The sequence below is a fragment of the Castor canadensis genome, chromosome 1, assembly GCF_047511655.1.
Source record: "Castor canadensis chromosome 1, mCasCan1.hap1v2, whole genome shotgun sequence".
Taxonomy (NCBI): Eukaryota; Metazoa; Chordata; class Mammalia; order Rodentia; family Castoridae; genus Castor; species Castor canadensis.
In genome coordinates, this window is record NC_133386.1 from 43,328,202 (window position 1) to 43,904,917 (window position 576,716).

At 35.7% G+C, this 576,716-nt stretch overlaps 1 protein-coding gene, 1 long non-coding RNA gene and 1 other non-coding gene across 6 annotated transcripts; 1 reads left to right on the forward strand and 2 right to left on the reverse strand.

Moving 5' to 3' along the window:
- Positions 1-106,472: 106,472 nt before the first annotated feature.
- LOC109679858 (membrane cofactor protein-like) lies at positions 106,473-107,516 on the forward strand. Its single transcript, XM_020154930.1, has one exon. The coding sequence runs from the start codon at positions 106,473-106,475 to the stop codon at positions 107,514-107,516; it is 1,044 nt and encodes a 347-aa protein (XP_020010519.1).
- A 60,008-nt stretch (positions 107,517-167,524) lies between these two features.
- On the reverse strand, positions 167,525-481,141 carry LOC141423981 (uncharacterized). Of its 4 annotated transcripts, none has more exons than XR_012448756.1 (11): positions 480,530-481,141; positions 477,454-477,521; positions 448,363-448,446; positions 410,592-410,645; positions 389,696-389,773; positions 323,174-323,259; positions 321,507-321,568; positions 215,622-215,765; positions 213,637-213,748; positions 170,662-170,754; positions 167,525-167,887 (listed from the first exon to the last, which is right to left on the reverse strand). It is a non-coding gene; the product is annotated as an uncharacterized lncRNA (long non-coding RNA). The 4 variants fall into 4 exon arrangements; XR_012448757.1 differs by lacking the exons at positions 167,525-167,887; positions 170,662-170,754 and adding an exon at positions 207,836-208,158 and having other exon boundaries at positions 480,530-480,798; positions 480,925-481,139; XR_012448755.1 differs by lacking the exons at positions 167,525-167,887; positions 170,662-170,754 and adding an exon at positions 207,836-208,158 and having other exon boundaries at positions 480,530-481,140.
- Positions 234,493-234,597, reverse strand: LOC141416047 (U6 spliceosomal RNA). Its single transcript, XR_012440978.1, has one exon. It is a non-coding gene; the product is annotated as a U6 spliceosomal RNA (small nuclear RNA).
- Positions 481,142-576,716: the final 95,575 nt, after the last annotated feature.

Here is a 576,716-nt window from a genome sequence, read left to right on the forward strand (position 1 = left end):
AATTTTCTAAATTCTGGGGATTAAAACAAAACAAAGCAAATAAAAACAAAATACAAATGCAAACTCAGAGTTTAATTTCTAAACAGATATGGGGTTTTGAGTATGTTGGGAGTGAGGGAGGAGAAGGAAGTGAAGTAGACAGCTATAGAGAAAAAGAAATCAGGAAAGCAGTATCAGGTGTATTGTAAAGGGGTGGCAAGAAGTAGAGGGTCCTGTTTTAAATATACCAACCAGGGCACACACCACTTGTGAAGAAAACACTAGGAAATATCTAAATGGGGTTAAGGAACCAGATCTGCAGCTATGTGTGGGAAAATCTTGCAGAGGTAAGAGCAGGTGCAAATCTGAGGCAGAGGTACATGTGGCTCCTAAAGTGTCCAAAGTGAATTAAGGTAAAAGGAGAATATTAGCAGATGAGATCAAAGTTCTCAGCTTCTGATGAGCCGCATGAACTGTGAAGTGTGTAAGCCAGGGAGAAGACTTAGCATTGACCCCAGACTTTCTCTCTCTCTCTCTCTCTCTCTTTATATATATATATATAATGGAATATAAAAACATACATTTGATGTTTCTGGAAAATGTTATCACATTGAATTCAGGTTTATTAAAGTCTAACAGTGACTGTTACTTAAGCACCAACTCTAAACACACCTACTAATTTTGACCAATTTATATTATACTTTCTTAATCACCAAAAATAATTAATTTTGTAACATAAAACCTTTTACTGGTGCTATGGCTATAGCTCAATGGGAGAGCCCTCTTATCTAGCATGTGTGAGATCCTGGTTCAATCTCCACAGCCCCTAATTTTTTTTTACTGATGATAAATTACATCTAAATAGCAGACATTGCTTATCATAGCTGTGTTATCATCAACTAAGACAATGTCACAAATGATTCTAAGCCATATCTCCAATATGACTTTTATTTCGAATAATTCAATATTTTTATTTGAACATATAATTTCATTTGATGCTATTATAATACTAATATCTGTAATGAAAAATGCCATCTGAGCAATTTTTAAACTAATTCATAGTAACAATATCATTTACCATGAGTACAAAAATTATGCTTGTGGAAATTTTCTTTCATATTTCACTTTATTAAAAATTTCACTGTGAATATTTCCATACTTATGTGATAATCTTTAGTTTACATAGATATGTGATCATCTTTGAGATTATATATAATAATCTTCATTATATTGGCTCTTTATTTTGTCTGTTCAACATACTGTGAACTCTGGAAGTGAAAGAAAATTATTTACTTCCACTAATATATGTTATTTCTTTTTTATGTTTTTTTTTTTTTAAGCTTGAACTCAGGGCCTTGCACTCACTGGGCTGGTGCTCTACCAACTAAGTCATTCAGCCAACCCAAGTATTTCCTTGTTTAAAACAACTTGTACTTTTCCTCTTTCTTCTGACCACTTTGAAAGATACACAGTCAGAAAATATCTCTCTGTAGTTAAAAACAGTAGTTCTAGTATGATGTATCACAAATTACACTGGCGTTAGAGTCAGAAAGTCAAAGGGACACAGAAATGACAGTGGTGGTGTGGAATGTGCACATCCACTCTAAGAGTGAAGGGTAATACTTCTTGACAATATCTTTCATTCAGAAATGCAAGTTCACTTTGCCAGATACTTCTATTTGCCAAAAATGCCAAAAATCTGCACTGTCAGGTGAAAACCACCAATTTTAAAATGGCTGAATCAATTATTTTCAAAATACTAAACAGGATAGACAAATTATGTCTGCTAGTGATGCTTTCTGCCTGTGAAGTTCACACTAAAATAAAAGTTCCCATATTCATCTGATGAGATCTGTAGGAGAGTATAGGAAGGAGGTGGAAGCAGCAATATTCAGAAACATAATAGAGGAATATTCCCCAAAAGTGAAGGTAGTTGCAATTCATAACTAATAGAACCTACATGTCAGAAAAATACCAAAAACAAAATCAAACATAAAAACGGGGAATTAAATATTTCATGCAAAAATTTGTAATCAGATAAACCACAAAACTGCCATTGACAATAATGGAAATGGACATGAAAGAAATAAACATCAAAATTCTAAGAGGAAACAGATTTCAATCCCCAGGAAGCACATTCTTTTTACACAGGGAGACTCAGAAATGGTGGTTAATTCTGAAAGCAAAGCTAGTGGATATTTTCTAACAAGAAATAAATTGAATTATATAAGGGTGGTACAAGAATTAGGTATACTATACCAGTTATTTGGTGCATAAGAATTAAATATAAAAGGAAAATTATTTTAATCACACTTTGGTACTTAAATTACAATCTGAGATTGACAGAAATTAAGACAGCGTGAAGTTTGGAGAAAAATATGGCCTAATTTTACAGAATATTATAACAAAAATTAAGTTTAGCATGTATGTTAAATATTTACAGTTATACAATTAGGTGAAAACAACTAGAATAATAGTTTTGAATATGAAGAGGAAAAAAATGATAGAGCAGACTAGAACTGTAAATTCAGAATAAAAAAGGAAAATAAAGCAAATTGCATATTGCTGGAAAAGCATTCAATATCATGGTTAAGACAACAGATTATCAATTTCTTTAACAACAAAATTTAATCCCTATAATATCACACAGAAAAAATGAATTTCAGGTGAATTACAGGCTGATATATGACAAAATCTTTTTTTTAATTATTATTATGCATTTATTCACATGTGGATACATTGGCTCATTTCTCTTCCCTGCCCCCCTGCCCCATCCTCTCCCCTTCTCTCCCCCTTGCTTCCAGGCAGAACCTGTTGTGCCCTTATCTCTAATATTGTTGAAGAGAAGACATAAGCATAATAAGGAAGACAAAGCGTTTTTGCTAGTTGAGTTAAGGATAGCTATACGGAAATATTCCTAGCATTGCTTTCATTTAAAAATGTGTTACAACCAAAGTTGATTCATCTCTGGTTCCTGATCCCCTTCTCATGTTGGCCTCTGTCACTTTAAGGTTTCTGTATTAGTTCCTCTGGAGTGGGGACATCAAACGCTTTCATGTTTTGGGTATTCTACCTATTCCCATATCTACCTTATGTGCTCTCCCCTTGTCATGTGATCCAAGTCCAACCACATTGCTGTATATGCCCTAGATCTAAAATCTGCATATGAGGGAGAACATACAATTTTTTGGTCTTCTGAGCCTGGCTAACCTCGCTCAGAATGATGTTCTCCAGTTCCTTCCATTTACCTGCAAATGATAAGATTTCATTCTTCTTCATGGCTGAGTAAAATTCCATTGTGTACAAGTACCACATTTTCTTGATCCATTCATCAGTAGTGGGGCATCTTGGTTGTTTCTATAACTTGGCTATTGTGAATAGCACTGCAACAAACATGGGTGTGAGGTGACTCTGGAGTAACCTGTGTTGCATTCCTTTGCGTATATCCCTAGGAGTGGGATTACTGGATCATATGGCAGATCTATGTTTAGATTTTTAAGAAACCTCCAAATTTTTTTCCAGAGTGGTTGACCAGCTTGCATTCCCACCAGCAGTGTACAAGTGTTCCTTTTTCCCCACATCCTTGCTAACACATGTTGTTGGTGGTGTTTTTATAATGGCTATTCTAACAGGGGTGAGGTAGAATTTTAGTGTGGTTTTGATTTGCATTTCCTTATTGGCTAGAGATGGTGAGCATTTTTTCATGTGCTTTTTGGCCATTTGTATTTCTTCTTTTGAGAAAGTTCTGGTTAGTTCAGTTGCCCATTTCTTAATTGGTTCATTGATTTTAGGAGAGTTTAGTTTCTTAAGTTCCCTATATATTCTGATCATCAGTCCTTTTTCTGATGTATGGCTAGCAAATATTTTCTCCCACTCTGTGCATGGTCTCTTCAGTTTAGAGATCATTTCTTTTGTTGTGCAGAAGCTTTTTAATTTTATGAAGTCCCATTTGTCCATCCTTTCTCTTAATTGCTGAGCTGCTGGGGTTCTGTTGAGGAAGTCCCTGCCTATACCTATTACTTCCAGAGTGTTTCCTGCTCCTTCCTGTACTAATTTCAGAGTTTCAGGTCTGATATTAGGGTCCTTGATCCACTTTGAGTTGATACTGCTACAGGGAGATAGACATGGATGTAGTTTCAGTTTCTTGCAGACTAATAATGACTTTTCCCAGCAACATTTGTTGAAGAGGATGTCTTTTCTCCATCATATAGTTTTGGCATCTTTGTCAAAAATGAGGTGGGTAGAGTTGTGTAGATTCATATTTGGGTGCTCTATTCTGTTCCACTAGTCTTCATGTCTGTTTTTGTGCCAGTACCATGCTGTTTTTACTGCTATTGCTTTGTAATATAGTTTGAAGTCGGGTTTTGTGATACCTCCAGCATTGCTCTTTTTGCTGAGTATTGACTTGGCTATTCGTGGCCTCTTGTGTTTCCAAATGAACTTTAGAGTAGATATTTTCAATCTCTGTGATGAAAGTTATAGGGATTTTCATGGGAATTGCATTAAACATGCAGATTGCTTTTGGTAGTATAGCCATTTTTACTATGTTGATTCTACCAATTCATGAGCACAGGAGCTATTTCCATCTTCTGTAGTCTTCCTCAATCTCTTTCTTCAGGGGTTTGCAATTCTCCTTGTAGAGGTCATTCACATCCTTTTTTAAGTTTACTCCTAGGTATTTACTTGTTTTTTTTTTTCCCTGAGGTTATTGTGAATGGAATTGTTTCTATTTATTCCTTCTCAGTTTTTTCATTGTTGATGTATAGAAAAGCTAATGATTTTTGTAAGCTGATTTTGTATCCTGCCAGCTTGCATAGCTGTTTATGGTGTCTAAGAGTTTTTGGGTAATTAAGATATAGGATCTTATTGTCTGCAAATAAGGATATTTTGACAGTTTCTTTACCTATTTGTATTCCTTTTATTTCCTCTTCTTGCCTAATTGCTCTGGCTAGAAATTACAGTATTACATTGAATAAGAGTGGGGATAGTGGGCACCCTTGTCTCATTCCTGATTTTAGGGGAAATGGTCTCAGTTTTTCACCATTAAGCATGATGGTGGCTGCAGGTTTGTCATATGTAGGCTTTACAATGTTGAGGTACATTCCTTCTATTCCTAGTTTTCCTAGAGTTTTTATCATGAAGTGGTATTGGATCTTATCAAAGGCTTTTTCTGCATCTATTGAGATGATTAGGTGTTTTTTGTCTTTCTTCTATGAATGTGCTGTATTACATTTATAGATTTTCGTATGTTGAACCACCCCTGCATCCCTGGGATTAATCTGATTTGATCATAGTGGATGATCTTTCTAATTTGTTGTTGGATTCAGCTTGCCATTATTTTATTGAGGATTTTTGCACCAATGTTCATTAAGGAGATTGGCCTATAGTTCTCCTTTTTGGAGGTGTCTTTTTCTGGTTTTGGGATGAGAATAATATAGGTTTCATAAAATGAGTTAGGCAGTATTCTCTTTCTATTTTGTAGAACAGTTTAAGGAGGGTTGGTATTAGTTCTTCTTTAAATGTCTGATAGAATTCAGCTGTGAATCCATCAAGTCCTGGACTTTTCTTTTTGAGAAACTTAATTGCTGCTTCAATTTTGTTTTGTGTTATAAATCTATTCAGGTGATTAATATCTTCATGGTTCAGATTTGGATGGTCATAAGTATCTAGAAATCTGTCCATTTCTTCAAAATTTTCAAATTTATTAGAGTGTAGATTCTTCAAGTAGTCTCTGATGATTTCCTGGATTTCTGTGGTGTTTGTATTTCTGATTTTTCTGATTTGGGCTTTTTCTCTCCTCATTTTAGACAGGTTTGCCAAGGGTCTGTCAATCTTATTTATTTTTTCAAAGAACAAGCTTTTTGTTTCATTGATTCTTTGTATGGCTTTTTTTGTTTCTATTTCATTGATTTCAGCCCTTATTTTAATTATTTTTCTCCTTCTGCTTTTTTGGGATTTGCTTGTTCTTGTTTTTTTTAGGAGTTTGAGCTATAATATTAGATCATTAATTTGAGATCTTTCTGACCTTTTCATATAGGCAGTCATGGCTATAAACTTTCCTCTTAGGACAGCCTTTGCTGTGTCCCATAGGTTCTGGTAGGCCATGTTTCATTTCCATTAACTTCCAGGAAACTTTTAATTTCCTCTTTTATTTAATCAAAGACCCATTGATCATTGAGCAATGTGTTGTTCAGCTTCCAATTGTTTGTGTGTTTTTTACTGCTTTTTCTGTTGTTGATTTCTAGTTTTAATGCATTGTGGTCAGACAGAATGCATGAGATTATTTCTATTTTCTTATATTTGCTGAGGCTTGCTTTGTGCCCTAAGATATAATCAATTTTGGAGAAGGTTCCATGAGCTGCTGAGCTGTTATATTCTGTAACATCAGCTAGGTTCGTTTGATCTATGGTCTGGTTTAGTTCTAGGATTTCTTTATTGATTTTTTTGTTTAGGTGACCTATCTATTGGTGATGGGAAGTATTAAGGTCTCCCACTACCACTGTGTTGGGGTTTATATATGTTTTCATGTCCTTCAGAGTATGTTTGATGGATTGGCATTGGGTGCATATAGGTTGATAATTGCTATTTCCTTTTGGTGTATTTCCCCTTTTATTAGTATGGAATGTCCTTTATCTCATTTGATCAATGTTAGTTTGAAGTTTCCTTTGTCCAAGATAAGTATTGTTATCTGTACCTATTTTGGGGGGCCATTGCCTTGGTAAATCTTCCAGCCTTTCACTCTCAGTCAATGCTTATTTCTGTCGATGAGGTGAGTTTCCTGTAGGCAGCAGATTATTGGATCTTCCTTTTTAATCCAGTTTGCCTATCAGTGTCTTTTGATGGAGAATTAAGTCCGTTAACATTCAGTGTTAGTATCGACAGGTATGTGGTGATCACTATAATTTAGTTGTCTTTGTTGTTTAAGGGTTTGATTGTGTGCAGCTGAATCAATGTTACTCTCTACTTTCTTGCCTTTTCTTCTCCTATGGTTTGGTATTGCCTGCCCTTTCATGGTTTTGTTTGCTTTCACTTTCTGTGTGCAGAAGTCCTTGAAGAATCTTTTGTAGTGGTGGCTTGGTGATCATATATTGTTTTAGTTTCTGCTTATCATGGAAGACTTTTATTGCTCCATCTATTTTGAATGGTAGTTTTGCTGGGGAGAGTATCCTAGGATGCAGTTATTTTCATTCAGTGCCTAGTAGACCTCATGCCATGCTCTTCTTGCTTTTAAGGTTTCCGTTGAGAAATCTGCTGGGATTTTGATGGGTTTACCTTTTTATATATTTTTTTTTTCTCTCTTACAGCCTTCAATATTCTTTCTCTAGTTTCTATGCTTGTTGTTTTAATGGTAATATGTCGTGATGTAGTTCTATTTTAGGCAAGTCTGTTTGGTGTTCTGGAGACTTCCTGTACCTGAATGGGCATAGTTTTCTCTAGATTTGGGAAATTTTCTGTTATTGTTTTGTTGAAGATCTTACTAATTCCTTTTGCTTGCACCTCTTCTTCTTGGGCCCGAGAAGCAGGGAGCTCAGTGGAACAGAGATCTGGTGGGCCTACACGGAGCTGGGGCCAGGTGGGCCCAAGGGGCAGAGGGTTCAGCAGAGTGGAGTGATGGCTTCACGGGCCTATGGAGCGAGGACTTGGTGGGCTGGCTGTTCTTTTAGTAAATCATGGCATGTGGAACCTTTCCATGAGCTAGTGGTTCAGAGTGCTGAAGTATAGGCTTTCCCTATTGCTTTATTTCAGCCAAGCATGTCACCAGCATCTTAGCAAGGTCCCTGATTCATGGAGCTCACGTAGTCTGTGGCTGTGTCCTGGTTGCCATGTTGGATCTCTGACAAAATCTTAATACATTGTAAATATACTAGACCCTTTTCAGACTCTATCTTTGGGAATCTGGAATAAGAAAGAAATCAAAATACAAGAAGTAGAAAATAAGTATCTGTACATAAATATTCATAGCACTAATACTCAAAATAGCCAAAATGTGGAAATAATCCAAATGTCTATGGATTTATGGATAAACAAAATATGTTATATACATGCAATAAAATATTTATTTAGACATGAAAAGTTACGAACTGCTGATACATGTTACTTTGTAGATAAAATTTAAAAGGTTTTAGTAAGTGAAAGCGTCAGACTCAAAAGGCAAGTACTGTATGATTATATTCATACCTAAAAAGATAAATACATAGAGCCAGAAAATAAATCCATCATTCCAAATACTCAAGGAAGGGTGGGGAAGAAAAGCATACCTACTGTGTAATGTGCATGCATTTTCTTTTAGAGTAATGAAAATGTTTTGTAATTAGACAGAGGTGTTGGTTGCACAATATTATGAATATATAAAATACAATGAATTGTACACTGTAAAACAATTTATGACATATGAATTTCACATTGGTAAAAATAAAAAACACAAGTATAAATAATAGGAATTAATTGATTTGAAAAAAATCAAAGAGAGTTAACACAATGCTGAAAAAAATCAAAACCTTAAAGGTACCCTAATGAGAAATATATACTAGTTATGTGAAGAAAACTAAAATTTTATTGAATTATATGAAGGAAGGAAGTCATACATAATTGAAGACTTGGAATAATTGTAGTGCTACAACTAAACATTCAAACATTTCCTTCCCCTTAATTTGTATATCATACAATTCAAATGAAAATTACAATATAATGACATGATTATATCTTCACATAGAAAAAAGTATGTGGCAATTCAAACAAGAAAATGCCTTTTTCAGGAAAGTAATGTAATGGTAGGAAGAAGTGACCCTTAATCAACGTTGTGGTAATCATAAATAAATTTATATAGACAATTATCAATGATCAAGAACAGTCACTGAAAACATTTGAAAAATGACCAATGTGGTGTTCAAAATCGTTGAGGATTGAGTAATACAAACAAAATAGTTAAAGTAGAAAAATTAATGTTTATGAAGGTAAAAATGGGTCAAATCTTTAACATTTTTCTCTCCTAAGGGTTTTCTAGTTACTTTAAGAGTTAAAAAAGTTACACTTGATGAGTATAACTTATACTTCTAAGAGAAGCAATAACTATTTTAGAAAAACACATTGCTGTATCTAAAAGAGAAAATTGCTAAGTTTGACACCAAAAGCAAGAATAATAAAGAAACAGAAAAATAAGATTAAGATAGTGTGTTAGAACTTTATTTGTTGTTTTTTGGCAGTACTGTGGTTTGAACACAGGAGCTCACACTTGCTAGGCAAATGTCAGTCAGTCTTGTTTTTGTGTTGGATTTTTTTGAGATAGGGTCTCCAAACTATTTGCCCAGGCTGAGTTTGAACTGCAATTCTCCTGATCTCTGCCTCCTAAATAGTGAGGGTTACAGGGGTGAGCCATGGCTGTGTTAGAATATTTTACTATAATATATCTAGAATTGAAATATTTCTAAAGAACTGTTAGATTGTGTTTAGAATCCTTCCAAATACAAAAGGAAAAACACCAATACAAAGATATGATCTGACATTTATAGAGGAAATGCAAATGGCCAATTAACTGGTAAAATATTCAACTTTATCTCTAACCAAAAGAAAAAAAAAGTCAAAATTAGTGCATGATGTTATTAAATTGGAAGTGTATCTCCTGTTGATATCAGAAAGTTTGACATTCTCAAAATGTTTTATACTGTTACACTTTCATAATATAGAAAAAATTTGGTGGTTCACATAAGAAACAATTGGGTTCTAAATATCACCTGAGGTATGTCTTTTAATAAAATAATACATATGATTAACTATACATTATATATGAGTGTGTATGTGCAAAGATTTGACTGCAACTGCACTTATCACATCATATCGATATTAGCAAAACCTTGGAAACCAACTTACTGCCTAGCACTGGGGAATTATTAAAGTATACTGTAGAACAGACATATTGCAATATGAAGCAATCATAAAAGGAATAGTATTGAATAATTCCTTAAATTAGAAAGTGTTTATAATATCTTTGAAAGTAAGGTACTTAGAGGTGGCATATGTGCAACATAATCTGTATAGAAGAAAACATCTAACTGCCCTTCCAGACTATTTTTCAGGGTAGACTGAATTGACATGTCTCCCTTTTAGTCTGTAGTTTTATTCCACCATAAATCCAGATAGGTCTATAACCATACGTCTCAGTAATAAACCTGATAACTTTTATCTTTTAAATTTGTGAATTATTCCATAATTGCTTCTAAAGCCACAGGGAGACAGAAATAAGTCATAAATGCTGACAATATTAAGAGTACATATATCTTTTTAAATCTATAAATATTAATAGCTCCAGAGTGAGATTATGGGTAACTGTATTACTTTATGCATTCCATACATTTTCTAATTTTTAGGTATTATGTATATTAATTTATAAGCAATTATTTTAAAAGTAGACTATAGAAGCAAATATTTATTAAATTACTAAATGGAAGACATTCTGACTTTAAAACAAACTAAAAACTCTGAAAAATTATATTCTGTTTAATTTTATCTATCCTTAAATTTTATGCATGACAAAATGTAATAATTAAAAGCCAATAATGAATTTCTTGCTGGAACCTATGCCAGTTATGAGGAGGACCTACATTCTTAGGTTCTTGTATTGGACAAAGAAAGAATTTACAGGTTGGCCCAAAACAGGTCAGAGAGGCAGAAATTTAATTAGCAAAGCAGGTAAAGAGGCAAGATATGCTCTAGAGACAGTGTGGATGTCTCATGAGAAAGAACACAACACAAGACTTATCTATCAGGAATATTTATACTGAGCTGAGGAGGGCAGGAGAATTTTCTCAGATATTTTCTTTAGGTAAGTATTTTCTCTAAGATTTGCTTGCTTGGTCTCCATGGCATATTAGTCATCTGGGGTAAATTTAAGGAAGGAGGTTGTTTTCTATGTTAGGTTTCAGTTCAGTGAAGCTAAAAGAAAAGAATAATGTTTTGTGTGCTCACAATCTAATTATACATTGATATTTGCCACAAGGATAAAGCAAAATAAAAAAATATATAGTGAATGTGTTCTGCTCTTAAGATTAAGCATTAGCAAATGTTCTGCTCTTAGTAGTAAATGGGTTTACTCCTCCATTCCTAGCAGAGGCATTCCTTATCATCTTACTTTATGCTAACCTGCCTCAAATTGCAAAACAATGTTGTAATGCTTGTCAGGTTAGAGATTACCACATTTATTATACATGAAAATCTACTAAAACTGCCAAGAAAAGATTCAGTCATACTTCAGAAACTATGCAACAGTGAAGACTACATCTGAGAGAAATATACTGAATCAGTGAAATTTAAGTATCTCAGAATCACTATCAGCCTGGGGTCTATCAGGACATATTCTTTCCCATGCAGGTACAAATTCGTCACAGTTGTTCATAATAATGCCATTTTGTTAGTTCATGGGCTGCATTTAAATATTGTCATTTAGGCTGGTGGAGTGGCTCAAGAGCGCCTGTCTAGCAATCATGAGGCCCTGAGTTCAAATCCCAGTATCAAAAAAAAATTCACTCCTAAAAACTGCCATCTAATACACTTTAAAAAGGATTACCCTCAGATTCTGATGCTATCAGAAATGCTAGAAACAAAATAACCAGGGTACAAACTGGAATGTCACTCATGTCTGTCATTTAGTCATCAAACATTGATTTGTAAGACATTTCTACCTGAACTGAAGCTGCTTAATTTCCAATGGCATGTAATTCAACTGATGTAGATATGAGACTGGATTTTCTCATAGGAAATTCACCAAAAATTTGTATCAATGAAAAACACAGCTTTTTCTCCAAAGAGAATAAAAGATATTTTATTCTGAGTCAAATATGAGTGACCAGGACTGGGGAACATGGATTCATTCAGGTTGTACTGATGACATGTTCCACTTTAGAAGAGTTTATATGAACTTTTATAGTCATAGAACAAAAGAAAGTCATAAATAAATATATTTACTAAATTCAATTTGGGGATATTAGGTAATAAGAATATAATAGAGCAGAGAAATCTCTTCTGTAGATTTTAGACTATATCACATGGTTAACTTTCAAGTAGGTAAAAGCTAGTGGTCTGCTAAGTTTAACAATACATTTAAAATTTTTTACCTGATAGTCATGAAGATGTTAGGTCAGATCCACAGGTAGGTAGCAAATAGTCATTAAGGAGTCTAAAGGCAGCCCAAGATAATTTTGGCTTTTCATCTTCACCATCCCATCCCATCTCTGCACAATCAGTCTGCAGAAATTTCAACACATGTGTCTTTTTCAGAGGACTTCACTTCACACTTTGACACGCCTTAAAATTATGGTATCAATTGTAAAGTTGCTAAAGGGTTTAGCTCATGAGAACAGCTTATAAGATGAGAAGTCTATAAGAGCTATTTCAATAAAGATAAAATTTTATAAAATGTAAATTTTATATAATGTAAAATTATATAAAATGTACATTATCATGAGATACTAAACTTCAGTGAGTATGAGAATCACCAGCAGAGTTTCTCTGGCTGGTGATTAGTCCAAGGGGTATGAAAGTGTAGAGTGGAATCTCAGAATCTATATTTGAAACTATTTACCCAAATCCTGCTTGTGTACTGGGAACCAAGTTAGAGAGAATTTGTCCTAGGCATTTCCTCTTAAATTAATTAATTCCTTAAGTTACTCTTAAAGCAGGAGAAATATAATGGTTTAATTATAATCACTATAATCACTATAAAAGATACAAACACTATTGATAAGGCGATATCTGTCCCTTTAGTCATTCGTTTTTTTAAAAACAATATTTAAAGTTGTAAAGTGTTGACATGAAAAGACTTGTTTTCTATTTTGGGTAGAATGAGATTAAGAAAGGGTTAAAAAAGTTAAGGCACTTCAAGTGTACGTTTTATTTTTAAAAGTTATTTGTAGCAATGACTGCAAAGTGTGAGTCAGCCTGGTGGTATACCAGGGTGGGGGGCACTTCATGGTCATCTATAAAAACAGTATATTCCATTGTCTGTATCCCTCATGGTCTGTACAGACATGTGCAGAAATCTGAGCAAAAAAATGGTCTCTTTTCTGAAGGTGCTGATGGTGAATACAGTGGTGTCATGTTATTCTATAGCGTTTTGAAATCTTACAAAGTTTTAAAATTGGTTGTATCTAAAGAGTGAATCTTAAGAGCTGTCATCATAGACACACAAAAAAGGTAACTGTGAGGTAATAATAGGCTAATTAGCATGATTATGGCAACCATTCCACAATGTATACATATCTAAAATCATCACATTAAATATATGTAATTTTTATGTGTCAATCATCCCTTGACAGAACTGCAAAAATTAGTAGTTACTAAAACCTCAAATTTATTAAAACTATATGAAATTGCCAAGAATTAATAATTTTCAGCATATAGCAACAGCAATTTCATATGATTTGATCCAATCTAAAATGAGGGAAAATTAATCTTAGCCAGTCAAGTATATTAAGAATCCATATAATCATTTATTTCCCTCTGAAGCTTGAAATAAAACAAAAAGGATTTACTCAAGAATTACTCATAGCTGGAAATGGTAGCTTACCCCATACATCCCAGCTATGACTCAGGAGATGGAGATCAGGAGGATTGTAGTTTGAGGCCAACTTGAACAAAAAGTTAGTGAGGACCCATCTCAACACACAAGTGTGTGATGTTACACACTTTTAATCCTAGCTATGTGAGAGGAATAAATAGGAGGTCCAGGTCTGAGGCTGGGCCAAGGAAAAAAATTAGACTCTGTATGAAAAAATAACCTAAAACAAAAGAGCTGGAGTTCTGGTTCAAGTGATAGAACACCTTCCTAGCAAGTGCAAGGCCCTGGATTTGAGCCCCAATACCTCCAAAAGAATCTCTTAGTCATATGTTATCTCCAAACTTGCACAGACCTCCTTCACTATCTAAGCAAGCATTGCAATCTAATATACATACAGTGGACAATTTTATTCAACATGGAAGACAAATTTTTCCTTATACAGAGAACTGCTGAACATTGTCTGGCCAGGGCCAGTGTCCTCTCATTCTTGATTGGTATTTAATTTCTTGTATATGTGTTATAGAGAACAGACATTCAGCATTTCTTAATATCTGCATATTGTGTCACTAATGCTAGTGAGTTCTGATTACTTGCACACTGCACAAATCTGTTTTTTGTACCTTCCTTCAATGTATGTCCTCTTCCTTTCTTCTGCGTTTTTCTCTGGTTATTCTTTTGAGTTCACAACTATTTATCCAACTTCCTTTATACTTGGCATTGTGCTAGACTCTAGACTACATTGAGCAAGTTAGATATTCCAGCTTTCATGCATCTGACATGATGATTACCTGAGCTGCTGGTACTTTCAGCTGCTGGTTTGGGCAGAAGTAATAATTTGTATTTCTGCTTGTTCTTATGCAGGAATGTCACTTTCGGAACACTTGCCGCAGATCCTCCTCAAACTACAGAGGAAAGAAAAGAAATGGCCTAAGTGCCCACTCAAAGTGTAGAGATCATTGCTTTTAACTTTCATTTCCATTGTAAGTGGTTTTTCCACATTGTTTTCTTGAAATTATTTTCTCTAAGTACATAAACAACTGAGTAAGCCACTCAGCATGATGAAGGAAAATCAGCAGAGTTCAGTGTTGTGTCAATAAAACAATATCTGAATTTGGTTTTTGTCATATATGTGCTATGAACTTTTCCAAATACTGTGTGTTTTCTTGTAATTCTAATTTAAAATTTTTGTATCCTAAAAAAATTAGAAGTTGGGTGCAGTGACCCGTGCCTGCCTTCCCAGCTATTTAGGAGGTGGAAATTGGAAAGATGAAGTTTGAAGCCAGACAGGGCAAAATGTTAACAAGACCCCATCTCAACCAATAAACTGGGTACACTGATGCATGTTCATCATTTGAGCTATGTGGGAGGTGTGAGTAAAAGGATCTGTCTGGGCAAAATGCAAGACCCTATCTAAAAATAACGAAAGTGAAAAGAACTGGAAGTGTGACTCACATGAGAAAGCACCTGCCTAGCAAGTAAGAGGCCCTGAGTACCATCAAAATAAATAAATAAGAAAAATATGTGATACAGGGTAACTGCTAAACAACTGAATTTTACTGTCTTATTTCTATCTCAGGTATATAGCTTTCTATGATTCTTTCAGACTTGGTAGAGGTAAGAGAATTATATCATCTATCATCTTTAGAATAAGGCTAAAACTCTCTAAAATGAATAAATGAATGATGTATTTTTTACATTAGATACACATTGTTGTTCTATGGGCTGATATTCTTATTTTTATCGTAGAAATTTTTTTTAGATTGGGGACAAGTAAGTATCTTTGAAGCTTTACCATTCGTAAGCATTTTTGAATGCTCTAATTCGGGTGAGTAAAATGCTTAATGTATGATCTAAGATTTTAAATAATTTTTAGGAATCATACTTCATTTTTCAAAATAGATTACATTTTTTTAAATTTTAGTATATGTTGCAAACTTAAAAGTTCATTTCCAATGTGGAGTCTAACACTGAGCACAGCAACGATAATGCTAGCACAATGGGGCTGTGTCAAGGATGAGGGCGAGGCAATTTGTTCTGCTCTTACTATTCAATGGGGGATGAAGAATCTTTTATTTCTAAGTGGATATGGGAACACCCATTCCAACATACAAAATGGCAGCTGTGCCACTATCATTTTCTAGAGGTAAAATTTACCAATAAAATTTAGAAATGATGGATCTAACTCCCAGGGAATTGGGTCACTAGATGTATAAGATAAATGCAATGTGACCAAAAAATAAATAAAGTAATAAAATAAAATGAAAAGCTATTATAGTAGTCAAAGCTGAAATGAGCCTAGGTCTGATCAGTCTGCACTACAGTCTCTAGCGTCATGGCACCTACTATAGGAATGCATAAATCAAGTTTAGATTCTGGCTGGCCTGTGGCATAACTCCTAGTCTCAGAGTCATTTTCATAGGGAAAAGTTGTGCTGAAACATCCATTAGTGAATAAGGCCACCCAGATGGAGTCCCAAGACAATAGGGAAAAGCAAAAGAAAGAGTCAAGAGACACATCTCAGTAAAACTGAAATCTTTAAAAAGTTATTAAGACAGGAAGTTATTAAATTAAACACTGATGGAAGCAAAATACAGAGGAGAGAGAAAGTGACAAGGGATTCATCCCTGAAGGATGGAAATATTCAATGGTTATTTTTGAGTGGGAAGAATAAAGCAAACATTGGTGAAGCCAAAACAAATATCTTAGCACAACACTCTCAGAGGTTGGGCAATCTAGCAGCAGTTCCTGGTGGTCTCCCATCACTGGAAGGTTCTAAAAAAAAAAAAACTTTAGTCATCCTAGTTTAGAAGAATTCAAGAAACTAGGACTTGGAATCATCTGGGTAATGATACCAAAACCAATATACTCCCTCAGAAGACTGACCATGTAATGAGGACCCACAGTTTTTTGCACAGGAGTAGTTAAAATGCTCAGGGGTGGAAAAGAGATGCTGCTGGGTTTCTTTAACATGGGAGCCCCAAACACAGTAATAATGCATTGATGAAGCCAAAACAGGAACTACTATTAAATTGAGATGGAACAGAAGTGTGAGGGTTAAGATAGAAAAGTGAAAATTGGAAGAATAATAGAATATTTGAACAGACTTTATTTAAAGAGGTAACATTTCTTTTTCCTGAATGTATTTTGGTGCTGAGGATGAACATAGGGATGAATATATTATGTTGTGTCTGACAAGGCAATGTTTCCTGTACCTAATATTATAAAACAAAAGGCATGCAAATCTACCCCCAAGGTCATATCAATTCACATACTAATTGAGATCAATCAGAAGTAATTAATCCCAAACAGCATAGAAGAGAAGCTGGAGTGCTGGTATGGACAAATTATCTGTTCAATTGTCTATGGAGAGCACAGATGGAGATTATTGTAAAATCCTATAAGTACCATCCAATCGCAACAACTGAGATTTCAGCACAAAAGGAATGTTCATTTTAGAAATAACCAGTGAATATTGGCCAATCTTCAAGAATTTCCATTATTTCCACTCCAAATAACTAAGGGTCTTTTCCCCAAAGTTTGCTTAGAGATTTCACAGAATCAAAACTTCTTGTATTAATACCATCACAGACCTGGACAAACAAGGATAGTTGACTCTTCAGTCCACAATTTTGCTTGTTTTGAGTGTCTTTCCGACCTGATCATATAATAGTCAAGAGCACAAATGTACATTCAGAAGCCCTGGGTTCAAATACTGGCTTCATCCTATGCTTTGTTAAGTAACCTAGGAAAACCGTTTGACTCATAGGATTAAACGCTAGGCATAGGCAATTTATAGGTGTTCAGAAAGGAGTTGTACTTACAAACCTCCTTTTTCATAAAGAAGTTAGAGCTATTTCCATTCATACTCTGAAAATAAGTAACAGTTACCATCCATTGTTAAAATAATTCATGACACTATGGAATTTCAACTAGGTATGTGAAAGATACCCTTACAGCAAAACCCAAACACATTAGTAACAAAAATTTTAAACACTATATAGAAGTGTAGGGGCTGAGAGTAAAAGGATATTCTGGGAATGCAAGTTCACTTAAAAACAAAAGATCATTAACACATTAATTATACAAATTAGTGGGTTTCACTGAGACATTTACATGCATACATATATCATACATTGATCATGTCCACCTTGCCCTGTCCCCCACTCAGGCTCCCTTTGCTACCCCTTCCTCCTGTACCCTTCTTTTTTTCCTGAAAGTTCCTCTTCTACTTTCAGGTCTTATTTGCATTTTCTTAACTTCTACATTTGAAGGGAAACATGTGATACTTATCTTTCTCTGTCTGGCTTATTTTTCTTTACATGTCCTTCAGTTTCATCCACTTTTTTGCTAATAGCATGATTTCATTATTCTTTATCAGTACATAATATTCCATTGTTTATATCATATTTTCTTCATTTGTTGATAGGCACGTAGGCTGAATGCATATCTTAGTTATTGTGAATGGTGCCACAATTAACATGGGTGTGCAGATATATCTTTTGTATGCTGATTTTATTTCCTTCAGATACATACCAAGGAGTAAGATGGTTAGATTTTAGTTTTTATTTTTAGCTTTTTGAGGAAACTCCATATAGTTTCCAGAGTGGCTGTACTAATTTACATTCTCATCAACAGTACATAAGACTTAGTTTTTCTCTACATCCTTGCCAGCATTTGTTACGAATATCAAATTTTGGATCTGAGATCCATACCAGGATGTTATATCTAATCAAGATCCAAGGTCATAAACCAAGTCATTTAATACACTTCATCTTATATGAAGAAACTGAAGTCCAGGGAAACTGATTTTTCCAAAGACATCCAACCAGCTAGCAACCAAATCAAATGTCACACTTTTCAGGGGCAGGAGTCAGTCATATTTTCTTTATCTCCACATCCTTAGTGCCTTGAAGAGTTCCTGATACATAAAAGTTATCAAATAAATGCATATTCAAAATGAATAGATTGACTGCATGAATGAACGATAGAAACTTGAGAAAAAACACATAAGATTCTTGATTCTTATTCTATGCTCAACATTGATGCGGAGACAGTGTTAATATGCCTCTTCCTTCTCTCCAACCTTCTCTTGAGTCACTTTACAGAACACAAAGAACATAGTGAAAATAAACACATTTAGCAGTAGATAGGCTTCCTACCAAAAACAGGGAACAATAATAAAAGTAAATGTATTGATAAAATGTTGATGGATGAAAGAAAAAATATTTCAAAGAAGTCTGGAATCCATTGAGGAGAGAAAACTACTCCCACTGTGTTGATGTACTTTAGCAAACCTCTTGGGTAGCTACTGGATTCAATCTATTTAACTAGTCTGTTATAGCTGTCCTTGACTTAGACTCCTTTTGCAAGAAAAAAAGGATTTCTTTACAAACCCCTGTGTGGTGTTCACAGTATTCAAGGACTTATTAATGGAAAAGAAAATTCTAAAAGCAGTTCTGGGCCCTGGATGGAATCCTAGACTGCAAGCCAAAGGCAGCTTTATTCCTCAGCATGCCTAAATATACCTGTGTGGATTTAAAAGTTGTCATTGAATTACTGCTCATGCAGAAGAGAGAAAATTAAATGGTAGGCTATTTAAAGAAAATTACAACTAATAGAAACATCAGATTTACAAAGTCGCTGTTCTGCTTCAGAAATCCTTTAGTGTCTCTTAAGTCTTAAAGCACAGACCCCTAATGGATTGGATATATTTCAATTTCAGTTTCCGCATACTTGCTACTTTATTGGAGGGATATAGGAATGATTACCTATAAGAGTTGCTGTTGTCTTCTCCCTATATATCTTGACCCTAATATCCAGTTATAGGGTAAAAAAAGCTATGTTATAGAAAGTACTACACACATGGTTCTTGTCCATTGTCAGAAAAAGGAAGAAAATCCTTATATTCAAACTTGTTATTATAAAGTAAGAAAATCAGCAAGGGCTCTCTTTTTTTTTTTTTTCATTCTCATGAAGCATCCTGGTACTCAACAGTTCTCTCTGCCATAACTAGCATTTTGCCTATGTAGCACTTGCTTAATCTTTTCTCATGCTGAATCATTGCCAAGATGAATGCAACCTAATTTTCTCTGTCTCTCATTTTAGTACCAAGCTTTTTCCATAAAGAAATAGTATTCTACCAAATTGCATGCAAATGGCTATGCTTGAAATTTCTCAAGAACTGTTTGAATTATCTCAGTAATATGTATATTTCCACTAAAGTACTGCTGAAGGTTGAGAATCAAGCAAGTCATCTGAAAAAACCTGATTTGTTTCCAAGGTATCATGAATTGAGGAGCTCATTACCACATTAGAGTCAGAGGAGCAGACAAGGTAGGTTAGTGGGAACTAGAGACATAACACAGTAATGGAACATAAAACCTTTAGTCAGGTGACAAATATTCTAATTCTACCTCTCACACTTTCTGGTTGTGTTACCTTGGACATGTGCCATAATCTCTCTGAGATTTCCTAACTGATAGGATTATTTAACTTTCCTAACATATAGGATTATTGTGAAGTATAACCAAGATAATGAATGGAAAGTACTTAATGTAGTGCTATCATATATTAATTTAATGTTAGGTAATCAGATTAATGTTAATGCAACTACTGCTGTTACTATCTTTTATAGACTAAATGTGTAAAATATATCCTGGATTAGTCCTGAAAAATATACTGTCTGTAGATCTCAAATTAGTGGGTTAATTGCTAATGTTTATTATGAAAACATAAGTCTTAGCCAAAATATTTCTAAAGGTTCCTGATTGAAGGATTCAGGTAGACTAAACCTGAGAAGTTGTATAGGACAAAAATGCAGGCCAAAGAGCAGAAGATGGAAGACTTCATATGACTGGAGTCTATATTGTGCTATTGCAGGTTACATGAGGAGCGAGAGTATACAATGACAGAAAGTAAAACACAGGAGTCAAACAAATATTGACATGCCAAGAGTTTAGGCTGGAGGCTTCTCTGAATAAAACTGTTCATTGCTAATACTATCAAGATCCAGTGATTCAATAAGTAAACTTCGACTGGGATCTTACTCTATGCCAGGCATAACACTAGGTCATGATAAAAAGGCATGTCCCTGTTCCCCAAGAACTCACCAGATCTCAATATGATTCTCCTTAGCTTCCATAAACTTTTGGAGGGTGAGTATGAATAAGACAATAAGTAAAAGGAAATGAGTTGTCCTGAAAATGAGGCCTACCAGTGGGTGATGATGAGTCTCAGCATGTGTGAAATTATGAGGAGAAAGAGGCCTGCCCAAGCCTTTCTCACAGCACCGGCACTCACTTTAATTGCCAACTTACTTGTCCATCTACTTCATGGGATTCTGAGCCCCTGGAAGGCCCAGTCTGTGCTTGTTCAGCATGGCTTACCAACCTAGAATAGCATGGGGCTGTACCAAAATGTCTGTGTAGCTGAATCACTGGTAGTTTTCTTGGATTTGTTTCAATATGATTAAGCAAGGTTAATTTTCTTAATTAGGATTGGAAAGGTCACAGGCTTTAAAATGACATTGGCTAGTAGTAGATTGTAAAGAATGATATCAATAAGGAGGTGAGAATTAATAAATTTGTCAACATAAACTTGAAGAAATCTATAGGTGAAAAAGGAATCCAGAAACCCATCAAATGTGAAAACAAAACATTATCACCTTGTAATTGAAATATGAGTGTGTCCGTATAGGATGTGTATGCTTTTTTATAATATGAAGCAATATATAAAGAACATGTTATAACTTCTTTCTCATTGGTTGTGTAATTAAAACAGATGACTTTCCATTCACACTAATCCTACCCGTTATTTCAGAGGGTTCTATTTGGAAGAGAAGTAGCTGTGTTAATGTCTTTCAGGCACTGAAAGATATGAAAGCAGCATGCATTGTTTACCCAGTGATGACTGTTTTCTTAATAAAGGACCAAGGTTAAACTAAACAAAAGAAAAAATGAGACAGAGAAAAGACAAAGAATTCAACAAGTAGAAATTCTAATTTTAAAAACCTTTTGGCAAGTATCCTATTTTTTCCACACTACCTTGTGTGCATGGTTAGTTATTGACTAATACAAAGAAAATTAAAAAATTCTTCCACTCTCATATATTATGACAATGGTGAGGGTGCTCTCTTATATCAGTTGTCTCTCTACTGCCAATCATATCTCTAGGAACTTCCATCTCTGCAAAGATCTTTAAATTGTGAAAGAAAAGGGGTCCCAAAAGAATCTGAGACTTCTCAAGAAATGATAACAAAAAAAATATGCCAAAAGAAATAAAAGTATGGGCCATAAATTCCAAAAGCACCAACTAATCGCTAAGGAATCAAAAGACATGTGAGATTTATTAAGAGGATGAGTCAAACTGAAAGCCAGGTGTGTGGCTCATCGTGCTTGTCTTTAAGTCATCCAACAAACCATAAGAAAAATTTAACACTATAGCAAGCAATTATAAGTCTCAATAATATAACACCCAAGCATAAAGGGATTTTAGAGATACCAAAAATCGTAAAATATGAACTTTACCATTTCACAAGAAATTTTACAGTATAGAAGGCAAGTTGCTAGAGGAAACTTAGATTGAGGCCTTGACCTGATCCATCATGGGAGTTTACATTATTTCTCACTCAGTTCGCTCCAGAGGCAGAGACTATATTTATCTATAATGGAATGCTAACTAATGCAAATGTTGCAAGACCATAAAATAATGCTTTGCTCAGGTATCACAAGATAAATCCTGAAGGAGAAAGCAAATACAGAGGATAAATTAATTCTACTTCAGGGAAACCTGAACTTTAGCACTTGTTTCATTCTTAAGAAATATGAAGCAAAAGGAAAAGTGTTGATAATGAAACATAAAGTATTTAGGCTGGACAGCAGGACAAATTCTCAAATAATAAGCCATTTAAATAGAAAATCTGTTACCAAGAAGTCTGAACTTGAAACTGTTCTCCCAAGCATGGATACTGTTTTTTTATATATAAAACAATCATATTTCAACACAAGGCTGACAAGATGCAATCTGTTCCATACAAAACTTACATTTAAAAAATCTGTGTATATGGGTGGATGCACACTTGTAATACCAGCTACTACAAAGGCTTGGGTAGGAGGATCAAACTCTAAGGCTCACCCTGGGCAAATAGCATAAGACATTATCCAAAAAATAATTAAAGAGGGCTGAGGGCATGGCTTAAGTAGCACAGTACTTGCTTAGCAAGTGCAAGGCTCTGAGCTCAAACCACAGCACTACCAAAAAATAATCTGTACATACATTTGAATTGCTTGCTTGCTTCCAATTAAGGTATACACATTTCTTGACATATGTTCAGAAAATAAAAAGGGAGTGGGATTCTTTTTTTTTCAAAATGGTGAACTTACCTTTTCCTATTGGATGTCTTATCTATGTCATTTGTTTAAATGACAGGACCATACACTGAAGATTATTGCACTACTTATAGATTTTATTATATATATCTTAAAGACAAGAAAACTGAGACTAACAAAATTTAAGGTATTAGCTTCACACAATTAGGAAGAAGCAAAGAAGGAAGATGAATCTGGTCTGTGTGTGTCTCAAATGTATGTACCTACTCCTTTGTATTTTGCTGATTGTTTCTACACACACGCACAAACACATATGTACACACACACACACACGTGATTCTCAAAGCTATTTCAAGTTCTACTATTATGAGTCACTTATTCTAATTGGGAACATTTGTTTCTTTATTCCTGTAAATCTCATTATTTCTACTCTATCCCTCTACTGTGAAAGGAAAGAGAAGCACTCACTTGACTGTGTACTAAGTGAGGAAGGGCTCAGTCCTGAACTAAGAAAGTAGGATATAAAGGAAGAGAATGGACAACATTTAATAACAAACTGTAATGTGTGGGTCAGGAGGTGGGAATAATTGATAAAAAGAACAAATAAAGAAGGAGTAGATTCAAGGCAAAGGTAATATTTTCAGAGCTGGACATGCATGTTGATAACAGTTTGCTAATCAATAACAATTCTACCTGGGTGGGGTCCAAAACAACCTTTCTTTCAATTGTCCTTTTTAAAAAATTTGTTGTTCTGGGTGAGGGTACATTGTGGCATTTACAAAGGTTCTTACACTATTTCAAATATGTCATAATTGAATTTACCCCCTCCACCATTCTTCTTCTCCACCTTACTCTCACTCGAGAAATAGTTTCAACAGGTATTTTTTTTCTGTTTTTGCACCATTTTCACCTCTACACACTTTCCCCACCTTCTACCTCCTCCCACTGGTATTAATTCCCCCAGACAAGGCCTGTTCTGCTCTCCTGTTCTCTGATTTTGCAAAAGAAAGAAAAAATAAATGACATTTTGTTTAAGATAGCTACACAGGGAATTTCCTTGTGGCATTTCCATATATGTATTATAGTTTGATTTGGTTAATTTCCTTTACTTTTCATCTTTCTACTTTAGTGCCTTTTTGTGGTTGTTTCAATCAGTTTAAAAATTCTATACCCATTCTTGTATAGAGAGTACATCACCTTAATTTCCTTCTTTTACCCTCCCCCTCTCCTGTATGACATCCCCTTGGTGTGTCCTGTTTTTCAAAAAATTGCTACATTTGTAATTAGGTCTATATTTCACATATGAGCAAAAGCGTGTGGCTTTTGGCCTTCTGACTCTGGCTAACTTCAAAATTGTTCTTTATGAGGTACCAGTGAATTAGTCTCATGGACCCATTAGAGGTCCAGGCCAGGGAAAAATACCAACGTTAAACATGTGTTCTCAGAAAACAGTTATACATATCGTACTCATGATTACATCCATTAAACATTTTAAAAGATTCCATATAAGAGTCTAAACTATAAACTCACCATGGCACTAAATATGTGTGTTCTACTTCCAGAAACATTTTAAAATAGGTAAGGAATTCTCCTTCTAAGAGGGATGGGGACAATTTGTAATCAAAACAGAGAGGAACTACCTCTAGTTCTACTACAAGAGTTTGGGTAGCAACAGACTGAGGAGACTTCCAGCAACACCTTATCTAAAAATGTAGTACACACAATGACTCCCCTGTGATGTTTGTAAAAATTCAAAGTCCAATATCTAGCCAAGAATGTGATACTTTATCCTTATATATAAAATTCTATGCAATATGTATGCAGCACTATTATATAATGAAAAGCAATTTTAGGAAAATTTAAGGTAGTCCATTGGTTTTAAAATTCACCACGATCTGGCTGCCACTCATTGGGAATATCATTGATATTATAAACTTTACTCCATAACCTTGAAAGTATAATCCCCTCAGTGCTTCTGATATCTCAGCCCTTTCACTATAGCAGGCCATTAAAGGGCCGAGTGTCTGGCTCCGTCTTTCCACAGTCTTTTCTCTCAAGTAAATGGTGTGAAACCCCTTCATGAAGTGCTGCTATTTTAATTGTGCCTGCCAGTGGAATGATTTTCATTTTAAGTGATTCAGGTAATGATTTCATATTTAGCATGCAAAGAGGAGATAAGCCTCTTTTTGACTTACATCCCTCACTTCAATGAAGTGTCATGTAGAACTTAAGTTTGACTAAAAATATGTGCAATGGCATTTAAAAATTGACATGCAATTTCCTCTACAGTGGAAAGGAAAATATTTCTAGAAATGGAATGGTAATGGCACTTTCTAAATTGGAAAAGGCAGAAGAGACTAGTTTTACTTTCAAATGATGAGAGTTGTCATAAGAATTTATTTCATGGATACGAATTAATAGATTTAATCAGGCAATGAAAGAAGATATTTTATTCTTCTCCAACTTCTCTTTCTGAAAGAGGGGTGAGCTCAAACAACTTTGATGCTCACTTTCTAACACATTTAGTTGTATGGTGTAAATGGAGGAAGAATTCATAAACATTGTATTCAACTCTTGGTTTCTAAGACAGGTGCTTTATACATGCACCAATAAGATATTTTGAGGAGTTTATGAGCTGGAAATGTGGCTCAAGTGCTAGAGCACCTGCCTAGCAAATGTAAGGCCCTGAGTTCAAACTCTGATAGTGTAAAAAATGATACAATATATTAGAGGAATTTTACTTTCCAATAGATTGGTTCTAGTACCCCCTAAAGAATGCCAATCTTTAGATTACTTAAAATACATAAAACAATGGAAATGCTCTGGAAATAGTTGTTATTCTATACTGTTTAGGGAATAGTGACAAGAATAAAAGGTCTGGATATGTTCAATACAGACACATTTTTTCCCAAATAATTTCAATCTGCATTTGATTTAGTCTTTGGCTGAGGAAGCTGTGTATACAGAGGGCAGACTTTGTGACTTTTTTCTAGAAGCACAAATTATGTAATGAATGAATTGTTTAAACAGACTAGAAAGAATGCTAACTTTTTAATAGGGATAAGATTCTTGAATGCTATTGGATTAACTTGAACTGAGTTAACGTGTTATTAAATCAGAGTGGATTTTTAATGGAAAAATAGGATAAGAGGATAGGATGTTATCTAATAGTAAAGTTGTGAAAGCTTTCTAAAATTTCAAGTAGAAATAAGAAAAGCACCATTCAGGAGAGTAAGCTGGAAGGAACGGTGGACAAAAGGATAAATACATCTTTCATGTCTACCTTGCCTATCTCAATATTGTCAATGGAACCAGTTTCACATATGACATTACACTGAGAGTATTTGGGCCCACACGTGCTTCTCTCTCACATGATGGACTCATTCAGATTTTTATTTTATCTTCATGGATTGAAAAATAAGTTCAACATTGGATACATAGTGATTATGAAATATATTTTTAATAAATGAACAATTGCCTCTCTCAAAAAAGAAATTCAATATTTACTGGGCACCAGTGTTTCATGCTTGTAATCCTAACTACTTGCAAGGCTGAGATCAGGTGGATCAAGGTTCAAGGCCCAGGCAAATGTCCCATCACCAAAGTAACCAGAGCAAAATGCACCTCAGGTGTGGCTCAAGTGGTAGAGCACCTGCTTTGCAAGTGCAAAATCCTGAGTTCAAACCCCAGTCCCACCCCCCTAAAAAATAGAAATTTCGACTTAGGAATTTATCTGACTGCAAGTTTCAGTATTCAGGCAAATTTCTGTGTACATTCTGACCCTCCATAAGGACTGAGTAAATCATTTGACATAGTTTTATTACTTTATCCTTTAATACACAATGTAAACTATATCAACATACAACATATCTTGAACAAGTCCTTTTTTCTTCCTTTTAGTAAAGGTCCTACAAAGTCCTACAGAGTTCAGGCAGAAAAGTGGAATGAAAAATATTGTGGCTGGTTGTGATTTTTTTTTTTTTAAACAGACACCTCCGCATGTTAAATCCATAGGGGTAACATTTATTTCCACAAATAATATATTTTCCTATGTCCCCCCCAATAAACTACCCCTCCTCCCTCTTACAGAGTACATGAAAAGAGTAGTGATATATGTGCTGTGGTGAAAAGGCTACTGGACTTGGCCTGAGTTTGAAAAGAAGCTGGGGTGAGAAGAAGGGATGATGCTGAACCCGATACGTCACTGCGTAAAAGGAGCTGCCAGGACTTGCCCCTCAGAGTTGCAGCCTAGCAGGAATGTCTGCTTCTAGATGTCTGACTTTTCAACAGTACAAAAACTGGATCTTTCTAGTATAATTTTTACCAGATTTAAAAGTTTCATGACCTTCATTCTAAACTAATCAAAATCTAGGGTAACAGAGAATACTGATTTTTCAAATTCTGTTCACATGTGTTCTCTTTAAAATGTTTCCCTTTGTTATAGAATTTATGTATTTTATACTCTTTAACTGAGTTATTCTGATTTTTATTTCACATTTTCTCCCTCCCTTCCACAGAAACACAAATTGTATTATGAGCATTGCATGTATATTTCACCAAATATATTAGACAAGTTGATGTACACGTGTATTAACATACATATACTCATGCTTGATATACTTTTATATTTATAAATTTTCATATATTCATAAAAATTGACATAATAACACTATGAACACTATGCAGCCTTCTTAGACACTCATGATCCTCAGAGCTAACTACAATGGTACCAGATGATTGTGATCAAGGAGGAAAAATTCTGTCACCTAGTGATGCTGTGGCTCCACCCATTCACATGTTTGTTGTGCCACTGGTGTAAACAAATCTAGGTGTGTGTGTGTGTGTGTGTGTGTGTGTGTGTGTGTGTGTGTGTGTGTGTCTTGGCAGTACTAGGGTTCTGAACCCAGGCACTTATACTTGCTATGCAGGTGCTTTACCACTCAAGCCATGTCCCTAGCCCGTTTTTGCATTAGTTATTGTTTGGACAGGTTCTTGTAATTTTGCATGGGACTGACCATGGATCTTGATCTTTCTACCTAGGCCTCCAGTGTAGCTGAGACCACAGGTGTATGCTACCATACCCGAATTGTTTACTAAATTGGGATCTCTCTAACTTGTTGCCTAGTCTAGCCTCAAACCACACTCCTCCCTATCTCTACCTTCTGAGTAGCTGGGACTACAGACATGAGCCACCATACCTGACCTATGTATATGTTTTTTACAAAAAAATTAAGAAACAGAAACAATTACAAACTAAATGCATATAGAATAAGCTAGAAAATAGATTTGTACACCTGTATAATGTAGTTGTTCTTAAGCTAAGTGTTACTAGAAGAGTCAAAAGTTTAAAAATTGAAAACTTACAAAGTAAAAATCATAAGGGAAGCTAAGGTTAATCAATTATTAAATAGAATAATTTTTATTAATTTAATATAGCATGAGTATAAAATATTTATAACATCTATAATAGTGTACAGTAATGTCTTGGACACTCACTACTCATTCACCAACTTTTCCTGAGCACTTCTAGTCATTCAAGCTCCATTCATGGTATGTGCCATGTATAGGTATATCATTTTTATCTTTTATACCACATTTTTACTGTACATTTTTTCTATGTTGTAGATACATGAATATTTAATATTGTGTTACAATTGCTTGCAGTTCACTAGAGTAGCATATTGTTTTGCTTGTAGCCTAGGAGCAATAGTCTAAACCATACAGCCCAGGTAAGTAGTAAGCTATAACACCTAGTTTTCTGTAAGAACACGCCATGCTGCTTGCACACAAAATCCCCCAATTACACATTTTTCAGAACATATCCTCTCTTTTAAGTGACACATTATCATATAACAGCTGTTATTTTACCATATTTGCTATGTTTTTTAATTCTTTGAAAGGAGTTGTAACTCTTCATTCAATATTTCAACATGGATTTCCTCAAGATTTTTTAAAAACTCAGCATCAATTGGACAGAGGAGAGCCTCATTTGCAAAATCATAAGCATTGTGTCTTTTTTGTGTTCCACTCAGTTGTGCATTAATCATACACTGATGTATATAATAAACATTATCATGTGCTTTGAATTTGATGCTGTACTGTGCTTACAGATAAAAGAACTGCTACAGACATCCATAAACTCTCAGTATAATTACAAAAATAGGCTGTTGTGTTATAAGACATCAGTGCTATGATAAAAGCAAGAAGAGGCCAGTATGGAATTCTAGGAGATCCTGAAAATTAGTCATAAAGGGTAGCAGACAGAGTCAAAGCTGAGTCTGTGTTAAAGAATAATTTTAGAAGTCATAGATGACTAGAACTTAAGCAGGTGAAGAATTCAGGATAGCATATTCTAGAAGGCCTAAGAGCAACATGTCCCAAGCTATTGAACTAAAGATGATGTAGAATGATGTAGTCAGTCTCTAGTTGTGGTATCTTAGTACAGCTGAAGCACTTCTTTTGAGCCAGGAATCAGCCCAAGTATTGGCTGCTCATTTTTAACTTGCCCCTATTAAGTTATGAAAAGCCACTCTGGTCTAATGCAGAAAGAATTCCAGGTATCTTCAGCAGTAAGGGGTTATAAAAAATTTAAGAGGTGAAGCAGCAGAGCAAAGCCTGAACCTCCAGGAGTAACACACACTATTATACAGAGTCTCTCCTCCCTGAGGATGATTCTGGAGTCATGCTGAATCAGCAGCTGTATCTGGATTCCACAATACCATGTCTTCCATACCTGACAGTGACAACAGCTAAGTTCAGATCAAAATATGACCTTAGCCTCATTTCCATTTTTTAATATGCACACAAATGAATCTAATTGGTGAAAAGTGTTTTGCCTCCATAATCCCAGACACAATGAATATGAGAAATGCTGCCTTTGGCTTTTTAAATTTTCCCACCAGAATGAGTATGGAAATAATTTAAAGAATCAATCAAAGATACCCACTGCTCCCCTTTTCTGTTTTGTTCTTAACTGAATTCACTGTCTAGACCATCGATTGAATATTCAAAGGCACAAACTGCTGCCAGAAATATTTCCATTTGCTTTTTGATTTTGTACAAAACTGCATTAAGTTCATATATAAGGATAAAGCTGTGATTGTGACCTTCAAGGCATAATCATGAAACAAACGGAGTTCAACAGCCTAGATAATTAACTATATCCTTAAATATATAACATTTCATTTTGAAAGATGTGAAAGCATAAAAACTGAAAGAAAATCTTCATGTCCTGGTGAATTTTAAGCTGAAGTAAGTATATATCCACTGAAGTAGAATTATTGATTGACAGAAGTGTTACCACCTCTACAAACATAATTAACTTTAAATATATACATGACCAAACATTACTTTCAGAGATATAGAGATGAATGTCATAAAAGTATCAATGTACATAAAAATAATTAATAAGGACCTTAGAAATTATGCTTCCAATCCTATCAGATGCAGTGCTTTCTTACATCTATTTCAAGTGATCATTTAACATCTATTTGTATATTTTAAATCAGAAACTATGTGTCTAGCTAGCTAGCCTATTCCATTTTATTAAACTGTATTAATCTCCTAAATTCTAGCCTCCCATCCTAGTTGTGTACTGGAGCCACTAAAATGAAGTCTTCTTTCACTTCTAATTAAAGCTTTATAATATTTAAAGTGTGCAAACATTATCTCCTTATATCTCCCCTCTGCAAGCTAAATAACCAATTATCTACATCATGACATTTTCACTGCCTTTTAACTAGATCAAAAAATAGATAATTTTAGAATATAACTCAATTACATTTAGTGTAGATAAAGCATGGAATACAATTTAAAAGTGACATCATGCAATGTATTGCTTTCAATTGAGCTTGATACCAAGTAACTAAAATTTAGTACTTGATACCAAGTACTAAAATTAACCCATATCTATCCATATTATACATACCAGCTGTAGCATCTAAAATTGCATCCCAGAATTTTATTACTGTCAATATGATCTTATTATATGCATCCTTACTGTGCTGATTTATAATCTCCTCACCAAAGATAACTGTTATCCTTCAAACATTACATCTTACTATCAGTGAGATAGGAAATATGAATGGCAATATTGACATGAAATTTTACCCTTATCTCACTGATCAGAAATGTGTCCACTATCCACTCCAAATATCAGAAGAAGCTAAAAGTCAAGTATTTTGCTTCTAAGCTCTCATAGTATAGCACAAGATGAAATAAGATGGTAACAAAGGTTTAACATAAGCCAACCTATGATGTATGCAATAATATGCGACATATGAACTCATGCTAGGCTCCACTGGTCACAGTTACTTGCACTAAGTATTCACAACACATCCTTTTAATTATTTATTCTGGAAAGTATCCTATGAGTATTGTCATTTCTACTAATTGACATAGTTTTTAAATGTAATTTTCTTACTTTTAAAATAAAGTTTACAGTTTCTGATATCTAGTCTTTCATAATTTACACCTTGATCTATGATTTTTTTCTAATACTTCAGGACTATTCAGTTATTTTCATCTACAAGTTCTTTCAGGAAATTAGGATGCAATTAATCTAGTCCATGGGGTAGAACTCACATAGAACACTTCATGTGCACAGTTGCTTTCTCCTTATTAACTTTGTTTCATTACTTTTAAGTGTGAGGTTTTCTTTCCAATAGTTAAAAGATACAAGCAAGCAAACATTACTTACTGTATTTCAGTTTTCTTATATTTTGCACATCTAACCCCAAACACCACACCTGTCCCTGCCTTTCTCTTCTTCTAAATTCAAATATAGGAAAATCCCTATTGAAGTTTCTCTCTTTTTGAAGTCTAAATCAATTTGTTCTTTTCTCCAAACTTGTAGAGAAGTCTGTTAAAGTCTGAAATCAAGTCAAGCTCACATTTCCTCAGAGCTCCACAACTAGCCAAACTCCAATAGTCTTAACTTATTTCTCCACTTTCACAACTTGTACACAAAATTAAATCCAAAGGAGTAGAGCCTACATCAATTCCCACACTCCCAAAGTAACAAATCACGAACACTGAAAGTCATTATAGTACAGAAGGAGTACAGGAGTACAAAAGGAGTGCAGTACAGGATACTGTATTTTTGTCATGTTAACTTCCTGCAAAAAGGTCAGTACAGTGCACAGAAGTAAAGAGATAACAAAATTATCATAAGCCCTACTGTGTTCACATCAGGTTGAAGGCAGTAGGACACTTTAAGTATCATAACTTGAAACTGTGTGGAGTTTGAGAAGTTAACAAGGTATCATGAATAGTATCAAGGTGAACAAATTTCCTTTGTTCTCTCATGGTCTAGAGAACTGTCTGAATATGACCAAAATGACTACCCTCCTTCTAGTGGTTAAAAATCTCTGCTAAGTACCATAATAACCATATCATAAATAAATAAAAACCCTACATGATGAAGGGTGTTTATAATAATAAGCCTATTTAATGCTGTTCACCTTGAAAAAACACAAAACACCACCACGTGATTAATGAGACTGAAAGTTTTAGCTTCATGAAAATAAGTCTGCTAATCCAATTTTTTGACTCAGTCCCGAAATTGAAATATGAAAGGAATCTAAAATGTGATATTCTGGAAAAACACAATTCTATAATTATGTAAACATTTTTAAAATGTGGAAGTATAAGTTTGCAGTCTATTATATAAGTTATATGAAATTATTCATGCTAACACAAAGGATAATGTGCACAATTTCATCTGAGGTCAGTATCTCTGCATATATTTAGGGAGAGGTGACGTTTAACACTTTTCTATTTAGTTAACTTGAGAAATGGATTAAACCTTGATGACATAAGTACACACTGATACCAATTAAGATGAGGTGATTTGTTTTTAGGTAGCACACTTCAGAATATTATTATAAATTTTATTTATAGTCATAAGATAGTATAGAAATTGTTTTTGCAAAAAATAAACCTTGGCTCTTATTCTTATATGATCACCTTGAGAAATGCCCAAATTACAGCAGCATGTGACTTGTGATCACTAAACACAAAATCATTTTTAATGCACAGAGTATTTTTTTAATATTTTCAAGGCTACTGTGCACACATAAGCTTGAGGAAAATTGAATGACTTCAACATTACTGAATGGCAATTTGGTACTTTCTTAGAAGCCTGATTTGTTTCAAACTCTGGTCAAAAATAATTATGAGGACTGGGCTCAGTGTCTCATTCCTGTAGTGTCAGCTACTGGAGAGGCAGAAATCAGGAGGATTGTGGTTCAAGGCCATCCCAGACAAAAAGTTAGCAAGACCGCATCTCAACCAACAAGCCAGCTATGGTGGTTCACACCTGTGATCCCAGCTATGCGGGAGACTGTAGGTAGGAGGATTTCAGTCCAGGCCTACCCAGTCAAAGACATAAGACCATATCTGAAAAAAACTCAAACAAAAAAGGCTGGAGTGTGGCTCAAGTGATAGAGTGCCTGCCTAGCAAAGGTGAGGCTTGGAGTTGAAGCCTCAGTATAGCCAAAAATAAATGATAATAATAATAATAGTAGAAATAATTGTAACTGACCCAATTTATTAGGATCCTACACTTTTGAAGTAGTGTCTCAAATTGTCACAAGTCTATTAGAATGTTTTTTGTAGCCCCTTTAATGACAAAAAGCCCTGAGAATTAAAAAATATAAGGTCCATGCCTGAGGTAAAAGTGATTGAAATCCTGAATCAGGCTTCCTTTAGCCTAGTTCTTTAGCTGAAATACCATATCTCATTGACTTTGATTACACCACCAGTGTAGTTGCCTTGTTATTTATTTATTTTTGTATGGATCCATATTGCCCACCAAGAAGTAAACTCTTTAAGGTTACAGAGTATCATATAACTCTTTTTTCTCCTCTTTACCAAGAAAAGAGCTGAATGACCACTGGACACCTGATTAATGACTGTATTTAGGAAAATAATTCTTTCAAGAAAATAGAGTGTATTATGAAAACTCTTTTGCTATTTTCAATTTACTCTCAAGACTCTTGGTAAAAATATAGAATAAGCCTATCGCTACTGATATCAAGCGTGAAAAAAATTAAGGTCAGCAAATACTCTCACATTCCAAAGGCAGTCACAGAAGTAAAAGGGATGGATTAATATCACTCTATGACCTTGGAAAAGTACACACTTTATCTCAGACCTATGAACCCCTGGTCGCCCACAATCCTCTTACATGGGGACTGATAGGAGATTCTCCCCATTCTGCTCAAGGTGAGAACCAAGATGGCTTTGTTAAGACCACTGAGAAAGAATGATACATGACCCAGGAATCCAAAGGGCAGATTTACATCAGAACAATTCTGAATATTCTAAGACCGTTTGAAGCATTGTGTGCGCTCAGTGTAGAGCGATGTGAAGGGTATGTAAATGCAGCCCCACAGACTAAAGCAAAGAAATATGTTTCCTATAGACCAGTTTTGGGTTACACGGATTGGCCTGGATTCTATTGAATCTTGCCATTATTAAACATCAATGGCTGTGTAACAAGCAATCAAAATCAAGAACATATAAAATAAGCATAAGCATGCATTCTCACAAATCTGCAAGCAGGCTATAGATCATCTTGGGGTTAGCTGGACAGTTCTGCTTTAGGCAGTGGGCCATGTACACCAGGTCAGTTTTGTTTCACATATTTTCACTTTGAGGCTCAGACTGAAGAGGCGTGAGTACCCAGTATTGAAAGATAGAATTACCATCCAGAAATATTTACTCTTTGCCACTCACTGCCATGGCAAGATCTTCCGCTTCAGTGGCATTGGGTTAGTCCATGTGACTTCCTTTAGCCAAGGGGACATTAACAGGTGTAAGCAGCAGAGATTGAAAAATATTTCTTTGTGATTGCATCACCTTCTGTGACAGACCTAAGAAGAGTATCATGTAGCTAACTTCTAACCCCAGAAGAGGATGAGAGAACTGAAGGGCAAGATGAATTTTAAAAGGAAGCACAAGCTTGTCTTTTCTACTTTTCCTTCTGAAAGCTCCTTATGTGGCACAATTATGAATCAGGAAAGGGAAGACGCTACAGTCTAAAAAATTTATTTTTTAAAGACATGCTATTTTAATTATGGAAATAATTACCTGAAATGAATTATCTTGTGAATACTTCTTATTATCTAAGAATTAGCAGAAAACCAGCTAAAGATTTTAGTTAGCTCCACAGGGGATCTTGAATAAACTGGGAAGGGAGGGAAAGTTGGAAGGTAAAGAATAGTTGTCTGTTTTTACCCCATGAGTCCTGTTTATGAACTGGTTTTTGTGTGTCCATAGATATATGCTGTGTGGGGGGAGATGTCAGAACGGATAGGAAAACTTTAACAGCAAAATTTAATATTTTCATCATATTCTTTTTATAAACTAAACCATTATTATCTTATTAATATAGAAACATGATTTCAAATGTTGCAATTTAATAAAATCCCACACAAATCATTTTACCCTCTCCTAGAAATAATAAAATGTATGTTCTAAGCCATTTTTATATATTTTTAAATATATAGAAGTTTTGCAAAGAGAAAATAGTGTATAACATTGGTAATCAGTCTTGTCTGCTGCTCATCCAGCAGCAGAAAACCTCTTGGTCCTCATCATGGGGGTTGGCTTGCATCCTTCTGATCTCTCTCTATTGAGTAGTATCTGCAGAAACTAATTAGGCCTACAGGATAGAAAAGTACCTTTTCTACCAGCACTAATTTCTCAGGCTGCATACATCCCACAGAGGCCTTCTGAGACACGTGCTTTTTACTGAATCAAGGCATTAAATGTACCAGATCATCTGGGAGAGGAGAAAAATCAGTTTGGTTCTATAATAGCTGAGGTTGCTCTCCCTGATTAAACCTACTGCTGCTGTGCAGCAGTGGACAAGGCCCAGAAAGGCATAGGGCCATTTTCTGTAGGGAGGAAAATAATCCAGACAATCTAGGGACAGACTCTCCCTGAAAAACCAGCCTGTTGCCAGGAGACACTCAGGTGGCAGAGGTGAGGGTACAATGGAATGAATATTGACAAGAAGAGTAAGCATAAGATTAATATGCCTTACTCAACAATTTTTCTCAAATTGCCCTGCCAAAGAAGCCAAAATGAGGTACATTGAAGTAGAGTATGTATCAGATTGTTACTTGCAGGATTATGAGTAGAGAACCTGAACTATGAAGATTCCTCTGTGGTTAATTGTCAGGAAAAAGGATTCCACAAATAACAAAATATGAAATTTTCAATGTTACCACCTCTCTCTCTCTCTCTCTCTCTCTCTCTCTCTCTCTCTTCCTTCCCATGCTTTCAGTAGCTGTGCCCACTTGAGACAAAAGCTACTGAGACTCTAGCTGAAGAGAAGCTATCAAATCTCAACCCAACACAATTCAATTTTACAGCCAACTTTCTCTCCAACTTGACTGTCCTGTCCATGAGTGAATGAGAATTTCTCAAGTCAAACCTATCCACAGTCCATTACATACTGCATTAACTTTTTCCAGGCTATTAAAATAAATGCCTCATATCAGTACCATGTTCTCACTGAAGCAATGTGGGCAGAAGAAATGAAAAGTTCTGATACTTTAACAAGAAGCACATTCAAGTGAAGAACAGAATCTGGACAGGATTTCTTTCCTTAATGTGAGAAGATTTATATGAAAAAGTAGATAGTCAGTTTTTAAATTTTATAATCATTAGTTCAGTTCTGAAGTAAGTCATAAATATTTTTTCCTTGCTTCAGACTGACTCCCATCTATCTCATGCCCTTTCTCACAAAGGGAAAAAATTTTTAATCACATTTACATTAAGAGAGAAAGATCATACTTTGAACTCCCATCATGTAGATATTAATATCTTTGAATGAAAACCATATTGCACACTTTACATGCTTGACAAACACTAAAAAGTCAAAATATACTAATGGTTTTATTGATTTCTTAAGTGCTTTCATATCTTCACTTTCTGGACAGGTGTAAGAAACCTTTGCAAAGATGATACATAAAGAATAACCAAGTGCTGTGCATTTCTTCATGGGTTCTTGTATGAGAAGAGTAAGGCTTGTTAGTTGTCATCCTCACATAACAAACGGAAAGGCTTCTGGAATTCAAGTTATTAAGGAACAATTTCCATATATCATCACTAGGTTTAAAGGAATTAGAGCACGTTGGTCAAGGCTGCAAAGCACCCATGTGGGTCCTTATGAGACTGAGTATATCCATGACATAGTCCTCTAGTCAAACCCCTGCATCTCCTTCGTGGGGTACAAGGAACCACAAGTATATACCCAGGTTCCTCTAGCAAAAGCTTTCAGCATAGCTAAGTCTAAAGGCTACAAATACAACAAAATAGTGTCTTCACCACAATGCCTGTTGGTATCTTTGGCATTAATAAGATCCTTATACTAAAACCCAGAGGACATCTAAACAGTACATAATGGCAACCCAGGAGATCTGCTGGCTAGGAGAGTTTTGGAGATACAGACACACATACAATTATACAAGCACACATGCTCATCAATACTGTGTGGTTACTTCTGGAAGACAATGTAAGAAACTATTTTGCCACTTAAGGAATTCAAACATTATATAACAAGTTAGAAAACTGTGGTGACTATTTATGAAAAAGTTAGTACCTAGGCTTCAGCATGGTCAAATAATACATAGTGTTATCAAAATATGGAAGAATATATTCAGAAGGATATATGGTCTCAGACAGTCTTCTGAGATGGGGGTCTTACTATATAGCCCAAGCTACCTTTGAACTTCAGATCCTCCTGCCAACAGCCTCCCTCCCCAGTGTTGGGATAGAAGTATATGCCACCATGCCTGGCATAGCAATCATTTAAAACAATTATCCATTCCAAAAGTTAGTAAGTAGCCTTTAAAAGTAGATAAGAGCCTACCTACATCTAGAAAATAGTGGGCCAAGAGCACAGATGGGACACTACACAGAAAGCAGAACACATGGAAAATCTAAATATTTTGTGAAAGAAAGAGCAGAGGCCAGGTAAACAATGAACATAAATATAGAAGTGGATTTCTTGATGTAGTGTGCAACACTCAAATGCATATTCACTCACAAGTTACCTATTGAAGTGAGGGAGAATAACTGACCATCATCCCAAGTGGCTCCAAAATGAGAAGATCTAGAATATCAGCTACAAATGCAGGCAGTTTTACTTGACAGTTTAAGATATTTTCATATAAATCTCTATACCTTTGAATACATGTGTGAAGGGTGTATCTTAGTTGAAGTTTTAGGGACTGTTATGGCTGAAATATTGCTTGTCTCCAGAAAACAAAGTATTGCTTGTCACATACACACATACACAAAAAATAAATTACAAAAAAGACCTGTTTCCTAAGTAAGCAGTGTTGAGAGGTGGGACCTAGTGGGAGGTAGTTGAGTCAGGAGGACAAAGTTCTCATGAATGAATTGACGCCTTTCTAACATGAGTGAGTTCTCACTCTCCAGGGCATGGATTAGTTACCATGAGAACAGGATGTTCTGACATGAGTTCAGCTTCCTTAGCATTCTCTTGTTCCTCTTCCCCACATGCCTATTTGCCCTTCTGCTTTTCTGCATGATTTGAAGCAGCACTCGCCTTCACCAGATGCAGCCACCCAGTTTTGAACTTCCCAGTTTCCAGGACTATGAGTCAAAATAAACTTATTTCCTTTATATTGTAATAAGTCTTACGTATTCTAACAACAGAAAACAAACTTAGAAAATTGATACTAATTTGTTGATGTTGCAATCACAACACCTGCAAATGGGGAAGCAGTTTTGGAGCTAGGTAATGGGTAAAGTTTTGTAAAGAATACTCAAAAACAACCTTAGGATGCTGTAACAGTATTGTGAATGATTCTGGTGAAGGCTCAGAAAACAATAGGACTAGGGAAACTCTGGAACTTCATACAAATTACTTAAGCATTCGTGATCAGAATGCTGATGGAAAAAAGAACAGTAAAGACCATTCTGATAAAGTGTCAGGTATAAAGAGGCATGTTTCATTGGGAAGTAGAGTTAAAAGCCCTCTTTATTAAAAAGTTGCAAAGACCTGGTTGAATTGCATCCATGCCCTGGAGCTTTGTGGAAGAACTTAGGAGTGATAAACCAGCATTCTTACTGGTAGAAATTTCTAAGCAAAATACAGAAGAAGTGGCTACTTTTAACAACTTATGCTTACATTAGGGAGCAAAGGGATGGCCTAAAGGCAGAATTTATAATTAAAAAGGGAAGCAAAGTATAAATAATTGGAAAATTCACGGCCTGGCCATGTAAAGAATAAAATAGCATGTTCAGCAGAGAATACTAAGTGTAGTCAACTTTTTTTGTTAAATCAGTATGAATGTAAGAGAACCAGTAGCTCTTCATTAGGACAATAGGAAAAAGGCCCCAAATGCATTTCAGAAATTTTGGAAGTTACTCCTCCTATCATAAGACCCAAACTCTGAAAGGGAAGAATGGCTTGGGAGTCTGACCCAGGGCACACACCATGGGTTTACTGCTGAAAGCCGCCTTAGCTTCTGCATTCTGTCCCTGGTTCAAGAGGATCCAGGTATTGCTCAGCCTAAGCCTTGGCATCCATGTCCATGAGATGCTAGGTCTACAGGTATGAAAAATGCAGTAACTGTGGAGGCATGGTTGTTTCCACTTAGATTTCAAAGGATGTGTCAAACTGCCTGGGAGCCTAAGCAATAATCTGCCACAGAGGCAGAGCCATCACAAATATTCCCTTCCAGGGCAATATACGGTAGAACTATGGGAGTAGAACCCCTGCAGGGAACCCTTAATGGTAATAGCTATTGTCAGTGTGCCACACTCCCCTGGACTGCTGCAGGTAGCAGTATGCAACTCCAGTACAAGAGAACAGATGGGGATGAGCCCAGCAAAGCCATGCCAGAAGATTAGGAGTCCATTCTCCACCCCAGTGTGTCCAGCAAGTAAAATAAGAAATGAAAACTTATCCTCCAACTTTAATACATAACATCTGTCATGGTGGGTTGCAGACTTTCTCAGAGCCAGTGACTCCTTTCTTTAGGTATATTTCTCTTTGAAATGGGAATATCTACCCTATGCCTGTCCTACCAGTGTACATTAGAAGTAGGTAACTTGTTTTGATTTTACAAATTAAAATAGAGCTAGAAGGATTGTTCCTTGAGTCTCAGAACAGACTTGGGATTTTGTTGAGTGGTATGGAACAAGTCGAGACTTTTGAGTCTACTGGGATGGAATGACTGCAATTTGCATTGTGATAAGGACATTTAGGGGCCAAGAACAGACAGTGCTATCACTTGAGTTCAGTTTGTCCCCACCAAAACTCATGCTCCTGATGCTGCACTGTTGGGAATTAGGACCCAGTGGGAAGTGTTTGGGTCATGAAAGCAGTGCATCATGAATGAATTACTTTCTCACATAAAACTTCTCATTTTCATGGTACTGGCTTAGTTAGCACAAGAGCAAGTTGTTATAAAACAACTTAGCTTCCTCAGCTGCTTTTTCTGGCTTTTCCTACACACACACACACACACACACACACACACACACACACACACACACATACACACTACCTTCCTGCACTTCCACTTTGCATGAATTGAAATAGCTCAAGGCTTTCCCCAGATACCACGTAATCTTGGACTCCATAACTAAACTCCAAAATAAACCTCTCTTCTCTATAAATTACCCTCTCTTATGTATTTTGTTATAGCAACAGAAAATGTGCTAAGATAGGAACCCACATGATAAACAATTAAACATATCATAGGAAATGGAATAGTAAAAAGATAATATTTTTCTGACCTATTTCTATGATGATGCAGTGAGAATCTCTCACTGTTCATGTCAACATAGAAAGAGGCCTTATTGTGCACTGTATTATGCATCCTGTAACCAAATTCATATGTATAATGAAGATTTGCTCCTTAATGATATGACTGTATTTGGAGTTAGAATCTTTAAGAAGCATTAAGGTTAAATAAGGTTGTAAGTATAGGGTCCTGATCTGATAGAACTGGTGGCTTATAAGAAGAGAAAGAGAGGTAAGATCTCTCTCTCCCTCTCTGTATGTCTGTCTCTCTGTCTCTGTCTCTCTCTCTCTCTCTCTCTCTCTCTCTCTCTTTCCCTGCTCAGAGAATAAAGGACAAAAAAAGCAGCTATCTTCAAATTGAGAGGGAAGCCTTCACCAGTAACCCAATCAGCTGGCACCTTGATCTGAGACATCTAAACTCTAAAACTATGAAAAAATAAATTTCTGTTGATTAAATCATCTAATGTGCAGTATTTTGTTATGGAAGTCTCAGAAAACTACTACAGGCTTATTTACCAGTAGTCAGGCTGACAGAAAGTGAAAACAAGGCAGAGGAATTCCTAAGTCACAATGAAATGAAGGAGAAGTGAATAAAACTATGACTCAGAGGTAGAACTCTGATACCAAAGGATTGATAGTAAAAGGGAATGCCATTAGCTGGAAACATTTAGGCTTCTTCCTCCTCTCCATCTCTCATGTCTTTAATTACATTTTTCTGCTAAACTTCTTCTTAGTCTCTCTATTCTCCTTCAAGGTTATTTTTGTTTCTTCCTTTTTTCTTTCTTTTCACCTATTTACATTGTCCTTTTAATACTTCCTTCAATCTTTTCATATATGCCCAAATAAAGTAGATGTTTTTTATATTGTTTAGAACAATCATGTACTTCACTGTTAAGGTTTTATTTTGCCTACCAAACACAATGTCATTTCTTTGACTCTTAGACTTGTCCTGGAAATGGCCTCTAAAGACCACTGCAACCTTTATATTCTGCTTAAAGGCCAAAATTGTAAACTAAGTTTACATAAGAGTTTTTGGAAGAAATACTACATCAAAAAGGTATCAGAAATATCAGTGTATCTTGAATTGAAGCAACAGGTTATCTTCCACGTGGGTTCATAGGTGTAGCTCTGCGTAATAGTTACTGTAGTCATTTCTTTGATATTATTAGAAAGATATGCTCATAGTCTTTCAAGCAAATACTGCAAGGGATCAAAGACACATCATACCTAACTGCTAAATATGTGTCAGGACGCAAAACATACGAATGTCAATGAAACCACGCTTTATCATTGACAAAATGCTTTCAGGCACATATTCTCTCAATAATTTCTCACTACACAGCATTGGTGTTACCCACTCTCATTTGAAAGATTAGAAATGTAAACTCAGGAGCATTTATCCAGCAAGCGCCAGAGGAGAGTACAGAGCTCTTGTCTTGGATTAGCATCTTCCCATCCTCTACAAACTTTGATCTACACATGAAAAAAATTATGTTAGGATATGCTATGTCATACTACTATCATCTGTGTATTGATCATCTTAGATGCTCCATGATAAACAAGAAGCAGGAGTTTCTTATCCAATGACCTGAATTGGATGAGCCTCAGACTCTGGACTAGTTCATTTGCCATGTTGAGGACAAGTTGACAGTAATGGTTATGGTTGAGGGTTTTATATATAGCTTCAATGTTTTGCTTAATGGTAGGTACAATTTATGAATGTCAATATTCACATCAGTTCAATTAGGACTTGTTTTTTTCAGAGAGTAAGCCAATTTTCTGGAAAAGCCAGATTCATCAATAAACCTCCACTTTTCCCTATTTAGGAAGAACCAGAGTATCTTCTTGTTATAACAGTAATAGGAAAATCATTAATTATAGTAAGAACTTTTAATAATTTGAGTAAAGTTAATAATGTGCAAGATAAAAAGCTGACATTTCACAAACATTACATTTAGTATACATTTCTATAGGCCTGAAGTTTGGTCACATGTTGAAATATAGTTCATAGTTTCTGTGCTAACTAAGCTGTAGATGCAAACACATGCTGACCAACTTGATGATGTCCTAATGAAACGTTTGTCAGCAATTTTCTTCAATATTTCCCACTGAGATTGAATCACCATTGGATGTTTTTTCTATGCTTCTTCTAATTCATCCCTTAATGTTCAACTGTGCTTTTCATTTTATTTAATTAGCCCTGGGGATGACTTATTTACTTCTGCCACCTGAGAAATAAGGTATGACAAGACAGGCATTTGCAGTCATTCTTGGCAGAGAATCCTTTCAACATTAGGAACATATGTGGACTGTTGGCTGCTTAAGATCACACCCATCTGCTCAGATTATGAGAAATCTACATGAAGTTGGTTCCTTCCTTGCCTTAGGTCTAAGTGTCATAAAAATAGGTATATATAAACAAGTTGCAAGATTTTCGACAATGCCCTCTTCCTCTGGTCCAAAACAGGGTCCAAATTCCTTCTTTATGTGCTGCTGTTCAACACTGCCAAAATATACTGGGAAAATGAACAAAACTCTAAGTGTTTTAGCTACTGGAAACAATGCTACAAGTGTCTTCGAAATTATTTTTTGTTTTTTTCTTTTTTTGTGGGACTGGAGTTTGAATTGAGGTCTTAGCACTTGCAAAGCAGGCACTATACTGCTTGAGCCACACCTCTACTCCATTTGGCTCTGGTTATTTTAAAATAGGGCCTCAGGAAATATTTGCCCAGGCTTGCCTGAAACAACAATCCTCTCTATCTCAGCTGCTTAAGTAGCTAGGATTACAGGCTTGAGCCACCATTGCCCAGCTGAAATTTAGTTAATCCTGAAGCTGACTTCAGGAGAAAATAAATGTCTGATGTGCAAAAGATAAATCCAAGCCAAAGATCCACTATGAACATTGTCATACTAAAAGGGAACCTCTCATTTGGGAATAAAGCATCATGGCCCCTAGTTCTCTGTAAGTAACAGGAAATTGCAATAAGAAATAGGTAGCAAAGAGATAAATGATCCATTGACTTCCCCCAAAATAATTGAAAAGCATACCCAGGCTCCAATCAGTAGGATAATAATGACCAAAAAATTCTGCGTTTCAACAAAAAACTTAAATATGTAAAAACACATTCCACTAAACTATAATATGAATTAGACACTGTACCTCAAAACAAAGGGTGGGTAACTATGCAATGATGGTACTTTAAGCCAGCCCACCTAAAAAGCATATTCTGCTAACCCTGACAACCTCACATACCACTCAACACTCAAGGCAAAGATCCATCCCCTCAATACTTCTAAATATCTACTAACCATTTCTCTCAAAACTGACTTTCTACTATGTTTCAAGTAGTGAACAGGACCTTTCTCCATTATTTGTTATTTCATGTAATTTTTATGGGATTACTTTTCCTCAACCATCTTTTTTCTCAGAATTCATGACCAAACATTTGTACCTATCTCATTTGCCTCCCATATCTCAGCTCCACATATGTACAGCTGTTACTTCTGCAGAACAGCAGACCTAAACACAGAAGTGTCTGACCAAGATATAGAAGCTCATAGATCCAATGCCAGAAGGCACCAAAATTCAGAAGATCCCTATCCATCAAAATCTCTTGAGAGTCTGTGCAATTATTCCATAAGGTCTATATGGGAATTTAGGTGTACACCATGGTGTTGGGATGTAGGGAATAGAGTCTGAATGGTGTGGGGGAAACAAATACTTCAGGTCTGTAGTAGTAGGACTGTCCACAGTATATGTTTAAATACTTAGATAATATTATGAGGGAAAAAAAGTCCTTATATGTCACAGGCCAAATAAAACAACAATTCAAATAACTAAATTCATGTATACATATAGTTCTACCACATTTCCTACATTATTTTCTATTCTGATGGATCTTAGTGTTTTATTATGATGTTAATGGAGATGGTGAGATTTTTTTTTTTTGGATGCAGGAATTAACAAGTATGTTCTCACACCTCCAATAATATACATATATGCAGCCAATCAAATATCCTAATAATAATTCTTTCCATCTAGGCCATGGGCTCATGGGAGAGGGAAGATAGCTAGTAAGGCATTTTGGTAATCCAACTAGAAAAGGGGGAGGTCTGAACAAAAGCTACAAGCAGTGGGAGCAGAAAATTTTGAGTGATAGGAAATGCTTTATGAAGATAATGTTAATAAAACATAGTTACTGACTCAGTGATTAAGAAAGAGAAGAAGGGAATCCTAGATGTGGGTAACTGAACTGAATAAATGTTGGTAACATTAACTGAGCTACAAATTTCAAGAGAGGAAGCAGGTATAAGGAAAAACAAGGTACTATGAAATATTCTGACAGGGCTAGTGAGCTGAGTTAGGCTGATGCTCTTTGAGATACTGTTTTGTTCTGAAGGGAATAAAACGACCCTCCCTGCTAGGCACTGTGCAAGTTTCATGTGTCATTAAAATGCAGCTTAGCATAGTGTTGGAGCCTCCTAATTTGCCAGCAGACTAGTACTTATAACTAGGCAGTTTTAAAGAGAGATCCTGTGCAGTCTTGCTTATTTTAAGTTCCTTAGTAATTAAGAACTTATTTCTGTTTGCAACTGTAATATCTTGGTTTCTCTACCAAAGAGAAGAACCACAGATAGGGAGAGCCATGGTGGTAGATAGGATAGGGAATTAGAATTCCTGAGCTCTGTGATTTCAGAAATTACTTCAAGATGTGGGAGCTACACTTGGGTAGTCCTGATTCTTTCTAGCCAACTTAATAACAGCCAACACATAGGGTGCTCATAAAATTCAAGTACTGATCCTTAAAACCACTTTTAATTGTACCCAACAGCCAGAGATATCTCAGCATGGAACAGCCAATAGGATGTGTCTGCCTTGGGAAAAAGCCTCTGGCTATTTCTCCCTTTCCTTTCTTTTTTTTCTCCCTCCCTTCTTTTTTTTTCCAAAAAATAGAAGACAGAGCATCAAACAGAACTGAACCCTGCAACATACTGGATAGACCACTAACCTGTGGAAAGTAAGCACACCTGACTGAATCCAGTCCCAGTAAGCACACCTCCCTTGAGAAAAGCATCCCCACCATTTCCCCCTGCTGGATCATTTCAAAAATGCCTGCATAAATCTGCAGACCCAAAGGTGAGTGCCTCACAACATATGAGACCCCAGAAACATAATCCAGCACAATCATGGGCAAATTGAACCCCACTGAACAAAACTGAAAAACATAGGCAGTGAATTGTGATCTACCACTGACAGTGAGAGTGGGGTGAAAAACTGAAACAACCTCCAAGAACAAGGATGAGACAAGGCACCAAACTCACAGGAAGCATAGGAGGGGTGAAGGATAAAGGTTGAGAGCAGACTGACCAGCCAGAGTTGTAGCTGTAGGGCAATGCAGCTGCCACCTGGCAGAAACAAAACAGATCGGACCACCTTGCACAAACTGGTAGTGGGCTACCACAGGTCCAACTGCAACCTGCTCAGTGCCCAGAAGGAACCAAATATTGCTCTCAAGCCAGCCAAATGGTGAGACCACTTCAGAGCTCCTGCTTGTAACAGCAGCCCATAAGACCAAGGAAAGCAGAGGAAAAAAAAACCCTCCAACAAACTCTCCCCAAAGCTTCCAACAAGAGGGACAGCTCCCTTCCCCACATAGCCCAGAATATGAAGCCTGATATCAGGATTGGACACCAAAGTTCTAAGTCCAGGACTTTACCAAATTGAATGTACTTTTTGTTATGATTGTTGTAGTTGGGTTTTTTCTTTTTCTTTCTTTTTTCTTACTTTTTCCCCTTTTTTATTTAGTATATTAATTTTACTGTTAATATTTTCTTGTCTCTATTCCTCACCCTTCATTTTCTCTCCTTTTCTTGCCCTACAATCCATGCTCTCCCCCCCCCCCCAATATTCTGACTTCCCCTTTTTATCCGGTCTCTCCCCCCAACTTTATTTCCCCCTTTTCATCTTCTCCTGCCTGTCATCACATTATCTCTCCTTCCTCCACATTTACCACCTGCTGATGAGCTTACTGTACCAACTGTACACACCCCCAGCCCTCTACAATCCCTTACACAAGCACCTTCTGCTACAACAGTGGAATTACACCCAAACACAAACAAGGGCACCAAAACCCTGCAGCCCCCATACCACTTCCCCTACTCATCCCATCCCCTCTTTCCATCCCAACCTTTTAGGAACACCTTTTCAAATTATCCAAGTTTCTATCTCTATCCAAACAACCATTACCCAGCAACTCCAACTCAATATGGATATTATTACCAAGGAATTCTCTATATAATATGAAACAACTGGTCTGGCATTGAACCTGTGAATTTGTTATTGCTAATTTACAATTCCAGGCCAGGGACAGAAATTGCACATCAACCTAGCTAACAACTAAGCCAGTCACAATAATTAAATCAAGGGAAAGAAAACAGGTGATTAAAACCACCAACTAGCCAATCAAGAACATATAAGCACAGCACCAGTGAGAAGCATGGGAGAGAAGAAGGAGGCAAGGACTCCACTCTCCAAAAGAACAATTCAATAGAGGATTGAGTGAGAAATTAAGAACATGAATACCTAATTCCTGATCCAAACAGAACAATTATAAGTATCACCAAAGAGCTCAGTGATATCCACAAAAAACAAATCTCCCAAAGAGGAAATCATGGATGAGATCATTGAGAAATTCAGGGAGAAGCTGTAAGATATGGTTAAACAGAAGGTACAGGATGAACTCAAGAAATATCAGGACACCACAAATGAAAACCTTGAAAAGACACAGAAACAACTAAATAAACTCAGAATGGACTTCAACAAACACAAAAGTGAAACAAAGCACACTATAAAAAAAAGAAATATATGAAATAAAGAAGACAACACAAGATATTAAAGAGTATTTGAACAAAGATATGGAAAACTTCAGAAAAAAGAATCAAACAGAAATTATGGGAGAAAAAAAGTCCCTTTAAGCAAATAAAAAATGCAGTGGAAGGCCACACTTACAGACTAGAACAAGTAGAAGGAAGAATTTCAGGGTTCAAAGATAAAATCGATATTAAAGAAAAGAATGGAAGAACTCTTAGTCAAAAAACCCAAGAGTTATGAAAGAAGCAAACAATAATTCAGCAATACCATCAAAAGGCCAAACCTGAGAATCATTGGCATCAAAGAAGGAGAAAGGAACAAACCAAAGGGATATGTAATATATTAAAAAACAATAATAATAGCAGAAAATTTCCCAAATCTCAAGAAAGGTTGCCATTCAGGTACAAGAAGCCTCCAAGACACCAAACAGACTTCGACAAAATAGAACTTCCCTACAGCACATTATTATTAAAACAACTAGCACAGAAACAGAAAAAGAATATCAAAGGAAAAAACAAAAACACATAAAGGTAAACCAATAAAAAAAATAGCAAATTTCTCAACAGAAACCTTAAAAGCAAGAAGGGCATGGAGGGAGGTATTTTGTGTACTGAAAGAAAACAACTTCAGCCCTAGGACACTCTACCCAGCAAAACTATCACTGAAAATTGATAGAGGAATAAAGTCTTCCACAACAAACAGAAACTAAAACAACATATGACCAACAAGCCACCAATACAGAAGATTCTGCAAGGAATTCACACGGGAGATGAAAGTGCACAAATCCATGAAAGAATGGGAAGTATCAAATAACAGGAGAGGAACAAACAAGTAATCAGAGAGTAGCATTGATTTGGCTGCACACACTCAAATCCTTAAACAGCAAAAACTACTAATGGCAGGAGTCACCACATACCTATCACTGAATGTCAGTGGACTCAACTACCCCATCAGACAACACCATTTGGCAAACTGGATTAAAAAGGAAGACCTGACAATTTGTTGTTAACAAGAAACTACTTTATTGACAGAAATAAATATTGACTTAAGGTGAAAGGCTGAAAGAATTACCAAGCTAACCCCTACTCCCAAACAGGCAGGTGTAGCAATATTTATATCAGGCAATGTAAACTTCAAACTTGCATCAGTCAAAACAAACAAAGAAGGTCACATCATACTAATAAAAGGAGCAACACATCAAGAGGAAATAACAACTACCAACTCATATGCACCCAATGTTAGTGCAAGCAACTACATTAAACATACACCAAAGGACTGAAAACCACATATAGACCCCCAACACAATGGTAGCGGGAGACTTTACCACCCCTCTATCACAAATAAAAAGGTCATCCAGACAAAAAAATCAATAAGAAAATCCTAGAACTAAATGAAACTATAGATCAAATGGACCTGACAGATATCTACAGAATATTTGATTTTATAACAGCACAATATACATTCTTCTCAGCAGCCCATGGAAATTTCTCCAAAATAGACCATATCTGAGGGCACAAAGCAAGTCTCAACAAATGTAAAGAAAATTGAAATGATCCCCAACATACAATCTGATCACAATGCAATTAGACAAGAACTCAACAACAAAAGCAGCAGCAGAAAATACTCAAATAATTGGAGATTGAACAAAACATTGCTCAACAATCAGTGGGATATAGAAGAAATAAGGGAGGAAATCAAAAACTTCCTGGAATTTAATGAAAATGAAAACACAACCTATCAGACCCTATGGGACACAGCAAAGGCAGTACTGAGAAGAAAGTTAATAACCATGATAGCATAGATTGGAAGCACAGAAAGATCTCAAATAAATGACTTAATGTTACATCTCAAACCCCTGGAAAAAACAAGAACAAGCTCTTGGCAAATCTGACTAAAATGAGGAAGGAAAAGACCCAAATTAGTAAAATCAGAAACAAAAAGGAATCCAAGGAATCATCAGGGACTACTTTGAGAACCTACATTCAAATAAATTTGAAAATCTATACTACAGAGCCATACTAATAAAAACAGCATAATACTGACACAAAAACAGAAATGAAGATCAATGGAACAAAACAGAGGATCCAGATATGAATCCATGGAGCTATGCCCACCTAAATATTGACAAAGTTGCCAAAAACACACAATGGAGAAAACACAGCCTCTTCAACAAATGTTCCAGAGAAAATTGGTCATCTGCCTGCAGAAAACTGAATCTAGATCTATACCTATCACCTTGTACACGTATCAATTCAAAGTGGATTCAGGACCTTAATATCAGTCCTGAAACCTTGAAGCTAAGCCAGGACTATCTAAGCAGAACTCAAGTAGCTCAGCAACTAAGAGAAAGGATTGACAAATGGGACTACATAAAATTAAAAAGCTTCTGCACAAAAAACAAAATGTTCTTTAAATTTAAGACACCACCTACAGAATGGGAGAAAATCTTTGCTACCTATGCATCAGACAAGGGAGAGATAACCAGAATATACCCAGATCTCAAAAAACTAAACTTCCCAAAAATCAATGACCCAATAAAGAAATGGACAACTGAACTCAACAGCACTTTTTCAAAGGAAGAAGTCCAAATAGGTTAAAAAAAAAAACACATGAAAAAATGCTCACCATCCCTAGCAATTAAAGGAAATCCAAATCAAAACCACACTAAGATTCGACCTCATTTCTGTTAAAATAGGTGCCATCAAAACACCAACAACAACAAATGTTGGTGAGGATGCAGGGAATAAGAAACCCTCATACACTGCTGGAGAGAATGTAAGCTAGTACAATCACTGTGGAAAACAATATGTAAGTTCCTTAAAAAAGTAAAACTAGATCTGCTGTACAATCCAGCAATAGCACTCCTAGGGATATACCTGCAGGAATGACTCAGGTTATTACAAATGTTCCTACATACCTATGTTCATTGCAGCACTATTCACAATAGTTAAAGTATGAAAACAGCCAAGATGCTCCACTACCAATGAATGGGTTAAAAAATGTGGTATTTATACACAGTGGGATCTTATTCAGCCACAAAGAGTAAAATTTTGTCACTCACAGGTAAGTGAAGTTGATCAGGCTCAGAAGGCCAAAAATAACATGTTCTCCCTCATATGTGGATTATAGACCTAAGACAGATGCAGAAATATTATTGGGCATGGGAGGGACAAGGCAAGGCAAGGGAACCAAAACTTGAAAATGGTTGATGTGCTCACTGTATGGGAAAGAATATAGCAATCTTAAACTGGCCAAGGCCACTAATGAGAAGGGGAGTAGAGAGTAATGAAGAGACTGATAGAGCTGAACCAATTTCGATTGTGATACATATATGTATGGAAACAACACAAAGAATCTCGCCATATAGCTATCTTTATCTGAAACTAGCAAAATGCCATGCTTTTCTTATTTTTGTTTTTTGTATTTTCTTCTACAAAATAGGGAGGCTGGAACTGGTTCAGTCAGGTGGCTGGGTGAGTGTTAGCCACCCCCCCATAGGGGAAGGGGCAGGTGGTGGGGAAAGGAGTAGGAGGATGAATATGGTGCAAATAATGTATACATATGTATGTAAATGCAAAAATGATACCTGTTGAAACTGTTTCAGGAACCAGGAAAGTGGGGGTGATATCAGTGGAGGCATTTGATACATTGTAAGAATCCTTGTAAATAGTGCAATGTGCCCCCATCCAGCACAATAATAAAACACACACACAAAAAGCACAGATAAAATCTTCCTATTGTTTACACAGACAAAATAGACATTGTCAAAGACAAAATAGACATTGTCAAAGACAATGGAGAATAATTTGGGGAGCAAAAAATATGCTTTTATTGATGAAAAAAATGCCTCACATGCAAAAACTATTCTGTGAACTTGTGAGGATCAATTACAGTGCAAGACAAAAATAAGTGAAATGAACCATAAATCTCTCTATGGAATCCAGGATATCTTCTTTTTTATGAATTTCTTTTTCATACTTAGTGACAAAAACTGATTTAATCAGTTAAAAATAATCTTCTACTATACAAAGCTAAAAGGGCAAGTGTTGGTCTTATATGAGACAGAAGTGGTAAGGAGAGCATGTGCTCCTTGAAGTACTAAAATATTTGATGCCAAAATGGTAAGCTGCATTGGATCAATACAATCACGGGTCTCAGAAAGATGGAGGACCTAACAGCATTAACTTCTTTAGTTATTTCCATTAAAATTTTTCACTTAAATTTGAAAACTCTCCATGATCTTAATAAAAGCAGATTCATACATTATGAGGATTGAAGCAGCTTATATCATAAAATCAGAGGTCACTCTTCCTTTTCCCTTCTTACATACATCTGCTGGGGCTGCAATAACAAAGTACCACAGATGGATAATTCATTCATTCTTCCTCAGTTCTTGAGACTGAAAGATGCCTTGGCTCTCAGATGGCCACTCTCTCATCATACTTTCACATGGCATTTTATCTCTCAGCTTACTTCCCTGGTGTGTCTTCATCTTATAAGAACATTAGTCTTATTGGCTTAGGACCACACTCTTATTACCACATCTAGCCTTAGTTATCTCCTTAAAGTTTTTATCTCAAAATATAGTCACATTTGTGGTTAGGGTTTCAGCATATGAATTGGAGGCCTGGGGTCTAGGAATTCAGTCTATAAACTTCCCTTTTGTTCCCTTCGCTTCCTGAACAATTCAATCCGAAAATGGGATAAAGTGAGATGGGTGAGTATAGATTGCAGTGGCCTTGTCCTGTATGCTATAACCTATCTGAGGAGAGTAGAGTGACGAAAAAGTCAGCCAGAGCATACTGAGCGTGTGTGGAGAGAAGTGCAGAGTGTCAAGGTACAAGAAGGGTACCCTCTTGGTGAGGTTGAGGGAAGATGATCCCTCATGAGTTTAGGGGTTACAGGTAGAGGAGGGATGCTCTGCACAGCTGAGAGGCCCTTCATGGGTTGTCATAGTGCAGGAAGAGAAAGGACAGCATTCATACAGAAGAGGTGGCCATTAAAAGCACAGTATTTTGGTAGTTACATGGATCAGATGGTGACTATGTGGGTGAAGGAGTAAAGACATCAGAACCCTCCTGGGGTGAGGACAGCATGGCAGGGGCAGTGTGGCTATGTTATAAGATTGTGGGCGGCATCAAGAAGAATAGCCATGTGGGGAAGGGGTGGTGGCAGAAATGAGATTGATTATAGGAAAATTTGTCAAATAAGTAAAAATGTTAAGAATAATGGGAGCCTATTTTTCACTGTCAGAAAAAAAGAGTTACAAATATGAGAAAGAAGAAAACTAGAGTGATTTATATGATATTTGATAAAAATTGGAAGTTTTGGTGTGAATTCATGGTATGCAACATATAAATATATATAAATATAAATGTGTGCATAAATTTATAAACTTGCACACATACCCGGTCTGCTGAGAAGGCCTGAAAGTTGTGTTACACTAACAGTCAAGAGCACAACTAAATAAATACTGCTCGTTAAATAACATTCCCCTCTAAAAGGAACTAAAGCTCCTTCAAGAGATGTTTGATTCCAGTTCATGGGGCAGGAAAGTAAGAGGTGAGTCTGAATCTTTTGTTATGAAAGAGTATTAAAGAATGATATGCCTAAAGGACAAGGAAGACAACTTGAATGAGCTCTCACTGGTCAAATCTTTGCCCATTTGAGCATGGAATAAATAGTAAAGGATTTTAATCCACCAAATAGGGTAAAAAAAGCAGAGTTAATGAAGATAGAAATAAAGAAATATTTCAATACACAATTTGAAAGTTTGATGAGGAATGCGATATTTACATAGACTCAAATTACTTCCCCATGAAATATTCATTAATTTCAAAAGGACAAAAGTAATTTACAGTGGAAAGTAGTACCTTAATCAAGTGATCAATGTGAACATCATCAATATTGGGAGAAATTATTACCATGAGTCAACTGATGGGATGCAATGAGAAGACCACAGTATCACTCCTGTGATTGCCTTGCTTAAGATGTGTAACTACAATCTAATCATGAGCACATGCCAGTCAAAGCAAATTGAGAGATGTTTTATAAAGACAATCTACCTGTGCTTTACAAAAGTGCCAATACAAAGAAATTCAAGCAAAGACTGAGGAACTGTTTCAGACTAAAGACACTCATAACAAATGCAGTGTATGATTCTGAACTGGGTCTTGGGAACTAAGGTTAGTGATGCTTCAATACTAATTTTCTGAATCTAGTGGTTTCATTGTGGTCCTAAACTAGTATGTTTTTGCTGGAGGAAAACTACATTAAAATATTCAGGCATAATGGAGCACAGGTTGGTAATTTAAAGTGTTCAGGAAATAATTTATAGTACTTACAGAAGATTTTTAGGTGGTCCTAAAATTTGGAGGAAAATGTATAATCTACAGTTATAGAAATCTGATGAGTGAAGATCCAAGATGGTAGACAGGATAGGAAATCATAATTCCTGAGCTCCATGATTTCAGAAACCACTTCAAAATGTGGAAGCTACACTTGGGTAGTTCTGATTGTTTTGAACCAAAATAATAGCCACCAACATATTAGGTACACATAAAATTCAAGGACTGACCCTTACAACAGGTTTTAATAGCACCTAGCAGCCAGGAAAATCCTGGCATGACACAGCTAATAGGGTGTATCTGCCCTGGAAAAAGTCCCTGGCCATTTCTCCCTTCTCTTTCTTCTTCTTCTTCTTTTTTTTTTTTTTTTTGTTTGTTTGTTTCCAAAAAGCAGAAGATAACAGAATCAAATAGAACCAAATCTTCCAACACACTGGACCTCTAACCCGTGAACAGACTACCTATGCCCCGCTGGGCTGAACCCAGTCCCAGTAAGTGTCTGCCTTGAAAAAAGCAGCACACCATTTCTCCCTGCTGGTGTTTTCAAAGCTGCCTGCATAAATCCGCAGACCCAAAAAGTGAGCAATATGCACCAAACATGACTCCCCCCACTCCATAGAAACATAATCCAGCACAGCCCCTGGGCAGATTGAACCCCCCCAAAACAAAACTGAGAAGCATAAACAGTGAATTTTAATCTACCACTGACACAGTGGGGGTGGGGTGGAGCACTGAACCAACCTCAGAGAACTGGTAGGGCAAGGAACCAACCCACAGAGAGGAAAGGCAGGATGAGGAACAAAAGCTGAGAGCAGAAATGGGGCAACAAGCCAATCTTCCAAAGTGGAGGCAAGGCAGATCACCGATCTAGTCTTGTGGGACTGTGGGTGATACTCAGAACGGAATTGCCTCACTTTGCTGGAGGAGGAGCTGACCAGACAGAGTTGCAGCTGTAGGGCAATGCAGCTGCTGATGGTGAAAACAACAAAAGATCAGACCAGCTTGCACAAAGTGGTAGTGAGCTACCACAGGTCCCAAGTGCAACCCACCTTGTGGACAGAAGGAACCAAATACTGCTTACAAATCAGCTATCTGGTGAGACAATTTCAGAGCTTCTGCATGTAAAGGATAGCCCATAAGACCAAGGAAAATGGAAAAAAATAAAAAACCTTCCAACCATCTCCCCGCAAGCTGTCCTACAAAAAGGAAGCACCCTTCCCAACAAAGACCAGAATACCAAATGCCAATATTAGGAATGGACACCAAAGGGATAAGTCCAGAACTTTTGCCAAGCAGACTGAACTTTTTGTTGTTGTTGTACCTGGTTTTATTTTTTTAAATTATTAACCTTACCATTATTATTCTTACCCCCTTCACTTTCTCTCCTTTTCTTGTAATACATACAAACCATTGTTCTCTACCCCCAACTATTCTTTCTGCCCCTTCTCATCTACTCTCGCCCTCTGTCTTCATTTTCTCCTGCTTGCTTCCCCAACCTATAACTAAATTATCCCTCCTTCCTATACATTCACCACCTGCTGACTGCACTAACCACACACACACCCAGCCCTCTGGAATCCCTGACACAAGCACCCTCCACTACAGCAGTGGAATTATACCACAATACACACAAGGACCCCAAAACACAGCATCCCTTTTTCTCTTCCAACCCCCTTCCACACCCCATTTTCTATCTCTAGCCAAATATTTATTACCACTCCTCAACTCCCACTGTTTTCCATGTAATTTGTAAACTACTGATCTGGCACTGAACCTGTAAATTTGTTACTGCTAATTTACAATAACAGGTCAGGAATAGAAATAGCACATCAACCTAGCTAACAACTGAGCTAGTCATAACACAAAAATTAAATTAAGGGAAAGAAAACAAGTAATTAAAACCACCAATTAGCCAATTAAGTACATAGTTGTATAGCATCAATCAGAATGATGGGGAGAAGAAGGAGGCAAGGAAACTGCACTCCTCAAAACAACAATTCAATGGAGGATTTAGTGGTAAATGAAGAAAATGAATACTTGGTTCAAGACCTAAACAATACAAAGATAAGTGTCATTAATGAGCTCAGTGACACCAACAAAAAAATCTCTCAAAGAGGAAAACATGGATGTGATTACTGAGAAACTCAAGGAGAAGCTCTAAGACACAGTTAACCAGAAGGTACAAGAAATATCAAGACACCACAAATAAAGCATGAGAAGACACAGAAACAACTAAATGAACTCAGAAAGGACTTTAACATCACCAAAGTGAAGCAAGAAAACAATAAAAAGAGAGAGATGAAATGAATAAGATATGCAAGAATAGTTGAACAAAGAAAAGACAAGGAAAACCTCACAAAAAATCAAACAGAAATTCTGGGGGAAAAAAAATCCCTTTAGTTAAATAAAAAAGATACAGTGGAAGGCCATTCCAGCATACTAGAACAAGTGGAAGACAGGATCTCAGAGCTTAAAGATAAGGTATTAAAGAAAAAACAGAAGAATGTTTAGTCAAACAACTCAAGAACTGTGCAAAAATATGCAAGAATTCAGCAACTCCATCAAAAAAACCAAGCCAAAGGGACACATAATATATGCAACAAAATAATAACAGAAGATTTCCCAAATATTCTGTTGCCCATTCAGGTACAGGAAGCCTCCAGGACACCAAACAGTCTTGACCAAAATAGAACCTCTCCACAGCATATTATCATTAAAACAACTAGCACAGAGAACAGAGAAAGAATATTGAAGGTGGTAAGAGAAAAAAGACAAAAAACACATAAAGGTAAACCCATCAAAAAAACCAGCAGATTTCTCAACAAAAATGTTAAAAGCAAAGAAGGGCACAGAATAAGGTATTTTGAGCACTGAAAGAAAGTAATTCAGCAAGGATACTCTACCCAGCAAAACTATAATTCAAAATAGACAGGGGAATAATAATCTTCCATGATAAGCAGAAACTAAAACAATATATGACCACTAAGCCACCACTACAGAAGACTCTACAAGGAATTCTACACACATAAGATGAAAACAAACAAATCCATGACATGACAGAAAGTATTAAACTATAGGAGAAAAGACAAGTAATCAGAGCGTAACATTGGTTTGACTGTACACACTCAATCCTTAAACAACAAAAACAACTACATGGCAGGAATCACCCCATACCTATCAATATTAACACTGAATGTCAATGGACTCAAATGCCCCTTGAAAAGACTGGATTAAAAAGGAAGACCAGACAATCTGTTGTTTATAAGAGACCCACCTTATTGACAGAAATAAATACTAGCTTGGGGTGAAAGGCCGGAAAAAGATTTACCAAGCTAATGGAACCAAAAACAGTCAGGAGTAGAAATACTTATATCAGACAAAGTAGACTTCAAACTTACATTAGACAAACAAGACAAAGAAAGTCACTTTATACTAATAAAAGGGGCAATACATCAAAAGGAAATAACAATTATAAACCTATATGCATCCAGTAGCAGTGCATCCAACTTCATCTAACATACACTAAAGGACATAAAACCACATATAGAATCCAACACAGTGGTAGTGAGAGAGTTTAATACCCTTCTATCACCAATAGAAAGGTCATCCAGACAAAAAAATCAACAAAGAAGTCTTCAAACTAAATGACACCATAATCAAAAGGACCTAACTGATATCTACAGAATCTTTTGCCCAGCAAGAGCACAATATACATTCTTCTCAGCAGCCCAAGGAACTTCCTCCAAAATAGACCATATCTTAGGGTACAAAGCAAGCCTCAACAAATATAAGAAAATAGAAATAATCCCTTGCATAAAATCTGATCACAATGTAATAAAACAAGAACTCAACAAAAAAAAAGCAGCAGCAGAAAATATGAAAACAATGGGAGGCTCAACAACATATTGCTCAATGATCAGTGGATCATAGAAGAAATAAGTGAGGAAATCAAAAACATACTGGAATTTAATGAAAATAAAAACACAACCTATCAGACCCTATGGGACACAGTAAAGGCAGTTCTGAGAGGAAAGTTTATAGCCATGAGTGCATGTATTGAAAATACAGAAAGATCTCAAGTAAATGACCTAATGCTACATCTCAAACTCCTAGATAAACAAGAACAAGCAAAACCCAAAATAAGCAGAAAGAGAGGAATAATAAGAATAAGGGCCAAAGTCAATGAAATAAAGACCAAAAAAACCATACAATCAATGAAACAAAAAGCTGATTCTTTGTAAAAATAAGCAAGATTGACAAACCCCTGGCAAATCTGACTAAAATGGAGAGGGAAAAGACCAAAATTAGTAAAATCAGAAACAAAAAAGGGACAATAACTGCAAACACCAAGGAAATTCAGAAAATCATCAGGGGCTACTATGAGAACCTATATTCAAATAAAGTGGAAAATCTGTAAGAAATGGACAAATTTCTAGATACATATGACCATCTGAAGCTGAACCAAGAGGATATTAATCACCTAAATAGGTCTACAACACATAATGAAATGGAAGCAGAAATAGTCTCCCAAAAAAGAAAAGTCCAAGACCTGACAGATTCTCTTCTGAATTCTACCAGACCTTTAAAGAAAAACTTACACCAAAACTTGTTAAACTTTTCCATGAAGTAGAAAGGGAAGGAATACTGCCTAATTCATTTTATGAAGCCAGTATTACACTCATCCCCAAACTGGACAAGTACACATCTAAAAGAGAATTACAGGCCAATCTCCTTAATGAACGTTGATGCAAAAGTCTTCAATAAAATAATGGCAAACTGAATCCAACAACATATCAGAAAGATCGTTCAATATAACCAAGTAAGCTTCATCCCAGGCATGCAGGGATGATTCAACATACGCAAATCATTAAATGTAATACAGCACATTAATAGAAGCAAAGACAAAATTCACTTGATCTCAGTAGATGCAGAAAAAGCCTAAAATAAGATTCAACACAATTTCATGATAAAAGCTCTGAGGAAACTAGGAATAGAAAGAATGTACCTCAACATTATAAAGGCTATATAACAAATTTATAGCCAACATCATACTTAATGGGAATAAAACTGAAACCATTTCTCCCTAAAGTCAGGAAAGAGACAAGGGTGCCCACTCTCCCCACTCCTATTCAACATAGTCTTGGAATTCCTAGTCAGGGTAATAAGGCAAGAAAAAAGAAATAAAAGGAATACAAATAGATAAAGTTGTCACACTATCCCTATTTGCAGATGATATGAGTTTATACCTGGAAGACATGAAAAATTCCACCCAAGAACTCCTAGATACCATAAAGAACTTCAGCAAAATAGCAAGATACAAAATCAACTTACAAAAATCAGTAGGCTTTCTATATACTAATAATGAATTGATTGAGAAAGAATATTGGAAAACAATTCCATTCACAATAGCCTACAAAAAAATCAAATACCTAGGAATAAACTTAACAAAAGATGTGAATGACTTTTACAAGGAGATTTCAAGCCATTGAAGAAAGAGATCAAAGAAGACTACAGAAGGTAGAAAGATCTCCCATGATCATGGATTGGCAAAATCAACATAGTAAAAATAGCTATACTACCAAAAGCAATCTACATATTTAACACAATTCCCATCAAAATCTCATTGCAATCATCGCAGAGATTAGAAGAGCAACCCCAAAGTTCATTTGGAAAAATAAAAGACCATAAATAGCCAAGGCAATACTAAGCAAAAAGAGCAATGCTGGAGGCATCACAATACCCTACTTCAAACTATACTACAGAGCCATAAGAATAAAAATAGCATGGTGCTGGCACAAAAACAGACATGAACACCAGTGGAACAGAACAGAGAACCAGGATATGAATCCACACAGCCATGCTCACCTAATCATCAACAAAGTTGCCAAAAACATACAGTGGAGAAAAGACAGCCTCTTCAACAAATGTTGCTAGGAAATATGGTTATCTGCCTACAGAAAACTGAAATTAGATCCATGCCTGTCACCCTGTACTAGTATCAACACAGTATGGTAAAGTTTCAGACCTGAAATCTTGAAACTAGTACAGGAAAGAGCAGGGAACAAAGGAATCAGTATGTACAGGCAAGAACTTCTTCATTAGAACTCAAATGGCTCAACAACGAGAGAGAGAAAGGATTGACAAGTGGTACTACATAAAATTTAAAAGCTTCTGCATACCAAAAGAAATGGTCTCTAAATTGAAGAGGCCACCCACAGAATGGTAGAAAATCTTTGTTAGCTAAACATCAGACAAAGGACTGGTAACCAGAATATACAGGGAGCTGAAAAAACTAAACTCCCCAAAAAATCAGTGAACCAATAAAGAAATGGACAAGTGAATTAAACAGAACTTTTTCAAAGGAAGAAGTCTAAATGAGTTAAAAAAAAAACATGAAAAGTTGCTCACCATCCCTGGTCATAAAGGAACTGCAAATAAAAACCTCACTAGACTTTCACCTCACTCCTACTAGAACAGCTATCATCAAGAACACCAAAAGCAAATGTTGGCGAGGATGCAGGGAAAAAGGAACCCTCATATACTGCTGGTGAGAATGTAAGCTAGTACAATCACTATGGAAAACAATATGTAGGCTTCTTAAAAAAGTAAAAATAGATCTGCCGTACAATCAGCAATAGCACTCCTAGGGATATATGTGCAGGAATGTGACTGAGGTTACTACAAATGTTCCTGCACACCCATGTTCATTGCAGCACTATTCACAATAGCCAGGGTATGAAAACAGTCCAGATACCCCACTACCAATGAATGGGTTGAGAAAATGTACATTTATACACAGTTGGATTTTATTCAGTCACAAAGAGGAGTGAAATTTTGTCATTTGCAGGTAAATGGATGGAACTGGAGAACATCTTAAGTGAAGTTAGTCAGCCTCAGAAGGCCAAAACTTGCATGTTCTCCTCATATGTGGATTATAGACTTAAAACAAATGCAGTAAGATTATTGGACACGTGTCACACACTAAGGGGAGACTGCACACAAGAAGGATAGGGCAAGGGAAGGGAACCTAAAACTTGAATGTGGTTGATGTGCTCACTGTATAGGAATGAATATAGTAATTTTAAACTGGCAGAGGCCACTATGGGAAGGGGACTGGGAAGTAGTGAAGAGGTGTGGTAGAGATGAACTAATTTGGATTGCAATACACATATGCATGGAAACATCATAAAGAATCTCCCTATATAGCTATTTTTATCACAAACAAGCAAAAAACACCATGTTTTTCTTATTATCTTTTATGTTTTCTGTTTTACAATATTAGAGAAACACAAAGGCAAAATAAGTTCTGCCCTGAGGCAGGGTGGGGGGAGGCTTGGCAGGGGAGGTGGGTCACATATTGTATACACACGGAAGTAAATGCAAAAATGATAAAATTTTTTAAAAATGTAAGCCATAGATTCATATTTCTGAAATCTTTAATACTGTTTTCTGTGAAACTAGGAATATTTATTTAATTAGGTTGTTATTCTCAGAGAAATCAACCCCATAATCTTTGAAGGGACAGTTTGTTCTACTCAGAAGTAGGGATTATTGGTATCAGGTGTATTTTGAAGGTTGTTTTATTTTTTGCTGTACTGGGACTTGAACTCAGGGCCTCAGAGTTGCTAGGCAGGTGCTCTGACACCTGAGCCACTCCACCAGCCCAGTTTTGAGGATTTGGTTATAGAGTTTTTAAGCTTTCCTACTTCTACATGGATGCAGTATGTCCTGACCTCCCTTGACCGCATTTGTCTAAATAAAACCTTGTGGGGAAGGGGGATAGAGGAGAATGTGGAGGAAGTGAATTTAAAATATATTGTAAACAATTTTGTAAATGTCACAATGTACCCCTGGTGCAATAATATGATAATAAAACATTAAATGAAAAGAAATCTGATGAGTGTAGAAAAAAGAAGGGCACAGATTTACTGAGAAAGGGCATGAGGAAATATTCAGGATTGACAGAAATATTTATATCATGGTTACTTGGGTGTGTATATTAGTCAAAACCCACCAAACTATGCTTCAGATGTGTGCACCTTGCTGCATTATACTTTAATGAAGGGATAAACATATAAAAATGGGGGCCATGAGTTCAGGCAATTCATTCAAACTACTTAGTGTGGAAATAAAGAAGAGAAATGAGGCTTAACTAGAGCAAGCTCCCAAGTCAAAGAAGAGAGCCTTTGTTTATTTGTTTTGTGGGTTTTGTTGTTTATTTGTTTTACTTTTGTCTTCAGATGTGGCTTTGGATATGTGACCGTAGCATATGAATTATCTGAGTGTGCTGAAGAAAACACAGTACAGAAAGAGAGGCTGGAACTAGAAAGAAAAGATCAGAGACACAAAGAGGGCAAATGCCAGAGCAGAGTCCTGGAGGACAGGAGAGCAGAGGAGCTGGTCAGGGGTCCCCCTCACTCCCTGGACTACATCAGTGACTTTAGAATAGAGAGGATACAGAGAACTGAGGGTCCTCTCACCAGAGAGTGCTAGTATTCTTTTGAAATAAAATTTGGAGCCAGTTTTGAACACTCAGGGCTTAAAATGGCTAGGGGGGTGCAAGCCTGAAATTAAAATACAGCCAACAAGATAAAAATCTGATTAGGATTCTAATTATGTAATGGGAACATCATGGCTTTGCTCACTAATCCAGATTTCAACTAGAAAAAAAAGATAATTTCCTTAAATCTGTCCTCAGTCTGATTATGCAGCTTCAATCATTTTAATTCCTTAAATCTACCTTACAGTAGAGCAATTTCTCAAAAGTATCAAAGAATATAAGGCAATAGTTCTAAAAGAAATGCTTTGTGTCTGAACCCCCTTGCAACGGCTCAATGTCATGTAATTCTTCCCTAAGTGAACCTGATGAGAACATGCACTGTCTGTTCCTAACCAGCAACCTGAGGAAGGTGGATAAATTGTTTCTGAAAGGACTAAAGGTGATAACTTGTAATTATTTGTAGGCTGCTTGCATGTTTTACCAGCTGGTGACAAGTTTTGTTTTGCAAGCATTTTTTTTTTTTGGTAACAAATTTACCAAAATGTTATTATTAACCATTTTACTAGTTTAATTAGGATTCAAAGTTCAGAACTAGTTCTTAAATAACAAGTCAGAATGTCAATTAAAAATGGAATTTTTTTTCTCCACAGCTGTATGAAAACTGTGCCTGGGCAATGATGCTGTCATTGCTAAATGGGAACTCTGCTTGAATCCATGAGGCCCTCCACCCAAGTAGTTCCCATCCTATAAAAGCCTGTACTATCAAATGGGCTTGGTATTCCACTTTAACCAAAATTTATGTTTTCCTATGCAACTCTCATAGATTCAATCTAATTCTAAACAAAGTGATCACTTCTTTTCTAAAATTAACTGCAGGAGTGTTCTTCTAATTTAGGCTATATGTTTTCCCAATAGAAAACAAACAAACCCAGTATACTTAATTTATTATTGTTATGGAGGGAATTATAAAAGAAAGGTGCTTTGTTTCTGGTATGTATTCAAGCAGACTACTCAATCCCTTAAAAAGATGTGTATTAAAGTACATTAAGAACTAATTTAAGTAATGAGAATTGAGTCCTTTCCTTTCGGTACAAACTTCCCCATAGGTGCAATTTATGAAAGTGTTTTATTTGTGGACTTTTTCATTTTTGTTGCATGATTTGATTGAGTTACAGGACATAAGGTAATCACTTTTTTATGGCCAGCTCAGAAACCAATCTTTGAAAATACAATAAATTGAGAAAAAATTTTATCAATATCAGTGGATCCTGAGTCTCATAGGGATATTCATCCTACAAACCTCAAGTCACATGTGGCTCACAGAATAGTTCATGCTGCTTTCTGCTAAGTCACATTATGGAGTTAGAAAACTTCCATTGGATTATGATATAACAGTTGACCTTGAAAATGGTAGATTTAAAACAGTCATCTCAATAGACACAGATGGACTCACACCAAGGCAAGTAGGAGGAATTCATGAAGCCAGCTGTCTGGAAATGAATGGCAGATTCTCCTTGACTGATCTGTCCTTCATCCTAAAATAATACTCCTCAGAGCATAAATTTTACTTAGATGTTTTGATGAATTCACTTTTAAATTTTACCATGAAAATAATATTTTGTAAGAACTTTTATAAATGTCACAATGTACCCCCAGTACAATAATATGATAATTGCATAAAATTTCCATACAATTTTTTTCTTGTTAAGGAAAAACTTTTGGAAATGGAATTGTTGAATAAGAGGATTATATTTCCCCAAGGGAGGGGGAACTGCCAGAGACAATGTAGGTATCTTACAATAGACACTTATTTCTCCTGGTTCCAGAAGCTGTGAAATCCAAGATCAAGGCACAGTTGGACATGGTGTCTGGTTCGTGGATGGCTGTCTTTTCTCTATGTCCTCACATAGCAGAAGGGGTAGAAGTCTCTCAGGCCTCTTTTACGATGGCACACCTCCCACTTCTGCCTCATGACCTCTATACCTTCCTCAAGGTCCCCCTCCTCACATCATTGCCTTGGTGGTGAATTTGGAAGAGACAAATATTCTGTCCTCACAAAAGAGTAAACAGAAAGCTGAACATTGACATTGGAGGGACACTTGCCTTGTTTAAATGATGAATTTTGTTCATCATTTAGCACATGAAATATGTTACTTATTTTTTTGGTGGTACTGAGGTTTAATTATATTACTTATTTAGAAAGGAAATACAATAAACACTTCACTGGGTGCTGATGCTCATACCTGTAATCCTAACTACTTGGAAGGATTGAGGTTTGAGGCCAGCCAGGGCAAATAGTAGGAGAGACCCCCATCTCCAAAATAGGCAGAGCCAAATGGACTGAAGGTGCAGTTCAAGCAGTATAGAGCCTGTTTGCAAGTGCAAAGCCCTGAGTTCAAATCCCAGTGCCATCAATAATAAATGAATAAAAATAAACAGCACATTGTCTGGCTTGGACTGTTCTCAATAAATTCCACTTCCCTTCACTCCTCAATAAAAAATAAATTTACCATGAAATACTGCAATTAAAATTATAGTAGTGAGGCTGAATTTATCAGTGACTTCTGAGGAAACTTTATGGTAAAAGGGGAAAGGATCTTCAGATATTTAAGAGACACAACTTGTTATGATGAGAGAACACAAGATTTAGAACCAGCCATGTGTTCCATTCTCAACTTTGCCACTTACAAATTCTATAATCTTATGTTACTTATCTGTTCTACCAAGGTAATATGAACCCTACCCAGGTGCTAGTAAGAATCAGTGATTTGGTGCATGCAAAATAACTAGCATATTGGTGGTACCCAAAACCACCAACTATAATTCAATTCGATTTGCTATTACTTAGCACCTACTGTTGTGCCTTAGATACATAATAAATGAAATATGAAACCAGTGGTTTTTAGTGACTTTCTGTTAATGGACTAAAATAACTGTTTTCATATCAAAAGCATTTAACAGATAAATCCATATGTGGAAAATAAATTGCTTGACCAGGTTCATACATACACATACAAATAATAACAATCTTGACTGAACGAAACCTTCCAAATAAAAGGCTGCCAGTTATTCTGGTACACTGAACACAATTTCAATTAGAAATTATAAAAGATATTCCTTTTTTTATTTTTTGTTGGCTACTATTTTATTTAAAAAGAGGAAGCCTGGAGTCATGATCTAGTGTTTAGTGCTGAAGATAGTCCTTAGAGGTCTCTAGTCAAACTTTTTATTTTATAGAAGCCCTGGGAAGAGAAAATGATTTGCACATGATCACAATAGCAAAACAAAGATTAAAAATGAGGCCAGAGAAATCTTAATTCAATTTTCTTTATTCTACATCATTCTTCATAAATCAAAGTTAAGGTATAGTGCCATGCCTCACTGTAGTAAGTTTTTATGGAACAATAGATATCATTGATCAATGAAATTCAAGTTCATAAAAACTCATACTTCCTTTAGTCAAACTTTTAAAAGAATTAGTACAATTGAACATTGTCATTCTTCAGCCCCTTGACATAGAATCCATGAAGTATTCTAAGATAAATATTCAAGTCTTATCAAATCATTGTTAATAAAAGCATGTTGTTATTTCAAGGTAATGGTAAATGATTCTCTTGAAAGAAATAAAAAATAATATTCTTCAAAGTGAGTTTTGTTCCTTGAGGTTGTATGGAAACATCCAAATGCATTGTTCTCCTTCAAAGGCAGAGTGGTTTGACCTCAGAACACATTTACTGGGTCATCTTTGGAAGACATTTAATTGACTCTGTTCTCATTACAATACTGATAGTAATTATATTATTATAGGAATTATTGAGGTAGTATAAAACACTTAAGAAGGTAGCATTAAAATAAGAACAAATACTGCTACTATTGTTGCAATCATAATCATCATCATTATTACACATTGTCAAAAACAAATAATATTCACATATAGAAATACTTGAGTCTATCCTTTTTGTTCCCTACACTTCTTGAGTATGTCTCTCCCAACTCAAGTCCCTCTGTCATCTAATTAAATGATGGCATGCAATATTTTTTATCTTAGTTAACTTCTATGTTTTTTACTACTGGACTTGCTACTCATATTAATGCTTTAAAGAAGGTTACAGTTAATAAATATTCACATTTGTTTCAATAGAATCTTAATGCTGTTTGAAAGACTGCCTACTCTTCTCTTTGTAACTTTCCAAATCTACTAAACTCTCCCTTCATTTGGAAATCAAGGTGAACTTATAAAAGAACTTATTAGAAAACTAAGCAAAATAGACATAAACTTAATATAGAATATTCCTAAGTGTATGTAAGAATATCATTTTCATTTCATTTCTTTTATTACATGTAACTTCTTGATTTGTTTTAAAAAATAATAGAAGGAATCAGGGAAATCTCTTTTGCATTCTTCATCACCTTTAAGCAGGGTCCTGTATAAAGAGATCTCCAGTAACATTGTTGAATTAGTGGATAAAGAAAAATAAAGCAACATGACAATTTTAAGTTGCTACTCAAATATTTGCAACTGTAGCATTTCTTCAGAACAGGTTGTGGCTTTTTTTTTCATTACACATCCTCATTACAAAAATCCAAATGGATAAGACTTGTTTCCTTGCCAAGACTTACAATGTGTATACAACTCTTTGTCACCTTTAAGTGGACACAATTATTGGCTATTCATCATCCACATGCTTGAAGTTGATTACTTTGAAGCCTGTACTAAAGAAAGTTTCTTTACAATGCATGAACAATAAATTCAGAATAGTGAACAAATAATTCATTTCTCAAGCATAATACTTGCTTTCTCTTGATAAAGTACATTGTCAAAAATTAAATCTTTCTACAAAAAGATGTAATTGACCACAATTACATCAGGAAATATGTGGTCACCAAATGCACATCATAGACCATTTTTTAACTTTCTTGACTAATTTCATTCTCAACTTTGCACTTCTAGACTAAAAACTGAAGTTAGAATTGGTATTTACTAACAGCATGGCCTAAATTCAGTTGCTAGAAATTTTCTAAGAAAGAAAAGACAAATGAAAACTGGAAAATTTCAATGTTAATACTATTAATCTGAATATTAATAAGATTTGATTTAGGATATATTTAAATTAGGTTTGATTCCATAAACAACTAAAAATCCTGTTATTTAGTTTTAAAAATTAGACCTATGAAGTAGGTTTTAAAATTTTGAAAAGTAACATAGAAAGTAATGATGAGTTCTTTAGATTTATAAAGGTAATAGATTTTTTCTGAATGAAAGTTATAGAATTTTCACTAAATCAAACAAAAAATAAGTCTTTTAAATCTTCATTAAAAATTCTTAAAATCCATTGCCAAGAAAATGTTTCCTCTGATAAACTTAGATCAATGTCTTCACTTTTCGTTTACTTTAAGACATTAGTGTTAACACAATCTCTTAATATAAATACATTGCAAAGACTTAGAATCCAAAAGTCCTAGAACTAGGAGCTCTGATGTCTAAGGGCAGAAAATGGGTTTCTAGGCTTAAGAAGAGCAAGAGTGAGGTAGCCTTTCCTCTGTCTTTCTTTTCTAATAGATGCCCAAATAGATTTGGTAATGCCCACCCATGTTAATGAATGCAAATCTTTATTCAATCTATTGACCCAAGTGCTAATTTCTTCTCTGACTACCTTCACAGATGTATCCAGAAATAACGTTTTACCAGTTAAATGGGTAGCTCTAGGCCAGTCAAGATGGCATATAAAATTAAGCATTATACCTCCCAAGGAAAGGTCAAATGCTAAGTTGAAGCCACAAACAACCAAATGAGGAAGGTACTAGCTGTGATACATTGTTCATCTCTAAATAGCAATCTCTCCAACATCTTCATGGCCTCCTTGATCAATCAATCAGATCAATGATTGATTTATCAACATAAAAACTTTTGTCATTTTTTAGTGATTATGTCACTATAATTCCATTGGAGTAACATGTCAAATAAAGAGAACCAATAAGTTATTAACATAGTAGTGTCAAGGCCAAATGTTGTTTGCCAATTAAATAATGGAAGTGATTACCTTACTGTTCCTACAGTGAAACATTTCTCACAGAGGAAAAAAGTATGAAAAAGGAAATCAAAAACAAATGTAAACATAGAGTTGAATATGACACATAAATTAAACTGATCTTTGAACCCATAACTGAGTCTTGATTCTCAAAATAGCAGCATGCTTACTATTTATTATAGAGTAGAGAGAGACAAATTTAGTCTAAGAGAGAGAAAAATCCATAGTTCTCTTTCAAAGATGTTAACAGTAAGCATAGATGAAGTAATCACACCAAAACTCTCCACAATTAATTATAAAAATGTGCATTTCAAGGTCTTTAGTAATTAAGATGGAAATTTATTGATAAAATATAACAAAGGGAGACATAGGACTCTTTTGATAGTAATAGGGTGATACACAAGCCTCTATACTAACTAAGGGTACTGCTGTCCCTTCCCAAACTCTCAGCCCTTAAAAACTGCTAGCTAATGTGCACCTGTGAAAGTGAGTGTGTGCCCAGTTCATCCTTGCTGGCCAGAATGAAACATGAAGAATGATAAGAAAGTTATGTGAATTTGTAAGAGATACACGTATGCTGTTGAAGTCTAATAGAAATATTTTAACCACTGGGCTGAATCCAATCTGCACAGTAATTTAATAGACTATCAACCACAAATGCAATCCATAAGGCAAGTAATGGGTACCAAAAGCAATAGGTAATTTTATTGGAATGGGATTGGTAGAATCAAACTAATCTATGTGGAAAAAGGAAGCTGGCTAGCAATATTATAGAGCCAAAATCTTCAATAAGAATGTATAACCAATAATATCCTTATAATATATTGCATTGGAAAAACCTTGTTCAATACCAAAAAATTGGGAAGTTTTTGGGTTTTTTTTTTTTAGTCACCAAGAATTTCTTTTTATCCTAGAATATTTATTTTATTGAATGTACAGCAATTCCATAGGAACAGGACTTGAAGCCAGTGTTTTTTAAGAATCATATATGTATAAATGTTTAAATGATTTTTTCTTCACACCAACATCATTTAGACACTATTCTACCATATTATTAAAACTTATATAACATTTAGACACTATTGTAGAATTCCATTTTTAGCAGTTATTTTTGAAGTAACGAGTCATGAAAAGAAATTAATTAAATGCAAGGAGCACAAAGAAATTAATCTCATGACTATATCGTCATAGTTCAAACAACATGAATTCAGAGGGTTGTGATTAGCCCCATAGTGACTCTAGTAAATAGAAATATTTATGTATAAGAATATTTTATAAGAGAAAAATATAGAAAAAATTCTTTTGTGGAAGGAAATCTTGGAGATCACAATAAACTTACTTATTAACATGGTCTAGAATTTTCTAAAGAGGTAGAAGTAAACCAGATAGTCTGAAGGTCCTTTTTAGCTGAGAATCAGATTCTTTTTCATCACATATATATGACAAAAAACATTGCTCACCAGCTTCACTGGTTAAATGTGTTATTTTCTGTCAACCATATGACATGCCTGTAAATCCGCTCGGATGCTCTTCCTCACATGGCTTTTCAGGCTTTTAAAAAGTGTAGAATGGAATGACCAAGAACTCATCATTAAACAAAAGTTAACCTGCTCATTAAAGACACTAGATTGCTAACAGGACCAAATAATGGGACGACAACTCCAAAAATTCGAAACCATATGTTGTTCACGTAGTCAAGCACCAAATGTGTATTGACAACTTTTGTGACAGTGTGTTCTAAGTATTGTCATGAAAAAGTTACCAAAGTGATAAGGGTCTATGCCATTATAGAATTCCCAGTCTTGTGAGAAACAAACTTTAAGTTTTGCAAATAAATGTACAATTAAATATTCTGATAAAGCCTATGATGAAAGATTTCTGTACTTTGATACAGAAAAAGGGGAGCTCAACTTTAGATTGAAAAAGGAAATATTTAATCTGAGTTCTGAAGAATGATTACAACTTTCTAGGTGAATGATCACTTTAGTAGAGAAAGCAATGTACAGAAAGGTCAGTAATGTGGGAAAGATCATTGCATTTTCAAGGAGTTGACAGGTAGGCATCAGTCAGGTCAATGTCTTCACTAATGATGGAAAATGAAGACAAGCCTGGAGAAAAGTGTGAAGGCTCACGCCATGCAGAATTTGATAGGACATTGTTAAAAGAAAAACTTCAGAATGATTAAATTTAGGAGAGTTTATCTGAGCCAAGAACAATGCATGAATTGGACAGCACTCAAAGGCAGAGGAGGTTCAGAGAGCTCTGGCCAGCAGTACATGCAGTGAGCTTTTATAAGCCAGACACAGACACAAAGCAGAGAAATCATCTGCTTGGCTAAAATAGGCATCTTCTTTATTTGGGGTGATGGTGTGATCAGACATTTGCCTTACTTAGGCATGGTCTGAGCAGTTGGCTCCCTGTGATTGGTCTGCTTGTGTGATTTGTGATACTCCTAAATTAAGGTTTTGGTTTATTAATATACTAAATTAGGCTGCCGTTTGATAATAGGGAATAAATTTATTAGGCAGCCTCAGGTCAGAATGAAAGTTGATTTAACAATATGTTAGTGATTTTAGCGCCTTCTTACTAAATACAATGGGAAAACATAAAGGGCTTTAAGAAAAGGGAGTGATCTGGGTGTGGTGGTACACACTTGTAATCCTAACTGTTTAGGATGCTGAGGTTGGAGGATGGAGAGTTCAAGGCCAGTCTCAGCTACATAGCAAAACTCTGCCTAAAAAAAACAACAAAAAAAGAAATGGCCAAACTTAGTCAATAAAATGCTCATGTTTTGTCTAAGAGTGGAGGGAAAGGATGTAGAACATTGGGATTAATGACAGGGAACCACCAAGAATGGACATGACACAATCACACCTCGCCTTGTGACAGAAGTTTCAGTCAGACTCAGGTGGTGACACTGGAGAGGGATAGGAGCAGACAGCTCAGAAATACATCTTGTGTGGTATTCCAGAGTCAATTCAATGTCCGCAAATACAAGTCAGTAGTTTCTTCTTGACTAGAGGTAAAACTGGGAATAAATTTATAAAAATAATTTAAGTGAAACACTTTACAGTAATAGTTCACAGAAAATAGACTAGAGCATCTGAGTTTATAACATTAATTACATATTTACCTACCATGGGATCTCACTAACCCCTAGACTATCATCTGATGAATAGAAGATCATGTCAGAGGTTTCTATTGTGATTAGTGTTCAATAGGCAAAATTAAATTCAGAATTTACCAATTCACAATGAATTTACTTTTATGTGGTTATTGTAATCTGAAGGCTTTGGGGGAGTCAAAGCAAAAAGCAATATACTTTAGTTGGATAAAAGGTAAAACAAATTATTTACTCACAAGAAAATATGAATAAATAGGACAAAGGAAATCACTAAACAGGATTTCTAATGTGTTCTAAAGTACTTGTCCCTGAATGTGACAAGGGATTTTGACATATTAAGCTGAACCCAGTTATATGCAAATGCCCATATCAATAAAAGTTAAAAAGGTTTGAGTGATGTTAAACATGGTCCTTAGGGGTAAGCTAATTAGTAAACCGGAGAGTCTTAAAACTCTCAAGTGCTATCTTTGAACTGAAGAAGACATCTACTAATGAAGCCCCAGTGGGCTAAAGGATAGGTCTGGCAGAATGTGTATTTCTGTATCTGAATTTCAACAATGTTAATACATTAAAAGCAATATGCAGTTTGAAAGAGTAGAATGGAAATGTTCATAGCTCCATGAGCTGAAAGTATTTCATTTTTAATTTCTTGGTTATATTTAATTCATATAAAATCAGATGCAACTAAAGTAGCTGATAAACAGAAGGGAAAAATGCAAAATTTTGGTATATTAATATATTTGGTTGAGAGTAGATATTTGAGGGGAAACATGATAACTTAACTCTAAGCCACTGATTCATTTACATATTACAAAAATAAAAGAAAAAAACTTTACCCTTTTAAGAAGCTTTATATACTAAAAGTAGTCTTTATGACTAACCATTCTATTACTCTAAATAAAATGTTTTAAAACTGCATAATCAGAGCAGATATTTTATTTGGAAATCTGTATAGATCACCTAATCATCTTTTAAAAATTTTTAATTTTAGTTTAATGTAAGATCAATGTACACTGTAATCAAAGTTCAGCACATATATTCAGTGTACATAATCAAAAAGACCAAGACCAAAACCCAGAGGACCTGAATTCAAGTGTCAGCTCTGTCACTAGCTAGCTGTGGATCTGAGTCATCTTTCCACAAAATGAAGAGGTCGGAGGATATGTGTTCCCCTTTTTCAGATATTTCAATCTTGTTCAGTGTCATGATGACATGATTTTAGCTTAGATCTGTTTGACACACAAGACCTTTGTGCTATACTTTGTGAACTGGATAGACCCCTAATTTTCTTGATTTCTACAATAGGAAAAATGTTGTTCTGTCAGCTGGGTAGTACTTAACTGCTTTAAGGAAACTGATTTATTATGCTTCATAAAAATGTCACTTGTGATGAGTTTGGGGTTTTCTGATAAGCATTCCTTTCCCTCTCTTTTAGATGGAGACTCCAGAGACATTGAGTAGATTTCAGGGACTAGAAAACTGCAAAGCTGGAAGAAGCTAGAGCAAACACAATGCCCCCCTTCCTTAACAAACAAAAAAGGGAGGAATGTTGACAATAATGGTGCTGATAGGTTTCAGTTCTTACTGCACCCTTAAGCTTCTGTTTTCCAGGGTCACGGTCCTGCCTCCCAGGGTTACAGTCCAGCCTCCAGTCTAGCTTGAATCCTCCTTCTGCCCCAACCTCCAGTCAGCATGAACCATAAGATCCTAACTAATCAGATCATGCTAGTCCCACTGAGGGATATTTAAGCCCCTGCCCCCTCTCTCTTGCTCTCTTGGCTCTCTGCTCTCTCCCTCTCCCACCCGGCAATAAAGAATCTCTTGGTCAGTAAAAAAAAAGAAAACTGCAAACAACATTAGCCTGGTCTGACTTTTCTAAAAGGTCATGAAAGGACATGCAAGAGCACATGCAGGAGAGAAAGTCCAACATGCAGCTAACATGACTTCTTCCTTCCCTGAGGGTACAAGGAAGATTCTACTCCTACAGTTTGAAAAACTAGAAATAGATTAATGAGACAGAGGCACAATTTTAAAATTAACAAGTTTTCACCAATCCTGAACTAGTTCAAGTAAACCAGCACAGTGCATGCAGCATCATGCCCATATCTCTTGTGGTCTGGAGGATTTCAATGACTCGCTTTTAAACTAATTCAGAATATGTAATCAAAACCTGGTGTCTACTCCTCCTCTTTCATTTTCTTTTTCTTTGTAAAGGAAAGAAGAAAAAAAAAAGGAAGAAAGTAGAGGGAGCCAATTATGCTGGTATATATCTGTAATTCCAGGAAGATCAAGAGTTCAAGACCAACTTGGGTAGAGTTATCAAGACTCTGTCTCAAAAACAAAACAAAACAAAAGGGTTGGGGGGCATGGCCCAAGTAGTAGAGTACTTTCCTACCATACACAAGGCCCTGGGTTATTACCCAGCACCCCACATCCAAAAAGCAAAGCAGAGAGGAAGGGAAAAAAAAAACCACAAAACCTACTTAACTTGCTGGAAACCATCTTGTCACTTTGGTAGAGAGCTCACAAGAGAAATAGTGTAAAGCTGATGAAAGATAAAGTTTAAGAAGAGCGATAAGTGATCACTATTTGCTGAGAATAGGAGAACAGCAGTCATTAGACAGTGCGTCCTATACTTGCCATACCTGTGTGTCTCGCATATTCATCTTGCCTTTATTTTAACCTCCTTCTTTATCCAGTAATGGAAGTATCTTTATAGATCTGTTTCTGCATCAAACCAAGAAACTTCCTGTAGCACTGTATTAGCCATTGGCATTCCATGTTTTGTGTTACTGATGTTTGAGACTTTAATATCTGTGGTTGTGTTTATATACCAACAGTAGTATGACTCAGGAACAACAGAAAGTTCTTTCTAGCTCCTGCTAACTAAAATTTTCCTGGGTTGTTAACACTTAAGCCTATTATTCTATCTGAAAATCAGCCAGTTAGAGAGTGATCTAGGTTTTGATGTCTCCAGCTTTTAAAATGAAAATGTCCCTAGGACCTTAGGCTGTGCTATCCATCAGTAAGGTAAAGGTAAAGTTGTTAAATTGGATTGTTACCTTCTAACACTGCCTATTCTGTTTATACTGAAGGAAATACTATTTCATGCAGGGAGCTGGGACATAAGCAAGAAGCACAGACAAGAAGTGCTAGCATATATGCTGACTTCAGAAAATGAGAACACATGGGAACACATACTCTAGGGGCAGCAAATGGTGGAAACTGAGAAGAAGGGCAAATTTCATATGCTTTGCAATTTTGCCTCCAACTGGCTGTGGGTTCTACTGTATTTATTATTAAAACCTTCCTTGAACTTGCTGTTCCTTTCCATTATGACAGGCATTTCTTAAGGTCATAAGTTGATTCTAACTGCAGATCTCTGATATTTTATCAGTTCTTAGAGAGTTGTTTAATCTTGGGATGAAGTGCAAACACTGGTAAAAGTAGAATCATCAGGGAGAAAGAAGATTTTAAATAACACTATTTTTCAGAATTCATAGAATTCTGAATTCTTCTTTCAAACACTGAAGGAAGAAGCATACATGAAATGAAAATAAATGGGAGACAAGGAAAATAGTTGGGATTATATTAGCCAACAAGTATAATAGTAAGAATAGTGCTGGTATGTTCTCGGAGGAGAAATTATCCCTACTATAGCAAGAGTGTATTTTAATGCAGTAGGGAGATACTAATACAGAATCAGGGAGCAGAAAAATGTAGAAACCAAAGGAGCAAAGATAATGGATCTGAGGCAGAAGGGAAATTCCCTGTGTCTATTTTCTTCAGGATGTTATTAAGGAAAATGAGGGGTAGAAAAAGATATGATATGAATAGAATAACCATTGAACAGCCTTAAGATGTGCCTTTAGTCCTTTCCCCTCAAGAAAAAATTTAAAATTTCAATTTGCTTTGTTCTTCACAATTACAGGTGTTATGCTTGTTTGTTTACCGGTATGTGGTATTCACATTGCTCTGGTCACTTACAATAATTAGTTCCAGACGAAGGTGAGACTGCTTTAATCTTAAAGGGAACCTTTATCTCATTTTGAGGAAATGTTAAAAAATTCATCTTGTTTTAGACAAGGTTGATTCTGATGGGAAAAGAAAAATGCAGTTGAAATATATTTTTGTAAATAATACTTTATTGCAGCAGACAAATAAAATAAGAAAAACTTGTTTCTTCAAAATGCATAAGGTAAACAGTCAGCAACTGTCAGGGCACATATGAGAAAATCCTTACCACACAAATGTCACACATTCTCAGTGGAACATTTTACAATTTGCTTATGACTTTTTTAAAAAATTAAATAATATCCTTCTAAATGTATCCTTGCTTTCACTCATTATTTCTGTAACCCAAACTTCTTATACATTTTTTCTTAAGAATTCATTTTCTTTAAAATGTAGACTGATTATGTATTTCTCCCTCCTGTTTTATCACTTATTTACCTCTTTCTCCCATATTCTCTTGACTACCAGAGAAGAAAGAGGCACTAGCATATTTTTTCCTTAGTATTCTTTAGACTTAAACACATTTCAGCCTCAGAAAAACAACTCTCCTCAAAATCCACCACTCACTCTTTCCATCAGTAAATAGTTCCAGGTCACTGGTGAATGAAAAGCTGATTAATCTTTTCCCCACTCCAGGGCCTCCACCAAGATGCAGTGTTTTACCAGTGTATCCTACTTTTCATTCTCCTCCCTTCCGTCCTTGCCTGAGATGCCATTTTGAACAAGTTTCTTATTTTAGGCTCCTTCTTGTTTTGAACTCTTTCTTGTTTCCTTAAAATATTTTCTCTCAAAGGTTATTCAATTTTCTTTTATTTGTTTTTTTTCCCAAGACCACCAAACACCATTGGATTCTTTCTAAGCCACCTTTCTTAGAAGAATGTTTCAATTTCTGGCCCCTGAAAGTCCTTATTCCTAGGCCTTCCAATATTAATGTAGATGCTACCTTTCAGTTCACCTAAAGTAAAATTACCTTGACCTCTGGATTGCAGTGGAAAGTGTATGAGAAGCTGGGATTGTCACAAGTTAAACACTACTTTAAGACAACTCAGAAAGAATAAAAGATGTTGCAAGGAAAGGAAAATACAAAAGAATACAAAGAATAAAAGGTATTCAAACACTCAGACTAGTAAAGAGGTAAGATAGTTGGCAAAGAGAAGGTAACTGACATAGAGAGGATTACATGCCAGCCAGAAACAGAAAAGATGAAAAAGAAAAAGGGTGGGAAAGAAAAGCATAAATGCAAATCAAATGTACAATTTTAGTAAGACATTATATTAAAAAAGATGTAGGGGCTATATTTTTTGAGAACCCTTAATAAAAGAATTCAAGTAATCCAAATTTATTCTTCTATTGTCAGCCAGCATTTTGCCTGGAATATTCTGCTACAAAAATAATAAAATATGTCATGTTTATTACGTGTCAACTCCACATTAGACACCACATTAGGCAATTTATGTACATTATATTCTTCTCCTCCTAACATCCCAAGGAAATAGATAATAAAATTCAATTATTCAATAAATGAGTCAGTCAAGCTTGCAGAGTTGAGTAACTTATCCAAAGTTGTTAAGCAACACCACAGAACTGGCATTCAAACCTAAGTGTACCTGGCACCAACGTCCATCTTTCTCACTATGCTACTAAAAGCTGTAGAGTATGTTTTATAATCTAGCATTAACCTAATAATTTTATGAATCAAAACATTACGCTCAAGTTTAAATGGATATTACGAGATAAATATCCCAAAATGTATTACTTCATGAAAAACTGGCTGCAAGTTTAATATTTGTATTGAAGAAATCATGGGAACTAAAATTTACTAGAATATTTTATCTAAATAATTGAATATCTATAATGACCTAGTAAGTCCCTTGATGATGTAGATCCTATATTTTGTATAATTTTTTATAAAATAAAGATCACAATTTTAAGTTTCTAATTTAATGACTTTTGACAAATATAATTATCATCATATTCAAATTTTTATCACCAGAAGTTCTTTCCAATGTCTTTACCATCAATTTTTACCTCACCCTGACACATGCTTTCAACCAAAAAGGTTTTTGTCTTTGATCTGACTCGGTACCTACTCTCACAAGCTATTTAGCTAAGTTTAATTAGCTAAATTTTATGCTATGGCTTTGCATTTATGAATCATATATTTGTGATTCACACTATAAATATGTCATCCTTATAGATCTACATTGCCATCCAGTATTATTGCCCTTCAAATCTGGAGAAGTTTCTTTAGAAGTTATTCTGTTATTTTTGTTTATTCTTTAATTACTTGTTGGTAATAGAGATATTTTTACATTAAAGTGTCTAAGGTTTTTTAATCTGAAAAAATTAATCTTCATTTTGAAGGATAGCTTCACTGAATAAAGCATTTGAATTTATTTTGCTTTTACTCAGCATTTAAAAATACTATTCTAATGACTTTAGACCTTGGTAATCTAAAGAAGTGTTAGGCATTAATCTTATCATGGTTTTATTGTTTCTCTCTGGTTGTTTTCAAGGTTTTCTCCTTATCTTTGCTTTCAGCTACCTGATCGTGATGTGGTTTTGTTTCATTTACTTCAAATTTCAGATGTCTTACACCTTATTCCTTCAAATATGTTTTTCTCTTTTTGAGATTTCAATTACACATATGTTGGAACACCTTATATTTTCTTACAGGTCTTTGAGGTTCTTTTTTATTTTTCTTTGTTTTCTTTTCTAAGTCTTCAAATTGCATAGATCCTGTAATCTACCTTTGAGATCATTAGTTATTTCTTCTGTCATCTATAATCTACTATTGAGCTAGAGAAGTTATTTTTATCCCATTAATTCTACTTTTTTTAGAATATAAATTCTAAAATTGTATTGATTTCTTACTTCTTTTGTGGTATCCTATCTGTTTATTCATAAATGTTATATTTTTATTTAATACTTTGTAGACATATTCTTTGAACTCTTAAAAAATTTATTTACACGCTTTGAAGTCCAAATCTCCTAAACTAAACATCTGGGTTCCTTTGGGGTCAGTTTACCTTGACTGCTTTTATTTTCCTGGTTGTCTTTCACATTTAGCTTTTCTCTGGATACCCAATTTTAAGCTGAAGATCCAGACTTTACAGATAATGTAAAATACTGACTCATAATTCTTTCCTGCTTTTCAAGGGTTATTTTGGTTTTATTTTAGTAGGCAGTTTGTTTCCTGGAATCAGATTTTAAAGTGTGTTCCTGTCCTCCTGTCTTGCACTCCACCCACCATGCTGCAGGCCCAGAAGTCTGCAGCTCTTACTGCTTCCCACTGATGCATTTTAACCTAGTATCTATGATTTATCTGATGCCTATCAAATTAGTCTTTTAGTTGAAGGTTTGTTTTCTGTTGTCCCCTTGCCTCCAGGAAATCTCCTAATTTCCAGTTGTTCAACTGCTTGCAAGTCTTCTATTTTGACATTTCAACCTTTCTGCTGACTGAACTGAGCATGGCTGAAGAATGTAGTTAAAAACATTGTAACTCTAAGAGATCTTATTCTGAGACACCTTATGTTTCCAGAATGAAATTTAGTCAGTGATGGACTATATATATGAATGTTGGACCATGTATGTAAGATTATATTAGTTTTAAAAACTCGTATCATAACATCATAGTACAGCACCTTATTCCTATGTCTGTGGTGATGCTGGTATGAAAACAAATCTACTGTGCTGCCAGTAATAAAAAAATACAGTGAGCATAATTATATATGGCACACAATGATAATAAACGGCTCCATTACCAGTGTGCAAACGTTTTTGCTATTTTTATCATTTTAGAGTATGTTCTTCTAACTATAAAAAAAGTTTACTGAAAAATAATACACCATGTCATGCCAGCAGCAGCTTGTGCGTTTCATGCTTATATATCCTTAATTGCATCATTTTCTCTTGTACTTGACTTAATCTCATGTTATTTTATTCACAGTGTCCCCTAAGTGTACAGAATCCACTATTGATGTTGCCAGTAAGAGGACATTTAGCCTTGGCGTGTGGTGTATAGTAGATTCTGTTATCTAGGTTTGTGTAAATACACTGTATGATGTTTACACAATGAAAAAAATTACCTAAGGACTCATCTCTCAAATGTATCCTCATCATTAAGCAACGTATGACTGTACTTGTCTTTGGCCTCTGGCTTCTTTTCAATCATACCTCCTGAGATTTCCCCTATACATGGGTTATTTAGCTATCAGCCAGTTATTTGGACACTTTATGCTTAGTATCTGGGTCTCCCTATTTCTCATACTACTCAGAAATTCCTCTTCAAGTTTCAGGCTGCTTTTCTAGTCTTGAACTTTATCTCTGACACATGCAGCCAGCTGCCTTGGAGATCTTCCTGATTTCAGATCAGGAAAACAAACTCAACATTTTTAGCCATTACAAATTATAGTTTTAGTTTAATTTCCTTCTGGCCCTTCTGGTTTCTAGCATTGTTTTTCTTATGCTTTCCTTTGTCTTTATATAATTATTTGTTTCTTTTAAATGAGAGTCAATGTTTTGTTTACATAATCATCTCATTCCCTTCCTTTCAGAGATTCTATGATTTTGCCTGCAAATAACAAATCTGTCAAGTCTTTCAAAATATTATGATTATCAATGGTATACCTCAGTTTAGGTCACTATATTTTATCATAGTAAATTATAATTACTATATTCACTTTCCCATATATGACTGCTTTATTATATGTCTTTGGTATGCTATCTTTTTTTATAAACCACAATTATTAAGATACTTTCCCATAAATGTAGTATCATAAAAAATGAAGCTATCAAACACTGAAACCTACAAGTTGTATTATTTTGTTTCAATATGCAGTCAATGGTCTTTGTTAAGAAGACACAATGAGAAGGGAAGTAAGTTGCCTATATCAGATGTAATTGGAAGATTAATGAAACAATCTACACTGGAAAAACATTTTCAAAGTAGAAGGTCGGAGTATTTACATATGGGCTGATACAAGAGTCTTTTCTAATCTCTGACATCATGAAGGTGACCATAAGATGTAAAACCTAAGTGCTCTGTGAGGCCTGAGGGGTTGGTACCAGGCGGGGAAAGAGCAAGGGAAGGTGAATATAGTGCTAGTACTGTGTATACATAATGTAAGTAGGAAAATGAGACCTGATGAAACTATTACAGGAACATGGGGAAAGGCAAATAAAAGAGAGTGGTGTGTGTGGGGTAGGGTAAATTCAACTATGGTATATTTGATATACTATAAGAACTTTTGGAAATGCCACAATGTACCACCACCCAGCACAACAATAAATAAATAATAGTACAGAAGGAATTTTGTTGGAGACTTTTGCTGAGATTTGACTTTGCTCTTCCATGGGAATAATTACCCATAAGTCCCTGATCCAAACTAAAGTCTGGTATTTAAGACCAGGATGTGACAATCTCAAAATCTGACATATGCCATAGCTGTGATCCAGTGATTCCACCAGCCTGATCATTTCTGGCGAAATATTCCATCCTTATGAATTTACTGTAGTGAGGAGAGGGGAGACAGGCTACATTGTTTTTTCTTTCTTTCCTTAAATCTAGATTAGCTTGTTGTTTTAAGAGTTTAAATTTCAAGAGTTTAATTCCATGTGCTTTACATATGTTTAGTAGGAAATTAGAAACTCTATTGAGGACTGAGTGCCAAGAGTTTTCATTAATGACTTGAGTCTGTCTTGGTACCATTAAAAATATGTTTATGTTATTTTGGAGTTAATGAAATTTGTATTTAATAAAGTAAAAAATAATCAAATAATAAGGATACATAGGAATGAGGTCATCCTGAGAGCAACATTGTGCTAAGTGAAGAACAGTAGGCCTGAAAAGGAGAAAAGGAGAATCAGAAAGTAGTTAAATTATTGGAGTAAGAAAGTGCTTGGAGTTTTGGAAAACAGATCCCCAGTAGTATCCAAACAAGGTAGTCAGTATTGGTAGATCTGAATTTTAATAAGGAAAGGTTGTAAGGGAAAGAACTGGCTAGTTTAGGACTTTGGGAAGGAAAATCAGCAAAGAAGAAAGTTGAAATTCGGGCAATTTCAATTGGAAATGCGATCTTGAAGAAGTATTTAGTTCTACTACATAAAGTACAATGTAGCAGCCTACCACCAAAACCTCTGATTCCTTCCCCCTAAAATGTAGCATTTCTCTTCAGTGATTTTTAGCATTGACATCTTTGTGTACTACTGTAACATGCCCTGATTGCTCTTAAGGGGAAAAACAAGATTTAATATTAAGACAAAAACAAGATTTAATTGTATTAGAGTAACATTCCCAAGATTCATAGAATTCTGTGCAAAGGTAATACACCAGCTATGCTGCTGGTAATCCCTCTGCCCCTTGCAGCCAGGTAGTTGAGCTTAGAAGACAAGCCATGATTGGATTATCCTTATAACACCACATAAAGGCAAGGGGCAAATTGTAAGAATCATTCAGAGACTGAAAGAACATCTAGTTTATAACTGGATATATCAAATAAAATAGAAAGTCTTAGAATTATGAGAATGCCAGACGGTAAAAAATCTAGGAAATTCCCTCATGAGATTACAGGATGGAATTTAGTATTTAAGCTATATCTGCAGACACATAATTTATTGAAAAATCTCAGTCTTAGAAGAGAAGAGTTCTGTGGTGGGCACAATTGGATAGTTTTAGGGTCCTTTTCTGGAATTGAAGGCTACAATCTGATTCACTGGTGCTTGGAGACCTCGGAAGGCTGGAAAAAATCCTTCCTCTATGTAACCTGAGAAATTTTCCAAAATTAAATTCCATACCAGGACAAAAGAATATACTACTGAAATACCACCAAAGTGGAAGTTCTCAGACACTAAGCATTAATAGAGATTAAGAGGAGTACTGTAGGTTTTACATTAAGACTAATATGAAGACCTGAAGCTGTAAGACTTCCATTTCCATGATTAAATATTGGCAGCCCTAAAAAGACTGCAGAGGAATATAGGGAGTACATGGTGCCAAAATGGGAGAAATTCTCTGCATAGTGTAGAGATTTACAGATCTTTGATTGTAGACCACAAAGTTGTGCTAGAGCAAAGTTTGAATAGACAAAATGGCAGGGTAAATTCAGTGCAAGAAAAATTTGAAAGCAAAACTTGTTGAGCAAAATTAGATTTGTTTTCTAGAATCCAAGAGACCTGCATGCTCAATTTACTTTGGTTAGTAAATCTAATTAAAAATGTGGAAAAGTATAGACTCTTATAAGTATAGATAGAAACATTTTTCCACTTTCTAGCAAATGATTTTTGAACCAGCCTGGTGACAATTTATGAATTATATCTCCTAATTTTTTTTATTCATAAGAGTTTATGTAGCAGGTACAAATATATGATAGGTTCGTGATTGGGGGGACATTTTTTATTTTAGTTTTATTTTTGCTCAGAAGTCAACTCATGATAAGAATTTTTTTTCAGTTTCTGTAAAGACTAGAAATTTTGGGGAGAGTGCTCTGACTCTAACTCATCTTTCAAGTAGCAAATGTCATCTACCATCAGGGTCTTCCCTGCCCATTTTATGTAACATAGCCACCTACACTCAATCATATCAATTGCTTATCACCTTCAAAGCATTTGTTAGCATAATCTGTAATTAATCTTATTTACATTCTTCCTTGTGGTCTCTCAATAAAGGATTTAAATTCAATAAAGTCAAAATTCTTTTCTGCCTTGTTCACATTATACATAGCCCTACCACAATTCATGGCCACAGTGGGTGATTCAATAAATAATTCATGTATGACCAACTGATTGAAAAATTAACTGAATAAATAATTTGATGAGGTTGAAATTTTCCAGAAAATGTTACTCTTTGATGTACAATGCTACCACAGAAACCTTGTTTTTCTTTGATTGCACTGCTATAAATAAGTAAATAAACAAAACAAATAAATAGAATCATGACTTAAAATTTCTCATGTTATCTCCATTTTGGGGGAGGAGGGCAGTACCTGGTTGAACTTGGGGTTTCTTTGCTTAGAGGCAGGCAGTCTACCTCTTGAATCATACCTTCAGCTGTCCCTCCATTTCTAAGAGGAAATAACTCTCCATTTTTGACAGAGGAATCTGACAAATTAAAGAGGAATATCTCTAATCTGACAAGTATCTCTCACTGTTATTTTATGAAATAAACAAATATGTACCCTTGTATTTTATATTTTTATGAAAAAATTTTTATTTCCTTGCTCAACTTAGCAGTTTGTGAATCAGCAAACTTTCTTCCATTCAGGTCCAGTATAGATGAACAATCCCCCCAAATGAACCTCAGCCTATTGACTCTGTGTCAATAAAACATATAATCTTGTTTTCCCAATAGTCATTTAATCATTTCAATTCAGTTCTCAAGACTCCATTCATGTACTGAAATAGAGAAATTTACTCTAATCAACTCTTCTTCATAGAACCACGTCTAGATGGAAAACTGAATACACATTATTGTTCTTTAACTTCTTATTTGTCAACTAAGTTCCATAATACAATTAGGCAATCATGCATCAAAGAACTTAAGTTTGTCATTAAAATAAACCCCAATTTTCTTGTATTGCCCACAATAGTTGTAGGGTATGTTATCATCCATCTCTCACCTGATATCTGACTATTCTCCTTCAAGTCTTTGACAAAGAAAGATATGCACAATGATATTATGGCTGGTGAACTTTTGATTATGAGTTCATTGAGTAGTCATTTGAATCTAAATGTTGTCTCTATTTCAGTGGGTCTTTTAATGAGGTCAAATCCTCATTAAATTCATTAGAACCACTGAAAAACTTTGGTAACTGGCTTTCTTACTTCTAGGTAGGAAGGGCTCAGACTATTTCTCAAACCCCTCAAGCGTGAAAGCCTCAAAAACTTTTGGATTTGCTAGTGAAGTCTTGTAAGACTTCACTACAAGTCTTAGTGAAGTCTTGTAGTAACTTCACTACAAGTGAGTTATTGATTCTTTCATAAATGATGTGTCTGCTTCATTTTACAACTGTCATAATGGATAATGCATAGCATACAGCTTTAAATGGATAAAAATAAATAAAAGGTCTAATATTTTCTTCCTGAAGCCCAATGAATCAGGCATTTCTTCCATAGGATGGTGATTTGATGACTCAAAAGTCTATAAAGTCCTATGTTTTATATGTGGACATGTAGCATTCAATCTACTTACTGCCTCTTACTTCAAGATCTAGTGAATACATCACATTGCTCCAGGATGATGTCACTAAAACATAGATTTTTTATCATGATACTCCTTCTTTCCAAAAATCTGCAACAGTTTAACAAATTACATCTTCTCTGTTTTGGTTAGAGAAAGTAATTCTACAAAATCTCAGGCAAAGTTTTGCAAGATTAATCTCCTGACAAGCTTACTAACCAAATGGAAATCATCCTTGCTTTTGCCACACTGTACATGCCACACTTTTGTGCTGTTTTGTGTTTTACTCCCTGTAAAAGAACTACCACTACCACTCACATTTAAGAAGTAATGCTAGTGAGAGTGACAATTTAGTAAACACTTACTTTGTGTTACACATATTTACCAGTGTATTCAATCCTGGCACTATTACAGTATAGGAAATTTTTATTCCCAATTTACAATGGAGTAAAATGTGGGTCAAAAAGTGACTGCATGTTACCAAATATCACACAGTTGAATTCAAGCCCAAGCCTGAGCTTGGCATGTTGCCACTGAACTGAACATTTCCATACCTAAAGTGCCACCCCAAATGTAAAGCTTGTTCTGGTGCGCCCAGCCCCCTCTCCCATCACCACCCAGTATGAGAAGTTATCTGCACTGTGCTTTTAAATATGTCTATAGATTGAAAATTGAATGTAATCATCAGCCCATGTGATTATAAAGCTCAGTCACCAGAGTGGTACTATTAAGAAGTAGAATTATTAAGAGGTGAGATGTCTTTGTGTCATAGAAGGAGCACCCCTAAAGGGGATTAGAGGACCTTAGTCCTCTTCTCCCTGCCTGTTTTGTATTCCTGCCCTTGAGGTAAGAGATTTTTGCTGTACCACATGTTCCCACCATGGTGTGCTGCTTCACCACAAGCATGAGAATATAGGTCCATCTGATCATGGATTTGAACCTCCAAAAGTGTGAGCCCAAACATTCCCCCACCTAATACCACTATAAATTAATCAATTAATTAATTAACTAAAATTTTCATTGAGTAAATTGGTAAATTGATCACTTCAGGTTTGGTTATAACAGCAGAAAGCTGATAAGCATAAGTACTTTACTCACATATCTAATCAATTATAATTGCATGTGACCCACAATTACTTGATGTGGGTCTATCTTTTCTCCCACCTATTATGTGCTTGTATGTCTAGTATTTAATAAACATTTATAGATACTCTTTAGTGATATAATAAATTACTATTTGTGAGTTGATTCACATTTTTATTTTTTAAGAAGAATGGACAATGTCCTGATTTTCATAGTTTTGTATCTAAGTTCTTGGGATGAGGGGAATCAGATGTTTTTAATACTTGGAGCCATCTCTCATCCAAAAGTAGCATTAGAGAGTGAAATAAATATTTTAGGAATTAATTTAAAATCTGGAGAAATCTTCAAATTTAATAGCAAAAATAGAAGGTGAAATGTCACAAATCCTCCTATTTTGGTAACTTGAAATTCTTTAGGAAGACTATAGAAATTGCATTTCATAGATCATAGCAGAGGTCATGTTACCTTCTTAAATTTTAAAAGTAAATACAGAAGCAATCAGACAGATACAAATTGAGATACATTCTACAGAACAAATACACTGAACACATTTAAAGTGTGAGTGCCATGAAAGACACAAAAGGCTATTGCACTATTCTAGATTCAAGGGGACTAAAGAGACATTTACAAATGTAATATAGTAGAAAAGTGTATTATATTAATGGAATAGTTAAGAAAAACCTTTAAGTTTCCTTTGGGTGACAATTGAACTGGCTATTCGCTAATCTGCTCTTATGTGAAACACATGTTGAAGTATGCTAGTTAATGGGTTTGCTGACGTCAACTTCTGAAACTAATTTTCAAATAGTTTTAAAAGCAAGATAATAGGAAAAGATGAAAATAATCAGGGAGATATAAAGGAAGGTAGGGGGCTGGAAATGAAGCTTAGTGGTAAAAGAACTTGCCTAGCATGAGCAGACCACTGGGCTCAATCCTAAACACTGTAAAAAAACAAAAAAGAAAGAAAATAAAGAAAAAAATAGAGAGGGACAGAGGAAGGAAAGAAGGGAGAAAGGAAGTAAGGCAAGCAGAGGGAGAAATAAAGGGAAAAAATTAATTCTCAGAGAGAGACATACAACTGGTGAATTGGTGTAAAGCATATACAAATTGTTATTATACTATTATTATATCTTTTAAGTACATTTTAAGTGAAATGTATAAAGTTGTAATGTAGATAAATGCTAAAGGTTTTTCAAAGTAAAATCCTAAGGATCAAAAGAGAAGATGTTACCAGTCATCTCTATCAATCATAGGAGCAAGCATACTATTATATGTGTTTAGTAATAGGTTTTAAACAACCTGCCCCTCCAGTGGTCTTTCCATGGTGACTTAGCTACAAAATGCACAGGATACTAAAGAAATTCTTCTAATGTACAGGGTTATATCATATTTCAGATTCAAATCTTGAAAAAGTGTGTCAAAACCAAACTCCAGACTTGGCATCATTAATATTGGACTCAACTTTCCAATGTTAGGTAATTATGATACTTTTTCACCTATTTCTGGTGTCCAATAAAAAAAATAACATCATCAGATCATCATCCCATTGTTATGGAAAAAGAACATGATCCAACTTCTTAAAAGTGTCAATAATTATGTTAATCATGTTAAATAAACTGAAAATGGAACAATGCAATATTCTATAAAATTGGAATCATCATTACATATTTAAAAATTTTTACTTTTAAGGTCTGCAAAATACTAAACTATGCTTAAATCTCATAGATTGATGCATCCTTGTTTTTTTTACCATAGATTTGACAGCTGGTAGCATTTCTATGACCTTTTCAGAGTTCTAGGACTTCCACTAAGTGAATTATGGTAGAGTGTATGATTTATATGACATTGAAAGAAAACTAACAAAATTAACCTTAATACAGGTTGGATTACACCTGGAATCTAAACTAGTGACATGGTTGAGTGAATGGAGTGGCTAGAACAGAGATAATACTATTTAACATTAGTGTATAGTATCTGGGGCACATAATGTAGGTGTAGTATTTGGTTGCTATCCCTTTGAGAGTTAATTGACTGATACATCATGAAGAACAGCTTGCTTATAGAGTTAGAAATCTCTTTATTCTATCTCAGATTCTTAAAATTTTGATTCAGTAAAAACAGACTCCTAACAGCTATACCAGTGAAAAGAAAATAGAAAAGTAATATCTTTCAACATAATCTAAATTGTGCATTCCAATAAGAAAAGCTGTGCTAACAGGTAAGTTTATCCAATAAGGCTGCCACTACAGCTTGAAGCAAAATTAAAATTCAGGATAAACTTGTCCCTCGGGTTGTTAGTTAACATTAAGTGCACTTATGATAAATTTAGCTGCATGTTTTCTTCTATGATGCTGGAAGTTATTTCCATAGAAATATTCCAAAAGAAGTCTGTTTTCTGATGATTTTCTAAAGATAAAATATTAGCAGAACATTGCAAGCTGTATTAGTTTAAACTCCTTTTAAGTAAATGATATATGCATGAGATGTTGAAGACTAGAGAATTAAAGAACTACATTTTGATTAAAGAATTACATTTTGGCAGAATAAGTACAAAGGTTAAATCCAGCTTGACCTTATAAAGTATCTGAATCATGAGCATCATAAATATTATTTTGATGTATATATCTTATTATTGTGAGATCATTCGTCTAAGATTACCAGTTAAATCACTGTTTTTATTTCTAACAAAATTACTTGTATTGCTGCCAGGAGAAAAAAAGATCTTAAACTTGGAAGCAATAGGAGTAAGGAAATTCATTTTTGTAAAATTTATTCAGACATAAACACTCACCTAAAAGAATAACCTAGAAATGTGTTTTTTCTTTATTTCTGTGCCTGTCTGCAATAATTCAGGAGGAAAATTTTTATTTTAAAAAATACCTTTACACAGGTTATTTCAACAGCCCACATGACAGGAAAATGCAAAAGTATTTATTTACCTTTCAGAATTTTGGGAAATTTCCCATCTTACAAAAGATTATATATTTACCCTGAGAACAGGCTAGATAATTAATTTCAATAAGAAAATAGCAATAAAATGTAATAAAATGAACCTAATTTTGATCTCTATAGCTTAAAGGCCATACACTTAGAGCCCAGATCCAATTGGGTCAAAATCATGCTCCTTCTCTGATTAGCTCTGCAGCTGCTAGTGTTCCTCCCCTCCTGCTTGAGCATCCAGAGTTCTCTTTCTTGGAGCTAGGAGTGATGGACAAGCTATCACCACAGCTTCCTGCCAGTGTAGGGGAGGATTGCTGAACTGTACTGCATCTCTCATAAAAAAACAGAAAAAAATATGGTGTGATCTCAAACTCAGAGTTTGAAACACAATTTTGCTAAAATGATTTGGTTTGATTATGTTCATACCAGGGTAGGAAAGTTGCCTGTTACTTTTTAGGTATACAAATAACATTTTTCAGGAATATAAAACAATAAAAGAAGTTTTATTCACACTGTTTCATAAGGAATCAGAGGAGTTTTCCATTTCTCCTTCATTTTTAAATAAGCATGTGCAAGAATGACTTCTCCATAATGAGATTAGTTTGGAAAATTGTTAAATGTTCTCATTTCCTTGCCAAAGAGCCCTCAGAAATTCACAGCTCATTAGAACCTTCAGAGTAGTTAATAAACAAAGCTTGATATTATTACCTAATTAAAATATATCTCATTTCAACATTTTATTACCCACCATTAAGATTCTTCTGCTACAGAGGTTACATAAAAATTATTATTCTGCTTTCTTTTAATTGCAAGTTTCATGGGGTAATTCTTTCATATCAAAACACATAGAAATTGCAGATGGAAAGTAATGTCACTGAATCTATGTTCATTTAAATGAGCTCTAAAACAATATTCAGTTGCAAGATAATCTACTTTAACAGTCACTTCTATCATATTTTATTGAGGCACAAACATAAATAAGGATTTTTTAAAATCCACCTATGAGGGCATTTATGTTAACACATCTTGGCACAGTGGTATCCAGAAGCTAGTCTTGGCTCTGTCACCTTTTTCTATATTAAGGAAAGCTACTTACTCTCTTTGTGCCCCATTTTCCTTCCTTTAAAATGTGGTTAAAATACATGCCCTGCACACTCACATACTTAAAAGGATAAAATATTTATTAAAATCCTAAAAACTTTTAATAAAAATCTTTTATTTTACAGATAATTCCTCTATGGCTACAAAGTGGCATGATAGGCTCTACCTCAATAAAAATCAGTCGCTACATTGCTGCCCCTTGGATGAAGCCAAGGAGAGAGGCCATTTCACCCAGTGTTCATTATTCCTACTCAAAATGCACATGAACTGTTTCTTACAGTCACTATTTCTTCTGCTACAACCCAGTCATTGGTTAGGGTACATAGTTTAAGTATGTTAAATAAATAAACACTGAAAAGTATTCATTGGATGAGGCAAAACTTGGCCCTTATAAAAGTTCAAGGGCATGAATTAAGGTAGAGACTATGAGCTGGATGCCCACATTCACCAAGTGGCCATGACAAACAAGCTAAGGTATAGGATGGATGCTCTGATAGCATGAATGTCAAAGAAGAAACATTTACATCGTAATGAGAAGGGGCAACGCATTGGGAAGCTAAGAAGGCACTATTCTTACCGCTAAGGTCCAGGCCATGAGTTCAAGGAGGCCATGTGAGCTGCTCCAGTTGGGATTGCTATGGGGAATGAGTTACTAGATTCCACTTAAGAAAAAAAAGAAGGATTCTATCAGCAGTCAGAGAATAGTGTTGAGACTGTTGCTAATAAAATAAAGGAATGAATAGGTAAATGACCTGCAGCAAAAGAAATAGTGACTGTGAGAAATAGCTCATGTGCATTTTGAGTAGGAATAATGAACACTGGGTGAAATGGATACGATAGCTTTGAAGCTGTGACCATCTGAACCTCAGGCACTTTCAGAGGCTTATATCAATGAGAAGCTAAGAGCGATGAATGGGAAGTACTTCTGGCCCACACTGAGGCTAAAGACACCTGTACTTCTGAGGCAAGGTAATATTTGTATGTAGACAGAGTAAACTCAGAGTTTTAAATGTTATTCAGAAGTTATAAAGACCTCTGAGAAACACAATCCAAAAAGCTAGAAATGTAGGATCAGTGTTACCAAGTCCCTATCAGTGGTAGAAGTTGCAGAAATACCTCATAGTTACAAACTCTGGCCTCTCAGTGGACTAGTTGTGAGCTAGAATATGGAAATTTCTCTTTAGCAGAGTGTAAGAACCTGAGAAAAGGATAGGTGATTTATTTTTAAATATTGACATTTAATGTGTATTTAGAGAGTTTCTAACTTTACAACTATAATAGTATTGCCCATAAGTAGATCAAAATGACAAAAGAAAAAAATCTGACTATAAAAATGCAAACTTCCTGGACTAATCATACTCTTTTCATGATCTGAAACTTATTTTCAGCCAATGTTTTATGTTTTTTTTCCAAGTCCATAATAATATGTATTTGCATAGAGCAATGTTCTCAATTCTGGGCTGAGAGTTCATGTCAGAATTGACTAGGGAACTTTTTAAATTACACCTTTCTTCTCCACCCAAAGGTATATGAAAACTGTATGTGTCTAGTGGTGAGTGGGGGGAAGGTATTGCTGATAGAGAGCCTAGATTAAGCAAGCCATTGAGATTAATATTAACGAAATTCTCTGGATGACTCTTGTCACCCCCATCTCTACCTTCCCTTGCATCCTTACCCTTAAAAACAGCTAGCCTATATGCCACAGTCAAAGTTGCAAACATCAACCTCTAGAAAGGTATTCTACCACTTGAACAATGTCCCCAGCCTATAAATCTTAATTTTAGCCAATAGCCCTAATCTATTCTGTTCAAGACATACTGCTTGAGCTACTGAAAAGTAGAAGACTTAACTAGTCCTTGTTTTCCCCTGTTCAAAATACTAAGAAGATATGAGGCAAGATACCTGTAGGAAGGAGAACAAAGACAAGGAGTCAGGTTCCACACAACATGAGGTTGGCTATTACACTTCTGACTTCACATTATGCTAAGAACCCTACCCGTGTAACTCTTGTCATTCATTTCAGCCCTTTCTACATAATATCTCATTGTGTGCCTTAAATATCTGTTTTCAAAGTTGAAATTTATTGGTCATGTAGTGTCAGAAGTGTTTTCATTTGAATAAGCTTTTTAAAAAATTTATGATTACTCTGAAATCCAGAAACTACCACATTTGGTCTCTTTTAATAGGGAGAGAAATTATAAACACCACCTCTGGTGCACTACTTCAGTGTATCACCACATAATTATAAACTGTAGATTCACAGTCCTTCAAAATATCTTGAAAACAACTGTAATGTTTTCTGGCAATTAAAAGGAAAAGTAAAATATAAATTTGGCAATAGATTAAAGCTTTATTTTTTATTGTGCTGGATGGGGGTACATTGTAGCATTTACAAAAGTTCTTACAATATATCAAATAAATCATACTTGAATTGACCCCTTCTATCATTCTCCTTTATCCCCTTCTACCCCCATCCCTGGAATAGTTTCAACAGATCTCATTTTTCCTATTATATACATGTATACACAGTATTTGCACTATATTCACCCTTCCATGCCCTTTCAAAAAATTTTAATACTTTTAAAAGGATTAGGTACTCTCATTAAAATATGTATATTTGTATGCTACATTGCTATTTTTAAAGATGATTAAGAAGAACAAATTTGGATATATATTGTGACCTGATGTTCTCTAAAGAGGCTGCAGCTGTATTAAAGATCTTACAGACTGTTTGAACTTGGCTGACTAACACATCATGATTGTGAAGAGATGCAGTGTTCTAAATCCATAGTCAAAACTGTCCTGGGCTAGTTTAGTCCCTTTAATAGCCACCTACTTTCAACTTCTGTATCATTCACAGAATCATTATGAGTATTAGATAAAACTCTTGGAATGTATTGCTATGCTTTATAAACTTCTAGTCTCTACAAACTCTAAAACAAAGAATGCTGTATAATCACAATATAACACCTGTAGTAAAGATTTCTCTGTATAGCTGTAGCCCAGCTGCCTCATGCCTCCTTCAGTGTACTTATCAAATGTATTGACTTAAGACTTTTTCTGTAGTATAAAAGTTCCTGTAACCCTGTCAATGCCACTCTTTCAGAGTAACTTGAATCTATGTTTCTGGGCTTAGCCACTCATATTTGGCTCAGAATAAACTATCTTTTTATTTATCTTAAATCATAGAAATTATTTTACATGAACTATATATGTGCATACTATATTAATGCATGTATGCATAGACATATATATTCCTTTGTAAAAGAAAAAATTATTTATGCCATGTTCTGCAAGATTGAAGCTCCTAGGGGAGATTCCTTCATCTTAGGAGGATCAGAGCAACAACCCTATAGTCAAATACTTGAAGGAAGACATTTTCAGAGATATTTGTTCCATGCAGTTGAAAAGTAAATTAAGACCAATGTGTTACACCTATAGGGAAATAAATTTCAGTCCCCAAAATGATTTTTTAATGCCAAAAGTCAGAGATGATCAGACATGAAAAAATGAAATATAGTTGATTGCAAATTGTTTTCATTTATCTCTACTTCCTAAAAATATTCACATCTGTATTAATTTTATAATTAACAAAAAATAAATTTTAAATAAATGAAATGATAGAATAGACTGTTATGAGAAATAGTATTTCCTATCATTAGGACTTTACAATAGGCTAGATGAAGAATAGGCAGAAATGCTATAAAAAATGAGCCTTATTTATCAATATGGTGACTAACCAACCTGGTTTGTCTGTCACTGTTATGATTTTAGCTCTAAAAGTTCTACATGCCTAGAATCCCTCTATTCTGGGAAAATTGGAGTTTTTGCTCATCCTGCTTAATCATGTGGTTAAACTAGAATGCTGGACGTCTTTGGTCTCAAAGAAAATGAAGACAGCCATGGCTGGCAGCTATTTAAAAGCCTTCAACCAATGTACTTGTTAGGTGTCACCAATGCCAGAAATTGCTGTTGTGTAGCATTCCTGAGGGATTGAAGGAATCAATGAACATGCATCCCCTACACTCTGGTCACAACTACCTTTAGACTCCACTGTTGCTTTCATCCTGACAAGTCAATACAGCATTTATTGGCATCAGTTATGAATTCAATCAGGACACTCCCCTGCTAAATCCTTTCAGTTACTTTCCATCACCCTTCATATATACAATCCAGGATCATTAGTAGAGCATTTCAACACCTGTACCATGTTCCCCTTGATTCCCTTTCCAGTTGTTACTTGTCTGTAACCCAGTAACCTTGGCCAAATCTCTTATTCTGCTCAAATACCAAACCTTCTACTTCAGGGTCTTCTGTGGTGTAGTCTCCCTGTCTCCCATCTGTTGGTATAGATAACTCCTATTCTTCCTGTTGTTTCTACTTATTCATGGATATCACTTTTCTGTCTAAATTATAACAATATTAAGTTCTTCCTTATCTGCTTGTCTAGTATCCTGTCCTTTCTCTTTGTAAATACTTGTTTTAATGGTAAAAAATTCGTATCATATGTTAATTATGTGCCCCTTTCATTATACAGAAAGTTCTATGGGGTCAGGGATAATGTCTTTCTTGTTCTTGGTTGTACTCTGAGCACTGTGCTAGGACATTGAGCAAGCATGATCACTACCTTATTATGAATTTCACAGTATAGAGTGATCACCCCTCAATATTACACTATCAGAACCAACTCAAAAAATTAAAATTGTATGGTCACAATAGCTAGAAAAGGGAATTGGTAATTGTCATTCCCACTGCAACAAAACAAGAAATTCCAACCAAAAAGCCTGATGCACATTCCCGGTGAAATGGTGAAATATTTATTGCTCTATTTCCCTTGGATGTGGTAGTTTCCATTGCTGGACTGGGAATCCAACCAGCACTTTAAGTATTGCATTCCCAAAATCTCATTCAATAAACTTTAGCAACTTTAGAAGCATAATGAACTAATCTATAAATCGGAAATTATCTGTATATTACCTTCGGAATTTATCATGCTTCATTTTCAATTTAATGTGATAATAACATAAATTACTCCAATTTAAAGTAGATGCAATTTCAAATATTTCTTTTTTATGATTACAGATAGCATTGCATGCCCTTATTCTAAAAACAAGTGTAAGAAGCCAAATTGACTTCCTGTAAAGCCCTATTTACAAGCTTTGAATGTTTACAGTTTAATGGTTTCAAATGTTTATGGTGTTCTTTCACGGGTTTTTTTTTTTTTTTTTTTTTTGCCTTAAACCATTTTTCCCTTTACTGATGATGTGCTTTTTATTAAAAATTCAATAATTGAATTTTAGCAGCAGAGGTTGTAAAACACTATACTACATTTATGAATTAGTATAAAGTTGTTTATATCCTTTTGGATAATATTACCATGTAAAACTATTTTTTATGATTGGAGAATTTTTAAGTTTTTTTAGTAATGTGACTGTTAGATCAAATATGACCATGGGAAATCCTGCTTCTAATAAAGGCTTTAAAACCACATTTACTTAATAGAGATAAAGACTTTTACCAACTGAATGATATAGTCTATAGCACTAGTTTGCATTTTTACTAATAAACTATGTGCTATGAGAAAATTATGTTGGAAGAAAAACAATATTGGATTTTCTAAATAACCTTGAGACAAATGGAATTTAGTCTATTTTCATACAAATTCAGTTCAATTTTTTCTTTACTACTTCTATGTCATGCAATATTTCATAAAGAAAATGTTATTAGGCAATCAGCCACTAATGGGAAATAATTGGTGACCCTAAGAAAACATAAAATGAAACAAAATTATTAAGGCATCAACATATTAGATATTTGGCATTGTTCTAAGAAGTTTCCTGAGAATAAATAAGTAACCTAGTAGTTTTTCACAATCTAAGGGAGGGGCAACTATAGACCACTAAATAGTTTTCACCACTCTAACTAAATACAAATTCATCTCAGCAATGCCTGAGAATTCCAAACTTGTCTCATCATATACTTCCTGTGATCTCAGAAAAACCCTGACAGCTACAAGATGCACCTCACTCTCCTCAAAATGAAAAGTGGAGTACAAGTGAGGGGGAGAAAATTTTTTCACTTCCTTTGCATGATTTTATGCCTCTCCACCTATTTACACCTTGCTTGTTCATTTCATCTATCAGGCACTTATTCAAAATACATTACCTACATGCTATTTCCAAGACAGCATATGAACACTGAAAATACATGATAACATGCATTTTCCTCCTAAGGCCTTCAATTTAAAAGAGTCTAAAAAAAAAAAAGAAAAAGAGAGAAAAAGATAATAACAAAACCACGTGACAACAGTTAGGAGGGACTTGTTTAAAAGGGAAGAGCAAGGTAGAAAATTGGGTCCTCTCAATCATATCAAACCTGGAGAACTGTCAAACCTCTTGTAGGCTATGATACTTCTACTGAGTTTTGAAGAATGATTAGAAACTAAACAGAGGACAAAGTTGCTCTGTGAATAGGAATTAATTGTTGTATCATATCATAGAGAATTAAATGTTGTATCATATCATAGAGAAGTAAAAGGACAAGATACTTTTGGAGAACTTTAAGTATTTTTTTTCTAAGAGCAATTAAAGTTTGGAAAAGACAGGTGGGGATCACGTCTGGCCATGACACCTTAGGAGATGGCAAAACGATGATCAGTGCCAGTTCTGGACAGCTATGTCCAAGATAAAGTGATATATTTGGGGGCTCTGCACAAGTACTAAGTCTAACATTCTGTAGAATGAATCCACCAAGATAACTACTAGGGACTGCAATCTCATACCACATGGTAAGTATGCAGGTGAAGAGAAGAGTTTGATAATTTAGGCCTTTGAAAACAACATGTCTGATCCCTCAGAAAACTCTAGCATTTATGGTAGAGAATTGGAAAAGAATGATTGACACACTAGCCTGATCTACTAAATCATCTCATAGGCATAAGATGAAAGACATGTAAAGTATCTTTTACACATGTTGCAACTCCAAGTAGGATCCCAAAAGACTCTGACCTCCAGAAATAATCAGTCATTGGCTATTGTGAGAGGCGTTTAAGACAATAGCAGGGAGTGATTTTCTTCTTTGGCCCTGGTATATCACAAGAAAGGTTCACATCTACAACCTGCCTTCATATCTGTACGTTTACCACAGAAGAGTTGCATTGGCCCAAGTAAAGAACTTTCCATAACTCTATCATTCCACACTGGAATTACCATTTACATCACTTTTAAAAATCCCAAATATTTACAGGAAAAAGAATGTAGCAGAAGTCCAACATTAAGCTGCAGATCTGCCTGAGGATTTAGCTGCATCTGGGCTTGTTTGAAAAATAGGTTATCATAAGTCTGCAAGGGTCTGATTAAACAAATAAGTAGTCATGGAAAAGCTTGAAGGGGAATAATAACTTGAGATACTTTGCTTATAAAACACCAGATATGCAATCAAAGTAATGGGCAGCAGCAGCAAACAGTGACAATAGTAGAACCAGCACCTATGACATCTCCAGAGTCCTGGAAAACAGACATCATCTTTTGTGGTATATTTCATTTTGAATCTCCATTGTTTTAATTGCAAATATGTGAATGCAAGTAACAGCTCTTTTTTTTTTTTTTTTTTTTTTTTTTTTTTTTTTTTTTTTTAGTGATACTGGTGTTTTAACTCAGGGCCTCATGCTTGCTAAGCAGGTGCTCTACAGCATAGAGCACTATTCACTAGCCTTGTTTGCTCTGGTTAATTTGGAGACAGGATATCATCTTGGCCCAGTCCAGCCTGTACCAAAATCTTTCTATTTTATGCTTCCCACCATTGCTGGAATGGCAAGCACACACTAACATGCCAAACTTTTTTCATTCAGATGGTGTCTCACAAACTTTTTTTGCCCAGGCTGGCATAGAATTGCAATCTTCCCTATCTCAGCCACTCATGTAGTTTGGGATGACAGGCACAGCCCACCACACCTAGCTATTGATTGAGACAGGGTCTCATGAAGTTTTATCCTGGGCTAGCCTTGAACTGCAATCCTCCTGATCTCATCTTCACAAGTAGCTAGGATTATAGCCGTGAGCCACTGGTGCCTGGCTCTAACCACATTTTCATAAGGCAGTATCAGTAACTTTGAGAGACTCCTATAATAAGATACTGTTGGTATAATTACTGACCATGTCAGAAGCAATTAAAAATAAAAGAAAAAGAGGCTAGTAACTGAAGATAGAAGAATAAGGTTGCTCTGGTTTGAATATTTTCCCCTCCCAAACTCATGTTTAAATTTAATTGACATTGTAATAGAATTAAGAAGTGGGACCTTTAAGAGGTGGTGAGGCCCTGAGTGCTCTGCTGTGGTGAACAGATTAATGCCATTATTGCAAGAATGGGTTCATTATCCCAGCAGTGTGTTCTTTACAAAAGTATTCAGCACTTTTTGTCTCTCTCACCCTCTCTTTCCCCTTCTACCCTGGGATGCCTTCTACCATGTTATAATGCAGGAGTCCCTCCCCAGGTGTCAGGAATTTCATAGTGGATTTCCCAGTTTACAGAACTGGGAGCCTATAAATTTCTGTTTAGTATCAATTACTTAATGTGGTATTGTATTCAGCAGCACAAGATGGATTAAGACCCTAGTGGAACAGAAGTTTCCAGCTCTCATCCTCTTGCAGAAACAGCAATTTGAATGATTATCCACTTAGGAATATACCATCACCAGAGCTAAGGAACCAGAAGAAAGATTACAACCTTTTGAGCACAAAAATAAAAAGCACTGAACAGGGTAGGAAGAACAATTTGGTATTAGGTATAACACATCTCCCCTGAGCCTGGGCAACTCAGAGCAGAGAGATGCAGCTTCTCTATAAGGAAAGGAGAGTGAAGTGAGCACTAAACTTTGCTTTGGACCCTGGCACCAGACATACTCCAGTGGATCCTGGTGCAAGGGCAGCCCCTGTGGCCTTGGCTGCAGGCTGACCTCTGTAGGCATAGGCTTCAGACCCACCCAGTATCAGGCTGGCCCTGTGGACACAGGCTCCAGGCTAGTCACTGCAAATACAGTCCTGCCTCAATATCAGGCCAAATGAAATGCTGAGGGTGTTCATCTCTACTAGACCTGCCCTAGAAAAAATAGTAAAAGGATTTCTTCGATTTGAAATAAAATGACACTAACTAGGCCAGAGGCGTGGCTGAAGTGGTAGAGTGGTTGCCTACCAAGTGCAAACCCCTGACTTCAAACCCTAGTGCCACTGAAAAAAAAAGAAATTACATTAACTAACAACTTCAACTTGAACACATATTAAAGTACTAAATTCAGAATATTCTAAAACTATAACAATAACAAAAAATAACTTGTAACTTTGGCATAAAAGTTGAAATAAATGTAGTTAAACAAAGATTTCGACAATAATTTGATAATGAACACACAATATAAAAGGATGTAAATTGTAACATCTATACAAAAAAGAAGTGGGAAGAAAGCTACAGTGTAGAAAAAGAGAGAATTCAAATAAAATTAGAAATGGAAAAAATATTATTACTGATATTCAGAAATACGAAGGATCGTAAGAGGCTATTATGAGTGACAAGAATTAAATAACCTAGAAGAAATGTATATACTCCTCAACACCTGCAACCTTACAAGATTGAATTCTAAAGAAATAGAAAGTTGAATATGTAAATAACATGTAGGGAGATTGAATGGTATGAAAAAGTCTGTCATCAAAGAAAAGCCCAAGAAATAATGACTTCATTGCCAAATTCTACTATGTATATATATATTCTTTTAATTTTTTTTTTACTGGATACATGAAAGGGACCATGTTCCCATCACCCCCTGCCCCATAGCCTTGGTAATTATAACTTTACTATTTCCATGAGATCAACTATTTCAGGTTGTATATATGAGTGAGGTTGTATATATGTCTTCTTGTTTCTACATTCTTTTCTCTCTTTCTTTCCTCTCCTCTCCTCTCCCCTCCCCTCCCCTCCCCTCCCCTCTTCTCTCTCTCTCTCTCTCTCTCTCTCTCTCTCTCTCTCTCTCTCTCTCTTCTCTGTCTCCTGCTGGGGATTGGAGATTGAACCCAGAGCCTTATGCATACAAGGCAGGCACTCTACACTGAACTACATTCCCAGTCCCTACCTTATTTTACTTAGCATAATGATTTCCAGTTCCATCCATGTTGTCACAAATGACAGCATTTCATTAATTTAATGGCTAAATAGCATTCCAGGGCATATGTGCACTACATTTTCTTTATGCATCATTAATCAGTTGTTGTTTCCATTTCCTGACTATTCTCAGTAGTACTGAAATGAACATGGGTATTCAGAGGTCTCTTTGATTTACCAACTTCATTATCTTTGACTATATACACACTAGTAGGATTACTGGATCATATGGCAGTTCTATTTTCTAAAATTTTTTTGAAGAACCTTCTTATTGTTTTCCGTAATAACTATACTAGCTTACATTCCCACCAAGAACATATAAGTCTCACTTTTCCCTACAGCCTAACTGTCACTTGTTATTTTGACTTTTTTTGAGGATAGTAATTTTAGTTGGGTGAGTTAATATTCTTTGTTATTTTGACTTGTATTTTGTGATGAGCATTTTTGAATGTACATATATCTGTTTGCCATTTTCCTTTAAAAAATGTCTACTTAGCTCTATTGCCCATTTTTTAACTGGGGTATTTTCTCTTCTTTTTCTTTCTTGTTTTTTTTTTTTTTTTTGCTACTGATTTTTTGGAGTTCCTTATATATTTGAATATCAATCCCTTGTCAAATGTATTGTTTGCAAATTTTTTTCTCTCTCTTTTTATATTTTCTCTGTATTCTTTGATTTCTCTGGTTTCTGTGCAGGAGCTTTTTAGTTTCATGTGATCTTATTTATCTATATTTCTTTTTGTCATTGGATCTTGTCCAAAAAATCCTTTCTGATTCCAATGTCCTAAAGCATTTTAGGAAAACAAGAAAAAATCTAACCCCAAATTAGTTGATGGAAAGAAGTAATAGAAATCAGAGCAGAAATAAATGAAATGGAGAGTAAGAAAACAATACAAAAGATCAATGAAGCAAAGAGTTGGTGTTTTAAAAAGATAAAATAAGCCAATCCTTAGCTAGAAGGAGAAGAGTTAAATAAGATGTGAAAAGACAGATTTTACAACTGACATGACAGAAATTTAAGATTATTAGAGATTGTTACAAACAACTATATGACAACAAATTTGATAACCTAGAGAAAATAGACAAATTCCTAGACACGTACATTTACAAAGACTGAATCATAAAGGAATAGAGAACCTGAACAGACCAATAATGAGAAACCAGATTGAATCAGTAATGCAATGCCTCCATGAGAGAAAAGTCAAGGACCAGATAGCTTCACTTCTGAGTTATGTCAAATAGTTAAAAAGAAATAATACCAGTTCTCCATAAATTACTCTAAGAAATAGAAGATGAAGGAATTTTTCCAACACATTATAGGAGGCCAGCATTATCCTCACACCAAAACCAGATGCAAGAAAACCCTGCAGACCAATATCCTTGAACATAGATGCATAAATCATCAACAAAATGCTAGCAAACCAAATCCAACAGCACATTAAAAAGATTATTACCATCTGGCATAATATCCAGGTGGCATACACTTGTAGTCCTAGCTACTCAGGTGGCAGAGATCAGAAGGATTGTGATTCAAGGTTAGCCCAGGTTAACTATTAGTGAGATCTCATTTCAACCAACAAGCGAGGCATGGTGTTGCACCATTTAATTTCAGCTTCGTGAGAAGATCACCACAATCTAAGGCTAACTCTGAGCAAAAAGAAAAGAATTAAAAAGCAAAACCCCTATGTAAAAGCAGCTAAAGCAATAAAGGGAGTGGCCCGAGTGGTAGAGCACCTGCTTAGCAAGTGTGAGGCCCTGAGTTTAATCCCCAGTACCACAAAAATAAAATATACCTCAATGATCCAGTAGGATTCATCTCATGTTTGCAAAAATGGTTCAGTATATGCAACTCAATAAATTTGATGCACCAAAATAACTGAATGAAGGACAAAACATGATTGTCTCAATAGGTAGAGAAAAGGCATATATTAAAAATCAACATTTCTTCATGATAAAAATGCTGAACAAATTAAGTATAGAAGGAGCATAGCTCAGCATAATAAAGGATGTTTATAATAAGCCAATAGCTAACACTATATTGAATGGCAAGGATATCCACTTTCATCACTTATTCCACCTAGTTCTAGAAGTTCTAGCCAGAGCAATAATTAAGAAATATAAATAAAGGGCATCCAATTAGAAAAGAAAAGATCAAAATGTCACTCTTTGTAAATGATATGGTCTTATATATAGAAAATCCCCAAAAGTCCAGCAAAAAAAAAAAAAAAAACCTGTGGGAACAAACAAATGAATTCAGCACATTTATAGGTTTCAAAATCAAACTACAAAAATCAGTAGAATTGCTATTTGTCAATAAAAAATTATCTGAAGAGATAATAATCCCATATGCAATAGCTACAAAATATCTACAAAGATGTTAAAGATCTCTACAGGATAAATTATAAAACACTGACGAAGAAAATTAAAGAGGACACAAAAAAGTCAAAAGTCATCCTTTTTTCAGGGACTCATAGAATCAATATTGTTCATTTGATCATATTACTCAAGGAAATTTATAGATTCAATGCAATTTCCATCAAAATACCAATAACATTCTTCACAGAACTAGAAAAAACAGTTCTAAAATTGATATGGAACCACAAAAACCCAGATAACCAAAATGTCTTAAGCAAAAACAACAAATCAGGAGACATTACACTGCCTGACTCCAAAGTCTACCCCAAAGCTGCAGTAATAAAAACAGCCTGGTATTGTAGATAAAAACCAACACATGGAGAACCTAGAAGAAAACCCACACATCTATATCTAATTGATTTTTTACATAGAACTAAGAACTACTGGGAAAAGGACAGCATTTTCAATAAATATGGTGGGAAAATTGGAAATCTATCTATACGCAGAATAAAGAAACTAGACCTCCTATCTCATATAGAAAAATCAACTCAACGTAGGTTAAGATTTAAATGTAAGGTCTGTATCAATGAAGTTACTTGAGGAAAACATAGAGAAGTTAATTTCAATAAATATTTAAGGACTAATATCACTCTTTCTCACAGTATTACAAAAAATTAAAGAGGAGGAAATATTTTCATACACCTTTTATGAATCTAGCATATCCCTGGGACTAAAAGTAGACAAACAAATTACAAGAAAAAAATGTAGGCCAATATGCCCTGATTAATATAGATGCAAAAATTCTCAAAAGAATACAAGTAAGCCATATTTGACCACACATTGAAAGGAACATACACTATGATCACGTGGGATTTATTACTGGAATGTAAGAATGGCTCAACAGGCACACTTAATGTGACATACAACTTTAAAAGAATGAACTATTTCTACATGCCAAAATTAAACTACCTGACAAAACATTTAAGAGAACATATCCTATTTAACAATGGTATAAAACATAGAAGCACAAATTTTACAAAGGAGGTGAAGCACACAGACATAAATTGTATAAATTGTTAATTAAAGAAATTGAAGTAGGCAAGAGGATGTACGGATTAGAAAATGATATTGTTTAAATGTCCTTGTTATTTAAAACAATTTATAGATTTAATAAAAATTGATTTTTGCCTATAATCCCAAAAACATGAACAAGAAAAACAAAAATAGATAAAGAGGATTACATTAAACTAAAAAATATTCTGAATATGTAAGAAAGCAATAAACATAGTAAAGAGACAATTATGGGAGAATAGAAATTAGAGAATCTAAAAACCATACATCTTTAAAAAAGGATTAATATTCAAAATATATAAGGAACTTAAACAACTAAATAACAAAAGAAGAAATAACCTGATCAGAAAATGAGCAAAAGAACTGAATAAACATTTCTCAAAAGAAGACATATAAGTAAATTGACCAAGAAGTATGTAAAAAATTCTGCACATCCTTATCATGAGAGAAATGGAAATCAAAACCACATTGAGATATCACCTCACACTTGTCAGAACAGCTACTATCAAATGGTGAAAGATAACAAGGAAGGAAATATAGCAAAGGAAACTTTTATACTCTGTTATTGGGAAGGTAAGTTGACATACCATGATGGAAAACAGTATGGAGGGTTTTCAAATATTAAAAAAAGACCAAAATACATTGAAGAATTATTCATGGCACTGAATAGGTATGTAATAAACCTAAGTACCCACTGATATATGAATGGATAAAGAAAATATTATATATATATGCATATGTATATATGTGTGTGTTTCCACTTTAATCAAGGTTGAAATGTAGTCAACCTTAAAGACAATTATAAAAGAAATTCATTAGTGACAATGGTAAGTGAAACAAGTCAGACACAGAAAGACAAACACTGCATGATGTTGTATGTGGCATCTGAAAAGTCAAACTCATAGAACAGAGAGTAAAACGGTGGCCATGAAGCCTGGGAGGGAAGGTACTGAGGAGATGTTAGTTAAATGGTGCTACAAGTTTCAGTTACACAGGATGAATAAGTCCTGGAGAACTATTGTAGAACATGGTGACTGTACTTAACCATCCTACAAATTTGGTGAAAGTAAATAAAAAATGGTCTCACCACAAAACAAAAAATAGTAAATGTATAAGGTGAAAAACGACATGATTGTACCAATCATTTCACAATATATATCAAAACACAATGTACACTGTAACTATATATAATTTTTATTTATAAATTATACCTCAGTAAAGCTGGAGATGGGCAAAAGTAGCTAATAATAAATCTCAGAGTACTGACGAATTCTTGAAATAGACTGATTCAATATAGAAAATAAGGGATAGAGAATTGACTGAAATGACTGCAATGTCTTTGCCTAGGCACTAGCTAGACAGTGATGTGACTCAACCAGAAAATAGGAGCAAAGTTGTGCACCATAAGAGGATATGGCTGGCTTGGGAGAGGACAACCTCCATTTTTAACTTAAGCTCTGTAATTGTACTAGGAGAGGTGTTCATTGTGTAGCATACAATAGTCTTGATCTCTGGACAGCTATTAGTAGACTCAAATAGAATAAAAACAAAAAGTGCTGATTAAATTTGGTAATGTGTATGTGATGAATATGAGAACATTCTTGGTGAAGTGATAAGAGGTAGAAGCCAGAATTTTGGTTTGTTTGGTTTCTGTTTTTGAGATAAGATCTCACTACGCAACTTAAGCTAGTTTTGAACTTGCTTTGTAGCCCAGGCTGGCCTCAAACTCATGATCCTACTGCTTCAGTCTCCTGAGTGTTAGGATTACAGGTGTACACCACTACACCCTGCTGTGTGTTTGTGTGCGTATGTGCGCACTTAACTACTTTGAGAAGAAGTATAAACTACTTTCTCTTTTCTTTCTTTTTTTAAAAATTCTTAGCTAAGAAGAAATAAAGATAGGGCACAGGAAAGGTCAAAAATGTTTGTAGGCTGATTTATTACCAGTAGGATGAGGAAGAACTCTAAAATGAAAGAAATGCTATATAAAGAAATTAGTACTGACATCAGACAACTTCAATTTGGGGTGGAAAAAAAAAGGAATTTTTAAAGCTATGAGCCAAAACACTAAGTCAATTAGGTCACCCTCAGAGTGAGTCTGCTATGGTAACACATTTTTCTTCCACATTTCAAGTTTGTTTCTGCTTCATTATTTTTTTCTTACCAAGGAAAAATAAACATTCCATCTGACCTTCAAGGTAGAATGTCCCCATGCTTTGGTTGCTTAAGAAATCTATAACACAGAGATTGGAAAAAGCTTTAAAGGAGTAATTTATCTCTAATACCTATATACCTCCTAGATGGAAGGGAGCACGGAACCTTAAGAACCATATACTGAAATAGAGACATGGTAAACCAGTGGGGTAGATGCTGCTGATGCTTTGGTAGGGGAAACATATCATTTTCAGCCACTGCCAACTTTGCACCCACAGGGTCCCATCTTACCATCATGATCAAAGACAAGGATGCATTTTCGGGAGGCACAAGGGAGTTAATCAACCTGGACCTGTGCTCAAAGAAAGCAGATCCTAATAAATACATCAGCACCTGGGGTTACTACCCTCTGCAGGCTGACCCCGAGTGCATTTTTCGTGGTTTCTTAAAGAATCCACACTGGGTCTCAGCCCCTGCTGTTCATGAGAATAACCCCCATATTAAAGCATATTTTATTGGCTTTTCTTCCTGCTCTATCTCATTTTCTAATTCCTCACTTGACCATTTTGGGATCTTCTCAACAAACTCCTTGCACACAACTATTTGTCTGAGGGTTTGTTTTAAGACAAATCCGCGTGAAAAGCCTGGTAACTCCTCATCCAGGACTCTAAGAAAACAGTAGGAAATCCTGGGCAGTAAGACAGGATTCTTGTGAACAGGATTCAGTAGGGTGGTTTTAGTCAAGTGACCCGAATATGAATCTCCCAAAATCTACCTGGGTGCGGCCAGGCTACGCCTACCTGTCTCAAGGCCTTTGACACAGGATGAGTTTGGGGATTATTGCGTGTGATAACCAACTCCGTAGGACTGCCCTTCCCTGCTAGTTCTCAGTTTTCCTGTTCATCTAAGGGGGTAAAATGACATCTTCTCCGCTGCACACGGCGCCTCTCCAACACCACCAGAGTCTCTTTCCTGCCCAGTGCTACCTTGGGATCCTTCTGGTGGCCCTGCTGTCTACAATCTGTGATGCCTGCAGTGAGCCACCAAGACATGAAACTATGGATCTCGTTGGCAGTCCTAGACCCCATTACAATGTTGGGGAACGAGTACTCTATGTGTGTAAACCAGGATACCAGCAACGGGCTTCTTCAACCATCATTACCACATGTGCTGCAAATGGCGTATGGACACCTCTTTCAAAGGATTCTTGCACAACACTATTCAAGTACAAAAGTCGAAAGCCATGTCCAACACAAAGTGACCCTGTAAATGGCCAAGTAAAACTCCTAAATGGAAGCTTTGAGGTTGGTTCGCAAATTCAATTTGTTTGTAATGAGGGTTTTTATTTAATTGGTAGAAGCATTCTAAAATGTCTGCGCAGTGGATCAAATGTATATTGGAGCTCTGATCCCCCGCTATGTGAAAAGATTTTGTGTGAACCACCTCCAAAAATAAAAAATGGAACATATTCCTCAAGTGACAAGGAGGTATTTGAATATCATGAAATAGTAACTTACAGTTGTGATCAAACATCTGGACCAGATCAATTTTCTCTTGTTGGAGAGAAACAAATTTATTGCTCTGGCAATAGAGCATGGAGCAGTGAGCCTCCTCAGTGTAAAGTGGTCAAATGTCCATTTCCAGTCGTTGAAAATGGACAACAAACTTCAGGATTTCAAAAGAAATATGCCTACAAAGCAAAGGTCATGTTTAAATGCAACCAGGGCTTTGTCCTTCACGGAAACGACATGATTGTCTGTGATGCTGATAATACATGGAAACCTCCAGTTCCAAAATGCCTTAAAGAGCCACCTTGTCCACCAACTTCAAGTACTAAGCCTCCAAATTCTTCCAAGCCTACAACTTCTGGTGTCTCAGGAGCACTTGACTTTCAGGATTTGAATGGATGGATCTTTGCTCTGACTGTTGGAGTTTTTTGTAACTTGTTGGAGTTACAGTAGTTTACATCTGCCTATACACCCGTCTTCAAAGCAGGAAGAAAGGGAGAAAACAAAGGGTTAATCTGAGTGTACCACTTCCCAGAAAATGCAATCAATGAAAGCAGAGAAAACTGCATGATTTTCACAAACTGGCTTGTCAGTTTAGTTTTTGAATCCTATTAAAATCTTCACACCCATAAGAGCTATTATATAGTTTTGCTCTCATGAATGCAACTGTTAAGTCATAATGATAACATTTTAATGTGGCCTGAGTAATTATCAGTCTTTGATGCTTTGAAAAGTATCTTTTGGGGTATGAACATATTACCTCTTTTCTCATAAATAACAGTATAGGGAAAGTCAACATAGTATCCTTGGTAGTACTAAGGTATAGAGGTTATTTTATAAAATCTGAAAACTTAAAGAAATTCAGCTCAAAATAAAATTATATTTCACTGATAAAGAAATTATTTTAGAACCTTTTTTATGCCAACTCATAAATTGAATGAATGCCAAGATTCATTCAATATATTTTATAAGTTGTTCATTGTAAAAAAGTCTTTGCAAATAAATTTACTACTTCAGTTCTTATCTATTAAAATGCAAACTATGAAAATTGGGTATATGGCCAATATTATTAGGAATTACTCTAAAAGTTGATAGAATAATTTTTGTAATGCCTTTGGTGATTTAAAGTTTATTTATGACACTGTTTTCCCCTCTTTAAACATCAACAAACCAGCCTAAGAAATCAGTAATAGTTCAGAATCATTTGCATACTTCTAAAATAAGAAGACTCTGAATCCATTGACAAGAATGTTGGTTCATGGCACAAACTGAATACTGAGGCCTTGTGTTTTCCCTAATGAGAATTCCATAAGTTAAGTAACCCACTTCAAATTCTGACTACAAGTGGCATTCTTTCCCTACTTAAACTGAGGTCTTAATTTAATTGTGCCATCTAAATGTAGGTAGTTTTTTGGAAATAAATTTTTCAGATAAACTCAAGTTGTGTCAAAATCTATTTGTCTTGTTCTTGCCAGAAGCCTTTTAGATTTGTGTATATCTTGTCTCATCTACTAAAAGGCAGAGTCAAAATTAAGCCATGTGTTTCAAAAAAGGAAACTCTACTTCTACTGTTTGCTCTTGGTCATGCTAAAAAATGAAAAAAGTAAGCACAGCTCAAGTAGTGTGTTACACACAGATGGAATAGATTCCCACACCACCCCCTACATGGGCAAGTATGCAAAGAGAAGGGACCGCCACTCTATTCAAATTGCATTTATATAAGTTGTGCTTTAAATTTTTAGATTTAGTAGCACAGTTGGGCTAGAGAAATGTTTACTTCATAGGGATATAATTGGGGAATCAAGAGTGAGTTGGGATAAATATTGGTTTACTGTATAAAGACATGGATATTGTATACTTGAAGTGTTACTTCTCTTTGAAATCTGGAGATACATTCTTCAGTAAGCTCAGAATTAAAGCTTAACATACCCATTTTTACATACTTCATAAGAAAGTAGCAATTTCTCAGAAGGCAGGAATAGCTATGCTCTAGTTTTGTTTAAAAAAACTAATTTAAGGATTATCAACCAAGAATTGTATGCTTAAAATAAATTTATGCTTATAGCGAATTTAAGTTTTTCATCCTGGGGATGTAGCCCAGTGGTAGAGTAGAGGGATTGCCTGGCATGCACAGGCCCTGGGTTCTATCCCCAGCGTTGCAAACAAATAAATAAAAAGTCAAATTTATTATTAGTAATTGAGATTTGTGTATGTGTAAATATATATTTTGTTTGTCAAATCATTTTTCAACTACTGAACTTTATGAACAAAATAGTTTTCTGTAAATATTTGTTTAGATGACAAGAAATGAAGCATATTTGAATTTAAAAAATTTAAACTGCAAAAATATATTTTCAGTAAAAATGAAAAATACCATAGATAGAAGCCTTAATTGGTCATTTTTTGAAAACTGTGTCTTCAAATCAGGTAAAAATAAAATTGTATATTTAGGGAAGTTTCAAAAATAAAATATTTTTTGCAAGTCCACGTTAGTGCTGTACAAATCTGATTCAAGGTGTTCGCTCAGAGGGATTTGTTTCCATCATGGTTTTACTCCCCTACATTAAGGTTCCTCAATTTCCAGAATTAATGGATTTCAGTATTTCCCTCAAACAAGGTTGTCAACCAGCTTAAAACTTCAGCAATAACTTAAAGTTTTGGGACAGAGACCCTATTAAAACTAAAAGAAAAAGGAATGAGGGAGAAGAAAAGAAAACATGGAGGGAGAAAGGAAAACATTTAAATGAAAGAGAGCTTGGAAAGAAACCAAAGGTATCAAATAAAAAAAAAATTGTCAATCACACTATGGACTTATATACTTTGTGAATTCCAAAAATATATGTAAAGTGATTTACATAAAGAGATATTTATTTGTTTTGTTGTTGTTGTTTTAAGACAGGGTGTCCCTATTTACCTAGATTAGCCTTGAACTTACAATCATCCTGCCTCAGTCTCCTGAGTTCTGAGATTACAGGCATGTGTCATCACTTATGGCTTTATAAAGTGTTCACAAATACACATAAAATGCTCATTATCACTTTATATCAAAGAAATAAACAAGATATAATATATAGGATAATCATAATTACATTAAATAAAAACATGGAAAAAAAACAGAAAGATATTAATAGTACTTTTCCAATCATTTCTGGGTTATCAAAGTATTATTCATTTTTCTAATTTTCTGATTTTTGTCAATTTTTAAAATGATCTATACATTATGCACACATATAATGCAAAAACTACGTGTGTGCACCTTTGCGTGTGTGTGTGTGTGTGTGTGTGTGTGTGTGTGTGTGTGGTAAGTAAATGTATTAGTTAAACTTGGTTTTACAAATGATGAAAGTGGAGTTGACACTCTTTGGCATCTAAGCTCCAGGTCAGGGTCTTAATACAGTTCACTCTTGGGCACTATGGCTCATTTCCTTTTCTGTTGCTGCCATTTGCAGATTTGGGCCTCCATTGCACTTTAGAGATTCCGTAAGGAAGATATGCAATTGTGGTATGCTTGTGATATAAATGACTCCCTTTCAATTCCTAACCTTTTCCTCCTTCTTCACAGCCCTTGTAAAGAAATACTGGTAGGTCAGGAAGTATATTTCTAGGCTTAAAATGTGTTTCTCCTGTTTCCAAACTAAACATGAAAAGTCAGGATTGAACAACTCCCAGTGATAGCCTCTCTTACCAAGTAATACTGAGCTTGGTATATGTGTAACGTACTCATTTCTTTTGAAAGGGACTGAATCCAAAATTAAGAAGTACAGGTTAAAGGCTTTTTTTCTCTAAAATCAGGAAGACTTGGTTGTCTAAAATCAGAAGTAATAATTTCTGGGTGTTATCCTACATCCAGGCTCTAGAAGACTTTAACATACACAGTAAGTAATCTCTTTTAATAATATATATAACACACAAGGCCTAAAGCCCAGTGGGACTTACCACCAGCAGCAAGGGGAAGCTCTGAGTATCTATGTGAACATCAGCCCTCTGTTTCTACTGCAGAAGCAGCTCAGATGCCATGCATGTGTCAGGCATATCACCTGAACAAAAAAAGAACATTCCCACCTTTTTTTAAAATTACCCATGTAGGTTATAACATTTTGATTATTGAAGACAACATAGTATCTGACATATACTCATATTAAGGGAATGCTAAAAGCAAGAAGACAAAGGGAAAGAGAAGGTATGAAGAAAGGAGGAAAGAGAAAGAAACTTACTAGAGGCAAAATTAATATTTTTCCAAAGCATCCATGCAATTGAAATACATCACTCTGTTTGTAGTTGTGGGATGAATTCTCCCACATCACCCTTCAAACATTCTGGAAATGGCATCAGATTTTGTAAAGAACATGGTGCATTTTAATTCTTGATTAAGAGAACATTGCTCCTATGGGGAAAAGAGATAATCACAGGCATTAATGAAGGTATCTGGGCCCTCCTTGAGTACTAACGTCTAGATTGCTCACATTTTTATCTGCTTTTGAAAACTATTTCTCTACAACTGGGGACCACAGCATTTGTTTGTTTTTCCAAACTATATCTCCATTTTTACTTCTTACTGTTACTACTTTATAAAGCCTAAATGATAGAACTTTATAGAAATGACGTCACTTTAAAAGGCAGCTGTCCCACAATAAAAGAATATTGTTTCCAATTAACATTTCTGTGTGGCTCTTTATACATTTTGCTACTTTTACTGTACATTTAACTCAAAGCCACCTACGTTTAAAGTTCATATTAATACAAATTTGTCTGCCAAGAAAATTTAATTGAAAACAATATTATGATAGAACACTTTAAGACTGTATATAGCCTTGCCTTTTGGATGCCTTTTATCAGAACATTGAGAAATTCTGGGAACAGAAATGTATTATATAGCATCTGAAAATATGATATCCCCATGGATTAAAGGAAGGTAAATTTGTGTAGAAAAGGTTGCTTTCAGTGCTTGCAAAATGATTGCTAGCTCAAGGCTGAAACATAAATTTTAAAAGCTAGTGTATTTAAGTGGGAAGCAATCCACATATGATCCATAAAAAATATTAACACAAAGGAACACAGAACGTATGGTTCAAATGACAGGGATAAAAACTATAAGGAAGAAAGGGAATATAGGGAAATAACACAAGAGACTCTTAAAAATGTTCAGAATCATGAGAGACAAAATCACAAACTATAAACTTAGGTTATGCACCTTAGCACAGTCTTCAGTCAGCATTTGAATGGGTCTGATAACTAATGCTTCAATTCTCCTTTTCCTAATCTTACTAAATTGCTTCTAATTATAGCCCTCATTACCATGCTAAATGATTGACATGTCTCCCTTGTTTAGGTAGTGTGAACAATCTCCATGTGATTGTACAGACTCATCCTTAGTTGTCCCTGCTTGACTTTTTTTTTTTAGTTATCTCTTTTAGAATAGTCCAGGCAGTTCCTGACCACTATTATTGCTCTTCTTTATGCTTCTTCCATTTTGACTATAATTTCCTGATAATAAGATCCCCCGACAGAAGTATTACTTATTATTCCAATTGCAGCTGTTTCTCTACCCTATAAAGAGCCAGCGAACCCTCTGTTAATGGGATATTTCCACAAATGGTTCAAAAGTCATGATGGTATTCCTATGTAATATCATATTTCAGCCTCATTTCTAATTTTTTTCTCTATTATCATATGTCTTTTTAGCAATACTATTTCCAAGTTATTCATTCTTTGAACATCTTGTTTTTATTTACTTTTTTCTCAGACATAGGAACCTCCTCTTATTCTTGCTATTTGTCCATATTCCTTCTATTATGACAATACCATGTTCAGATTTTTTAACATTGTACTCATCAATCTATTGCTTTCACTTACAGAAGTATTTGTAAAAACTCTAATTTTTAATTTCCATATCTCATCATATAATTAAAACAAACAGCAATCTTGGAGGCTATATCTGATTAATTAGCACTATTTTGCCATATCTGTTCTCCACAGAACATAACTACAAAGGCTTACTCTAGAATCTCTTGCTATGGTGTGGATATGGCTCAATATGGCTCCCAGAGACTGATGTGCTGGAAGCTTGGTCCACCGTGGTGTTGTGGAATCATCAAGCAGTGAGGCCTAGGGCAAGGTGATCAGGTCATGGGTTTGCACCATGGGAAGAATTTAATGCTTGTGTCAGAGTGAGATATTTCTCTCAAGAGTGAGTTGTTATTTTAAAAAAACAAGCAACAACAACAACAAAAAAGCAAGCTTGGTCTCTGAGTCAGTCTGGCTTCCTGTCTCTGCTTGTGATCTCTGCCACATGTGCCCCACCATTGTGATGTCAGCCCAGCCCTCATAGACCAACAAATGGGCTACAAGCTAAATAATTAAGCCTCTTTTCCTTAAAAATTTCCCAATATCAGGTGTTTTGTTATAGCAAAAGAAAGCAGAATATGCCCTCTTTAATTTCCATTTGGGGCTCCCTCCTTAACTAGAAAGACTGCTCAGCTGAACACAGTTCATCAGTTAATTAAGATGTTACAAAATACAGGGCTCAAGAATTAGCATTTATGCTTCATATCTGGATGGTAAGAATTAGTTCTTTGTTAATGCAAACAGTCTTTTATCTAACTTTCATTCAGTAAAAAGTTTCACAAAGAACTTGGAACTATAAAAAGTCTGAAATAAACAAGATGTGTTTACATGACATTGAATACTATCTTTAAAATAATCACAAAGTAGTATAGAGGAAAGCTATTGTTTCTCTAAAGTCTTGGTGAGAAGTAAAGCAACATTCAAGGTGCACAGACCCAAGCTGTACTCTTAATGCTACAGGTAATTGGCTGTGACTCTTTGATGAGTGACCCTCTAAATCTAAGTTCCTTCACAGATAAAATGATACAATGTGCTTATTGCACAAGTACAGCAAATAGCATAGAGAATGTAATTTATAGGGTGCCTGATATGTTATACAGTGCCTAGCTTATATTAGAAATTATTTAAATAACACAAAAACAATACGCATTGTGTATGACACCTCTATCACAATGACCTCTGAAATGAGTCCCAGATAATTACTTCTTCATTTTACCCATTACTTTGTTTTCCAAAGCTTATCGAATTTTAGCAGCTCCAATTTTCAGAACTAAAACTTTGTGCAACAGGCTTTTAGTTATGCCTGTAGTCTCTAATATATATATCATACCAGCATAAATCATATCTAATTGTATATCACATAATGTTATTTTTATATATATTTTTACCATCAAATTCCTTGTTGAAGGTCATGTGATGTTTACAACACGTTATGTAATTCTCATTCCAAGAGACTTGGATGTTAATACATATCTCACAGTAAACATTTTTAATTGCATATACTGTTTTATAACTCAGACCTATAATTCAGCCAATCTTAATTATAATATTACTTAGTACAACCTATTCTTATTCTATTTACAAGAGCATAGCACAAAAACACTAATTTGGACTTTAAAATTAGCTGAATAGAATCCTTTCCTAGTCTATTTTTAGTCAGAGTATCTTGGATAAATTTCTTCAGAATATGTGTGTGTGTGTGTGTGTGTGTGTGTGTGTGTGTGTGTGTGTGTGTATTCAGTAACTATAGACTCAATACATATATATATTTATTTATATATTTCATTTAGAAAATAAATGTTCATTAGATAGTACCTACATTGAATTTTACCATCTAGGTCACATATGTCTTAAAAATAAAGCATTATTTCTGATGATATTTTTATCCTTCACACTGTCTCTCACATCTACATATTCATTTTGATTACCACTGTCATCCTTCATCTGGACCCTCATCCCCAAATGTCTAAGTGCTGATATCAACAGCCTCCCATCTGTTCTCTGGGCCTCCAGCTTTTTTCTCATCAAATCATATTCCTGCCAAAATAACCTTTATAAAGCATTTCAGTACATGTTACCCTCCCCTTAAAACATTCACTGGCTTCCCTTTGCCCAGAGCAAAATTGCCAAAATACATTCTGCAGAACACTGGTCCTACAAGATTCTCCTTAGAAACAAGTTTCTGAGAACATACTGGAAAACACAGAACATTTTATCCTTTATTTGAGAATTCTCAATGAATATTAATATTTCAAAGGCTTAAAAACTATTAACTTCTTATAATCACAAACTTTTGACCTCAGAATCTCCAAATTGCATATTTAATTTGGATTTATGATAGACTTACTAAGATTAATTTGTCAAAAAATACTCTTGATTACCCTACATTCCTTAAAACCTGCTTCTATTCTTATGCCCCATTCACTCAGCTGCTCACTTTTAAAATTTTTTAAATTTAGAGATCATTCTTGATTTTTGTCTTGATTCCTCTTCTGTTTCCCTCAACCACATCAAAGTTCTCAACAAACTGTCATTCCATTTCATGAGTACATCAAAAGACATGTCCATGATGAATTGAGTGGGTCGCACTAAACTCCTCAGAATAAACAGACCTAAAACTATTCCACAAAGGTGAAACAACCATTTTTAGATAATAGATATTTTCTATATATTCATGAAATACATTATTTAGAATTGTTAAGAAAATAAAACCTCTTTAGAAGACAAAATCCAGTAATTAGAAATGAAAAAAGTTACAAACTAAAGCATCAAGTAAAATCATGAGCTATTTTAAAAGCAGGAAAATGAGATCCATAGTTTCAAGTCCATAGAATCAGATATAGAAATTCAAATGATGATGAAATGAGATGATGGACTTTGAAAGAAGAATCAGAAAAAAGAGTGAAATGAAATATCTAAAAACAATTTCTTATAGTAAAACATGTCAGTGACGAATTTTCTTAGCCTTTGTTTGTCTGAGATGTTTTAGAATTTTCAATTTTTATTTCTAAAGGACATTGTCACAAGGTATGGAATTCTAGGTTCTTTAAGTCCTTTGAAGGTTTCATACTTAAATTTTCTCTGTGTAAAAAACTGAAAATTTTGTTGAATGGGAGGGATAGCTAATTAAACATTCCAGAAGCAAATTTCAGTGAACATGAACAGCTAGTAAAGAAAATTGCTAGAGACAAATCATGGCTAATAAATACAAATATAAGTATAGAATATCCGTGACCTATGGGAAAAATTATCAATTAATTTTGAAGTCACAGAAAAAGATATGTGAATGTGCCAGAAAAAAAATATATTTGAAGAAATGATGGCAAAATGTGTTCCAAATATCATGAACACAATTCAGATTTAGGAAACATACATACCCAAAACATGATTAACCAAAAGAAAACCACACCTAACATATCATATTCACATTGTTGAGGACCAGTGACAAAGAGCAGCTCTTAAAGCATCTAGAGGAAGAAGACACATTAAGCAAGAGAAACAGGAAAGAATGATTACAAATCTCCCACAGAAAAGAAAAAGATGAAGACAAGAAGAAAATGGAATGACATCTTAAAAAGACTCAAAGAAATATGTCAAGCTATAATTCCATTCTCATGAAAAGTCCCTTTAAACATAAAATTTAAAAATTCTTTAAAAGTTTCAGATAAATAAAAGCTAAGAAATTCATTACTTGTTGTTTTTTAGTATAAGAAATGATGAAATAAGCTCTTTGAGCAGAGAAAAATGATATCAAATAAAAATTATATCTACACAAAGGAATAAAAGGCATCAGAATGAGCAAATATGGGGCCTAATATGACAATCTGTCTTGTTCTGAATTTTTTAAACTTGTAGGATTCTGATAATATTTACAGTTCAGTTCATAGTATCATTCAAACATTAAGTTCCTGGTTTTGAAAACTTTGCTATGTTATGTCAGATATTGACTTTAAGGGAAGCTGAGAGAGGTATGTGTAAGAAATCTTTGTACTGCTTTTGCAATATTTCTGTAAGCCCCAAATTAGTTCAAAACAAAAATATAATTAAAACATAAATTCCTCTTTAAATAAAAAAAGAATGCTTTGTAGGATTTATAGGAAATGTAGAATTAAATTATTTGACAATGATAACATAAAGAACAGGAGCAGGAAATGATCTGTGCTATTTGAAAATTACTGCATTATATGTAAGTAGTATATATTATTTGATATTAGACTAACAAGTTAAAACTGTATATTATAAATCTTAAAGCAATTCTTTAAAAGTATAAATAAAAATACAATTAAAATTAATAGTGGCAATAAAATAGTAAAAATAAGGTGAGATACTAAAAATATATTCAATAACCCAAAAGAGAGTTCAAGAAAAGATAAAAAGAAGAGAAAGAGCAACTAACAAGATGTTTGATTTAAATTCAAACAATTACACTAAATAGAAAAGGTTTAGATATTCAAAACAATTGAATAAATAGGCATAGAACATTAACATTTTTAGAGTGGTAGATTTCATACAACTAGACCTAAATAAAAGTATATTCATACACCTATGATATATTTATATGTGTAGCAGAGTTATAAAATCCATTGCCCATTCTAACCATAAAGACAGGTTGAAAGTTAAAGGATGAAAAATATGTATACCATGCCTAAGCTAATTGAAAAACAACTGGAATCACTATGCTACTACCAGACAAAATGGACTTCAGATGAAGAAATGTTACTAATAATAAAGCTCTCTTTATTATTTAGAAATAATGTGTCAATTTCTCTAGAAGATATACAATCCTAACTATATAACTAAAACAGCTTCAAATTATATCAGCAAATTCTTCTAGAACTGAAAGAAGAAATAGATAAGTGTACAAATACATCTGAAGATTTCAACCCTCTTTTCTCTGTGATTGATAGAATTAGTAGACAGAAAATGAGAAGGATATAGAAAACAAACAGTATGGTTCAACTTGACCTACATAATGTAATCTGTCCAGCAACAGAAAACATACTCTTTTTAAGTGACTATGCAACATTACCAACATACACCATATTCTTGGTCATAAAACAAGTACAAAAAGACTGAAACCATACAGAGTATGTTTTATGATCCAGATGTAATTAAATTAGAAACCATTAACAGAAACTTCTTCCTTGACTTTTTACAAAGGGGTATTGTGATTTATCATTGGCTTTCTTTGATGGTTAAAATATCTAAAGCTAACTTTCTCTCTTGAACCACATACAGAAGTTCACTTGCTCAAATGTGCACCAACCATCTTTTTGAGTGCCTTTATATTGATCAGGCTAGAACCGTAATAGGTGTATCACCATTAATTTGAAGCTAGAATGCTATACCTGCCCTGAAACTCTGTGCCAGCCCAAAGAAGTGAGAACAATAGGGAACAGCAAACATGAGTGAGAAGATGGGTTTGTCTTCCAAGCAGAAAACTTTGGTTCTTCAAGATAGCACTGGCAGAAATTCTAGCATTTAGTCTGACATTATAAATTTTAGTATGTGTGAGGTGGCACCAGAAGTAGTTTTTCTGAGACAAAATCCAGTTCTGTGATGAGGTTGGGAATTTCTCCTGACTGCCGATTCCAAGTTTTATATTTTCCAAAACAAGTTTCCTAGAGCTGTGTTCTGCAAGCTATGTCATAAATCCATTGTCCATTTAACCTTACAATGAAGAATCCTGACCAATGCATAGAGCTCTGGCATTTTTTTTTTTTGAGACCTCTCTATTATCATTGGGAATTTCACACATGTATCTCTGTTTATAAGGTGATACATCTCCTCAGAATGGCTTCTTTAGCTTTCCTCTGGATCCTGGGAATTTTTCAGTGCATCTTCTACCTTTTTCTACTTAAGCCTCCTCCCCTACCCTCATGAATAAGCTGTAAGAGAATGCTAATGTAGAAATCTTTCATCAAGCCCATTTTTGGTCCTTAGTAAACATATGCATGAACTGATTGCATTGAGGAAGTACAAGTTAAACAAATGTAGCCAGCAACATTTTTTCTACAGTCAGAGAAAGGAACTCAGCCTTAGCCTGTCATTATATTGCTCAAATGTGTTTGTAGCACCTGTGCTCTCTCCAAACAGCTTACAGTCTCTGGCAGAGACAGAAAATCATGTCTGAATGAGCCGTAGTTTGAATGGTGTAGGCACGGCCATATCCATCTTCATATTGCACTCTCTGATTGACCCCATCTTTGTCTTGGTTAGGCATTAAAGGATAACCTATCTGGTGGTGAGTTTCTAGTATGTCATTTCATATTCCAGTACCTAGCACCAAAGAAGGACTTAGCGGCAAAAATAAGAATATTTCCTTGACTAGATTCAATTATCACTGAAAGATTTTACCAATAAGAACTTACTTAAATTTGGGGCTTGCTATGTACACTTTTATGTTCTACTCATCACTAGCCCTAAAAGAGTTTATTTGTAGTATGAAAGGAGTGGATGATATTTTGTTCAAGCTGTACTGTTCATGATTCCATGAAAAATATCCCCCAAATGAGCCAAACTGAAAACTTAAAATTCCAAAGACAATTGAATTGAGCTTGCATTCAGTTATTCTGAATGATAAGATTTCTTTTATAAACACATGGGAAGAATCACTTAATTTATTCATTCATTCAAAGAACACTTATTGAATGCCTACTGAGTAGACTGCTGGTGTTAGTGCTTTGTGGTAGCAAAAATTATGAACTAAAATCCACTAAAATTGACTTTTTAAAACTAGTTGAAGAAATATGCTGGACTTATGACAGCTATATTAACATCTCCTTCAAATCCTGCTGATGCTATCATTGTTTATCTGTACTTTGAATTCACTGCCTTGTTTCCCCTCTCCTCTCTCCTATCCCCTTCTTTCCTCTGGTTTCTCTCTCTCTCCTCTCTCTCTCTCTCTCTCTCTCATTCTCTCTCTCTCTCTCTCTCTCTCTCTCTCTCTCTCTCTCTCTCTCTCTCTCTCTCTCTCTCTCTCTCTCTCCCTCTCATATTTCTATTTGCTTACCCTTCTGTTCTTGGTCACCAAACTTCCTGCAGCTTCTTAAGATCCAGATTAACAACTGATGAGTAATCCAGGCATTAGTTTTATGATATCAGAGAAAAGAGAGAGGTGTCTGAAAGGTTAGAGAAGGTAGGGTGGGGGCAGTTAAAGAGAAGTTTACAACAATAGAGAAGGTACAGGCAGTGAGTATATGTGGGTGAAGTGTTTTAAAAGGTTCAATTAAAAGCTAAGGATACCTCAGACATGCAAGAGTTCATGAGCTAAGGCAGATGCTCTGATCAGTGATATAAATTAAAGGACTGAAGAGACTAATCTGCTGAAGGAATATGAGTATTTAAAGAGATAAGCAGTAAAGGGCTAAAACAGCTCACTCCTAATCTAATTAACATAGCCAAAGGTGGGCATGTAATGACAGGACAGCAAAATAGTCTTCAAATCCTTCCCTTTTAACATAGCCTCTCTTCAGACAGTAAAAATAATGATGGTCTATTGACTATTCTACTTAGTCCTTTGCAGACCCAGAGAAGTAACAGGAAAGCAGAAAAAGCAGCTTTAGGGAAAAATGGTCCACAAAATAACTTTATAAATAAATCTGAGTAGGACTCACTTCTCTGCTCACAGGGCTTATTCAAACTATTTTCTTCTTTTGCTGGTTCTAAATGCCACTTGGTTGTTTAGTATGTGTTTTTGGCACAAACTGCCATACTTTTTTCCTTTTATTCTCTCCCACACAGACAACACCTATTAATTTTGACATTCTTTATTAGAATCATCCCACTACATTTAAATTATGTACAATGTATTCAATTATGTTTCAATTAAAGCACAATGTATCTCTCCACTACTTTCCCTTGCTTATGTTCCTAACAGTTTTTACTAATATACAATGTTCAAACCAGATCATTTTCTTACATTAACCCATTACTTAAAATTTAAGATCAAAATCATCATTACTATTGGTAAATGCAGATTATAAATAAATTATATGTATATGGATGCTACATATATGGGGCAATACACATGTACAATCTACTTAGAAATTGTTATGTATTACATAGTGTTATGTATCTTAACTTAATGCTGTAACTTAAGGCTGCCTTAAATTTCCTTTTATTATTTAAAAGTCACTTAAAATAAACTCTTTGACTTTTATAATATTAAAACTAGTGGCAAATATATGTTTGAACTAATAAGTAGTTTTTCCAGGTTGGAGAAATAAAGTGTCTTTGTGCCTTTGAAAAATCATCAGTTTACATGGCTCTTAAATCAGACTATTTGTTATGTAGGAAGCCTGCTGAAACACTAATGATATCCTGAGTTCCTACTGAAACTACTGAGGAACCACAGGCCAATGAATCTTACTTTCATTCTAGGAAAGCTGATTGGATTCATAACAAATGTAAAAAAGAGGCATAATCTTGAAAAAAAAGTGACATGGCAAAAAATCAGGAATGACTACTTTGCCCAGAAAGTAAGCACTTTGAAAACAAGTACATGTGATTTATTCACTTCCAAAAATCATTTAAAACTATGCTTTAATCTAGTTGCAAGTTCCTGTTTATCTTTGTATCCTCAAAGGTTAACTGGGTAATTAACATTTTTTGGGTGCTCAAAAGGTTGTTGTAAAAATTGAACAGACCACACCCCAAAAATTGTAATTTTAACACACCTAAGATTTAGAGACATGGTTGTTTTTGTCATAGACAGAACTGATTTTTAAAGAGATAGAAAATAATGTAAGAAAATGGTGGCTCCTCCTGAGAGCAAAATTCAAGCCATTAGGTCCATGAAGGATCAGAATTTCTTAAATATAGTATAGTATAGTATAGTAAATTTCTTAAGTATACAGAAAATGTGTTTTTTCAGATAGTAAAATGCCACCCCACTGGAGAAAATCCTCCAAAATATCTTGTTTTATATGTGTGAAAAATAAAGTACAATTGTAGTGAGTTTTAATATGAGCAAAAAATCATGTAAACCACATACAGTGACATTGTGTGCTATCCATTATGACCAAGTGTCCATTATGTGTGTGATTTGCTGCATTATCCCTGTATCTGGACCACTGTAGAGATTTGTTATTCCTTAAAATATTTCAACATGAACCATAAATAGATAAATGCAAACTCTTGAGCACATCTGATACAATGTTATCAGTTATAAATCCAGAAAGTTATGAAAAGTTTACATGCTTCCCTGAAAAGGATGTTCTATTGTAGTGTTACCATCAGTGTATTAAAAAATGTGAGCTATCTGCAATAAAGTTATTAAAAACCAACAAAAAACATTTATACTTATAAAAAAAATCTGTGATGCATCCACATCTGAAGCAAAGTCCAAGCAAACAAAGGGGCCTGGGAAGATCCAAACAGGGTATATAGATATCCTGATTATATATTATAAACCTTGATAAGATATACACAAAAATAGAAAAAATACCTATTGACATCTGTATGTGTATATATGTCACATATATACATATAGAAAGAGAGAGAAAACAAGGTTTTCAAAAACTGTGTTATTTTAGGTAAAGAGAAGCCAAGTAAGGACTGTGCAAGGCAGGGACCCAGGATAGAAATATAGGCAGAATTTCTATACTCCAGTTTGGAAGAGAAATTCTCTTTTCCAAGAAAGCTCAGTGTTTGTTCTTTTGACCTTCAACTTATTGTGTGTGACCCATGTATATTGTAAGGGGTAATCTCTTTTATTTCTCTTTTATTAAATCTAGGTCATTATAAATATTAATCATTTCTGCAAGATACCTTAACAACATCATCTAGATTAGATGTTAACTAAACAACTGGGAACCATAGCCTATCCAAATTGACATATAAAATTAACCATCAGACAGAAAAAAATAGTCACGGGTCTACTTTATGAGGATTAACGGGGCTGCTTCACAAAGACAAAATGATACAATCTATGGTTCTGTCCAGTTTTTGTATTATTATAGAGAACTTTGTACCTATTGTTTTGAATAATTACTATGAGACAAGTCTATTGTATAGTAAAGATATCCAAAAATACACATGATAAGACTGGGATCAATTACTCCCACTCACTTTTTTACTTTTCTACACAAAAGCAATCACTAACAACAACAACAAAAACAATGAATAAGAAACAATAGGAAAAATGCTTTACATATAGCATTCATTTAAAGTGGACTTGAGCATATTGATATTTCTATGACCACTATGCTATTTCCTCCTAATAGCTGTGACTATAAGGACTTTTGTGTTGCTGTTATAATCTATCTGGATCTCTTAACATCTGAGGCTCTAACCACCTCCTGAGGCAAATCAGAGTTCTCAAAAATAGGCAAAATCCTTTTGCCAAAGAATTCATGGTCTCAGTTATATTTTCCATCAGTAATTGTATTCATTTAACTTACACCTTCTCAATTGTTATTTGAAATTATTTGGTTCATGTAAATTTGTAAATCAAGTATCAGTGCTACCAGGAAGTCCTTTTTCAAGTACTTCAAGGAAATTTTGATTCCAAACTCTAATTTACTATGGGATTTATACATTTCTAGATTGTGCCTGCTTATAACAACTAATTTTCTCTCTTGAGTAGCTGCTGTGTCTTCTTAAGTGTTCTTGACTCCTGGTCCTGACTCCCAAATGACATTTCCTTTTCTACTTCTAGCCACACAAGTTCATGGCATAGCCAGTTGTCAGTTACTTTATGCAGTTGTCTGGCTACTCCCAAAAGTTTCATTGGTTGTTTCCTATAGAACTTGCCACAGCTAAAAGATACTCTGCCTAAAAGAAGCCAGCTGCTCTGTCAGTTCCCTTCACTATCTTTTACACCTCATCAAAAGCAGGTATTATGTTTTTCAAGATACTAAGTGTCCAAAGAAACATTTTCTCATATTTGCTGTAGTCGTTTTCCTACAAAACATAATGGGATGGTCATAAAATTTCTTAACATGATTTCCATTAACTCTTCTCAAAATTGCATCATCAAATATGGCCAGTAGAAATAGAAATAGCCCCTGACTCACTGCAATCTGTGTCAGTAATGGTCCAATAATATATTGTTGGGCAAATGACCAAACTTTAGTTAGTCTAAGTTTTAAAGTAAAACTGATAGTATTTCAGTGGTGACCTTACAGCATTATTTATTCACAGAGTTTATATATGATTCAGTAAATATTTTGTGAGCATCTATCTTAGACAATAAAGTTGTAGTTAAATAGAGAAAATGAACAAGATAATGCACCTATCATTTTGGATCTTAAACAATGACAGAAAGTAGACAAGTAAACAAACAAAAATTCCATGCTGTTTACATTAACAAAAAAACTGTGATGAATGCAGTGAAAGGCACAGTTACTTTTCTGAGTGAGATAAGTCTTTGGGGAGGAGAAGGTACTATCTGAGATTGATTAGGCAGGAGCTGCCTCTCAGAAGAAGTGATTTGTGAGCTGACACCAAAGGTTGAAAAGCTAGGGAAAGAACGTTTAAGAAAGATGTCAAGTGGAAAGTGTGAAGCAACGTGAAAGAGATCAACAAGGAACAGTGATCAAGATGTGGTGTGATAAGTAGAAAGGAACCAGATCCACATGGAGTTTATAAGGAGTTTCAAAATCAATTAAGACATTTAACCCAGCAACAACGTGATGGAATTTTTATTTTTAAAAGATAATGCTGACAAATGCATACAAAGTGAAATGAAGAAAAGCATAGCAAGACCAACTGGGAAGCTACAGACAGCAGAGGTCTCAGTGAAAAAACATGATGGCAGTAAAAGTACTTGAGAAATCAGCTTTGGGGTACATTTTAGTGAGTATAATGAGGATCATCCAGCAACACTATGCACAGGAATGCCTCATCTAACAAGACATAAAAATGCTATGTTTCCATCAAGAATTGTTGATAGATTAGAAGAAAAGGACACCTAATCAAGTATTAGGTGAAAGGTATTTTGAATTATAATGGGAAAAGTCTAGAGAAAGAGTTTGGGGCCAGGAGAGATTTGAAATAATACTTTGAGTAAATTGGCTTAGGATGCCTATTAGACATGCAAGGAAGAATGTCAAGGAGATAGTTAAATATCTGAGTCTGCAGATCAGAACAGAGTTAAGGATTTAAGAAACAAAAGTGAGAATAATCAGATTTCATTTCAAACTGTGAAACTGGCTTAGGTTGGTTAATGAGATTACTGTAAGAAGGACAGTCTATGGAAACCCTGGAGTCACCAAACATTTAGAGGGGAAAGAAGTAGAGAACACAGGGACTAAAAATAAAAATGGCCAGTCAGATGCAAAGAGTGTAAAAAGCAGTTTCAGCAGAGAGTATTTCATGGAAGACTCAAAAGGAAAGTTTTTCCAAAACAAGAACAGCACAGGCTGAGTTGAGTGTCTCTAAATACCAAGTGCGATGAAGATGAAGAACTGCTTTCAAAATAAGGCGATGGATGATTGTCAGTTGAGCAGTATAGAAAGAAGGCAAATTGGCATGAGTTGAAGAGCAAATAGGAGGAAGACTGGAGCATAGCGTTTTGCATTAAAAAAGAGCAGAGGAATAGAATGATACTGAAGCCAAGGTTGTGAGATCAAAGAAGGGGTTTTAAAATTGAAATGAAGGGGTGGAGGTGTGGTTCAAGTCAGATTGAGTATCTAGCCAGCACAGATGAAGTACCATCCTTAATACTGCTAGGGCAAGATCAATCCATGGCATTCCATGTACCAGGAGATAGAGCATAAAAGCACAATGGAGGAATTGAAACTTGAGAGGAGTAAAGGCATCTCTTCGATTACAAAAGGGGAGAAGAGACAGAATGGATAAAGAGGCAGATAAGGTTGTTCACTTAGTGATAGAAGAATGAAGAATTTGCCATCTGCTTTATTTGATTAATGAGATATGAGAAAGGCTATCAACTTAGAATATGAGAGAGACATAAGGTGTGTGAGAAACTTAAGAGGAAAGGAAATATTTCTAAATAATTTTTTCAAAGAATAGCAAAGCAGATTTATCAGGGTAACCTGAATGTATTACCGGGTATTATTAAATATTATTCAATCTATAGTAATAAAAACAACTCCAGTTATTTCAAGTTGGTGATTTTCCTTCAGGAAAACTCAGTTGTTCTGTTGTGAGCATGGAAAAGATAGTAGGAAAGAAGTTAGAGCTTTTACAAGAGTATGACAGGGGGGAGAGAAGGGGGAAATTATTGAAAGTATCCATAAGGAGACAATTCTAAAAATGGACTAAGACAGCTAAATTGGTTATGAAAGAAAAGGAGCAGGAGGGAGGAGGTGGCTCTCTGTAAGTAAAATTTGCATGAGGCATTGTTCCAAGAGATGATATTTTAGAATGGAATAGAAATACATACTAATTGGAGTCCAAACAGTAAAAGAAAATAATAAAAGGGAAGAGAAACAAAATCTGAAAATGCAAAGTAGAAACTCTTATCCCTAAGTAGACAGCAATACACAGAGTAGGACTACTACCCAGGACCATAGAGAAGGGGGCAGAACCTGCTGTGACAGAAGAGAGAAGTTTGGTGGCACTGAGGGCCAGATCAGGTCAGAAGTCATCAATGTAAGGTATCACAAAATATTCAAAAATATTATTTTTCCTCAGGAAATGTTCAATGTCAAGATGCTGGAATAAATAGGTCAATACGACCTATTTGGGGTAGTTGTAATGGAAGAGCAAGTACTAAGTAAATAAAAATGATTAGCGTTATTCTTGTTCTTGTTTCTTGGGATTATCTTGATAAAATACAGGAAGGAGTCTTGCTATGTATTGTGTCCTATTTATGCTACTACTTCTCCCTTTGATTCCACTTCTCTCCAGCATTGAGTTCAGTGAATGTATTTCCTAGTTGAACCAGCTCCTCTTCTTCCATAGCTATCAACCTAATTTGCTTTTGGTTTGCAAAACTGAATGTTTTCTAGCTGAAAATAAAAATGTTTAAGTAGCCATTCCTTTTTGCCAGCAATTTAAATATAGACCTAAATGCAATATAATAATATTTTTGAAGTTATATGGCAGTTTCCTCCCAGGTTCAGAATCTAAAAAGTCATGTTCATGCACTATAATCTTGTTCACCAAACTCTGTAACAGCAGAGCTAAAGGACACCCCAGGCAGCCTAAAATCTATAGTTACAAAACAACAGAAATAAAGTTATAATTTACACAGTGGGCAGTAAACTCATGAAACTTATTCCCCCAACTGGTGGAACAAGACAAAAATATAGCTTTCTACAAATTTTCGGATGATAAATTTATAAAAGGTTATTAAGGAAACTAGGATGTTTTGTGTATAATCCTGACTTTTGTAAAGTTGAAATTAGAAAGAACAAAATCAATTTCTACCCCCACAAAAGTTCTTACACTTATCAGAGGATAAAGGTTCTGAACTAAATAAACCATGGGCCTAAAGAATTGGTTCAATTCCTTCTCTTCTGATACTTTACATTACAAATGCACGCAAAGAAAAATACACAACAAAATATTAGTTATATCGTAGATCTATTTGGGTTTGAACTCAGGGCCTTCACCTTGAGCCACTCCACTGGCCCTATTTTTCTGTTGGGTTTTTTTGAGATAGGGTTTCGTGAGCAATTTTTTCCAGGCTGTCTTTGAATCACAATTCTCCTGATCTCTGCCTCCTCAGTAGCTAGGATTACAGGTGTGAGGTACCGGCACCAGGCATATTCAGGTTAATTTTTAACTAGCTTAAATTATATCTACAGCAATCCCATGAAGAAAAAAATTAAACTCTCTAATTTTAGTTAAATAATACAGATGCCATAGATAAGGAACAATAAATTATAACCTTAAAAGAATTTTTAAGTTTCTGCAAGTCATTTTATATAAACTTTAAAAGAAAGAAAGAGAAGCAGGAATAGCATTTGTTGAATATATTATAGCAGAACACTGCAGGCAATGAAGCAGATTTGAATGGATGCAAATCCATATCCTCCTTCAAATAAAAGAAATGCTGAATTCCATACAGCAAAGTAACGTTAGTGCATAACCAAGACAAAATGAAATAAAGGATGACACGAAAGTGCAATGAATTAAAAGGGATCTCAATTCTACACAGCCCTAACAGTATGACTGGGCCTCACAACTGTCTGTTGGCTTCCTGGAATCCTATACATGCAGGGTTACAGATCGTTCTAATACCCATGAAGATGCTGAATATAACACTGTTCTCTGAAAGCAAAACATCACTGCAAAGTAAATTAATGAATGAATAAATAAGCATGTTTTAAATTATAAAATCAAAACTGTATCAAAGCTATTTCCTTAGCATCATCTTAACACTCAGATAAATACATAAAATGGTCAGTATTGCTTCAAAAACATTAATAATTCAATATATAGCACTTTGACCCAAACAGTTGCAAAATATACATTCTTTACAACAGCATGTAAAATATTTATATTTACATTTTCCATAGACATATATCAACTCACAGAAAACTTAATTTGTACATAAAAAGATAGCATTTTGTTGTATAAAAATTCAAAATCTAAATAAAATAACAGTATATATGTTCAATGATTAGATAGCTGAATATCATAAACATGCTGTCTCTCCAAATACATTTAACACAAAATTCCAATCAAAATACCAAGCAATATTAAAGGACACTACAGGTTGATTCTAAAATGCATATAGAAATGCAAAGGACAAAAAAATAGCCAATATAATCTTAAGAGGAACAAACTTAGAGAATGTACCCTACAGGTTATTAAGGTAGTTTAAAGCTTCAGCAATTCAGAACGTTAGTACTAGAAGAACGATAAATAGACCAGTGAAACAGAACAGAAAGTTCCCCATCCAGGGAGTCTCCAGTGTCAATGTGAATCCTTCCCTTAGAGCAATGTCAGCTCCCTAGTGCAGTGTGTAAGGTTCATCCTTTAATAATTGGTGTTGGATTGCTGGACTTACACATCAAAAAGAAACTTAACTCTTCTTTACACCTTTCACAAAAATTAGTTTTGAGTGGGTTTTAGACGTAAATGTGACAAGTAATGTAGTGATGCTTTTTCTTTTTTTTTTTTTTTTGTGGTGGTACTGGAGTTTGAACTCAGGATTTCATGCTTGCTAGGCATGCGTTCTGTCACTTGACCCATGTCCCCAGTCTCTAGTGACATTTCTCAATGATAAAGTTGGAGGATATCTTTATAACTTGGCAATAAATTGGTGTTTTTTAAGCAAGACACAAAAACACTAGTTATAAAGGAAAAGATCAATATATTGGTCTAAATTAAAATTGAAATTAAGAGTTCCTATTCATCAAATAATAACACTAAGAGAGTTCAAAAGCAAGTATCAGTGAAAGACAAGATATTTTCAACATACACAGTCCTTAAAGACTTGATATCTACAACACTATAAAGAACTTTGGACAAACTAATAAGCAAAACTACAGATAATACAAATTTTAAAAGTGGGCAGACCAGGTGCCAGTGGCTCATGCCTGTAATCCTAGCTACTCAGTAGGTAGAGATCAGGAGGATCTGGGTTTGAAGCCAGTCTGGGCAAATAGTTCCATGAGACCCTATCTCAAAAAACCTTTCATAAAAATAGGGCTGGTGGAGTGGCTCAAGGTGAAGGCCCTGAGTTCAAGCCCCAGTACCTCAAAAAGAAAAAAAAAGCAGGCAAGATATTTAGTTGAGCACATCATGAAAAGAACATCAACGTGTGAACAAATAAACTGGGAGATGATTTAATTCAAGTGGTCAGGGAGATGCAAATTAAAACCACAATCAGGTAACACTACAACATGCCAAACTAGCCAAAACTGACCATCAAAACTCAATATTGTTAATAACTTGAAATGATGGGAATACCAATCACTGATAATAAAGTTTAAATTAATAAAAACACCTTGAAAACCACTTAGCTATATATATAGGAATTTTTAGAGAGCTTTTAGTTTTACAGAAAAATTGATCAGAAAATACAGCAAGGTAATTGAGTGAACTTTTTAATTTATTTGGTTATCTTATACTATTTGCTAAGCCCAATGTATACTAAGTAGTAGTTTTGATTATTGGTATCTTTGTTCTGTTCTTGATTTTAATGGAAGTATTTCTACTCTTTCACCATTATATTTTTTCTGTTGTGTGCGACAGCTATATTTTATCTTAAAGCTATCCCTTATCAGACAAAGATATGTCCATCCAGTCCTAGTTTGCTAGAAATTCACATTAAGTATATTTTATCTTCTTTCCTATTTTGTCTAAAGTAATCATATACTTCTTGTATTAATAAAATTTAATACAGCAAATTGTGTTAAAATATTTCCTAAATCAAATAATTTTGTATTGAGAAGATGTATATAAATCATGGATATATTTTAGTCATAATATTCTTCCACTTTATTATAGGATTCTATCTGCTAGTATTTTTAAGTATTATGTTTACTAGAATTTTTTCATATGTCTTTTAATAGAATTAGCCTTTTTCATATTAAGAAATCTTCATAGAAACTAATGTTATTTTGCAGAAACCTGTTTTCCCTGTCTAAATCTCTTTGGGTTTTATTTTTATCCTTAACATTTGACATTTCACCACATTTTGTTAGACTCTGTTTTCTTTCATCCATGTTATTACATACTCAGCAAGTCTTTTTACCAAACACGTGCATCTTTTCTCAATCCTTGGAAGTGATCCCTCATTATTCCCTTGGCTATTTCTTCTTTTATCTTTGTTCTCTGTACCTTACTTAGTAGATGTTTGAACATCTTACTTTTTGTCTCAGTTCTACTCTGTTTTTAAATCTTTTCTCCTTTTGCTTTGTATTGTCTAAAATATTTTTGTTGTCCTTTGGTCCATCTCTAGTCTCATTCATTCCATCTTTTAAGTTTTTAAATTCAGTTATAATTTTTAAATTCTAAGAACTTTATGGATACAAAGTCTTCCCAAATTTATCTGAAATTATTCTGTACACTTTATGTAAGAGACTGTCTTGGCTACACTAACTCTATTTCACATTCTTCATTTATTGATTTTGACACCAAAATTTCATGCTGTCGTTATCAATCAATGTGGCTATTGAGTTTCTACTTATCCTTGAATTTAAGATATTCCATAGGACTTATGTACATATGTTTCTGTTTAAAATAGGCTGTCTATGGTGATTTTGGGAAAACAGCATGATCTGCTGCACTAAAGTAATTAGTGTTTATTCTTCCATCTGGGGAAAGGAAGTTGTGTGAGTCAATAGCTGTGTGTTGCTTCTGTGGGTCTAGTATAGATATTCATTGATTTAGTCACAGCGCAAATACCCTTTGAAGAACCAAGACACTTAATTGCTTCAAATGCAACTCCAGTTATTCATCATTAGGATTCTTCTAGCAACCTCTTCTGTACCATGTATCCCTTCTGAGAAGGCCATTCCCCTAAAACTAATTCTTCCTTTGGAGCAGTGGCCTTCCAAGGGACCTTTAGTGATTTTGTTCTCCTTTGCCTTGTTTCAGGCTAAATTCTGCTTTCAAGACTTCCTTAGAATATCTTTTATAATTATAAAATCCATTTTTATTTATTACTATGTTGAAGAATTAGCACTCAACTACAGAATATTCTTTTCAGCTCAAGGAATTTAAGCAGAAGTAGAGGTAGATAACTATAGTCAATATATAACCTATTCAAGAATGTCTAAAATGTGGATATTACCTTAGTATGGAGCATTTTTTTTCATTTCTCAGTGACACCAAGAAGTAGCCACATCATCTGCTTATGCCAACTAATCCATTTATTACTTGGTCTCATGTTTATCATTTAACCACTATGAATTAAAAATATTTTAATAATCCTATAAAGTTTATCAGTAGCAGATTCTTTTGAAATCTTAATAAAACTAAAATTGAAAAAAATACCATTGTGATTTTTATTGTTACAGTCATGAAGACTCTCTGTGGAGAATGACAACAAATTTTTAAATTAAAAATCAAGAAAAAACAGAAAAACATTCTCTAGGCAAGCCCTGACTAGCTAAAGTCAAGTAACACACAGTGAGGAGATGAAACTAAAAATGTATGAAACAAGAAATTTTGGCTTACAGATCTCAAAGAGGTTAGTGTTACCAACAAGAGACCTATGGGAGATATCAGTGACTAGAAACTCAACCAGTGGGTGGGAAGCAAGAGAGAGGATCTGTGGGCCTATGCACTTATTAATCTGGGCATTATCCCTAAGGCTTTCCCACGGGGCTGTGCATTGATTAAAGGAAACATACATGGGGGGGGGGGTGTACATTTAAATCACTGTCATGTTACTCATTATGTTTTATCATGGTCAGCAGCTGTGACTGGTTGGGTTTTAGGACAGTGGAAGGAGAAACAAGCAGGCTATTTGGCAAACAATCACAAAGAGAGAGGAAGTTTTAACTCAGCCTAAGGTGACAGGGTATGATAGGATTTCAAACAACTAATGTCAACCTAAAAATTGGATACCATAGCAGCAAGTATATTAAGCAAATTTATGACAGTAACTTTCAAATCATTGAAGGAAATAAAATATAAAATGCTTAACTTTAATCAACATAAAAAATGGCCCTTCTTTCAAAGAAGATTGCTTTAGCACAGCTACATAGTAGCCTTCAGATAAGTCTCAGAATATTCCTCCTGGAATCTTGAGTATCTGGAAATTCTCAAATATGCATCTTTGTACAGAGTTTATGTGCATGGTATGCAACCATGCAGAATATGTATTTCTCAGCATGTTTGAGGAAAAGACCTATTTCTCCATTTCAAATATAACTTTAATAAGGAAGTTAGATCTCCAGAAAATCTACATTTTGTTGAAATGCTACACCACATATTAAACCTCCTACATTCACTTTTTTTATCTCTGAAGATTAACACCTTGCTCAATTATGTAAGAATGTGCCACTATTCCAAAAGTCCAAGTTGAGCTTCTAGCTCTCTATTAGATTAAGAATATTTTTCTCTGTTAAGTATAATGCTGGCTGTAGGTTTGTCATATATAGCTTTTATAATGTTGAGGTACTTTCCTTCTATTCCTAGTTTTCATAGAGCTTTTATCATGAAATGATGTTGGATCTTATCAAAGGCTTTTTCTGCATCTATTGAGATGATCAAGTGGTTTTTGTCTTTGCTTCTGTTAATGTGGTTTATTACATTTATTGATTTTCGTATGTTGAACCACCCCTGTATCCAATAGTTTGTGTTGGGTATTGAGTGGGTGGGGGGAGAGGGAGGGGGCCTAGTGGGTGGTAAGGGAGGGGGTGGGGGCAGGGGGGAGAAATGACCCAAGCCTTATATGCACATATGAATAATAAAAGAAAAAAAAGAATATTGAGTAATGTGTAAAAAATTTATAAAACATCTCATTATAAATTAGCAATATTTTCCTAAAGCAACAGATTTTTATTTATATGTAGTGTTTAAATCAAGGCTCTATCTTACAGGTATCAAGCAGTTTATAACATAAAATTGTGCACGTAGCTCAGATAATAGTGAATATTCTTAGATTAAAAATTATTTCAAAGTTAAAAGTGGAGATAATTTGGCAGTGCTAAACCAAAAAGATTTTAAATGTGGATTACATTCCAAAAAATGAGAGATTTCCTTCTCATTTGCAAAACTGAACATAACGTTAAGTACTGGTTCTCTAGTTTTTGTACCTAACTCACAGTTCTACTTAGTAGCTGCATAACTTCATGAATATTACTTATCTTAAATAGCGTATGCTTCATATGTCATTTCATGGAATTAAATCAAATAAAACATGTTGGTACTCAATAAGTGTTAGTTCTGCTTATTTTCATTTATTGCTATTATTATATACCATTATTTATCAAAAAAATCCCAGCTTATAGAATATCCGTTAATTTTGAGATAGACTTTAAACTGAGAGTCATTTTTTTCAACAAGTTTTAAATAATAAAAGCGTTTAGTATTATTGGCCCTGAAACACATAAACAGTATTGACTCTTTGGTTGCCAACTCATGAGTTGTGCTAAAGTAATTTGCAAGACTTAGTTCCCTTTTATATCTTTAGAATAAAGGTACCTCCTCAGTCAGAAGCATAGTATCAAATTCTACTAGCACCAACTAGTCACATGACATTAAACTGGAGCCAGTAGGAGATCAGAAAATGAGAACAAGAGAAAGTTAGAAGCACAAATGCATAATTCAGACCAAGGACAAGCCACAGGAGACACTGGGGTTATAGGACTGGGGAAGGAAGGGAAGGAGATGAATTAATAGAAATGCTGAATGTCCAAGATTATTAAAACAAAATAAAGTTTATAGATAACCCTAACTGGTAAGAGAAGGCACATCACACTCTCAGATTCACATAAAGACTTAAAAAAGGGATCCGTACATGTGTACCACTTGCACAGAGATTATGGTACCTCTCTATGTATACACTGTGATGTTATTTAAAATTAAAACGTAATAATGGTAGCAAAAACAAGAAGGTAGGTAGTCTGAGTATCTATGTCAATGTATTCTTCTAATGAAAAAACATTTTTAAAGGAGAAAAGGGAGCTTCAGTGTCTGCAACAGGTTTAAACCAGTAGGTACTCAGATCAATAAAATGACCAAAATGACAAATGATGAAAATGCTATAACCATTTCATATGGATATGCTATATTACCACTGTACTCTTAAGCATTCTACCACCTAAACTACAAATGCCAAATTTCATTGTTATAAAGCCCAGTGCTATTTGATATATTTATCTTCAACTTGGAATTTAAGCTGTCACCATTGTGGTTCTATTTGGATATACCATGCTTGACTGTTGACTCAATGGCATCTACAACATTTTCAAACTGCCTTTTCAATGCCTTTCTTCAAGCATTTTCAGCTATTCATCCTGCAGGCTCAGGGCTACTTTAACACTATTGCTGTATTTCTGAGGTACTTGCTGTCTACTATTTCTTACGCTCTGTTTGTTTGTACAGCTTATTCCAAGTGTTTGTCTTCCTCCACTCATGATGGTCTTGCTTTGTTATCGGTCAACATCTGTTTCCTGGGACTTAGTTCAGACACTGATAACCCCAATTCTCCAGCTGACTAAGGATGTTTTCTGCATGTTCTTTTAAAGCCGCCCAGACGTGATTCCTGTCCAGGATTCTTTTCTCAAAATTGTGTGGGCTGAGGCCCAGATTCGTCTTGTCTTATTCTTTGCTTTATCTTTCAACCAACTGTAAATTTGTCATAGATTTTTGAAAGGCTCAAAAGAATCCCCTGTCTTCATAGAGCATAATGACATCTAACCTCCTACCAACTCTAAAATTTCAACTTCGTGATTCAACTGGACCAAAAACATACAATGCATATTTCCTTGTGTCTTAAAAAAAATACTAACATTCACTTTATAGCTTGCCCACCTATAGCCACGTAATTCTAGGAAATCTAGAACAAGATGATTAGATTGTGTGTGTGTGTGCGCATGTGTGTGTGTGTGCATGTGTGTGTGTGCATGTTTGTGTGTGTGCATGTGTGTGCGTGTGTGTGTGTGCATGTGTGTGCATGTTTGTGTGAGTGTGTGCATGTGTGTGCGTGTGTGCATGTGTGTGTGTGTGTATTAAGGCCCTCATTGTTAGAACCTTAGCTTTTCATCACATATGAAAAGCATACCTGAGACATTTTCCCTAGTTTATACTAATGGTCTTTCATATTGACTCTACTTTAGAACTACTCAAGAAGCTTTTAAGAGATTATTAACACCCAGGCCACATTCCAGACCTATTATATCAGAATTTGGGGTCCCAGCCTAAGCACTTTTTAAAAGGATCGGAGGTACTGCAATATACAACCAGGATGAAGAACCACTGCTTTGGACTTCCTTTTCTGGCTTCTCTTACTTGTTTTGTTCCCCACACGCTGTCCCCAAAAGCTGCCTTGTTCTATCTTCATGCTGCTTGACTTACCAGTCAGCTTGAGCATATCTGACATTCACTGCATTGGGCAAAGGCAACTTCTGCTAGCACCCCAAAAAGCAAGACTAACTTTCTACACTCTGATTTTCCCAAACTGCAAAGAACATCAGAGAAAATAAAAACTAAGTCCATGTGAGGATGAATTGGAAATCACAACCTACCTTACTACATGACTCTCTGTACCTATGTTACCTGCTATTTCCCATATATTCCTCATTTTCTACCCAAACACCTGAATATACACTACATATATTTGACATCTAAAATTGATTTACTCTCTGTTTTGAACAATGAATTATTTTTGTATTTACTTCAGCCATGAAAAGATTTCATTGTTGCTTTTATTAAAACATCATCAGAAAGGGAATTTCAATAGAATAAAGACAACATATTAAAAAATAAAAATATTAAAACACAAAAGCTTAAGTAGAGATTGGGTTACAAGGATAAGCTAGAATATACTGACTCAAATTTCTTTACCTGAGCTACAGCATGCATTATAACCACCACTTAGTAAACATCTCCTGTGTACCTGGCATCCAATTAGCAGCACTAGTTTTTGTGATATTACTACAATGTAGTTATCACCCCGTGTGACAGCTGAGGAAACACAGATCAAGTAACTGCGAAGGGACTAAGTCACAAAACAAACTCACTCGTGTCTCTAATGCCAAAGCACATTTCCACTCTACCACTCATGATAGGAGGAGCAGACTGGAGTTGAGGGCAAAATGTAGCTGGTTGAGACCAATCTCCAAAATTATGAAAGCTAAACAAGATATACTTGCTAATCTTTTCTTGGAGAGCTTCCACCTTCACTCCATATTCTACATCTCTACCTTTATCTCTTGGGTACTAAATTGGCTGTGTCCCTGTGGCCAGTCCTAGTCTCAAGCTGCTTCAACTCTGAACTTATCTCCTTTTCTCCTCCCATGTCATTTGGAATTTATAATCATTATATTTTCAGAAAATCAAAATTTCAAAACTGTAATCTCATTCACGACATAATTGTAAGGGCAGAGCTAATCTTACGCAGTGCATTTGTGCATGTGAGCTCCCTCCTGTATCATGTCATGATTCTTTTAAAATTGTCCTATTGGAATTATTATTAGTTTTTTTAAATACTTGTATTTATTCACTCAACTATTTCATAAGATCCTGCTTAGACAATAATTTGGGTCATATGCTTCAGTTCTTAAATGCTAGATGTATATAATTAGAGACACAATAAAATGTATTTTGTGGACTAAATCACATGTCAGTAAAATGTCAGTTTCCGCAGTGTGACAGCAAAGGGTAACCTAGCTCACAATAAATGGACCTGAAATCATTTACATAAGCATAGTTTTTCATTTCTCCTGCTGAAGACAAAACTAGATAGCTTCTGGATACTATGCAATTAGAAAACTCATCTGCCATTCAGAACTCAGTTCCAAGTATAGCACAGTGATAATGGATACTGTGACCACTCTCAAGAGAGAATAAAGGGAAATAAGTATAAGGCTACCTTCTCATTATAAGGTTGAGAATTCAATCTCAGAAATAAAACAAAGTTTAACAAAAGAAGACAGAGCAGAAAAAAAGCTGGCACAGACAAGTGAAGAAGACATAGAGGAAAAATCCATCACATTTCTTAATGTGGCACAGACACAAGGTATGGGTGCTTTGAACAGGAAATTTAGAAGAATGTGATTCAAAACACTGTATTACTTGAATTCATTGTTTTATTTTCAAAGACAATGCCAGATCTAAAAAAAAAAAAAAAAAAAAAAAAACCTTAACTATAGTAATGGAAATTCAAGGAAGCCTTTCTTATTCCCTTGCTTATTGACAGCCAATCAAAAAGACTAAAGAGAGACTAAGAAATGTGGAGTTTGGCAGTGTAATGTAGAGTGATACATAGTGATGACAAGGAAATTATGCATCTAGATGCCCAGGGAATGTATGCCTTATATGTCCCAGCTCCTGTTCCCATTTGGGGCTTTCAGTTACTGTAGAGTGAAAGGCAGGGCACTACCTCATCATTTTCTCCAGGAACTCTTATAAAAGTCAAGCAGATAGAATGCACAACAGCTGGAGCGCTCAGAGACTCTGCTTTAATTATAAGGCCTTAAATCCAACTTGAACTTCCCAGTGACTCATGAAAGAACTATAAGCACAGGATCTCTTGACAAACTCTTTGTAGAAATGCAGACATACAGGAATACAAACATGCCCAAATGTGCATGTGCACACACACACACACACACACACAGAGTGGCTGCCTGATATAGTTCAAGCACCACTTTGTAGAAACACAAGAGGAAGTCATAAATGAAATCATGGCAAATACAGAAGAAAAAGTTGGGAGGGTGACAAAGACTATGGTAAAAGATTACAACTGACCACTAAGCAACACAGGGTTCAGGGTGGTGCTGACCATGCCCGCTCCCCCAGTTGAAAACATGAACATAACTTTTTTATTAACGGGTGTTTAGTTTGTTGACTTTTCTTAAACCAAGTTGTAAACTTTTATTTCAAATTAAAAATGAGGGTCTTAAAATTTTTAACTTTACCAGATATGAAACAATTTTAAAACTTTTAAAGAAATCTTGAAGAAAAACTAGGCTTTACCTCCTACCCCATTCATCATTACCAAGAAAAGACATCCTTTAGAGATAATGGTAATGGTTTATAATCTGGTCAACAGGCAAAAAGCAAGAATTTAAAGACTTCAGTTCCAAAATTTAACTCATTTCTTATTGCTTATATTCATTTCTTCTTATTGGATGGCTGAGCATGGTAGAGATGGTAGGATGATATTCATTTAGCCCTACCCACCCAGGAGCAGACATCCTCTCAGATGGTAGGCTCATTGCTTTTCTTGGCATCTGCTTCAGTAATTTGACGTTGCAGTGGTATTGACATTGTGGTGGCTGCTTACTTTGGTTCTCCTTTCCTCGATTTTTCTCATGCTCTTCATTACTATCCTTTCTTGGATATCATTGGGAGGAGGGTCCTTGGGCAACTGTGGTTTATAGCTTGATACATATTCTGTGTCACTGGTTTACTTTGTTCTCCCACATCTTGTTATCAGCATCTTCCATCACTTCTCTTGGGTTGGAATACCGAGATCATTTCTCAAATCATCTCCATATGTAATGGGGACCTTCACCTGTGGTAGGGCCAGTGCTGCTCAGCCTGGCCTTCAGGAACATTCTCAACTCCCTTGTGCTCCTCGTCATTTTCATGACTCTGGCAATTCTTCTGGTAACTGTCCAGAGGATCCCGAAGACCTGGATAGCATCTGCAATGGCTGCCATCTGCTTCTTGTTTACTTCCTTGAACTGAAACTCCACCAGGACCTGCAGCATTTGCTGCCTCAGCCCACTTTTCTCCTGTAATAACAGACATCAGACTCCACAGTCTTGCCATTTCCTACACTGTGAAAGTGTCTCCTGGAGTTATTCTTCTTGGTGGAAGTCTGGTGACAAACACATCTTTCTTAATATCATTTCTAATGATAAAACTATATTATTTCTTATAGTAAACCATTTTACTGCTCCCCAAACCTCTCTGTGCTGACCTTTTTAGTTCCTGCCAGCCACCCCTCCCTATGCCACTATCCATGGTTCTGGGGACCGAAGGTCAGAGCACAGGGCAGCACCACCTATTCTTGGATGTGGTGATAGAGACTGGGGTCTGCGGCTCCTCCAGGGATATGATGGTCACTGGGGCAGCAGCAAAAGTGGAGCTGTTCCGGATCTCTGGGAGCTCTGCTTTCTGCTCCTGCTACCAATCCTCCAAGATGTCACTGATATCTTGATGCTAATCAGTAGCCTTACTGATAACATAAACAACCAATTAACACATATTTTGTGCCTCATATGTATATATATTTTCTATGGTAAAAAATACTCAAGAACATGAGAGATCAGTTTTTACTGCACTATGTAATTTACTGAGGAAATGAACTCCTCACACAGAGGTGATGACCTACACACAGCATTTCAAGTGGGTGCTCTCAGCACTGAGCTCACTGCAATAGCAACAGGGGGTGGTTTTGAAATTACTGAAGTAGTACAGTATGAGCCACAGTTAATTTTATGCAGTTATGCATAACAGTGCATCTGATGTTCATTTAAATTTCTGTCAACTGCAAATGGTACCATACAGTCTGTTTGTATGAGCTTTAATAAACTTTAAATTTCTATAAAAGATTTTTCATAGTAAAAGACAATGGACTACTATCTACATATAATTTATGCACTGAAGACATACCTAACTTTTAAAATTTCTCAATATTTCTAGGGTATCATCTGCCAGATTTTTCAAATTGTCACAAATCTTTTTTTTTTCTTTTATTATTCATATGTGCATACAAGGCTTGGTTCATTTCTCCCCCCTGCCCCCACCCCCTCCCTTACCACCCACTCCACCCCCTCCCGCTCCCCCCCCTCAATACCCAGCAGAAACTATTTTGCCCTTATCTCTAATTTTGTTGTAGAGAGAGTATAAGCAATAATAGGAAGGAACAAGGGGTTTTGCTGGTTGAGATAAGGATAGCTATACAGGGCATTGACTCACATTGATTTCCTGTGCGTGTGTGTTAAAAAAATCTACTTAAACATAGACCCATGTAGTTCAAAGCTACATTGTTCAAGAGTCAAATTTACATCTCATATTCATCCTAATTTTTCTGTTTGCTTGTTTTTTTGGTGCTGGGGATTGAAACAAGGACTCTACCACTGAACTATAACATTAGCCCTAGATGTTCAATTCTAAATTTGTAAGGTTACTAGAGATATCTCCCCCAGAGGATCTGAGATCATGTAACTGCAAGAACAATATGTGCTTGTTTGGTGGTAGTTGTTTCCTGTTAGTTATGAAAATATCTCAATATAGTATGATGTGTGTGTGTGCACATGCCTAAGTGAGTTAATGTCCATAGGATTCACATAAATAAATCATGGGTGAATTAAAGTATTTGTTCAGTCTGTCATTTAAATGTAAGGCTAGTGATTTAGAGATTAGAGCTGTTTTATTCATTACTACATGCTTTGGGTTTAGGGTTTTATTTTTTGATAAAGAATAGAAAAATGCACCAAGAATGAATCTTTTCTGCCAGTTTTTAGGACAAGCTATTTTGAAAAAAAAATGGATCATCCACATGTTTTTAAACATCTGTCTAAAAATGGGACTGATATGTCCAATCAAAGTTAGCAAAATTGTAAAAGAAAGCAATGAGCTCAACTAATAGTCATGACAATATTGGCATACAGAAGCATCAGATACTAAGCTCACCCCGAAACTGATGATTGGAATCAAATTCTGTCATTGGGTGAAGTCCTTCAGGTTCTATTTTCATTTACAAATTTCTCTTTCATATCATTCACTGTCATTTCACCTTTAAAATTTGCCAGATGGCCATGAAAATTTCTCTGTGATTTCTCCTTTCTTCCAATGTCCCACATTCCTCAGACCTTCACTCTTTGTTCAACTCCATCAGTGTCTTCTTCCTTATTCACCAAAAATATAATCTCTAATAAAACATTTGAGTGGACATGGTGTCTCCTCAAGTAGACATTCAACAGAAAACAAAACTGAAGATGACAGAAGTAAGATATAATAAGGAAAAATGTCCCCTAAAATGTTCAGCTTCACTTAACCAGCAACCAGCACAGACCAAAGACCCATGTTCCTACTCAGCTATGAACCCTAGTAACCATAGGCTAGTTATTTAACCTTTATGTCAGTGGGTGAAAAATTGGAAATTGGACAATTTTTAAGTTCCAAAAGCCAAATCAGTCAGATCTATTGTTTCTAAAGTCCTAAGTAAAAGGGATCAATTAATGAGGTATACAATGATTTTATTGTGACTTTTTTTCTTTTTATGAACTTCATGGTGCCTTTACTGATATTAAATTTTTGATTTGTAAAACACCTGGGCAGGGTAAGAAATTAAAGTCATAAAAGAAAGTCTCCTTCACAGACCACAGAACCAGTTCTCTTCTACAAACAGGTTTCATGTGTTCTTCCATACACTTCTAATGCCTACGTTTTTAAAAACTGGAAAATATATATACAGTATTCTGAATTTATTTTTTTCACTTACCAGTCTGCAGTAGCCACTTTTCCATATTAGTACACAAAAATTTAACTCATCCTATGTTTCTTTTACATAGTAACTTGGTTTTGTTCAGCTATAACAAAGCTTGAGTATTATCCCATTGTATTAATGATATATCCCATTGATTGGAAGATTTATTTTTATCTTCATCAAAAATCAGGAAAAATTCACCAAACTTTCACAGTAAAGTACATAATAACATAAAAGCAGCAATCAATAACTAATGGTATTGAATAATATTTGTCCAATACTTTATGCATAAAACTTACCTGAAATCTTTTACATTATCCCTTTATCAATGCAGATTATAACAACTCCATATTTATGTTAGGCCTCAAAAGAGGAAAAGCACTTCAGTAATTTGGAAAAAAGAATTAAAAGTTTGCCAAACGATAACGAATCTAATAATTTACTATGGAAAAATATTCTCAAGGATCATAGGCATGCTTAAAAGAAAAATAATATTACTAAAAGTTCACTAAATAATATTCAAGAATGGAAATGGAGATTATCATATTAAATGAAAAAGTCAGAAACAAAAAACAGGTACCAATGATTGCACATATGTGGAATCTAAAAAAGTTGAATCTCATGTGAATTGAAAGTAGAATGGTGGTCACCAGAGGCCGAGAGAGTAGGGGGGAGGGAGAAATGTGGAGAGATTCATCCATGGGTACTAAGTTACAGTTAGATAGAAGCAAGAAATTATCTTGAGCTACTACACAGTAGGATAACTGTAGATAACAATAATGCACTTTACACATCAAAACTAAAAGGAAGGATTTTGAATGTTTCACAGTAAAGAAATGATAAATATTTGAGAAAGCAGTTAGATTTAACCTGACCTAAGCATCACACAATGTGCACATGCATCACAACATCATATTTTACCCCAATAAGTATAATTTATCTTTATGCATTTTATAAAAATAAATTTAATTTTAAAAAACAACAGAAAGTTAAAGAAATAAATTGAAATGCTTAAAGGAGTGTGTTTATTATTTCTTAAAATTTTGCTTATATATTGATAAAAGGTGAACATTTAACATTGGTCTTGATATGGAACAGGCTCAAAGATACATGCAGCAATGAGTCATTGCAATGGATTAAAACCTACAGATAACTTGCATCTCAAGAAACATGCACATATATAATTATCATGTGTGTCTAAAAAATTAAAACATAAGGCAAGAATTTGCTTAAATTTGAAATGGTTTTGAGTAAAATTCCTATTATGACAAATTAAAATATACTCATAAAGTAATGTGAAAATGATCAGACATTTACGGTGCCCCTGTGCTATGCACTGTCATACATCTCATATAATCTAATTATATCAGAAGAATAAAAGATATTTTTATTGTTATTAATATTTTGTTAAATCATTATTATTATTGCAAATATTGTATTATTATTCAATGATTGTAATAATGCCTGGTTCCTAGAAAGCACTGTAAATATTTATAAAAATATGAATGCATGCACATATCTTAATTTTATAAGTGAAGAAACAGGTTAGAAGTGATTAAGCTGAGGAAAATTTGAGCAATTATATGCTAATGAAATAGGATATTATCTCCTCTTTAAATAAGTCTCAGAAAATACAATATTATCCAGCACACTTTTAGAGCAAAATTCACACTTATTTCAGGTGCTTTTGATATAGTCAATGGTCTCAAAAACAATCCATAAACACACTAAGTCAGCCAAAATTTCAAGAATTCAAGCCCAGTATTTGCCAAAGACTTAAAAAGATGGCACTGCAGCTAGCTAAGGTTGGTGAAATTCCATAAATAAACATGAAAAAGCTAGAATGCAGTTTAAAATTTTTTTCAAGAATTTAGTAACTTGATGAGCAAGTATAAAAACAATGAAAGCAAAGTTGTGGAAGGTGTTCCAGTTACCATAAAAGTTCAGAACACAATAGAGTCAAGACATAAGTAGGCTCACTAATACAATTTTGTTCTCTCACTCACTATGTATGTATGTATGTATGTATGAAAATATATGTATATGCATATAAATTATAGGCCTAGATTCCACACACATATAAGAGAAAGCATGTGACCTTTGACTTTTTTGAACCTGGCTTACTTTGCTTAACATGAAGTTCTCCAGTTCCTTCCACTTACCTGCAAACAACATAATTTTGTTCTTCTTTATGAATGAATAAAACCCCATGTGTATATATACCACATTCTCTTAATCCATTAATCAGTGTGGGGTATCTTAGCTGCTTCCAAAGCTTGGCTATTATAAATAGTGCTGCAATAAACATGGGTGCAAGCAACAATATCATATCTTGGAGCACATTCCTTCAAATATATGCCAAGGAGTGGGATCACTGACTTGTATGGTAGCTTTATTTTTAGTTTTTAAAGCACCATATTGCTTTCTGTAGTGGTTGCACTAATCTACATTCCCACCAAAAGTATAGACATGTTCCACATTTTCACCAGCATTTGTTTTTGTTTGTATTATTAATGACAGCCATTTTGACTGAGATGAGGTGGAATCTCAATGTGGTTTTGATTTGCATTTCCTTTATAGCCAAGGACGTTGAGCCTTTCTTCATCTGTTTTTTGGCCATTTTTACTTCTTTTGAGAATTGTCTGTTTAGTCATTTGCTCATGTACTCAGTGGGTTGTTGATTCTTTGAGAAGTTAGTTTTTTGAGCTCCCTATATATTCTGGTTATTAATTCCTTGTCAAATATATAGCAGTCAAAGATTTTCTCCCGTTCTGTAGGCCATCTGTTCAGTCTGGAGTCTGTCTGCGGGGACTACAGGAGGTAGGAGAGGTAAAGAAAATGTTAAAGAATGAAAAATATTGAAACATCCTATCTATATATGAATATAATTTTACTGTAAATTGTTGAAGATTAGGGGTGCATGGTGATAGAGAAAGTGTAAGTAACAAGGGGTTAATTTAATTAAAGCATGATATTGAAGTACCAAGCCAAAACCCCCTTGGACTGTCAATATACACTTAAAGAAATAAAGGGCAGGAGGGAAAAATAGGTCTTTTCCAGAGGTGGATACCAGTGGGAGGTGGGTGGGCACAAGGAAAGGAGGAATGGGGTTGAATATGGTGAATGTGTTTTGAATCCATTTATGAAAATAAAAGAATGAAATCTGTTGAAATTGTTGTAAAAAGGAAGGGAGAGAAGGAGAATATTGAAGGGAGTAAATCTAAGATATATTTCAAGCACACATTTAAATATCACAATGTATCACCCTGTACAATTATTGTATGCTAATAAAATAATTTTTAAAGACATAAATAGGAAATTAGGAATGTTATTTTAATAATTATATCTTTGTCTGCAATATAAGCAATGTCAATTAGACTTATTAACCAAGGGAAGAAAAATAAATGGATGGAATAATCAAGAAAAATAAAGGTTTACCAAAATGAAAGTATTACAGAATTCTAAGCTAAATCTTGGAGATAAATTTGATTTTGTTTTTAAAGATGGTCATCAGTGTTAGTCATTGTGCAATATAAAGGTAGCATGGCAAAATAATATCCAAAAAAGAAAGATTTATTTAATGTATAGTTCAGAGTAAGGCACATTATTTTGATTGCTCACACAACACAGCATTGAACGTATTGTTATTCCCAGATCACAAATGCAGAAACCAAGTTGAGCTATAATCATGAAAGTGTGATTCTAGTGTGAGCCTATCTAGTTATAAGCTCTGTGGCTCTGGGGAAATCACAACCTCTCTGAGCTTCAGTAACTTCACTTAAATTATAGAGCTAATATTTGCCCTGCTGATCTTTCACAGTTGTTTTGGGATAGCAATTAGATAACATATAAAGTCTTCACGAACTGGAAATTGACTCACAAATAAAGGTGCTTTTATTACAGTTTTGGAAGTCATGTTGATAGAATCAACAGGAGCAGCAGCAAAGTGGTTCAGAGCTCAGGCCTTGGTGCCGCACTAAAGTGTGCAACTTGGCGGTATCATTTTCTACCTGTGCAACCTGAGGAAAGCTGCTTGGTATCTTTACAGCTCAGTTTCCATTTTTGGTAAGATAAGGATAATGATAATGTCTATCTCATAAAATCACTGTGATTATTAAATGAGGCAACATATAAATGGTTCTTCACATGCTGGTCATATTACTGTCCTCTCTAAAAAGAACCAGATTCTGGGCATCATTGACAAGATTCACAGATGACTAAATAATCTGTGTACTTAATTATGTTCATATCAACAAACATTTATTGAAAATCAGCACTTTGTAAAACACTCTGCTAGACATTTCAGGAGATACAATGATGAATAAGATGGAATCTTTGCACTTTGAGGATTCAGCCTGCTGAGAGAAATAAGCACATAACTCATCATAACAAAAGACAGGATGTGATACATGGAAGTCTCATTGAGAAATTTCCACTGTATTTCAGATGTGAAACCAGTATTTTCTTGCCTTCATTTATTCAAGTCTACCCAGCTCTTTAGTCTATGGTAACTAAAGGACAATGTATAAGGAAGAGTCTTTATAATTGATGAGCACAACAAAAATTCATACTCATCTTCTGGGTCTTGTTTCAATATGGAATTAAGATGTAGATTTGCTACTGGGGGTTCTAGACATTGAGCTACAATAAGCATAACTAGTTCATGGACTTGTGGTGATTTTCCCCAGAGTACAGATTATATATACGGGCTGGCCTTTTCAGCTCTCTTATTACTATTTGCTGTCCACATTAAAGACAGATGCCTACACTAGGGAATCAGTCTTTAAGCATGGAACCAATCAAAGATAAAAGACATGTAAAGAAATTGAACTTGAAACGTCATTTCTCTAGGTTACTACTATGTAATCAATCTGTTGAATTCAGATGCCCAAACACCACATTGAGAAGGTTGCTCTCTATGCAAGGTCAACAAGTATTTACTCTAAATCCATGAAGAACAGCTCTTCATCAAAATTTCAATTAAGTCATCAATAATGCCACTTCAATGCCATCTCACTTATACTACAAAAATAACCTTTTCTTGTATCTTTGTTGGAATATTTCATAAATAGCTATTACTTCAAATAAAATTTAAGCATCTCCCCTAAACTTTTGCAATAACCTCTTAATTGATCTTGTCCTATAATTTCTCTTAGTTTCAAATCTATTCTGGAAATTTTCTTTTAGTGCTGATAGTTGTCAAAGTTCTTCTATTATGCTATCATTGAGTTGCTAGGGGATATGCAGGCTCAAATAAATGAAGGCAAAAAATATTTATTCATACCTGAAATACAGTAGAAATTTCTCTTCTAATCCTCCCATACATTACATTTTGTCTTTATCATTATTTATGTGTTATATCCCTCCAGAGGCTGTGAGTCTTTGAAGTGCAGAGATTCTATCCTATTCATCTTTGCACCTCCTAATGTGCAAGTGTAGTACAAGGTGCAAGTATGTTACATTCTAGATCAGCAACTTTCAGTGGTTTCTTATCACTAGTTTATTGAAAAACTCAAACTCCTTAGTCTCCCACCTATTTAAATTCCAACCTTATCTTCTAATAGTCCCCCATCTGTAGCCTATGCTCAAGTGGATTCCAAACCTGAGAGAAAGAGAGAGAGACAGACGGACAGAGAGAGACTAGTTTTATGTCTATTCTACATAGCTAAGTAGTAGGTAGAATTCAGAGCGTTTATTTTTACATATATATGATTGTATATAATATAAAAGCATAATGTATAACATAACTGACGCATAGATTTAGAATTAATTTTTTCTAGAAAGCAAGTGGGTACGTACTGATCTTTTCATGCTCTCCTCTTACTATTTCTGCCCACATTCACCACAAGCATCTAGGCGTTGGAGTCAGACTTCAAGTATGGAACCAAATACAAAAGATATACAAAGATATGGAACCTAAAGCCTTACACACACACACACACACACACACACACACACATACGCTCTCTCTCTCTTGCTCTCTCTCTCTCTCTCTCTCTCTCTCTCTCTCTCTCTCTATATATATATATATATATATATATATATATATATATACACACACACACACACCCATACATAGAAAGTTCATAGTCCCAAACCTACAAATAAGCTATTTCTTTTTTTCCATGACCATTTTGCAATATTCTACACTCAGGATGTTTAACTTTTATCAACCTAGAATTATAAGTTCCTTGTCAGATCACTGCTTCTCAGGGCTTATCTTAAATAATATCTCCTGAATGAACATGAAGCTTTTCCTATTAATTGTTTTTCTAACAGCTTCCATGACATTTTACTATATCTCTCTTTCTATACTTACTAGTGTGCCTTATAATAAAGGCATCTGTATATCTGCTATCCCCATTAACAAATAGCAGTCTGTTTAGAAGAAATGTCTTAACTTTTTAAATAAACTGCCTAATACACTGCTTTACAGAGAGACAGGTAGCTCATTAAAAAGAAAAATAGGTATTATACTCTCCTGTACTGTTTACTTCCAAGAGTTGTTTCTATAATTCCCAGGTTGTATTAGTCATAAAGTGCCTTAATACAGTTAACACACCATGTAAGATTCTTACCTGTCAAAAGATATAGGCTAGCACACAAACTCCCCTTAAATGTGCCTAGCATCTAAGGTAAATATATTAATACCACTGAATGCCAGCAAGCCTACTTGGTTCCACTGGGCCATATAAAGTCAGAAGTTTCTTATTGTGTATGGTAGCCTTTACATAGTAATTTCGTTTATGTAGCATCATTGTCATGAAGAAGTTAATGGGAGTAGGGAGGGTGAACTGAAATTTGCCAATGTGATAAAAAGTGATACTTTGAGGCATTTCCATTTCTTGAGAAGAACAGTACTCATGGTCCCATGCACAAGACCTAGAAACACAGTTTCTGGGTCACCCCATCATTAATGCTTTAAGGCCTGAAAAAAAGGGTAGCTTGCTTAATCAAGGTTGATTATGATACCCTTTCCTCATTCAATGCAAAAGGAAGATGGTCCCTGGGACTTGATGGTGGTTGTTCACGAACCAGTACTCTAGCCTCAAATGTTAAGAATCAATCTCCCTGATGTCCCAAATTCCTTATCATGATAGCTTAATTCTTTCTCTTTATAACACTTTGGTCCCTTATACCATTCTCCTTTTGCACAACTTCTAAAATGCGAAACATTTATTCCTTATTCTTAATCCCCTTTCTCTTCACCTTCCCAAATGTCCATTTTATGTAGCACAACTTTTGAACAACAAATAAGACCTCTGGGTAGCCCCAATTTATACGCTATCTGGAAATATCACTGATACTTTGAGATATTCTGGTATCATGAAAGTATGGAATAACATTTTCAAAACCTAGTTCAAAGGAATATGTTTTTCAAAGGTTGATAAAAATATTTCCTCAACCTGCCCCTTAAAAAACAAAACAAAACTCTATTTTATTGTAACAATTTTACAAATTATTCACCTTCTTCTTCTTTATGGAAGATCTCATAAGTCAAGACTGAGGATTTGATTTAGGATTTAGATGATTTAATGAAAAACATGACCACTTCTTCCACATCAGTCTGTGCCATTAAATGCAAACTAGGTCAAATCATTAAATTTAATATTTAGGTCTAATTCTATAAAATGGAGATTATAAGAATTGCTACACAGATTATAATCAGAAATATATCAGTAAAATAAAAAAATAGATTGTGGGTCTTAAGGATAGAGCCCTCCCTCCACCTTGGAGCCCCATGCGCATCATTCTTCTTCGACTTTATGTTTCAGCTAGAAAATAACTGCAATCGGAAAAGGGACTGATTTCTCCTATTTTTGTTCCTGAAGGCACTTGTGGGTGCTTCATTTCTGAAAAAACATGTTTAAAATGAGTGGCAAATAAATATTGCTCTCTCTTCTCTGTAATTTTGTTTGCCTTAAGCATTTATTTCATATCCTGAGCTGTAAAATAATTTTGATTTGGACAAAAATTTGTACAATGAAACCCATATAATGCCACTCCTCCCTAACTCCAACATGTAGTTCACATGAGTCTCATGAGTATTTTTCTTTTCTGAACTCCACACACCACACATAACTAATCCCAGCAAGTCTTGGAAGAAGTAACAGAATCAGATTTCACAACACCTGCATAACTACCTGGAGTTATTAGATAAGTTTAAAACACTATATTCACTCAAAACCAAGTTGAATTCCTGAGCCCTCTATTTATTAATTTATGTGAACTTGAGCAGAATAGCTACCTCTCAAATTTTGTTTTTCTAGTTTGAGGAATAGGGAAAATAATATCTTTTCCCATATAATCACAGTGTTATAGGAGAGTATTTGTGAAAGTACTATAAAGCAGTCTAGAAAGAGAAAATATTATTGCTACGATAATAACAATAATTACTGATATTACTTATCAAAGATACAACATCTTATGAACACTGTACTTCTATGTCTCTGGATTCTTAGTCTATGTGTATGCCTGGATTCTTAGTGCTGTCCTGGGTTCCCCATTAGGTAGATACTAGAACCAATACCTTGAACTCAGGCTGAAGTCACAGGCTGAGGAGCTATTACCAGAATCAGTATCAGGCAAATAGTCTAAATTTAGTGGGTCAGATCCAAATAGGATAAAATCAGGAAGGTAGAACCAAGATTCAAAATCACTTTAGAAACTAAAGAAGAAGAGATTTTATTGAAGGTGATGGCAATTCAAGTGAACAGAAAGAAATAAAGGTGGAGGAATTTCTTAAACTAGAATTCCTGGAGCTTATGACTGCTATTCATGAGGTTCTTCTACAGGAATATTACGCAAAGCAAGGCACATTAGAAATGTCAGACCACAGAATAAAAGATGGTTCAAGTTACTGATCCAGCACGATGTGAGTTATACAAACTAATAGAAATTATCCAGTAATTATTTCTGAATAGAAATGCAGAAATGACTGCTGTGGAAATCATTTGCTGCTGAATTATTTTAAATTGGAATTAGAAATATTTAAATTGAAATTATCCTGAAATAAGATGAAAGTGGATTTAGGGTTTAGGTGATACTGTGATAGCATTTACTTGAACAGTTTGTTTTTAGATAGTACATTAGTACGATAGATAGTAGTAGAGTCTAGTTCTCCTTTCTTATAATCTCTCCAAATTATCCTTAAATACAGTAAGTTTCCAAAGTGCCAATAAAAATCAGCAGAATTGTCACCATTTATAAGAAGAAAATTTTTGGTGTCTATTTTTCTATAGCTTGAATCACATTAAATAAAACCCTGAACAAAATTCCTATAACTGCACCTCCAATCTTACTACCAGAATATTTAATTACTTTATTATCAAGATTACTCTTATTGGACTGGAAGCATAACTCAATGGGAGAGCTCTTGCCTAACATGCGTGAGGCCCTGTGTTCAATCCTAAGCACCACAAAAGAACCAAAAATGTATAACATTCCTACTAAGAACTATTAAGGTATAATTATTAAGGGGGTTATTAAGAATCAACATAGCCAACCTCTACTTAATAAACATATGTATGTGTCTGCTTTTTTGCTCTACTACCTGAGCCTTACCTCTAGTTGTTTTGGCTTTCAGTTTGTTTTTCAGATGGAGTCTCTGTTAACTTTGCCCAAGTTGGCCTGTAATCACAATCCTCCTGTCTTTGTCTCTGAGAAGCTAGGATTACAGGTACATACCACCATACTGCGTGTGTATGCTTTTTTAATGTGGATGTTACAAATACAATTTGAATTGTTTCTATATGATAAATGGTTTCTTATGAAATTTCTATTATTTCTACTCAAAAATTTTGAAACTTCTGCAGTCTTGATTCCAACAGATGTTTTAAAATGTAAAACAGTAGACAAGAAAGTAAGATAGTTATGAATATTACATTTTTTACTCTATAAACATAACTATAAAAATTGGCAATAGACTTTTTTGGTGTTTTCTTTTTTTCAGTAATGAGGATTGAACCCAGGTTCTCATGCATTTAAGGCCAGAACTCTACCACCCGAGCCATACCCTTGGTCCTTTTATTTGCATCTTGTTTTTCAGATAGTCTCCCTAACTTTGCCCAGGCTAGCCTCAAATTTGTGATCTTCCTGCCTCCGCCTCCTAAACTGCTGGGATTACAGGAATTAATTGCCATGCCCAGCTTAATAACAGACATTTTTATTAATTTTTAAAGACCTATTGTGCTCTACAATATTTTCATTTATTCTTGTCTTACTCTATTTGGTCTGCTATAACAAAAGTTTCATAAACTTGGTGCTTAAACAACAAACCTTAATTTCTCACAGTTTTGAAGACTGGAAAGTCCAAGATCAAGGAATTGGCAAATTGGGTATATAGGGAAGGACTGTTCCTGGTTCTCAGGCAGCACTTTTTTTAGGCTGTGTCTTCAAATAGTGGAAGGGCCATTAATCTCACTCATGAAGACTCTAGTCTTTTAGCCCAGTCACATCCCAAAGGCCCCACTTCACCTGGGGGTTATGATTTCAACATACAAATTTGGAAAATGACACAAATATTCAGTACATAATAACTAAATTATTAGCCTTTTATAATGGTGTGAAAGAATCACAGAAAATGGAGGCAGACCCTTTATCAAGTCATGTCTGTAAGTCATGCTATCTATTGCTGGGCTGTTCATCTTTAAGTCAATCTGAGATAGCTCTTTTTTTTAAATATATCTAAGCAACCTAATAGAGAGAAAAACTCAAGAAAGTCCCAAGCCCATGAAAACTTCATTGATATCCCCAATGCTTTCTCTCTAAATTCCCATAGACCTCTTATGGAACAATTTAAACCTTAAAATATAGTCAATCACATAATTTTTGTTTCCAGTAAAAGATTGTAAGTTCCTTGAACAGGTGTTCTATACTTACTCTTCTCTTATCTTTCATTAGAACTTAATCTGGGGTATATTGTGCTCAAAAAATGCTTCACAAATTTTTTTTTTTAGGCAGTATGTAGCCCAAGCTGTCTTTGAACTTGTGATCCTCCTACCTTAGCCTCCCTGGTGCTGGGATTACTGGTGTACCACTATATCCAGCCAATTACTAATAAATACATTCACATAATTGGCTAAGAGTTACTTATCTTCTGCTTATTTTTGTCCTTGATACACTAAACCTCCTTTAATGATTCATGTTAGTCAACTAACTTAACAACATAGAAACAGGGCATCCAGAAAATGTGACAACATCTAGGCAGCCCAGCCAGAAATCCCTGACAGGTGCTGCCCTGCTCCACACTGCCTGAAACCCTAAAAGGAAACAAAGACATCAAATACATGTAATGTCAAGGAAGCTCCAGGGTGCCAGGACAGAACCTGCAAGAGCCACACTGGCCACATCTGACTAACACTGATGGAACAGCAGAAGTCAGGGGTCAGTAAACCTCAACTTCAAACATCAGAAAAGAGACAGCAGAAAAACTTTTATTAAGAGAAGAGAGGTAAAAGATAGTCAAATTCAATGAAATAAAATTAACTCTCAAGTAGTACTCTGATTTTTTTAAAAACTCATCTACATTTTTTTAAAACACAGTCAGTAGGCTTGGGGTTTGTTGTTGTTGTTTTGTTTTGTTTTGCTTTCTTCATCCTTGCCTCATGTACCACTAAGAGACAAAGAAACAAAATGTTTGTGCTTTATCAGTGAGGGGACACAGGAAAGGCACAGAAGGAAACCATACATAGTCCTGGTGTGCTTGCTCACCCACAAAGAGCTATTTGTTTTGGTGGTTGCTTTTTCCTTTTTTGCTGTCAAAAAAGATTTAAGTGTCTAAAGAGCACATCATAAACATTTTTTTCTTTTTATATGCCTGAATTTTTAAAGTATAAACAAAATATATCATCTATCTTTCCCTGCTCTGTGGGAGGCAAGAAATATCCTTGAGTAAGTTGTTAGCCTGACAAATTTATAATAAATATAATGGGGAAAAAAATACTGAATGCCTACTGTGTGTCCCCCTTCCCCCCCACACAGTCATTTTCAAAACACTTTCCTTATTTTCAGAAATTTCACTTTACCTGGAATGTTTCTCCTTGGAATAAGGGGACTCACAGTTTGCTAACTTTCATTCCCAAACACACACAACACACTTTAAATCACAAATTAAAACAAAACAATAATTTTTACTATATTTATAATGGGTCTGTCTTTAATGTAGCATTCTCCCTTTCTTTGCAGGCTGGAAAAGAAGAAGCCATCAGAATTGTCTCTTTTTGCATTTGTGTGTCAAGTAACATCCTTCTAGTATCACTAAGGGAGATCTTAATTAATAGACATATAAACTGTATTAAATGGAATTGATGTCAATGGAAGATCTGGTCAGAGTTTGCAAAAGAAAAACTTTAGAAACATTTCTACATAAATAAATGAGCAAAGTCCAGTGTAATCTTTAGAAATGACAGTTACTACCTTCTATTAGAACAGTTTGAAGCACATTGGGTAAGGTCTAAACTGCAGGCAAATATGCCAATGTTCTTCTAGGTAGCATGGAAGAAAACTGACCACCCATCCCAATTGTCCAGATTGCTTTACAGCCTAACAGATCAAATGCTAGTCATGCAATTTACCCTTACAAATCCTCAGCAGACATAAGCAGCTCAACTTGTAAACAAACAACTGCATAAGACACCACAGATACAAGAGACAAACATTTTAATTCAGGAGGACAAAAGAGTTTGAGTTTGTTGTTGTCGTTACTGTTGTTGGACTAGTACAGATATTAACAAAAAGTCACTACCGTAAGAAAACAAAGTCAAATTGGAGAGATTAAAGAAAAGAGAGAGGAATAATTTATGAAGGATTCAATAATTAAAGATATTCTCTAAAATTTGATGCTGTATTTAATCAAATCCAATATTCAGGAATTCCATCTGATAATGGAACTGAAAAAAATAGATAAAGGAGAACAGAAACAAAATATCCAATTTCTTCCCCAATATTTCAGGTAATTAATGAAACATATTTAAAATAATTAATTACTAATATTTCATGAATTAATAATCATGTTTTCCTTTTTGGGGGAAAGGGTGTAAATTTTGAGTATCTAAGTCATACTTCTTTTTCTTTCCTGTTAAAACTTGTGAAGGTTTATAGCATTCTCTCTTGAAAAATTACAACCTTTCTAACTGCTGGTAAGAAAATTTTTCTCCAAAATAAATACAAACACAAAAACAATAAAAGAAAAGCTAAAGAGAAAAGCAAATTCTCTTCAGGCATTACAAAACTGTGCTTACAAGAATCAATTCTAATCAAAAAGTCTTACAACTTGAACTTTAAAAACCTTTGCTATGTTTTATGAAAATAACTCTTGATTTTTGGGAAATCTGGAATTCTGATGAACTCTGTCACAGAGGAACAATGGTAATTAATTCTCCTTTCACATGAAGAAGATAAAGTGAAATGACTGAAAAAATTCCCATTTGAACATCAGATGTGAGGGCTTGGCTCCACTGAAGAACTGGACTTCCAAGGACAGCATTAGATGAAGCTGCTGCCCCTGCTGCATCACTTTTCAAAAACAGATACACTGTTTCTTAAAAAGCACATTCTAAAAAAAAAGGAAGAAATCATATCCTTCTAGACATTGTAGAGCTGATGAAGCAAAAAGGATTGATATGCAAAAATTTCAGACAGAAAACCATTCATCTGCCATTTTTTTCCCTGAAGGTATTTGCCAAGATTAACATAAAGTAAAAACTTAGGCCTTAGATAGACAGACAAAATCTTATGAGGGAAAAAGAAATCAGCTAAGCTTTGGAGGATATTATGTTTACAACTTTATTTTGGCTAAATTGCTGAAATGATCAAAGCTATGCAAAACAGAAATAGAGAATCTGAGTGCCATAAACAACTAAAATCCAATTCAGCACAGGAAGTTTCACTGGTAAATTCTACCATAAGGAAAAATAGTAATAGGAAGAAATTTATACAAACTCTTTCACAAAATGAAAAGAACATTTTCTAATGTTTTATGAGGCCAGCATAACTCTAATACGGAAACTTGAGAAGGACATTACAAGAAAGAAAAATTATAGGCTACCATCTGGCCCTTAACGGTGATGCAAAATCCTTCAACAAAATGTTAACAAATAGAATCCAGTAACTATTTTATATATATATATATATATATATGTATATAAAATGTAATGAGCTCAGAGTTTTTTCTAGGACTGTAATGAGTATAACAGTCAAAAATGTGCTGGGCAAGCACTCTGGAATCAGAATTTGGGAGGAATGAGGTTTGAGGCCATATTGGGAAAACAGTTAGCTAAATCCTATCTCAATAAACAAGTCAAGTTTGGAAGTTCATGCCTGGAATCCCGCTACTCTGGAGGCATAGGTAGTAGGATGAGTCCCAGGCCAGTCTGGGCAAAACTCAAGCCCTATCTGAAAAATAACCTGAAGCACAAAGGGCTGGAGGTATGGCTCAAGTGTCTGCCTAGCAATAGCAAGTGCAAGGCCTGAGTTTAAATCCCAGTACCACAGGAAAAAATAAACATCTGTCAATACAGTTTACTACATTAATAGAATGAATGAAAAATTCATATGATCTTTTAAGTAAATACAAAAAGGTTTTATAAAAATTCAAGAGCTATTAATAACAAAAAAATCTTAGCAAACTAAGCACAAGAATTGTTATTTGACAGAATATTTACAAAAAATATAAGCTAAAAGAATATTTAATGGTGATATATCCTGTACCCTGTCCCCTGCATTCAGGAATAAGAAAAAACTGCCATTAACTCCATTCAGTGATGTACTAGAAGTACTAGTGCAATAAGAAGAAAAAATAAATAAGTCAGAAAATTAAAAGAAAACTATCTTCATTCCCAAGTGGCATGATTGTACATAAAAAATCCAAAGGAAATAACAAAAATGAGAATATTGTGTTCTCCAGAGAAACAAGATCAGTAGAATATATGTAATTATAGAAGGGGTACATTGTCTTGGCTTATACAATCAGAGGCTGAATTGTGCCACAATTGCTTGGCCGTCTGCAGACTGGAGGGTCAGAAAAAGAAGTAGCTCCTCTGTCTAAGAAGCCAGAAGACTCAGAACAAGAAAGACCAATGATGCACCCTCAGCCAGAAGCTGAAGGCCTTGATGCCCCCTGGTGAGATACTGGTATAAATCCATATTCAGAAACTGAAGAATCTAGAGTCTGAGGTCCACAGAATACAGCAGCACCATCAAGAACAATGAAGCATGCACACACAAGCCTCCCACTTCCACTTCTTCCTAGGCCCTGCCTACTACATGGCACCACCAATGTTCAAGGCAGGTCTTCCCTACCTTGTTCACTGATCCCCAAGCCAATCTCCTCGGGAAACTTCCTCCAAAAGTGTATTGTACTCATTTTCTAGATAACCCTCTGTCTAGCAAGATGACAACCAAAATTAACTATCACACTTCTGTTTACAAATCAATATACAAAAAGTACTTATTATTTCTATATAGTGTCAAGAAATTATTAGAAATTAAAACTTTATAATTATATTATTTATAATTGCATTAAAGTATTTAATACAAATAAGTAAATCTAGGAGAGATGTACAAAAACTTATGGTGGCTCACATGTGAAATCCTAGCTACTCAGGAAGCAGAGATCAGGAGGATCATGGTTCAATCAGCCCTAGGTAAATAGTTCATGAGACCCTATCTCAAAAACCTCATCACAAAAAGGCCTGGCTGAGTGTCTCAAGCTATGAATGCCTGCCTAGCAAGTGTGAGGCTGAGTTCAAACCCAGTCCTGAGAGAAATTCTTAAAAGCTAAGTAAATAAAGAGATAAGTCATATTGAGGGGAAGGAAAACTAAATACATCAGCTTTCCCCAAAATTGAGCTATAGGTTTAGTATCATCCTAAACTAAATCAAAATTCTGGCAGGGCTTTTTTTTCCTCACCAATAAGGGAATTGAGTTGACTTTTAAATTATATGAAAACATGTTTTTATTGTTATTTATTAGCATATAATAGTTGCATAGGGGATACATTGTGACATTTACATATGTGCTTACAATCTATCTTAAGATTCACCCCCTGCATCGTTCTCCCTCATCCCCTCTACCTCCATTTTTAGAAAAATTTCAACAGATTTTTTTTGTTCTGTTTTCACATAGAAATACAAGATATATGAGGAATACAAAATATATTCACCCTCCTTCACCCTCTCTGTTTACCCTCCCCCTACTCACTAATATCCAGCACAGACAAGACCTATTTTACCTTCCTGTCCTTCATTTTTTTAAGTGTACATTGATAGTTCAAGAGGCAGGGGTTCGCCTTGGTATGTCACACATGTATATATCATACTCTATTGTTTTTCTCTATCACCTTTCTCCCCTATTATTCAACAGTTTGCAGTGTATTATGTTATACTGTTTCCATACACAGAGGTATTGTATTTCTATATTATTCATTCTTTATCACTCTCTTTTCCTCTTCTGCTTCCCCATAGGCCCCTCAGAACAGACCCACTAATACAACCATATACTCTCTCTCTCTCTCTCTCCCCCTCACCTCGTGTGTGTGTGTGTGTGTGTGTGTGTGTATGAAAGTAGAACAATGAAACCTGTTGAAATTGTTCTAAGAAGAGGCAAGGGGGCATGAGGGAAAACAATGGAGGGGATGAATCTAAAAGCAAGAGCACACAAGGGAGGGGTGAGGATAGGTAAGACACCTAAAAAACTAGCTAGCATTTGTTGCCCTCAACGCAGAGAAACTAAAGCAGATACCTTAAAGCAACTGAGGCCAATAGGAAAAGGGGAACAGGTACTAGAGAAAAGGTTAGATCAAAAAGAATTAACCTAGAAGGTAACACCCACGCACAGGAAATCAATGTGAGTCAATGCCCTGTATAGCTATCCTTATCTCAACCAGCAAAAACCCTTGTTCCTTCCTATTATTGCTTATACTCTCTCTACAACAAAATTAGAAATAAGGGCAAAATAGTTTCTGCTGGGTATTGGGGGGGGAGAGGGAGGGGGCGGAGTGGGTGGTAAGGGAGGGGGTGGGGGCAGGGGGGAGAAATGAACCAAGCCTTGTATGCACATATGAATAATAAAAAAATAAATAAAAAAATAAAAAAAAAAAAGAAAGCCAGTAAGAGAACAAACTTCCCATTAAAAAAAAAAAAGATACATTATAAGCACATGTCTAACTATCACAATGAAAGTCTCGTATACAATTAATATATACAAATAATATTTTTAAAAAGTGAATAAAGAAAAAGTTAATACATAAAGAGAGTCCATTCAAAATAAGACCCTCTGTTTATCAAAAGTCACCAATTTAGAGAGCAAAAAGAGGGTCAGGCCTGGTGGTGCACACTTGTAATCCCACCTACAGGGAGGCATAGGTAGGAGGAGTGCAATTCAAGACTGGCCCCTGAACAAAACTGTGAGACCATATTCAAAAATTAACTAAAGCAAAAGAGGGCTGGAGGCACAGTTCAAATGGTAGAGAGTCTGCCTAGCAAGCACCAAGGCCAAGATTAAACCCCAGTAATGCCAGAAAATTTTTAAAAAAGAGGGCAAAAAGACAAGCAATAACATTGGAGGAGATAAGCATAATGACATAGCATATATGTGACAAATGGTTTATAAATGGAATATAGATTTTTATAAATCAAAGTCCTCAACAAGTACTTATAAATAAGGAAATCCAAATAATAAATGAGAATATTAAAAGGTGTGCAGTATCATTATTCATCAGTAAAATTAAAATTAAATTTAAAAAAAGAGAAAACATACACACAGTAGAAAAGCTACATTTTAAAATTTGTCAATACTAAGCTTTGACCCACAATCTTCACAAACTGCCAATAATTGTGTGAATTGGTACGATTGGTGTATACATACTTTAGAAAAGTTTTGGCTATACTTACTAAACTCAATCACATGTTTAATCCATGACCAGCCCACTTTTATGCATATATATTTTTATTGAGTATATAAAAATAAATGCATGCATACATTTTCATACATATGTATTTTTAATTGAGTATGTATATACATTTTCATACATATGTATTTTTAATTGAGTATGTATATACTCAATTAAAAATAAATGCATGCATACACAAAGAGATGTACACAAAAAGTACACTGTAACACCACTCATTAGAGCCAAAACTAAAAATAACCCAAATGCCCATCAACCAAAGAATGAACAAACAAATATTCCCATATAATGGAAAACTACACAGCAATAAAAATAATAAACTATTGATAGACTTCAACATGAGGAATAGAAGCAATATCCAAAGCATACATACTATTCTGAGGTGAATTGATTAAAAAGATGCAAAATAAAACCTTCCTTAGTGCTGAAAATATTTTATATCTTTACCTCAGAGAGGAACACAAATATAAACAAATGTGTATATAGATATGTAGAGATGCATGCATAAATTCAAAGAGGAGTATATTTTAAATTAGGGTTTTTGTTGCAGTTTTTTACATTTCCATTTTTTTAAATAATGAAATTTATAGCAGCAATACACATGATAGATTAATTACAAAGCTATGATTGTGAAGCAAAAATTAATCCAAAACTATTTCTTAGGTTCTACTTTGAAAAACTATGATTCTTCTTCCCCGGTTTTTCTTCCATTACCTAGTTCTATCTCATCACTATTTGCAGCCATTATGCTAAATCTTCAGTTTTCTTGGATGCAGCCTTTGTTCTGCTTCCCTAAAACACGCCATTAAAACAACATAGAGGCAGCTGAGCAGCAGAACACCAGGCAATGTGAAGGTCAATTTCATCCATCTCTCATCTTAAAGAAGCATTAATGCCTATTTTGTCCATAGCTCTTCCATACAAACTACCAAAGGACCCACTCTCATTTGATTCAACTTTTGATTTTCTCCAATCCTGCTCACTCCGCAATCTTCTCTATGTCAGTAAGTGGTAACTCCCTCTTTATGATGTGATCAGACAAAAATGAAGTCAACCCTACTCTTCTTTTTTTCTTTATACTCTGAATCTAATGAATAATCAAATCCTGCCAACTGAGAATAATGAGATGTGCTCCCTTCATATGATATCCACCTCTGCCACATGATCTAAGCTTGTATGCGCTTTCACCCAGATTATTGCACTCACTGCCTAACTAGTAGACTCTAACTGGTTTCACTGCTGTCCTCTCTGACATTTTTTAACACAAAATCCTGAGTGACCTTTGTAAAATACGAGTCAAACCGTGGCTTCCTTACGCCCATAAGCATCCAAGTACTTTCCATCTTTCTTTTTTTCCACTGAAAGGAGGTTCCTTGGCAGCATAGATTTTGACAATTTTGTTTACTGAAATATCCAATTGGCATATTATGCTCAATACATATATTTGTTCACCAAATCAATTAAATGAATGAACAGAAAAGTCCTTTAAAGAACCTCTCCAACATACATATACAAGGTTTTTTTTTCTCCCTAAGAGAAACTCTAGAATAAATTGGTTCAAACTGTAGTACATTATAGTGAGTGAAAGTGTGGTTCCTATAGGCATATTGGCTAACTCAGTGTTGGAAACTATATAACCTTACAAAGTTACTATACCCACCTGAGCCTCCTATTACTCTGCCACAAAATAAGATCAATATTTTTGTTTATTTGTTTGTTTTTGTTTTTGTTTTATTATTCATATATGCATACAGTTCTTGGGTCATTTCTCCCCCCTGCCCCCACCCCCTCCCTTACCACCCACCCTGCCTCCTCCCTTCCCCTGCCCCTCAATACTGGGCAGAAACTATTTTGCCCTTATCTCTAATTTTGTTGAAGAGAGAGTATAAGCAATAACAGGAAGGAACAAGGGTATAGCATGCTTTTAAATGATCCATGTAACAGGCTTTACATGGTGCTCTGCATACGATAAATGTACTTTATTAATATCTTAAGTAACACTAGTTATATGTGACTATGCAAAATGGTATTCGATGCAAATCTTGAAATAGAGATAAGTTTTGTGCCAACAATGTGATAAGTAAGCACTGTAGAGGATGTAGAAGGTTAAGATTTGAATTCCACCAAGATGCGTAACGTTGGACTGGGTGTGTAGCTCAGGAATGGAATGCCTGTTTTCATGTGCCAGTCCTTAGGTTTGAACCCTGGCACCACACACACACACACACACACACATACATGAAAGACGTTTGAAATTAAGTTTTATGTGTAAAATTTAAAATGTGAAAGAAGAATAAGAGAACAGAATGAAGGGAAAAAAACCTTATTTTGTTCTTTTTATTTGCCTCTCATTTACCCCAAGTGTCAGAAATACCTATTTGAATCAGTCATGCTAAAACTGAAATGTACTAATTGGAACAAGAAATTTTAAAAGATTAATTTTTTGTTTTAAACTTTTGTGTAAAGGCTAGATGTATATATGCATTTGGTAGCATATTCTCTATAAATGTTTCCATTAAATGAGTTAATGTATTTGAAATTTCACTAAACTTTTAGTTTTGTCAGTCCTGAATACTCTGATTCCCAATAATATTGAAATGAAATGATCTTTAGGCCATTCCATGATCCTTAACAGGCTTATGTGGATCCAGCACTTAATTAAGAAGAAGCTGACCTCCAAGCAAAGCCATCGCTACTGAAGAAATTCACTGAATACTCTGGGGAGACTGGCAGTATGGCTGGAGCCCCTTAATGACTATTGAATACTGGGGAAAGAGGAATATTTTTTTATTTATCTCCTCGATTGCCTAAAAAGTTTGCCTTGAACCATCATTTCAGACCTAAGGAAAGGAGGCTGCTATCCTACATCAGTCACCAACTTGCCATTAATAGAATTTGATTAAGATTAAGGGAAAAGTTTATCTAAAATGGGTCATCAAACTGGTCTTGATGAAATCAATGTGGCACTTGATCTTGAATGAAAACCTAGGATTTCTGTATACAGTGTTGACAATGGCCTTAAATTCATACATGCAGGAGGAGAAGGCCCTGAATGGAAAGGAAGAAAGACCACTAGCTGAAAGTTTATTGCTGCTGAGGCTAAAGTGTCCTTTCCTCTGCTCTTAGAGAGATCAACGATTCCTCAGCAAAATGACACTAAAATGTATCCAACTAAATCAAAATCTTAATTTTAAAATGAAGAGCATTTTTAGTTTCATTTTACTATTTCATGGCTTCTGATAATATTGAAATGAAATGGTACATGTTTATAGGGTACATTGTGCAGTTTTCATACATATTAACACGGTATAATAATCAAATATTTCAAAGCATGTTTAGTCAAAAAGTTGGTTGACTTATTTGAAAATAAGTTAAAGACAGGATTCAGGATTTTTTTTATTAGATATGTATAGAAATAAATGATAAGTGAGAAACATCAAAATTCTCAAATCAAAGTATGTATGCAAAGATTTTGTTTCTGTTGCTATTAGTTGTTAAACAAGAACAAAATTACCCCCCACTGCAATATTTATATAAATAAAAGTGAGTAAACAGAACACTAAAGAGAAATGAGATACTTTTAAAAACTCACTTTTCCCCCATTCAATCCCTGTTTGATATTGATCAAAACATGCCATTGGCCATTGTGGGGAGCTGAGAATGAGAACCTATGAGAACTTGACATAAGCACAGATATGCCCAATAATCTGCAGGCTGAATTGGCACAGCCCCAGACACAGAAGGGGACAAGGGAAAAATGCAGCACAGCTGGTTTTCCTAAGATGTTTATGTTCAGAGAGCAGCAATCACAGGTTCTTCCTGTTCCTGAAAACTAAAATGTCACACAAACACACCCCCCAGAACCATTGCTCCACCTCCTTGTTTGCCACTGTATGTAATAAATTCACTGGAGGTGGATGAAACTATGGTGTGTCTCCATCAGAGCACCCAGCCCACCTGATCCCAGCTTTCTGCATGTTTGTCTTCTGCCTTTTGTCCTTTCTTAATCTCTGTCACTCCCAGTTAGGTTTCTAGGATGAGCTTGAGCAAGCTGTGAGAGGCCATTAGTTCCCTCAAATGCAATATGCCCAGACTCATTCACCAGCTCTCTTATATACAAAAGGGGGGCTAAGATTAAAAAAAAAATAACAGAGAAAATATAATTCTATGGCCTTGGCACATAGGAACCAAAACATGGAAGTGTATTTTTGTCTGTGGATGTGTGTTTCTGAAATAAAGTATCAGGTTCTCTTTTCAGTAGATGACTCCTGTCTGCTGCTAAAGTACATGAATTGACTCATCTTTCTCTATTTCCAACTGTGCAGATGTTACACAGTAATACTGATTGCCTTCCCATCAAATTGGAATCTTATCTGCTTCATTGGCAAAGCCTGTCATTCACAAGTCTTCGTGTATGTGGATGCTGCCTAACTTTAAATTTCACTACAGAACCATGTTGCCCTGCCACCTTCTAATTCATAGGATCATTAGTCTCAACATTGACTCCTTCCCTGGATTCTCCCAGGTTGATTCTTCGTAGTGGAACTTCCAGGTATTCACTAAGGAACACTAAGAAGCATGAAAATGGATGAAAGCGACAGCCAAGGTAGAGGAAGAGAGGATAATTTTCTCTCTCATTCCACATACCCTGATTAGCATTCTAAGTAACTGGCACACAAGCCCCTAACCCACTAACCGTTTTGAAAGTTCTGTTATGGCTGCAGAATCAGTACTTGTTCATCCAGTGGAAAGAGTATGCATTGGCTTATGAATCCAACATTTTCAACTTCAAGCTCTGTGACCTTGGAAAAGTTGTATAATCTCCCTACAGCTCAATTTCAGTTCCCATAAAATAGTGATAAATATTTATCTTACAGTATTATAGGAAGAATTGGAAATACATGTGGTAATAGGGAATAAATAGGTAAATGAACCTGTCCTATTATCTATTTCAGCATAACAAACTCCAAACTTCAAAACTTAGTGGCTTAAAGCAACAGTATCACTTATAATTTCTCATGAGTTTTGTGGGGCAGAAATTTGGAAATGGCACTGGTTAGTGATTCTGGCTCAAATTGCTCATGAGGTTTGGATCTAACAACAACTAAGATTAGTCCAAAGTTTTCTTCATTCACATGGCTAAAGCTCAGGGTATGAAGATTTGAACAGCTAGAATTTGTGGTGTGGCCATGAAAGTGTATCCTCAGATCATTTGCAAGAGAAAATGCTGTAGCTGATTCCTAGACATCACTCCACTGGATCCACTCTCTTCAAAAGTCCCACTGCCCCAAGCTGCTTCCCATTGATGGCTAGGCACAGCGAGGTTATTAACGTCAGCTCATTCCCCCCGATGCAAACTTTATTCAACAAGGACACATTTCTTAAGGCTTCCCCTTAAGATCATTTCAAACTTTCTCAGTCTCTCCTCTCTTTTCTCAAGTGACAGATCATTATCATGGTCCAAAGTCTCTTTCCACCTGTTCTTGCTGAACCCCCTCCTTCTGTCTCTAACTTCACAAGTATTTCCCCTAATAAATATATTACACATCTAATCCCATCTTGACCTTGGCTTCGCTGAGGATCCAACTAGCACAGCCACTTCTAGAGAAAATTGCAGTATTAGAGTTTGGGGATAGATTCAATCACTGACCATTTGTCCAAGGTAACCCACCCTAAACTAGTAGGCATGACACAAGGCTACTATTTAATTGCTCTATAGCTCACCAAGGGTGACCTGGGAAAACATTCAGGTGGAAAAGGATACCCTTACCAATGTGATGATTGAGGTTTTAGAAAGATATAGGGCAAGAAACGCTTACAAGAACATTGAAATGGTTTGTTTGTGGCTAATTTGTGTTACTTTGCAGAGAGAGAAGGAGAATCCTAGAGTCTTTAGTTAAAGGCTAAATATGAAGATCTGAGGGCTTCTTTCAGAAAATATGGGGTGAAAAGTTACAGATGAATGACTGAGAAATGTCAACATTTCATTGCCAAAACAGCATGGATAATTTGATATATTGGTGTAGTCATCTTCAGAAATTACAATCTGCCACTGTCCCCACACTGACCACGACTCTCATCCCTTCCACATGCATAAGTCTCCCAAGTCGCAAGTTTCTATTCATTATGGAAATATAAAAAAATCCTGGGGTCTTATGATCTAACTCCAGTCTGGTGTGGATGAAGCTTCCTAGGTATAGTTCTTTAGGTAAAACACTTACAGTATTGTCTGTCTCAATATGGACCCTCAAGAACTAATTGGAAAAGTTGTCTAAAAATACAACCATAGTAGAAACTCCTGTTCACAAAGGGGAATACTAAAGTTGAACAGCATTTACTGATTGTTGAGTCTAGAATTTGATTTTATCTTATTTATTGTTAACTTGTTACTGTTTCACAGATGCTCCTAGGGAAGAAACAAAATAATCCATTGCTCACGGCACAGAAGCAACATAAGTATCATTATATTTGTGTCAGTTCTTCTTGTCTCCAAGTACCATGGGCTTATGAAACACAACATGAATGGATGCTACCCACAGTGGGTTTGCATTGCAGCTGAGAAACTCTGAGCTGAGGGAATCTATCACCAATATAGAAAGTAAACAAACCTATTTTTTATCCAATAGAGAAATATTAGCTCATTCTTTAAAACTGCTCACTGCAAAAACAACTCTGAGTAATGGCCCAAACAAACAATAGCCGTAATCTTTATTCTTGCCATATTCACCAAGATGTGTAGGAGCACAAGAAGCCCAAGGAGAATGGATCTCAGAACACTGGTCCTTAAAACATTCTGAAATCTAGCAGGGCTCATGTTACCAGTTCCATGATGATGCTTGATCCTACTCTACTGTTCTCTGTGCTTCTGGGCTCTAACCTATAAGCTCATGTCTCTACCTTCCTATGTCATCCTTTGCTTAGTCATAAAGAAACCATGTTTGTAACTGTTCGGAACTCTCAGCCTGCTTTCTGCATGAAAAAATTTGGGGAAGTAATCCAAAGGCTATTTTCATTTTGTGTTTTCCCTATCATTTTTTGTACAAATTAAAGGTCTTTATATCAGCAGATTTTACAAACTATAGATTTCCTATAAATCCTAAAATTAAAAGTTTTGTGGGTTTTCTATAAATCTCACTAAAGTTTATTTCTTTAGACAAGATACTCAGACATAAATCTCAAGAAAATCCCTTCTATAATTTGGAATCCCTGTAACTTTGGGACAACACCTTTAATAGTCTTTGAGGCCCTATTGTTCAATTAAAAGGATCAGCAACACTTAACCTTAGGATAGTAGGAGGACATTTTCTCTGTCTGAAAGTTTCTGATGCTATTCTATCTTAAGTCTTTCTAATCTTAACAAAGATTGCTATTACTTCACCCTGGATTTGATCTTTGTATTAAGGTCCTTTGTAACTTTTCTAGGCTGCAAAGTTTTTTTGATCCTTTGTATTTCTTCTAAATTCCATTTTTAAATGGAGTAATTTGTGCTTTACTACATGTCTTTCCACTCTCATTGTATTGAGTGGTACTGTCAGAACTATGGCTGGAAATATTCTTAGTTATATCAAAAAGTTTGTTATATTTTCTTTTTTCCATGCTTGAGCAGGCAGTGGTTTTGTTAAACTTCTTACTAAATAACTAGGGTCTTCTTTTCTCCAGTATTCAATAACATCTTCCTCAGTCCTTTTAGCTTTCTCTTACAATCTCCTTGAGGCTCTTTGACTTCCATTAAAACTCTTCAAAGACCTTTAGACTTTCTCTAAAAGTGTTGTCAAGACTCTTCCAGTATCTACTAGCAATTGTCTCAATTATATTTTTGCAAGTTTTAGTTTTATGCTTCAGCAGATCCCCACTTCCAAGTACTAAATTCTGTCCCCAGTTAGTATTGCAATATTAAAAAATGACTCAAAGTTTTTCAGCCAAAAAATTATTTTATTATCTGGTATGATTTCTGTGAGCCAGAAATTCAGAACAGGCTCAGTTGGAGATTTCTGACTTGGGTTCTCAGACATAGTTGTAGTCAGAACTTCTAGAGCTGGAAACTGGAAGCTGGAGCAGCTGAGAACAGGTGTGTTATCTGGAGTGCTCTGGAGAAACAGAGCAAATAGCATATTGATGTAAATATAGCTATATATCTACATCTCTCTATATAAATATCATATACAAACACTCCTTGACTTAGGACAAGGTTACATCCTTAAAAAAAAAACTATCATAATTTTAAAATATTGTATGTCAAAAATTTAATACACATACTGAAAGTCATAGCTTAGCCTAGCCTATCTTAAATATACTCAGAGCATTCACATTAGTCTATTGTTGGGAAAAATCCTCTAACACAAAGCCCATTTTATAATACTATTGGTAATCTCATGTAATATATTGAATACCTCGATTCAAAAAGATGCTGACACCACAGTACCTTCTAGAGTATTAGATTTTTTACTCTCATGAGCCTGTGAATGATGGGAGCTGTGGCTCACTACCACTTCTAAGCATCTTGAAAGAATGTTCTACTGTGTATTGCTAGCCTGGAAAAAAACAAAATTCAAAACGCCAAGTCTGATTTCTATGGAATGTACATGGCTTTAGCACCATCATAATATCAAAAAATCCTAAGTCAAATCATAGTAAGTCAGGAAGGATCTATTTATAAAAGGAAATTAATTATGAGAATTGACTTGCACAATCATAGAGGAGAGAATCCCAACAATGTGCTCTCTGCAATTTGGAGACCCAGAAAAGCTAGTGATGTGTTTCAGTCCAAGTCCAAGGGCCAGAGAACCAAAGGAGCTGATGGTGTAAGCCCCAGAATCCAAAGGTCCAAACACCAGGAGCTCTGATTGCCAAGAGCAAAGGAATATGAGTGTCTCTCAGCTGCGGAAGACTTAATTCACCATTCCTTTACCATTTTGTTCTATCCTGACCCTCAACAAATTGGACAATGCCAGCATACATTAGTCAAGGTAGAGCTTGGCTCAGTCTGTTGATTTAAATGCTAACCTCTTCTGAAACATCTTCACAAATATACTCAGAAATAATGTCTTACAAACTATTTGGTCATCCCTTAGCTTTCTCAAGTTGACAGATAAAATTAACTATCACACTAGAAATCTCTCTTCTACTGCCACCTTTATCTCTGCTTATGAAATGGTTTGGGTTTCCTCACAGTATGCAACTCAAGACAGTCATGACTCTATACAATGACTTGGAGCTCCAGAACTAATATTTCAGTGAACAGTGTGAAAGTTGTGTGGTCTTTTTTAAATGTAACCTCAGAGGTCATGTAATGTCATTGCTTCTGCATTTCTTTGTTTACAAGAAGATCATAAATTTACTTAGACTCTAGAAGAAGAGAATTAGACTCTAGTTCTAGTGGAAAGGTTCTTGAAAACCGTATGGATAAGATACAATCTTGCAATCATCTTTACAAAATAAAATCTGGCATAACATCTAACTTTGTAGGGCACCAGATGCCAGGCCAATGAGTTCAACAATTTTAAAATAGAGTCTAGCTCTAAACTACTTGAGAGGTGTATTACATGTAATTTATTCAAATAATGGTTGAAACTATCAAACTGATAACAGTTGTCTAAATATAAAATAGAACTCATATAAAGTTATTTCTGTTCTAATATGACATTTGTTCACGTGCATATTTAGAGGAAAAGTGTGGAATAACAGCAGTTAATAAACAATTTTATATGTTATAGAGCTAGTTTTATTTTCAACAGAGCCTACAGGGTTATATTTAGGATATGAATATTGCACTTCATAGACTTTAAGCTGGGAACATATTAAAAACTGTTGTAACCCAGGAGGAATGATTAAAATCTTGAATGTCAACACTAATGCCCATTTTTCATCTATAGCCATGACTTCATTGAAGCTCAAGGAGACTTTTAGCCATCTTTTTGCTATCTTTGTTACCATTTCTCTTACCAAGAGAGACTATTTCCAGCCTTTTCCTCAACCCCTTAGTTCACCTTATCCACGTTAGTTTTTCAACAGTTTCAATTCATCTTTTCTCTACCAGTTAGCAGTCAGTATCACTACTAACCAGTTCCCAGGCCAGACGCGTCAGTTTCCCTCAACTTCTCCAATTCCTTATCCCCTAACAATCTGTCCTCAGACCCTGTGCTTTCTGTGTCTAAGGTGTCTTTTCTGTCCATATGCCCCTCATTTAGTCCTTCAATATATTTTCCTTGACATCTACCTTGTCCTCTTGCCTCTAGTCTCTGCTCTTTAACCCTCTATCTTGCTTCCTTGAATTTTTTCTCATCATGGAGTACATAAAGAGCTCCCTTTACATGAAACTAACACAATTGAAAAGTCTTTTACTTTATCTCAGGCTTATTAATCTGTGAAATTCATCAGTCTGATTGCAAGCACAAATGATCTTCAGCACCTGAATCTACTATAAGGATGAAAAACTGTTTGTTGTGGGTGAGGATGACAGGGTTTGAAATGATCATGCTACAGCTACTATATGTATTTTTTAATATTCACCTAAATTACAGCAGAAAGCACAGAGAAACTATAATAGGATCTGTAAGGCCAAACTCCATGTTGGTGATATGTCTAAAATTTCCCCCACTATCAGTTACCTCTACCCAGTTTTTTATAAGCTCTCTCAACAATTTCAATTAGTTTCTTTGTTCTGTTTTCATACAAGTATATAAAGTACATAACCATTTTTTAAAGGAATTTTCTGACCATTTTGGTTTTAACCCCAACCTTGATCCTTCAAAACAGTCCTTTCACAGTTTGCAACTTCCAGGCTAATTTCTTTCTCTTTTCCTCTTCACAAAAATAATTTTGTGCTCTGATCACAAATGTTTTTCCATTTTCCCAAACATACCATAATTTTTTCATCTCTCTGGATTTTCTTAAACAGTAGTTTCCCCTTAATCTGAACTTTCATTTTCCATGGTTGCAGTTACTTGTGATTGGTCTGAAAATATTAAGCAGAAAATTCCTGAAATAAACTATAAGTACACCCCATTCTGAGTAGTGTGATCTCATACTGACCCACTCTGTCCCTTCCAAGACATGAATCATCCTATCCACACTACATGTGCTACCCACCCATTAGTCACTTAGTAGCCACCTCCATTTTCAGATTGACCGTCACAGGATCCCAGTGCATATATTTAAGTCCTGGTACTATCTATCTGCAATTTCAGGCATTCACTGAATGCTTCCCCCATGAATGAGTGGGAATACTGTAGTATTCTTTCTTCTTAGAATCTATTTAGTTTACCACAGCTGTGATCAACATAATCCTACTTACCTTTTAGAGCATATTACAATAGGAAGCCTTTGCTAAAGAGCTAGACATGCTGCTTAATTTTATCTTTTTAGGGGTACTAGGATGTTTTAGTTATCAACCAGCATGACAGACCTAGATCAAAGAGAATACTAAACATAATTCCTTAAGACTGTCCTGAAATACTTTAAACCTAAAGTGAAAAGCCTTTTACATCTAGTGAATTTACTAGTGCTGGGAATTAGTACAAACTGCAATCCATGCTTTCTAGGACTAACCTAAATCAGGGACAGCAACTATTCAAACAAGAGACTGCTGTGGTGATTTCCCCATGCTTTGACAGCAAAAAAGAGGGATTTCTGAGACTAAGAAAGACAGAGGTATGAACACATTGATTCTTCGTCTAGAATCAACTCTGAAATGAAATTATAATGAATTTTCATACACATAACATAATATGTAATGTGCGAAATGTAATATCTAATTAAAATTATATTTACATTTAATTTATATAACCAGATAATAAATAATACAACTTATCATACAAAATATATGAAAAAAAATTATTCTCAAGATTATTGTCTTAGTAAACTTCATTTTAATCATTGCAGTCACTGAAAATCAGAGAGAATCAGTCACACATTCAACATCAAATGTCTAATAATCGGTAGAACCAGAACTGAATTCAGATCTTCTGACAAAAAAAATTTAATGTTTTTTTATCACACTACATTGTTGTCAATGTACAGTATATCCCATGAATTGGCAATAAAACTGGACAGATATGGATATATTTTTGAAAGTAGTCAAAGTATGACAGATAGTTGGGGCAATTCAACACAGAGCAAGAAACAGCTTGAGTATTACATGACACCATGATTAAAGCACATGACTGATTCTTGACTGTAGAAATGTGCAAGACTACAATAATTAGTTTTCCCAGCTCTTCATCCAAAACCAAGTAACATTTACCAGTGGGCACCAGGTGGTAAAGAGATAGATGCTTTGCAGAAGAAAAAGCAGTCACTGAAGTAAATAGCTTGTCCTGCATGGAGGTTACCTCTCTTATATAGAACACTGGAGTTTTAAAGTAAATAAAATGATTTAGCTTGACAACGCTGCTGCAAACTTGATCAAAACAGGGGCTTGGAAGGCAACTACTGTCAGAGAGAAGATATGTGTTTCTTCTCTTTTTACAGAAAACATCAGATATTAATGTAGCATAAAATATAGTAAATAAAATTTAAAACAGTACAGAAGCTGAAATTGATCTGCAGAACATAGTTGGTTTTAGTCCCATTCTAGTTAGAATCGTTTTGCATCCATGCCCAATTTGAGGAGACAAGATAACAGGAAGCTCAGAGTGATGAAATAAAGAAGAATGAAAAAAATATTCCGATCCTTTGGGTTGAACCCAACCTTGAAGTCACGATAATCATAATTACACTGTCACCATATATATACAACTAACTTGTGAACTACAGTAATCAAAGTAAGAGAGTAAAGGTAAGAAGACAGCACACTAACAATTTAGCATTTATGGTACAGAGGTAAAAATAGCAAAATATGGAAATTGAGTAAAAAAGAATATTAATCTTGATGAATGTCAAATTTACTAGAGTATCCCTAGCCTGTGGAAACAGAAATGTCATATAAGTTTGGGGATATTAATTGAAGTCTTCTAAAATAAAGAGCCAGATCCCTACTTAATGATGGCTAGAAGCAAACTAAAAGCAAAAAATCCTAATAGTTATTCTCCAAAATTTTTCTATGAGGAAGATGTCATTATTTATCAATTTGCATAGAAGCTCTAACAAGAAATAATTTCAACTTATAAGAAATAACCTAAGGTATACACCTCCATATATATACCTTCAAAAAGTCATGTAACACCTCTACATGAAAGAGAGAACAAAATAACAGGGAAGTTATACCTATGGAGAATCTATTCCCTGCTCCAGTCAGACAGCAGGGCATGCTTCCACAGCATCTTGAAATGAGCCCATGATAAATCATAGCCCTAGAATAATTTTTCTGCTCCCTGATAGGCTGCTAGGAACTACTCACATTCAGTTTCATGAAGAAGAGCCTGCAAAAACTGTGAAAGAGGATGAATCTGAGCATATAGATTTTGAGTCATCCCTCAGTACCTGCTGGGGATTGGTTCCAGAATTCTCCCAGATATGCATGGATGCTCCAATTTCTTATATAAATAAAATGGCATATTATTGATGTATGTTATATGAATATCACGTAATATTCTTTAAATCATTCTGCCTTGCTTATGGTACCTATTACAATGCAGATGTGATGCAAATAATAGTCAATCTATACTATTTAGGGAATAATGACAAGAAAACTCTGCAAATGTTGAGAACAGAAGAATTTTTTAATAAATATTTTTGATCTGTGGCTGGTTGAACTTGTGGACAGAGGGCATTTCATATATCACTTAGGATATGGCTACATGACACAATCTGTTCTCTCACACCATTTGTCACTTCTCAGTATTCTCCATTATTTTTGTGGTCAGAAAATGGCACTTGACAATGGCATAAAGCATGCAAGCAGACAGAAACTTTCTTATTTTTAGATGTGTTGTTAAGGCACACTACTAGCTCCATAAGCAGACACAATTTTCAGTCACTTACATGGTAGATAGAATTAAACACAATACTGAGATCCAAGAAGAAGTGGACTAGTTAGATGATATCACTGTAACAAACCATCTTCTATAAAACCAATTCATTCTGTTGTGATAGCAAATAATTTCAAAACTGTGTAATTTCTCTGAGAATTTTTTCTTAAAGCTATTGCCTCTGATATTTATGATGGCAACTTTGGGGAATCACCTGGCAAGGCAGAAGGGTATAGTAAGGTTCAAGCATTTCACTTTCTAACTGCACTATTAACCCCATACTTTTAAATCTCAGTTTCTTCTTTTATTCATTTTATTTTGTTTTAATCTCAAGAAGGAAAACTATATCTGTCATTTAGGGTTTGTCTAATGATGAATTTTTAAAAATATATGTGGCATGCTTAGCATCTTGCCTAAAGTAAGTGCTCAGTAAACTTTCATTTGTATTGATCCTGTTCACAAAATGACTCAAGTGCTCAAAATATATTTGTCTTAAAATCCATTTTCAACACCAAATACTAACTGAATGTCTATTGTATGATAAGTACTCTATCAAGCTCAGGACCTTTTCAGGCACTTCTGCATAAAACAAAAATCTGCATGTAGAGGTTTTTAGATTTGGGTAAGCTATTTGTCCACTGTCTACCTAGTGTTTGTCTTTAAGAACAAAGAAAAACAAAACCAAAACAATATTTAAGAAGTATCAACTGACTTGTCACTGTGCATAAAAATAAACATACCTTTACCTGGTTAAAGACATATTTGTGTTTAGAGTAAGACAGCAAACATCTCATAAGTCTTTTTCTCTTCTTGCTGATTTTTCCATGACTGACAACTCTGATAGAATGCACACAAACCCTCCTCCCAGGATGTAAGATGTGATCTAACCCATAAGACTTCATGTTTGCTGCTTTTCCTGAGTTTATATTTGAGCTGCCTGTTTGAAGAAATAACTTAAAGGTGTTTAATATTTAACATGTTCTTGACAGGTCTCCCAGTCTAAGGATTTCATGGGTTACTAGGCTACAAGTTTTTCTTCATTGCCTTTTTCCTTTTACCGTATATATCCAGTGTATGTCAACACTTGACATTAAAAATTATTATTACTGATCAGCCACTTGACACAATGTGCTTCCAACCATAGTATATCTCACCATCCAATTTCATTTTTGTGGAAATAGCTTGGAACAATCTGGTCTCTCTCTGTCCATTACTTTATTTTCCAAGTGAATACATTTATTTCTCTGACTAAAAAGAAATAGATTCAGCCATTCAACCCCCATAGTCATCACTTAGTTTTTAGTGTCTGGTAATTATGTGGAGAAAGAACACACATATACAAGAAAGAACATTAAGATGAACAGAAATATAATTAAAATTCAAAATGAAAGGCAATAAATCCTATAAAAATTTCAAGGATGGCAAGATTTTAAGTAATGTCTGAAAGGTAAAATATCTTATGTCAAGAGGTGTTACACAACCTGTTCCTAGCTAGTTTGGTCATCAAGTTTATCAAGAATCATAGACACTCTGTGTTAGTGTGATTCAAAAAAAACCCACAGAAATGTTTTCTGGCATTTAAAACCCTAACAGATGGCACACCTATATATATATGCACATTAGTGTGAGTTCATATATGCTGTGGGAAATCAATGTTATAAAGTGGTGTACGCATAGGAGACCTTCCAATATCGCAATGCTCACTTAGATTCATTTCTTTTATTAAAAAAATGGTTTTCTGTATTTTTATAAGCATAAATATCTTTTCCTTTAAAGTAATCACCTAACAAGTTTTCACTTAAAAATATGCAGATTAAGTGTAAATACAACAGAATTACAATGATGATGGAGATGATGTCTAAAGTTGTACAAAGGTCCTCATCAGCAATAGTGTATCTTGAATATTTATTTTCCTGCTCAATTATTTCCTTGAGTCTAGATCTACATTCTTTCATTCTTCCTCTGATCATCCACAAAAGGAAAATTTCCTTTCCTAAAAAGCAGTTTGACATATGTTAATATCTTTTCATCTCCCTTAAGGACCAGATCACAAGCATCCTGTTTAAGGAGCATTCTGATGTGATGTGGAAGAAGTTAAGAATGAATGAAATTGATCTGATTTTATTTGGTGCAACATAAGCCAAGTGGTTTAGTATAGACAAATTCCCTCAACTGCAAGTTGTCGCCCAGTAAAGGAAGTTTCATATAAATGATTACACGAATGGGGAGATATAAAAATCTGGCAGACCCAGTCACCCCAGTATTAATTTTCTAAAAACAGCACTTCATATCTCTCTAACCAGGTGTCTCCAGAATACATTCAAGTATATATAAAATTGCCCTATATCTAAGTGATAAAGTTAACTATCCACACCTAGAGATTTGATAAGAAGTCATACTTTTAAAATATCAACCATAGGAACATATTAATCTTTAATCCTCTACTCCACATACCAAAATCTTTTTTCTATCACAAATAATTATCCATAATGTCCAAAATGTATCAGTTAAATTATACAAGAGATGAGAAAACTAAAGATGGTATAGCCAATGACATGTCTTCTCTAGTTCTCACCTGACTAAACTTGGACTAGAGAACCATCTTGAATTCTTCGCAAGGCATGTGTATGCATTTACTTAATTCAATAGCAAATTGTGAGAACATGAACAGCAGGAGACCTGAGTGAGTGAGAGAAACTCCATACATAGAGCTACACTAAAGCTACTTGAAGTAGGAGCTGTGGACAATGTCATCTAGGAGATGTAAATTTAGAACAAGAGCAAGCTCAATATGGAGAGTGTTTGCAGCAACTTGTTATGGTTGGAATATTTTTACTGGGTTTTACAAAGCTCTCCATCCTCAAAAGTCTATAACTATAAAGTAGTAATGATAGAGATGATGGCAACAATAATTCAAAATTGTGCCAAGGTCCTCACCAGTCAAATTATTTTATGATGTGAAATAGTAACATTGGTAAAGTGCATTGCTATTTATTTAATATTAGATGCTTTTATTATTTCCATTTTATGGATGAGGAAACTAATTCTTCAATAAGATTGTTGCCTTGCTCAGATACTTAGGAATGTAGGAATAGAGTACAGGTTCAAATCCTATTAAATTTCTATTCTCTACTATTTATGTACAATTAGAGTACAGATTAAAATCCAGATTTCTTATACAAAATAAGCATAGTTCAGAAACTAGTCTATATGCAGTTAAGCCTATCATCCCCACAGAAGCATTATCTTCTAATATGGTCTGGCTTTTCAAGTTACAAATAATACAATTAAACCTATTGTTGCAATAAGTCCACTTAGCATTGTTTGCAGCCTTGCTTCTGAAAACGTGGACCACAGAGCACCAATATGAATAATTCCTGAGAATTTGTTAGAATCTTGGGCCTCACCCCAGGCCTCCTGAGTCAGAATCTGTATTTCAACATGATCTCCAGCGAATTCAGATAAATATCACATCTTCAGAAGCACTGGCCTACAGCCCTGATAGCACCTCATTTTTGGTCTTTCTCTGATTCCCAAGCATCAGCTTACCAGTTTTTTAGAGACTTGAAGTTAGATTTAGACAGGCCTGAGCTGCATGTGAACTTGTACAAGGAGACTCAGTTTGCTCATGTGTAATCAAGGATAATACTTATTCTTTCAAGGGTTTTTGTGAGAATTAAAAGAAGTTGTATATACATTTGTTAATAGAATAAGTACCCAAGAAATATTTAGTATCTTATTTCTCTTCAGTCTTACATCATCATTAATCTCCATCCTCACTTGCTCCCATTTAACTTAGCTCCGTCCTCATTTCCATCTTTTCTTAGCCCTGATTCCAGTTCTCACCTGCTGATACTTCCTCCTTCCTTCAAATGGCATTCTCTGTATGACTTAGACTACCATTCCTACCCTTCTTTAGAATCCTAGAGTCAGAAGGATGCCAGATGCAGAAATGTTGCATGTCGGTTGCCTAGAGAAGCTCTTCTTTATTTGAATACATCTGAATTCATTTACATGCCTTCCGGCAGAGCAGCTATTCTTAAATTGGTCACATCATCTTTTGTCATACACTGGACACATTCAAAGATGTGTATAATATTTCTCCTTACTCCCTAACAGCATTTGATTTGTGAGTTTTTCAACTTCAACTCCCTTAGCTTGTATTCTTATTTACTCTTGAGTAATAAAAAGGCAAATAGTTTAATTTCATGGCTAATGACACACAGAGGTCTCTGCTTAGACAAGCATTTGCCCCTGCAGATGACTATCTTGTTATCTAGTCCTCTGCTGCCCCCTAAGGGCCTTTGCTCATCTTGCCCACTGACCTTGATCCATGGCTATCCAAAGCCATTAAGAATGTGTGTTCTCATATGAGTGAGGGAGTGTAAAAGAAGGTGAATAAGGTTGATGTACTTCCTATACAAGAATAAATACAGAATTTTTAAACCTGTTGAAATCACCATAAGAAAGGGACTAAGGTAGAAAGAAGAAAAATAGAGGAGGCGAACTAATTATATATGTATAATACATACATATATATGTATGTATCATAATCTATATTACATATTATACATAATATATATCATGTATATGGATTATAATATATATGGAAATGTTACAAGGAAATGAATGTATAGCTATCTTAAACCAAAAAAATGTCATTTTTTGCAAAAACTGAGGACAAGAGGACAGGACAGGTCCTGTCTGAGGACTTGGTACCAATAGGAGGGGAAAGATGTGGGGTAAAATGTGTAGGAAAGTGAATATGGTACAAATATTATGTACACATTTATGTAAAGGGAAAAATGAGACCTGTTGAAACTATTCCAGGAATGAAGGAGAATGGGGATAAAGGAGAATAACAGAGGAGGTGAATTCAACTATGATATATTATAAGAACTTTTGTAAATGTTACAGTGAACCCCAGCACAACAACAATAAAAGAAGAAAATAAATAAGGATGAGTGAGGTTAAAAAAGTAATACTTTTCCCAATTTTTTTAAAAAAGAATGTATGTTCTTACTTCATAATGTAGTGTATGGAGTATATCCAGGTCTAATTGTAAATTTTCACATTATAAAGGATGTCTTTGAACCATAAAATATACTTCCCTCCTAAAAGTATTCCTCTCAGGAGGTCCTTTTCATAGCACTAATTTTATTTTCTTGAAAATACATCATTTGCCAGTCCATTTAGTGTTCCACTAAACAGCACTGTCAGAGCCACAAAACTACCTGGGGCATCAGGAAAAACCTCTCATAAGAAGGGATTCCTTACCTATCCTCACCCCTCCCTTGTGTGCTCTCGCTTTTATCATGTGCTCATAGTCCAATCCCCTTGTTGTGTTTGCCCTTGATCTAATGACACCTAAAAAACTAGCTAGCATTTGTTGCCCTTAATGCAGAGAAACTAAAGCAGATACCTTAAAGCAACTGAGGCCAATAGGAAAAGGGGACCAGGAACTAGAGAAAAGGTTAGATCAAAAAGAATTAACCTAGAAGGTAACACCCACGCACAGGAAATCAATGTGAGTCAATGCCCTGTATAGCTATCCTTATCTCAACCAGCAAAACCCCTTGTTCCTTCCTATTATTGCTTATACTCTCTCTACAACAAAATTAGAGATGAGGGCAAAATAGTTTCTGCGGGGTATTGAGGGGGGGAGCGGGAGGGGGTGGAGTGGGTGGTAAGGGAGGGGGTGGGGGCAGGGGGGAGAAATGAACCAAGCCTTGTATGCACATATGAATAATAAAAGAAAAATGAAAAAAAAAAAAGAAGGGATTCCTCATTAGACTAATTAAAAACTGAGTAGGCAATAGCTTGAGAATTCTCAGCTAAAAATATAACTTGAGTTTTGGAGAAAATGTGAAAGTTCAACATGGCTAAAGATTAGAAGATTACAAGGTAGGGGTGTGTAGAGGTAGAATGTGGGAAAAGAGAATAATGACAGTGTAAATTAGGTCAGAATCATTAGAAATCATATTTAAAAGTTTGTACTTTATCTTAAGAAAACTGAGTTTCTACATCTGGGTTTTACACAGAAAGTCTGTGGTCAGATTGGCATTTTTGAAAGATCACCCAAGAACATTATTGCAACAAACAGGCAAGTGAGAATGATTGTCCAGAGCAGGTGAATGTAAGTGAGGATGGAGAGAAATGGTGGAGTCTGGAAAATTCAGGAGGTAAAATCAGGAGACTAAAGAAAGAGATGAGTCAAGAAAGACCAAGTTTCTATGTTGGATTACTGGGCACACATGACAATATTATCAGCTAAGGCCCGTGCCTCAGCACATAAAAAGAAACCACAAAAGAAAAAGAATCAAACTTTGTCAAAATTTGTGATTTCAGCTCTTTGAAAAACACTGTTAAGAAAATGAAAAGGCAAGCTACAGACTGATGGGAAATACTCTCAATACATACATTGTAAATCCAACTCATTTCCAAGATCTGTAAAGAAATTTTAAAATTCAATGAGACCAACAAACCAATAAGAAAATAGATGAAGAGTTAAATGACACTTCACCATAAAAGGCTACATATTTACACATATACATGTATAACGACACATGAAAATATGTTTAAGATCTTTAGTCATCAGAGTGATGCAAATTTAAACCATAAGATAGTGTTATACAGCAATTACAATGACAAGTTAAAAAATAACATGGTAATACTGTCTTTGCAAGAGCATAGAACAACTGAGAGGGAATATAAAATGCTTCAGCCTTCTTAGAAAGCAGTTTGTAGTTTCTTATAAATTAAAATATACCCAACAACCTCTTCTACATATTTACTCAAAAGAAATGAAAACATATGCCCACACAAAGATCTACAAACATTCAAAATAGCTTTACTCAAAATGCCAAACAGGGGATTGGACTTTGAGCACATGATAAAAGTAAGAGCACACAAGGGAGGGGTGAGGATAGGTAAGACACCTAAAAAATTAGCTAGCATTTGTTGCCCTTAACACAGAGAAACTAAAGCAGATACCTTAAAAGCAACTGTGGCCAATAGGAGAAGGGGACCAGGAACTACAGAAAAGGTTAGATCAAAAAGAATTAACATAGCAGGTAACACACACTCACAGGAAATTAATGTGAGTCAACTCCCTGTTTGGCTATCCTTATCTCAACCAGCAAAAACCCTTGTTCCTTCCTATTATTGCTTTTATTCTCTCTTCAACAAAATTAGAGATAAGGTCAAAATAGTTTCTGCAGGGTATTGAGGGGGTGGGGGGGAGAGGGAGGGGGTAGAGTGGGTGGTAAGGGAGGGGGTGGAGGCAAGGGGGAGAAATGATCCAAGCCTTGTATGTATATGAATAATAAAAAATAAATAAAAAAAATTTTAAAATGCCAAACAACCCAATGTGCTAAAGTAAGAGAATTATGGCATATTTATGCAATGAAATACTATTTGCCAATGAAAAAGAATGAACATGTAAACAACTAAGTGTATCTAAAAGGATCTTAGCTAAATAAAAGCAGATACAAAGTGTGTATACTGTATGATTTTGATTACTATGGAACTCTAAAAATAACAAAACAAATACATAATTTACAGGAAACAAATCAGTGGTTCTTGGGAGCCCTGGCAGAACTGACTAAATGAGAGGGACATACAGGATCTCTTTAAGGTAATGGAAATGTTTATCTTGATTATGATGATGTTTACCCACTGATTTAAATTTTATTTAAAAACATGCATATGCTATTAAAATGCATTTAAATAAACAGATACTTTGCAATTTGGAAAGATGATAATTAACAATTTATGAATTTTACATGATAAAGTCCTTTGGTTACTAGCTTGACTGGAGCCCCTTAAAATCAAATTGTGATAGCAACAATGGCATTTCTCAATAGGATCATGAAGGACAACAAAAATCAATTCTTAAAAGTTTTTGTTTAAATTAATGTGTGATACAGAACATCGGTATTCCTCTATTTATTTATTTATTTATTTATTTATTTATTTATTTTGGTGGTACTGGGGTTTGAGCTCAGGACCTCAGATTGCAAGGCAGGCCCTCTACCACTTAAGCCACTCTATCAGCCCAGTGATCCTCTATCTAAAACAGTATTGACTAATTAGTTCAGTATAATTGTTTTGGAATATTTTCACTCAGTAGAGCTTCATACACATTTCATCCTTTATAATAAAGAATATAGTTGGATCATCACAAAAAGTGAATACAAAAACTAATTAATTTAGCAAAATGAAATAGAGGCTGTAGTAATGATCAGTGTCAACACAAACACTAAACAGCTGCTCAATGCTTTCCAGACTCGGCCTTACACTTGGCTACATCTTCTTGAGCCTTTCTCTTCTGGCTTTGGACCATCTGTCATTTGGCAGTTTCACCATATTCTGAAACATCTCTATTGAACTGCCACTTCTCCATCCCTGTGAGCATGAACTAATTCTGGGCATGCCCCTGGTGGTCTATTTTAACATTCCGTTTTCTTTTGTTTCATGTAAAATCCCATCACACAAGGGAAACATTTAGAAAATTCCAGTGGCAAAATGCAGCATAATTGTCTCCGGGAAGGTTTCCTTACCTTCTGCAAGCTTTTAGTAGCAATTCAATAAATTTTCAAGCCTTGCAAAGAAGGAGAATACCATATAATTTCCTCTAGTTGAAAACGAAGATTTGCTGGGGATTCAGCTAATTCAAAAGCCTTACAGATTTTGAGCATCTGTAGGATTTTTCTCCTCAGCTACATTTCAATCTCAGTCCTGAATACAATATTTTAATTACTTATGCCCATATTCAGATATCTTTCTCCTGCTTTCCAATTTTTTATGTATCACTTATGAGAAATGGAAACAAAATTCTCTTTCTTGGTCTTTGAAAAAGCTGAGAGTACCCAGCTAATTTTCAAATCTATTTTCTCCTTGAGTAGGGGAAGCAAACGAAATGGAACCAGCTTGCTGAGCTAAATAGAAAAAGTTCAGAACTGAGATGAAGAACTAAATTATCATCACCAATACATCACATCAACCAGTTCCCAGACAGCCTAGGAAATTCTACATTTTAAACCTTCCTATTGAACTCCCACTGAATATAACATTCAAGGTGAAGTGAGAAGCACAGAGGCAGTGCTGGCTTCATGTATGACTTTCCTATGAGTCTGTTTTGTTTAAACCAAATATATCAGGTTATTACTCTCTTGACAAACTATCCAGTTTACACTTAGAGCAGTCAAAATACTTGATCTAAAAAATAAAATGAAAAAAGCTCTTGCATGTGATGAAAGCAACTCAATTTTAATTCACAAATAAAAAATAGACCACAGTACAATCCACTGTTTACACTTCTCCTTGACTATGTTTTTACATTCCAAGATAGAATGCCCACTTTACTCTCTGCACTAAATGCTGACATTTGCAACAACCACAGGGCAGAAGACAGGAGGTTCTCAAAACACGAAAATTACTGTTTTTCGTCAACTGCTTTCATCCTTTCCCTTTCAATTTAGAGCATCAACTGTTAACTTGTCCTTGTGCCTAAGAATTAGTGGATATAGCTGTCTTCAGGAATAAAGAGTTCTGCTATAAAAATGATCACATAATAGACAGAGTGCTGGTGTTCACATCACTGGAAACCAGCTCCTGGCACACTAACCATGTACACAGCTAGTAAACAGAACAGCTAGCCAAAGATCAGGACAGTTCATATGTTAAAATGTTTTGATTACTAAGAAAGCATGTACTGTATTTCACAACACCTTTAAACTAAAAGCAAACACTGTGAGACTCGTGGCAATGCAGATTTTAAATGTATTTCCTCTGCAGATAAGCACTATTTCCACTAAACATCCAAATAGATTCATATTACTGCCAGACCCTTGGCAAAGCTGCAGTGGTGGGTGCTGATGTGCCCACCTCCACTAGAAAAATAAAAAACTACAAGGGCCCAACCCTGTCACCTCCTGCTACTCATTCTTTTACTCCTTCCTCTCCTACAGACCAAATGGTTCTGTGAATATTCATTTTATACGACCACCACCACCAAATGTGTATTTTAATACTGTTATTAAATAAAGCAAGCCTTCATTGAATTTTTAACACTACCACAATTAAACATACAGAGATAGAGAGAGAGAGAGAGAGAGAGAGAGAGAGAGAGAGATACATGTACCTAAACTGTACACACAGTTATCAAGGGACCTCAGAAATCCACAGCACACATTCAATTCAGTTCAAATCCAGGCACATGTATGTGGCTTGTCAAGCTGTGTTGGCTTTTGAAAACAGGTATGAGCCCCATAGTTATATTTACCTTTGAGCTTTTGATTCTGCCCCATCATAAACTAGTAACACATGAGACATGGAGGACCATCGCCTTTCTTACTGCCTACAATAAATAACCAAGTATTTACAATGAAGTTGGAGAATACCTATCTGCAAGGTTAGCAAGCAAACAAAACAATTAGGACCAAAAAAGGAACAAAAACCAAACACCTTGACTAACTCGAGTTCTACAATGCAGAGTTGGCATCTGGTGCCATTTTCAATACATGGGGCCAATGCCGGCATTCCACACTAGTAAAGTGAGTACAATTCCTTCTCTTTCCTGTGACAGTGAGTGTTACAGAGAACAATTTGATAAACAGCACAAAATTAGCCAGAATCAAAAAATAAGTTTGAGTGATGAAACTACAGGGTCTTTTTTTCTGTAAGAGTGTGTGTGTGTGTGTGTGTGTGTGTGTACAGTTTTGAATCTTTTTTTCTAACTAATGACTAAAAGAATAGTAGCTAAATAAACTTCTCAGAGAATAATTACAACTGATAATATGCTTCCCTTCATTGAGTAGAGAGGACAAAACTCCAAAGTCATCGATGATCCTACAATTATTGGATCTTGCCTTTTGCTTAAGATATTCATTATTGTATAATGCCACTAAGCATAAAAGAAAAGGATTAAGAAGTGAGAGAAGATGAACATCTTACCCCAGGACATTTTAAAAAAATATGTTTTAGTGAAGAACAGCCATAATACTCTCCTAATGGTCTACTGCCAAACATAGCTCCTTCCCCACCTCCCGTCCCTGCTCTCACCTTGCACATAGAACCTCCATTGGAGTCCCTGTCCCACCATTTTCATTTTATTCCCTAATAGAACACTGTACAATGTAAAGTGACTTCTTCCATTCTGTCTATTCTAAACCTGCAAAGCTTTTCCAACTATTCGAAGCTTTTAATCCACAATTGGAGAGAAGCAGCCTCTGCTTCTTTTGGTCCTTGTGCAGTCAACAGCTTGTGTGGTGACACGTTTATGTGCTTAGCTGCACCTGAACTGACACAAACCCAAAAGTACCCTGACAGTGACATTTGTCACAGGCAGGACAATTACACATTGATTCTCAGGCATACAGAAGAGGGGAGACCGCCCGCCTGAAACCAGTGCCACCACCTAGCTCTCCCTCTGGTTCGTGTCAGCCCCCAGACAGCTGTGACCCTACTTAGAGAGAGAGCACAGCTGTCTCAGTTTGATTCACACCTACACGACTTGACTTTTCATTTCCACTCTCATTTCCATGAGCCCCAACTGCTCACATCTCTCCTTCCCTTTTATCTTGCATTAGAAGTAGAAGGCAGTGAGCAGAGTCCCTTTGTCTTCCTGATTAGATCAAACATGTAAATAAACACATCTGTTTGGCTTAGGCAGAAGCAAAACCTTAAATATAGCATTGCCTAAAAGCCACCACTAAGATCTGCTAAAGAATTATTACAATTAAGACCTCACACGACAAGGCAGCTTTCATACAACTAATCAAACGCAAACCACACATGGAACAAGACATCATTTCACAAAGCCACTTGCTTCCTTTTGCACATACGAAAAATGCTGTTTCTTCCACAGCCACAGAAAGCAAGCAATTGCATACAGCAGTCAAGTAAACTCATGTTCTCAAAACAGGAGCACCATGGAGAAAATCACAGTCCTTTGAAATAACAACTCTCTCTAAAGCAGATAAATATCTGTTTTTTAAAAGTCAGCCATAGAGAATTCAAGGTATTGTTATGAATCTCTCTCCTCCCAATTTTCTCTGTGTTTGTTCATAAAACTGGATGTCAACAATAGATATATATTTTATTTGTGAAAAAATAACTCTAAAGATTGTCTAGTTTATCATTCCAGAAAAGATTACCTATCTTCATAATCATATTTCTTAAAGAGAAAGTAATGCCTCTGCTTATTTTTGATGCTTTAAAAAGAACAACTTAATCTATACTTACATAACACTAATATAATCTACATTTATAAAACACAATTTGTTCATTTCCCGAACATTTAAAAAACCTTTTAGCCTGCTTCTCTGTTTTCATGTCCAGGGCCAAAGGCACTGTCACCTAGAACATAAAGCCCGAATCTCTGTTCTATAGCTGTGTTCAGTCATCATGGCATCCAGGAAAAGGTGAATGGCTGGTCTGCACATTGCACATGCATTCCAAAAGCTAGCTGTAGGCAGCACTTGGGACACAGCATCATGCAAAATACTGCCCTGCACTCTTCCTTTCTAAATGTCACAGTCTTTGCATGAAGATAAAAAAGCAAGATTCCCCTAGCCAGGCTCCCTATACTCGTTCACACCACCAGTCCACTTTGTGCGAGGCTGAGTCATGTCACTTGTTTACTTTCTCTACAGTGTTACAACCTTCAGATGGTGCACATGCTGTTCCCTCTGACTGCTAAGTCCTACCCCCTTATCCATCTGGCAAATCCACGCTCATGAGGACCAGGCATCTTTCCTGGGGAAGGCTCAGCTGATGCCAAACGGCAATGTTTATCTTTTGCTTTTCAGTGCAACTAGCAGATCCTGGACTCACTTTCTCACTTCTATTGAAGCCCTGATTGCACTGAACTATGGTGATTTGTTTGCATGTCCATCCTTCTCCCCTGCCTTCACTTTTGCTCACAGATTTATTGTTGAGGTTTAAGTTCAATGTTACAGGAAGGCAGAACTTCTCTGCACAGAATTCTTCTGTTATATGTTCCCATTGTACTCTCTTTTACCTTCATATATAATCAATCACATTTGTTGGCCTTTGCACCATTTCTTTTTCTAAGAACTTTAATGATTTGAACCATAGGAACCAGGATAGCCTTGTTCACAATCACACTCTTAATGCCTGAGACAGTGTCTGGAATCTGTTCATTCTCAACTGTTATAAAGTATTAAAGGAATAAATAAATGCATGATAAGCTTCTTGAGAGTTAAAACTATATCTTTTTTAAGTTTGTATCCCTAGCCAACCCAAATCAGTGAGCAAGAATTTTTTGAATCAATGACCAACACAGCAAATTGTGTGTTCTTCTTTAATACTTTAAGAATATTGTCACTTTATAACACACTTGATTCTCAAGGAAAATATACAACCTACTTTCTTAAAATGTACAAGGACATGGAAGAATAAAGCATTGGAAATGGAAAATTTTAATAAAATTTATTTTTTACCTAGAATTATCTCAAAAATATCATACCATGTCAAATAATTACTCAGATGAATGTCCAGCAGCTAAATAAAAGCCAATACATGGTCATCCTTGTTTGTTATCAAGCATGGAAAAACTTAAATCAGAGATAATTCAAGGAAATTCTACCCTTCACTTTTGTTTTGCTTTCAGTATTATTTTCTACTTATACTTGCAATCAACTAGTTATAGTCAACATTTATGTGCAGAGACCATATTAGGCAGTAGGAGAAATGCAAAAGAAACAGGAGGGAAGCAGATGGCCTCCTGTAATATACATAATAAAATATCCTGCGTTGCTCTGCCTCACTTGGATATTATGCATTCAATCTAGAATGTTTTGTATTCTTTTGCATAGGTGTGGGTTTTATTTTTCCCTCTGATTAGACTTGAAGTTCCTTGACAACAGATAACTTGAGTTTTAGTGAACTCTTTTTTTAGTCACCATTTGTCCTTTCTTATTGTAATTCATTGATCAAATGTTTATTGAGTATCTCCTCTTCTAGGTATTATATCCTCTGCTAGACCCAGAGTATAGAGTAGACAACAAAAATAAAATCTTACAGATGTGGACAAGTACATTAGAAATGGAAATTTTGAAATAAAAAAATCTAACTAGAAGTACCTCAAAAATATTGCACCATGTCAAAAAATTACTGTATTTCTACATTGAATGTGTAGGTAGAGGGTGGAGATGGAACAAAGATTAAGCAAGTAAACAAACAAATACAGCAATGTTAGCTGGTGAAAGTGTTATAAAAATATATGTAGTAAGTTAGAGAGTAATGAGGGTGAGGCTTGTGGCTATTTAAGATAAAATAATTAAGAACATTTAAGCAAAAACCTGAATATATTAAGGAAAGTGTTTACAGATCTAGGTGGAAGAATGTTTGAGCCAGAGAAAATTTAAAAATGCAAACAAGGTAATGATCTCTGTGAATTCCAAGAACATCAAAAGGGTGGTATAGTTGTAGAGTGAATGAGGGATGGATGGTATAAGACAGGTTTAGAAAGAACCAGATTTGCAGGCTATGGTAAGCACTGCTGAGGTATGGATCTGGAATATTTCCCTGAGGCCCATGTGGTAAAGGCTTATTCTCCAACATGGCACTATTAGGAGGTGGAGGAAACTTTGAGAGGTGGTGCCTAGAAGAAGGATTTGTGGTCCGTGGGGGTGTGACCTCAAAAAAGGAGAGTCATACCAGCTTTCACATTTCAGCAATGAGGTGAATCATTTTGCCAAGTTCTGCTGCCATGATGTTCTGCCTCTCCACAGGGCCAAAAGAACAGGGTCAGTTAACTATGGACTGAACTGTGAGCACAAATAAACCTTTTCTCTTCATCATTTGATTATTTCAGGTATTTTTCCAATAATGGGAATGTGACTAATGCAGAAATTTTAATTTTATACTCATAGAATGGGAAAGTTATGGAGTTTGATCAAGGGAATATTATAATCTGATTTACATTTTAAGAATATTACTGTTATATTTCTCTGTGACAAATAAGATAGAGTGTCGCAAAAATGGAAACTGAGAAACTATTTGGGAGGTAATGTAATAGACCAGGCAGAAGGTGATGGCACTTAGATTAGGGTAGTAACTGTGCAGGTGGTGAACGGTTGTCAGAGTTTGATTATAACTTGAAAGTAGAGCCAGAAGCTAGAACTTGCTAGTAGATTCCATGTGACTCATGAGGAAATAAGAATCAAGAGTGACTTCTAAGTTATTGCTTTGAAAAGGGGTGAATAGTAATGCAGTTGTAAGATGTGAGTAACTATAGGAAAAAGCTGAGAATATGGCTTTCCAGAGCAGATGCTCTATAAATGCTAATTTGGTAATTGAAAACCTGAAGCAAGTACAAATTAATACATTGCAAGCTGTTTATGTAAGTGGTAACAAGTACATAGCATCAAATTCTAAATTTGTAACAATTTGGAAAGTAGCAATAATAATAAGAGCAATAATTAGAAGTAAACAGCATTCCTAGGTGTATCATCTTTAGAAAGTACAATTGAAAATTGCTTAAGACAATAGTCAGACTTTAGCTTCAAATTTTGCAAATTCTAAGAGCTCCTAGATTAATTAAAATTTAAGTTATGGTAATGTTTTTATAGGTGATGGGAGGAATTGAGACTGTTTCACTAAGTTACCCCAGCTGGCCTCAAAGTTGTGATTCTCTTGCCCCAATCTCCTTGTTAGCCAGGATTATAGGTATATACCACAGTATCTGGATAACAATGGTTTTAATCATTTTATCTCTCTTTTATTTAGCAGAGGACATTACTGTTTAACTTTAGAAAGAAACTCCTACATCTTACATACTCACGATTTCAGTGAAGGTAGAACTGACAAGCTGAACCATTTTTATTAACTGTCATGATATTAATCAGCTGAGAACTTCAACTTGACCTCTATGTAACACTCAGAAAAGATAAGGATTAGTTGTTATGACATCTTAATAATGTAAATATTCAGTCATCAAGTCATGCTTTTGAAATTCATCTCATGGTTTAATAGTGAAGTACCAGCCCCTTAATTGGTAAGCTTTGATTAATAAGTCCTTTCTTTCATCAACATGGTCCATTTGTAGTAGGTTAAATTTGTTTCAATTTTCAAATTCCAACAGCTTGAGGATTTCTGCTTCTCTTTCATCTTTTCTTCTTCATCTGAACATAAAGTATTGCACCTTCAAAATGTACATTAATCTATCTTTGGTAATATCCTAGCACATAAATTCAAGACTTTAGACATTTAATAAAGCATTTTTCTTGGTGGTTTTATAACAATTCAAAGATTAGACCCTGGGACATGAAACATCATTTTATTTGTATAGAATTATTGAGGATGGAAAATGCGAGTTTCCTTTCTCCATTAATCAACTAAGATTTGGGACTTTCATCATTACACTGTCAATAAACCCTAAGAATAGCTTCTTGTTGGTAAAAGGTACAATAACCTTGTGAAGATTTACTGCTGAGTTTCATGTTATCACAAATGAAGGAATTTTAACTCACCAATCCAAATACCAAATACATTTATGCATCTAGGACAATTATAAATCATGCACTCACCTAAAATCTAGAAAGTCATTATTTCCTGAAACAAAAACCCCTGTTAGTGGCTAATTCAAGAAAATAACTCTATGGGAAGAGAGTGGGGATCTTGTGAAATGGGCAGAGGCATACTCACTTCTAGGACATTTAACAAGATTTACCGATTCTGCGCCACATCTGTTCACACAAGTCTCCTGCTCCAAGCCGTGCCATGTGCTGGCTTTCATTTATTTCATGTGGACAGCTTGTTTCCTTTGCATATTACTGGCTGCCCATTTCATATATAACCGGCATAGTTATCTCTGTAGACTATGGGAAATTTCTTGTATGTTATGATTGCTCTAATTTCTCTTCATTCTTTCCTTACCAAATCAGCATTTTGTTCTGCTGGGATCATATCACCCTCTGTAGCCCCATTTAATGGGGTCTTTCAAAAATGCCTCTGACTCAGCTCTTTACTGAAGTGTCTTCTTCACCTTGATAAAAACTTATTGAGTTTGCCTAAAGCTGCCATGAAATATTATGCATGGTGAAAAGGCATTATTCTTTTTTTTTCAATTTTTATTTTATTTATTATTATTTTTTATTGTTGTGCTGGGTGTGGGTACATTGTAGCATTTACAAAGGTTCTTACACTGTATTAAATATATCTTACTTGAATCTTCCTAACACCAAACTATGCACTCTGGAATGGAGCTGGGTATACCTGAAGGAGAAGATTTTGGTTTTTTTTTAATTTACTGCTAATAGAACTAGCAGTAGCTGTGGTTTTGCCCAACACAACTGTAGAAGACAGACTTTCCATTCACTCTGCTGTCGCAGGCAATTCCACACAGCCACTTGTGTAGACTTTTCTAAGTTAAAATCTGAGACCTGTGTCTGAGCCTCCTAAAACTCCAGGGACATGGGTCAAGTTGTGCCAATCTGTTCCTTACTGTTTTTAATTTTGATACCACAGAAGAGCTAGGCTTGTGCATTTTTCGGATGCCTAAGTGTGGGGTGAAGGATACTCACAACCAGAAATAACCAAATCTTGTTCTATTACATGAACAGCAAATCTTTCCCACCCAAATGAATCCTCTATCTTCAAACTAGAAGTAATAGACTGAAGAGGTCAGGATCTCAACATTGATTTCATTGTTTCATCATAAGTGCTAAAACTGTCTTAGGTTCACAGTTCAATTCCATGATAGTTGGTCTTAATTTTATCAACAGTTTTTATACTTATTTCTTATTTTGCATTATTGATCTATAGATCATAGAGTGGTTGCTTTTATTTTCTCCAATGGAAACTATACATTCCATCTAATTAGTTTATGTTATATATCTAAGTCTAAGAATGGTTCGATATATTTTACACTTGATCTTAACCAAAAGGCCAAGAAGCAATTTATTCAATATATTTTAAATCCTGTTCACACGATTGGAACTCTAAGAGTGTCTCAGTATTATTTAAACTTCACCTGTATAAAATGATAATTACTTCAGGACAAGAAAGTTGCCTTTTTTATCTTGACCTAGCGTGTGCTTAGCTTCTGCCTGACATATTTTATGATCTGAAGAAAATAGTGTTGGAATGATGTAATGACAACTGGTTACATTTCTTCCAATTTCACTCCCTGCTCTTCTTAGAATACTAAATTTGGGTTTAGACCAATTTATCTCACTCTTTGTTTTAATTTTCTATTTCATGTAAGAATAATTTTGGTATTCTCTCTGGCTATACAATTATGGCTATACAATTAATTTTATAGCAATTTTTGAAGACACTTTTATTAAAATATGATAGTTGTACAGGAGGTTTCATTGTGACATTTCATATGTACATATATTGTACTTAGTTCATTCCTTCCATTATTCTCCCTCTTCTCCTACCTGCTTCCTTTCTTGAAATGACTTCAACAGATTTCAGTGTTCCATATGCATATCAGTATAGAAAGTACCTCAGCCATATCCACTTTCCTTTACCCTCTTCATTTACCCTCTTCTTACTACCATTGTCCTACCCTTAATATGACCCATTTTACATTCCTGTCCTTCATTGTTTAGTGTGGTTTTGCCTTGGCATTTTACCTGTGACTATATTGCTCTTTAATCAAACCCCCTGTATTACTCTTCCTTATCCTTTCCCCCTCCTACCTGTATTATTCAACAGTTTTTAGTGTGTTTCACTGTGCTGGTCCCACTTTTGGAAACATGTTCTGCTTGTATTTGTATTTAGTTCTCTCTTCTACATATGAGAGAAAACATGTGACCCTTGTTTGTTTTTTGAACCTGGCTTACTTCAGTTAACATGAAAATTTCATTCTTCTTTGTGGCTGAATAATATTCCAACATATGCATTTATCAGTTAATACATTCATCAGTTGTAGAGCATCTAAGTTTTTTCCATAGCATAGCTATTGTGAATAATGCTGAAATAAGCAGGGTGTACAAGTATCTTTGTTATATCTTGACTTATATTCCTTCAGATATTCTATTTTTAGTTTTTTGAGGACGCTCCATACTGATTTCTATAGTGTTTGTACTAATTTACATTCTGCCCAACAGTAGATGAGAGTTCCTTTTCCCTACAGCCTCACCAACATTTGTTGTTGTATATGTTCTTGATGACAGCCATTCTAACAAGAGTGAGGTGGAGTCTTAATGTGGTTTTTAATTCACGTTTCCTTTATGGCCAGGAATGGTGAGCATTTCTTCATGTGCTTTTTGACTATTTGGACTTCTTCCTTTGAAAAATCTCTCCTCAGTTCATTTGCCCATTTGTTCATTGGGTCGTTGATTTTGGGGGGAGTTTAGGTTTTTGAGCCCCCTGTAAATTCTGGTTATTAATCCCTTCTTAGATGTATAGCTGGAAAAGGTTATTTCTGTTCTTTGGACTGCCTCCTCAGTCTGGTGACCATTTCCTCTGCTGTTGCAGAAGCTTTTTAGTTTCATGCAATATCATTTGCCTATCCTTTCTCTTAATCGTTAAGCTATTCTATTTAGAAAGTTATTGCCTATGCCTATGTGTTCCAGTGTATTCCTTACTCTTTCTTGCAGCAGTTTCAAAATTCCTGGCTTTGCATTAAATTCTTTGATTCATTTTGAATTGGTATTTGCACAAGGTTAAAGATATGGATCTAGTTTAAGCAACTCTATGTTGACCTTTTTTCAAACTGTAGCATCATTTTTTACATTGAGTTTCTCCATTGAAATTTTAATTTGAATTATCTCTTTGCTGGGTGGAGTATATGTTCCTCACTAAATATTTAAGTTTTATATGTGAATACCACATTTTCTGTCACAGTAAATATCTGAAAATATTTATTATTATATTCAGAAATTAAATATTTAGGTGAGAATAAAATTTATAGATGTATAATATGACTAACATATGCTTGTTGGTAATACATATATTTAAAGGATAGAATAGCTTTATTAAGTTATTTAATAGATATGTCTTTCATTGAATCAGAAATGCTATTGATTATTAAATGTACCTTACTTTATGTTCTACTAAAAAAGGTAACATGCTGTCAATTAAATTGTCATTTGTAAGGTAAATCCTAGTTTAAGAGATTAAAATATAAAAATGTGTCTTGGAATTAAAATATGGTATATATGCCCATATGTATGTATCAACATATAAATTCTCTATAGAGAGCAAAGTGTATACTCTATATTCTCTCTCAGGATATAAGAAATTTATTTATAAGGAAGAGGCAATTATTATAATAAATTGTTAAGGAAAGAAAAACTAATCAATGAATAACAGAATAAATTGATGGAATTAACATTAAATATAGAAAAATGCTACTTTGTAAAGATCTGTAAAATAAGCAAAACTGGTATAACTAGGCCAAAAAGAGAAAACCTGAGAATGCAATATCATACATGAGAAAGAATATAAGGAAAATAATTTTAAAATATCAGATATTCTTTACAAATTTTAATTGGAATGAATACATCTTAAAAATTTTAATTCAAACATGAATAGACTCAAAGACATGAAGTAAAGTAAGAAAATTTTCAAAGAAATATCCTTTTTATATCACTTTCCAAACCCAGAGGTTCTAAATTTTTGAAAGCATTTTTTCCAAATGTTCTACATAGAAATTAGCATTTAAATTCAATGGAATTCTTACCGTAAAGACAAATGTAAATTAAAAACCAGCATCCTCTCTGCAATGGGGAGCACTTCTTCCAGTGTACTAGATATAATTAAACACAGTGAGTTGGTCTCAGAATGACCAATAAAAATCTGTCTTCAATAGCCAAGCTATGGAAACAGCCAAGATGCCCCACTACTGACAAATGGATTAAGGAAATGTGGTATTTATACACAATGGAATTTTATTCAGCCACAAAGAAAAATGAAATTTTGTCATTCACAAGTAAATGGATGGAACTGGAGAACATCATCTTAAACAAAGTTAGTCAGGCTCAGAAGGCCAAAAATCACATGTTCTCCCTCATATGCAGGTTATAGACCTAATCTGCATATTACTAAATGCAGTAATATAATTGAACATGGGCCATACACTAAGAGGAGAACATGCATGGGAGGAATAAGGAAAGGGAAGGAAACCTAAAACTAGAATGTGGTTGATGTGCTCACTGTGGAGGAGCAAATATAGTAATCTTAAACTGTCAGAGGCCACTACGTGAAGGAGACTAGGAAGTAGTGAAGAGGTCTGGTAGAGATGAACCAGTGTGTGTTACAAGTGTATGGAAGCAACACTAAGAATCTCTGTACAGCTATCTTTACCTCAAACTAGCAAAAACACTGTCTTTCTTATTATCTCTTGTGTTTTCTCTTCAACAAAATCAGAGAACAAGAGGGCAGAACAGGTTCTGCCCTGAAGAGGGGTTAGGGGGCGGGGATGTGGTCCAAACAATGTATACACATTTAAGTAAATGTAAAAATGATAAAATAAAAGAAAGAAAGTAAAAAAAAAAATCTGTCTTCAAGCCAGGTACTGGTAGATCATGCCTGCATTCCTAGGTATTCAGGAGGCAGAGTTCGGGAGGATCATGGTTCAAAACCAACCCTGGGCAAATAGTTTGTGAGGCTCTAGCTTGAGAATACCCAACAGAAAAAAAAGCCTAGCAAGCATGAGGCCCTGAGTTCAAACCCCAGAACCATCAAAAAAAAAATACATATATATATATATATATATATATATATATATATATATATGTCTTCACATTGCTGAAGAATTACAAAAGTTTTTTTCTAATAAAGAAAAGAGACTAAAGAGCTGATACTGGCCATGTTTTTAAGTAGGATATGTCTAGAAATTAAGACATTATAGGTGTGTATATGCTCGTATCTATCTTAACATGAGTATCGACTACAATGAATCAAAATTTGAAATAAAATATCAAATCCAGCTATATATTATAAAATTAATATCCTGCTTACCTATTCCAGGAATGTATAAGCTGTATATGGGAAGTTATGAATCAAATTAGTATTACAAATAGGTCAAATAAGAAACTCAAATAAGAAAGAACAATGGAGGAGGTGACTATAATTAAAGTACATTATATACAGGTATGGAAGTGTTGAAATGAATCATCTTTGTACAATAAATAAATGCTAATTAAAAATAAATAAATAGTAAAACAGACATTATTAGGTCAAAATAAGTGAACCAATTAAGAATCCATTAGAGTTAAAGTGAATTTATTACATTGAACAATTAAGCCAAAAACTAATATAGCTCCAAAATTAAAAACTTTAAAGCAAAAATATTTCACTTATCACATGAATAAGAAATGTAAAAGAAATATAGGAGGATTAACTTTCCAACAAATTAGAACACTTTACTATCTGAGAAAATTGTGACATTTTACTTAGAAGAATGGGAGAAACTTATATAGAAAGCATACAAATTGTGGAGGAGAAAGTCACATCTTTATAAAGATAAATTCTCCTCTAATTTAAACTGTAGCTTTATTTCAATTTGAGTCATAATACCAATAGTTTTTCAGTGAATTGATACCAATTATCTAAATTTCTTTGAGTGTCCAGGAAAAGTATGAAAAAGGAGAATAATAAGGGAGAACTGATACTTCCAGATTCAAAGAGGCATCAAAATTTATCACAATTAAAAAGTATGATACCTTCAAAATAGAGAATAACACAAATATGGTAAACACTGGCCCAAGACAAAGATGGCTTTCCAAGTTGACATAGGAAAGATAAATAATTTAATTAGGGAAGTTGAGAAAACTAGTGAACAATATAGAAAAAAAAATGAAATAGGTTTCTGCTTCATCCATACACTAAAATAAATCCAATATTAAATTTAAAAGTACAACCAAATGTTATATGCATAGAGATGAGTATGTATATAATCAGTATACATAGTACATAATTTTATATGTTATAAAATATATTACAAATGCAAATTTATAAATATGATATAAAAAGCTACAATCCCAAAGGAAAACTTTTACCTTACTTGTATTAGATATCTATTAATAATGGTAATACAAATGCAAGCAAAGATTATGTACCTCAGTAGCACAATCTCATTTTGAAACCATCAATAAATATGTTTGAATAACATGACTATTTTTACAATTATAAAAACAAGTGAGTGAGTTTTCTTTATTCATTTATTCATGTGTGCACACATTGTTTGGGTCATTTCTCCTCCCTGCCCCCTGCCCCCACCCTCTCCTCCCCTCCTTCCTCGCTTCCAGGCATAAACTATTCTGCCTTTATCTCTAATTTTGTTGAAGAGAAGACATAAGCATAATAAGAAAGAAAAGCATTTTTGCTAGTTGAGTTAAGGGTAGCTACACAGAGAGATTCCTAGCATTGCTTCCGTGTACAAATGTGTTACAACACAAGTTGATTCAGCTCTAACTGATCTTTACACTCGTTCCTGATCTCCTTCTCATGTTGACCTTTGTTGCTTTAAGGTTTCTGTATTAGTTCCTCTACAGTGGGGACATGAAATGTTTTTTGGACTTCTGAGCCTGGCTAACCTCATTCAGAGTGATGTTCTCCAGTTCCATCCATTTACTTGCAAATTATAAGATTTCAGTCTTCTTCATGGCTGAGTAAAATTCCATTGTGTACAAGTACCACATTTTCTTGATCCATTTGTCAGTAGTGGGGCATCTTGGTTGTTTCCATAACTTGGCTATTGTGAATAGTGCTGCAATAAACATGGGTGTGCAGGTGCCTCTGGAGTAACCTATGTTGCATTCTTTGGGTATATATATCTCCAGAAGTGGGATTGCTGGATCATATGGCAGATCTATGTTTAGATTTTTAAGAAGCCTCCAAATTTTTTTCCAGAGTGGTCGCACCAGCTTGCATTCCCACCAGCAATGTACAAGGGTTCCTTTTTCTCCACATGCTCACCATCACCTGTTGTTGGTGGTATTTTTGATGATGGCTATTCTAACAGGGGTGAGGTGGAATCTTAGTGTGGTTTTGATTTGCATTTCTTTTATTGCTAGAGATGGTGAGCATTTTTGCATGTTTTTTGGCCATTTGAATTTCTTCTCTTGAGAAAGTTCTCTTTAGTTCAGTTGCCCATTTCTTTATTGGTTCATTGATTTTGGGAGAGTTTAGTTTCTTAAGTTCCCTGTATATTCTGGTTATCAGTCATTTTTCTGATGTAAAACTGGCAAATTTTTTTCCCACTCTGTGGGTGGTCTCTTCAGTTTAGAGACCATTTCTTTTGTTGTGCGGAAGCTTTTTAATTTTATGAAGTCCCATTTGTCCATCCTCTTAGTTGTTGAGCTGCTGGGGTTCTATTGAGGAAGTGCTTGCCTATACCTATTAGTTCCAGAGTGTTTTCTGCTCTTTCCTGTACTATCTTCAGAGTTTCGGGTCTGATATTTAGGTCCTTGATCCATTTTGAGTTCACACTAGTACAGGGTGATAAACATGGATCTAGTTTCAGTTTCTTGCAGATGAATAATCACTTTTCTCTTTGTTGAAGAGGCTGTCTTTTCTCCATCATATATTTTTGGCACCTTTGTCAAAAATAAGGTGAGTATAGTTGTGTGGCTTCATATCTGGGTCCTCTATTCTGTTCCACTGGTCTTCATGTCTGTTTTTGTGCCAGTACCATGCTGTTTTTATTGCTATTGCTTTGTAATATAGTTTGAAGTCAGGTATGGTGATACCTCCAGCATTGCTCTTTTTGCTGAGTATTGCCTTGGCTGTTTGAGGCCTCTTGTGTTTCCAAATGAACTCTGTGATGAAAGTCATTGGGATTTTGATGGGAATTACATTAAATATGTAGATTGCTTTTGATAGTATAACCATTTCTACTATGTTGATTCTACCAATCCATGAGCATGGGAGATCTTTCCATCTTCTGTAGTCTTCCTCTACCTCTTTCTTCAGGGGTTTGTAGTTCTCCTTGTAGAGGTCATTCACATCCTTTGTTTACTCCTAGGTATTTTTTTTGAGGCTATTGTGAATGGAATTGTTTCCATATATTCCTTCTCAATTTGTTCGTTGTTGGTGTATAGAAAAGCTAATGATTTTTCTGAGTTGATTTTGTATCCTGCCACCTTGCTATAGCTGTTTATGGTATCTAGGAGTTTTTGGGTAGAGTTGAAAACAAGTGTTTTAAAAGAAAATTGTTCTCTAATTTTGGCCAACTTTATGTCAAGCCATTTAATTTAGCTCTTGCATATGATTCTGCTGCATACAATGAGTTAACCATCATTAGTTGTATAATTCAGGGTTGGTTTGATTTAATGGGGTATCCTAGACATTCTTCTCACTCATCTTCTGGACCTGTTTTCAAGACCATCCAGTGATTTTCTTCTGCTGTTAGCAGCTGGCCTGTACTGGGGAGACTGTGAAAAGGACCCCCAATCTGCTGCTGATGTCCTGATAGGACCACCTCTCAGTCAATGTCAGGAGGGGTTTTGGTAGGAGCACATTCAGCTACAGGCAGCATCCTGGGAGAACAATATTGCAGAGATACAGAGCTCAGCTTTTCTTTTCTTTCTTGCTCTGCCAGCAGATAAATGAGCCACCTGGTCCCAGTCAGTCATAAAATCCATGATGAGCCCATGGATAGGAGAAAGTCTCCAACATGTCACTCTTGGACCAGGTGCTACCTTAAGGCTGGATATTATTGAAGGGCTCCTTCTAGTTAAATGAACAACGTTGGCATCTCTCTTGCTTTACTCGTGCATGATGGTGATGCAGCCAGAAGACAGCACATCCAACTCCCTTATTCAGGTATCTGCAGACTCCCTGGGACTTCTTATACTTCTTTTCTCGTTTCCCCTTTGGTACTCTCACAAGGGATCTGGTGAACAAAACAATGCTGTGCTGCTTTTCCTTCTCTCTTTTTCATCAAAAATTCAATTTCTCTCTCTCTCTCTCTCTCTCTCTCTCTCTCTCTCTCTCTCTCTCTCTCTCTCAATGCTCAGCATGGTTCATAGCACTTTATGTTTGAGAACAGCAGTGGCCCAGGGGCATCAGCTCTTTACCACAGCAGATGTGCTTGGCCCAAGGAACCCCTTCCTTCTTCCTGAGAACCTAGGGCATGCCATCTAAATTGATGATGGTCATGAGGAACAGAAAATGAAAGTAAATGTTGTTGAGTATCACAAGTTATATTGTAATGGATGCATCATTATTATTTCACATTTCATCTTTCTACTTTTTATATTTGTATGCATGTACATATGCACAGATTCATAAATATTGTTGATAAAGACATAAATGTAGATGTAGATATAAATACAAACGTAAATTTATATGTATATACATGCATATATATATTGGTAAAAACTAGCTTGGCAATGATACACATCTCAGTATTAATAAAGGTTAAATGTTTCACACTTGCCCAACATTTATGACAACCATAGTAACCACTAAAAACACTTTTTAATGTTTTCTAAATTCACATCTGTCTAGGCAATTTAATTCACCTGGGTAACAATCTATGTTTCAAAGTTATTGAAAAGACCTTTCATCATGTAGTTTACTTCATTCATAAGTATGACTTAAGCCTGGATTTAGAAAACTCTTTCTAGGGGGGAGAAACAGACTCCATCAGAATTTGTAGAATTATGTGCTTCATTTAGCAAAATAGAAAGAATCTAAAGACTAAAATCCCACTGTAGTCCCAAATACTAAAGTTCCTGGGCAGCTAAGCAGGGTAACCAGATCTTTCTGTTTCTTACCCTGTGCTACACTCAAAACCTCTTTATATACAGTAGCACAAAATATGCATATGTTATGCAATATAAAACTAACATTTGTATTTTGGTAAATGCTTATTAGTTCAGAATAGTACTAGGAACACCTTTCCTTTAAAATTGATTTATGTCTCAGAGATAAGGGCAAAATAGTTTCTGCCTGGTAGTGAGGAGAGTAGGGGGGAGAGGGAAGGGGAGGGGGGAAGGAAGGGAGTGGGGGGGAGGGGGGGAGAAATGACCTAAACATTGTATACACATATGAATAAAAGAAAAAAATAAATAAAAATCTCAAGAAAAAAAATTGATTTGTGCCTGATCAGAGCAGTCCACTGATTATAAATCTTATTTTTCCCAGTGATAAGGAAAAATTATGATTGACTAACCATACCAACCACAAATTCAAAGCCACAAATATTATAGGCAGCTACATTAGATGAGATGTAGTAGTAAGATAAGTTGATCATAACTCAGAAATCTTGAGACTCCAGAATGCTGATTTAGCATGTAAAACTTTCCTGTTGTGTTTCAAGAATCATCATATTTTCTAACTGAATAATTTGGTTTCCTGCAGGAAATATACCAGGATTGCATCTCAGAATAACCAATGATGTTAAGAATTGACTGAATATCCTTTACAATTTCAAACCTTTAACCTTAAGTTTCCCAAGGGATATTGCTTATAAGAAAAAAAGAAAGAAAGAAATAACCCAGTATTCTGACTATCAGAGACTTTGAATTCACAAGTGCTGCAGAAAATTCTACTGTAAGCAGCTGGTGTCAGGAGTACAGAAGCCAGGAAATCACACAGAACCAGGTGCTCCTACACAGCCAGTCCTCTAGTTATTTAAGAAGTGTAAGACCACCCTCCTGTACCAACTCTGCCTCAACTCTGTTTCTAGCATGTAAGCACAAAACTTAATGTAATTTGGCTACAAGATCATTCTTTTCCTCTTTGATCTAATTCCTTAATCCTTAGGGGATTAGAGTATGCTTCAGATAAATTCCACTAGTCAAGTAACATGCAAATTCTTATGTTAGTCATAATAATTCCTATATTTCATAGAGCATTTTAATAAACCATCTTAAAATATATGGTTAATTCCATATCATCCAGAAAAGACTTAAGGTCAAGTATAAATGAATAGAAATACTAGATGTTTTAGTTGGAAGGAGCTGGTTCTAGGCTGGACATGACAGACCAGCCCCAAACCTTGAACAACTGAACCACCAGGAGATTTGCTGATTCTAAGCAACTGGAAGGTAATGTGCAAGAGGTCACAACCAGAACTATTAAGTCAACAATATTCTGCTGTACCTGTGACCTTGGAAATGAGAAAGTTGCTGCTGCTGTTGCCACCTTAGCTACTAGCATGAGCTAGAGACAAGAAGGCTGCTGGACAAAAACCCAGTTCTTTGCAACCTATATTTTTGTAACAACAAGACCAAAACTGTGGAAACATTGCTTCCATATTCGTCCCCTCTTCTTACTGTTAAGTAAATCCTCATAAATGTTAGTAATCTAATTTGCTTCCAAACCTTAGTTTGGAAATATGAATTTTTAGATTTTCAAGCACTGCAAGACAAGAAAACTAAGCAAAAGGAAATAAAAAGGGATGCCAAGGACAGAAAAATCAACCATATCCATCATAGGTGGGAGTTGCTATTACCATTGTATAGATAAAGACACTGAGATTCAGAAAATCTAAGTGACTTGTACAAGACACAATGTTAAACAAATTGAATTACCAAGAATAGAACCTAGACGTTTTAATGTAAATCCGGGGCAATTCCCAATTTGTCATTCTGTACTAAATGAATATAAGGGATTACAGAACTAGAAAAAGAAACAACTGATGACACCCTCTAAGGGAACTAACACTTCCTAACATTCATTTGCTCATTCATCAGGCTATTATTGTTTCTAAGAGAAGATCAATTCAGGAAGATTCTCTGTATATAGATCAATCCTTCTCAATGGATGTTAAGCAGTTGATAGAATTTAAGGAAAAATGAAGCAAGCTTGAAAACTATAAAATTTAGTCTTCCTTAAACTTCTGGAAAGCACTCAAGAGCCTCCAGACAGAAAGAGGCAACTGAAAAGGCAAAATTTATGCCCTTCATCTTTATCTCCCAATTATCAGCTTTCTAATATATCTCCTTCTAGTAATTGGTTCTCCTTATTTAACAAATGAATTGTTTCCATATTTTCTCATGTGAATTTTCATTTAGTCAAACACAATCCTTTAGATTAATTTTGAACTTATTCAAACTCATCCAAAACTTACTAATAGACATGCACAGACTAGTTTTGCTATCACTTCTCAAATCCCCAAAGCAGTGCTCAGTGCTAATTTTTGTGGCTACCTCTTTAAGGGGAAGGATTTTGGAAGAAGTCTCCTGAGAACATTTATAATAAATCTTTCCTGACTTTCTTTTAAGCAAGAATGAAAAATCCATTTAAGACAATAGTTTAAGGCAAAATGTTACCCAACTTCAGATTCAAACTTTTCATTTATCAGGGAGAAGTTGATTTCCAGGAGGTAGTGAATCAAGTCTACTCTGAGAAGTAGAAAAGAAGAAGCCACTTTAAATAAATGCTGACAAACTCTGGCTGCAGAGAAAACTCTGCCCTGCTAACATTCCCTCTCTTGGACACCCAACCACTCTACCTTATAGAGAAGGTATCTTGACCCTTAGTTGAGACATAATAAGGCAGTGAATAAGAATAGCAAGAGCTTCTACTTATTGAATCCCATATATACCAGCAGGATCAGATGCTTCACATATAGCATTTTACTTAATCTTTAAAATATTACTCTAAGTATTCAAAATCCCATATTATGGAGAAGAAAACCAAGGCTAATAGGAGCTAAAAGTATGCCCAGTGTCATACACTTAGTAAGCAGAGAAGGCAAAATTTAATCCTTGATTAACTAGCCTCAAAGTTTGCATGGCCATCTCTCTCCTCCCCCCACCCCCCCACAGCATAGCAATAGAAGTTCAATGACTCCAGTAAAAGCCATTTTCTATTTAAAGGAGCTATACAAATAGAGATAGATAGTCTCAGGCAAGCAATGCAGATTGACACAATGACCAAAAACCTACACTGTGTAAAATTGCAACATCACATAGAAAGCTTTGCAATGTTACCTGAATGTCTATAGTAATCAATGTAAAGGTTATCCAAGTGCAGCAAACTTGCCTCTAGCAAAGTACAGCTAAATTTGTTCTATTTATGGGAAATGGAAAAGAGAGTAAAGATTCCTGTTTCCTAATTCTACCACCTGTTTGAATTTTCACCTTCACCGAATGAAGGGATGGATCATAAAAAGAAATACGTAACTAGTATTAAATAAATTATACTTGAAATGACAATCAGTACTCCCCCCACACTTCTGTATATGACTGAGGTTTTTCTCTACAGAGATAGTGCCCTTTAGCTCATACATTCCAACACCCCCAGTGGATGCTTGAAATCTCACACTGTACCAAACTCTATATATGCTGTTTTTTCCTATACACATACCTATAATCAAATTTTAATTAATAAATTGGGCACAATATGAGATTAATAATAACAACTAGTAAAAATAGAATAATTAATAGTAATATACCATAATAAAAGTTATGTGAATATAGTCTCTCAGAATCTCTTACTGTACTATACACACTCTTCTTATGCTGATGTGATAATATAGTGCCTAGGTGATGAGTTGAGATCAATGGACTATACACTGAGACTTAGTATTAGGTTATTGGTGATGTGACTGAATGTTAGAAGGAAGGTCATTGAGCCATGATGATATCAGTTGACTGTGAGTATCACAGATAAAAGTAGACTGCTATATTACCAATGTTGATATATTATGGAAAAATTATATTTCTGATATTCAAATGATCATGTTTCTCATACAGAAGCTATGTTCCCCTATAATTTCTGTTGTATCATATAATCTATGTCTTAAACACATTATACTTTTATGATTCTTCAGGTAGAAAGTCACTTTCTACCTGTAGACTCAAGCCAATTTACCTATTTCACTTTTCTTTTAAATTTGAGAGGGGTACTTTTGACTAGGAAGGCTTTTAGCTTTTATTTAGTTGTATATTTCCTTTCTATCATTCTACCAAATGTCTGACACTTATTTTAACTCAGACATTCAAAATCAGATGTGATGTCTAAAGCATTGTAATTCAATTGTGTGGGAAGAAATACTTGAGGTTGTGATTATTCTTCCTCTACGTCTTCAAAAACATTCAGCTTTTCTCCTGCCACATTGCATTATGAATTAATTTTGCTTCCAAGTAACGCTCACCTTAATTTTCTTTTACTTCACTACTCTAACAGGTTATCTTGGCTCAGCTCAAATGCACTAGCAACAATCTCTCAGGAGGCTTTCACATGCTACAACCATATACAATCACCTTCACTGTCAGAATTCTTAAGGGCACATAAACAGTTTCTAGCTGTATCTAGTAGTGATTTGCCTGGGGACTTTGAGGCCCACAGAAGAGAATTTCTGTCATACTAAAGTGGGATGTATGTGAGAAGGGATTATTTCAGTGATATAATAACCTGGAAAAAAAAAGTACATTCTCTATCAGGAGCAATACTAAGAGGGAATTGTGTTTCTGAGTATAGTAAGGCACTCTTTGAAGTTATTGTTACTGAATAGACAGCACCTACCACTGCCATAACACTAATTACTCTCCATTTTGGTCTTCATTCTCCCTTGACAGGGATTCATTCTCTGTTGTGTTTTGTATATGCTGGAGAGGCATATACATGGACCCACCCCACCCCAACAGGCTACATCCCCTCCCTGAGCTAATGGGAAGCCCAGAAGAAAATCATAGAGAGGCCTATTATTTTCTTGTTCAGCTGTCTTTGATGCTATAGTTGTGAAAATGGATGTGCCCCTCTCTGACTTCAGCTCTTGCCAGGTTTCTCCACCAAGGGTTTGGCTCAATTAGGACTTAAGTGAACTGTTCCTTCATTTCAGGTTCAAGTCTGATAGCACCCTTCCCAGTTGTTGATGCCTCATTTTGGTTTGTTTGTTATCCAACCCCACATATCCTAATGAGAATTTTTATTAAATTCTCCTCAGAATTCCATCAATGTGCCCTCTGTCTCTTGCTGGATTCCTTGTTAATGCAGAGATTTGTATAAGGGGTACCCTCAACAAACAGTTCCTCAAGTTGTATTTATTTGGACATATTTTCTTATAAATTACACATGACTTCCTTACCTGGTGTTGAAGGGGAGAGCAAATAACCAGTGAAGATCAAGGCTTTGGGAGATTATATGTGTTTGTCATGTGATCATTAAAGTAATAAAGATTATAGGTTGCTCTTCACTGTTTTGAAGAAATTACAAAAATTAAAATATAAACTTAGTGGGCTGAAATGATGGCTCAAGCAGTAAGAACACCTGCCTAGCAAGCATGAGGCTCTGAATTCAAACCCCAGTGCCACAAAAAATGTGTGTGTGTGTGTGTGTGTGTGTGTGTGTAAGTATGAATATGTATGTGTGTGTGTGTATATATATAAGCTTAGGGCCTTTAACTTCAATCAGGGCATGAGATAGAATTATTCAGCTTCAAATTCCTCTCTTGTCTTGTATATCTGCAACACAAACATAGTTGATGAGCAGGACCAAAGTCTGCTGGTATGGACAGAGTTACAATGTTGACAAACACATAAATATAATGGGTACTAGGCCTTGATTGAGAAAGTTAAAATTAAAGTTAGTAGCCCATCTCAAGTCTCAGTGCCCTTCTCAATTATAGCCAAAATTCAATTGGTTATAAAAGAATGATTTGCTATTATAGAGCACTATGGAGTTAGAAAAAGTAGATCTATGAAAGTTGAGATAAGGTTCTTAACTTGAACTCATAAAAAAAAAACCCTGTATCCTCATTGGTAACTGAAGTAATCATTGCAGCCTGTCAGAAAAAACTACTTTCAATGACTTCATGAACATTACTTGCCTTCAAGGAGATTCCCATTCACACCAAGGTAACCCCAACCAACATTCATGTGTTCACACTCAGAAGGAGAATTGCAAGGTGTCTTCATGTACCAGATAGGTCCTACACCAAAGAACTGTCAGGATCTTGACAATTTTTATCATCAGGAAGTGGGGGGTAGGGAGAGCATGTTTAGAAATGGATTATTTTAAGATATAAAAAACATGAGGTAAGTTCAAGAAGAATTTATCAATATGGCAAAGCTCACTTGAGATTCTAGATATGTGTTAGCTGAACCACCTGCAATAGGGTCTAACAATTTGCTGAAACTTGAACTCAGTGGTGACCTGGAGTAACAAAGTTGAGATGTCAGTACAGAGAGGGGAAGCAAAGGTATAGGGATGTGGGGACATTAATCTATTACTTGTATCCTAGCTGGCTACACTGTTATGACACCAACAGGAATGATTAAAGACCACTTCCTTCTCCAAAGCAGTAAGAACACTTGGTAGTAAGCACTAATATCCCTCAAAAATTCTGTTGAGTCTATTGTCTATCAGCTAAATATGCTACTGAAGATTTGAACCCTAATTTCAATAAAAATGATGGGCATCTTGGAGTGACAGAGACCAGGTGGCAGTGCTTACTTTCAGGGATGAGGTTAGTACAATTACCGCAATAACCCAAAACGACAGAATGACAATGCATGGGTTTTGACCCATGTGAATTTATGTTTATGGCTAATGTTTTTGTGAGCACTTTAGGAATGAAATAGACTTTCAGCATTCCAAAATATTATTTCATCTATATTATCAGACTAATCATTTTTCCAATAGGCAATAACACAAATCAGAGTGTTCATGGAACCTCTGGGCCTATAACCCAATTCACAACCCAAGAGCCTTTTGAGATGGAAGCTAGCATTTTTTTCTTTTTGTTTTTTTTTTTTTAAGGAATCACCCTGAACATGGACAAAAGTATACACTATAAAGTTTCCTCCAAGTCTTCCACCAGAGATTCCAGTGCCATTTGTCAGGGTGATGATGTACTGGGGAAGAACAATAAACATATTGCCTCTGAGCTATTGGTTATTGGTCCCAATTTAGCACTAAATCAGCATGGATACAAAGTCAGATAAATGGAGAGTGTTCTTAGAGTGGTGTGGGCTATATCCCTCTGTGTTGTTTACTTCTCATCTTCTTGATCGCATTCCTGAGATAATCACACCTAATAACTCTTCACATTGGTTTCCTGACCCATAAAGTAATTGCAGTTGAGAGAGCCAAGCATACCCCTGATATGTTATCTGTCAAAGTGAAGAGTAAATAATACCATATTCTTAGGGAAAATGCAACAATTACTGCATTGGGATTCCTGTCCCTTCTTCATTTAACTCTTTAGTTAAGCTGGTACAAAAGACAAATGAACGCTCTAGAATCATGCTAAAGTATTGGTATCACTAACTACTGCTGGGGATCCAGGTGATCCTTGTAGCAAACAACGCAGCTGCTGGCTCCTGGAGTGAAGTTATTGACTTAGGCAGTAGCTTCATTTTGTTTTGTTTTGTTTCTGAATTAGGACAGACAAATCAGAACCAATTTATCTTTATCTAAATAGCAAGGACAAAGAGAATACCTTAAGTATCTTACTTCAAGACCATGTCAACATTCCCAATCTCTGTAATAATATAGTCCAGAATAATCTTGACAATGTTGAAATCCAGAAAATCATCATTCTGACCCATAGGAAAACTTGTGTTCTAGAGAGTAGGAGATAAAATCCACAAAGTTTTATTATCATGCCAAATTGAAAATATTCTAGGAATTCTTTGGTCTAGAACATGTGTAGGCATACCCTATAAAGTGAGCAATAATTAATTGTACCTTTAACATTCTACCATGAAAAAGGAGGCATCACATTTGCAGTGTCTTAGATTTTGGAGGAAGCATGTACTATAGTTTGTAACACTGCTTTTATGCATTTCTTGTGTAATCCACAAAGATACCAGCTTTTAGTGTTGCCTAGACCACAGAAGGGTTACAGGAGGTCTAGTTGAGATACAAGTTGCCCCATCACTTAAATTTCATAAACTAACAAATCAAAAAGGTGGTTTAACTCTCCATTACAAAGAGAGGTACCCTTCAAAGTCTCCAATACCCCTCTCTAAAAGAAACAGTATAGACCCTAATATTTACAGCAAATCCAAGCACTCTTCTGCAAGCAACTACTTTCCATCTGCAATGTTGTTTCTGGTTTGCTTCTGGTGCAAATAAATAATACCTGAGTATGACAAGTAGGGGCCTATTTGAAACATTTTTAGTTGGTTTTTTTTTGTACAGGTTGAGAGACGAAGGCAAGTTTCAGTGTTTTGTATGTGGATACCAAGATTTTCCAGCACAGTTTATTCAAGAAGCTGTTCTTCTCCAATGTATATTTTTGATGCCTTTATTGAGACTCCATTGGCTTTATGCATGTGGGTTTATCTCCTGTTCCACTGGTTTCTCTGTCTGTCTTTATACCAATACCACACTGTTGGGTTATTATGGCTCTGCAGCATGTCATGAAATCAGGTATTGTGACGCCTCCAACTTTGTCCTTTTGTTCAAGTTTGTTTTGGCTATTCAGGGTTTCTACGCTTCCATATGAATATTAAGATTCCTTTTTCTAGTTCTGTGAAGAATTTCATCATTATTATGAATGGCATAGAATTTGTCAATTATTTTTGATACTATGACCATTTTAGTAATATTAATTCTTCCAACCCAAGAACATAGGAAGTCTTTCCATTTTGGGAGTGTGTGTGCATCTTCTTCAATTTCTTACATCAGTGTTCTATAAATTCTGACACAAGACTGCAGCATCCCTCCTGTGAGTTTCCAGCCTGCAGGCCTACCACACAGATGTCAGACTTGCTAGTGCACAATCACATAACCAATTTATTGAAATATACATACATACATACATTGATATCCTACTGGTGGCTCCTGTGTCATGATTTTCTGGAGAGGTCATTGTGATGTAAGACAAACTATTAAGGTGAATTAATAAAGGACCCACTTCCTGAAACATTTAATTCAGAGATAAGGGATATTTTCTCCAGATGTTAAGATATATTTTAAGTTAATATGACCCAAACAATCTATGCACATGTGAATAAATGAATAATAAAAAAATTAAAACTAAAAAAAAAGAGAAGGATTTAAGGGTAAAATACTATCTCTGTTTCTAAATTCTATATTATGACTTAGCATTTTACTTATGCTACTTGTATCAGTTTTAAGTTCAATGATGTGCTGAACTACACATACAAAAATGATGCTTTTGGTCTAATTCCATGAGTTGTTTTACCTGTAGCTGAGATTGTTTCTTTGCACCTGGTATTCTATGAACCCTTTTGCAACATTTCTAGACAACTGGTCAGCTATGGCCCACAGTGAGAAACCACAAATAGAAATTACTTAGTTTTCTATCTTCACACAAGCTTGGCCTCACTGATAAAATGTTCAAACCAGAATTGACCAACTACTTCCTGATTTTCAAAGAAAAAACTGGAGTCTACTGAAAAATAGTGCAGGGACAAGCAGCAAATGACACAGAAAGAGAGAGAAAAATTCCTCCTTAAGAGTTCAAAACAAAATTTATCTAAATTTATTTAGCCCTTAAGAAAGCTTATCACAGAATATGTAAACATTAAGCACAGCAGGTAAATTTGAGAGTGTAACACTCTCAAAGTAAAGAAAGACAAGTTTTCATTTAGAATAACACCACAGTACTTAATTCAATGTTTCTTAAATTTGGATAGTATTGGAACTTGTTAGAATGATAAACACTATATAACACAATGTCACTTAAATTATTTTCCTAATGTTACCTATATGCACTGACATTAGAATTGGTTATAAAGTCCTTATGGGTATACATCTTACATAGCAAAAATACCTAAATAATTTTATAAACTAAATGATAGCAAAATTATAAAATTAATGGAACTATCATTTAAAATATTTAGCATAAAATATAAGTAATCAGTTATTTGTTTATTTAGATTTAAGCCAAATAACTAAGAATAGTTTCCTGAAAAAATACATATTTTATAAAGGTGCTTTAGAATATGATATTCCACTATTTGATCTTTGTGATTGTCAATCATTCTTACTATTAGACAATTATTTTATTTTGATTGACAAACAAATTTAGTAAGACATTACAAATTATAAAAATTGATGGCAATCTTTTGATATCATTCAGTAAAAAAAAAAACTTCATTATTGATTGAGCATGACAATGACTGTTAATGAACTTTGGCAGCTTTTTAAATACAAAGCCAGAATCCATGAAACCTAAATTTATAGCAAGAACATGGAACATGTATGATGCAAGTTATTTTGAGTTAAACATGCATAGTCTACAGGTAGGCTCTCTCTAAGACATAGAACAAGATGAGGAAGTTCACTTTAACCACTTCCATTCAAACATTACTTGAAGTTCTAGGTGCCAGGAGATGAACTGTTCTATCCCACCATGATGAACTTTAATCTCTAAAACCATGAGCCTAAATAAGTCTTTCTTCCCTTAAATTGTCCTCTCAGGTATTTTGATCACAGCAATGAAAAAGCTAACTAATATAATGGACAATAGACCTAACTACACATTTCTGAAAAGAAGAGATACAAATGTTCATCAGGTACATGAAAAAAAATGTTCAGCATCACTAGTAATCAGGGAATTGTAAATCACAACCACAACGAGATATTGTATTGGCCCAGTAATGACTACCATCAAAATCACAGAAGAAAGGTGCTAATAAGGACATGAAGAAAAGGCAACCTTTGCACACTGTTGGTCAGAATGTAAATTAGTGCAGCCATTATGGAAAACAGCATAGAGGTTCCTCAAATAATTGAAAGTAGAACTACCATGTGATCCAGAAATGCCACTATGGAGTATATATCTAAAATAAATGAAATCAGTAGATCAGAGGCATATGTACACACACACTCATTTCAGTATTAGTCACAAAGCCAAGAAATGGAAACAACTGTGTCTATCAACTGATGAGTAAATGAAGAAAATGTAGTACACAAATACAATGGAATACTATTCAACCATAAAAAGAAAGTTCTGTCATTTTTTACCTCATGGATGAAATCAGAAGTCATTATGTTAAGTGAAATAAGCCAGGTACAGAAAGACAAGTATCACAGAATCTCATTCATATGTGGAATCTAAAAAGTTGATCTCATAGAAGTTGAAAGCAGAATGGAGGTTACCAGAGGATAGGGAGAGTATGGGGGTGGACGGAAGAATGAAGAAAGGTTGATCTATGGGCACTAAGCTATAGTTAAGACAAGAATAAGAAATTCAGGTAAGCTATTGTACCATAAGGTAAATGTAGAGAGCAGTAATGTACTACACATTTCAGAAAGCCGTAAGAAAGGATTAGGAAAGGATTTACTATAAAGAAAGATAAATGGTTGAGGAGAAAGTTATTTTTAATCTGACAAACATTATACAATGCACACATGTATCAAAACATCACACAGTACCTTCTAAGTGTATACAGTCTTGTGTTTTTATGTATCAGTTAAAAAATTGTAAATGAGATTAAAATAGATAGAAACAGCAAAAGATAAGGCTAGCTTAAACATGGATACTGAAAACTGGAGGATAATGACTCAGACTATACAAATTAGTCAATCCTGGAAAGCAGTACTAAGTCTCTCCAAAAATTAGGACACTTCTGAATAAGTATATGTCAAAAGTGTGAGCAAAAAAAACCCAAAAATTGTTGGAGTGAGATTAGGGCTTGCATCTGGTGTTGAACAAGGTGCTTGAAGATCCAGGTTTGCAGTAACTCAAAGTTACTTCAACTAACTCAATTTCCTGAAGATATTTTGAGAGAGGGTACATTGTGGGTAAAGCAGAAAATGTGACAAATTAGTTTGACAAAAAAAAAATACCACATGAAGGGAACAGTGGAGTGGACAGGAATTATAAATTTCCCTTTTTAGAATCAGCATAGGGTTTATCAGCAATAAAACATGACTAATTAACCCAGAGCCTACAAATCTGCAAGTGTCTATTCCTTCAGTTCATACACTGTCACCTTAAAAACCAGAGCAGGCATCACACATCATCCTTGCCTCTACAATCAAAATTCAGCTCCCCTGGACACTGACCAATTCTGGCCACAAGACAGATCTCACTGTACCTCCTGGCCCCTGTCCTAAAGAAAACACTTCTCTGCTGCCAACACCAAATAAATCTAAAAGACTGTCAATTGTGCACAAGGATAAAAGTGTCAAAGTGGCTCCTTGAGGGAGAGGAAAGCTGAGGGGACAGAAAGGAAACAATAATGAAGGAGGACCTATTAGATACTGCAAAGAGCAGACAATGAAGAACAGCCCTTAAAGATGATGTGGGGAGGAAATGAGAATCATGGTAACAAAAAAGCAATAGGGAAAAGGACATATCTGGAACATTTCAGAAAATAAAAAGAAAGAACTGAGGGGTCAGGGGAGAACAAAAATGCATCGAAAGAAAAGGAGATATAAGCAAGGCAATAAAAAAGCAAAACAAGTAAACTAAGAGAAAGAACAAGAAGAGCTTGTGGGATGGGGGTGAAGTTCAATGGTAGAGCATTTGGTTAACATGGAAAAGGCTTTGGGTTTGATACCCAGCACCTGGGGGAAGAAGAGGGAGATAGGACAGACGTGTGTGTGTTTGGTGGTCTCTGACCAGAGTTACTGTGAAAATCTGCATATTATCTTGCCTGTTGGCAAAGCATAAGTAAAAAATAAAAGTAATTAAGAAGAATAGAAGCCAAAAACAAGGTATTGACTAATGCTTAATTTGTAATTTCTTTTTGCTAGTCAATAAACAGGCTACCTAAGTTCTAAAATGCAAGGCTTTAAGTCAATTAACAATCTGTCCTTCCACATAGGACAAATAATTAGTAAACTAGCCCTAAAGCTTCATACTAGTATGATATAAATGACTCATTAATTTCCCAAGTGAAAAAAAGTCACAGGGGTAGAAACCCAAGAGTCTTCAGGTACCTTCTTATCATTAAATACAAACGAAGTGACTGACTGCACAATGTTCCATAGAAGCTTTACAAAAACAATTTTTAGCCTGTGATCTTGCTCTCTCTGACAAAAGAAAGTCTGAGTAAAGGAGAATGAGAAAATTTTCTCAAGATCCATGTGCATTACAGATTGTGTCATTTCTTTCTTACCTAAAGTGAAGTGCTGTCTCCGGTGGATTATATTCTTTGCTTATGCTCTCAACATTGTGAGCATCTCATGGATGATATTTGATGAGTCCTTCTTGTACCTTTCAAGATTTATCTGTAAAAGATGGTATGCTGAGAACATTTTATATCCCTGTTATGTCACTGATACTACCACACTGATACTGAATAATCGTTAAAAGCTTACAGCCAAATTTCCTGAGAAAACTCAAATAAAAGGCTCTGTCTACAAAATTGTTTACAGTTTCACAAGATCCTTTCTTTGTCTCCTTTTTATCATACTCATTTTGTGCAGCTATCTAATATAGGGCTTGAAAATCTCTAGAAGAGTCTGGTAGAGGTGTGAGATTAATAGGTTTCAGATTTTTCATGTGTATGCTCTCATCTTTGAGAAAATCCATCCAGGTAGAACTTGATTGATTGGAGGCATCAGTCTATGATCTCATCAAAGACTGTGACACTCAGAGAGGCTAAAGAGTTTGGAGAGCCAGAAAGGAATCCAACCTGCCCAAAGACACACACTTCTGCTCCTGAGTGACTTTCATGTGATAGCTCACATTTGTTCTGCTCGATTATCTTGCTCAAAAATATCAGAGTGGAGATTTTATTTTATTATTTATTATGTTAGAATTCCTAGTATAGAAAATTAGGATAAGTGAAAATAAGGAGAAGTAAATACAGTAAAATTAAAGCTAAACCTAGATTTAACAACTAGGCAAGATCAACACTAAGTTTTAGTCTTTTTTTTGCCCTAGCATTCATATTCTTAAACAAATATGATGGTATATTATTTGAAACCCTGCTTTTTCACTAAGTAATTTATCACAAACACATCCTCTTAAATAGTATAATCCCTATCCTTTAATTAGTAATAGTTATATATGCAATATCTTGTATAACTGATGTAAATTTATATAAACAATCAGACATTAAGTTGTTTTGCAGCATAATTTTCTCAGAAAGGAGCAGAAGCACTAGTAACCTAGTAACTTCAGGGAATGAGTTACTCCAAATAAATTACTAGTCAACTAAATTGGAAATTTTATTAGGCAGAATTTTATAGAGATCTTAGTATGAAAAAGAATTGAGAAAAGCAGTTTACTTAGCTCACAGTTTTGGAGTTCAAGGACATGGTGCTTGCATCAGCTCCAATTTAGTGAGCGTCCTCTCAACAGCCTCACACTGTGGTGCATGGCACATATGACAGGAGCATGTGTCGGGGTAAGGGATCATGTCTCAAACAGGAAGTCAAGGAGGAAGACTGTGGAGTCAAACTCAGACTCTTATAACAACCCACCCTCTCAAAGACTCACTTGGAGGCTGGTATTCACTTTGGAGGACACGACATTCAGTGACCTAAAAGAGGTCATTGAATTTCATGAGGCCCTTTCTTTTAACAGTAATATTTCTCATCATAGCTACACTGAAGACCAAGCTCCTAACACATGGACCTTGAAGGACAAACCACATCAAAACATAGTGAAGATCCCAATAAAAAAATGACATTTGTGGGTTTTCCCTAAAATATTAGGAAATATTCTTCATTTAAATGTAAGAGTCACATCTTCATTTAACCATTTCTATCAACTACTATGCCATGTATCAGTGAAGTCACACTATTCTCTAAATTATTATTATTTTTGTATCACTTCTCCTGTTGTAACTGTTTGATAACTGCCTGATAGCTTTCTAGATTTTCTTTTTCTAGTTCTAATTTATTATAGGCTGAGAAACTGGATACTAAGCTCCTTAATTCTGTATATTAAATAAAGACAATAAATCTATGAGGGAAGTATTTGAATCAATAAATATCATTCATTGGTTTTATGTATTATTTTCATCTACATGACATACATTATATTTATAAAAACTGCAGATGAGTATTAGGTACTATTATATTACAGAAAAAGAAATCAAGACTTGGAGAAATGAAGTAATTACTGAAGCAAGTAAGAAATTAACTAACTTACTCACTGCTGCCTTGATATAAAGTTGCAGGGCCAGAGCTCAAACCCAATCCTTTTCTTTCCAAAATCACTCTAAGGACTTTGTTGAAAGCAATTTCAGGCTTTTGTCTTTCTTCTAGCTGAAGAATTATCATCCAGAAAAGTTTCCTAAAACAAGTTTCATCAAACACAATCTATATAAGGTATTATGCAACAAAAAAGTAAAACACTGGATCAAACAAACACTTTGCAGGACTCCTCAGAAATTGTAATATGTTAAATTTATTCATAAATCTTCCCAATCAGTATTTCCATAACTAATTGGATCTCCAAGGTGACTCAGTGTCATAGGAAACCTCTTCAGACTTCTAAGATCATGCTACAGAACACACTGTATTGGGATACAAGTAGAACTCACTAGATGAGGTAAGTGAGGTTTGATAACCCTAGTCGTTTCAGTCTCTTCTCATTAAAATTTTTTAATAAAATGGAGATTAAAATATAAATTCTCAATAACATAAATTCTCAATAATGTTCATATAAACTATTATCTTTTGATAACATATGAAATTACTTCTATTAAAAAGTATAGGTAACTCAGGAGTGGCTACACAATACACCTGCAAACTATTGTTAACATTTAATCAGATGAAAAAAACACAGAAGACATTTATGCAAGATGTGAGATGGAAATTCTTCAAGTGGATTTGAAATAAAATCATACACTATGACAGACTATAGAACTGTTGTACTAGAAGCTTCCACTGAGATATGGTGCCCTGTTCTGAGAGTATAATGATACCTTGTAACACAAAATTTCCATTTCATATTCTATTGATGACAAAGATCAAATAACTCTCAGTATAACCCAATAATTTCCATTTTCACAAATATAACAAAATAAAAATACTTAAGAAGCCCTTGAAGACTCAACAATTTCAACATAGCTCAATCAGTTTTCAGTTTGTTAAAAATATTTTAATAAAATAACATAATTTTAGAAAGGTAACAGAGAATACCATTATGTAGCTCATGAATTAAAAAATTCTCCAAAGGGAATGGTTCCCCATCTTACCTTCTCAATATGCTGCACCATAGAAATGCTGTACTTTGCACCATGTTGCCACTAAGGTCTGTGAGTGCAAATTTTGCTAAGCATTTTATGTGTATTATCTTACTTATTACTTAAAATAGTATGACAGAGTGGTGAGTACATTATAATTATCTATGACTTTATAGATAATAAAATTGAGGTTAAGAGAGATGACTTGTTTCCTGACTACATAGTACAAGAGTAGAAACCAGGTTGCTCAACTACAAAGCCACTTTACTAAGGCTGTCTTTCTCTGTGATATTCATATTTAATTGCTTAGTTCACATATTAAATATTATAACATCCTGATGTGATGTTCCTATTAAAAACAATATCACATCCTTGGAAGATTTAAAAGGAAGAATGTTTTATCAGTAAGATTCTTCAATTGACCTTCGCAAATTTCTTAGGACTACAAAATATCCCTTCCTTCATTTGACTGTTAACTGACCTCTACTCTTCAACTGAAATCAAAAGACCATGGCATCTCATGATTTCTTGTTCTCTTTTGACATTTCTGCTGTCTCATGAAGGCCTTTACAAATAGATTAACTGTAGTGCAAGTAAAAATAAACCCAAATAAAGATCAGTGGGGCATATATAAATGGCAAACTAAGCCAGCTCTAAAACTCAAAATATCTTACCATACACTGGTAGATAACCAATATGCACTTTTGGATTTGGGATAAATTGATTTTCAGTCAGAAGTTAAATTATGTGACTAATCTGGCCTTCAAATACAGGAAACATTGGAAGGGGTGTGACTAAAGGAGTCTAGAAAGGAAGCCTATCAAAAAGCCAAAAAATTATTTATTGAATATTTACCATCACTACCATTATGCCACCATAGTTTGAGTCTCAACCCTTGTATTATCAGTTGGTGTTAAAGCATGGTCAGGGAAGGAATATGTATCAATGTGAGTATATATTACCTGAAAAGATAATGGCATTAACTTTTTGTGACCATTACTCAGTAGCATAATTTAATATAGAACACAGGGGAATAGAATAAAACACAGGCAAATTATGACTGGTTCTGGAAAGGTAAAATCAGTAGTGTGAAACCTGAAATGCACCAGAGCAGTGTGTTTTAGTTCCACAAGGTAGTATCATTGTGCTAGATACTAGGTACCAAGAATGTGAAACAGATGATAGCACTAAGATAGAATATTGGGGCCAAGTCTGCAAGCTAACTTACAACTAATGAGAGTTCTTTTTATCTTCTATTTGTATAGGTAAATTGGTGAGTTTTTCTTACAATGTGGAATACTTTCTAGCATTTGGTGCTGAAGCTCCATGGCAGAGAAGTTCTCTCCCCAGTAGAAAAAAGTCACTCAGGGATATTACATAAAACTAGTATTATTATGTACACTCAGAACTCCTAATCAAAGAGAATTACATAGGGACATATGTGGGGTTTCTGCTGCTCTTTCCTCTACAAGAGTGCTCATCTTCCAATAAAGCATGCCATCTACTCTGTAGAGTAGCATCTGGTACATGTGGCTCATGCCTGTAATTCTAACTACTCAGGAGGCAGAGATCAGGAAGATCTCATTTAGAAGCCAGCCCAGGCAAATACTTTGTGAGACCTTATCTCAAAAAAACCTACCACAAGAAAAGGGCTGGTGGAGTGGTTCAAGATGAAATTTGCAATAAAGATCACTGTAAATTACGATGATCAATTACTTCAGTGTGACTTTCTGTCTCTTATAGCATCCACTATCAAGTGTGTTTTATTCTACATCCAAATTTAATGCCACAAAATTAGACTGTGTATAGAAGCTCAATTACCATACAATTCAAAAAAGAAGTTGCTCATGTCACTGACAAATGCATGTAGTTCTGCTATGTTTTTTGATATTTTATTTTACATTATAGAGTGAAACAAAAGAAAAATAACAAAGACTTATATGTCATACTTTAGATAATTTTCAATGACATGAGCAACTTCTTTGCTCAATGATAACTTCCAAATACTGAAACTGTATTTTGTTAATTTGATGTGATATTTACAATGTAATAACTAAAGATAATATAATTTTAAACTTAATTAGCACTATTAATACTTTATCCATTTTTTTCTAAGCCTAGGCCATGAATAAAAAATTAACTTGTAATATTTGTGACTTTCATCGTGTAAATATTTTCATTATGGTCAATTTCAAACTACATACATGGGTAGCAGACCATTGTATAGCATTTTTACCACACAGAAGCAATAAATATAAATAGCACTATTAGCACAGATAATAGGAAGATGTAATAAAATAATTAGGAAGAGACATCTTGAGTATTTGAGTGTTTATTGCCTTGGTTCTTAACATAATGATCAATTAAAAGTTTATGCAATTTATTTTTTAAAAAAACAGCTATTTAACAGCAAAAGTGTAATAAATTTAACAATCAATTCATGATCTGGTATGAGTTGGCTCCAGCATGTAACTTCTTTTATCTCTCTTTACTGTCTTGCTCCCTTCTTGTTGGTCTTTCTAGAAATGTTTCCTCAATTGCACCTTTAGTTTGGAAATTCCCTACTGCAAATTCTTCAACTTTTAAAATTCCCATTAATATTTCTGAGCTGGAATAAAATTTGAGAAATAACCAATTGGAGGTAGAGGGAGGTAGGGCAATTGACCATTTGAGAGTAAATTATGATGCAGTGAAAAGAGCATAAGATGTAAAATCAGAAGACCTGATCCTAATACCTAACTCTATGATTTTAAACATATCTGAAATTTTGAGCTTCTGGAAACTTATCTGTAAGATAGAGTCAATAACAAATACTTCACAAGCTTTTTGTAAAGACACATAAGGAAATATCTATGAAAGTGTTTTATGTTTTAAATTATGATACAGTGTAAATTATCTTATAATAAGTTAGTCTCTTGCTTGAGTTTATCTTTCAGAACTTCTTCATTGATAGAGCAAAGTGGTCATATTTTGATTTTGTTCCCTACTTTGTTACAACTGACAATTTATGATTAAAGGTATTTATGGTTTGGAAAAAATTTCCTAAGTAGTGAAAAAAAGGTAGATTTGGTTATGAACAGTTACATTCTTGAGATACAAACTCATTCAAGCCCAGGATTAACATTCAAGAGATCAGGATTTTACATTTAGCTCATGCAACAAAACTTATGCCACAGGTTTCCTTTTCTCTTAGCCACATTTTGTTTATCTTTGAACTACAATCACTAAGCAAAATAATCTCATTGTCTTTCTAAGACTACATTTGACAATTATTTCTTTACAACATTTCCAAAGTGGTTATTTATGAAGCTTCCATTTCTACTTTTAGATTTCTAAACTCATAGTTAACCCTTACTGGTGTCTTATTCTCTTTGGGCTACTGTAACAAAATATCATAAACCAAGAAGTTTAGAAGAAACAGAAATTAATTTCTCATATTTCTAGAGTCTGAGAAGCCAATGATGAAGGTGCTGACAGATTCTTTGTATAATGAGAGCCCCTTTCAGGTTCATACTTGGCACTTTTTAGCTATGATCTCATATGCTAGAAGGGGCAAAGGGTCTCTCTTGGGCCTCTTTTACAAGGGCACTTATAATGCCCACTTGTAGTCCCACTCATGAGAGATCTCTCCCCATGACCTAGTCACCTCTCAAAGATAACATCCCAGTATCATTATCTTGAGGATTAGGATTTCAACATACGAGTTTGGGGGGAACACAAACATTCAGCCCACAGTACAGAGGAACACACTTTGAAATGAGTCATTTCTTTATAATGTAATGGCCTAAAATCCCTTTGTGGTTATAGCTACACAGTTTCTATTCTGCTTCTTATTCATGGGTATATATAGAGAGGAGACATAAAAGTAGAAACAAAAATTTTAAACCAAAGCATGAGAATACACTTTCCCAGACAAAAGAAGAATGCACCATTTCAGAAGGTGTAGGCAAATGAAATACAAACTATGATGTTGTGATTCCTTAGTGTTTCATCGTTAGGGAGATATTAATTCTAAAATTCTAAGAAAGACTGTAGAATGTGTGGAAATATTTCCTTCTCTTTTTTGTTTTCTTTCTCCCTCCCCCCTTCTTTTAATATCTACCTCCAAGTTATCCTATTTTTAAGTTCTGATTCCTCACCCATACTGGTCCTCAGACTTGCAGCTTCCTCCTTAAAAACCTGTCCCTAGCCACAGAGCTCCCACACCTCAACTTCCTGGTCAGTATCAGAACATATGCTTCCAATCCAAGCAATAAAAAAACTAAAACAAAGACAAAAACATAAAGTAAAACTTTCAATACAAGTAGTAATAATTGTGCATGCAAGTGAATGGGATAACTTACCTGACTTACACGAGCTTAGGTGCAAAAGTAAAAGAGCCCTTTAGGTAATTCTTCAGATGATATGAATCCTTTCTGCAATTTATTTATTATGCAGTAAAGAAGAGTAGGATATTCTTTCTGATATATTTTTCTCATGAACTTAAAATGTAAGCCTCCACCACTGACAAGGTGGCATTTTTAGATTAAGCCATGGGAAATCTAGCATGATTTACAAAAACAGCAGTCTAAGAATAACAGCCTTCCTACCATCTGTGATTGGCACCATTATTATAGACTCTATTATAATCTTATCTCACTGTCCAACACAGCTATTCATTCAGCCACTAAGCTCAAGTCAAAGACAAAGCGAGTTTACTTATTTGCAGGAAAACGCTTTTGAAAAAACAGAGTTTGATTGCTCAGACAGAACCAATAGTGTACATGACATGGTGCAAGGTGCTTATGATATCAGGTAGCAGGAAAAGAAGTCGAAAAAGAAATGCCAACTGAGAAGGTGTTTAATCTTCAAGGTGTGAGGCATTACATTCTATCACTCTCCCTGACTGATCTCAGACATGAAGGGGAAAACTATCTGAAACATATGGGGAAAAGTATACTTAGTTCCCTTTGATGTCTGTGTTGGCAAAGCACTTCAGCTTTCACATCTAGTCTTTAATACAACGGCTGAAGTTCTGGGTTTGGAAATACAGGAAGCTAAGAGATTGCTAAGTAGGATCTGTAGCACACATAAAAAGGCAGCTTCACTTCAATATGTACCTGAAAGCACTCATCTCAGCACACACGTACACACATACATACACATACACCTTAGTGGTATCATGTAAGATACTCTATCCTTGCTTCTACCAAGGCCTATATGCTATAATTTTCAAATATTTTTTATTATGGAAAACTAATTAATTCCTACAAATCTTTAATGCTTCATATTTTTAGCCATGAGAGAGAAAAAGACAATGAAACAGAATGGCCATAAATTCAAAATATTGAGGAAAATTGGGTAGTCCATCTTTTTCCCATAAGACAGAAAAATCACTAACTATATATCACATATGTATGTATATATATGTATGTACATATGTGATATATATATATAGTGAGAGACAGAATGAAATTGTATTAGTGAGGCCATATACACATTGCTGATAAAGCCAATATAGGTCTCACTGCAGAAGGAGTATTTAGTAAAACACACACTGACTTTTCAGCAGAATTAGGGGACAGGCATGGTAGGATCAAGTGAAAGAAGAGATTTTGTCAATGATTCAGGACCTCCCCAAACTGTCATGAGTTTCTGAGTCCATAGAGCAGCAAGGACTTGGCAAAGACCAAATGTGCACCAAGCAAAAATATCCATACCAGAGTATCCAGACCCTTGCCACATTGACCTTCCAGATCAATCCTGGTGAGGATTTCATGGCCCAGGGTAGCATACAGAGAAAAACCTCTCCGACCCTCACCAGTGACTGCCACCATCTGCTTCCACACTCTGCTGGACCTACCATCTCCTGCCATCTCAAGAGCTACTGTGCTAATGAGTGAAGCCTACAAACCATTCACAGAAATGTGTTTTGTTTTTTTTTTAAATCAGGTCTGTTATATTCACCCAAGGCAGAGAATTCCTAGGACCAAAAATTGGAACAGAAATTTGAGATCACCTCATCCCCACCCCACCCAATGAGAGATTTGCTTTCAAGTCTCTTAGGCAGAGGGGGTAATGCCTTGCTTTGGCCTCAGCCCAATGCATACATTGAGAAAATGCAGTTACAGTGATGATTCAAGTTTGGGCAGCTGTAAGTTTAAAAAACATTCATCTTACCAGGAGCTCAGATCTGGTCCCTTTGGTTTATCCCCAGGGATTCTGGCTGATTTTTCTAAGAAATCATTGCTGAAACATTTATTATAGTTTTGACATTAAGGATATCAACACTTGATGTTTAGAAACTACTGATATATAATTTTTAGAAAATTATCAGTCTCTTACTGTAGTACCTCCCAGTTAATCATGATGTCTTAAATATTACTGATGACTGTGTTTGTAAATCCTTTTAGTAAATGCCAGGATAATTTAATTGAATTGAAAATGATTTTATGTAAAAAGATTAGTGCCTTTTATTGATTCCTCATAAGGTTTAGGCTTTTATTCTACTTTTCTACCTGGAAAACTAATTATCTATAGTATGGAAGAAAAATAATTGGTTAGAGATCTATCTGTCATCCCAGGTAATACAGCACATAGTAAAATAGTGGGCTTACACTTCCTTGTCCATCATTCTCCTTCATCTTCTATGGCAACCTTTTGCACCATACTCTGCCTTTTGACTCTCCCTGACCTCTCTGTCATTTAACATGCATGTGATAACGCCATCTTCATTTCAACTTTTGAGTCCTTTAAAACCTGAATTCATCACATGATTTTCTGTAACATCTCAGAGGATTCTTTGTTTCCTTCCTCTTTAATTTTTACTTAACAATAATGGGTGATTTTACTGTCAGAATTTTTACATAGACCTAATCTCCCTTTAGGAGTATCTGATTTATTTCAAATGTCACATGTTTTCTCTCATGTGTGGAAACTAGACTTATAAGTTAAATGTATAGATAGAAATATATATGATCATATACACACATATGTATACATGTGTATATAGTGAGAGAGAGAATGAAATTGTATTAGTGAGTCCATCTGAGGGGGCTACAGGAGGTGAGAAAGATAAAGAAAATGTTAGAAATTGAAAAAACTCATTTAAATACAAATACAATTTAATGTACTGCACAGTAAGCTGTCGAATATTAGGGAAGCATGACGATACTAAATGAGAAAGTAATGGGAGAAAGGGGGTTAGTTTGACTAAAGCATGCTAGATATGGACCAAAAGTACCAAGGCAAAACCCCCTCAGACTATTAAAATACACTCAATCCAAAAAAATGAAGGGCAGGTGGGAAAAATAAATCTTTTCTGGGGATGGGTACCAGTGGGAGAGAGAGGGCACAAGGAAAGGTGGAATGAGGGTGCATATGGTGGATATGCTTTGTGTCCACATATGAAAATAGAAGAATGAAACCTGTTGAAATTGTTCTAAGAAGGAGAGGAAGGGAGAACGATGGAGGGGATAAATCCAAGATATATTTTAAATGCATATGTAAATACCACAATGTATCCTCCTGTACTATTATATTTCAACAAAATCATAAAAAAAGAAAAATTTTTTGATATGTCTAGCCCTATTTCCCCAATTTTTTGAAGCCCAGTTCCTATAAAATCTAGAGGTTTATTTGACTAGAATTAATATATCTTTGCTTCGGTTTTATGCATCCTAAGACATTTTCATCAAAATGTACTATTATTTATGTTATGACTGTCTTAGAATTCAAACTCAGACGTGAGAGGATTTCATGAAGCCACATATTAACACTTATATTGGAATTAAGAAATGAAGTCAGAGTTTTCCTGATAGATAGTAAATGTGATTGGATGAATTAATTTGATATGATGACAATCTTTATTAAACAGGTAAATAATGAATATTTTCCATAAATTATGTAGTTCTGGGATTTTAACAACAATGCATTTAAAGTGCATATTTAATCAAAGCTACTGCATTTATTAATAAGTGTCCATTAAAAGTGATAAAACTTATTAAGTCTTAGCAAAGACTTTTTGGTATATTTCTCAAAAACGGAGAAAGAAAATAACTAACACCTGTACGCCAATGCTCACTCACCGCAGCACTATTCACAAGAGCTGAGCTCAGGAAATATCCCAGATGCCCTACTGATGAATGGATCATGAAATTATGGTATATATGCGCAATGGAGTGCTACTCAGCCATAAAGAATAATGATGTGGGGTTGAAGGTAAATGGATGCAATTGGAGGACATCATGCTGAGTGAAGTTAGCCAGGATCAGAAATACAAAAGACGCATGTTTTCTCTCATTTGTGGAAGATATGTTTAAAAACATAGACGCTTTTAAAAACAAGCATGATAATATACAAACTCAGTTTTAGAACATGTTTATAACAGTGGAACTACTCTATGAAATTCCCGGAAAGAGAAAGGAAAAGGGTATGGTAGAGCAACAGTAATATCGCATACCACAAGATGTGAAGGTAGAGGATATAAGAATGTTTGTTGAAAGATGTTGAAAAATGGGGGGGTGGGAGGTAAAGGGGTAAGGGAGAGTATTCTAAGGCATTGAAAAGACCAAAGTAAAGCACACAACAGAGGGCATAGATTGAGACACCCCGTTGAAAGTCAATTGAAATATTAATTGTGAAAAACAAGACTACAAAATAGGTACAGTATGTGTGGTTGGGGTGTGGGGGGTGGTACTAGTGAGAGGAAGGAGGGTGAACTAAGGAGATTAAGGTGATGGTATATGGCAGATGGACTTCATATATCTATATGAAACAGAACTAGAAAACATCTTACAATTGCTGTAAGTGGGGTGGGGGGCCTGAGGGGGAGAGACGGTGGGGGCAATGTAATCAATGCACAATGTCTAATCAGAATTGTCACTATGAAACTCCCCTGCATCACAAATACATCCTAATAAAATTTTATTAAAAAAAAGAAAATAACTCTAATGATAGGGTGACAAATTCTTTTGCAAGTCAGGATCAAGACTGAAGGGAATTTAATTGAATTGTTAGCTGATAGTATATTTAAAATATTTTAATGATAAATCACTATAAGACTTTTTGACATGTAACTTGAAAAGAGTTCAAAGAATTGAGAGCCATTGCTATACTAAAACTTTCCCATTTATATCCACTTATTTATGATAGTTTTCTCAGTGCTTCATATCTGAATATAATTGAGGCTGAATCTCGCCTTAATTCAATGATAATTAATATTCAGCCAAGAATAAATAGGCTATTCTTTTCAATAAGAGATTCATTTTTAATAAATTTTACTTTTTACCTTCAATAAATATACAATCAAATTTTATACTATGTTGCTTTGATCAATTAGAGATTAAAAATTACTTTCATCGAACACAAAAAAAGAAAATTTTAACATTCATAACCTTGTAGTCAAAAATAAAAATAATTATTTTGTTGCAGAGCAATATGATAGGCAATTAATGAAAGACTTTCAGAAATTAAAAAAGTATTTTGTATTAGGGCAAAAGTTCATGGGAGAAATACAAATATGAGTTCAAAGAAGCAAACAAAATATATAAATTTTCTGTTAAATAATTAGTTTGTTTATATATTTTAAATAAATGTTGGTGTAGGTGAATTTAATTGAATCACACAAAAATGGAGGGGAAAATAAAGCTTAAGTATTAACTGTTCCTCACACTCATTTGCCTATGTTACCCCAAATGATTCTGAATAATATTGTATTTTTGTTTCATCTAAATGGTTACCAAAGGAATAATTTCTGGCACAGTATTAAAACTGGCATTTAAATGTTTAAATATAGCCACTGGGTATATGTCATGCCAATAAGAGACCGCCATCCTCCAGATCCTTCATCTTTTCAGTGTGCTTCTATAGCATCACTTTTTTCTCTCCTATTATCCTCTTCTGAATGCTTCCTCCTCAGCTTCTCCTTCCAAAGAATTTCACAAAGTTAACACTTTTCCTAATTTTTTAAAAAGTTCTTTTTATTTTAATCCATGAACTCCTTGCATAAACCATAAAATGCTTGCTAGTCATCATCTTCATCCTTTCAAAGACTAATGATGACTAGAAGACTGCACTTACTCTGCTCATACATATTATCTACTTACAACATAGTAGATGCTCAATAAATGTTAGGTTCCTATTGTTATAATATTGTCTTCTTAGATAAATATGTCAAATACTGTGGACCTCCTTTGTTCACAGGAAATACGTTCCTAAATGCCCAATAGAAACCTAATGCCATAGACAGTACCAAACCCTGTTTATACTATGTTTTTCTAATACATACATACACACGATAAAGTTCAATTAATAAATTAGACAGAATAAAAGATTAACAATAACATAATAAAATAGACCAAGAAAAATAATTTTTAAATGTTATGTAAATGTAGTCTTTTGTAGGATCTAATGTAGGATCTAAGCATTTGTAAATGGTCTTTCTGCTCCTGGGAATGTATAATCAAGTCAAACATTAAGCCCATAGGAATAATTTATAATGTATATAACATATTCTTGTACACATTTATTAAATACATGCTCTGTATTCAGTGCTAACACCAATTTACCTTCGGCACAGAATATTGTAATTGTTCTCCACATATAGGTTGTTTTGTAATGAAACTGAATTTTCTTGGTAACAGACACTAAGGAGTGCCTTCCCTATACTTCTGCATCTCATGATACAAGAAAAAAGCTTATTTTGTTTCATTTTATATTTTTGGTGGTGGTCCTGGAGTTTTAAGTCAGCACTTTGCACTCATTAGGTAGGTATTTCGTTGCTTGAACCATGTATCCAGCCCTCCATATAAAGTTTTTATCCCACAGAACCAAATTGATGAGTATTTTACCACATAGAACTCATGAATACTTAAATTACAGCTATGTGGTATATTTAACTAACCACATGAAAGTAAAAAAGATTATTTTCAGCTATAACACCTATTTTCATGTCCATTTTTACTTTTTTCTTCCCACATAAATTTTCCATCATTCCAGCTTAGCAAATTTAACTTAAACATCATAACTGTTAAACCATTGTTATGCTCTCAGAGATTTCTGCTACCATTCATAGATGGCTACCATCTAACAATATTTTCACCTATGTCATCTTAGGGCTATCACTTTTCTTTTCATAAAATTGCAGTGCCTTTTGTATTCTTACTAATCAAGAAAAGAGATTTAATTTTTTAACTGGCAGGTATGTGTGTTACATACAAAAATGAAAGAATTTTACCCTTCCTCCACTTCTCACACACAATCTGATTTTATGCCCTATGAATAACAAAGAGTATTGAATATACATTTGTTGGTGATTTAAAAACAGCACTTTATAATAACGTATGGTTTGAAAAACTTTTGAAAATGCATCTCTTAACTTGAGTCTTTGAGTTAGCCTGGGATATAACATGGCAAATGTAATCACTTCACAGATAGAAAAGGTGAGGCAAGTAGGTACAGAAAGATGAGCTGCAGTATATCATAGAATGCCAGATACCAATCCTATTAATTTTGCTACATCTTCCTGCTACTAAATATCGCATTGTATTTTTCATCTTTTTTCTAATGCCATCTTGTCTTCAATACCTATTCCCTATAAATCTTTTTAGTACAGACTTTTTTCCTATTCTGTGCTAGATACTAGGGCTATAATAGTATTCAAAACCAGACACAATCTCTGCTCTTAAAGAGTTTGGATCAGAAGAGAAAAGACATTAGTCAAATAATTCCCAAAAAAGAAACCAAGCAGATATTATGACTCTGGCAATACCACAGATCAGAAGCACCCACAGCCACTAGACTCTATCCATGGAAGATGGGACCTAGGCAGAGTGGTTGAAAAAAACTTATCTTCAAAAGTGACAATTGAGATATTGTTAAACAATAAGGCAGAATTTACTAAAAGAGGAGAGAAAAAAAAACAACAGATGCAAAGACATTTAGTAGAAGGAAGCCTGGCAAGTGGGGAAAAATCAGTAGTGTAAATGCAATCAAGAGAGGAAAGAACACAATCTGAGATGAGAATGGGAAGAACCAGGGGCCAGGCTCTGCAGGGATTTAGAGCCAAAATTGAAGAGTATTGTCTTTACCCACAAGCAATGGGGTTGTAAAATTTCATTTATTAGAAATGTACAGACTAGACAAATCCATAGAGACAGAAAGTAGATTAGTAGTTGATGGAGCAGGGAGGAGGAGGATGGAAAGTGAGTTCTAACTGGAATAGGCTTCTTTGTTAGCGTATACTACTTGTACAGGGGGGATACATTGTGACATTTGCATATGTGCTTATAATGTATCTTAATTAGATTACCTCTTCCATCATCTCCCTCACCCTTCTTAGAACAATTTCAACGGGTTTCATTGTTCTATTTTCATACACGTATACAAAATACATTCACCATATTCACCTTGCTTCATCTTCTCCATTGGTATTCATCACCAGACAGAACTTATTTTACCTTCCTGTCCATGTTTTTAAAATTGCATATTGATTTTTCAAGGGGGTTTTTGCATTGGATTACACACATGTATCTATCATACTTTAATTAGATTGACCACTTCTATTACTTACCCTTTTCCTATTTCCCTGCTCTATTTCCCTATTCAACAGCTTACAGTACATTATGTTATACTATCTTCATACACAGATGCATTGTTTCAACATTCTATCACTATCATTATCTTTTCCTCTCCCTGAAGTCTCCTCAGATAGTCATATGTGGAAGCTAAATCTATAAGACAAATGTATACATAAATATACATCTGTATTTATGTATATGTAATCTTATACACATAAGCATATCTACCTATCTCTCTCTCTCTCTCTCTCTCTCTCTCTCTATATATATATATATATATATATATATATATATATGTGTGTGTGTGTGTGTAGGTAGATAAATGGATAGATAGATAATATGATTGCATTCATGATTATTAGTGGAACAGGCTTCTTTTGAGGTTAATGAAAATATTCTAAAATTAGATAATGGTGATGTTTCTACAACCCTGTTTATTTAGTAAAAACACTGAATTGTATTCCTTAAAAGTGTGAATTTTATATTTTTCAAATTATATTCTAATAGACTTGTAATTACAATTAATAATAGGAAGTAGAGGAGATTTTAAGAAGAGAGTTCTCTTGATCAAATTAATATTTAAAGAATCACTTCTGGCTTCAGTGGGGAAAATAAATTTGGAGGTAGGGAAAGAGAATTATTTTAACAATCCAAGTGAGAGAAATTTAGAAAGAAAAATTAATAACATACTGAGTAATGAAGCTAAATCAAAGAGATGTCAAATGTTGACCCCTGGTTTTCAGAATTGACTAAGGGAGTATGTATACTGACCATTGATATTATGGAATTAGAGGGTGATCAGATGTTGAGGCAGGGGGAATATTGACTTTAGTCTTTTTTATGATGAATTTGTGATTCCCTGGAGAAATGTCAAATGAAAATTGGATATATGAATCTTGAACTTAGAGTAGTGTTCTTAGCAAGGAGAAAATATAACCAGTCTTTTATATATAAGCTTAAATTAGTTATACAAATACATGAGAAAACCTAGGTAGAGAATATATAATGGGAAGATGTCTTTGTCCATTTGAGTTAATATAACAAATTATTATAGACTGAGAACTGTATAAATAACAAATTTATTGCTCAGAGTTTGGGAGTCTAGGAAGTCCAAGATTAAGGAACCAGCAATGCCTATGGATGGTACCTTCTTACTGTGTCTTCACATGGAAGAAAGCAGGAAAGACTTCTCTTAGGCCTATTTTATTAGGCCACCATCAAAATAGTGCTCACATGAGCTAATCACCTCCTGAAAGGTCCCACCTCCAAATACTACTACCTTGAGGATTAGGATTTCAACATATTAATTTTGGGGAACATAAACATTCAGACCACAGCATAAGAAAAATGGGCTAGGATCAGTATATGAGGAACTCCAAACATAGCTGGCCAAATATAGAGTACAAGTCTACACTGGAAAAATAAACAGATGCCAGAGAGCTGGGGGAAAGCATGGGTATCATGTGAAAAAGGCCAAAACAATGGATTTATCAGGAAGATAGAATGGTTCTAAGAAGTCAACTAAGAATCAAAAAATATTTATTGTATCAAATTAATGACATTATAAAAAGCTATTTAATTTTTGGACTGATCCAGCCAGATCTAGGTAAGTGTGGGTTGACCAGTGGATAGACAAAAGAGAAGCAAGGGTGAATCACTATTTTTTAAAGTTTTCTCTTTTTTTTGTACTTTTCTTTTTTTAAATTTGTTTTACTATTATTATTCATTTATTCACATGTGCATACATTGTTTGAGTCATTTCTCCCTCCTTCCCCCGCCCACACCCTCTCCCCTTCTCCCCCCTCTTCCAGGCAGAACCTGTTCTGTGCTTTTCTCCAGTTCCGTTAAAGAGTAGAAATAAGCAATAATAAGAAAAACATAGCGTTTTTGCTAGTTGAGATAAGGACAGCTATACAGAGAGATTCATAGCATTGCTTTCATGTACAAATATGTTACAATCCAAGTTGATTCATCTCTAACTGATCTTTACACTGGTTCCTGATCCCCTTCTCATGTTGACCTCTGTCACCTTAAGGTTTCTGTATCAATTCCTCTGGAGTGGAGACATCAAATGCTTTCATGTTTTGTACCTCCCATATGTGTTCTCCCCTTCTCATGTAACCCAATTCCTACAACATTGCTGTATTTGCCCTAGATCTAAAGACTGCATATGAGGGAGAACATATGATTTTTGGTCTTCTGAGTCTGGCTAACCTCGCTCAGGATGATGTTCTTCAGTTCTATCCATTTACTTGCAAATGATAAGATTTCATTTTTTTCATGGCTGAGTAAAATTCCATTGTGTATAAATACCACATTTTCTTGATCCATTCGTCAGTAGTGGGGCATCTTGGTTGTTTCCATAACTTGGCTATTGTGAATAGTGCTGCAATAAACACGGGTATACAGGTGCCTTTAGAGTAACCTGTGTAGCATTCCTTTGGTATATCTCAAGGAGTGGGGTTGCTGTATCATATGGTAGGGTAGATTTTTTAATCTCTATGATGAAAGTCTTTGGGATTTTGATGGGAATTACACTAAACATGTAGATTGCTTTTGGCAATATAGCCATTTTTACTATGCTGATTCTTCCAAAACATGAGCATGGGAGATCTTTCCATCTTCTGTAGTCTTCCTTGATCTCTTTCTTCAGGTATTTGTAATTTTCCTTGTAGAGGTCATTCACATCTTTTGTTAACTTTACTCCTAGGTGTTTGATTTTTTTGAGGCTACTGCAAATGGAATTGTTTCCATGTATTCCTTCTCAGTTTGTTCATTGTTGGTGTATAGAAAAGCTAATGATTTTTGTATATTGATTTTGTATCCTGCCACCTTGCTATACCTGTTTATGGTGTCCAAGAGTTTTTGGGTAGAGTTTTTTGGGTCTTTAAGTTATAGGATCATATCATCTGCAAATAGGGATATTTAGACAGTTTCTTTACCTATTTGTATTCCTTTTATTTCTTCTTCTTGCCTAATTGCTCTGGCTAGAAATTCCAGTACTATGTTGAAAAGGAGTTGGGATAGTGGGCACCCTTATCTGATTCCTGATTTTAGGGGAAATGGTTTCAGTTTTTTACCATTAATTATGTTGTTGTCTGTAGGTCTGTCGCAGATAGCCTTTACAATGTTAAGGTACATTCCTTCTATTCCTAGTTTTCTTAGAGCTTTTATCATGAAGTGGTGTTGGATCTTGTCAAAGGCTTTTTCTGCATCTATTGAGATGATCAAGTGGTTTTTGTCTTTGTTTCTATTAATGTGCTGTATTACATTTATAGATTTGTATATGTTGAACCACCCTTGCATCCCTGGGATGAAGCTGACTTGGTTGTGGTATATGATCTTTCTGATGTGTTGTTGGATTCAGTTTGCCATTATTTTATTGAGGATTTTTGCATCGATATTCATTAAGGAAATTGGCCTATAGTTCTCCTTTTCGGAGGTGTCTTGGTCTGGTTTTGGGATGAGAGTAACGTTGGCTTCATAAAATGAGTTAGGCAGTGTTCCTTCCCTTTCTATTTCATGGGACAGTTTAAGGAGGGTTGGCATTAGTTCTTCTTTAAATGTCTGATAGAAATCAGCAGTGAATTCATCAGGTCCTGGACTTTTCCTTTTTGGGAGACTCTTAATTGCTGCTTCAATTTTGTTTTGTGTTATAGATATATTCAGGTGATTAATGTCTTCTTGGTTCAGTTTTGGATGGTCATAAATTTCTATAAATCTGTCTATTTCTTCAAAATTTTCAAATTTATTAGAGTATAGGCTCTCAAAGTAGTTTCTGATGATTTCCTGGATTTCCATGGTGTTTGTTGTTATCTTCCCTTTTGCATTTCTGCTTTTACTAATTTGAGCTTTTTCTTTCCTTATTTTAGTCAGGTTTGGCAGGGGTTTGTCAATCTTACTTATTCAAAGAGCCAGCTTTTTGTTTCATTGATTCTTTGTATGGATTTTTTTGTTTGTTTGTTTCTATTTCATTGATTTCAGCCCCTATTTTAATTATTTCTCTCCTTCTGCTTGTTTTTGGGTTTGTTTGTTCTTGTTTTTCTAGGAGTTTGAGCTGTAGTATTAGATCATTGATTTGAGATCTTTCTAACCTTTTAATATATGCACTCATGGCTATAAACTTTCCTCTTAGGACAGCCTTTGCTGTGTCCCATAGGTTCCGGTAGGTCATGTTTTCATTTTCATTAACTTCCAGGAAATTTTTAATTTCCTCTTATATCAGCAATTTGTTGTTCAGCTTCCAATTGTTTGCATGTTTTTTACTGCTGTTTTTGTGGTTGGTTTCTAGTTTTAATGCATTGTGGTCAGACAGAATGCATAGGATTATTTCTATTTTCTTATATTTGTTGCTTAGGCTTGCTTTGTGTCCTAAGATGTGATCAATTTTGGAGAAGGTTCCAAGAGCTGCTGAGAAGAATGTATATTGTGCAACAGTTGGGTGAAATATTCTGTAGACTTCAGCTAGGTCCATTTGGTCTATGGTGTGATTTGGTTCTAGAATTTCTTTATTGATTTTTTTTGTTTGGATGACCTATCTATTGGTGATAGGGGGGTATTAAGGTCTCCCACTACCACTGTGCTGGAGTTTATATGTGTTTTTAGGTCCTTCAGGGTGCATCAAAGCTGGGTGCAAATAGGTTGATAATTGTTATTTACTTTTGGTCTATTTCCCCTTTTAATAGTATAGAGTGTCCTTCTTTATCTCATTTGACCAATGTAAGTTTGAAGTCTACTTTATCAGAGATAAGTATTGCTACCCCTGCCTGTTTACCAGGGCCATTGGCTTGGTAAATCTTCTTCCAGCCTTTCATCCTAAGTCTATGCTTATTTCTGTCAGTGAGATGGGTCTCCTGTGAGCAACAGATTGTTGGATCTTCCTTTTTAATCCAGTCTGCCAAATGGTGTCTTTTGTTGGGGGAATTAAGTCTTTTAACATTCAGTGTTAATATTGATAGGTATGTGGAGATTCTTGTCATTTAGTTCTTGCATATTCCTTTCACAGGTCTTGAGTTGTTTGACTAGTAGTTCTTCAGTTTTTCCTTTAATTACCATTTCATCTTCAAGTTCTGAGATTCTGTCTTCTGTTTGTTCTTTTCTGCTGGAATGGTCTTCCATTGTGTTTTGCATTTGTGTTTCATTCTTTCTTCTGAGGTTTTCCATGTTGTGGGTCACTTCCCCTTAATGTTGTTAATTTTCATCCTTAATTCATTTATCTCTCTATTTATGGTATTTTCTGTTCCATTTTGGTTTTTATCTAGGGCTCCTATGATTTAAAAATGTGGAACACTTCACAAATTTGCATGTCATCCTTGCACAGGAGCCATGCTAATCTTCTCTGTATCATTCCAATTTTAGTATATGTGCTGCCAAAGTGAGCTTAAAAAGTTTTCTGCTGTTGTTTTTTTTAAAGTTTATAAAGAACAGGAAGGAGATAAATAGTTATATGTGAAGAGAGTAACAATTGTTACTTACATTTTTATTGGTGTATTATTCAGTATATTATAAGACAATAGGACATGTTCATTCAAGTGACAGAGGTTAAAACTAGTCAAAATAAAAGAATAACCCATGACCCAAGTTTCCTGGAAATGATAGAGTTCAAAGCTCAGGTGCATGGGTTAAATAGATCCTCTAAAGGAAGGAAGCCAGGAGCTAGAAGTGCAGACACAAGATGGCTCAGATGTGTGGTGTTTGATATGAGGATGGTCCCATCTGATCACTCAGTTTTGTCTCTAAAGTAGACATGAGGTAACCAGCATAGGATGAGGGAGGTTGAAGAGCAGTAAAGAAAAAGCTGTTGAAGAGACAGAAATAACAGAAAGTAAATTTTATGTGGGGAGTGAGAGAATGACATAATGAGAGAACACAGGATTTCTAAGCACTGATGAAGACCTCTTCCTCTACACACTACAACACTGCTGGGCTGCTCTACTGCAGGCCTGATGTAGAGAATATCAGCTGCTATAGCTAAATTTCCTGTAGCTAAGGTTTAAGTTATTTATTCAAGGTCAAGTGTTTGAAAAATGGTACCTTCAAACTTGAACTGTAAATATGCATCAAGCTATTTGTGATCCCCAAATATTGTCTTGCTGTTTTGTAGTTTTCATTTTACTCTCCCTTTCAATTGATTTGTTAAATGTACTTTAGTAAGATTGTTAATAAGTAGAAAATCTTTGCCAGCTAAAACATTACCTTTATGATTCTGGGTTTGATTTTTTACCAAAGAAAATCCTACTATTTTGTGGAGGCTTGTTATCTTTAAACTTTAATCTTTTGAAGTTGACTTATTACAAGGGAAAAACTTGGACAATATAGTAAAAAGACTGCTCTCAGGAAAGCTGAAGTCTAAATTCAACCTTTCTAACAATTTATAGCTTTAAGACTCACCTAAAACATCATCATTATAAAGCCTTCCCTGTATTAGTTAGCTTTCTCATCACTGTGACCAAATACCTGGGAGAACAACTTAATGGAGGAAAGATTTATTTTGCTCTGGGTTGTGGAGGGTTCAGTAGATGCATGAGTTTGGCCCCAGTCACTTGGATAGAAAGAAAATCATGAGTTTGTGGTGGAGGGAGTTCTTCAGCTCATGGTGGACAGGATGCAGAGAGAGAGCAAAGGCATGGGGAACCAGGTATAACCTTCAAAGGCACACCCCCAGTGACCCACTTCCTCTGGCTCCACCCTACTTCCCAAAGTTTCCACCACCTTCCAAAATAGCACCACCAGTTGGCAACATGAACCTGTGGGGGCTCCTTCACTAGATTGAGTATTTATAGCATGGGCACATTTTCTTCTTGTATTTAACTCAGTAATTGATCAATATAAGCAGCCAATTAATATGTATGGTTCAAGTTTGTTGTTTGGGAAAAATTGTTACATTAGTGACTGTCTTAAACTATTTTGTGTTGCTATAACAAAATACCTGAGACTGGATCACTTATAAAGAAAGGAGGTTTATTGATTCTGGTGTCTAGAAGGTCCAAACAGCATGATGCTGGTATTTTGTCACGAGCCCCTTGACTTCACCTCAACATGATGAAGCTGTAGAAACAGAAACAGTCATATACAGAGGAGACCAAGCTTGCCGGGTACCCTCAATTTATAACAACCCACTTTCACAGGATCTAACAAAATACTGAAAGAACTACATTAATCCCTTCTAAGAGTGGTATCCTACAAACCTTATAACTTTCCACTAGGCCCTACATCTTAATAATCCACCTCTTGATACCATTACAGTGGGGACCAACCTTCTAGCACATGAAACTTTGGGGCACATATACCAATTTAATTGGTAATCCAATTAAAGAATGCACTAGTACCAAAACTAGCACATAATTTTATGCGTGATAAACCTTAATGCAAGAGATAAAAGAATAGATTGTCATTTTTTGTGACTGAGCTGAGTGGTGTCTTTACTGGCACAGTATAATGCAAGGGTATGGATAAACAGAGCTAAATGCAAAGGACTAGCAATGGCAGTGCTTGTACAATGGGAAGGTTATGGAGGAAGCAAATGTGATCAAAATACATATATGCATGCATGGAAACAGAAAAATGAAACCATTAAACATTGTAAAACAAAAGTGGAAGAAGAGGAAAATGAACAAAGTATATTATATGCATTTATGAAAATAGCACAATAACACTTTGTTCAAATGATACATGTTGATCAAAATGTCAATAATAATAATATTAATAAATGCAATGTGAAAAACATTAAAGTTTAAAATGAAGAAGGATTCTGAGGGGCCACAAAGCCAAGATATTTTCAGAGCTAAATCTTTTAGAGACATAGACAACCAAGCCAGAAACACAAGAGAATCAAGAGGAAATGTTCTGGGAACCGTAGTACCACCATTTGGCTCCTACCCCAACAGATTCAGAAAGATGTGACAAATCCTAAGTGGACAGGACTGTTAATGAACAAGCTTACCCATGTACACATATTTAAAATTAGTTATGTTTCTAATTTAAACATACGTGCACATCCAAGATTAAATACCTACTTACTTTATAAGCTATTTATATTTTTTTAATTTGATTACTTTTGCTTCCTAAGTTTCAGAGTCTTGTGCAAAACTTATTGACCATAAATTTGATATCAACCAGGGGCTTCCTTAGAGTGGATGCATTCAACTCTAGAACTTTCACAGCTAGTTGCCACAAGGAACTTCGGGTATGGCAGAGGGACTGAGTTTTATCCAGTCTCAGCTATTGTTGCTTTGGGATCTGCTGAGTGTTGAGGAACATAAGGGGACAATGAGGCAGTGCTCACTGCTGCACATTTGCGTAGCACAAAGAATATTTTATCTTGATAGATACTGCCTCACAAAGTGGGCATAGACTTGTGCTTCTACTGATATACATGAAAGTGTTTGAAATCTATTTATAACTGGGCTGAAAATTTCACCATAACCAGACTTGCTTGCTGCCCTTGTTAGTTAAGACTTTGCAAATTTAAAAAAATTATAATCTGCCATTTAGAACATCTATCATGTCCTTTCCCTTATGTTAACGTTGTCTCAAAAGTTTCACAAATCACACATCACAATGCAGAGTTTGAAATCTCCTCTAAATCTAATCTTATCTCCTTTCACTCTCTTATCATTTCATGTATTTCTTTGACTATCTTTTTTGTCCTAGAGGCCTGCAACATATGCATACCCCTAATAGCTTTATTTTTAAACCTTTCAGAAAAGCATTAACTTATTCTCTTATTCATCGTATTTGAAAATTAGTCAATAATATTATAATATTCTCATTTATACTCCTTCATGTCCCTTTCCATTTGCAAACACATCAAAAAACAATATGCTCCAGAGTTTTCTGCTTTTCTATAGCAGCAGTTTTATGTTTAAAAACATAAAATCTTTGCATTTCATCATTTTCTTGTCACCTGTGCTGTGGATGTTTTGGTTTTAATACTACTAACGGATAGGCACAGGCACTTGACAATTTTTATTTCCTTCTCTTGCCTGACTTTGTTCACATTTATTTGTAATATCATTTCTACTCCTACTTTTTCCCAATGCACAAAATATAAAAGTAAAACCACCATCCTTCAGTTAATTTTCCACTTACATGGAAAGTCCAGAAGACTAAACCCACTAAGTAAGCATTCAAGTTTTAGTTCAAACAAATTCTCTTGGCTATCAGGACCCTTGCTGTAATGTGAAAATTAGTTTTGTGGAGGCAGAGCTGATCAGTCTTCATTGGCTTTCCAGAGACACAAGTCTAGTGGACACTGGAATCGTTGTTCTAAGCTACTATGGGTCAGACAAAGCAGCTGTCAGATGGCTCCCCTTCACTTCCTCCAGTAAAAGAGTGTTATTAGCTAAGTTTTCATTATTATGATCAACTGCCAGAGACAGGCTACTTTATAAAGAAAAGAGGTTTATTTGGCTCACAATTTTGGAGGCTAAAGTCCAAGTAGCATTGTGTGGTTTCTGACAAGGGTCCTCCTAGGTTTCATCACATTAAGGTGAGACTAAGTATATATCTCTGCTGGGTCTCTCCTCCTTATAATGACACCAGGATTTAATCATGGGGGCTCCACTTACTCTAATATAACCACATGACTTATTCTAATATAACCACATCACAAATTTTCTACCTCCAGATACCATAACTGGATTGTTTCCACACTCTTAGACTGTAGATGTAATACAGGGCTAGAGAACCTGCTTAACATACACAAATCCCTGGGTTCAATCCCCAGAAACACATGCACAGACTCACACACACACACACACATAGAGTTCCTGCCCTCTTAAAACCATTAACATATGACATATGACTTTGGGGATTAAATCTCCCCATGAGTTTGAGGGTACAAATTGTACTCAAACCATAGAAAAGCTAGAAGTCACCAGGAAGTGGCTACAAATCACTGCTTCCATAGCATGCTCAATAAAACCAGGTCCATGTACAAGTAGTTTGGGAAAATTCTGAATATTTACTCCATAGACATCCAAATAGGTAAATCTAAGACTTTGAGAAATACTGAAATAAAGAACAACATTCCATTTAGTTTAACCTTGAATTTCCTGCTCTTCTTATTTTGAGAGCATTTTTGCAATCTGACATGTATAAAAACTATTAGCACATGTGTAAAACTATTAGTGAATCAACCTTTAAGAAGCATTTCTCTGGAATCCTTTGTATGAAGAACCAGGGCTGAGTGTTATGAATATGAGGTTAATACCCTTTAGATTTGCAGACAAATCTTCCTAGAACAGATTTTTCTCATGTGGCTAGCTTTTCTCTTCAGATTTCTATTAAAAAAATTAGTTATTACATACATCTACATTTTTCAAGGTGCTCCCTTTATAAAACGCCTTCATCTTATCCAAAATTTCAGATTCTAAACTCAGCAGATCAATATTCAAATCTCAACTCTGTTTTGTTTCTGTCCACTGGGCAATTAGCTTACTACCTTTACCTCAATTTACTCATCTATAAAACTGAGGTCATTTCTCCCCTAATATTAGAACAGCCTAGAGCAAGAATAAAACCGAAGTTTGATATTCCGTATGTCTAAATACCTGATATCAAATAAGCTACACTCCCTACCTGGCCTATTTCCTATTTGTCCTTCCCTTTCCCCATACTTCAACCCTATTCCTCTGCCTGATGCTCACTACCCAGAAGCCAAAGACTTACCTAGTTCTCCCTTGGCTTGCCTTTCTGTCCACTGCAAGCCTGCAGGGAGCTCAGACCTGCTGAGGACCAAAAGAACAGAAACTTCCAAGGCTCCCTAAATGGTAAATTGTATTTGGAGAACCAGACAGTTATCCTTCTGCTTCAGGATTTCCAGGTAACTAACACCTACCAAGTCTAAACTGTCCAAGCAGAGGGGATACTGTAGAGGGGAAGAGAATGCAGTTATTTGAGAATATTACTCTGACTACATAACCACTTTCGTGATTTAGGAAAACCAGATGTAAGCCAGACATAAGTAAAAGCAATGATTGTCCTATTTCCACACACTCAGAGAAGCATCTTCTTTCTTAGGACAGCCATTTTAGTTACTGCATTTCTTTCCCATAATTCCTCTATGGTTAAATGAATTATAAACAAGAAAGCAAGAGAAAAAGAAGAAATCTTAGCTTAAAAAAGAAAAAATGTTTCTTTGTACTTTAGTATTTATATTTTGCTCTTATCTCAACAGGAGTAAGTCATCTGTCATCAGGGGCTAAGATTCTGTGGGGGAGGCGGAAACGGTGATAGGCAAGGTAGTTATATTTTTAGAACAGGAACAAATCTGGGAACCATTCAAAGTGTTCAATCATTTCAACACATTCAGACACAGCATTGTTTTGGACTCTGTGCTTAACAGATTTTCTCATATACACAAGCATAATTGAATACCCAACATTTAAAGGGAAGACACAGAAAGTTCTGCTTTAGTGGAGTTGGAGAAGACAGACTCCACATTTCTTCTCTTAGTGAGAACTGGCAGAGATGGCATCCAGTCAAACTTGATTATGTCATACAGCATGTGTTTAAAGGGCCGGCCACTCCCTGATTTTTCATAGCCATATATGAATTAAACCTCTTTCTTTTCCTTTTTTTTCTTTTTGGTGATACTAATGTTTGAACACAGGACCTCATGCTTGATAGGCAAGCACTCTACTACATGAACCACTCTCCCAGCCCTTGTTATGTTGCTTCAGGTTTTTTTCCAGATGGGATCTCATGCTTTCTGGACTGCTTTGGATCATGATCCTCCTTTGAGGTTCTTATAAGCCTCCCATGTAGCTGGAATTTTATATGAATGCCACCTCACCTGACTTGTTTGTTGGCATGAGGTCTTGATAACTTCTTTTGAGTGGGCTGGTCTCCAACCACAATCCTTCCTTCCTCTGCTTCCCAAGTAACCATAAGCCACCATGCCCAACCTGCAGTAAAACTGTTTTCTGACTTACTTTTTGGATAAAGAGTTTGCATGAAATCTTATAAGTATCATATGTTCCATTCATAATAATATTTCAAAAAACAAACATACAGATCTTGGTGGAACTAACTTTATATGCAATTTGCTAATCTCATATAAGAAAAGAACTAAACTTACCCTCCCTCTTGCTAGACAAAGACTCTACCATGTGAGCTATACCCCAGTCCTTTTACTTTTAGTTTTTTAGATGGGATCTCACACTTTTGCACAGGTGAGCCTCAGACCTCAATCCTTCTATTTCTACCTCCTGAAAAGCTGTATCTTGAGTGCTGCTAGACCTCAGTCCTTTGAAAAGGAATATCTTGAGAAAGTAGATATCTTATATTATATACATAGCATGTGTATGTTATACAAATTATCTATCTATGTTGCTATTTAACTGACATATTAGTATTCTCACACATAGTCTTTAAGCAGGGGAATCTGTCTGCTGACTGCACCATGTTGACTGTAGTCACTCCACTCTTTACACTCTTGTTCATGCTTGGTGACATCCTTCTATCCAAACATCCTTCATGGAGACTATCCTGACACTTTCCTCCACACTACTATCTGTATCACTTCTTCGATCCCTAATTTTGTAATGTCACATGTGCATATTTCACCTTGTTATTGAGATTATAAACTACTTCAGGGTAGAGAATAGAAATAAGATGGCATTGTATTCCCCTAGCATGCCCAGTGCATTGCTAAAGGCTTCACTCAAACATAAATACATGGTGGACTTCAAAGGCAAACACCCAATCTAATTCTCATTTTAATTACTCAGGTAAAGTTAGACAATCTAACAGGCTCTTTGGCACTGCTTTGTCCAACATGCTGTCAAACACCCTCTAAATACAGAGATATGAACTAGATAATAAGAGCCCTCAACTAATTAAGGGGTGTAGTGTGTGTATGTTGCCATAATTAATAATTAACTGAAGCCATTTAAGAGACTCACCCTTGCTAATGTGGTAGGAGCTGAGACTAAATTTGATTTCCCTTCTGTGTTTCCTTTGAAAGCATTCGGAGATCAGCCACCATCCTTTATACTATGCTTATAGGTATGTCATATCTGGAGCCTCTGAAGTGGAAATTATGATAGTTGTTTTAGAAGCAGTGATAGAAAGATAATTAAAAAATAATTAACAAGAATAATTAGCATAGGGCCAAGGGAAGATGGTTTTTTTTTCCATCCACTAGTTTGATGTGATTAAATGTATAGAGAAACAGCTAGAAAAATCCCTTGATATGGCAACAGAGAAGAAACTACCACGATTTTTCATTTTTATTTTTCTTCTTTTCCTTTTTACTGACAGTAAGCAAGAAGTGGTTGCTGTAATCCTTACTTCCTTTTGAAAAATGCCATCCAGTGTCTCTCTCAGCATATCTCCATTTGACTGAAGATGCAACTGCACAACTCAAATAAAAACAGAGAAGTGGAACATCAGGCTCTGTCAGCCTCATGATCCTGGGAGCTGTGTGTTAGGTGATTACCTTGGCACCAGCTAAAGAGAAAAGAAAGAAAAAGGCAAAGACAGTAAACGGCAGTAGGATTTTTACTTGCTGTTCCTTATCTTGCTTTACTTGCCCAGGAGCAAGATGAAAGGATGCTCGTAAAAGAATCCAGGCACTAACACCCACTTTTAGTCTGTAAGGTGTTCCCAGTACTGATTGTCTTATAATTGGACAAGACAGGATACAATTTTATCTGGTAATTTCCCTGTTACCAGGAAGCTGTACACACTCAAGAATGGTCCCCTGTTGAGAGAAAAGCACTCATTTAAACAAGTCAGTCAGCCAGGCAAGGAGCATAAGCTTTGCAGTCAGGCGGTCCCAAGCTGAAATATTCACATCTGTCACATACTAGTACTAGTTGGGAGGACTTCAAAATACTTTCTCTCTCTGAGATGAAACTTGTTCATCTGCAAAATGGGAACAATACCTACGTTGACTTAAATTTTCATTATCATTTACTTGAATGTTACTTCCTATAATAGTAATCATCATTGTTATTTTCAAATTACTTTATTCTCTGAACCTGTTCCCTTACCTGCAAAATTCAGGTGAAACTGATCTCCTAGGTTTATAATAAAAATTAAATGAAGGCCTCAAGAAAAGAGATCCATTTATTCATACCCAATGAGTGAAAATTCTTGGAAAGTTAGAGGGTAAATAAATTCTTGACATATTTATTGAGATTTAAAACTACAATTCTAAAGGTACAATATGCTAGAGATAGAGGCATCAAAGAGAGAGGCTTTATGCAGTTCAAGGATATGCATAAAGTATGGTTACTTTTATTTGTTTACTTGCTATTTGTTTTGTTTGTTTGCATATTTTTAACATACACTGAAAAAACCTGTTTCCTAGACCCCGGACATTTGTTAAGGCCTAAAAATATAACACATCAAGTTCTGCTTCTCACAGAACTTGATAATTCTGTGGAGAAAAAGTAAAAGAAAAAATGGATGAAGTCTTTTGCAGTACTTGTAATGGTTGGCAAGGTATGCTTTGTGCCAGTTTAGATTCTTTAGATGAGTTTTTCAGATGCAATTCTCCTAGAGGACATTTAGATGGAAAGAATAGAAGGCAGCAGACAATCACATGAGAGCATATGAAAAAGGCCAACCTGCCTGAAGTTATCATCACACAAGAAAAGTTTATGGAAATGACTCGTATCAGTACTTCTTTCCCCAGTAGCCATGGTGTCCCTGAGGTCATCGGATTATAATGTGACCCAGTCTTGCCTTGCAGAAATATCACTAGACTCATGATATCTGTTAGCATGATTCATCCATTCATTTAACAGATATGTTTGAGCATATATCCTGTGTCATTACTTGCCCCCTTAGACTTGTGGTCTGGGTGGAAGAGGAAGGAGTGGCTGTCTGGAGTTAAACCCAAATAAATAAACAGTAAGAAAGTTTTATGCAGAATAAAACTCCAATTACCATAGCCACCAATATCCCATAATAAGCACTTCAGATATTACCAGAGATTGAATGTACAAAGGAGTCTTTTCTCTCTAAGTAGGAGAGCTTGCTCTTGGTAACTTCATGGGGCTATCTTACTCTTTCTGTGAGCCTTTGGCACCTTCTTATACAGCGCAACCTACCAGCTATTAAAAATGCCTAAATACATATGTTTGCACTCTATGTGTTAAAACCAAGAATAATTCTCAAAATCTACTCTGTCTCCAAAACACAAAAACTAAACATCCCAGCTCAGATGGTGTCATAAAACCTTATTTACAGTGCCTGAAATATGCACAAGTATTTACTGATTGACTAAATGAACAAGATGCTCCAAACAGAAGAGAATGAAGACTGAGGATGATAAAATAAGTTTAGAGGAATACAGAGCTAGGCAGTTTGGCTCCTTCCATAAGCAGTATATTTTTCATAGTTCATTCCGATTCTCCCTGAGATTCCCCCTTTCAAAACACCCACAACTGTTGGACAAAAGAGAGCTAACAGTTGGAGGATATTAAAGCTGATTACCAAAGATTGCATTAACATGCAAAGCAATTAGGAACCACTGAAGAGTATTAGCATGATAGGCTGGTGCTTTGAGTACCAGTCATGATTCCGAATCCATGAAAGTTAATTTCATATGCAGCCAGCCTTAGCCGCTATGATGCAGATCTCTGTTAAGACCTATTACCTATTGCCTCTTCATGTGAAAAAACTACAGGCCTGTGCCTATCTCTCCAAACAGCTGTCATCCACTTTCCGAGTCTATGATGACTGCCCAATTGCTATAGTACAATAGTTTTTTTAATTGAAGTCATTATAAATTGATGACTTTGACCCCCTATAATCTTTAATAATACTTCTGCCCATCTACTTTTACTTCTAGCTCACATTTTACTCAACTGTTTGTCCAAAATCTCACTTATGCTCTATCTTCCAGTACTTCCTTCATCAATGATAGATGATCACATGGCTTCCTAGCTCACAAGTTAAAAATTTCTGTTTCATTTACCCATCCTGATATTACAGATATTCCCAGTATTTTCTCCTTTCCTTCTCCCTTACAGTTTAGATTCTTCTTGTTCTGTCCATGTTAATCCTTCAATTAGTTCCCCACCCCCTGGTAAAACACTCTGCAAATTATCTCCTCTGTATTAGTCAGCTTTCCATCACTATAACTGAATACCTCAGATAATCAACTTCTTAAGAGAAAAGATTTATTTAACTCATACTTTCAGTCTATGAGTGATTGGCCCCATGGCTCTGGTCTACAGTGAGGCAGAACATCATGATGGAATCGTGGGAAGCAAAACTACTCACGTTAAGGCTGGGGAGTAAAAGAGAGAAATCAGGAGAAACAAAGGTACCACAATTCCCTTCAGGGGTACACCCCTAGTGACCTAAGGCTCTCCCACCAGTTCCCACAATCCAAGGATACCAATACCTGCCCATAGTGCTACCCTGGGAAGCACTTCGGGAGACATTTAACATCCAAACTATAGCACCAGCCAAACTATAGCACCAGCCTTATGTACTTCAGACTTTTCATTTGCAGTGCTTGTATGTAAGTAATCAAATCTCTCTTACTTACAAAAAGGTGGGAGATAGCATTCTGGAATTCCTTAATTATCTTAACCTGTATTACAAAAAATTGATCTCCAGAAACATTATACCATTTTTAAAAAGGACTTTCTTAAATATAAACCTTTTCATGCTAATCAGTTTAAAAGCAGTCAGTAGATCCTTATTAAATAAAATATGAACTCTCTACTGTAGCATTGAGGCTCCTCATGATCTATCTCCCCTCAGCCCTTCTCCTTACCTGGCTGCTTCCCTTAGGCCCCCTGTAAAATATTGACTACTTCACTGACATTCTTCATTACTGCTGTTTTTTTACAATGTGTTTTGCTTTTGCTAGAATATAATCCAAGTTATAAAATCATGACTTTGGATAATGCTTTTCAAAAGAAAAAAATGGGAAAGGCAGCAATATGAGACCTGGCTTGTTCATTGTAACTGTAAAGAGATTTAAAGTTATCCTATAGGTGATGGTAATTACTAAAGCTGTGCAAACAGGGGGATAATAATAGGTTTTAATGTAGATCATTCTCTATGAGCATATTATTTAAAGAGGACAGTGTGAAGAAATGTGAAGTCAGTTAGAGTTGTCTAAGGTTGCCCAAGTGAGAGCTGATGGGGACCTAAAGTAAAGTCATAGCAATTGAGATGTAGCCTCCAGAAGGCACAGGTAGAGGATCACAGAGGTCAGAGGCAAAACAGGAAATTCCACTGGCAAAGATCCTCTCTTTAACTAAATGTTCATCACTGAGTTCTCTTTCAAACTAGGCTCAGGACATGTGCTCTGTCTTTAGCCTTAGTCCAACTTTAGCAAGAGTCCTGCTGTGTCAGTTATTTGAAAATCTCCCACCTTTGGTATCTAACAATTCTCCATGTCCACTCTCACCCCATCCCCATTGCCCTTGCTGTATTTTACACTGGACTGCCCTCAATAAGAATCTTCTCAAGTAGATTTAGACAAAATCCCTGTAGCTTCGGTGTTTCTTGTTAGTAATTGTCTACCCACTGACCCACTGATCTCTTTGACTATAATTCCCCATTTTTCCTTATTTTGCTTGGAATTGATCCTAATCTCCCCTACTTCAAAATCCTATTGTAGTATTTCCCCAAATAAAGTCTGCCTTACTGCCTTTATCAACCTTATCACAGAAACCAAGGAGATAGAGAATGCTTCATGAGGCCAAAAATGTGGTCATTGGATTAGATAGTTAATGAATTATTTTTAACTGAAACAAGCTATAACAGAATAGGAGCAAAAACAATAGTTCAGAGTTGAGGATGGACTAGGAGGCAGGGCGAAAGTGGGTAAATGAGTATATTTCAAGAATTTGAATAGAAGGTAACTGAAACAAACTAGACAGGTCTAAGAATTCTATACAGTCAAAAGGTTGGTGAGGGCAAGAAAAATATTTGTATATTTATGTACTGAAGGAAAACTTTTTCTTAGATGGTCAAATGTTAAATATTTTAGACTGGGGCTACAGTCTATTGCATGTGTTCAGCTCTACTGTTGCAGTACAAAAGCATTCCAGAAACAATATGTAAACAGTGGGAATAGCTGTGTTCTTATAAAATTTTACTTACAAAAAAAAAAGTGTGGCAGTAGAACCTCAGGCCATAGTTAGCTGTCACCTAAGTGACCCCGGGCAGAGAGAGGGTGTAAGATCCAGGACCAAAGGATGGCCTGAAAAAGGAACAAAAGGGATAAATTCAACAGAGGATGGGTTCACATTAACTAAAAACTTGAACACTAGTTAGAACATTCAATTCAACCTTTTACAAATTTGAAGTCATATTTACTCTAAAAGTGAACACAGCTCTTTCTAGAATGGTTCTTTGTAAGAACATTAAAAAAAGAAATATTTACTTAGTTGCCCAGAAATGATTTGGGCATTTTAAATTCTCAATCATGATCCATCTAGTAGCAACTCTTGAAAATTCTGGACTAGCACTAACGACAGCAACAAGGATCTCCCTTTGCATACTGCCTACCTATCCTAAAACACATTCATAATTGCCTGGTCTAAAAACAAGGTCTGATTTTATAAAAATGAAGAAGAAACACATTATTCTCTTTCAAGCCTAGATCTACAGATATCTTAGGAAAAGCTGATTGTGGAATCCTGGCTTATTTCCATAATTAAAGCAATGTGATTAAGTTCCTATAGGCTTTAGATAATCACCCAAGCTTTTTGATTCTCATAATCAGGTCAGAGCTTCAATCAATGATGCTCTCCTAACACTATCAACTGCATAAAAAATTTGAGCAGGATAGCACCAGAAGACCAGAGCTGCAGTTAGGCTGAGCCAAAGCCTTAAGTACCTTCCCTAGGTATAACTCAAGCATTATGACCACAAGGGAGTAGCATGCTGTGGATATTCCCATACTAATACATGAAGAGCAGGAACATATTCTGGGAGAAAAGTGGAGTAATTCTATGTATTATTTTACTTCCTATTAGTCACAATGATCTTTCATTGAGACAGATGCATCTTCATTCTAGTTAAGCTACTTGGACCTCAGTGGCATTTCTAATCCAGGTAAAATTTGCTGGGAGGGTTATTTTGCCTATTTCAATTGTGTGAATAGTATTATTCCTCCTAAAAACATGTCTAGCCAGATAATTTTCTTTCTCTTCTAAAAAGAAATGAGAAGAAAAGGAAAAGTGAAAACTGGTTTGGTAATGTGTTCTTGATCTACTCACTGACCATCAATAAGAACATCTTATTCGGGACAGAAAAAGGTGGTAGATAATTGGTGCCAAAGATCAGTCATGCTGGAGTTTTCTTAAAAAAATGTTCTAGTGCCTGTCTAGGGAAACACTGAAGACTTTAACTCCTCTTTAAGACAGCTCTGCGAATGGCTCTAGGGAAAAGCTATAGGCAGCCTTTCTTGCTGTTGAGGGAAGAAAAATAGAAATAGAAGAAAAACGTGTTAGGAAGCAAAGAGGTGAGAGAGATGGGATTAACAAGCAAACAATGAATAAATCTCTTGGTAGTGTTTTGGATTGATAGATAGCACATCGTTCTAAAGCATTTCTCAAAATCCCACACATGCAGTTTTACCAAAAAAATGTAAACCCTTCAGGAATAAAGGAAAATCAGAAAAACAAAAAAGAAGGACCAAGGACTCTTGAATTCCCACAAAGTCCAGGTAAAGCCCTATTTTTTGGTATTCTCTGTCTAGCACTCCACTTGGTTGATTGAAAGGTTGAGTCACAGCCCTAATGGGAGTAGATTCTGTCCCAGAAAACCATGCTATAACAAACGCTATGGTCAGTACACTAAATCATAGGCTAGGAAGACCTTGACTGACTCTAAAGTTGTATTTCCTCAGTGCTCAGAACCTGAACCTGGTTCCAAGTATCCATGCTAGGGTGAGTTATCACCCAAAAATCCTTTGCAAAAGCAGGAAGCCCTGAAACCCTAAAAACATTTTAAAAGTTCAAAGGGATGAGATACCAAAATCACAACCCAAAACCAAAGCCTCCACTATAACCAAAATAACAAGTTTACTCCCAACGACAAAATTTCATATGATGTTTCTGGATAACAATCCACAATATTTGTGTACCTAATAGCTGGCATTTATATTATTCAGGAATGCTTTTACACAGCATTACACTGATACACTTTATCTTCTCAAGAGTTGCTACACTTATATTTTGCAGGCAACACAAGCACATAACCACAAAACAATATGTTTCTATCCCTCTCCCACTTATTCTTTGAGAACACAAGTATCATCCAAGTTTCTTAGAAAATGTTCTAGGAAGCAGCACAGAATTTTTCACATGCAAACCAAGATTTAATTAATTCTCTGGGCCACCTTCTGCTTTAGATCTCTTTTATTTGTATGTTTTATAACCAGCATCAAAACTGGTATCTCTGAGGCTTCATGACTACTTTCAGAGCCTATGTCATCAATAGACACTGCCTTTTCAGTTGTTTTTGATGGCATTGGAAATTATCACAATGTCCAAACCATGAATGATGTATAAAATTAGTGCCCTTCCACTAACTCTGTCACTATTATAACCCACACTATTGTCCCCAATACTTCAGGCATCTTCATTAATTGCCACCAATTCAGCAACTATTCTAGCCAAAACCACTGCCAACGACAGAAGTACTGCAACCACCCCTTTGAAGTCCATGCTGATTTTTGTTATGATTCTGGTGGTAGTACCAATGAAAAGTTTCTCTTTAATCTTTATTGTAACTATTATGTTAGATCTAAGGCAAGTGTCCTCAGTTGTAGACTGGTGGATGCTGCCAACACCAATCTAGTTGTACCACAAAAAAGTCTAGGACACATCCTTGAGGAGAGTTCCTGTCACCTCATTGTGGTCTTAATTACTTTTAAATCATTTCCAGCATCCAACTACTTCCCCCCATTTCTATTCCTGCCATTCCCATTCAAGTTGTGATCATCTTTACTCTCGACTTGGTAAAATTCTTTGAACTGGTCTTCCTGCTCCCTTTTCGCTTTTCTACAAACAATTCTCCAAATGTCAGAGAATTTCATAAATATGCAGACTATGTTTATCCCCTGCTTAGAGCCCTCCGATGTTTCCCTGTCTTACTCCAGCTTACAAAACTCTATGTGATTGACTCCTGCTAAGCTCTTTATCCTCACTGCACACCATTCTTGACTTCACCAATGGGCCTCCAGCCACTTCTCTCTTTTCTGTTTCCCAAATACTCCTAAAACATATCTGCTCAACTTACGCCTGCTTCAAGTAGCTGTCCTACAGTAAGAAAAGGAGGCACCAGCAGATTCTTTTATTGCCAGTATACTGTTTCCCATTATTTTTCCTTCCATTCTCTCTTAGTTGCAACTTTCAGCTTTTTTCATGGTTAATGAGGAAAAACAAACAAAATAAATCTTCCAAGACTGGCACCAAGGTCACATTGGTTTCCTCTGTCCCTAAAAGGTATCAGAAATTTCTCTCTTTGGTACTTCTATGTATTCGTTAAAACCACAATCAGCTCATCTCTGGAAAGGTCTCTCCAGCACTTTCCTACATCTGGGTGCTAAGGAGGCCTTTTGATTTCACAATTAGGCAGTAGACCTCCACTTAGATTCTTTCTACTGTGGTGTCCTAGTTCCAGATCTCTCTCTCTCCCTCTCTCTCTCTCTCTCTCACTCCTTTTTACACTGGATGAGGACTGTGGTCTTCATACCTTCTTTGCAAGACCTACTCAAGTAGCCTAGCAACTCATTTTGAAATGTAAGGGTATTTACTCATTTCATGGTGACCAGAAAGCAAGGAGAAAAGCCAAGAAGGACCCAGATCCCCAAATCTCTTTAAAGACATGCCCCCAATGACCTAAAAACTTACCACAAGACCCTCTTAGAAGTTCTGTCACCTACCAACAGTGCTTGAGCTGTCCAAGCTTTTAACACATGGGCCTTTGGAGGACAACTATCCAAGCATAGCACCCTGATCTATTGTTGATGCTATTTGTAATAATACACAGACCTCTCAAAATCCACCTGGAGAGAGGCTCTAAATTGCCAAATACTCATCTCCAGAGGAATTCGGGGTCCTCCAGTAAAAGTCTCTTTTTATCCCCCAACAATTCTAGGGATTAACCAGGGAAGCATTAAGTTTTTACTGCCGAAATTAATGCCAGATTAGAGCCACACAGGTATTACATTTGCTGATTTATAATGCCATGTAGCACGGTAAATGAGACTACTCCTTCTCCTTGAGCCAGTCAGTTGAAAACTTAGTTCTTTGCTTCTCTTTCAACTCTTTCTGAGATAAGACAGGCAGTGAAAGGGAAAAGAATACAATAAAGATACCTAAAGTGCTCTTGTAGTGAATCTCAAGTATTCTCTTTCTTCCCAAACTAGTCTAAATTACCATGATCAAAAAAATGGTCATAATTTCACATATAATAAAAATTCTCACAGATCCAGGCATGGTGGTATATGTCTGTAATTTCAGCACTTGGGAAGCTGAGGTAGGAAGAACATAAGTTTGAGGTCAGCCTGAGTTACATAAGTTCCAGGCCAGCCTGGTGTATAGCATGGCATCTTATCTCAAAAACCACAACAAAGAAAAACAAAAATCCTAACAACATGAAGCTAGCTCATTTATTCTCACAATTTGGAATCTAACCCCAAAGGTCATCTACCCCTACACCATGAACAGAAAATCTGAAAGAAATGTTATATAGCTTTTTAAACAACTGGCAGAAGCTACTTATCTGATAAGGAACCAATATCCAGAATCTACTGGGAAGTAAAAACACTCAGCCCCCAAAGAATCAAAATCCCAATGAAGAAATGGGCATATGAATTAAACAGGGAATTCTCAAAGGAAGAGGTATAAATGGCTAGTAAATATATGAAAAAGTGTTCAACTTCCCTTGTTTTAAGAGAGATGCAAATCAAAACAACACTTAGATTTCATCTCACCCCGGTTAGAATGGCCATAATCAAGGGTAATAAAAACAATAAAAGCTGGCAAGGATGTGGTAAAACAGGAATGCTTATACACTGCTGGTGGGAATGCAAATTAATATAAACACTATGGAAAGCAGTATGGAGATTCTTCAAAAAATTAGAGATAGAACTGCCATATGATCCAATGATACCACACCTGGGCATCTACTCAAAGGAAAGTAAGATAGAATACAGTAGAAACACCTGTATACCAATGTTCATTGTAGCACTATTCACAATATCCAAGCTTTGGAAACAACCCAGGTACCCTACAGCTGATGAATGGATCAAGAAGTTGTGGTACATATAAGTAATAGAGTATTACTCAGCCATAAGGAATAACGACATGTGGTTTGAAGGTGAATGGATACAATTGAAGGACATCATGTTAAGTGAAGTAAGCCAGGATCAGAAACACAAGTGCCACATGTTTTCTCCCATGTGTGGAAGATAGATCCAAAGATAAACATACACACAAAAAGAAGCATGATCATATACAAACTCAGATATAGAACATGTTTGTAACAGTGGAACTACTCTATGGAACTTGGAGAAAGAGGGAAAGGAAAAGAAAATAGTAGAGCATTAGTAATATCACATAATATAAGATGTGAAGGTAGAAGATATGTGTATTGAAAGCTGTTGAAAAATGGAAGGGGATGGTAAAGCAGTAAGGAAGAGTAATGGAAGGGGTTGAATGAACCAAAGTAAAGTACACCCACAGTGGGCATACACTGAGACACCCCTTTGAACATCAACTTAAATATTAATAACGAAAACCAGGACTGTAACTATAGTGCGGGGAAGAGTGGTACTAGTGGGAGAGTGGAGGGTGAAGGAAAGAGATTAAGGTGATGGTATATGGTAGATGGACTTCATATGCCTATATGAAATAGAACTAAGAAGCCTCTTGTAATTGCTTTAAGTGGAGTGGGAGGGGGTTGAGAGTGAGAGACAATGGGGATGATGTAAATAATGTATAGTATAAGTCTAATTGGAATTGTCACTAAGAAACCCCCCAATATAATGAATATATCCTAATAAAAATTTATTTAAAAACAACTGGCAAAATTTAAATTAATAAGTTTTAACACAATTCATTACTACAGGTGCAATGGTTTCCTGACTAGCTATGTAGTCTTAAACTAAGGTTTCCTCAAATGTGAAGTAGGATAAATTCTGTTTACTACTTCTGCTTGATTTAAAATTTGAGTGATTCAGGATATGATGATTGGAGATTAGATTTTTTTTGAGATGTACATGGATTATATAATCCAAAAAATTTTTCCTTTTTTGGCAGATTATTTTTCACATTTTTTCAAGCAGAGTTTAACTCATCCCTCTAATACAACAATCTCACATGTACATGTCTTATTCAGAATACTGACACCAAGGAGGTTCTATAATTTCACTTCATCATTCCTTTAATTGTTTTAAGGTTGAGCCATGACCTTCATGTAGACACCTATATATTAGACCTGAGAGGTTATAAACTCCTATTTACTCAGTTGATTCAGTCTCACATCTCAAGAAAATGACCCAGTGAATGGTAATATGCTTGGCACTTCTTGCTTCCAGCAACACAAATGACAAACTTATTTATGCGATTATTTTTATATGAAACATTAATATTGTCCCTCACTGGTAAAATAAAAGACACTTGTTTTCTAAGTTTGATTCTTTTTTAGAATAAGATTAGAAGAAAAAAGAAAAATCAATGCTTCAAACTAATTTGGTGAATAACTTTTAGCTGTCTAGGAGAAATAGCCCTGGAGGCCAACCCTATCACCTGGCATATTCAGAATCTCACTGCAAATTGCTGTGCCTGTGAATCAGAATCTGGCTGGTGAGCATGTCCTAGTCTGCAGGCTGTGGAGATCTAAAGAGATCAGACACTGATGAATTGATTAGGAAGAAGTTCCTGGAGGATAGTTAAGTCTTTGCCATGTTGTTAATAAGCATTTTCATAGGGGTGACTGGAGAGCATACAATGACTGCAAGCCCCAGTAAGTTGTCAAACAGTAAGCCCACATGGGTAAATTCATCCTGTTTGCCTTGCTTGATATAAAGCCAGAGGAAGGCCATGCAACAGCTATAAATTCAATAAGCTTTTAAAGCCTTCTCAGTTGGTTACTACATAAAAAGACACAGAGCAATTGTATAATCACCTCACACACAGGTAACTAAATATATTGCCTTTTCCAAATTCACTGATATAAAACACAGAACTTTTTCTCCACAGCTAATGACTAAAAGCAGCTTTTCATTGCTTTCTTGCAAACTTAATACCCAGCAAATAATGACAGTCCTGGAAACAGCTCCTTGTGTCAGACAATAACATATATTCAAAGCAACATGCTCATGTAAAATAACAATTGCAAGTGAAGCAGAATTAAAGCATGGGTTGTTCTTCTGTCCCTTACATGTATATCAACTTTTTCTGTGAAGGTCAAAAAAAAGATTTTTCCCTAAACAATTGTCCTCTTTTGTTTTATTAAAATATATAAATTTGATCTACAAGGCAACATAAATTGGGACAATGACATGTAGAATATTTGTGAATTCACAAGATATTAACTAACATCTAAATCTACTCACAAATTGTCATATTGCAATAATGGAAAACAAAAATAATCATTCTACCTAAATGAGAAAGCAAGTAGGTGCTAGTACCAATAGTATTTCCCTAAGCATTGTTGATGATAACTTGGACCAATATAAAGTTGAAGCCATGATTTAAACTCTGGATTGTTACTCTTGACTCTATAGCATATGAACATAACTTCTAGACTCACAAAAATACTATTATTCCTTTCTTTTGTTGAGGTACTTTAAAAGGAGAGAAAGAAAGATTCCAAACTCAATGACATTTCCAAATGCTTACATTTTCTCCTATGACTGTAAACAAGAAAATAATCAACCTCACAAATTTCATGAGCTTTCACAGACTTATTTCGTTTCCTATTTTCTTCTTTTCAACGAGTATTGGTTTCTCAACAGTTACAGTTCTATGTTGATTGTATCACTCATGTCTAGTAGAATGGCTAAGCACAGGATTGTTTCCTTCTATCTTACTATATTTTAAATGAATAGAAATTTATTTGATTTCTAAGATACATAGCCAGTTACTAAAGCTGAGTCTACTTGCATAAAAGTCATAAAAGCTAGAACTTTTAATGATCTGATACTTCCACAGCAGACTAAGGCTTCAGAAAACTGTCCTTCCTTTGTCACTTGAAAGTCATAGAGGTGGATTCAACTTGATTTTTATAGACATTAGAAGCACATTCAATGGACTTTTCCACAAGAAGAGGCACAGTTTATAAGGGCTAGACTTAGAAGTTCAAGATTTTTTTTTTTGCCTTCTTTTTTTTTTCATTTTTCTTTTATTATTCATATGTGCATACAAGGCTTGGTTCATTTCTCCCCCCTGCCCCCACCCCCTCCCTTACCACCCACTCCGCAATCCAGAAGGTGGTAAGAACCCATATGCTAGCTGAAGTGAGCCTTCCCAGTTTAGTGAATGGGGGCAGAAGAGAACCAAATTCAAGTCAAAACCAAACCAACCAAAGACCAAAGGGGTATGAATGAGCTCATATACAGAAACTCAGGAGAAGAGTATAAAATAAGATAAGGACTTGATTCAAGAAGGTTGGGATAGAATTAGGTGTACATTTAGGTGGACAATCCTTATCATGCCAGAGAGATTTCACAAATACAACTCAGGGTGGATAACTCAACCTAACTATATTTCAAAATTCATAGAATCAGTGAGTGGTGACTACAACTTATTAGTTTGTGTCTCAAATACTTTCATTCTTTATTACTTTGGATTCTCAGAACAGAATCAGATTTGGGTGTCTGTTTTTCACTAAAACTTCATCATGCCCAGGTTAAGCACAATAGTATAAAAAATATTAAAAACTATTACTATTATTGTAGAAACATTTTATGTAACAGAGTTAAAAATGTATCAAAAAGTGAATTTTTGGCCATGTGCTTTTCTGTTACTAAAATGCTCCTGAGTTGGCCAGCTCAGGGGAAATTTAATTTAGCGAACCTTGCAAGAAATACTAGAACCACAAAGTCATCACCAACAAATCCTCACAATCCTGTAAATAAATCTTAAGATCTCACACTTTACCCATTTTACAGCTGAAGAAACTAAGGCTCCAAAAGGTTAAAAAATTTTTCAAAGTCCAGCAGAACTAGAACAGTATCCAAATACACAAGCTTAGCCACAACACTGCACTAACAGAAGGAAGCAAAAATAGCCTCCACTTGTCACCTTAGGTTTCTCCTGTGTGTACACAGTGCAAGAAAATTAGTTATTTGTGGGTGACCAGATCACTGATAACAAGTATTTTATTGTATGCTGACTTGGATTCTTTCAGGTATATACCTGGGGGAAAAAATCCAACAAGAAAATAGGAAGAAGGGACTAATGGGAGGGGGGAAGGGGAGACAGGAGAAGGTAATGGGGAGTGAATATGATCAAAGTACATTATATACATGTATGAAAATGTCATAATTAAAACACTATTTTAAAAACTTGTTTCTGCAGGAGCCTCACAAATCTTGTTGAGAATACAAGCTAGAGAGTTTCTGAGTTTAGTTGGTTGGTTGGTTTCCTGTAGTAACTGTCCATAAGGGAGAAGAATATATTTACTCTTATTCTTTACATTGTTTCTATGTATTTGAGCTACAGCTTTGAGAGAGAGAGAGAGAGAAAGACTGGAAACTGGCAACAGTGGACACCATTCCTGTAACATAATGAAAAAATGAAGTTTCTAAATTTCAACTTCAGAATTTTCTTCCTTCTGAGAATCAAATGAGATGCTAAAAGCTTTTATATACACAGAAACAATATGTGTACTTTGCATAAAATGGTATCATTATTAATAAAATGGGAACTCATAAGACCCAAAGCCCTTTGTACCATGCTTCACAGTCTATTCATAGGTTTGTTTATTGCACTGCCTGACACATAGCAGAATAGCAGCCTTTCAGTAACTCTTTATTGAATAATTATGATTGATTGTTAACATAGAAAACTAAAATCAGACTTCTACCAAAGAGATTTGCTTTTATGTTTCCTGTGAATTTTTCTTACACCAAGATGTTAATTCCTGGTTGTGAAAGTATCAAAGGACATTTTATATCTTCACATCAAAAATAATTGTAATAAACAGATGAAAACTGCAAGCTCACCAGAAAGATGAATACCAAATTCAAGAAAGAACTAGCAGCCAAATTTGTCCAGATTTGGAGAGTAATACACAATTAAAATTTTCCCCAAAGGAAAAATTTAAATGCAGCTTGTAAGCTATTACAGGAAATTGCTGCTGTAACTTCTCCAATTACATATGAAGTACCAATCATTTAACAAGCCAGAAATGTTGCCAAACTTATACCAATATATCAAATGGTGTAGATTTTGTTTTAGCTTTGTTTACACATTTTACCTTGATTACCTTATTCATGTCCAAAAAAGTATTTTACCTTCTAAAATTATGATAAATAGATCCACTCCCAATACTTACATGTTCTATCTCCATTAACTATTATTTGCATACTATTGCATTCTCTGTTCTACAACCCTAAGGGATAAAGTTGAATTATAAGAAAACAAGCTGATATTACTCCGTTTGAGAAACCATTTCTACTGGCTTTAGTTTGCTAAACAATTCAGGAAACTGATGATCTAAATGATCATCATGAATCACTTTTTGCGTCACAATCAAAAAAGGAAATTCGATTATATTTGGTATGTATTAATAAGTTGGTCAAATGGATGCAAATATTTTTATTTCCATCAACATAGAAAGAGTACAAACTCAAGCATCAATTAATCAGAAAACTCAATGAACTAAAAATCTATTCCTGAAGAATTTTATTAAGCTATAATTTTAAAAAAATCAGAAATGACACAAAAAAGAAGAAAATTAAATGAAATGGTTCAATAATTTGGCAACAAGCTTATCATGCTATATCAATAAAAGGTTTTTTAACTAAATGACCTGAAATTATTTTAAGAATTTAGTTTTTAGTGCCCAAGATCAAAATGCTTTTTCAGCTTCTAAATGTCAACCTGCACATCTTGAAAGACACAAAGTCTTCCCTCTAATTTTGATAATAAAGAAGGCTGAGATGCTTCTAGATGAAGTTACAAATGTTCACAAATAGTCTCATGTGACTGGCTTCCAAAGTTGATTAGGACAGGGTTCTTCATAAAATTTTCAGTTCACAAGCTCATTTATCCACAAGGCTTTATCTACCTAATGTTTCAACTGTTTTTCTGCAAAAGCTATGGTAAATTTTAAAAGTTAAGTGAGGAAAACACATTCTCTATGCTAATTAAAATGAAACACACCAGGACATTGACATTCATCTCAGATAGTTCTGAGAAATTTTCACAATCATCAAATTTTTAAACATTACTGCAGAGAATCACAAATCTGCACAGAAAGTCTATTTGAGTGAGCTGCATGGACTGGAACATCCACTGAGCTCAGTCACTATGCTGACTTTTCCTACCTACCATCTGCTTCAAAGTTCATGAGTCAAGTTCACGCTTCAGCAAAATCACAAATTATTTTCTGCTACTGATTTTCAGTTTAACTATGAAAAAGTGAAATCAAAAATTTAATGGGTAAATATCAAAGTTATAAGATATATAGGATGTTCTCCAAATAGATATAAATTCAGTGACCAACTACTATCTCCAAAGCCACTGGGTGGTATAAAAGTTACCAAAAATCTGCCAAAAGCTTTTAAAGCAATACTCTAAAAATGAAACCAAAACTACAGCTGCAGATAGTTTGAAAGATATATTAGAAGGATAAACAATTGAGTTCATTTCAGTTTGGAGGAGAAGAAGCAACTATTACATAAAAGAGAATATTTTTTCTGGGAAAAAGCAATTAAATATTCTCATTTAAGAGGAGATTAATATAATTCTTCTCTCTCTCTCTCTCTCTTTCTTTCATCATGCTATTCATATAGTTTTTTTGTCATAAGCGCTCATTTTAATAGATACAGCCACAATAAACTAAAGGTCTTGGAAATATCTAATTCTGATAATGGATGATAAGTTGAACCAGTCTTCCATTTCAGGACAGATAAAGAAGCAGGACAAAGAATTTTTCAAACTCTGCTTGAAAGCATTAAAGACAATGGAAAAATCTCTAAAACCCAAACCAGGAAAGTATAGAGACCCAAAATGTAGTCCACTTTTTGGTGCCAATTTTTCCAAGGCCACTGGCTGACTGTGGAAGGAGTGACTCAGAGATCAGAAATTGAGCACGGCTTTAGCTGTCTCATGGGACTGGATAGGCAGTGGTTGAAGTCTAGGATCAACCAAGTGGGAGGTACTTAGTGAGCCCACCTCTTTATGGATTGTGCCTCTAAAGGGCCAAACCTAGTAATAACAGCAAACTGGAAACAAAAATGGATCTTAGAAGAACTTCATCCCTAATTTGAATTGTAGTTGGTTCTGAAATTGTGTTAAAGTGATCTCAGAATGCAAGTGGCCCCAGTTTCCAGAGTACTAGATACCCAGGCAGAAATAAATGTGAGTGCTCTAAAAAGAAACAGGACATCACTCCAAGTCTTGACTTATTTTTTCATGAAATATTGCAAATGTAATGCCAAATTTAAAATAAAACTTACCTCATACATGTGTGGATTAGAGGATGTGCTTAAAATCACTAGAAACAAAAGATGGGAGAAACCTTTAGAATCTATAGAATAAAGCCTTATCTCCGTAAGTTTTAAAGGAAGTGTCCTTACTATGCATAAACATAACAAAGACAAGACTGGAAATTTCAACAAAGAGGTGGAAACTATAGAAAATAGCCAAGTGGAAATTCCAGACAATAAACAATGCAATAAAATAGCCAATTCTGTGGATCAGTGTGGCAACATATTAGACATAGCTAAAGAAAGAATCAGTGAGCTGAAATATTAGCCAAAATAATATATACAAAATAAAACACAAAGAAACTATATACAGAAACACTCTAGAAATACAGAATCTCTCTATATAGATAGATAGATAGATAGATAGATAGATAGATAGATAGATCTATAGATAGATATAGATACAGATATATAGATAGATATGGGGGGGGAAGAGACATGAAAAGATCAATTATCCATGCAACTGAAGTCCAGGAAAAAAAAACACATACATAGAAGAATAGGGCAGAGTGATATTTGAAGAGATAATATTTGAGAATTTCCTACCACTGATGAACAACCTTAAATCACAGAATTAAATAAATTTCAAAATAATTTGAATAACATTTGGAAATTAAGAAGTACACTTGTACTCATAAATAATTTATATCAAATATAAAACTATAATAAAATTAGAAAATATTCAAAAGTACCAATGATGAAAATATGACATATAAAAACATGAGCTGGAGCTAACTCAATACTTAGAAAGTACTTTATAATTGCTTGAAAGCATGAAGTAGAAAAGAATAAAGGATGACAATCTATGATCTTAGTTTGCATTTGAAGAATTCAGAAAAAAATAGAAAGTTAAAAATCAAGAGCAGAAAGAAAACACAAAAACATGATAAGAAAAAAGTTGTAAATCTCTAGTGAAACAGAAAAATAGAATACCTAAATAGACATTAACAGAACCTAAAAATGAATATCACTACAACCTTTAGGACACTAAAATGAAAAGACCTTATAAGCTACCTATGCCAATATACTAGAAAATACAGATGAATGGACAAAATTCTAAACAGTTAACATAGTGACATTAAGGATGGAAAAATGAATAGTACTATAACTATAAAAGAAACAAATCTGCACTCATGGTATTTTTCAACAAAGAAAATCACAGTCCTGATGACTTCACCGGGACATTCAGTCACATGTTTAAGATCATGCCAATATTATATAAACACAGCCAGCTCAACTTTTGAGGTAAGCATTACAAACTTCACCAAGACATGGACATAAGAGAATACAGCCCAATCAAAACATAGTCATCCCTCAGAATATGTAATGGCTTGGTTCCTGAATTGCTCAATAATAAAATTCATAAATGTTCAAGTCCTTCTGTAATATGGTATACTATTTTCATGTAACTTAGATAGTCCTCCCACATACTTTAACTCATAAGGTAGGTTACTTTTAACAACCAATGCAATGTAAATGCTATATAAATGTTGTTATATTTTGTTCTTATGAAACAATGACAAGAACAAAGGTCTAAATATGTTCATTTCAAATGTAAAAATATTCCTTAATATTTTTGATCTGTGTTTATCTGAACCCTCAGATGCAGAAACCATGGACATGGAGGGCCAACTGTATAAGCAGAATACATTCAGCAATATATTAAATTTAAACACATCTCAGGAATAATTTATCCATTTATAAAAATTGCACACCCTAAAATATATATGATTTGTTTCCATATTATGAAGGTCATTTTTTAAATCGTAATGTGACGTATTGAATTGTTTTACTTTAAGATTAATGAGGAATCCCAAGATGGCGGCTAGATGTAGGAAGCAGAAAGCGAGCCTCCTATAGTGAAATCTTGGAGAGACGCTGGAGACACACTTTGCAGGCATAATCACCGAGAAAAGGCATAACTTTGACTCCTCCACATCTCCAGCCGGCGCAGAGAGTCTCCACTTCACGTTAAACGGAGAACCGAGGAGGCCCCCGGGGCCGCCAGTGGCCGGCGCCCATACGGCTTGGGAAGACACGGACCAGGTGAGCTTCGCGGTACCGCGGTTCCCCCCAGACAAGCCTGGGCCAGAGCAGCATAGCCCCCTGGACAGACTGACCTCCACCCGGGAAAAAAAGAGAAACTGAGTACTAAGCAATAAGAACAGTTAAGACACCTGGAAAGAGGGTGGGGCGCCCTGAGCGCTGAAGATTGGGGGAAGGGAATCCTTCCCGGGACTGTAAATAAACGAGCCGGGCGGGCCGGAGAGGCTCTGGCGGGAGCGGGGCGCGCCAGCAACCAGGAGCGGGGACGCTTGTGAGAGGAGGGAAGACCCACTTCCCACGTGAACTGTAAATAAACACGCAGGCCTGACAACGCGGGGCAGTGTCGCCTTTCCCAGTGCTTGGAAAGGGAAAAGCCTGTAGCAGAGGCCCCCCTCCCCCGCACAGGAGAACTCTGAGCAAACAAAGCCTGTGGGACCAGGTGAGTGCTAAGCTCACCCCAGAGATCTGCATAAATAACGCCGCCAGCTACAGGCTGAGAGCAGCAGGCAGGCAAGCCACAGTTGCAGATACCACTCTCAGAACTCCCTCCAGACGCTTTTTTTTTCTTTTTCTCCCTACCTTTGATGAGAGAACAACCGAATTACACCTGCAAGCCGAAAAACTTACTGAAACTCTATTGCATTTGAACTGGGGACACTTGGTGGGCTTTTTTTTTTTTTTCTTCTGTGTGTGTGTGAGTGTAGTTTTGTTCTACTTTATGCATCCCCTTTGATGAGACAACTACAGAACAACATCTGAGGCACCAACTCCAGGACTGGAGATTGAGACGGACATCCAAATTATTAAGACTGAAATTGCATTGCATATAAACTTGGAAGTTTTTTGGTTTTTTGGTTTTTTTTGTTTTGTTTAATTTTCTATTTTCCATTTTATTTTAATTCATTTTTATAAATAGATATTACTTTCATATACTTATTTTTTATTTTTTTTATCTTTGATTTTCAATCCTCTCTCTGTCACTCTATTGTCTGTTCAGCTTACTGTCGATTAGTACACTAACACTCCCTGTTTATACCTTTGAAACTCTCTTGTCTGATACCTTGTTCTGCTTTCTCCCTCTTGTCTGTATATTTGTTTTCCCCTTTTCTTTAACTTCTTGCTTTCCATCTCAGCTCACTCTTCCATTCTCAATATTACCATTGTTATTATTACAAGCTAGAAAATACTTAATTACACACAGTACAGGGACAGTAACAACACCAAGGACAATGACAGGAAGACAGAAAAAACAAGGAAACCAGTTTCCCCACAGCAAAAAATTAGTACAGGAACCAGAGGGGAATGAAGAGAACAGAAACTCAGAGCCAGACTCCAACAAAATGAAGATAAACTATGCCAAAGGACCCAATGAAGCCTACAAGAATAATTTAAAAGAAGACATACTACAAGTACTCAATGAGAATTTTATAGAGATGATACTGGATAGGGTCAACCAAAATGTACAGGAGACACTCAAGAAATTCCAAGACAATAAAAATAGAGAATTTGAAAAAGCAAAAGAAGAAATAAAGGAAACCATAGAAGCACTGTATAAACACCAAAGTGAAACAGAGAACACAATGAATAAATGGATAAATGAACTCAGGACAAAAATAGACAACAATAAAGAAGAAAACAGCCAGGATATGGAAAACCTCAGAAAAAAGAACGAAACAGAACTGCAAAACAAAACGGAAGGCCAATCCAGCAGAATAGAACAAACAGAAGACAGAATCTCAGAACTTGAAGATGAAATGGTAATTAAAGGAAAAACTGAAGAACTACTAATTAAACAACTCAAGACCTGTGAAAAGAAAATGCAAGAACTCACCGATTCCATCAAAAGACCAAACTTGAGAATCATGGGCATCGAAGAAGGAGAAGAGGTGCAAGCGAAGGGAATGCGTAATATATTCAACAAAATAATAACGGAAAATTTCCCAAATCTAGAGAAAGATATTCCCATACAAATGCAAGAGGCCTCCAGGACACCAAACAGACCAGATCAAAATAGAACTACTCCACGACATATCATCATTAAAACAACAAGTTCAGAAACTAAGGAAAGAATATTGAAGGCTGCAAGAGAGAAAAAACAAGCAACATACAAAGGTAAACCCATCAAAATCACAGCAGACTTCTCAACAGAAACATTAAAAGCAAGAAGAGCGTGGGGTGAGATCTTCCGGGCACTGAATGAAAATAACTTCAACCCCAGGATACTCTACCCAGCAAAGCTATCATTCAAAATAGATGGAGCAATAAAAGTCTTCCATGATAAGCAGAAACTAAAACAATATGTGACCACAAAGCCACCATTACAAAAGATTCTGCAAGGGATCCTGCACACAGAAAGTGACACCCAACTTAACCATGAAAAGGCAGGCAGCACCAAACCACAGGATAAGAAAAAGCAAGACAGTAGAGAGTAACATCAAGTTAGGTACACACAATCAAACCTTCAAACAACTAAGATAACTAAATGGCAGGAATCACCACATACCTATCAGTACTAACACTTAATGTTAATGGACTTAATTCACCCATCAAAAGACACCGTTTGACAAAATGGATTAAAAAAGAAGATCCAACAATTTGTTGCTTACAGGAGACTCATCTCACTGACAGAAATAAGCATATGCTTAGGATGAAAGGCTGGAAGAAGATTTACCAAGCCAATGGCCCCCGAAAACAAGCAGGAGTAGCAATACTTATCTCTGACAAAGTAGACTTCAAACCTACATTGATCAAACGAGATAAAGAAGGACATTCCATACTAATAAAAGGGGAAATAGACCAAAAGGAAATAATAATCATCAATCTGTACGCACCCAATGTCAACGCACCCAATTTCATCAAACATACCCTGAAAGACCTAAAAGCATATATAAACGCCAACACAGTGGTTGTGGGAGACTTTAACACTCCATTATCATCAATAGATAGGTCATCCAAACAAAAACTCAATAAAGAAATCCAAGATCTAAAATATGCAATAGATCAAGTGGACCTAGTAGATGTCTACAGAACATTTCATCCAACCTCTACACAATATACATTCTTCTCAGCAGCCCATGGAACCTTCTCCAAAATAGATCATATCCTAGGGCACAAAGCAAGCCTCAGCAAATATAAGAAAATAGAAATAATACCATGCATACTATCTGACCACAATGCAGTAAAAGTAGAACTCAACAACAAAAGTAAAGACAAAAAACATGCAAACAGCTGGAAACTAAATAACTCATTACTTAATGAAGAATGGATCATCGATGCAATAAAAGAGGAAATTAAAAAGTTCCTAGAAGTCAATGAAAATGAAAACACAACCTACCAGAACCTATGGGACACAGCTAAGGCAGTCTTGAGAGGAAAGTTTATAGCCATGAGTGCATATATTAAAAAGATTGAAAGATCCCAAATCAATGACCTAATGATACATCTCAAACTCCTAGAAAAACAAGAACAAGCAAATCCCAAAACAAATAGAAGGAGAGAAATAATAAAAATAAGAGCTGAAATCAACGAAATAGAAACCAAAAAAACCATACAAAGAATTAATGAAACAAAAAGTTGGTTCTTTGAAAAAATAAACAAGATCGATAGACCCCTGGCAAACCTGACTAAAATGAGGAGAGAAAAAACCCAAATTAGTAGAATCAGGAATGCAAAAGGGGAGATAACAACAAACACCATGGAAGTCCAGGAAATCATCAGAGACTACTTTGAGAACCTATATTCAAATAAATTTGAAAATCTAAAAGAAATGGACAGATTTCTAGATACATATGATCATCCAAAACTGAACCAAGAGGAAATTAATCACCTGAATAGACCTATAACACAAAATGAAATTGAAGCAGCAATCAAGAGTCTCCCCAAAAAGAAAAGTCCAGGACCTGATGGATTCTCTGCTGAATTCTATCAGACCTTTAAAGAAGAACTGATACCAACCCTCCTTAAACTGTTCCATGAAATAGAAAGGGAAGGAAAACTGCCAAACACATTTTATGAAGCCACTATTACACTTATCCCAAAACCAGGCAAAGACACCTCCAAAAAGGAGAACTATAGGCCAATCTCCTTAATGAACATTGATGCAAAAATCCTCAACAAAATACTGGCAAATCGAATTCAGCAACACATCAAAAAGATTATTCACCACGACCAGGTAGGCTTCATCCCAGGGATGCAGGGGTGGTTCAACATACGAAAATCAATAAACGTAATAAACCACATTAACAGAAGCAAAGACAAAAACCACTTGATCATCTCAATAGATGCAGAAAAAGCCTTTGATAAGATCCAACATCATTTCATGATAAAAGCTCTAAGAAAACTAGGAATAGAAGGAAAGTTCCTCTACATTATAAAAGCTATATATGACAAACCTACAGCCAGCATTATACTTAACGGAGAAAAATTAAAACCATTCCCTCTAAAATCAGGAACCAGACAAGGATGCCCACTATCTCCACTCCTATTCAACATAGTACTGGAATTCCTAGCCAGAGCAATTAGGCAAGAAGAAGGAATAAAAGGAATACAAATAGGTAAAGAAACTGTCAAAATATCCCTATTTGCAGACAACATGATCCTATACCTTAAAGACCCAAAAAACTCTACTCAGAAGCTTCTAGACATCATCAATAGCTATAGCAAGGTAGCAGGATATAAAATCAACATAGAAAAATCGTTAGCATTTCTATACACTAACAATGAGCAAACTGAAAAAGAATGTATGAAAACAATTCCATTTACAATAGCCTCAAAAAAAATCAAATACCTAGGTGTAAACCTAACAAAAGATGTGAAAGACCTCTACAAGGAAAACTATACACTTCTGAAGAAAGAGATTGAGGAAGACTATAGAAAGTGGAGAGATCTCCCATGCTCATGGATTGGTAGAATCAACATAGTAAAAATGTCTATACTCCCAAAAGTAATCTACATGTTTAATGCAATTCCCATCAAAATTCCAATGACATTCATCAAAGAGATTGAAAAATCTACTGTTAAATTTATATGGAAACACAAAAGGCCATGAATAGCCAAGGCAATACTCAGTCAAAAGAACAATGCAGGAGGTATCACAATACCTGACTTCAAACTATATTACAAAGCAATAATAATAAAAACAGCATGGTACTGGCACAAAAACAGACATGAAGACCAGTGGAACAGAATAGAGGATCCAGATATGAAGCCACACAACTATAAGCAACTTATCTTTGACAAAGGAGCTAAAAATATACGATGGAGAAATAGCAGCCTCTTCAACAAAAACTGCTGGGAAAACTGGTTAGCAGTCTGCAAAAAACTGAAACTAGATCCATGTATATCACCCTATACCAAGATTAACTCAAAATGGATCAAGGATCTGAATATCAGACCCCAAACTCTTAAGTTGATACAAGAAAGAGTAGGAAATACTCTGGAGTTAGTAGGTATAGGTAAGAACTTTCTCAATGAAACCCCAGCAGCACAGCAACTAAGATATAGCATAGATAAATGGGACCTCATAAAACTAAAAAGCTTCTGTTCATCAAAAGAAATGGTCTCTAAACTGAAGAGAACACCCACAGAGTGGGAGAAAATATTTGCCAACTATACATCAGACAAAGGACTGATAACCAGAATATACAGGGAACTTAAAAAACTAAATTCTCCCAAAACTAATGAACCAATAAAGAAATGGGCAGGTGAACTAAACAGAACTTTCTCAAAAGAAGAAATTCAAATGGCCAGAAAACACATGAAAAAATGCTCACCATCTCTAGCAATAAAGGAAATGCAAATTAAAACCACACTAAGATTCCACCTCACCCCTGTTAGAATAGCCATCATCAGCAACACCACTAACAACAGGTGTTGGCGAGGATGCAGGGAAAAAGGAACCCTCTTACACTGTTGGTGGGAATGTAGACTAGTACAACCACTCTGGAAAAAAATTTGGAGGCTACTTAAAAAGCTGGACATCGATCTACCATTTGATCCAGCAATACCACTCTTGGGGATATACCCAAAAGACTGTGACACAGGTTACTCCAGAGGCACCTGCACACCCATGTTTATTGCGGCACTATTCACAATAGCCAAGTTATGGAAACAGCCAAGATGCCCCAGCACTGACGAATGGATTAAGAAAATGTGGTATCTATACACAATGGAATTTTATGCAGCCATGAAGAAGAACGAAATGTTATCATTCGCTGGTAAATGGATGGAATTGGAGAACATCATTCTGAGTGAGGTTAGCCTGGCTCAAAAGACCAAAAATCGTATGTTCTCCCTCATATGTGGACATTAGATCAAGGGCAAACACAACAAGGGGATTGGACTATGAGCACATGATAAAAGCGAGAGCACACAAGGGAGGGGTGAGGATAGGTAAGACACCTAAAAAACTAGCTAGCATTTGTTGCCCTTAATGCAGAGAAACTAAAGCAGATACCTTAAAGCAACTGAGGCCAATAGGAAAAGGAGACCAGGAACTAGAGAAAAGGTTAGATTAAAAAGAATTAACCTAGAAGGTAACACCCACGCACAGGAAATCAATGTGAGTCAATGCCCTGTATAGCTATCCTTATCTCAACCAGCAAAACCCCTTGTTCCTTCCTATTATTGCTTATACTCTCTCTACAACAAAATTAGAGATAAGGGCAAAATAGTTTCTGCTGGGTATTGAGGGGGGGAGCGGGAGGGGGTGGAGTGGGTGGTAAGGGAGGGGGTGGGGGCAGGGGGGAGAAATAAACCAAGCCTTGTATGCACATATGAATAATAAAAGAAAAATGAAAAAAAAAAAAAGATTAATGAAAAAAGTTTCACATTGCCATCACTTAATTTTACATTGCATTAAAACTTCTAACTAGTACAGCATGGTAGGAAAAAAAAGTGTTAGGAAACAAAACAACAGCAAAAAACCAAGGTCATGAAAGTAAAGAGCAGATTACTAAGGAAGGTGGAGGGAAAGGGGAAAGAGAGAGGGAAGGGAAGATACAAAAGAGTCATAGAGAGGGTGAATGTGATCAAAGTTCATATGCACTTGTATGGAAATGTAGTAATGAAGCCCCTCACTATTTATATAATTTATCACATGCCATTTAAAAATACATAGAAAAGAATGCTTCTCTCTTGCTGGCCCTTTAAAAACATAAACAAATACACTTGTTATTTACAGAAAATCTAAATATCTGCAGATAAATTATAAAATCTAGTAAGTTACTAGACATTAAATGTCTAGTAATAAATACAACTGATGTACAAGACTTCTATATAAAGAAACTTAAAACATTACTGAAACTAAAGAAAACCTAGACAAGTGGAGGGATATACTATGTTTATAGATTAGAAGATTAGATAAATGTTCTCTCAAATTAATCCACAGATCAACATAATCCCTATAGAAATCTCAGTGTATTTCTTTCAGGTATGTTCATCCTACCAAGCTGAATTTAAATTTTAAGCATAAATATTAGGAAAATCAAGATACTCCTAGAGAAAAAGAAAAATAAGAAGGACTTGGTACACTAACTAATAAGATTTAACATAAGCTTCAGTTAATTATAATAGGATAGTCTTGGCAACTACTAGTACAGATCAGGAAGCCAATAACGCACAAGTATCTATTTACACTTGATTTGTAATAGAGTAGCTCTGAGCCACGCACCAGTGACTCATGTCTGTAATCATACCTACTCAGGTGGCAGAGATCAGGAGGATCATGGTTAGAAGCCAGCCCAGGGAAATAGTTTATGAGACCCTATCTTGAAAAAAACCATCACTAAAAAAAGACTGGCAGAGTAGCTCAAGGTTCAAACCCCAGTATCACAAAAAAAAGTAGCTTTGTAAACAGGGATAGATACGGGCAATAGTAGATAACCACGTATGTGTAACAAAAAAGATGACTCCCTACTACACACTTGACAAAAAAAATTGATACAGTTACATTGTGAATATAAATTAAAATGCTAAAATAGAAAAATTTATAAATGTAATATGAAATATTCATTATATCAGGGTAAAGAAATGCACAAACAGCACCGACCATAAAGAAAAATGTTTGATAATTTTGAACTTGTACTCATCAAGACATAGTAAGTGAGTGAAAAGGCAAGTCAATCATTTGTTGCAACATTAGGGTTAATTTTCATTAATTCATTCAGGGTTCACAACTAGAAAAATAAAGAACTCATGAATCAATAAGAAGAAGACTTTTAATAAAAAGTGAGAGATTTTAATAGGCACTTCAGGAAACGGCTAACAAATAAAATGCTGCTCAACTTCAAATGAAAACAGGAATGTGCAAATTTAAACCTTGAAACAATTTTACAGATTTAAAAAATTAGCTAAAATTAAAATACCAACTATACTACATGCATCCAAGCATGTAGACCACAGGGCAATGAGTAGAGCCCAGACATTGCCCCGGGATTGTAAATTGGTATAACTACGTCATCTGTTTTCTTTGCTACATAACAAATTACCTAAAAATTCACATCTTAAAACTACACACAGCTATTATCTCAAGGCTTCTGAGGGTCAAATGGACATACCTCATACTTTCAATAGTTCTGACCCAGTTCTTCAAGGTCCTCTGCTCAGTCTTAGAAGGCTGCCACCAATTTATAAGCCTGGCTTAATTCTCATCAAGAGTCTTGATGGAGACCATGCTTGCAAGTTCACTCAGGATACTGGCAGAACTAAGCTTCTGATAATCTGAGATGCCCTCTCTCTGGGACCAGAGAAGCTCACAGAGGCTACCCAAAATTCCTGGTTATCTGGCTATCTCTACTGGCCCTTTCAAAACATGGCAGCAAACTTCTTCAAAGCCAGCAAGGGACATTTTTGCTTTAGTCAATTTAGGCAGAGTCTTATATAACATAACATAATCATGAAAGTGATATTCTGTCACCTTTGCTATATAATGTAATCTAAGAGAGTAACTTTCCATCACATTTGACACATTCCATTAATTTGAAGCAAGTCACAAGATCCACGTTCACTCAAGGGAAGAGGGCTAAACAAAAGCATGTCTACTAGGAAGTGGAATTTATTGGAGTTCATTGTAGTCTGTCACCCAAACTATTTTGGGAAACACATTGGTAATATCCACTAAAGGTTAACCCATACCCTGTGACCCAACAATTCATGAACACATAATGAATAAAAAGCCACAAAGAAGCTAGGCAAGGTGGAATAGTTTGTCATCCAAGCACTTGGGAAGCTGAGGCAGAAGGATGGGAAGTTCCAGGGCCTGAACTACATAGCCATACGGTCTAAAAAAAAAAAAAAGGAAAGAGAAGGAGAGGGGAGGGAAGAGCAGTGGAGGGGAGGGAAGAAATGTTGCACAAAAGACATGTTCTAGAATGTCCATGCTTCAAAATAGGAAACAGCCTGCAGATTCTTCAAATTTCACAAACTTTTCATATTGAGATAAGACAGACATGAAGGAATACACACTTTTTGGGTCCATTTTTGTGATTTTTAAAAAATCACATATAGGGATGCAAGCTCAAATTGTAAAACACTAAAATCATGAAAAAGATTACTAAAAAAACCTACAAACAGCTACCATCAGGTAGGGGATGGCTCATGATTAAAAGTTGCTCCAAGAAGCCTCCTGCAGTATTGACTATGTATTTTATTTTACCCTGTTTGATGTTTACTCAAGCATTTTATTTGTTATAGAAAATTGAGCTATATATGCATCTTGGTATTTGTACTGTTCTATATGTCTCTATATGTCATACTTCATGTTTTAAAAAACCTTGAAAGCACTATATTATAGTGGAAGTATTTTCTAATTCCCAAATCATGAATGCAAGCTCTTTTAGAGCAGCATTTTTTTTCTGTTTTCACTACCAAAGTATTTTTGGACCTAGAACAATATTTGTTGTAATAAATACTATTGAATAAGAGAATGAATCAAAGAATGATTAATCTAATATCTGTGTTCTAGCCAGATCCACAATTTTCTCAGATTGCCACATTGAGCAAGTTTCAATCCTTTTGTAAAATGAGGCCAGTATCTGCTCTACAAATCTTACCAAGCTATCAAGGAGTTTGAATGAGGTATTTAAATCTTACGTGACAGCTTTTTTAAATGAAAAAAATATATATTTATATACAGACTCAGATGGATTCACAAAACAATACTTCAATTAATACAAAGGATTGAGGGATGAAGACAATCGTCCTTGTTTAATACTATACTTTATAAGTAAATAATGGTCCAGAATGGATTAGACATTTTCCTTCATTGTAAGGAAGACATGCAAAATAAAACTTTTTAGAATGATGAAAAATGGTAAAGTGTGTTGGTTGTTCTACTAACTTTCTGTTGCTTCAAAACAAATTCTACAAAACTTCAGTATGCAATACAAAGATATTAGCTCACTGTTCCATAGGTCAGAAGACCCGTTATGGCAATAGTGAGTTCTCAGCTCAGGGCTCACAGGTTGAAATAAAGATGTCAGGCTGAGTTCTTGCCTGAAGGCTTTGAAGGAGTATGTATTTTTAAGCTTGTTGTCACAGTTGGTAGTAATAATTCCTTATTTGGACAAGGACTGAAGACTCTGTTCCCTTGCTGTCTGTCTATGGGAGTTACTCTCAGCTTCTAAAGAAGGCCCACATTCCTTGTTATGTGGACTTCTCCATCTTCAAGTCAGTAATGGGGCATCAGCAACTTCTCATGATTTGAATCCTTGACTTCTTCTTCTGCCCCTAGTTAAAGAAACCTTCCTGCTTTTAAATGGCTCCTGTGGCTAGATAAGGCCAACATATAAATCTTCTCATCTGGTCTTTAAATTAACAAGCATTTTTTACTTCAGTTAGTAGCAGGTTTCAATATAATTTCTACATTGTCTGAAGGACACTATTATTAGTATTAACTGGTGCTTGGGAGACAATTGCTCCCATTGTACTTATCTGCCCATAGAAATTGGAGTAGCAGCCTAAGTCCCCACACAACCACATCCAAGGTGACTCACCTGACAGTTACTAAGTGCTCTCTATATACCAGCATATAGCTCAGATCGGAGATGAAAACTAGTCTCTGCACTCAAGGTATCTATACATCTCCACCCTTGAAAATGGGCTGCCAATGTTGGGGTTGTTTTTAATATATATTTCTGTTCTTATTGCTCAAGCTGTTTGTTTTCCTCTCCAATTTATTTGTGTCCCATTGAAAATGCTGTGTCTGCTTTTACCAATAGGTTAAACATGGATTTTAAGCAAGCAGAGAAGATAATTTCATTTATTGAGTTCTCCCAATTTGCATTCCCTGCACATTGCAACATCTATAATCATGTTAATTTTTATAAAGAAATATTGGGTTGTAGCCCTCTTTGAAAAAAAAGATTTTAACAAGATGATTATTTTATACGCATTTCATGCATTTATGTGTTTGTAAGACAAAAAGAAAGGACAACAAACCTTCTGGGCTGACAGGGTAACTCAAGTGGTAGAGCATCTGGCTAGCAAGCATGAGACCCTGAGTTCAAACCCCAGTACCACCAAACAAAAGGAGGGTCCCAAACAAACACCCCTTGCACATCCATATGCAAAGGATCATATTGATCAACATCTGATTAAACAGTATGTTAAAGATTCAATCCAAAACTAAAACATTAGAATAACATAAAGACAATAAATTAAAACCCACTGATAGTGAGTCACCACCACAACTATAATTATCATCCAGCTCTGTCTGATCTTAATTTATTCCACTCACTGAACCAGGACAACAAGTTGGTAGCTTGCTACTAGATAAGTCAAGAAAAATAAAGAGAGCTAGGAGAGTTCTCTTCCCCATAGAGCAGCTTGTTTATGATGTTCACATATACACTTACTGAAATCTAATTTTTAATTGTAACACATTGCAAAAGAGCTGAAAGGCAGCAAAGTAGCACAGGTTGGTTAGATCTCAAGAGAAAAACCAACATATCAAAGTCTTGTCAGCATAAGAGATAGAAACCCAAAGGACAACACGAATATTGTCATACATAAAATAAAGATGTGTATTCTCCAAACACCATATATTTAGCTAATCTTATGTGACACAATGAAGAATGTCAATATACCAACTTCTACTTCATTTCCCACATTCTCTACCACCACTCACCACACCAACATGATTGATATCATAGACTTTTTAAATAAATGATTATCAAAATGGCAAAGCCTAACATAATTGCTAATAAGGAAAATAGGACTGATTTTTCAAGGCTGTCCCAGTATTTTATTTTTTTGAATATATGTTACTGGAAAGGTAGATTTAAAAGGCTTTCAGGAGAAAATTTAGACCAAGCAGTAGAAACAATGCTAGATTATTGAAAGCAGAGTCACAAATTCAAATATCTACAAGAACACTCAGATTAAGTAAGTAATGCAGGCACGTTTAAGACTAGAGTCTTAAAACCCATTGAGAGTGAGTCTAATTTGTGCCACATTAGAAATCACCTGCTTGGAACTAGAGAAAAGGTTAGATCAAAAAGAATTAACCTAGAAGGTAACACCCATGTACAGGAAATTAACATGAGTCAACTCCCTGTATAGCTATCCTTACCTCAACCAGCAAAAACCCTTGTTCCTTCCTATTATTGCTTATACTCTCTCTACAACAAAATTAGAGATAAGGGCAAAATAGTTTCTGCTGGGTATTGAGGAGTGGGGGGAAGAGGGAGGGGGCGGAGTGGGTGGTAAGGGATGGGGTGGGGGCAGGGGGGAGAAATGACCCAAGCCTTGTATGTACATATGAATAATAAAAGAAAAAAATAAATAAAATAAAATGGGCATAAAAAAAAAAAGAAAGAAATCACCTGCTCTTCTTGGATATCAACACAGCTGCACTCCACCAAGTCATTGCTATGAGGGATAAGGAAAGAGTGGTGCCAGCTCTTCTAATTCTCAAAGGAAACTGAAGACCTAGAGAATTTTCTAAACATTCTCAATGTTTACCATCTGAGAAAGAAAAACAAAACCATGTATAAGCCATTTTGAGCTCAAAGCTTGCTACATGTGTGACCTCTATCCTAGAAGGAAATGATTACATGACATAAGGAAAAGTTTGCTCTGTAGTTCAGCTAACATTAACAAAAATGTGACCAAGTTCTAGAAAAGCTATTTATTTTTTATCATTAGCTTTGGGACATGACTCAATTTCAGCTTACTCTTTTGGTTCATATTGACCAAAAACATACACAAAATCTTCCTGAGAGAGCATTGTTTGTCAATAGAGAGGACTTGCAGGTTATTAGGACCTGGGGTTAACTTGGATATTGGTCTCAATGCCCACCAAATCCCTGCTGCTGCTGCAAAACCAGGTATTAAAAATTAAAAACTCTTTAGAAAGGGCCATTATTTAAATCCTAACATAGGTATATACCCTTAAGAGAAGGAAAAAGATGATTAACATTTTCCCATGTAAATGTCACTCGATTGTATCAGCATACTTGAAGGGCATATTTGTGTTACTTCCAGTCCCTTTATGGCCTGAAATGTCAACACATAGCTAATAGCTCATTTTTTGTTGATCTTTTTGAACTAATATTTTAAATGAAACTAAAAGATTCATTTTTAAAACTTCCTTTCTCCCCATTAGGGCAGTTACTGCTTTGGTTCTGTTTCTATCAATCAACTGGGTGTCTTTTATGAGCATCCAGTTGTTTTCACATTAAATGACCTGCATTGTTTCTCAGGTCTTCAAAGCTAATACAGATTGGAACTGTCCTTAGGAGACATCTTTGCTTATCCTGTACAGAGTTGCCTTTCTTCAGTTCATGAAAGAGCAACTTACCTCATCATCTCAATAGAGTTGATTTGCAGTGAACTCTGCCTAAATCTCTAATGGTCTTGTTCTTGAAGCCAAGAAGCTTTGGTATTAACATTGAGCTTACTAAGTACAATCATGCATGGCATAGCAACGTTTTGATTAATGACAGACCCCATGTATAACAATGGTCCCATAAGATTATAATAAAGCTGAAATTCATCACCTAATGTTATCACAATGCATTCGTTAATTACGTTTGTGGTGATGCTGGTGTAAACACACCTACTGCACTGACAGTTGCATAAAAGTGTAGCAATACAGTTATTGATAATATATACTTGATAATGACAACAAATATGATATTTGTTATATATTTACTATACTATACTTTCATCATTACTTTAGAGCACACTCCTATTTATAAAAACCACAGTTTACTATAAATCAGCATGTCATGTTATACCAGCAGCAACCTCATACATCTTATGTGTATTATCTCTTGGTCTCATCAAGAGGCCATGTCAAATGATTGATCTATACCATCTAGATTTGTGTAAGTACACTTAGTGATGTTCACACAATGACAAAATAGCACACAACATATTTCTTAGCTATATCCTTGTCAAGAAGTGACTCATGACTTGTACTTCAATTTGACTTCAGTCTCTGACCTGAATTTCAAATCCTTATGGATCAGATTACTCCAACATTGCTAATTTGATCCACCCTTTGGCATCTTGGAAATTTTTCTTAAGGTCATAGGAGGATCACAGTTCAAGGCCAGCCAGGACAAAAGTTAGCCAAATCCTACCTCAAAAACAAGCCAAACCTGGTAGCATATGCCTGTGGTCCCAAAAAGCTGGGAAGCAGAAGTAGAAGGATAGCAATTCAAGACTTGCCCAGGCAAAGTTAGCATGAGACCCCCATCAGAAAAACAACAACACAAAAGTTAAACACAAAAGGCATGTGGATCATATAGCACAGCTCTTGCCTAGCAAGCATAAGGCCCTGAGTTCAATCCTCAGTACCAAAAAAAAAAGAAAATCCTTAAAGTCATACTACTTTATACTGATTTGCCAAATGATTCTCTGTCCATTTTTACTATTTCTTTAAAATCTCTTTTTGTCTAACAAGTTGACTTGAAAGAAAGAAATTTCAAATGATCTTTCGTACTGTTTTCTAAGTGAAAATTTATAGGATATGAAATATTAAAAAGTTGTGCTCAGAACAAAGAAAGTTCAACAGATAAAGAAAAATGTCTCTTCACTGAACCTAACCAAATAGTTAGTACCAATATTTTCTTCTAAAGAAAATCAACTTTGCAAATGTACATCAGCACTGAGCACTGCATCTGTCTCAGCAAACTGCTATGGGCTCTCCACATGTGTTGATGACTTCCTTCAGAGGCTGTGAGTGAAGACCGATAGATTCTCTGAGACTGCCAGCTTCAGTAACTCTTCTTTGGTGAGGATATAAGTGTATGTGTAGTGTGTGTGTGTGTGTGTGTGTGTGTGTGAGAGAGAGAGAGAGAGAGAGAGAGAAAGAGAGTTATTTACTACAAATCAGTCCTCATTTCCTACAGTGTGACATGTAAGAATTATGCATACTCTACAGAAATCCAGATAGTTGTGTGGATATAATGTGTAAGTATGTGGGACTGAAGGCAAAGAACATTACAAAAATGCATGAGGAACAGAAAGAGAAACAGAGACAGAGAGAAAGAGAGAGACTCAGCACTGATTCCCAAAAAGTAGGAACTGTAGGATTTTAATATATGGAACCAGGTATGGATTTCAGATCAAAACAATATCATGAGGAGAAATCCTTTCCTTTATTACCAGTTTCAGAGAATTCACTACTCAAAAATTCACTAATATAGTAGATTGAGAAGGGGTGGGGGAATAGCAGGTTTCTTTGATCTTCTAATTTTTTAACCTAAATGTCAAGAGCATTTTGTGGAGGTCTTTTAAAAATTAGATAAGGAAGAGATACAGATCAAAACATTACATTTACTACCCAAAAGAATATAATGTATTGAGAACCACAAAAACTTGCCAATTAAAGCCAAGAATTAGCCAGATTTTGCCACCCTGTTATAAGCAATCTTGAGGAATAGAAGCTCTCTTTGGGCACCAAGGTGGAGAAATTCCTAGGCCAGCTAGTCCCAAAGGGAAAGGGAAGATAGAACTGAAGCAAAAATGAGTTTGCATTTCACAAATTCTCTAATGAGACAAGCCACATTTCTTTGGCAGAACTAGAGACTGAAAGTTATTTTGGGAGCATTATACTGATCAAGGTCTCCTAACGTAGATGTATACTACACATAATGGTATAAAGAAATAGGCACAGTCAAGTCATGTTCTTATCTAAATATCTGCAAGAACATTTGAAAAATAAATTATTTACTTTATTGCAACAGATACTCCCACATATCACAAATCATAAAATAATATAATTTTGGTAAGATTTTTCATCCAACCCTTTAGTTCAATAAATGGATGAGAAGAGATTACACATAGAATACAAAGATGAGTTATGGGACAGATAAAATATAACTTTAGGAAATCACACATGTTTTTGGACAATTAAATGCCAGTTTCTTAATTTCTACTAATTATCCCTGAAAGTATGAGTGCTGTAATTTGATTTAAGGATAATCATCATTTTACCAGGTTATAAGGTTGGCCACTGCCCATCTTATCTAGTAAGAAAAAAAACACTAATTATACCCTAACTATTCCCTAATGAATTCATAAAGTTAGATTTTTAAGAACAAAAAAAGTCTATTTTAAACAGAACAGCATGATTAGTCACAGAGTTCTGTATAGAAGTCTCAAATCTGCCACTCCCCTGCACTGTGGCACTGGATATGTCTGGTACATTTTTCTCATCTCTAAAATTTAGAAGCTGTCCTCTTAGTGTGATCTGTTTTACATTCTTGTCGTTCATTGTTTAGGCTTCTGTACATTGTTCAGTGGGATTTTTGCCTTGGATTTTACCAGTAAATGTATTGTGTTCGAGTTAATTTAACCCTGCTCCACTGCACTTCCTCACCCTATTCCCCCTATCCTGTGTTGTTCAAAAGTTTTCAGTGTGTTTCATTGTGTCTTATTTTGACACAGATGTGGTGTATTTCATTATTGTTCACTTCTTTCTATCCTCCTTTTCCTCCTCCCTTTGTCCCCTCTACCAGTCCCACTTTTGGGTACATGTTCTGTGTATATTTAAATGTATATATGATACTGCTTATATTTGTATTGAGTCTATATTTCACATATAAGGGAGAACATGTAGCCTTTGGCTTTCTGAACCTAATTTCACTTGAGATGATGTACTCCAATTCCATCCATTTACCTGCAAACAACAAAATTTCAATGAAGAAAGTAAAGAAGGTGAATATGATTAATGTACTTTCTATACATGTATGAATTTGAAACATTCAAACCTGCTAAAATTATAATAAAGATAGGACTAAGGTAGAAAGGAGAATAATGGAGGGAATGGACACATATAAATATATAAGGAAATGTCACAATGAAACTTTATGAATAATTATTATAAACAAAAATGTCTTTAAAAAAAATGAAGGACAAGATGATAAAACAAATCCTATTAGGGGTTGGTTCAATGGGAGGGGAGGGCATAAGGAAAGGGTAAAAGAGGGCAAATATTGTGGAAGTACTATGTATTCATGTATGAAAATGGAATAATAAGACCTGTTGAAACTATTCTAAGAAAGGGAGGATAAAGGAGAAAGATGGAAGGGGGGATTCTAATACTTACTGCAAGCATGTTTGTAAATGTCACAATGTACTACCAGTACAACTATAATATGCTAATAAAAATAAAATAAAATTTAGGAGCTGAACAAGGTGATTTCTGAGAGCTTTGTCAGATTGTAGTTCCATACATTACTTATAACCACTTCTAGTGACATTAGATATTCTCAATCACTGATAAAACAAGTTAAAGCCATTTTGAAATATCTTTATATTTGAGTATCATTTTCTCAATATTTTCCCAGAGTCTTGTGCCAGACACTATACTGAATATATACTATAACCCATACTAGAATAGCAGCACAGACTATCAATTTTTTAACTAATCATCTCTTAACAGTTTTTCCAAATGATAAGTACTTATTCCTCCTTCATACACAATTATGAAAAATTAAAATCTTTTTTAACACTGGTCTTCTTTATATAGCAGGGTATGTCAATGTTGAAAATCAGCACTGAAATAAAGCCTTATCCATGAGATTGTATAAAAAAATTACTCAAGTGAGTGATCAGTAGAAATTGGTGGGCAACACAGAAGCTGATTGTTAAAACTGAATCAGCACGTAGAACTGTGTATTTAATAAATGTGAACAAGAATACTAAATTATCCTTGTTATTTTGCAGGAAGGCTTAACAATAAGGATTTATCTTCTGTAAATATTTGGAGAGAATAAACTTATTAAAATGAAAATAAGGCTCAAATCTAAATAAACAGCAAAATAAAAAATGTGAGTAAACAACTCCACATTTGGAAATTTCCATGGGATTTATCATTTACTGGTGATAATCAGAAAAAAAACATAAATTTCTCAAGTAATACACTATTAATACTAGAAATAGCTTTTTTTCCTGTTTCTGTAAAAGAAGTCACCTACTTTCAAATGTTCACATTGCAGAATTTCAGTGGCTTTGACTCTGTCTCACCATCAGCATCTTCCTAATTTAGACTAATCAATGATCAGGTTATATGCACTAGTCCTCAAAACGTTAGTAATAAGATAAAGTGGAATTATCTTGTTTTGATGACAAAATCATCATAAATTTCTTTTTCTCACATGAACTTTAAGCAAATATTTGTATTTCACACTTACAAAATCAAGTATTTGCATTGGTACAGTGTTTTACATTCACTAGATACAAAATTAACAAAAGGTTTTTTATGACCTTTTAACTTTCAATGTATTAAAAAAAAAACTTGCTAATTAACCTGAGCCTTTATGTCCACAAATTCTCTTGGGTTTTAATGTAGGCAGAGAGGACATCCTTACAATTATCACATATCTTGCCAGTATGTCACTTGGCTCCAACTGCTGCTGTTCACTGATTTTAAATGTCTCCACTTAAAGATGCTGGTAAGTATGAGAAAAGCTGATGGAGTATTTGCTGCCTGGAAGATCAATTGATCCCATCTGCAATGCTGAGTAAGTCCATTATATTCCTCTCCTTCAACACTATGCCCAACACCAAAAACTGATTGGAGATGCTTACTAATGAGCCTCAGTCCTTCTGAGTGATTGAAGACAAGGTGTGACTAAAGGAATTTTAGTTGTTGTAACTTTAAAAAGAATATTGATGATCATGGAATGCCTAGGTAGACCTTTCTATTATAACACAACAGGTCTTATTTTTCTCCACTGTTGATTGTGCTCAGAATACAGACTCTAGAGTTAGTAAAATGATACATATACAAAGAATACTTATTTTAATCAGCTAATTAGTACAATCTGGCAATTAATATTATATGTACTGGTGTAAATGTCCAAAAATGTATTACTTTTTTCATAGTTTAACAGGCCCTTAATGAAGACCAGATAAGCTAGAGATCTCAGGCTAGAACATCAATTGAATTTAAATTAGGAAAAAGCAGAGCTAGGCTCTTAATAGCTTTGGCCAGTTCATAGAAAGTGTTGCTGAAGTCATCCTAAATTTATTATAATGAAACTAAACTGATGAGTCAGCATGCTTGTCATCTGCAGAAGCAGCAATAGGGCATAGTATCCCAACATGATAAAGGAAAGGAGCTAGACAGAGTCGTGGCACATTTGCTAGAACTAATTATTTTCCAAACTCTCTACTCTTCATTTCAAAACATTATTCCAAATATGTGTTATTAAGAAGAATTTAGTGCATCTTAGAATAGTTCTTAAAATGAAAATTAAAAATTAACTAAAATTAAAAACCTTTCTACAGTTCAGTCTTAAACTCAAAATCATAGCAAATTAAATATTTTTGTGTAATCCTTTGGTAAATTTGTATAAATATAACTAACATGGTAAATGCAACATTAATTTCCCACATACATAGTAGATGCAATCAGCTTTCCTAGGCTGAGTTACATGTGATAAACAATCTCAAAATCACAATGGCTCAGGACAACAAAACCTTTGTTTTCTTTATCTTTCATTCATATGCATGCCTATTATGGTTCTGCTTAGTGTTATCTTCTTAACAGCATTCATGCTGGCAGAGGAAGCTTTGGCTAGGATTTTGTCCACCTCATGTGAAGCACACTGGGGCTTAAAGTTTCCACAGGAAAGTAACAAGCATCACTTTTGTTCACATTTTCTTGGCCAAACAAAACAAGTCATATTGCCAAGTCTGATGTCAATGGGATTTAAATATATAATCCTTCCACCTGGAGAGACACAAGGGCCACAACCAGGAGAACAGAAAATAATTGAACCATATTATAAAGTAGCACAATCTGTTCTCTGAGTCACAAATATTTAACATCCTTTTTTTATATATAAAATAAAATAATTCCCAAACCATTTCTACCAGGAGACAATCCAAACATCCTACTATCCCATCAAGGGATGAGACTCAAAATCCTGTGAGAGTGTCAACATTAGGTCCATACCTTTTTCCCTTTCATCCAAATACCCTCCCTACTCCATGCCCCAACACAGTAAGCACTCCCATTCAGAAACAAAGGCAATGGAAAACTTAGGCAGCCATTGTTGCATACCAATTCTAAACTCTTTCTAATAGGCATTCCAAGCACCAGGCTAAATATTTGTGTCCTCCTAAAATTCATAATTTGAAGTCCCCAGTGTGACTGATTTGGAAATACGGCCTCTAAAAAGTAATTAAGTTTCAATGAGGCCACCCCAACAGGATTCATGTCCTTATAAGAAAAGACATAAGAAAACTATTCTTATGCCCCTCCTCTCTGCTCACCAGGAGGTAAGCCTTCACAAACAACCCACTGTCCTGGTATCCTAATCTCAGAATTCTAACCTCTAGAACTGTGAAAAAATACCTTTTGTTTTTTAAGCCATCCAAATATTGGGGCTTCTTTGTTTTGTTTTGTTAATAGCACCTCTAGACTATCAGGGTTTAACAGTGATTAAGTCCTGTTTCTTTGTTGGGGACTAGATCTCTATTCCATTGTTCTCTAGAACCTTTGCCTCAGTCCTCTCAGAATTCTTTTTTCCATTATCTTCTTTGACCTTATTCAAGAGGACATTCAAGCATATGACCTTGGAAGCTGAGCAATTTCACATCCTGTTTTCTGGTCATACAGCCGTATTAAGTCCCATAGCCATATTAAATTTCCTAAATTGAGTCTCTTTTAATTGAGAAGAATGGATTTGGGGATCAAAATAGTTTATAAAGAAAGATAATTTGACTATAGTAGCTCCCACTTTACCTGCAGGGGATATATTCCAAGATTCACAGTGGATGCCAGAAACCACTAATAGAACAAATTCTATATATACTGTTTTTTCTCATACATACAGACCTGAGATAAAGTTCAATTTATAAGTTAGGCATAGTAAGATATAATTCATAGTAACTAATAATAAACTAGAACAATTATGAAATATTATAAAATTTTCAGCATCACTACTCTTGATCTTTGAAGTCATTATTGAATAAAACAAGAATTTCTTGACAGAAAACACTAGGATACCAGACAGTCAATCTGATAACTAATATGGCTGCTAAGTGACTCATGAGCAGGTAATATATATGGCTACCTGTATACACTGGCAAAGGGAGATTTGCATCCCAAGCTGAAGAGAAGAGGACAATGCAAGATTTCATCACAATACTTAGAATGACATACAATTTAAAATTTTTAAAGTGTTTATTTCTATAATTTTCCACTTAACACTTAGGGTCACAGTTGGCTGTGGGTAACTGAAGCTGGGAATTGGGGGATGGGAATTAAGGTATGTGATTCAAATTAGCACCATGCGTCAAGAACAACAGCAATTCTTTCATGACATACCTTCACTCTAGACTTAGCTTGTCAGGCTTCCATTAGAGAGCAATGATTTAAGTTTATTGTCCCTGAGAAATTTTATCCAGTTGAAAGAATTTGGTGGGTGTCTCTTCTCTCAATTTGAAGATTTTTTAACAGTGCGATTTAGAGCCACCCCTTTGCTTTCATCCAAGTCATTTTGTCTGGGTTTTTTTGTGTTTTTATTAGTCTATGTTGCTTCAAGGCCTTTGCAGTTTTATCTCCTAACAGTTGGAGCCTGTTTAATACTATATGTGGGCTACTCTTAACTGTGTTTTGTACTAATTACAAAAAGAGATGAACTCAAAAAAGAATTGGCTGGTTTGCAAGCAAAAATGAAAGAACAGAACTAAGGAAAATAAATCAAAAGTCTCTGCTTACAATGCATATCAGCTCTGCTCATATTTCATTGGTCAAACCAAAATGCATGCTCAATCATACATCAGTAGAATAGGAAAGTATAAATTCTTCCATTAGGAAAATAGTAAAAAAAATTTAAACAATTATATCTATCTATCTATAAGCCTATTACAAGACTTTTCAATACATAAAATTTTCATTGTATACATACATCACTTCTGCAACAATGGGAAAATTAAACAGTTTAACACTGGTTCATTTGAAATCTTCCCTTGGTGCTCTTCCTTGATTTGGCCTTCCACCCCTCCCAAATCCTTCTTACTGAAGAGATGCTCTTCTTCACATTTCAGCTAGCTGCTGCAGGAGGTCAAGGTCCATTGTGATGTCCTGGTCAGAAGAACATATTTCTGGCCTCTCTTCAGATCCTGCCTGTTTTGCTAAAACATTGACTCCTCATTTGGGCCTGCAAATGTTCTAAGAGTAACTAAAAGCAGGATAATACCTGGCACCTGTCTCCATTTGTATCTGTCATTGCTTTGAGCCATTCTCTCCTGTAGTCATCTTGCATGTACCTTGGAATCCAGGAAGAACAGAACTGAGGGAAAAACATCCTATGACAGGAGTTAAAGCTAACCCCTGCTAGACAAAAATGATTTCCTTTTCATAATAAAGTCCTCTATGGACAACCCTGAGATAATAAGCACCTGGACTACACCTCTAACCACTTCTGACCACCAGGCCACACCCATCATTAGGACTGTTAAATAAGTTTGCATACCACTTGCTCCCTGTCCCAATTCTTCCTCTATTTAAACCTGAAGCTCATGTCTGTACCCCAAAGATGAGCCAAAGCACTCACTTTCTCTGCCCTTCACCAATATGCCTCTCTTCTTTTTTTCTCTCAAATTGTGTTTTTTTATACTTATGCTGGGTAGGAGCACATTGTGGGATTTACAAAGACTTACAATATATCAACTATATCATACTTGAATTCACCCCTCCACCATTCTCCTTTATCCCCCTCTCTCCCCTTCATGGAATAACCAATACTCCTCTCTTAGTGTTTTAGGGAAGGTGGCCAGACCTGACATGTTGGGAACCCCAGGAATTGGGACCCCAGTCTAGATCTCCTGGTTACACTACTACTTTTGTATTTCCTCCCAATCTTTTCCCTATTTTTTTAGGGGTCCATTCTTTTTTCCACATGATATTCTCTGTAACACTCCCTCCTCTCTTCATGTTAATGTGAATTGACTTATAGAAAAGTGATGTGTTTATATGAAAAGAAAATTCAGATACCGACCTAAGAGGTAGAGAATAATGATTCTCAAGCAGAGGAGATATCTCTCTAAAAAGAAAGAGCCACCCAGTGTGGGGATTTCCTGCCCATTGTTTCACTGTTATCTTTGGTGTCCCATAAAAGCCATTCACACTCCTTGAGCCCTCATGGATGGAGAATTGAGGTAGAAAGTTCTCCATTTCCTTTAGGGCTGGCCTGGAATAAACCTTCTTTCTTCCACCAACTGCAGTCTGCCTGGTATTTGGTACAGCAGTGAGCTCCACGGACCTTAGATTCCAGTAACCATGGTACTACCACCCTCACTCCCCAGAGGATGAAAGTTGAGGCAAATTTAAATGGTAACCTGAGATCATAGATCTCAGTTGACCTAGAACCTCAGATTGCTAACTTTTGGTGCAGCATTCTTTCTACTATACCATGCTAGTACTCATGAGATATAAAGATTGCACAATACAGGCATATGAGCACAAATGCTCCAGGAGATAGGGGCACACCAAAATTAGGAACAAGGTTTGTTTGGGTACTGATGAGCTCTGGGTCCCATTTAATAGGGGTGCAAGCTTTAGAAATTTATTCTGTCTGTGATTCAATTTTATCATATATGGATAGAATTTATTTATAAATTCTCAGATACTAGTTTAATGCATATGTTTGAAACTGCATTTAAAATCAGTTCAAGAATGTAGAAAAGAACAGAAAGCAAATTGAAAACAATAGCAAAGCATTTTGCCTGGACATTTTGGTTCTCAATTATTTATTTCTTCCTACAGAAAGTGATTTTCTTTTTACAAAAGATATACACTTAAACTAGGCACTGAGATCCATCTATGCAATTAACATGAATCAAAAGCAGCCACTTAAAATTCCTAAGTTTTTACACAATAAGCAAAAATATAGGATTTAGGTAATAATAATGATTTTTAAAAGAATGCATACTTGATTTCATGTCAAATATAAATTTGTTATATTATAAATACATATTTTGTATGTAGATAGGAATATTATTGTCTGCATCTATCAGATTAAATAGCCCTTATTCCAAGAGGCTGAATTACTTACACACTAAAATCCTAGACTTAAAAACCATTGATAAAAACTCAAAAATTCTCATTCTAGATAAGCACATCCTCTTGGTCTGAGGCATAACTGACATAAAAATTTTTTCCTCATGGTTTTATTTTTTACCAATTCTTGCAATGTACATATAAATAATAATATCAATCTCACATAAAGTCAGAAAAAGAGACATTTTCACTATGCCATATGTACCATTATAACATTGAAATATTAATACATGAGGCTTTAAATCTCAAATACATTTCTTTCACTGTGTTCATAAGGTTCAATGTGATTTCTTAAACATAACATGCAAAAAAGTCTTGCATTATTTCTGTGAAATCCAAGCTGGAACACACAGAGAAATAATGTATCTGGTGGAAGTTTTAATAACTATCAACATCTAATGACTACTGAGTTTGGACATTTATGCTCTGATCCAGTTTGAAATTCACACAATCAGAAATCACATAATCATATATACAGCCATACAAAGGAAATTGTTCAGGGGGAAAATACCCTAAGTAACATACAAATTTAAACAGAATTTATTTTTAAAGCTGCAAAAATCATCACCATTAAGTTAGAAAGAAATAGGTTCCACTCACTGAGTCATGTCAGGATTAACATCAATCTCATCAGATAACAGAGAACCTTCCCTTCTCTGTTAATTCCACAAAGGGAAGTGCACTCTTCCAGAAAGAGAAGAGGCCACACAAATGATAATAAGAATCAGTACCTCAGGTTACAACATTATAGGAAGAACACTGGCAAACAAAGAGGGTACCCAAAGCAGCACAGAAGAGAAAAATGACAATATTTAACATCTGCACCAAACAATGAAGAAAACAGACAATTCTGGGAACAATCTACCTACCCCACCATTATTTTTGGAAACAAATTGAATATCAACTTTTAAAAAAGTAAAATTTCACTCAACATTTTTACTAGTTGAAATGGAACAACTAAAGCAATAAAATAGCACTTCTCATATATGATTCCTGCACAATTTAAAGGAACTATGAATATGTAAGGAAATAGAATTATCATACTCAGGATATAAACTGCATGAGTTTTCTGGGTGGTGATGTTGCAGTCGCCTCAGCAACCTAAACGTATATAATCCCAACAATTCCACATTTTGAATTTGTTCTTAGAAACAACACAAAAATGCAAAGGCACATGCTATTACATAAAGGCATTGTTTCATTAGTAAAACTTGGAAAGACCTAAAAGTTCACCAATAAAAAGATTTTAAGATAAATTAGATTCATCCATACATCAGCACAATACCATGCACTCATTAGAAAGAATCAGTTCCTAGGTATCGGCTTATTGTATAATCTGTAAAAGCAGATTACAGCTCAGTATGAATAATTTAGAATGCATTCCCATTTGAATGTGCTTAGAAGACTAGAAGGATAAATAGTATTAATACTTTGTTTCTGAAAAGTAGCATTATAAATCCTTGAGAACCTCCCATATTTATGCAGATCTAAAAATTGGACCAAAAATAACCAAAAGGCAAGGCAAAATTCACCTACATGCAGGTATATGTTGTTTGCCATTTTATTTGTGTATTTTGAGTAAGCTATCTTTAGATGCCACAAGTAATTTTTATGATATAATGACCTAGGCAAGGAAATAACATATAAGTTCAAGACTGCCTCACATCTTGTCTCATATTAATACCAATGAGTTAGCATTTGGAGAAAATGAGGGGAAATTATAGTATAATATAAATTTGTATTATGCTATAGGTTTACAATATATCACATATGCATCTAACAGGACCATCTCCCATAAATTCCCTTTCTGAATGTACAAAGGAAACCGAGCCAGATTTGGAAAACCTCCCTAATGCATAAGCAAGTGAAAGAATCACCATGTGAAGGTGATTAAAAGTGATTTTAGGCTATAACTTATACTAACAACTCTGTGTGTATTTTTGTGTGCCTCTTTCTGTGTATCTCTCTCTTTCCCTGATACAAGTAACAGTGATGCTTTGAAATTAGCTTTTCAAATAATCCATAGGTTATCTTTGTTCTTACAAGTTAACAGGTGACATATTCCACATCCTGAGTTCCCTTCATCAGGCTCTAAACAGAAGGGAAGAACAATGACCAAATTTCAAAGCCACTGAGATGAGATCAGGTGAAAGAAGGGCAGCAGACATGCAGAGTTGCATGGGTCTCTGTACTTTTACCAAGAGGTTTCTGCAGGATGACTCTGTTCTTCACCTCTATTAACTTAATAAATGGCTTAACTATGTCACCCACATCACAATACTGGGAGAAAGGTTCTGGCAGACCTACTCTAAGATACTAATAGAGTGCCTCCGAAAATAAATATTATTTTCACTTATCTCATTAATCTTAGCCATTCCTTCTTTCCCTTCAGCCAGCCTGCTTCCGAGAGGACTTTATCCATGTGACAGAGTTATAGGAAAATTGCCACTCAGACTTAGAAAATGGGCCTTTTCCATTTTCTGACAACCATATATCTCTCTGCCATCAGGCAATATCTAAAATATTTATGTGGGCCTTAAAGACGAATTTCTGTTAAATCTCAGAGACCGACAATACATTTTTAACCTTTGAGGGAAATGCTGTCTTTCCAAAACAGTCACATTCTACTTGCCAGGGGTCATGCTATGTCCACTTAAAACAATTATCCAAAAACTTTGGCAAGCTACCACATTCTGCTTTTTATGACATGATCTCATTCCTAAGAAATTCACAAAAATGTGTTTCTAATGAATTCAGCATCATTGAAAATTAACACTCAATAAAGCAGAGAGATGGCAAAGACGGTTATTAAATTTAGCTTTAAATAATCACAAAAGATAATGCCATAATATAGTCTGAACAAAATCTCACCCCTGAAATCTCACTTTTATGTTTCTTTTCATAAAGATACCGAAGTATATGTGAAGCATATAGAACTCTCTTAACAGTACAATTTTTAAAATTATCTTCTTCTCCCCTGTTCCTCTATCTTCTTTCAGCTGTCCTGAACTTTTTCTTTACCTGACCCTCCCCCACACATTTATTTGTAAGCAACTGCACTTATTACTATTCCAGAGAGTTTTTATCTTTAAATTGGTGATTCTTTGCTCTTGTTTTAATGAGAATCCATGCATTGTTCATTTGTTACTAAAGCCTATTTTGTTTCCCCCACAATGTTTACTATATCCAAAAATCTTTTGCTGTGTGTGGTATATGCAAATCTTGTTTGACCAGCTTTACCATTCTATTGGAAGGTCTGGGATCAGCCAATCCCCCAGTTCATATCGATTTAACCAGCGGTTCATATCTAAAGAATGCCTTTATGCCAAGCTGCTCTTTCTTTCATCATCTGTACTGTACTTTCTATACCCTGCAGTGGCCTGGAAATGTTGGTCAGCAGTAAGGCATTTGCCTAGCATGTACAAAGTCCTAAGTTTGATCCCCAGCACTGCCAATAAACGGAATCCATATATCCTCCAGATCCACTCTCCTCCCACCACTCTGCTTTGTACCATGAAAAGCTGATCTGCATCAAGAGGCTTCCCTGCCTTCTAGCTTCTAGTTAGGATCCCCCAAAGGAGAGCATTAGCAAAAGGTTAGTGGAAAGGAGGCAAGTGAGATTCTTACCCCTGCTCCCTCCCCTGATTGCTACGTGCTGGCTGGTCCTGACAGGAGACCTCCAAACAGTCACTGTTTCCCGATTCTGGTTACCACTTTGTCCTCTTGCTTGCCCAGATCCAGGGGTGGAAATGGCTCATTATGCTAGCCTTTATGTTCTGAACTATCTCTGTTAGTTTTATTAAGTCTCCTGTATGTTTTAGTGAATAATCTTTCACTGCATAAATCAAATATGCCTCTAAATGCTGTAACTTCCTAAAGACTTTTGAAAATACTCTGAAGTTCAAATTCATAGACTTTTATTTTGTACATGTATGTGCTTTATCATCTTACTTTTCCAGTTTTTTAATGCAAGTCATTAGTGTTTTACAAATTTGTCTATTTTGCTTAAAATTTCTGTTTGGAAATCTGTGCATGATCATATGGAAAATATGAAAATTATAAAGAAAAAACACATTTATAATTCAAATACTAGGGATGAGCCCAGTAAATATTCTGACAAATTTTGCTGTCTGAAATTTTACACAGGGATATATCCTATGGTTTTGTTTAATATCATATCATAAAAATTCCTCACATTGTAACATCTTTATAAAATTATTCTCAGTGACAGCATACTCTTTAAATATATGATAATGTACTGAACTATTCCTCTCATGTGAGATATGTAGGTTGTTTATAATATTCACTTTTTTCATTGTAGCACTGGGATTTGAACTCAGGGCCTTATTCTTGCTGGGCAGGCACTCAATCAAGTTAGCTGGCCCCTTTTGCTTTAGTTATTTTTCCAAATAGGCTCTCACATTTATCCATGGGCTGCCCTGGACTACAATCTTCCTATTGATGCTTTCCATACAGCTGGGTTCCACATTGCTCAGCTTTTTTATTGGTTGGAATGGGGTCTCACTAAGTGCACAGGCTGGCCTCAAACAGAGATCCTCCCAATATCTGTCTCCTGAGTAGATAAGATTACAGATATAAACAGCCTGGCCTAATATTCACCATAATATTTCTACAAACATTATACATAAAACTTTGTATATATTATGCACTACTGCTTTAAGATTGATTATTGGTAGTGGAACTTATGAGCAAGTGGTTATGACTCTTTTAGTCTATTGACATTATTATATAGTATTATTAAATTGTCTTCTAATGGGAGTAGCAAAGGGGCAAAGTGAACCCACAGAATTATATGAATGTGATATCACTGGTCCACAGCAACAATCAACAATATCAACTGTTAATTATATAATATAACCCACAGATCAAAACTTGTTTCTTGATTTCCTTCATGTCTAATGGGATAAGCATTTTATTTTTTCTTTTCTTATTGTTATTTCACATTCTATTTCAGTCCTATTGTCCATTTAAGTTATCTAAGCTCTTTATATGAGGTTGAAAATTCTGATTTTATCATTTCTGGAAAGTAATTCTCCAAAATGGATGCCATTGTGTTTTGCTTTATTTGTTTTAAATAAAAACAAGATATTTGAACTTGTTTTTTAAGTCAATTTCAGATTTTTCTTCATGATTTTTTAGTATTTCCAAACTGAGATACAAGATAAATATCAATATTTCCATTGCTTTATGGCTTGATTTTTTAAATATTTAATTCTGTCTAGACTATAAGATAAGGTTCTCAACTTATTTTTCCCTACTTTTCATTTCTCTCTCACTTTTATTTTTTACTAACAAAAATCTACCCTGGCATCACTTATTCATTATCTTTCACTATTTATATTACATTCAATTTACTGGGAATGCTTTGGCTACCAATTTTTCTCTTCAGTTATAATTAGTTACAGATTAGTGGGATCTTGCTATAAATTCTGAATTGGATTGTGCTGCATACAAAAAATAAATTAATCCACCTGATCTTGAGATGCCTACAAAATAGATGTAGGGGAAAAGCCATAAATTCAAATAAATACAAGTATAAAGACAGTGGTATCAGACAATTACTGGGGTCTATGGGAGAAGTGAGAAGAAAGTGATAGACTGGAAATACCAGTCTTCATGTAAAAGATGGCACCTGATCTAGGCCTTGAAGAAGAGGTAGTAGTTCAGCAGGCAGAAGTTGGGAAAGAGGAACACAAATGGAAAATTCATTTAGGAAATAGTAAACAATTCACTATGACAACCATGGTACCTAAGGGAGGAAACAGAGAGAGCTGTTGCAGTTTTAAGCAGGGCCAAGGAAAATCAGAGCTATAATATATTATCTACTCTCTATTTTCAATAATTTCTCTTCAGGAGAGGCTTCAATTTTCACTAATTTTTAAACATTATGGAACAGAATTTGATAGACGGAACAGATTCAATAAGAACTAACATCTACCAGCAATTGCTATCATATCCTGCCTCAACCTTAATATTCATATTGTTTAAAGTCTGATTTTTGCCCTTTCCAATAACCTTAAAAGATTTGCTTAAATTCATCTGGGTGTCATTCATTGGGCTCATTTTAAAAATCTGAAGCCTTTAAATAATTCCGGTGACATCTGCTTTCCTCTTTATCTGCTTCTTGTATGCACATATGAATAATAAAAGAAAAATGAAAAAAAAAATAAAAAAATAAAATGATGTTCATGCCCTCTAAAAAAAAGAAGGCATTCTGTGCCCCTTCAGGCCCCGCCTTAACCACTTCAGCTTAACAAACATAACATTCAGACTTTTTCTCTGAGCTCTAGATGTAGCAAATCAATCATTGACTGTGGCTCAGTACCTGTGGAATTTCTACATCACAATAGACAAAGCCTTGTAAAAATAACAAGTAAGTCACAAAATAGTCCAATTATATTTTATTTCTTACTCAGTCATATCATGGCATGGGCTGTGCTCCCTTCCTTCAACTTGTAGCTATTCCATCTACAACTCTTGGCTTCCAAGGTCACTGTACAAGTAGAGAGTATTGGAGGATCAAGAGAACTGCTTTAATGAACATTTCTGCCCTCCTATCATGGCCTAAACTCACCTTAACTTCAAGATGTGCCAGAAAAAAGGACATGGTGTGATGAACCACAGAAGACATCTACCCTGGACAGTTAGCCCCATCAAGACCCTCACTTACATTCAATGCTGCACTTACATTCTTACACTAAAACCAGACCAGAATGCTCTTTTTTCTAGCATATTTAGTACAGAATAGACTCTTAAAACCTGAATCAAATATTTTCCTAGTGAGAATAAACAAAACTTTATAGTTGTCCTATTATGTAATCTAAATCCCTTTTCTTCTAATGCCATCATGAAAACAACACCAATTTTCTGAAGGCTAACATTCACATTGAATCTGAATTATCAAGAATATGTTCCTTGTTGGGTGCAAATGGCTCACACCTGTAACTATAGCTACTTGGAAGGTAGAGATCACAAAGATTACAGTTCAAGGCCAGCCCAAGCAAATAATTCACGATACCTCATCTCCAAAATAACCACAGTAAAATGTACTGGTGCCATGAATCACATGGTAGAACACCTGCTTTGCAAGTGCTAAGCCCTGAGTTCAAACTTCAGTCCCACCAAAGAAAAAAGAATATGTTCCTTGAGTTCATTCTAATTTCTTCTAATCAAGGTTCCACAGCACAGTGCTCTCTTTTATATGGTGGAAACATAACTTCTGAATAACTACTCCTTTTCAACTAAATTTTAGGTAGTCTGATCTACTGCCACAGGTTGCATGTTTTTCTTTATCATTCTTCTTTTTTCAATAAGTTCTTATGTAGACTAAACCAAGTAAAATAAGAGTCTGCTTTCTTTTTTTCCCCTTCTCCTTGTCTCCTTGCCTTTCTTTTCCTTTCATGCTTATTCTCCAGCTTTACCCTGCCTTTCCTGTTCCTCAATGTTCTCAGGCACAATGGATGTACAGAAGTTAGAGAAGGGAGAGCTCCTGGTGCTCTTACTGCTGCTGTTCTTGTTTCCTCTGTTTATAAGAGACAATGTGCCTCAGACCCATAGGTTTTGACTGACATCCATCTGCACCTCTTGAATTTCTACCACATCCCAGGATGCTCCTCCCTCAGACTCCCAAATCCTGCTGAAATCATTCACCATCACCAATAAAACTGGAAAAAGCATCTCTGTAAACTTAATGGATGTAAATTAACCTCACTGTTCAGATAATAAAATGGAAACATGCAGCAAATAAGCAAATATCTCCTAAACTAGATCTCTTATACCCTTAGAGCAGGAGTGGGAAAACTATGGCCAATTTTTTTTTCTCACAATTCAATATGATTTACACATTTTTAAAGGTTAAAAGGAAAAATAAAGATAGAGATTATATGAAGGCTACCAAGCATAAAATATTTACTATCTAGTCCTTTATGAACAAAATCTGGATAACCTACTCTATTTATTGGATTTCAATAATCAAAAAAATACTGTGTAAGTTCAGATCCTTCAAAAAACACCAAGGGAGAAATCAGTTGCAAGGGTTTTCTTGAGAGAGAAAGGGAGCAGAAGTAATCAAGAGAGGCCTTCAGATCAATATCCAAAGCTGGTACCTACAAAAGGAGATGGCAAAGGAAAGAGGATTTATTCGGAGAAGCCTCAAACACATTACAGCTTTGAAAATATTTGGGGGCACTCCAGAACAAAAATAGTTTATAGAGAGGATCCTAAACTGGATAGAAATTTCAAGACCCTATTCACACTTTCATGTTCAGGCATCAGCTGGGAACAGCTCATGGGGTGAGAGTCTGGACTGCAATGTTGTCGCAGATCCCAAAAGGGTGGTAGTGGAGGTTGCCACTCCTGGTGACAGATTCTTTTTTTTTTTTTCCTTTTTTTTTTAATTGTTGTACTGGGTGGGGGTACATTGTGTCATTTATGAAAGTTCTTAAAATATATCAAATATGTCATAGTTGAATTCACCCCCTCCATTATTTTCCTTTATCCCCCTCTCCCTCCATTCCTGAAGTAGTTTCTAGAGGTACCATTTTCAATTTTTGAAATATGAACATATGTCAGCTTCATCTCTCCATTGTCTCTCCTATCACACCACTTTTGTACTCCAGAATTCACTTATCAGTACTAATTCAATTTAAACATTCATAAAAGTACATTAGACACTTTTCCATAACTATGAAAAACTAATGTAAGCTAATAAAGACTTTTCTAGCATTTGTTTTAGATTTTTGCACAACAGAATATTATGTCCCTGAAAAAAGAAGGAAGCCTTTTAAAATAAATAACTGTGTTATAGTGGACTATTTTTGCTTTTCATACTTAAGGATAAAGTTTTAACAAGCTTGCTCTCCTTCACTGGCTCTTATCTTATGCAATGATTGCATAAGCTGCAATCATTCAGGGCTACATAACAACCTCCTCCAGGGCCTGTCATTATTCCATAGTCTATAGGGAACTGCATTGGGTCCCTCAACTGTCACATGTCATCACACCGCTTACTGGCATCACTTGCTCAACATTTCTTAGTCACTTATTTGATAGTCACCACATGCATGTATGTGTACATGCATACACACACACACACATGCGTAGTGTGTCTCCTCACTACGACATCAACATCCTTATGTGTTCCTGCCTGACTATACTTGGGACCCTTGTCTTGCCTGCATTGCCTTTTCTCTCTCCTAAGCATCTTGCACATCTTTTAAAGTAACAAGTTCCAATTCAGGTTCAGCTCCCTCCATGAGCCTTCCCTGCCTACTCTAGCTCTCTGATGTTTCTCTGCCTCTCACCTCTACAGATCTTTAATACTTCACTGTTCACTATCACTTCACCTGTGTATGTCTTGTCTCTTCAGAGAGCAAATTACTTCTTTGTGATAAGATCAATTCCTTGGATGCCTCTGTATCTCTCAGAGCACTTTAGCTGGCTCTAATTCATACTTACCTGGATGGAATAATATATATACAACTACCTACCCATCCTTCAAGGCTCATCTTAAATTCTACATCCTCTAAATATTCTTTATAAATAAAACTTAATACTGCTTGTATCTCACTCTGCATTGCCATTAACAACTCTGTTGCATTTTTAATACGTTATATATGTTCTGTCTTAAAAATATAATTAACTGCTTGTATATTTTCTTCACTGACTTATTAGGTTATAGGATTTGGGAGGACATAGTCATCATTATGTCCTTTCCTGTACTTTGTTCTTTGCATAAACCTTACCCTCAGTTTTGTATTGAATGAAGGAATGGAAGAAACAAAGAATAGTGATAGTTGAAACTTTCTAGAAAAAGGAAAATGACATGGATGAAAATGTAACCCACAAGAAGAAGCCTCATTTAAAAGCCTCAACTCTACCATAACTAACTGTGATGTCAAAGAAAGCCTAGTAACTTCTCTTAGCATCAACTTCATCATTTGTAAAAATGTGTGGGTATAATAAACTTTAACAAATAACATGATGTTTAATAGCACAAGCTCTGCAGAATTCGAATCTCAACTTTGCCAGTTACCACTTAGGCAAGTTATCTAAGTGTAACAATTCCATTTTCTTACTTGTGAAATGATCATAGAACAAAATTATAGCCTATTTTCATGGTGTTATTCTGAGGATTTAATGAAAAAAATAACATATATAATGATCTTAGGAAAAGACCTAGAATATAATAAATTTGGTATGTCCAGTAGCTAATATTATCATTATTATCCAGGATCTCTTTCAGGCTTAAAAGTCAATGATTTCATGACAGCACATTAAATAGCATCATAAATCTCAACACATAGTCTTGCTTGAAAATTCAAGTCAACACTGAACTAATAATTTTTCTGCCTGCCTTTTAGCATAAGTAGGTTTCCCTATTGTGATTTCTAGTTTTTAGACTATTGGCTTACTATAATGATAAATGTATAGGGAAATTAAAATATACATGCATATCAGGACCTTGTGGTGACTGTTTAGCCAAAACCTTATAAAAGAGCTTGATCAAAATGGCCACCACAATAAAACTCTTAGAATTAGAGTTGATGGCAGCATAGTACAACATATTGAGTAAAACTGACTGACTTTCAAATCCTAGCTCTACACTTACTGCTGTGAGAACTGACCTTTTGTAAATTGCTAAGTTCTTTGTGTTTGTTTCCTGTTCTCTAAAGTGTAAAGATAGTTATTGCAAATTTTAAAAGTTACAAGCATCAAATAAATATACATAACAATATCTGGCATATAGAGAACACTCAATCTTTCTTGGCCATTTTGTTATCAATTTCTTTATTATAATAATGTATACATAAGCACTCTATGCCTGCAAAGTCTTACAAATAAAATGTATTATTATTATTTTTATTGCTATCAATGTACACATGCAAGACTTGTGCAGCAATACTGATTAGAGAAGGAAAATATATAATACAGCCAGAAGGACAAAGCATCAAGGTTAAATTACAGAAATATTAGTTAAAATAGTAAAGTTCAGGAAAAAGTTTTCAAGGATTCCAACCTGAAGTGGAGTCAAGAGAGAGAGATTTTATAGCAAGCCTTGAGAAGAGAACGAGACTAAACAATGAGAGGAAAGGCAGTAGAGGAATGAAGTCATTTCCATTTTCTAAATCATAGATGGAGGGAAGGAAAGGGTATCATGGGGAATATGATCAGAGGGAGGTGAAGGCTAGGCAATGCTATTCTGCATGCACCAGTGCTGTCTTCCCTGTATGCAGCACCCACACCTGTGGTACTCACATTAGAATAATAAAATGTAGATGCAAGGGAAGTGTAATTATGGATGGTGTTCTCAAGAACCACCTGGGAGAAGTCTTGAAAAAAATAATGATTGACAAAGAACAATGTCATAAAAAAGAATATGTCATATTAAACATATGAGCCTGTTGTTAGAGACAGAAGCCTGATACTGCTGACCTACAGCTTCTCCCAATGACTTTGGACAGCATCAGTATTAAGCAACCAATCCTAGAGTTATATTTCCATACTGTTTCAGCCATCCCACATGCCAATACTAATGCTGGAAGGAAAAGGACGTCAGGGCCCCACAACTGGAGCGAGGATGATACTCACTCTCCGTTGTTTTCTGCCCTCTACCCACTTGTGCAAGGTTGAGAACACCAGGGGAATGGTAGAAAGAAAAGCAAAATGGACTGCATACAATCTTCTTAAAGTATGAAGAGACTTAAGAATGTCAAGACCATTGAAAATATTCATCCAGTTTCCCAAACTAGAACACTAGAAAGTAATTCACATAATACATGTGGCAAGCTAACTCTGAGAGTAATTTAAAGTATTACTTAGCTCTTCGAATAAAGGTGTATACTACACACACACATTTTTAAGGTAAACAGATTTTAGGAAACTTTTCCCCTGCATAGCACCATGGTACACTTGTTACTTTCTCTATAACCTTCACCTTTCTGGATAAATATGTGATTTTATGCATTATTAGCAGAATTTTGCTTTTTTTACATCACAAACACAAATACCCTTAAATGAATGTGTTGGTGTAAAACAAAAAGCTTCTCACATCCCACACAGTATTTTAATAAGAAACAGTCAAAAAGCCTCTCTCTACCCTGTGGTTCTTCAGTTTTGCATCTGTCACTACCTTTGTGTTACTACATTTGTAAATTCTTCTCTTTTGAAAGTCACAGTCTGTCCCTCACCAAACACACCACCAAACAGCTTCCCTGATGAGCATATATAAGTTTTGTTATTTTTGGTTTACTGATTAGACACAAGAGAATATAATACCACTTGCCTGTTTTTCCCCTCAGTAAGATAGAAAATTGCTAGTTTTGTCTATGTATCAGGAACTATTAGTGACAAGCTAACTGCTATGCTTCTATCCTGCTGCTCAACTATAATCTTTTTGAAAAGTTTCTCCCTTTTCTTAATGATTTCCCAGGACTTGACTTCCAGAGAAATCATCCTATCAAGCTGCAGTTTATTTTATAAGTATGAAATTATTTTGGAGTTTTCTACAAATACAGTAGTTAGGATAGTCTTCCCTTTTTTACCAGATATTTGTATTATCTGAAATTGGTACTACTTGGTATGAAAGCACATGAACTAAATCAGCTATTAATAAACAATACGGGCACATATCAAAATACTCTTTCTATAGATACACAATTTTTCATCCAACCATTGAAAGTCATTATTTCTATGCTACTCCACATACACATTCAGTGATGAATGGATGTATTTCTTCCTCATTAAAGACAGAATAGATGAGGCACATCTATTCTGAATAGATGAAGTGATTTGGACAGTAGCTAGCCAGCATGCAATTGAGAAAGCTCCTTAAATGGAGTTTGGCATTCATTGGTAGTGAACCAATCAGGGAAAGTAAATTGTATCTGATTGGCTGTCAGCAGACTTTAGGGTGGCAATGAATGAAGTGAAGCTAGTGAAAGAAATAGGATCAGGTGATAGAGGCTCAAGTCAGGAAACAGGTGTGAACAGGGAGTAAGCTAGACAAGCTCCCCACAACACCTACTTCATGGATCACCATGATTAAACTACATAGTGCTTCTAAAGTCCTCACCACAGTGATAAGTGTGATCTGTAAACATCAAACAAACAGGACCACAGGCTGAGATGAGACAATCAAATGCAGGTCTAGAACTGACTCAAACACAGGCAGGGGACTACCAATTTCTTCTTTGAAAAGTTAGTACACAGTGAAATACTCAGATCTTCATGGTATAAAAGATTAGTTTTGATAAATACATACATCTGCATAACCATAGCCTAAATCAGAAAGACAAAACATTTCCATCACTCCAGAAAACTCATATGTGCTCCCTTCTAGTCAGTCCTCATGCTTATAACCAAATGCTCTGATTTTTATGACCTTGTCCTAGGTCAATTACTTTTGAGCTTCATTTGAAAGGAATGACACCATACGCACCCTTTCATACAAAACTTAACAGTGTTTTATGAGATGTCCTTATGTGTGTAATAGTAAATATTTTTATTGCTAAGTAGTATTTCAGTGTATTCATATATGGTGATTGTGTATGGACATTAAAGTTGTTTCTAGTTTTAGGCTATTATGAATAAAACTAATTTAAATGTTCTTGTACAACTCTTCTTCTGGATGTATGATTTTATTTATCTTGGATGATCATCTAGACTTAGAATGCCTGGTCCTATATTTCATTATAAAAGGGATTACCACAGCAGTTTTCCAGGGTTTATACTATTTTGCACTCCCACAAACAATATAGGAATATTCCACTTGATTTATATCTTTACCAACATTTCCAATTATCAGTGTTTTTATTATAGTGAACACAAAATAGCACCTCATGTTGGAATTAATTTGTACTCTTTCACTAATATTGACTATTTTTAGGTGCACTGGCCATTGAAATGTCTTCTTTTGCAAACTGAACCTCTTACCACTTTCAATATTTTTCTTATTATTGTGACATAAGAGTTTTGTATATTTTCTAGATAAAAGTCATGTGAATATATGTGTTAAGAATATGTCACTCAACTGATAGACATATTCTTAGTACATTTGGATCAGCAAAAAAATTAAAATTGGATTAAATTTATCAATTTTTAAATTTTGTTTGCTACTTTTTATATTGTGTCTATAAAACTTTGGTTTGCCCAAGATCTTGAAGATATTTGTCAATGTAATTTTCTAGATTCATTATAGCTTTAATTCTGTATTTAAGCCTTGATCCCATTTAGGTCAACTGTTATGTGGGTTATATGGCAAGAATCAGGGATCATTTTTTTCATACATGTGTCTAGTTGTGCCAGTCCCCTAATAGAAAACACTTCCCTTTCTCTGTTAAATTGCTTTGGTACTTTGTTGAAAATCACTTATACTGTATAATAATGAACCTATTTCTGGACTCACTCTGTTTTACTACATTGATCTGTTTATCTGTTTTGACTAAATATTGACTTAATTATAATAAATTCTCATAGAGTTAATGTTGGGTATTTTCAGTACTCAGTACTCCAATTTTGTTCTTTTTCATGATTATTCTTAGTTTTTTCATTTCTATATAAATTTTAGAAGCATCTTGTGCATTTCTGTTGAAGCAGTTGGCCAAGATTATGAGAGGATTTACACTGAATCTATTAGTCTTCCAACCCATGAATCTCTCCATTTATTTGGCATGTCTTTAATTTCATTCTGCAAAGTTTTATTATTTTTAGTATAGAGAGGCCTTACTTATTTTTATTAAATTATTCTTACAGCAGGTAGAAATTTTTCAATTCAAATTTTTAAATTGTTGGCAGTAAATAAATAAAAAAATTATTGTTTATATTGACCTTGTATCCTGAAAACTTGCTAAATTCATTTAAAAGTTGTAGTAGAGATTTTGTTGTTTGCTTGCTTATTTGTTTAAATTTTTTATAGATGTCTTGGTAAGACTTTCCTATATGGACATTGGTAAATGTATTCATTTTTACATATTTCTTTAAAATCTATATACTATGTTTTGCCTTTCCCTCCACTTATTTTACTCGATATACCTTCCAACATGATGTTAGACAAAAGTTAGCTAAAATGCATTTGTCCCCCACACCTTAAGATTAAATATTTCTCCTCATTTAACCTTAAACCTGTGTTTCTAGATTTAAAGCTCTTATAAATAACATACTGTTAAGTTATGTTTTTATTCATTTTGATAATCTGAACTTTAATTCAAATACTTAATTTATTAATACATAATTATTATATGGTTAGTTTTAACTGTACCATTTCATATTTGTTTTCTTTTGTGTTATGTGTTTTTATTTTCCACCGTTCTTCCTTTCCTGCCTCCTCTAAGTTAATGGATTTTAAAAATATTCCCCATTTATCTTATCTATTAGCTTTTTAACTCAACCGCTTTTTTTATTTTTTATGTTTGCTCTAGGGATGGCAGCATGAATCCTTAATTCACCACAGCCTACCTATAGCATAAAAAAGGAAAGAAACTTGAAACACTAGATTTCTATCCCAACTCTGATTCTCTCCTATTATTACCATACATAAGATACACATAACTTCACAACACAGTGCAAAGGATTATGTTTTATACAGTTAGTTATCTTCCAAAGAATAAAAATCTTTGTATTTTTGTACATATTTACTATTCAGTTAATGTTCCTCCTTCCTTCCTGTGGATCAGCTGCAGCTTGTGTTCATTTCTGAAATTTTTTTAGCACTTCTTATTGTACAGATTTGGTGGCAATTCATTTTCTCATCTTTCATATATTTGGAACAATCTTAAATTCGATCTCTTGTTTGGTAAGTGTTTTTACTGGATGTAAAAGGCTGAGTTAATGTGGCTATAAGCACATTACAAATGCCTCCTAGGCCAGCCTCCATGGTATTAGCCTCAAATTCTAGCAGCTTTGGAGGCAGAGACTGGGAAGATTGCAGTGGAGATCCCCATCTAACAAAGGGCCATGGTTCATGTATAATACCAGGAAGCACAAATAGGGAGACTGAATAAAGGCCAGTTCCAGCAGAAAGTGAGATCCTTCCTAAAAATAACCAACACGAAAAGGGCTGGCAGAGTGGTACAAGTGATAGAGCACCTACCTAACAAATGTAAGGCCCTAAATTCAGTGCCCAGTACCACAAAAAAAAGAGTCATCCCATTGGCATTTATACTCGATATTCCTGATGAAAAACCAACTAAAATTGCATTGCTGTTTTACTAATAGATAATGTATCTTTTTAAAAAGAAAATTTGGTGGTACCAGGGATTGAACTCAGGGCCTCCAGTTTTCTGGGCTAGCACTCTGTCACTTGTCCCCACACTACAGTTCATGTGTCTTTTTTTCTCTAGATGCTTTTAAGGATATTTTCTTTATCATTGATTTTTCTGCAATATGCCACCTGTGTCTGTGTATGGCTTCCTTTGTATTTATTCTATGTGGAATTTCACTGAAATTATTGATAAACTGGTAGTTTTCAAAAAACTTGAAATTTTTGGTCAAACTTTGACTAATTGTTTTAGTCCTGCCTTATGAGAATAAAAAAAAGAGGGGGGGTGTTCTTAATGAAAAAGCCTCTGCTTTTCTCCTGGAACTTGAAGTGTCTCACAATTCAGAAGATATTTGGCTGTTTTTCCCCAATCCTTTTTTTTTTTCTTTTTTCAGATGTAATTTTCATTTATCTGTTTTCAAATGTATTCACTCTTTATTTCTCTCAAATCTAGTGTTAAGCCCATCCAGTGAATTTTTTATTTCAGATATTGTTTTTTATTATTTTAAATTACCTATTTGGTTTGTTTTGTTGGTTACAGTTCTCTAGTTGAACTTTTCTATCTGTTCAATCATTACAACCTTGTTTCTCTTTAGGTTCTTAAGATATTTTAAATGTCAACTTTAATGTCCCTAAAATCTGATTCTAATTCCTAATCATCTTTTCAGCCTGATTCTATGGATTTTCTTTCTTTTATTTTGTTTTTTCTCTTGACAGTGGATCATACAAAGGCATGTTTTATAAGTTGCATTGTATATTAGACATTTTAGATAAAACATTTTAGAAACTCTAAATTATCTTTTCTTCTTGTAAAAATATTGACTTTTATTCAAGCAAGTAGTGGGATGACCGGTTTATCACTTTGAACGTATAGATGCTGTTCTACTGAAACCCTCTAGTTTAGTGGGAATCAAATGCTAACCTCCTTCTCATCTGTGGCATTTATCTACTAAAACCCCTCATAATCCTTTGTGATCTCCTGCTGTGGTTTTCTGCTGGGCTCTTTGGTGTTCCTTAAAAGTATTCTACTGGCTTAAGCCAAGAATTTGAGGGAAATTTTCAGATTTGAGCATTCTATTCATTCCAGACTTTTCCTCTTCCATTTCCCATCTCTCATGTACTTTTAAACTCTGCACAATGACACCTAAAACTAAGAAAAATACAGTTTTCTACTTGCTGTCTATGTTCGCCTCAGGCCGCACTGGATAAAGTGTCATAAATGATAAAGATCATTACAAATGCTGCCTGTACTTAATGTGCTTTCATTCTTCTGAGAGCCAAGCTCCTCCATTTGCTGCCTGATGAGTTTATTTTCTATGCTTTTAAATTGGTGTGTTTATGTGTGTGTATGCATGTGTACTTAATTTTGCTCAGAATTTGTAATTGTTACCTTCGTAACTGTTATTGGACAATCTATTCCCCATTGTTAACCAGCAATTTCCTTTTAATATTATTGATTTTATGACAATAAATTGTTAAAATAAATAAATAGCATGACATCCTCTTATATCTAACACACAGTAACTTCAATATCCTCATCAAAGCTTGAGTGGGTGTGATCAAGAGGCACTGGAGGAAAACATATTTTGACTTTCAAAAATGAAGAGATTTTTTTTTTTTAGGTAGCACCTTAAGTGGGATATAGTTTGTTCTGCTAGCTTATTTTTCAAACAAGAGTATTTGAACATTAATGTGTTCAAATACCTTTTCCTGCCAAGTCAACATAATCAAACAAATAGATTAAGAAGGTGAACGAGCACTCAGGGATATTCTAAGTCAAAGTAAATAACACTCCTACACATGAAGATTGTTAAACAAATGGAAAGCATCTTTCAAGGAAACAGTATTGGTCCTCTACATTAATTTAGTCCTCTCTACCTAAGAATAAGGTTATTTCCTTCTCTTTAAGGTATTCAAATTCCTATTCCCTCCACTACCTTTGGTAATTTCTTGTCAAAGTGAGGCAAAGACAGCAATGGGACAGAGAGAAAATAAGAGCCAAAAATTTGTGGAGAAGAGCAAGATCAAGTTACAAACCCTTAGTAAGAGTTCACAGGAATTTGAGTAGTTAGATTCCGCCATTAGCAGTGAACTATCCTCTGGCACAAATCAGGTAGAAGGTAGAGACATGAGAACACTCTACTCGAGATTAAGGGGCAGTTTCAAACATAAATAGCTAATGAAGTGCTCCTGACAGTAAAGGGCATGGATAAGTTTTGATTATGGAGGGAATTTGATATCAAAAACAGAAACAGTGTAATGCAGGACACATATTGCAAAGTATTTCGAGTAATGAAAGTAATATTAATTCAGACCTTCTGCTTTCCAATCACAGATCCATCATTATCTAGTCATATGACTTACTGAGAGTTGCTTTATCTTCTTATATTTCATTGGAACACCTGGGAAGAGGAGGGCAGTGACTGAGGACCAGACCTCAGTCCCTCAGTGATCTCAACCCAGTGACATACAACTGCGTTTCCCCAAATTTAGCCTTTTCAATTCCACTGTGATCACTTTAGACTTTCTTTTCTCTACTATTTCCTTTTATTTCACTCCCTGCAACTTCAGTTCTTGTCCTACCCTAAATAAAACTTAAATATTTCCAATTCCTTTTTAAAATCTATCTTAGATCTGCTTTCCAACCAGCCTGTGTACCTTCATTCCAAAGGCTGCCCTCAGAAAACCCTTGGTCTAGTTGAAGCTTCCTGTTTTCCCACAGATGTTTCATATCTTTTATGAAGTAACTAGACACTATTGCTATAAAACACTTTAACAAAACTATATCTAAGCACTCCATATTCCTACTTTGCTAAAGGCAGTATCAAAAGACAGCACTAAAAACACAAATAAAGGGAAATAAACACAAAAGTGGTTTTTGAAATCTTACAAAACCTGTTTAGTAGAGCAGGCACTTTTAATTAGAAATGATACAAGATTGCAGGAACTGCAAAATATGATTCCTTAAAACATAATAAAATGTGCTGATTCACAGGTATGAGAAACCAAACCCAGAATCTGCCTATCTGCTACTGCATTTCTGGCCCTTTCAATTCCATTTCTGAAATATTATCCTTGGTGGAGCCCTTACACCCGAGCTTGGACACTTCCAGAGCTAAAAATGGGCATATACTTTTCAGTTTGAGAAATAATGTAATTGTGTAAGTCTTGCTTAGTGGCAAAGAACACAGTGTCTTCTGTTCTTGAATACCATTCATATCCTTCTAGCAGGAATTCTGTAGGTTACACCTTTGCTCAAAATCTTACAGACCCATAATAAATAATTTGAAATGTTTAAAGCATCATCATGAAAAAATAAAATTGAGTTTGTTTTCCACAGGAAAAAATGAAGGAAGAGTAGCTGTTGTCCAGTAAAACCAAGGAAAGTACCTTTTCCCAATGGCCTGTTTAAATTGCTCAGGTGTTCTATGGCCTACATTAAATTGCTTTCGGGAGATTCATTTGAGCACAAATAGATGGAGCCACTGCCCACGGATGACAGGAGTAGAACCCAGAAGTGCAGTGCTTACAAGGCAAGTCATCCTCAGGTTACTCTTGGGACTTTCACAAGGCAAGTCAACCTACTGGCATAACTAGATATCTTTAATTTTAATTTTAGAATGCCCAACTTTCATCTGAGAAATCTCATGGAAAATGCTCTGCACCTATGACTTAAAGCACTATAAATTATGCTATTTACATGTCTTTCATAAAAAAAGAAAACAGTTTCCTATGGGGAAAGCATTTGTTCCGCCTCTGAAACCTACCTCTGATATAAATTTCAGACAAAACACACTTTAATTTTAATAGTTGCTAACAGTAGGTTAAGAATATATCTGGAGACAAGCAATATGAAAACCAAAAAAAATCATATCTTAAATGAAAAAAGTGAGAATTTCACAAAGTTTCCACTCATACTTTAGTATAGTTTTAAAAAAGATAACAAATCAAATATTTTAGAATCATTTATTGACTATCTGTGAAGTAAAAGATACTAAGATAGGCACTGTGAGATACAAGATAAGGAAGATACAGAATTTTCTCTGAAGGGATTTACTGAGATTTTACCTATTCCAAAATATAATCCATCTCCAAAAGAATTTGCCCTAAGATTGATTTTTTAAAAATGTTTCACCAGCTTTAGATACAATTCTCTAACATTATGCCAATAAACAATGAAGCAAGTACTCCTAACTCAGCAGAAGAAATAATATCTATTTGGATGCTCAAACTATAAAAATGAATATTTAAAATTAAGGTTATTTTAAAAATATCCTATCCTGTTATATTTTGCTTTGACTTATATTGAATTAATTTCACTATTTCCTACAATTCCTAACCTTGAGATAAAATTCATGAGATTTTAATAGGTATTTCTGGTCTTCCTTCTGTTTAGTTATGTGGGATAATTATATCCCACTTATTTTCAAATTCAACAGATCAACATCGATTGATGGAGGAGAAATCAAGATGGCAGATAGCTGATGGACCCTAGGACTTTGACCTGCAGAATTTCAAACAATTACTCCAGGTTTTCATGGCAACAAGAATCAGGCACTACTGTTTTTTCTGTCAACAAAGATACTGCCATCAGAGAGGGATAGCATGCACTGACTGACCTAACTAACTTTTTAAAGTGTGTAACAGCCCAGCGCAGAGTCAGGCAGCTGCTGCTGGCCTGCCTGTTTGACAGCTGGGAACAGGGTCAAATAGCCCCGGCCTAGCCACTGCTTTTCCTCCTTTTTTTTTTTCTTTTCTTTTTCTCTCTCTTAATTCCCTCCCACTTGGGTCAGTAGAGCTAAAACACAATGCAGAGAACAACAGAGAACTGTAAGCATCTGGGAGTACCTGGACCAGTCATAATACATATGGTCACAAAACCTCCAACTGCCGCCTAGTGTGTCTGCAACCTTGCCAACAATAACGCAACACAGAGAACTTCAGAAAGACAGCTTTTGCAAGCATCTGGGAAGACTGGGACCTGCCAAACACAAACAGATATAAAACCTCTGTGTGCCACCTGCCTGTGCTGCCCTGTAGATCCATTTTCAACCAAGTGAATCTGCTAGGTGAGTGCAACACACTGTTTGGGAGAGATCCACATATTCTAGCACAGCAGGGGAGCCAATTGCACCCCTTTTGGACAAAACTGGTGGCCCAAAACACAGAGGGAATATTTCTCTCTGCCTGGGGGAGGGAGAGAACACAGAACTTGAAAAAGCCCATGTGGGGGTGGGGCAACTCAGCAGCCCCTGTGGGGAAAGCCAGGTACTGCACTTCTTTGGAGAAACCAGGAGCAAGCTGGAACTGACAGTCTCACCAAGAGAGAAGTTCATCTCTAACTCACAGGCTTGCCCTGTGAGTAGAAGGAGCTGGTGACTGCTCATTTACCAACCCGCTATGGGACCACTTCTAAGAACCCACCTGCTCCACAGGCCCCACCCTACTAAGGAAGCCCAGGCTCAAACACTCAGAGCTGAGCCCCTCAAAGCTGTCCAATAGGGAAGAGCAACACTCATTGCCATGCAACCCAACAAACCAACCTTAAGAAGGGACAGTCTTGGCCAAAGCCCCTAAAAAAAACTAAAGTGTCATCATCTTAACCTGAAATCAGAGGACAGAGTCCAGAACATTCATTAAACTACATAGATATACATATATATGTATGTGTATACATATATATATATATCTTTTTTTATTTTACTTTACTTTTATTTCATTTTTTGTATATATAATTTTTAATTTTAACTTTCATTTTCTTCATTTTTCTTTCATTTTACTGTTGCCTAACTCCCTTCTACATTCTGTCCTAACAGTAACTCGCTCAGTCTTCTATTGCCCACTTTCCTTTCTCTATCCCAATTTTTTCTTTCTCATCACTTTCCATCTTCTCCTCTTTCTTTTCCTCTACTCACCTTCCTCTCCTCCCCCTCCCTCTCCCACTTATACCTTGACCTCCTCAAAATGCACCACTCACTGACTAGTCTATTATATCAACTTTACACATTGCCCCATCCTTCCTATTCTTCAGCACTCTGACAATAACACCCTCTTCCACAACAACTGAACTACATCTGAACACACACTAGAGACTTAGTACCCTAAAACCATGTCTCACACCCCTCCCTCTTCACCCTATCCCCCTTTCCTGCCCCTTCCTCTAGCATTAGCTCTTTCAATACCTTAGTATCCACCTTTACCCAAACAACCATCATCCACTCAATCTCCATGACTTATAGATAATATCACCAAGGAGTCTCTACATATTTTATAAATAGCTGGTCTGCAACTGAATCAGTGAATTTTTTTATTGCTAATTTATACTGCCTAGTCAGGGAACAGAAATAGCACATCAACCTGGTTAAGGACTAAGCCAATCATAGCACTTTAATTGAGTCAAGGAGAAGATAACAGGTGATTAAAATCCCCAATTAGTCACTCAACAACATAGGACCACAGCACATCATAGAAGAATGGGGAGAAGGAGACCAGGAAATGCTACCCCCCAAAAGACCAACAATTCAATAGAGGATGTAGTAGGACATGAAGAAAATGAATTCCCAGTTCTGACCCCACAGAAAAATGATAAATATACCCAATGAGCTCAGTGATGCCCACAAAAAAAAATCTCTCAAAGAGAAAATTCTGGACAAGATCACTGAGAAACTCATTGAAAAGCTACAAGACAGGGTTAGCCTGAAAGTGCAAGATGCACTCAAGAAATATCAAGACCCCACAAATAAAAAACTTGAGAAGATACAGAAACAACTAAATGAACTCAGAGTGGACTTCAACAAACTCTAAAGTGAAACAAAGGAGGCTATAAAAAAAAGATATGTGAAATAAAGAAGAAAGCATAAGATATGAAAGAGGAATTTAGCAAAGACATGGAAAACCTTAGAAAAAGAATCAAACAGAAACCTTGTAAATAAAAAGTTCCTTAAATCAAATAAAAAAAGTACAGGGAAAAGGCCAATCCAGAAGACTAGAACAAGTAGAAGACAGACTCTCTGGTCTTGAAGATAAAATATATATTAAAGAAAAAACAGAAGAACTCTTAGACAAAAGACTCAAGAGCTGGGAAAGGAATACATAACAACTCAGCAACTCCATCAAAATACCAAACCTGAGAGTCATGGGCATCTAAGAAGGAGAAGAGGTGCAAGCCAAAGGGATACATAATATATTCAACAAAATAATACTAGAAAATTTCCCAACTCTCAAGAAAGAGTTGCCCATTCAGTTACAGGAAGCCTCCAAGACACCAAACAGACTTGACCAAAATGGAACCTCTACATGGTATATTATCCTTAAAACAACTAGCAAAGAAAACAGAAAAAGAACACTGAAGGCTGTAAGAGAGAAAAAACAAATAACATATAAAGTAAACCCATCAAAATAACAGCAGATTTCTCAATAGAAACCTTAAAAAACAAGAAGAGCAAGGAGTGAGGCATTTTGAGCACTGAAAGAAAACAACTTCAGCCCTAGGATGCTTTACCCAGCAAAACTATCATTCAAAATTGATGGACAGATAGAAGTATTTCACAATAAACAAACTAAAACAATATATGACCACCAAGCCACAACTACAGAATATACTGAAAGGAGTCCTACACACAGAAAACAAAAACAAACATAACCACAAAAGGATGGGAAGAATTAAACCTCATCAGAAGAACAGACAAGTATTCAGAGAGTAGCATTGAATCAGCTACACACACACAAATCCTTAAACAACAAAAACAACTAAATGGCAGGAATTACCACATACCTCAATACTAATGCTAAATGTTAATGAACTCAACTCTCCATCAAAAGACACCATTTTTTTGTTACAAAAGACCCACCTCATTGACAGAAACAAACACTTGCTTGGGATGAAAGGCTGGAATTTACCAAGCTCACAGCTTTGTAGGAGTAGCAATACTTATATTATATAAAGTGGGCTTCAAACTTAAATTACTCAAAAGAGATAAAGAAGGTCACTTAATACTAATAAAAGGAGAAATACATCAATAGAAAAAAAAACAATTATCAACTTAAACACACCCACTGTCAGTGCATCCAACTACATTAAACATATACTAAAGGACTTAAAACCATATATAGACCCCAACACAGTGTAGTGGAAGACTTTAATACCCCTCTATCAATAGTAGATAGGCCATCCAGACCAACAATCAACAGAAAAATCCTAGAATTAAATGACACAATAGTCTAAAGGAACTGACAGATGTCTACAGAGTATTCCATCCTGCAATATACATTCTTCTCAGCAGCCCGTGGAACTTTCTCCAAAATTGACCATATTTTAGAGCACAAAGCAAGTCTCAACAAATATAAGAAAATTGAAATAACCCTCTGCATGCTATCTGAACACAATGCAATAAAACTAGAACTCAACAACAAAAGTAGCAGCAGAAAATACTCAAACAATTGGAGATTGAACAACACATCACTCAATGATCAGTGAGTCATAGAAAAAATAAGGGAGGAAATAAAAAAATTCCTGAAATTTAATGAAAGTGAAAACACAACCTATCAGAACCTATGGGATTGCAAAGGCAGTCATACAAGGAAAGTTTATAGCCAAGCATGTATATATTAAAAACACAGAAAGACCTCAAATAAATGACCTAATGCTACATCTCAAACTCCTAGAAAAACAAGAACAAGCTACTCCCAAAACAAGAACAAGGAGAGAAACAATAAGAGCCAAAAATCAATGAAATAGAGACCAAAAAAAAAAAAAAATACAAAGAATCAATGAAACAAAAATCTAGTTCTTTGAAAAAATAAACAAGATTGACAAACCCCTGGCAAATCTGACTAAAATGAAGAGGGAAAAGACCCCAAATCAATAAAATTAAAAACAAAAAAGGAGAGATAACAACAAATACCAAGGAAACCCAGGGAATCATCAGGGATTACTCTGAGAACCTATATTCAAATAAATTGGAAAATCTAGAAGAAATGGACAAATTTCTAGGTACATACAACCATCCAAAACCGAACCAAGAGGATATTAATCACTTAAACAGATATATAGCACACAATGAAATTGAAGCATCAATAAAGAGTCTCCCCAAAAAGAAATGCCAAGGACCTGATAGATTCTCCACTGAATTCTACCAGATCTTTAAAGAAGAACTAACACCAACACTCCTTAAACTTTTCCATGAAATAGAAAGGGATGGAACACTCCCTAACTCATTCTATGAAGTCAATATTATACTCATACCAAAACTGGACAGGGACACATCCAAAAAAGAGAACTACAAGCTAATCTTCTTAATGACTATTGATGAAAAAAATCATCAATAGAATAGCCAAGGCAATACTGAGCAGAAAGGCATCACAATACCTGACTTCAAACTATACTACAGAGCCATAGCAATAAAAACAGCATGGTACTGGCACAAAAACAGATATGAAGACTAGTGAAACAGAATAGAGGACCCAGATATGAATCCATGCAGCTATGCCCAACTAATTTTTGACAAAGTTGCTAAAAACGTACAATGGAGAAAAGAGCCTCGTCAACAAATGTTTCTGGGAAAACTGGATATCTGTGTGCAGAAAACTGAAACTAGATCCATGCCTGTCACCCTGAACTAGTGTCAACTAAAGTGGATTAAGGACCTTAATATCAGACCTGAAACCGTGAGGTTAGTACAGGAAAAAAGTGGGGATACACTGGAAGCAATAGGCATAAGGAAGGACTTCCTCAGTAGAACACAAGTGGCTCAGCAACTACGAGAAAGGGTAGACAAATGGGACTACATGAAATTAAATAGCTTCTTCAAACAAAAGGAATGGACTCTAAATTGAAGAGGCCACACAAAGAATGGGAGAAAATCTTTGCTAGCAACACATCAGACAAGGGACTGATAACCAGAATATGCAGGATTCTCAAAAAACTAAACTCCTCCCAAATCAATGACCTAGTAAAGAAATGAGCAACTGAACTAAACAGAACTTTTTCAAGAAAGAAGTCCAAATTGGTAAAAAACACATGAAAAAAATGCTCACACCCCTGGCCATAAAGGAAATGCAAATCAAAACCACACTAAGTTTCCATCTCTCTCCTGTTAGAATAACTACCATCAAGAACATCACCAACAACAAATGTCGATGAGAATGAGGGAAAAAGGAACCCTCATGCACTGCTGGTGGGAATGTAAGCTAGTACAACCACTATGGAAAACAATATGGAGGTTCCTTAAAAAGCTAACAATAGATCTGCCATAGGATCCTGCAATACCACTCTTAGGGATATACCTGAAGGCATGTGAGTCAGGTAACTACAAAGGAACCTCCACACCCATGTTTATTGCAGCACTATTCACAACAGCTAAGCTATTGAAACAGCCAAGATACTCCAGTACGATGAATGGATTAAGAAAATATGGTATTTATGCACAGTGGAATTTTACTCAGCCACAAAGAAGAATGAAATTTTGTCATTCACTGGTAAATGGATGGAACTGGAAAACATCATCTTAAGTGAAGTTAGTCAGGCTCAGAAGACCAAAAATTACATGTTCTCCCTCATATACAGATTATAGACTTAAAAAAATGCAGTGATATTATTGTGCATAGGTTACACTAAGGAGAGGCTGCACCTGGGAGGAATAGGGCAAGGGAAGGAAACCACAAACTTCAATGTGGTTGATATGCTTACTGTATGGGAACAAATAGTAATCAAACTGGCTGAGGCAACTATGGGAAGGGGACTGTGGAGCAGTGAAGAGGACTGGTAGAGATAACCAATTTGGGTTGTGATACATATATGCATGGAAACAACACAAGAAATCTCCCTGCATATCTATTTTTATCTGAAACTAGCAAAATGCCATGTTTTTCTAATTATTTTTTATGTATTTTCTTCTACAAAATCAGAGAACAGGTGGGCAGTTGGCACCAATGGGAAGTGGGAGGTAGTGAGGTAAGAGGTAGAAGGATGAATATGGTGCAAACATTGTGTACACATGTATGTAAATACAAAAATGACACCTGTTGAAACTGTTCTAGGAATGGAGGGAAGAAGTGGAGAGGGGGAATTCAAGTATGATATATTTGGTACATTATAAGAACCTTTGTAATGCTACAATGTACCCACACCCAGCACAACAATAAAAAAGTTTAAAAAAAAATTAAATGGGAAAGAAAAAAAAATCCATAGATGCTTTTAAAAAGACTTAAGCTCTAAAGTCAGAGAGTCTTTAATCCCAACTCTCTTGCTGTAACTGGCAATGTAACAATGACCCAGTTACCCAACCTTTCCGAGCTAATGTCTTCTCTCTATATGTGATACATTGCAATTTCCCCAGCACACAATCCACCATAACTGTTGTGAACAGAAAACACACTTCTCTTGAGGATCCAACAGAGCCTAGGGTGATTGTTCTGAAAAACAGTGATTAACAGACTCAAGACTGTTTTAACTCTTGGAGGAACAAGCTCAACCTCCTCGTTCTACAGATGGGGACATTGAGATAGATAGACAGAAAGTGTGCAATCAAAGTCACATACTTAAATAGTGTCAGAATTTAGATCTTAATATCTACCTAGTCTAGTCCTTTTTGTTCAATATAGTAAATAAATTCTGGTATCTATGGAAAAGTAGACTGACTTTACTATCGAATATTTTTTAGTGCTGGGGATGGTACCAAAGGCCTCAGGCATGAAGCAAGTGCTGAGTTACATCTAAGCCCTATAGGCTGACCTTACACTGGCCTGTGATGCCTACAAATTAGGAGTTGTCCTATTCTCAGCTTGTCTCACATGAGAGACAGTTGCTAGAGCTCTAAATTTAGAGGTTACAGGCTCTGTTGGAGCCTCAAGAAGACTAATGTTTTCTGTTCACAGTAGTTATGGCACATTCTGTGCTGGGGAAATTGCAAGTGTATCACATTTAGAAAGAAGACATTAACTCAGAGGGGTTAGGTGACTGGGCCATGGTTACATTGCCAGTTACAGCAAGAGAGTTGGGATTAAAGACTCTCTGACTTTAGAGCTTAAATCTTTTTCAAAACATCAAGAGATATTGATCTGTTGAATTTGAAAATAAGTGGTAAATAATTATTCCACATAACTAAACTGTTGACTAGTTAATCACAGATGCCATTTTCATCCAAGATGACAAAAGAAGGGGTTAACTCCCTAAATTTATTTTATCATCATTTAGCTATTTCTCTAAAAGAACAGACTAGAATATGGATAATTGAAAGTTCCAGTTAACTGGGTCCTACTTATTTTTTGACTTTTTATTTTTGTTATTTTAAAACCATCTCATTACAAACTCTTATTGGTATAATTGCTTTAGAGCCTGTTCCATATGGTACCTTCTGTACTCTAAACTGTGCTGACCTCAAAAAGAAGGACCCTTTGGATTCAGACAGAGAGCTATACTCAGTTTTTAGAATGAAGGTGACATTTAGTCTCCTAGTTGTGAGCTGGTGGCTTTTCCTATATTTTTATTTTTAAAAATCCAATTTGAGTTTTTTGCCTCACGTCCTCATCTCAGACACCATAAAAAAAAGTAAGCAGAAGAAAAAAATTTTTCCCATAGAAATCTCACACATAATGATGCCAACAGGCCTTTCATTTTACTGGTTGCCTGGCTCACCAGTATATTGGAAATAAGTGAAGATGGGAAAATAACAAGGAACTAGTTTCTGCTGAGGGGAACAAATTCTACAGTTATGAAGTTGTAAGGAAAAGCACAAAGAAAATAATCTTAGTATCACTGAAGAAAGCAATTCTCAGCAGTGAAGCAGTAGCGAAGAACTGGAAATCTTAGGAAACACTCAAAATGGCAGTAATAGCACAAAGACTTTACAATGCTTCAAACTGCAAGGTGAGCTGAATGATGGAGAGACTGTCTTGAGAACTCTTGAGATTAGTTCTCAGATACCTTTTCCTTGCTTTCCCTTTTTTTTTTTCCTAAGTGATTATCTCTTCTATTTAAGACCTTCCACGTTTATATCTTAACAACAGGGAAAGACATTTAAGGTATCATTAATTAAGATGCCATTTGTAGTTCTACTGTGAAGGATAATCACTTGTTAGCTTAAGATGGGAACTCATGACTTAAAATATTTAGATGGCAGGCTCTCTGCTGTGAAGTTAAAAACTAATTCAAATTGATGACAGGAACTAGCTAGACCTTTGAAATGAAGCAAATACTTTTCAAATTTCAGCAGGATTATAATTAATTGACTGCAATAAGTAAAAATTCTTCCTGACTTTTTATATTCTATAGCAGTGGTTCTTTATAAAGCAAAGAGAATATTGTTTTCGTGATCTTTTTAAAGTAAATGGACAAATGTAGACTTAACATGAATTCTTCCTATCTGCACAGTCAATACCAATGACATAACACCATCAGAGACTTTGACTTCGATAGTATCTGTTTTTAAGATACTGATAATAGTCTTCAATATCATGTTAACCACAGGTACTCTAAAAGCATCTTAGAAGCTGAAAAGGTGTCAAGGATCATCTTTCTTTTACTGATGAGAAAATGGAACAGAGCTGGTTCTTTGATTTAGCCAAGATCAAATGTCAGTAAGCAAACAATCTCAAAATCAGAGCCTTTCAAATCTTAATTGACAGTCTCAGCACAGTCAATCCTCTGGGTATTACATGAAAAAATAACATGACTGAATTAAGGCTCAAAGTTTGTGAGATCTCAATTTATTCCCGAAATCTTTTTTGTCACAGGACCATTTGTTCTCATATACAAAATTAGAGTACTTATCAATAACATCATCTGAAAGGTCTAACTAAAAGTTGGGCAATTGTAGGGGGGGAGATAAAAAATCTAAATGTGTATGACTCACCTATACCTCATATTCATCTTACAATTGATTTCTCTCCCCACTGTATTAATGCATATAGTAGCCTCTCTTTATTCATGATTTTTCTCTTCTTATTGTCAGTTACTCACAGTCAACCATGTTGAGAAAATATATGAAAAGTTTCAAAATTAAATAATTCATAATTTTTGCATGCCATTCTAAGTAATGTGATAAAATCTCATGGTATACTGTCCAGGATGCAAATCATCCATTTGTCCCACATATCTGTGTTGTACATGCTACCCATCTGCTAGTTACTTACTAGTAATCTAGATTATCAGGTCAACTGTCCTGCTGTCATGGGGCTTATATTCAAGTCACCCTTATTTTACATATAGTGGCTTCAAATTACAACAGTGGTGATGCTGGCAATTCGAATATGCCAAAGAGAAGCATTAAAGTGTTTCCTTTAAATGAGAAGGTAAGAATATAATGAGATATTGTGAAAGAGGTAGGGGGAGAGAGATCACATTCAAATAACTTTTGTTGTAGTATATTATTAGACTTTTCTATTTTATTATTAATTATTATTGTCAATCTACTGTCTCTAATTTGTAAATTAAAGATAGTTGTAAGTACATATGTATAGGGAAAAAACATTATCAGTAATATCCCAGGTTTTAGGTATCTGCTGGGAATCTTGAAATTATCCCCTCCAAATGAGGGGGACTTCTGTATTCATGTTTTAAGCAGATATTAGGAAAGCATTTTAGAGTAAGTATATAAAAAGAATTGCATACCTCCTGGAAAGCAATCCACATGCATCAACTCTTTCTTCGTTGCAGATTGTGTGCTCTAAAATCCCTTTCAAAGGAATAATTTGTGCTCTGACATTAGTGGTAATATAGGCTCAAGCCTTTATAAATGAAGAAAATAGCTATGAGGATTTTGTCTGTATAGTATTGTAGCTATTTCAGATTTTCAATTAACCTTTGTGCCTGTTTGGCAAATACCACAATTGTCAGACTCCAGTACCATACACTATGTCACAGTATGCAAGATACAGCTAAAAATTTAACTAATACTTGAAGCCAATTTCTGCAAAAAAAAAAAAGAAGAAAAGAAATCACCCTAATTATTCACTTGTATAGAAAAGATGATCAAAAAAGGAAAAGTTTTCTGTATCTGACATGTAAATACCTATCATTACTCAACTCATGCAAGCATCATGTCATCACTATGTTATATTTTAATCCAAGTAGAGGTAGAATATTTCACTTAGTTATTGTATAATCACATGAAGGAAACAATACTTTTCCATCCATAGCTCAGACTACTGCTACATGTACTTGATGACACATATCTGTATAATACACAAATAAAGATATAAATTTTATAAATTTTTCCTTTATTTTCAGGGTCAGTTTTCTATGTTCTAAATATATTGATTACTATATTTGTATATAAAAAATAACAGAAATAGCTCTGTAAAATAATGTTAGCTCTTATATTTACTATTCCCCAATGTCAATAAGGTCAAGATGGGCTGGTGAAGTGGCTCAAGCAGTAAGAGCACCTGTCTAGCAAGCATGAAGTTCTGAGTTCAAACCCCAGTGCCTCCAAAAAAAAAAAAAGGTCAAGAAGAAGCCTGGAGGAAAACCAAAGGAGTACATGGACACAGAATTCTTTGATAGTTACCAGTTTTGCCTTATCAGTAAGCCATCAACAGACATTCTGTTCTCCGGAAGTCAACGTCTCACTTGCTTCAGGATCCACTTGACTAATTTAAGGCTTCTGGTGCATCTATGTGAGCCATTGGGCCTAAGATCTCTTTTATTCAGATAAAATCTTCAGAGGAGGATAAAATTCTCCTTCTTTGTGGACTAGAAGATGACATAACTTCTAATCTTCATTTATGTCTTAGACAGCCTAGCTTATTGTTTTATATTTCAATTATTATACTAAATCAAGAGGGTTAGTAATAACCTTTTAACATGAGCTCTTTATATGTAGAACTTAAACACTCCTAAACAGAAAGTTACTACAAGGGGAAAAAATATGAGAAATGTTGCCCATCTTAACTAAAGTTTATTCTGGAAGCACAAAAACTATCAAGAATCAGGTATTGTAGTTTGGATATGAAGTGGGTCCCTACAAGATTCAAGTGTTGAAAGCTTGGTCCCTAACTGGAGGCACTATTAAGAGGTTATTGCATCATAAAGACACTAATTTCATCAATAGGTTAATCTATTGATGAGTGAACACTGAAGGGACTATTAGGAGTGAGACCAGTTTGGAGGAAGTAGGTCATTGAAGGCATGTCTTTAAAGGGTATAGCTTGTTCCTGGTCTCTTCTTGTTGCTCTCTCTGCTTCCTGGCCACCATAAAATGAGCACCTTTGCTCTGCCATGCCTTCCTGCCACCATGATATTCTGCCTCACCACAGGTCAATAGCAATGGAGCAAGCCAAGCATGTACTGAAACCTTGGAAACTGTGAGCCAAAATAAATCTTTCATTCTTTAAATGATTTTCTTAGGTATTTTGTCACAGTGGTGAAAAGCTAACTGAAACAAATGGTAAATATTTGTTTGAGATGTGGTTAGAAAGCTTCAGGTCATAAAACAGTTCAAAAAGAAGAGCTGGAAATTTTCTGGACAAGGAAGAATAAGACAATTCCAGAATATGAAAGATTGAAGTACTTATCTTTTGGACTTGAATTATGAGTAGCCCTCTGCTATTCCACAGAAAATTATACCAGTGATTCGCAGATAAGTCAAGAAGAAAACCAAGAGATGGATCTGCCAAGAACAGATGCTGAACCAGACCTGAGGGTTTTATATAGATTCAATCTGCCCACAAAGCCATGCATTTTCACAGGAAATCAACAGTGTATGTTTGGGGTAGGCGATAGAGTGGTAGAATTTTCCTATTTTTTCCAGCTCCTTCCGTGGATAGAATGGGCTCCTTTCAAGTAAACTAGACTTCACCAGAGCACAGTTGTATTACAGTGTGCAGGTTGTTAGGTAAGTGTAAACAGGATGCCTCTGGGTTTCTTCTAACTTCCCTAATTGCTCCTCCTCCATTCTCTTTACTATGTCCTTCTTTTTCTTCCACACATCTCAAACTTTTGGAATGTCCCAACAATTGTTCCTTGGTGCTCCTTTCTTTCCTAAGTACCCTCACTCTTTTGCCAATCCCACTCTAGTCTCAGAGCTTTACTCACTATTGATAAGCCAACAACTCTCAAGTTTCTATGGTGAATTTCAACCTCACCATCACTCTACTCAGCAACTCACTTTGGATTCCTAATGGCCATCTCATATTCGCCTTGCCCAAAAGCTATCTACATCTACCTGAAGACTTTCTTCTTTTAGATTATAGCAATTCCTAGCTAAGACTCAATTTGAAAAACTTGAGATCAATCTTGACTTCCCACTTTTTTCTTTACTACACTGTCCATCTTCATGCAAATTCTATTGCTATTTCTATCAAGTATCAGACACTTTTTCCTTCACTCCCACTTTTTTTATACTCTTCAAGCCACTGTCATCTCATTACATCTAATCCCCAGGATTCTGTTTAAGATAGACAGACACTAACCCTTCACAGAGAACCTACATTATCTTATGGTCATTCAGAATATTTTTCACCTTGCCTCTTGTTTTAACAAAATGTATCTAAATTTCAGGTAGAGAAAAATAGTTTCTTATTAATAAAATGCATAGTCTTCCAACTATACTGCTTCACCAAGTCCTACATAATCTTGAATGTTGACACTTAATACCCTAGATTTTTGAAACCCCAAAATCCTTTACTCTATTTTGATACTTTGTCCTGTGGCAGTGGGAATACTTCACAAATTATTTTTCACATAGAGGAAGAAAAAGTTGAAAAATAATTTCTGGAAATGAAAAAAAAATACAATGGATGACTCCCCCATATATACAGCCTGAAATGCTTTTAACAGATTAAATGGAGGGCCAATTTAGCTTGTGCTGCTGGAAGAACGTTCTTTTTCAGGAAGAAGTTTGGCTATTTCAGAAATTCAGAGTGCATGCTAGCCTTCAGATCACCCTTCCATATTCCTTCCATTTGCCAGCTCTATGGTATTTAGGATTTCCTTTAAAAGGGAAATTTAGGATATTTTGTAGTTATCTTTCACCATGAAATTTTGTAGTAACACCTGAGCCTCCTTTACCTCCACACACCAAATCCCTCACAAGGTACCACCTGCTACCTCTGACCAATTTTAGTTCCAAATTTGTAAGCCATCTGTTGTTCAGAGATGAGTGATAATGAGGATTCTTAGAAATTCTGGGCCAGCTACCACTTGTGACAAGAATCAATAATCTTAAGTGAACAATCTCAGATGTTCAGAAAATTATGTTCTTATGTTAGTCAACTTTCCATCACCTAAGATAATCAAGTTATGAAAAGAAAAGGGCTATCTTGGTTCACAGTTTTGGAGATTTTAATACATGATTGGTTGGCCCCATTGTTTCTGAGTCTATGACAAGGCAATATATCATGGTGGGAGCACATTGTAGAGGAACCTGCTCACCTAATGGCAGGCAAACAAAATAAATTAATAAATAAAAAAGTACAAACAGCAGAAAAGGTTGGAGGTTCCAAAATACCCTGTGAGGAGTACACTTAATGACTTATGACCTCCCACTTTGCCCCACCTCTTAAAGTTCCCACCACCTCCTTATAACTCCAAGCTGGGGGAAAAAGCCTTTAACACATGAACCTTTGGGGGATGCTCCAGATCCAAACTACAGCAATTCAATTTAATTTGTTTTGAGTGCCCATTCTGCTAGGTAATAGAAATAAGATCTTTGTCAACTAAGTACCTTTCCTACCTTCTTTATCCCAAATTTTCATGCTTTATTATAGTCAAAGGGTAAAAAGAAATGACTAAGAGGAACAACATCAACAAAATTGTCCAGTATGTTTATAGGGAGATGGACTTACCAGGTCACTGAGAGCAGAGGGTATCCAGGGTTGCCAGACTGGCTGTTAGGTTGAACTGAGAACTGGAAAAGACCAATGCTTTTAGACATTCCTTTCGATGGAAGTACCAACAGTTAGTGTAGTTCTTCTAAAATAGTGTTATAAGCCTCAATAAAAGCAGCATGGTTGACGAAATCATCTTCATTTTTACTCTGTTAAGAGCTTAGCTAAGAAGAAACTGTCACCAGCTACAGCATGGCCCACATAGAACAGGAGGCAAAGGAAAAGCTATGCAAAGAGATGTGTTTTTGCATATGTCCTCAATAGTAATATAGTAATCTCACTTCTGCTATGTTCAGTAGTGTTGGTTAAACGAATTGAGACTTTTAGCAGATGTGTATTCTCATCTTGTCATTCAAAACTTTCATCCAATAATTTTGGATAAGTCACCTCTAACATGGACCCTGAGGCATAATGTATTTGTTGTTTAATTAATCAATTGGTTAAAATGTATTGCTAATTATTGCTTTGTCTACAAGCTGTACACATTTCTCAGGACTTGACAGTGCAGTGCAGTGCAGCAGGCTGGCTGGGCAGCAGGGGTTAACAAGGCTTTGAGTCATGGGACTTTGGGTGTGAAAGGTAAACCCCTTGCCTCTGTTACTTTGTTGCCACTCTCTCATCCCACCCTGGACCCTGACCTCCAGGGCTGTGATCCAGGCCCAGCATGTAACCTAGATTTTGCTTTGTTATTTCTGACTATGAGCTCTGACTCTGATTAGCCTAGAAATAGCAAATCTAGAACAAGTGACTGCCTTTGTGCTCCTGCCAGAATTAGCTATGGAACTTTCAGTCTTGAGGACAAAATCACTATAAAAATCACAATATAAATTCTTACATAATTTATGTAAAATATGTGGTTCATATAAATTGTATTAGTTTGCCAAGTCATCATCAGTGACAATAGCCTAAAGCTCATTTGTATGTCCTAAATAAGGTTTCATTTCCTATATCTCACACTGGCTTAGAGCTGGGCTACCCAAAAACGTGGTCTCTAGCCACAAATGTGGCTAGAGTGGTTGAGATTTAATTTTTGAAATTGACGTTCATTTCAATTATTGGACATTTTTAAGTATTTCTGTAACAACTTAGGTATATGAATCTACTTTTTCTGTTGTATGCTTTATGAATTCTAAATGCAGATGAAATTTTTCCAGTGTTATCAAATATTTATAAGTATAAAATACTGAGTTTTGAAGATTTGATATGTAAAATGTCTCATTAATACTTTCAAGTTGTTTACATTTTGAAATATTATTTTAGATATGATGGGTAAAATAAAGGATAAAAGTTAGTTTTACCTATTTCTTTTTATCTTTTTTAATGTGACTATTAGATAATTTCAAATTATGCATCTGGCTTGAATTATACTTCCGTTGAACAGTGCTGGTTTCAGCAAGCTGTGATAAATTGTCTCATACTACTTCAAGAGCTATATAATTTTCTATAATAGTTTGCCTCAAAACATTTTAAGTTTGTATTTTAACCTGAATCCTCCCTGGCAATAAATAAATAAATACCCCCATGTTCTTTTCTTCCCCATAGAAAATATTGTAGGAAAAACCTTGTCTCTTTCAAATAGGAACATATATAGGCCTAGTTATACAAAGCAAAATATGAAAAATTACTCAGGCTCCTCTCTCTTCTTCAAAATTTGCATCCAAGTACATTCTCCACATTATTTCTTCAGCTTCTACCATCACTGGAGCTCTTTCTGAGTGAAATAAAGAGAGCAGATGAATGAATGAAACAGATTAGGATGTTTTTTCCTTCTTCTTTTGTTAGTTGCAAAATGCACCATATGGACATATCACAATGTGCCTTGAAGAAATTTGAATCTCTGGTAAAGTTTTATGTTTTTTAAAGAATGACATAAAGTACTCATTATGAATGAACTTTGAGCATTAGGTGATGGATAAATTTTTCAAAAACATCTTTTTAGAACTTATATCAAGTTTCTAGTAATATAAGCATCTAAGCATATGTTTAAGTGCCTTATAACACAGGTGTTTTTTTTTTTAACAAATCTAATGCCTCTATAAAACCTTAGAGTGAAGTAAAACTTAAACATTTCCAGTGTTTACCTATGAACACATTCTAAAGGATTACAAATTAGATTTTAATCAACTCCTTCAGAGATTTTTGAGTGAGGAAACTAAATCATTGATTTTGGTCTTTAAAGGAAATTGTATTGCTATCTTTTCTTAGTAAATGCTATCATCACTTAGGGATTCTGCTAAACAAATGCTGCTATAAACTTGTGGAACACACCAATTGGCTAAAGGCATACTAAATCCAGGATTTATTGGGAACAAATTTTTATTAACTTCACAAAAGAAATATGAACCAAAAATAACTGTTTTGATTCTTTCTCTATTACAACACTCCCAGACATAACAAATACACACACAGAAGGCTGGGGTGTAGCTCAAGTGGTAGAGTACCTACCTAGCATTCTCAAGGTCCTGAGTTCAAACCCAAGTACTGCCATATAGAATATTTATGAATTAGCATTGGTAGGTTTTAAATAGACAATAGGAAATAAAAATAATAGAAGGTGTCAGCATAAACTAAAATGTAGGTAATAAAGAAAAATTTCAAACAATGAGAAAAACAATACAAATATACTCCAAATAGAGTCAATATAATTCCTATAATTCAGATTCAAATATAGTTTTATTTCTGTTTCTATAATATGTTAAACAAAGTATCTGGAACAATACCTTATTGAAAAGGATGACTCATCCTGTGTACAATAAGTAAAGCACATTATAAAATGTGCTTGAAAGAAATAATGAGCTGCCAAGAAAAAAAGGAATTCATAGGTAAAAAATTTCTGAGACTTAGAACTCAAAACAAGTAAGCAGAACACTAAGGTTACCTTTTACCCAGGGGTCATTTGCTTAACTAGATAGATTTAAGGTTCAATTTTCATAGACTCAACACTTTAGGGGTTATAACCCTTAAAGGAGTTAAAACTTTGATATAACTGCCAACCAAAAATAATCCTCTGTCCCTAACCTGGAAGCCTTCAAAGAAATTTGTCTATTTCAAAATTTAGGACTAAAGAGAGGGGAAATATATCATCATGGTGAATTTAGAACCTCAAACCTACCTTCACAAATGTTCACAGGATAAAGACCACTGCCTCAGTCTTTGAAAAGCTTCAAGTTGAAAATTAAAATTACAAGAATGAAATTTCCCCTACCTGCCAGTCTAAGGGAAGCTGTCAGTCTAAGGGAAGCCTAATGAAATTCTCAAAAGAAACTTCCCTCATTTAAATGGAAATCATCAACCTACAAATATAAAGTAAAATCCAAAGGAAAAAGGGTACCATGATTGAGAACCAGCAAAAAGAACATGGAATCCAAAAAGACTTCATTTAAAGGCATTTTTAGACATGGACTATGAAATAATTAAGCTGAATATATTTAAAGAAAATTTTAAAGCCAGATAATAATATGCATGGTGGACAAAACATATTTAAAACCAACCAAATACAATTTATAAAAATTATAAAATGCATTGCCTAGGTTTAATGAAAAATAAGGTAAGAACTTGTGCACTGGAAGTCAAATATGAAGAAAGTATCCAGATTATAACTAGCATTGAAAGATAAAGGGGTGGAAAAAAAAAGAAACAAAAGTTAAGAAAAATAGAGAATTAAAGGGAGAAAGTATTACATACTTCTACTTAGAATTCTACTGAGTCATAGATGAAGAAAAATTCAAGAGAATGGTAGCTGAAAATTATCCAAAACCATTAAAGCATCTAATCCATAGATTCAAAAAGCCCAACAAGACACATAGACATAAACCTGAGGAAGAAGGAAGCAAGGAAGGATATTAAAAGAAGTCAAAAGAAAAGATTGTTGCCGTCAAAGGAGCAAAATTTTAGACTGGCAGTTGGCTTTTTGTCAACAACTATGAAGACTTGGAAATTAGGCCTTCATAAAAAATTATAGAAGCATGTACCTACCAAAAATATCAATCAATAACAAAAATGAAATATGACATTTTCACAAAAACAAAATCTATGCTTAGCTGTTTTTCACTAAAAGAAATTTAGAAGGATGCATTTCAAGAAGAAGGCAACTGATCCCAAGGCAGAGGCTGAAGAAGAAATGAGGAACACAGTCAAATAAGCACTAATTATTTGAAACCGTAAAAACAAAATGTTAGAGAGCAAGTAAGGCACAAAAAAATCCCCCCAAAATAATAAACTAAGAGAAGAGCATAAAGTTAATGTGTCCAAGGTCTTCTATGTTGTCTAAGATGTATTAATTAAATTTATATTTTGACATGCTAACTGCACGTATTGTATTTACAAAAAATAAAAATGGAATTTATACAGTTGGCATGCCATATTGGAGTTCCCTCACTCATGAATTCACCCAACCATGGATCAAAATGTAGGAAGATCTATCATGGTTGCATCATTACTGGAAATGTATAGACATTTCTGCCATCATTTTCTAAACAACACTGTAACTACTACTTATTATTTACATTGTATTAGGTATTAGCTATCTAGAGATTATTAGAAGTATATAAAAGGATTATATAAACCACGCACCAGTGGTTCACGCCTATAATCCTGAAAACTTGGGAGGCTGAGGTAAAAAGGATCATGGTTCAAGGCAAACCCAGTTTGTGAGACTCCCTATCTCCAAATTAACCAAAGAAAAATGGATTGGAGGTGTGGCTTAAGCATTAAAGCACCTGCTTTGCAAGCATAAAGCCCTGAATTCAAACCCCAGTCCCATCAAAAAAAAAAAAGGATCACTTAAGTTATATACAAATATTATGCCATTTTATATAAAGACCTTGAGCATAAGGAGGTCCTCATACATACTTTAAATCACCTCTAGATTATTTATACCTAATACAATGCCTATATGTCATGTCATACACATAAATTCATCATAGTACTTGGTGCATGGCAAATTCAAGTTTTGCCTTTTGAAACTTTCTGAAAATAAGCTTTTTCAAATATTTTTCATCCATGGTTAGTTGAATCCACAGATGCTAAAACCATGAAAAAGGAGGGGTGACTGATATACCACTGTATCAGCAATTGTATTAAATGTAAATGGACTAACTGCTCCATTTAAAAGACATAGTGTCAGAATGGATTTTGTAAAAAATCCATTTATGAAAAACACACAGGAGACTGACTCTTCCAGGAAAATGGCGTAGACTTACTTTTCCTTACTCTTCCTGTTAAATACAGTTAAAGAGTTTGAGCATTATGTATGATGACTCTGAAAGGAGGCAAGAAGGAAGACCCACCAGGGACCTCAAGATCCTCTCAACAACATGATGGTGAATTCTATAGTTTTCTTTTTCCTGCATACATTTCAGCATTAAGACACAAGCAAAGTGGAAATGTCAATGGTGAAGAAAAAAACAAAAGGGGGTGGGAGAGGGAGAAGGAGAGAGGGAAAGAGGAAGGAAGGAAGGAAGGAAGGAAGGAAGGCCCAACAAAAATTTGATCTTTCTAGACAAAGGTCCAAGAAAAGGACAGCCTAGTGAGAAAAGAACTTTCAGACAATATCTGTTCAGCTCTAGGCACACACCCTAGACCAACCTGTCTCCTTATCCATGCTAGCAAAGGTCCAATGGACAGCCTAGACTTCCACACTTAGCAGGCTATAATGAGGTGTTCTCAGATCCCCACCCTGCAGGGATGGTATCAGGAAGAAAGCTGGCACTTTTATCCCTCCTGAATGGTAAGGGTCTCCCAATTTTGTGTGGTCAGCAGAGATTACATGAGAAGCCCAAAGTATTCTATTCCCATGCGATAGTAACAATGCCTTTCCTCTCCTCCTGGGTGATCAGAAGAGACCTAGTGGAGAGTCCAGGTTTCACCATTTTCCACTGGCCTGGATGTGGATAGTATTAACAAGGCACCCCTATCCCTCCCAGTCAGAAAGGCTTCAGTGTAGGTGTCACAGGAGCCAGCGCTCTCACCTGCAACTTAGCCAAATGAAGAAACTAGAATTCTATCCTCCTTCCACACTATGTAGTTACAAAAGTACCCCTACTACACTGTGACTTTCCCTGCCAGACAAGACCTATTAAAACAAAAGCTTTAAATAATATCCAGGATCTCAGACCAAACCCAAAATGTATAGATATAAATCAAAGTATCACTCACCACACCAAGAATCATGAAAATCTTAAACTGAAAAACACACTTAAAACATGATGTAAAAAAAGACCAGGGAAAATAATGCATCAAGCAAGAACTAAGCAAAAGCAAAATGGCTTAGTTATATAAACTACAAATAAAATACAAAATAGACTAAGACAAGAAGCCTGACTTGACATAAAGTAGGTCATTTCATCTAAAAATTTTAATTGATCAGAAAGACAAAATTTTAATCTATCTAATACTTTAGCTTCAACACTTAGAAACAGATATTGTCAGAACTAAGGAGAAATAGAAAAAAGGGATTTACTTACTACTTCAGCCTACCTTACTCTAACAAAAATCTCTGGAAAATAGATATAATCCCTCCAGAAGCCTTGCTTGATTCTGGAGAAAATGAGTTATCAAGTATTAAAGAAGTTTCTCTTCAAGAAGGCACATATGTATTATCACATCAGCCTCATCTCCTTCCTTTGTACTCCTCTAGTGTTCCAAGGATGTATTTTTATGTTCAAATTGACTTCAGTGTTTCTCCTAGGCTGACAGGAGTGGGTGGTCTGGGAATAAAGAGGTATACAGTAGGGAAGCCGGCTCTGCCCCATGCTCACTTGCAGATTTCACTGCTACACAGTGTTGGGTTTAGTGAAACTCAAAAAATGCATTGGACATTTCCATGAATATGAATAGCATCTGTTAAGATTATGGCATTTCCTTCAGAAAATACAACAGTAATGATTACAGAAGGCTCCCATTAGAATAGCTCATGAGTCAGTACCTCAGAAGCAAAACAAAGCTTGAACACCCAAAGTTAATCTAAAATATAATCCCTTATTACTGGTTCTTAGTATTATGTTTTCCCAGGGTTGTGTAGACTCTCCTATGAGTACTAATAAAAATATCCCAGTGGGAATCATAACTCTTCCCAGGAGAAGTTAAATGACAGTGTTAGAAAACGCAAAGCAAAGCTCTCTAACCAACCACAAGTCACTAAGGAAAGTACAGAATTAAGCAAAGCGTCACCCACACCTGTTTTTAACTCATTTCAGAGACAAAGTTCTGAAAATAACTGCCATTTATCCTCAATTATGTATTAACACAGGCACTATCTCTAAGCAGGACATCAGAAAATTCTACAAACTTCTCTCTATGCTCCTTGTGAATACAGCTTTCAGAGGACCTTGAGTAGACAGAAGTACATGCAGCAGCTCCCAGCCACAACCAACAGGGGGCATTCAAGGCAAGAGTCAGAGCCCCGAAAGTAGAACACAGATCCTCAGAGCTAAATGTTTCTCTCAAGTATGATCTTTCACAACCTGCCTTTCTCTAATCACCAGGGCTAGGAACCATAAAGGAAATTTATGAAAGACCAAATCAAGTGAAAGTAGAAAGATTTACCCTTGCCATCATGACTCCAATAGCGGGCACTTGACGTGGGCCTGATAAGCGTGTTTCTCTGAGCATCACTGCCAGGAAACTGCAGGAGAAACAGCTGTATTGTTAAAAGGTTTTATTTTAAGTCTAAAGTATTGATCACATGACATGTACGTAGTCTTCCTTACCGGAAGACCTTTTATTCTAGGCTATAATCTAAAAGACCTAAAACTTCACTGCCTGCACTGCTGGAAGCTTTTCCATTGAACAACACTCTTTTAAAAACCTCTACATTTTGGTTTTCATCTCCTCAGCAGAGCAAATTATCCCATCAGCCTGTGGAGAAGTGGGAGGTTATTGTTCATGAAACTATGAAAGAGCATAACACCAATGCAAATGAGAAGTTTGAAGTCGGTTTCACCAGTTCAAGCTTATCCTAGAAAATACTCATTCTCAGAAAAAAGAGGAGGAGAAATATACTGTGGCCTTTATATAGAAAGTTTTAAGACTATTAGCACTTTATTTAAGGAAATAGCTATTCAACTCAATGCCTCCCTCCAACATTCCAAGGCCACCTTTTAAGGACATTTTGTTATGATGAGGCAAAATGAATGTTTTCTGCCTGTCTAACCCAGAAAGGTATGTTGCTCTACAGTTCCATAGCTTCTGCTAGGATGTACTGACTGAAGACTATAAAATCCACTGAAGGACATTCACTGTCCAGTATTCTGGCGAGCTCACATTTCCTGCTCCAGCTTACTCTCAAATAGCCATCACACTGCATTTACTTTAGACAGTAGGGTCTCCTGCTAATAGCAAAATGCTAGCAGGATAGTGGGGAAGGAATTTATTCCAGTTTCCTGGGTAACCCTTGGGTATTCAATGATTTCACCATGTTTTTCAAAGACAGTGGGTACTTTAATTTTAGTTCATCCACACCCAAGGTAGGGTAGCACTGGACTATTTAATGCTTTCCTATAAACATTAAATGTACATCTCAAGATATGAGGATATAAAAGGAGTCCTCACTTTTTAAAGACCAAGTGCACTTAGAACTTTGTGTGTCTAAGATTCCACCTCACCCCTGTTAGAACAGCCATCATCAGCAACACCACCAACAACAGGTGTTGGCGAGGATGCGGGGAAAAAGGAACCCTCTTACACTGTTGGTGGGAATGTAGACTAGTACAACCACTCTGGAAAAAAATTTGGAGGCTACTTAAAAAGCTGGACATCGATCTACCATTTGATCCAGCAATACCACTCTTGGGGATATACCCAAAAGACTGTTACTCCAGAGGCACCTGCACATCCATGTTTATTGCGGCACTATTCACAATAGCCAAGTTATGGAAACAGCCAAGATGCCCCAGCACTGACGAATGGATTAAGAAAATGTGGTATCTATACACAATGGAATTTTATGCAGCCATGAAGAAGAACGAAATGTTATCATTCGCTGGTAAATGGATGGAATTGGAGAACATCATTCTGAGTGAGGTTAGCCTGGCTCAAAAAACCAAAAATCGTATGTTCTCCCTCATATGTGGACATTAGACCAAGGGCAAACACAACAATGGGATTGGACTATGAGCACATGATAAAAGCGAGAGCACACAAGGGAGGGGTGAGGATAGGTAAGACACCTAAAAAACTAGCTAGCATTTGTTGCCCTTAACGCAGAGAAACTAGAGCAGATACCTTAAAGCAACTGAGGCCAATAGGAAAAGGGGACCAGGTACTAGAGAAAAGGTTAGATCAAAAAGAATTAACCTAGAAGGTAACACCCACGCACAGGAAATCAATGTGAGTCAATGCCCTGTATAGCTATCTTTATCTCAACCAGCAAAACCCCTTGTTCCTTCCTATTATTGCTTATACTCTCTCTACAACAAAATTAGAGATAAGGGCAAAATAGTTTCTGCTGGGTATTGAGGGGGGGAGCGGGAGGGGGTGGAGTGGGTGGTAAGGGAGGGGGTGGGGGCAGGGGGGAGAAATAAACCAAGCCTTGTATGCACATATGAATAATAAAAGAAAAATGAAAAAAAAAAAAAAAAAAGAACTTTGTGTGTTCAGGCTCGTTAAGGAACAGCTGAAAACCAATAGTTCACTTGGAACTCTTCAACTGTTGTAGGGTCAAGGAGAAAGTCATCCAAGATAACACTAGAGTTTCAGTAAACACACAAGTTCACTGTCTACCTTTAATAAGTGCCTCTCTGAGGTCATCTCTTAATTTCCAGATGGCTCCCTCTACTGCAGTATTGTTTATTATAGTCCTTAAAGCTCAATGATGTAACTATGTACTTATATGCCTATTTCCTTCCATAATATACTCTCAAAAGTATACTTACAAAAGGTGGACCCTTAATTCATTTGTGCATACATACCAAGAATTTAGCTCAGGTTCTGATACTTAATAAATGTTTAATGAATGAATTAAATTTATTTCCTTCTGAATGCCCAAAGTGAAGAAAATAAAATATCTCTTCTTGCTCCCAGGTCACTTAACCTGGCTGATGAATAATCACACAGAACCAGTTTAAAAAATTTCCAACCTCAGTGGGCCTTTGGTGATGCCCAGAAGTTTCATTACTTTCCCCATTTCTTGACTTATCCCCATCCCCCATGTAACTATTTAATCTTCTCTTAATCTTTTTAAAAGTTCCTAAAATCACTTCCAAAATCTGACTACCAAGAGATATCCTAATGTCTTATTAAAAATGGAGGCCATCAGTATAAATTTCTTTGGTTTCTTTCTTCTTCCCTGACTTGTCATCTTAAGGTCAATCCTTATCCTTTTATTTCTCCTCTTTTCTCAGAAGAAAACATCCTCTTCCTTTCCAATGTGCTTTACCTATGTACCTACTGATTCTCTCCCTTCGACATCCTCCAGGATTTCTCTCCATCAACTAGCCACTCATTCTTGTACTTTAATTTTCTCTGTCTCCATTGAGACAGCTGTGAAGCAAACAGATTTTTCTATCTATGACATCAGTTTCTAGATGTATGGTCATTGACTAGCACTCTAACCTCAATTTCCTCATGTAAAATATGGAGTGATGACTCATGCCTCACATGACTTTAGGGAAAATTAAATAAGAAAGTGTACATAAAGCACTCAGCCCAATGTTTGGCACATATCGACACTTGATAAACATACATCCCTTCCTGTTTTCTCTTCTTCATCCAAAAATCAAACCACCCCTAAGGCCTCTGCTTCCCATTTTTGACCACAACATTCTTTTTTCTTTCTTTTCTTTCTAAACCCTGAATTCTGTATCTGCAGTTCTTCTCCTGCCATTCACTCCTCAGCCCACTGCAATCTGGCTTTTCCCCGCTCACTCCACTGGAACACCTCATACAAATGAAACTAAGATTCCTAAATGCCCTGAATTTCACAGGTTCAACTTTTTTTTTTTACATCCAAAGAGTGACTCATGTTGTAGAACACATGAACAGATATTCTCCCTCATTGATTTTATCTATTTCCATGACTTTAACTTTTACCCATATTCCATGAATTCCAAAGTATTTCTAGAACTCTTTCTCCTAAATTCAATTTCCTATGTTTCCAAAGGCTTTCTAGTCCTCTTTATAAAACATAGCATGAGACCACAATAAAGATTTCAACTAGAATTCACCAATTGCCCAAATTAGAAACTCCTGTGCAATAGGTCCTATGAACCTGTTTTTTTCTTACCTCCCAGAGCTAATCAATCACTAAATTCAGTCAATCTATATTCAAAATGCCTCATAATATTGGTCAATTTTCTGAAAAGTTGAAGATTTTCTAAATGTCACTGTAGGTTCTAGGATTCACTCACCTGTAGATGCAATCACAGTAACTTAAATTATAATCCAAATATCTTTTCCTTTACAACTTCTAGATATGAGTTCTCCAATATTCCCAATTTGCCAAATAAAGTATCATCACTCGCAAACAAATTGCAATGTTTGTTCTCCCTGCATTAGCCTTTCTTTATAGACATTATGTTACCTTTAGGTGCTCCATAATTTTCACAGCTAATGATGCTTAATGTCAAAAAAAAAAAAAATGGGCGATGCTACTTGGAATGTTCTCTCCCAACTATTCCAAAGCCACACACCTTGAGATATCAGGGAGTGTCAAGTTTTATGTATAAGTAAAAACTCACTCAGGCTGCATAGGAGCAGAATTACTGACACTCAGTATCATTACTATAACAAAATACCTTAGGCAAACTACTTTATAAAGAGAGAGGTTTATTTAGCTTGCAATTTGAAAGTTCCAATCCATGTGCCTTTGATATGATTTCCCTTGGCTGTATCACATCATGGCAGGAGCACATGTGCATCTCTGTGCCTGTGGGTCTCTCTCCTTATAAATCCATCAGAATTTAATGAGGGCACAACTCTAATGACCTAATCTAATTCAGTCACTTCCCAGAGGCCCCATCTTTAGTCATCATAGTCAGATTAAGTTTCTACCCTCCTAATACCATTAATATAAGGCTTTTAGAATTAAACCACAGTGCAGGGTTTCTCAGGAACACATCCCACCATATTTCTCACGCTTTGATTCCTAAGATCTCAGTTACAAGAGTCAGGGAAGAAACCAATGTGTTTCAATTCTCTTTCCTTGTACTATTCAGTAAGCCTGCGTCTCTGGCAAAGATGACCTCTCATTCTTTGTCTAACCACTTCCCACAAATTGCAATACATACAGTTCTAATAAATACTGTTCTGTTAATGAGGTAGATCCATTCACAGATTCCATAAACAGCCAATGGCAGAAGTCTAGTTTAGGTTACCTAGGAGACCCTACTACATTTACTTCAGGAACCATGGAAAAGAAGAAATAGAAAAGGAAAAACTGGTCCTGGGGATGTAGCTCACTCAGTAGGAGAGCAACTACCTAGCTTGCAAAAGGCCCTGGGTTTGATCCCCAGGACTGAGAAAAAAGGAAATATTTTCTAAAAGTCACTAATTCCTTTATGTAAAAAGTTTAAAAGAAATTGTGTGTAGAAGAGTATTTATTGCAAAGAAATATCTTAAATTTAAATTTATAAGAAGCTCAAATGTGAACTGATCAGAAAAACACTAAAAATGCAATGGATAATTGTGCAACCAAAATGCAAATTATTTTTGAAAAGAAAATGCAAATGTCTTAATTCACATGTGGGAGAATACTCAGACTCACTATTAATGGAAAAACTGGACATTTAAACCAATAATAACACAATGTGGCTTTTTCTTGTGAAAGTAACCAAGCTTTTAAAAATGAAAGAATCCAATGATAGTTAATGAAATAGATTCCCTAAAGCATTACTTGGAAGAAGACAAACTGGTACAACCATCCTAGAAAGTAATAAAGGGCACTATGGATCAAGAATCTTATAATTACTCATTTTCTTTTTACCAAATAATTACTCCTCTGTAAAAATGCTCCAGGGAAATAATCAGAAATATAAACACATTTCTGTAAAATGAAAGATTACTTATTGCGTTATCTTTTCAATAACAGTCAAAAACAGGAAAAATGTCAATGCTCACCACTAGGGAAATGATTAAATATGTTATGGTAGATCTATTGATTAAAATTATGATATATTATGGAATATCAAGTTTCCAAAGATTCCATGAAATTGGAAAATAAATGTAATTTAATGTTGTCTTTAAAAAACATACTTTATATTTTGATATAATATGAATTTACCCATGAAAAAATTCCCAGAAATCTGAAAGGAATACGTTAAAATATTGAGAGTAATTGACCCAAAATATGGAATTATGAGTGGTCAGATGGGAAGGAGGATTTTATCCTCTGTAATTACTTGAAAAATGTTTATACAAAGGTCCCCAATGGAAATATGTACATAAGTAAATATATGTATATATATATATATTAGTTTCCTAGGGCTGTTGAAACAAAATACAAAAAACTAAGTGGCTTAATACAACAAATATTTATTGCCATGGTCTGCAGGCTAAAAGTGCAAAATCAAGACGTCAGCAGGGTCCTGCTTTTTCTGATGGTTCTAGGAGAGCCTTTTCGAGCTTCTGGTGTCTGCAGCAGTCTTTGACATTCCTTAGCTTGTTCACGCATCACTTCAGTCAAATAGCCATCTTCTCCCTATACGGCTTTACATCTTCCTGCCCCCTACCCCATGCATGTCTTTCTCTGTGTCTAAATTTCTCCTTTTCATAAAGATGCCAGTCATACTGTATTAGGGTCCATTGTAATGATTTTAACTTGATTATCTCTGTCATAAATAAGATCCCATTTTGAAGTATTGGGAGTTAAACTAAACATATCTTTTGGGGTAGGAAGGATATATTTCAACTCATAATGCTGTTTTTACCAAATTTGCTCCAATATTATATTATGATAATCAAGATAAATTGTAATAAAAATTAATCAGCCCATCCAAAAATGTCTTTCCAATCCACTTCTTCTTCTTCATTCTTACTGTGTTTCCTATGTTATACTGCTCTGATTTAAGGAGCCATTGCCTACCTCATCATCTTCTTCAGTGCCCCTAAGGCAGTATTCTTAATCTGTCTCTTAACCTCTAGTTTTTCTGTCTTCTGTCTGTTTTCCTCATTGTTGCCAGATTTTTCTGCCAGAGTAAGTTAATCCCTTAACTTAATGAGTCTTAAAGATTCTCAAGTTTCACAAAATTAAGCAACTTCTTACACATAAGTTCATAATCAGATCCTCCCTTTTTAACCGTATCTCCCACCAATTCCTATCCAGAACTCTGTTTTTCCTCAACCCAAGAAACCTATAAACTGGACTTGCTTGCTGTGCGGTACAGTTCACAAATGTGTGAATCTCACATCTTGTTTCTTAGGTCCCCATGCCTTTGACCTCATTTATTAATTTATTCAAGAAACAAGTATTGGACACCAATCACATGACAAGCATTGTACTAGGGAATTGGCCATTTAAAAATAAATCATACCCTCCAACTTTTAAGAACTTAATTTAGTTCAGCACATTAGATGTGTAAATATCAAACTCTGAAATACAGTATAAATGCTGTCATAAAATCTCACACAGGGTACAGATGGGGCAGAATTGAGGAAGTGACCAATTTCACTAAAGGCTTAGGAAAGATTTCATAGCAGAAGTACCCCTGGTCTTTAAAAATGTGAGCAGGTATTCTAGTGTCCTGTCCCTTCTCATTGTCTGTAAGTGTCTGATAAAATTCTATCCATTCTACCAGGCTCAGTCTTTCCAGATCTCAGGAAGCTATTCACCTATTGCTCCTTCATCAATAAATGGTTCAAAACATGTTATTGGTTGTGGCTCTTTATGTTTGCTATGGGACTATGAAAGAAATGTCTGTTCTTATATTGCCTCACCCTATTTCAGTTGGGTATATTCAGGGTAAGGTACATATTGAGGGTCTTTACATGGTCTGAATCTTTGTGAACTCTGAAAATGTATATGTTGAAACCTAATCATCATGGTGATGGTATTAGAAGGTGGGGCCTTTGGAAAATGAATAGATCGTGAGGATTCTGGACTAATGAATGGGATTAGGAGAAGCTGCTGAGAACTGCCTTCCCCTTCTGCTATGTGAGAACACATAGGATGCACCATCTATGAGGAACAGGCCCTCACTAGACACTAAATCTGATACAGCCTTGATCTTGGGCTTGCTAGCCTCCAGAACTATGAAAATAAATTTTCATTGTTTATAAATTACCTAGTATAAGGCATTTTGTTGTGGCAATGTGAATGAACTAAAACAGTACCTATTATTTAAAATAGGTTTTATAACTTTTCAAAGGTGTCTTCTCCTTTACCTTACTTGAAATGCATAATGACCCTCATTGCCATCTTTCTCTAAACCATGCTTCAGCCTCTAGATTCTCTTTATTCACTGTAGCTATTGTTCAAATTTCAGTGTATCATATGTAAACAGACACCCTCACACATCTATATCAAAACACCTTACTTACGTAACAAAAGTCACAGAGCAAAGAAGGCGTAACAGAAAAGATCAAGAAGATTCCAAACTTTCCAGTACCTCATCTGGGATTAGTTGTATCCTCTGGCAACTGTTCTTCACCTAACTGTCTTCTACCAGCTGCTGTTGGTATCTTGGGATAATCAATTTATTTTTATAGCACCCTTTAGCTATAATGACCTTCCTAATACTCATTTTTTTGTCTCCATCAATATTTATTGCATTTCACTGCAGGTATTTTCCATTAGGAAACATGAACAAAAATCAATGTGATGATCATTCTCAAATTGTACTAAGTCCTCCCCATTGTCATGCTTTAATAAGTGACATTTTAGTATATTCAATACAATTTGCTGTTTTTTAAAGACCACAGTGATAAACTCAGCCTTTGGAAACTTCTTAAATTTTAAAAGTAAGGCAATGTACTTTCTTGGGGCTGTGTTTACAGTGTGAAATATCACTTCATGCATCCCAGCCACACCTATTGAACTTGCTGAAAAAAAAAAAGATATTCACACTTTTTCCTTTCTGAATCAGGCAGACCCACCTAATTATTTTCCCATGAGTTATTTCCTTTGTGAGAATGAGACCAAAAAGCTGTCTGGGACCTAAATGAAGCATATCTTTTCCCCAGCATCAGTTTCAGGACATTATACACCTTGAAATCTACCGAATTGTGTCAAATCTGAATATATCACTAAGATCCAAATTTGGAAGACATGAGGGCTCTTGTACTGAAAGCTTTGCCCCCAGACACCCCCAAAAGGTGCGAAATGCTTCATTAGAGTGGAGCCTGCACACAGAATAGGAAGCAATTCAAGGGCACAGCACATGGCAGGGCTGAGCACGGAGAGTGTGATAACACACCAGGTGAGCCAGTGCAGCTGTTACTACATTAATATCAATAAGCTGGGGTCTGTAGAGTATTTCATAAAGCTGCGGGAAAATATGAGATGGAGCCGCCAGTTGTCAAAGCTTATTAACCTGCCCAGGATCTTTCAGAAGCGTGGCTAAAAGCCATCAGGAGGGTTGTAAATTCCTCATAGGGTTGCTGCCTTCAGAGAATGCTCCTTAGTGTTCAGTTTCTCTTCCTTTTCTCTCTTTCCAACCTCTTCCCTACCTCTTCTCCACCACCATTTTATTTTCCTCAGCTTTGAGCCAGTACTAGCACTGAAATCTCTTGTGGAAAGGTTAAACAAACAAGTCTCTCTTTAGGGTCTTATGGCCTCTAAGAGGTCAGTCTCGGTAAGAAGGGAGGAGCAAGAACAAATGCATGGAGTGGGGCATGAGCAAGAGAGGAGCACCAGCACTGGCAGATATAAAGAGCCAGGCAAGTCTTTCTTCTGCACAAATTTAGTGTCACCTGCTACTCATGCATTTCCCTTTACAGATCCAGTCACTGCACAGTGTCACCGGGGGTGCAGAATGCAGCTTCCTTCTTTGCCTGCTCACATTACCTTACCTTTCTTCCTGAGGATGGTATCTGGTATCTGTCCAGGCCCAGGGAACATAACACTGGACTATTGGGACAGGGCTTTCAGGATAGGGAACGCTTTCAGCCACTTTGTAACTCTGCTGGACCTTGAAACCCAGTAAGACACACTACAATGGTTGTGCCCTTGAGCTCCCCAGAGGCTGAAACATCGAGGTTATGGGATGCCCCCTGTCTCCTTTGCAATGCACCCAAATGGACACTTTTTGCAATGATCACATGAATGGCATTGAATTCTCAGCTACTGCTCTTCACTGACCTATTACAGGATCAATATCTCATCATACTGTATGAAACTATCCTATTCCTCTGACAGCAAATTAGTACGTTTTGATTTTTTCTTCCTGTTTTTAAATCTATGCAATAGAATCAGAACAAAGCTTAGGAATAACGATTCATTACCTCCCTAAGTGCATCTTCAGATGTAAAGCCACTCCCCAAGCTCCTAAAAAGCAATTTGGGGTAGGAAAAGGGAAAAGCGGTCTGGAGAAATGACTATGTTGTTATTATGCTGCTTGACTTCCTGATGAAAACAGAAGCCATGCCTAATGCAGTGAGCGCTGGCAGATGAGGTAGAAACTTCATGTCCTTTGCATTCGGGAACCTGGATTTAAGCAGACTTTGGAGTCATAAGTAAAAGCTATTTCCCAAACACAACTGATGCACATCACAAGCTCCTTGTCCTCCTGGGGTCATTGCAACTCCATGTTTATTGATAAGCATGCTTCATCCTAATCAGTATTCAAATCAGAGTATTTGCCTTATTTTAAACCCGATTTTACATATGGTTTTAGAAGTTGTTTAAAAAATGAAACTTTTACTAACAGCACAAAAAATAACAAGCAAGCAGTAACAGAAGGTTTTGCAAAGACTATAGAAAAAGGGGGAAATGCCAGTGATTACTCAGGGAAAATCTTTGAAAAACATTCTGTGCAGAAACAATTTCTGCTGATGTGTCACGTCTTGCAAGTTCTCTATGAAGCATCAGTGTCTCTTTAAAGAAACATTTGTCAGGAAGGGTGAGTTCAAAATGTGTCATCTTAATTATTACATGAGTAACCTTTAGATTTAAAATGATTTTTTGATTCACCCACTGAGTGAAATACTTGAAAGCTAACCAAACTTTTTTTCAACATTACTAAGATTTTCTGCTACTGTGACTTTCAATCCAAATAGCCTGGCAACACTAGGACAGAGATAAGTCTAACAGTTAAACTCCATTCTCTGAACCATGAAAAAAAAAATCAATAAAAAAAATAAATAAATAACTGTTGCTGGTGTGATGAGAGTGAAGATATGACTGCTGCCTGGGCCTGTGTCACAGATGGGCAGGTTAAGTCTCTCACAAGTATCTGTAATCATGGAAGAACACTAATGCCTTGCAAAGCCTCTCTAAGCTTAGCAATCTCCAGAGAGGGACAAGGTGAAGAAATGTTGCTAACTTCCTCCATTGGTTTCTCTAACTATTGTGACCCCTAACTCACAAAGTTCCTCATTAGCATTCATGAAATGAGGATTAGAAGGCAATGGGAGTTGGGTGCTGTTATGGTTTGGATATGAAATGTCCTCCCAAAAGACTTATGTGTGCTGCCAGCTGATGGGTTTTTGAGAAGTGATTGGATCATGAGAGCTCTAACTTCATTAATAGATCAATCCACTGATGAATTAATAGCTGACTTAGGAGGTGAGGCCTGGCTAGAGGAAATAGATCACTGGGGGTGTGGCTTGTCCCAGATCTCTTCCTCTCATTCTCTCTGCTTCTTAGCCACCACAGGTGAATAATTTTCTCTGCCATAGCCTTTCACAATGATGTTTTGCCTCAACACACAGAGGTCCATAAACAACAGAGCCAAGTGACCACTGGCTGATAACTCTGAAACTCTGAGCCAAAACAAATTCTTCTTCCTTGGCTGGAGACATGGCTCAAGTAGTAGAGCACCTGCCTTGCAAACATGAATCTCTGAGTTCAAACCCCAGTCCCTCCAAAAAATAAAAATACATAAATATATAAGTCCTTCCTTTAAATTGTTTTCTCAGGTGTTTTTTCACAGCAATGAAAAATTAACTAACATTGGTGCCTGTGTTCACATTATTTCATTTGAACTGCATGAATTACTTTAACGGGGACTAGAAGACACCAGTCATGCAGAAAATAGCTGCCTTTAGATCAGCCCCTAAGCAGGCACAGGGTCAAAGTTCATGTGGGGGATCAGCACTACCATAAACAGGACCAAAGGGGGAGTTGTAAGGATGCTGTGTGGTGTTGGGTAGGAATCAGGGAATAAATCTGTGTGCCAGTATACCAGTAAAAGAGGGTCAGCCAAGTGTGAGGGAAGAGAAGCTGCTGGGAAATGACTGTACTCCAATACCCTAGAAAGCAGAAAGAGCCTCTAACCTAGTACTTTTCTAAAGTTTCTATGAACCGCCCCCCACCCTCCCCACACACACTGGCAAGTATACAGAAGAGAGAAAATATGAAACTACCATTGTCCAGGAATGGTTGAAGAGAAAGGAAATTGTAAAAGAGTCTTAAGTACTATTAACAACAATTCAAAATATCTTTGAACTATTCTGCTTTAGCAGAAAAATCAATAGAAATATGCAAAATACTCTGATGTAAACTTTATTTGTTATTATATAAGCTCATTTAAAAATTGTTTTCCATAGAATAAAACTTATGTTTCTCTGTGCAATGAGGGTACCCAACTGCCTATCTGAGAAGCAGGGCTCTAACATATTTGGACTCATGCATTAAGACCTGCACAGTTAGAGTCTCCAGAGTAGACATCTAGGCCTCTGTGTCTTTTTAATAAGCACTCCAAGTAATACTTAGGATCAGGAATATTTGGGAAGTATTTAGGAAAAAGATATATAAACTGTTTCTGCCTACAAAAGATAATTAGAAGTGTATTTTAGAAACATCATTTTCTTCTGTTTTGGAATACTCATATGGACTATCCTAGAAAGACAAATTAAAGGCTCCTGCACTGTAACACCTAAAGGAACCTCAGGTACTACTGGAATTTAGGGTGAGCTGTGGCGGGCTGAAGTTGACCCACATTGGCTCCTGAACATTAATTGTTGATTACTTAAGAATTTAACCAGTTGATTGTTAAGCACAGCCATTATTTTAAAATATATATTACATAAACTTATGAGTAACAAATTATATTAAAACAAAAGATAATAAATACTGAAAAGTTATTGGTTTCCAACTTTATTAAAACATTTTACTACTGTGTGTTCTTGAAGTCATCAATGTCTGTTGTAACTATGATGGAAGCACTACTCCCATATGTCTCCTCCTAACTTCTTATTCAGTGACATCACATCACTGAAACTAGCAATGGTGAGAGCATTTATGCCAGGAAATCGGCAACTTCTATGAGCTTTGATTTACTGTTTGTTGATTGCATATACCAGGGTTGGCAAACGTTTCGGTAAAAGGCCACATAAAAAATATTTTAGGCATTGCAAGTCATGGAATTTCTATCACAACTACTCGATTCTACCATCATTTCAGAGGCAAAGATAATGCATATCTAAATGAATTAACATGGCGAGATTTTACCCAAAAGTGGAATAGATTTGTCCTGAGAGTTATAATTTGCCAAATTTAAGAAAATATATTCCTCTGTCTGATTTGCCTATGAAAACACTGTAGACTAGGACCCTGAACAACATAAACTTACTTTAAACCTATTTTCTCATGTTCTAGGGGTTGGAAGTCTAAAACCAAGGTCCAGTAGAGTTTGGTTTCTGGTTAGGTCTCTCTTTCTGGCTTGCAGATGGGCTCCTTCTCACTGTGTTCTCACCTGACAGAAAGAAGGACAGACAGACAGAAAGCTCAAAAGTTCTGTGGTGTCTCTTCTTATAAGCACTAATCCTATCATATTAGAGACCCCCCCTCCCCAATAAGACCTCATTTAACCTTAATTACCTCCTTATAAATCCTTTCTCCAAATATAATCACATTGGGGTTTAGGACTTTCATATATGAATTTTGAAAGAATGCAGATTAATCCATAGCAGAAAGTGATAAAGAAAATATTGCTAAAACAGATTAACTTAAAAGTATGTCATGTCTGAAGATATTGTATTTTAAGAAAATATTCTGTCAATATTTTAAAGGTATTATGTAATTTAGCAAAGGACTCAACACGTCATTGAGGGACAAAGGAAGTTCTAGCATACATCTTCATTGTTTTACTTTCATCTTGGTCATTAACATAAATGAAAATATGGGCCAGTATAGCTGATAGAACAATACTCATTCATCAATTGTGATCATAGTTTGGTATGGATATAAAGGTTTGAAAAAAATCAATGAAAGCATTTTAGGAGAATCAATTGGTTATATGAAATTTCCAATGAAGAGTATTGCATTTTATAACATTATTTGTAAATTTTGTGCTACATGCCCTCTATAAGGTAAAATTACAACTGTGTGTTAGTGTTTGTTTGTAGGGGGTGAATTATGGAATATATCTCAGCATACCACTTCTGCAACTCTCTTGTTTTATAAAGAAGGAAAATGTACCAAAGAGAAGTATACCATCAGCTCCCCTGGTAGACACCTTTTCTTTTGTTTGTACAACATCTTTCCCTAATTCTACTGGCAGGATAGTCCTATTTTCCTTTGGGAACCATCTTCTTTTACATTTTGAATGGTCTTGATAAACAACTGTGGATTGTGTTATCTCTTTTGATTTTGAAACTATGATCACAACTAAGAAGTAAAGGCACCAGTATTGTCTTTTATTCCTTTTCAAGGAAGTTGAGGTCATGAAAAACAAAGGACTTGCTTAATTCTACAGAGGGAATGAGCAGTGGGCTGAACCTGACCCAGATGCTTTGAGTTTATCCATCTTATCTGCCTCATTTGCCATGTCCTCTTGACTCTCATGCATCATATCTGATTGCACTACCTGCCTGACTAAGACACACTTCTGCATGCTTTCTACATCTACACAATGCTCTCACTTTGTTCTTACCCAGCTCTAAGCAATAGACTTGACCCTGCCCATCCCTACTCTCATCACTTTCTCCTCACTCTCTCTACTCCCTGCTCCACGTGGAGACAATGTGGCCATGCCACTGAGGAACTAAGCTGCCAGGTTACTTGTAATATGGCTGGAGCTTCTCCCCACCTCATTTAAAATAGCAGCCTCTGCCTTCCCAGCACCACAGCAAAATGAAGCACTCGGCTGAGGGAAAGAGCCAGATCAAAAATGGCCATTTTCTTGTTATACACATGTTGCCCTAATTTTCCTGACTCCTCATACCCAAAATGTATCAGAAACTGACAGCCTTCATTTGTGAAAGCTGTCTGTGTAAATGGCTCATTAAATGAGATCCTCACTAGAGAGGGACAGTCCATGCATTAAGAGAGAAAGGGAAGCCAAAGAGTTTTACCAGATGCCATACAATCACAGCTCTTGGACTGACAAATTCCCAACTTGCCTGGATTTCTCTACAGCTTTTATTTGTTAATTTAATCATTTATTCACCATATATTCATTCAAATAATACTTAGCAGTTGCTCTCTTAGCAACTGTTCACTTAACAATCATTATTTTAATAACATTAAAAAGTTTTAAATAATTATTAAAATTTATTTATGTGATCTACTGATAGTTCACATTTACATGATTTCCAGGAGGGAGAATTGGTGAGTTGAAAGGTTTAAAAGAAAGGAACAATGGATGAGGGTAAAAAGGCAGAAAGCAAGTGAAGAAATATGAAAGAAAATCAATATTTATTTAGCTACCATATCCCAAGAATTGTAAAAGGCAGTGACATGGGTTCAAGCCCTTGCTTTGTAGACTAATAGCTGGTTGACTTGCGACTGGCTCAGATCCTCTCCAAAGCTTAGTGTCTACATATAAAGCAGAAATAATAACAATGCCTACTTTTCAGAAGTACAGTGAAGATTAAATGATGCATCTAAAAATGTTTTAAAAACTGACATTAAACAAGTGTTAATTATAGCTTTTATTATGTACAGTTTCCTTTCTCTTGCATTAGCTTGAAATCAAAGGACAAGCATTATATCTATACTCTCCTTTGTAGGCACAGGACATTTGAATGTGGTTGATTGACATATTTGATGAAAAGAGAGCATCAAACCAAGCTCAATCTGAGAAAAGATAAAATAAAGAGATAGGCCCAGTTTTGCATTTAGACAAATATTGCTGGGCCTTCTAGGAGGACCAGAAGATCTTAATGAGCATCAATGGCTACCTCTCTTTCCTGGCTCCTGGCTAAAAATTTCATATATACTATTTCTTCCAGTAGACTACCTTACCCCTTTAAAGTGAAAATACCATTGGAAGATTGTCTTACCATCATTTATTTTCAATCATTTGCAAGTCATATCTATGAAGGATTCAGAAAGAATCTTGCTGATATGACATTTAAGGACACTTACTCTCCTAGGACACAAAGGAGAGAATGTTCACTGAGAAGGCTAGTAACCAAGAAAACAAGCTGCCTACTTCACAATTTTGCTTACAGCTAGTTTCTATCCCTAATTTCCCTGCATTTCTGCAATACACTCACCTTTATGAGTTTGAATACTTCTAGAAATTTCTTGAATTAAGCTATATCATCTGTGTAAAATATAAACTGCAATTCAAGATTTTGCACAAAAATGAATATTTACAATTCCCAGTTAGTACACACCTACTTTTAAAAAGAATTTATGCAATACCACTTGAAATGAGAAAAATGCCTGAGGTGTTCAACAGCTCTATGGTTATAAGTTAGAAACTTCAGGCCTGTCACTGTTAAAGATCCTTGCTAAGCTGAATGCAGACTTTAGAACTCTTTTCTGGTCAAACCTTATATAAGTGAACACTTGAATCTATTTCTTTAAGACAGACTCTAATTGCATATTTATTTATTGCTACTTTCAAGTGATAGAAATGTTTTTTATTAAGATAATCAATGATTCTTAAAAAGACATAGCTTTTGAGAAACACAATGGTCCAATATGAAGTTATTGGATTGCCAGTATAGACAAAATTCTTTTTTAAATTATATATATGTTTGTGCCTATAATATATATGTACATTTGGTCTGATACAATAAAGTGATTAAAACCTAGAATCAAACTGTTTTCAAATCCCAGCTTTTTAAACATTAGCTATTTAACATTAAAGAAATTCCTTAAACTTTCTATGCCTCAGTTTTTTCATCTGTAGAATGGATATAATAACATTTATTCACAGACCTAATGTATTTGCATGAAATAGTTCACACAAAACATGTTATATAGTGCAAGCACATACCTGTATTTCAACAAACTTTAGCTAGCAGTATTATTTTTATTATTAAAAGTACTGAAAAGAGATGAATTTCTGAGTGAAATGTCTCATGAAATGGAAACAAAAATATCTTTTGAAATAGCTACTTAGCTCTTGCAGTCATGTGAAGAGAAGAGGAAAAAAGTATCTCTACCATATCTTGAAATCTAAAAAACCATATTTCAAATTGACAGGCTCAATCATGCACTCCTCCAACTATTCAGGATGGAACAAAAGGAGAATGTTAAACACAAGTTTAAAACAGGAGACACGCCAACTACAACTTTTTTTTCTTTTAAAACTGTGAAAGTTTCATGTGTTTATCATTATGGGGAATCTCATACATCTCATAGTCTCAGATCAGGATATCTGAAAATTAGCCAATATGTTTTCCATTCTTATTGGAAGTAACAAACCTCTCTGTGATATGCTGAAAAGACCATGAGAACTCTGAGGATACTGGTAGTGCTTGCTTCAATGAACAGGATCTTTTTAAGAGAATTCACAAAATCATGAATAAGGCTACCTCATACTAGTTTAAGAGCACTAATGCTTACAGACTACCACACAACAGTCAAATAATATAAAAAACAGGGTCATCTCAGAGTACCCTATTGAGAATAGAGACCTACAAGGTAATCCAGAGATTCTCTGAAAAAAATTTCTCACTAAATTTAGAAGTTCAAGTCTACAATTTTATCATTGACCCCAAAATGCAAAATTTTCAACTAATGCTAATAGACTATTCTGGCTAACAGATTACTTTGAGGATGTGAAATATCAAAGTTCAATGTCCTCTAAATACTATTATATCAAAGAGAAATTTTCAGAGTGCAGTAAGGACTAAAGCAAGATGGATTTCTCTTAACTTCCCTCTTACCCAGTCACTGACTTCAGTCAATTTTATCTCCTAAGTAAATTTTTAACTTTCCCCTCTTTTCCATTATTATCACCACTACCCTTTACAGTGCCTCAAGTATTTCTCACATGGAGTGAGACATAATGATGTATAAGAATATAAGAAGAAAGGCCAACCTTGCTTTCCTGTTTGCCTCGTCCAGTCTTGCCTTAAGATCTATCTAACATTCAAAGCTTCAGCTTATCATTCTCTCTTAAAATCTTTCCATCTTTAAATGGCTCTGAAAGGCTTTGGAATAAAGAGAAACCTGCTTAGCATGATATCCAAGGTCATGATCTCCCATATCCCATCCCCTGCTCCTCCCACGGGATTTGCCTTCTAGGCAATACTGATGTTTCTAACACAGTAAGCATGCCCTATTGACTCATACCTCCATTCTATATGTCTTAGCATACATATATAATTCCCTGGCTGAGATTTCTGTATAAAAACTCCTACTCACGCATCCTTCAAATTTCAACTCAAATGTTATCTCTTTTTCTTGCCTGCTCTTTTCTCCTTGCTCTCATTTTACTTTAAGGATGTCCATGAGAGCTGCTTATCTTACTGTTCTATAAAATGCCTGGTTTGCCAGCTGTATTACCACTAGACTGTAAAGTCTTTTAATCTTCATATTATGGAATACACATATTTCCCTTGATATAGTGCTTGTCCTAAAAGAGCTAAAAGAAGGAAAGATGGAATGGGAAAAAAAAAGAGGTAGGGAAGTAAGGAACAAGAGAAGGAAGGAAGAAAACTATAAATGTAAAATAAATGGATTATTTATAAGAGGTAGCTTCTTGGGCTAAGAAAATGGATGGATGGATAGGTAGATAGAGATAGATGATAGATAAATAGATAGATACAAAGATAGATAGATGGTAGTGATAGTGATAGATAGATAATTATAGTGAAAAGTCTTGTCACAACCCTGATTATCTGGATCTCAGTACTAACTGTCACTTTATTGACCTTTCAGAATTTAACAGTGAAAACATTTAAAACTTCATACATTGATCTTTTCTGGAGAAAGAGAGAAAGGACATATCCAAGAAAACAAATAACAGGAAACATAGCTCCAAAGTGCTTTGGAATGTCCATAAAGTTGAGCATCTTAGGTTGCATCTAAGTAAATAAAGTTTGAAAGTTTTAACAGCACATGTAATTGGATAACCTGGCTACCTCACTTCAATTGAAGTAGGTTATTTGTCTTGTATGTCTCTATTTTCTTAGGGATAGAATTGTGCACAGATATGATGGCTGCATTTTTCACAAGCCTAAAATGGATGTAAATTCACCATTCTGTTTTGACAAAATAGACTGGCTTTAAAAAGGAAGATTGTCAATAGAAAATGAACTATGCCTTTCCCTCCTATTTGACAAAATTTCTCTTTTTACTGTTAAGATCTGCCTTGGCTGAACAATAAGAACATGCTATATTTCTTAATAATCCTCTTTCCTAAAATTTTGTGTACTATAAAAAAATCCTAAACATCTTAGCCAACCTTGAATTCTGAATTAAAGTCATCACTCTGAACTTTAAAATTTAACTTTAGATGCTTCATAGATATATGGCAAGAGAATATCATAAAGATTTAAGCGTCATCCAAAAATATTTAAATATTCAGTTCAAGTCTATAAATACAGTACCTGGCCTTAAAAAGTTTACAGTCTAAGAAGAAAGATAAGGCACATGCATAAATCACTGCAATGCAAGGAGAAGGTAGGATCCATATTATAATAGAGATTTAAATAAATATGGCAAAAGACCACAGAAAGGAAAGTGATTAATCTACCTAGAAAGATCATAATTATTCATAAAAATTTATGTGGAAGAAGACTGTGGTGCATTCCCTAAAATTTCATGACTTAATTTAGATGTCAAAACAACAAGCTCTATGTCTAGGACTCAACTGAGATATTTCCTTCATAAATTTTGTTTGGGTGGAAGGTGGTATATTGGGTGACTAAAATGGATGCAGATGGCTCCATACATCATTCTCCCTTCCCTTCATTGGAAAGGATTAGATATGCATGGGATCTTGACTTTTTTAAGTAGAGAAGGGGGGAATGTATTTGTCTTAGGGAGGCAAAGGAGAGGAGGAGTGTGGAAATAGTTTATTTAGAACCTGCCTAGCCTCTGAATTAATTTCAAATTTTATTTAGTAAAAAAAAAAATCACACTCGAAAACTTCTTTTCCTAATACAACTACTATAACCCTGGCAAATAGTAACTAGGCAAATAGTAATAATGAAAACACAATAGAATCTCTCAGTAATACCTATAGGCACAAGCAGAGCAGAGATGTTTTAGCCCTGAGATTAAAAAAAAAAGAAGAAGGAACCTGAAATTTGTGGGAATACAATTCTGCATCCCTTTACCTAGAACACAGAAGTTATTTCAACCATGTACAGAATATTACAAGCTATAGGCACACCTTAAATATCTTAAATATGGAGAGAGATATTTTCAAGGAGGGATGGAAATGGCAGCAACTCTTTGCCCAGTGACTGTTACAGAGCTAGAGAAGATTAGACTGAATGCCACACTGGAGCTTCAGTTACTGAATGCTGATAACTCCACAGCAACCTTGCTCTGTGGAATGCTGGGAAATTACGGTATTACTTGTTGGAGATCACTAATTCCAATACACAGGCCAGGGGAGGTTCAAGCCTTATTTTATAGACATATTTGAGAAGGTATGGGGTGTCAGTTTGACCTCAGAGTCAGGCAGACCTGTTCAAATCTCATTTCTGGTATCGAGTAGGTGAAAACTTCTGATTTCAGCTAATTCAAACTTCCTGAGTCTCCACTTACCACAACTACAAAAATGGATATAATAATACCCACCTTGAAGGACTGTTGTTAAAATTAAATGAGACATAGTTAGATAATATATAAGTAATACCTTACTAGAAAAAGAGATTCATTGAGAGATAGTCTCATCATAGGCATTATTGTTTTGTGCACGTGTTAGTACTCATTAGTAATAATTACATTTGCTCATGCCGACATTCTTAATTCAAAGAGTACACATTTTTAGAGCCAAGAGTTAACCTTTCAGTTACCTTGTTTAATATTTGATTTTATAAAAAGAAAAGGCCCACAGCAGTTAAGGTTCCCACAAAGTCAGCCTGCTGATTGGGAGAAAATCCAGTGTAAGAACTCAAAACTCTATTGTTCTTAGTTCTATTCCCACTTTTGTGCCTTTTGTTCTAAAAGATAAATCAGTTGTTAATGTATCTTTCACATTTAGAAACCATGAGTTTTTGTGAACAAAATAAATCCAGGACCCCATGTGGTTCAGGCTCAACTCAAAGTCACATTCAAAGCAACTCAGCCCAGCAACTAAAAGTAATTTAAAAAGAATTGCAGTCTTTACTTGCATATCAAATAAAATTTAAGTGACTTAATTTATAACCCACAGCAATGTTATAAAAGTCTTTTTTTTCTCTCTCTCTCCTCTTCCATTCTCTGGCACTGTAACTATTCTCTATTTTCTGTTTCATCCACCAATATGGAAAGTCTTAAATGCTATAATCCAAATTCTCCAACACCCTGCCCTTCTGTGTTTTACTTCTCCCTTTCACTTCCTTGTGAAAATTAAGTGAAACATCCTTTTCCATCACTAAACATCACTTTCAGAACAGAAAGAGACCAGAAGACCTTCAGTTCCCACCCACTTTTCACCTGCCAGCTGCTGTGGCATTGCTAGAGGTGCCCTTCACTTTGTGCTCTCCTGAGCTACATCCTCACTCTCACTTCCCCTGAGTATCACTCCTTTCTCATGAGACATTCTTGTGAGGATTTTCTGGTGAATTCTTCACCTCATTACAATTTCAAATTGTAACTGTTACATAAAACTAAAAGTTTCACCTTATGTTGCTAAAAAAGAATATCACTTAAATTTAGTAACTAGAAAACCAAACATTTTGTGCTATCTTTGAGACTCTCAATAGAATGCAATTTTCCACCTACCATTCATGAAATTAACTCTCTAAAAGAGTGGTCATCTTCACTCCAGTTTCTTTCTTTGGAAGGAACCCACAAGATGAGTTAGGGAAGAAGGCAGCCACAGAGGCAGACCAATCAAATTGAAAATCAATGTGTAACATTGTCATAGCTGTACCATCCTTACATCTTGGTTCTGGCTGACATTTATGGTACATTAAAAAGAATGCTTACAAGCCATGTGTTACATGTGTATCTATACAAGAAAGAGTAATTCTAATTTACAGTACATACAGCAATCATAAGAAATAGTATATTACAATCAGATCAAATAAAACCATCTGAGGAAGCCTTTTCTTTTTTAGTTCAAATCCAATGCAAGTGTATGCCATTGCCAGGCAGCTAGAGGAAAGACACAGCAAAGCATCTGAAGGATTTAGCTGGCCCCTTTGGAGGTGGTCTTTTTATTTGGATACATTAATATTCACACCTATTATTGGTTCTATAATTTTAGTTTCTGTAACAATTCTGTCATCTACTTTCATTCCCACTTTAGGCCAAACTCACTGCTTAAAAGCTCTGTTCAAGTCTGTGTGACTAATAAACATATCTAGCAAACGACATTTTTCTAAGTCCTATTTATATGTGTCAAAAGATGAGAAAAATTAGATAGGAAACTTAATGAGATTAAAAAGGATCTGCCTTTTAACTTTTACAAGTAACAGAATGTGGTATTTTTCTTTAGGAATGTTTAAAGACTGTTCAGTTTTCAAGTGGCTAAAAACACGGCCATGAGTTACGAACTGAATGAGTTACAATGCACAGTCTTATATCCATTAACTTCCCAACAAGCCTAATGAGAATTATAGCAACCCTGTTGGAAAAGTGGTAGTTAAAAATGTGCATTTCTTGCAAATATTTTCTCCATCTAAAATATGTACATTCACATTTGTACTAGCAAATGCCTTGGATTACTCACAAAATCCATGTTGGTTATTAACAATCCTCTTTTTACATTATAAACAATCTTTCCACAAGTGATGCTCATGTCATCACTAAGCACCATGTACACATCATTACTAATACCCTGGATTCTAATGTGAATGAAAAATTATCCCTTACAGGCTCTGAAAGAAGCAGGAAAAAACAGTCAAAGTAAGGAGGAGGAAAAGCCATGAGAGGAAAAGAATAGTAGAGAATGAAACTGATGCTAGGCTTTCTGACCTACTAATGGATTACTGAAGAAAGACTTTGAGGAGATTAATTCAAAAGGAAAATGAAGTGGAGCCCTGAACTGTTAACTTGTTGAACACTTTCATTGTAGAGTAATAGGAGCTATTTTCTCAGTAAATGCATTGCCAAAAGTCAAGAGCACTAATATATATTCAACCATTCCCCATGAACAATTTGTAATTGTTCAAGAATAGACTCCCTTGTCCTCCATGGCCTCTTCACTTACCCCCTCATTCCTCTCCATTGTTCTGCTTCTTTATGAACACAGCTCATTGAAGCTTGAAGACAAAAATGTTCTAATCAGAAGTATTGATAGGATTATGTAGCCAAAGAAGAAACCAAACAGAATGAAAACTCTATATCATCTGTCATGTTTACATCTTCAATACATAATATTATTAATATAATTACATTAGTATCAATATTTGACAATCACCAATTTACAGACATACCCAATATACATAGGAATTAAGTGCTTTAGATTTCTGGTATTTTTATTTTGGTGGGGTGTTTTGGTTTGTTTTATTTGTCTTACCCACAGGATAATTTGCAGTAAGGAAAACATGGATGAATAAACAGTCTATAATAAATCTACATCAGTTTTGCACATTAGTAAGAATGATAGCAAACACTTCTATTAAAAGCACAATTACATTGACTAAATCAAAGATAAAATGATACTGAAGAAGAAATGGAAGTGACACTGGCAACAATATGCTCATGATAATATTAAGTTAAAGACTGATAAATTCTCTAGTGCAACATTAACAATGAAATGAGGTTTATTATTTTTCTGACTAAGGGTAATGGCAAAATAGCTTGCTATCATAGTGATCTTTCTTTCCATGCAAATGAATCCACAATGAACATGCAATATAAAATGCACCTGTGTAAAGGCACTGGAGAGCAATAAATAACAGAGTAAACCTGAAAGGTATTCTACTTTTGAGAGAGGGCATTCCCAGTCCAAGACAGAAATGGGGATCAGGGAGAAAGATGCACTTTATTGCCCTGGGAAGTGACAATGCATATTTAGGGGCAGCCAGAACCACTGGAAACTGAGGAACTCACAATGTGGAATAGTAAAATCTACTTAGAAACTCCTTTCAAGTCTTTGGTTGACTCCAAATAGTACGTTATGACAGGATTCCAAAGAGGTAGGGGGAGGGTGGAACCTGAGTAAAAATGTATTGCATATGGCATATTTTCTTTAGTTATTAATTTCTCAGTGGACCTATAGGTTGTCTCCACATATTACCTGTGGTGGTTAATGTGACCATAAACATGGGAATGCTAATACCTCTTCAAGAGCTTCATTTAAAATCTTTTTTGAGAAATACTCAAAAGTAGGATTGCTAGATCATACAGCAGTTTTCTCCCATTCCACAGGTTCTGATTTCAGTTTATTGTTTCCTTTGATATGATTTTTAGATTGATTGATATAGTCTCACTCATCTATTTTTGCTTTTATTGCTTATGCGTTTGGTGTCATATCCACCAAATCATTACCAAGACCATTATCATATGGCATTTTCCCTTTATTTTCTTCAAGTTTTACATTTCAGGCCTTACTTTTAAGTCTGTAATCTACTCTGAGTTGATTTTTATGTATGGTGAAAGAAATTTCTTTCTTTTCCCTATGGGTTTTCAGCCTTCACACCACTATTTTACCAATTTGTGAACAGACTATCCTTTCCCCATTTTATATTCCTGGTACTCTTGTACACGATCAGTTGCTCATTTGTGTGGTCATTTATTTTTGGGTCCTCTATTCTGTTCCATTGGCCTAAAAGTCTGCATTCATGCTAGTACTATACTGCTTTGATTACTATAGTTTATGATAGTTTGAAATAAGAATGTGTGATGTCTGAAGCTTTGTTTTTGTTTCTCAAAAGTGAAGTGTTAGTCAATCTTCCATCAGTATAATTAAATAACTGAGAGAATTGACATATAAAGAAAAACATTTATTTTGGTTCACAGTTCTCCAGCTTCCAGTTCAAGATCAAGTGGCCTTGTTGTTTTGGGCCTCTGACAAGGGCAATGAGTTATGGTAGAATCAGATGGCAAAGCAAAACTGCTTTCATCTCACAAGCTAAGAAGAAGGCAGGAAGAAGAAGAGCTCTTCAAGGAAATATCCCTGATGACCTAAAGAGTTCCCATTAGGCTCCACCTTCTAAAAGTTCCACCGCCTCCCAATAGCACCACCCAGGGAACCAGGTCTTTAACACATGAACCTTTGGGGGAGAATTAAATATCCAAGCCATAATATACTTCCTTAGCCCTCTAAGATCATGTCCATTTCTCAATGCAAATTGTATTCAGGCTAGCACCAAAACCTACCAAAGTCTTAAAGTATTCTGGCATACTCAAAAGACTAAAGAAACACTGAAACCAAACACAACAAATATTAAATGCAAAAGCTCCATGCCCATTTTCCAGGACAGAGACAGAAAGTGGGCTCCCTGAAGATTATGCTAGTGGCAGGCAAGGTAGCCAGTTTCTTGGGCTAACTTTTCACACTGCTTGTTGCTTTCCCAGATGAGTGTTGTGTCTTGCCAGCGGCACGTCTCACTGGAGCTGCAGCTTCACTCCCACAGCTCCACTCATTGCCCTGTTGGGGAATGCTTGCAGGGACACTGACCCTACGGTACACTGCTGGACCTCCAAGACTTTCCTTTGAAATCTCAGTGAAAGTTGCCATGATGCCATAACTCTTACTTTATGTATGCCTAAAAAAACTAACATCATGTGGAGAGTGCCATGTCTGCTGCCAGTATGAGTGGTACCTGGGGCCTCTTGAACCACAGCATAGCTAGCTGAACATGGAGATACAAATCTCAAGGAAATGAGTCCTGAGGCATTCCTGGGCGCACAGGGTACCCGAGGTCTTTTTTCTGAAACAATTTTGCCTTGAAAGCCTTTGAAACAAATTGCATATCTATCTCTGCCTTTGAGACTGGGATGCAGGAAGCAGGGAGTGGGAAGGTGGTTCTGCTGGTTTCTGAGATATCCTCCAGGAATCTTTCTTATTTTCTTTTTAATAAAATTACAATTATTAACACATGAATTCTAGAAATCAATGGGTTTCACTGTGGCATTTCCATATATGCCTACATAGCGCTTTGATTATGTCCACCCTCCCTTCTATCCTCTCCTGTTTCCCACAGTCATCCCCTTCCCCTTTCCAAAAATCCTTCCTGTACTTCCAGGTCATCTTTTTTTGTCAGTTTCCATATGACAGAAAGCATGCAATACTTATCTTTCTATATCTGTCTTATTTTATTTAGCATAATAATTTCCCATTCCATCCTCCAAATAACATAACATCATTCTTCTTTATAAATAGAATAATACTCCACATATATATTATTGTGAATAATGCCACAGTAAGTATGGCTACATAGGTATCTTATTGGCATGCTGACTGTTTTCCACTGAACAAATACCCAGGAGCAGGATAACTGAATAATATGGCTGTTCTATTTGTAGTTTCTTAATAACCTTCCATACTGTTTTCCATAATGGCTCTACTAATTTACATTCCTACAAGGAATATATAAGGGTTTTCTTTTTTCTACACATCCTCATCAGAATTAGTTATTTTTTAAATTTTTCCATATATGTATTAGTCATTTGTTCTTCTTTTGAGGTATCTGTTTAGTTCATTTGCCTACTTCTGATTGGATTACTTATTCTTTTTGATCTTAAGTTATTTGATTTTATATATGCTTAATATTAATCCTCTGTCTGATAAGTAGCTGGCAAAGATTTTTTCACAATCTGTACATTATCTCTTCACTCTGATTGTTTCTTTTGCCATGCAAAAGCTTTTTAATTTGATGTAATACGGTTTAACTATTGATTTTTTTGTTTCCTGAGCTACGGGAGTCCGATTTATGGCTTGTGCCAAAATCTTGAAGTTTCCCTTATGTTTTCGCTAGTAGTCTCAAAGTCTTATGTTAAAGTCTCAAACCATTTTAAATTGATTGTTTTTCAGTATTGAAGATTGAACACAGACCCAGGGCCTTGCACATGCTAGGCAAGTATTCTGGCACTGGGGAACATCCCATCTCTTTAAATTTATTTTTTAAATTTTGAGACAGGATCTCACTAAGTGCTCCAAGCTAGCCTGAAACTCATAATCCTCCTGTCTCAGCCACTATAGCTGTTAGGATTGCAGGAGTGTGTCACAATACCTATTTTGAGTTTATTTTTGTTCAGGGTGAGACATATGTGTCCAATTTCAGTATTATACATGTGGATATCCAGTTTTCCCAGCACCATTTATTGAAGAAGTTGTCTCTTCCAAGGTATGTGTTTGGCATTTTTGTCAAAAACCAAATGACTGTAAATGTGTATTTATTTCAGGGTGCTGTATTCTATTCCATTGGTCTGTGTGTCTGTTTTTATGCCAATATCATGCTGTTTTTATTACTATGGTTCTTTTTTTTTTTCTTTCTTTCTTTTTCTTTTATTATTCATATGTGCATACAAGGCTTGGGTCATTTCTCCCCCCTGCCCCCACCCCCTCCCTTACCACCCACTCCACCCCCTCCCACTCCCCCCCCTCAATACCCAGCAGAAACTATTTTGCCCTTATCTCTAATTTTGTTGTAGAGAGAGTATAAGCAATAATAGGAAGGAACAAGGGGTTTTGCTGGTTGAGATAAGGATAGCTATACAGGGCATTGACTCACATTGATTTCCTGTGCGTGGGTGTTACCTTCTAGGTTAATTCTTTTTGATCTAACCTTTTCTCTAGTACCTGGTCCCCTTTTCCTATTGGCCTCAGTTGCTTTTAAGGTATCTGCTTTAGTTTCTCTGCGTTAAGGGCAACAAATGCTAGCTAATTTTTTAGGTGTCTTACCTATCCTCACCCCTCCCTTGTATGCTAAAGCTTTTATCATGTGCTCAAAGTCCAATCCCATTGTTGTGTTTGCCCTTGATCTAATGTCCACATATGAGGGAGAACATACGATTTTTGGTCTTTTGGAGCAGGCTAACCTGACTCAGAATGATGTTCTCCAATTCCATCCATTTACCAGCGAATGATAACATTTCGTTCTTCTTCATGGCTGCATAAAATTCCATTGTGTTTAGATACCACATTTTCTTAATCCATTCGTCAGTGATGGGGCATCTTGGCTATTTCCATAACTTGGCTATTGTGAATAGTGCTGCAATAAACATGGGTGTGCAGGTGCCTCTGGAGTAACCTGTGTCACAGTCTTTTGGGTATATCCCCAAGAGTGGTATTGCTGGATCAAATGGTAGATCAATGTCTAGCTTTTTAAGTAGCCTTCAAATTTTTTTCCAGAGTGGTTGTACTAGTTTACATTCCCACCAACAGTGTAAGAGGGTTCCTTTTTCCCCACATCCTCGCCAACACCTGTTGGTGGTGTTGCTAATGATGGCTATTCTAACAGGGGTGAGGTGGAAACTTAGTGTGGTTTTAATTTGCATTTCCTTTATTGCTAGAGATGGTGAGCATTTTTTCATGTGTTTTTTGGCCATTTGAATTTCTTCTTTTGAGAGAGTTCTGTTTAGTTCATTTGCCCATTTCCTTATTGGTTCATTAGTTTTGGGAGAATTTAGTTTTTTAAGTTCCCTATATATCCTGGTTATCAGTCCTTTGTCTGATGTATAGTTGGAAAATATGTTCTCCCACTCTGTGGGTGTTCTCTTCAGTTTAGAGACCATTTCTTTTGATGAACAGAAGCTTTTTAGTTTTATGAGGTCCCATTTATCTATGCTATCTCTTAGTTGCTGTGCTGCTGGGGTTCGTTCAGAAAGTTCTTACCTACACCTAACTCCAGAGTACTTCCTACTCTTTCCTGTATCAACTTTAGAGTTTGGGGTCTGATATTAAGATCCTTGATCCATTTTGAGTTAATCTTGGTATAGGGTGATATACATGGATCTAGTTTCAGTTTTTTGCAGACTGCTAACCAGTTTTCCCAGCAGTTTTTGTTGAAGAGGCTGCTACTTTTCCATTGTATATTTTTAGCTCCTTAGTCAAAGACAAGTTGGTTATAGTTGTGTGGCTTCATATCTGGGTCCTCTATTCTGTTCCACTGGTCTTCATGTCTGTTTTTGTGCCAGTACCATGCTGTTTTTATTGTTATTGCTTTGTAATATAGTTTGAAGTCAGGTGTTGTGATACCTGCAGCATTGTTCTTTTGACTGAGTATTGCCTTGGCTATTCGTGGCCTCTTGTGTTTCCATATAAATTTAACAGTAGATTTTTCATTCTCTTTAATGAATGTCATTGGAATTTTGATGGGAATTGTATTAAACATGTAGATTACTTTTGGGAGTATCGACATTTTTACTATGTTGATTCTACCAATCCATGAGCATGGGAGATCGCTCCACTTTCTATAGTCTTCCTCAATCTCTTTCTTCAGAAGTGTATAGTTTTCCTTGTAGAGGTCTTTCACATCTTTTGTTAGGTTTACACCTAGGTATTTGATTTTTTTTGAGGCTATTGTAAATGGAATTGTTTTCATACATTCTTTTTCAGTTTGCTCATTGTTAGTGTATAGAAATGCTAATGATTTTTCTATGTTGATTTTATATCCTGCTACCTTGCTATAGCTATTGATGATGTCTAGAAGCTTCTGAGTAGAGTTTTTTGGGTCTTTAAAGTATAGGATCATGTCGTCTGCAAATAGGGATATTTTGACAGTTTCTTTACCTATTTGTATTCTTTTTATTCCTTCTTCTTGCCTAATTGCTCTAGCTAGGAATTCCAGTACTATGTTCAATAGGAGTGGAGATAGTGGGCATCCTTGTCTGGTTCCTGATTTTAGAGGGAATGGTTTCAGTTTTTCTCTGTTAAGTATAATGCTGGCTGTAGGTTTGTCATATATACCTTTTATAATGTTAAGGTACTTTCCTTCTATTCCTAGTTTTCTTAGAGCTTTTATCATGAAATGGTGTTGGATCTTATCAAAGGCTTTTTCTGCATCTATTGAGATGATCAAGTAGTTTTTGTCTTTGCTTCTGTTAATCTGGTTTATTACATTTATTGATTTTCATATGTTGAACCACCCCTGCATTCCTGGGATGAAGCCTACTTGGTTGTGGTGAATAATCTTTTTGATGTGTTGTTGAATTTGGTTTGCCATTATTTTGTTGAGGATTTTTGTGTCAATGTTCATTAAGGAGATTGGCCTATAGTTCTCCTCTTTGGAGGTATCTTTGCCTGGTTTTGGGATAAGTGTAATAGTGGCTTCATAAAATGTATTAGGCAGTTTTCCTTCCCTTTCTATTTTGTGGAACAGTTTAAGGAGGGTTGGTATCATTTCTTCTTTAAAGGTCTGATAAAATTCAGCAGAGAATCCATGAGGTCCTGGACTTTTCTTTTTGGGGAGACTCTTGATTGCTACTTCGATTTCATTTTGTGTTATAGATGTATTCAGGTGATTAATTTCCTCTTGTTTCAGTTTTAGATGGTCATATGTATCTAGAAATCTGTCTATTTCTTTAAGGTTTTCAAATTTATTTGAATATAGGTTTTCAAAGTAGTCTCTGATGATTTCCTGGACTTCCATGGTGTTTGTTGTTATCTCCCCTTTTGCATTCCTGATTCTACTAATTTGGGTTTTTTCTCTCTTCATTTTAGTCAGGTTTGCCAGGGGTCTATCGATCTTGTTTTTTGTTTGTTTGTTTGTTTGTTTCATTAATTCTTTGTATGTTTTTTTGGTTTCTATTTCATTGATTTCAGCTCTTATTTTTATTATTTCTCTCCTTCTATTTGTTTTGGGATTTGCTTGTTCTTGTTTTTCTAGGAGTTTGAGATGTATCATTAGGTCATTGATTTGGGATCTTTCAGTCTTTTTAATATATGTACTCATGGCTATAAACTTTCCTCTCAGGACTGCCTTTGCTGTGTCCCATAGGTTCCAGTAGGTTGTGTTTTCATTTTCATTGGCTTCCAGGAACTTTTTAATTTCCTCTTTTATTTCATTGATGATCCATTCTTCATTAAGTAATGAGTTATTGAGTTTCCAGCTGTTTGCATGGTTTTTGTCTTTACTTTTGTTGTTGAGTTCTACTTTTACTGCATTGTGATCACATAGTATGCACAGTGTAGTTTCTATTTTCTGATATTTGCTGAGACTTGCTTTGTGCCCTAGGATATGATCTATTTTGGAGAAGGTTCCATGGGCTGCTGAGAAGAATGTATATTGTGTAGAAGTTGGATGAAATGTTCTGTGAATATCAACTAGGTCCATTTGATCTATTGCATATTTTATATCTTGGATTTCTTTATTGATTTTTTGTTTGGATGACCTATCTATTGATGATAATGGGATGTTAAAGTCTCCCACAACCACTGTGTTGGCATTTATATATGCTTTTAGGTCTTTCAGGGTATGTTTGCTGAAATTGGGTACATTGACATTGGGTGCATACAGATTGATGATTATTATTTCCTTTTGGTCTATTTCCCCTTTTATTAGTATGGAATGTCCTTCTTTATCTCATTTGATCAATGTAGGTTTAAAGTCTACTTTGTCAGAGATAAGTATTGCTGCTCCTGCCTGTTTTCGGAGGCCATTGGCTTGGTAAATCTTCTTCCAGCCTTTCATCCTAAGCATATGCTTATTTCTATTGGTGAGATGGGTCTCCTGTAAGCAACAAATTGTTGGATCTTCCTTTTTAATCCATTTCATCAAGCAGTGCCTTTTAATGGGTGAATTAAGTCCGTTAACATTAAGCCTTAGTACTGATAGGTATGTGGTGATTCCTGTCATTTAGTTGTCTTAGTTGTTTGAAGGTTTGATTGTATGTACCTAAGTTGAAGTTACTCTCTACTGTCTTGCTTTTTCTTATCCTGTGGTTTGGTGCTGCCTGTCTTTTCATGGTTAAGTTGGGTTTCACTTTCTGTGTGCAGAATCCCTTGAAGAATCTTTTGTAGTGGTGGCTTTGTGGTCACATATTGTTTTAGTTTCTGCTTATCATGGAAGACTTTTATTGCTCCATCTATTTTGAATGATAGTTTTGCTGGGTAGAGTATCCTGGGGTTGAAGTTATTTTCATTCAGTGCCCGGAAGATCTCACCCCACGCTCTTCTTGCTTTTAATGTCTCTGTTGAGAAGTCTGCCGTGATTTTGATGGGTTTACCTTTGTATGTTACTTATTTTTTCTCTCTTACAGCCTTCAATATTCTTTCCTTAGTTTCTGAACTTGTTGTTTTAATGATGATATGTCGTGAAGTAGTTCTATTTTGATCTGGTCTGTTTGGTGTCCTGGAGGCCTCTTGCATCTGTATGGGAATATCTTTCTCTAGCTTGGGAAATTTTCCATTATTATTTTGTTGAATAGATTATGCATTCCCTTCGCTTGCACCTCTTCTCCTTCTTCGATGCCCATGATTCTCAAGTTTGGTCTTTTGATGGAGTCAGTGAGTTCTTGCATTTTCTTTTCACAGGTCTTGAGTTGTTTAATTAATAGTTCTTCAGTTTTTCCTTTAATTACCATTTCATCTTCAAGTTCTGAGATTCTGTCTTCTGTTTGTTCTATTCTGCTTGATTGGCCTTCCGTTTTGTTTTGCAGTTCTGTTTCGTTCTTTTTTCTGAGGTTTTCCATATCCTGGGTGGTTTCCTCTTTAATGTTGTCTATTTTTGTCCTGAGTTCATTTATCCATTTATTCATTGTGTTCTCTGTTTCACTTTGGTGTTTATACAGTGCTTCTATGGTTTCCTTTATTTCTTCTTTTGCTTTTTCAAATTCTCTATTTTTGTTGTCTTGGAATTTCTTGAGTGTCTCCTGTACATTTTAGTTGACCCTATCCAGTATCATCTCTATAAAATTTTCATTGAGTACGTGTAGTATGTCTTCTTTTAAATTATTCTTGTGGGCTTCATTGGGTCCTTTGGCATAGTTTATCTTCATTTTGTTGGAGTCTGGATCTGGGTTTCTGTTTTCGTCATTCCTCTCTGGCTCCTGTACTAATTTTTTGCTGTGGGGAAACTGGTTTCCCTGTTTTTTCTGTCTTCCTGTCATTGTCTTTGATGTTGTTACTGTCCCTGTACTGTGTGCAATTAAGTATTTTCTAGCTTGTAATAATACAATGGTAATATTTAGAATGGAAGGGTGAGCTGAGATGGAAAGCAAGAAGTTAAAGAAAAGGGGAAAACAAATACATAGACAAGAGGAAGAAAGCAGAACAAGGTTTCAGACAAGAAAGTTTCAAAGGTATAAACAGGGAGCGTTAGTGTACTAATTGACAGTAAACTGGTCCGCGTCTTCCCAAGCTGTCTGGGCGCCAGCGACTGGTGGCCCGGGAGCCCTCCTGGTTTCTCCATTTAACGTGAAGTGGAGATTCTCTGCCCTGGCTGGAGGTGTGGAGTGGTCAAAGTTATGCCTCTTCTCAGTGATTATGCCTGCAAAGTGTGTCTCCAGCGTCTCTCCAAGATTTCACTATAGGAGGCTCGCTTTCTGCTTCCTCCCTCTAGCCACCATCTTGGAATCTCTTATTACTATGGTTCTATAGTTCATATTGAAATCTTGTATCGCAATGCCTCCAACATTGTTGTTTTACTCAAAATTGTTTGGGCTTTCGTGGTTCTTCTGCTTCCAAATAAATTTTAGGATTGTTTTTCAGTTGTGTGAAGAATGCACTGGAATTTTTATGAGGATTGCATTGAATTTGCAGGTAATTTTTTGTAGTAAGGTCATTTTAACAATATTAATTGTCCCAATCTATGAACAAGGGTGTCTTCCCATATTCTAGTGATTTCTTCAGTTGCTTACTTCTGCATTCTATAATTTTCATCATAGAAGCCTTTCACCTTCTTGGTTAGGTTTATTCCTAAGTGTGTTTGTGTGTGTGTGTGTGTGTGTGTGTGTGTGTGTCTATTGTGAATAGGATTACTTTCCTGATTTCTTTCTCAGCATGTTAATTGTTGGTACATAGAAAAGCTATTAATTTTTTGCATGCTGATTTGCTGAATTGTTTTGTATGCTGAATTGTTTTTGTCAGATGTTAGTCTTTTGGTGGAGTCTTTAGGGTTTTCTAAATATGGAACAATGTAATCTGCAAATAAGGATAATTTGACTTCCTCTTTTCCTGTTTATATTCCTTTCATTTCTTTCTCTTATCTGATTGTTTAGGCTGAAATCTGAAGTACTATATTGAATAAGAGTTGTGACACTGGAGACCCTTTCAGCAGAAACTCTAAAGGCTAAGAGAGTATGGAATGATGTATTTAAACCCAGAAGAAGGGGCTGGCAGAGTGGCTTGAGTGGTAGAGCGCCTGCCTGCCTAGCAAGCATGAGGACCTGAGTTCAAACCATGGTACCACCAAAATAAATAAATAAATAAATAAATATAAAGAAATGTTGGAAGAAACTAACTTATAAAAATAAAACGTTTATTTTGAATCACAGTTCTGAAGCTTCCAGTCCAAGATCATCTGCTTACATTTGTTTGGGCCTCCATGGGGGCAGTACATCATGGAATGATCATGTAGCAAAGCAAAACCACTTACCTATGTCTCACAAAACAGAAAGCAGAGAAAAGCAAGAGAACAGGGTCCCACAATCATCTTCATTAGCATGACCTCAAAGATCTAAGGACCTACCAGTAGGCCCCATAACCTAAAAGTTTCACCTCCTCCTAATAACACCAAACTAGGAACAAAGGCTTTACCATATAAACATCCAAACTGTATCAAATGAATTGGATAATTTTTGGTCTTATGTGGTTCTACAAGAATTTTAGAAATTGTTTTTCTGTAAGAACTGACATTGTGATTTTGCTAGGGGTTACTTTGTATCTGTAGATCATGGTTAGCCTGGATGTTTTAAACAATATTAAAGTTTCCAATTTATGACAATAGAATGTCTATCCATTTTTGTGTCTTCTTGTATTTTTTCTTCAATGCTTGTAGTTTTAGAATACAAGTCTTTCACCTTGCTAGTTTTTTTTTTTTTTTTTACAAAGCACTTGAATCTTTTGGTATTATTATAAATGAGATGCTTTTAACAATTATCTTTCAAGACCATTTGTTATTAGTGTATGCATATGCATATGATTTTTACACACTGATTTTGTATCCTGTAATTTGGCTGAATTTGTGTTTTTGTTATTCTCAATCTAACAAGGTTTTATGGTGGAATATTTAGTATTTTCCTTATACAACATTAGAGAAATTTTACTTTTTTTCTACAACTTGAATGTCTTCTGCTTAGTTCTTTTCTGTCTAATTGCTCTTGTTAGGATTTTTAGTATATTTTGAATATAAATGGTAAGAGTGTGTATCTTTGTCTTGTTCCTGATTTTAGAGGAAAAGCTTTCCATCTTTTTTTATCATTCAGTATGATGTCATTTGTGGTGTTTTCACATGTGGTTTTTATTATGTCAAGGGACTTTCCTTCACTTCCTCATCTGATGAGAGTTTTTGTCATGAAAGGATATTGAGTTCTATAAAATGGTATTTAGTGCATCTGTTGAGACAATCACAATTTTATCCCTTACTTTGTTAAAGGTGTGAGTGTGTTGCCAATCATATTATTGATTTTTATATGTTGGAAAGCCCTGGCTTCCCAGAGATAAATCTTACTTGTCTGGATGTATAAACCCTTTACTGCACTGATTGATGTGATCTTCTAGTGTTTTGTTGAGGAATCTTGCATATGTATTCATTCAGGATATTGGCCTGTATAGTTGACTCTCTATCCATAGGTTTTACACCCACAAATTCAACCAACATGAATCAAATACATTAATAAGAAATTCCAGAAGTTTCCAAAAAACAAAACTTTAATTTGTTATGCACCAAGTACCAAATCCAGCATAACCTAAAGTGACGTGTGTCCATTTTCTGCTGTAGCCTGCCAGCACTTTGCAATCCTCAGATTCTCCCCAGAACATTAGTGTGTCGGTACTTTTTACTTAATTTTCATTTGTGTTCTATGTAGTTAGGCCTAAGATTGTTACATATGCACAGAACATGTACAAGCTTTTTGTTTTGTCACAATTATCCCCAAACAACTATTTACATGGCACTTACATTGTATTTGGTATTATAACATATATAGATGATTTAAAGTAGGAAATATGTACATTATATATAAATACTACAGTTTTTATAAGGGATTTGAGCTCTGGAAAATTTTGGTATCCACAGGGTGTTGTAGAATCAATTCCCCATGAATACCAAGGAACAACTGTAGTTTTCTATTCTTGTATTATCTGTCTCACTTTATTATTAGGATAATGGTTTCATAAAATGAAAATAGAAATGTTGCCTTCTTTCCCATTTTTTGGAAGAGTTTGATAAATATTGGCATTATTTTTTAAATATTTAGTAAAATTCAACATTAAGGCCATTTGGTCTGGAAATTTTATTTGTTGGTCAATTTTTTGATTAGAGATTCAACCTTTATATTATAGCTCTGTTCAGACGTTTATCCATGATTCAGTCTTAGGAGGCTGTATTTTCTAGAAGTTTATTTATTTTTTTTAGGTTGTCTAATTTGTTGGTATATACTGTTCATCATAGTTCCTTAAGATCCTTTTTTATTTTTGTAGCATTTTCATAATGTCTCCTCTCTTGCTTATGATTTTATTTGTTTGAATAGTCTGAGATTTTTCCTTACTCAAGCTGAAGTTTTGTCAAATCTTCTGTTTGTCAGTATCTTCTGCAGTGCTGACTTAGTGGTCATTAATTCCTTTAGTGTTTGTTTATCACTGAAGGTTTTTTTATCCTCCACTTATGAAAAATAGCTTTGCCAGATACAGTAATACAGGTGGACAGTTATTTTCTTTCAGGGCTTTAAATATATCATTCTGTGCTTCCCTTGTTTTTATTAGTGTTTCTGTTGAGAAATCTTAAGTTATTCTGATGGGTTTCCTTTGTAAGTGACTAGGCACTTCTTTCTCTTGCAGCTTTCAATATTCTTTCCTTGTTTCATATACTTAAGTGTTTTAACCATGATGTGATTTGAAGAGGTTCTTTTCTGGCCCTATCTGCTTGTGTTCTAAAAGCCTCCTGCACCTGAATGACTATCTCTTTCTCAAGATTTAGAAATTTTGTGCTATTACTTAATGGAATATGTTTTCTATGCCTTTAGATTGCACCTCTTACCCTTCTCCTAAACCCATAATTCATGATTTGGTCTATTAATGTTGTCCCAGTGGTCTTGCATGTGCTACTCATAATCTCTTATTATTTTTTCTTTATCCTTATGTGAATATCTAGCTCATCTACCTTATCTTCAACCCCAGTATGCTTTCTTAGATTGATCGTGACAGTTAGTGAGACTTTCAACCAATTTTTTTATTTGCATTATTGAGTTTTTCATTCCTAGAACTTCAGTTTGATTTGTTTTTTCAGGATTTCTATGACACTATTGTATTCCTCTTTCATATCCTGCACTGTCTTCCTTATTTCATTTAGCTATATTCTCTTAGAATTCATTCAGGTATTTACTTAAAGCCTGTTTACTTTTGATAATCATTCCTATAATCATTATTCATTATAATCATTGTTATGGAATTGTTAACTATTGAAGAGACCATATTGTCTTATTGATTTATATTATTTGTGTTTCTGCAATAATATTTATGCATGGAGGACAGGTCTTCAGTTGGAGGCTTTAAGCTCCTGTCCTTTCAGTTGAAATATTCACAATGCTTAGGCAGGGCTGGGCAATGTCCAGGTTGTGGTATAGATTTTTACCACTAGATTGAGAGTGTGGCTTGGCTATCACCCACCGTGTTCAAGACACTGGGTCAAAACCCCCTGCTTCACTTAGTGAGAAAACGAGTTCTTCTTTGCTGAGTTAGATGAGCATATAACGCCTACACTCCCTCAGTACAGCAAGGGTTTACTGCTAAGCTCTGCTTCTTCACGTTCTGTCTGTAGCTCTCCCAGTGTGTTTGCTACCAGTTTGCCTCTGGGAACGTGATTGCCAAAGATTTCTTTCTAGGTGCAGCCTGGTTATACTGGTCAGCGTGAGGTGGTCAGCTACAGCTCTGGGGTAGGAGTATAGGCTGGATATGGAAGCAGGGCAGCCCAGTGAAGTGGCTCTGGGTGTCTGGTGTGGCTCTAGCAGCAACTGGCAATGTCTGGGGAAGGCAGAGTCGACTCTGCATGTAGCTAGTAAGTGGAGGTGCATTTACAAATTTTGCCCTTTCCCTAGTCTGCCCTGCAACCATAGCATGCTTTGGATGTAGGATTCAGTTCATCTGAGCAGCTTTCTGTAGCAAGGTTTGCCTTCTCCCCTGTAAAGCACCAGGCTGTGGTGGTTCCTTTGAAAGATTTATTTATTTATTATAGGTTATCTAACTTACTGTATATAATTGTTCATAATAGTTCCTTATGATCCTTTCTATTTGGTGGTATCTTTTATAATGTATTCTCTCTGGTTTATGATTTTGACTCTTCTGAGATTTTCCTCACTCTAACTAATGTTCTGTCAGCTTTTATCTTTCAAAAAAATCAAGTCTTAGTTACACTGGGTTTTTTTCTTCACTCGCTTCTGATTCTCTATTTCTGCTCTACTTTTTAAAATTTCCTCTCCTATACTAACTTTAGGCTTAGTTTACCCTCCTGTTTATAGCAGCTTGAGGTATGATATTTGGTTGTTTGAGAGGTTTGGGGTTTTTGTTTCTCTTGCTTTGTTTTTACACTGGTCTCACTATGTTGCTGAGGCTGGCCTTGATCTTGTGAGTTCAAGCAATCCTCCTGCCTCAGCCTCCCAAATAGTAGTACAGGTATGTGCCACCATGTTTTGCTTCTTTTTTAAAATATATGCCTTTAGTATATAATCTTTTTTCCTAGTACGTCTTTTTCAACCTTATTATGCTGTTGTGTTTCTATTTTGCATTCTTTTGTTTCAATTTGAAGGACTCCCCTTAGTATTTCTTATAAGTCAGGCCTAAAAATGATTTCTTCTTTCTTGTTTATCTGGAGAGATATTTATTTCTCCTTCATTTTTTGAAGGGCAGTTCTACTGGATATGGTATTCTTGGTTGGCAGGGTATGTTGGTGATGGTGGTGATTGTTTATTAGGGGTACTTTGAATGCATCATCCCACTTCCAGTCTACAACCTTTCTGCTGAAAAATCCACTCATTGTTTTATGAGTTCCTTTGTACCTAACAGGACATCTTGCTCTTGAAGCTTTCAAAACTCTCTGTCACTATGGTATAAGTTTATTATAATATCTCTTGGTGTGGATTTCTTTAAATTCACCCTATTTTTAACTTTAAGCATCTTTGATCTGAGTATTCACTTGCTCAGATTCAGGGACTTTTCAAATACATTATTTGTTTGAATATACTTTCTGAAACTCCCATATTGCATATATCCATTGGCTTGATGGCATCCATGAGTTCCTTATGTTTTCTTTACTCCTTGTGTTTGTTGTTGTTTGTTTTCTCCCTTGACTCAACTATTTCCAGTGGCCTGTCTTCTAGTTCACTGATCTTTTTTCCTGCTTGACTTACTCTGCTGTGGAATTCTTTTAGTAAATTTTTCAATGATTTTGTTAGTGTTCTTCAACTCTATGATTTCTGTTTGGTTCTGTTTTATATTTTCTGTCATCTTGTTGAAATTCTCACTTTGTTCATACATTAGTTCTTTGAACTCAGTGAGAATTATTTTGAATTCTCTGTCAAGTAAATTTATCTAACTATGTTTCTTTAGGGTCTGTTTCTGGACATTTATCTTGTTATTTTGTTTGGTAAAACTATGCCTGCTTTTTTATTTTCCTCAGTTCTGCATTGGTATCTGTGCATTAGACAAAGCAGTCATTTCTTCTAGTCTTCACAAGCTGTCTTTATAAAGGAGGAATTCTCTCAGTAATCAGCCTAACCAGAAACTCTGTGGACCTCTAAAACTTTTATGATACTTCAACCCACCTCAGGTATCTAGGGCATGCTGGATCTTGTTGTGTTGTAGGACAAGCTAGTTCCTTAGGCAGCCCTCAGAAAATTTAAATCAGTTTCCCAAGGGAGAAGCTAAGAGTTACTGGATTTGTTTACTTACTACATGCTAAAGTATGAGGGAAGTGTATTGGCAAATACCAGCACAAATCACCTCTGTTCTAGCTTTCTCCAAGGCAGCTATATTATTCTAGGTCTCTTAAACACTCAGACACAAAGAGGTCAGAAGTTAGTCCTACAGGAAGCTCCTGGAAAAACTGCATTAGATAATGGGACCAATTCTTTCCCTCACCAGGGAAAAGCAAACAACCATGGTGGCATTTATCTGTTTATCTGTGCTGAAATTAGAGGAGGAGCTATGTATGGCACTTACAAGTCCAAGATGCCACCTCTGTTCCCCTTCAAGTATTTGGACTATTCTACTCCCATCACATCTCTAAGACTTGCAAGATAAATGCCAGTTCTTTGGCAGCCCAAAGAAACTGGAGTATTTGATACAATGATCAACGGGTTCTTTCCCAAGGGGGAATCTAACAGCTGGAACTTTTCATGTGCTCACTTCTATTCTGAGCTAGTATGAAGTAGTTATTTTATCTAGCCATCCAAGCCACCACCTTTCCCTAGTACCTAGACTATACCAGATTTAACAGTACTCCAAAGCTGGCAAAACAGAAGGGGGGGGGTGTGCTTGATTCATGAACAAATTCTTTTCCTCCTCTGGAAGAAGCTAGGAGCTCAGAATTTCTTCTTGACCATATGATACTATGGTAAGGATGTCAGAAAAAGAATGTTCTAAATTTCCCTACTAGCTGTAGGGAGTCTGGTATAGCATTTGCCCAGAGTGCAAAAGATTTTTAATTTATTTCTGGATTGTTCACACAGGGAATGGGTTGTTGCTGAGTTGGTGCATTTGTAGAAGAAAGGATTCAGGGTTCCATAGTAAGCCATCTTGATGACTTATTCAGATACATTGATGAATTTAATTTGCTAGTGTTTTGTTGAGAGTTTTTATGTTTTCAGTTCATGGATAGCATCTATAGTCTCTTTTGGGTGCTGTTTTTGTCTTCTTTTGGTTTCAGGGTCATATTAACCTCATAAAGTGAGCCCCTTCCATTTTCTGAAATAAGTTGTATAAAAATTGGTGTTAATTTTATAAGTTTGGTAGAATTCTACAGTAAAACCATTTAAGACAAGTTTATTTTTCTGAATATTTTAGTCACAAATTTAAATGTTTTGATGGTGATAAAATCATTCAAGTTGCTTATCTTATCTTCATTGAAAGTTTGGTAGTTTATGTTTTTTGAGATTTTGTTCTTTTTCTCCTGAATTGTTGGATTTGTGATGATAAAATTATTCATAGAATTCTCTTGTTATCATTTTATTGTATATCAAGTTTGTTGTTATATCATCGTTTTATTCCTAATATGGTCAGTCTTGCTAGAAAATTAGCAACTTTATTGGATAATTTTAGGAAATTTCTTCACTGATTTTCTCTGTTGTACTTCTGTTCCTAGTTTCATCTCTTTATTATTTTACCTTTTAAATTGACATGGCTTTATTTTTCTTTTCTTTTTCTAATTTTCAGAGGTAGAAATTTAGATTACTAACACTAACCAAAAAGGGGAAATCACAGTGTAATCTGTTTCTACCAGATGAGAAAACAAGATCTGCTTCCCATGGCCTCACCAACACTACTCCACCATGAGGATGGAAGGATAGCTTATCCCCCTCTGTTCCACCAGTGATACCCCAGCTGGGGAATCAGATATCTTCTGACTACTTCTGCTGGGCAGGAGATGGAAAAACAACTCCCTGTGGTGTCCTATCAACAACATGTGGGGGAATCAGAATGTGGTGCCTTCTTCCTCTAAATAGTGGGTTGAGAATACTGGTAGAAAATCAACTCCCAGCTGGGAACCACTGAAAGTATGGAAGGCCAGGGGGTGTTTTCTTCCCACTGGTGTTTGGCTAGAGTAGAATGGGTTTTACCAAAAAGGTTTTCTGCTTGGTCCTTCCTATTATTGCTTATACTCTCTCTTCAACAAAATTAGAGATAAGGGCAAAATAGTTTCTGCCTGGTAGCAAGGGGGTGGGGGGAGAGGGAGGGAGTGGGGTAGGTAAGGGAGGGGGTGGGGGGAAAGGGGGAGAAATGACCCAAACATTGTATGCACAATGAAATGGAAGATTCTAATTTTGATAAAATCTAAGTTGTTAAATTTTTCATTAAAATAAATAAATAAATAATACTTTGCCTAAAGAGAAAGGCTTTTCTTGGAACCTTTTTTGTCTGTGCATCTTGCCAGTTCCAGCTTGGAGAATCCTGCAGTCTCTGTTGAATTTGTATGGAAACAATAAGGAAGCCCAAGGAATTCACCACTGTGGAGCAACTAAAGGCCTCAGATCCAAGGTTGCCCATCTTCTTATTTCCACTGTCTAGGTATTCCTATACTTGTTTGGCCTATTTTAGTTGTAAGAAAGAGAACATGGGAGGAATGATGAAGTACCCTATGTTTTTTAACAGAGTTGGAAATCTTTCCTCTTGGCAGAACCGAAGTATTTCCTTCAATTTGTTGTATAAATTCTTTTTATATAGCATTTTCTTTTTCTTTTCTTTCTTTTTTTTATTATATTATTGCTGTACTAGGGATACATTGTGGCATTTACAAACGTTCTTACAATATATCTTAAATTCACTCCCTCCATCATTCTCCTTTACCCACCCCTCCCCATTCCTGAAATAGTTTCAAGTCTCATTTTTCCCTTTTTCATAGATAAGTACATAATATTTCCACTATATTCAGCCTCCTTCACCCTTTCCTTATTAAGATATAATTCATGTACTTTACAATTCATCCATTTAAAGCACATAATTTTTGTATATTCAAAGATAGAAGTAGGAAACTATCACCACAATTAACTTTAGAACATTTTTATCACTCCAAGTGAAAGCCCCATACAAATTAGCAGTCCCCAAATGTTCCTAGTCCTACGCAATCACTAATCTACTTTTAGTCTGAGTAGGTTTTTCTGGTTTTAGTTCATATGAATGGAATGATAAATGTGCTTCTATCACATAGCATAATATTTTCAAGGTTCATCCATGGTGTAACATGTATCAGTAATTCATTCACCTTTGTGACAAAAATATTCCACTGTATAACTGTAGTACATTTTTTTATCCATTCGTTAGTTGAAGGACATTGGGTTGCTTCTTTTGTTGCTATTATGAATAATGTGATGAACATTTGTGTACAGGTTTTCTTTGTGGACATATTTTTCATTCTCTTAGGTATAAACCTATGACAAAAGTTACTGGGTCTTATAGTAACACCATGTTTATTATTTAGAGGAACCTCTAGACTTTTTTCAATGTGGCTGGTACCATTTACATTCCCACCAGTGGCCTATGAAGGTTCCAATTTCTTCACATCCTTGCAAACACTCATTATTATATTTTTTTAAATTAAAGCCATCCAAGTGGGTGTAATTTCAATTTTCATTTCCCTGGGGACTAATAATATTAAACATTTTTTCATATGCTTATGGTTAATTTGTGTATCTTTTTGGAAAGACATGTTTTTGGAGAGACTCAGGTCCTTTGAACATTTTTTAAATTAAGACATTTTTATCTTTATAATTGGGTCTTTAAATTCTTTATATATTCAAGATACAAGTACATTATGAGATATGTGATCTGCAAATATTTCCCCCAATTCTGTAACTTCTCTTTTTACTTTTTTAAAAAGCAGCTTTTGAGCCATAAAAGCTTTTCATTGTATTGAAGTAGAATTTCTCTTCAATTTTTAAAAAATGAGTAAAGTGGACACTCTTACTTTTTTTTTCAGTAATAAGTATATATCATATACATTTGTTGGTCTATCCTTATTTGTGTTATTTGTTGAGTAGGAATCTAAACAACAAGGTATCATTTAAAATTTTCTAATAGAAGTTAGTCATTTTCCTTTCTTCTATGTCATCTTTTGAGCTCTTTAAAGAACACCTGTTTGAGATAACATCTGTGAATACTTTGTGCCAATACTGTCTGTGCAGTTGTTTCATTATTTTATTTGTTTATTGTCTTTACTTCCTCTCAGCAGTTTTAAGAATATCTCCAAATATCTAAAAAATTGATTCATGAATGTAAAATCCAACCATCACGTGTAGGAAAAAAGAGGCTGAGAAATTCGTTCATAATCATCACAGTTGGTACTTAGGAATGGATCAAAATCTTGACGCTAAACCAGACTCTACCTGAGGTAGAGATGAGGTTCAGAGAGGGGTTCAAGGAGTGTCCTGGGTATTGGATGCCATCTTGTGCATGGCATGAGGCTTCTGCTAAAATCTTCCTATGAATCATGGTAAGTTACCAAATCATGAAGTATTAACAGTTCTTTGTCACAACAGACATAATGGATTTTGAAAACAGTAAAAATAGGTGATCAATATTCTACCGTGTTTCATGGTGTTTGATTTTTAAGAAAATTTAATGCCAAGTAGATTGCTTTAAAAATGAGATTCACTCAAGGCAAAAAGGCATAAAGCTTGGACCCCAAATCATTTCCTAAAACAATTTTATGGGAACATAAAATTCTAGCATTATAGCACAATGTATAATATTATTTTATAGTAGAGAGTATTAGTTTAGACATTACACTTTGTTCAGTAATAGCTTGTTGAATATATAGCATGTGAGAAGACAATAATAAAAGAATGAACATTGTGAACCCAGATTTGAAGGTGCATGCTGTTCCTTGTCCTGATATTTTTACTAGCATAGTTAATCAAACAATATTTTACAGTGACTTGTCTAGAGTTTTATAATTTATTGATCAGGGATTAAACAAACTGCAAGCAATGTAATTAGCTGAGTTCAAAGAAAGTAAACCCACCTTAGATGTAATAGGTTTACTAGTCTGAGATTATAGGTACAATATTATAGAAAAACTATGCAAAAATATTTGATGTCCAGTATATTCTGTAGAGAGATGATTCTCAATTTCTTAAAATTTCCCCAACAGAATGTTTGGCAGACCAATTAATTAGCATTTATTAGACACTTTAGAAGTGTAAAAGAATAGCAAAGAAATAGCTCCTTTAAAAGGAATAGTTCAAGAAATGCTACAGGTATGTGCACTACAGAGGATATGCATCCATTTTGTCAATGGCTTAAGGAATAAAAAGAGGTGGCAAAGAACAATAGTACTCTGGAAATTGTCCAGTGGGACTTTATATTTTAATTTTTTAAAATCATTTGTACATTTTATAAAAGCATATATATTACAGAAATTTGAAACAACATAGAATTTTTTTTTAAAAAAGCAAATTTTAATAACTCATCCTACTATCCATGTATTACTGTCAAAATTAATTTCCAAACTGTTTTCAGTGTGCATAATATGCATAATATGGAACATACAATATATTTTACAAAATGGAGTTCTGCTATATGTACTCTGATAATATTTTTATTATAAATTCTGCCCAAAAATTGCTAAAGTTTCTAAATATTTTATTGTTACATAAGTAATAATCATATAGCAAAATCACTTCTCTCATTCTGTGCTCCTTGGCACAGAGCCATGTAGCATGATGTTTAAGGTAATACATAGGAAAAAAAAGCAGTAAATATGAGCCAGACAAGGTGGCATGTGCTTGTAATCCCAACAACTCAGGAAGTAGAGGCAGGAAGATCACAAGTTTGAGGTCAGCCAGGGAAAATTCAGTGAGACCCTATGTCAGGAACAAATTACAGGGCCAGGCATGGTGACCAACGTCCATGATTCCAGCTACTCAGGAGGCAGAGGTAGGAGAATCATAGTCCAAGGCCAACCCCAGAAAAGAGTATGAGACCCTATCTGTAAAATAACTAAAAAAGTGATTCAGAGTGTGGCTTAAGTGATATAGAGGTTGCTTAGTATGCATGAAGCTCTGGGCTCAATCCCCAGTACCACCAAAAAATATATATCTAGACAGAGAGAGAGAGAGAGGAAGCATTATTAAGTGTATTTTGTTTACTGCAGAATTTCAATGTTAATGTGAATGACTAAACTCTAAAACAGAGTAATAAATACAAGATTCCCTATGATTACTTGTCTAATAATGGCATCCTTTTCCATGTAATCTATTTTTATGTCATCTATTGTGACTAAATATCATGTGATATATACAATTATATGGTTTTTATATGACTTATTTCAAGATTGCTAATATCTTTTTAGGTTTTTTTTATTGTACAAAATAATGGGTTTCAGTATGACATACATGTATACAATGTACTTTGATTATATTTGTTCCCTATCACCCTCTCCTGTCCTCTTCTCTCCTCCCACTGGTCCCCACCAAAAAGCCCTCCTTTTACATTCATGACATTTTTGTTTTTATGTCTTTTTGTTTTTTAGATCTAGATTCTGTATATGAGAGAAAATGTGTGATACTTGTTTTTCAGAGTCGGGTTTATTTCACTTAATGTGATGACTTCCAGTTCCATCCATCTTACTGCATATGACATAAATTCGACAGTTAAGTTTTGAATGGGGCTATGGACAGTATCTCTGCAGGCACAAATGTGTCTTAGGCTGGGAAGCCCTCGTTGATTGGGGTCACCTGAGGGTCCAAGATGCTTGGCTAATAGTAAGGCTCGGAGAAAAAGAAGAGGAGTCCTATTCTGAGAATAGATGGGTCCTACACCTGACATCAGCTTCCCTACTCCTCAGCTCTAGTACCTCTAGCTCCCATTATTTTTCAGTCTTATCCTGAAATCATAGCATGTGCTTTTGCTTAATCAGTGACAACTACATCAGTAGAAATCTCTCACCTTAAGTACCTTTGTATCTGCCTGAGGTGACCTGGAATGGTGGGATCCAGTGAACTTTTGAAGGGACAGGAGTGGGCGCTCTATGTGATTGGCTCAATGGACTCTGCCCCTTACTTTCCAATCAAAACTAGCACCAGTGGCCCCTGGAATACTAGAGCAGAATAACTGAGTAAGCAAGGCAACTGGGACTCAAGATATCTAATATCTATGAGACACTAGTAAACTATGCAAAATAGTGTGAGAAAATGAATTAAATGACTCTCCTCAGGCTGGCAGAATGGTTCAAGTAGTATAGTGCCTGCCTAGCAAGTGTACGGCAAGCACACTACCAAGTGCCTGGAACAAGTGAAATCAAGCTCCAGCACTCCTAAGAAGAAAAGGGAGGGTAGGAGGATGGTGAAGGGATTGACTGAGTGGCTCAAGTGGTAGTACACCTGCACAGCAAGCATGAAGCCCTGAGTTCACACTCCAGTACCTCCAAAATAAATAAATAAATAAATAAATAAAATAAGAATAAAAATAAGCTACTCCTACATTTTAGTCTTTGATGCACAGCAACCTTCCCTAAAACTTAGTTGCTTAAAAATGATCATTGTTCACTTGCTGCAAGTCTGTGGGTCAGCAATTAAACAGAGCGAGCTGAGATGCTCAATGGCTCCATGCAGTGTCAGCTGGGCTCACTCCAATGCAGGTCCCTGCATGGTCAGCTCTAATGTCTCGGCCACACTCTCCCTGCAGTCTCTTACCCTGTGGGAGACAGCTCAGACTTATTCAAATGGTAGAGGGAAACCAGGAGAGTGCACAGAAGCAGAAAGCTTTCTTGAGGCCCTGAACACGTTATTCATTAGTTAAGTCAAGTCACAAGGCCAGTTGAAATTCAAGGGTAGAGAAATTAATTCCACTTCTTTATGGGAGATGCTGCAAAGTTACAATGATCAGTTGCAGTCTACCATGCCTCTTGTCAAACATGTTGGATTTTATACATTTTCTCCTAGGATAAATAATGTAACAGGAAACATCTATGCATAAAAAACTTTATGTATACCTTGAGTGTTTTTCTTGGAATAAATGCATGTAAGAATTACTGTGTCAAGAGCTTCGAATATATTTAAGGATTATAATAAACATTGTAAAATTTGATAGAAACAGTAGAACACCACACCAACACCAGCAATACATATCCCAGAATCTTTTTCCTTATAGCTTAAGACAAATCTTGTTTAGTTTCAGCTTATGTGGGTCCAAATTTTACTGTAATATATTCCTTGGAGTCTATGCTGGAGATCTATGTTTTATAGGTGGAACAGTTTTATAAGAACAAGGTGCTTTGGATTTCTCAGTAACTAAGTCTGTTTTGTGACATCTAAAACAAAATACTTTTATGGAAAATTCAACCAAGTAGAGAAGCACCATTATTATAAAATCCGTTATTTTCTTAGTGCCTTCACAACAGAAAATGGCAGGACTAATTTTCTATAGCCTCAATAATTTATAATGTAATCCCTGCCACCAAATCAAATGTGTTTACTTTGAAGAGATCGATGAAGAAAAAGTTATTTATCAGATTTAGAATATATTTTCTGGGCAAAAAGGAAAATGATAAGGTAGTACTACGTATATCATAAAGAAAATTTGAATAATTTTTCTCAAATGAGATTTTCTTTACTCATCACCCTCTTCTGAACATATTCTTCTCATTTCCATCAGGGGTGGAAGAGGTCTTTGATAAAATATTAAAGATATAGAGACTGCTAATCCTAGAACACACTGAACTTTGTGAAGAGTCAGACAATATTTTCAAAAGAAGGATGTGTTTCTTTTCATATCCTTCACTTTGGAAAATTCTTAAGGGTCTAAGCTTCCTTCATTCAGTTCTTCATGACAAAGCTCTGATGTTAACTTTCCAGAATAGCACTGAGAGAAATACTGAGAACTTCAAGAACCTGGGCCATCCTCATGTAAGGAAAAGGATCTTGGGCATCTACCTGAAATACAGTCTCTGAATTTAGAATGACTCAGTGGGAAAAGTGCTATCCTGCATATCTAATCGTTTCTAATGAATTCACAATCTTTGAGACGTTGAGAGCATAATTAAGGGGTCATATTTTGAGCAGCAAATATCTGGGATTGTTGAGCTATAGGCAATATCTGACTGAGCCCAAATAAAGTCACAGTGTAGAACAGAACTAGGAACACTCCTCCATGAAAGCCACACTATTAGGGGGTGGCATGTAGGATTAGGGGTAGATTTCTCTTGGGTATTCATGGTGAAAGGAATGCCTATTGGTTGGGAGAATAATGAAATAGAAACAGAATGAACAAAGTACCCCAGCCACTCTGAGACAGTAAAGTTCTGAATCAGAAGGCTGAGATTTGCAATACTGAATTAGTTTATAAGGAAATTTCATGCAGAGAAACTGAGAAAGTGGACCCATTGATATTATCTAGACATCTGCATCCTTGAATGCAGAATGTTAAGAGAAAGATAAATTCTATCCGGAGAAGTGAGGCAGATTGTGAGAGTAAAATAATAGAATTAGAAGAACAATGCAAGTCAAGACCAATCTGGAGTTACCCATACTGAGACCATGATGTTGGGTGCAAAAATTTGCATGTAGGGAAAATTCAAGGAACAGAAGATTTGGACTGTGTGTTTTACTCACTGTGTGATGGCTGTAGGAGTGGAACCTGATAGAAAACAGTCTATTCATTCCAGAAAATGAGAAAGACAATTTATTTAAGATGCTATGGGGGGAAAAGCTAGGAAGGCTTTATTTCATACTTATACTCCAAGAGATTCTGGCTTTAAAGCAAATTTTCAGTTTTTCAAGGGGTAAAGAGAAGGTTCCATGCAGACCCTTTAGGACATTGCCCTACCATTTTGTTTCCAAAGGGGCTAGAACTATATGTGCTGTTGAATCGCAGAGGATCCCTCAATAAAGTATGACAAACATGTAAAAATGTTAAAGATAGTGAGGAAAGAGACCTTTGGCCACTTGACATTGACACACTGGTCCCAAGAGGCATTCAGCTGAGCTCCGAACAGCATTGCCAGCTCTTCCCATCTTATTTGCCTGCACAAGTTCAAGCTGTCACTCACTAGGTTTATGGAGCTATACATAAAGGTGTCAAGGTGAATATAAGAAGAGTTAGGAATGCCAAGAAAGGCTAAGCTACAGATCTTGAATTATTAGCATTTTTAGAGATAGTAAGTGAGATTTACAAATCCCAAGCATGCAAAGATATAACTTCCATTATACTGTATTTCATTGACTTTAACACATCATCATTTGTAAGCTACACTGAAGTTTTACATACCATTAAAAAAAAAAGAAAAATCACTGCCAACTAAACTCTTATATGCCTTGGATTGTGAGCTGTACCTCAATTACATATACATGAAATCATAGAGAAAAAAATGTATGTCTTTGAATCAATTAACTAAGATATTTCTACAAGTATACTTAACTCCCAGTTTTACTGATAACAGAAACATCGAACATCCAGCTCGAAGTAAGCTCTATCTTTTCCAAATTTTACACAGTCTCATTTGAGAAAACATTCAATCAATCCAGAATTCTCTTGGAGGTAGTTCAGAGGGAAGGGACTAGTCCTGCTTAGGCCAAAGTAGCTCAGCTGAGATGTAAATTAAACTGTTGTAGACATTGGTAGCCCCTCCAAAGCCTTTCTTCTCCTAGTCCATGTGTTCTGTACCCAGCAATACCAAAAGTGCAAGGAGTCACTAGATATCATAGTGCAAGTCTTTAATTCCAGAATTTGGGAAGTTGGGACAAGAAAATTACAAGGGCAGCCGGGACTGCATAGTAAGACCTGTCAAAAAATGAAGTAGGAGAAGGAGGGGATGGTGAGGATAAGGAGGAAGAGAAGGAAAAAAAAAAAAAAACAGCAAAGTGCCTGCAGTTATTTTGGTCTTCAGGTACTCCCAGCTGCTCTTCTTTCACTACAGTGAGACATAGGTCCCAGGAGTTTAAGCATCCCCCTTAATTAGGGCTATACCACTGTCTTAGCTAATAAAGCTACACTCAGGGATTCTCAGGAATACATGTAATTGCTTGTACTCACAACTGAGGAAGAAGGTATAGAACCCCCTTCTTATAGAAGTTTTTGTTGTTGTAGTATTTTGTTGTTGTTGTTGTTCTAGTTTTCTATTGTTTTGTTAGTACAAAGGACTGCAACCCCAGGAGGACTCACAAACACCAATTTTATTCTCCTCTCTTCTCAACTTTATTCTTTTCTTCATTCAACTGACTTCACCATTATTCCCAAAGGCAAAATGATCTTGCTAAATATTCAGATTAGCCTATTGATTATGCCAGGATTATGGCTTTAAGGTTATATAAGTGTCTCCTTAGAAGTTCAAGTGCTAAAAACTTGTCTCTTTCTTGCTTGGTATAATATTTTGTCCTAAACAAAGTTCATATGGAAAGCCAAGGAGAAAGGAATAAGATGCTGAATAGTAGGCATAAGGAAAAGAAATCTTATTAACCTGCCAAAATGAAATACCACTAAAACATTAATTCTGCAGTTCCTGGTCCCCATTCTTTCCTAAAGGACCTGAAGGGGTTAGACCTAACCATACCTTGAGTTAAATTTATTGAGCAGGTAAATTTTATGAAGTTGTAGCATTAACAAATAACTGGATATTGTTTTAAGAGCGTGTCTCAATTTGAAAGACCTGAGCCATTGGGTATAACAGTAGAGATAAACTCTAATGTGTTTAGGAATTACCCTCTATTGTCAGTAAAAGAATTGGGACCATTTGTATCCATAGTCCTGTGTATGCTGTGAGCACTATTATGCTCCAGGCCTCAGCCAATAACTCACAGAATTGATTTTTTTAAAAAATGGAAAAGAAAAATGGTGCAATGTCTATACTGCATTAGAAAACTATTTTCTCAGAGTTTGGGATTATAGAGAAGTGATATAAAAAAACCAATTCTCCACTTGTCCCTTTTATCCATATCTTTGTTTCAATAAGCAGTGAATTCTATTTCCTTGTCCTGAAACTTAGGTTGATCTTATCATTCAGGGTAATGGGTAGAGAGATGTTCAAAGATCTGGTACATTTCTACTTTCACTCTCTTGCAACCCTGACCAGCACTGTGAGAACAATCCCAGACTAGTTTGTGGATAGTTCACCTCCACAAGCAAAAGCAACCAACACCCAGATACCCCATTTCAGACAGCCCCCAAATATTCCACTGAGTGACTCACATATGTGCAGAAACTCAGCCAAAATCAAACCTGCCAAGCCAACCCATAGACTTTGTGAAAAATAATAAAGTGCCAAGGTTTTTTTGTACTTCTTTGGGGGAAGGTTTACTATGAAGAAATATCTAAAGAGTATAGGAATTAATACCTAGGAGGGGATGCTGCCTTAACAAAACATAGGACAGACCATTGGCTTTGGGACTGGAAAACAGAAAGCAAGCTGTCGGCAAAAGTTAGGAAAACTACAGGGAGATGTTACTGAAGGATAAAAATCTGGCAACCTGTATTACCGGGTAGTAGAACAGGTGACAAAGCAGTTGTCTGGCATTCTTAGAAGTTGAAAAAAGTATCTAATGAACTTTTGGATTTGACAGAAAATCTGCAGATAAAAACGTGGAAAGCATTCTAGATCTATGTAACATGATACCAGATGGGGGAGATGAGATATGCAAATAACTGACCAATTGAAAGCAAGATATGGAGGGAATACCATAGGAAATAAGTTGATGAGTTATAAAATAAAGCCATTTCTCATCATCACTGTCCCTAGCCTAAGGACAAAGATCTAATCAAGAATTGAAATTTATGAAAGAATTAAGACTGTACCTAATGGTTTTTCAAACTTAGACAAAAAAGACTCCAGGAATCTTAAGAGTGTGACCCCCACAGAAGCCATCCCAAACTAATGATAAGCCTAGAGAAAAAAGGGCACCTTTATATGGAAAGGAATCAGGTTCAAGAAAAGCCAAACTAATCTTGCAGAGGTAGGCTGTTTATTCCGAAGTAAATAAGAGGATGAGAGGGTAAAAACTGATGAAAACCAGTACAATGCAGAGTCACTTCTAAGAAGTAGAGACAAATGAGCAAAGAAAAATCGTAGGGGAAGAGCTTAGCTCTCCTCAAGAAGCACTCCCAATGCCCACAACATGCTCCCAGTTAGATTCCAAGCCATTGCAAACCAGTGACTGTGATCTGCTTCCTCCCTCCCCTTTTTGACGGGAATGTTGCCTGCAGTTATCTTTTTTTTTTTTTTTTTTTTTTATTTTATTCATATGTGCACATAATGCTTGGGTCATTTCTCCCCCCTGCCCCCACCCCCTCCCTTACCACCCACTCTGCCCCCTCCCTCTGCCCCCAACCCCCTCGCTACCTGGCAGAAACTATTTCGCCCTTATCTCTAATTTTGTTGTAGAGAGAGTATAAGCAATAATAGGAAGGAAAAAGGGTTTTTGCTAGTTGAGATAAGGATAACTATAGAGGGAGTTGACTCACATTAATTTCCTGTGCCTAGCTTGCAATTGTTGGGTGTACGGAAAGCTGCTAGCTTCTCCTTTTAGCTCACATGTCTCCAGATCAAAAGGAGCTACACTTAAGGAGTGTATCTGAATTTGATTCAGATATTTAACTCTGAAGTTCAAATCTGAGGTCATGACAATCCAGGAATTAATGAAGAAAATGGGGGCTTTAACAGAATGGTCCAGTTCTCTTTCTGTTTGTCCCCACTACCTTTATCTATACCCTTTCCAACATTGCTTTGAGCTCCTCTCAGTAACAAGTGGATCCTATTTTCCCCCATTGACTTATTTACTTGATCTGGACAATAGATAGCAGAAGTAATGGGATTCCACTTTTGAATATAGCCCCCCACTCCCCACAAAAGGTCCTACAAATATTTCTCTCCTCACTGCATAAGAACAAGCTTAGGTTACCCCAATGGAGAGATCTCGTTATCCCTCTAAAAATAGGCAATAGCCAATTCACCCTAAACACATCCTATGTGCCAACTGACAACAGATGAACAGTTGCATGAGTGAGACCAGTCGAGATCAGCCAAGCTAGGGGTACATCAAAAAATCATCTACCTGACCAATAAACTCATGATTAATAGCAAAGTGCCTATGGTTTAATGTATTAAATTTTGGTTGGCTTTTTCACAATAGTTAAGTAATACAGGATAATGTTCTATTCAGAGCACTATTTGGGAAATGTCAAGATTTTCTATCAATTCCATGGCCTACCTTATACATTAAAAAAAAAGACTTTACAGTTTTTACAGCTTGCTTTCAAACTCCTAACTAATAAATTAATCTCATCTTTCATATACTAAGTCAATGGATATTTTATAAAGTTGAAATATAGACTTTTCAACTTGTCACACTAACATTAAACATTATATTATATATGTATATATGTGTACATATTTATATCTAATAGTATATTTATATTTTATATATATATATGTGTGTAATATATATATGGAATAAGAACCTTTTAGAACCCAGAATATCTTAGAAAGACATGTCTGGAATTTAAACTAATTCAATCACTTTTTCTTCAGTAAAATTCCATTTTCAAAATTATACTTAATCACTTTTAATTTTTAAATCATATGTATAAATGAGTCTCTCTTTACAAATTATTTCTATCATTACATATGTATTTATACATATACATCTGGAATTATGCTAATGAAGTGTATTTATGTTTCAGGATTTGTGGTTGCTGTGCTTAAAATACATTAAAGCAAACAAGTAACTCCAATCAGTTTATTCAAAGAATCAATCAGTTCAGGCAAGAGTAAGATGTACAAATTTTCTTTTTTACCAAATATCCTGATTGATCTAGTCAGTTAAATTAGCAGAATAAAACTTGTAGTTTTATGAAATCTAGGATAAGTCATATCAAGCACATCATTGACAGAAAATTTCTACTAAAACAAAAAGGCATATACACTTACATATTACAAACTTTAGGGAGAAGGAACAAAGTATAGCATGATGCAGTGCTTATTTCATTCTCTATAAAACCAACATATTTTAATCCAGTCATTCTTCATGAACACTGTCTAATAAAGATGACCCAAGAAGGCTATAGAACACTAATTCCCTTCCTCCCTCTAAAACCAAGGATTAAGACAATACCATTTTTATTGAAGAATTTTCAGTAGAATTTTTTAATTGATTCCATAGAACAAAATGATAGACTCATAGAAAAATCCCTGAAATATTAATCTTATTTTCTTCTGGATAATTTGTGTTCAGTAACGATAAGCAATTTCCCTGGAAAACTAGAAACCCATATGGCACTGAATTGCTATCAAGTCAAGATCTTCTGAGTATTTTTAACCACAATTTCCATTGAATTGTTTCCTCTCAAAGTAGTCCTTCTTCACAATCTATGGGCAAAAAATAGTTATCATAACAATCCAAAAACTCTGTTTTGTCTGGATGTATTTACAATTGTGCAGGAACTTGAGTATCCCATCAAATTTCTCACAAATATATCTAACACTCCAGTAGAAGCTGTTCTTGTACATCTGAAGTAATGCTCTTGGTTGCCATATGTCTGGTAACTGACATCTTCCTTTTCTGTTGTACCATCTCATTGTCATATTACTTGGCCATGGCTGCCCTTGGCAATAAGCAAAACAGCAGTGTGATGCTGATAGTGTAGCCAGGGAGGCAGGCAGGCTGGGGAGACTGAATTTCCATCGACTTGCTGGTTGGCTGGCCAGGCATCTGCGTCCTCCTGTAGTGAGTGCCATTTCCCCAAGTCATAACATTGTCTCCCCAGCTACTAAGGCTGGGAGCTATTGCTAATACTGCTGAAGATGTCTTGCACTTTCACAGACTGATGGAGAGCCTGGCGAAATGGAGTTTTCAGTGTTTGCTCTTAAGTTTTAGCAGTGTTTACTCACTCTTATTTAAGCACTGTACCCTAGAACTCAAACTGGGAGCTGACTGTCCTACTGGAAACACACTCAGAAGTCCTTTAACCTCTGTCTTGCTCCCAGTATGCCTCGTATCTCTCTTCTCCTGTGAAGTCCTTTTCCACACCATCATTTCTCACACACATAAGCCCCTGACAAGAATCAGTTTTTCAGAGAGAAAGACTTAATTCTTTCTGTGAATTAAGACACAGAAAAGACTTAATTCAAGATAATATATATCTTTGGTTCAGGCAGGAACTGCTCTGTTTCTCTAGCAGAGCAAGTGAAGAGAAAGAAAAAAAAACCCTCTGATTCATTTAGATTTTTTTGTATGCATCAAGTCAACTAGATGTCCCATAAAAACCACTAATCCTTGTTATGTGTCAAACACTTCCAAGGGCTTTATACACAACACCCCATTTATCACCTTCTTGAATAAAGAGATTGAGGTTTAGAGTATTTAGTAAGTCAACCAAAGCCAATAGTTAGTCCAGTCCTGCTTGATGCCAGAACTTTTGTTCTTGATCACTATGATCTAAAGTAGCAAAGAATAGTTCCGACATAAAAAGTGAGATTATGCTATCCCCAAAAAAGTTAAAACAAAAGGGGTGGAGGCCTGACTCAAGTGATACAGCATCTACCTAGCAAGCATGAGGCCCTGAGTTCAACCCTCAGTACCACCAAAAAAATAAATAAATAAAATGAGATTGTGAATGCAAAAACCACTGATCTCCATTCATTCAAGGAGTACTTACTGAATTCTAATTTATGTCTCAAACTAAGCTAGATACTTGAAAAACAACACAGCCTGTGCACTCATAAAGCTTAAAGTCTAATTGCCCTTCCCATCTTTCTTGTCAGACAATCCAAGACCAACAAATGCAACTTCAGTTGAAGACAAGTACATGAACTTGAATCCAATCTATCCTCAAAAGGCCATGAGGCAAAGAAAGAAGTATATACTTCCTGAATTTGCCTGCAAGACACAACATAACCAAGCATCTGCATCATTATGTCTTGTTGGAAGAGCTTTTTTGGTGTGAGGTGCATCATAGAAAGGAAGCCAAGTCACAAGTTAGCGCAATTCTGAAGAAACTTAATCCTTTTGGGGGAGAAAAATATGGAACTTAGATTCAATGATAATCAAGGTCATCTATAGAATGAAGAGTTCACAGTGCAAACCAAAAATGAACTAATTTGTACAACACATACTCTACCAACTAACTAATTTTGAGTATGCTATCTGAAAAAAATCTATCCATAAAAGAAAATAGATCTCAAAGAATCTCTTGTTTGCAATTGGTATAATTCCCCAATACAAAAATTTCTTAAGCTTCTACATGAAGACACTAACAAAAAAAAGTCATTGCTGTTCCTCCTCTATAGAGGTGGTGGGGCATTGCCTTCAATCAGTTGACAATGTACATAATATCTCACAGTATGTGCCAAGAGGGACTTAGAGGAAAGAAGGCAAATAAAGAGTAACCAAAGGGAGATTTTCCTTGAATTTTCTTTTACTTCGAGTGAACTGTTCACCATATTTTGAATAGGAAGGACTTTCCCAGTGGCCTCAAAGGCAGCATCTACATTTTATATTCTTCCAGTGGGGAAAGGTTGCCCTTCCACAATATTGTATCTAAAACTCAAATGAAGGAAAGAGGAAAAATAAAATTAATTTATAAATAAGAGTCTATCATTCTACCATCCAGTAGGTTGACTGAGTGACTGACTGTAAGAGAAAAAAAAAGAACAAGCAAAGAGACTGCACAGGTTGTTCTACATTTTTATAATTTCATCATGAGTCTCTTTTTCTGAAAAAAGAACCTTCATTTCATGAAAGGAAAGGAAAACATAATTAGATTTGTTCCTACCAGTCAAGTGTATGATCAGATACTTATCCTTCATGATAGGATTTTTTAACTTAAATTTTTGAACTGAAACCTAAAAACATAAAAATTATACATACTGATGGGGTATCTGTGATGTTTCAATGAATATGTTCATTATATGAGATTCAATTTAGCTATGTGTATCACTCTCCTCAAACATTTATCATTTGTTTGTTTGTTTGTTTTTGCTTTTGGTAGTCCTGAGGTTTGAACTCAGGGCCTCCCAGTTGCTAAGCAGACATTATACTACTTGAGGCATGCCCCCAGCCCCAAACATTTATCATTTCTTTAGGGTGAAAACTTTCAAATCACTTTTTCTAGTTCTTTGAAATGTGCAGTATATTTTTGTCTAGTCACACTACTGTGGACTACTATCCCAGAAAGACTTTTCCAACCTAACTATTAATGTAAATATCTATCCATCAACCTTTCCACATCCTTCCATACCCACCCGATTTTTTCCAGCTTCTGGTAACCCCCATTCTATTCTCAACTTCTATGAAATCACCTTTTAAGTTTCTTATGTTCTTTTGCTTGTTTGTTTTTGGGTGCATGGCTTATTTCACTTAATATAATGAATTCCAGTTCTGCCCATGTTGTCAAAAATGACAGGATTTCATTTTTCTTTTTTATTAGTGTATATTAATTATACAAAATAATGGGTTTCATTGTAGCATTTTCACAAATGCACATTCATACTTAATCATATTCAATCCCCATTTGCTTTTTCCAAGATTTTATTCTTTTTATGGCTGAATAGTATTCCACTATGTGTGCCACATTTTCTTTATCCAATCATCAGCTGATGAACCCTTTGGTTGTTTCCATTTCCTGGCTATTATGAATAGTGCTAAAATGAACATGGGAGTGCAAATGTCTCTTTGACACACTGATTTCATTTTCTTTGCATGTATACCCATTTTGGGGGTTGCTAGATTATATGGTAGCTCTATTTTTAACTTTTTGAGGAATCTTCATACCGTTATTCATAATGGCTGTACTAATTTGCACTCCTACCAACCATATACAAGGGTTCTCTTCTCTTTACATCCTTACCAGCACTTATTATCTTTAGGGACTTTGATAACAGCCATTCTTGCTAGAGTGTGGCAATATGTCATTACCATTTTTTTTTCCATTTCCCTGGTGATTAGTGAAACTGAGTGTGTGTGTGTGTATGCATGTGTGTGTACCTGTTGGTCATTTATATATTTCCTGTCAAAAAATACCTATTTAGGCCTATCGCCATTTTTAATATAGTTATTTGTTCTGATATTGAGTTTTTGTAATTCCTTATGTATTCTGGATACCAACCTGTTGTCAGATATAAAGTTTGAGTCTTTGCTATGCAGAAGCTTTTAATTTAATGTCACTCTATTTTTGTTGCTTTTGTTCCCTGTGTTTTCCTTGTGCAGGTTCTGCAGTGTAGTCATTGCTACATCTGCTTTATGTAGAAGGTCTTGGGATCATTTCCCATTTGTACCACATGGTCATGTCTGTTTACACAATATGACTTGAAGGGCTAAACAGATTTCATCATCAAATTCATTCTTCTTTCTCCTATGTGCCTAAAATCTCACTACGAACAATTCAGTCCTTAGAATCACGTAAGCTTTTGATTTAGGACACACTATGATCTTTGCGGATTAACTTGTTATAGTCATAATAGCCCTTAGCATGTCTGAATTTCTCTTTATAAAACTTCACATGTATGTTTGGATTAGCATATTTGAAATGATTGACTAAGGCAGAGTGCAAAGATGATTTTGAAAATTAGATATGAAAGTGTAGATTTATTAAATTGTGAGTAGGAAATAAGCTAACTTTTAAGGTCAGAGAATCCATTTCTCCCCCTTCAAACACAAGAACTTATTCCATTTTTTAATTACATAATCTTTGGGAAATAAACCAGAAGTTATATTCTGATATCTAAAACAATGTTTAAAAACTATCCAGATAGGCAATTTCTCACCTAAAACAAAGTTTCTATTTGGAACCTTAAGTCAGTTATCTTGTTCAGTACAACTTAAATTTCATTTTTAGTATCCAATAAGAACCAGCCACTGTGGTTCCATGAACCACAGTGGTTCTTAGGCACTGTAGGGAATAGATGATCAGACATCACATCTGCTCTCATGGGACTCCTACACAAACTCAGGTAGTTAGAGAGGCAGCACAAACTGGGCCAAATGGAGAAGTACAAAAAAAAAAAATGTTTGCAGACACACCAATTACTTTAAAATTGGAACAATGGGAAGACCTTGTAGAGAATGTGAGATTTGCTAAAAAAAAAAAAAAACAAAAAAACAAAAACTACTGTGTGCCAAACTAAGACAGGAATGAAGAAGGCAATAACTGCCTTTATGAAAAATCTCAGGCTATCAGGATAGCAAGTCTTGAAAGCACTACAGTAGACCAATGTAGCATTGTGATGGTATAAACAAATCACAACACCATGGGAGAAAAGAACCAGAGCACTGTTCTCCTGCAAGGGTGAGAAGGTACCTATCTTAAAATAGAAATAAGTTACACCAGATAACAAAGGGACAGGAAGGACACTCCAGGCAGTAGAGTTGCAGTTTCACACAGTGAAGGAACTGTTCTCAAAGATGGCTATAAGTTTCACAGTAATGTACAGTGATGAGCATTTCAAAGACAAAGGGGCAAAAACAGCAGTTCCTTATACTCTGCAACAGAGCCCTTTATAAATTTGAAAACAGCTACTGATTCTACTTTCAGTTTTCCTTTTTCTGGGATTGTATATTCTGATTATTTCATCTTAGTTGTGGCTGAGCCTTCCCATTTCTCCTAAATTCATGTTGAGTTTGAAATTCACACTTTTTATACTAGAATTCTCTAATGGTTTTGCCAATCATGGCATTCCAAATTCTGCACATACACCTATTGGTCCATTTATACATCATATACTTAATGATCCAATTCAAATCTGTTCTCTACTTGGAAAAGACAGAAGAGAACTTCTTTGTTTGTAAGGGTCATAGAGTTTTTTCTTATACAAATAAGTAATTAGTGTATTTTTTATCATTAGTTTATTTATACCACTGTTCCAAATACCCAAAACTGCAGTATATTGCCATTGGCTACCACCACAATTTGTGAAGGTCATCAGTCCAAATCATAAAATACTTAGTCACCATGGAACTCTGGCTTCAAACTTGTCTCCTTCCTCTCCACAGTTCCTAAGAAATAAGGTGTCATTATCACTTTTTCACTTACCTTTGCTATTTTGTTTGCTGTAATGGGAGCCTCCTCAGGAAAATATTGCCTGGTAATTCAATTCATCAAAACCTGCATCTGCACATTAAAGGAAACAATTACCATAAAGATGAGACAGCCTATAGAATGAGAGAAAATCTTTGCAAGCTTTTGATTTGACAAAGGATTAATATCCAGAATATATAAAAAGCTCCAAAAATTAAACATCATAGGAATAAATAACCCAATTAATAAATGGGCAAGTGAACAGACAATTCTCAAAAGAAGTACAAAAGGCCAATAAATGCATGAAGAAATAAATATTCAATGTCCTTAGCCATAAAGGAAATGCAAAACAAAACAGCATTGAGATTCCACCTCAAGATACACAAAATGGTTATTATAAGAAAACAAACAACAAATTCCAGCATGGATGCTGAAGTGAGGACATCCCTTACACAACTGTTAGGTGAAATGTAAGTTAGTGCAATCACTATGGAAATCAGTATGGGAGAGGGTCCCTCAAAAAAATAAAATAGAACTCCCATAAGAGCCTGCTATATCACACCTGGACATATATTCAGAGAAATGTAAAACAATAGAGATATCTGCATATCCATGTTTATAATTCACAATAGCCAAGTTATGGAATAAGGCTAGGTGCACATCAACAGATGAATGGATAAAGAATATGTGATGTATATACACATAATAAACTTTTATTCAGCCATAAAGTACAAAATTATAATTTTTATAAACAAATATGGATGGAACTGGAAATCTTCATGCTAAGTAAATTAAGCTAGTCTCACAAATATGAGCATCATATGTTTTCTCTCATATGTGGAATGTAGATACACAAATATAAACAAATATAAAGTCATGAATCTAAACAGAGAATTATTTGCGGGGGAGAAACAGGGGAAAAGGGAAAAAATGGTGACGGGGGAGGTGAATAAAATAGAAGTACATTATATGCATCTATGGAAATGCCACAAGGAAACTGATTATTTTGTACAAGAAAACAAACAGGCAAACAAACAAATAAACAAAAAAAAAAAAACCCTGCAGTTCAACAAGTTGCAAATGCCTTCCATGGATTTATTGTCATCTCCTCTGCTTCCCCCAGGAAGACACCAGGCTACAATTTCTAGCCTCTGACCCACTAGATGATAACATCTCTTGTTGGTAACCAAGGAAAGCAGACAGGAATTGGGTTTCACACCCAGAACCTGAAAAATTATGTGATTACTTGCTATTTACCTTTGCCTTAGCAATAAAGCTGTTTTAATATATGTGGTTCTAGGTTACAGCAACTTTCTAAGAACCTCATCCTTCTGTTTGTCAATTTATTTTCATTTAACAAATCTGAAGATCACAAAAGAGGAACAAACAGCAGATATAAAGAAAGTAAATATAACATCCTTCAGTGGTAGAGACATAATAAATCAGTACATACATAAATACAGAGCATGTAGGAAAAGTGGTTATCTATCTGCAGAAAACTGAAACTAGATAGTGTCACCCTGTACCACTATCAACTCAAAGTAGATTAAGGACCTTAATATCAGACCCAAAACTCTGAAGTTAGTACAGGAAAGAGCAGGGAATACTCCGGAAGCAACAAGTACAGACAAGGGCATTCTCAGCAGAACTCCCAGCAACTAAGAGAAAGGATGGACAAATGGGACTACATGAAGTTTAAAAGCTTCTGCACAACAAAAGAAATGGTCTCTAAATTGAATGTACCCCCAGAGTGGGAGAAAATATTTGCTGCTACACATCAGACAAAGGACTGATTACCAGAATATACAGGGAGCTCAAAAAACTAAACTCACCTAAAATCAAGGAACCAATAAAGAGGTTGGCAACTGAACTAAACAGAACTTTTTCGAAGGAAGAAATCCAAATGGCCAAAAAACACATGAAAAAATGCTCACCATCCCTGGCCAAAAGGAAATGCAAATCAAAACCACACTAAGATTCTACCTCACTCCTGTTAGAATAGCTATCACAAAAACACCACCAACAATGAATGTTGGTGAGGATGCAGGGTAAAAGGAACTCTCATACACTGCTGGTGGGAATGTAAGCTAGTACAACCACTTTGGAAAACAATATGAAGGCTTCTTTAAAAATTAAACATAGATCTGCCATATGATCTAGCAATACCACTGCTAGGGATATACTCAAAGGAATGTGACTCAGGTTATTCCAAAGGCACCTCTACACCCATGTTTATTTCAGCACTATTGACAATACCCAAGTTATGAAAACAGCCAAGATGCCCCACTACCAATGAATGGATTAAGAAAATGTGGCATTTATACACAATGGAATTTTACTCAGCCATGAAGAAGAGTGAAATCTTTTCATTCGCAAGTAAATAGATAGAATTGGATAGAACATCATCTTAGGCAAAGTTAGCCAGGCTCAGAAGGCCAAAAATCATGTGTTCTCTCTTATATGCAGACTTTAGACCTAAAACAAATGCAGAAATATTATTGGTCATGGGTCACATGCTAAGGGAAGAATGTATACAGGAGGAATAGGGAGAGGTAGGAAACCCAAAACTGGAAAGTGTTTGATGCGGACACTGTAGAGGAGCTAATATAGTAATTTTAAACTGACAGAGGCCACTGTGGGAAGGTGACTGGGAAGTAGTGAAGAGGTCTGGTAGAGATGAACCAATTCAGGTTGTAATACACATGTGCATGGAAGCAATGCTAAGAATCTCTCTGTATAGCTATCTTTATCTCAAGCTAGCAAAAATGCTGTGCCTTTCTTATTATCTCTTATGTTTTCTCTTCAACAAAATTGGAGAAGAGGGCAGAACAGTTTCTGCCTGGAAGCGAGGGGGTTTGGGGGGAGATGAAGGGGACAGGGGCCGGGGGAGAAATGGCCCAAACAATGTATGCACATATGAATAAATGAATAAACAATAAAAAAGAAGAAAGAAAGAGCTAGGTACTGTTGTAAATAGCTTTAGATCTGCAATTTTGAAGATGAAGAAAAAGTTCCTGTCCTATGAGTTCAATGTTCATGACATTGGGTAGTCAGCTGAACACAGTAAGGAGAAATTAATAACATGTTGCTAAAACCTATGGAAGGATGGAGTCATGTCAAGAAAACTTTTGAGGGCTGATATTTTGATTCTTGTCCTCAGCTAGGTTGCCCTTTGTGACCATGGCAAGAAAATCCACACCAACAATTTAAAAATAAATAAATACATACATACATACAAAGCACGTCACAGTATCACACAATATGATATCATGTCAGGAGATAAACAAAGAGTAATGGGAAGGAAAGCCTTTCCGATGCACTGGCATGTGGACAGACACTAGAATGAGGTAAAGCAGATGGATGCCTAGTGATAGTGCAGGTACCAATGCCCTATTGTGGAGCATGTGCATGCATTCCAGGAACAGCAAGAATCAATGAAATTGGAGTGTGGTTCACAAGCGGAGAATTGAATGGGATGCCAGACATTATCCAACTCCCAGATCCTAAGGAGCCTGTGGACTATGGAAGCATATTTGCATTTTCATTGTCTCCAGGGTATGAGGGAAATAGAAGAATTGAAGATGACTGCAAAGTTTTTGTGCTCATACTTAGAATCAATAAAGATACCATTTACAGAGATGAGGAAAACCAAAAGCATGCCAAGGCAGAGTTTGAAAAGGGAATAGTCAGTGAGTATCCGCACTACATTGCAGAGTGAATATTGAATTAACTCTTATACACTATATTCTTTAGATCTTTCCTCCCAAATTTGCATGCAAAATCAACTTCTGAACATGCTGGCCAAGGGAGGCAAGTAATGAAAAGAACAACCCAAAACCTGGTTATGTATTATGCAGTGCTGATTCTAGGCACATTTTGAAGTAGATAAAATTTCCAAAGATTTTGCTTCCAGATTTGCCTACTCCCCAAATCATCCCAAATTTCCTTCTCTGTACTACCTTCAAATTTCCTCTGAAGATATCTAGTTCTTTTACTCTCTCTTCTTTACCTCCACTTTTTCCCATCCAGGGAAAATATCAGGTATCAGCCATTCACACATTAGAATGAATTTTACTTCATATATATTACCTGCCTGAGATATTTTCCCTTTACAGTTTGCCCCTATGTAGTATTTCTGTTCCCTAATTTTCTCTTAAAGGACAGTCAAAAACAAAAAGAATCACTGGTATGTTTAGACACCTACAGATTTGCCTACATACAAACCTTGATAGGAAGATAAGAATGACCCAACACAACACATGCTTGTGATGCTTCTGAAATGACCTCTACTTGCCCAAAAAAAAGGCAGGTAGGACAGCCCAATCTGGAAAAAGCTTTACAAATAAAGCAATCTAGTAGAGAAATCACTTGTCTGCTGCTATGATAGATGCAGCATATAAATAACAAAATTTGTCTGAGGTAGTGGGATAAAGGTAGATTATCAGAACAAGTGCCCCTAAGCCAAATATCTGTAATAGACAAAGTTAACAGCTAGAAGGAACATGATTTCATAGAACAATAGATCTAGGAAGAGTACAAAAGATATAAGAAAGAATTTCTAAGAAGAGCAGTCGTAAATACTCTAGGTGTGATTAGTTTTTCAGAGCTGTGTGTTCATATGAGTAAGTACCATTGTATAAATGCTCCAGGATAAAGAGAAAATTAATAACAATTGATAAGTCATTTTTACCCTGAGCTAAATACTTCTAAATATCTAAGTTCCTTGAACACTTACTTCATTGCTGATTACTTTTATCAAATTATTTATAAATATATTTACAATGAAACAAATATAGGAAAGATACTATTGGTTTTTATCACTACATATTAGTTGATACTCTCTTCAATATTAATATTCTGTTTAGAAGGAAAGTGAGTAGGCCTTTTCCCATTTTCTTCATTTGCATGCATCCCTGGACTCTAATGAATGGATATTTTTCTCTTTTCCTAGAAGGGATATGTATGTGCATAGATTAAAATGTGTTCTAGCAGAAAATCAATCCTACTAATCACATCTTACTTAGTACTGGAAGAATAAAAGAACTATAAACAATGGCACCCCCAATGAGGTATTTACATCTTAAAAGAGAGCAAGCAGAAAATAATTTCAAAGCTGCTGAGATTAACTTGTCATTCAACGTTTCTTTGTTAACCCAAAGAAAGCTATTTGGTTAGGTCAGTAATCCTGAGGAGAAAATACATGCTTATAACTTCATGGCACCAGCCAATATGGCTGCCAGCACCAGCCTGAAGTATAAAATCAATGCTAAAAAGACAAGATCAATGACAAATAACTACTAATAGGATCTGTCCTTACTCAACCTTCAAAGCCAGGGTGACTTCACTAGAGGTTCATGGCCTAAGGAGTCACTGATTATTTGTATACGTTCAGAATTAGGCAGGGTCTGAAACCCCTAGAAACTCTGCCTAGAGAATGGCACCATAGAAATAGACTTTCTTAGCAAAGGACATTCGACCTACAGCAGAGGAAAGTACAACTCTTAGGGCATGGTTTGTGCTATCACATGCACCACTTAAATATCCTTTTATACTCTCCTTTCTGTCTAAACAACTATTATTAACTAAAATTTTTAAAATTATAGTCATAGATATGTTTATGTACACATGTATGTATATACTAAATACATATTCTCTAATTATATTCCACATAGAAAAATGTGTAATATTGTTATATATTATAGTATATATATTTTATATCATACTATATACAATGTATTATAAATTATACTGCATGTAATATATTAAATATTATTAATGTATATAATCATTAAACTTTATAACCAAGATTCATGAGATAAATTTCTCTCAGATTATAGGATTATATGTATTTTTCTCAAATTATAGAGATTGTATGTATTTTTATCATTTATTTCTCCTTTCAAAGTTGTGCACTTTCTTTGATAAGAACTAAATAAGATCTGTGAACCTGAACACATCATTTTGGCCTTGAATACCAGAAAGCTTAGTAAGAAAACTAATTCTCAGTTATTCGTAGTGTTTTGGTCAAGTTTTCTCATCTCATAATTAGGTCTTCATTTATCAACACAATAGTATTGATGTTTTTGCAGTGTATCTAATTTTTTTTAATTGTGTGCTATTTTTGTTTGTAAGTACAATATGGATAGTATAATGAAATATTTGATACATGCATTTTTATATGTGCACATATAAGTATAATAGGATAATAGCTAATAATTAATTATGCTTTATAAACTGCTCTGCTCTTTCTGCAGAAAGGGTTTTGATGTGGAAGAAAAGATCTGGAATACAGGCAACAAGAGCCAGCACCCAGATGGGAGGTGGTGGGTGCTGAAAGCATCCTTGTTTGTCACATTGTCAGATAATCCCCAATTAACATTGTTTGGGAAGAACTCTGGTTCTGAGCTGTTTTGGGTGGAAAAGAAAGTGATAAGGGAGATTAGGTCCTTAGTAGTCAGGTGATTGCCAAATGAGAACTGAAAATTCAGTTATCCCTGATTTTTCTAGAATAGTCTCTGGGGGCAATTCCAAACAGAGAGCCACCAAAGAAAGAACAGCAGCCCTACTTTCAGGACTTTTCAGTTTCTTGGAGCTACTAAACTACAGAGGATCCTGGATCAGCCTCTGTGCTTAAAAGAAAAACAGCCATACAAGAGAGGAAAGGTAGGTTGACAATGCTCATATAACACCACTTTTCACTCTTTGTTAATTCACAGGATTTTTCTGCCAATAGATGGAATATATTTCACATTTTATCAATAGAGACCAACTTTGAAGCCACTGAAACTAATTGTTGATCTCAATCAATTTCCTGATTCCTATTATCATTGGCCAAGCACTGGTAACAGTTCCATGACCTTACAAGAGCAGGAGTTCTGTGCTAAAAATAAGGTAAGGTCACTATGAAAAGTGATGAGTAGTCTCCTTTGAAGCACAGTGAACTTAAATGATCGGACTGCATCATTGCAAACATCTCATTCCAAGAGGCAGGGGAAAGAGCAGAGAAGAATGACCAGTTAATGGAAGAGTCAAGTAAGAGGCAGAGTCAGATTAGACTTGATATTCATGTTTCTCTAAAAGATGCTTGAAGTGGTATCCGACCTTAGAGAGGAAACCCTGGCAGGAACTTGGAAACGAGGTTCAGTCCCGGCCAACTTCATGACCTAGGATCCAGTCCCAGGAGAAAACTAGGGTAAGAAACAGAAGTCAAACGCTCTCAAGCAGGAGCTCTGCACAGCAGAGTAGCTATACTTACCATGGATTGCAAAGAAAACAGAAGTGAAGATGCAGACCTCACTTAGCCAGACACTGAATCTCTGTCATATACCAAACAAAGTACAGAGCAGTAGACTATTTACAGATTGTTTCCACTGATATGAAAGAGACTCTTGGTGCATTGCTAGTCAGGGTTCCACTAGTTCATGAATGAAACAGGGCTGAACAAGCCTGTGGGAGGCAGACCTGAATAGCTAGAGCTGCAATTCCTGGTGGCACCTCGCTGTCCCTAACACAGTGGCACTTACAATGGAAGAGTGTGGGACAGCTCTTCAGAGACACAGGCCAGATCCACAGGCGCACCACAGTGGGAAAAGGAATATATAAAGGTAGATATGCCAGGTCAGAAGCTCAGTTTTGAAAAAGAGAATGACCCTAACAGTATAATCATATATTGATGCTACAAAGGATGCTTTTATCAAAATTTTTATTAAAAATTCTCAAAAACCTTTACTCTCTCTTTAGAAACTCTTTTCCATCTAAATATTTTATGTAAGCTCTTCTTACTTTAAAAAAAGAGAATTTTTATAATATGTCAGCCTGATGTATTTTATAATGCATGCTGCTTAAGTTAATGAAAATCCTGGTATGAAACTTATTACTTAAATTATTTGAAGGTACATTATTCAGCTTGTAGAAAACTGCCATTTTCCCCTCAGGATAAACCACTTCCCTCTGGTTTTGCATAACAAATACTTGCAATTCACAAATTCAGGCATTATAAATCACTGTATCCCACTACAGTCAATTATCTTCCTCAGCTAACATATATTGAGTTTTTATTTTGTAGACTATTAGAGTTCAGGACACAAATTCAACCAAAATTAACTATATGTAAAATCTACTACAAAGAGTTTACAAATGTATAACCTGAAAGTTTTAAATCATAACAAGAAAACACAAGGAAGGAGTTTTCTTTTTATTTTTTATTGTTTGTTGGTTTTGCTTTTGTTTTGCGGTACTGGGGTTTGAACTCACAGCCTCATGCTTGCTAGGCAGGTACTCTACCACTTGAGTCACTCCACCATCCCAAAGGGTGAGATTTAATGTAAAAACTTTTATAGAGAAAACCTTTATATAATTAATAACTAATGTCTTAATGACTGCTAACTAAGATCATCCAATATCACAGCTAAACTGTGGCATATCAACTAAAAGCAGTGAGTTTTAGTCTTTAAAAATAATTACAAGCTGTTACTTTTGACACAATGACAGTCTGTAGAAGGAGCAGAATCTTCAGGGCTACCTTACATATTTATAGGAAGAGAATAGGGCTCCCCAATATTCCTCATGAAACAAGGAGGACATAGTTAAAAATGAACTTCCCATGCTTATAAACCAGGCCCAGTTTAGTGGGCATACAAGCTATTTATTGCCCAGGGTTTCACACTTAGAAGGGCCCTATATTTTGTTTAACACTCTAGCATCATCTTGAGGGGCCCTGAATATTTTACACTTGGTCCCTCAAATTGTGCAGTCAATCCAGATACCAAGAAGCCAATTACATCAAGAAAGATGATTTCCAATGCCACAGGATTATACACCATCTGATGCATAGTGTCTAAACAGGAAATGTTCATTGAATTAATTAAATCATTTACTCCCTAATTTCCAAGATAGTTTTAGACTTCAAATAGTTGACTTTCTTTAAGGCTATGGGGGAAAAAAATCAAAGTAGAGAGTCTCCCTGACTGTTAATCCTTTCTCATACCAAACTTGTCATATTATTCTCTTACCTTTTTTTTTTAAGAAAATGCAACTTTTTCATACATGTGCAGGTAACCAGGCTTATTCTGGTGTCTAAATCATCATGAACACATTCAGAAACCCTGGGATAGCCAGGTAGGCCACCAGCATTCTTATTACATGAGGCTCATTTCCATGAAGCTTCTTTAAGGAAATGTGAAAGGAGCTTTGGGATTTAGCAAGGCCTTGAGGCCCTTGAGCAAAGAGAGAACTTTCAAACTTTGGATTCCAGAAGAGCAGTGGACTCCTTTCTCAAAAAGATGTAGGAAAGTGATTTCACTTCAATAAGAAGGATCCCTCCAGGAGTGGATGTCACTCATGCATTTCTGCAGATATCTTTGGATATTCCTGCCCAGATGATGTCATCTTATCTGTTATAGCATATCACTTACTGTAGGGATGGGCTGTATGGACATATGTGTACATATGACCCTGATCCTGTACCACAGTGATTGTGCAACACATTGGCACCAGCCTCCAGAATAGCTTCTTCCCTGACATTTTGAACTGAAACTTAGAGAATTAGACTCAGACAATAGGAGCTTCCACTGAAAGATCAGGCAGAGGTGGGGCAGGAGTAACATTTCTGACCATTGCATGCACTGATGTTTAAGTCAGAGAAAGCTATCACACAGAGAAACAAGGGAATAGAGCAGATGTGACAAGAGAAGCAAAACACAGAAACCCAGAAGGAGACAGAGAGTGGCTGTCTCCATTCCTAGCCGCTTTGCAATTTCCAACTACATTCTCACAAAGCCCAGTTTGTTTCCATATTTATTATAATTAACCTTTCCTGAGCTAACTTTGTTCCTTGCAATGAAAGTTCTAATACACCATCCCTGAAGAATTTATTCTAAAATATTTGATACCCCTCACTGTGAAACTGAAACCCCAGGCTTGGGATCACCTAAGATAACATCATCTAGGGTTGGCCATAACAACTGTCATAAAATCTTTTTTTAAAGTCTTCCTTCATTCTTAAGGTAGTCAACTGTAACAGTGCTATATAAGCTAAAAATATTTGCTTCTTCCTTGTGTCCATTCCAGCTGTTTCAAATGCAACCACACAGTGCTGCTCTGTTCCCATCCTATTGTTAATTAACAGACAGGAAGCCCATCTCTATCTAAGACTACTCAGAGTCCCAACTCCATCACAGCCAGAGCACCAGCATAAAAGCCATGGCAATGACACCAAATTACCCAGGAGTTCCTGAGAACCCAAGAGAAATAGAAGAATCTTAAGAACAAATCCACAAGAGGCATAGATTATAAAGCCATTGCAAAGGTCATCCAAGACCTCAACCATCTCTATGACTTGAATAATCTGTGACAGCAAGGGGTAGCTATATATGTCAGTGCTCTTGATGGCTTTTTGCTAATGCATTCAAGATCTTTTCTGTAAACCCTCTTATTATTTTTTCATACTGCTTCATTTGTTCTCCTCCAATAAACTTTCAAAGGCAAGATAATGCCAAGAATTCTCTTTCATCCTCCACACAACACTTGGCATAACAATGGACACATGGAAAGCATTTGAAAATACTTATTTAAGTGAATTGATTGAAAAACTAGTTTCTCAAATGGGGTTGATAAATTTCTATTTATCATATGGTAGACTCTAACCAATATCTTGATGAATAAAAGAAAAATTTGTAAAGTGCAAGGGAAAAATGCTTCACCTGCACTAACCTCTAAACCTTAATTGATTTTCTAGTCTTTGCTGAATTTTTCCCCAATATTATTTAAGACTTTTTCACAACATGAATTTCTGCCAGGCCAAGCTTAAAACACATTATTTCAGCCCTGTTGAAGTCTCACACACATACACACAAAGGACATATTACTTTTGCCTAAAGCAGATTCTTTGTTGAGCTTTCCTTAACACACACAGCGCATCGCACTTTGCATGGTTGTCTGCACACCCTGGGCACTTAATAAGTACTTACAGTTTTAAATAGCTTCCTGAGAGAGTCTTTCAAAAAGCCCAAGACTACCAGTGAAATGAAATCTCAAGGCTGCTTTTAAAGAAAGTAGCAGAAAAGGGATGCCAATAGTCACCACTCCTTCTCCTCAACTACTGTCAGAATATGCCTTCAAAATCAGTTTCCTTGTGTTTATAGCTCCCTGTGGTGAGTTCCTGACTGCCTCTGAGCTTTGGCCATCTGAATCTCAACCTAGTAGGTCATGCTGTGCCATGGATCATTCTCCCCTGGCCTGCCTTTCCTCCCTTGTTAACTAAGTAAATCCTTTGGCTCCTTCGTAACCAAGAGTAAACACAAACACACTGACTTCCTCCTGCCCATATGACAGGGACCACAAGTCTCTACATTCCCAACTTTTACTTTCTGCCATTTTCTTCAATGTCTGACAGTTGGCTGTACCATGCTGGGCCCTTTTGTACAATGAAAATCCCGGTGTCTTAGTCAGACTTTTGGTGTTGTGACAAAATAAATAACTGACAGAACAACTTAAAAGAGGGAAAGATTTATTTTGGCTCAAAATTTCAGTCCATGGTCAGCTGGCTCCATTACTTTGGTCCTAAAAGAGACTGAACATCATCGCAGTGGATACATGTAGAAGAGAAGGCCGTTCACCTCACAGCAGACAAGAAACAGAGAAAAAGGATGGGACCAGGGACCAAGTATATCCTTCAAAGGCACATCCCCAGTGATCTACTTCCTCTAGGTAGGCCATGTATCTTAAACTTCTCACCACCTCCCAAAATAGTGCCACCAGCTGGGGACCAAGCATTCATCACCTGAGCCTACTCAGACATTTCATGTTCACCATCACACCTGGTGAATGTCTCTCTCTCTCTTTTCTTTCTTTCTTCACTATTCATGCTCCCTTTGGACAAACATTAAATTAAAATTTGCTTTTGAATGTTTTATTCTTCAGAGAGACTCAGGAAATTATAGGAACAATGACACTTTAACTCAATTCTTTTGCCCAAATGGTATGCTATTGGCCAATGTTTCACTACATTACTTTTGGGCAATGTGAAGAAGATAATGTGTAAGATTAGATTAACATCCTAGAAATTTCAGTCACATAGGTATGGGCAAAATGCACAGGGTGTGAAAATGTATTTGTGCAGATTTTAGAATTTTAAAAACTTACATATAAACCTTTATCTGTTTTTTGTTTATTATATTTTCCATTTTCCTTTCACTTAGTAAAAGTATTTAATGACATTTTAAAGGTCTTCATAAAAGTATAACAAAAAGATAATCCTGGCTGTTTCTCAGAGATTTTCTGCATTTCATTGAATTAAAATAAAGCAAAAAGTTTAAACTATTATACATGTCTTACTAATATTAACTTTAATTAAAATACAGTCCTTATTATAAAATATGAATGTAAAAATATAAACAACCAACTACAATTGTCCCTGTATTTGGGTAAAAAAGTTTCCTGCTTATCCTCCTTATGGGAAAATATCTATCTAACCACCTGGTACTGAAACTTAAAATTCTATCATTAAAGATGAGACTTTAGACTTAATACAAAGTTACCTTCCAAAAAATGTGTCAAAGCAGGTATTGGGATGAGATAACTATTATCAGACAACAGCACCTTAAGGAGAATTAGTTTATCAACGTATTTCACCTGATAATGAAGGCAAGTACTTTCAGAGAAAATGGGATTCTTAACAGAATTGAGAAAATAGTAAGAAAGATGAGAACTGGCCTAGGTAAGATTTTAACTGGCAGGTACTAGAAAACCAGGAGTAAGTATTGGGTATTGTGTGTTTTAAGAGGGACCTTTCCCTGAAGTATAAGATAAAGGAAGAAATCAGAGAAGAAAGCAAAGATGTGATAACATTTTTTTCTGTTTCTGACTCTCAGCTTTTCTTCTCATCACACACCTCACAGAGAAATTATCCTTATTAAAACAGTTAAGTAGTAGGAGTTGTTCTGGAATCTACCCTGGATATAAACACTCTACAGCTCATTTTTCTAGTTAATTAGAACTAAGAACTTTGTTGTCAAACTTACTGTGGCCTGTGCAGGAGCAGGGTGGGGAGAAGCTACTAATGGTTCTGAAAAGTAAACAAAAGCACAGATTGCAGAGAAGAGCTGAAACTTGGGGGTGCGGGAGGGGTAGGCAGGGGGTACCTAAAGGCATTCCTCCCACCCCCCTTTTTTTTCTTCCTATACCTTTGCTCCCAAGGGTGAACTTCAGACAAAAAGTGGCTTGGCAGTGGCAGCAGACAAAAATTTCAAGCTAACTCCATATTTCTGGCCACACACACACAAAGGAAAAAATAGATCCTCTAGATGGGATAGTGTAAGGGAATCTCACGGAGAGCTAGAAAAGGGAATCTCCTAACTATGCTTACCTCAGGCTTACCTCTTATCTCTGCATGAGTGGGACAGACACACATCAGTGTAGTAAAGACTTTGAGAAGTAAATTGAGATTAGAGCCAGTGCCCATGACTCACAATGCCCAAACTAGCACTGAAAATAACTTTGAGAACTGAACTGAGTTATAAGCCATGGCCAAAGAAGGCAAAACACTTGGTGTTAAGCTAGTGAAGTTGTTTTCCTTATAAACATCAACCTTCTCCAGAGGATTATAACCAGACGCAGAGCTCACACACACAACATTTAAATTATTCAACATGCTAAGAACTAGGAAAATCTGACCAATACTTAAGGAAAGATACAATAAACAGATGTCATCCCCAAAATGATGCAAGCCTTGTATTGTAAGGCAAGGAATTTAAAGCAGCTGTGATAGCTAAGTGAAGTAAACCAGGCTCAAAAAGTTAAAGTTGCATGTTTTCCCCTCATATGTGGAAGCTAGACCTGTAAGAGATATAGACTATATAGATATATAGATAGAGAGAACAAGATTGTATTAGTGAGTTTGTATGAGAGGACTACAGGAGGTAGGAGAGGGAAAAATGTTAGAAAATGAAAAATTTTGAAACATCCTATCTATATATGACTAGAATATAATGTAATGCACGGCAAGCTGATGAATAATAGGGCAGCATGGTGATAGAAAAAGAGTAAGTATGTGGAGTAAGTCTGATTAAAGCACAACATATACATTGCTGAAACACCAAGGTGAAACTCCCTTGGAGTATCAATATACACTAAAAAAAAAATGAAGGACAAGAGGGTAATACAGTTCTTTTCTGGGTGTGGGTACCAGTGGGAGGATACAAGGAAAGGACGAATGAGGATGAATATGGTGGATGTATTTTGTACTCATATATGAAAATAGAATAACGAAACCTGTTGAAATTGTTCTTAGAAGGGGGGAAGAGGGGAGGAGGGGAAATGATAGAGGGAATAAATTAAGATATATTGTGAGCACATACATAAATATCACAACGTATCCCCCACACAACTATTATATGCTAATAAAAATATATTTGAAATGAATAAAAAAGTAAACGTTCTTATAGAAAGACATACTATAAAAAATAACCAAATGGAATTGGGGGGGTGTTGGTGGTTTTTGTCTGTTTGGTTTTATTGTTGTTGTCTGCTATTGGTAGCAGCAGTGGTGGTTTTTGAGATAGCAGGGTCTCACTAGGTAGTCCAGGCTGACCTTGAACTAACAATCCTCCTGCCTCCATCTCCCAAGTGTGCAAGTCCATGTAGGGTAAAATCCCAGATCCCTTATAGTCCTTGCTCCCAGACAAGTTAACCTCAAATAATAATAATGATAATTCCTGGACTCATCATAACCCTAATTCTGAATATCAGACACAAAGAAGTAAATCTTGAATATAAGTAGAGTAAAAACAATGATATACAGTGCATCAAGGATTTGAATCATCATAAATTTCTCAGCAGAAACAATGGAGGCCATAAGACAATGCAAAAATATCTTTAAACTGCATAAATAAAAGGAATATTAGCCAAGAATTATATATCCAACAAAAATGGCCTTCAAAGATGAAGTAGAAATAATGACATTTCAGATGAAGGAAATCTAATAAAATTCAGCAGCAACAGTAGATGTGATATATAAGAAGAGATAGATTTTTCAAATAAGAAATGGAATAATATCACAGGAAAACTTGATTTTTTAAAAATAAAGAAATAACAGAAATGACAACTATATAGATAACTAAAAGATTATTTTTCTTCTTAAGGTCTTCTAAAAGCAAATATTATAACACTCTGAAATGAGATTTTAATGTATATAAATAAATGTTATACATATTATATCCATGATATAAAGGACAAGGGGGTTAAAGAGAGCTATGTGGCTATAAGTTTTCTATATTTGACATGAAATGGTGCAATATTGACTGCAGCAGACTATAAAATATTGGGAATGTATATTGTAATTCCTAAAACAACCACTGGAAATAATGCAAAGATATATAGCTAAAGTTCATGTTCAAAAACATCCAAAAGAAGGCAGAAAAGGATATTGGGGAGGAACAGAGGAACAAAAAACACAGGGGATAGAGAACAAATAAAATGGTAGACTTAGATCCAACCATGTCAGCAACTACATTTGTAGTTTATGATCCATATCCAAGACATGGAAGAGGAGGGAACACTTACCAACTCATTCAATGAGGGCCGTACTATACTGATACCAAAACCAGACAAAGACACTGACATGAGGAAAGTTTTCTGAGAGGTGAAAAAGATCAAGGAACGATACATATACACATATGAAGACAGCATAATGAAACCTACCAGCACTGTTGTAAAATAGGGTGGAGAAGGGGAATATAATGAAGGGTGAACTTGTTCTAAGTATACTGTATGCATGCATGGAATTATCACATGAACTTTCCCTCATAGTATTAATGTACGTTAATTCAAAAATTAAAGAGGAAACATGATTTCCAAAATTAGCTTTTGTGACTAATTTTTGTTGCAAAATCCAATCCTTTAAAAAAGACTTAAAATCATAGGAAAAATATATTTCACTGTATTTGATTAGAAATGAAATATTTTTATGCATAAAATCTTATGCTTATAATAGTATAAATTCATGACATTATAAAATAATAATAAGGATTTTTACTCTAAATAGTAAACCTAAAGATCAGGGTAAAATCTAATGAGAGAATCTGAATGAAAATTTAAATTTTAGAAGAATAATGAATATCATAAAATTATAATTAAAGAAGAACTTGCTCACAATTTTTAATAGGATGAGAGCAAGTTCAAATCACAATCATATTTAGATTCTATTGGGCACATTTTTAAAATGTTTCCGTGGTTTCTTTAAATCTATCAATGTCTACCATATTCCAGAAATGGTAATCTTTGCAACTATTTAAGTTAGAATGATAACTTTAGACAATAACTTAACAATGTATGATAGGAATTATAAATGTTGAAAATCATGTTGAGGTTAATCAAATAAATGAACTTGAAGACTGAAAGAAAGGGAGAAGATTATGACAGCTAAGTTATAAAACCTCCAGCTCCATGGTAGAACAGAATGAAAGGGGGAGAAAAAACACTTTCTTGTACTGAGTGTGTAACAGCCAGCCGTGTCCTAAATTCCCCCTTTCTGGCATTGTTGGTCCCACTCAGGGAAATGTAGGTTAGACATCTGCAGTGGTGGGGCATTTTTCTCCTTCTGACCAACTGGTCTTTTGGAAATGACTCTTCTCCTCTGCCAGGAGACTGAGTGAATCCTACCCTTCTCTCTCCAAACACACACACACACACACACACACACACACACACACACACACACACATGCACACACATACACACCCCAATCCACACTGCCTGCCCTGACCTGAATAATAAAGCCCTTTATTTCTTACTTAGGAGTATCAAATCTTCAACCAGCAATCCATGAAACTATAGCAGGCTAACTCGTTACATGCAATGAATTCTGCAACCCTTGTACCAAAGAATTTTCCAGGGAAAAAAGATGTGGAAATTACATAAACTGACTGCTTACATCAAAAGCATCCCTACCTTTACTAAGACATCACAGTCTTGAGTGGCCCTGCTTCTATTACCTGAGTCAGAACACACTCTAGGAAATAAAAGGTATTAGCCGGGAGTACAGCATTTGGCTGGACTCAGACTCAACCTGTACTTAGACTCAACCTCCTAAGGAAAAATTTTGCCCTCCACTTTCTATTACTCTCCCCCAAAATAACCCAATATCACACTTTTTTTTTTTGCAGAGAAGAGGGCAAACTTAATTATTCATTTGGCTAAATAAATTATGAAATATAAAACTTAGTTCCTTTTTGTTGTTTAAACACATGTACATGGACAGTCTTCTATCAAGAAAAAACAAAGCAAAAAGAATGACAGACAAGTAACATCACCTAGCTAACCTAGCTATGGGCACAACAGGCTTAACCTCTCTATACAGGATGATACTGTGGGTGTGGTGAACAAACAAGTAATCCATCCAGGTTCCTTCCTGTACACTTTCATGAGGTCAGAACACATTTCCTGGCTCCATACATGATTAACCTTTATCTCCACTGTGTAATAATTAAAAGGAAAAAATTGAAAGTGAGGCCGTACCTCCATGGCTGCTCTTTCTTGATCCTCCAAATGATGGCTATTTCCTGATCATGGCAATTTTACTGACCATAGGAAAGACAGTATCTTTTAATCACCTAGTTCTGGGACTCGGCTCTGAGCTCAAAGTAGTCTCTGAAAGCGAAACTTCATTTCCTCTATTTTCCCACTTATTCAATAATCAATAATTAACCCTTTCTCTTAAACTAGCTGGTGTAATTTCTGACTGATACACTTCTGTTGGCCTAACCCACTTGGAACAAGCTGCTAGTAACAAAACATTTTCCAGAATCTATTCCATTGGCATATGCCAGGGGATTGGTTAACATAGGCTATATCTGAAATCTATGTATTCATCCTCAGCTCTCCTCATTAGCAGCCCAAGTCGCTTCTCAAGAGTAGGAGGGGAGCTGACTTCGCCCTCAGCTCCTGTCTCTGCCTAGCTATTTTTGAACCTCCAAACAAGAATCATATTTGGTCTACACTATCTTAGAATTCAATACCCATTTGTCTGAATGACCTTATTATGGAATCCCAGGTAAATGTCTCTTTGCTTCCTGGAAATGGGACTATATGTAGATTACCACATTATTTAGTTAATTCATCATAGTCTTGCTTCTATTAGACTAGATCACTAGCATTTCACATCTATCAAGAAAAAAGAATATAAACAAGTTTGAACATAGCTTATTCAACAAAGGATTCGGTGCAGGTGTCACAGCTTACCGATTTTCTATCTCTAGTTCCTTCCTCTTCTGAAAAATTGAAGTCCTCTGTTTACTTTAAATAGAGACTTTATCAACACATACAAGCCAATACAATTCCTTTAATTTAGTCTATTTGATGCAGTACACAAGGCTCCCAGGAGGAAAGAAAATATATTTTGCTTCCCAAAAACTCAACATCCATCCACAGGCAATCAAGGCTAAATTATTTTAAACCCGCATACACTTGGAACTATATCCATCAGAAGGTATTAGGCTAGCAACGAAGTCCTTAACGCACATCTATAATTTTCCTAAATCTGCCTATTTACATAATAGTAATTTCTTTCCAACCTACTAGTCTTTTCTTTGTCATTCTTTGTGGGCACCCTTGTCTCTATACACAACCATTATGTGTGTTCACCTCTTTGCTGTATGGCATTACTATAAATAGATCCTACTATATTAGTCTGTTTCATGTCCTCTGTTTCCTGACCACACAATAACTATCACCTGTGAGTTCAGTATCACTTATGTTTCACCTTTAAATACCATGCTCTCTCTTCCTGTGTTGTGAGGGAGCACAAGGGCATTGGAATTACCCGATCTGGTATCAAATCCAGTGTGGCGTGAGTGACACTAGAAAACTCATGTAACTGTTTAAGTCTCTGTTCCCTAGTCTATAAAATGGGATGCACAATGCATTTCTTGCCAGAGAAAACAAATGAGATAATTTATGTTAAACACCTGGCTCAGCACCTGGTGATATAAAAGGGAAAAGGATGAGTCTTTTGAAATGTAATTCTCCAGATGTGGTTTTATAACTCAGCCTATTGCTCATGACTAATAGAAGATTTGTTTAAAACCCCTGGAGGCACTTCCCCAGATGCTGTATGATTCATTTGTAGAAACCGTCTACAACTAATCAAAAACTTTTTTAAAATTTTTGGTAATGAGCTGTGGATTCACTGAACTATAATGTCATAACTGCTCAGGTAGCAGAGGTGCCTCTGTGCCCTGTCCTACCTCACCATCTTGCTTTTCTGTCATTTCATGTGAGAACAAAACATTCCTCCAGCTACATTCCCCCAGGTTAATTCAGGACAGAAATTACATGTTTTCCATCTTTTCCTTTGTGCTAAAAGACTTTCTACCCAATTCCAAACTCAAAGTGCTCACTGTTCATAATACATTGTTTTCTATAGCATTATTCTTCAAACAAAACTTGTGTTCTTGCTAAACTCTGACAAGCAAGTAACATTCCCAAAATCACAAAATGAAAATAAATACGTAACCAGAAACTGTCAATTCAGTAAATTCTAGAATTGGGGATATTTCCCTATAATTTGGTTTTGTGACTCAGGGTAGACGTCTAAGACAAGGGGCAGACAATGCTTTTAACTCACACAAGAAATCTGAAAATGGCTTGTCTGTTCTTATCAATCACTAGGTTTTGAAGCCAGGCCCGTCATCTCCAGTACTTGGTGAAGCAAATGAGTACGTACAATTGAGACAGAGTAGAATTCAACTTCTTTTGTCTCTAAACAAAAGAGATTACATTTTCTATTTGGTCAGCTGTAGATCAAATGTTACTGGACTGCAAGGGTCACATACCAAATTTAATTTACTTCCGCAAGAAGATTCATATAGGAAAAATTACACTGAATTACCAAAAATACTATCATGAGCAAATTTTTATGGTGTAAGAATTTATTTATTTATTTATTTATTTATTTTGATTATCATATTATTGTCCTGGGGGTACATTGTGATATTTACAAAAGTTCTTACAATGTATCATAGTTGAATTCACCCTCTCCGTAATTCTCCTTTATCTTCCCCCTCCCAATTCCATCCTGGCATAGTCTCAAAAGGTCTCATCCGTGTACATGAGTGCATAGTATTTCTACCACGTGTGCTTTCCTACACCCTCTGCTTATATCCTCCCCCTCCCACTGGTACCAGCCTCCACACAAGTCCTGTTTTTCCTTCCTGTTCTCCATTTTTAAAAAACAGACATTTTTGTCTCTTTAAGACAGCTGTACAGGATGTTTCATTCTGACATTTCCATGTATATAATGAGCAAATTTAAATGTCTTCCTACATTTCAGCACACTTAATAGGGACATATTGATAACAAATATTTTTTAAACTTGTTCTAAGGAATTAACTGTATTTTGTGAGAAATTTATACTGAGGCAAATATAAAAAGGCAAACTCAACATTGACTTTCACATTTTTAAGACAAATTTTCTAATGACAATAAAGTATGAAGAAAATTAAAATTGTACATAGTCTAACCATCCCAAATTTTTCATTATTTATTACCATTCCAATTTATTCTTTTCTCTGCTCACTTTTGAAAATATTTGCAATTACATAGCTGCTTAATTTTATATCTTGTTTTTATAATGTATCATTATAACCTAAATACTCTCTATATCAGTGAAAACTCTCTATAAAAATAACCACAATAATTCTATAATATTACATTGATGTACATAATTTATTTTAACCATGCTCAGTTAGGATACTATGAATATTTTACTTTGTGCACTCAAATGTATCAAAATTTATAGTTATTCCTTAGCATAGAGCTATAAATATTAAATTACTAGTTTTAAATACTTTTAACATTTTTCCATTCTTGATATTATAGCATCATGTTTTGAAGTGTGAATTTTTAAAGTCAGACATACCAGGGATGAAAACTTGAGATTTGTGTTCTCGGGCATATTATTTTACCTCTTCGTCTGTAAAGCAAGGATAAAACTTCATAAGGTACACTCCTAGAAGATTAAATGATATAGCAATGCTTATAAGGCATAGTGGTCAAAGCTTAAATTTTCTTGGTTTAAATCTTGCTTCAACCAAAGACTAGTTGAGTGCTCTTTGCTTAATCTCTTTATATTTCAGTTTTTCCATCTACAGAATGAAAAAAATATAATAGCACCTACTTTCTAGGATTATTTCAAAACACAAATGAGTTAATAAATCAAAAATAACACAGAGTGAATATGGTAGTTCACATCTATAATTCCAGCACTCAGGAGGAGGAAGCAAGAAAATCACAAGTTCAAGGCCAGACTGAGCCACATAGCAAGACCTTGTCTCAAATAAACAAACAAAAAGAAGAAAAGAAAACAGGGCCTGGCAGAGAGCACTCAATGAATATCACTTCTGCTGTTGCTAGAGAGTGGATTTTTGGCTAGTTCTCTCAAATAATAAGCACTCCACAACTACAATAAATATTTAAATTCCTTTCTAGAGTATACATATTTCTTTACAACCAACATTAAAATGCACATATGCTTTATCTACTCTATAATAACAAAACAGATAAAAAATAGCAATTTGAGGGCTCATATAATTTAACTTGCCAGTGATGCTTAAGATAATAGATCTTTTGATTTTAGGAAAGAATATCCAAGAGTTCATCCTATTCAACCCAATCACTTTATTCTATTTGATCATCCTCCTTAAAGATGAAATAAACTAGCTTCCTAAATTCAATAAATCTTACATCTTAAAAGGCTATTGGCCTCTTTCCTCAAGTTTATTCTTCCTTCCTCATGCGTGGCACTATATCTTGAGCACCCTGCCACTGACACAGCTTCTATGTATGTTCGGGCCATTGTGCTCAATTACTGAATAGGCATTCATTGTTTAACTACCATATACAGTTTCCTAAGTGGAGCAGAATAAAATACTTGCATGGCTATATGTCAGAAGAACATTTTTGAAACACTGGCTTATATCCATCCTACTCCTGAATATTTTGCTTCTCCCTTTACCCTTCCTGGCTCATTCATCCTTCAATCAGTCATGCAAGCAGCTGAAACATGGTGTATCATCACCTCAGAGGAATACTCTCAGAGCTGAAAGGGAAAAAAATGCATGGTCATTTTCTGGCTTCTGCATTTCTAATACCTAGGCCCTCACAGTTAGTACAGATTTAGGAGAAAACACAGTGAATGAGGACAAGATTTCCTCCTTTTATGCACCTCTCAACTAGAGAAAAGATTCCCTACCTTTGAGCACCTTAGTTTAAATACAGAAGGTTTATGACAGCCAAGTGAAAACAGAACATTGGGCTTCCACAGGCAATGAGCTTCCAGTCTCTCTTGGTTGAGGAGAGACAGAATGAACACTCTACATCGAGAAGTGATGCAGAAGCAGCCAAGAGAGATGCCTGATTTTCTAGAGTCATGTGCGTGAGAAGAAAAGATATTTTCAGTCCAGCATGTGGACCACTGACCAAGCAGCTGATGGACAAAGGCAATTTCAGTAGATTCCTATGTGGCAAGATGACAGCAGGATTTGCAGCCCTCTCTTTCTTACTAAAATCCCCTAGATTTACTCTAATTAAACTTTCTGAATCTCTTACACAATCCCAGGTAAGGTTTGAAATAGAAATTGGACAAGTATAGATGAAGAAAATATCACTTCTTCTTTATCTCAATTATAAATTCCAGGACTCAGTGATGAGACACTGTCCCTACCTTCACAGAGTAGTATTCTAATTTAGACTATAAATTAGAAGGCAAGATTCACAAGAGTAGGTACCATGATTATGTTGTGTGCCTGTTATGTAGTTTTAATCTGGCACATAATTGTGCTTAATATGCATTTGTGGTATGCATGGATGGATGAATGGCTTTAGCAAACCAAAGTACATGATAAACCATTAGCAGTCACTCAGAGGACATCTAAGGGAAATATGGGAACTTTTATAATTAAATACAAGACTAAAAGATGGCTAAGGATTGGAGTCACAATTGATTACTTCATTGGCAGATAAAGACGTTGAGGGGGTTTCTATAGGCTAAGAAGCACTAATTCAATAAGAAGGTAGAATGAGTAGAAAAGCTAAGTGGGTAAGTCAGAGCACAGAGAGGACAAACTGAAGTAATTTGGTATTGATGCAATGTCCTTTCTCCAATACTCTTTCTAAGCATGGTATCTGACACAGGATCTGCTGACAGCATGTGATGGATGTGGCACTGGGTAGATGGAGAGGAAGAATAATAAGAATAAACATGTATTTTTTAAAGAATTAAGAGAATTGGGTCTGGAATCTTGAGACAATTTAGTTTTCACAAAAAGTTTATTTTTCATTCAAAAGATTTTTAAATTGTATTCTAATAGCAGATTAGATATTTAAAGGGGATTTTATAATCTTTGAAACTGGGTTTAAGCAGTCTTGGATGGTTTTTTTAAGCCATGGAATTTATGCTACTCATGACTTACTTTATAAACTGTTTCTAATTCTATCCACCTAAGAAGAGTTCTAAGTTTGCATTGTTCTGTTGATACCTGTCTTCCAGTAATGATCCAGCAGGTATAATTTACTAACCTACCTTACATAATGTTATCTCACAAAAGAGATCTCTGAAGTAAACATTTTTTTATTTTATTATTCATATGTGCATACAAGGCTTGGGTCATTTCTCCCCCTGAAGTAAACATTGTTATCTCCATGTTTAAACACATAGAAACTGAGACTCAGGGATATGCTCACTTGCTTTAATTCACCAGCCAATAAATGGAAAATGTCTACATTTGCACCCAGGCCCTTCCTGAACATCGTGTTGACTCACTGTTGTCACCTGCAGTCCTTCAAGAATGAGAAAAGATAAAGACATTGTCCACCTGTAAAAGACAGGGTATATAGATGAGTCCGCACAGTAAAGGATTTTGCTTAGCACCTCATTAGTTGTCCATGTTAGTAAAAACAAAATCTTTACTTTTACTGGAAGGGAAAAGAGTGTTCTTTGTTCTGCTATTTCATATTCATTACATATATTTGAAAAACCCTCTATGTGATCTTCACAAAGTCTCCCTCCTTTTTTAAGTTCTCTCCCTGGAGCTACAGTGCTAGAGAGAATTTTTTATGGAAAAAATAATTAAGCTTTCTTACAGAGAAAATCCCCCAAAGTAATCTATCATAAAGAGAAACTCTAACCCAACCTTTTTCCTACCTGAAAGTACTAATTTAATTTTACAGCAGAACAGCTTGAGGGATCCCAAGAGCTGATTCAGGAGAAGAGACCCACCTCTTATCCATTCCCTGCTAACACAGGATTGTTTCATATTGAGAATTGTTTTGCGCTTTGCCAAACTTGGCTCTAAATATTTGAAATAATAAATCTTAGGTCGCTTAGAGTGGAGAATCTGTTTTGCTGATTGGTTTCATTCCTCTTTCTCCAGGTTAATGAAAGTGGAGGTAATTTTTCAGAGTACCATTAGTATTAGGTGTCATAAGATAGTCACAAATGGCTGAGATTCAAACTGTTTTTAACACGAGTATATATAACCTACAAATGCTTCTCCTATCCTTTCCCATTTGTCCACTCCTTCATCTCACTCTGTTCATTATGACACAGGAACCAAGTTCACCCAAAACAGTTGACAGATGAACATGTTCATTTGAGAGATTGTATTGACATTGCTCAGGAAAATAAATTGAAAGGGTGCCGATAAATAGTCTGATATATCTTTTGCCACAAAGATATACAAAGGTACAGACCTGTACCTTTTCAAAGATACGTGATCTATTTTAAAGACTTATTTATTCATCTGCTACCTAGTTGTTAATGGAGATGGCAATTGAATAATGGACCAAATTCCAGATAAGCCAGGCCTGAGACTGCTCCATTTCTACAGCAACCTTGCAATACAGAGAGTTTAAACATGAGTGCTTGATACACTCATGTTAATACAGCCTCATCAACATGATCTGTCAAAATGTAAAAATCACTGTTTTACCCTGCCAAGTATGGAGTGTCTCCCACTCCATACTTAACCCTGCCCCTCACTACAGGACATTTCCCCTTCTAATTTATTCATCAATTCATTGTCTATCTTTGTAAGACTCATATTTATATTACCCTCAGAGGATATCATAAATTTCTTTAATATTAATCTTGGAGAAACAGGTTAGCCTCTAAAGATTATGTCATCTTTCCTCCTCCAAAACATAATAAAGGTATTTTGTTATATTAAAATGATATATGTATAGTTTACTGAGTACTGAGAAAATTGTTAGAGAGTTTACTGAAAGTTAATTTAAATCCTAGGCACTTTGGAAATGAAATAAGGAAATGTATTTTGGAAAGATGCCAAAAGAAAAGTTGTCCATTCTCCAGATTTTAAAGGGAAAATGAGAACCATTATTAAGAAGAAAAATCAATTTACTAATTGAAAGTAAGAATACATCAATTAAACTTAGTATTATATGCGACCGTTCAAGGTTCATATGAATTTTCAAAGACTAATGAGCAAGTTTAGAATACACAGGACTCCCATTATGTGATTTGCCTATGCAGTAAGCTTGAATTTTAGTCACAAAATGTGTGACTGAAGTATGCACAAAATGTTAAATTTTTGGCATCTCTGTAATTAAAATTTGTATAATTTATAGCCCCTATTTTTGCTGAATCTTATCGTCATGGTACCTCAGCCACTTCTTTCACTGTCCAGTTATCATGTATATATCTTCTCTTCTCATCTCAATAGTGTGCTCCCTTTCATTCTCGGATCCTCTCAGTGACACCTGCATTCACCTCTGTGCTGGCAGCATGCTAGGTTGTTCTTCACACACCTGTGAGGCTGAATACCCTCTTCCATGTATGAACCAAGGTTATAAAGGTAAAGAAATTAGAAAGGAGAGATCAGAATAGAGATGGAGTTAGGAGACCATGTGGTAAAGAAAAAGGCAGATATTTGGAGAGCAGACACTCAGGTTAAAAGGCAGAGACAGGTGCAACCCTCCTGACTTTATAGCTGACAACTTCAGAGGCTCCTCCCATGCCCAGACATTTGCTCTTCCTGAGGCCAGTTGCTTGGCTTTCCCCTACTGTCTTCCCCTCTATCACTTTACTCTGAACTGCCATCAGTTGAGACAACTCAAATCTCTACCCTTTGTGACCATAAAGGCAAAAAAGGAAAAGAAAAGCAAATCACAGTTAAGATATTAACATTGTAGAATAAAACAGAAGTTCCTGATAAACAACAAACCATTTTCCTGCATAACTATTCAAACCCTCCTTATTTTGGACACAAACTAAGTACACAAAGACAAATAAAGGTAGGTATGTATGTGTCATCTGTAATGGATGAAAAAATGTCATAAGATTGCCCTAACCAAGAAATTCCTCTTACTCAGTTTAGACCAAACACTTCTAATCTTTTGAGATATTTTTAAAAGCAGTTTGCCACTACAGCTTACCTTGAGTCACCATGCTTGGTAATGAAAAATAAAAAAGAGAATACTGCCCTTTGCCTTTAATTCATGATTGGCAGCCGTGAATTACATATTAATTACATATTATATATTATATAGTTATATGTTATCATATCTATCACCTTAATTAATCTCAATACACCTCAACCCTATTTTTCAGAAACAAACACCAAAATCTTAATTCCTAAAGGTTACTCTAAAATAGAATAAAAAGAAAACTTTAAATCTTACAAAATTTTGGCAAAATTGTAAGACATGCTTGAAAATGCTGAGTAAACTATCAGAAAAATATACACTAACTTAATACCAATTAATAAATGAAACTGGTGACAAACATTTCAATATGAAGTTGTGTACATCATTAGAATTTGAGTTTATTTTAGTAGAAATATTAAAATTCCGTAACACAGCTTAGAAGTTCAAAGTGTTTCCATTAGCTTCTATGCATTTTTGAAGTTGGTGAGTTATGTATTGTGATCACAAGTATCTGTTATGTTTTATCCTTCTCCCAGTGAATTTCCAGGTAAGAGATTATACAGATAACCTAGACTTCAGATACACTAAATTTATTGCTTAGCTTTATCAGTAGTTCAGTAGCATTTTCATATTTCACTCACATTGTTAAAAATAACCACATTTCCATACTTTTAATGTTTTACATTTATACCAAATTGAGAATAAATATCCAGTGGATGCTAACTATAAGGCTTATCATCATTGTTACTAAAATGTGGATTTTGTCACAGAATTTCATTTATAATAATACAAAATAAAAATTACTTTACACATTTATAAATATATTAATGACATTTAAGTTAAGAGTTCTTAAGACATTGGAAAATAAGATAAACACCATGTTAGATATGAAAATAATTAAAATTCTAGTATCGTCTTCATTACTTGAATGTCTGATTTAAGCATCTCTATACCTGACATTCTAATTTAGCTACAATGCAGCAAAACCAGCATTGTGGTAATAGAATATTGATTGTACAGTGTTCAAAGACAAAGAACTTATGTTGGTGTACTCTTTACACATGCATAATATTGCAGCACAATATCCATGTCAATAATTTTCACAAAATGAACTCCACTTCCACTGTGCTCAATGGCAATTTAATTATGAAGTAGTCAATTCTTTGATGAAACATTTTTTATCTTGCATTAACCTAAAATGTAAGTAATCATGCTGGTCTTAGCAGACTTTAGTGTAAAAGCACAGTGAAACACACAAAGTTCACTGAAGTATATTACTTCCTAATTTTTAGTATTAAGATTTATATTCCCATTATGAACATTGGTGATAATTTTTTCATAGAAACCAAGCATTAGCTCCATATATTCTGCATTCCAGCAGAAAAAATTAAGAATAACTTTCTTAAGGTGCTAAAATAGTTTAAAAAGTATTCCACCCATGAGACCATTCTTACAGACATGGTATCAATGCCCTTTTTAGAAACAGCTCACTCATGAAGAAAACAATGAAGAAATGTGACTTTATTTACTTGGAAATGCAAAGAACCTAATGACAATGGTAAATAGGAACCAGAAATTACTCTTGGCATTAAGATCAACAAGTCTTTATTATAATGTTGTCTTGAGAGAATTAAGCAGTCAGAAGTGAGGAACAGGAAATAGTATTTTTATAAATTGGAGAGTTAAAAAGGTCATTAAAATTTATAAACTAACTGCCACCTAATATGAATCCTTTTCCAGTATTCCTGACAGGTGTTCACCCAACGTCTGTTTGTATATCTTCAAGACAGCTATTTTGTTGAAAATGCTATGTCCCATACTGAAACAAAACCTACATTTTGTCCTAAACTAGTCTCATTCTTCTGATGAGATTCTCAAAGGAGACAACCTGTTTGAGGCTTATTTTGGCAAAACAAACCATCACATTCTTAAATGCATTTATTGCTTGGCTCTATAATTCTAGTTCTAGGGCTTTCCTCTAAGCAAAAGATAAAGTTATATAATAAGAATGTCTTTGCTTTGTCACCTAGAAGAGTGGCATTTTAATTTCACTTAAGTTGCAATCAGTTTATATTGATATTTCATATTTGAAAATTGCTAAGAGAGTAGATTTTAAGTATTCTTACTACAAAAAAATGAGTGTAGGAGGTAATACATATGCTTTAAAAATAATTAAAGTTAAAAAGTTAAAAATTTGGGAACATATACTCAAGAATGGAAGAGTATACAATTATGGTAAATCCACAGGACATATGCTAGAGTACCATTTAGTCATCGCAAATTATGCTGCAGAGAAATATATTCATAGATAGGTCTTAATGAAATAACATCTATGAAGTACTTAGTAGAACTTTCTGATACAGAAAAACTTTTTAATTAAATCATTTTATTAATATTTTTATTAGCATATATTAATTGTACAGGGGGATTTCATTTTGACATTTCCATACATGCTTACAATGTATCTTAATTAGATTCACCCCCTCCATCATTTCCCTCATCCCCCTCTGCCCTACTTAAAAAGATTTCAACAGTTTTCCTTGTTCTACTTTTATACAAGTATATAAAGTACATTTGTACATGGAAGCAATGCTAGGAATCTCTCTGTGTAACTATCCTTATCTCAACTAGCAAAAACACTTTGTCTTCCTTATTATTGCTTATGTTTTCTCTTCAACAAAATTAGAGATAAGGGCAGAACAGGTTCTGCCTGGAAGTGGGGGGGTGGGGGCAGGAGCAGAGAATAGGGAGGAGAAATGACCCAAACAGTGTATGCACATGTGAATAAACGGACAAAGAAAATGAAGTATATTGACCAAATTTGCCCTCCTTCACCCCTCTGTTACACCCTCCCCTCTCTTACTTGAACCCACTCCTGAATGGGACCTTTTACCTTCCTGTCCTTCCTTTTATAAAGTATATATTCACTGTTCAAAGGAGTTTCACCATGGTGTTTCATACATGAATATATTATAATCAGATTAACCCCTTCTATTACTCTCTCCTTCCCATCCTACCTTAAATCATATTTTAAAAGTAGGCAGTAAAGAAGTAGATTCAATCTGCCATTTATAAAAGATTTTTGCATTGAGTATGCACTCCTCTTATAATCTAAAATCTAAATGTTTTAAGTACATTTATTTCACTATTTAATGAATACTTACTATACACCAGATCTCAATGAATATAAGGCTTATATTTTTAATTATTTTCAATTTTGAATAGTATACATTACTAATACAAAGGAGTTTTGTTGTGATAATTCCATACATACATACATACATACATACAGTGTTCCTTGAACAAGTTCATACCACCATATATTTCCATTTCTCCCTCCCTACTACCTCTTCCCTCTTTCAAACAGTATTTGGTGGGTTTCATTATACTGTCTTCATATGAATATATATAGCATACTTCAAACCTCTTTACCCCTCAGTATCCTTTCCTTTGCCCTTCCCATTCCTACTGACACTCCTACCTCTGACAGCCCCCTAAATATGTTCATGTTGAGTCTTACATTTTAATCAAGGAGAAATAATAAACAAGGAATCACAGAAAAAATTATAATATGAAAAAAAGCAGTAGAGTTCAGTCCACAGGATAATGTAGTTGAGGTAAAGGCTGAGAGTCCTGTATTTGAAAAGCTTGGATTTTTTTTTGAGGGGGGGATAGATTTTAGGATATTTGCATATATACAATGAGATATCTTGGAGATGAGATACAAGCTTAAATATGATATTCATTTATAAATCATATATAGCCTATACACTTATCATGACCCTAATTTTATACATTTTTAGTGCACTTACATTTTGACTCCAGGCTGTCACATGAGTTCAGGTGTGGAAATTCCAACTTGTGGCATCACATCAGCACTCAAAAGGTTTCCAAATGTAGAGCATTTTAGATTTCAAATTTTTGCAGGTTAGGGGATGCTCAGTGTCTATTTATTTGGATATGGTGGTCAGTGAAGAGTTTATAGGACAGCGACATTTTAACTGAGACATACGGTTTTGACAAAGAGCCAAAGAAGAATCTTCAGACAGAAGAAAGAGCAAAGGCCATAAATTTGATAGTAAGTTAGTCATATGTGAGTACAGAAAAGTAGCCAGCATGATAGAATCTATGTGGGGTGTATAAAACTGTTCCTTGAAAATTCTTTTAATTTTTTAGTATATTTGAAAATTTTTTCTTATAAAGTTATAGTAAAGGGAAGAACAAAGAAAGGAAAGAAGGAAGGCGGGGAAGATGGAGGGAAGGATGGGGAAGAAGAAAATGGAAAGGAAAGGAAGCGAGGGGAGGAAAAGGAAGAGAAGAAAAGCAATGACTGGGCTGCCAAATCCCAAAGAATATGGGTAGAGCAGTATAAACAAGTTTAGAGAAAGACATCAGTTCACACAGGGACTTTTAGGTCATTGTAAGGATCAAATCCTTTATTTCATTTAGGTATAACTGAAAAAAAAGTTTTAAGATAGGAGTTCTGATATAGATGTGTTGAGATTGCTATGCCTGTGAACTCTCCAAGTGAAGAGGTCAGATAGAGGTTCTGGCACATTGTGAAGTTCAGAGGTCTAGGTCATATCATTACATTCAGAGGTTGTCAAAGTTGAGACAGTATTTAACACATGACAATGGAGGGGTTCAACTAGGAGAGAAGACAGAAGAGAGCCTGGGTACTCTTAATCATGAACAAAAGTTTCCATCCAGAGGGACAAAGCCTGAATGGAAGGAAAACAAGTGCACATAGCAAGTGAGGCAATTCTTACTTGACTCAATTTTTTCTTCTGCCTTAATCCCCCAAATACTGAGACTACAGACCCGGACCACCACACCTAACAGAGAGGAAAGTTTTTTTTTTTTAAGATGGAATGTATTATATTCTGGCCTAAATTTTTATGTAAGATGATCTTTTTTTCTCTTTCGATAAAAAAAGAGAGAAGGGTGTGTGTTGACTCCAGAGCCCCTGTGAGCAATTAGGGGAAGTACACTGGGTCCAGAGGAACCAGAGGGGAGATGGTGATGGTGAGCTTAGCTTGTAGATTCAGAAGTAAGAAGACACAGTTCCCATAAGCTATCTTCTGTTTCCTAAAGAATGCAGTATGAAAGTTCATGGGGGCTGGGAAGATGGTAGTGAGCAGAGTTGAAAGACGAGAATGTACTGACCACTTTCTGAGGGAGGCACAATGTTAAGCATGGAAGACACCAAATCGAGTAAGTTTTACCACTTGTGAAAACTGTACATTTAAAACAATCAACAGCTTATCATTAGGAAAACAGAACAGAGAAACACAGTATGGCACTTTTGTATAACATAAGGCTCTAGAATTACTTATTTTAAAAAAAGAACAAGATCTAGAAAAACACAGATTCCAAAAATGTCAAATGAAAGAAAGGTTATGGAGTCATGTGTGTACTATGTTGCCATTTGTGAGACAATTTTAGAAATCACATATATATGCTCAAAATTGTCCTATATACTGATTATATGTATCTATTCTTTAAGTACAAAAGAACAAGAGGGCTGAGGGTGTGGCTCATGTGGTAGAGCACCTGTCTAGCAAGTCTCAGGCCCTGAGTTCAAACCCCAATACCAATAATAAATAAATAAACAAGCAAATAATCATGAACAAGAAGACTACATACCAAATTCGTGAGAATGGGAGCTTCTGGGAATGAAGATTGAATAAGACTGTGAAGGATTAGAAAGTTTAAATGTCCATGTTTCATTTCTTTAAAAAGGAAAGGACAATATCTAAAGTAAATAATAGAGTAATGCCATGTTTCAATTATGGACAGCAAGTGTGATTATTTTGGGGTCCGGTCTAATTTTTAAAGATTAATAATGTAATAAAAATACAAAACTCTTAATAACCAATAAAGCACTTACTACCATAAGTATTATAAAAAACAGTAAACTTTGAGCAAACAATTCCACTCCAATATAAATGTGTGCATATGTTCACCAAAAGACACTTTTAAGAATGCTATTGTGCCCCTACACATAATAGCAAAACACTGATGCAAATCTAAGTGTCCACTTATTATCAAATGGATAAATAAATTGTGGTATTTCTAACAGCTTTTGTGGGATGTAATTTACATATCATCACATTCACCCAGCTTAAAAGTGCAACTCAATGATTTTTAGTAAATTTACAGACACACAACCATCACTATAGTTGTTTTAGATCACTGTCATTACCCCAATAAGATCCCTCATTTTCCTTTTCTGGTAATCCCTTCACTCAAACTCAGTCCCAGCCAACGCAACCACTAATCTTTTTTGTCTCTATAGATTTGCTTAATTGTGATATATTCTTATAACTAAAGCAAATTGTGGATTTCTTATACACTGCATATACAGCTATGCTCAACAATTATGAATCACACAGATGAAATATTAAGCATAGCCCCTAAAATAGTATATGCTACATGATTCCACTTATGAAACTTCAAGGACAGCCAAACATCAATCCATGGTGATAAACATAATAGCAGAAGTTATCAGTGAGTGGGTTGTTGACCTTGGAGGGAATGTGGGGAGATTTCTGAAGTGCTAGAAATATTCTATATGTTGATCTGGGTGTTAGTTGGGTATACAAATATGTAAAAATTAATGAAGCAATCTCACTGAAAATTTTGTATCCTATGCTTCAAAAGAATTTCTTAAAGACAATAAAAAAAACACCCAAATCAGATGTCAAACTCATCTTCTTACCTCTCTTGTTTACATTTTGAAGCAATATGCTATTACAATGGCTATCTGTTAAGAAAAGGAAGTAGGTTTATGAGAATTTAAAAAGTTACAACAAAAAACAATAAAACTAAAAATAACCATAAAGCCAGCACCATCACCAAACTGTTGTTAGGGGAGGGGTAGAGAGAAACAGACAGACAGACAGACAGAGAGACAGAGACAGAGAGATATATAGAGAGAGACAGAAAGAATGTCATTCAAGTACTTAAACTTTTACTTACATTTTTTAAAGTAAGCAATATATTGTATAAAAAGATACCAACAAGGAAGGGCTTTTCCATTTGGAAGCAAACTTTAGCATCTTAAAATGGTTAGATTTTTAAATATCTACTATTTGAATATTACAGTTATCAATTACAGAGATCAATAATGGAATGAGGAATAACACCTCCACACTTTCTGTGCCCTAGACCTGGACTGTATGTTGCAACAATGAGTCAGTCTACAGGCAGCAATAAAAACCTACATCTAAGCACTCTAAATGCAGGCAATGACACTATCTATTACATGGCCATGTTCTCTGGAGAATTCCAGCCACTTGAAACCACCTAATAAATCCCTATCACAACACCTTTGCTTGATAGAGTATAGTTTAAATAGCCACCGTTCATTTGTGGAGACAAAGAGAAAGAACACTGTTTCTTTAATAATGCAGCCATTTGGGAAGAGCTGTGTCATCAATTAGTGACAAATCTGAAAATAATTCTCAGGGCCTTTGGAGACACTGTCTCATTGTTCAAAGTTATATTTTTTCACATTCTATACCTGTGTGCAGATTAATATCAAGTTTAACATCCAGCAATCAGCCTCTATCCAACAATAATCTTACCAGTTGCAAGGCTGTGGCTTTATTGAGGTATTAATCAACAACCTTTCAGTTACAAATGAAAAAAAAAAATAATTCAAACTAGATTTAAAAAGAGAAGAGCTAATTCATTAGCACAAAGAGCTGAAGATTTAGCATGATTTCAAGTTCAGGTAGGTTCAGGTCCCTGCTCCTCACCTCTCTGCTTCTTTGCATGTTGACCTCAATTTCTTTTACAGAACAAACAAAGAACATGACTTCATAAGTTCTGACTTATACTCTTCAATATAGTTTATCACCCAAAGATAAAAATGTCCCACCCTCCCACTCCCCTGAGAGCTGATGAATCAAATTTTAGAGAATGTATTTGGATCACATGTATGCCTGAATGAATCACGAAGATCCATGGGAAGAATATGTTATTTAATTGGTCATTCTGGTCATAAATTCACCTCTGGGGCAAAAAGGAAAGAAAAAAGTGACTCATGCCACATTGCTTGCATAAGGCTACGTGTGTTGGGAAGGAGAGGATATTTCCCAAAGGAAGATCAGTGTGCTGGTGGTAAGAGAAGCAGAAATGGTGAGCAATCCAAAACAACAGATGTTCACCATTGTCATCACACTTAGAAGCTAATTCTTCCCATGCAGCAGCAGAGGGTGTCTGGCAAACAGAATGTGTATTTCTTGTCTTCTCAATCATAAAAGTGCAAAATAATAGTTCTGTGGACCTGCAAGAAAACTGAAAGTCATTTGAAAAATTCAAAAGCATAGAGGAAAAAAGATTACTCACTATTTCACAGACTTGATAATAAAAAGTTTTTAATTTTCACAGGAAAAAGTCCTCCCTCCATCCTGAAACAGTATTATTTTAGCAAATAAGTTGACCAGCCCTTTTAAACATGAATATTTTGACTTAAATATTCCAAAATGATAACCACGAAATGTAAAAACACTGTTATTTGGTTTTGTTTCAACCAAGTGTTAAGTTCAATGGGTGCCCCAGAGCCTCACCCCACCTGTCAACTTTGTTCCTTAGGAACCTGGGAGGTGGGTGAGGCTGAAGGACTGGTTGAGAATGTCTGTACAACATTTGATGTTCAAACACGAGAAACAAAAGAGCTAGAACTTAGGTAAATATTTCTAAGACTATAAACATAGGTTGTCCTATTTTTAAAGAAAATATCAAAGCTAAAAATCATGAAGAAATAATGGATAGATTTGGCTATCCATTTCGTTTTGGTTACCACAATGAAAATAAACATAAATAAGCTTACAAGAAAATGGAAAACTAGCAAAAAAAAAATTGGAGCATATATATTGGACAGAGAATTAATATCTTTAATATAACAGCTTTTGCAAATCAATAAAGTAAAAGCAAATACATAATATAAAAATGATAGAGGAATAAGTAAAAGTAATTCCAAAAGAAGCAAATAAAGAAATATAGTCTGCTGATGGGAAGAGATGTTCAAATACACTATTAATCAAAGAAAGAAAAATCAAATATTGTTTGATTTTTCTTATATTGGTAAATATTAAAACAATAACATCCACTGCTATTAGATGATTAAATTGATACAGCAGTTCAGGAGAGTCATTTGGCATTAAGAACAATTGTTTTAGCTTCCTCTACTGTGACAAAATATTGGAGAAAAGCAACTTAAAGAAGGAAAGGTTTATATTTGGCACAGTTCTAGAGGTTTCAGTCCATGCTCCACTGGCTCCATTGTTTTTAGGACTGTGTGAGACAGAAGCATGAGGGGGAAGAGGGAAAGAGAGAGAGAGACAAAGAGAGAGAGAAGAGAGAACAGGAGAGAAGAGGATGCAGGGTCCCCATACATCTTTCTTTTTTTCTTTTAGTCATATGTGCATACAATGTTTGGGTCATTTCTCCCCCTTCCCCCCCACCCACACCCTTACCCCTCCTCCCCTAACCCTTCTCTACCAGGCAGAAAGTATTTTGCCCTTATCTCTAATTTTATTGAAGAGAGAGTATAAGCAATAATAGGAAGGATAAAGGGTTTTTGTAGTTGAGATAAGGATAGCTATACAGGGAGTTGACTTGCATTGCTTTCTTGTGCATGTGTGTTACCTTCTAAGTTAATTCTTCTCGAACTAACCTTTTCTCTAGTTCCCAGTCCCCTTCTCCTATTGGCCTCTGTCACTTTAAAGTATCTGCATTACTTTCTGTGCATTGAGGGCAACAAATGCTATCTAGTTTTTTGGGTGTCTTACCTATCCTCATACCTCCCAAGTGTGCTCTCGCTTTATCATGTGATCAAAGTCCAATCCCCTTGTTGTGTTTGCCCTTGACCTAATGTGCGCATATGAGGGAGAACATACGATTTTCAGTCTTTTGGGCCAGGCTAACCTCACTCAGAATTATGTTCTCCAGTTCCATCCATTTACTTGCAAATGATAAGATTTCATTCTTCTTCATGGTTGCATAAAATTCCATTGTGTATAAATACCACATTTTCTTAATCCATTCGTCGGTAGTGAGGCATCTTGGCTGTTTCCATAACTTGGCTACTGTGAATAGTGCCGCAATAAACATGAGTGTGCAAGTGCTTCTGGAGTAACCTGAGTTGCATTCTTTTGGGTATATCCCCAAGAGTGGTATTGCTGGATCATATGGTAGATCAATGTTTACATTTTTAAGAAGCCTCGAAATTTTTTTCCAGAGTGGTTGTACTAATTTGCATTCTCACCAGCAGTGTAAAAGGGTTCCTTTTTCCCCACATCCTCGCCAACACCTGTTGTTAGTGGTGTTCCTAATGATGGCTATTCTAACAGGTGTAAGGTGGAATCTTAGTGTGGTTTTAATCTGCATTTCCTTTATTGCTAGAGATGGTGAGCATTTTTTTTCTATGTTTTTTGGCCATTTGAATTTCTTCTTTTGAGAAAGTTCTGTTTAGTTCATTTGCCCATTTCTTTATTGGTTCATTAATTTTGGGAGAATTTAGTTTTTTGAGTTCCCTATTTATGCTGGTTATCATTCCTTTGTCTGATGTGTAGATGGCAAATATTTTCTCGCACTCTGTGGGTGGTCTCTTCAGTTTAGAGACCATTTCTTTTTTTTTTTTTAATTTTTCTTTTATTATTCATATGTGCATACAAGGCTTGGATCATTTCTCCCCCCTGCCCCCACCCCCTCCCTTACCACCCACTCCGCCCCCTCCCTCTCCCCCCCACCCCATCAATACCCAGCAGAAACTATTTTGCCCTTATTTCTAATTTTGTTGTAGAGAGAGTATAAGCAATAATAGGAAGGAACAAGGGTTTTTGCTGGTTGAGATAAGGATAGCTATACAGGGAGTTGACTCACATTGATTTCCTGTGCGTGGGTGTTACCTTCTAGGTTAATTCTTTTTGATCTAACCTTTTCTCTAGTACCTGTTCCCCTTTTCCTATTGGCCTCAGTTGCTTTAAGGTATCTGCTTTAGTTTCTCTGCGTTGAGGGCAACAAATGCTAGCTAGTTTTTTAGGTGTCTTACCTATCCTCACCCCTCCCTTGTGTGCTCTCGCTTTTATCATGTGCTCATAGTCCAATCCCCTTGTTGTGTTTGCCCTTGATCTAATGTCCACATATGAGGGAGAACATATGATTTTTGGTTTTTTGAGCCAGGCTAACCTCACTCAGAATGATGTTCTCCAATTGCATCCATTTACCAGCGAATGATAACATTTCGTTCTTCTTCATGGCTGCATAAAATTCCATTGTGTATAGATACCACATTTTCTTAATCCATTCGTCAATGCTGGGGCATCTTGGCTGTTTCCATAACTTGGCTATTGTGAATAGTGCTGCAATAAACATGGATGTGCAGGTGCCTCTGGAGTAACAGTCTTTTGGGTATATCCCCAAGAGATCAAATGGTAGATCGATGTCCAGCTTTTTAAGTAGCCTCCAAATTTTTTTCCAGAGTGGTTGTACTAGTCTACATTCCCACCAACAGTGTAAGAGGGTTCCTTTTTTCCCGCATCCTCGCCAACACCTGTTGTTGGTGGTGTTGCTGATGATGGCTATTCTAACAGGGGTGAGGTGGAATCTTAGCGTGGTTTTAATTTGCATTTCCTTTATTGCTAGAGATGGTGAGCATTTTTTCATGTGTTTTCTGGCCATTTGAATTTCTTCTTTTGAGAAAGTTCTGTTTAGTTCACGTGCCCATTTCTTTATTGGTTCATTAGTTTGGGGAGAATTTAGTTTTTTAAGTTCCCTGTATATTCTGGTTATCAGTCCTTTGTCTGATGTATAGTTGGCAAATATTTTCTCCCACTCTGTGGGTGTTCTCTTCAGTTTAGAGACCATTTCTTTTGATGAACAGAAGCTTTTTAGTTTTATGAGGTCCCATTTATCTATGCTATCTCTTAGTTGCTGTGCTGCTGGGGTTTTGTTGAGAAAGTTCTTACCTATACCTACTAACTCCAGAGTATTTCCTACTCTTTCTTGTATCAACTTAAGAGTTTGGGGTCTGATATTAAGATCCTTGATCCATTTTGAGTTAATCTTGGTATAGGGTGATATACATGGATCTAGTTTCAGTTTTTTGCAGACTGCTAACCAGTTTTCCCAGCAGTTTTTGTTGAAGAGGCTGCTATTTCTCCATTGTATATTTTTAGCTCCTTTGTCAAAGATAAGTTGCTTATAGTTGTGTGGCTTCACATCTGGATCCTCTATTCTGTTCCACTGGTCTTCATGTCTGTTTTTGTGCCAGTACCATGCTGTTTTTATTGTTATTGCTTTGTAATATAGTTTGAAGTCAGGCATTGTGATACCTCCTGCATTGTTCTTTTGACTGAGTATTGCCTTGGCTATTCGTGGCCTCTTGTGTTTCCATATAAATTTAACAGTAGATTTTTCAATCTCTTTAATGAATGTTATTGGAATTTTGATGGGAATTGCATTAAACATGTAGATTACTTTGTGGAGTATCGACATTTTTACTATGTTGATTCTACCAATCCATGAGCATGGGAGATCTCTCCACTTTCTATAGTCTTCATCAATTAGAGACCATTTCTTTAGTTGAGCAGAAGCTTTTTAGTTTTATGAAGTCCCATTTATCTATGCTATCTCTTAGTTGCTGAGCTGCTGGGGTTCCATTGAGAAAGTCTTTGTCTATACTTATTAGTTCCAAAGTATTTCCTACTCTTTCCTGTACCAACTTCAGAGTTTGTGGTCTGATATTAAGATCCTTGATCCATTTTGAGTTAATATTGGTATAGGGTGATAAACATGGATCTAGTTTCAGTTTTTTGCAGACTGCTAACCAGTTTTCCCAGCAGTTTTTGTTGAAGAGGCTGTCTTTTCTCCATCCTATATTTTTAGCGCCTTTGTCAAAGATAAGTTGGTTATAGTTCCCATACATCTTTCAAAAGCATGCTTCCAGTGACCTACTTCCTCTTACTAGGGCCCCCCTCCTTAAAGTTTGCATCACCTCCCAACAGCACCTTCAGCTGGCAACCAAACTGTCAGTTTGCATGGCCTTCGGAAGAAATTTCAGAGCTAAACCACAACAACAATTTTAAGTGTATATTCCATTTGACCCTGTAGTGCTACTTGTAAAATTTAGCACTGAGGGAAAAGTAACAATGTAGAAAACTTCTGAGTGTGTGTGCATGTGAGTATAGTTGTTTGCGTGCATGTTGTGAAAGTATTTGGAGGTGTGCTATATATAATAATGAATAATTATAATTTCCTAAAATTTCCAAAACAAAAAAAATGGATTAAGTTAAAAACAACTCCCTAAAGTGGATTTTATAGAAATGTAAATAAATGTCTCTATATAGAAATTTGTAAAGCTCCTCAGGTATTTTAAAGACTGCTGGCCTTTTCTTTGCCAGCTTCCACTACTTTTAAATTTATGTATGACCAGAAGATGACTCAGAGCAGACATTTTTCTGTTTTTTTCCCCATGTCTCTGTTGGGGATCCAGATTCTTTTTTTTTTTAATTCAAAATTCTTTATAGAGGGAATACACTACTCACCACCCACAGAATGTCATCCCATAGGCAAACTTCATGGACAGCCAGGTCACTACTACTCTATAAATGAAATGTTACAAATAGTGAGCATACGCAATTTTCCTCGACAGAGTGTAAGAGACATTAGAATTTTGCATATATTTTATGCTTCTGATTCTATCCCTGTTGTAACTTGTCTAAGTTCTCCTAAAATAAAATGGTGAAAGCCAAGACTTAAAAATACAAGAATTGGCTTATCAAGCAAACCTTTCCAGAGGGAGGGGAAATGATCCACAGCTAATGACCAGAAAGCTCCCTAGTAGGTAATTCTGGCATCTTCGAAGGTCCTTTGGCATAAGGGGTCATCACTGATGGGGATGTGAGGATCCATACCTCATAACAGTACAAATGGTGTGTTCTTATTCTTGTTTTTTTCTCTATGTATGGAATTTTGGCTTTTGAAATTTTTTTAATTTTTGATTTATCAAACAATAATACAAGGGGATTTCAACATGATAATTTCATACATGCATCTATGGTTAAAGAAGAAAAACAGTGAGCCAGCTGCTGGTGGCTCATGCTTGTAATCCTAGCTACTCAGGAAGTAGAGATTGGTAGCATAGAGGTTCAAAGCCTGCCCCCAACAAATAGTTTATAAGATACTGTCTTGGCAAAACCCATCACAAAAAAAGGGGGAGTGGGTGATAGAGTGGCTTAATGTGCAGGCCCTGAGTTCAAACCCTAGTCCTGAAAAAAAAAAAAAAGAAAAGAAGAAAAACACTGTTTTTTTTTTTAAGTTTTTGTTGTTGTTGTTGTGGTTGGTTGGTTGGTTTTGTTTAAGACATTATGTAGCATCTTGCTACATAGTCCAGGCTCAAAATCTTCAGCCTACTGGGATTACAGGTGTTGCATATATTACCATACCTGCCTCGAGATGTTTGTTTTGTTTTTGTTTTAACTTTTTATAGTTTCATTGAGTGGAGGAATGATTCATTGGTTAGTAGAATTTTCCGAAGCATACCATTGTCAAAACAACTATAACTAAAAGGCTATGGCAGCCTGAAGAAAATCCTGTGTGCTGCTTTGCATTGACTCATTTCACTAACACAGAATTTCCTAAACTGTATTCAGTGACATTAAAAAATTAGGATAAGCAAAATTACCCAAGTTTTACTGCTAGGCCTGGTGGTTCATGCCTCTAATCCCTGGGGCAAAAAAGTTATCAAGACCCTATCTCAAAAAAGGAAAAAACCTGGACATGGTATATGTCTGTAATTTCATCTACAAGGAATGCAGAAGTAGGAAGATCATGATCTGAGGCCAGCCCAGGCAAAACAGGGAGACCCTTTTTGAAACACAAACAAAAGTAAAAAGGTCTAGGGACAAGGCTTAAGTGATAAAATGCTTTGCCTAGAAAGTGTGTGACCCCAAGTTCAACACCCAGTACTACCAGAAAGAATTTCTGGACATATGAACTATGCTAACATAAATTTTAACATTACTCAAATTTATTTTGCTCCAAATTCTTAAAGAAAGCTCCTCATTGTATTAGTGCTTCAAGGAATAGAGTTAGGCAAGCATTGTGACCTATTCTGATCTTCCTAAATTCCTGCAATTCTGTCCACAAGTGGCCCAGCCTGCAGGTTTCAGCCCCTTTTCTTCTCCCCTTCTTCTCTTCCTCTTCATCTCCATCTCACTCTCTTGCTTTCCACCATGGGAGGATGATTCAGCAAGAATCATCAACTGCTGGCACCTTGACATTGGACTTCCCAGCCTTCAGAGCCGTGAGAAAGAAATTCCTTTCCTCTATAAATAACCCAGTCTTCGCTATTCTGTTACAGCAACACAAAACAGATGCAGACACTTCATTTCCTGAGTTGTCCTCATTAATCCAACGATCACCAACAACCTTTGTCATGTGGCCAAAACTGGAACTTTCTTTTTTAAATTCTCATCTTTTTATATCTGTCCTCTGCCTTTGGTAGGCTGGGTCTCTCCATCTCTGAAAGGGTCTTCCTTGGTTTTTCTCTATTTTCTCAGATATTTTCATTTAGTCTTCTTCGCAGTTGTTGTAGTGCTGTGAGAGATTCCTCTGCTCATTTTGCTTCTTAAGTGCAGATTTCCCCTGGGGATTCTATCTGGAAAACACTCTTTTGACTCCAAACACTCCTTGGGTGATCTCATTCTCACCTATTATTCCAACAATTGTCTCTAATAAGCCATGATTCATAAATTATGAGGAATCCTTTTTCCAGATTGCTCCTCAAGGTTTGATGTTTATATAAACTGACCTTTTTAATTTTCTCCTTGGAAGCACCACAGGTGCATCAAACTGAATATACCCCAAACAGAAAGTGTTTTCTTCCCTTTCCCACATGCAAGCTTCCTAGGATCAGTAAAATATCACTCATCCATTCAGCTTCCAGAAACTCCACTTATTTCTTCTCTCTATCCAACAAAGCCCTGCTAATAAACTATTTCTATTTCTTCAATGCCTTACCATCTTCCCAGAGATTCACTTCTTCCCACCGCTACAGCCATTACCTCAGTTTCTAATACCTTTATTTGTCAGCTGACTTACTACAGTTCTCTCTAGTTCTTTAAATGGTGACTAGTACAGAGTTAGCCCTCAAAAAATTGTTGAATAAACGATCTTTAGTCTTTCCCTTTTCCATCCATTCCCGAAACTGCAACATGATAGTTATATTGAAACTCAAATTAGCTCATTTCCTCTCACCTTGAAGAATGACTGGTGTCCTCAAGAGAAAGAACAATATGAGTTGACTTACTCATCTCTCCAGGTTGCCTGTCACCACTCTCCAAGTCAAAGCATATTCTCCACAAGTATACTTTGGTTATCATGAACACCACACAATTCTTTAAGTGATACCAGAAGAACTTTTCCACTTTTTCTTTCTTTAATTATATTTCAACACTCATATTCAAATCAATGTTACTACCTTAGAAAAGCTGATTTGCCAATGTTGGATTAGATGTTCTTTGTATAGTACTTCATAGTTACCCAGTATTCCTTCTAGTATTGTATGTGTTGCATTAAATGATTTCCTGCTAACTTGATTGTACTGTCCTTAAAGAGTAAGATCCATAATTTATACACCATATTAGGTTCAAGAATCCCAAGACCTGACACATAGAAGGGCTCTCACATTCAAGATCTTCATCTATATAATGGGGACATTGTCCTACCAACTTTACAGAAATGTCAAGAAAATCTAAAATAAATAAAATACAGAACAGCCAGTTAAATTTGTGTTCAAGACACACATTAAGGAATTTTAAGTACTAGTGTGCTTTATATAATACATTTGGTACATACTTACACTAGAAAATTATTTGTTGTATATCTAGAATTCAAATTTAGCTAGGTGTTATTTTTCTATGCCGATTAAGATCATATATATATGAGTGTTTTACCATCTGTTAAAGGTTCTATAAAAATGTAAGCAAAATCTATTATAGCTTTGAAATGAATAATGAGAAGTTTCCATGTGAGGCTTCTGTGATTTTCATCCTTTATTGACAAATCTTGCTATGTGAATTTATTTGTTCTTCCTAAACAAAATAATATTCTCCTTGAAAATGAAAGTGCACTTCTTGGTGAAACATCTTTACTTCCAAGCAACTGACACCAAGATACATACTAACCTCACATTGTGTAATGGTCATTATGCAAGAGGAAGAGTGGGAATAAGAGAAGAAAAGGGGGGAAAGAAGGACAAAGGAGGAAGAATTTTAAAACTTCATAATTAAGTAACTTGAAAAGAGGAAATTCTGGCGATAACTCTTTTTTGTAATACTATTTCTATTTACCACCATAAGTTTGAAACACACTGATCTATACTTCTCTGTGCTGACTAATCCTAATAAATTGATGAAACATAAATTTCCTAATTATGTCTTGTTTTAAGATGTGAGACACCAGTACAAACTAAAAAAAAAAAAAAAAAAACCCTGGCCTTGAAGGATCCAAGATACCAACTTTCTCAACTAACTCTTGTGTTACCAGTCTACCAGTTTGGGCATATATTTTCTCATCTTTAAAAAAGAAAGTATTAACCAGACACCAGTGGCTCACACCTGTAATCCTAGCTACTCAGGAGGCAGAGATCAGGAGGATGGTGGTTCAAAGCTCACTAGGGCAAATAAGCTCACAAAACTCTATCTCAAAAATGGGCTAACACAAAAAGGACTGATGGAGTAGCTCAAGGTGTAGGCTCTGAGTTCAAGCCCTGGTACCACAAAAAAAAAAAAAAGCTAGGGACACAGATCAGAGGTAAAGCAATAACAAGTGTTGGGCTTTGGTTTTATCCCCAGTAGTACCCCAATGCCCCCCAAAAAGATACTGATTCAGAGGATTTCTAAATTCCCACATGCCTCCATAAAACACTCAAACTTTCTGAAATACTCATTTACATCATCATACATAGACATTAACAAATAAAATGTTTTTTAAATCTGATTTGTGTGTTAATTTGAATTAAACCACATTAAATGAAAATCATAACTCCATTTTTAAATCTATTAAATTGTACAAGTCTAGTCCACTCAAAGACATTAGATAAGGCTAACAAAATTTTAGTGGTAGCAGAATCATAATGCTCAAATTGTCAATAAAACTACAGGGAAATACACATTGGCAATGTTCATGTAAAAGAAAAGACACAAAAATGTCATCTTTCCTCCCCCTTCTCCTCTTCATTCTCCCAGAAGGGGACAGAAGAGACTAATTTCGAACTGAACTTGAATGTCACAAGTGCTAGGACATTAGACACAAGGGCAATTACCAGAATCACTGAACTGGAAGAGATTTAAGAAATCATCCCAGACCAATACAAATCAACCCTGGTAAACTGATTTCCTTGCAAGTATTAAGGATAAAGGACAGATGTTCCTTCTAACACACTTCAGCAGTACAGAGGAGGCTTCCTCAAACACAGTTAACCTTAAATACTGTAATGAAGTAAACTTGTATGCTCTGTGTCTCCTCCCTGTGTCCTTCTTCCACCTTCATTCACTGAATCCTCTCAAACTTTCACAAGTCTTGGGCTATGGTTAGAGAGATTCTGAAGAAAGCATGTAGTAGTCAAATCTCCTGTGGAGACTCCTGGGAATTAAATGAAGTTAGCCAGGAAAAAAAATGGGAGAAACTTGAGAATATTTATTATTTGAGGAATTATTCACATTCCCTGCTTCTTTTGAGAACTATACCTTTGTCCTACAGAGCAGTTATGGCTCTTCTTCCCCATTCTACTATGGGATGCTCAGGCAAGGAAAGCCATCTTCCTAAATGGCCCTGCTCTTGGGACCATAGTGATTAGATCAGGTGGCAAGTTATCCAGGTTGGGCCAGCCATCTTTCTTCATGACTTTCTAAATTATAAGGAAGGGGATAGAGTCTTTAGGTCTCTGGTGACAAAGTGAGGAAAATGTCAGGCATTGAGCTCCTGGCAGCTATGTTCAAGGTCACATGGAAAAAATGTGGAGCTGTAGAGAAAAGAAGGCAGCCATCAGAGGTCAGAGGCAGCAGGGAGAGCTCTTGGCTTATTCGATTCCTGCTTCCAGTTGTATTCCTAGCCTTCTCTGGTTTGCTCAATTTGTGTGAGCCAAAAGCTCCCCTCCTTTCCTCTACCCAAGTCTTCTTTTTTTGTTGTTTTCATTTTGAGTCCCTGCCAAGAACCCTGAATTATGCCATTAAAGCCTGAGGGAATAACATTGGCAAAGGCAGGGAGCAGTGGCATAACTCAGTGTATACACATGTAAGTAAATGTGAAAACAATAAAATAAAAGAAATGAAAAAAATGTCTAATAAAGGCCCCAATCTTCACCTCTTCCCCAAACAGTGGGAAAATTTGTCACATTATAATAATTCAAGACCATGTGCTTTTCTCTGATAATGTATGGCATTGTTAATTTGAGAGACATATTTCTATAAGAATAGAAAATACAGAATTATACCAGGGAAACTTTGGTAAGCACAGTGATACAGTTTGATATTAGTTTCATTCTCATGAGTGTTTGATCTAGCATTTATATTTGGCTATTCAGTATTTCAGCCAATTAAAGACCAGGAGGGTGGGGCTTAAATTTTACTGCAGAGTACACGGAATTATGAACTCCTCAACAGGCCACTTGGCAGAACAGCCTTTCCCAGGCTGTATTCTGAGAAGAGATATGCATGTTCACACCAACTTGGAAATAGCTCCTAATGAAGCCTTCCCTTGGAGGTTCACAATGCATATTATTATCACATAAGAATAAGTAAATAAGTCTGTTTAATTTAGCATAGCATCTAAACAAACAAACTTATTTGCACAGAGACAGATTTGTTTTATTCTTCCAACATGCATTAACAAACCCCAAAGCAATTTTCCCCTAATACCATTATTGGAAGCCTTCAGTATAGAGATAGACTTAAGATTTTATCGAGTTTCATCCACTTTCTTATTATGGGGACTGGATAGCAAATTAAATTATGAGTCCAGGTACAATGAAATCATAAGCAGATATTGAAGAAGTCCACGCAAATTCCTTTTCAATTCTAATATATTTTGTTTGTTTGCACATGGTATTTTAACTCATCAGTAGTAAACATTAGGAAGTTTTATCTTAGTGGGCCTGTTAAGCACCAAGGGGCCATATTGAGTGCAGGGGATGCTTTTGCATTAGTTGTGTCCCTGAAAAAGAAGCAGGAAATAATACAATTCATTCAGGGAAGTGCACAGAACTTAATTTGACAAGAGCCCAAGATATGGAACTCAGTAGAGCAAGCTACACAGGACAAGAGTTACAGATTTGATATAAGGATGAAAGCATGGGCATGAATACAAAAGGTTGGGTAAGTTCTGACTGGTTGTAGGAGGGTGAGGAAGAATCATGGATAATGGAGAAGTTTCTGGCTGAGCCTCTGACTGTGTGGTGGATTAAAAGACAAAGCAAGCCTGCAAAAAACTGAAACCAGATCCATGTTTATCACCCTGTACTAGTATCAACTCAAAATGGATCCAGGACCTTAATATCAGACCCCAAACTCTGAAGTTAATAGAGGAAAGAGCAGGGAATACTCTGGAAGCAATAGGTATAGGCCAGGACTTCCTCAATAGAACCCCAGCAGCTCAGAAACTAAGAGAAAGGATGGACAAATGGAACTACATAAAATTAAAAAGCTTCTGCACAACAAAAGAAATTGTCTCCAAACTGAAGAGACCACCCACAGAGTGGGAGAAAATATTTGCCAGCTATACATCAGACAAAGGACTGATAATCAGAATATACAAAAAACTAAACATCATTCTGAAAGAGGTTACCCAGGTTCAGTAGACCAAAAATCATATGTTCTCCCTCATATGCGGACTTTAGATCTAGGGCAAAGGCAGTAATGTTGTTGGACTTGGGTCACACGCTAAGGGGAGAGCACATACAGGAGGAATGGGGAAAGGTAGGAAACCCAAAACTTGAAAGTATCTGATGTCCCCACTGCAGAGGAACTAATACAGTAACCTTAAAATGACAGAGGTCAATATGGAAAGGTGACCGGGAAGTACTGAAGAGGTCAGGTAGAGATGAATCAATTCAGGTTTTAATACATTTGTGCATAGAAGCAATTCTAGAAATCTCTCTGTATAACTATCTTTATCTCAACTAGCAAAAATGCTATGTCTTTCTTATTATTGCTCATGTCTTCTCTTCAATAAAATTGAAGAAAAGGGCAGAACAGGTTCTGCCTGGAAGTGAGGGGGGTGGGAAGAGAAAAAGGGGGCAGGGCGGAGAAATGACCCAAACAATGTATGCACATATGAATAAGTGAATAAAGAAAAAAAAAGTAAGACTTGATCTTAACCAATAAAATAAAAGAAAGTACAAACAAACAAACAAAAAAAGACAAAGCAAGCAACTTTTCATTCCTATCAGAACCAAAAACTCAGAATTCTTTCCTTCTTGCTGGGTTAGCTCCTTTTTCTGATGTCCTCCATCTGTCATTATGATTCTAGAACATCAAGGACATTTAAATCAGCACAAGGTGACAAAATCTAGTGCACAGAAGAAACCTGCTTATTCACTGATAAGCACATCTGTGGGAGTGTGGAAAATCATTTAGAGCCATTCAAAACCAAATGGACTGTCAATACACACTGGATGAGATAAAAATTGTAAAGTTAGTCCTGCCTCACCTAGGCAGAATAAATAGAAAATTACATCCACAGTAAGACCTTTGGAAAAAAAGAAGTTTGTCATGTAATAGCCAATCAGTAGACATATTATGAATGGTACATAGATTCAAACAACCACACAAATCAGAATTTAAAAAATTCATGAGCTGCCAACCCTTATTAAACTGTACATATTTTGGCAGTAATTAATAATTTGGCAATGCTACACTGTAAGAGAATCAGGGTTTTTAGAACAAATCATCCCCAATTTGCACTACTAAAAACATATCCCAAAACTTTTCACTAACTTCACTCAGCTCTGGGAAATGCTCTACTCATCTGTATCTGGAATACAATAAAATAACTCTAGGAAAAATCCTAGGATAAAAGTATTTGCATTACTCTTTTGGAAATAAGTCTTCTGAATGTGTCTGGTAAATAATTCTGTCTTTTCTTAAAAGAAAACTAAATTTCAGTTCTTACTTATTTCATATTAGCCTCAAAATTATTTCTGTGCTACCATATCCCATCTTCAGCATTATCTTGCATTCTGAAGGACTGAATGAAGTAAAAATGTGTCCTGTATTGTTAGTGCTTTCCGATGAATTAGGCATATGTGTTCTTCTGTTAGAATTTCAGTTGCTCTTTGTCTTTCTTATTATGCTTATGTCTTTTCTTCAACAAAATCAGTCACAAGGGCAGAATGGGACCTGCCTGAAACTGAGGAGGAGAGGGGGGAAAAGTGGGGAAGGGGAACAGCATGGTGAAATGACCCAAACAATGTATGCACATAAGAAAAAATTAAAAATTTAAAAATTTAAAAAAGAATTTGATCTACCATTATTCTCCACTCATCAGAATAATAAGTTCTTTCTAAAATAATGTCACTTATTTTGCTAGTGATGCAGATTTAGAAATAATCTATACTTTACCAGCTCCCAATAATATAAAACATATAGTGGTATAAAAGAGTAATTTGGATATTTTACTGACTTTATATTTTGGCAATGTTTCATGCCTCATTTGCTTGAAAACTCATTAGATTAGTGCAACACCATGTTTTAATGCAATAGGTTCAAACTTATTTTTCCAAGTAAGCCGAGTCCTACTTATTTTCTGTATTTTCATGCTTGAGTTAATAAATTGCAAAGTTTCCCTCTTCTGTTTGCTCTGTTTTCCTTTATATACCATTTGTCGGAGCTTCTTTATTTTGAGAAAGAGGGAGGAGATGAAAAGTAAATTATCCCCTTGGGCTTGTGAAATAGTTTGTTTCTCTACAATCTGCAATCCCAATCATTTCTTATATTTTACTGAGCCTTCAATTTGTGACAAGCATATGTATTAAAACTAACATATCAACAGGAGAAAAACAGAAAATAGTGATTGGGAAGGTATCATTTGGAAACAACAATGGAGATTATTCATTTCAGTGAGTGTATCACTGCTGTAAAGAGAGCTTAGAGGCTGAGAAGGCAGGTGATATCACCCGAAGACCTTCATGACCCTGTAGAGGGCATCTTTTATGAAATAGAGCTATTTCTTGAACTTCTTTTTGGTCTTCTAGCTTTAACCTCCTGATAATTAAGCTACACTTGAAAGTAACAAACTCATTTTTTATGGACAAATTATTGAATCATGATAAGTCAAAGTTTTACTTTGATAAGACCTGTCACCAGGCCAATGGTCTCACCCACCATTGCATATGGGAGGCATTTAGGAATCATCTTAATTATGGAACCTTAAATGATAAAACACATCAGTTAACTTTCCTGCCATGTTCCTACCATTTTCTAATTGTGACATAAAAGTCAACTACAATACTACAGTATGGACAAACTTTGGAGACATTATACTAAGCAAAATAAGCCAATCACAAAAAGATAAAAACTGCTTGATTTCACTTATATTGGGTACCTAGAACCACAGTAGAATGGTAGTTGTCGAGGGCTGGAGGAAAAAGGGAGCAATTATTCAAAAAGTACAGAACTTCAGTTCTACAAAATTAAGAGTTAAGAGACGGATAGTGGTGGTGGCTGCATAATATTATGAATATATTTGATACACTGAACTATATACTTAAAATGGCTAAGATGGTAAATTTTATGCAGTATAATGATATACCTTCATAAGTATCTGAGCTACCTCTTTTCTTTTTTCTTGTTGATTCTTCAAACCCTACACTAGCTCTCTGGTAGTCCTCTGTCCCAGTGCTGCAGGCCCTTCCATCACACTCCCAACTCAATATTCTTCTCTGTTTGTCCTGACCACAGCAAGAAGTATTGCCTCACCCCCATTTATCTAATAATTATATCCCAGCTTTTTTTCCTCTTTATATTTTCTAAATTTTAAAGTAGTATTTTAGTTTCCCAATAAGCTAGCAAATACCTGAATATCACTGTCATATTTGTATAACCAGTAGTGTCTTAAAAAGAGTGTATGTTCAAATAAATTTTACTAATTTGTTAATTTCCTTCATTACACAGATATAAGATAGAAAAAACAGCATGAAGCTTTGCATATTTCCTCCCTACTATACCTTAAACTCATATCTATCATCCTTGTCCATATTCTTTTTCCAGCTTAGATTTTTTCCCATGACCCTTTCAACAACAATAATTTCAATTTCACATCTCTGAAAACTGAACTTTGACTATAAATTAACAAGTCCTTACAGAAAACTTAGAAAGCCATCTTCTTCCAAATGTCTTGATAAAGGGAATTTCCTTCTTTCTCCATAAGATTATCTTCACTGATCTGTGGAAATCTTTAGTCACTTTTGTGATATTTTAGTTATTCTTGGTTATCTATGGTTCTCCAGTGGAAAAATCAAAAAAGTATATCTTATCACTTAGTTCTTTAGGGTTATTTTAAAATTGCTTCAGTATGCCTCCTTATACATGGTGCTGTGATAGAGTTTACTATTTGAATTTTCTAAATAAGAAAAGCATATCTCAATGAAGTTGGCCTGAATTGTCCCTATCACTAATAAATGACACTCACAAACTAGAGTTCTCTAAATGCTTGTGGTAGGATTCTTTTCACCATACCTATCTGATGCAGGCAAATCACTTTCTTTCTGTCTATATCACAGGTGATAAAAAAGAAAAGACCTAGAATGTCAATGAAAGGTAACATTGACTGTTACATTGTCAATGCCTGAATTACATTCTTAACTTTTCCTCAATAGTATGCAAAAAAAAAAAAAAAAGGAAACCAGACCTGTGCTGGCTAAAGTGATAACCACTAGCTGCATGTGGCCACAGAGCACTGGAAAAGTGACTGGTGTTACATATTAAAATAATAACTCAAATATATTAATTCAAATAAGATATATTAAAAAGTTATTTCCCCTGTGTCTAATTTTTATCAAGAATTTTTTATTCAAGAAAGTGTTACATTTTTATTGGTCTGTGTGGTAAGAGCCATTATAATCTGAGAATTAGGCTCCTTTTCATACCTTTATGCCCAATACTGCTCACCACTGTGGTGACACTAAAGTTAATATGACTGAGATGTAGCTCTCTGAGACAAATTAATCAGTAGTTATAAAAAGCCATCGATCCTCATCATCTATCACTACAGTAAAGCAGGTTGGGATTTTCCTGTACCTACTAGAACTTGACAGTTATTATAGCCCTAGGGAATAGCATTTGCTCAATATGTGAGGAACCAATGTGCATCTGTTGCTAAAATAATTTCTTTCCAGTTAACACAAGCAATATGAGATGATGAATGTTAATTTTTTCAAACTATCATCATAAAGGAAAGAATCTGACAAAATTGACTGTATTATAGAAAGGTCAAGTACTGTTAACAAAGTTAATCTGACTTGATATGTGTATGTCATTGTTGTTTTCTTTCTGACTCAAGAATGTTTGCTAGGAACCCTTTGAAGGTCAATGGATAGATACAACAGGAATGGATTCTGACATTCTTACCTGCCAATTTAGCATTGGAATGTTCACAATGTCAAGAGGCAAATTAATAATCACACTACTCTTTACCACTGAATGTCTGTCAAAGAGAACAAACCATGTCAAGTAGAAACAAAGTACAGAGATGGAAACATTTGTGACATCATTTCTCATCCCTGTGTGAAACAGTAAATCAAAGACAAGTTCAATATGTTCCCCCCAAAGTTAATAGACATATAGTACTAGTATAATAGGGAAAATTAAATGAATTTAGTATTCAGCTTCCTCAAACTGTATATCAGAGAATAAATCCTGTCACATTAAAATGCAGAAAGGTTTAAATCAAATAAGGGTAAAATCTGAAGCCAGAATTTAAACTTCTGTAACATATATTCATCCTTAGCTGTATAATACCCACCTATACATTAATGAGAACAAGTCAAGTCAAATTCCCTCCTAGTTACATTAATAAAAGAATTCAAAACATTGATTTCTTCAGATTATCTAATAATACTTCAGGGTTATGGCCACTCCTGATTTGACAAAAAGGTAAATCAAGCCAGTTGTCAACGTAACGTGCTTAGCTGTAAAATAGTACATCTTCTTGGGTTTTTCTGAAAATACAGACAAATACTTTCATAAAGTAAGTACCTTCTATGTAGTTTGATTATGATACACCACAAAGTTCCTTCAATGAAAAATATTTTAGCAACAGATTCAAAATCTTCCTCATTAGTGAGAGTCATCCATAAAGTCATTGTCCCTATCAGCAGTGTATTGCACACAAAACTAAATCATTTACTTAATACATGGGTTGGATTGGGCAGCCTTTTTCCTAATCTGGAGAAGAGAAGGGAGAGACACAGATATTAAATATGAATGGAGTGGGTACCATTTCAGAGAAATAGACAACATGCTAAAAAATTAACACTACCCCGAATATTTTTCACAAGAAAAGAAATGACTAAAAGTCACAAAAAGGTGACTGGGATCTCAAATTCACCTCATATGAGTCATGTTAATAACAAATGTATACTTTGCCTTCATCATGGGCTAAAACTCCAATAGATCATCCCGTACGGCTGCTGATAGATAATTTTTTTTTTCAAAAAGCACTAAAGAGTTTAGTGTTATAAAGAAAATTCACCTGGGTAACAATTTTAAGATGCCACAAGTCTCAAAGCCCTGCTTTTTATCACCAGCTGAAAAGCCAATAAGTCTTAATTGTCTCTAAACAATCTCCAGCTGCGTAACCTTCTTTCCGTGCAAGATTCTTATAGAAGAAAAGCTCATAAACAGTTTTCTAAGCACTATATTTATGCTGGGATTTAAATTTCAATTACAAAGAGAAATTATATCTGCCATTTGATGCAAATGCATTTGAACACGTTATGACTATAAAAGTAAAACCTGCTTAATCCTCTCATAAACTTAGTAATTTTATAAAACTCATATTGTTTCATAGACATAAAATGTGAATGACAATCAGCATTCTAAACAGTATTCTAAGTCAGAAACACAAGACTTCATCATATTCTCAATGTCTTCCCCTTCCATTTACTTTATATAATAAGCAGAGTGAAATATGCTTCCCACATTTTAAAAGCAAAAATGAAGCTTATTCTGATTTCTGAGTCTCATGGATCTGTTGTCCTACACTAAAGCATTCAGAACTATATATTATAGTTTTTTAAGTTAATACATAAATATTTCTCTAACTCTATCCCAATTTGCAACAAAAATCTGAACATTTTAAAAACTGAAAAAAAAAAACTTATTCTTACTACTTAAAACACTCAAATTGTATTGGAATCTAACAAATAACCTCTCAATTCTCCTTGTGATCACAAATCAAGGTGGAATCCCCAGCATTTTGGTGGGAAATAATTTGCTATTATTCATAGATGCTACTGATCAATACATATTCCCTGAGAAGCTAATATGGAAAGGCCACAATTCCAGAGAAGATGTCAAGAATTTGCAGCAAGACGTGGGCGATCTTATCTTCCACAGGAACTGAGATCACCAAAGGAAAGGATTTGACATTTTACATGAATTTTAAGTTATCATCATTAAATATTCATTAAGAACAAATCCCTGTGTCCCAGCTTTATAATTCAAATCAATTCCTATGTTAAAGACAAATTTCCCCTCTCTGCATTCACTCACATCCCCCAGTCTGTGAAGCTTTGGGCATCCCCAAAAATATGAGACCTCCTCATACTTCTTTCTTCTTCCCATGTCAAAGGGGAACAGGGTTCAAATGTAGATTGTGTTTATAGAAACTAGGAGTGAGGAGCCAGCAATGTTGATAATGAAGGCAAAAGAGATTTCTGCTAAACCCTCCCCCCCTTTTTTAGACCATACATTTTTTCTAGAAATATTAGGTTGATGGTAAAGAATTATAGTATTTATTAATGTTCATGTTTTAGGAAAGTTTTCTGAATAATGTTATGTGTGGCATGTAATAAAACAAGAGATTAACGAGCAACCTAAAAATAGTATCTGTTTAACTTCCTTGCTCACTATTTCCAAGGGGAACACAAGCTTGCATTCTTAGAGCTGATGGAGTTATCTTTGCCTAAAAACTGGAACGCATGAGTGAAAAGTTGCCATTCACTAACTACATAACAAAGAAAATTCTGCACATCATGCCAACACATTATGCAGTAGGTGAAGTTCACATAGGAAGCTTTTATCCTGAGTAAGTAGAAACCCCATTAACTCCTAAGTTAATAACTGCAATCTGTAATATGAAGTTCTATTTTAGTACAGCTTTGTATATTTTTAAAGAATGAGAAAAGACAATTTGTCTCCCTTTCTATGAACTGGGCCACACAATGAATTGCCAATGGCTTTTCTCTTTTTTTTTTTTATTCTACTCCCTCAAAATAAAAGGCAATCATAGTCTTATAGGGTTGACTCCACATGAATGGGCTAAATTCACAAGAATGGAATTTTTTCATGAGGAAAAGAGCCTCACAGCAGCATAGGCAGAGATTAATATCTGGGAGTAAGTAGACCACAGACCATTTCATAAGTTTTGTTTCAAACACTGTCTCAAAGGAATAATCTCAACAAGCCAAAAAAGAAATCCATCTTTTTAATTTGTAGTCACACCATGTAAATCAGGCTTTTTACAGAAAGGTATCAGTCTCTCAGGAAGGATTAGGAAATTGATGGTATACAACTGTCTCTGACAGTCTCTGAGTGCAAGGCAAGAATGAGAACTTCACTGTCACATTAGCACGCCATCCTGAGCCAGGTGAGAGAGATGAAGTGATCCTGCCAGCAAAAACATGATGGGACCCACACAATCTAGGCAGCTCTTCAAGCTCACTGGTATTCTTATTGGGCCTCTGAATGCCCTGTGAGCCCCTGCCATGACATGACCTTACCTTATTTTGTTCTACAGAGCATAGAAATCTTGTGACTCTTACTTCCTAAGAGCCCCCAAAGTCTGACTCTATATGTAAAAGGGTTTAATGGCCTGGATATCACTAAAATAGACCATTGATTTAACACTGTGTTAAAGCACTTCTCTACAAGGAGACTTGAGGGACTTTTACTTTGAAGCTCTGTAAGAACAAGAATGGGAAGCACTGAATGAAAAATTCCTCCTTGCAGTGGAATGAAACATACAATCATAGTTGTAATGCAGCTATAACTCCACAAGGCAAAATGCAAATAACACCTATACTAATTGTCTTTTGTGATGACGGTTAGCTACCAACCATTTTTCAAAAAGGTATTAGTAAAGTCCTAACTATGCAAGGCTAGAGTGTTTCCACCCTGATTGTGAACAAGATCTTTTTTCTCCTAATTTTATTATGCTTTTATTTCCTTTACTTAAATTAACATTAAGTATGCAAAAAAAATACTTCACAAGCACTAGCGAATATAGTTCTGCCAAAAAAAAAAAAATACACACATACAAAGTGCTTTAGGATGAAGTAAAATGGAAAGATGTCTTATGCTAGAAGGCTCAAGTTCAAATACACAGACAGTATGAGGAAGAGGAAATGAGACGGAGGCAGGGAAGAAGAAACGAATGATGCAGGGCTGTGTTTCATCCTTCCTATTTGTGGCTCCTATTCTCTTCATGTGTAGGAAACTTGTGTTGGGCAACAATGTTAGGTGGTAGGGCTTAGTAAGGGATAATTATGGGACAAAAGTTATTTTCTCATAAATGGATTACTGTCATTTTGTGGAAGTAGGTTAGTTATTGAGAAAGTGAACTTGCTATAAAAGTGAGATCAGCCCCTCTTTCTTTCTTGTGCTTTCTTGCCTTTCTGTCTTCCACCATGGGATGACATCACATGAAGGCCCTTGTTAGATGCTTATTAGCTACTAGACTACTTAGCCTTCAGAAATATAAAAAAATAAATTTCTGTTCTTAATCAATCACCTAATCTCATATATTTAGTTATAGCAGAAAACAGACCAACAGGCTCTTGAGTTTGGATGTATTTTCTGTGTTTTGCCCACATTACTTCTTATATGCCTATTTACCCCCTATGGTGTGATCAGGGGTTAGAGCATTCAAGACCTCACACCCCACTGAGTCCCTGTGGGACCAACTAGAAGAAGATTCTCTTCCTCACCCCTGCATGGAGAAAGGACTGAGCAGGATCTAGAGGCCTGAGAAGTTCAGTAAGAGAGATAACTGGTTTTGCCTTTCCCAGCCCCATCTAAGCTAGAAGAATTCTGAGGTTAGACAGTACACCTATCCTGATGTGGTCCTTTTTGCCAGCCTACAAGCCCAGGAGATATTTGAAAGCATCATCACTTTAGCACCTGGAACCTAAAATAATCTTGCTAACCTAAAGCACAGCCTCATATTCATCTGAGCCACACCTTGCTCCACGCTCCCCTTTGAGACATCCAGTTCTATACTCAAACTCCTGGCTCTTCAGCAGATTCCAAACTGTGATTGCAAACTTGCCTTAATGCCAAATGACTTCCACCAATGCTAACAACATACCCAAATCCTGACTGTCCTCTCCCACCCAACATGGGACCTAGTTGCTTTGCTGTCACCTGCTAGCTGACCCATGGTGCCAAAACATGAACACTCCACTGATTTTAGTATCATTGAGGCCAAACGCTCCAGCTGTTGTGCCCAAGTCATGTGGTCAGAACTCTCAAGCATGGACACCAAGCCTCAACTTCTTGAACTCTGTAAATTACCTGCTACTTCCCTGCTGAACTCCACCCTTCCATCATCCCTCACTCTGCCCATTGCTAGATTCTGGCTTTTTCTTCACACTATGTATCATGGCAAAGTTAACATGGATTATAATAAAAAGATTAGGAGACAGTTGCCCAAAAGTGAATACAGGTTTCAGATTTCAGATGTACAGATTTCTGAATGATAACAATAAGGTCTGGAACGAAGTCAAGGAACTTGAAGGTAAATATGTAAGAGTCTCTGCAAAAATGCTGAGCCACCCTCATAAAATTTGGGGCTGCAGTAGAGCAGAAGATAAGGAGTCTGATGTTCAAGTGATCGGTGAGTACATGAAGGTTGGTGGGTGAGGAAGGCAAAATTCTAAGGTAGACCCCATGATCTCTACCCCTCCCCATGTTACTCCCATGTTTATGCTACATTACACTGAATAATACATTTACAGGTGTGTTTAAACTTGTGAGATTATATGACTAGCCCAAACCCAATCATGAGCCCTTTTAAAACAATCTTCTCCTACCACCTGCAGAAACAAAGTCAGAGAACAGAAATATGAAGGGGATTCGGTGAAAGGAAGCTCTCCATTGATGGCTTGAAGAAGAAAGGAGGCAGATGCATGAAAAAGCATTGAACACAGCCTCTACTAGGTGAGATCAAACCCCTTCCAACACCCAGCAGGGACACAAGGACCTCAGTCTTACAACTGCAAAGACCTGAATTCTGCTACAAGAAGTTTGGAAGCAGATCTAACTCTACCTCAACCCCAAACAACACTGTGATTTTGGTCTTGTGAGAGACCCCACATAGAGAACACAATCAAGCCCATATGGACTGTAACCTATGAATGCTGAGAGAATAAATTGATGCTATCTTAAAACACTAAGTTTGTAGTGATTTGTTACACAATAATAATACACCATTGACAGTGACCAAAATGGAGAGTGGCTGATAAGAGCAAATGGTACGAGTCTCACAGGGAAGTGGAGATATGGGCTAAACATTAGGATGTTTAGGACAGCCAATATAATTGAAAACGGAACAAATAATACTAGGTATTAAAATACATGACACATTTTTCCTTTTCACAAATTTTTCATTGTTGACCATTAATCTTAAGAAATAAAATTAACTGGATCTAAAGACTGAATTTTGGTATATTTATACTAATACTAATTAATTTTATTTTAAATACAAACTGTCATAGATAAATCAGTAGATAAATAGGTATATAGATTTGTAAATGTGCTTTCATATTTTATTGGTATTTTCCTCTCATCAAAGAGATTTCTATTTGTTTCATGAACTACATATCGGTAAAAACAATTTCAATTTATCACTTGATGATCTTGCTTCTGTAACAAATCTGAATTAATTTAGAGAAAATATCACCTCATACATGAATTGGTTAATTAGATCAATTATAAATTTTAAGGTAAAATTATGCTTACAAGTTGTATACAGTGATCAGTTTGTATTTTCTTCAGGGTTGGAGAGGTCTTCCTTGCAATTTCTGTAATATGAGGGAGCATCCGCTGCAATGAATAAAATTTTTATATCAATTTATCGTTTCAAATGAACCAAATAAAACCGTTATCTCAATGACTTGTAATTTATAGGACTTTTAAATCTGCACAATTAGGCAATGTCAAGGTGCCCTTAGAAATAGCCTGGAACTTCTGAGTAATAAATAGTTACTTCTGGATCTATTTGTGATTCACTTATTCAGGTAATTTTGTGCTAAATTCCCTTCTTTAAAATTCACTACCCACTTAGAATTTTGTTATTTCCTGGCTGTGAAGTGTAGGCTTCCCCCCCCTCAAATGTGTATTTTAATTTTCTCTATTAGTCATAGATGAAAGGGCACCTCACTGAGCTTCGTCAACATGAATACTTGAAAATGCTAACTGATTATAAATGAGAAAATGACTAAGCTGAGGAAGAATGAGGATGGGGACATCTTTAGAATGAAGAAAGTTTCAGGGTTAGAAAAGAACATGGAAAAGGTAACATGTAGCTATGGGGGAAAGGAAGGTGAAAGAGAGGCTGAGTAAATGAAAAAGTAAAAAAAAGATCTTTATTTTTACAAGAAATGAATGAAGCATAAGATATAAACATTAAAAGAGATTTTGTAAAATTGCCTTTAATTTCAGATGAAATTATTTTTTTGGAGAAAAGCTTAAGAAATCTACAAAGCTACTTTTAGAACTGCTAAATGAATTTAATTTTTTTTTTAAATTGTTCTGCTGGGGGGGTACATTGGAGTATTTACAAAGGTTCTTACAATGTATCAAATGTATCATACTGAATTCACCCCCTCCATCATTCTCCTTTATCTCCTCCCCCACTTTCCCAGAATAGCTTCAAAAGGCCTCATTTTTCCATTTACATCATGTGTATATAGTATTTGAACTGTATTCACCCTCCCATGCCCTTTACCCACCTTCTCTCCCCTCCCACTGGTACAACACCCCCCCCCAAAGTGAATTTAGCTATATTGTAAGATACAAAGTCAATATGCAAAATAAGTTTTATTCCTATACAATGCAAATAATTGGACAGGGAATTTTCTTTTTATTTGTAATAGCACCAAAAGCATAAGGTTTACACTGACAATAACAACAAAAATTGAGAAAATATTTAAAAGCTCTAAATACCTGAAGAGATATACCATGGTAATAGAGGGACCAATATTAGGAGATGTCAATTCTCTCTAATAAATGTATAGATTTAATGCAATCCTAACAGATTTTGTTATAAAACTTTACAAGCCTATCCTAAAATTTCCATAGACATACAATCATCCCCAATAGCTAAAACAATCTAGAAAAAGCAAAGTTGAAATAACTTAGATCACCTAACCCCAACTTAATTTTAAAAATTACAAAATTTTCATTGCTGAATAGAATCTCATTGAATTTCTTCATTCTATCTGTTAATGTGTGACATATGAGTTGTTTCTAGTTCATACTATTGTAAAGATTCTTGTACAAATCTTCTGGAGAAAATATATACGGAAAGAGTGATATTGCATTGGTATAAGACAAATATATCTATTCAGAATTGTCACAATGAATCTCCCCTGCATAATGGACATATCCAAATAAAAATGGTAGAACTGGCGGAGTGGCTTATGCGGTAAGAGTGCCTGCCTAGCAAGTGTGAAGCCCTGAGTTCAAACCCCAGTACCACCAAAGGAAAGCCAAATAAAAATAGGGAAAAAAGACAAATATATATTGGTATAGACATGTAGTTCAAAGTAACAGAAGAGAGAATTTGGAAATAGACCTGACTGAAACAGTGGGTTGATTTTCAACAAAGACATCAAATTATTGATAAAAGAAAATCTCAATAATTGCTTCTGTGATCACTGGCTATCCAGAGAGAAGAGAAAAAAGAAAGAATCAGAAACCGTATAGGGTGGTTAACTTAATCATTTTCTTCAAGATGAATCATAGACCTAAAGATAAAAGCTAAAACTTAAAAGTTTCTAAAATAAAACATTGATTTACAAATCAGGATAGGCAAAAATAAAAGTGTCAAGTTACAGACTGGAAAAAAACATTTGTGATACATATATCTGGCAAAGGATTTGTATCTAGAATATAAAGAACTCCTACAACTTTGTAATAAAAAGATCAACCAAAAACAGCAAAAAAAGGAGCAAAGGACCTAAATAGATGCATTGGAGGAAAAAAGCTATAGGAATGCACAATAAGCACATGAAAACGTAGCTGACATCTTTAGTCACAAGAAAAATGCAAATTAAAACCACCAGAATGGCTGTAATTGAAAAGACTGACAATACCAAATGTTGAGGAGGATGTGAAGCAACTAAAACTCCTACACATTACAGGTGGGGCTTTAAAATGCTACAGCCACTTGGGAAAAAATTGACATTTTCCTCTCAAGTTAAATAAACGCCCATCCTCTGACCCAGCAATACCATTTCTAAGCATTTACATTATCACTACCTCATCCCCAGAAAAACAAAGACAAAATATGTTTCATCCACAACATTTGAACAAGAATCTTCACAATAGAATAGCCCTAACTAGAAACAACCCAAATATCACACATATAGAGGGAGAATGAAGATATGCAATGAAATTACATTCAGCAATGGAAACAATTTATTGCAGCATGCACCAACATGGGTGAATATAAAAAACATTACGCTGAGTAAAAGAAAGTGAGACTAAATATATACTGGATCATTTGATTTATAGGAAGTTCAAAAACAGGAAAAATGCACATAGAGTGACAGAAAATCAGAAAGTGGTGGTCCACTTTCTGAGACATAGAGCAGAAAGTGGAATGAGACTCATGGGTCTGTCACATATCATGTTTGGGAGGTTGTTAAATTAGTTTATACAAGGTCAAAATCCCTCATACTGCACATCTAAGAGATATACTGTATTATACACAAATTATCACCCAACTCCCCCACAACAAAAGAACTAGAACAGAATATGACGGAATGCCATCCTTGGTTAATGCTGATTAAATGTATGATAATTAAGGCACCGTTTGATGGAATGGATTAAAAAGGAAGATCCAACAATTTGTTGCTTAAAGGAGACCCATCTCACTGACAGAAATAAGCATAAGCATAGGGTAAAGGCTGGAAGAACATTTACCAAGCCAATGGCCCCCAAAAACAGGCAGGAGTAGCAATACTTATCTCTGACAAAGTAGACTTCAAACTTACATTGATCAAACAAGATAAAGAAGGACATTCCATACTAATAAAAGGGGAAATAGACCAAAAGGAAATAATAATTATCAACCTATATGCACCCAATGTCAACGCACCCAATTTCATCAAACATACCCTGAAGGACCTAAAAGCATACATTAACTCCAACACAGAGGTAGTGGGAGACTTTAACACCCCACTATCATCAATAGATAGGTCATCCAAACAAAAAATCAATAAAGAAATCCTAGATCTAAAATATACCATAGATCAAATGGACCTACTTGATGTCTATAGAACATTTCATCCAACTTCTACACAATATACATTCTTCTCAGCAGCCCATGGAAACTTCTCCAAAATAGATCATATCCTAGGGTACAAAGCAAGTCTCAGCAAATAAAAGAAAATAGAAATTATACCACGCATTCTATCCGATCACAATGCATTAAAACTAGAACTCACAACAAAAGTAAAGTCAAAAAACATGCAAACAGCTGGAAACTGAACAACTCATTGCTTAATGAACAATGGGTCATTGATGAAATAAAAGAGGAAATTAAAAATTTCCTGGAAGTCAATGAAAATGAAAACACAACCTACCAGAACCTATGGGATACAGCAAAGGCAGTCCTGAGAGGAAAGTTTATAGCCATGAGTGCATATATTAAAAAGCCTGAAAGATCCCAAATCAATGACCTAATGATACATCTCAAACTCCTAGAAAAACAAGAACAAGCAAATCCCAAAACAAACAGAAGGAGAGAAATAATAAAAATAAGAGCTGAAATCCCTGAAATAGAACCCAAAAAAATCATACAAAGAATTAATGAAACAAAAAGTTCGTTCTTTGAAAAAATAAACGAGATCAACAGACCCCTGGGAAACCTGACTAAAATGAGGAGAGAAAAAAACTCAAATTAGTAGAATCAGGAATGCAAAAGGGGAGATAACAACAAACACCATCGAAGTCCAGGAAATCATCAGAGACTACTTCAAGAACCTATATTCAAATAAATTCGAAAGTCTTAAAGAAATGGACAGATTTCTAGATACTTATGACATCCAAAACTGAACCAAGAGGATATTAATCACCTGAATACATCTATAACACAAAAAGAAATTGAAGCAGCAATCATGAGTCTCTCCAAAAAGAAAAGTCCAGGACCTGATGGATTCTCTGCTGAATTCTATCAGACCTTTAGAGAAGAACTGACACCAACCCTCCTTAAACTGTTCCACGAAACAGAAAGGGAAGGAAAACTGCCTAATACATTTTATGAAGCCAGTATTACACTTATCCCAAAACCAGGCAAAGACACCTCAAAAAAGAGAAATATAGGCCAATCTCTTTAATAAACTATGCTGCAAAAATCCTCAATAAAATAATAGCAAACCGAATTCAACAGCACATCAAAAAGATCATTCACCACGACCAAGTAGGCTTCAACCCAGGAATGCAGGGGTGGTTCAATATATGAAAATCAATAAACGTAATAAACCACATTAACAGAAGCAAAGACAAAAACCACTTGATCATCTCAATAGATGCAGAAAAAGCCTTTGATAAGATCCAACACCATTTCATGTTAAAAGCTCTAAGAAAACTAGGAATAGAAGGAAAGTACCTCAACATTATAAAAGCTATATATGACAAACCTACAGCCAGCATTATACTTAACAGTGAAAAACTGAAACCATTCCCTCTAAAATCAGGAACGAGACAAGGATGCCCACTATCTCCACTCCTATTCAACATAGTACTGGAATTCCTAGCCAGAGAAATTAGGCAAGAAGAAGGAATAAAAGGAATACAAATAGGTAAAGAAACTGTCAAAATATCCCTATTTGCAGACGACATGATCCTATACCTTAAAGACCCAAAAAACTCTACTCAGAAGCTTCTAGACATCATCAATAGCTATAGCAAGGTAGCAGGATATAAAATCAACATAGAAAAATCATTAGCATTTCTATACACTAATAATGAACAAACTAAGAAAGAATATATGTAAACAATTCCGTTTACAATAGCCTCAAAAAAAATCAAATACCTAGGTGTAAACCTAACAAAAGATGTGAAAGACCTCTACAAGGAAAACTATACACTTCTGAAGAAAGAGATTGAGGAAGACTATAGAAAGTGGAGAGATCTCCCATGCTCATGGATTGGTAGAATCAACATAGTAAAAATGTCGATACTCCCAAAAGTAATCTACATGTTTAATGCAATTCCCATCAAAATTCCAATAACATTCATTAAAGAGATTGAAAAATCTACTGTTAAATTTATATGGAAACACCAGCGGCCACGAATAGCCAAGGCAATACTCAGTCAAAAGAACAATGCTGCAGGTATCATGATACCTGACTTCAAATTATATTACAAAGCAATAACAATAAAAACAGCATGGTACTGGCACAAAAACAGACATGAAGACCAGTGGAACAGAATAGAGGACCTAGATATGAAGCCACACAACTATAACCAATTGTCTTTGACAAAGGAGCTAAAAATATACGATGGAGAAATAGCAGCCTCTTCAACAAAAACTGCTGGGAAAACTGATTAGCAGTCCGCAAAAAACTGAAGCTAGATCCATGTATATCACCCTATACCAAGATTAACTCAAAATGGATCAAGGATCTTAATATCAGACCACAAACTCTAAAGTTGGTACAGGAAAGAGTAGGAAATACTCTGGAGTTAGTAGGTATAGGTAAGAACTTTGTCAACGGAACCCCAGCAGCACAGCAACTAAGAGATAGCATAGATAAATGGGACTTCATAAAACTAAAAAGCTTCTGCTCAACAAAAGAAATGGTCTCTAAACTGAAGAGAACACCCACAGAGTGGGAGAAAATATTTGCCAACTATACATCAGACAAAGGACTGATAACCAGAATATATAGGGAACTTAAAAAACTAAATTCTCCCAAAATTAATGAACCAATAAAGAAATGGGCAAGTGAACTAAACAGAACTTTCTCAAAAGAAGAAATTCAAATGGCCAAAAAACACATGAAAAAATGCTCACCATCTCTAGCAATAAAGGAAATGCAAATTAAAACCACACTAAGATTCCACCTCACCCCTGCTAGAATAGTCATCATTAGCAACACCACCAACAACAGGTGTTGGCGAGGATACAGGGAAAAAGGAACCCTCTTACACTGTTGGTGGGAATGTAAACTAGTACAACCACTCTGAAAAAAAATTTGGAGGCTACTTAAAAAGCTAAACATTTATCTACCATATGATCCAGCAATACCACTCTTGGGGATATACGCAAAAGACTGTGACAGAGGTTACTCCAGAGGCACCTCCACACTCATGCTTGTTGTATCACTATTCACAGTAGTCAAGTTTTGGAAACAGCCAAGATGCCCCACTACCGATGAATGGATTAAGAAAATGTGGTATTTATACACAATGGAATTTTATGCAGCCATGAAGAACGAAATGTTATCATTTGCTGGTAAATAGATGGAATTGGAGAACATCATTCTGAGTGAGGTTAGCCTGGCCCAACAGACCAAAAATTGTATGTTCTTCCTCATATGCAGACATTAGATCAAGGGCAAACACAACAAGGGGATTGTACTTTGATCACATGATAAAGCGAGAGCACACAAGGGAGGTATGAGGTAGGTAAGACACCCAAAAACTAGATAGCATTTGTTGCCCTCAACACAGAGAAACTATAGCAGATACTTTAAAGCAACTGGAATAGGAAAAGGGGACCAGGAACTAGAGAAGAGGTTAGATCAAGAAGAATTAACCTAGAAGGTAACACACATGCACAGGAACTCAATGCGAGTCAACTCCCTGTATAGCTATCCTTATCTCAACTAGCAAAAACCCTTGATCCTTCCTATTAATGCTTATATTCTCTCTTCAACAAAATTAGAGATAAGGGCAAAATAGTTTCTGCCAGGTAGGGAGGGGGTGGGAGGGAGAGGGAATGGGCAGGGGGCGGGAAGGAAGAGGTGGGGGAAGAGGGGAGAAATGACCCAAACATTGTATGAACATATGAATAAATTAAATAAATAAAAAATACTAAAAAAAAGTATGATGATTATTCTTTGCATTTCTTATATTTAAAGGAAAAAACTCTAAAATATCTGAAAGTATAATATTTTGAAGTATTATATACCTAAGGCTAATAAATCCTTCTGATCTCAGGAAACTGTCAAGATGATGCACATCCAAAAAACTATTTTTTTCAATTTGTATCTATATACCAATTCTCAGATACCTAACATAGCAGAGTCAATAGGGCACAAGAGATTGTATCTCTAGGGCTAAGGGAGTGAATCAAGCAATAAGAGCACCTTCCTAGCAAGTGTGAGGCCCTGAGGGATGGCATTAAGGGCAATGCCCAGAAAATCATAAGGTCCCATGCATGAAAATCTACCAGAGATCCCTCTCTAAAGCCACCATGTTGGGCACATGGTGCAACCTCTGAACAGTGTTGTTCTTAAACATGAATGCCTCAGGAAATTGTCTCCTCTTCACTTTAGCAACTAAAACCTCAGAATTACATTTGCAATTCAGGTCTAGCAATTTTCTATAAACACCTGTGCTTATAGAAATTCAAATTCAAGTCCCAGTGCTGCCAAAAAAAATTAGAGATTGGAACTGAAACAGGAGATATCCCTAAAGCTCTAACGAGCTTACTTTGGGAGGTGACTACAAAGTACCACTTAGACACTTGTCTCAAACCACCAAATTCAGGACTTAGAATTTAGAAGCAAATAAGAATATATATTGTAAAAACATGTTCCTTTTAAGATATGTGACATTTACTTATTTACAGTATACACCCCCTTCCAGCAAGACAGAAACAAGTGAGCTCAGCACCTCACTGCAAAAATAACTAGTAAAAATAGGCAGCAACCAGATGGCACCTGCTGATAATAGCACTGTCTGAAAGCCACATTGCAAATCACACAGGTGGTGAGTATGTTTCATTCTGCTTGTTCTGGGCTCCAAAATTGCTCTGCGCTGAACTTTAAGGTCATAAGGTCATTCTTTTACTCAAACTAGGTCAATAACTAGATTAATGGTAGTGGGACCTGTAAACACCATCATGCCTAGGTGTGTTATGGTTGGATGCTTGTGCCTGCTTTATCCAATCACAAATTGAAGTGTTCAATTCAACTGAATGACTTTTAATCTTCTGTATTTCAGGTAACACCCCTGGCCCATCAAGCCATACTTGCAAAGAACTTAGTACTTGAACAACATTGTTTGGCTCCTCCTAAAATCACTTTCATGAACTGCAGTTGTTGGTCTTAGGTCACTTTTAAGGATGGCATTAAGGGCAATGCCCAGAAAATCATAAGGTCCCATGTATGAAGATCTACCAGAGACCCCTCTCTAAGGCTGCCATGTTGGGCACATGGTGCTACCTCTGAACAGTGTTGTGGTGAAACATGAATGCCTCAGGAAATGGTGACCTCTTCTTCACTGTAGCCACTAAAATCCTCAGAATTAAATTTGCAACTCAGGTCTAACAATTTTCTATAAACACTTTACATGATTTATTTTTTATCTATTTATTATATAATGATATATTACTGCCCCATTTCTGTTAGAAGCATTTCTTCTTCTTCCTGATATCTTGTCTAGAGGAAATAAGATTATAAATAATTAAATTTACAAATTTATCAGTTATCTAATTTTTGGTTTATTAATATCTATCTGTATCTACTTCCATGAAGATTTAGGAAGGTTCTATCAGGTATATCTACAAATAAAATGAAACTCAGGTGGTATTTACTGTTTCACGGACACATTACATATGTACAGGACATTTGGATAAATACTTAATGAGAACTAAAAGAATGAACTGCAACAAAACAATAAATTATTGAATGCTTGGGATATTTTGTGATGTTAATTGGTTCCTTAAGATAATTCAGAATAGGAATAAGGGACATCTTTTGTGATGTCTCTATGGTTGGACAGACAGTATTTAGGACTGGACAAGCTATATTGACAGTGTAGAGCTCATGAGACCCTAGTCGTGGCCCTGAGGGATACAGGGAAGAACCCCCAGACTAAATAAGATTAAATTTATACCACTCAGAAAAATAGGAACATGAAATAGAAATTACAGTTAAAAAATGAAGCTCTGCAGGCTGTACACCTTAATCTGTACACCAGGGTTCATTCTGAGACTCACAACATGAAATATAAGGATATGTGTTATTCTATATACCTGCAGCCCAACAGGTGAGCACGAGGCACTCGTTTACACATGCCCATGCCCATCTACATGAATTCATAAGTACAGCCTTTCTCTGAGCAATATTAGCAGGAAAAATTAAAAACCTTCTGGTATTAAAAACCTACATTTTACAAAGAAAATCTACCTATACTTTTTCCTGTGGAATTAAAGTTGTCATTTTTTGCTTGCTTTTAATCAAAAAGTTGCTCTTTTGATAAGAATAGGAATATCAGTTACATTTCAAGTAGTTCATGAAGTATAGTTTCAAAGAAAAAGTTTTTTTCCATAGCTTTTTTTCTGATCGGTCCTGGCCATATGTGTAATAAAGGAGAGACATTTCTGTTTTCGTGTGAAAGAGTTATAACCTAAAATGGTCAGATGACAAAGAAGTATTGAAGTTGGAACAGTGGTTCCATGATAATGGAATAATAAAAATAGTCTGCATAGTATTTGACCTTGGAGGTTTATATTTATTGATTAATCTAAGCTATAATTTTATCATAATGAGCCATTTTTCTTTACCCTTTTTATATTGTCATCTCCTCTTCCATAAATCTGACTCATTTTTGATTCTCATTTACAGAATAGATAAATTCCTTATTGTGGTGAATATATGTAAAGCTCAAATCATGAGCCTGCTAAATAATTCAAAGCGATTAGCAGAAGCTAATTGGCATGCGCATGGTTCTCAAGACTCAGAGACACACAAATCAAACACAGAGCTCCAGTCTAAAACCATCCAGGAATCCTTCACATGATCAAGTTCCTAGCTTTGTCTGGGTGCTTCCTGAGGCTCAGTTTGGATTCCTGCCACTGGACTTCACCCATCTTGACTTACAACTTGCTACTCACTTGAGTATCTCCATCCTAGACTTCAGCTTCTCCAGTGCTGTGAAAGTGTCATGTCATTGCTTTATCCCCTATAATACTCAGTACAGATTTGTGTACTTCAAAAATGTGCACTGAAGACAATGTGCAGGATGTCTCAAAGGGAGATTCTACTTACACAAAGTTTCACTTACAGTGATTTGTTTAGGTGGACAATAAACAGTCCAGCCAAGAACTGGCATCATACAGGAGCTGTGAAAAGCATGTGCTGCCTATCCAAGTCTTCTTCTCTGCTGCCTGACACGTGTCTGAACTGACTGCAGAGCCAAGCTTCTGATGGAGTGCCCTTGCCATTAGTCTATGGCCATCTGTCATGCCAGGTTGTGAATGGCAGAAGGTCAGGGAACCAGGCAAGGAGCCGGAACCAGGAAATTGTGATACAGATGAACACAAGAGTCACAACAGCAATGGGTGAGTCAGAAGTTGTTAAACAAACAAAAATCAGCAAAAGAACACTAACAGAAGAGGTCAGAGAATAATAAAAGACCCAAAAATGAACAACCAGAAAATTAGCAAAATTGAAATTTAGCCCAAGGTTGAGGCTTGTTATGAACAAATAAGGCTACACATGCAGATGCAGAGATATACTGACAGCCTAAAAGAAGGCACTTATACAACCTTGGACAATCTACTACCAAAAGTACACTTTGAATTAAACTATTTTTTTAATAAATCTTGTCAATACCCTGTGAAAACTACTAGTATATAATGGTCCGATAAAAGAATTAATTAACTGAATGTAAGCATTAGGTACAATTTTAGCTAACCTATTTTGGATTTCCTTCTGTTTTATAACACATCAGGAACTTCAAAAAACTTAAAAGCTACTTCAGATATAATTGAGAGGACCCAGTGTATACATTTCTTTTACCATGCTTACTAGCGGACATGAAAACCACCAAGATTTTAGTCATTTCCTAGGTGCTGTCAACCAGTTTCGATATGCTCAACCCTGGTTATTAAACCCTGCCACAACCTTGTTCTAACCTGTATTTCCAGCCTTAACTCCCACTACTCAAAAAATAAGCCCATCCCTCCCAACCTCCCCTTCTGCATGGTCTCCATGAGCTCAGTACAAGTCTGAGCCTTCCCTAGGTCTCATCTCACTGACAGGAATAGTCAGGGCCTCAACCCCTGCATTTTCCTGCCAAGACCTCTTCCCCACCCTTTGCTATCACTGACAGCATCTCCGCCATGACCTACCTTGAAACCCTGAGGTCACTTTGCCCTGTGGCTTTTGCATATATATCAGAAAAGTCAGTGAAGACCTCCAGGTCTAGACTCATCCCTAGAATCACAATGTCCTTCCCTTGGACCCACCTTGCTCTTTCCCTGAGTTTTCTCTATTATATTTTACATTGGATACATTTTTCTTATTTATGTTCCATCTACTTTCCTCTACTAGAAAACAGCCTCTATGAGGCTGAGAATTTTTATCCATTTGGTTTCCTACCGAGTCCCTCTTGCCTATTACTGTGCTTGGGACATAATAGGTACATGGAAAATGCTTATCCAATTACGGGTGGAAAAATCTATTCAAACATACTGCTTTACATCCTGGATATAAGCAAATATTATACTGTTCTAACACTTTATTCAAATAGTTCCTGATGCTGCAGCTGGGGCCCTCCCTTGCTCCTGTCTGCCTGTGTAAATACGTACTGTCAAGACCCATCTATAATCCCTCCTCTTCTGAAAAGTTTTCTCAGCCCACTCCAGCCCACAGGTATCTTGTTCTCCTCAGAACTACTCCAGTATTTACTGTCATTTAACAATTAACCATCATCTTGCTTGTGCCAGCTCTGCACAGTTATGTAGAACCACTGTTTATATCTTTGGTGATTATTTAACTTACCACTTTTCATTAGTCTCCTAAACGAGATTGTAAAGTGATCAGAACAAGAATCTTAATTTTATCCTTCCTTATTTTCTTGACAAAGCCTTCCATAGGATAGGGGCTCAGCAGATTATTATTGAATAAATAATTGAAATAATTTAGAACTTAATCTTGAAGAAGGAACAAATACAATACTCATTTATCTATTCTAAAGGATGAGTTTGAAGCTTCTTTTTGTTTTTGTTAACCTTTTGGTGAATAGGGAACGTGTATATGAAAATATTTTGGAAAATGTGTCATATACTAGGAACAATGGGATCACTATGAAAGTGGTATGGGACAAATGCACTCTCCCTCCTAGCAAATTCCAAATTTGTTCCAGTGTCCACTCTTCTCTGCACAGTCATGTGTTTTTAGGGGAAATTATACAAGCTTCATCCCAAAAGGGTAGGTTCTGAATGCTCCAAGCTAACCAAGGTTTCCCACTGTCCTTACTGCTCAATTCTAGGAAGTGAGTAGGGAGACAAAATCTGTTGGAAAACTTTTGGGAAAGATTCTTTGATCTTCAGGGGAAAAAAAAATAACAAAGAAAAATCTCTGGGTTAGTTAGTTCCCCTTTACTGTACCAAAGGCTATCTGAAACAATCAACTTAAAGAAGAGAAAGGTTTGTTCTAGCTCACAAGGGGTATCAGTCCATGGCTGGTTGGCTACATTGCTTAGGACTGTGGAGAAGCAATACATCATGGTGGGAGTACATAGTGGAGCAAGTTGTTCACCTCACAGAAGCCAGAAAACAGAGAGAGGAAAAAAAGACCAGATTCTCACAGTCCCTTCAAGGCCAGGCCTCCCAATGACCAAGACCTCCCACTAGGCCCTGCTTCTAAGAGGCTCCATCACCTCCTCATAATACTTTATGCTGGGGTCCAAGTCACATACATGTGTCTTTGGGGGACATTCCAGATGCAAATTATAAAAAGTGCTTTGACCCTTTCAGAGTTGTCTTGTGATCAGGAATGAGGCTAGTTTGAGAAAAAAACCAAAACAAAGAGGGATGAAAACTTGGAAAGAAAAAGAGTCTAGTTTTTAATGATAATTTTTTATCAGTTGAATTAATCACCCTAAGAGGCATCCTTCTTCTGAGACTTGCGAATAAAGTAATATATTTCTTTATTTTAAGTAAATTTGAAAGACTTTTGTTACTTGCAGCCACCGCATTGTATATGATAAAACAATTTAAATATTTGCTGAAAATGAGCTAGGAACAATATCCTATATAAGTGAGTGCTCAGGGCAGCCTTAATGATAATGGCCAAAAACAGCCTAAATTCCATGAACAGATAAGGAAATATAGTACAGCTGTACTTTGTTTCTCTGAAGAACCATGACTAATATATACAGAACAGAAAATAGATCGATAATCATCAGGAGTCAGGCAGGATTGGCTAAAACAGATTGACTGCAAAGGGCACAAGGTATCTGCACTAATACAACAGCAACTAGACACAAATGACTATTAAGCACTTGAAATGTGACTGGTCTTAATTGAGATGTGCCATAGGCATAAATGACAAATCATATTTCAAAGATATATGGAGAAAGACAATGTAAAATATGTCAGTAACTTATTTTGAGTACATATTGATAGATGTATATATTTGGTTTAAAATAAAATACACTATTAAATTAATTTTACATGTTTATTTTTACTTTTAATGTGACTACTAGAAATTAAAAATAGCAAATGTGGTTTATATTTCCATTAGACAATACTGTCCTGTATCTTGATTATAATATCAGTGCATGATTACATATTGACAAAAGTCTTTGAGCTATACCCTAAAAGGAGATTTTATTTTATGTAAATTATACTGTAATAAATGTAATTTTAAAAATGAACTAGGAAAATTAGAAGCAATTTAATTATATAAAAAGTGTTATGTTATAATATTCATATATACTCTTCCTCACTGTTACATCTTGTTCATGTTGTTCCCAGTGTCTGAAAAGTAAACCTTTTCCATATTTTGATAGCTGGTTAAGTCAATCTCATACATCATCTCCATTCCAGCTCTTCCTTGCCACTCACCTGCCATCTCTAAATCCTTGTTGCATAAGAGTCACAATCTAACTCCTTCAAGATATGGAATTTTGGCTTGGTAGGTCAGGTACCAACTAAGAGAGTAGGAATGACTCTAGGACAGGGATTGTGTTCAAGGGGGACCTTCCTTGACATTTTTCCTCAGAAATAACTTACTTTCTAAAGCTTCACATGAAAGTCTTCAATTCTTGGGGTGATGACCTCCACTTAACCTTGAGGTATAAGATTACTAAGATCTAATGCCAACAACACCCATTGCCTTTCTTAATTAGAACATGCCTCTCCTAGGACTGCATATCAACCTTGACACTCTCAAGTAGCACCTCTTTATTCTCTCACATTTCATGTACCTCAAGATCTATAGATGTGGTTAGTGTCTCTCTCTCCCCCTTGTTGCTTCCAGTGCCATGCTCTCATTCTCTTGAAGAGAAAAAAAAAGCCACATCCTTTTAAAGACTACAAGTTTTTGCTGTTCTATTCTCATCCACTGCTCCTTATTGTATCTCAGAATTGCATTAGACATGCTCATTAGCCAATGTCTTTGCCACTTGGCTCACATCTTCCTGTCCACAGCAAGTCCTGTTATCTATATCCCAGAAGACACCAATCCAGCCAAACACAGACTTCCAATGCTTAAATTCAACTGCTAAACTTGAAAAGTAAGAATGGAATAAATTCAGTTCCTAGACCTCCTGCTCTTTAATTCCATCCATTCTCTTCACTAGCCTGTAATATTCTGAAGAAGCCCTGATGCAGGAACACATGTAAAAGAAAAGAATATGGTGAATTGCTAAATGGTATGGGGCTTTGCAGAAGCCTTAAAAGGTATGGTTTGTTCTAAAAATATTTGTTCCTGGGCACGACATGTTGGTGCACAGCTGTAATCCCAGCTACTCTGGAGACAAAAATAGGAGGATCACAGTTAGGGACCAGCATAGGGGAAAAAAAATAATAATAAGGTAACAAGATCCTGTCTCAAAAAACATGTGGGACATGGTGGTGCATGCCTAAAATCCCACCTATTCAGGAGACAGAGGTAGGAGGATTGAGGTTCAAGACCCTGAATTTAAACCCCAGTACCACCATAACTACTTATAGTTACTTTTCTAATTTAAAAGTTGATCGTATAATTGAGTATGAAAAATTCAGCAGTTATAGGCAAAAATCACAAAAATCAAAATGATTCATAATTTCATTCCCTCCCAGACCTCCCCTTGTAAGCAGCTGATTTTTTTCTTTTTAATAAAATAGCAACTTAGTAAATACAGTGTTTGATAACCTTTGTTTTACATTTGATATCATCTTTTCAAGTTAGTAAACACATTTTACATCATCACTTTAATTTTGTCATAATTTATTGAAATAACCTATAACCATTAGCCATTTACCTCATCCTCAGATTTTATTATAAACAGTATAAAATAGCATCTTTGTAGCTAGATCTTTGCACACATTCTTAATATATTTAGGATAATTCCTTTAGGTAGAATTTTGAGATTCAAGAATATGTAAGGTTATGTACACATTCATATGTAAGCATATTTTACATAGAACATTTACCTCTTATTGCTGTTCTTAGAAGACTGTTTGATGGGATTCCCTTTCTTAGAGGTGTAGCAAGTAACTAAGCTTCTATTGGTGTCAGTAGGAATGTTTTGTTAACTTATTCATTCTTAAAGTTGCTAGCCTTTCTCATATTCATCTAACAAATGTTTATTTAGGACATACTACTGTGGGATGCTGTGACAGATGCTTGGGATAGGAAATGAGTAAGCCACAGGCTAGTCCTCAGGTTCTGGCAGGGTCAGATGTTAGATAAACACATCAAATGATGAAGACAGCGTAATTCAATACACTTTTCTTGTCTGCCTGGAGCCCAGAGGAAGATGAGTCAAAACTGGCTGAATTGGTCAATAACGGCTTCATACTGTTTGAACCATGGTATCTGAGTTCTCTCAGGCAATTATTAGATGGTTCAGGTGGCTTGAGTGGTCCAGAAAAGGAAAACTACTCCAGACAAAGGAAAGCATATTGCAAAACGATAGAAGTAGAAAAGCATAGTTCATTTTGTGTGGCTTGGCCATTACAGCCTTGACTAACACCTAAATAAACACTAGAAACACTTGTTGGGAAAGAGGAAGTTCCATGTGGAGACTATATTACTAGATTGCTAACATCATTAATTAATGATTGTTCTTTGTTTATTTTTCATTAATCCTCGTTAGCTCTATTAATTCTGAATAAACTCCCTGATTTGACTTTTTCTATTTGTGCTGAGGAATTGATGTTTTTCTATGCAGAAAAACTACCTCTATTTATGTTTTGGGATAAGTTCTATACAACGGCACACATGATTGAGGTCCACACCCATTTGCCCCTAGAGAATACACTTTCCACCCCCACACCCCAGACACCCTATTTGGCCTTGATATTAGGCCAATATTTCAGGTATTATACTATTTGGCAGCAAGTAGGAGGGAGAATTCTCTTTCAGTTCTACATCTAATCAAAACAAAAATCCATTCTAGATCATTTTTTCTTACTAAACAGTATTAAAAATGCATTATTATACCAAAGAACACATTTTTCTAACTACAGTTGAAATTGTAAAAAATTTCCATTCATATACAGTTTTTGAGCACTCAAAGCACATTTCCATACATTTAAGCCTCAAAACAACCTTAGAACATCTTGATGTTTTAAACAATCTTGGAATATCATCCCTGTTTTCACAGAGAAGGAAATCAAAGCTGAATGTAAGTGGCTTACTTAGCTACACACAATGACTATGTCTGAAGTGTACTGCTCAGAAGTCAATCCAGTCCTCATCTTGTCTTGGAAGCCATCAAGGAACCTCTCAAGTCTTGGCCAAGTATTCTTCCTTTGGATACAAGACATTGTCTTGTGTGTGTCCCTGCTACAGCACTCCACTTACAAGTGCCTCCCAAACTTTATTTTGCACACAAATCACTCAATAATCTTGCTAAAATTACGTGGGTAATTCCACTAATGTGAGAGTAGGGCCTGAGGTTCTGCATTTCCAACAGCTCCTGAGTAAGGCTGATGCTGTTGGTCAGAGCACCACACTTTGGAAAATAAGGCATTACAGTTCATCATTGCCTGGTGCTATTTCATTCTCCTCCACTCTGTTGTGCGCTCCATAGGGCCATGAGCTACGCATTATTAATCACAGTTTTTCCAGCACTTAGTTCAAGTTATGACAGACTGTAGAAGTCTCAATAAATATGAAATGAATGAATGAGTGAACAAGTGAAACCCATGTTTTCCCGTTCAGAGTTGTTCCCACTGCAGTATGCTCTCTCAAACACAGGAGCCAGGTCCTTCTTTTAACTACCACATTGGTTAAGGTAAACACAAGCTGTCTTAAGAAAACCTAATATCTCAGTGGCTTAACAGAATAAAAGGTTGTTTTTTGGTTTTTTTTATGTTCGTACTTGGGGGAAGGTAGGAAGTACTCTGATCCCCTTAGTCTTTCAGTATTCAAGCTGACAGATCCTGTACAAACTTCATGATGTGGCTATCTAGGTAACCTTAGGAGTCAATAGCTAACATAACCTGCATGAAAAGACTGGAAATGACTTATCCTTTCTACCTCTATTCCCAGTGAATCTGCGAAATGTAGTCTTTGGTTAGATCATTTCTCCTTAGGTAGAGAGAAGAGCAGTTAACTTAAATGGACATAGGTTCTTCTACTCCTTTACAAGAACCCAGTAACTCAGCAAGACCACCTATTATTCATACTTTCCCAAATTTTGTGCCTGAATCCATGGTTTTCCTTTTTCCAAAAATTCCTTTACCCATTTGGGTAATGTTCTACCTGTTCAAATCCTACTTACCTTTCAATTCATACCTCAAGAGAGATTTTTCATGCTGATTTTTCAGATCTCCAAAACACATATATTTCTCTCTTTTCTGAGCCTTTTCTGTACTTTTCTAATAATATTTAACACATTCTGCCATGTGATTTATGTTTTGGCATACTTTTAAGTTCTCAAAAAGCTGGGCTCATGCCTTTATCAATTTGTTATCCTCTTGACATCTTGCAGACAATCTTACCTGAAACAATAACTCAGTAAACAGTGGCATTTTTAAGTTGAATTTAAAATATATCTAATAAAGAGTTTATCTGGTAACGACCTGGCTCTATGTTTTTGGGCAAAGACAGTTATAACTCCAAAAGTGAAAGAAAGTAAAAGGACTGCCAGTGCTCAAAAGCTCTACAAATATAACTAGAGCCATGGCATAAAATGAAATACTTCTGGTTCATATACTTTCACTGAGCAGCACTGCATTTTATACACTTCTTCTTTAATGGTTCAGACACATAGTTCTTAACATCACATGGAGACTCATAACCTTCAGAATACAGCATGAATCAGCTGGTCGCACTGCAAAGAGAATATAAAATGCCATCAAGAATGTCCTAACTGGAACAGTAAACTTCTAACGTACAAACAACTCATCTGTTAGCAGACTGGCATTTTGCTGTCTGGAAAGTAAATACATTAGAGAGATATCTTTAAAGGGATTCTATTACCTGTGGAAGGCAAGAATTTTCAATCTTGAATCTGTAGCAGACTCATGTAAGAGGCACTGTGACCTGGCCTTTTACCAGTAGAAGTTAAGTACAAGTAATCCCTTGACTCTACTGTGAAGAGTTTCTACTCAGTAGTCCTTAAATCCAAAATGCATTCCTTAGGTCGAGCCATATTTGTCCTCACCCAGTGCATGAGGCATGGATTCTAAACTATCCATGTCTAGAGACCATACATAAAATAAACAAATTTATCCCTATTATCTCACCTTTCTGGTTTTTCAAAATCTTGCCCAGAGAGGCCTAGTCTACATAAGAGGGCTCTGGAGACCCCGGTATCCAAGTGTAACTGTCCAAAGAAGTTGTCCCCCTGCTTTGTCAAGAGGAAGTGTGTAGCTTTTCATTTGAGCAGGGAGTCAGCTGATTTCCACAGCTCAAGCTTCTGCAGGGTACAGGTGGCTACCTTAGAAGCAAATGGAGAAGAAGAAATAAGGAAATGTAGTTCAGAGCATCTCCCGTGAAAGGAGATCCTCTGCATTCCTTAAACTTTCCTCTACCAGCCTACAAAAAAAAAAAGAAAAGAAAGAAAAACAGGTAGAGGCAGAATAGCAGGAAGAAATTAAAGCAAGTTTAGGCAAAAATCTCTGTCAGGGAAGAGGAAAAAAGTGAGATCAACTAAGAACATTACGGCACTAAATACTGAAAAAATTATGGTGTGATTCATTCTACCACCACCTCTAATATGTGTAAAGGAGTGTAAACAAAGTTCTCACGTGAACTGCTTTCATCTTGATTTATTGATGGTGATATATCAAATATGAAAGTTTTTCCTAAAAATTTGAGACAATGTTATGGTTGTCTAAGGACAAGCTTTCTTATTAAGTATTCGCCCTTTAGCAGCTGAGGGCATTAAGAAGTATTTTGCATGTATTTATAGTTATCCTCTCAAAATGTAGGGTTCCTGGGAGTTGTGACAGGTAATCCAGCAAAGTGGACTTATTCTTAACTCTTAAAGTTAAGAATTAATTCATCCATTAGATTTAAATTACCAATTAAAGAGACGTTAAGGATCTTCAATGTGACCTCACTGGAGACTACAGTTGATACAATGATGAGTAAGCAGAAGTCCCATCTTCAAGGAGTTAATTTTTATAGTAGTTTTTAAGTAAGGATGACTACAGAAAGATGTTCTTTAAGTGCAAATAATCTGTAGGACATGTAGGGGAATCTTTTACAAAAGGTAGACGAGGTACATGAGGGTTCAGAGGAGGAAGAGAAACCATCTGGCTGGATAGAGGAAGAAAAGACTTTAGAAATGGGCAAGGTTTGTGGAGAAACTTCAGATTGGATGAATGGTTTCTGTTTTGTCAAAAAGAAGCAAAGATGTGGGAAGTTTTATGTGAAAAAATAGCATAAACAATAGCACTCATCCTGACTGGCATTTACTAAGAACTTGCTTTATGTTAAGCACTAGACTAAATCCTTTATATGTGTTAACTCCTATAATCATCAGAGCCATCCTACAAAATAATCTATTATTGTCTCCATTCTACAGAAGAGGAAACTGAAATTCTGGTTAATGCCCATACAGTATAAAGTAGAAACATACAGCTTAAAGTAGAACAATCTGAAATCTGTAAAGTTTGGGTAACTGTGAGAAACCTAGTTTGAACAGAGTGTTTAGTCTACATTAATAAATAAAAAGGACTAAGTCTAGAAATGCATGTCAGAATTCCCCCAGGCTCCCAGTGCTGGATTGAAGGCTTTGTGCTAGTTGGCAGACAATGGCAGCAACTAAAGAGTTCTAAACATGTTTTTACATTATCCAGGCTGGCAGCATTGTGAAGACATCATGGAGTGGATGGACTAGAGGAACAGTAGGACCAAGAAGTCCTTATCAACTAACTATTCAGGTGAAAAGCAAACTTACAGTGAAACTTCTAATAGTGGAATGGAGTAAGAGATAGAAGAAACATAAATGGTCTACCAAAAAAAAAAAGTCTATAGAACTTGTCAATTAATTGGTTGATGACTGGAAATCAGAGGGAATAAGAAATCAACAATTATTCTAAAAGTTGGGATCTGGGCTAAAATGGTGGCTTCCAAACAACTTGGCAAAAAAAGACTGTTGAGGAGAAAACCTTCAACAGTGGATTTTCACCTATGAAATCCTCCTCCTCTTCCTGTAGCCATCCCTCTTCCTCTTCTTCATCATAAACACCACCACCATCATCATCATCAATTTACAAAACAGTGGCAGTTAGTCTGTGTCACACATCATTCTGAATCTCTTGCACATATTAACTATTTAACTCTTTAAAACACACATAAGGTACATACTAATAACATCTTCATTTGATAAATAAGAAGCAACACTGCAGGAAGTGATTTGCCCAAGGTTACACAATTAAGATATAAGCAGTGGAGCCTGAATTACAAATCTAGACAATCTCAGGTTCACAGTCCAACTTGAAATTTTCCAGACCGAGTGAGGGACAGACAACAAAATGTTGGGGGTTTCGCAAACATTTTTGTCTGGATGTTCCTCAGTGAAAATGAGGATTAATGAATACTCTTGTACCTATAGGGTGATCTCTAACTTTACATTACAGGCTATCTGTGCAGAGGCTTTCCTCTGTTCTCTAGCCTACTTGCACATGGGGCAAGGTGTTTTCTGCTTCCACTCTGCAGTGCTCCATTAATTTCCCAGGGGTATCCTGTCTGTGCCTGTCTCCCTCATGATGTAATCCTCATGCTGACCTTTATAAGTAATAGGAATATTCTATCATTCACAAAACAGCATCCCTGACCATTCTTCTGATCTAATGCATCTGGACCATGTGTGACTCTGCATGGGTTTCCTCTTTTCTTTAACAAGGCAATTTGAAAATATTTATGCACAGAGATTGGGTTTGGCATGTGTTGGAGAGCCCAGCTCCTGCTGTGGTGCTGGCCACAAAGGAATTGTTTTAATGTTGCTCAATTAGATCCTCTTCCAGTGAATTGGGGTGATATATTTATTTGATTTCCTAGTTTCTCTTTTTCTTATCTCAAAAGAATGAAGTTGAACTGCTTATGCCATAAGAAGCAGTTGGCAAAAGGAAAGTAGTGTCTAAGAAGAGAAGGAAGGAAAAGGGAGAGGTCGCCCAGTGGAAAGTCCTCCAAAGGGCAGCTTGACATCTACTCGTGTGAGTGGCAGCAGTTGGCCTGGACCTTGTCTCCTGACCCCAGAGAATGGGAAATGAGCTAAGCATGATTTGGAGGAAACAGGCAAGCAACAGCACACATCACACTGGTCTGGTCTGGATCTTGAATTTGTACAAGAGCACAAAAGACACATGCAGCTAACCACTAACTCTCATGCTTTAGGAATTTTCCCGAAATTCTTTACGATAAATATTTTTAAATATACAAAAATGTGTCATATCCCTCCTCCCTAAATTTGACAATTAGTTTTTAGCATTATTAACATTTTACCCTATTTGCTGTATCTGTATGTATGTATTTCAGTGCACACATATTTATTCACTAAACCATTTCAAAATGTTGCCAACATCATGACGCTTTACTCGTGATCACTTCAGCCCTCCTCTGCTAAAAATAAGAACATTCTTAATAACCACAAAACCATAATATCTCAAAAAACTAATAAATATGTTAACGTCATCTATTTCTAGATGATATTCAATTTCCCAAATTGTCCCAAATATTGTCTGAATCTAATCTAAATGCAACTTTGTATTTTTATATTTATCACTTCATATTTTTGTCAAAGTGTTACATATGTAGAGAAAAATACAACAAATTATGTGTGTCCAACTCAATTAATTTCACAAATTGAACACATGTGTAACTACTGCCCAGTCTGAGAAACAAAATAATCACCAGCACCTCAGAATCCTGCCTTATATTCTTCAGTGTGGCTCCTCCAAAGAAACCACTATTCTGATATCAATTATTATCAATGATTTGTGCCTGTTTTTGATCTTTATATAAAAAGACTCATAAAATATTCACTTTATTTTGTTGGGCATCACTGAGAAAAATAATGTTTGTGAAATTCATTAATATCATTGCATGTATCAGTGATTCCTTTATTCTTTATAGATTACTAATTTTATAAATATTCTACAATTGTGATTGTTCATTTGGATATCCTTTGTTTTATTCAAATGCGTGCTCAAGTTTAGGCACATTTCTAAGTGTGTTGTTCACTATTTCTTTATTCATTTGGGAATTTGTTATATACTAAGCATGTAAATCTTTGTAAAATACATGTACTCCAGTTGGCAGAATTGTTCAAGTGGTAAAGTGCCAGTTTAATAAGCATGAAGCCCTCAGTTCAAACCCCAATACTGCTAATTAATTAATTAATTAAAATAAAATACATGTATTTCAAATATATTCTCCCATAGTGAGTTGCATTCTCATTATCTTACATGCATTTTTTGAGGAACTGCTTATTTTAATGAATTCTAATGTATTAGTTTTCCCTATAAAGCTAATACCTTTGTGTCCACCTTAAAAATTCTGCCTATTTCAAAGTCATACATATTCCCCTAAATTGTCTTCTGTGAGCTTTATTGTTTTGCCTTTTACATTGACTTATATAATCTATCTGGAATTGATATTTGTGTGTGACACAACAAAGAGGTCAGTTTCACTTTTTTCATATAGCTATATAATTGAAACATTATTTTGGTCACTTACCGAAATGACCATTCTTTCTTTCTTCTCTGTTATATCAATGCTGTCATATAGCAGGTAACCATGCATTAGTAGGTTGATGTCTGGACTTACCTTCTGTGCTACATTAACCTATTTATGTATACTCCAGACAATATAAACCCATCTTAATTGCTGTAACTTTAAGTAAATGTTGAAATTTGGATTAATGACTCCCAATATTTTTCCTTTTTTAATAAGAAGGAACTAATACTCCACTGACTATCGAATAATAACCTTAACTATTCTTCGCTCTCTACATTTTCATTCATACTTAGATTGTTAATTACTACAAAAAAGTCTTACTAGAATTTTTATCTATAGGTCAGTTGTGGAAAACTGACACCTTCAAAACATGGAAACTTCTAACCCACAAACTTGGAACAGCTTTCCATTTCTTTAAATCTGCTTTTATCTCTAAATAATGCTTTTGTACATTTCTGAATAAAATTGTTATACATGTTTTTGAGAGATTTAATTATAAGCATTTGATATTTTAAATATTATAAATATTTAAATATTACAAATATTTTTAAATATTATAAATATTTAAATATTACAAATATATTTAAATATTATAAATATTTTATTATTTTACTTCAGATTGTTTATTGCTAATGTAAAGAAATTCAATTGAATTTGTACATTCACTTTGAACCTAGAGACTATGTTAAATTTTCTTATTCATGGAAATAGCTTGACTAAATTACTTTAGGTTTTATAAAATTTTTAGATTACTGTACCATGTGAGAATAAAAACTGTTCTCTCTCATTCTTTCTGATCAAAAATGGAGTTATAATGCTCTAGCTAAAATGCCTTTATGATGCTGAATAGAGTGGCATGGCAATTCTTGCATTATTTCAACCTTGGGAAATTTTCAATATTTCAACACAAAACAGGCTATGTTCTATATTTTTGACAGATATTTATCAGATAATAGAGGTTCCCCTCTAATCCTTGTTAGCTGAGAGTCAGTTTTATTTTTAATCATGAAGAGTGTTGAATTTAATTGAATCTTTCTGCATTTATTGAACTGGTCCTGTGATATTTTTTCATTATTTTCTTTAAATGTTTCAAGTTTATTTATGAAATCTCTGGACTTAGAGATTTTCTTTGGGAAGCTGTTCATTTACAAATAAATACAGAGCAAATGATATTTTCATACCTTTTTGTATAACTTGGCCAGTCATAGATTTTAACTTCCTATAGTGTCAAATATATTGATAATACATTATTTATAATATCTTATTGCATTTTAAATATTTATAGTAAATATAGCCATTTCCTCTCATGCCTAATTTTAGTAATTTGTACCCTTTTTTTTCCTTGATCAGTCTTACTAAGGGTTTGTTAATTTTATCAATCTTTCAAATTTTCACTTGTGATTTTCTTCTATTTTTTCTTCATTTTTTGCTTTCCATTTATTTTATTCTTTCCTTTTACTTTGTGTTTAATTTTTTTTATCCTGTATCTTTTTGTATGTAGACTGAGATCATTAGGTTTCAGCTTTTCTTCTTTTAGGATAAAGCACTTAGGACTTGACTATAAGTTGTCTTCTTAATATAGGTTTAGTTACATGCTAGATTTTCAAAATCACTCTATTCAAAGTATTTTTAATTGCCATTGTTATTTTCTTCTTGGTTCATGGATTATTTCCAAGTATTTAGGGGATTTTCTAGCTATCCTTTTATTATTTATTTTAGGTTTAATTAATTACAATGTAATCAGACACCATATGCTCAATGATTTCAATCCTATAAAGTGTGTTGAGAGTTACTTTATAACATATCATATGCTCAATTTTGATAAAGGTTTTATATTCACTTGAAAAGAATATGCATTGTGTTATGTTGTGAGTGGTATTTCACATATGCCAATTAGAAGTGTCAGGTAGAGACATGAGAGAAGTAGTGGTAGAAGTGACATATTTTCTAGAATAAGACCACAAACCAAAGAATGCAGCCTCTAGAAGTTGCAAAAGGCAAGAAAGAGCTCCCAGAACAAACAGCTCTATGGACAACTTGATTTTAACTTATAAAATACATTTCAGATTTTTTGCCTAAAGAACTATATGATAGTACACTTATCTTGTTTGAAGTCATGATTTTTTGTTACTCATTACAGCAGCATTAGCAAACCAATACACTTAGTATATAATTTTGCATTCTTTTATTTTCAGTCTTTGGACATACTTAAACCTGAACTATGTCTCTTGTAATATGAAAGATTTTTTATAATACAATCTGACAACTTATCTTCAACTAGAGTGTTTAGATTGCTTTCCTTTACTATAGTTACTGATTCATTTACATTTGTGATTATCACTTTCTATATACTTTTTAGTTATTCTGTGTTTTACATCCCTTTCATTTCTTGCTTTTCTTTGAATTTGACCAGTATTTGCTTCATAATTCCATTTGTTGTCTTCCACTAGTTTATTAGTTATACTTTCCTTTATCCCTAGAGATTAAAACATGCACTTTGAGTTATTAGTACCTAATATAAATTAGTACTACTTCCACTTCCTAGACCATAATATGATCATAGGAAATTTATCATCTCTCTCCTACAACCTCTTATCCTATTATTGTCATATTATTTGGTGATACTTGAGAGTTTGAACTCAGTACCTCACCTTCAAGGCAGGCTTTCTGCCACTTGAGCCACTTCAACAGCTGTCATAATTTTTTGAATATTTTTATTATTGTTTTGGTCAGTATTCATCTAGATTTTCATGCTAGTTCTTCTATGATGTTTGCTTTGAGATTATGAATTTTTCAATGCAATTGATGTTTGGAGATTAGCAAATATAAATTTTTGTTTGCTTTTGCTCACTTTTATTCATGAGAAACACAGGAGGATGCAAAAGAAACTGCTCTCAGAGTAACTAAACAATATAGAAATACACATGCACACATGTACTCATTTTGAACATCTGGCAGCAACCTCAGTTTGCCATGTGTATTCTGGACCACACCCACAGTCATCTGGTGTTACAACTTTTATCCAATTTCAGATGACCATCCCTTACCACTTCATAATAACTTACAGGTTGCAATTGTTCTGATGCTGACTTATGTTAAAAATTTCATATCATTTTCAAAGTAATATGCCATGCTAACTATAAAATTTGAGCATTTTTAAATCATTTAACATGCGTGACAGTTGTTTGCTACTGTTTTTATTAGGTTCATATCTATTTTACTTTGTGAAAGCAATGAAGTTTTTGAGTGCTCTGTATTAAACCTAACTTTTCCTGCAAGACACACAGTAATCTTTCTGTGACTTTGCATACTTGGTTATTTTTAGAAATGTACCATAACACAAGTGACTGAATTTACCATTTCCCAACTTTTTCTTCCTTTTTTGCTTTTGCTTTTGTTTGTTTATTCTGGAATCCCTTCTGCCTGAAAATATCTTTAGTTACTAAGTGTTTCTTTTATTTGTTTGTTTGTTTGTTTGCTTGTTTGCTTGTTTTGATTTGTTATATTTTCTTGCTAGTGATAATTTCTTTCAGCTTGTCTGGAAATGTCTTTATTTCATCTTCACATATTAAGGATATTTCTGCTGGGTATACAATTCTAAGCTGGCTAGTATTTTCTTCCAGTTCCTGTTATTTCCGATAAGATTCCAGCTCTCAGTCATGTTATTACTCTTTTGAAACTAATATATTCATTTTCCTCTGTGTGCTAGTATTATTTTCTGTATCTCTGGTTTTGGGCAGTTTTTCTGTGATGCAACTATCAGTGGTTTCTTTGTACACATCATTCTTTGGGTTGAGAATGCTTTTATATTTTATGACCTGATATCTTTTCATTGTTCTTTGAACAATGCTTCTTCTATTGAAGTAAATATTGTTTCTATCCTCATCTCACTTCACCCTGCTAGCTCTCTAATTATGCATATGTTAGGCCATAAATCTATGTACACTTTGCTTTATTTTAATGATTTTTACTTTTAACCTTTAAATCTGAATATTTCTACTAATCATTCTCCAGTAGTACTGATTCCTCTTCACCCATATCCAATGTCCCTTTATATCCAAATAGTTTATTTCCAAAAATATTGTTATTATATTTCCTTACCTAGTACTTTTAACAACCCTTCTTCCATAAAATTCTCTGCTTGGTCATTTCTTTTACTTAATATGTTCACCTCAGTTATTTTTAAGTGTATCTAATATGTCTAATTCCTAGTTGTTTCTTAGGATCTTTTTTCCCTGGCCAATTCCTGAGCTCTAATTTTTGTCCTCTAGCACATAAGACTGCATAAAATTTCTCTCTACTTTCAGCCACTTTTTGCTTAGTTTAACCTCTTGCTTTGTACATCATAATCAGCAAATGCCCAAGTATTGTGCTCACTTCTCTGCATCTCACTTCCCCCTGGGATCTCGACCCTTTGAGCTCTGGATGCCAAAGCCATGCAGAATTCTAGATTTTTATTCACATTCATATGCAGATGCCTAAAGTTCTTCTGGTATCATTACCTCTTAGCTATCCCCTCTGTCCAGCATCTAATGTTGAGCTCACCTCATTTGGTTTCCTTTTTTTCTGTGATGGGATCCCCAAATCTTGACTGATGAACAATTACTTAACACTTTACAACTGATTATATATATATATATATCACAAATATTCTCATCAGGAGAATTTCAATGCCACAAGCTGCTCTTTCCTAACTAATTGAAGGATTGGTTTTTCTATAACTTTTCAGATATGATAGCATTGACACTGACTTCATTTCTGCACACTACATAAAGACTATCTGACTCCTATCTCTCCCTCTCCTGCAAATAACTACTTTTCTTGGATAGTGGAATGAAGAAGAAGCACAAATGCTACACTAAGAGAGACTTATGGTGTAGATTTCACTTCCCACATTCTAGCTTTATTTCCCTCAATGTCAGGTACTCTGTCTTCTAAACCATGATAAATGCATTTTAATCACATACAAAAATAAGTAAAGTCATTGAATCCAACACTTCCATGAGGTCTTATCCATTTTTTTTCTCTCAAGTGCAAAATCATTTCCTCACACTTAAGTGAAATGGAGACAGTGATCCTAAATTTATTCACTGTTACCCGTGAGTATTTGATAACTACCAACCAGCTTCTGACTCTTAGAGCATATGGAGAAAGCTGAGTGAGATCATTTTCTTTCTTGAGTTTAGGAACATGGGCTGCCACCCATATGTGTGACATCCAGTTTCAGTGACCCAAAGGTCTTAAGACCATTGCTAATTTTTAATTACATAATCTTGAGCAAGCCAGACTCTAAGCCTCTGTTTCTCTTATAAAGTAATCAAAGCAATAGTGCTTATCTAGTTTGTTTGTTGTAAGGGTTAACTGAGATAAGAATAGGTAAAACACTTAATATAGTGCCTAACTCATTACATACACTCAATAAATGTTAGCCATGTTTATTTCAATTCCAGCCCATTAACACGCTAATGGTGACTGTTGCAGCACACCAGGTAGTGGAAAGGAACCCAAAGACACTTACCTCCTGATACTTTTGATGAGAATGAGTTTGTGAAGATTTCCTGCTTCTGTTCCCAAACCAGCCATGGTCTAAAACCCAGATGATAACAAAGAAAGAAAATGTTATATTAAGATAAAAGATTTATAAGTGCATGTAAGCCACCTTCTGTGGGGTCTTTCTACTCTGTCTGTCACTGTCTATATTCATCTACAAACACTTATTAAACATCTTCTATGTTGTGCCCTGGGAAAGTCATTAGGCATACAAGTTATGCCCGTAGCAAGTGCCATTCTTCTATTTCCTCTGTATGCCATGTCCCATAGTCTTCACCAATGCCTCTGAAGTACATTCTATTGTTATTTTAATTTCCAAATTGGGAAACTGAGGTACAAGGAAGTAAAGTTATTTACTGAGGTCATACAGATAAGAATTAATGACTTATTCCCAAGGTGCTCACAGTCTATGCATAGAAAGTTCTTTAACTGATGATTTTAAATTTTCATAAAATATAATATTATCCAAAAGCTAACAAGCATGTGGATAACTGGAAATTAACTCCATTTTCAATTTTCATTTAGGTATTTGGAGTTACATATTCACTGCCTGCCTGTAATCTGTGTCTTTAGTGTTCCTGGTGTATCATTATCTGTCTACATAAGAAATATAATCAGTTTTACTTTACAAGTAATTTTAATGGCCTTTTAGTGGACTAAACTGGAATTCTATTAAAATGCAATTAGATTAACTAACATAACTCTTCTCTAAAAGAAAAAGAAGCTGTGAAGTGTGATAATGATGAGCGTAAGCGGGTTAACTGACAACTTTGTTAGAAGTAGTGTTAACAAAACTGGGATATTTTTATTCAGTTAGCCAAACATCAGCATAATCAACATTTATTAAGAATGACTAGGATATAAAACATGTGAGTGAATATTTAATCACTGTAGGAAGCTTGAAATTAAGTATAATGCCTAGTAGCATATGATTCAGAATATTGTTTATTGATTTGCATTCTGGTTAAGAATATTATTTTACCAAATGTGTGTGGTATGCATTCCATGTTGTGAATTTAGTCATTGTTTATATAGTGGATGGGTCCAAAAAAAGATTACATCTGTCTTTGGTCTTTAAACTGCCAGTGCTACATTTTAAGATGTAGTATAAATATTGTTTTAAAGACATAATTCTTAAGAACCCGCAGTCATTCATCAAGGAAATGTGGTTAGGAGCCTGGAGCTGTAGAAGGCAGCTTCCTTGAGTTGAAGACAAATTGGGAGTTTCCTCAGAATTTTCAGTGTACACGAAAGGACTTAGTGGTTCCTCACTAAAGGTCAAACCAGTGGGGCTACCAGATCTTGAAATTTTAGCCACCAAAACTGTGAGCTAAATAAACCTCTTTTCTTTAGCTCTTTAGTCTAATACTCTCCCAACTGAGCTATTTCAGTGAAGGCAAAACCTCTTTTCTTTATAAAGTATATTTTATTCCAGTAATGAAAAATGGACTAATATAAGTGGCAAATGCTTTCCTAACTAAATCACCACTATAACATTATTCAGTCAAATAGGCAGGGCTTAGCAGAGTATGTTTTCTACAGTACATAATAAAAATGCACTTTTTTACATAATAAAAATGTATAAACAAAAGATGTTGATTAGATCTGGGGTGCTCTGGGAGCACAAAGAGCAACCTGTGTGGGTGAAATTAACGGAGGAGACTGGTCTGTACTAAAAATTAGTCTGGCCAGGTAGGTATAGTCACACTATGAAGGGCACTGAAAGCCAGACATGAAGTTTAAACTTAATGCTACAGGCAAGAAAAAGCCAATAAAGGTCTTTGATCCAAAGTATGGCAACAACAAAAGCAATATTTAAGGAAGAGTCACCTCATAGTGTGATAACGGAATAATCAGTGCTAAAAAGAGAATGAGCCACATAAATCACCCAACCATTGCTACAGAAATCCAAGCAGGAACCAATGAGAGTTCAGACAAGGATGGGAGAAGCAGGAAATGGTGGCTCATCACTGGAATGAGCTGCATTTCTTATATTTCCTTAAGACAATAATCTAAGTTACTTACAGAGTTCAAGCAGTAATATAGTTGCACTACTTTAATGCACTGGAACCATTACCTACTTGTCACTCTACCAATATATATCTTTAGAAAATGCTAATTTTTAAAAAATAATTTGAGTTTTCATGTAAGCTATTAGGGGGCAGCTGACAACAGGTGAAGGTTTCCATTCCATTTCTACTAATAGTAGCTGTGTAGCATTAGGCTGCATTTCACCATCCTAACTTCAATTTCCTCAGCTGTGAAACAGATTTTAAAATTTATCTGTAGGATTATGAGTAAATTTAAACACACAAACAAAAAAACAGGTTTATGAAAGGACTTCATAATTTTATAATGCAATGTGAGTGCATTTTGTTTTGTGAGAAATTGCACATAAATTGAAACTAAAGCTCCCATTCATTCAAAATGAAACTTCACTAAAATCTATACAGCTATTTATTTCCTGCCATGTTGTGGTGGACTCAATGGCAGAAAACTAAAGAAAGTGACATTAGGCAAACAGGTGACATCAGACATACTGCCAAGTGGCAGTCCTGGTATCAGTCATAGTCCATCATAAACAGGTAACACAAACACACACACACACACACACACACACACACAAAATATGGGGTAGGAATTGGAAGGTCAAACAGTATCAGGTGCTGGAATCCTAGACAGATGTGGCACTCTAATTCAGACCAAGACTGTAGGTTCAGAGAGGATTTGTAAGAGAAAAGACTGACCCTGATTCTAGAGAAACTTGGACAGAAAAACTGAGTCAGAAACTCAGAGTCAAAAGTCCAGGCACATAGACAAAAGGCAGGCAGGTTACCAGAGGGTAGGTTACAAGGAAATGATTTGGAATAAGGAGCAATGAAAGAACTTTGTCATTGAGCACCCATGTAAGGAGTAAGTCAGGCAGGCTTAAGGCAAATACAATGCTGAACTGGCTGAGCTACTGGCCTTAGTTTCCTGAAATTTCTTCTCTACTGGTAGAGTTGATTTCTCATAAACTTAAGTGCAGGAGGTTATATTTGTACCTATTAAATTTCATCTTGTTCCTTTGGCCCATCAGTCCATCTGTCAGTGTCTCTTTGAATCTTGACTCTGTCATCCAAGTAATTAGTCGTTGCTTCCAGCTTCAAGTCATCTTCTGACTTTATGAGTGTGCTTCCTCAGCTTTGCCATTCTTTCATTAAAAGTTCAATATAACCCTCTGCTCTGGCACTTCCCAAAACATTCCTCTAGGAGACAGGCAGCTTCAAAGCCACTTCATAGACTCTCAGGGAGTCCCCATTTCTTTGCCTTCCTACAATGGTATCAAAAAAAGTACAGCTATCAAATCTCTTGCTAAACTCCTGAAATGCTGAAATCCACAGTACTGCCCTTGCTTTTCTATTGCTCTGTTCTCTCTCACAAGCTTATATCTTCTTACCTCCTCCTCCTTTCTCTCAAGTAGATTCACTCCTTCTCTCAAGGTCCACCTGTGCCATGAATCCTAGCACTTCCCATCTCTTCCGGGTCATTAATGCATCACCATTTTCTTCTCCTTTGTCTTGTACCTGCTCCTTTCCACCAACTCTTACTTACTCTAGCACACTGGTGCTCAAAGTAACATGCATGAGAATTGCCTGGGAGGCTTGTTAAAACAGATTGCTGGATCCCAAGAATTTGCATTTCTAAGAAGTTCCAGTGTTTCTCAAAATATGGCCCTCAGACCAGCAGCATAGGCATCACCTGGACATGATTAGACATGCCAGTTCTCAGGCTCCAATCCAGAACTACTGAATAAGAAATTCTGGGGCTGGAGCCCAGCCATCTGTGCTTTCACAAGCCCCCCAGGTGGTTCCCATACATGCTGAAGCTTGAGAATCACTGCTCAGCATATCATCTACAAATTAGCCTTTAAAGCAAGAGAAATCTGAGTTTGGACCCCAGCTGTGTCCCTTCCTATCCATGAACTAAGCTCAGAAAATTTACCATCTCTGAGACTCAGTATTTTAATGTATAAGCTGGGAATGATAACATAAGTTCTGTGGATAATAATAAAGATTAAATGAAATGATGTGGGTAAAGCACTCAGCACAATGCTTAAATATTCAATGAATGGAAGTTATATTTCCTTAATCTATTAGAAAATGTCTAAGTCTCCATCATCATAAAAAATGTCCCCATATCTACCTATATCCCACTCTAATTTTGTAGTCAAGCCCATTAAAAAAATCTCCTTTTTTGGTGGAGGGGGTGAATTCAAGTACAATATATTTGATACATTGTAAGAACTTTTGTAAATGCCACAGTATAGCCCCACTCAGCACAAAAATTAGAAAAAAAATAAATAAAAGCAATAGTACTGGAGGCATGTCTCAAATGGGAGAGCACCTGCTTAGCAAGTGCATGGCCCTGAGTTCAATTTCTAGTACCACACACAAAACAAAACAAAAAAAAACAGTGAAAATTCTTTGTGTTGTTGAGAATCTACCAAGTACTTGAAATTTTATATACTTGCAAGTGGGATGATATAAGGTTATAAATCTAGTTGGGTGCAACTGGAATCATTAGACTCTGGTAAACTAGAGAGCATGTTAGTGGTTTGATGGAATTTGAATTTTTAACAAACATTGTTATTCACATTTGCACAGCCATTTATCTACCACAATATTTAGAAGAGGTCACCCAATACATGTTTGCTAAACTATTTTTTAAAAATCTCCTTTCATTGTCCATACTTTCTCACATCTTATCACTCTTTAGCTTCATAAAATTGGCTTCTGTCCCCTCCCCTCCACCAAATTATCCTTTCAATGCTTTTCTAATTCCAAAAGCAGTGGACTCTGCAGGTCTGGTCTTTCTAACCTCTGCATTCTTTCCTTCATGAGACTATCACCTCCCTTGGTTTCCACACTCCCCCCTTTTGTGGACCTTCTAGTTTCCTGATGATTCTCTCAGTCCCACTAACCATCTCCTCACCTGGTACTCATCCTTCAAGCCTTATTCACAATTTACCCTTATTTCTTCCCACATGACCAAACTTTACCTATTATTTATCTACATTCCCAAACAAGAGTTCTGCCTGGAGCTCCAGAATTCTCCAAATGATAATAGACACCCCAGCACCTCAAAATCATCACACCCAAACAGCAAACTCACTATCTACTCACCCAGATCTTCTTCTAATCTCCATATGTGTCTAAGTAGACTAGGAGCTCTTGAAGTCAGAGTCAGAATCTGATTATCTCTGAGCTCCCTCACCTGGCCTCAGAGCCAGGTAAGAACTTAACATGTACATTAGCTATTGCATGCATGAATGAATAAGAATAATGGCCTATTGTCTAGTAACTTTCACAAAAAAAAATTGTGCAAAAAGGAAAAGGGGATGGAATTACTTTCTAAATCCATGCTGGTACAAAGAATTATCATCTCCTTTTCTGACTCTTATCTTCAAATATAACAGTTTCAGATTCGAAATCTACTTTCCCTTCTGATTAATAATTTGGATATTTCCCCAAAACACTTTTTTTTAATCTCTTTTCATAAAACCTCAAAAATTACAAGAGTAGTAATTCTCCAGTTCACCCAGAGACTTGAACATCTTTAAGAGCAGCAGGTCTTTCAGGGTATGTTTGATGAAATTGGGTGCGTTGACATTGGGTGCATACAGGTTGATAATTATTATTTCCTTTTGGTCTATTTCCCCTTTTATTAGTATGGAATGTCTTTGTTTATCTCGTTTGATCAATGTAGGTTTGAAGTCTACTTTGTCAGAGATAAGTATTGCTACTCCTGCCTGTTTTCGGAGGCCATTGGCTTGGTAAATCTTCTTCCAGCCTTTCATCCTTAGCCTATGCTTATTTCTGTCAGTGAGATGGGTCTCCTGTAAGCAACAAATTGTTGGATCTTCCTTTTTAATCCATTTCGTCAAGCAGTGCCTTTTGATGGGTGAATTAAGTCTATTAACATTAAGCGTTAGTACTGATAGGTATGTGGTGATTCCTGTCATTTAGCTGTCTTAGTTGTTTGAAGGTTTGATTGTATGTACCTAAGTTGAGGTTACTCTCTACTGTCTTGCTTTTTCTTTTCCTGTGGTTTGGTGCTGCCTGTCTTTTCATGGTTAAGTTGGGTTTCACTTTCTGTGTGCAGAATCCCTTGAAGAATCCTTTGTAGTGGTGGCTTTGTGGTCACATATTGTTTTAGTTTCTGCTTATCATGGAAGACTTTTATTGCTCCATCTATTTTGAATGATAATTTTGCTGGGTAGAGTATCCTGGGGTTGAAGTTATTTTCATTCAGTGCCCGGAAGATCTCACCCCATGCTCTTCTTGCTTTTAATGTTTCTGTTGAGAAGTCTGCTGTGATTTTGATGAGTTTACCTTTGTATGTTACTTGTTTTTTCACTCTATAGCCTTCAATATTCTTTCCTTAGTTTCTGAACTTGTTGTTTTAATGATGATATGTCGTGGGGTAGTTCTATTTTGATCTGGTCTGTTTGGTGTCCTGGAGGCCTCTTATATCTATATGGGAATATCTTTCTCTAGATTTGGGAAATTTTCCGTTATTATTTTGTTAAATATATTACGCATTCCCTTCGCTTGCACCTCTTCTCCTTCTTCGATGCCCATGATTCTCAAGTTTGGTCTTTTGATGGAGTCAGTGAGTTCTTGCATTTTCTTTTCACAGGTCTTGAGTTGTATAATGCCAACACAGTGGTTGTGGGAGACTTTAACACCCCATTATCATCAATAGATAGGTCATCCAAACAAAAAAATCAATGAAGGAATCCAAGATCTAAAATATGCAATAGATCAAATGGACCTAGTTGATGTCTACAGAACATTTCATCCAACTTCTACACAATATACATTCTTCTCAGCAGCCCATGGAACCTTCTCCAAAATAGATCATATCCTAGGGCACAAAGCAAGCCTCAGCAAATATAAGATAACAGAAATTATACCATGCATACTATGTGATCACAATGCAGTAAAAGTAAAACACAACAACAAAAGTAAAGACAAAAAACATGCAAACAACTGGAAACTAAATAACTCATTACTAATGAAGAACGGATCATTGATGAAATAAAAGAGGAAATTGAAAAGTTCCTGGAAGTCAATGAAAATGAAAACACAACCTACCAGAACCTATGGGACACAGCAAAGGCAGTCCTGAGAGGAAAGTTTATAGCCATGAGTGCATATATTAAAAAGACTGAAAGATCCCAAATCAATGACCTAATGATACATCTCAAACTCCTAGAAAAACAAGAACAAGCAAATCCCAAAACAAATAGAAGGAGAGAAATAATAAAAATAAGAGCTGAAATCAACGAGATAGAAACCAAAAAAACCATACAAAGAATTAATGAAACAAAAAGTTGGTTCTTTGAAAAAATAAACAAGATCGATAGACCCCTGGCAAACCTGACTAAAATGAGGAGAGAAAAAACCCAAATTAGTAGAATCAGGAATGCAAAAGGGGAGATAACAACAAACACCATCAAAGTCCAGAAAATCATCAGAGACTACTTTGAAAACTATATTCAAATAAATTTGAAAATCTTAAAGAAATGGACAGATTTCTAGATACATATGACCATCTAAAACTGAAACAAGAGGAAATTAATCACCTGAATAGATCTATAACACAAAATGAAATTGAAGCAGCAATCAAGAGTCTCCCCAAAAAGAAAAGTCCAGGACCTGATGGATTCTCTGCTGAACTCTATCAGACCTTTAAAGAAGAACTGATACCAACCCTCCTTAAACTGTTCCACGAAATAGAAAGGGAAGGAAAACTGCCGAACACATTTTATGAAGCCAATATTACACTTATCCCAAAACCAGGCAAAGAAACCTCCAAAAAGGAGAACTATAGGCCAATCTCCTTAATGAACATTGATGCAAAAATCCTCAACAAAATAATGGCAAACCGAATTCAACAACACATCAAAAAGATTATTCACCACGACCAAGTAGGCTTCATCCCAGGGATGCAGGGGTGGTTCAACATATGAAAATCAATAAACATAATAAACCACATTAACAGAAGCAAAGACAAAAACCACTTGATCATCTCAATAGATGCAGAAAAAGCCTTTGATAAGATCCAACACCATTTCATGTTAAAAGCTCTAAGAAAACTAGGAATAGAAGGAAAGTACCTCAACATTATAAAAGCTATATATGACAAACCTACAGCCAGCATTATACTTAACAGAGAAAAACCGAAACCATTCCCTCTAAAATCAGGAATGAGACAAGGATGCCCACTATCTCCACTCCTATTCAACATTGTACTGGAATTCCTAGCCAGAGCAATTAGGCAAGAAGAAGGAATAAAAGGAATACAAATAGGTAAAGAAACTGTCAAAATATCCCTATTTGCAGACGACATGATCCTATACCTTAAAGACCCAAAAAACTCTACTCAGAAGCTTCTAGACATCATCAATAGCTATAGCAAGGTAGCAGGATATAAAATCAACATAGAAAAATTATTAGCATTTCTATACACTAACAATGAGCAAACTGAAAAAGAATGTATGAAAACAATTCCATTTACAATAGCCTCAAAAAAAATCAAATACCTAGGTGTAAACCTAACAAAAGATGTGAAAGACCTCTACAAGGAAAACTATACACTTCTGAAGAAAGAGATTGAGGAAGACTATAGAAAGTGGAGAGATCTCCCATGCTCATGGAATGGTAGAATCAACATAGTAAAAATGTCGATACTCCCAAAAGTAATCTACATGTTTAATGCAATTCCCATCAAAATTCCAATGACATTCATTAAAGAGATCAAAAAATCTACCGTGTAATTTATATGGAAACACAGGAAGCCATGAATAGCCAAGGCAATACTCAGTCAAAAGAACAATGCAGGAGGTATCACAATACCTGACTTCAAACTGTATTACAAAGCAATAACAATAAAAACAGCATGGTACTGGCACAAAAACAGACATGAAGACCAGTGGAACAGAATAGAGGACCCAGATATGAAGCCACACAACTATAACCAATTGTCTTTGACAAAGGAGCTAAAAATATACGATGGAGAAATAGCAGCCTCTTCAACAAAAACTGCTGGGAAAACTGGTTAGCAGTCTACAAAAAACTGAAACTAGATCCATGTATATCACCCTATACCAAGATTAACTCAAAATGGATCAAGGATCTTAATATCAGACCACAAACTCTAAAGTTGACACAGGAAAGAGTAGGAAATACTCTGGAGTAGTAGGTATAGGTAAGAACTTTCTCAATGGAACCCCAGCAGCACAGCAACTAAGAGATAGCATAGATAAATGGGACCTCATAAAACTAAAAAGCTTCTGTTCATCAAAAGAAATGGTCTAAACTGATGAGAATACCCACAGAGTGGGAGAAAATATTTGCCAGCTACACATCAGACAAAGGACTGATAACCAGAATATATTGGGAACTTAAAAAACTAAATTCTCCCAAAATTAATGAACCAATAAGGAAATGGGCAAGTGAACTAAACAGAACTTTCTCAAAAGAAGAAATTCAAATGGCCAAAAAACACATGAAAAAATGCTCACCGTCTCTAGCAATAAAGGAAATGCAAATTAAAACCACGCTAAGATTCCACCTCACCCCTGTTAGAATAGCCATCATTAGCAACACCACCAACAACAGGTGTTGGCGAGGATGCGGGGGAAAAAGGAACCCTCTTACACTGTTGGTGGGAATGTAAACTAGTACAACCACTCTGGAAAAAAATTTGGAGGCTACTTAAAAAGCTGGACATCAATCTACCATTTGATCCAGCAATACCACTCTTGGGGATATACCCAAAAGACTGTGTCACAGGTTACTCCAGAGGCACCTGGACACCCATGTTTATTGCGGCACTATTCACAATAGCCAAGTTATGGAAACAGCCAAGATGCCCCACCACTGACGAATGGATTAAGAAAATGTGGTATCTATACACAATGGAATTTTATGCAGCCATGAAGAAGAACGAATTGTTATCATTCGCTGGTAAATGGATGGAATTTGAGAACATCATTCTGAGTGAAGTTAGCCTGGCCCAAAAGACCAAAAATCGTATGTTCTCCCTCATATGTGGACATTAGATCAAGGGCAAACACAACAAGGGGATTGGACTTTGAGCACATGATAAAAGCTTTAGCATACAAGAGAGGGGTGAGGATAGGTAAGACACCCTAAAAAATTAGTTAGCATTTGTTGCCCTTAATGCAGAGAAACTAAAGCAGATACCTTAAAAGCAACTGAGGCCAATAGGAAAAGGGGACCAGGAACTAGAGAAAAGGTTAGATCAAAAAGAATTGACCTAGAAGGTAACACACACGCACAGGAAATTAATGTGAGTCAACTCCCTGTATAGCTATCCTTATCTCAACCAGCAAAAACCCTTGTTCCTTCCTATTATGGCTTATACTCTCTCTACAACAAAATTAAAAATAAGGGCAAAATAGTTTCTGCTGGGTATTGAGGGGGTAGGGGAGAGAGGGAGGGAGCGGAGTGGGTGGTAAGGGAGGGGGTGGGGGTAGGGGGGAGAAATGACCCAAGCCTTGTATGCACATATGAATAAAAAAAAAAAAGAGCAGCAGGATTTTCTCATTTTTACTTCCCTTATCTTGGGTTTCTGTTCCTTTCTAACTCTGTTCTGGTCTTTCTACTCAAAGATCATTCTCCCTGATGAAGACAAAGATGAAATCAAAGTTGAGTAGTTCTGTTTTCTGTCATAAATGATACCCGTCCCTACTCCATCAAAACTTTATCCCTTCCTGATTTTTTGGTTCACAATATAAGTTTTGTTTTTTTGCTTTGTGTTTTTTGTGGGGGGAGGGGGAGGGCCTCATGCTTGATTGACAGGCGCCCTACGACTTCAGCCATTCTACCAGCCCCCAAATAGAGTTTTGAATGTCCTTTTTAAAATTATTTCAGCATTTTTACTACAATGAGGGCTAGCCATACTGATTTATATTCTTATAATCTTACTGATTATATGTTTTAGTCATTTTAGGAATATTCAGCATTGGGAATGAGCTCTTCCTTCAATCTTTTGTATCCTGGCCAAGGTTGAAGAGATGAAGACTCAATCGTGAATAACTGCCTTTTACCCTGATGAGATCCAAATACAAGAGGAAGTACAAGTATCAGAAGGATCCAAAAGCTAAACAGTAGGTCTCAGTTACTAGAAAAAGCAAGACCTGAGACTGCCGGGTGTCGCCTGTTGAACCAGAGTCAAGTATTTTAACTTCTTATCTGATAACATGAGCATGTAAAATTTGTTATTTCAATTTTAGATTTGCCTTATCTTAATTCCAGATTGCTATTTAAAAAATAAGCAGTGATATGGAACATTTGAGCTTTTGGTTTCTCACTAAGTTAAATATTTAATAATCTATAGACAAACACTTGAGAAGATGCTTCTTAAAGGCACTTTGAACCCTCCGTACTTTGCAAAATGAATAAAATCACTGTTAAATTTATCTTTCAACTTTCAAGTAAATGTTTTACTAATATTGGGAACCTGGAATAGGGATGATGACTGATGGGAAGGAAGTGCCACTACAGAAGGCTTTAGAGGGTTTTAGCCCCAAGGAGTGGGGAAGAAGGCAAAGTCTTCCTGTTGAGGTTTGACTTGGAGGAAGAATTAGGGGCAAAGAAAGCAATAAGTACAGAACCAGGAGTATACCAGAACCAGGGAAGAGGAGACCATGTGCAAATGCAGGTTGAAATGAGTTGAAAGTCAATCACAGCAATTCCAAGAAACAAATATAAGAAAGAGAGAGAGAGAGAGAGAGAGAAGAGGGAGAGAGAAAAGAGAGACAGAAAAAAGAAAGAGAGAGAAATTTAAACACCTGGGAGAATTCATAGGCAGAAGGAAATTCCAAGCCTAGAGGAAGCAATGAATATAAATAGGGTAAACACAATAAGGGTGAGTAGGAAAGACAAGGCATGATAAACACAACTACTCATTTTTGACACTCACTTCAGATTCTAAGAAGGGGCTTGTATTCTGCAAGTTCTGATGCTTGGAGCTCATGATTTGGAAATCTGTGTTCACTGGACAGCTCCCTATTTCTTTAGATGCCTAATAGGAACACTCAAAAGAATAGCCAGAATGTTTTTTTGTTGTTGTTTTGTTTTTATTTTATTTATGTATTTATTTATTTTATTTATTTATTTAGTGACAATGGGGTTTGAACTCGGGGCCTCATGCTTGTTGGCAGGCACTCTACCCTTTGAACCACTCCCACTTATTTTTTGGGAGTCAGTCATGTCTCTTGGGTCCCTTCTAGAATCTTAGGTTTAGCAATTATGACTTTTGAAAATCTGCCTCCCTTTGAAATTAGGGTTCTTTCCTCTGGCTAGTATGTGCACTGTAACATAATCACTTCCACTTCTGTGATTAATTTCCCTTTTTTATTTCTAAGAAATAAAACCGTCAGAAGAGCAAATCAAACATTTTTCAAATGTTCTTCTTCCAATTTATTGTCATCCTTGCATCACGTCATCATATTTGAATATTACCATGATGAAGTTTCACCTGTATTCCCCAACTTTTCCAAATAATTTCCCACCTGAGATCATGGAGGTAGAAACATTCATGTTTTTTCGTTGCTTTTAAACAATCTCTGTGTCACAGAAACCATCATCACATAATCAACACCACAGATTTCTGGGTGTTTCTAAGTCTGTCTGGGCAGGGCAAATGGAAACAGCAGATTTCTTGGGGCCAGGGTCACCAGCAAGAAGTCCTAGCCCAAGGCAATGGGACAAGCAAAAGTTAAAGGACACAGCAAAACTGAAAGTGGTACCAGTGCCAGTGGCTCATGCCTGTAATCCTAGCTACTCAGGAGGCAGGAGGATCAGTTTGAAGCCTGCCCAGCAAAGTAGTTCGAGAGACCCTATCTTGAAAACAACCATCACAAAAAGGGCTGGCAGGTTGGCTCAAGGTGAAGGCCCTGAGTTCAAGCCCCAGTACCACAAAAAAAAATTCCTGAAAGTGGTGAGAGGTACAAAGATCCAAAATGCCTAGAGCAGAGTCTGGAAAAGTATCACAGATGACTTAGTGGTTCCTAAATCATGGGAGCCAGTATTTGGATGTATAGCCAGGAGTTCATTGGGGGGAAAAAAGCAAGTACAGAAATATTTGGAGCAATCCAATAGAGCTTATTTTGATCCTCAGCTTTGATTCCTCCAGGTGTGTTGTTTTTAGACTCATGAAAGAAGATTGTGTTTTTGTTCACTGCTCTATCCTGAGGCCTAGCACAGTTCCTGGCATATAGAAAACACTCAAGAAATTAGTATTGAATCACTCAGATGTCAGTGTTTTCAAGTTGTTGTTGTTTTTTTAAATGGATCAGCATGGGTGTGGTACACAGTGATTAAGATATAATCTGTGCCAGAGCACAGATTATAAAGCAGTGATTATTCATCCTGTTTCAGAGGGGGCTGTCCTCTATCAGTTATATCAATTCATAACTTTCCTGCACTTTCAATACTGCTAAGCAATTCCTACTAACAGAGATGAAAAGAAGCACCTGGATTATGCATAAGTATGCTTCTCATGCTAAAAGTCTTACATTGGGCAGGGAATATAGCTCAGTCGTAGAACCTCTGCTTACCACACACAAGGCTCTGGGTTCTATTCTCAGCACTAGAGAAAGAAAACCACTGACTAACACTGCGTGGGAATGCTAATGTCATTTGTGCTATGGATAGGTAAAAAATATTAACTCTTTTTAAACTATAATAAGTTTTAAATCACCTAGAAGCTTCAAACCAACAATTATTCGTTTGAAAGTTCTTTCCAAAGCAAAATTAATCTGAACCCTTGGATGAAACATTTAAACATATTTTTTACCGTGGTTAAAATTGTTACTAGTGGGAATCTTTAGGAAGGCATTAATGGATTCATTTGGGTTCTCATGCTAAAAAAATGAGCAGATTCTATATCTATCTAAGCTATGTGATCATTTAACAATTCTTGCAATGGTCTCACTATCATTATTTATGTTGAAGTTTGTCCAACAAATACAAAAGATTTTGGCTTATTATAATATTGCAGAAGATGACAGTTTCGTTTGATAATCTGAAGCAATAAAATGCTAAAATCTAGCTCAGTGTGACACTGAAACATGAAGCTTGGAAGTTCACTTTTGTAATGAGTGTTTTCTGCGCTGATTTACCTGACTTCTGGTCCCCATAAATCCCTGTGCCTCCAGAGAGCATTATAGGGCACTATATAACCATTATATATTATATATAATATATATTATATTGCCAGATGTGGCAATGGGTTTCCACCTGTGTGTGGACTTCCCCTTAATGTCAGCTATCCCCTTAATGTCAGCTAACTTTGGGAGTGATAATACACTGGCCACACCCTTGCTGTTGAGAAAAGTGAGGCCAAAGAAAAGCCATGGAGGCAGGTGAGGAATGTCGTCTTAGTTCAATCTTTCACAAGCTGTCACTGACATACAGAAGCCACAGAGGTTCATATGAGTGGGTAAGAGATCACTGCAGTTTTTTACTCTCACAGAGTGAAATGAATGAGGGCTTAAAATGGGCATTAGGTAAATGAGGGAGGGAGCGCCTCCCTCTAAATCTCTTTCCTTTAGGAACCCAGAAACTTTTGGGATTTTACATGTAACTCACAAGATGCTTGTGGCCATAATTAGAACAAAAAAACATAAAATAAAGTAAGAAGCATTTTATTTTCTCCAGAGCTCTCATTGCTTTAGCCCTTGAGGCCATGGCTGGCTATGGGTGGGGGCAGTTAAACAAGCTGCTGCACGAGGAGCAAGGAAAAGTAAAATCTGAGGCCATGCAAATGTGACGGCAGGACCTTTAATCAAAGGAAGCAGTCATGTACATCTGGAAAGCAAGGAGAAGTTTAAAGTAAGCACTGAGGCCAAAGCCGGGTACAAAAATGGGATCTGAAACTGAGAGACAAGACACAAAGAATCAGCTCAGGAGACTGAACCTAAAACATTCCTTGACACAAAGCTATAGGAGAAGTGTAATAGAGTCCATGTGTCTGATTTCTTAGGGAGGAGGTGAAGTGGGAACAGTTAAGGGCATCACACTTCTAAGAAAATTGTACAACATTCTTCTCTCCTCACATATATTATCATCATTATATATGTTTGTGATACACATGTACGTATGTTGTGTGAGTGTGTATACACAATATTGTGTGTGTGTGTGTGTGTGTGTGTGTTTAGAAAGATGTTTCTGTTTCTGCCAGGACCTTAAGGACCAAGAATGTCAACTCACAGTCTCCCAAAGTAAGCAAGACACTCATTCTATCTCTTGAGCATACATAGGACATAGAGTTGAACAGGATTAAATGCAATTCATTATTATCTATAATCCATGCCCAGAAAGTGTGGGGATTTTTTTAAGAGATCTAAATTAAGACTTTTTTTTATTTTTCTACATGAAGAATTTTGTAGGTTCCTGCTGATGCCATATAAGCACTCTCTAAAATAACCAAGAAAAAATTGTCTGAGGAGACCTGAATTCCCTGTGTGCAGAATACTTCAATCCTCTGCTTTACTGACCTGAGTCACAGGGAAGGGATGATTGTGGAAACAGAACAGGAGACATGGCGCAGCAAAACCAGTTATAACACATGAAAATGGATGAGTGAGGCATGCATAGGAAGTGGAACAAAAGTGGATGAGTATCTTATGTTTCCAATGAATTGTTAAAGAACACTTCATCCTTGCAGAAGAAGCTCTTCTAATTCTGTCAAGGTTGGTGTCTGCATGGGTTATGTGCCAAGTAATTGTCCAGTCACAAGTTAACAGTGCTGAGAGGCTATTTGAAAGATGAATGGGAACATAAAACATATTTTTTCCTATCCTCTACTTTGAATATGTCTCTGGAACAAAACTTGCACTTGAAATGAAATGGGGAAATATGATTTTCATGAGTTAAAGGTTTCTTTTCTTCACACCACTGACAGAAGAATTTAGAGGAAGACAGCTCAATGTCATGTTAAGTATTTGTATATTTGTTTTCACCATGGTACACAAGGGACATGTAAAACCCCACCCTGACTAAAAACAGAAAATTATTTTAAGTTCTCCCATCACACTCCAATGCTTTTCAATGGCTAGAATAATTTTGCATTCCTTCCCATAGGAACTGTAAACTCAAAAAGAAAGATTCTTCTGCAACATACCCTATCCATAAATTGTATCTACTTTGCTTTCTGAAATCATACCTTCTTAAATATATATATATACACACACATATATATACATACATATATATGTATATATATGCTAAGAAAAGGGGAAAGGGAAAAAAAGAGGGCCTCCATTTATAAATTGTGTTCTTTTTTATTCACACTATATCCAAGACCAGGCAAATTATCATAATCTTCCTAACAGAGCTGCACAGTTCCACCTAAGAATTGCCATTTACCTAAACCAGTGAAAAGCAAAGTTTCTATTAGATGCTGAGATAACTCATTCGTATGTGCTTATATGTACTCCCTGGCAATTTCTTGTGAATTTCAAGGTTATAAATAATTCCCAAACTCAAGTTCGTGCCAGAATTCTAATTTGGATTATTTGTGCTCCTCAGCTGGTGTCATTTCTTTTGACTTAATCATTACTCCTTATAGTATGCACTGGCCCATTCAGTATATTGACAGGACCAAACCATCATCCCAACTTAGAATATCAATTATGTTTTGAAAACATACAATTTGATTCATGTAAAAACCACTGCACATGCATTGTGGTGTTTTCATAAAGACTGCCTTATTTACTTTAAACAGTAGTATGCTTTTTACTGTAAGTTCTTAGATTAACTGTTTAACCTTTTGAAGTCTTTTCTAGAAATGTTAAAGAAAAAAAGGAAAGCTTGGCCTCATGAATACATTTGTCTATTCTTATAAAAATTAGCTCCTCCATGAACAGCTGAAATGAGGCAAAACTTCAAAGCTAAGCCCAGAGTACCATAAGAACAGGCAAAGAAAAGAACTTTCTACTGGCTGAATGAATGTTTCCCAACTCTTTCCCTTCTTGTGTATCTGAAAAGGCAGTTTTCCTACTGAAGTCCTGTTAGCAAGAGTCTCCCCCAATACAAACTGGATATCCACACAGCCCCACTCTGTTACTCACTCCTAACATTACAGGACAAGCCATGGGCCATCTAGGCTCCCTGTGCTGCCTGATTTATGGAAGATCAAATGAACCAATCATCAGTCCCCACTACCATACACAAAAAAAGCCTACCGTTGTCTCTCCTTGTTAAAGGGGTCATGTTGGGTCACATTCACCTATATTACTACAACACTTTGGTCCGGAATAAAACACACTCATATATATGCCCACATATCACAGGAAGGAAACTGCAGCAAAGAAAAAGCATTACCTCACCTTCCAACATTCCAAACCAATTCTAATCTTTTTCTCCAGTGGAAACGACACCTGCTTCTGTGCTGAGACTTCTATGTAAGAGCCAGAAGCCCTGTGTTTCTTCAGATTCATCTATAAATAATGAGCAAACTGTACAGTGGAGAAGTCAGACAAACAATTGCAATACAGTTGAAAACTATTCTGGGCAGACTAGTCACCCACAGGGTGCCATGCTCTGCCAGGGTCAGTGTGACAGAGGGCAGTCCCTCCTGGTGCTATTCTTCTATGGTCAGTAATGTAAATGAACACAGAAAATCTCTCACCAAAAACAGCAAGTGATGTTGCATATGAGAGAAGATTGAAAAAATGTTCAGTCATATGCACATTCCCTAATGGCCTTATGCTTGGAGATCACATACAGTTTGCCTCTGCCTGCTTACTATCATCCTTATGGTGAATTTGGAAACATGGTCCTTCACCATTTCCCCCTCATGATACTCTCTCTCACACTCACTCTTTTTTTTTTTTTTTTGGCCTTGCACTTGCTAGGCAGTAATCTACCACTTGAGCCATGCCTCCAGCCCTCACACACACATTAACATTAACACTTCAAAATAAATAAATAAAATATCTTTGTGAGTGTTTCTCCAATATTTTTATAGGCAAGTATATATTTCTTTTAAAATTAAGATCATAGTATTTACACTTTTATTAAGTTTTTCACATAAACATTTTATATTTTCATGAAGTATACTTTGACAGATTTTCTTAAATGTTCTCTAATAAACTTTTTGGCATTCATTAATTTAAATATTAAACATCCAGGCGTGCATTAAAGAGGGATTAATCTACATCAGGGGTCTGGTAAAATCTATAGAAGTCCAGAGCTCAACTACCACCCAGGAGACTCATATTCTTCTGTTTCAGAAACTATGTTCAATAAATAGATTTGTTTGTTCTCACTGATTGTTTTCAATTTGTGAGAACTTTTTAATTGGTCTTTATTAAGACTAGGTGTGATACTATCTTGGTGTGAAATATTTGTCTCATTTGCAAAACTAAACAATCCTTTACTCCTTTAGAACCACAGTCACATTTGTATATAACCCTTATGAGTATTTAACTCTGGTTTTTTAGGCTAAAAGAACATGAGAAGAGCTGGTATTCTTAGCTTTCCCTATCTCACTGTAAACCCTGCTAAGCTCTAACCATCTTGTGAAGACAGTTGTTAAGACAAATGTGCAAACATCAGCCACATGAGCAAGCAGTATGAATGAGGGATTGTTGACTATCCTTGGTTTTAACTCTGCAGACCAAGAGCTGTGTTAGGCAATATGCATGTCACCATGTTGGCAATTCCCACACAAAACCTTCTCTTCAGCATAACCAGGAGAACTGAGATCTGTAGAAAGCCTCCTAAAAGATCAAGCCAGAATCTCAACTTCTTTTATATTTACTCATTAATGGAGTAAAACCTGTTTAGGACATTTGAAAGTATATGCTTCTACTATTGAAAGAAAGAAAGAAAACTCCCTCTCTTAAGTGGACGACATAGTTTTATTGTCATGAACTAATAGCAACAGACAATTAATTGATTCAGCTGTCCAAGTGTTAAAAAGAATAGGTTATGGCCATTAATTCTAAAGGTAAAAATCATTATTTTGGCACTTTTTACCTAGTTCAATTAATTTATGTTCAATAATTGCATCTAGCAAATCATTTGTATGGTTACTTAGGACTTTGGCAATTTCACTGAGAAGCTCTGTTGCTCAGTTTCACCAGATGTTTCCTGAGAAAACTATTGAGAAATCTCTGTGACTACAATAAGCAATTGATAACTCCTCCTTTGAGAATAATTCAGGAGATAATAAAATTGCAATGGCTAGCCATCCACGTAAGAGGTTTTAGGTGGATTCTAACAGAAGCATCAAAAATGAGATTGGATAATAGGGAAGGCATAGGGTCAGGAAAACATCTAGAGTGAGTGACTCTTTATATGATCCTGAAGGTCAAGTGAGCTCAACTTGCTGGAGGGCGGTGACAGATGGCATTCCAGGCAGAGAGGGCAATGGAAAGGCATAATCGGAGAAGGAGTCATGCAGGACATCTGATCTATATTCCAAAGAACAGAGGAGCTCTTCTGAGGATTTTAAAGAGAGGGGCATCCTAAGATTCACCTTTTAGAAATGTTACTCTGACAACAGTGTGGAAAGTGCAGTGGGTAAAATAGGAGGCAGGGAGTAAAGTTCAGAAGCTATTGAAGTAATCCCATGGTAAAGTACAGACAATGAGAACAAAGACCAACAAGAGGATGCAAAAGACAGGAAGTGGGATTAACGGGACCAATTAAAGAAAGAGGGGGATGAAAGAACAGAATTAGGAACAGTACCCAATCAATCAGGGGAGGGGAGATGAAAGAGAGTAATGGAGGGGGTGAATTCAAGTATGATATATTTGATACATTGTAAGAACCTTTGTAAATACTCCAATGTACTCCCACTTAGCACAACAATAATTTTTTTAAATTACAAAAAAATACAGTTAAAAAAAAAAAGAACAGGACCCAAATTTCTGGCTTATGAGACTATGTGACTAGTAGCACTGGGAAATACAAAGGAAGAAAAATGAGAATCTTGGATAGATATAATGAATTTCATTTGGAGCATGTTGAATTTGAGGTGCAAGTAAGATATGCAGATAGAGCAGTCCTACAGACAAATTACATGAATTTGGAGCTTGTATGAAAGGCTCAAGTTGTGGGTATATATTTGAGAAAATCCATACACAGATAGTAAGTAAAGCCTCTGGTTTGAAAGAGGTCACCCAAAGTAAGTAAAGCGATGAGGCAGAGAGACTGGGGATGAAAATCATGGCCCAAGGAACGCCATCAGTAATCTTAATGGAGTAATTGCACTGGTGTGTTGAGAACTCAGAGCCTCACAGCAGTAAGTTGAGAAGCGAATGGCAAGTACAAAGATTATCATATCTTTGGACTAGGGACAACCAACCAGGGCAGAAATGTGGGAGGAAATGTGTACCCTGCAAGGATTTTTAGTTATCAGTAAGAAAACTAAGAATCTAGAATAAAGTCAGTAAAATAACTGATGTGATCATAGACTGGACAAAAGAAGTGCTGTATCTGGAAGACAGAAGTTGTCATACTGGAGTGCTATGCTCAGAAATGGTGCAACACCTTAAAGGCCAGCTTAATGGACTTTCAGTGTCAAAGATCCACTCCTCCATTTTGTCACTATTGTGAAGGATGAAGAAAAGACTTGAGGAATTAAGCCAAAAAAGGAATCAAATTGGATTTAATGTCATAATTCTATATATTGGGCTTTCTTTAAAAAAAAAAATGGAGGACATGAAGAAAGTGAAATAAAAGCATGGAATTGCCTCTAAAAGAAGGCAGGCTTCTTCTTGCCAGGAGTGTGCTCACTGTCTGAAAGCAAAAGGAGAAGAAGAAAGCTGGGTCCTTTTTTATAGATCCATGAGGCTAAAGCCAGCAACAAAAAAGATAGGACAGAGCCTGTTTATCATCTTTGAAGTAAAGAATTTTGACTACTGTAAAGGACGCTGGGTTCTCAACAATTAGATTCTCATTTTACTCCCTTTGCATTCCCTAGTGCAAGTCTTCTTCTCTGCAGAATGAGAGAAAACATGGATGAAGAAGCAAAATGTTCACACCTACCCTGCCTTCCATAGAGAGGAAAGTAAAATGACCCTTATTTGTAGAAACACATGGCTTTGTAGAAATAGGAAGCTTCTTCCCCAATAGGAGAAAGTACTTTAAAGCTGATCAACTGAACAACAAGCAATCTATGTTAGGTGAAAATGATTAAAGCAAAAGAATGTGCCTTTAATGTGTCAACATGGATGTCATTTGCAATAAAAAAAAAATAGCAACTTTTTGTATAGCCCAAGATGAAAAATGGGGACTGGAGGCAGTGACCAACTGTGCTGATGTGCTTTGAACTGAGAACATGCCCCAGGATGCAGAATTTTCAATGTTAAAACAGGACAGTCCTAGGCAAAGAAGGATGGTGGGTCACCTCATATGAAAGATTTAGATGCAATTAATAGAAGACACAGGAGTCAGAGCTGTCCAAAGATAAGTGACAATTTCACTACCACTGCAGATACTCAAAAAATAGGTGGTGCTTAGCTTGAGGCTGCCAATAAGAGGAAGGATGGAATTAATGACTAAAAGCAGATCTGCCTGTGGAATCTAGTACTTCGTACATGTATAAGCACACATGAAACGAGAAGCTAAATTTCATGAGCCACCAGAGAAATGAAACTCTTTACTTCCAAACATGCCTCATACTTCCAATATTCATAGCTTTTTTCTCATAGTTGACTGGTCACAACTGAAAGGCATTTCAGAAAGCAGAGCTGATGCCCTTCCCCAGGCCCAGCCTTAGGGTCTCAGTTAAAGGGACATAACCAAGATCAACTCACAGAAGCCACCCAGAAGAAGGGAGAGCCATCTGGTACTCTGTTTAAAAAAATCTTATCAGAAATGGGGGAAGGAGGTGAGTATGAGCGAAGGATGTTCAATGCATATACAAAAATGTCACAATGAAACCCATTATTTTATACAATTAGTATATGCTAATAAAATATGAGAGCAAAATATTTTAACAGACCAAAAGGATTATCAAATTGATTATTGATTTGCCTTTGGCATTTATTTATGCATATATACCTATACATACACATATAAATATATGCATCACAGTTTGGGGGAGGCAAATTTAGCTCTAATTCCAACCCCAGTTGTGTTCCCACTCTGTTCTGCCGCCCACCCCACCATGCCTAACATATGCATGCACACAGAAATCCACATTTACATTTTTCTTCTGCTAGGAACAGTAAATACACTGCAGTTCTCTAAAAGGGACTTGGTTTTTACTTGCCATATCAGACTCTGGGTTGGATTGGACAGGGGTTGAGATGGGGAAAGAGAACTCAAGACTTACTCGGTTCCTTCTGTTCAAAATTGACTTACTGAGTACTTGCTTTATTTAGTGGAAAGTGAGGTCAAAGTTATGAGGTCATCAACATACACTTGCAAAAATTAACTAAATGGTAGTTGTTCACTAATTGTCCCTCTGTCCTCTGTGGACCAAGGGGCCAGATCCTTTGTTTGGCGTGGAGAAGCAATTGCCATGACAAGTTCTGGATGACCACATGTTGCCTAGAACAGCCCAGTTTACTAGGTTATTCTTGCCTAATTATTGATAATGTTCTAATTTAGATGACAAATAATCACCCTCTGTATGGCTATTGGACATGGAAAGACTGGGAGCTGAAATTGGATAAGCAGTGCTATTATTCTCCCCTTGGGAGCATTTTTACTGTATTAGGTTTCTAGTATGTACTCCTGCTTAGTTCGAGTCTCAAGGATATTTGTATATGGGAATATTTTCATTATCATTAAATCATGATTAAAGTTTGTGACTACTCACAGAAAACATAAAATTGTAATTCAAAATGTTCCTCAGCAATACCTTTATGGGCATTGTTTTGTTTTCGTATTCATTTAACAATAGAAAAATGGAGGATAACACTCTGTGGCTGGCAGTTGGTGATTTTTTTTTAATTGGATATTCTTTTTGGCACTGCTGCTGCTTTGCCCTGTCAGACTGGTCAAAAGCTCCCCAGAAAAACATATAGGTTGGACTTCTCATGGAGACACTTTCTAATTTTCACTGTCAGTATGCTTCACAGGACAATGACAATAGTTTAGTGGCTGGATAACAAAAGTCAAGTCTGCAAATAACTTTGACCCAGATACTTAAGATTTCAGAAGATGAGAGTCAAGCCCTGGAACTTAGCCAGCTGGCCCCAAAGCTCAGACAGCTTGCAGACTATACAGCAAGTATAAGAGTTCTTAAACTGGATCAAAGATGCCCACCAATCACTACCAAGCCAACAACCTTTAATTAGTGTCTAGGAGGAAGGAGGTTTTTAAAACTATGACTCATATTGAAAAAAAAAGACTAGAAATGTGTGGTCAGAAAAGTGTCAGTGTGTGGGAAGAAAAAGGAAAGGAAGCCTAGACCCCAAAATGAGGCTAGTCCTCCAAGGCACTTGGACATGTCCAAGAATGTGGGGAGCATGACTGAAGGAAGAGGTAGCTTTTGTGGAGCAAATTCATCCAGATGCTAGAGACAGTCAGGCAGACAAGCTTCATTCAGTTAACAAAAGCCTACTTGTCGGAAGGCAGAGATGATTCTAAATATAGCATTGTGTCTGTCACTCAACAGATCCTTATTGGGCGTCTGCGAGGTGCCAGGCACTGTTCTAGGTGAAGGCATAAGACATATGGGGAACAAATAAGAGCACAAGATAAACTCATATAAAAGGTGCCATGAAGAAAATAAAACAGAGTAGAGTAGTAATGCTACAGAGGGGGAAGGGAAGGACTACTTCAGATTGAGTCAGCAGGGATTCTGAATGGAAAGATGGAGACATAACACTAAAGACTGGATAGCCTCCTTTGGGTTTGACAACATGGTGCTCATTAGTGACCTTAGCAAAGGCAGTTTCAGTGGAGTGGCCACGTAGATGACAAATGGGAGTGGATTGATGAGATGGGGACAATGTGAATGTGGAATGAGGAAGTGGGGACAGAGATGGCAAAAAGTAGTTCATGTCAGCTCTGAGATTCCTAGAATTGAAAAGTGTTCACATCTGCAGTACTTTTAGTATAGACCATCCTAGAACACTGCCGAATGCTAAGGGAAGAATACCACTGACAAAGAGAGTTAGACATGCAGAAGAGACCTCGCCAGCAGTGAGGACTCAAATCCAGAACACATGCAAAGACCGTTCTTTGACAAAAAGAGGGATACTTCCTCTGCATTAATAGGAAACAAGGAGAGGAGGAAACTAAGGCTGGGGAAGTTTTATTGAGTTGGAAAATTGGAGTTCCTGTACTTCCATTTCCTTAATGCTACAATAAATTAGGTAGTCGGCAAGAGTGTGCAAGCTGTAAGCGAAGGGGAGAAAGTGTAAGATTGTTCTCTTGAGAATAGTTAGGTTTACTAGGGAGACACTGTCAGGTAGTCCAAGGATCTATTTAAGTAGGAATTTAAGTAGGATGATGAATTCATTTCATGTAACAACCAGGCAGTCAGGGTATTGATTTTTCTCCAGCCATACACAATTGTTCAGATGTAGATTTGAAGAAGGTAAACAGTGTAGTTCAACCAATGCTGGAGTTCTGCCAGGTGAGTGTGAGTGTTAGGCGAATAAAGGAGTTGAGAGCATCTACAAGGACAGGGTTCTGACTTAAACCATAAACTGGAAACCGGAAACAGAGAAATGATGGAGCTGGTAGATAACGGAATTATGGTAGGTGGCATTAATAGAGTGGGGGGGGGGTCTCAGTGATGAACACTGATTCTAGCAAAGGAGTACTGGGCTGCAGTGGGAATGTGTTATAGATGAGTTTGAGGTTTCAGAGCAGTGAGGGATGCCAGTTGGTTGTGGCAGTGAGATGAACAAGGCAGAAGAAGGAAGCTGCAGCACAGAAGACAAAGGAAGTGAGACTAAGGGTGGGAGTAACATATCTCAGGCACTACAGAAAGCCTAGGAGAACTAGAGCAGAATTGGTATCAGGGCTGTAAGCCATGAACAGCATTCCTGAATGGGAAGGCAGAAGAATGTCACCCAGACATGTATAATGATAAAGGGATGACAGCCATGGGTAATGGTTAAAGGGAAGTGATGCCACAACATCCTCACCCCACTTGAAGATCATGGAGTTAAACAAACCAAGAAGCAAACAAAAAGCTACATTGAAATTAAAAAATAATAATAATAAAAATCCTGGCCAAGATTGCCCATCTGATTGTCAGGTAAAGAAAGGAACAACAGAAAAGTGTCAGAGAAAAAGGGTAAGAACACTGGGGAGTTTGTTGCTCAAGAAAAAGGAGTTTTAAAGCCTGGATCAGGGGTGAGGTGACACAGTGGTGTTGAGTTGGAGGTGAACTGTATAGAGGAGGGTGGGTTGTGCTGAGGATCTCCAGGTCTCACCAAACTCACACTTACCTGACAGATTGACTTTACATTCTAACTCTGGAGGAAGCAATGACTCACTCAATGGCCATGAAAGTAACAGCTGCTCAGAGAGGAAAAGTAACTTGGAAAACAGGAAACAGGTGGTCCATTTTCAGAAACAGTGTGTATGTTCATCTGACCAAGCAAGATTTATCCTGGAGCCTAGCAAACATTTTCTGAGCATTTACTCTGTGGTGAAACCTGAGTTAGAAACATTTGGTTATATTACCTCATTTAATTTTCACTACCACAAACCAAACTATATATGCATCAGGACTATAAAAACTTAATATTACAACAAAGTGAACTAATCAGCAGCTAAGCTGAAATACTACAGAATCCTCCACCCTGCTTCTTATTGGGAAATAATCATGTTGAAGACAAGTCAGAAATCCCTGCCTGCATCTTCCTTCTATTCCTTCCTCGAGTCTATCTCAGTGTTCTCCAAGAATTGCTATACAGAGTTGTATCCTCAAAACTGTATACACTATTCTTGATGACAAAGATAAAGGACAGGACTTTCAAAAGTAATACTAATTTTTTTAAACACTAACTATACAACTCAACCCCAAAGGAAGATGTGACTCCTCTGTTCAATAATTTATTTATGGACACATGGTATTTAATTCTAGCTACTCAGGAGGCAGAAGTTGGGAGTATCAAGGTTTGAGGCCAGCCTGGGCAAAAAGTTAACAAGACCTCATTTTAAGTAATGTATGGTGGCATGCCTCTGTAATCCCAACTACTCAGGAGGTTGTAGATAGAAGGTTCAAGGTTCTAGGCAGCCCCCAAGCAAAAACACAACCCCCTACCTGAAAAATAACTAAAGCAAAAGAGGGCTGGGGCTTGGTTTAAGTGGTAAGTGCCTGTCTAGCAAGCATGAGGTCCTGAGTTCAAACCTCAATAGCTCTAAAAAAGTTGCTTGATGCATGTAGAGGCTTGCATTTTGGGTGGTCACCATATAACAAGGAATACAGACAATGAAATTGTTCCTATCCCATCTACAACGATGTAAGAACTAATTGCCCTAAAATCTCATTCAACGATAGAACACAAGGCACTGGGACTTGGGCAGCTTTCTAACTGCATGCTACACTAATGTAAACAGGCTCAGAGAAGACAAATCCTGGAAGTGAGGCTGAGAAAGAAGGGAAAAGGGGACAGGGAAGGGAGGAGGGGAGTAACAGGTGAGACTTTTGTGTGTGGATACCTGGGAGGACTTCCAGAGGGGGAGAGAGAATTTATAAGAGGCTAGAGCCCTGCATAAGCAGGTCAGGCAAGAGCCTATGAACTGGACAACAAGTGAGAATTATCACAAATAAAAGAAATATTTGGCTGGTAGATTTTAGAATTTATGGGTTGTGATAATTGTTTATATTTTTGTTATTTGTAAACTTTTGACTTTTTAAAAACTAAAACATTGGTAGACATACTTCATTCAAATTTGAAATCTTTTTCAAATTTACTTTGAATTGGAAGTATTTCTTTTTTAACCAATTCACATGGGTCCACTAATTCATCACTTTGTGAATACATACAACCATAGGTAGCACTCAACAACATATTTTAGACCATGCTATTTGTAGGTTATCCAAATTACTGGTCAATATATTCACAACTGCAAGTAGTAGATGTAAAGTCAAACCCATTTTCATATTTCAAGTACAAAAAGCAGGAGACTGAACTAGTTCACTTTCAAACATTCATTTGGCCTGATAGAGAACACATTAACATTGGTACAGAACTTAGTTATTTGTGGTTGATGAACTTGGTAGTTTCAGAAAACGAAAGGATAATATTTTCTGCCCTTGGATTTTGAAATTATATAGTCACAGCAATTCTTATTTTTCTCCTTATTAATTAAGGACTTACACAATAGCATTACTGAAAGATAGATCACAATACATCCAAGGAAATGTTCATTTCTCTAGAATATCTTAGAAGTTCAACCTGAAATACTTTAATATGAAATATTGCTTCATGACATGAGTGTAAAAGGAGGACTGTCTGGAAGGAAATCAGTAGAAAAGAGAAGGGGAAAAGAGGAAGGTACTGGGGGGTGGAGAAGATTGAAGTATGGTACACATACATTTATGAGGAGAGCGTAATGAAACCCACCAGACACTGCTTAAAACGGGGGTAGGAGCTAAGGGAATATAATAAAGGAGGGCAGTTGTTCACATGTATGGAATTGTCACAACGAACCTCTCTTACGCTGTTCATGTATACCAATAAATAATATGCATTATAAAACTGTAATTAGCAGAGGATTTTGCATCTTGTCTTTGAATAATGTTGATATGATTATATATTTGACATTATAAACTACATATGGCTGGTAGACCTAGCCTTAATTTCTAAAATATACTCTGACTCTAAAATCCTATACTTTGGAAACTCTACTGTCAAACCTGGCAGAAGAAAAAGTACAAATCACCATCACGGTTGACTCTATTTTCTAGTTGACAATGCCGAGTGGCCTTCTCAGCTCTTGATATGAGCTAGAACAGGACACCAGGATTCTTTCTTTGGCTCTAACTCAATGGCTAATTTTCTACCTGTCTTCATTCATTCTTTTTCCTTTTGTTGAGCACCAAACCCTCCTTCAGTTACTATGTTTCCAGTCACTGAGAAAGCCGAGATAAAGGTCCCCATCCTCTAGGAGTTCGAGGAGGGAAATAATTTCAACATAAATTTCAACATAAATGACAGAGCACCACATGCTAAGGATAGGAGTTAAAACGAACTCACAAGACAGACAACAAAACCAAACGGGACTATTTCTCTGAGGAGCTGATGGCCAGGCTGAATTCTGAAGGATGCGCAGATGTAAAAAGGCCAGGAAAGATGTACCACTGAGCAATAACAGGATTTGTAAAGATACACAGGTGGGAGTGGACTTGGCCTTTTCTACAAAATGAGAGTGGTTTAACACAGTTATAGGGAAGGTTGTGAGAAATAAATGGCAGAGTGGAGTAAGAGATGAAGTTGGAGAGTCAGGTAGAGACCAAATTATAAGGCCCTTCAGTACCATACTAAGGAGTTAGGATTTTTTTCCTTAAAGACAACAAAAAGCTGTTAAGGGTGTACACTAGAAACAGAATGATGTGATCTGATCTGTGTTTTAGAAAAATTATAATTTTTTGAGGGAAAGAATGGATTTTATGAGATCAGGCCTGGATAAAAGAGTAGTAACCTGTTTCTAAATTCAGCCAGTGATAAGAGAAGGGGATAAATTCAAAAGTTATTAACGATGCATGCAAAGGGACAGTTATTGGACAGAGTGTGAAGGGGGAGTTGAAACCAAGATTGTGCCACAGGATGACTTGGATAACTGGCTATCTTCTGAACCAGAAGAGAGCGCACAGAAGAGGGTAAATTAGTAGAGATTCTAGTCTTGAGCAAGTTGGGCTTCAGGTGCTCGTGACACAGTCAAGGGTGGAAGTCCAGGAGATATTCCTGGGATATAAATGTAGGTCTGCTTGAAGCTATCAGAATAGACAAGACCTTTCACAGAAAGTGTGGGATTACAAAGTAGAGGTATAGGCACAGCTTACCAGAGAGTACCAATGTTCAAAAGAAAGGAAAAGAAAGGGAACAAAAAGATATCCTGAAAACCATGAAAGATCCGCATACTGGAAAACAAGTGGTAAGAATGTTTCATAGACAAAATGGCTGACAATGCTGAACACTGAGAAAGATGCAATAAGAAATCAGCTAAAAAGGGTCAGACTTTGAGGACTTGGAAAGAGAATTCTTAGTGTGTCAATGGACAAAATTATGACAGCTCAGTTTAAAGGTTTTTTTGTTGTTTGTTTGGGTTTTTGGGGGCAGTACTGGGGTTTGAGCTCAGGGCCTTACTCTACCACTTCAGTCATGCCCTCTGCCCTTTTTTGCTTCAGTTATTTTTCAGGTGAGGTCTCATGTTTTGGCCCAGGGCAAGCCTTAGACCTCAGTCCTCCTATCTGTGCCTCCCACTAACTGGGATTAGAAGCACAATCTACCACACCTGGTTTGTTGGTTGAGATGGGATCTCACTAACTTATTGCTAAGGCTTGTCTTGACTGGTTAGTATCAGGTTGCCTTTTTTGGTATAAGAATTAAGGCAGAGAGAATTCACTTATTATGCCAATTAAAACTGGCCTGTTTGGAGGATTTGGCAGTTACTGGAAATTGGCTGTTGATTTCTCAGAAAGTCAGATAAACAGCTTAGTAAACTTTAGCAGGAGTGACTCCATTTTGATTTTTTAGCCAGATCTCTTGGGGTCCAGTGTAGGAGCCTCACACAATTCCTGTGATTTTTATCTAACACGTTAAATAATGGTAGTGACCTGCGGTGAGCTCACGTATAAAAAAAAAGGAGGATTCCAGCTATAAATGAGTTAGAAAAATAGGCCAGTAGGTACAAGGGCCTGCAGAGTCTATGATGGTTTGTGTGGTGGGAGAAGGGTGGTTTTCTGAATATGTTTTGCTTGATACAAAGTCTTCAGCATATTTATTCGCTGAGGATGAAGCTTTGAGAGAACAAAGGTGTAGGATCAAGGGAACAATCAGTGGTACAAAATACTCAGAGACACAAAGAAGAATTTCTGACAGTGGGAAAAACAATCTCTCTACAAGAGACGGTAAGCTGATGTAAATGGGGGTGAGGGAGGAAGCAGGAGGTAGCTTCATGATAGACTGGTCCTCCCTGTGACTTGAGAGATAACAAAAGAGCCTCCAGCTGAAAGAAGGATGTTAAAGGCCGGAAATGGCTTGATGTATGGATGTTTGGTTCTCATGAGTAAATAGCTCAGTGGGAAAAATAATTTCACAAATGAAAACGTTTGTCAAAATGAGAGAGCTGAAACTATTTTTGTGAATGTTTTTTCCCTAACCTTTGTTTCTTCATTTCATTTGAATCCTTGTTGCCTGCCAATAAGGGCCCCAGTTCTTATTCTACACAATCAGCAGTAAGTTTTCCATTAGGCAAATTGCAACACTATGGTAACAAACCTAAGAAATTGTCCCAATATATCTCCTTTATTTACCAAAACTTACATTCTTTTGCAAGAGAGCAGAACGTCTTTAAAATGCAAGAGTTGGAAGACAGTTCTAAAACTATGTAAATAGAAAACTGTGTAAATTTGGTTTTTACATTGGAGGTAATACAATGTATCCATGGTGTACCCAAGTCCTTAACAAAGAGCTGTATTATAATAGACTTCTACTTGTAATTTTTTTCTCTTAACCTTTCATTTTGTCTAATTCCACTTTAATTGCATTTTGATTATCCAAAAAAGAATAGTAGAATAAAAGACATAATGATTTAGACAGAGCAGTAATTTAGCTTGGATTGAAGATAGATGACATACAGCTGGGGTAATTGAAATATGCTGCATGAGTGAGATTTTAAGGGAAAAAAAAACTTTGTATTTCACATGTGGTTATTGTTGAATTTCTAGGGTGTCACATTCCTGAGCTAAAAGAATGACCTAGATCTGAGCAAAAACTTTTGGTGAAAGTCTCTCAATAATTCATTTAGAATATAATGCAATGAGCTGAAAATTAATATCACCTACAAAAATTGAACTGGACATTTCTCCAAATAATAAATTTGCTCAGTACGTTTTTTTAATTTGTTACACTTCTGTCAATGACATATGACTACTAACAATGACAAAAGATCAGTAAATCCAAATAATACTGATACAAAATAATATAGCTGTGCCAATAAAATTTGCTGATGGATATAATGTCTTGAATGTAGTGTGGAGGACCAGAAGAGAAACAGACAGGCTGTGTTCTGATAGTGAGGCAGGGGGAAGAGATGGCAATGCAAACAGATAAAACTTAAAAAATTAGAAGAGAAGGTCACATAGGAAATAAAACAGCCAATAAAGTCACATGCAGCCATATGTGGGATAAACTTTGCCTTTTGCTTCTGTAACCTGCTTGCAAGGGTATATAAGGTGAGAACTCTGTTCTCAGGGCTCAGGCTTTGGACACGAGTCCACTGAGTCTGCGCCAGCACATTAAAATGTTGCTTCCTGCTAAACTGCCTCAGTGTTCCATATCTCAGTTTGAGATTCCCACAATATTTCTTGGGGGCTCGACCGGGATTCTGGAGATGATGATTTATCACCTCCCTTGTCACTGGGGTGCATCCCCCAGACCACCAGGAGAAGATCCCACAAGGCACCAAGGGACAGCTTGATCCGCAGGGGGACTTGTCCTCCCGCCGAGTAGGAGTGAGGACCTCAGATGCACAATGGAACTCGGTGAGGCGCAGGAACCAACCTGGAAGCACTGCCCAGCAGAGTGTTAAGAACCTGAGTTCAAATTCTGCCTCAGGAGGCAGAATGAGAGATTGATCATCTCCCAGAGACCACTAGTAACTAACTGCCTTTAGGGGTGAAGTCGTGTCTCTCAGGATCAGAGAGCAGGGCAGAAGTACTGTGCTATGCAAAAATGTGTAAGACACCTCCAAGAGTTAACAGAGGGTTGAGCTTTTCCCTGGAAATAGCCACAACTGAGGAGGTCAGGGGATGGATAACAAAAATTCAGTTACAAAGAAGGAAACTCACAACAGATACATCATCCACCATTCCACAGGATAGCCTCTGGGTATAATTTAAGATTTTTCTTTTTTTTGAGAGTACACTCTAGTTTTGTGTGTGTGTGTGTGTGTCAATTTGTTTTTACAAAGTGGGCAAAATTTAATTTGCTTCTGGAATTCCAGCTCATCTTATCAACATCTGAGCCATGATTCTTGGCCATTAGGTTTCCTAACTCCACACTTAGTCCCCATAAATATTTACTTGTGTTCTCTGGTGATTTTTATTGGGTTTTTACCTACTAAGGTAACTGAGTCATGTTCATTTAAGGGTTGGTTTATGTTGGGGTTAACAGTAAGGACAGCCATGTTAGGACTACAGCCCCTCCTCCCTTGCAGATGGCTTACTAGAAACTCCCCATTCAACCCCAAAGGCTGACAAAGAGACAATTGTTAACCTTTATCTCCCCGGATGGATGCCAAGGACAGCTGGGTAGACAGTGACCTAACTACAACTTACCTTTCTTGGTTGTCCAGAAACAGTATCTCTTAGGGACCTTCCTGATACTTTTCCACTAATCCACTATATCTAGCCCAAGCCTGTGTATGGCAGTGGGCTCTAGTTTTTTGCTGGGGTCCCCCTTCACAGGGCTCCTGCTTAAACAATAAACCCTGTACTTGTGTTTGAACTGTCTCTCTGCCTCTTCCATGCCTCTTATTTTCTAATAGTTTATGTAAAATTTTCTAGATGACCTCATGGTTAAACAACTGTTGTCTTGAGTGATTCTAATATAGTCGGTACCCTATATGTGTTTGTGACTGGGCTATTTGGGTTTACTAAAATTGTTCTTCCCACCTACAACTGATAAAAATGTAAGGTTTTACTTCAAGAACAACAGCTAAACTAATACGTATAGATAACTTCTATAGAGCTATGATGCTATTCTGGTTCCTTATACTAAATATATTTATGTTTTTCAAGTATATCAAGTCTTCTACAATACAAAATTTAGATAAATATGATAACAAAAAGTTAATAGAACTGATATACTGTTCTGTTAGTTGTTAAATTGTCCATCAAAATTTTAACCATGGTTCTTTTAAGTTTTTGTCATAGTTCTGATCTTTCTGGGGCATTTACAATTAAGTCCATAAAAAAATGACTCTAATAAGTGCTTATGTGTCAACCAGGTTAGCTTTTTAGACATCTGCTTTTGTTGGATTTTGTTTTGCATTGTACTTGTCTAAAAGCCCATTGCCTAAGGGCCACTCTTTCTAAGCTTCTTTGTTGCTTAAATTTGGCAAAAAGGGTCTAGTTGGCACTGACTCCCACCTGATCTGCTCATTATTACCCACCCCATGGGACCAAAACCAAACAAACAAACAAAATCCAGGAAAGAACAAATCCTCACAATAAAGAAAATGACCGATCAAGATAGACCTTCAGTCTACAGCCATACCACCTTAAATACGCCCAGTCTTGTCTGATCTCAAAAGCTAAGCAGGGTTGGGCCTGGTTAGTACTTGGATGGGAGACAAATCTTCAAGAGACTTCTCAGAGACAAACAGTTTGGAGACAAGGGAGGAATGCCATCAAAGTTCAAATGGATTCACTTGTGCCAGACCTCTCAAAAATAACCAAGGCTGAGAGGATTAAATAAATGGTTCTTATACATGTGTGGCTATCTGGCATTAAAGCCCTTCCAGACACACACTCATATTTTTTAGACAGGGTCTTCTACTTAAATAGAGAGAAAATGACTATTTTTACTGGCTCTGAACATGTCCTTTCATACTTAAAGATGGTGGTTTTAACTTTTTTAAAAACAACGTGTTTTCTTGGACATATATACTGATTATATATTGTTGCCATGGTAATTCTACTCAGTTAAAAAAAAAAAAGACATTGGGTAAAAAAGTAAAATGTCCAACCATTAAACCTCATTGGAAGGGCACTTTTGTTGTAATCTTGTCTACTCCTACCACAGTTAAAGTAGCAGAGATTGCTCTTGGATCCAGCTTCTCTGAAGTGGGAGTGCATACCTGATCTGGCTTCACCATGTAGGATCACCCCTGAAATATCAGTGCCCTCTCTGGGCCAGATTCTGCTTCCCAGGAAACAACCAGAGACTGTGAACTGCAGGACATCAGCCCTGCTCTAGTCACCCCTGCTGACTAGTCTACGTTCAGCAGAAGTTTGAAGAGTTGACTCTCCAATTGGATAAACAGACTGTTTTTTATGCCAATTATCTCACTGAAATGCATTATCACCCCTTTTATCTGTATTTGTTGCTGTAGTTCTCACCCTAGTCTTCGCCATAGGTTTGGCAGAAACTGTCCCCACAGACTGGACTCACAGCAAGAAGAATTTATTAGCTCTCTTCTACCTCTTTTGGGCAGGATGCATAATTACTGTTTATTGTTACTGATCTGGTTTCCCTTTGTGGGAACAATCTTGCATGCTAGGCTCAATCAGACCATCCTTTTTCTTGCTTCCCCTCAGATGAGGTAAAAAACTAGGAGTCCCCATATTTAAAAAAAATTAAGTAGTCAAAAAACAGGGTGCCTTACAAATTGGCAATTAAAAAGATATCAAATGGCCTCCCAAATGAATCATCCAGTATTATGGTCTTGCCAACTGGGCAAAAGATGAGTCCTGGGCTATTGCACCCCTACATATATGCTCAACTACATCATCAGGCTACAGGCTGTTGTTAAAATTATAACTAATAAAACAGCTAGAGCTCTCAATTTGCTGGCAAAACAAAGCACTAAAATGCACAATGCCATCTATCAGAACTGCTTGGCTTTAGACTCTTTGCTAGCTTTTGAGGGAGGAGTTTGTAAAAAATTTAACCTGAGCAACTGCTGCTTACAGATATATGATTTTAAAAAGGTCATTAAAAAATCAAAGACAAAATGAGGAAGCTTGCCCATGTCCCTGTCCAGACTTGGAAAGGATGGGATCCCAATAAACTGCTTAGAGGATGGTTCTCTGCCTTAGGTGGATTCAAAAGCCTAATAGGGACAACAGGCCTAGTCCTAGGAACATGCTTAATATTACCCTGCCTGGACCCCCTGGTATTGCGGTCAATCAGGACCATTATAGAAGCCACTATAAAGAACAGCTGCCCATATAATGATGCTATAAAAATACAAACACCTAGATCAAGATGATGCTCTTTGACCCTAGGTGGGTCCAAGCATCAAAGGGGGGAATGATATAGCAGGGAGGAGGACCAGAAGAGAAACAGACAGGCTGTGTTTTGATAATGAGGCAGGGGGAAGGGACAGCAAAGCAAACAGATAAAACTTTAAAAATTAAAACATAAAGAAAGTCACATAGCACTGGGGAAATAAAATAGCCAATAAAGTCATATGCAGTCATATGTGGGTTGAACTTTGCTTTTTGGTTCTGTAATCTGCTTGCAAGGGTATATAATGTGGGATCTACTTATTCTTGAGGCTCAGCCTTTGGACCTAGTCCACTGAGTCTGTGCCAGCAAAATAAAATGTTGCTTCCTGCTAAACTGCCTCAGTGTCCCATGTTCAGCTTGAGATTCCCACAACAATAGTACTGACCCTCTGAAGCACTTCTGTAATGGAACCATTTGAAACTCAAATCCAAACTATTTTCATATTAGAACAGTCAAGAATTAGTCATGGACAAAAATTTCTAAACATTTAGCCCAATACCTCTTTCTAGTGTTTACAAAAACAGTACTAGATTTGTGAACAGAAAACCTACACATATAATCTCCTAATTATAGGACAGTGCCTGATAATCAAAAAACAAACATGTAATTGTAAAATGGGCAATCTGTTGATAAACTTTACCCATTTTTTATTGTTTTATTATTCATATGTGCATACAATTACCCATTAACTATCAATGCACAGTTTAAGCAAAAAGATTTAATGACACCTAAAATTCTCTTTTAATTCCTCAGCTTTAGGGTTTATAAATTTATACTTTTAGTGTGAAAAATTGTTTCAAAACTTTGAAAGCAAAAGTGAAAGGGGAAATGGGAAATTTATTTGTATATTATTCTCTTATCAACCTTTAAACTTAAGAAGATTAAATAGCTGTGCTTTTGTAATGCCATAAAATACTAATTATGCAGTATTTTTTATTTAAAGCATGCCATATAAGCTTTTGGCACTGTAACAATGCCAAGAAACATCAGGCAAGTATTCAGTAAATAGCTGGTCAACCAACTGATGTGTTATCAGAACATATTTTAGAGGGAGACCTAATTAGCTCAAAAGAAGACAAGTTTCCATGAAAGTTAAAGTTAACACTAAACCTTAGTGCCTACTTTAAATAACTGAGCTGAGCAGGCGCAATGTAGTTTACTTCTTCTTGTTGTGGCTGAACTGTAATGAAAGCACAAGCATAAATTTTACCATCTTAAACATTTTTAGCTGTACGGATCCATAGCATTAATTCACATTATTGGGCAACTACTCTACCTTTTCATCTTGCAAAACCACAGCTCTATACCTATTGAATAACATTCCCTATTTCTCACTCTCCCCAGCTTCTGGAACTCACCAATCTACTTCCTGTTTCTCTGAGTTTGACTACTGTAAATATCTCACATGAGTGGAGTTCTACAGTATTCATCTTTTTGGGACTGCCCTCTTTCACTTGTCATCATGTCCTTGAAGCTTATCCACATTGTAGCATGTGGCACAAACTCTTTTTTTTAAAGCTGAACTACATTCTATTGTGTGTAGACATTATGTTTTCTTTATGTATTTAGCCATAGATGGATACTGAGGTCACTTCCCTTTCTTGGCTATTCTGCAATAAAAATGGGTATGCAAATACTCTTCAAGAACCTACAAGCATTTTTTGCCCAACAATTATAAACTACATAAAATCTGTTTGCAGAGAATGTTGTGTTTATTCCTTAACATTTACACAGAATTTTTTAAAGAGAAAAGAACTTAATGTTAGGAATAATTACATGCACAAATCCTGTAACTTGTTGATAACATCAAAATAAAGAAAAAGTATATCCCAGATATTGGTGAGGGCTTGTTTGCTTATACCTTTTAAGTCTAGTTAGTTGTTTTGTAGCAGGGAGGAGGACCAGAAGAGAAACAGACAAACTGTGTTCTGATAATGAGGCAGGGGGAAGGGATGGCAAAGCAGAGAGATAAAACTTAAAGAATTGAAACATGAAGAAGGTCACATAGCACTGGGGGAATGAAATAGCCAATGAAGTCACATGGAGCCATATGTGTGCTGAGCTTTGCTTTTTGCTTCTGTAACCTGCTTGCAAAGGTATATAAGTTGAGATCCCTTTGTTCTCAGGCTCAGCCTTTGAACACAAGTCCTCTGGGTCTGTGCCTGCACAATAAAACATTACTTCCTGCTAAACTGCCTCAGTGTTCCGTATCTCAGCTTGAGATTCCCACAACAGTTTGACTTGCTTTTGCAATTGAGGTCACTATTACAGCTCAGTCTGCTATACCAAGGCAAAGCATGTGCCTGAGGCTGCTCTGGGAGATGCTCAAATGAGGCTCATGTGAAAGGCTGGTTATTAGCAGCAGAACTGGGGAGCTGCTCCATCACCCCAAGCTTAGAGGTGAAGGAATCAGGAATCTGCTTCTCACAGTAAAATGAGAAGCAGCTTTCAGGAAACTTGTTATATTGTTTATTTTTTGGATATGAGTATAGATTTTTCTCATTACTCTCTAAAAACTTGCTGATCAAAAATTATTTTTAAAAATTCCTTTCAAAAAACAATAAAAACTTCACAATAAAGAGCTTAGTTTTAACCAAGTAAATATCATCTCTAAAGATTTTCAAGTCTAAACTCATATAATAAACAAAATCAATACTAATAAAATTAGTAAATTATAGTGTTGCTAATTAACTCCTAAAAACATATTTGTGTTTTTGGGCCCTAAGAAGACAACAATGTATTATAAATAGTTGTAGGTGTCAAGTAGAATGGATTCAGTAAAATAAAACTTCAAAAGATCTTAAAGTACTTGTCCAGTTCACATACTTTTCCCCCTGAATTGTCAGTCATGAAACTCTCTTATTTTCCTAAGACTGGAAAAACATAAATGCTATTTTTTAGGTACACAAAAATTCAGAAAGGGCCTGGTTTGATGGATAACACCTGTAATCTCAGCTAGTTGGGAGGCAGAGGTAGGAGGATTATGATTCAAGGCCAGCTAGGACAAAATTAGCTGGAGCCCACATCTGAAAAGCAAACTAAAGCAAAAAGGGCTAAGGGTGTGACTTAAATGGAAAGACCCTAAGTTCAAACCCTATACTGCCAATAAACGAATAAATAAACTCAGAAAATCATTCAAAGGAAATTTTAAGCCTAGACATCAAAAAGCACTGCAATCAGATGAGTCAGGGACTTTCTGGCTCAGGTGGACCTGATCTATGAGAGAGCTGGTGGAAATGTGTTAGTCACTGTAATTAAGTTTGTCCTTCTGACAGCTCTAGGATGATTTAGCTTATATTAAATATTTAAGGCTATAATCTTAGAGCAACTAGCACTAATTATCTTGATGCTCATAATCCCCCAAAAGATTCCCCAGTCACCCCTAATCCAGTGCTTTCCTTCCAGGGAGATGTTAATGTCCAGCAAAAAGGGGTCTGGAAACTGACACTATTTCCTGTCTAGGAACTAGTTTGGAATAAAAACTAGATATACTGTATGTGCCTGCCAGAATGTCAACTCACGCTTCTTAAAAACCTAAAATAACGTATGAGGGTTCCAACTTTTCTGATTTCTTTTAGGGTGTGAGAGGAATTGTGGGAAATTGAAAACTCTTCAGGACGATTTTGCTCCCTTTTAGCAGGTCTATCTAATTTGTTATCAAACAAGGGAAGCATTTCTTTGAAGAAAAGTAAATGAATCAAAGGAAATAGAAATAAATAAATAATGCAAGAATGAAGAAAGAATGTGAGACTTCTCAGATTAACAATTCAAGCATCTTTCCAAATATTTACCTTGACAATAAGAATTTAAAAACCTGATTTTTTTTCACATTTTAAATTATAGATGCTTCACACATGCGTGCACGCGCGCACACACACACACACACACACTTGGAATGAATTCCAATAACTTTGTTTTACATACTTCATTAAGGAAAGATGCCCAAGAACCTGGTATCTTAAGTTGCTATCCCAGTGGTTGTCAAGTTGTCAAATTTTGCAAAAGAATTACTTAGATGTTTATTAAAATATTGATTAGGGATTTTAACCCTAAAGGAGCTAATATAGTAGGAATCTGATATATACATAGTACAATAGGTAAATATGAGGCAAATGGTCTGAGGAACAAAAGACTGGCTACATAGCTTGTAGAAAATAAAAATGCAGGTCCCTTATTTAAGAAAACTAGGAATTTCCCAATGGTTGCCCCAGAGCATTAAACCAAGAGGTCTATGTGACTGCATAGGTCATAAGCCTTGAAGCCTGCCCTACTGGCTGGTTTAGAAATGCAGTTCCAGATAAGGTTTAAGTGAAACAACCCAAGAAGTTTCCAGAGCCCATAAAGCCTGAAAAAGAATTAGCCCCAATGCTCCAACGATCTGTTGTTAGCTCAAAAGGGGCATCCCGGGTTACCTTCTCTTGTTGAGGAATCCTTGAGAAATGGTGACTTAGCACCCTCTTCTAGATAAGTATGGAAGGATACCTTTTCTAAATTTTTTGGAAAACTTTAAGAAATAGCTATCTGAGATTTGGCAGAGTGGTTCAAGTGGTAGAGCACCTGCCTAGCACACATGAAACCCTGAGTTCAAACTCCAATTCTGCCCGCCCTAAAAAAAAAAGCCAGCAAACTGTCAATAGCCAAAGTTTGGGCCAGATCTGATTACATTCATTTTTCTATGACTAGCTCTTCTATTTGTTCAATGAGACCATTATAAAATGTACAGAGAACACAGAGGATTTAAAGAACTATGTGATATGAAGTTTTTCTCCACCCATAACCAGCCTTGGTCTCGAGTCCTTGCATGATTTAAATCCTTTCAGCACATGGAAAGGGGAGGAAAGCAGGAAATGACTGTAACCAGGATGTTCGTTCTATGTTTCTTCAAGGACTGTCCACGCAGGGGCATTGTCAGGGTCACAATAAGATGACACTGGAAGAGTCCAAGCTGAGATGGCAGTGCCAAGCAATTGAATGATACACCCAAACAACAGTGATGGTATGGGAAACCAAAACACCATATGACTAGAGAAGTGTCACCTAGACAAGACCTCAGACATGATTTCTGAGGTTATACAGCCCATGCAAGGCAAGCATGAGAGAAATCAAGCTCAGCACACAGCCCAAAGGCTCCGGGCAGAAAATGGAGAATTATCTGAAGCAAGGAAGCAAGTCATCATATTAAATCAACCATGAAATAAAAAACCCCGAGGGAAACTGAAATTCTGCATCCATGGTAAGGAGCAGATAAAGATCACAAGGAAACAAAGAAAGCCAGGCCAAAAGTCAGAAGTGGCCTTTAGTCTTAGCTTGATAAAACAGAAGAAATGAAGGAAAGAAGGAAGGGAGGGAGTGAGAGATGGGGAGAAGAAGGAAACAAAGGAAGGAAGGAAGGAATTGATGGATGGATAGGTGATGATAGATAGACAGACAGATAGATAGACAGATGTTGGCATCAAGAAGTACATGGGTAAAATAGTCTGAGTGTGATATCAGCTAATAAGATAAAAAGAGAGGGAATGGCAGATAGAAGGACAGAGAGAAGAAAGCATTAGAATTACATCAGAATAAAGACATAGAAAAAGAATTCAATAGAAAAAAATCTCATGTTTTCTACCTGAATTAATAGACTTCAAAAACCCTATTTAATACTGCTTATTAGAAGTAAGAATTTCATTACACGCAAGTATTTGGAATCTTCACAAATCCATGGTCAGGTCATGTATTTCTCTGAATTTTTGTTTCCTAATCAATAAAATGAGAATAAGTTTTTGGATTTGTTGAGTTAGGCCAGGAAAAATGAGGCATATTCTGGTTGCTTCAGTCTCAACAACTACAATGTTAGAGCTCCTAGATGTAAAAGCAGCTAAGCTCTCAAAAGAAAGTGTTATGAAGCAACTAGGGACTGTACCAGCTTCTCACTCTGTCTCTGCCTCTAAACTATTTCCCTTGATCTGCTACCCTTCTCCCTGCATACCTGTTAGTCTCTACTTTCTCATGACTTCCTCTTCTTCTTCTGGTTCTCATGTGTTCCAACACTTTTTCCTACCCTGTTGTCCTACATTTATACTCTCAAGAAGATGCAATGAAAATAACTTCAACCCTCAACCCTGGGATACTCTACCCAGCAAAATTATCATTCAAAATAGATGAAGCAATAAAAGTCTTCCATGATAAGCAGAAACTAAGACAATATATGACCACAAAGCCACCACTACAAAAGATTCTTCAAGGGATTCTGCACGCAAGAAAGTGAAACCCAACATAACCATGAAAGGGAAGGCAGCACCAAACTACAGGAAAAGAAAAAGCAAGAAAGTAGAGAGTAACCTCAACTTAGGTACACACAATCAAACCTTCAAACAACTAAGACAACTAAATGACAGGAATCACCACATACCTATCAGTACTAACACTTAATGTTAATGGACTTAATTCCCACATCAAAAGGTTCCGTTTGATGAACTGGATTAAAAAGGAAGATCCAAAAATTTGTTGCTTACAGGAGACCCATCTCAACAATGGAAATAAACATAGGCTTAGGATGAAAGGCAAGAGGAAGATTTACCAATCCAAAGGCCCCCGAAAACAGACAGGAGTAGCAATACTTATCTCTGACAAAGTAGACTTCAAACCTACATTGATCAAATGAGATAAAGAAGGACGCTCCATACTAATAAAAGGGGAAGTAGACCAAAAGGAATAACAATTATCAACTTATATGCACCCAATGTCAACAAACCCAATTTCATCAAACATACTCTGAAGGACCTAAAGCATATATTAACTCCAACACAGTAGTCATGGGAGACTTTAACACACCATTATCATCAATAGATAGGTCATCCAAACAAAAAACCAATAAAGACATCCTAGATCTAAAAAAATACCATAGATCAAATGGACCTACTTGATATCTACAGAACATTTCATCCAACTTCTACACAATATACTTTCTTCTCAGCAGCCCATGGAACATTCTCCAAAATAGATCATATCTTGGGGCACAGAGCAAACCTCAGCAAATATAAGAAAACAGAAATTATACCATGCATTCTAGCTAATCATAATGCATTAAAACTAGAACTCAACAACAAAAATAAAGACAAAAAACATGCAAACAGCTGGAAACTGAACAACTCATTGCTTAATGAACAATGGGTCATTGATGAAATAAAAGATGAAATTAAAAAGTTCCTGGAAGTCAATGAAAATGAAAACACAACCTACCAGAACCTATGGAACACAGCAAAGGCAGTTCTGAGAGGAAAGTTTATAGCCATGAGTGCATATATTAAAAAGACTGAAAGATCCCAAATCAATGACCTAATGACACATCTCAAACTCCTAAAAAAAAACAAGAACAAGCAAATCCCAAAACAAACAGAAGGAGAGAAATAATAAAAAATTAAAGCTGAAATCAATGAAATAGAAATCAAAAACCATCCAAAGAATTAAGGAAACAAAAAGTTGGCTCTTTGAAAAAATAAACAAGCTTGATAGACCCCTGGCAAACCTGACTAAAATGTGGAGAAAAAAAACCCAAATTAGTAGAATCAGGAATGCAAAAGGGGAGATAACAACAAACACCAAGGAAGTCCAGGAAATCATCAGAGACAACTTTGATAAACTATACTCAAATAAATTTGAAAATCTTAAAGAAATGGACAGATTTCTAGATACTTATGACATCCAAAACTGAACCAAGATGGCATTAATCACCTAAATAGATTTTAACACAAAATGAAATTGAAGCAGCAATCAAGAGTCTCCCTAAAAAGAAAAGTCCAGGACCTGATGGATTCTCTGCTGAATTCTATCAGCCCTTTAAAGAAGAGTTAATACCAACCCTCCTTAAACTATTCCATGAAATAGAAAGGGAAGGAAAACTGCCAAACACATTTTATGAAGCCAGTATTACACTTATCCCAAAACCAGGCAAAGAAACCTCCAAAAAGGAGAACTATAGGCCAATCTCCTTAATGAACATTGATGCAAAAATCCTCAACAAAGTAATAGCAAACCGAATTCAACAACACATCAAAAAGATCATTCACCATTACCAAGTAGGCTTCATCCCAGGAATGCAGGGGTGGGTCAACATACAAAATCAAAAAACGTAATAAACCACATTAACAGAAGCAAAGACAAAAACCACTTGATCATTTCAATAGATGCAGAAAAAGCCTTTGATAAGATCCAACACCATTTCATGATAAAAGCTCTAAGAAAACTAGGAATAGAAGGAAAGTACCTCAACATTATAAAAGCTATATATGACAAACCTATAGCCAGCATTATACTTAATGGTAAAAAAAAATGAAACCATTCCCTTTAAAATCAGGAACCACACAAGGAAACCCACTATCTCCACTCCTATTCAACATAGTACTGGAATTCCTAGACAGAACAATTAGGCAAGAAGAAGGAATAAAAGGAATACAAATAGGTAAAGAAACTGTCAAAATATCCCTATTTGCAGATGATATGATCCTACACCTTAAGGACCCAAAAAACTCTACTCAAAAGCTCCTAGACACCATCAATAGCTATAGCAAGGTAGCAGGATATAAAATCAACATAGAAAAATCATTAGCATTTCTCTACACTAATAATGAACAAACTGAGAAAGAACATATGAAAACAATTCCATTTACTGTAGCCTCAAAAAAAAATCAAATACCTATGTGTAAACTTAACAAAGGATGTGAACGATCTCTCCAAAAAAATTATAAACTTCTGAAGAAAGAGATTGAGGAAGACTATAGAAAGTGGAGAGATCTCCCATGCTCATGGATTGGTAGAATCAACATAGTAAAAATGTCTATACTCCAAAAGCAATCTACATGTTTAATGCAATTCCCATCAAAATTCCAATAACATTCATTAAAGAGATTGAAAAATCTACTGTGAAATTTATATGGAAACACAAGAGGCCACGAATAGCCAAGGCAATACTCAGTAAAAAGAATAATGATGGAGGTATCATAATACCCAACTTCAAACTATATTACAAAGCAATAACAGTAAAAACAGCATGGTACTGGCACAAAAACAGACATGAAGACCAATGGAACAGAATAGAGGACCCACATATGAAGCCACACAACTATAACCAACTTGTCTTTGACAAAGGTGCTAAAAATATACAATGGAGAAATAGCAGCCTCTTCAACAAAAACTGCTGAGAAAACTGGTTAGCAGTCTGCAAAAAACTGAAACTAGATCCATGTTTATAACCCTATACTAATATTAACTCAAAATGGATCAAGGATCTTAATATCAGACCACAAACTCTAAAGTTGATACAGGAAAGAGTAGGAAATACTCTGGAGTTAGGTATAGGTAAGAACTTTGTCAACGAAACCCCAGCAGCACAGCAACTAAGAGATAGCATAGATAAATGGGACCTCATAAAGCTAAAAAGCTTCTGTTCATCAAAAGAAATGGTCTCTAAACTGATGAGAACACCCACAGAGTGGGAGAAAATATTTGCCAGCTACACATCAGACAAAGGACTGATAACCAGAATATATAGGGAACTTAAAAAACTAAATTCTCCCAAAACTAATGAACCAATAAAGAAATGGGCAAGTGAACTAAACCGAACTTTCTCAAAAGAAGAAATTCAAATGGCCAAAAAACATATGAAAAAATGCTCACCATCTCTAGAAATAAAGGAAATGCAGATTAAAACCACACTAAGATTCCACCTCACCCCTGTTAGCATAGCCATCATTAGCAACACCATGAACAACAGGTGTTGGTGAGGATCCAGGGGAAAAAGGAACCCTCTTACACTGCTGGTGGGAATTTAAACTAGTACAACCACTCTGGAAAAAAATTTGGAGGCTACTTAAAAAGCTAAACATTGATCTACCATTTGATCCAGCAATACCACTCTTGGGGATATACCCAAAAGACTGTGACACAGGTTACTCCAGAGGCACCTGCACACCCATGTTTATTGTAGCACTATTCACAATAGCCAAATTATGGAAACAGCCAAGATGCCCCACCACTGACAAATGGATTGGTATCTATACACAATGGAATTTTATGCAGCCATGAAGAAGAACGAAATGTTATCATTCGCTGGTAAATGGATGGAATTGGAGAACATCATTCTTAGTTATGTTATCCTGGCCCAAAAGTCCAAAAATCCTATGTTCTCCCTCATATGTGGACATTAGATCAAGGGCAAACACGACAAGGTGATTGGACTTTGAGCACATGATAAAAGCGAGAGCACACAAGGGAGGGGTGAGGATAGGTGAGACACCTAAAAAATTAGCTAGCATTTATTGCCCTCAATGCAGAGAAGCTAAAGCAGATACCTTTTTTTTTTTTTTTTTTGCTGCAATATATATATTTTAATTCAAAGTGAATCAACAGTAATACACCATAAATTCTTATTTTGACACTCACCAAAATAGTCACCTGGAAAACCCGCTTTTTGTGACAAAGTACAGAAGGCTTGGTCACATTTAAATCACTGAGAACTAGAGAGAAATACTATCGCAAACTGTAATAGACATTGCATCCATAAAAATTTTCCCAGTCCTTATTGTAATATTGCACAGTGCAATTGCTACATGGCAAACTAGTGTAGCATAGAAGTAAAAGCAAAAACAAACAAGTCAAAGAAAGCCACAAGTCTAAAATTGTTAACGGTTAACAGTTCAAACTTAGTAATCAAATCTATAGCATTGGATTCATTAAAACAAATCTTCCTACACCTTGCAGTGTATGAGTTAACTTTTACTTAACACAAACCAGATTTAAAATTAGCAGTAGAGATTTTAAAAATTAAAAGGTTTTGCTAAAATAGTAACATATTTAAATACCCTGAAGGAAAAAACTAAATATCAGAATAGTTGATAAAAATTAATTTGCAAATTAAAATAGTATGCAAATATGCAGCTTGGAAATCATGCAGTGTTTTATTTAAGAAAGCATTAAAACCAAAGAAAACTGATAAAAATGGTTTTTAAAGAGGGTATAAATCCACATGCTTTTGTCTCAACATTCTAAATTTAGACTTTAGTAGGATTTTGAAGTTTTTAACTTTTAAACACATCAAAAAGTCCATGATTGCAATTAATTAAGAGCAGTGTATTTAACTGCAATATGCCTTTAACAAACATTACTGTTGCAATGAAAATGTTGACCTTTACCATTTAACTGTCAGTTTAACAAGACTACCTGAGTCTTGGAACTTAAATACAAAAAATATATCATTTCAGGGCAGTAAACATGGCCCTGAACGAAAAGCAAACTGCGCCAGTTTTGTACCTGTTGTGATACGATCGATCTTTTGCACTTGGTGTTTCTGAAACATCCATTGCCAGCGTTGATTCTTTTCCAAGAAATGAGCAGATAACAGTAATCTGCTAGACCATATAAATAAAATCAGAACGCTGTGGATGGCAGCAACTTTGTAAATAGTGACTCCATAAATGTGTCATCTGTAAATAATCTTTTAAATTAATCTTACTCCTTATTATGTGTATTATATATTTTTTCTATTTATATAAAATGCATAGAATTGATTAATAAAAACACTGAAACTTGTGGGGAAAATTAAGTCCTTCATTTTCAGTGTGACTAAAAATGTACTGCTGGTTTTTATTTTATGATCTAATACTGTAATTTTTAAAATCAATCTCAGGCACATTTATTTCATTGATGATTATTAAATAAAACACTGCTTGTGTTAATGGAGTAAAGAAAGGTTCACCCATTATTAGCTTATTGTCAATGCTGTAGTACAGCTGTACTAGTGGTATGCAATTCATTTATAGAGAAATGCTGCAAATCCAAAACATCTGGAGAGGTTTACACCCCAATGCTTTGTACTGTGTATTCCAGTAAATGCTATAAGATTATATTCCAGATTTTAAGGAAAAAAAGTTAAGTCAAGCCTGCAAGATACAGCTTTCTCAAGTCTACACTGCCAGTATGAAAATAAAAAATTAAGTTACATTGATACATCCAAGTTTTTATATGCAGTGATGAGCACAAACATTAATAGAGATAAAATACTGATGCAAAAACACACCCCAAAATAACATATGCAATTATTTTCCATCATTTACAATACAGTAGTTACAATGACACTGCAAACAGAAAAGCAAAGTAAAAAATCAAAACCCCAACTTCTATTTCATGTAGTTAGACTTATACAGAAATCAGAAGGCTAAATAACAACTAGTTAATCATCTAATTTCACAGCTATCTGAAGTGGCAATCGTTATATAGCAGCTTATCTATGATACATTCAAGATAAATGATACAATTTATTACTTGCCTGTAAGCTAAAACACAGCCTCAGTTTAATACCTTTCTTTAAATTCCACCTCTACACTACAATATACTTGAGGTCTATGCAAAAAGTAGCTACCTTTTATATAAGAAATGGATGATTAAGTCTTTGGTGCTGTAAAAGCAACTTCATTTAAACATCATCACCATCACCACCAAGGGAGGAAAAAAGGAAGGGGAAAACCCAAGACACACTTCCTAGGAAAAAAAAAAAAAAGCATGTAATTTTTGTCCCTGACGGAATGTATTAAATAAGCAAACACCACCAACAAGCAAAACAATTACTACAATGTAAAAATACTTTAAAAAAATAACCAATAACTGAGGCCAATAGGAAAAGGGGACCAGGAACTAGAGAAAGGTTAGATCAAAAAGAATTAACCTAGAAGGTAACACACACGCACAGGAAATCAATGTGAGTGAACTCCCTGTATAGCTATCCTTATCTCAACCAGCAAAAATACTTTTTCCTTCCTATTATTGCTTATACTCTCTTTTCAACAAAATTAGAGATAAGGGCAAAATAGTTTCTGCTGGGTATTGAGGGGGTCGTGGGGAGAGGGAGGGGGCGGAGTAGGTGATAAGGGATGGGGTGGGGGCAGGGGGGAGAAATGACCCAAGCCTTGTATGCGCATACGAATAATAAAACAATTTAAAAAAAAGAATTGTCACAAAAGAAAAAAAAAAGAGAGAAGAATTAACTTAGAAGGTAACACATATGTACAGGAAAGCAATGTGAGTCAACTCCCTGTATAGCTATCTTTATCTCAACTAGCAAAAACCCTTGGTCCTTCCTATTACTGCTTATACTCTCTCTTCAACAAAATTAGAGATAAGGGCAAAATAGTTTCTGCCTGGTAGTGAGGAGATAGGGGGGATAAGGGAAGGGCCAGGGGTGTAATGGAGGGCATGAGGGAAAGCGGGGAGAAGTGACCCAAACATTGTATGCACATATGAATTAAAAAAAAAAGAGAGAGAGATGCACTGCTTGGGTTAGTTAGATACTACCCAGAACAAGAACTTTCTGTTGGCATTCTCTCCCCAAGTGCACTCAAGATTACTGCCCTGTCTATGGATGGTGACTTCAGATCAATCTTCATCAAGATCTGTTCAGATGATGCACACCAAACCTTGATAACTATCAATCTTAATGAATTTCATGAAGCAAAATAAAATAAGACTGTGTATTTGGCTTAAAGGGCATAAGAATGTAAATAAGAGATTATGGTGAGGAAAGTGAGAATGTGTGCATGCAGGAATAAGGAAGAAAAAGAATAAGGATGATTGGCAGAAAATGTGAGTGAGGAAATGAAGGACAGATCCAGGGAAAAGTAAACAGAAGAACAACCTTAGGGACAGGAGTGACAAACAAGAATGCTTGACTCTAATGTTATGGAAGAATACTGCTCAATGCATAAGTCTGACCTCCAAGTCATTCATGATTCTATTTTTATCTTTGTGCCTAACCAACCTCACTCAGAGTCAAATGGGGTTAAAGATAGAAGACAAGAGTCTGAGTCACATTTCATTCCCAGATACTTCTCAGTTCTTGTCCCCTAAACTGTTGCTGCTCTTCTCAGCTGAGTCTATCTCTGACAGTAGAAATATCTCACCCATCATATGCTAATTAGATTCTTGCCTGTTTGATATACTTAGCAATCAAAGATATGATAAAGACATAGCTTCAGATGTTAGGAAAGAGGAAACAAAAGATGAGGTGGCTCACTCTTGTAATTCTAGCTACTGGAGATTAAGAGGATCACAGTTTGTTCAAGTCCAGCCTATGTAAAATTTCTCCTCGTCTCAATCCATTAAATCTAGTCAGGGTGAAACACACTTGTCATCCTAGGTACTCAGGAAGCATAAATAGTGGGACTGTGGTACAGGCCAGCCCGGGCAGAAAGCGAGACCCCCACCTCAAAAATATTCCAAGCAAAAAGGGATGGAGATGTGGCTCAAATGGTAGAGTACCTACTAGGAAGAGTGAGGCCCTGAGTTCAAGCACTAATACCACCCCGCAGAAAAGCTCTTTCTTTCACTTTTTCTTTCTGCTTCATCTCGTAGTCCTACCTTAGCCTCCCTAAACTTGGGGGTTATTGACCTACACAGATGCACTTATCAAGCCTCTTCGGCATGGAAGTATCAAGTACACTCACAGAAGGACAATGATTCTAATTGGAATAAGGCTGGGGCATGTCACCCCATTTCCTTTAAGAATAGTTTTTATAAAGTATCCCTTCATGGATTCACTAATACAACCTCTAAAAATAAACCAAAGCTATTAAAATCTTTATTATAGTTTCTCAAAAATTCTTGAGTCATTACATTTGTGATGTTTGGCAAAGCTCTAAGTTATTCTTTTGTTGTTGTTGTTTGTTTTTTTGGCAGCACTGGTTTGAACTCAAGGCTTTATGCTTGCTAGACAGACATTCTTACCAACTGAGCCACTCTGTCAGCCCCAAGTTATCCTTTGTCACATATTTCTCTCAATGGTTCACACAACATGAAGAACTTGCCTTTTCATCTCTCCTCCAAAAATCCCTAAAAACACTTCTAAAAATACATCTCATAATACATCTCTTCTTTCTCCTTGTTCCTTCTTTTTGTGGATCTAGTCTTTTTCTATCCTAAGGAAATATTTCTTCTATCCAACTTAAATCAAGCAAGTCTATGTAACTTCTGCTCTTCTTGCTTACCTGTTAACCTAATTCTGCACAAAGAATGACCCAGCTAAGGCTTCATGGCAAGGCAAGAAGAAGGAGCATTGGGGATTATTCACACATCAATTATTTCCTATAAATGGCCATTTTTCTCCATTTCTAATTCATGTCATTACAACCTTAGATGACCTCAAACACAGAAAAAAATTCTGTTCTATCCTTTTAGTAATTCAGGCCCAGGATACAAATGTCACCACTAGAAATTTAGCTTGAAGGATTATCTTCAAAATCTTGCTTGGTGACCAGGGGGTGTTATTTCTACCCCAGCTTCAAAGGTATATGTGCACCCCAACAAAAAAGTAAGGCTCCAGCTTTGCATTTCCTTTGCATGTTTGAGAAATCTTACTGTACCAACAGTTAGTTTAAGAAACAGGAGCAAAGTTGTGTCTTTGGTTATCACATACAGGAAAAAATAAAAATAAGAGAAAAAAACTTAAGCCATCAGTCAAGTCATCAACAACCTTACAATTCACCAGCTTGTTCAACAAATTTTTATATCCAATTGTCAAGGAAAATACTAGTACACAAAGCAAAGTAAGCAATTAGGTTTATGAGGTATGTTATAAAAGATCATAGGAGCATTTCACGTTACAGTTTTATTGTTAAAAATTAAATCTATGTATAAACCTTGCCAATTTAAACTTAAATTCACTAAAACATCATCTCATAAGAACAGGTCTTTGGTTTTGGCTGTGAAAAAAGAAATCCCCATTTCTTCCCTACATTCTACAACTGATCAAACATATTGCTGATGAGAAACATATCCATTATTATAGCAGAACAATGTAAACTCATACCAAGGTGCTATGATTTGAGTATGATTTGTTCCCTCTGGAATTCATATTGGAGTTTAATCTCCATTGAGAGATGCTAAGAAGGTAGAAATGTAATCTTGTATGGTGTTTGGAGGTGGAGCCTTTGGGAGGTGATTGCGATTAGATAAATTCATCAGCTCCCATGATTCATACTAGTAAAGTCATCCCATGACTTTACTAGAAGATGGGGAGGGCTGAGGATGTAGCTCAGTAGTAGAGCCTAACATGCTCAAGTCCCTGGGTGTTCTATTTCATGAGCTATAAAGAAGAAGAAAAATAACATGAGAGAGACTAGAATATATGCACACATGTGTTCTCCCCATTTGTCACCAAGTGATGCTCTGTACACCTCATGACCATGCCAACAGGATGGCTATCACCTATTATTGCCTCTTGACCTTGGAACTCCAGACTTCTGAGCCAGAATAAATCACTTTTCACTGAAACTCACTTAATTTGTGATATTTTATTATTAGTAACAGAAAACAAACTAAAACAGTATATCATGAATCAACCTACATAGCTTCCCACACCCATTCTACTCCTTAGCAGGACAAGAAGTAGGCTCTTTTGAAGATGCATGTGTAGGGCCCTTGCTTCTTCCAGTTCATCACGCTATAATTTGTTTTAAGAAATTCATTCCTATGGACATTACTATGACACAGAACAGCATGCACGCTTTCATTCTCCTCACTGTGTATTGCTTAATAGTCTGGAATACTGAAAGGTAGGCTGCCTCAAACCCAAATGTCTGCCTGTCATAGCCACTCTACCTGGTATAAAAGAAGGTAAGAGAGTGTCAGCAAATGTTCTGGAGTAATATCCAAGTCAAGGATTCTCCTCTTCAGCAGGTGCCAGCAGCTGTCCAAGTGCTAAGCAGCTGAGCCCTAAATGTCATGCTGGCTTCTAACCCAGACACGCTCTGGTCGTACCCTGATACGCTGTGGGATTTGAAGTTTGCGTTGCTGTCATGCTCATAAGAGATGGTGCTCTTTTTCCCAGCTTACAAGGACATATCAAAATATTCTGAAAGCCTTTGCAATAGATTGTTTTGCATTTGAAAAAGGAAAAAAGACAGGGAGTTTATTTTGTTGTTATAAATATGATGTACTCTGTTCTACTTCCACTATGACCAACAAGAGACAGAAAAAAATCATGCATATTGATTTAAAAAATTATAAAGCATGAGGAAATGTTTGTGATCAAAATTATGCTGATTGACTACAGAAAGAAACAAAGTGGTTGATCCAGCTCTTGCTTCACTTCACATTCAAATCAACAGAGCAGAAATCAGACTGAAAGTCATCCCTGAAATACAACTGTTAACATGTTGGTGAAATTCTTTCTGTCTTCTCAACATGTGTTTTTAAAATTACAGCTGTAATGTACCTTGTGAACCATCTTGCAAACTTACCATTTTTTAGAAATCCTTGAATGAACTTCTTTAATCACATCCCTCATCTTGTACCCCAATTTTTGTATTCATTATTCCTTCCTATGCATTATAGAATTGCTCAATAATAATATAGTAATAAATATAATATTGCTTAATTTTGAACTTTATAGAAATAAACTCACACTGCATGTGATCTTTTGTGGTTTGTCTTTCCCTTTTGAGGTTCACCCACATTAGTGCATATTACTCAAATTCATGCATTGACTGCTTCATAGTATTCCATCATATAAGTAATCTAAGGTCTGTATTACCCATTCTACTATGATGGACATTTGAGTGATCTAATCTAGTTTCATAACTTTAAATATTACCTGTATATCACTAACTTCCACATTTATATTTTGAGCTCAGAGCTCTGCTTTGAATACAGATGCATATACCCAATGCGTCAATATCTCCTGGAAGTCTAACAAACATCTTAAAGTGAATATGTCTAAAACACAATCCTCAAATTTCTCTCTTAGTCACTTTTGACCTGTATTTCCCATCCCCTCCCATTCTAATTTATGGCAAGCTTTGCCATAAATCTTTACAATTACATTGGCCACAAAATTTAGTCATCCTTGACCCTACACACACACACACACACACACACACACACACACACACACACACCATTACACCATTGAATCCTTCAGCAAATTTTGTTGACTCTAACTTTAAAAGACACTCAGAATTTGAGCATTTATCAGATCAATGCTACTCTAGCCCTGGGTCCAAGCTACCATTGTTTCTCACTTGCATTATTATAAAACCTCCTTAGTTTCTCTCTGTCTTCTCTGTCTCTCTCTTTTTTCTCTCTCTTTTCTCTCTCTCTCTCTCTCTCTCTCTCTCTCGCTCTCTCTCTCTCTCTCTCTCTCTCTCTCCCATATAAGACACAGCAGAAAGTGGCCATGTGCAAGAGAGTCCCAATAGAAACAGAATGCTGCCAGAACATTTGATCCTGGACTTTGCTGATCCCAGAACTACGCAAAATTAATTTATATTATTTAAGCCACAAAGCTTGTGGTAATTTATTATTGTAACTCCAGAAGACTAAGACAGATTTGGTAATATGAAGTGCTGTTCTAACAAACACAAAAAAGGTGGAAGAGGCTTTGTAACTGGGTAATGGTTAGAAGCTGGAGGAATTTGAGGTGCATGACAGAAAAAGCTAAGATTGCCATAAAAGGAACTGCTGGTAGAAATGTGGAGGTGATCCTGGTAAGAGTTTAGAAGCAAGATAAAGTATATAAATAATCACAAATGGAATGTTGGTGGAAATATTGATTTCAAATGCTATGTTGCTCAGGTCTAGAAAGAGGTCGGCATGTTACCGGACACTGGAGGAAGGTTAGTCCTCCTTACATAGGAACAAAGACTTGGTTGAGTTCGTTCATATCCTAGTGTTTAATGAAAGGTAAAACTTCAGGAGATAAAATTAGATATTTAGCAGGAAATCAATGTGAGTCAATGCCCTGTATAGCTATCCTTATCTCAACCAGCAAAACCCCTTGTTCCTTCCTATTATTGCTTATACTCTCTCTACAACAAAATTAGAGATAAGGGCAAAATAGTTTCTGCTGGGTATTGAGGGAGGGGAGAGGGAGGGGGTGGAGTGGGTGGTAAGGGAGGGGGTGGGGGCAGGGGGGAGAAATGAACCAAGCCTTGTATGCACATATGAATAATAAAAGAAAAAGGAAAAAAAAAAAAAGAAATGGAAAAAAAAAAAAGAAATTTTCTAAGAAAACTCTTGATGATGTAGCCTGGGTTCTCCCTACTGTTTATAGGACAATGCTTTAGAAATATGCTCATCTCTTAGTGAATTTTAAATGCTTTTCCACAGTGCTTGTACCAACAGATGCCTGCATCAGTACAGGAAAATCATTCTTTTTTTAACTGATAAAATTTTATTAATTTTTAATGGATAAGTTAAAAATTACACATTTATGAAGTACTGTGCAATGGTTAAAGAAACATATACAGACTAGGCATAGTGGCTCAAACATCTAATCTTATCTAATCTGGAGGCAGAGATCAGTAGGATTAAGGTTTGAGGCCAGACCAGGCATGGCTGGTGGTACACACCTGTCATCCCAAATACCTGGGGAAGCACAAATGAGGAGGCTAGCAATCCAGGCTGGCCTAACATAAAGTAAGACACTATACCAAAGCAAAAAAGGTCTGGTGGAGTGGCTCAAGTACAAAGCCCTGAGTTCAAAAGTACCACCAACAACAATAAAAGAAATGTATACATTGTTTAATGTTCAAATCAAGGCAAACCTGATTTCTCTATTGTATAAACATTCAAAATCCTTTCTTCTAACTTTAAAAAAATATATTATCATAATTCATAGTCATTCTACTGTACAATAGCACACTAGAGCTTCTTTGTCTTAATAAGTATGTATTAGTACCCATTAATCAACCTCTCTCTGTCATTCCCTTACCCCAATTCTCCCCAGCCTCTGGTAACTACCATTCTACTCTCAATTTGCATTGCATCAATGTTTTTAGATTCCACATATGAGTGAGATCTTGTAGTAGTTGATTTTATGTGCTTGACTTATTTCATTTAACATAATGATTTACAGTTCCACCCATGCTGTCACAAGTGACAGGATTTCATCCTTTTTAATGGCTGAGTAGGATTCCATTGTGTATATGCCCTTCATTATCTTCATCCATCAGTCAGTGGACACAGGTAGTTTCCATTTTTCACTATTATGCAATGAACATAGAAGTGCAAATGTCTCTTGGACAGATTGATTTCATTTCCTTTGGATATATATCCAGTAATGGGATTACTGAATCATATGGTAGTACTTGTAGTTTTAATTTTTTAAGGAACTTTTTAAAAAGTTTTCCATAATGACTGACTAATTTACACTCCCATCAACAGAGTGATTTTTTCTCCACATCCTCCTAGCATTTGTTATCCTTTTTTTTTTTTTTTTGGTAGTACTGGTATTTGAACTCAGAGTCTCATTTGCCTGAGGTGTTATACCACTATGAGCCATGCCCCCAACCTTTTTTGGTTTGGGTGATGAAGACCATCCTTTGACTTACCGTGATGACACTAAGCTGAGTCCCACCTGAATCTCACAACTGCAGGCACCTGAGAAGTCTCCAGGGTGCCAGTCAGCCCAAGTGGGGTCAGTGGTAATGTCAGCTGAGTCACGAGAATGTCCCATTAGGGTGTATTGTCAGGTGCTGGGGAAAGTTCAGAGGTTCTGTCTGTTAGCACTGGCCTAGGGATAAGGGCCTTTGGACTCTATCTGGTGCTTGATCTCTCCACCTTGGGACTGCAGCTAAGCTCCAAAGCAAAATCCTATGCTAACTTTCCTACCCTATTTCCCTCTAACTGAAATCTTATTCCTCAGTCTGTATCTGCAGTTGGGGAAGAGATGCTGGAAGCCATCTCTTGGCTTTCCAGTCTGACATTTGGCAGAGTTGCACCTGGATGTCACAGATACAGGAACTTATGCAGTCTCAGGGGTAAATTCCATGCCCATTCATGACCAATGATGATGCAGGCAAAAATATGAGTCCATCACACCAGAATATAGATTTATGCCTATGCTGAGAAAGGTCTAGAGGCTCCATCTTTGAGCACCGGCCTTGTAAGAGAGGTCTGTATCAGTTCTTGGGTCTCACCATGGCAGACCTGCCATTAAGCTCTCAGCAACTGGATCCTTTCTCCTCACTGTCTGCCTGAGGCTAAGTGAGGGCTGGGGGATATAATTCCTTGGCCACCTGGCTAAGGAAGGACCAAAGGTGCAGTCTGCTCTTACTGACCTGGAGATGGGGCCACACAGTGCTATTCAGCACTGGGTTTCTCCATTATGGGCTAAGGTCTGGACTTCATTCCTTTTCTCTTTCCCAGTGAGAGGCATCTTTCTCCATGTGAAGGCTGAAAAAAGGAACTCTAATTCCTGCCACCTTTAACACATCTTTTTTTTTTTTTAAGACAAGCTGTCCTGAGTTTCATGGTCCCCCTGGCTCAGCATCTCAAGTTCTTAGATTATAGAAATGTGCTGCCAGACCCAGTGAACAAACTCTCTTCTTTTCTTTATGCTAAAACCAGGCACTGTGGTCTCCACTTAGGTTCCTTAGCTCTTGTGAAGGTAGTTTGTGCATAAATAGCTGTCTAAATTATTATCTCTGTGAGATGATTCTTGGAGAGTTTTAGCTGCCATCTTGCTCAACCAAAAAGAAGAAAATTGTTCTGCATCCTTACCAATACTTGCCATTGAGAAACTTTTACAAAATTCCTAATCTGATGGGTTGAAAATTATAGCCATAACAGTTTTTATTGGCATATTATTGATTACTAACAACTATGGACAGACTTTCATGTGATAATTGACTGTTTAGATTTCCTGTTCTAGAAAGAGTCTGTTTAAGTGATTTTTTTTTCTCATTTTGTCCTTTATTGATAGGGAGTGCTTTACATTTCCTAAGTTTCAATCTTTGCCAGTTGAATATGTTGCAAACTCTTATCCCAATTTTTTTTACTATTCTTCATAAATTTTGTTAATAAAAACAAACTGCTCGATTTTAGTAGAAGCAAATTTATCAGTGTTTTCCATTAGTTTTTTGCTGTTGTTGTTGTTTTGGTTTTTTGTTTTTTTGTTTTTTACTTTTGTGTCTGTTTAGAAATCCTTCCCAACCCTGACTCATAAAGACATTCTCAAATATATTCTTCCAAGTGTAAAAGGTTGGTGTTCATATTATTTAGCTCTATACTATGTGGAGCTAACTTTTATGCTGAGTAAAAAGTTGGATCCTAGTTTCAGGTTTTCGTCATGTGGATAATCTGCAATGGACCCATTATATATCAAATCTCCTTATCTATATGCTCTGTTCAAGATCCCCTCTTCTCTATCAGTTAAATACTTATCACTGAACCACTGTCTTACTGTATTTACAACCATAGCTTTATAATAAAACCTGAATATTTAGTGGAATAAATACCTCTTTTGTCTTAAATACATGTTGACCACTCTTACTCCTGAGCATCTTGACATAAAATTAGAATCAGTGGTGGCGCATTCCTGTAGTCCCAGTTAGTCAGAAGGCTGAGGCAGGAAGATGTAGACTTGATGCAAGCCTGGACTACATAGAGAGCCCTTATCTCAATATAAAACAAAGCAAAACAAACAAAGCTGGCAATGTTGCTCTGTGGCAGAGCACTTGTCTAGCATGCTCAAGACCCAGGTCTCCATCCCCATTACTGTACAAAAAAAAAAATTAGAATGAGCTAGTAACATTTGTAACAACCTGCCTCATTTCTTAAGAGAGACCACATTAATAACATTACTGAACCATGTTTGAACGCAGAGATCAAAAGGAAAACAATTAACCTCTTTAAAATATTGTCTTTTAATCCATAAACATGGACTGTATTTTTTAAAAAAATCTATTCTATCATTGGATTTCTTTAATAACTTTAATTAAAATTTCACAATTTTCTCTATGAAAATGTTGCTAATGTATTATTTAATTTTTTCTTTAAATTTAAAGTTATGATGATATTGTAAATGATATTTTTTTCTTTCGTGGTGTGCTACAAATATTTTTATATTATGTAGAAATAAAGTTGATATTGTGTATCAATTTGGGGGCCTGGAAATCTTATTAAAATGAGTTTATTAATTCAAAATTTTAGTATATTCCTTTGTATTTTCACAAAATTTAATTATCTGAGAAAAGCAATTTAATGTTTGCTTTGTAATATGAATATCCTTTTTTCCTTGACTTTTACTTTTGTTTAGGCCCCCATAATTATAATGAATAGAAGTTAAGATCAGGGCATCTATCCTTAATTTCAAAGATAAACCTATTTTATTGGTCTGTTTTGGGTTTTTTTTTGAGGGGAGGGTTATTTTTGTTCTTGGTTTTTTTTTGTGTGTGTGGTGGTTGTGGTGTTTTTTGAGACCAGGTCTCACAGCCCAGTCTAGCCTTGAACTCACCAAATATCCCTGGCTCCACCTCTTCAGTGGAGGAGCATTATAGACCTGTATCACCAAGTCCAACTCTAAGAAAAAGTTTTTATGATAAATAGATTTCTGCATTTTGTTATATAAAAATAGTTGTTGAAGATTCCAAGATGGTGACTAGAGGGAGGAAGCAGAAAGCATGCTTCCTAAAGTAAAATCTTGGACAGACGCTGGAGATACACCTGGCAGGAAAAACCACCAAGAAGAGGCAAAACTCAGACTCTTCCACACCCCCAGCCCACGCATAGCATCCCCACTCTACGTTAAATGGAGAAACCAGGAGGGCTCCTGCGCAGCCAGACACCAGCTCCTACCAGCTTGAGAGAAGCAGACCAATCAGCATAGCCCCCTGGACAGACTGACCCCCACCCAAGGAAAAAAGGGAAAAAAACCAAACTGAATAATAAACAACAACAACAAAAAAAGACACATAGCAAAGAGGGAGGGGCGCCCTGAGCACCAAAGGAGGGGAGGGGAAATCCCTCACAGAACTGTAAATAAACAAGCCAGCCAGAGAAGGCAGGAGTGGCAGCACCTGCCCAGAAACCTTGGAGCAGGAAACCTTGTAAAAGTGGCTGTGTGAGGAAAGCCCAACTGGAAAGGGAGGAAGGGGCACTTCCCACATGAACCGTAAAAAAACACACCAGCCAGAGAAGGCAGGCATAGCGCCGCCTCCCCCAGTGTGCTTGGAGAGAGGAAAACTTGTAACAGTGTCAGTCACACTCAGGAGAACTCTAAACAAAGCCAGCGGGGCTAGGTGAGTGATAAGCTCACTCCTGAGATCTGCAATCAATAAAGCCTCCAGCAACAGCAGGCTGACAGCAGCGGGCAGGTGAACCATAGCCTCAGATAGCCATTAACAGAACTGTCTCCAGACCCTTTTTTTTTTTTCCTTTTCTCTACATTTGATGAGAAAATGACTAAAAAACAACTTCATGCTGAAAGACTTACTAAAACTGTACTGCATTTGAACTTGGGATATTTTGTTGTGGTTTTTTTGTTTGTTTGTTTGTTTTGTTTTTTTGGTTTTTTCCCCTTTGATGAGACAATGACAGAACTACTTCTTAGACAGCATCTCCAGGTTTGGAGGCTGAGGGACTAAAACCAAAATTATTAAGACTGAAACTTTATTATATTTGAACTTGGGGATTTTTTTTTAATCCTCTCCCTGTCTCTCTAATGCCTGTTTAGCTTACTGTTGATTAGTACGCTATCTCTCCCTGTTTATTTCTTCAACACTGGAATTTTTGTTTTGTTTTGTTTTGTTTTTTACTTGTTTGTTTGCTTTTCCCTTTTTCTTTACTTTCTTTGCTTTCCCTCTCCTCTCATCCTTCCATTCTAGGGATAACCATTGTTATTATTACAAGCTAGAAAATACTTAATTGCACACAGTACAGGGACAGTAACAATAGAAAGGCAATGATGAGAAGACAGAAAAAAGAGGGAAACCATTTTCCCCCCAATAATAAATTAGTACAGGAATCAGAGGTAAATGAAGAAAACAGATACTCAGATCCAGACTCCAACAAAACAAAGATAAACTATGCTAAAGAACCCAATGAAGCCCACAAAAACAATCTGAAAGAAGAAATTGTGCGAGTAATCAATGAGAATTTTATAGAGATGATACTGGATATGGTCAACCAAAATGTGCAGGAGACACTAAAGAAATTCCAAGACAACAAAAATAGAGAATTTGAGAAAGCACAAGAACAAATAAAAGAAACAATGGAAGCATTGTATAGACACCAAAGTGAAACGAAGAACAGGATAAATAAAGAGATAAATGAACCCAGGATGAAAATAGACAATATTAAAGAGGAAGTGACTCAGGATATGGAAAACCTCAGAAAAAAGAGCAAAACAGAAATGCAAAACAAAGTGGAAGGCCATTCCAACAGAAGACAGAATTCAGAACTTGAAGATGAAATGGTAATTAAAGGAAAAACCAAAGAACTATTAGTTAAACAATTCAAGACCTGTGAAAAGAAAATGCAAGAACTTACTGACTCCATCAAAGACCAAACCTGAGAAGCATGGGCATTGGAGAAGGAGAAGAGGTGCAAGCAAAGGCAATGCATAATATATTCAACAAAATAATTACAGAAAATTTCCCAAATCAAGAGAAATCTATGCCCATACAGATGGATGAGGCCTCCAGAACACCAAACAGTCCTGACTAAAAAAGAACTACCCCCATGGCATATTATCATTAAAACAACAAGTACAGAGACTCAAGAAAGAATATTGAAGTCTGTAAGAGAGAAAAAACAAATAACGTACAAAGGTAAACCCATCAAAATCACATCAGACTTCTCAACAGAAAAACTAAAAGCAAGAAGAGCTTGGGGTGAGGTCTTCTGGGCACAGAATGAAAATAACATTAACCATAGGATACTCTACCCAGCAAAACAATCATTCAAAATAGATGGAGCAATAAAAGTCTTCCATGATAAGCAAAAACTAAAACCATATGGGACCACAAAGCTACCACAAAAAAAATTCTTCAAGGGATTCTGCACACAGAAAGTGAAATCCAACATAACCATGAAAGGGCAGGCAGTACCAAACCACAGGAAAAGGAAAAAACAAGAAAGTAGAGAGTAACATCGATTTAGGTACACATAATCAAATCTTCAAACAACTAAGACAACTAAATGACAGATCACCACATACCTGTCAGTACTAACAATTAATGTTAGTGGACTTAATTCCTCCATCAAAAGGCTCTGTTTGATGAACTGGATTAAAAAGGAAGATCTAAAAATTTGTTGCTTGCAGGAGACCCATCTCACTGACAGAAATAAGCATAAGCTTAGGATGAAAACCTAGAAGAAGACTTACCAAGACAATGGCCCCCAAAAACAGGCAGGAGTATCAATACTTATCACTGACAAAGTAGACTTCAAACCTATATTGATCAAACAAGATAAAGGAGGACATTCCATGCTAATAAAAGGGGAAATAGACCAAAAGGAAATAACAATTATCAACCTACATGTACCCCATGTCAACGCACCCAATTTTATCAAACATAATCTGAAAGACCTAAAAGCATATCACTCCAACACAGTGGTAGTGGGAGACTTTAACACCCAACTATCATCAATAGATAGGTCATCCAAACAAAAACCCAATAAAGAAATCCTAGATTTAAACATACCATAGATCAAATGGACCTACTTGATGTCTACAGAACATTTCATTCAACTTCTACACAAAATACTTTCTTCTCAGCAGCCCACAAAACCTTCTCCAAAATAGATCATATCTTAGGGCACAAAGCAAGCCCCAGCAAATATAAGAAAATAGAAATTATACCATGCATTCTAGCCAATCACAATGCATTAAAACTAGAACTCAACAACAAAAATAAAGACAAAAAAACAGGCAAACAGCTGGAAACCTAATAACTCATTGCCTAATGAACAATGGGTCATTGATGAAATAAAAGAGGAAATTTAAAAGTTCCTGGAAGTCAATGAAAATGAAAACACAACTTACCAGAACCTATGGAACACAGCAAAGGCAGTTCTGAGAGGAAAGTTTATAGCCATGAGTGCATATAATAAAAAGACTGAAAGATCCCAAATCAATGACCTAATGATACATCTCAAACTCCTAGAAAAACAAGAACAAGCAAATCCCAAAACAAACAGAAGGAGAGAAATAATAAAAATAAGAGCTGAAATCAATGAAATAGAAACCGAAAAACCATACAAAGAATTAAGGAAACAAAAAGTTGGCTCTTTGAAAAAATAAACAAGCTCTATAGACCTCTGGCAAACCTGACTAAAATGAGGAGAGAAAAACCCCAAATTAGTAGAATCAGGAATGCAAAAGGGGAGATAACAACAAACACCAAGGAAGTCCAGGAACTCATCAGAGACTACTCATCAAATAAATTCGAAAATCTTAAAGAAATGGACAGATCTAGATACTTATGACATCCAAAACTGAACCAAGATGACATTAATCACCTGAATAGATTTTAACACAAAATGAAATTGAAGCAGCAATCAAGAGTCTCCCTAAAAAGAAAAGTCCAGGACCTGATGGATTCTCTGCTGAATTCTATCAGACCTTTAATGAAGAGCTAATATCAACCCTGCTTAAACTGTTCCATGAATTAGAAAGGGAAGGAAAACTGCCAAACACATTTTATGAAGCCAGTATTACTCTTATCCCAAAACCAGGCAAAGGCACCTCAAAAAAGAGAAATATAGGCCAATCTCTTTAATAAACTATGCTGCAAAAATCCTCAATAAAATAATGGCAAACCGAATTCAACAACACATCAAAAAGATTATTCACCACGACCAAGTAGGCTTCATCCCAGGATGCAGGGGTGGTTAAACATACGAAAATCAATAAACGCAATAAATCACATTAAAAGAAGCAAAGACAAAAACCACTTGATCATCTCAATAGATGTAGAAAAAGCCTTTCATAAGTTCCAACACCATTTCATGATGAAAGCTCTAAGAAAACTAGGAATAGAAGGAAAATACCTCAACATTATAAAAGCTATACATGACAAACCTACAGCCAGCATTATACTTAACGGTGAAAAATGAAACCATTCCCTCTAAAATCAGGAATGAGACAAGGATGCCCACTATATCCACTCCTATTCAACATAGTGGTGGAATTCTTAGCCAGAGCAATTAGGCAAGAAGAAGGAATAAAAGGAATAAAAATAGGTAAAGAAACTGTCAAAATATCCTTTTTTGCAGACAATATGATCCTATACCTTAAAGACCCAAAAAACTCTACTCAAAAGCTCCTAGACACCATCAATAGCTATAGCAAGGTAGCAGGATATAAAATCAACATAGAAAAATCATTAGCATTTCTATACACTAATAATGAACAAACTGAGAAAGAACATATGAAAACAATTCCATTTACAATAGCCTCAAAAAGATCAAATACCTATGTGTAAACTTAACAAAGGATGTGAATGATCTCTACAAGGAAACCTTGTAGATTGAGGAAGACTATAGAAAGTGGAGAGATCTCCCATGCTCATGGATTGGTAGAATCAACATAGTAAAAATGTCGATTCTCCCAAAAGTAATCTGCATGTTTAATGCAATTCCCATCAAAATTCCAATGACATTCATTAAAGAGATTGAAAAATCTACCATTAAATTTATATAGAAACACAAGCGGCCACGAATAGCCAAGGCAATACTCAGTAAAAAGAATAACATTGGAGGTATCACAATACTCAACTTCAAACTGTATTACAAAGCAATAGCAATAAAAACAGCATGGTACTGGCACAAAAACAGACATGAAGACCAATGGAACAGAATAGAGGACCCAGGTATGAAGCCACACAACTATAAGCAACTTGTCTTTGACAAAGGTGCAAAAAATATACAATGGAGAAAAGGCAGTCTCTTGAACAAAAACTGCTGGGAAAACTGGTTAGCAGTCTGCAAAAAAATGAAACTAGATCCATGTTTATAACCCTATACCAATATTAACTCAAAATGGATCAAGGATCTTAATATCAGACCACAAACTCTAAAGTTGGTACAGGTAAGAGTAGGAAATACCTTGGAATTAATAGGTATAGGCAAGAAATTTCTTAATGATACCCCAGCAGCTCATCAACTAAGTGATAGCATAGATAAATGGGACCTCATAAAATTAAAAACCTTCTGCTCAACAAAAGAAATGGTCTCTAAACTGAAGAGAACACCCACAGAGTGGGAGAAAATATTTGCCAGCTACACATCAGACAAAGGACTGATAACCAGAATGCATAGGGAACTCAAAAAACTAAATTCTCCCAAAATTAATGAACCAATAAAGAAATGGGCAAGTGAACTAAACAGAACTTTCTCAAAAGAAGAAATTCAAATGGCCAGAAAACACCTGAAAAAATGCTCACCATCTCTAGCAATAAAGGAAATGCAAATTAAAACCACACTAAGATTCCACCTCACCCCTGTTAGAATAGCCATCATTGGCAACACCAACAACAACAGGTGTTGGCAAGGATGTGGGGAAAAAGGAACCCTTTTACACTGCTGGTGGGAATGCAAATTAGTACAATCACTCTGGAAAAAAATTTCGAGGCTTCTTAAAAATCTAAATGTAGATCTACCATATGATCCAGCAATACCACTCTTGGGGATATACCCAAAAGAATGCAACTCAGGTTACTCCAGAGGCACCTGCACACTCATGTTTATTGCAGCACTATTCACAATAGCCAAGTTATGGAAACAGCCAAGATGCCCCACTACCGATGTATGGATTTTAAAAATGTGGTATTTATACACAATGGAATTTTATGCAGCCATGAAGAAGAATGAAATGTTATCATTCGCTGGTAAATGGATGGAACTGGGGAACATCATTCTGTGTGAGGTTAGACTGGCCCAAAAGACCAAAAATCATATGTTCTCTCTCATATGTGGACTTTAGATCAAGGACAAACACAACAAGGGGATTGGACTTTGATCACATGATAAAGCAAGAACATACAAGGGAGGTATGAGGATAGGTAAGACACCCAAGAAACTAGATAGCATTTGTTGCCCTCAACACAGAAAAAGTAATGCAGATACTTTAAAGCAACAAAGGCCAATAGGAGAAGGGGACCAGGAACAAGAGAAAAGGTTAAAGAAAAATTAACTTATTTGGTAACACACATGTACAGGAAAGCAATGCGAGTCAACTCCCTGTATAACTATCCTTATCTCAACTAGCAAAAACCCTTGGTCCTTCCTATTACTGCTTATACTCTCTCTTGAACAAAACTAAAGATAAGGACAAAATAGTTTCTGCCTGGTAGCGAGGGATTGGGAGGGTAAGGGAGGATGCGGGGAGGGAGGTAAGGTAGGGAGTGAAAGGGTAAGGGAGGAGGCAGGGGGAAGGGGCAAGAAATGACCCAAAGATTGTATGCATATATGAATATAATAATAAAAAAAGACTGAAAAGTAAAAAAAAAAAGTTGTCCTTTATTGTGTAAAGGAAGTTCCTTCCTATAGGTAATTTGTTTTTAAAAAGGGGGATAGGGTTGACTTTATAAATTATACCTATTGAGATTACAATATGACTTTTCTCTCTAATATGGTATTGTGGTAAATTATATTCATTAATTTTTTTACTATTTTTTATTTCTGGCATAAAACAAACTGATCATTTATTCATTTCACAAATATGTGCTTTAGCTTGCATTTACCAGACATCATTCCAAACGCTATGTATAAATAACCATGTACTATAGAAAAAATTGGGGTTTTTTTAAATTTTTTAAATTGTTGTGCTTGGATGGAGGTACATTTTGGCATTTACAAAAGTTCTTACACTGTATCAAATATATCATACTTTAATTCACCCCTTCCATCATTCTCCTTTATCTTCCCCTCCCCCCATTACTGGAATAGTTTAAACAAGAATCTTTTTCCATTTGCATAACATGTGCACACAGTATTTGCACTATATTCACCTTCCCACACCCTTTCCCCACCTCCTCTCTCCTCCCACTGGTACCAACCCCCTTAAACAGAACCTGTTCTACCCTCCTGTTCTTGAACTTTCTAAGAGATATAATAAATGACATTTTTGTTTGTTAAAGATAGCTACGCAGGAAGTTTCCTTGTGGCATTTCATGTATATATGTATTATAACCCTAATTGGTTCATCTCCTCTATTTTTCTTCTTTCTACCTTAGTCCCCTTCTTATGGTGATTTCAACAAGTTTAAAAATTCTGTATTTGTTCTTGTATAGAGAGTACATCAACCACATTCACCTTCTTCCTTTTTTTACTATCCCTATCTCCTATGTGACCTCCCTTATTGTATCCTATTTTTCCTAATATTGCTATATTTGTATTAGCTCTATATTCTACATATGAGAGAAAAGATGCAGCTAACCTGCATGAACCTGGCTAACTTCACTTAAAATTATGGTTTCCACTTGCATTTACCTGCAAGTGACAAAATTTCATTCTTCTTTGTGGCTGAATAAAGTTCCATTGTATATAAATACCACGTTTTCTTAATCCATTCATCAGTAATGGGGCATCTAGGCTGCTTCCATAGCATAGCTTAGCTATTGTGACTAATGCTGTAATAAACATGGATATACAGGTGCCTTTCTTGTAACCTGACTTACATTGTTTTGAGTATATCCCTAGTCATGGAATTGCTGGATCATATGCCAGCTCTATTTTTAGTTTTTTAAGCAGCCTCCATATTGTTTTCTATAGTGGTTGTACTAATTTACATTCCTGCCAGGAGTAGATGAAGTTTCCTTTTTCTCCACATCCTCACCAACATTTGTTGTTGTTTATGTTCTTAATGGCAGCCATTATAACCAGAATAAGGTAAAATCTTAAGGTTGTTTTGTTTTGCATTTCCTTTATGACCAAGGATGTTGAATATTTCTTCATGTGTTTTTGGACTTCTTCCTTTGAAAAAGCTCTGCTTAGTTCATTTGCTCATTTCTTTATTGAGTCAATTGGTTTTGGGGAGTTTAGTTTTTTGAGCTCCCTGTATATTCTGTTATTAATCCCTTGTTAGATGTATAACTGCCAAAGATTTTCTCCCATTCTGTGGTCAGCCTCTTCAATTTAGAGATCATTTCTTTTCTTGTGCAGAAGCTTTTTTTTTTTTTTTAATAAATAAATGGTTGTTTTTATTTTTTTCCTTTTTCTTTTATTATTCATATGTGCATACAAGGCTTGGTTCATTTCTCCCCCCTGCCGCCACCCCCTCCCTTACCACCCACTCCCCCCTCCCTCTCCTCCCCCCAATACCCAGCAGAAACTATTTTGCCCTTATTTCTAATTTTGTTGTAGAGAGAGTATAAGCAATAACAGGAAGGGACAAGGGTTTTTGCTGGTTGAGATAAGGATAGCTATACAGGGCATTGACTCATATATTCCCATTTGTCACTCCTTTCTCTTAGTTGCTGAGCCATTTGAGTCCTATTGAGGAAGTCATTGACTATACCTATTAATTCCAGTGTTTTCTCTACTCTTTCCTGCACTAGCTTCAAAGTTTCAGGTTTATGTTAAAGGTCCTTAATCCACTTTGAGTTGATACTTGTACAGTGTGACAGACGTGGACCTAGTTTCAGTTTTCTGCATTCAGATATCCAGTTTTCCGCATTCAGATATCCAGTTTTCCCTACAACATTCGTTGAAGAGGCTGTCTTTTCTCCATTGTATGTTTTTGATTTGTTTGTCAAAAATCAAGTGGCTGTAGTTGCATGGGTTCATATCTGGGCCATCTATTCTGTTCCACTGGTCTTCAAATCTGTTTTTGTGCCAGTACCATGCTGTTTTTATTGCTATGGCTCTGTATATAGTTTGAAGTTGGGTATTGTGATATCATTGTGATATCTTCAGCACTGCTCTTTTTACTAAGTGTTGCTTTGGTTATTTGCAGTCTTTTGTACTTCAAATAAACTTCAGGGTTGATTTTTCAATCTCTGTGATGAATACCATTGAAACTTTGATGAGAATTGAATTGATCATGTAAATTATATTTGGTAATAAAGCCATTTTCACAATATTGATTCTACCAATCCATGAGCATGGAAAATCTTTCCATCTTCAGGAGTCTTCTTTGATTTCTTTCTTTAATTGCTTACAGTTTTCCTTGAAGAAGTCGTTCACATCCCTTATTTAGTTTATTCCTAGGTATTGTTTTAGGCTATTTTGATATGAAATTATTTTCCTGTATTCTTTCTCATTCTGTACATTATTGGTATATAGAAAGACTACTAAATTTTCTAAATTGATTTTATATTCTGCTACTTTACTGGAGCTGTTTATGGTTTCTAGGAGGCTTTTGGGTCTTTTAGGTATAAGATCATGTCATCTGCAAATAGGGGTAGTTTGATTACTTCCTTTCCAATTTGTATTCCTCTTATTTCTTCTTCCAGTCTTATTGCTTTGTCTAGAGATTCCAAGACTATGCTGAATAAGAGTGCATGTACTTGACCTTCCATTTACCAGGACCATTTCAGATACTATGTAAAGATAACCTTGTAAGAGTACTATAGAAAAAGTAGTTTGAAAAATAAAAAAGGAAATGTTGGCCAGAAAACAGGATGCTTTGCTATGAACTTCATAAGTATTAACCCTGGTACTGAAAAGCCCTACTATATCCAGAGTGAGTCGTCAAGCTAAGATAAAAACAAAACATAATAATTAAAACACTAAATATCACTGTGTACACATGTATGTAATGGAAAAAATGATATCTGTTGAAACTATTCCAGGAATGAGGGAAAAGGGAATATAGGAGAATGATGGAGGTGAATTCAAGTGTTATATATTTGATATATTATAAGTACTTTTGTAAATGCCACAATACACTACCACAACAATAAAAAACACATTTAAAAAACTGCGTATTGGGCTTTATTTTTTTTTAAGTTTTTCTTTTCTTTTTTTTATTATTCATTTATTCACATGTGCATACATAGTTTGATTTCTCCCCCATCCCCCAACCCCACCCTCTCCCCCCCAACCCCCTTTGCTTCCAGGCAGAAACTGTTGTGCCCTTATCTCTAATTCTGTTGAAGAGAACACATAAGAATAATAAGAAAGACAAAGTGGTTTTGCTACTTGAGTTAAGGATAGCTATATAGAGAGATTCCTAGCATTGCTTTCATGTACAAATGTGTTATAACCCAAGTTGATTCATCTTTAACTGATCTTTACACTGGCTCCTGATCCCCTTCTCGTGTTGGCCTCTGTCCTTTTAAGGTTTCTGTATTAGTTTCTCTGGAGTGGGGACATCAAATGCTTTCATGTTTTGGGTTTTTTACCTATCCCCTTAACTCCCATATGTGCTCTCCCCTTATCATGTGACCCAAGTCCAACAACATTGCTGTATTTGCCCTAGATCTAAAGTCTGCATATGAGAGGGAACACACGATTTTTGGATTTCTGAGCCTGGCTAACCTTGCTCAGGATGATGTTCTCCAGTTCCATCCATTTACTTGTGAATGATAAGATTTCATTCTTCTTCATTCCATTGTGTATAGATACCACATTTTCTTGATCCATTCATCAGTAGTGGGGCATCTTTGTTGTTTCCATAACTTGTGAATAACAATGCAATAAACATGGGTGTGCAGATGCCTTTGGAGTAACTTGTGTTGCATTCTTTTGGGTATATCCCCAGGAGTGGGATTACTGGATCACATGGCAGATCTATGTTTAGATTTTTAAGAAACCTCCAAATTTTTTTCAGAGTGGTTGCACTAGCTTGCATTCCCACCAGCAGTGTACGTGAGTTCCTTTTTCCCCACATCCTCACCAACACCTGTTGTTGGAGGTATTTTTGATGACAGCTATTCTAACAGGGGTGAGGTAGACACAGTGTGGTTTTGATTTGCATTTCCTTTATGGTCATAGATGGTGAGCATTTTTTCATGTGTTTTTTGGCCATTTGAATTTCTTCTTTTGAGAAAGTTTTGTTTAGTTCACTTGCCCATTTCTTTATTGGTTCATTGATTTTAGGAGAGTTATTTCTTAAGTTCCCTGTATATTCTGGTTATCAACCCTTTGTTTGACGTATAGCCAGCAAATATTTTCTCCCACTCTGTGGGTGGTCTCCTCAATTTAGAGACCATTTCTTTTGTTGCACAGAAGCTTTTTAATTTTATGAAATCCCATTTGTCCATCCTTTATCTTAGTTGCTGGGCTGCGGGGATTCTCTTGAGGGAGTTCTTGCCTATACTTATAGCTTCCAGAGTGTTGTACTAACTCAGAGTTTGGGGTCTGATATTAAGGTCCTTGATCCATTTTGAGTTGATACTAGGACAGGGTGATAGACATGGATCTAGTTTCAGTTTTTAGCAAATGGATAACCACTTTTCCCAGCAACATTTGTTGAAGAGGCTGTCTTTTCTCCATCACATATTTTTGGCAACTTTGTCAACAATGAGGTGGGAATAGTTGTGTGGATTCATATCTGGGTCCTCTATTCTGTTCAACTGGTCTTCATGTCTGTTTTTGTGCCAGTGCCATGCTGTTTTTATTGCTATTGCTTTGTAATATAGTTTGAAGTCAGGTATTCTGATACCTTCAGCATTGCTCATTTTGCTGAGTATTGCCTTGGCTATTTGCAGTCTCTTGTGTTTCCAAATGAACTTTAGGGTAGATTTTTCAATCTCTGTGATGAATGTCATTGGGATTTTGATGGGAATTGCATTAAACATGTAGACTGATTTTGATAATATATCTTTTTTACTATGATGATTCTACCAATCCATGAGAACTGGAGATCTTTCCATCTTCTGTAGTCTTCCTCAATCTCTTTCTTCAGGGGTTTGTAATTCTCCTTATAGAGGCTGTTCACATCCTTTGTTAAGTTCACTCCTTGGTATTTGATTTTTTTTTTGAGGCTATTGTAAATGGAATTGTTTCCACATATTCCTTCTCAGTTTGTTCATTGTTGGTGTATAAAAAAACTAATGATTTTTTGTAAGTTGATTTTGTATCCTGCCACCTTGCTATAGCAATGTCTAGGAGCTTCTGTGTAGAGTTTTTGGGTCTTTAAGGTGTAGGATCATATCATCTGCAAAAAGGGGTATTTTGACAGTTTCTTTACCTATTTGTATTCCTTTTATTTCTTCTTCTTGCTTAATTGCTCTGGCTAGGAATTCCAGTACTATGTTGAATAGGAGTAGGGACAGTGGGCACCCTTGTCTCATTCCTGATTTTACAGGAAATGGTTTCAGTTTTTCACCATTGAGTATGATGTTGGCTGTAGGTTTGTTATATATAGGCTTTACAATGTTGAGGTACATTCCTTCTATTCCTAGTTTGCTTAGAGCTTTTATCATGAAGTGGTGTTGGATTTTGTCAAAGGCTTTTCCTGCATCTATTGATAAGATCAAGTGGTTTTTGTCTTTTCTTCTATTAATGTGCTGTATTACATTTATAGATTTGTGTATGTTGAACCATGCCTGCATCTCTGGGATGAAGCTGACTTGGTCATGGTGGATGATCTTTCTGATGTGTTGTTGGATTTGGTTTGCCATTATTTTATTGGATTTTTGCATTAATATTCATTATGGAAATTGGACTACAGTTCTCCTTTTTGGAGGTGTCTTTGTCTGGTTTTGGGATAAGTGTAATACTGGCTTCATAAAATAAGTTAGGCAGTTTACCTTCCCTTTCTATTTTGTGGAACAGTTTAAGGAGGGTTGGTATCAGTTCTTCTTTAAAGGTCTGATAGAATTCAGCAGAGAATCCATCAGGTCCTGGACTTTTCTTTTTAGGGAGACTCTTGATTGTGTTATAGATCTATTCAGGGGATTAATGTCCTCTTGGTTCAGTTTTGGATCATCATAAGTATCTAGAAATCTGTCCATTTCTTCAAGATTTTTGAATTTATTTGAATATAGGTTCTCAAAGTAATCTCTGATGATTTCCTGGATTTCCATGGTGTTTGTTGTTATCTCTCTTTTTGCATTCCTGATTTTATTGATTTGGGTTTTTTCTCTCCTCATTTTAGTCAGGTTTGCCAGGGGTCTAGCGATCTTGTTTATTTTTTCAAAGAACCAACTTTTATTTCATTAATTCTTTGTATTTTTTTTTTTTTTTTGGTTTCTATTTCATTGATTTCAGCTCTTATTTTTATTATTTTTGTCCTATTTGTTTTGGGATTTGCTTGTTCTTGTTTTTTTAAGAGTTTGAGATGTGTCATTAGGTCATTGATTTGAAATCCTTCAGTCTTTTTAATATATACACTCATGGCTGTAAACTTTCCTCTCAGGACTGCCTTTGCTGTGTTCCATAGGTTCAGGTAGGTTGTGTTTTCATTTTCATTGACTTCCAGGAACCTTTTAATTTCCTCTTTTATTTCATCAATGACCCATTGTTTGTTAAGCAATGAGTTGTTCAGTTTCCAGCTGTTTGCATGTTTTTTGTCTTTATTTTTGTTGTTGAGTTCTAGTTTTAATGCATTGTGATCAGATAGAATGCATGGTGTAATTTCTATTTTCTTATATTTGCTGAGGCTTGCCTTGTGCCCTAGGATATGATCTATTTTGAAGAAGGTTCCGTGGGCTGCTGAGAAGAAGGTATATTGTGTAGAAATTGGATGAAATGTTCTGTAGACATCAAGTAGGTCCATTTGATCTATGGTATGTTTTAGATCTAGGATTTCTTTACTGATTTTTTGTTTGGATGACTAGCTATTGATGATAGTGGGATGTTAAAGTCTCCCACTACCACTGTGTTGGATTCAATATATGCATTTAGGTCCTTCAGGGTATGTTTGATGAAATTGGGTGTGTTGACATTGGGTGCATGTAGGTTGATAATTATTTCCTTTTGGCCTATTTCCCCTTTTATTAGTATGGAATGTCCTTCTTTATCTCATTTGATCAAAGTAGGTTTGAAGTCTACTTTGTCTGAGATAAATATTGCTACTCCTGCTTGTTTTGGGGGGCCATTGGCTTGGTAAATCTTCTTCCAACCTTTCATCCTAAGCCTATGAGTATTTTTATTGATGAGATGGGTCTCCTATAAGCAATAAATTGTGGATCTTCCTTTTTAATCCAGTTTGTCAAATGGTGCCTTATGGTGGGGGAGTTAAGTCTATTAACATTAAGTGTTAGTAGTAGTAGGTACGTGGTGATTCATGCCATTTAGTTGTCTTAGTTGTTTGAGGGTTTGACTGTGTGTAGCTAAATTGATATTACTCTCTACTTTCTTGTTTTTTCTTTTCCTGTGGTTTGGTACTGCCTGCCCTTTCATGGTTATGTAGGGTTTTACTTTCTGTGTGCATAATCCCTTGAAGAATCTTTTTTTGTGGTGGCTTTGTGGTCACATATTGTTTTAGTTTTTAGTTTCTGCTTATCACGGAAGACTTTTATTGCTCCATCTATTTTGAATGATAGTTTTGCTGGGTAGAGTATCCCAGGGTTAAAGTTATTTTTATTCTGTACCCAGAAGACCTCACCCCAAGCTCTTCTTGCTTTTAGTTTTTCTGTTGAGAAGTCTGCTGTGATTTTGATGGGTTTATCTTTGTATGTTATTTGTTTTTTCTCTCCTTCAGACTTCAATATTCTTTCTCGAGTCTCTGTACTTGTTGTTTTAATGATAATATGCTGTGGGGTAGTTCTGTTTTGGTCAGGTCTGTTTGGTGTTCTGGAGGCCTCGTGCATCTGTATGGGCATAGATTTCTCTTGATTTGGGAAATTTTCTATGATTATTTTGTTGAATATATTATGCATTCCCTTTGCTTGCACCTCTTCTCCTTCTTCAATGCCCATGCTTCTCAGGTTTGGTCTTTTGATGGAGTCAGTAAGTTCTTACATTTTCTTTTCACAGGTCTTGAATCATTTAACTAATAGTTCTTTGGTTTTTCCTTTAATTACCATTTCATCTTCGAGTTCTGAATTCTGTCTTCTGCTGGATTGGCCTTCCAATTTGTTTTGCATTTCTGTTTTGTTCTTTTTTCTGAGGTTTTCCATATCCTGAGTCACTTCCTCTTTAATATTGTCTATTTTCATCCTGGGTTCATTTATCTCTTTATTTATCATGTTCTTTGTTTCACTTTGGTGTCTATACAGTGCTTCTATTGTTTCTTTTATTTGTTCTTGTGCTTTCTCAAATTCTCTATTTTTGTTGTCTTGAAATTTCTTTAGTGTCTCCTGCACATTTTGGTTGACCATATCCAGTATCATCTCTATAAAATTCTCATTGACTACTTGCAGGATTTCTTCTTTCAGGTTGTTTTTGTGGGCTTCATTGGGTTCTTTGGCATAGTTTACCTTCGTTTTGTTGGAGTCTGGATCTGGAAATCTGCTTTCTTTATTTCCCTTTGGTTCCTGTATTAATTTATTACTGGGGGAAAATGGTTTCCCTCTTTTTTCCTTCTTCCCATCATTCCCCTTGCTACTGTTACTGTCCCTGTACTGTGTGTAAGTCAGCATTGTCTAGCTTATAATAGTAATGATGGTGATATCTCAAATGGAAGGGTGAGAGAAGAGAGAAGGCAAAGAAGGTAAAGAAAAAGGGAAAAAAACAAAACAGAACAGAACAAAAAACAGTACCAAAGAAATAAACAGGGAGAGATAGTGTACTAATCAACAGTGAGCTGGTGGTCTTCCAAACAGGGTAGGAGCTAGGGTCTGGTGGTGTGGGAGCCCTCCTGTTTTCTCCATTTAATGTGGTGGGGGGATGCTACACATGGGCTGGAGGTGTGGAGGAATCAGAGTTTTGCCTCTTCTTGGTGGTTTTTCCTGCCAGGTGTATCTCCAGCATCTCTCCAAGAGTTTACTTTAGGAAACACACTTTCTACTTCCTCCCTCTAGTCACCATCTTGGAATCCCCAGTATAGCCAACTTTTAAAATATTACATATGTATTCGCAAAAAGATTTATGCTTTATCTGTGAGAAGCTGATAATGTTGTGGTAAATTATGTTGTTCAATTAGTTTAGCTTATGTTTTTCTACTATATTTGTCAGTTATTAAAAGAAGTATATTAAATTTTCTAAAAACAATTAGCTTCTTTGTTTACTTTTATGTTTTTGCCTTAAAATCTATTTTGTCTGATAAAAATAATAAAGGTATACAAGTTTTCCTTTGACTATGTCTTATCTAAAATATCTATCTCTGTTCTTTTAAGCTCTTTTCATCATTATGCTTTGGGTGTATCTCTCATAATGCAACCTATATCTCAATTTTATTTAGTTTAGTTTGTATTCCAGCCAATAATCTGACTTTTTTAAAGTGAAACATTTAACTACTAGTATATCTGGATTTTTTTCTACCTGATTTAAAAAATACTTATCCTATATTTCTTATCTCTTCTTTTTTGTACCATTTTAGTTTGTACAGTATTTTACATTATTATTAATTTCTGAGTCATACATTCTGCCTCTCATTATAGTGGTTACCATAGAAATTTCAACATACATTCTTAACTTAGCAATGTTTTAATTTTCAATACTTTTCCTCTCACCTGAATGATACAAAGGTCTTAGAACAATTTAATTTTATGTATCTTCTCCTAATTTACATGTTATTGTTATCAAGTATTTTATTTCTGTTTTGTTTCCTCCACAGGGAATTATTATTTTACATAATCAATGTTTGCTTAGATTTATCCTTGTATTTGCTGCTTTTTTCAGTCTTGTTTTTCTTGCATTTCAGATCTTCCAACAGTCACTTTCTAAATATTCTCAAATTTCCTTTATTTAGGTTCTGAGAGTGGTAGAATTTCTCAGTTCCTGTTGTCTAAAATGTCCTTATTTTACCACAAAGCTGAAGGTACAGCCTTTCCTGTTCCAGCTGAATGGAGATGCTTTTCTACTCAATCACACATTGAACAGGTCCTGGGCTTGTTTTCCTTATCCCTGAGCCACAGTCCAATGTTTATACCCCCAAAAATGCAGATGAAAGTCCAATTTCATTTGGTTATACAAACTTCTGAGCTTTAATTTTTCTGCTTACTTTCTTGGGTTCATGATTTCATTTTCTTTTTTGAACTTAATATTCCTTACTTTCAGCTCATAGATACATTTTAAAGATTAACAATATACATTTAATCCAATATTTTTCAAAGGTCAGTCAAGTTACTTAGTGCTATGTTTTTATTTACTCATATGACATTACTCCAAAAACATTTTCCATTTTATTTCAAAGCCTTTGTAAATATTGTTTCAAAAGAGTTTATGTTTCACAGACAAAATCTACTATAGTTTATATAGTCATTCCTCTCCTATTGAGTGTCGGTTTTCATTTTTTATTACTGTAAATAATGCAAAAAGGGAAACCTTTCATAAAGCAGAAGCAACAAACATGAGAAAAAGATATGAACATTTTAGAGACTCAGTACATATTATTTGATGCATTTGCTTTCCTTCAATTATTCAAAATAATGAACATTTTGCCTATATCCTATTTCTGTTTTTCTTTTACAGATTTATCTATTAATGTCTTTGTGTATTTTTTAAATTATTCTTTTTAATGTTATTATTTGTAAGAAGACTGAATAAAGAGTACACATTTAAAATAGGTGCTATTGTGTTTATATGAAACCTTCTGCCAACATTTGAATTCAATATCCAGTCTACTTATTCTCTCCTGCACACAATGCAGTATGGATAGCAATATTGTCCTGCAGCATTTGTCACTGCTCTATGAATGGGAAAGCAAGATTATCACCTTGTTTTCATGTTTGCACAAAATAAAGGATTTGCACACCCATAACAACTACAAAAAATAAAACAAATATGAAAATATAAGTTTTTAGACATTCTATTATTCTCTTGTGTGAATTTCTACATTCATATTTATGTCCATCAAGAGAAGATAATATTTGAAAAATTCTGGATTAACATCTTATGAGTTATAGTACATGTATATAAACCACTAAAATTAATCAGTAACTATTTTCCCAAACACCTGTATTTCTAACTTTACAGCTCACACTCAAAGTCATGGTCACACACAGTTAATGTCTGAAGGTACCTGGCTTACTTTGGGAGCTAGACTGAAGATCAGTTTTCCAGACAACAGAAAGTTGGCCTCTTCTCAAAAGTGAGGAACAGAGGAGGTATTGCAGGCAAAGATGACCAGGTTGGAAATAAAACTGTCATACTCTGCCACCAATTAAAATAGAAAAGAACTTAAAGAGGATCTAATGGCTGTCTACAGAAGATGAAATCCAAGGGTAAAATGACCAAACCTAGTCACAAGACCAGAACTAGAATCAGAGCTTGTTTTTATGCATTCTCCAACTTCTTAAGCAATATATGTTGCATATACTCATTGAGCTGCAGGGTCTATTACAAAAAGAGGCTTATTAAATGAAATCCATCCCCTTATCTGGTATGGTGAGAATTACAAATTCACACATCAACTATATTAAAGAGAAACCAGGCACTGGTGGCTCAAACATGTAATACCAACTACTCAGGAGGGAGAGATCAGGAGGATCACATTTGAAGCCAGCTCAGGCAAATAGTTGGACCTTATCTGGGAAAAAACCCATCACAAAAAAGGGCTGGTGGAGTGTAGACCCTGAGTTCAAATTCCAGTACCACACACACACACACACACAAAATATTAAAGAGAAATAGAAGAGTGATTTAAACCTGACCAGTCTCAGTCTCAAATTACTTTTATTGAAAACTTCCTGGCAGTTGGTGATGTTCAAAATGTATATTTAAAGGTAAATATCCTACTGGATCCACAAAGCTGACTACAAAGATAAAAGTCCCATGTATTTGTGAACCAAGGAATGAACATATGTAAAAAGAAAAAGATAGCTCTGTTCCATTAAAGATATTATCTTAATTTAAAATATTACAGCATATGCAAAGCTAAAAAGTTGATTTTAAAAGTTGGCAGGTAAAATGGCATCCATAAATATCTCAGTAAATTAATTTATAGACTTTGCAATCATCCATTCTTAAGTATTTTAAAATAGTGAATTGTATTTTTTAAAAGTTAAAATAAATGTAGTAAAAATATAATATTTGATAGGAAAATCTTACCATAACATGCATAAAATAATGCAATAATTTATCATTATCTCTGGTTCTGAAGATTGCCTGGACTGAAGTGGGTGATTCTTACTAGGGCTGTATAATGCAGTTGCAGTCAGATAGCAGCTGAGTCTAGGGATACTTGAAGGTGCAATCAAGTTAGACAGCCGTGACATCTGACTCATATGATGAGTGGTTGACGATGGTTGTTAACCGGTTGTTCAGCTAGGGACCAGAGTGCCTACGTCATCTTCCCTGTGACTTCAGCTTCTCACAGAATGGCATATGGGTTTCAAGACAGCAAGCATTCCAAGAATATCATTTAAACACTTTTTGGAAAACACAAGTGTCACAAATTGCTACTGAAAAAATAACAACTACATCATTTAGTAATAATAACTAAATCTAATGGATGCTAATTAAGCACCAGTCACTGTTCTAAGCACTTCAGTGTGGATTAGGTCACTTAAATCTCAAACACGGGGCTGGGCATGGAGTACATCTGTCATCCCATATACACAAAAGACATGGGTAGGAGGATTTCAGTCTGAGGCTGGCCCCAGACAAAAGTAAGACCTTACTTGAAAAATAAATTAAAATAAGAAAGGATTGGGGTGTATCTCAGGCTATAGAGTGCCTGCCTATCGAGGGGGAGGTTCTGAGTTTCAACCCCAGTACCACCAAAAATAGGAGAGTCTATGGATACATGTAATATGAAACAACAGATTACATTTCTACCTTTCAGGGAGTAAAATATATCAAATAACTCTTTGACTACTCCTTAACATTTAAGTAAGACAAGTTACTTTTCCCAAGAAGATATAAAAGTACATTTATAACTTTATTTAAACATAATTTTAATTACTTTATTAAAGTACAATTAATATTCAATAAATTGAACTAATTAAAGAGAGTATTTTAACAAGTGTACATTCAAAACATCATCACAACAAACATAAAGAATATAACTATCACTCCCAAAAGTTTTCCTCGTGCCCTTTTGTAGTTCCTTGATCTTGCAAGATTTATCTCCAAGAATTTAGAATTTTGACACTATTATAAATGGTATTGTTCAGTATAAATTTCTGATTATTTGTTCCAGAATATAGGAATATAAATTATTTTAATATGAATCTTGTATCCTGCAATCTTGCTGAGCTCACTTCTCAGTTCTTACTGTTTTTTGCAGATTTCACATGATTTTTCTATATGATTGTCGGTAAAACACAAGCAGTCTTTTACCATAAGAGAAGATGTTAGCAATGTTTTGAATGCCCTTGACTAGTTTGAAGATATCCCCTTCTTCACCTATTTGCTCAGAATTTTTATTAAGCATTGATATTGAATTTTACCAAATGCTTTTTCTGCATCTTTTGAGATAATTGTTTTTTTTTTCTTTTTAATCTCTGTTATAGACAATATTTTTATCTTTCTAAAATACATGTTGAAACTCTAACCCCCAATTGACTATATTTAGACATAAAGGCCTATGAAGAAATAATAACAGTTATATAAGTTAATAAGGTGGAGGCTTTAATTAAATAGGGCTTGATCTGCTGTGTGAGGACACAGCAAGAAGGTATCAGTTTGGAACCAGAAGAGAGGCCTCACCAGAAAGCGAATCCTGCCAGAATCTAAGAAATACATTTCTGTGATTTAAACTATCTAGTCCATAGTATTTTGTTATGGCAGCCAGAATTGCCTAATATTAATGCAATGAATTGCATTTATTAGTTTTTAAGTGTTAAGGTTAATTTTAACCTTGCAATCTTGAAATAAATACCACTTGGCCATGATGCAAACCATTTGTTATAAATTGTTTAACTAAATTGGCTAAAATTTTGCTAAGAGTATTTTCCTTCATGTTCATGGTGGATATTGGCCTTTTCTATCTTACAATATCTTTGTCTGATTTTGATATCAGAATAATAATATCCTCAGGGAATGAATTAGGAACTGTTCCTTCCTCACAGTTTTTCTGGAAAATCTTGTGTATAGAAATTACCTTATTCTTTTCTTAAATGTATGGTAGAATCCATTAGTGAAAACATGTGGGACTGAAATTTTCCTTGGGGAAAGTTTTAAACTACAAATTCATTTTTTAAATTAGTTTCTGGATGTTCAAGTTATCTATTTCTTCCTGAATGATCTGTGGTAGTTTGCATCTTTTAAGAAATTTGAACATTTCATCTAAATGGTCAACTGTATTAAGATTAGGCTATATCTGTAGACTACAGATACAACTATAATTTTAACTCACATTTCTTTTGTCTTGATCAATCTCACCAGAGGCTTGTCAATTTCATTGACCTCAAAAGTCAGTTTGTGAATATATTGATTTCCTATTTTCTAATTTTTCTCTGATCTTCATTTCCTTTCTGCTTACTTTTTATTTACTCCTAGTTGAAGTCAATTAGGTCAAATTGGTTGGCATTGCTGTCCTGGTCTTCCATGCATTTTCTAATTTTCTTTTTCTAACCATTATTGAATAAGGACTGAAAACATGTCTAGTTGTAACTGTGAATTTATCTCTTTCTCTTTGCAATAACATTAGTTTATGATTATTATTTTTTTTTTGTGGGACTGGGGTTTAAACTCAGGGCTTTGCACTTGCACTTGAGCCATGCTTCCATTCCCTGCTTATGTATTTTGAAGTTCTCAACTAAGTGCACATTCAAGTTTATTATGTTCCCTTGAAGAACTGACTCCATGTCAGTAAGAAATAATCTTTTATAACAGTCCTACTTTATTTGAAATAATATACCCAATCTAGGTTTCTTTTGATTAGTTCTACCATGATTTATCTTTTTCCATCATTTTGCTTTCAACCTTTTTTGTGTCTTTAGACCTAAAGTAGGTCTTTTTAAATTTTTTCATCTATTCTGTCAATCTCTGCTTTTTAATTGTGATACTTAAGCCATTTACACTTAGTGATTATTGATGTGGTTGGAAATAAATCTACCACATTGCTATTTGGTTTTACTTTTCTCATCTGTTTGTCTTATTTTTCCTCTTTATCTTCTTTTGAATTAAATTTTTATTGTTGGCTTATGATCTGTTACATTTTGTTTTATTTTAATGGTTGTTTATTGTTTAGAGTGTATATATTTAAATTATCGCTGCAAATAACATTTAACCACTTCACATATGCTACAATAATGTTAGAATGATATACCTTCATTTCTTCTCGCCCTGGCTATGCTATGGTTAATATATGTTTTACCTCTACATATATTATAACCCATATAATATATAGTTACTTTTGCTTTAGTCAATCATCTTTCAGTATATAAACAAAGAAAGCACAGTATTTTTCATATATCCACACAGTTATCATTTCTACTCCTCTTAATTCATCTGTATAGATGAACATACAAATTTCTATACTGTATGTTATTCTTGCACTAAAACTCTGCAATGGGTTCCACAAATACTTGATATAAAATTCAAGATCACAACCCATGACCTGCTATATTCTATGTAACCAGGTTCCAAGACTGCTTTCTGATTTAATTTTCTTTCCTTTATTAATACTGCCTCTGTTTCAACCACACTGACTTCCTGCCAAGCACATGCTCTTATCAGTGCTTTTGTACTTGCCCTCCCCTTTACCTGGACAGCTCTTCATTTGTCCTACAGTCATATTGTCATGGAAATTCTTCCTCCAAAATCACCTCATCATAAAGGACACACACACACACACACACTTCTTATGCTTTATCTTGCTTTGTTTCTTTTCAGAGCACATAATGCTACTTGAAATCAATATGTTTTTGTTGATTGTCTATTGTCTATATCACTAGAATTAAACTCCAGAAAGACCTATGAATTTCCAGTATTACAACAATGCCCACATATAGAACTAGTTCAAAAAGAAAAACTACCATCCAATAACTACCTGAGTTTATTTCAATAGCCATAATTATCCTATATTAAAATTCTGAAATAGATGATCTATAGCAGATTGGATTCTGGAAATAACTTAAGGGCAATCACAACTTTCCCTATTCTATAATAGCAGTTCTTTTTCTATTAATCTAAGTGAGTTAGCTTTGCATTCCAAAGCTATAATTAAGGTTCTGCCTTGGGGCAATAAAGGGCAAAGTACAAAGGACAAGAAAGGCTCTTTTCTTCTTAATTATTCCTTTCTCAAACTCCCTCATTTGTTTGGTACACAAGAGTATTAGGAAGGAAGAAGGGGAGAGGAGGATGAAGCTCTAAAATTCCTTTGCAGAAAGGAGCTGCCTCCCATCTAAGCAGAATTTAGAATCCAAGGAATGTGGAGATGGATAAAGCTGGTGGATTAGTTTTATCTTTAACTTTTCAATTATTTTATCCCCTCAACTCACTATAATTGTAAGGAACTAATGATGACCACAGCCTGGCCTCTTGGACCCAGCCAAAGGAACTGGCACCAAGGTCTCTGCCCATGTCATCTCTGTTAAGCTTTCCTATTCTCAGTACCTTGCTAAAACAAATGGATCTTACTTAAAATTATATAATTAGTCCCTAGTTTATATTTAATATTCTAATATACATCATTTTCTATGACATATAGAGGTGAATTTACCCTATATAAATTCTAATGCAAATAACTTTCTCCTTTATATTTTCATCCACAAAAATAGCCATACTTATAACTAGAAGAGAAATCATTATAAACTGTTATAGAAGTAAATTTGGAGTGGGACACTATAAATAAGAATTGTTTTCCAAGATCTTTTTACCATACTACATTTTCATAATTTCTGTGTTTTAGGAGAAATATGAAAATAAACTACAGGTAATAAAGATATCGCTTTGATAGCAAAATAAAACTTTTTCTTGAGATAGAGTGTCACTATGTAGTCCCATGCTAGCCTTGAACTTGTGATCCTCCTGTCCCAACCTCCTGAGAATCTGAGATTGCAGTCATGAGCCACTGAACCCAGCTCAGAATACATTTTTTTCTATGCTCCTGATCTATTTATGGTTATAATAGGAGTTAGATATTTTGGTTATCCTAATCTGTATTTGTATATAAATTGCCTAAAACCATTCCTATGCAATCCACATTTTACTCATAAGATTGTCTTAAAGACAAAGAGATAATTTATGTAAAGCATTTAACATATAATAAGCACTTAGTAAATGTTAGGTTATAGCATTAAATTACACAGACCTAAGTTATCCAGAATATGTAAACTGATTCTCCAGACACTTGTTCCAGTTTTCACAAAACTAAATCATAACGAATGGCTAGTCAAAACAATCTACAGTGAAGGACACCGGGGGTGGTATAATTTCTTTAGAGGCTACAATAATTTTATTATTTCCTCATTTTATTCTACAGTGAGAGAATGATAAAAACACCCTTCATTCATCCAACAACATATGAATTGAGGCTCTGTTATAAACAGGTACAGGGACATAACAGTGAACAACGATTGCAGGTCCCCTACTGCTATTGAACCTATACTCTATTATGAAAGAGAAGTAAGTGCTTGACTTATAACTGTGGCATATTAAGGAGAAATGAAAGCAACTAACAGGCCTCTAAACTAGTGGCAATCTGAGTCAAGAAAGGCTTCTTTGAGGAAACTGTATGATATATAAGGCGTCATTCCTCTGGGAAATTTGAAATATTAAGAACTGAAATTTCAAACTTACATTCATGTACCTAATAATTGTAATAAAGTATCTGAAGGAGAAGTTAGACTCTGAAGTTCATGATCATAGCATTTAGTTTAACTTACCTTGGGAAACATTTTAAGTTACAAAATTATCATTATATATAGTAATGTTTATATGGTATTTTTAAAATTTTTGTACACTTTTAATAGTTTCATGATGACATTTTTGTATGTGCATATAACGTACTTTGAATGGTAACTGAGTCCTGTGCTTCTGGAAAGTAGCAAAGGTTAAATAGCCTACCCACACTTGTGTTATAGGAAATGACTTACTGTAAAGGATGACCTTTGCCATATAACTTACATAAGACCTTCAGATGCCTCCTTGTTTACCTATGAGGAAACCAGACACAGACTCTCCAAATTGTTGTTCTTTGCCTCATAAATGATTAGCTAAAATGCTTATCCCACTGACCAGTGGGAACAAAATGTTAGCTAACCAAATTTTGGGTTAGCCTTCCTCTTTCCCTGAACTTTGGCTCACCCTCTACCTGAACCAGCACACAAACCCCTTTATGTAACCCCTTGCGAGAATATAAATTGGTCTCAAGAGTAAAACATTCTCTGATCTAATGTCAGATCATGCCATTCTTTCAACCCCTCCTCCCCTCAGCCCTCACCTAATTCTTTCTAGTCTCCTTGCCTTTTCTCTGTAAAATAAAAGCCAACCTTTTTGCCTAACTTTTGAGATGCTCTCCCTTTCCTCACCTTGTGATAAGGTCTCTCTTTGCTAGCTGAGATTTGCTCTCATTTGATACTACACACTGGAAACCAATGAATAACACTCAATAAGTACAACATGATCAAATGTGCTAATGTGTTCAAAGAGTTTGTTTTCTCATTTACTCAGCAGATAAAATATTTACTTGGTAAAGTGCAACAAAAGTATGCACTTTCAAACATTATAATTATAGACTAAGGTGCTCATACCATGAGAGCCTAAGGAGTAACTAAGATCAAAGTAATTACTAAAAGCCTTTCTTCCATTCCAAATGCACGCCAAAACGTGTTCCCTGAGTGCACAGACTGCTGAAAGCACTGCCATGATTTTTTCCTGTTCATTTTCTTCCATTCCTTCTCTTTCATTTTCATTTTTCTTTTTTGTTGTCCTGGATACACAAAATTGAATTGAGTGAAGTAAAATGCAAGAGTGGCAGGTCTTCTCCATACTCTAAAACGCTAAAACAAGAAGGGAGACGAAAGAAAATATAATAAAATCTCATCCATCAGGAATCCTTAGAGGATATGACATTCTGAAATATTGAAGATTTGCTCACTTAAATCTCTTTATAGAAATCTTTGTGAGATTCATAGCATATAATAATTGCCCTCTTAAAGTACTCTAAGTAAAACTTAACCTTTTCTTGGATGATATACACCATTCTTATTTTTAGAGAAATATCCATTCTAGTACAAAGCAGTAATGGCTGCTTGGCCTACTGTGGCACATAGGACTTTGTATTACTGAACTTTGTGAGTTGTCTTCCTCCTCCTCCCCTTCTTCCAGGGCTACTGTCTCTTTCCTATCGCAAAGGTCCAAGATTTTTTTCACATTTTTCATTGCATCTGTCTGTAACAGCAACTCTTCCCCTTCTAAATGCTGCTTTTTATGTGCTTTAGACTGGAGGGGAAGGGAGAAGAGAAATTTCTATTTCTTGGATTTGTTTGAAAGTATCTCTGTTCTGAGAGAGGACTCCAGAATTGAAAATTTATCTATGATTAAGTTTTATAAGTTTGAATATTTTGTTCTTGTTGTCCCACCTGGACTGTGCAAGGCTCTCTTTATTTCCTGACTTCCAGCTATATTCCAAATCTTAAAACAGTAAAATATTCCAAATCTTGAAAAAGTAAATATAGTCATGAGTTCTTTAGTGATGGGGATATGTTCAAGAGAAGAGCATTGTTAAGCGGTTTTGTTCTTGTGCAATCACTATACAGTGTACTTACACAACCCTTGATTGTACAAGTCAAGTCACTCAACGTGGCCTCTTGAAATAATCTCTCTCTCTCTCTCTCTCTCTCTCTCTCTCTCTCTCTCTCTCTCTCTCTCCCTCTCTCTCCTCTTTCTCTCTTTCTCTATCTCTCTCTCTGTCTTTCAGTACTGGGGCTTGAACTCAAGTGCTCTTCCACGTTAGCCATATTCCCAGGCCTTGATGCAGTCTTGATGCAAGACGTATGAGGCTGCTGCTGATGTAACAAAGCATACTATTTCATAGTAAATTTTTTATAAGTAGGGGTATACTCTGAAATTATCATAAAAACATACTATAGTAAATGCATAAAGCAGAAACATCGTTGTTTCATGTACACAATACATGTGTTATGCACTGCATGTAACTGTATGTACTATACTTCACACACTGGCATTACAAGAGGTTTGTTTATAGCAGCATCACCACGAACAAGTGAGTTATGTTTTATGCTAAGACATACAATGAATATGATGTCGCAAAGTGGGAAATTTTCAGTTGCATTGTAATCTATGGGACCACCATTGTGTGCACGGTCTGCTTTTGATTGAAATCTCATGATGTGACATCTTGGAAGAGCATGATGACAGTAATGAGAATGAAGTCTGTCTTTTGGAGCATTTGAAGGGTCAACTTGACAAATACTGTGAAAAGATCTCATTAGAAAGATCAATCCTCTCTCATATAATACAATTTTCAGATAAGTATTTTTTAAATAGTGGGATCTTAAAGTATTATTTAATGAAAAAGAGTACCAGAATTTGGGCAGAGTACTTGTTTCAAACTAAAGAACTGTCATGTATTAGGTATATGACCTTGAATAAGTGATTGATTTGTCTATAGTAATTTTTGTCTTCTCAACTACCAATTGGAAATAGAAATCCTTGCTCTGCCAATATAATACTGCTGCTATCAAAGAAACTAATATATTTTATTTTAAAATGAGTAGACTAAAAGTCACATATCATGCATGAAATATTTGTCTATAAGTTTTCTCTTTTTTAATAAAAATTGTGTATATTTAAGGTGTACAACAGGATGTTTTGAGATATATATACATATGTATATGTATGTATGTATTAGTGAGACGACTACCAGTCAAGTAAATTAACATATCCATCTCACATAGTTACTATATGTGTGTTGAGAGTACATGAAGTTTTATTCTCTTACAATTTTTCAGTATATATGCAGTGTTTTTAAATACATTCATCATGCTATACGTTACCTGTCTATACTTATTAGTCCTACATAAATGTAACTGTACACATTTTAACTGACATCTCCCTCCCATTTGCCCCACTTCTCCATTTCAGAGACCACTCTTCTTCTACTCTGTTTCTATGTATTCAACCTTTGTAGATTATTCATGGAAGTGTAATCATACAGTACTTTTCTTTCTGTGTATAGCTTATTTTACTTAGCATGCTGTCCTTCAGGTTCATGTATGCTGTCATAATGGAAAGATTTCCTTTAAAGACTGAATGACATTTCATTTTACATATATCACAATGTCTCTCTCCATGCCTCTGTTGACAGACACTTACCTTGTTTCCATATGTTGGCTATTGTGAACAATGTTGTAATGAGCATGTCAGTATGGATAGCTCTTTGAGGTGCTGATTTAACCTCTTTTAGCTATATACCCTGAACAGATATTGCTTACCATATGGTAGTTCTATTTTTACCTTTTTGAGGAACTTCCATACTGGTTTTCACAAAGACTATACCAATATGCCTTTCTACCAATAGTGCACAAGTGTTCCCTTTGTTCAACATTCTGGCCAATACTTGTTGTATCTTGCTTTTTGATAACAATCATCCTGACTGTTGTGAAATAGTCATTATTATTTCCATTTGCATTTCACTGATGATTAGTGATGCTGTGCTCTTTATCATATACCTTCTGCCCATTTATATGACTTCCTTGGATAAATTTCTATTCAAAGTGCATTCTGAACCATTTTGGGTCCAGAATGCTGCATGATTCAAGAATTACAAATAAAGCCAAGAAAGAAGGAAGAAAGGAAGGAAACCAGGTGCTGTGGCTCATGCCTGTAATCCTAGGTTCTTAGGAGGAGAGATTAGGAATATAACAGTTTGAAGTCAACCAAAAAGTTCACAAGACCCCATCTCAAACATGTGGTGGTACATGCCTGTGATTCCAGTGAGACATGAAGCATAAATAGGGGGATAAAGATGCAGGCCAGCCTAGGCATAAATGTAAGAACCTATTTGAAAAATACTGTATTAAAGACTAGGGCTATGCTCAAGTGGTAGAGCACCTGGTAAATGCCAGACCCTGAGTTCAAATCCTAGTATCACCTAAAAATAAATAAATAAAAGGAAGCAAGGAAAGTAAGAGTCTATTTACACCCTTAACTAATTTTTAAATCAGATTATTAGTTGTTAATGTTTTTTCTATTGAGTTGTAAGAATTCCTTACATATTTTGTCTATTCAGCACTTATCAGTTACATGAGTTGCACATATTTTCTCCCAATCTTTCGGCTGTCTTTTCTTTTTGTATCCACATTTTCTGCAAGTCAAACTTATCACATCATTGACAGCAGTTTACCTAAATTTGGTGATGATACAGAACATCTAGAACATTAGGACCTTACCTCTCAAATATTAATCAATGCAGAATCTTGTTAAAATACTCTGTTAAGTTTAAATTCATATTTGGAGGGCTGGGCATAGGATGACATTTCCAGATGGTGTGTGCACCTCATGTGGGAGCAGTTTGCTTTTCACATGATAGCTTGTTATAAATGCAAAACTCTGTCTCTCTCAGACCAACAGAATCAGAGTGCACCCTTCAACTAAGATACCATAGTTACTGAATCCATGCACCTTAAAGCTTACGCAGTGTGTTCACAAACTACAGTAGTGATTTTCAAAGTTACAAATGCAGACTCTACCCAAGTCTTACTGAATCAGAAACCAGAGAGGAGGAAAGAAGGAAAGAAGAGAATTCTACTGCCTGTGTTAGTCAGCCCTCCTGGTGATTCTAGAGAACCTCTGGCCTAGAGCATTTATTGTAAGTATACATTTCTAGGTCATGACTCTGGAAATTCTGACTTCATAAATCTGTGTCAAGGCTCTGGAATCTGTTTTAAATCATCCATTTTTGTTGAATCTTATGTCAAGGAAATTTTGGAAACTCTACTATTGCCCTGGGGTCTCACCTTCTGGGCCCTTTCACTTTGCCTTTATTTAGCCCTATTATTAATTTCACTTAACCAGGAACAGACACCTGAACAATGAAGGACAAGATTGTAAAACAGAGCCAGGCACTAGTGGCTCACACCTATAATCCTAGCTACTCAGAGGCAGAGATTAGAATAGCTGTTCAAAGCCAACCCCGGGCAAATAGTTTGCGAGACCCTGTCTCAAAAAAACCCATCAAAGAAAGGGCTGGTGAAGTGGCTCAAGGTGTAGGCGCTAAGATCAAACCCCAGCACCGCAAAAAAGAATGTAAAACAGTTTGCACTAAGGTGAGGGCACTAAGGTGAGGGGGGGAGTGGGTAAATGAAGAATGTAAAGAAGGTGAGTATGGTTGATGTACTTTCAATACAAGAATGAATAGGGAACATTCAAACCTGTTGAAATCACCATAAGAAGAGGACTAAAGTAGAAAAGAGATTTAATGGAGGGAATGAACCTCCAATGAAAGTTAAAAAAATGAAGGACAGAAAGTAAAACAAGTCCTTTTCAGGGGTTGGTACCAGTGGAAGGGAGGAGGACATAAGAAACAGGTAAAGGAGGACTAATATGACAGAAGTACTATGCATTCATGTATAAAAATGGAACAATGAGACCTGTTGAAAGGAGGAAAGGGAGTTAAAGGAGGAAGATGGAGGGGATGAATCTAACTAATATAAATTTTTTGTAAGCACTTTTGTAAATATCACAGTGTACCCCCAGTACAATTATAATACGCTAATAAACAAAAAAATTAGCCCTAGTTTTGGGAGCACTGCTATAAACCATCCCTTTTCCAGCTAGTAATTCAGTAGGTCTCTACTAAGCATTTCTATGAGTCAGGCATAAAGTCAAATACCATCTGAAGTCCCATCCCTATATATCCTAAGAGACAGTTCTACATGTTAGCAAGTCTATAGACATGTAGAGTATTCCTTTTCACCAAGACTTAATGTTTCAAGTGGGTCTTTTAGAAACATTTGATCAATACATTTGATACTGCAAAGAGACCAAAACTTGCCCCCAGGATATAACCAATTTGATATTCAAAAAGAAAGCATTTTTGTTTCAGCTGATCACAACTGTAGCATACACTAACTTTAAGATAATAAAAAATTAAATCTAGCAGTCTACTCTTTTTCCCAAACACTATCAACCAAGCTAATGTAATTCACTTAGCTATGCATGCATACCATCATGTCACATGGCTGTTGAATATTCGCTTCATTATTAAAGGTTGTGCACTTAGAAAATGTCTCTGTAATTTACTTTAAAATAATTTGGCAGGAACAAGGTGATGTTATATTATTTGGGTTTTATCCCCTAAACAGAAATCACTGTCCCCACATCCATGGGTGGTCAAGTAACGTATACTCAGAAAGGCCACACTTTAGAACTCACAAGTACAAGAGCTTCCGCCACCTTTATACATGTCATCTTTATAATATATCAAACAGAGTTCTTTGCCGACTAGCATGATAACTATGAAAAAATAATTTTTTGGTAAAATTAGTGTTGTATAGTTGGCAAAGTGGACATTAGAAATGGACTACATGTGTGAAATTAGTGATATCACACTAATACTAGAGTATTTTGGAGTTCCTTCCCCCATCCCACCCCCACACTTCCATGAACAGGCTTTAAGAATCCAGCAAAGTATTCATCTCCATCTGTGTTCCAAAGTGTTCATCTCAACCATAGGGATGAAGTCTCCATCTCTAACTGGGCTTGCATCTAACCATCCATTCACACTATCTGGCAGTTGGTGCCATTTTATATAGATAACTAAAGTCTGATGCTAAATTGATGATATTGCATCTACTTTCAGTGAAACTATTTTTTGAAATGTAATTAGAGCAAATAAAAGGACTATAAACTATGGGATTTTATGGAGTATACTAGAATGCTCCTGTGTTTTGCCCTCTTATTAATCCACATTTGTTTTATAAATGACTATTTGAGTGGCATACTTTGATCTAAGACTTGCTTTCATCATAACCTAGAGGAGAGATTGGGGGAGCACCCAAACTTTACCTTCTATTAGTAGCTTCTGTTATCTATAAAAGAGAAACTAACCATTGTGTGCATTTAGATTGGCTTAGATCAGTCCTTAACAGGAAACATTGGTAAGAAAAGCCAAACAAGATCTTCACAGAATTTACTCTCTGAGAAATAAGACATATTAATCACACATTGCCCAAATAAATGTAAAATGCCACCATGGCGAGTACAGAAGGCCCATGATTTCTGATGGATTGACTCAGGATTTTTGACTTTATAATAGTGCAAAAATGATATGCATTCATTAAAAACACTGTCTTGAATTTTGATATTTTTTGATATTCGGTATGATATTCTCTTATGGTGTTGGATAGCAGCCAGTGAGCCGAAGCTCTCAGTAAACAACCAATACTCTACGGTACCCTGGGTTGCTAAGCTATGATGTCTTCAGTAGGTTAGGTGTATCAGATGCATTTTTCACTTATAATATTTTCAATTTAAGATGAGTACATTGGAATGTAGCCTCCTGATAAGTTGAAGAGCATCAGTATCCTAAGGAGGAGTCAAATGGGACTATGAGAACATGTAATAGGGTTCTAATCTTGTAAGGGAGTTTAGGAAATTCAGGTCCTAATGGAGTAAATTATATTCCCTTCAAAATTCATACTTTGAAGCCCTAAATCCCAAGCTGACTGTGTTTGGAGTTAATTAAGATCAAATGAAGTGATAATAATGGTGTTCTAATCAGATAGGATTGATGGGTTTATAAGAAAGAAAAACCTGTCTGTCCCTATCTCTCTCACTCTCTCCCCTCTCTCAATTTCTTGTCCTCTTTCTCTTCTTTCCTTCCACCTTAAGCATATACCAAGGAAAGGTCACATGTAGACACAATAAATTGGCCATCTGCAAGGCAGGAAGTGAGCCCTCACCCATAACCTCACCCATTACCAAGTCTACTGGCACCTTAATCTGGACATGTCCACCTCTAAAACTGTGAGAAATAAATTTCTATTGTTTCAGCCACCCCTATGCAGAATATGAAAGCAGGGATAAAGAAAGGTGGTGACTAGGAGTTTACTGTGAACGGCAAGAAGAGCATTCCAGAGAGAGGAAAGGATATACACAGAAACCTAGAGATATGAAGCAGCAAAGTGAATTCCCAGGGGACTGAAAGAAAGTAGATGTAGATAAGTAGTGAGGTTGTGTGTAAGGTGTCCAAATTTTACATTTGGAAATAATAGATTGGAGGAGGATAAAGACTGCAGGCCAACCAAATAGGTTGTAGTGCCGGTAAGTTATGATGGTGACTTGGACTATGGTGTTGACGATGGTAGAGCTAGAGAGAAGTGGATAGACTCATGGAATATTTAGGAGAGAAGCCCAATAAAATTTAGTGATGCACTCGATGTAACTTGAGAGAGAAGATTGTCAAAGACGTAGCTTGGGCTTTTGGTTTGTCCAACTCAAAAAAGGATGGTACTTTTCACTGAAACAGGAAATGTTAGAGAAGACCAGGTTTAAGGAAGAAAGAATTTTAAATTCTGTGTCCATTTGGTTGCAAGTAATGTAAGATAACTCTGACTGTCTAAGATCAAGAAATTAGCAGAGAAAGATTAGCAAGAACTCAACAAATCAAAGAATTCTGGAGCATGAGCTTAGAAATCAAACAGGAACCAAAGTAGTTCCAAAAATCTAAAAAGAAGAAGGCAAAAGAAATATCTGATAAGAAGGCCCCCTGATTCTTCAGGCATCGTACCATTCTATTACCAAAGGTTAATACTAATCCCATCTTCATTTATGTATTTCCTAATCAAATTTTTAATCCCTGACAGCAGTGACTAATCGACTATGTGGCATGCCTAAGGAAAAGAGAAGACCTATCTTCAATGTTAGTAGTGGAAGGTGGGCATTTATCTTTGCCCAGACTACATTCACTGGAATGCCACCAAATAGGACTGGGTTTAAATACTAAATTGTCAGAATGTACAATCAAGTGTACAGCATGATCCACACTTTTAACAAACCAACATCCATCCACTCATATGTCCCTTCTCAAAATGACACTTCCCAAAAGATTATCTTTCCAAACAAAATGCATGTATTAGTTCTACCATAAAAATACATTCCTTTTCCAAATGAAGGAAATCACAAGTCTCATCAATTGCACTCTCCACCCACAAGTCTGGGCTTCTATGGCTGTGGTTTTGGTATTCTGGCCAGACTGTTTTCTACCATGGTCACTAAATTGTCTGAATTCTTTGCTGGTTGTAGCAAAATAGGCTCCCAGACCATGGGCAGAAATTAGTTCTTTTGAAGGCATTAAAAATCTTAAAGAAAGACAATGTTTCATTCAAATATCTAAATTCTTGACTCAAGGTATTAACTAAAACCTAAAAAACTTTTACATATTAACAGAATCTTTCATTTCTTGGAAATCTAAAATTAAATTTTCACCACTCCTAACACTAATCTGTTTGGAGTTGCCACATTTCAGTACCAATCTAACTAGTTCTTATAACAAAATAACAGTTGAGCCTGGCGCCAGTGGCTCACACTTATAATACTGGCTACTTAGGAGGTAGAGATTAGGAGGATCATGGTTCAAAGCCAGCCCCAGACAAATAGTTTGTGAGACCCTATCTTGAAAACAATCCCATCACAAAAGAAAGGGCTGGTGGAGTGGCTCAAGGTATAAGCCCTGAGTTCAAACACCAGTACCACCAAAAAAAGGTGATTGTCAAATAGTCACAAAAGAATTTGGATGAGAGCATAGGGAAAGAGCCCTCCCAAATAACCATCCCACAGAGGACCATAAAAATCTCTGAAGATGAACAATCTGCCCAGAACCCCAAAACCCCTGCAGCAAAGGACCATTATTTGCATCTGAGCTTGTAATGAATGCTCAGCACTGCAGAAAAAGAGGAGTAGGTTCTTCTAGATTCAGTAATGGAAAACTGGAAACTCTCCAAGACAGGGAATCTCTGCAAAAATTGAAAGGGGAGTGTTGGAAGGAGGACAGTCTAATAAAGGGGCAAATGTCAATTAGAGACACATTGAGATTGAGATTTTTGACACACACACACACACACACGCACTAAATATGCAACTGGATATGTTGATCTGAAATCCTGAGATGTCTGATTCAGAAATATTAATTTAAAGCTACCTTTCACATATGTGCTAAGTGGAGCAATAGGTGTGAATGACATTAGTCAGGAAGAGAGTAAAAATTGAGAAGATGTGAAGTTCTAGTACTGAGTCTTCACAAAATACCCATATGTAAAGTTCAGGAAGGGGATATATCCAGTGGAAACACAAGAATTGATCAGAGATGTTGAAACCAAGAGGTTTTGGGGCCATCAAAATCAAGGAAAGACTATATCAGAAAGCAGAGCGATAAGCATTGTTTATCTCAGCTGCTGAGAGATGAAGTCTAATGCTGATTAAAAATTATCTCAGGAATTTACAACCTGAAGGGCATTGAGGATTTTCATTAGAGTTATTTTAATGGAATGATGGGGCCAGAAGCCAGACTTGGATAGTTTGGGCAGTGAGAGGTAAGAAACTATAGATAGCTGGTATTAATAACAACTGTTTGGACAAAAGGAGGAAATGTAGTTGTAAAGAGAGAGAATAGGGCAGTACCTGGAGGGAGAGGAGGTTTGTTTTGTTTTTATTTGAAATTTTATTGTGTTTAAAATTAAAAGGAGAGCTGGGCGGGAGGATCATGGTTGGAAGCCAGCCCAAGCAAATAGTTCGCAAGACCCTATCTTGAAAAAACCCTTCACAAAATAGGGCTGGAGGAGAGACTCAAGGTGTAGGCCCTGAGTTCAAATCCCAATACTGCAAAAAAAAGAAACAAAGAAAGAAAGAAAAAGAAAAAATATCAAAAGAAGAAGTGTAGAAGACACGGTTGAATATACACAGAGAAAATGAATGATACATAGTATGATATTACAGAGCAAGTGAGAAACTTTGAAATCCATAGCACAGGTAGTGGAGTTAGCCTTGGTCAGAAGGAGGGCACAGCCCCTCTGTCTTAACAAGATGTGAGCCTGGGTGCAGAAATTGGAGTGGTTTATGTTTGAAACAGAAATGATGAGGCTGCCTTTTTTTGTTGTTGTTTTGGAAAGGAAGGAAGATATATGTTGAGTGTGAAGATGCTAGAGGAGGGTTTCTGAACTTTAGCTCGTTGACATTTTGGACTAGACACTTTTACATTGTATGGGACTATCCTGTGCATTGTAAGATGCTGAGCAGAACTCTTGTCCTTCACTAGGTGTCAGCAGCTTACCTCCAACTGTGACATTGGAAGCCACGCCCCCTGAGAGTGGGGGCCATACTTGTGTGCTGCTGAAAATCACTAGAGTAGAGAAAGTAGAAGAGAATGGAGAAGCTCTGAAGGTGATATTTAGAGTGGAAAAGTAAAAGCCACATGAAGCTTGCCAGGCTTAGCTGGGGCTGGTTTGATGGTGGACATAAATCCTGGAATCAATCTGCCATGTACTTTTTTCCACTAGGGCCTGGCTGCCAGGGTGCAGATACTAAAAAATATAGATGCATGTGTTCCCTTTGGGATGGAGGTTTTGCCAGAGAAATGTGACAAAAAGATAGACAAACAAAAATGCAAGGCATTGGCAAGATGTTTATTGAAATTGGCAGGATATTTATTGAAATTATGAACCACAGAATTTAAGAAGATTGGAGAGCAGAGGCAGGAGCAAAAACAATAATCTCTTTTTTAAAAAGAACATTGAGATAACTTTAAGACCTAGAAATAAAGTTGTAGCCAAAATATCTTTGAGATAGACACAAAAACAATTTATTTCAAGACAAGTTTATGTCATCCTTTTTCTTTTTTGCACTAAGTGAAGAAAATAGAATAAGCAGAAAAAAATGTGTTCCATTTAATTTGTAACCTAATTTCAACTCATTGTTTCCATAGTGTGAATTTCTCATTAACTAGGTTTGAAAACTGCTGCAAAGAATTTTATCTTTGCATTTCAGATTTCCAATTCCCTTCTTTGTCAAAGGTAATATATAAACAACGAGGCATTTATGAATTGACAAAGGAATCTGTTTTTATTTAAAGATTGATAACTAAAATGTTCTATAACACTACTAGAAGGCAATGCCTGGAATAAAATCTTTATTTTGTGGGGGATAACTATCACAGTGAAGGGAGAGATTAACAACAAACCTATTTTGGGGTTTAGGAATAATTAATACTCTGGTCTCTTCTCACTGGAGATAGCATGTTAAGGACAACACAAAACAAAGTGAAAAATCAACCAAACATTTTTAATTGAACTAAAATTTCCAAAGAAAGGGGAAAGCAAACCATAGCAAAAAAAGAAGCAGAGCTACATCATTTTAGTAAGCCACACAGGGTGCACATAATTTGAATCAATCAAGGAAAGCAGGGTAGTCAGGAAGGAAGAATAATTGACGGTAAAAGAAGTCTTCCTGGACAACCTCAGGTTACAGTTAATACATGCCAAATTTCCATGGTTTGAGTAAGAAGTTGTATCTGATTATTAAGCTGTTTTATGTTTATATGATTATTTTTGGTTTTATATGTGTATATTTTAATAACAAACAAAATATAAAAATATATTCTGTGATTGTTTCTATGAGGTGAGAATAACTATTTTCTTTGCTCTTGACTTTTTTATTTCTCTCAATTTTTATAAAAAAGTGTCTCAGTATTCAGAAAAACGTTGCCATCTTTTAATGACTTTAAATCTAGAGAAAGTAAAGAAATAAGTACTCTAAATAAACAGAAAACTGTTTGATTAGAAAGAGTTGATGAGTGATAGAACCTCTTTAATTTGCCATTGCTTACCACTTTTTAAAAAACGAGAACATTTAGAGTTTAGCAAAAGCATTACACATCCCCATCTGCTTCCAAGGTCAGACAGGAAAGAGAGCTATTACTCACTACAAATAATTTTTTAAGAAAGGAGGCAAGGAGGGGGAGGGAATCCAGAAATAATACTTATTTGAACATATTGAAAGACAGCATAACTATACTGCTTTAAAAGAGATGTATAAACTATTATAAATTTTTTTAGTTTTTTCTTCTTGTTGCTGTTCTATATATTTTAAATTTTCTACAATACATATGTTTATGATAAGAATATAAAGCAATAAAAGGTAAAAGTAAAACTCAGTTTAGAAGGGAAGAAAAGTAAGTTTAATGAGGGGAGTGAACACTATATGAAAGCAGAAAAATAAAAAATTTCTCAGGATGCCCTGGTTATTTACAAAAGGCTTACAGATAATGGTTTTTATTTTGATTAGATTAACTGACCACACAAGAATCAGATATAGATTCTGCTATAAAATTGATGATAGAACCTATTAAATAATTCATGATTTCTTTTAAAAAATAAAATTGCAATTCTTAAAAATACGTTAACTTTTTGAATTAATGATCTTGATGATAGACAGATAAATAGATAACAATTTTAGCTATTTGGTCTATTATTACTGTTTTAGAATTCTGATGCTAGTTTCTCCAAGTGCTTGATCATGATGGTAATAAATATTAGCTAATATTAAATGCTACTTATCTTAACAATTATTAACTCTAATGGCTTACTGCAGTAGAACATCCTCCAGTATACAGTTTGGTATCTATTTTTTTCTTTCTTTTTTATTAGCAATCTGTTAATTGTACAAAGGGATTTCATTATATTTCCATACACGCATATAATGTACTTTGATAAATTTACCCCCTCTATTACTTTTTCTTTTTTCACAATTTTTAATAGGTTTCATTATTCTATTTTCATAAATGCATATAAAGTATTTTGATCATATTTACTACTCCCTATCACCCCTTCCTTTCACTCTTCTCCTCTTCCACTGCTTCTTCCCTAAAACAGTTCCTCTATTTTATCTTCACAACAGGCTTTTAAGACTGAGTGCTTAATCTACAGAAATTATAGCTAGTTCTAAAAATGAGTCTTTTGATTTCTAACCCAGTTTTCTTTCCTTTGAATCATTTTGCTTAGGTTTAAAATCTGCCTACCACAAACAAGTTAGGTTCTTCTGGTCACTACGGTGCAGTAAGGTACAGTTACTTAATAGTAATTTTCCACACATCAAAAATCTGAATGATATTACTTGTCTATGTTTTACTTAATAGGAATGAGTGTACAACATGGAAGTGATTCATAACTTTAAAATATTCCCTTGGTTTGATGATTCAAAAAAATGCATTTCTTAAGCTGAGAAATTGGCATTTTCTTCTGGTTTTGAAAAATGTTTCTTGTCTTTATATTCTTTACTTACTACTTTTTGGACTTTAATATTCAATAATGCTATTTAATGTGTCAACTTTATCTTGTTACTTTACATCTTTTTTCATTTAAGATATTCCGGAGAAAGATTCTTACAAACCAGTTCTTAAAAGAAAATATTTTTGTAACAGCTTTACTGAACTATAATTCAGTATCATAAAAATCATCTAAATTATACAACTCAATAGTTTTTCAAGTATATTTACAGTCAAGTAGCCATCACCCCTCCAATAAAAATCTAATTCCCTTTATCAGTGGACCTCTACTTTTCTATACCCTCAGTCTAAGACAACTTCTAATATACTTTTTCTCTCTAAAGATGTACTTATTCCAGGCATTTCTTTTAAGTATAATCATGCCATATGCCATATGTGGTGTTTTGAAACTAGCATCTTTGATTTACAATAATATCTTCAAGGCTTATTATGTTGCAGTATATATAACTATTGCATTCTTTTGGGTTGAATAATTTTTGCTTTTGCTACATATAGTTTTGACCAACCTTAGTCAAAAATGGAAATGTCACAATGAAACACCCTGTACAGCTATCTTAAACAAACAAAAAAGTCCTTTTTTACAAAAACAGAGAACAGGAAAGTAAAACAGGTCCTGTATGGGGGGGTGGTGTGGGTGGGAGGGGGGAAGATATAAGGAAAGGGTGTGGGAGGGTAAATATGGAGGAAATATTATTTACACATGTATGAAAATAAAAAAATGAAGTCTATTGAAACTATTCCAGAAATGGAGAAAGGGGACTAAAGGAAAATGTTGGAAGGGGTGGATTCAGCTCTGATATATTGTAAGAACTTTTGTAAATGTTGTAATGTACCCCCAGCACAATAATATGAAAAAATTTGTTAATTAAAAAAATAAAATCATGTAGAACAAAAACTTAAAAACAATAATTCTCATGTGTGCATCATGAAGCGAAGCTCTCAATCCGTCCCGCCTTTTCATCAGTTGTGTGTAAACTATGCATCCTGACCATCTGTGGTTTTATCTTAATGGTAGTTCCTTGGAACTATAGATCTGGGATGCCAAGGTTCTACTGTACTGCATTTGTTATCCATTCATCAACTAGTGGGTATTTGTTTT

Coding starts and splice junctions, on each gene's coding strand:
- LOC109679858 (XM_020154930.1), top strand. CDS start 106,473: ATGACATCTTCTCCGCTGCACACGGCGCCTCTCCAACACCACCAGAGT.